Here is a 520,111-nt window from a genome sequence, read left to right on the forward strand (position 1 = left end):
TCATGACCTGAGCCGAAGTCAGGAGCTCAACAGACTGAACCACCCAGATGCCCCTGTTTCCATTATAAATAACACCTGTAAGTATAGTTCTGTCACCTGCAGACTGCCTTTCTGACTTCTTGCTTTGAAAATAAGGATATTAGCATGCTTACCTTTTTCCATTTTCCATCTCTCAGCTTTTGTCATCTGTCCTTTTACTTTTACATTGTCAAAATTGGTAACATTTATATTCTGTCTTCAGCCAAAATTGTCTTCCTTTATATGTAGACTGACCCTGAAAGTTTAAAATGAGTAAACTATATTAACTATATTATGGCTATGTAATAATTATTTACTGCAGTACTAAGTGCCTCGCAGTAATTACAATCCTTACTTTTTTAGTTGTTTGATTTTTTTTCTGGACTTTCTAATTGCTGGCATGGGGGTTCCCCTCTTTTTTTTATTTGCCTTTGTTAGAGTTGCATTTAACAAAACCTCTTCATTATAGCATTACTTCTTTGATACCACTTACTTTGTTTTTCTGGAAGATATTTCTTCTAGATATGCCCTCCTGCTCTGATTTAGGCAGGCTGCTTACATAGCTGTTGTACGGCACTCCACTGATCTGGTTTGGATCCATTGTTTTCGGGGCACCTTATATTCCTTTCTCTCTCATCAAATAACATCTTATGGAAAAGATGGGATTACAGGAGTTAAACTTTTTGGTTTCTTATATCGGAAAATGTCTTTTCAACCTTCATACTTAGTTGATAGTTTGGCAGGGTATACAACAAGTTAAAAACCATTTTTCTATTCATAATCTGAAGGCATTGCTGTATTCTATATATTCAGTGATTTCTTTTAAGAGATCTGATGCCGATTCTAGTCTGATTCTCATTTTTTTGCATAGTTGACATACAATGTTATATTAGTTTCATGTATACAACATAGTGATTCAACAATTTTATATGTTATGCTCACCAAAAGCGTAACCACCATCTATCACCATACAACACTAATACAACACCATTGGCTATATTCCCTATGCTGTACCTTTTATTCCCATGGCTTACTCATTCTATAACTGGAAGCCTGTATCTCTCACTCCCCTTCATCCATTTTGCCCATCCCCTCACGCCCTTCCTCTTGGGAAGCCACCATTTTGTTCTTTGTAGTTATAGATCTGATTCTGCTTTTTGTTTGTTGTTTGTTTTGTTTTTTAGATTCCACATGTAAGTGAAATCATATGGTATTTGCCCTTTTCTGTCTTATTTCACTTAACATAATAATATTCTCTAGGTCCATCCATATTGTTGGAAATGCCAAAATCTCATTCTTTTTTATGGCTAATATTCCATTGTGTAAATATACCACATCTTTATTCATCTATTGATGGACACTTGGGTTGCTTCCATATATTGGCTATTATAAATAACGCTACAATAAACATGGAGGTATAAATATCTGTTCAAATTATTGTTTTTGTTTTCTTTGGGTAAATACCCTGTAGTGGAATTACTGGATCATATGATAGTTCTATTTTTAATTTTTTAGGAATGCCCATACTGTTTTCCACAGTGGCTGCACCAACAATGCAAGAGGGTTACTTTCCCTCCACATCCTCACCAACACTTTTAATTTTTGTCTTTTTGATTCTAGCCATTCTGACAAATGTAAGGTGATATCTAATTTGCAGTTTTGATGATGAGTGATGTTGAGCATCTTTTCCCATGTCTGTTGGCCATTTGTATGTCTTCTTTGTCAGGTCCTCTGGCCATTTTAATCATAGTATTTGTTGTTTTGGTGTTGAGTTGCATAAGTTCTTTATATATATTGGATATTAACCCATTATCTGATATATCATTTGCAAATATCTTCTTCCATCCAGCAGGTGCCCTTTCTGTTTTATTGATAGTTTCCTTCACCATGCAAAAGCCTTTTATTTTAGTGTAGTCCCAATAGTTTATTTTCACTTTTGTTTCTCTTGCCTTAGCAGACATATCTAGAAAAAAAGGTCAATGTCAAAGAAATTACCTCCAATGTTTTTTTCTAGGAGTTTTATGGTTTCAGATATCACATTTGGGTCTTTAATCCATTTTCAGTTTATTTTTGTGGATGATGTGGCCAATTTCATTCTTTGGCATGTAGCTTCCCTTTTTCCCAGCACCATTTGTTGAACAGACTATTTTATCCCCATTGTATATCCTTGCCTCTTTGCCATATATTACTTGACCATATAAGTGTGGGTTTATTTTGGGGGCCTCTGTTCTATTGATCTTTATGTCTATTTTTGTGCCAGTACCACACTGTTTTGATTACTACAGCTTTGTAACATATTTTGAAATCTGAGATTGTGATACTTACAGCTTTGTTCTTCTTCCTCAAGATTGCTTTGGCTATTCAGAGTCTTTTGTGGTTCCATGCAAATTTTAGTATTGTTTTTTCTAATTCTGTGTAAAATGCTGTTGGTATTTTGATAGGAATTGCATTAAATCTGTACATTGTTTTGGGTAATATGGACATTTTAACAATATTAATTCTTCCAGTCCATAAGCATTGAATACCTTTTTATTTGTGTTGTCTTTGGTTTCTTTCATCAGTGTTTTTTTTTTTTTCTTTAATCAGTGGTTTATAGTTTTCAGAATACAGGTCTCTGGCATCCTTGGTTAAGTTTATTCCTTGGTATTTTATTATTGTTGGTGCAATTGTTAATAATATTGTTTTCTTAATTTCTCTTTATGCTACTTCAATTTTAGTGTATAAAAAGGCAACCTATTTCTGGATATTAAGTTTGTATCCTACAACTTAACTGAATTTGTTTATTACTACTAATAGTTTTTTGATGGAGTCTTTAGGGTTTTCTATGTATAATATCATGGCATCTGCAAATAGAGACAGTTAAACTTACTCCTTTTATTTCTTTTTCCTCCCTGATAGCTGTGGTTGGACTTCCAGTACTATGTTGAATAAAAATGATGAGTGGATATCCCTGTCTTTTTCCTGACCTTAGAGGTCAGTTTTTCAACATTGAGGATGACATTAGCTATTGGTTTTTCATATATGGTTTTTATTATGTTGGGGGTATATTCCCTCTAAACCTACTTTGTTGAGATTTTTTTATCATGAATAGATGTTGAATTTTGTCAAATACATTTTCTTCATCTTTTGAGATTATCATATGATTTTTATCCTTTGTTTTATTGACGTGGTATATCACATTGGTTGATTTGCAAATATTGAACCATCCTTGGATACCTAGAATAAATTTCACTGGATCACAAATAATCCTTTTAACATATTGTTGAATGTGGTTTGCTAATTTTTTGTTGAGGATTTTTGCATCTGTTTTTATCAAGGATGTTGGCCTGTAGTATTATTGCCCTGTAGTTCCTTGGTATTTTTGTATGGTTTTCGTATCAGGATAGTGCTGGTCTCATAGAAGGTATTTGGAAGTTTTCCTCTCTCTTCTATTTTTTGGAATAATTTGAGGATAATATGTATTAACTCTTTTTTAAATGTTTGATAGTATTCACCCATGAAACCATCCAGTCCTGGACTTTCATTTTTTGATAATTTTTTTATTATTATTACTGATTCAATTTTGTTACTAGTAATTGGTCTGTTCATAGTTCCTATTTCTTCCTGATTCAGTTTTGGAAGATTGTATGTTTCTAGGAATGTAGACATTTTTCTAGCTTGTCCAGTTTGTTGGTATTTTTCATAGTATTCTCTTATAAGCCTTTGTATTTCTGATGTGTCAGTTGCTACTTTTCTTTCATTTCTGACATTATTTATTTGGGTCCTTACTCTTTTTTTTCTTGATGAATTGGACAAAGATTTATCAGTTTTGTTTATCTTTTCAAAGAACCAGCTCTTGGTTTCATTGATAACTTTTTCTTTTTTTTGTCTCCATGTCATTTATTTCTGTTCTGATCTATATTATTGTTTTTTTCCTTCTACTCACCTTGGCCTTTGTTTGTCCTTATTTTTCTAGTTCTTTAAGTGTAAGGTTAAATTGTTTATTCAAGCTTTCTCTTGTTTCTTGAGGTAAGCCTGTATCACTGTATATTTCTCTCTCTTCACTTACTGCATCCAAAAGATTTTGGACCATTGTGTTTTCTTTCTTTCTTTCTTTCTTTCTCTCTCTTTTTTATTAAAAATTTTTTGGTAATATATATTCATTTTTCAGAGAGAGAGAGAGAGGGAGACACAGAATCCAAAACAGCTCCAGTCTCTGAGCTGTCAGCGCAGAGCCTGATGTGGGGCTCAAACATAGGAACCGTGAGATCATGGCCTGAGCTGAAGTCAGATGCTTAACCAACTGAGCCACCCAGGCACCCTGTATTGTGTTTTCATTTTCATTTGTCTCCATGGTTTTTTTTTAATTTCTTCTTTGTGGGGGGCCTGAGTGGCTAAGTCGGTTAAGCATCTGACTTTGGCTCAGGTCGTGATCTCGCAGGTTTGTGAGTTTGAGCCCTGCGTGGGACTCTGTAATGACAGCTCAGAGCCTGGACCCTGCTTTGGATTCTGTGTCTCCCGCTCTCTGCCCCTCCCCCACTCATGCTCTGTCTCTTTCAAAAATGAAAAAACGTTAAAAAAATTTTTTTTAAAAACTTTCTTCTTTGATTTCTTTATTTACTTATTGGTTGTTCAGTAACATGTTATTTAGCCTCCACATGTTTATGTTTTTTTCCAATTTTTTTCTTGTGATGGGTTTTTAGTTTCATACTGTTGTGGTCAAGAACTACACGTGATATGATTTTAGTCTTCTTAAATTTATTAAGACTTATTTTGTGGACTAACATGTGATCTATCCTGGAGAATGTTCCATGTACACTTGAAAAGAAATGTTTTCTGTTATTTTTGGATGGAATGTTTTGTATATATCTGTCAAGTACATCTGGTCTAATGTGTCATTCAAAATCACTGTTTCCTTATTGATTTTCTACCTGGATGATCTTTCTCCACTGTTGTAAGTGAGGTGTTGAAGTATTATTGTATTATTGTCAATTTCCCTCTTTCTGCCTGTTAATATTTCCTTTATGCATTTTGGTGCTTCAATGTTGGGTACCTAGATATTTATAATTGTTACATCCTGTTGTTGGATTAGTCCCTTTATCATTATGTAATGCCTTTTTTTTTGGTTTCTTGTTGCAGTCTTTGTTTTAGAGTCTATTTTTTCTGATATAAGTATTGCCTTCCCACCTTTTTTTTTTTTTTCACTTCCATTTACATGAACTATCTTTTTCCATCCCTTCACTTTCAGTCTGTATGTGTCTTTAGGTCTGAAGTGAGACCCTGGTAGGCAGCATAAAAATCAGTCTTGTTTTTTAATCCATTCCTTCATGCTATGTCTTCTGATTGGCACATTAAGACCATTTACATTTAAATTAATTATTGATAGGTGTGTACTTATTGCCACTTTGTTTTCTGGTTGTTTTTGTAGTTCTTCTCTGTTCCTTGCTTCTTCTTCTTGCTGTCTTTTAACTGATAAGTTTCTGTGGTGTTATGTTTGTCTTTCTTTCTCTTTATTTTTGCGAAACTATTATAGGTTTTGGGTTTGTGGTTACCATGAACTTTATATATAACATCTTAAGTATATAGCAGTCTATATTAAGTTGATGGTCACTTAAATTCAAACACATTCCAAAAGAACTTTAATTTTTACTCTCCATTTCCACATTTTAGGTATATGTTGCCATATTTTACATTTTTTTTCATAATTTTTTACATGTAATTATGGCCTTTTTTTTTTTTCACTTGAAGAAGTTACTTTAAGGGGCTCCTGGGTGGCTCAGTTGGTTAAGCATCTGACTTCAGCCCAGGTCATGATCTCGCAGTTTGTGAGTTCGAGCCCCACATCGGGCTCTGTGCTGACAGCTCAGAGCCTGGAGCCTGCCTCAGATTCTGTGTCTTCCTCTCTCTCTGCCCCTCCCTCACTCACATTCTGTCTCTGTCTGTCTCTCAAAAATAAATACACATTAAAAAAAATTTTAATAAAAAAATAAAGAAAAAGAAGTTACTTTCATATTTCTTATAAAGTCAGCTTAGTGGTGGTAAATTCCTTTAATTTTGTTTTGTCTGGGAAACTCTTTATCTCTCTTTCTATTCTGAATGATAATCTTGCCAGGTAGAGGATTCTTGATTGTAAGTTTTTACCTTTCAGCATTTTGAATATATCATGCCACTCCCTTTGGCCTACAGTTTCTGCTGAAAAGTCAGCTGATAGCCTTATGTGGTTTCCCTTATATGTAGCCTTTCCTTGTCTCTTGCTGCTTTTAAAATGCTCTCCTTATCTTTAAACTTCGACATTTTAATTATTATGTGTTACTGTGTAGACCTCATTGGGTTTACCTTGTTTGGAACTCTGTGCTCCCTGAACCTGAATGTCTCTTTCCTTCCTAGGTTAGGGAGGTTCTCAGCTTTTATTTCTTCAAGTAAGTTTTCTGCCCCATGTATGATCCTAGTTTTTGGTAAGTGTTCAATTTCCATTTCTTGGAAGCTTCTAGATGTCTAGGTGAGCACCTTTTTCGTTCACTGTGCTTGGTCCTTAATGGGACTTTTAAATATGAGGACTTGTGTCCTACTGCTCTTTGAAATTTTTTCCTTTATTTCTTTTATAAGTTTTCCCATTTTTCTGGTTTTGATTTTGATATTTCTATTAATCGTTTATAAGAAAATTTTTTCTCATTTTTCGATATTTTTGTTTTTTAAATTCTACTTTCTATGAAATTTCCTCTATATTTTACTTTCCAACCCAGAAGAGAAATTTATTATCATTGTTGATTTTTCAGTCATCCATAGTTTTAAGTGTCGTTAAATAGCACACTATTCTTGTCTTACCTCAAGCTATTATAAATTATTATATCCTCAGAGTAATTTGAAAACTATGGCATTCAGAATGCAAGACTCATACATTCTTTTTATAATTCAGTTTTCATTCTCTGAATTTTTTTCTACTTTTAGTCTTTTCCTTTTATCTTATCTCTCTGTTTCTTCTTCATATTTTAAGATCTTGGGTTCTTCATTTACATTTAAATATAAGGCAACAGGTAAGCAGGTTGTGAGCTCTGTATATGCAGGTAGAGCAGATCAAAAGAGGGTGTTTACTCTAGTAGTGAGGGGACAGTAAATAGGACCTCATGCTTTGAGATCCCTAAATGGCAGAGGTGCCAATTTCCATAGTAGTTCCCTTAACTTTTCCCAAATAGTTTATTCTGTTTCTTTAGAGTAAATTTATCCTTTCTTCTATTTGTTGGCACCTGACGGCCTGGCATGTTTGCACACAGTTGGTGGGGATATGTTGAAAGTTGACTGTCGTATCTATAGACTCTTGCTTTTTCTTCCTTTCCTTTGGCCCTGGCCTCTTGAGCTCTTGAGCTTCTCCAGGGTTCTGCAGGACAGACCAACTTCCTCCTTGGCTACAGCCATGTCTATGTGTATGTTCTCAGGTCTGCTTCCTCCACACTGCTTCACCAATCACTACTCTTTCATCTACTTTTAGTCTTGCATAAATATATTGAAATCTTTTGTGCCTTATTGCCCCTACTTTCCATCTTGGTGAAAGAGGATTGATAATTTTTTATTATTCCTCAGTATCATTTAATATATTATTGGAAGAAAATACATAAATGTGCATGACCAATCAACCATCTTGAACCAAAGTTTTCTGTCTTAATATCATTACTCTCTAAACCTCAATTATGATTTTACTACTGTCTATAGTACACATCAGTTAGAAATTAATATCTCTCATATTTGCCTATTCTTTTAATTCCCATTTCTGCTATCCAGTTCTGACTCACTGTATCCCACTGAGGCTGTTATAATAGCTACTTAACTAGTCACTCTAACTTGATTTTCCATAAAACATAAATCATGTCACTTTCATGCTCAAAAACCTTTAATGCTCTCTATTGACTGCAAAAGGAAACCTAAAATTTGCTAAGCATTGAAAGTTCCTAACAATCTGTTCCCTGAGTAAACCTGTCTCTATGTCATTTATCAGATTGCTTTGTCCTCCTAGAATGTTCCTACTTCCCATCTCTGTAGCTGGAAGTCTTTGTTTGTTTTTTTCTTTCCCCTTTATTCACACCATAGCTCACTTCCCTAGGTTACCTACCCAAGATGCTACTGCCTTCTGGAAGACTTCATTAATTTTTTTACTTCCTCCCCATGGCTCTTTCTCATTCCCCCAAACTCTGGGCTCTCCCAGAACACTGGCTAAGGCTCTTTCTGAGCATCTGTTACCAAAGACATGTATGTGCTTCCTGAGGTCAAAGACCTGCCTTACTAACCCCATTTTCTCTGTGACCAAACAGAGTGGTTGGCATATAATAATAATTCAGAAATTATTACTTGGGTGGACTTGAAGGAGAAATAGAAGCTAAATGCATAGGTATGCTTGTATGTTTATACACGTTTGTGCATGCGACACACCCACACAATCAGGGATATTGGATTAGACACAGCACTAAAGGGATCTTTTTCACATCACTCATCTTTCTCCTTGCAAGCCAGAAGTAGGTCATACAGTCTTCTGTCCCAATGCCTTACTGTATTCTTTGAACAACCCAGCGTTTAAACCAGCGTTTGTGGCCACTCATAGTTTTTAAGCCAGGCCCTTCCAGATGAAGAGCAGGAGAATCTGGGCTCTGGGGAAAAGTCTCTTGAGTGGGGTGCCAGGAGGGGAAGGAGACTTTCTTGTCTCACCACTTTTCTCCCTTGGCTTTACTAGGTATGATTCTGTTGTGGGGCCTGGGGGCTGGAGCCAGGAGAGGGGTTAGTTAGCAAATACTGCCCTCCGTGTTCCTGAGGGATTCCTGGCAGAGCCCATCAGAGCTGCCTTTTCTCACCACTGCACGCTTTATTGCGTCTGTCATGGCTCGCAGACATCATGTTCCTCCCTGGATTAATCCCGCCTGCCTTCATACTCAGGATGTGGGACAGAGAGGCAGGGGGTGGGGAGGGGAGGGAAATAAAGTGAGCGGAGAAAAAGAAACTTTGTAAGTACCAAGTGACAGACCTAGGAAGAAAAGCAAAATTAATTTACAAAAACAGAGGGAAATACAGTTTTGACAAATTAAAGGCAAAGGTCTGAAAAGAGAACAAAGGAATGAAAAAAAGGGGGGGTAAACTCTAAGCCCCAGAATGTGAGCGACATTCAGTATTGGAGCAGAGAGACTCAAGCTGCAAGGCTAGTGCTGTCATAAGTGGTTTATTATTTTTAGAAGGTTATAAAGCAGATCGATCATTCACAGATTCATTCTTTCCCTTAGTGCACATTTAGTGAGGGTCTATTATGTGTGGGCCCCATGCTAGCACATACTTGGGAGTTCTCATGTACTCAGTTCTGCCATAAGCTTACTCTGTAATGTAGAGAAGGAAGTTTAATACATCAGAGCCTCAGTTTTCCCTGTGCAAAGCTTATACCTAAATCAAACCTGTTAGAAAAGCACCTCAGCATCCCCTTTGTAATAGTCATTCTAGAAGGAAAAGGACGGCTGGCTTGGCACACAATGAACTCCAGTTATTACAGTGCCTGTGCATCTTAATGTCACAAAGAGCCTTCCCATCTGGACCCACTGACACTTCAATCTCTTCCGGTGCTATGGTTCTGAGACACAAAGACATGAGATCTCTGTCACTCTGAGTGAGCGCTTGAAGACAGACTGAACCTAGTTCATTTCTATTTCCTCTTTGCCCATTGAACCTGATACTTAGTAGGTACTCAGTTAATTTTGTTGATTGTTTCAAAGGATTCAGGGAAAGCATCAGAGAATCCATAAATGTGAGCTGGGCCTTGAAACCTTAATGTACAGGCTGCATTTAGCATACAGAAGGTACTCAATAAAGGAAACTCAGTAAGTTCATGCAGACGAAAAGAAGAGTAAGGCAGGGGGACTGAGAAGTAAAATGCATGTTGAATTCAAGGAACAGTTTGCTGAGTATGGCTCGATCAGTGTCTCCAAACCATTTGTGTTTATAATAATTGCTGGAGGAGCTAGTTTTGACATGCGGAGTCCTGAGGTCTCTACACCCAGAATTTCTGTTTCAGTAGCCCCGAGGTCCAGCAAGGATAGCTGCACCTTAAACAGATACCGTCAGTTTATTTTCTTAGGAGTCTGCAAGGTGCACTTTGAGAAGCACAGGCCCAGAGATTTGGGAGGGGTGGGGAGAAGGTGGGAGTGGCATGACTGTGTGGAAAGATGAGACCAGGGTTGGTTGAGAAGAGTTTGGACTCTATCCAGAAGGGGAGCCTTCCAGGGTTTCTAAGCAGGGGAGTGACAGGGCCAGGTCTGTGATGGAAATCAACTGTTCTTACTAACGCTCAGGGCATTTTCTCTTTGCTTCTGCTCCATTAGATATCATTGCTTCAAGGGCCCTGAACAAATAATGTTCCATTAAAGCCTCCAGGTTTTGTAGGACCCAGAGTTCCAGTTACCAGTGGAATGTGAAGTTCACAGGCTCCGTTCAGACTTGCAAGGAGAGGATTAATTAGGTAAAAAGGCAGTTGCACACATAAGTGGGTGCCCACACCCCAGTCTGGCCTGGTGTTTTGGTGCACTCATTCAGCCGTACAATACTCTTTTCAGTTCTAAGCGCCACCTCTTGAAACAAGTTAAAAAGCGAGTTCCAAGCGAGATGCCCAAGTGCTCTGTTTTACACAGACTAATGATCAACAGCCTTCTGTTTTTATGGTCCTGGCAGCCAGACTGGCTCACTGCTAAAGAAGCTACAGAAAAGAATTGTTACGTCTCACATCTTGCTGCATAGCTAAGTGCTGAAAAATATGTTTTAGGTTTAAAAAATGGATTGTTTTACTGAAATTATTTGTTTCTAAAAATTTGTGCCTTGTGGGTATTTTTTTTTTACATTTAAGAAATGCCATAAGTGTCATTGTGTTGGGACAGTGAAATTAAAATTAACATTTGTAAAGTGTTTTACCCTTTGAAAACTACTTTCTCATGTAATATCTCCATGATTCTCAAAATAATCATGTGAGATAGGTAATTGTCACTATCCCATTTTGCAGATCAGAAGACAAGCTGTAAATGTTAGTGATTTGTAAAAAGCCATACAGCTCGAAAACATGTGGTTCCAAGGGGCCAATCTGAGGTCTTCTGATCCCAACATCCGTGATTTTAAGGTGGCTGAGGGAACCCTGGCAATCAGTGGGAATGCAGATACATCATTTATCCCCTTCACACCTCAACACTGGGCCACAGCTCAGCTTCATAGCAGATGCCTCAACATTTTGTTCATTCCAGGTGTCCTCGACAGTGAGAGAGGTGGATAAGATCATGTGCACCATGTCTATGTTGGTGGTTGACTAGATTGGAAACAAGATTAACTAGGAGAATGAAACTATAACGTTAACTCTAATAGTTAACAAAAGATTAACAAAAGGTATTCCAGGTCACGTGAGAGGTAGACTAGCTTCCAGACCTGTGAAGTGTGATTATCTGAATGGATATCTTAATGTGTCTAAAAAATAATATGGCAGACAGAAGGGGGAATTGGTCATCCCAGAAACAAATGTTTCAGGACCCACTTGAGCTCTTGTTAGCTGAGGAGATATTATGGCCTAATGATTTGACCCATGTAGGCCTAGTGGCGTGGACATATTCACTACAGTAATAGACTCCAGTCAACGTTGGACCTTAACCCTGTTGTGTTATTTCCATGTTCATTGTCCCCCATTTGCGTTCCCTCAAAAACGAATAACACTTAAAAAAAATTTTTTTAATGCTTATTTATTTTTGAGAGAGAGAGAGAGTGCACGAGTGGGGAAGGGTCAGAGAGAGAGAGAGGGGGGAAGACACAGAATTTGAAGCAGGCTCCAGGCTCTGAGTTGTCAGCACAGAGCCCGACATGACACTTGAACTCCCAAACTACGAGTTCATGACCTGAGCCTAAGTCAGACGCTTAACCTACTGAGCCACTCAGGCACCCCAAACATTTTTTGAAAAAAAGAAAAACAAGAAACAAAAATAAAAATATTTCTGTCTCCCTGCTCCACTGAGCCATTCTGAATTCTCCTTCATTCCCAAAGTGCATGTTGTCCTCTCTCAGAGGATTTCAAACATGCCTTCCCCCCTTTTCCTCTCTTGTCCCCCTCTCCCATTTTACCTGCATGATCTTCACTTGTTTTTTTCCAATTTTATATTTTAAGTAACTTTACAGAAAAGTTGCAAAGATAGTACAATGAATTCTCATATACCCTTCCCCTAGTTTCTCCTATTGTTATCATCATTAATAACCCAGTCCAATAATCAAAACTAAGAAACTAATGTCATTACAGTTCTATTAACTAAACTATGAACTTATTTAGATTTCACCAGTTTTTCCACTGCTGCCTTTTTTCTGTTGTAGAATTCAATCCAGTATTTCATGTTGCATTCAGTTGTCATATCTCATTGGCTTATTGATCTTAATAGTTCCTTAGTCTTTTCTTGACCTTGACGCATTTGAAGAGTATTAGTTATTTTGTGGAATGCCCCTTAATTTCAATTTGTCTGATGTTTTCCAATTTAGGGCAAGAATACCACAGAAATGAGATGTCTTTCTCAATGTATCATACTGGGGGTACATAACATCAATATATCTTATTATTAGTGATGTCAGCATGAGTCATTTGGTTGAGGAGGTGTCTACTCTGTTTCTTCACAGTAAAGGCAGTTAAAAAAAACTTTGTGATTCATAAATATCTTGAGGTGATATTTTGAGACTATGCAAATACTTTTGCCCACTAAAGTTAAGCATCCTAAAATACTGTTGATGTGGTGTTCTAATAAATATTTTCTATTTTCCTAACTCCTCATTTATTATTTGGAATTATTCTGTAATAAGGAGATTCCCCTTGTACTCTATTCTGTTCATTCATTCATTCAATTATATATAGTAGTTTGGATTCAGGGATACTTGTTTTGTTCTATGGGTTATAATCCAATACAAGTGCTAGTTATTTTGTTACTGAAACTGTATCCAGCTTTAGCTGCAGGTTGGCTCCTTTGCCCTTGCCACATCCTCTCACCCTTTTTCTAGTACTTCCTTTCTTTCTGGCAACATGAGATGTTACTGGCTCATCTTGTATTTTTCCTGTCCTAGCCCTAGAATCAAACACTTTTTTTCCAAGAATCTCTAATTCCTTTTATTGGAGAATGGTATATAGAAACCAAGATTTGAGTGCTGGGTGTTTTCAGTTACTGGGATGTCATTGCTGCTAGGCCCTCTCAGCAGATAAAGCTAGGAAATTGTATATATGAATACTAGGAGCATACTAGGTGCGTGCACACATCTACGATTATTTCTGTACATGTCTCCCTATATATACACTTCATAAATCACAAGTTCATACCGATACCTCTGACTCTTACTTAACATCACAGCATTCATTCTAATCTTCCCCTTTTCCTTATTTGTAATGTCTTTCTCTGACAGTGAAACGCTTGGCTTTCATTTCTACAATGAAATTTTACATTTATCCACTGTATTGATTTGTTCAACCCTAGCATATGCACACAATAGTTTCAGAATTCCTAATCCATATCACTGTGAGAAATAAATTTCTAACTAGAATACCATTTTTGTGTACAGTGGTTTTTGTGGGTTGTAGCTTTTTTTGTTTTTTTGGGGGGTTGTTTTTGTTTTTTGTTTTTATCTTTTTTGCTTTTAGCCTTATGATATCTAATCAAACACTGTTTCCAAAGAAACTTGGCTTAGTTCTTTTCTTCCCCCCTCTACATTATCACTGGGTTATTAATTTGTGTTATATAGTTATGTTCAGTTGTTACAGTTTGTGTTATATTTTGGATCCCCCTCATCCTGGTTAATTTGTAAAAAAAAAATTGAATATAGTAGCATTCTCTTTGTGGAGTATAGTTTTATAACTTTTGACAATTGCATGTTATGCATTTTTAAGTTATTTTTCTTTGTCCATAAAACATTTCTGTCTCGCCTTGGATATTTCAACAATTTCTATTTTTCAAAATGCTGCATGACAACTTTATGAATTAGTCATTCCTGAGGAAGATAAGTATCAGTATCTCTATGTTTGATATCAAAAGACCCCAAATTGAGGGGCGAGTTAACTGCCTGTACACAGCCACTGCTTCAAATTTGGTCAAATCATTATTTTCTATCACCTGAGCCACCTGTGCCTGCACAATCAGATTGACTGTGCTGTCGATCTATATTAACTCCTAAGACATCAAACAGCTGAGGGAGGGGGAGACTAAGTGGGACCAGGGCTGGGAGAGAAAGAAATACTATACATTGGCAGCTACGTTTCTTCCTCTTTTTCTCTCTCCTTTCTTTCCTTTCTTTAGCAAACAACTGCCTGCTGCCTACCTTATTCCAGAAGTTGTGCAAGGCATTAGGACTACAGTGGTGATCAGGGGTTTCAAGGGGATCACATCAGTAGGGGAAAATTGAAAATACACTACAATGTGAATGGCATCCCCTGTGGTCGGAAACATGACCGCTTTAAATACTTTATTGCAAAACAATGCAGTAGGTGCTATAATAAGGGTAAACACCATGTGATATGTGAGCCTTTGGATAATAAGCCCCTATCATGTTGGGAATGTATGGTGGGCAAGGAAGGTCAGAGAAGCTAACGACTGAGCTCATTTTTTGCAGGACAAGTAGGAGCTTGGTGCGGCAGGCAGCAAAGATTAAACAAGGTTAACCTTGCTCCAGCAAGGTTACCATGTACACAAAGGTCCAGAGACATGAATGATCCTGGGACTTTCTGAAGAAGTTCTGTAAAGTAATGGAGGGAACAGGGTCAGGGCTGGGGAATGATGGGAGACCACATTCAGGAGATACTTGTTTGGGACTGGTGTGAAAAGTTTCACGTTCTTTGCTTAAGAGTTTGATTTCATCCAAAAGTGATGAGGTCATTGAACAATTTCAGGTGGAGGGAGAGATATGGCCTCATCAAACTTGACATTTCTAAAGATGTCTCCATCAGGAGACAGGAATGTGGAAAATGGATCAGATGGGAGGTAGGGCGATTAATAAAGAGGGTTTTGCAATATTCCACACACAAAAACATGATGAAGGTCTAGACTAGGGCAATTGCAGAGTAATGAATGCATTAGTGAATTCTGGAGAGACTTTGGATATGACACTATAGGAGTTAGTGACCACTGAATAAAAAGAGTGAAGAAAAAAGGCATCAAGGATGTTTTCCAAGTTTCTTTCTCAGACAGCTAGGTAGATCGTGGTGTTACTCACTGAGGCAGTTTGATTTAAGACTTTTTAAATTTTACATCAGATGTAAAGAAAGAAGTAAATAGATTGTGTTTTTCTGATAAATAAATGGGGCTTTGCTAATTTACTCATTTTCACTGAGGAGGGATCAGATATGAGAGTCTCGCTGCTCCAAGACATCAGTGCTAGATTTTACTGGAGAATAAAAGAGAGGACCTGGTCCCAGAGAGACTAGAAGTTTTCACTTTCAGGTAGGTTTGGGTTTGGTGTATTCAGGCAACTTCATGGGTGTATGGTCAGTGCCGCTGCACAGAGCCTTGCACTCAGAAAGGTCTCACACTTGGTTTTAAATCTCTGCTGCTATCTTGATATTTTTCTCTTTGAATTTGTGTTTTGTAAGGGAAGTTCAACTGAACGGTGGAGCATGCACTGGAGTTTTGGAGTCTCAGCTTACATGTGGTCCTGCCTCCCACTGCCTCTTTGGGATAGGGGCTCAGCTATCCACTCCCTTGACCCCTGATACCCCAGCCTTTCCCACCATATACTTGCTCCTTGGCTTCAGTCACCCTCTGCCCATGATGATGGGGGCATAAGTGTGGAGAGGGTTGATCTAGGGCCTGTACCCCATTGCATCTCAGGGAAAGGTGAGGCAGTGGCTCTCCCCCCACCATGGCTGGCAGTTTCACAGTGCTTTTGGTAGGCATCTGGGCAGGGGCCTCTAGCCCATCTTCTAGAGTATCTTAGTATGGACATTACAATCCCTTGGGGTTTAGCCATCTGCTGTGGGTATAAAAAAGGGATATTTACTTTCCCACTCCTGACTGGGACTCTGCATTTTTATTTTGTAATGGACTCTGCAAAATATGTAGCCTACCCTGGGTATGTTGGCTGATGGCAGAGAAGGGTGGATGGAATTGTTCCAACTCCTCATGGATCCTCCAGGAAGACTGGCTCCTTTCTTGTCCTGTCAGAGGAGGAATAAGACATTCTACAGTGGGGTTTCAGAGAGTGCAAAGCAGAGACTTGATCAGGGATGAATCCTGTTACTATAAGCTTTTTGGGAGACACTCAAGCCCTTTCTTTATGGGGGCAGCTGGGCATGATCCTGACTCTTACTGATTGTGGCCAGACATTCAGGGGCTAGGCTGCACAGACACAATAACCTACAAATCATTTCCAAAACATACAACTATGTCGTATGGAACACAAATGAATATGCAAGTAAAATTGGCAAAATCTGAATAAGGTTGATAACTGTATCAAACTCGATTAAGATATTTAGACATCTTTGATTAAGATACTATGCTATAATTAGGCTAGGTATTGTGTTGTATTTAGGGAGAAACTAGGTATATGGGAACTGTCAGTATTATTTCCTATAACTCATGTGAATCTATAATTATCTCAAAATAAAAAGTAAAAAAGAAATAGAGCTGAAAGTCATATGCTGTCATTTCATTAAATTTTTTTTAACGTTTATTTATTTTTGAGACAGACAGAGCATGAACGGAGGAGGGGCAGAGAGAGAGGGAGACACAGAATCGGAAGCAGGCTCCAGGCTCTGAGCTGTCAGCCCAGAGCCCGACGCGGGGCTCGAACTCGCGGACCGCGAGATCGTGACCTGAGCTGAAGTCGGACGCTTAACCGACTGAGCCACCCAGGCGCCCCATGTCATTTCAAATATACCATTAGCATCTACATGCAGAATACTGTATGATAGCCATCCAACTTTGTATCTAAGACATATCAGTCATCACTTGCTTTAGGCACAGATCTGGTTTTGGTTTTAAAACTATGATTCTACCCCAGGTTCAGTATTGGTTATGGTATCCTTTCAGCATTCCAGCCCACATGGATCCAATTAAGCTTCAACTACTATGACAGATACTTGATTTTATTAACTCTTCATTCATCCATTTGATATATTTTATACATTGGTCACCAAGTATGTGCCAGGTATCATGCTAAGCAGTGGGGGTGGAAGGATGAATCGGGAATTGCCTTTTCAGTTGGAGATATTCTGGCTGAGGGAAGTCAGATGGACCCACAGTCCCAACTACAATGTTCATGATGGATGCTGTCATAAAGGAGAGAAGAGGGTTCCATGGACAGACAACTGGAGTTGGGGAGGGAAGGTTCAGGCAAGTGTTCCTAGAGGAGGTGATGCTAGGAGGAAGTCTTAAAGAGTAAATAGGAAGTAGATGACTGCAAAAGGAAGAGTTTGAGTCAGAGGGACAGAAATGGGGCAGGTTGGGAAGCATGAGAAAGTATGATCTTTTGAGGAAGAGAAAAGACATGCTGGAACACAAGACACAGGTAGGTAGGCCATTGGGGGGCCAGGCTGGAGAGGTGGGCTAGACCAGAGCAGGGAGCTCATGTCCCTTATATGAAAGGAACTGGGAGCCACTAAAGAACTTTAAGGTAGTTAGTGATGTGATGTGATGTGATCTGATCTACATCTGTCCTGGATAAGTAAAAACAAGGTTCATGGGTTTTTTGTTTGATTTGGTGTTTTGTTCTTATTTTTTCTTTTAAAGGAATGAGGAAATCAGTGGAGTGGACTGTGTGATTAAATTTTTTTAGTCCTTCCTTATCCTAGGCGAGGTCCATAGGTAAGGCACTTGTCAAATTGGGTCCACCACGCCTCAAATGATTCCATTTCCTCATCAATGAACCAACAGAAGGCAACGATGATGAAATTGGTTCCTGAATCTGAGTGGAACAGGTAGTAGGGAGTAGGGAGCCTCAGTATCTCTGTCTTTCAACTCCTCTTCCTACACTGTGGCCTCCACCGTAAGGGCTGCTCCCCAAAACCTAAAGAAGTGGCATGGGGTGAAGCAGGCTGGGGCATAGCTGGTTTTCTGTTGCTATGGCCAAAAGTCTTAGTGAATCCCTGGTACCTCATGAAGGAGAAAGAAAATATAGTGGGAGCAAAACAAGGCAGCACACTACCTATCTCTAAGCTTGCAACAGCAGCTTTGGCATTTGATTCTGCCCTGCTCAGTCCCCGGAACATTGATTCCCCTCCGTGGAAGCATCCCATCGCTAAACACCCTTACAGGATGTGTGAGAAACTCCTTCCCTCTTAAATGGCTGACTGAACAAATTTAACGGAGGCTGTTACCCACTGAGTTTGGTATCAAAGCTCTGAGGTCCAGTTCTCTTTGAGTTTTTGCTTTCATCTGGAGTCTCTAGCCCCCTGCCCTCGGCTGCCATCAGCCCGCACAATATCAAACAGCTGGAGTCTGGGTAGCTCCAGGATCCAAGTTTCTCAGCCTAACACGTTGTGTGTGGGGGAGGGGGGGAGGGTAGGAGAACAGACAGAGTTGTAGAAGGTAGAGGTATCATGTGGGACTAAATGGGTCCTGTGCTTGCTTCAGAGAATCTGATAGCTTAGAAAAATGGAATCTCTTAGAGCTCAGTGTCAACAGATTCTATTTGTCTGAGACTTAAGGAGTGTGCAAATCAAGCATGCAGCATGGGTCACAAAAATGGCCTTGGATTATCCTGTTTTCCATTTCTCTGTCCTAGTTTCACCTCTGACTCAAACTTTTACTAATATAACTGCCGTTTATGGAGTGCCACTAAAGGTTACGTATGTATATATACAACATATGTTATATGTGTGTGTGTGTGTGTGTGTGTGTGTGTATATATATATATATATGCAATATTGGACATTGCATGACCAATCATAACAAATGCTAGCCATAAGCAACTGGTATAGTTGTGTCAGATAACCCACTAACAATCATATACCGAGAGAGATACTTCATATATATTTCTAATCTTCACAGATGAAAGAACTGGGATTCAGAGTGTCTAAGCTCACAAGCTTGTTTAAAGACCAGATCCAAACCTACATTTGTCTTGATTGCAGAATTTCGCTTTGTTAAATGTCATCCTCCCTCTAGGGTACCCTCATCCATAGGCAGCCTCAGGGGGATCTGAAGACTGATTCCTTAAAGTCAGGAGAACACTGGTGAGTAGGAATGCCTGAGTTGGCAGCACTGGACTAGAGAAGTCAGTCCCAGCCAGCTCAACTTGTATGGGGAGTAGATGGCACTGTACCAGGCTCACCTGTAATTCTGCCTGAACCATGCAATTTAGAGTTTAATTACATGCTGTCTTGCATTGTTTACTAATTGTTGCAGAGGTCAATCTTATACTTGCATTCATCATTCAGTCATCAAATATTTTGGAGCAACTGTGCGCACTTCTTCTTTGGCAGCCCTTGTGATATTCAGCATGGAGAGGAAGGTAAATGGCCCACTAACAAGCAAATGAGGGCTAATTTTCCTAGTAATAAACTAATGAGTTTTTGTATTTATTTTCAAAATGTTTGGGGACATTCCCTTAATAAATAAAGACTTTATACATTCAACAGCTAGAATTTGAAAGTAGGAAGTTGGATCCAATATTTCATTTCTGACACCTCTGATCAAGATAAAAAGTGTTAATCCAAACATTAGCTTTGAGAATAGGAATGTATACAAAAGCCAGTTTACGAATTACTATTAATACTATGAATTTTAGTATCTAGCCTTTAATCTTAACTCCTACCTCAGAGCTGCATGCTCTTAAGGTATACACTCCTTGGAGTTTTCTATCAATTACAGTTTGTGAATTACCTTAGCTTTTTGAATGAACTTGGATGCCCTTAAAAAAATCAGTCATTCAGGGGCGCCTGGGTGGCGCAGTCGGTTAAGCGTCCGACTTCAGCCAGGTCACGATCTCGCGGTCCGTGAGTTCGAGCCCCGCGTCAGGCTCTGGGCTGATGGCTCGGAGCCTGGAGCCTGTTTCAGATTCTGTGTCTCCCTCTCTCTCTGCCCCTCCCCCGTTCATGCTCTGTCTCTCTCTGTCCCAAAAATAAATAAAAAAAAAAAAAAAAAAAAAAAAAAAAACCGTTGAAAAAAAAAAAAAAAATCAGTCATTCAGAAGCCCAGAAGAGATTCTTTAATAGCTTAACAAAATTCAAGCATCTTCTAAATATGCTTTTCTTACCCCACTAAGTAGCCTATACCTCATGAAACAGTTATAGGAAATGTCATACTGGAAAAACTTCAGGGTTAGGAATTAGTACCACTAATTAGTTATTGGGGATCTTAGGCAAGTTACTTAATTGTTCATATCTGTAAAATGGGCTGTTGTGGAGATTCAAGGTCATATGTACACACAGAATCAAGCACAGAGGCTGTGAGAGGTAGTAAATGTTACCTTATTTCTCAAGGGGTTGTTGGAAAGGTTAAATAAGATCATAAATATAACTGAGCTCACACAGTAAGCAATTATTATTCAACTTTTCCCACTTGAGTGCTGTCTCCAGTGTAGTGAATATTTGGCAGCTGTTTTCTTTATCTGGTTAGTGCAGTCACCCAAACTGGATAATTCAATCAGGTCTCCACTTGGGGCCTTGTGTCTGATGATCTCATTGTTGTTGAGATCTGAGAGATGAAAATGTACATTGGAGCCACTAGAGGACAATTTTGCAATACCAACCAAAAGTGTTTAAAATGTTATTTCTGTTGATCCAAAGCGCCTCCTCGTAGGAATTCACCCTTAGGAAATAATCAGAATTATAAATAAAGATTTATGACAAGATGTTTAGTTAACTGTGATGCATTATAATAATAAAAATGGAAACAATCTAAATATATGACAATAGGATAGTGGTTGAATAAATAACAATGTCTCTCCTTGGTGGGATAGTACACAGCTGTTAAAGCTGAACTTTGGAGAAGATTTAATCATATAGACCATTAAAGTTTATTTATTTATCTATGTATTTAATTTATTTTAAAGTTTATTTTTTATTTATATTGAGAGAGAGAGAGAACATAAGTACAAACAAGGGAAGGGGAGAGAGAGAGAGAGAGAGAGAGAGAGAGAGAGAGAGAATCACAAGCAGGCTCTGCACTGTCAGTGCAGAGTCTGATGCGGGGCTCAAACTCATGAACCAGAGATCATGACCTCAACCAAAGTCAAGAGTCAGATGCTTACCTGACTGAGCCATCCTGGAACCCCTAGAATTTAAATTTAAAAAGTAGGATAACAAATTCTATATACAATAAACACAATTTTGTAAGATACGAAAGGACCAGATAAATCAACAGCAAAACTGGCTCCTGCTTAAATTACCAAATGCATTTAAAAAAAAGTATAAAATGTTGAATACAGGTATCTTTTATGTTGCCTTTTAAATATCTTCCAATTCTGATCAATTAGAATCATATACTCAGTATAGAAAAGTATGTATTTGTATTGATGAGGGAAAAAAAAGAAAAACAAGAGAGAAAAATGACCAGAAAAAATACCTCACTCTGTTAACAGGGTTATCCCTAGGTAGTGGGTTGAAGATGATTTTTCCCCTTCTTTGTGCTTTTCTGTATTTTCCAAATTTTCTTCAATGAACATAGTTTATACTCAGGAAGACAGATTTATATTAAAAGAGGGGAAATTATCACATTTGTCTACAAATTAGTCTCTATTTGTCTACATCTTAGTAATTTTTTCAGTACAATCCTCTCCAGATATGTTTCACAACCTAGGAGTTCTCTGTTTGTATGTTAACGGGTAGAGACTCTGTAGCACACTGCAGAGGAACACCCCTCTCTTGATGTCGCTCAATGGGATTCCTTCTAGTCCACTCTGAACAGTCTTAGCCATATAGTGACTTATATAGAAACAGTACTATACAGATACAGATACTGTATATAGATATAGTCCCTGCCTGCTTCTCCCCAACATAATAAATGTGATGATCACTTTCATGCTAAATGAAAGTGATGGAGGCCAGAAAGCCCGCAAGAAAGCAAGATACCAAAGGGAAATCACCATGAACGGACTGGAGAGTAGCAGAAAGCACCTTACGCGGCCCAGACTCTGTTTTGAGATGGCTGGGAGCTAGTGTTGGTGGGGAGGGTTAGCATAGGGAAACTAACAGAGAGGGGAGGAGAGAATTAGACAAGGAACTTGCTCCAGGCAAAGGGGGAGAGGTCAGAGATTCAATGTTCTTACAGGAATAATAATAATAAACATAATCATGTTAATACAAAGAACCATGAAAACAATAAACACTTTTTAGGTGACAACAATGTGCTTGGTGCTGCTACAGTATTAAACCCTCTCAGTTAAACTGTGATCCACATTCTGTCTAAACTCTGGGAAAGACAAGCAACCATGTGAACAGCCTGGGATGGAAGGAAGTACAAGGGTCTTTATCCTGGTTAAATACTGTTGGTAGGGACTGTGATCTTCTCTGTTTTCTGCTGTGCTCTGACTTGTTGACTCAGAGCTCAGCGCGAGACCCAGAGAGGAGAATGGAGAATGCTAGAAGAAAGTCTGAGGAAGAAGACAATGTAAAGGGATAAGGGACATCTTTGAGATGTTGAGCAATGAAGAGTATGTATAGAAATATAGAAGAATCGATCTGAGAACTTCATGCATGGTGTTTGCATTGGAATCCCACAATGCCAGTGGAAATGGTACTACTTGGAGTCATCTGTGAAAAACAGATAGCTGGATACCCTGCCTGGGGCTAGGAGAGAGGGAGCATTCCAGTGCAGTGGAGGCTGTTGACCTATTCCCCTTGGGGAATTAAGAGTTGTGTACCCAGGGCGGACTCCAGGCCTTGTAGTCCTGAATTGTGCTTTGGGAGGAGGACAATAAGAGTGGAAGCTAACAAGGTCATTGAGTGGGGAGAAAAACAGGTCTTGGAGAAAGCTTGGGGGAGAATGTCGGAGATTACAGGAGAAGAAAAATGAGGGAGGGAATTGGAGAAGAAAGAAGAGGAAAGAATACAGGTGCACCCTTCAAAGAGGGAGTTCATTGTATTTTTCACCTTCTTGTTTGAAGGTGGATCATCCCGTTTTTCATTTTGCCACCAGGACAGGCCCAAGAATCCAGGCACACATTGTTGAAAGTACCAGATAAGTCAACAAAAGCCTGGCTGCCTGAATTACTAAATACATGGGGGGGGGGGGGGGGGGGAGCAGTACAGCATAGTGAATAAAATGTTTATGTTGCCCTTTTAAACACCTTTTGATTCGATTGTATTAAAGTCATAAACTCAGTGTAAAGTATGTATTTTTACTGAGGCCCAGAGAGGTTTAAGGTTATGGGACTTTATCAAAGTCACACATGACTTCCTGACTCCCAGGGCAGCTCTCCTGCCAGAGGGGCAGCAGCACCCTCTAACTCCCACTCCTGGCCTGCGCCACCACCTCCGAGGCAGCTCCCTTCCCACGTTGGCACAGACTTGAGGTTCACTTTGAACAAATGCCTCAGCCTTTCTGGATCTTGGTTTCTTCAGCTGCAGCATAACGTATGGCCGCGAATGGCCCTACACCATCTCGGTTTGCATCCCTCAGCTGCTTGCCAGCAAGTCAGCCTATGTTTGACCTGCCCATTCCCTAGAAGGGTGTCTTTAAAATGTGGCCCCAGAGCAGCAGCAGCAGCAGCAGCAGCAGTAGGAACTTACTAGAACCTGGGAACTTACTAGAAATGCCAGTTCTCAGGCCCACCTCAGACCCTACGGAATCAGAAACCTGGGGGCGGGGCCCAGCAGTCTGTTTTAAGAAGCCTCCAGGAGGCTCTGATGCAGCTCAAGTTTGAGAACCGCTACTCTGAATTGTTTTCTGCCCAGCACTAAAGCGAGGGTTTAACACACTCCTGCACACACACACACAGAGGTAACCAACTTTTCTCTACCGCCACTATGCCTCCCTTCCCCACCCCGCCCCCCCCCCCCACCCCCGCCTCCCCGGAATCCTTTTCCTGCTTCATCATCCTGGGATGATGAATGGAGGTCAGGGCAGGGCGCTGTCAACGCAGGACGCTGCAATCCCTCCCTCCCAACCCCACCCGGTGGGTCGTGGGTCGGCGTAGGTGGCGTTGGGGCTTCCCCCAAAACTGGTTTCTTTATCATTTCTTGACAACCACTGCCCCACTTGGGGGGTGGGGGCGGGGCGTTTAATAACAAAGTTTGCTTTTAATGATTTATCCAATAGTTTGCAGAATGTTTGCTTTTACTGACTTATCCAATAGTTTGCAGAATGAAGACTATTGAGAGAGGGGTGTCAGAAAAAGTCTTGGAGAGAAATGCCTGGGGGAGAGAAGAGAAAGATAGCATATGAGAGCAAGGGTCTGAGGTGAAGCTAAAGAGAAAATGAGGGTTCAGGGGGGTGGGAGGAAGGCACAGGACATTGCTCTTGGAATGGGAAAGAGAGACGTTGGGGAAGAGCTCCGGGCTGGAGCTCAACAGAAAGAAAATAGGCGTTAGGGGAAAAACTGAGTTTGGGGGACTTTTTTTTTCCAGCTTCCTTTCCTTTCCAAGAGTTTTTCTCTGCTCCATTTTGCTCCTCCCCCTCCTCCCCGCCTCCTCTGCTCCCCCTCCTTCCCCGCCTCGCGCGGCAATGGGAGGCTCCTAGGCAGGAGAAGCAAAAGAAGGAATTGTTTGCGAGTTCAGTCATCCAAAAAAGCTTCTTCCATATGGAGGGACCGGGTGCGCCGGGCGCGGCGTCCCCTGCCTTGTCCTCCTGCTGCTGCCGCCGCCGCCGCCGCGACCCCCGCTTCCTGCCGCAGGGACCCTGAGCCCCGGCCCGCTGGTGTCAGCCTCCGGGCGCGCGCACGCACACTCACCCTTGCACACACACACACACACACACACACACACACTCACTCACTCACTCACTCACTCACGCCCGCCACAGCCACACGCGCCCGCACGCGCCCTCCCTCCCCGGCCGGCAACTTCTCGGGCCGGGGCTCCTTTGTTGCTCCCGCTGCGGCCGCTCTCCGGTTTTGCGAGTCCCCGGGTGTCACCGTGCGGGTTGTGTGTCCTTTCGGCGCCGTGCTGTGCGGCTCCCTCCGCGCCCGCCACGCCGGCCCCGGACGCCGCTCGCCCTCCCCAGAAGCTGCCGCACCAGAGGTGAGTCACGTCGCGGAAGTTTGTTTTCTTTTCGCAAAAAGTTGTGTTCCTGGGTTGGTGGGGGCGGGGGTGCAGGAGGCGGCCGCAGGCCCGGCGAACCCCAGGGAGCGCCGTCGGCGGGAGCGAGTCCCCGCGGGGGCTGCGGCCGAGGCGGGCGCGCGGGGCGCGGGGACGCAGGAGTTGGGGCGAGGCGGGCCGCGGGACTGCCGCAACCCGGCCCGGGCAGCCGCATCTGGCTCCCTGCGGGGCGGTGTGGCCGTCGTTCCCGGAAGCCTGTCGGGTGGAAGCGGGGCCCGGACCGCCTCCGAAACTTGCCCCGAGGAGGCTTGACACCCGGGCTCCTGCTCCGGGAGCCGGGCGGCCACGGCGAGAAGCAGAACCCGCGGTAGAAGCCGGTGGCCTGTCCGGCAGAGCGGGTCATCCTCTGGGCGTTGGCCAGGAACACTGAAACGAGGCGCCGAACGGACCCGAGCGAAACAGCCCCAGGAGAGCATCGCTGGCGGAGGGGCGCGAGGGGCGAGGCTGCGGTGGGGTGTCCCGGGCTGGGCGTGGGGAGCGTGAGCGTTCCTTCTCGCGCGCGGCGTCGGCCTGGGGTTGTGCTCCTAGGTTTTGTCGGTGTAACTGTGAGAGGTGGGGAAATGAACCTCTGGAACAGGTGGGAAGGGGCCGTAGGGAGGGCCGAGCGACCCAGGCACGAGTTTCTGAAGGGGTTTTGAAGGCCTGGCTTAGCTTCAGGGGGCCAAGTGTTAGTTAGCTCTTTCAGGGGATGGGCCAGTTTGGAGGGGCAGGGGGCAGACAGACTTGGGGGATTTGTTTGGTTTTGTTTGGGGGATGGAGGTGGCAGTGGCAGGGTTACTGGGAAGGTTGTTGAGTCCTTCCAGAGATGTGGCAGTGGAGCTAAGAATACCCAAACCACACACCAGCAATCCTAAGCAGGCACTTCATGGGCGTGGTGGGGTATTCTGTCGCTCCCCCACCCCCTCTGAGCAAGTTCAAATGGGTTCCAAGAACTTTTTGACTCAGTTACCTCTTTGACTGGACTGAGTGACTTCCAGGCCCTTGGGCCACCCCCCTTCCCCTGTGCCCGGCTCACGTTTGTCACCTAGTTCTTTGTTGTCCAGAACTTTGCAGACGCTGGACATCGAATAAATGGGATTCTCAAAATTCTTGACTATGCAAATATTTTTGATTGATTCCACAACTGGGCCCTAAACCGCTCAGCTCTGTGATGGTTTTTTCGTCCCTCTGGTTACAGCCAATAAATCAATCTCCATTTCCTCAAGGTCACCATGGATGATATTATAACACAGTCTTGTTGGACTGAGGTGGGGGCTGGGGCACCTATACATCTGGGTGCCCTGTTTTCTGAACTTTACTTAAAGTGAATCTGAGGCAAGAGCTTCGCTGTTTTGAGGTGTGTACCAGGTTTCCCAAGAACGTTTCTGAGGTCTTATAATTGGCACTTTTTAATGGTCTCATAATTGAAACCCAGGAGGTTCCCATGGTAATCTTGAAGCACCTTGGGGTCAGTGGGACAGAAGCAGGGTGGAAACAGCAGTGGAGTTATGATTTTCCTGCCAGATGAGTTTTACAGTGAGTTTATGCAAGAGGTAGAAATGAAAGAGGAGTTGCCTCACTGTGCCACTTTGCTGACACTGCCCCCCCCCCCCCCCCCTTATTACTCAGTTTGGCCCTTTCAGGAGACTGGAGGCTGTCTATTCCTATGAAATCTGAGGGTTGAGAACTCAGACAGTGTCCCTTTCATCCTCTTTCAAGAGATCTGAGAATGCAAGAGACATTTCCTCAGGAGAAATTGCCCAAGACACAGGCATTGGCTTTACTCTGGAGAGGTTGCTAGAGGCGGTGGTGATTGCTCCTTGGCCATAGGTGTGGGTGGGAGACAGAGGACCCTGCTTAGCTGTTGATTGGTTTGCCAGCTTGTGATAAGATGGTGATTTATGTTCCTTTCCATCCTCCAAATGGATTTGGAGATTTTCCTTTCTTTGAAGTGCTCTTTCAAGTGTTTGGGCTCCTACCTCTCTTTGGCAACTTATCTGTGGTTTCCATTCCCTAAGAAGGAACAGGGGACTTTACTCATTAAATAAATCAGTGGACTTCCTCAGGGACCCCCAGGGTTTAAGCAAGAAGACAAGAAGCGAGCCTGGTGGTCACAGTATTCCACGAGACCCTATGGGGTCTGGGTTCAGCAAACTTTGCTGGGTTCAGCAAAGTCCTTGATAGGGTTAATGATTAAGGGGTTTTCTGTCTGTCTTTCAAACAAGTAGGAAGAAGCTGAAGAAGAGCCAAATGCACCAGTTAATTGATGTCCAGTACTTTCTGGCCTCTGAGTAAGGAAGTATTAACTTGGCATCGAAGGATATTATACATTTGAAGTCTGCTTTCTGGGGAAATCAGAGAAAGGGGAAGGGAATGGAAATTGGGAAGGCAGAGGAAAGAAAGTGATTTGTTACATTTAAAAAATCTAATAACTTTATCATTTAGAACTTCTTGTCATCTCCATACTTCAATTCAGCAAACATTTCTAATATACCAGACCCTGGGCTGGGAGCTTTCTTGTCCCAGGAGAATAAACTTTCTTAGTCAAAGGGTATTTCTCCAAATTAAATCCTCCCCCTGCCCCCAATTTTTGTTTATTGCACAGCATCTACCAATAATTAAAAAATGGTTTTTTGAGTGACCCGCATTCCTATACAATAGCACAACTCAATTTTCATCCATGAGCATACATACTTTTCACACAGTTGTGATAAAAGTATAGACCTTTTTGTAGTCAACGGTGAAGCATCTAGAGATTTTTGTCCAAAGACTCACAGAGAACAGATATATCCAGCCCACTTCTCCATTGGTGGGAACAACCTAAATCCTAAGAGTGCTCCCACATGGAGTCTTTACGTGTAGTATTTTCATCATTTATGAGGCTGAATCAAATATCTGGGACTGAGGGAGGTGGAATGGAAGAGGGTGTTTTTAATCTACAAATCGGTGTTTACAGAAAGCCTCCCTAAATAGGGCTTTTGCCTCCTTGGAGCCCTCAGGGTTGGTAATGGGTAGAGAAGGGGAGGAGAAGGGCAGGAAGTAGGGGTTAGAGGATCCATCTCAAGTGGCACTGCCCTGGGGATTAGGAAACTTGGGTGGGAGCCCTGGCTCTTCCTGTGGACTCCGTTCACACTGACTCAAACCACTGAACCAACTAATGGATCCCTGCATCCCCGCTGCCACTGTGTTAGCCTCCCTCTCCAAGCTTGCCCATCTATCGCCTCTTTTCCATGCCTGCTACCACCATCCTTCTTCCTGCCCTTGACCATTGGTGCTAGACTCCCCGCTGGCAACCTATCACACCATCCGTCCTCCATCAGTCCCATAAACAAGTCACCACCCAGCTTAAAAACAGCCTAAGTCTACAATCCAGATTTCTTAGCCCTCTCACACATGGCTCTGTCCCACCTCATGATACTAATACCTTACTAGGAACGTTCTGCTCCAGCCCAAACCTATCTAGTAGCTGACCCTTGATTTTTGCTGGACTCATTCCTTGATTGCTGCCTTAACACCCCAAACCCCTTTCCTATAAGCCCACCTTACTTTGTATGAGACCTCCTAATAATGTATTCTTGAGAGGTGTTTATGAGTATTGATAACAATGGATTGCCGGATGCAAAGGTAATGGTTTTAGAAGATCAGACTTTTTTCAATGTGATCATTATCCTTTGATCCATTGTTCATTTCGTTTCTACAAGGGGCCAGGTAACTGGAGACTTAAGGAAGACTAGGGTCTTAGAAAAACTGTTTTTTTCTGTTTTGTTATTTATAAAAGGGATTAATAAGGAAACACTATGCTTTATAGCACCGCCCCTTATGAAAAGCCAGTACTCCAGAGCTGTTTATTTTGTTGTTCAAAAGATAAGACACTTCTCTTTTTCCCCAGTCCCAGCACGAACTTCCTGGAACCCATGACCCATGAAGTCTTGTCAACACTCACACCATCTGAGGGTAGCAGCCATGAAGTAGAAGAAGCAGGTGAGGTTTTCTGCCCACAGTCTAATACCTCTGGCCTATCGGGTTAGTCATACTTTTTCATGTTTTGTGTTGCCACTTGAGGATAGAGTACTTCTCCATCCTTTAGTATTAGGAAGGGTCTGGCTCTGAGTGGAATCTGGACCAAACAGATCAGTGCTAGTTCATTTCAGATGCGTTTTCAGTCAGAGCCTATGGGGACCTCTTTCCCCTGGAGTGGCTGTGTGAAGCTCCCTTTCCTTGAGGCAACTCTGTTTGACATGTTGGCCACAAACCATTTACTATGGAATTTGGAGGCTGAGGCTCCTGTGGAGAAGTCCTGCTTAGGTCTGGGTGAGGAGAGCCCTGTGTTTATGTCTCTGTCAGTGGTATTACAGCGAATGCCTTGTGATCTGCTGTACTGGGCAGTGTTTATCTCACAAAACCCAGAGGGATTCTGTGTCATCCCAACTTTTGAAATAAGGTTAGGAAATAATAATTCTCCTTTCCTAATGGTGAATTTGGCCTTATCTTCAAAGAAGCTCTTTGATGTTTGGGATAGGATTATTGGGCAGTAGAGGAAATCATAAGAGAAAGATCAGAGCCAATAATACACAGTCAACCTCATTTGGTTGCCAGAGAAAATGTTGAGGAAAGTCTCAACTAGTCCTCCTGGTAAGTAACAGGAAAGCACATAATATGGCCAGGGTAAGTGGGGCTGAATAAAAAAATAACTCAAAAGGAGCTGAACAGCAGAAAGTATGGCAGAGGAATGTTTGTTCTTCTCTAAAATGAGTTTGGATGGCATTGGACAAGACGAGGGTGATGATGTGTGTGTAGGCTGGAGCCTTCATCCTCTCAGCAAGCTTTTATTGGGTACTTGCTGTGTACCTGGGATCAGTACTGGAGCCCACGCTGTCCAGAATTCCATCACTGAAGGGAAAGCAACGCTGCAGTGCAACCTGTAGTGTTACAGTACTTGGACAGGGTCAGTTAAGAAAGGCTTCTTGAGGGAGGAAAGTCAGCCTCTCAGATGATGTCTTAAAGGCGGAGATGGGACTGGTCTGCCATCTGTGACCTCTGCTTGTAGGTGCTGTTCATTATTTTCTCCCTGAAGACTCACTTTTCCTCAGCAGATGATAGGCCGAAGTAGTCTTGAGACAGGAGATGGCAAGTTCAGGGTAGTTTTGTTAGTTTCAGGAAAGTTAAAAACAGGCAGTTCTTCATTGAATACAAATCTCAGAAATTCGAGCCTTAGACAAGTTTGTAAAACCAGTTACGGAATAGCTTTCGGCGGGGGAAAAGGAGAAACGTGTGATTTGTTTTTTTCTTTCTCATCTATGTCAGATTTCCGCTGAGAATTTTAGAAACACATTCCTGAACTCAGCTTTTTACCTTTGAATTTCATTTGCCCTTTATTCTACTGTCTGCACTAGGTTTGCTAACTCTGAAATCACTCCCAGAGTAGCCAGTGAGGAAGTGTTCGTTTTAGGGACAAATAAAAACCTCCTTGGTTGCAGAGAGGTAACGATCATAAGCATGGGAGCTACAGGTAAGAAGAAGAGGGCCTGTGGAGGTGGCTGACCTTGGAGGTCCCCCCCAGGCAGGGCTGGACTGGACTCTTGAACAGAACCCTCCCCCACCTTCCCTGGTCCTGCCAGGATTTTTCCAGAGTAGTCCCAGCCAAGTGCCTTTACTAGTCTGAGTTTACCTAACATTACGATCACAGCAGGTTTATTAGGTATGGGTCACAGTTAATTGGAGAGGAAAATTGGGGGGTTCTGGGTTTATTACTTTTCTATGAAAGTAGAGGCTGCTCTTAATTTTTTCCCAGATCATCCCTGCTACTTGACTCTCTCTGCTCGCCAATGCCTGTCAGCCCACAGCAGTGCTATGGTAGCTCTGCCTTTTTTATGTACCTGTGTCCACGTGAGGGGGATTTCATAATGCAGTCAGTCAGCACAGTGAGACCACATAAAGCAATGGAAATTCACAGTTGTTTACCTCTGTCATTATGAGTGGATGTCTTGTAGTGAACAAGTTACATAAAAATCCACTGTGTCATATAGCCAAGAGTTAGAGTCTAATGACCCTTCCAGTGTGCAGGCCCTCCAAGCAATCACCTGCAACCTTCCTTGAGACCACTGGCGGTCTGCCATCATGAAGGCTGCGTTAGCTTCAGGCGAAAGCCTCACGGTCAGGTGCTTTGCATTCTGTAGCCTTGTGTTGCAGAGATGGAGGTTGGGTGGTTGGGCCCAGCTTTCGCCTGTCTGGACTATGGCAGTTTGCCAGCAAGTTTCACTGGGTGGTCTTTGACAATGGGAGAGGGGAGGAGTGGGGGAGCTCAGCTCTCCTGCCCAAAGGGGAACAAGAAGGTTGGCAACCAATGCCCCGTCACCAAAACACCACCAAAGTCTTGAGCAGTGGTGAATAAAATGGAACAGGTTACTGAGGGCGGTGTTGTGAAGGAGTTCATTTTTGTCCCCCCTGATTTTATAGACGGAGCCTTGCGTTTATGCGGTGAGACCCCCTCAAGAGGGTGAGCACACACAGTGGCAGGTACCCTTTATCACAGGAGGGGAGAATTACTATTCTCACCTCGGCACTCAGGGAATCAGCTTTGGGCCTAGAGGGCAGGCTGAGATCCTTGAAGGCCAGTGCCAAGGAGGCAGCCCCACCTGCCTCTCCCGTCCTTCCTGAGACGTGGAGAATGATAGCTGCCTTTAGTGGGCCCTGTGTACCAGGCCCTGTGCTAAGTCCACAGGCATTCTCCCTGCACCACCCCCCCCCCCCCCCCCACTGTCCTGTGGAGACAGGCAGTGTGATCTTGTTCTGCAGACAAGGGGCCAAAGCTTGAAGCACTGGAGTGACTTGTTCTGCCCTCACAGCCATTAAGTGGCAAAGCCAAGGTTTCGTTGCAAGACTGCTGTCTCTAAAACTCAGGCTCTGCGGGAAAAGAAAATGCCCAGTCTCTCCCCCTAAGCAGAGCCCCCTTAGCTTGGGGCTGTTTCCTTTTCAACTAACAAAGTGGAAGGGGCAGGTGGGTGCCTTTATGAGACTTGCTTTAAGAGACACGAACTGAAACCTGGGACCACAGCTGGAAGGTTTTGACCGGGGCGGCAGCACAGGGGAAGCCACGCTTTGTCACGCAGCTCCCGTCAGACTTTGCAGACAGTTCTGAAAGCCGCCTGCACTTGGGTCTCATCTCGAACATGTTTCCTGCCTCTCCCGCATCCCCTCCCCCCGCCCCCCTCGCAGGACATCATCTGAACTGGCTGTCTGAGCCTCCGTGTCCATTGTAGATGCCGGCTGAACCCACTTGCTCCCTGGGTTTCTGCAAGTCTGATCAAGCAGGCCCTCTGTGCCCTCAGTGGGGAGAGGGGGAGAAGGTGCTTGGCCCAGCAGATACTTTTACTGGTCAGGAGAAGTGGCAGCTTGTACAGAAAAATAGCCTGGGGAAGGAGGTAGCAGCTCTGACAGACAGGAGATGGTACCTTCCAGGCAAATACTCCCAGGACAGCCAGCGGAAAGAATTCTACAGGCAGTTACCTGCAGGAGAGCACAACAGACCTCTCCCTACTGGCTGAGGGGAGTGGTGGAGATTTGGCTGTGGACTCATAGCTGCTCTTAGTTGCTTGTTTTTCTTTAACAAATGTGGATAGCCTGAAGCCAGGTGGGGCAGGGGAGGGGGGAGGAGGAACGACACAGGACACTTGGGTTTAAGAAACAATTATGCAAGACACCAGGGTGGCTCAGTCAGTTGATCATCTGACCCCTGATATCTGCTCAGGTGATGATCTCACAGTTCTTGAGATCGAGCACCACTTTGGGCTCCGTGCTGAGAGCACAGAGTCTGCTTGGGATTCTCTCTCTACCTCTCAGTCTGCCCCTCCCCTGCTCACTGCTCACTCTCTCAAAATAAATAAATAAACTTTTTTTTTTTTTAAAGAAAGAAACAATTATGTGACCAACTTGTCGGGTAACTGAGAGGAGTCCCAGAAACTGAGTGAAACTTTACTCCTCTGTCCCCACAGAGCTGCCTTTTAGAGCACTATTGGGATGCAGAGAGAGAGCACAAGAGAGCGCTTGGGATTGAGAATGTTTCTGCTCACATCAAAATCCCAAGTCCCCTGGCATCTGTGCTCTCCCAAGATGAGTTAGGAGACAAGGCATGCTGGGAACTGGCCAGAGGCCAGAGTGTGGGCCTATGGGCTGCATCTGCTTCTGGGGTTGGGTGGGTTTCTGTTTTCTGAGGGCAGGAGCCTGGACTAGAGGTGATTCATCCTATTACCAGAAAGCCTTCCCCATCTCCGGACAAGCTGTCTTTCCCCCTCTTGCAACAAGAGGCAATGAGGGGGTCTCAGGGTCTGGCGGGAGTTGGGAGAGGAAAAGATCTCATGGCCAGGGGATCCTGATTACCATTCTTCCTGAGAGAGGAACAACAGAGGAGTCTGGGGAGTGTCTGGGGCATCCCCTCTAAGAGGACAGAGGAGAATCTTATTAGAAGGTTGTTCAGGAGGGAGCGGCATTTCAGGGCCACTTCCAGGTTGGAGATGTGTGGCATCCTGGTTAAGTGTGGGCCTTGGAACCAGACGGGCCTGGGTTTGAATCCTGGCCTCGCCAATCTCTAGGTGTATGACCCTGGGCTAGTTATCTAGACCCTGAGAACCCAATCTCTTAAGGTTGTAGAAAGGAAGCAAGATATGGCATATAATGCATATTAACTGCATTGTGAGCATTCAGTAGAAGGCGGCTCTTAGGAGGAAGGGAAAGAATAGGAGAGAGGAGCAGTGGAAGTGGGGGTTATTGAGGAACCGGGCGGGTAGAAGGGTGAGTAGGTAGAGGGCTGCACTGAGGGAAGGCCCACTGCTGAAGGCTCTGCAGAGATACAGGAATGAGAAGATGGGGACAGAGGAGCCCACGATAGGGAAAGGCCCTTAGGTACCAGTCCTCAGACCCGGTCAGTAGGAACAGAATCCTCACCCAGTTGCCTCCTCTGCTTCTCTCCAATTCAGCACCTTCCATGCTACCAGTGAGGCCAAAAACCTTGGAGTCCTCTTTGACTCTGGCCTTTCTCTCACACTGCACTTTAAATTGGCAAATAATATTGGCTTTGCCTTGAAAATGTATCCAGAATCCTGCAACTTCTTACCACCCCGGTCTGGTCTTGTATCACTTCTTACTTGGGCTGTTACAGTAGCTTCCTCAGGGTTTTCCCTGCTTCCACTCCCATGCCCGACCTTGCTACACTTTAGTCTGTCCACCAGCTCAACTTCCCACAGAGCAGAGCAGCCCAGAGCAACCAGAGGAGGTCACTTCCCTGCTCAGAACTCTCCAGGGAGTCCTGTTTAATTCAGAGAAAACTAAAGCCTCAGTGCCCTCAGACCCACCCCCTGCAGCTCTGCCCTCACCTTCCCCCAGCCCACTCTGCAGCCACCCCACCCGGGCCTCCTTGCTGCTCCCCCCCCCCCCCCCCAGCTGAGCAACTTGCTTTGCCTTCTGCAATGAACCTGAACCTAGCTGCCCTTTATTAACTCATGGTTCTCTCTCCCTGCAACCTAATTTATTTTCCCTCGAAGTTACCACTTCCCGACAGGTGTTCATTTGTTCATTTGCTTACTGCCTACTTCCCCTCCAGAATGAAAGATCCATGAAGCCAGGGACTTTTTTTCCCCACTGTCTTCCAAGTGCCTGGAATGGAATTGGGTATGTAATTGGTGTTCTCCCCCCAATTCCCCACCTCCGACCACCACCACTAGTCTGCAGGGCTTTTTAGAAAGGAGTGCAATACGAGTTTTAAACAAAAGTAAATAATTACATATGGATTTATATAAGAAAAATACATCCTGGGTATATGTATAGGGGAGTGTGTGGAAGAGTGATGCAGAGAATTCTAATACTGTTTGAGTGTCTGTTTCAGAAATACCAGGGAGCTGTGTGCTAGGCCACGGCAGAAGTAGCCCAGTTCTTTTTTCTTCCTCAAGGCGATGGACTGCAGTATGGTCCATGGGTGTGACAGGTGCCAGCTGTAAGGGGAGCATAAGAATGGCTGTCTCCTCTCCCTTCCTCATCACTCACTTCACAAGAATTTGTTGAGTGTGTACTTTATGCCTAGCACTGTGCTAAGCCTGGCTAGGAGATGTGGAGAAGCCCAGCTCATTCTCTCATCCCACCAAGAGCTCTACAGTCTAGTTTTTCACCTGGGATTTCCTAAGTGTGCCCGGACAATCCATTTTACCGCTCCCTTCCATAGCACAGGGACCAGAGTTGAATTGGAGCTCTGTTGAATCGGGTTTGGAACCACAAGCCCGGGACATGAGGAGCATGTGATGAATTTGAGAATAGTTCTGTTCCCTACACACAGGAGGCATGGTGGGTGTCAGGCCCCATGCTAGGCACTCAGGCCACAGAGATGGTCTCCTCTGCTGGAGAGCCATGTACAAGGGACAGCATGATTTGGGTGTCTGCCCAGAGGGAGATAGTTCTGACTTCAAATTGCATCTCAGTCATTTCTGACTTGCTTCTAGATTTAGAAGCTTGAGGAAGAATAAAAATAGGGATAAAGATCCCAGAAGGTCTTGTGCTGACAACAAATGTGCCTGAGAAATTACACTATCAGGATCCCCAGACCCAACATCTGCAGCATCTCAGGTTACTGAAGGCTTGAGCTTCCTCCTCTAGTTTTTAATTTTTTTTAACATTTTTTAATGTTTATTTATTTTTGAGAGAGAGAGAGAATGAGAGAACAAGTCCGGGAGGGGCAGAGAGAGGAAGACACAGAATCTGAAACAGGCTCCAGGCTCTGAGCTGTCAGCACAGAACCCGACATGGGGCTCAAACCCACAGAGTGTGAGATCATGACCTGAGCCGAAGTCAGACGCTTAACTGACTGAGCCACCCAGGTGCCCCTTAACTTCTTTTTTTTTTTTTTTTTAAATTTTTTTTTTTCAACGTTTTTTATTTATTTTTGGGACAGAGAGAGACAGAGCATGAACGGGGGAGGGGCAGAGAGAGAGGGAGACACAGAATCGGAAACAGGCTCCAGGCTCCGAGCCATCAGCCCAGAGCCTGACGCGGGGCTCGAACTCACAGACCGCGAGATCGTGACCTGGCTGAAGTCGGACGCCCAACCGACTGCGCCACCCAGGCGCCCCGCCCCTTAACTTCTTAACTCTGAAAAATTAATGGCAATTTTAGGTTTACAGAAAACATTAAGTGAAAAATATAGAGTTGCCACATACGTCTCACCCCCAGAACAGTGCCCATATTATTGACATCAGATGTTGGTACAATACATTTGTTACAATTGTACAGTTGACAAGTCAACCTAGATCCATTATCAATAACTAAAACGCATGGTTTACGTCGACTGTATTATACATTGTATGGATTTTGGCAAATGCATAGTGACCAACTATTCACCATTACAGTGTCATACGGGATACAAATCTCACTGCCTAAAAATCTCCTGTGCTCCACTCATGAGGCCCTCCCTCCTTCCATTCACCAATCCCTGGTGACCATTGCTCCTTTTTACTGATTGTCTTTTCTAGATTGTCATATAGTTGGAATCACACAATGTATAGTGTTTCCAGGTCGGCTTCTTTTACTTGGCAAACTCTTCCAGTTCTAAACATGACCTTCTGTCCCCTCCCCCTCCCCCGTGTACATTCATGCGTCTGGAGTAAGAGGGGTTGGCAGAGGAGGGTTCCAAAGCCTTGTGCTGATACCCAGCTGACCAGAGCCAGTGGGTCCTATCCCTTCGTCATCTCCCAGTGAACATGCCTGGCCCTGGTGCTACCGGAGTTTAGCCCAGGCTAGTAAACTGTCAGGAGCTGCCTGTGTTTGGGTTCCACATCTGGAAGTATCAGCTGTGCAGACCTTCCTGTCCCATTCCTAAGTAGAGGCAGGAGGAGCACATGGGGCTGTTTGTCTTCCTCCTCGGTAGTTTGTTTTACTTGCTTTGGAGCCGGGTAGGAGGGTGGGGAAGTGAGCTTCCCCCAGGCAGGCAGCACTCCTTCACACCCACATCCGCTGGCCGGCCACACGTCCCCCAGCCTCTGCTGCTGTCAGCCCTGCACAGGTCCCAGCGGTGTCTGCGCTGAGCCCTGAGAGCAAGCACTGGGGCCTGTTTTGTGGTCATTTGGGAGGAAGATGGGTAGGGAGCAGAGAGACTGAGAACATTTTCCCTGCCCAGAGAGGTTTCCTTCCTGAGTCAGCCTGGCAAGCCAGGATTCCTTGGGAGCTGGAGGCAGGAACCTCAGTATTCCGTGCACTCACCAGTCACTCCAAACAGGAAGGCGCTCTGGGGGAATAAGTGGTAATGATGGATATTGTAATGGAAGCAGAAGGAGGGAGCCCCTTAAATCCCACTCAAACCAGGGCCCCAGCTAGGGGAAGGAAAGCACATGTGAATGGGGTCCTGTGGGTTATCTGGTTGAACTTGGATGAGAAGTTTCAGGGACTGAGGAAAGGCGGTTACTAGGTACAGAGAGTTACAACCCTGGGGAACAGGAAGTGAAATTTAGACCCCAGGTTTCGTTGCTTCCTGTCTGGAATAAACACCGAGCTGAGGTCAGCTAGAACTCTCTCGTGCTGAAGGACTCCAGCCAGGTGTGTCAGAGTTCACAGTGAAGGAACAAGAAGAGTCTGGCTCCCCTGGAAGGTCAGCTTTTGGACTATGGAAATTCCATGCTGATGGTCCATGCCCGTAGCCCGTCCTCCTCCGGTTTTTCCTTTTTCACCCAGTCCGCCACCTTCCATTCTGTATCCTGATCGGTGACTCACTAAAGAGCCCCAGGTTGCCATACATTGGCTCTGCCGAGTTGTCCCGGTGCAAGTCGAGGCTAATAGTGCCCGTCCCACGTTTGCCACTAAGATTGTGAGCACAATTGCAATGGAGTGTAGGATACTCTCTACAGGCAAACTGCCCTTGACTTTGTTGTTAACTATGGATTCAGGGTAGAGCATCCTGGCCTTTTGTCTTCCTGGGTCTCATTCCAGAGCCTAGGAGGCTGGGACAGTGATTACTGACCATCAACACAGGGGGACCCTTGGCCCTTGCCTCAGTTTGCCCAAAGAGGCAGACGACAGAGAGCTGCTGAGTCATGTTAGTGTGGGCCCCATATTCCTTACCAAACCCAGCCTTCACCCCTGCTTCCCTCCTAACATTCTGTCCCCACAGGAGGTACAGTGAGAGTCCTGAGGAAAAGAATCCCAGAGCAGCTTCTGTAGGTACATGCTAAGTAGAGTGTCTAGTAGCTGGGGCACTTTTCCTGAACCAAGAGATAAATATCTGATCTGCTAAAGCATTTGGGTTTTGGGGTTTTTTCCTACTGATTTGTGGGTGGAGGAAATCTCAGGAAGGTTGATTTTATAGCCTTTACTAAAATATAAATTTATAAATGCAATGCATTTAAAGTTTGTTTATTTATTTATTTATTTATTTATTTATTTATTTATTTAGAGAGTGAGAGCAGGGGAGGGGCAGAGAGAAAGGGAGAGAGAGAATCCCAAGCAGGCTCCATGCTGTCAGTGCAGAGCCCAATGTGGGGCTCTATCTCACAAACCATGAGCTCATGACCTGAGCTGAAATCAAGAGTCGAACCCTTAACCGACTGAGCCACCCAGGCAACCCTATGATGCATTTAAAAAAAAAAAAATCACCTTGCAGCGCCTGGGTGGCTCAGTCGGGTAAGTATTGACTTTGGCTCAGGTCATGATCTCACAGTTCATGAGTTCGAGCCCCGCATCGGGCTCTGTGCTGGCAGCTTAGAGCCTGGAGCCTGCTTCAAATTCTATGTCTCCCTCTCTCTCTCTGCTCCTCGCCCACTCACGCTCTGTCTCTCTCTCCTTCAAAAATAAATAAAAACATTGATAAAAAAAATTTTTTTAAAAATCACCTTTAGGATAAGGAATGGCATTCTATACAGTGGGGATCATGCCAGGACCTCCCAAGATGTGATTGCCTGTTAGTACGGGATGCTCAAGGAGGCACAGCATGGGCTTTGCTCAATTTGGGGAGCTTCAGGAAGTGTTCATGGAAGAAAGTCTCTGGTGCAGTCTGGGTCTTCTCTAGTACTTTCCAGAGCAATATGCAGAAACCCAGTTTTACCCACTGCCACTCTCCTCCCCTCTTTAGAAAAAGCCAGCCTCAATGGTAGTGGAACAGGGAGGCTCCTTATTAACTGCGCTTTCAGAGTCAGAAAGTATAGAGGAATAGCATGCCAAATTGAGCTGGAATCCTAAGCAGGCAGAACTAATTTTCCCCGCATGGGAAATGAACAAAAATTCCATGCTAACATCCTCGGTCTGCATGGGGGAAAGGCAGTGAGACCTTGTTTCTTTGTATCTCAGACAAGATGGGGTATGTTTCGCTGCCCCAGGATGGAGGGTCTGAGCTGTCTCCCTAGTGTGAAGCATGCCATCCTTTGGACCTCATGATGCCCACAGACTGCTTCTCTTTAGTCGCTTAAGGTTTCATTTCATACAGCCAGCAGTAAGCCTTGCTTGAGAGCAGTCGTATTTATGCTTCTTCAGGCACTTTCCAGGTAGGCCCAAAACACGTTCAAAACCATGAAATAGTGGCCTAAGTTTCAGTTGATCAGTCAACAGATTATTGAGCACTGAGCCTGCTGCCCACAAGACACTTCTAACCTAGATTATGAATATCTCTGAAATCCAGACAAGAGGTCATTTCACATTGAATTGCATTATCCTCATTCTCTCATTAGAAAAGTGCTTGGTCTGAGTACATGCTGGATGCTCCTGATTCTCCTCCTCCTCCTCCTCCTCCTCCTCCTCCCCTCCTCCTCTTCCTCCTCTTCCTTCCCCTCCCTCTCCTCCTCCTCCTCCCCATTATCATCATCATCGTTATTACTTTGGCTTGAGATAAATGGCCAATTTGGAATTCTTACCCAAGAGCCAATATTCTTAGAGCATTTGGCTATTTAGAAGAGTTTGTCAATTATGGTATGCTTGGGAATTTTATAGTAGAGAAAGAAATGGAGGCCCAGAGAAAAGTGATAGATTCAGAAGTTCAAGCCAGTTTTCTTGATGGTCTTTTACCTGGACCTTGAGGCATCTGCACTTGGTTAGTTCTGCAGTCAGAGAAAAGCCAGCCAGAGAAGTTGGGGATGTGTTGCTGGTGAGGGCACATTCTGGACAGAAAACCCCAGAAAGGAGACAGAGGGCATGGGGATGGGGGGATAGTCAGTGAGCTCTGGGTCTCTGCACCAGAGAGCTAGGGAGATGGGCTCTGCAGGTCTCCCGTGGCTGTGGCCAGCGGTCCCCTTTCAGGGACAGGGCTGCCTCTTTGGCCCAATACTGGGGAGACTTTCAAGGTCAAAAAGAACAACCCTCCCCACCAGAACCTGAGCACTCACTGAAACCTGCTTTTGAAAATGCTGTTTGGTTAAACCAAGAGGACATTGGGAGGTTAGTGGCTAGGTGGGGGGCGGGGGGGGCGGTTCCTGGAAGTTAGTGTGGGGTTGGGAAGGTTTGAGAAGTTCTAGTTATCCTTTGGGAAAAAAAAAAAAGTTTCATTATTATTTGTTTATTTAAAACTAAAGCACTTGGACCCCATCTACCCGTCATCTAGATCATCACCGTTTTCAGGACAAAGAGTTGCTTTAGTTTGCTTTCATGACTATCCTATGTGCCAGATGGGACAAGGATGGGTGCCACAAGATTGCTCTTTCAAGAAGATGTGTGTGATCCAGTGTCCCCACCCGCCTCACAGTGGTAGGGAAAGGAAGGAACACCAGCCTGGGGCAATCAAGTATGATTCCCAGTTGTTCCGTGGGCTCTGAGATGTTTCTGTGTGACTTCCTACCAGATGCTGAGCTCTTCGAGCCCGAACTTTATCTCTGGATTCTGAGGACCTAGGATCGAATGGGCGTTCAGTAAACATTGACTGACTTGTAAGGCAAGTCATTCCGCGAGACAGGGAGGGAGGGAGGGGGGCTTCCATCTGGGCAGGTGCAAGTCATGTGAGTGCTTAGTTCACCGTTTGGGGAGCACTTCACCCAAAGTGGGCAGATGGTAGGATTCAGAATTGGATAAGGCATGATTATCTGAACCTGGGGAATCCTGAGCGTGTGGAGGGTTAGACATCATCATTCTAGAGGGAAGGGGCTCCTGCTTTTGCCTAGGAAGAGGGAAAGAAGAATGCAGCAACAAGAAACAACACGAGAGAGCTGGACTGAGGCTTCTCTCTGCCTGGCCCCCGGATTCTGGAGCCTGCGGGCTGTGGGTGTGGTGGAGCGGGCTCTGGGAACAGAGGCTCTAGCCCCAGACCCGTTTCTCTGGGTGGCCACAAACAGCCCACAAGCCGCCTGCACCACCAGGCCTGCGTGTCAGTCCAAGTGCTGTGTTATTTACTGTGGAGTTGGCAAGGAACGGGGCTCCTTAGAGTGTGGGGAATGGAGTCCACTTCCAGCCTTTGCAGTGCTGGGCAGCTCCGCGGCTCTGTGCCCCTCTGGGCAGGGCTGGGGACGTCAGTGGATAGGAAATGGGGTGTTGGAGGAACATGAGGGCAGATGCTGCAAACACGTCCCTCTCAGATCCAACCCTGGGTGTAGCCAGCGGGGGGCCTCCGAAGGCCTACAGCAGACCCCAGGGAAACTCTCCAGGCCCTGACTTTCATCAGTGACCTGCCCCGCCCCACTCCCCGCCTGCTCTTTTTCAGTTTAAGCTCCCAGCCCTGTCCTCCCCTCCCATGCACGCATGATGTGTGTGTTAGTGTTTTAATTTTTATTCTTGGCAGAAGTTAAGACACAAGATGGATTTGGAAGGAGATGAAACCAGTCTGGGTATATGTTGGGCAGCAGCAGCTTCATTCCTGGAGTGGGTGGGCCGTGGAGGGGGAGGGGTTGGGGTGGGGAGCTGTCTCCTCCTCTGGTAGGGACCATACTGAAAATCCTGTCCTCTTTGGAGAAGGCCGGCAGCTAGAGGCTGTTAACCCTTTGGACATCAACGAGACAGTTCCAGTGGAGCCAGAACCCTCTGATCCAGTATGGTGTTAAGTCAATGTGGGAGCCCTGGATGGTCAACGCCTGTCCCACTTCCTGGTGGTCTGTGAGCCCCGGGAGACTGCTCTGCTTTGTGAAGGGAGTCCTCGCTGCTATTTCAGGTTCCGATGTGCAAACACTAGAATGCGCTTGTGCTTGAAAAATTCCTGTCTTCTGGTAACGTCCCAGGCCCCAGAAGTAGTGGTGATGGCCCCAGACTGGCAAGGGTTACTGTGGCCCAGGAACCTGTTTGAATCTCACTTTCTACCGCGGAGGCTCTCTTGGCCCCCAGAGTAGGTGCTCTTTCCAGTGGTGACCTCTCCTTGGGTTGTTATTTTTGGGTGAAGAGGGGAAAACTAAGAATCTGAAAGTCCAGAAAATATCTGAGGGAATCTAAGAGAAACTTTGAGAAAATGTTTTATTCCTTAAAAATATATTAAGATACTCAATTTTTGGAATCGAAAAAAAAATTAGCTTTAAAAATTACAAGAATTTCTTTAAAATAATTTAGTAAGGAACATTTTTATACAAAATGCTCAATTCCAACGACGGCATCTAATGTAACCAAGGCATTTCTGATAGACATTCTTTATCAAAATGGTCCCCCAAACCACGGCAGAAACACCCAGTGGTTCTCCAGCTTGGCTGCACCTTATAGTTTCCAGGAAGGAGGTTGGAAATACTGATGCCTTGCCCCCGCCTCCACGGTGGGTTTATATTTATTTGTGTGAGGTGCTTCCAAGGCCTTGGTGTGTTTCAGTGTCCCCAGATGATTCTTCTATGCAGCCAGAGTTGGCAACCTTCGATCTAATGCTTGTGTAACAACAGGAGGAAGATGAGAGAGGCCAGATTAAGAAGTGGAAGAGTTTTATTATCTCTTGCTGCATGCTGGTGCATAGAACTTGGATCCAGACCCAAAACACTGCTGCCAACTTTTGGATGAGATTCAGGCACTCAGACCTCAGGGCTGACTCTGAGTGGGGTTGGGGGCGACGCGTCTTCAGGAGGAGGCAGATGCAGCGTGCAGTGTGGGACCTGCCAAACCACTCCCTCTGAAAACATAGTAGCTAGAGCATGACTCCGACTCAGAATGACTTTGGCTTTTTCCAGCCTTTCTGAGTTCCTTCTTTGGAAAACGGTTCATTGTCTGTCTGCTTGAAGTGACCGGGAACATCAAGACCCAACAGTCAGAGGAAGGAGAAAAGCCCTGGCTTTGAAGCCTTCGCTTGAGCAAGATGCTTAATCTCTCTAAGCCTCAATCACTGCATCTGTAGAATAGGGATGGAAGTACGGCCTACTTGATAGGGTTTTTAGAGGTTAGACAAGATAATGCACGTGTACACGGTCCCACATGGAGTAACTCAACAGATGGTCGAGTACTTTTCTTTGATTTACACTGACTGATGATTTCTTCTAATTGTAAATATCTGCCTTAATCTCATATTGCAACACACCTGGTAGGTTCCATTTACTAAATCTCAATGAATTTTGATTACATTCACAAATCAGTTAAATTAGGAAATCAGTAATTTAGGAGGAAAAGAGAGTCTTGAAATGTTCATGTGCCCAACACGACAATTTCAGCAAACCAACTTCTTGGTGGATACCTTACAAACCAAAGGAGTTGATTGTTAGAGATAGACACAGGAATCTCTTTGGATACGACAATGAGACAAAGAGCAGTCTATTTATGGCCCAAGGAGTTGTTGGGTATTGAAGTCCTCGGCCTGTGGGAACATTAAATAGCAGTGATCACATCCTACTTGGATATAGCTTTTTTTTTTCAAATTTATCTTTTGAATTACAGAAGTGATAACTACATAGCTAACCACTTTGAATATTTCTGAAACATTTAATGTAAAAAGTACAAATCCCCTAATCTTCAAACATAAATGATGTTAACATTTAAGTGTCTCATGACCTCCAAATAACTATACACCACATATCATAATGCAATTTTTTAAATTACAAAAATGGAATCATACTGTTTTACAAGTTGCTTTTGGGATATCTTCCAGGAACCTCTTAGGCCAGCATTTCCCAAAGTATATTTGGTGAAATTCTCCTCACTAATGGTACTCTGAGAAAAAAGAGTAGTGTGGTCAAATAAGTCCGGGCCTGTGGTCATGTAAGTCCAGGCCTGTGGTTAAGTGAGTTCAGACTTCAGTGCATACTCTATCCCCCTCTTGGTGATTCATGATACATAACAGCATATTAAAGGCTCTGAAAAGGCCTGTAGTAAAAAAAGAAAGCTAATTAGTTTTTCGTAACATAACATTTCCCTAAATTTTTTCTTCTTTTTTTAAGTTTTTTTAATGTTTATTTATTTTTGAGAGAGAGACAGAGAGACAGACAGAGTGTGAGCCAGGGAGGGGCAGAGAGAGAGGGAGACACAGAATCCGAAGCAGGCCCCAGGCTCTGAGCTGTCAGCACAGAGCCTGACGCGGGGCTCAAACTCATGAACCATGAGATCATGACCTGAGCCGAAGTTGGATGCTTAACCGACTAAACCACCCAGGTGCCCCCCTAGATTATTTTTTCTATCACATTTTAACATCCAGTAGGTTTTTAAAAGTGCCCTTTTAGGCATTCCTCTCTAACGTCTCCTTCACCTATTTCCCTCTTCCCTCTGTGGCATAATCTTTTGGGGTAGGCAGGAAGAAAGGAGCACATCTATTCATTTAATCAGCAAATACTGATTGCACTCCTACTATGTGCCAAGCATTGAGATGCATGTTGGGGACACAATCATGAGCAAGATAGCAGGCTCTCTGCCCTCAAAGGCGTTCAGTTTCCCGCCTGCGCGGTGATGGGATTAGTCATACCAGGATGGCTTGCACCTGGGAATGGCAGGGGATCCTCTTTGCAGCTGTTGGAGCCCGGGAATAGCAGGCTAGAATTATCCCCACCCCCGCTGCTCCTGACCCTTCACCACGCTGCTCCAATTCCCCACTCTCTGCCCCTGCTATAAATAGTGATGCCTGACCCAGCTGGCAAGACTCCATGTGTTTGCTTACTCTGCATGTGCCAGCCCTGCACTGAGGCCACTGTGCTTTACAAGTTGGGGAGAACTGACGGGAGATGGGGTAGGGGGCTTCCAGCAGAAGCAGGAACTGACAGACGGACCGAGGCGTGCTTCAGGTTTCCAGATGGGTATTTATTTTACATTTTAGGTGATTTAAAAGAGCTTTGTAATTGAGAAAAAGTGGGGGTGGGCTGCGGACTAAATGTGTATATTTGGGGGTCAAGGAAATGGTGAAGAAAGTGGGTTTGTATGAGGTCAGATGGGAAAGAAAGTAAACTGTCATGGTTGTGAAGCACACTTCCCAGTTGGAACTGGAGTTGTTTGCTGTGTGGGCACACGTGTGCACACACGTGTGTGTATGCACCTCTGTTTTAGAGGTTGTGAATGCATATGCCCAGAGAGCAAGTGGGGGTGTCTGGCCCCTGAGATATTACCTATTCGTAAGACTCCTTTGTTGAGATACGAGAGATAAATCTGCAATGAGGATCAGACTAATGAAAAGTTTTCTTAAGGGGAATTCCTAAAGGGAAAGTAACCCTAAAGGGAATTATTCAAATTTAATAAGTGGTTGTCACTTATTGAGCAACTACTTTGTACCAGTCATTATTCTAGATTATTTACTAATGTGTTTTTTTCTTCATCATCCCCGTGTGTGATAGGTTTTATTGTCCTACATCAAAGTCGTTCCTTCTAAGTTCAGGGTAAGAGTTTCTGGCTCGCAGAAAAGTCTAGGAGAGACCTTGTCCTTGTCACTGTGCAGTCAGATGCCAACTATAGACCGGTAGCTCCTGATGTCCCATCTTGGCCCTGACTTCAGCTAAGGTTGGCTATTTTACTCCGAGGCTTAGCTGTTCATTTGAACACTTCGGATTTCCTGTCAGCACGCATGAGCCTGTTAGAGCGTAGTGTATGTGTTGGTATGTTGGGGTTGGGGCTGCTCTTGCCCAGCATTTTGTTGAATCAGTCTAGGAACCAGGAGCCAGATAGACCAAAAAGCAGCAGCCTGATGGTCATTCATTCTGGGTCCCAGAACCTGAGTCTGGATTTGAGTCACGTGGAGGGTGTGGATATGCACCTGGTGGCATTGGTTGCCTAATCATCAGGAGGAGAGGGTATGGAGAAGGACTGTAGCTGACAGCTAAATTGGAGTTGGTGGTGATTATGTCACCTAGCAGAGTAAATCAAAGTCTTTTCAGCCCCAAAGCTTCCTAAATGTCCAGCTTCTCCTACTGAGGAAAAGCTCCCTCCTTGACTAGGTGACTAGAGTTCTTTCCTATCTCTGCCATGACCTTTGTGTCTCAGGTGGTTATTGGTGCACTCAACAGGTATTTGCTGAATACCTGGCACTGTTTTACGCATTGACAGTGCCCTTGTGAATATCCTCACCATTCCTGATCCCTGAAGCCTTTGTTCTAGTAGCCAGGCAGACTGAAAATAGTGTGATGGTGCTTGCACAGGGGAAATGCAGGACTCTAGGGGGATAAGAGCTGGGTTCCAAACCACTGCCTGACACACAGCGGGTGCCGGGGACCTGCTTCTTGAACGGAAGAGCCATTTCCTCAGGTGCATACTTCTCTTCACATTTTCTGCCCCACCTCCTCCTTGGCAAGCCCGCCCCCACCCACCTCATGTTTGGATGCCACCACAGGAAAGATCTGTGTCATGCTTGCCTTCTCCACTTAATGAGAACCCCAGACCAGATCCTGGTGGGAGATGGGAACAGGGATATCAGACACTCAAGCATCATCTTCCCCAACTCAAGCAAGTTCTGCTTTGCAGTGAGAGCACCTTTGGGGGTTCGTCAGAGCCAGACTCCAAGGATCCAATAGTTGGACTTGGAAAAGCCCTTGGAAGTAGGTCTTTATAGCTTATCAAACATTCACTGAGCACCTACTATGTGTCCAGAAGAGAGACTTGTAAACAGGTTACGATACACTGTGGGAGGTGACGGTGACAAAGCTGAGGCTTAAGAGATCCTTGTTGACCTCTATTAGCTCTAAGCCTCTATCCTACCTTAGCTGATGTACTGTGATCTTCTAGGACTACGCTAGGAATAAACATGGATGATAGAAACGGGCTTTATTGGAGGACTGACCTTCTGTACTGAGCAGGGCCTGAGAATGTGCGCGTGCGTGCACGTGTGCACGCTCAGCTGTGTGACCCATTTCTTTTGTCAATCCCCTAATGCCTTTGTTAGTGGGTCTGGTTCCTTGCCTGTGTTGAGTAAAATCTATGGTTTATCTTTGATCTTTTCCTGAGGTCGTGATGCATGTTAATTTTGGTGTAATAGAAAGATGTTGTCAAAGCTGAACGTTGACTGGGTTCCAAGTTCTTTAAGGGTAGGAGGCTGCCTCCACTCTCTCTGGCAGTGTGTGGCACCTAGTGGGTACTCCGTGGGGGTTTGCTGAACTGACCTGAATTCTGCCCCAGGGACTGTACTTCTCATCAGGTGTGACTTGGGGTTGCCAGCCGCACTGCCTGCTCTTAGCGCGATCGCGATGGTTCTGTGGAATGCCCTCGTTTGTCTTTCTGTGCTTCTGAGGCAAATCCTGCTACTGCTCCTGATGATTCGGGGAAGATGCTATCTCTGTGGTTCTGTGTATGTGCAGACTGAGCAGTGCTTGCTCTCTGGTGTGCTTCCAGGCATTATACTTCCTATTCTGAGGGCTCCATTGCTTTCAGTGGATGCTTTCAGATGGAGTGGAGTCCTGGCCTTAGGTAGTAACGCTTGTGTTAACACACTGATCACTTAAACGGGATCATTTTTCCTTTTTCCTAAGAGAGAACATTAAGCAGTTAAGATCTACTTTAAGTGCTCAGGTCCTGGAACAGGTTTGTTTATATACCCTGTTTGTGCTTTCTATCTGGACTCTAATTAATGCATTTTACATTGACTTTTTTGTCTGCCATGAGCACCAGAAGGTTTGAGAGTGGGTGCTCCTGTTTCCTCTCCAGTCACTATGTTACCATTTTACTTCATTGTTTACTTGTGTGGATATAGCCCTGGCCGTGGGCTGTAATTAGAAACAGGTAGGTGGAAAAGAGCAGGTGGCTTTGTTGTGGCTTTGTTCGCTTGCTGATGAGGTTGGAGGTGAGCTCCTTTCTGGGGCTGGGAAGGGGGTTAGCGGGAGGGATCAGGGGAATGTTTTCCTCTCTATAAACACTTCTTTGTAACTTCTTGTCCCAAATGACCTATTGTCTGATGAGGATCTTTTCCCCTTTCTCTGTGAACATGTAGAGACACTACAGAGAAATTATGATCATTATCATCATTATCATCATCAAGAGAGTGCAGAGAGAGGGCATAAACAGGGTGAGGGAGAGGTGGTGGGGAGCAGTTATTAGCTTCAGTGATGTAAATGTGGGCTAGTGTTGGATGGAGGATAAGAGGCTGGAAACCAAGTCTTGCCAGAAACTTGAGAACACTATAGCACTGTCCACGGATTTCTTGCCCCAAGGGGCTATTGTGAAGCTCTGTAAAACACTATATAGGATATAGGTATTACTGCTTTTATTTTTCAACAGAGACTATCTCTTGAACTTGTGATGTGTGTGTGTAGTGCAGCAAAATCAGGCCATTGCTTAATTTTGGACAGCCCATAAGGAACAAGCAGAGATGGTACCACATGTGTCTGGAGTTGTTAAAATGCAACATCTTTAAGTCTTAAAGGACATTCATTGAAAAGCCCCCTCGGTGGCAGTGCTACTGTATGAAATTAGACCTCCAGTGAATGGCTTTCAGCAGAAAAGTTCCAGGACATCTTCACATTATTGTGTGATTGCTATATGCCAGGCTGCTTTCACACTCAATCTCGTTAACTCTTTTTAGCAGCTCAGAAAAGCAGGTGTTAACATTTTCATGTTCACAGAGAGTAAACTGAGACTCGGTGATTAAGCACTTTACCCAAAGCTGCCGTCTACCAAGGGAGAGAAGTGGTACAGCTCATATCTAAACCCCAGCCTAATGATTTCTTAGTACCTGATCTTGCTGAGTCCCAACATCGTCACTTAGCAGAAGAGCAATTCTATAATAAAAATTTGAGATGACTCCTAAAACCGTAATGTGCTAAAGCATTGAGAAGGGCTTTGATAACCTCTCCCTCCATCTGTAAAGTGGGGACAGTAACACTCCCTGGGTTGTGGAAATTAAAACTGATCAAGTACCTGAAGCCCCCAGCAACCGGCTTGGAGCTCAACACATTTAGCTGCCTTTCCCACATCTCTGCTCTTGTTCCTCCTCCCTTCCCCATGCTTTCTCTTCAGGCCCGAATCCATCCTTCTTTCTGACTCAACAGTGTTCTGATTTCTTCTTCTCCCATGTCTCCGTCCCTATCTCCTTCCACCCTGGCCTCAAGGTTAGGGTCATATTGATAATGGCTAGATATTACCTACTCACAATATCCTCCTAGATTAGATTCCTTGCAGTTCAGTGGCTGCAGGAAGCCAGATGTCTCAAGCTTGGTAGGGTGTTTGTTTTGGGAAGAGAGATAAGGAAAACCAAGAAGGTTCTTGAATGAGACCCCAAGCCATAGGAGTGTCTGCAGAGGCACTGACTTCTGTCAAACAACTTGGCCCTCCCCTCCAGGGATGCCTACACTGTTCTAAGTGCCATTTGGTTTTGGAAAATAAGGGCCATGGTTATAGTCCTTTTCCTGTAGAAAAACCCCTTGGTCCCACCACTGATAACCCTTCTCTATGCATTTTTCCGATAGGTCCAAGGTCAGATGACAGTCCTTCTCAATCTCAAATTTCTAATCTGAACAACCCTTCAGTTTAGCAAACATTGGCTGAGCCCCTGTGATGTGCCAAAGCTTTTCTGGATGCTAGGGATACTAAGATAAAGTTAACACATCCTTGCCTTCAGGAAGTTTGTAGTCGGTTTAGAGGGTAGATATCAGAGGCACATTACATACACATGATCAAATCCATAAATTATTATGGAAATGTTATAATGTGCAAAACACTGTGGAATAGTCATTGGAGGCATCGTATGGTGACATTTGCAATAAGTTTTGAAGGACAATTAAGAGTTTCCCTGATGCAATGAAGGGAGAAGGGGGAGGTGGTTCTGCTAGAAGAGAGAGTGTAAAAATGCAGCTTGTCCAGATTTGGGGGCTTGTGGGAGGAAGACCTGGAAAAGGTTGACTGTAGCCCACTTACAAAGAACCCGGAAGGTTGTGCGAAGGAGTTTGGACTTCATTTAATCATACTTAGATAGGAAATTGTGGAAGGTGGGTCTATTAGTTGCTTTGTTTTGAACCAACCTGAAAAGAGAAAAAAAATCACTCCTACTTCCTTCACATTTTCAAATCAGCTGCTTGTGTTTCCTATTCCTTTCTAGGCCTCCCCCAACTGCTTACATGTTTTATGACAAAATGATATGTTTTTCCCTTAACATTCTTTACACATTTTTCATGTTGCTGCTTGACCTTTGTAGTTACCATTTTAATGGCTGCATAACAATCCATCAATTATTTTGCTATACTTTATTTAAAGCACTAGAGGGAAAAGAACCAAAAAGGTTTTAGAGTTAGAACCTGTTCAAATCCTGACTGACTTACCATCTGTAAATCTTGGACAAACTATGTAACCGCTCTGAGTTTTAATTTCTTCATTTATAAAATGTGTTGATCATATATACCGGCCTTACAGGGCCATTGGGAGGATTATATCAAATTAGATGAATTATGAAGTGTGGCCTGGAGGAGACAGGCCACAATTCATAATTGTGTATTCAGTGGGTGGTAGCTACCATTTATCATCTTTACTGATTGGCTGAGCTTGATGTTCTAGAAGGAAGGTAGGTGACGATGGGGAGGCAGATTAGATGGGGGGAGGAGAGCGTCAGGGAGCCAGCTGGAGGGCTCTAGGCCTGTGGTGTCCAGGAGTAGCCGTTACTACGTGTGACTGTTGAGCACCTGAAATGTGGGTTGTCCAAATTGGGATGTGTAGTAAATATAAAATACACACTAGGTTTAGGAGACTTAGTATGAAACAATATAAAACACCTTATTAATTTTTATATTACCTATTAAAATTATACTCTTTGGGGTATATTGTGTTGAAAGATATTAAAAGTTATTTTCACCTGATGTAAAATGTGTCTACTAGAAAATTGTAAATGACATATGCGGCTTGTGTTGTGTTTCTCTGGCTGCCTTTGGTACTTTATTTTTATTTTCTGTTTTTAAGAGAGGGCACGCACGCGTGTGGGGGGAGGCACAGAGGGAGAGAGGGAGAGTCTTAAGCAGGCTCCACGCTGTGGCTCCCACGACCATGAGATCATGACCTGAGCTGAAATCAAGAGTCGGATGCTTAGCCAACTGAGCCACCCAGGTGCCCCTCTCCGGCTGCTTTGAATCCATATGACTGATCATAGGTAGGAAAGATGGGAGAAGGTGAAGTGGAGTATATGTGTGTATGCTCAAACTAGTGGGTGTTCTCTGAACAGTGAAATGAAAAGCAAGTATTTGTTATAGACCGGAGAAGCTGTCTCCGCTTTCCCCGAGTGGCCGTTCTGGCATTTACCACATCACGCACGTCAGTGGTAAGATTATTGACCAGAGTGTCCGTTGCAGGGAAGCCTGGGGACAGCATGACTGCTCTGCTGAGCTCCCAGAGTGCTTCAGGAGTGGCTTTCAGTGACGCTCCAGGCATCCCCACTAGCTCTTCTGTGGAGCACCTCTCTGTAACGCATGCAGTATGCTGGGGTCAAACAACTGGGAATGAAACCATGCAGAAAAAAGGAAGTGGGAGGGGCAGGCTTCCTCTGTAGAGAGGATAAGTGCTCTGAGTCCTGTACAACCCTGTTCTTTTGCATGTCTTCACCTTCTCTGGTGTACAGTCCCCAGGGAAGAAGGATTATCACCTTCATGGGTCCCTCATGGATATAAATGGGTTTGATGCTGAGGCTGGCATTTCAGATAACCACATGCTGTTTAGGTTTTCTAGCCAGGAATTGAAATTGTACCTTGGCTCTTAAAGTACCCACTGTACCATTTCTTGGAGGGTTGTTAGGTAATACAGCCTTAAAATCAAGCTAAAAGAAGCAAAGAAAAATTGTAAGGACTTTTATGTACTTTCCTACTGTTGGTCTCCCCTGGGTTGAGCTCAGGAAACCACAGATTTTGGATGCATCTCAGTGGGGTAAGAGCAAGGCAAGTGGAAGATACCAGGTTTGGAGGGCAAAAACTAGACCGCAACAGGCACCGGTATCTGCCTTGCTTGAGAAGTTTCATGTGACTTAGCCTGCCTGACTGTGGCATTTGGTTGATGTGGATAACAAAAAGTCCTCCTGGTAGATACTGGCGTCACTGTGGCACTGTCACTATGGCATTGCTGTACCTTTGCTAGGAGCATTATGCTTCTGCTAAAGCACTATTCCCCATCTGAACCCAGATTGTAGTCATCAGTTGGATAAATAAAGAGTTTCAAGTTCTCTGTCAGCAGTGGTGAGCCTATAGGAGCAAATATGTGTTTTTTTTTTCATTCAGCAACCATTTACTGGTCTCTTTCTACATGCTAGACACCACAGAGTTAATGTTTTAGCCATAGGGGTGTATACGAAGGTTTCGATAGCTTTTCTTTGCTTTTATTTTCTATCTTGATTTTAAATTTGTGACTATGCTAAAGCATATCTTTTCTAAGAAACTGGGAGAAATGCGTCCTTTTCCCCTCCCACGTTATGCTCTCCTTCCCTTGGAGGCGTTGAGGAAGGATCACTTCTGCTCTCCAGGACTCCCAAGTCTCACTTCCGGCAGATATACTTATAACAAGGCTTAATCTGCTAGAGAGCCCGCTCCCCCAGTGCAAAGGGCCCTGTATGCCCTAGTTTGGCTCTGGCAGACTACAGCTGCCACCTTTTCCTCAGTGCCAGCCAGCCAGAGGAGGAGGTGGGCCCCAGCACGGCAGGCTGGTGGATCCTCTGCCCCTATAGGGATTTATTTATTTTTGAAGTGGTTTCATCCCATTGCGTCGCTTGTGACTTTTCAAGGCAACTGTGGGGAGCCAGGAACTGGCCGAAGGCCTGACACCTCAGGGAGGTAGATGCCACTGGCTTTAATGACCTTAAGTTGACTGGCATTGGAGACTGGGGTGATGTTGGGAGACCTAGGCGTAGGTAGCAGAATAAATGAGAAGGTTTCTTTGCTCCAAGGCCCCAATGGGCCGTATCTACCCACGACCCACCACACGCTCTCTTACACTCTAGCCAGCGCACGCGTCCCCTTGCAGGTGCCGCACCTCTCTCCCCCCTCGACCGCCCTGGGAGCCCCACTTCTCCCCTCTCCCCACCAGCTCCACGTCCCACCCCAGCACTGTCCTTCCCAACCCCAAAGCCCAGCCTTTCTGCCAGCTGAGACCTCTCCAGGTTAGAGCTCTCTGGGGGCCCGTTCCTTTTGAAAGGAAGAAAGAAAGTAAAAGGGAGGAAAACCAGAAAGAAAGAGGAAAGCAGAAGAATGAAACTGGACCGAAGGGGCAGTGGTGCCTTGAGCTATCTCACTGCATTACAATGAATATGGACTCTATTAAGCTCCGTTCTGCCTGTTAGTGTTTCCCAGGGCAACACAGCCCCCATATGGCAAGCATGCAGCAGATTAGGGTAGGCCCCTGGGCCTCATTGAAGGCCGGGGGCTTGACTGGCAGTTGAACCCCCTCCCACCTCCCCCTACTCCTCACACTTGACACTGCCTGTGTTTATCTAAAGCAAGGAGGGGGGGGTGCCTTTGGAAGGTTTTTGTCCCTCAGAGGAGGGAGAGCAGGCTGGAGGCAGGGTGGGTAGAGGGAGGTTGACGGAGGAAGGTGGGGTGGAGGTGGTGTGGAAGGGGGATAGGCTGGGAGGGAAGACCTCATAAATATTCACGAGGAGTGGTGAATGGAGAGGGAGAAATAAAGCAGATGGAATCCCTGTTAAAGAAGGGCACAATCACCCTGTTTTGAGCCCTCCAAAAACAAAAAAAAAGAAAAGGGAATGGCTTTCTAGGAGTGTAGGAGTTGTGTTTATCCAATTAGCAGGGTTGTCAAATTGAATTTATATGGAATAGGGTGGGGGAATTGAGAAGGGAGTGGAGAAGAAAGGAAGTGGTTTTCCTTTTCTCTTAAAGTTTGTGGGTTCCTCCCCCCCCCCCCCCTTATGGCTAGATTTTTTAATTTTTCTTAAAGAGAAATTGAAGGAAGGGGTATGTGTGACAAAGAAAGGTGACTTCCCTGGTAACGTTTTCCTCAAGTGGTGCAGGTGGGAGAAAATTAGATTTTTCCAGTGGGCAAATTAAGAGACCACATCGTCCCTTTCCTCAGAAGGCAGAGGTGGCTTCTCTCTGTGGGGGGGATTCCTCTGCAGAACCAAGATGGTATGTTGGTTTCCTCCTTTCCAGACTCCTCCTTTCCAGTTCCATGGGTGGTAAAGCGGTTCGCCTGAGTGGAAATAGACTCTGAACATGTTGGTTAGCAGCTTGTTGTAAATTTTGGGTTCAGTGAATGAGGAGCCCAGGTTGTGCAAATGCCACTTTGGTTATATATTCCCTCTTCAAAAACCATCTGTCTGTGGTGTTAATTTAAAATTCTTTTCCCTAGGCTTCCGCAACATGACCTGATCTCAATTTCCTACCTTGCCTCTTTCCATTCTTCTGGAAGTCTCAAAATAGAGTGCAAGCTCCACAGGGGAAATACAAGAAATTCCATTGGAATAGGAAAGAAATTCAGCTTTCCTGATGTTTAATATTAAGCGTTGACACTGGTACCTTTAGCCTGTACATCACAGTAATGTGCACAACAGTAGCAAGAGATCTCTATGGTGTGACAGTGGGGACCACACTTGCTTATTCACTCCCCAGTTTTCCTGTTCTCTTAAGTGAACTTACAGGTTATAGAATTTAGTTTTAACTAAAATAATGCTCATGAAAGGACAAGGTGGCTTAAAGAGCTTGCTTCAAAGAAACTATGGCGGAAGAATATGCAGATAATCCAAGCACATGCTCACAGGAAGTAAAAAGCAGAGCTGACCCTCTTCAAGCCACATAAGGAAGTAAAAACAATGATAATGGAACCCTATCTGATGAGAAATTAGCAAAATATTTAACATTCGGGGCCACTGTTTGAAAGAGGTTACATCCATATCGGTAGGGACACACCTAATCCTAAATAGGCTTTTCTGTCTTAAGCTATTAGCTTTTTTTTTTTTTTCAATATATGAAATTTATTGTCAAAATGGTTTCCATACAACACCCAGTGCTCATCCCAAGAGGTGCCCTCCTCAATACCCATCACCCACCCTCCCCTCCCTCCCACCCGCCATCAACCCTCAGTTTGTTCTCAGTTTTTAAGAGTCTCTTATGCTTTGGCTCTCTCCCACTCTAACCTTTTTTTTTTTTTTCTTCCCCTCCCCCATGGGTTTCTGTTAAGTTTCTCAGGATCCACATAGGAGTGAAAACATATGGTATCTGTCTTTCTCTGCCTGACTTATTTCACTTTTAAGCTATTAGCTTTAATTATATTATAAAATAATCATGATCAATAAGTCATTGAAACACCGGTTCACTTTTACCTACTCTTTTTAAATTTTAGTTCGGCAGCCCATGCATTTAATTTATGAATAAACGTGAATGTAGTGGGGATATTTGCCCAGAATATTTTACTCATAAGAAAGCAAGATCAGAAAAGTGTGGTGACCACTGTTCAGATAAGCCTTCTGTAACAGCCAGATTGCTCCATGTACTGTCCTCCAGACAGATCTTTCCCACCAGCCTTGCCCTCAGCTCTTTACATATGCATATCCCAAGGGGCCTTCCCAACCCCTTATCCAGAAAACCTTTCCTGAAGACCCAATATTGAAAATGCTCCCTTCCCTCTGCTCTCACTTGCCACTGTAATCAGTTAAGTAAGGTTTTAGAGTAAAGAATGCTAAAGTTGTTACATGAGAGGAATCCCCAAAATTTCAGTGGTTTTTTGCAACAATGGTTTATTTTTTCTCCTGTCCTAGATTGCATTGACTTCTTTCATCTTGTAGCTATGCTTTCTGGAACCTGTGATGGTCACCAGGACTAGAGAAAAGGAGAAATGGAAGCAGAGCTCTGGTTCTGTAGCTCTTAACAGCCTTAGCCTAGAAGTGACGCTTGACATGTTCACTTAAACTTGATTGGCCAGCAGTAGTCACATGGCTCTAAGCCAGCTGCAGAGGCAGCTGGGTAATGAGGAGCTTATGGATATGTGCTGAACACTGGCTGACTTAATCCCCCAAGCTGTAAGTTACTCAGGACAGAATCCATCTTTTAGTACAGGGACTTGCATGCTGTCTTCAATGGTAGATCACAGTATTATTTTTTCATACCTGATAATAGTGAAATCATAATATACATAATTTTTTTTAATAGACAAAATTTGGACAAGAAAGAAGCTAGAATTATATTTAGAGACTGGCTAGAACATGGCTCAAACTTAAGAATATCAAATCTTTGCTGTTCCCTCCTGTTTGACATCAGAGTGGTCTGGGTAGTTATTCTAGATCTCAGTCTAGAACTGTACTGCCCCATGGGGTAACCACCAGCCCTATCTGGTTACATTAAAAATGTGGTTCCTCAGTCACATTACCCACACTTCAAGTATTTGATAGCCACAAGTGGCTAGTGACTAGCGCTTAGAGTACAAATACAGAATATTTTCACCATTGCAGAAAATCTGTGAACAACAGTAAGAGAATGTTCTAGATTAGGATGTAAATGGTAAAAGAATGAAAATAACCACAGAGAAAGTTATAGATAATGATCCAGATGACATCATTTTTCTGCATAAGAAAGTAGATTCAAAAATATTCCGAATTTAGTTCTAAAAGTAGTTCCAAGAAGTTGGTAAATATGACCTTAGAAACCATTTGTTGGGAGGCAGTACTGGAACAGTAGAGAAAGCCTGGGACTAGCAGTCCGAAGGCCTGACTTAGAGTCCTAAATCTCTCTTAAGTAGCTGAGAGACCTTCTGCAAATCACTTAGCCTCTCTGCCCCTTGCTTTTCTCATTTATAATACTCCATACCCATAGGTGTTATTCTAAGCTATTATTTCATTTTCTCTGAGGTCCCTCCTAATTAAAAATTTTTCTTTTTAATTAGGTCTGTGGGTAAAAGTACAACTTTTTAAGTAAAAATGACCTTTCTTAAACCGTTCTCCTAAGTCTATTTAAACTTACATCTTCAGCCCTCTGAGAATTAGAATCACTTGTTTCCCTGAGATTTCCCCGATGCTACTCCTCTGAGCAGGAGCACACCCTCTTTTTGAGGCAGGGGGGTGGCTGCCAGCACTCACCCCTTTCCACTCTTTGCTCTCCCCCATTGGCAGTTGGGAGCATCTCTTATGAGCAAAACTTCTCCCTGTCTTCAAAGACCTTTGGGAAAAGTGAATCTTACTCTACAGAATTGGGAATTTGCAAAAAAAAAAAAAAAAAAAAAAAAAAAAAAATAATAATAATAATAATTTCAGGTCAGAAATATTTCTTTTTTTCCGGGGCGCCTGGGTGGCTCAGTCAGTTAAGCATCTGACTTCAGCTCAGGTCTGATCTCCACGGTTTGTGAGTTCGAGCCCCGCGTCAGGCTCTGTGCTGACAGCTCAGAGCCTGGAGCCTGCTTCAGATTCTGTCTCCCTCTCTCTCTGCCCCTCCTCAGCTTGCACTCTGTCTCTCTCTCCCTCAAAATAAACATTAAACAATTAAAAAAAAAATGTTTATTTTTTCATGTAGCTAGCTCCCCTGAACGAAACTTTGTCATGTCTTGTTCTTGTCACTGAAAGAATGTTTTGTTTTTGTTTTTTAGAAATAGGTCCCTCTATGGTATCTGTTAGATCACATGCTCTTCTCTTTAGCTCATCTTGGTTATTGGCCATAGGATATCCAATGGGTGGGTTTTGTCTTTAAGACCAGGAAGGCTTCCCTTCCTTTCCGAGAGAGAGCTGCAGTGCCCTGGGGGATCAAGGATGAGCTGTGGCCTCCCGTTCCTCTGTCTCACTTGTGCTCCAGCCAGTCCTCTTGGGAGAAGGTGGAGCTGGCTGCCTCCTGCTTTTGATCGATTCTCAGTTGTTTGTAATTTTCTCACAAAATAAATACTCCGAGGCTATAATTTCTCATTGGTCTCAACCCCAGAAGTATATTCTGTTGTTGTTGTTTTTGGAAAGTTTAAAAACGTCTGCTTGGTGGAGATTGTTTCAGTGGGAACATGTATGTCAGCAGTTAAATTTCTAAGATACCTTTTCTTCTTCTTGTCCAAATAACGCTTAAAACTAGCAAGTACCTAAGCCGCAGTCAGGAATTCTTGTCAATAATTTATTTTCCCTTTCCTCAGCTTCTGATTTCTCCCCCCTTTTCTGAGAAAATGCATAGAAAATGAGAAGGATCTAGATGCAGTTTGCATTGCCAAAAAAAATAACAGGCCTTACTGTTGCCTTCAACCAACTTTGAAATTGTACCTTGTTCATTTCACAGTGGGACAGAGTTACACTGCAATTAGGTATTCCAAATAAGCCTTAGTTGCCTTTTATCTTTATCGTCACCACAAAATTCTCAGAAACTTAGGTCTCTGGAATTATCTTTCTAGACCAAGCTCACTAGGTAACTTGGTCCAGGAAGCAACTCAATTTTCCTAGCTGCTAAATATATGCATCACAGCTGTAGTGATCCCCTGCTTCCCTATTTTTGTCAGAGTTCTGCTTTTTGTGAATGAGGCTCCGTGTGACCTGCTTTGGGGTCATTAAGTGGTATCTGCTCACAACTCCGTAGTGGGGATTAATGAGTTAACTAACTCCTTTCTCCCTCTTTAGATACCTGCTTCCTCTCACTCTCTCCTGCTCCCCAAATCCATTCTTTTCTCCTGGTTGCTTATAAAAGCAGGATGGTGGCCGGCAGCAAAAGTGGGGTCTGTTTCCATTTTGAATCCTATAAATTACCAAGGGTGAAGAAGTAACAGTAATTGTTTGGCTGGTCCTCATTAAGCAGGAGGGGGTCTGGGCTGAATTTCCTCCGTAAAACCTTTGTCGACTTTACAACCCAAACACCTCTGGAGCCCCCCCTCCCTGTGCTCAGATAAGAAACAGCCCCCCTGTCCTCTTTGTCTGCTTGTCTTCTCTTTGCCCTTTATTGCTTTATATTCATATTCTTCGTCCTTGCCTCCTCCTTCCTTCTTTCCCCTCCTTCCTTTCTTGGGGCAGAGATGGAACAGGTGTGAACAATCTTCTTAAGGAGTTGAGGAAGCTGGAACACATCAAGACCAAGTTCCCTACAGTCCTCTAACTGGTAATTCATGCAGTGTTCTAGATAAATGTTACTTCATTGGGGAAAAGTAGAGAATTAAAACAAGTAGCTGGAAAATTCAGAGGACACCAAAAGCTTGCGTTTTGATACTAGTTTATGAATCTATTAATGTAAATTTCCTCTAGAAATCACTGTTAAAATCCCTCCCCATTCTACAGCACACCTTCTCCAACTCTGTCTGCTAAGCACCCACCAGGTGCAGAGCACAGATAGAAAAAATGTGAAAAGGCTCCTCTTGTGGGTTAAAAGTACAGAGCTTTGAAAAGAGCTCAGCCTGGGTTTCATTCCCAGTCTCTGGTTCTGGGACCTTGGGCAAGTTACTGAGCTTCTGGAGCTCAGCTGCCTCACCTGTAAAATGGAGGATAACAATCCTCACCTTGTAGAGTTTGTATGAAGATTGAAAGAAGACTTGTGCAAAGAGCTTAGCAAGACTCCCTCCCACATTGCTGCCGCCCCAGCCACACTCCCCCTTTGCTGCTTTTTCCCTAATTGCACTTTGCTGATAACATGACTTATTGGGTTGTCTGAGAACGAGTAAAAGTTCTCTCTACATCATGAGGAGATTATTGTAACTTGACAGGAAAAACGTGAAAAGCTTCCTCAAAAATTTTCTTTCAAACCTCCAGAAAAGGCCCCCTTGTCCTTTCCAGGGCAGTGGAGGAGTCTTGGGGGTCCTTTGTTGTCCAAGACATGAAGCAAAGGGAGGGATTAAGAATCCAGGGAAAAGGACTCTGCCTTGGAAAACATTCTGAACGTGAGTGTGGGGCTAGGGCCCAGATCTGGTTTGGAGGGGTGCTTGTTGGACAGAGCAAATGTGACCCTCTTAACTTAGCCAGGTAAAAAAAAAAAAAACAAAGGAGCCTAGAGAAGGGAAAAGTTGAGGCAAATCCCAAGCACTTCCTGGCACAGAGCAAGAGTCTTGAAGGCCAGCTTTCCATCTGCCTGTTGGGAATGATGGGGTTGGAGGGCTGAAGACGGGCTCTTACAGCAGACTATACAGGTGCCCAGAATTCCGGAGACTGGTAAGCACAATATTTCTCTCTGTTGGGCAGCTTAGCTACTTCCCTTCACTTTTCAGTGGTGACTATAGGCCTTTGATGGGGTCCCTGGTTAGGTAAACGGGTCCAAGAGAGTGGACAGTTTGAATATAGGTCACCCTCCTGGAAATCTACCATTTGTATTGGCACATGTGCATGGTTCAGGAAGATGCATCCACTGTCTAGATCACTGACATGTTACCTTTGATGTTATCTGAAGTTCGTTCTAATGCCTCCCTACCTAATAAGGATGTTGGCCTTGTTGGCCTAATGTTCTGTAAGTACGACAGTTCTGTAAGTACCACGACAATAGACGCAAATCTTGATTTAAGTCATGACAGAGGTATGTGTTACAATGTACACTTGCCTGCATATGACTTTGGTGAATCTTTTAAGGACCATAGCTTAAGGAAGGAGGCATGAGGAATTACTGCTGTGGAAGATGCAGAGTCAAAGCTCCAGGCAGGCAGTAAGAGGGCGGCTGAGAGCGGAGACGTGCCATCCAGTAGCTGGAGGTACAGTGTAGCGTAGAGCCTCAAAGTAACGTTGTTCCAGGGGTGGGGATGCATCACGGACAATGGTTAAGAGTACAAATTTTGTAGAGATGGAAAACACTAGGATTCTAGCACCCAGGGGCAAGAGAAGGCGAGGGGCCTTGGTGATGTGTGACTTCTGTCTGTGTTTGTGTTTGGGGGGTAGAGGTTACACACAAGCTGAGGAGGGTAGGCTGATCCCAGGAATCGGGAGAGTTGATAGGAAAATAGGTGAAGAGCCAGGGGTGAATCAAAACAGGAGATCTTCCTGGAATCTCTGAGACTTCAGGATTCATTAGTAACATCCCCTACAGGAGGGGTTTGGCATGCATGACGGTGTTGTCTACAGGTCTCGTACCAGCGGAATGGCATGCCGTGTGGCCGTGGACATCTGGCTTTCTGCAAGCAAATGGTAAAGATCACGTCATCCTTTCCAGCATGTGTGTGAGGCGCTCACTGCCTGGAGCCCTGAACGTGGCTGCCGAGCCCAGCCCCTCTAGTCCTGGGCTCCCCTGCCCTTGTTGCTGCTGGTATGCTGGGCAAGGCTTTAGCTGTTGTACCACAATAAAATCCCCTTCTAGCTCAAGGGGTCTACTTAAAAGAAGCTTCTTTTAGATGAGAAGTGACATGACCGTGTTCCTTGGTCTTCCAGCAGCTGGTCAGGTCAACATTCTGAATGTTGCCAGCACGTGTGATGGAGGCAGGGGGCAAGGGCACAAAGTCAGGCGCTGTGGCTATCACAGTGGCATCCCGAGCATCGTCACTCACCGCAGCCATTTCTCTCTTTCTCACGACAGAGTGGTGCAGGGGATTGTAGTAGCCATCTGAGTGACTCCAGTGGCTTATGGGACGTTGGCTTGGACCCCTTGTGACACCGTGCTGCATGGGATGATGACGACCCGGAGAGAAAAAAGGCCTGCGGTCACCCTCGCCTGCCTCCTCTTAGCCACAGCAGGCTGCTTCGCTGACTTGAGTGAGTGCTTTCCTTCCCTTTCTCAGCCTGCCCGTCTCAAAGAACATTTGCCCCTCGTGTCAAGTAGAAATACTACACATTCAGTAGCAACCGTTTAAAAAGGCCTGCCCTTTCCTGGATTTCGAAGAACACTTCATTCCCACTGGCCTCCAGGGACACACTCAGGAATACAAGATGACAAATCATCTTGGCAAGACCGTATCAGTTATATTTTAGTATCATCATCATTTCGAATATATACCAGAGGAGAATGAATACTAACAACTGCCTTTTATTGAGGACGTACATGAGGTTATGGCAGGCAGTTCACGTGCATTAGTTGTGAGCTTCACGACAACCCTGTGAAGCAAGTATTACTAGCCCCGTTTTGTAGGCAAGAAATGGAGACACAAAAAGGCAAAAGTGACCTGGCTCAGAAGCAGTGGCGCTGGGATGGGGGCCCGGGTCCGTCCAACCCTAGAGCCTAAGCTCTTGCCTCTACATCATGCTGCCACTCCAGTCTGCCTTTGAGAACGAGCACAGGTTGGAGAACGGACCAAGGACAGTAGAGTTCTTCAGAGAAAGACCAACCCCTCTGGGTTGCTCAGTTCTGAAAGGCTGCCTGGGGGCTGTGCTTCTAAAAAGGTCATGTTATTGGTTTCGTGAAGGTTGTCCGTTCACTTCTGCGTCCCCGTTCTTCCTCCAGACCAGGTCCCCCAGGTCACTGTCCAGCCCTCTTCCACCGTCCAGAAGCTGGGAGGAACTGTGATCCTGGGCTGCGTGGTGGAGCCCCCGTGGATGAATGCCACCTGGCGCCTGAACGGGAAGGAGCTGAATGGCTCGGATGATGCTCTGGGCATCCTCATCACCCGCGGGACGCTGGTCGTCACTGCCCTCAACAACCACACGGTGGGACGGTACCAGTGTGTGGCCCGCATGCCTGCAGGAGCCGTGGCCAGCGTGCCAGCCACTGTGACACTAGCCAGTGAGTACTGTTCCTTTGTCCTTCTGCCACGGTGCCCTCTTTCTAACTGTCTCCCGTTCTCGCTCTCTCCCCCAGGCCCTTCACACCCCATGTCATTTGTCTTCATATAAAAGGAGGCCTTACAGGGGCGCCTGGTTGGCTCGGTCGGTTAAGCGTCCGACTTCACTCAGGTCATGATCTCACGGTCCGTGAGTTCGAGCCCCGCGTCGGGCTCTGTGCTGACCGCTCAGAGCCTGGAGCCTGTTTCAGATTCTGTGTCTCCCTCTCTCTCTGACCCTCCCCTGTTCATGCTCTGTCTCTCTCTGTCTCAAAAATAAATAAACGTTAAAAAAAAATTTTTTTTTAAAAAAAAAGGAGGCCTTACAATTTGACATTTCAAATCAGAGAGTGGTAGCTGCCTAGCAGTCCCCGATGGTGGGGGACCACTGTGCCCTGGGGACGCTGTTTTCTCTGAGTAGGGACACTGTTGCAGAGGGTGTCTAGAAAGAGGGGAACTCAGCATGGTTGAACTGTGTGTGTGGGCCCCAGAAATGGGCCACACTATGTGGCCGTGCCTTTCTACGTGGTTATCTGTGGGTGCTTGTGCCAGCTGCCCCTTCATCCCCCACACTCCATCCTCATGGTGGTTACTGTCAGAGCACTTACACGGCCATGTGTGGGTCTGAGCAGAGCTGCCCGTCCCACACCGAGCCTCCTGTTTCAGGGGCAGACATGGTCCACATGCCTGGGATACAAATAGTAGAGCACAACAAAAAGGAAACTGTGTGACAAAGAGTAAAACGAACAGAAAAGAGGATGAGATTGGGGATGGTTTGGTCCAAGGGGGATGCCGGGAGAAGGCTTTATGCTCCTCTTAATATGTAATTACCACTTGGGAATATTATGGTACCCAGGTGCAAAGCACACATTACCTGGTTTTCTACCCATTGTATACATATGAGAGACCAGACTTATCTGACGAAATAAACTTCAGAAGGCTGCAGGGCAGCCCCAACATCCGTTCTTAATGTGGAGTCTGTAGCCAGGATATATTAAGAATGACCTCTTCTTTCCTGGAGCCTGAAGTACGGGGAATAGGGAGCCTTGTTGAGACTTTAGTGGTATTTGTATTAGAATGTTGAGATGTCCAGAGCTTGTTTGCTCATGACCTAGCAGTGTCCCCTTACTCCTGACAGCCTTGCTTTGGACTTCCATGTCACCATCATTGTCACCCTCCTGAGTATGTTAGGAGTCATGCCAAAGCAGCAAACTTGGGAAATGCTTCGCTCCTTAAAGTTTGGTTGGGGTCCCTGGGGGTATGTGAGGCCTGAGGCCTGGGAGGAAAGTGGGAGGAGATGGTGAAGCAGAAAAGCAGGGGATAAAAGACCCCGCCCTGGTTCCCAGGTCCCTGGAGGGACTTCACTCCAAGAGAGAACAGAACAGAGACACCCCGCAGGCAATATTCATGTTCTTTTGGAAAGCATCAGGCAGCCCCACCCTTTTCCCCCCGGAGAAAGGAGAGGGCAGGGAGGGTTCCTCATCTGTCTCCCCAGGGGACTGGGAGGAGCCTGACTGCATCTTAGAGCCTCCCCACACAGTGAGAGCCATTTGCTGTGGTGGCAGAAGGAACACCTATTGAATGTGAGCTCTAAGTCTCTGGGAAGCAGGGTAGCATACTCTGCATGCTCCGGGAAAGAGGCAGACCCTCACTGTGCTTGTGGGGTGCAAGGAAGGTGCTGGCTGATGTAGGTGAGGAGGGTAGTGGACAGGGAGGGGTTATCTCATCCTATAAGAAGGGCTGAGGTCAGAGCTACACTTCTTCTATCATATCCTCTTTCATGTTTTTAAATTGTAATGAAAACTGCATTACAGAAAGTACAGAATTCATAGGAGATACCATTTCCCCTCACCCCACCGTCATCACACAACCATTACCATTTTGGAGTGTGCACTTCCAGTCTTTGTCCATACCAATACTTGCTTTTTTACTGAAGTATATAATTGACATACAATATTAGTTTCAGGTGTATAGCATACGTTGTGTACATTGTGAAGTGATCACCGCAATGAGTCTCGTTACCATCTGTCACCATACAATGTCACTGTTTACTGATTGTATTCCCTGTGCTATACATTATTATCTCCATGGCCTATTTTATAACCTGGAAGCTTGTACCTCTTGATCTCCTTCACCCATTTTCTCATCCCCACCCCCGCCGACCCCAAACCTCCCCACTCTGGCAACCAGCACTCTCTTCTCTGTATCCATGAGTCTGGGTTTTGTTTTGTTTATTTTTTAGATGCTACCTGTGAGTGAAATCATGGGGTATTTGTCTCTGACTTACTCAATTAGCATAATGGCATGCCCGTACCTTCACACTATTTTAATGATACTAGTGAATATACAGTTTCTATCCTTATTCTCTCCCCCTTGACATTGTGTGATCAGCATTTTTCCGTTGGCCGTATGACCATATTTACTTGTTCTTTTGTATTGAGTATAAAATGCATCCAGTAAAGTACACAGAGTGCACTAATAAGTGAATAGCCTGATGCATTTTTCATATGTATACAACTATGTGGCCATCACTCTAGAAGGTTTGTCCATGCCCTTCGCTAGTTAACCTGCCCCCCTACCTTAAACCCCCATGGGAGCAGGTTCATAGTTACTGATGGCCCTAGAACATCCCCTGAGGGACTCTGTCATATGTACTGAGCACTTTTTCTATTGGTGTGCAATTAGGTCGCTTCCACTGGTTTCTTATTACAAGTAAGATGTGCCTTTTAGCAGTGTTCACGCCTTTAAAGGATAATCTTGCTCATCTACAATATTGCTCATCTGCAAATGGTCAGCACGTGTCTGTGGAGACTCAGGAAACTCCATAACCATTCATTCGGCCTAATTAGGAGCCAGCCTGAACCTTTTATTTGGAGGAAGGGATAGTTGGAGAGTTGAAGATTTATGGTGGATCCCTCCTTCTGCTTCAAGGTGTATCTGTGTGAGGAGAGACCATTTTTAGCCTTTATTTGTAAAACATTCCTGGCCACTTCTTTCTCTGGTGCTCGAAGGGATCTGCGGTTGGCAGTGAGGACAAAGGGGAGGGTTTGGTTGCAACCCAGAAGGCACAGTGAGAGAAGAGGAGGCTTGTGCAGAAGCCCAGAGAGTCTTGCTTGAAAGCCAAGAGCTGTTGGCTCGTCATTGAGACATGAATCAGAAGTGACATGTTTGGGGCTGACCAGAGGGCCCGAGAAGCGCTGGAGATGGAGAGAGCGGGCTTCGAGGGGCCGCATCCCGGAGAACAGGGAGTCAGTGGGTTGGAACTGCAGCCTCCCGGGCTTGGAGGAGGCAGCGGGAAGGCGGGAGCGGCGGCAGAATGGGGTGCTGTCTTTGGGTTCGTGCCATGGGGGATTTGGCCCAGACCCGGCAGTTAGATTAAGTTTCCGAAAGCACATTCCTGAGCAGAATGGGGGCTGTGTTTTGCTGGTTGGCTGATGGAGGGCGGCCGAGCGGCGAAGGGATTACCAAGGCCTGGTCTGCATTTAGAGGGAAGGCCAGGCAGTGGCGTGCCCCTGCACACGCACACACACCCGCCCACACTGGCCACTTAAGGCTTCCTTTTCCTCTGGCCTCTTTTGCATGCGTTCAGATGTCCATCCTGAGACAAAGCACTTGCTGTTCGGCCTACCTAGCAAGATGTCGCCTCCCCTGTCTTAGTGAACTCCTAGATCGCTGAGACCTCTCCGTATTGGGGGCTAGGATCTGGCTTGAGGATTCAGGGGTGGGGAAGAGGCCCCCCGGCAGACCTTTTCCTGGTACACATCTCTTTTACTTAGATGCTGGAGGCTGGGGGTACTCTTGGACTTCACCCCTGGCTGTTGACCTGAGGCTTCTGGTCTTCAGGTAAAATGGAACCCACACGGGTAAATACCATCTTCATTCCATGTGGCGGTGTCCATCCCACTCCTCTGCACAGAACTTGTTTTCCTATTGAACCTAGACTTTGCGGTAGACTTCGCTCTTGCCGCTGATGCCTCACCTCAGACCACCTTGTCTAATTCTTGAATTTTGAAATACTTTTCACTTTGATCTCCTTTCTTCCTTTCTCCTTTTTTATAAGCTTTACGCCAGGAGGTCAGCCACACTACGTGGCTCAAGTGTTCCCACTCTGCACCTGAACCAACAGCAGACCTTGCCAGGGAACACCGTATTCCTTTTTTCTGTATTCTGATTCAGCCTTAGAATTGTTCTCAACACAGCCTGGCAAGGAGTCACAATTCATCAGAGCTGGCATACAGTGTGAAAGCTCTTTTCTATCCCTTACCTCTAATAATTCAACTAAACTCCTACATAATTCTTCATTTTTAACGTTCTCCCATTTTTTTATCCTTTAATTCTGCCAATTATCCTATCACCCCTAGGTCCCCTTCATTGTGGGAAATACAACAGGTGGTCACTGGGTAGTAATCCTATAGCTGGAAACTTGAGTCCTCAAGCTAATGTGGAGTCTTAAGCTGATGCTGGTTTAATTGAGACCGGATCTGTAACCCCTCTATAAGGCCTTTAAGCACTAAGACCCAGGCATGTACCTGAATTATCCTCTCTCTGCCCTCAGATCTTAGAAGGTGAGTCTGCTGACAGGAAAGGAAGGAGCTCCCCTTAGGCAGCTGTCTCTATGACTGGCTCTGAGGAATGCTCAGAAGGTGACAGGGCCCTTTGTCACCATAATTTAACCCGTGAATAAAATGAAGAGACAAACTAATATGGCGGGTGGGAGGAGAAGAAAGTTAAAAAAAAACAAACCCTGGGTTAAGTTTTAACTCTGCCCCTAGAAGTCGGTGTGACTTTGGGCAAGTCACTAAATCACTTAGATTACCACAACTATGAAGTGAGCACAGTGATAGTTACAGCATCCGTCTCCTGAGTTTTCCTGTTTTTTGTTTTTGGTTTTTTTTTTTTTTTTTTAAGGATTGGATGATATGCTAGTAATATGTTGAAACATTTTATAAATTCTGGGCTTTCCTCATTCACCCCTTAGGTTGGTGAACTTTTGTGGAGTGCCCTCCTGCAGGAGGCTCTGGGGCCTGTGGCCAGCCATGTGCTGCCCAGCTCCATTCTGGGAACAGTCTTCAGAAGACCAAGTCCAGGGAATGGCAAAGCCTTCACTCCTACCAGACCCAAGACAAAGGGCTAGCTTGTTGGGAAGAGAGAACTAACTACCCCACCTCCTGCGAATTTCTCAGCTCTTTGTATACACATGCTCTCCAACCCAGATTCCTACCTCCTAGCTGCCTTGGAGAATAGCCATGGTGTCCCTACACTGCGTGCTGTCCCCGTAGCCCACAGAGCTACTCCATTTCTGCTTCTGCTGGCTCACCACTGCTTGTTCTTCTAACCAGGTACTCGCTGGTTTGTGCTGGCAGGCTGGGCTGACCCTGGCCCTCGGGACAGTGATTCCACAAACAGAAAGCTGTGTTTCCTTTTGTTCAGCTTCCCCCACCTCTGATTCCCATCAGACACTTCCTTAAGGTCTTCTAGGCTCGGACCCTGAACTGGAATAGGCCATAAAGGACCACTGTGGACATGTCTTTATTACAGTATTTCTAGGGGTGCCTGGGTGGCTCTTTCAGTTGTGTCCGATTCTTGATTTCAACTCCGGTTGTGATCTCATGGTTCGCAAGTTTGAGCCCCTCATTGGGCTCTGTACTGACAGTATAGAGTCTGCTTGGGATTCTCACTCTCCTTCTCCCTCTCTCTCTGCCCCTCCCCACCTCAAATATTAAAAAAAAAAAAAAAAAAAAAAAAAAAAAAAAAACATAAATAGAATACCTCTAGCTTCCTTTATCCCTGGTTTGGTCAGGCTCTCCAGAGAAGCTGAACCAGTTACACATACAGGCATATTTTGGAGATAATTCGAGTTTAGTTCCAGACTACTCACAAGAAAGTGAGTCAAATTAACTTTTTGGTCTCCTGGTGCTTATAAAAGTTATATTTATACTATATTGTAGTCCATTAAGTGTGCAATAGCATTATGACTTAAAAAAGTACATACCTTAATTTAAAAATACTTCATTGTTAAAAACACTAGCCATCAACTGAGCTTTCAGTGAGTTGTAATCACTGATCACAGATCACCATAACAAACATAATAATGATGACAGGATTTGAAATATTGTGAGAATTAATAAAATGTGACACAGAAAATGAGCAAATGCTATTGGAAAATGGCACTGATAGATTTGCTCTATGTAGGCTTGCCAAAAAACTTCAAGTTGTAAAAAACAAACAAAAACCCCAGTATCCACAAAGTGCAATAAAATGAGGCATGCCTGCCTAGATATATGGAGAAGGAAATAAAAGGAAAAATAGATTTATTTTACAGAATTGCTTCACATGATTGTGGAGGCTGTTAAGTCCAAAATTCACAGGGCAAGCCAGCAGTCTGGAGGTGAGGAAGTCCCACTGGAGAACAGCACTCATTCTCCAGCACTGAGTTTAGTGTGGGGGTGTTTTGGAGATTGGTGTCCTGAGAATTGGGGAGTGTTCAGAATTCCAGCTGAGTACCGTAAGACCTAACCCTTGCCTTTGAGGAGCTCTTAACCTAATGGAGAAGATTGACTGCAGTAACATGGTAGCCACAAAGCAAGTCAAACCCATGAGTTACCTGACAGAGATATAAACAGATTTTACTGGGAGCTCAGGCTAACCGTGATTCATCTCCATTTCAGGGAATTGAGGAAGGCTTGGGAGTTGAGCCTTCAAGAATGTGTGTGGGACAACCTTCCTCATTTTTTGAGTTCTCTCCTACCTTTCTCAGACCTACAACTGAATTTAACTCTTAGCATCGTGTACTTGGATTTAAGCCCAGTGTATTTTCTGGGATGGTGCAGACACTTCCATGGCGACTTTAATTTCCAGAGTGAGGTAATTCCGTGGGGAGTTCAGTCAAATCCTGAAAGTAGCTACTAAGTGATTGTCTCTCTCTTGCTACCCCATCTGATTCCCCCGTAACTCCTCCCATTTCTCACCGTTTCTCTTTTCCCTTTGGGAATGTATGTTTTGTGATTAAGAAAGGAAACTTCAGGGCATTTTCTCCAATGCCATTCCTCTCCGCCAGTCTGCTTCAGCCAGCTGGTGAGTCCTTGACAAAACAAGAAGGAACCATTCGCTCCAAGTTGGAAAAACATTTGTTGTTAGCTTAGGCATCTTGGGGAATCCTGTGCAAGCCCTTTGCTTTGCAGTGAAGGGGCGGTGGCAGGAAGAAGAGCTGGGGAGGGAAAGGAAACACAGGTGGCCTCCTGAGCTGGTCCAGGAGGGGGAGGGAGTCTGCCGCTGAAAGCTGGGCTGGCGGTACTGGCAGGCTGAGTGGAAGAGACTGAGGCAGCTCTATGGTGGGGAATACACCGTTGGAAAGGGAGAATGAGCCTAAGGGTGAAATTCAGCTGCTTTATACTGTAAGGTTTGTTTTGCTTTGCCAGTTGGACAAGAAAATTATTGACAGCTTCAACCCAAAAGGAGCTAAGCAGGAATATCTAAATAGGAAATAACTAAGGAATACCTTACAGTATTAAACCGAAGTCCTATTAACCTTTTCTGTTTTGTACTGGATATAGGCGGTATCCGATATTCTAAATATCAGAAGAATTTTCTGATATTCTAAAGAAATCTCTAAATGACATTGGCAACACTAATCCCATCAGGCCTGGTATAAGTACTGAGACAAACATGTGATGTGAGCTCAGCCCAGTGCATCATGGTAGTAACTGTCTACCCCAAATAGCCAGGGTTCCAATTCTCTATTTAGCAATGGTCAGAATTTACCAAAAGAAGATATCAAGTCCACGGTGCGTCTTATACCGAGGGCACGCTTAGAACTCCTACCCTTTCCCCTCCTCAGCCTGTTCTTTGCCCATACAGCCACATGCTTAAGTAAAATCTTAGGTCCACCTTCTAATCTAAGAGAGAAGGGGAGGACCTCCAGTTTGTTGAGCAGGTACTACCTATAAATTCAATGAGCCAGAACAGACTTTGAGAAGCCTTTTGTACAGGAAGGCGAGGGAAGCATTGATTAGCTCACTTGAAATCCCTGGAGCCCTCTAAGGAACATGATGCAAGATGATTTAAAAAAAAAATAAAAAATCAAGACAGCAGATGAATCCCTTGGCTCCCCCTTTTTTGAGTGTGGGAAAATTTAGGAATTTCTACTTTGGCCCTTTTTTTTAGACTTTCAACCCTTCCTGGAATCTGGTAATAACCCTGAGAACAGTACAACCCCTGCAGGTGGGTCAGTGTTCCCATCTAAGATAAAGGACTATCACTGAATAGTGAGAAAAAAAAATGTAGGCAAAGGGGAAAAAAAGCTAGCTGAGGCAAAACCAGCGTTTTGGGGGGTGAGGGAGAATCATGTTTAATGTTGAATGACTGTGTTCCTTTACTTAACAACCTATGAAGACTCCAGGAATTACGGAATAGGACTCGGGCTGTGGCATAGCCCATAAGCCCAGCCCGTCTCTCGGCCTCCCCTCTGGACCCACCAGACTCTGCCATTTCCTCATCTCATCTTGCACTTTCCCCTTATTTTGGGAATGGTGCCCCATCTACCTGCAACACCGTCCTCTCTACTCCCTTTCCCAGAGTATCGCTGTCTCCCTTGGGTTAACAAATTCCTTCTCAGTTTTTCAGATGCGAATATCTTCTCTAGGGATCTTTTCTTGACACCCTCAACTTCCCAAGTATGGAGTGGGGTCTCCTCTTCCCAGCTTCCTTACCATCCTGTCTTTACTTCTGTAGCCCTCTCATTTGCCTGGAGGGCAGAGACTTTGTCATTTATCTCTGTGACCACAGGGCCTGGCACAGAGTAGGCCTCTAGGGAATGTCTAGAAAGAGGAAGACTCCTAGATAATACATGTTTGAAGTCCAGAAGGCCAAGAAGGGCATGCAAAAGGTGAACAAAGATTTCTTCACCAAATCCTGACATATTAAAAGGCTTAAAAAAAAAAATGAAGTAAGAACTCTGGGTATAAACAGGTTGAAGACACAAGTAGATTCAGGGAGGGCTCAGAAAAATTGATGGATGTCAGAAGTCTAAAGGGCTGTTTACAAGGAATTGAGATGTTTGGAGGAACCTCTGGAAACTTTGAAGGGAGATACCAGTGAATGTGGCTCCACGTCCTATGAGACACTTCATGGGACACTCTCCGAGGTAGTGGGTGGTTGGCATCAGTAGCCACCACTGCTTGTAGGAATATGTAATTTCCAGGTGTGTGGGCAGAAAAAGTAGCACCACTGTGGGCCCCAGTGGCCTTAGGGCAGCACCCCTGCCTCTCCGACCCAGAGTTCTGTATGTGAGGACCATGCTGAAGTGCTCATCTCCATTCTTCCCCAGTGCCTTGGCCTCCCGTTTTCTCTCCCCTCCCTCTTCCTGTGCAGGCTGCCAGCCTGCCAGACGCTCTGTCAGGATCCAGTTCTGGCTCTCATGATCCAGACCACCAGGATTCACATTAATTTTCCCATTGCTAAGTTTATAGTTTATATTTCGTTGATCAGAGAAATATGTATGATGTGGGTTACTGGCAACTAAATCTTTTTTTTTCCCTTCTCTTTCTCTTAAGTGTGTTTTTTCAAACCATTTCATTCCTTCATTTGGTCCAAAAGAAACTCCCAAGTTCTGCTAACCAGCCCTACCTCAGTGCAGAACTGAAGTCAGATAAATGAGATGGTCTACAGACATCTCCGTGCATCTGGCTGCCAGACTCGGTGGAGACGTGGCTCCCATCCTTGCCTTGTCTTCAAGGATTAATCACATCTCCCATTTTCTTATTTCTTTTGTAAAGAAGATTTTTAATGACTCGAGCCAAGAAATTCCTGAAACATTAGGCCAGTTTATTGCACATCGTTTTAATGACATTGCCAACTAGGTCCTTTTTATTTTCCCTTCTCTCTGTCCCACTCCTCCCTTTATATCCTCTCTCCTCTCTTGCCCACCTCCAGTCTTGATTTTGATCCTCTGCCCTCATTCTCGTGGCTCTTTCATCTCTTCTCTGCCCTCAGCTTTCTCCCACTGCTCAAATCTGAGTGCAAACTCCACCTCAACTCAAGGGGAAAGAAAGAAACACAAGATTGAACAACTAGTGTATTTGGCATCTGCCAAGGCCTTTTTAGACACCCGTGGAGACTGTTTTTATTTAAATAAGGGAGGGCATATGCCTTGCTTTCATCAGAGAGTGTGTTTGAGAAATTTCATGTCATGTTTCCATGGCTCTCAGGAGAGAGGTTTGCAGCCAAAATTATTTGTGCAATTGGACAGGCAGGAAAAAATCCTAATGAAAGGAAATCTATTCATCCACTTGCGCAGCCTGCGGAGGGAGGACGAGTACTCCCTCTGTCAATTCCCTTTGCCCTTTCTAAGTTGCTCGGGAGCTCAAGGCCACCTGACCTAGGTTGGGATGCTCGTGGAGGTGGTAGGGACTAAGCCTGCCGACCCGACTCTTGCAAGCTATCGTACCCTGCTTTGCGTGTTGTTTTGACCTGTCTCATCTATCAAAGTACAGGTCTCAGGTTAGGAACTGCATTTTTGTCTTCATGATATCTTCTGCAGTGCAGGGCTTACTAGACAATTCTGTAGCTCCTGGCTGAATGAATAAATCAGTGATGCCTGGAGGGCATGGTGTGTGTCAAATGCCTACTATCGAGTAGGCTGATTTTGCCCAGCCTTGTGGGCTATATTTGGGTTTGGCTTCAGCCGTCTGTGTGACAGGGCTACGTGCTGGCAAAAGGCTTAGTCACTACCCAGAACGCGTGGCTTCTGAGACACTTGCCCATCCCGCAGTAAACCCCATCCTTTCCGGGCGCCGGGCTTTCTGGCCTAATGGAAGCCCAGCTCTGCTCCAGGCTTCCTCTGTTTCTGTAGTTGGTTGCCATGGTTTCCCACCTGCAGAGCGCTTGATTTCAGAGGGCTCATCTCGGGGCCATGCCAAGGCATGGGTCCTCAGGTGAGTTGGAGGATGAGAGTAGTGTTGTGATTCTCTGCCCATCAGTGAAGCAGTATGGGGCATGGGAGCGCCCCTGCACTGCCAGAGCCCACATAGGAAGGCGACGCCTAGGACCCTGCACCTTCTCAAACTCTGCCCCCAAGTCCATCCTGCAGAGAGGTGAGCCACAGGTTCTGCCAGAGAAAGCTCTTTGTTTTACTTCCTTTGAAACTTTGCCATCTTTCAAAAACCAATCGAGATGCAGAGAAGGGCCGGGTCAGCATGAGGGGTGCGATATTAGGGCAAAATCTTTCTATGCTTCGTAACATCAGCCATAGGCACAACAAGCCACCGCAGGGCCAGTTGAGGCCTGGAGGCCACAAGAGTTAGGCAGTAGAATCATCAGCCCGGAAACTTGCCACTGGCCAAGAGGCTACTAAGCTGTCCTGGCAGCATTGCCAAGAGAGCCCAATATGACACCCCCAGAATCTGGTGGGTCCTGTCCAAACCTGAGCAGTCAAGTACATGCTTATCCTATGCAGGGGGAAAGGACAGGACTGACTCTACATAAGAATGCCTGGATGGGTAGAAGATGACTTTTTTAAATAAATATTCCGCAGAGTTCACAGAGATGGGGATGTCGGTGACCCCCTGTGGCTTCCAGACAAAGGCGCTGTCTTGCCTGACTTCTTAACTGTGACTTGCAGCCTAAGAGAGATCTCAGGGAGAGGAGGCCCAGATGAGGAAATGCCTTGAAGATCCTTACGGATTACACCAGAGGCATTCTGCTGTGATGCAATGCACCCTCTAACTGGATGTGTAAACTGTATAAAAATCGGGAGGATGAGCCTACAATTAAGATTTGACAGTTTTGTGTCATGGGAATTCATGAACATAACCCAAATATTGTAATTTAATTCATAGTTCTGCTGAGCCAAAGGAAGGATCCAAGCTAGAAGGTGATAAGAAGTTCAAATGGACTTAACATAAAACCTGTCTATTTGTAGATAGATAGGTTTCTAAAAGTTCTTGTTTTCCTCCCCATTTTCCCTTGGCTCAGAAGGTAAGTGCCTGATGTACCCTGTAAATGTGAAGAGGAAACACTGAGCCTATCACATGACTTATGTCTGAACAAAGCCCTGTAATCTGTGTACCTAAGAGCCCTATGGAAGTAATGTATCAGAAGATACATCTTCCATTAAGAAACTGAGGGCTTAGAAAAGAGGGAACTAGACAGGGTTCTGTATGGAGCCTAAACTATTTTGGGCTTTCTTAGCACAAAATTCTGTGAGAAGGAAATTCTATAAATCCAGAGATGGCCCTAAAGACCAGGGCTTCTGTTGAGAGCTGAGGAACAAGAGTTGGGCTTATTGGCATTTGATTAGTGCAGACAAGTTAATAAAATAGCCGAAAGAATACACAAAGAGGATGCACAAGAGGGGTCTGGGGGAAGGTAAGAGGATTAAAGCTGCAAAAACATTCCTCTAATGGATTTCTCAAACACACCAGTCAACAGGCAAGGGCAGGTGTCCTGTCAAACCATTTCCCCATGAAACCCGATCCATCATTCTGCAGTGAGGCCTGTTAACCCCATTTGAAACTCAAGGGCCTGCCCCCCCCCCCCCAGCCCCGTCCCAGTGAGGTGCCCTGAGCAGCCCCGGGGACTGGCCAGGAAACCGGCTTTGCAGACAAAGGAGCCTGGGAACAGACTGGTTTCCTTCACTTGCAGCCAACCAGATCTCTGCATCTGCCTCATCTGGTGGCTGCTTAGGCCATTACTGATCATGATGTCTCCACACCACCCCCGCCCCTACCCCCAGTCTCCTTCCTGCCTAAAAACACTAGAGAAGGGTGCTCTGATTTTCACATCCATCATCACTTTGTTACTCTGCCTTTGATCCCTTAGTGAAACTCAACTTTACTCCAGCAGCCAAATTGGATGTGTTTGTCTAGTGAAGCAGCAGCTCTAAGGCTTAAGCTTGGGAGGAACAAGGAGGGGACAGGGCCAAGGACCTAACTACTCCTTATTTCTTTTGAAGCCAGGAAGACTGGTCTGCCAGTAGGCCCTTGTGGGGAGCTGGATGCCCAGCTGGGGTGTCCTCGGTCCTGCCCACATGAGCTGTTGTGCACATGTTGGCATCGGAACAGAGGGGCTGTCTGGCCACATGGCTGACCGGTGCCCAGCTTTGCGCCTTCCCCACCGCACGGCCTTCTGTCTCCGACTTAGCAATTGTCACAGGGTGCAGAAGGAGCCAAGAGGGACTGAGGGAGGGGGTGGGGGTGCGTATGTTTTCTAGTATTGGGTCAGTGAGGTGGGTGCACGGAGGAGGACGTGAGCTGTGCCTGGATAAACTCTCAGTTACAATGGCAAGAGCCTGGGCCATTAGCGTGGAGATGGCATTCTGGTGCCAAACTCCTTTCTTGTAAAATGATCTGTTTAAGTATATTCTTGCTTGAGGCAAATTTCCTTGGAATGAAATAAAGAAGAGGAGGAGGAGGAGGAGGAGGAGGAGGAAAAAAACTCAATCTCTTGGTGGAGTAGTTTTAGATTTACTTTTTGATGACAGAATTTTCCAGATGCCCCTGAGCTGACAGTCGCTCACAGCTCTCTTTGTGGAGATCCTCCTGACTTGGCAGGTACAGCACGCACTGTGCCGAGGAGGATTAAGGCTTTTGCATTGTTTAAGTGCATTGCTTTTGAAAAGCAGTTAGTAATATTTAGCCAGAACACACTGCGCCCAGACCATCCGCCCCTTCCCGTAGTCCGTATCTCCTTCCTCTCCGAGAAAAAAACACATCCGCTGTTTTGGCTGAGAAGCTCAGCCAGGACTGGGTTACATAATTTTGGGGGTCTAATGCAAAATGAAAATGTGGGGTCTTTTGTGCAAACGTTAAGAATTTGAAGATGGTGATGGCAGAGCATTGAGCCAAGTGCTGGCCCCTTCCAGGCTCAGAGCCACATTCAGCTATACAGATGGCAGTCCCATGAAGCAGGCCTGGGGCTCAACCTTTCAAATTGTTCATTCATTTAACGAGGATTTGTAGGGAATTTGCTGTGTCCTGCATACTGTGCAGTGGGGCTTAGGGCTGGGGCGTGGAGTGCAAAATTAATAGGCTGCCCCTTAGGAATTTCCAATTTAGCTGGAGTCAGATATCACATATACAAAATTAAATAATGATGAGAAAATTCTTTAACGGCCCCAAAGGCTCTACACCCACCCAAAAGAAGGAATCCTTGAGTGAGAGCTCCCCTTGACCCATGTGCCTCACTTGAGGCGTTTACTTACCCCAGAAAGTAAAAGGGGGCAGTAGAAATCAATCAGGCAGTCTGCCTTTGCTTTTGTCACCCGCTTGTGAACAGCATGTATTTCCTACTCCACATTCATGAGACCTATGTCACATCTTTTCTGTGACTCTGGAAGTGACCTCTTAAGAAACATTCTATTTTAAAAATAGCCATACTTTGATAAAAGTTTGGCCATAAGTAGAGAAAAGATTTATAGAAAATTTGTTGTGGTAGGACTTTGTCCTTCAGCTTGTAGTATAGGTGAGACACAACTAGGAAATTTGAGTTCATAGGCAACATAAATGGGTATCTGGTACCTGATTTGAGGGCCCCAGTTTCTGAGATAGTCCCTCATTTGGTCATTCAGCATTTACTGAGCATCTAATGAGATCAGGCCCTGCGTAGGTTTAGACTTGGCCCCTGCCCCTGAAAAGTCCTACTGTTATAATCAGAGGGACAGTGATCCTTTCATAGAAACGAAAGGGCTTTCCTGTCCTGGCACAGCTTGTCTAAGAGCTTCTGGCAAGTTCCATCAGGTGGGAAACCTTCTGACCTCACTACGTGCCTTGATCACTGTGCTCTCCTGTAGTGACAGTAGTTTGTTTTTGGTAACTAACTGCCTTTTCTGTGAGAAACCTGATTCCCACCTGCTCCCGTCACCTTCTTGGGGAAACAACAGGGAAAACAACACAGGCAGGTGGAGTCTTGCAGTGGAGTTGCGGTAAAAGCTCTGCGGGTGTCCGCTCTCAGGAGCTCACAGAATTTGGTATAGACAGCATTCAGAGAGGGTGCCTCCAGGGCTAAGTAGCTCTACGAAGGAGTGTTTGGGTAAATAGTCTCATCTTTCTTATCTTATGTCTTCTCTTCAATTCAGCTGCAGTCCTGATAAAATACATTTGGCACGTGGCTTATGGCACAAGTATCCCGTTTTGTTCAGCAACTTCGGTGATTTGGCTCACACAAAGAGAGTTTTGTTGTGTGAACCGTTAGATTGTTTGGGAAACGTCCTGCTCTTGTTCCAGATGGATCTCCATCCTCTCCCAGTTGAGATTCCAGTCTTCCCACCAAGCCAAGTCAGAAGAGAAGCCACCATGCTGCAGACACTGCAGCCTGGTGTCAGGACCCTCAGCTCTCCCACATTCCACTGCCGTCAGCTACACTGGGGAGATCCCTCTTTGCCTTAGAAAGCCCTTAGAGTGTCCACAGATCCCCCACCCCTAGCCCTGAGGAAGGACCAGCCATGACATGGAGTATAGCTCGTGGGTACCATCAGCCTTCCTGTTATAACCATGGTTGGTAACTAAGCAGAATCTTGGGCCTGTCGCTTTTATTGTGGATGACAAAGAAAAGCCAGGGAACTTGACTGAACTGGAAAAAAAAGAAATCACAATTCTCTTTCATCATTCCCTTCAGTCTCCATTCACTGAGCTGTGCCAGGGCACTTATGCCTTGATCATAACCCATCTCCAGCCAGGTTCAGTAGGGCCAATGGGCTTGGCCAACTTGCCCCCATGTCTCATTGTAACAGAAGAGGCTGGTGAGATATGAGAAGAGGTGAGATATCGCAGGCACCTCCTGATGGAATCCTGTACGTATGTCCCACCCTCCAGCTTATATATACCAAGTTAAACTCCCATGTAGTGATAAAGGCCACACATTCCATCCTCAAACTCTTAGAAAGCTGGAGGAAGGACTTAGACCACTCCCAGAAAGCCCCCAGCAGGTGAGGCTTCTGCAGCTGTTTCTTGTGACTGAAGACACCAAGGCATCAACCTACCCGGAAATGTCACTTTGTTTCTGTCCTCCATCAGTGCCCAATTGGCACCTTTTCTTCTCTCCACAGATCTCCAGGATTTCAAGTTGGATGTGCAGCATGTGATTGAAGTAGATGAGGGGAACACAGCGGTCATTGCCTGCCACCTTCCTGAGAGCCACCCGAAAGCTCAGGTCCGATACAGTGTCAAGCAAGAGTGGCTGGAGGCATCTCGGGGTGAGTGAGCAAGCAGGAGCCCAGAGGCCAAGGCCAGGAGGGAAGCTGACCACCTCCAACTACCGCCTCCCGAACCCCCATCCACATGCCAGCAGTCCCCTCCTCACACCGGTCAGCTGTCTTCTACCTTGCTATTTAGCCCTGTAGGATGCTAGACTTCCAAAATGGAGGTCTTCTGCCCTGTTGCGAGGAATCTCTTCATCCTTTGAGGCTCTGGAAGACGTTGCTGAGCTTCCACCATTTGAACAAGACTGTCGGCACAGTGTTCCTTGCCCCCCAGGCACACACCGAGAGGTCGCCTGATGAACCCAGCCATTGGTGGAGCTGCGGCATTCCCCGGGGGGCGGTGGAGCTCACCCCCCACCCATCAGGGGAATCTCTTTAGTGGGACTTGGGTTTTTCCCTCTCCCCATCTTCTTGGTGATGCGGCTGTCTCAGCTGACCTAGCTCCTGCTCAGGCCACGACATACTGGTCCGGGGGGGCCAAGCTTGGGTCCACAGAGTGCCTGTGAGGAGTAGGGATATCTCCCGAGATGAAGTCAGCTACTTCCCATAGCTGACCCTTCACTCAATGCCAGCTAGACCCTACGTGACTCAACCCACAGCTCAAAATGTATACCTTTTAAAATATCCTATAGAATTCAAACCTTTTCATCAACTTTTTCTGGTTATGAAGGGAAGATATGTTCCTATATTCTTATAAGGAATGTATATATGTTCACTACAGGAAATGTAGAAAACTATTTTTTGGAAGGGTAAAACCCCTGATCCTGCCGCTCAGAAATCACTGGAGAGTGCGAGGAATAGAGCAAAACTCTCCTTTGTCCCCAGCGGACACTTGGCAATAGCCCTCTGGAGGAAGCCTGCCTGTTCCATAGGAGGGGTCGAGGCGTTTTCTCTGTCAGGCATTTGCCTAAGCTGCTCTTACCTGGGGCAGCCCAGTGACAGGCAGGCACCAGGCTTAGTGAACCTGGATTTCAGAGACCCCAGGACCACCATGGCAGACCAGGCCACCAGAAAGCTTAGAGCTGAGGGCCAGTGCTTTGCTTGCCAGGAAGCCGACTGAACACCATCCCCAGCCAGTGGGGTGTCCAGAAGCCGTGAATCTGTCTCCTGTTGAAAGACAGGAAGCCCACCCCCACGGCACCTCTGGACCAGAAGCGGACAAAGTGTAGCAGACCCACGATGCAGAGGGAAGGGTTTCAGTGACATGCGTGGAGAAAGGTGGTGGTTGGGAGTGCGAATATTCCTCCCTGGTTGCAGAAATTCAGGAGTGAGGCGGCTTAGAGCTGTGACCATGACAGAGACCCACGGGAAGTCCTATGCATTTCCCTCCTTCCTGGTGGCTTGCAAGAATGATCATCTCATCACCTGCATGTGCAGCATGGGCCCTTCAGTCCTTACAGTAGGCTCTGAGGCGGCACATGTCGTACCGTTCTACAAATGAGGAAACGGTATCTGAGAGGTCAGTCAGTTTGCCGAGAATCACAGAGTCCACGGCAGATCCAACGCGTAAGCCCAGGTCTGGCAGACCCCAGACCTTGCTTCGTTTCCACCCTACTCCAGCTCCTTTGAAAGTATAAAGCGTTCTTCCGTAGACCTATGTGCTAACTCAGGGGAGTCCGCCAGCTAGCCAGTTTGTCAGCTAGTTGGTCAGGTTTACTCCTCAGCATTTCTGGCCCACTTGATTCGAAGTTTTGGTGGGAGAACAGCATTTTTAGTGTGGGCCTGTGGGGATTCAGGTGTACAGCTCACGGCTCCTGCCCTGCCTGCCCACCGGGAGGTGCCGGCTGCAGCTTTCTGGACCCAAACTCATCCCGTGTCCCCTTTTCTCAGATAACTACCTGATCATGCCATCAGGAAACCTCCAGATTGTGAACGCGAGCCAGGAGGATGAGGGAACGTACAAGTGTGCCGCCTACAACCCGGTGACCCAAGAAGTGAAAACCTCGGGCTCCAGTGACAGGCTCCGCGTGCGCCGTAAGGGGAAACAGGGTGTCTCACTGATGGAAGAGGCTGGTCGGGCTGAGGAGGGGGGGGGGGACTCGGGGTGGGCACAGTCTGTGCTCCAGGTCTGTGGTCTCTGCAGTGGGGGTGGGACCTGGGGGGCTTGGACCAGCGGAGCATCCAGGACTCAGACAGAGCGGGGGTCCTCTCCCCACCAGCCGGCCACTCGCGGCCTCCCGTAGGCCCTTGCCTCATTCTGGGGGGTGGCTGTGCTTGCTGGTCCCTTTCCCCTGCCCATTGAGAGCTTCCCTTCATTGTGGGACTTTCATAGCAGGGATCTGTTGGGGCGTGTCTGCTGGGGCAGGACGGCCTGGTGTTCAGCAGCTGACAGCACGTGCACGGGAGAGATGATGGTGTGCCTGTGCCCATGTGAGGCCACAGGGCCTGCATGGCACAAGGCCAGGCTGTGCCTACACTGCTGCTCACTGAAGTGTGCCCAGCACCTCACTCTGGGGATGGTCCGTGGAGGCCCACACACTCCCCCAGTCGTATGAGAACAACACTCGCCTTTGCCAAGCATCTCCTGTGTGCCAGGCCTTTTTCCAGCCTTCCCGCTTATTCACTGGAGGGACATCTCATGCAGAGTGTGGTCTTAGAGTCAGCACCAGAGGCAGATGTACTGTGAAGCTAAGGAAGCCAAGCTTCAGCACTCCCTCCCTCATGGAGTTTTTGTGTCCATAATTTTGCATTCTGTTTCTTTTTTTTTTTTTTAATGTTTTTTACTTATTTTTGAGAGAGACACAGAGACAGAGTGTGAGCAGGGGAGGGGCAGAGAGGGAGACACAGAATCTGAAGCAGTTCCAGGCTCCGAGCTGTCAGCACAGAGCCCGAAGCAGGTCTCAAACTCCCAAACTGTGAGATCATGACCTGAGCTGAGGTCAGATACTTAACTGACTGAGCCACCCAGGCGCCTACATTCTATTTCTTAAAGAAGGCCTCCCAAGCTCTCAGGTCTTATAAAAGCTGGCTCTCCCCCTGGTTAGCTCATAAAGTAAAATCACACATAGTCCACGTGGAAGAGAGTGGCACATTGGAGAGCAACCAGCCTTCTGACGAGTGCTGTGCGGTTTCTTCCCCAGCATTGAAAAGAGGTCACGCCTTCCTTAGCTGAGCAGCCGACAAAGTAGTTGATTTGCTTTGGGGACCTGTAATACTGTGCAGAAATGCATCTTTTTAAACAGTGGGTCCTGCTCAGCTCAGTGAGGTGCTCGCACTGTCAGGGACACTGGGAACCGAGACCTCTGGGTGGTGTGTGGGGGTTACCTCGGATCCTTGTCTCCTAGCTCATCCTTGGACTTGGGGTGCACTTTGCTTCTCTGTCTGCCTCATCTTTTTCTTTGCCAACATGCGTAGTTCTCCATGCATATGTTGGGTCAGTGCTGCTGCTCCGATATATTACCTCATCTCTTACAATAGCTCTCTGCAGAGGCAGGTCCTTGTCTTTGACAAGGAAACCAAGCCCAGGGGAATTCAGTCACTTTATGTAGGTCTCAAGCCCCTGAAGGGCTGTTTGATGCCAAATGCCCGGAGGACTGTTTCCTGGGCCCTGGCTGCCAAAGGCGGGGTGGAGGGGTTCCCCTGCACTGAGTCCTGGTCGCACGCATTGCTCTTCACTTCCTGGCCCTTCCAGGCTCCACCGCCGAGGCTGCTCGTATCATCTACCCTCCAGAGGCCCAGACGATCATTGTCACCAAAGGCCAGAGTCTGATCCTGGAGTGCGTGGCCAGTGGGATTCCACCCCCGCGGGTCACCTGGGCCAAGGATGGGTCCAGTGTCGCTGGCTACAATAAGACACGCTTCCTGCTGAGCAACCTCCTCATTGACGCCACCAGTGAGGAGGACTCGGGGACTTACCGCTGCATGGCTGACAATGGGGTCGGGGAGCCTGGGGCAGCAGTCATACTCTACAACGTCCAGGTATTTGGTGAGTGTCTATTGCAGACTTTCTTCTCCTTGGCCTCCTCTTTGGTCAGTGTGGCCTTTCTAGATGCTCATAACCCTAAGCCCTGGATAAGGTCATGTGCCTTGTGAGAGGTCCCATGCCCAGTGAGTAATGGAGGAGGAGAGAGATGGAGGTGCTTAGATCCCAGGGTCTAGGTGTATGTGCCTGACCGCCCTCTCCGGTCCCTTTCCGGGCATGACTCTGACAGGAGAGACACAGGACCTTTCCTTCCCTCTATCAACAGTCACAGGGAAGGAGGGAACCATTCCTGACTGCAGTCCCCCCCCCCCCCACCCCAGGGCCTGTCTAGCCCTAAATGGGAGGACTCAGGCCCTTTGTCACCCCTGCTCCGGTTTCCTGGCAGAGCCCCCTGAGGTCACCATGGAGCTGTCCCAGCTGGTCATCCCATGGGGCCAGAGCGCCAAGCTCACCTGTGAAGTGCGTGGGAACCCCCCGCCATCTGTGCTGTGGCTGAGGAATGCCGTGCCCCTGGCCTCCAGCCAGCGCCTCCGACTGTCCCGCAGGGCCCTGCGGGTGGTCAGCGTAGGGCCTGAGGATGAAGGTGTCTACCAGTGCATGGCTGAGAATGAAGTTGGGAGTGCCCATGCTGTGGTCCAGCTGAGGACCGCCAGGCCAGGTAGGTGTCCCCCAAAAGGCTGGAGGAGATTTCAGCTGAACATTCACAGAACCCTTTCCTCAAGTGAAATCTCAATTTAGAACCCCAGTATTATAAATGAGATAAAAGTGGCTTTTAGTTATGAGTGCAAGTTCACATTAACTTATTAAAAAGTCAGAGGTGTACATTTTTACTAGTAGAAGTGATCTTACTATTGTATTTTTAAAAATGCTTTAGATCTGTGAGTTGCTAGGTTTCCATGGAATCCAGTTCAACAACCAGTGCTCTAGAGTAAAGAAAAGCAAATCTGCCCCTTTCAGCTTGATCCATTTCAGCTGACATCTACCCTGACTGAGTAGTTACTTACATACTCAGTCTTGGACTAGACGGGGCAGCGGGGTGTGGGGGTAGGGTGCAGAAAGACATAACAAAAGACCCAGCTTGCTCATCAAGGAGACAAAACTCACCAAGGAAACAATTTGAGGAAAATGTGACAACAAATAATGCTGAATCCTCAGGATCAGATGCTAACCGTCTGTGGTTCAGAGGTCAGCTAGAGGAGAAACTAGCGTGGGCACATTCTGCAGATGCTTCCGAAAGGAAGGGTTGCCTGTCCTGGGCTCTCAAGTTCTCAGAGGTGACTTCACAGGTGATTTACAGGTGTCTTCACATCTCACATTCCAGGTGGCTGCAGTGGAGTAGGAAAAGGCCCAGAGTGTGCGTGGTGCTAAGACCCCGCAGTGAAGGGACATGTCCTTCCCCCAATGTAGGCATGAGAAGGAGGGTGCAGGGTTCCTCAGGAGTAAGGAGAACACCTTCACGCAAGGTGAGGCTAGTCCATGGGCTCAGGGAAACAAGCAGACAGCAGAGATGCTTGCCTGCTGCCCTGGGCCGCGGCGGGATGCCTGGGCACAAGGCCCAAGCCTGCCCTTCTCTCCCGGCAGGGCAGCAGTACAGCCCTGTCTCCTCCCACAGAGCCCGGCCATGTGTGGACTGGGCCCCTGGTCATCTCAGGCTCCCGCCCCAGGGGTTTCCTCTCTGACTTCTTTCTGCTTCCTCCCTCGAGGCAGCAACTCAGCCCATGACCAAGGGAACCAACATCCTCTTCCTCCGCTTCTCTTTCCTTCCTGGTCCTCCAGGCACAACCCTGAGGCCATGGCGGGATGCTAAGCTGGACACTGCCACACCTCCCATGCCGCCCTCAAGACCTGGAAGCCCTGAGCAGATGCTGAGGGGACGCCCAGGGCTCCCCAAACCCCTGACGTCCATGCAGCCAGCTTCCCCACAGTGCGCTGGAGAGAAGGGGCAGGTGGCTCCTGCTGAGGCGCCCATCATCCTCAGCTCACCGCGGACTTCCAAGACTGACTCATACGAGCTGGTGTGGCGGCCTCGGCACGAGGGTGGCAGCCGGGCTCCTATCCTCTACTATGTGGTGAAACACCGCAAGGTATGGTGCCTGACCTCCCCTCCATGAGGCTGGGTGTGGGTTTCTGCCTGCTGGCCACCTCCCCTTGAGTTCCTGCAATCCCTACCACTGACCTTGACCTTCCTCCACTGAACTTTCCTACCACCTCCCAGGAAACTGGTTGTGATTGAGGCATTTGGGAACCTAAGAGGCCCAGGAAAAAGTCATGTGTGCCCCTTCGGGTTCTCTGTGCACTGGCTTCCCAGGAGCTAACACCACCAGCTTCTCCTCTCTAGGGAGAGTGAACAGTCTCCCTGGTAACCATCACCTGCCCTCCCCTCTTCCCTCTGTCATTTGTTGTTGATGTTGTTTTTTGTTTTGTTTTTTAACCAAAGTAAGCTCCTGTGGGTACATCCCTGCAAGAACTCTGCACAGCAAGCCAGCTCTAAGGCCAGGGAAACAAATATTTGTGAACAAGTGTTTTCTCTGAGGGCTATAAAATACCCCCTCGGTTTTGGGGACTCAACCATGGCTCAGGTTTGACAAGCAGGCATTTGAGCTGAAAGCACATCGTGTTGTTCGGACCTCAGCTACTTCTCTTTGACAGAAGGAAGCCTGTCTGGGTAGATGTTTCAGGAGCTGTCAGCAGGGGGAACCTCAGGCCCTGGCAGGGTGTGGGGACAGCCAGTTAGGCCATCCTCTTGGACACAATGTCCTGTGAGGCAGGACAGGGCCCCCAGCCTGCCCCCTTCATTCGAGGCTGAGCGCTCACCTGATGTTACCCCCCTGGGGAGAAGGACGTGAGATTTCCTTTAAGAAAATGTCCTTGAAGAGCATTTCTGTTCATCCCAGGTGTGTGCCTTTTTTTTCCCCCTAAGGCCATTAGATGGTAGAAAATTATCGTTCTTAAATGGATTTTTAACAGTGTCATTTGATGATGTATTATAAATGCTGTATTTTATTATACCTTCATTGTTATTTTTGCCTATTAAAGTGCTATGTGCACTTAGTAGAAAGTATTGAAAATATGTGATTGTGGAACTGAAAGTATTTATCAACTCTTCTCCCCCCGCCAAAACCAACCAACCAACCCACCCAGCCCTGTGTGGTGCGAAGTGTTGGCCACACAGTAGCCATTCCCCTGCCCTGGACCCTGCCAGCAATCTCATTCTGTTCTTTCCCTTCATGACCTTGGGTGAGGACAAGTTCACAGACATACGGGGCCTCAGAAAGACACCTGAGGCGAAACTGCCTACGAGGTGGGGGCCGGGGGGTAGTTTCTCACTAACCCTTGGCCCCCTGGCCTCTTTGTAGACAGTCAGCAAAGGGGGTGAATACTTGTTTAACAAAAAGCTCATTGTTCAGACTGGGTTATGGGGCAGCCCTGGTCCTAATCCTTGTTTCCCCATGTAACCGGACACCTCCATCTCAGAGTTGTAGACAGAGATCAGGGCAGGCTAAGTGCTCCCAGTCCCCGCTAGACAAGAGCCAGCAATGAGAACAAGAATCATATTTTTCAGGCCAATAGGTGGCCATGAACCTGCCTCACCAAGAGGCAAGCTGGCAAAGGCGGTGCATGGTGATCTGGAAATGCCAGGCTGAGGCCACCGTCACCCTGTGTGTGTGTGTGTGTGTGAGACAGTGACTAACGACCATTCTAGTTCTTATTTTTGTTTCTGAGCCCAGTGGAAGTGTGAGTGAGGCCCATGCTGGGAGGGCCAAGGGAGAAAGGGGCACAGGGAGAGGGAGAGGACCGTGCCCCATCCGGCTCTGGCTTCTGTCAGGCTCCGGCCTGAGGGGCACTGGGGCTGCTAGGTGGATGCCACCAAAAAGAAATGATGTCTTGCAAGCAGTTCCATTCCTGAGGGACTGACGGGTCTTAAAGATCATCTCACAAGAAAGGACTCTGAAGTGAAAAATCAGTGTTTGGGCTGTGTGTACAACCCTTTCTCTTGCAGGAGATTGGGAATCATTCCTCTCATTTTCACTTTTTCTTGTTCGGGAAGCCGGTTCCATTTCCTGCTGCATCTGCAGACCCTGGGCTACTGTGTTTGGGTTTCCAATACTACTGAGCATTCTCAGTTTGTGAAAACTTCTCCCCTTGGAACAAATCCTGGAAGTCTGACATAAATGAGCCCAGACCATCCCTGTCCCTTGAATAGTAGGTTTTGTTCTACTCTGGAATATTCTGCTTGGGGATTAGGGCTTTTTCTACCAGCTGTTTGATTCTTCAGCAAACCACGGCTTTGGCTTCCAGCAGACTGGGAGATGTGCACAGTTGGCAGTTAAGCTTTTTGTCCTGAGAGTTGGGGTAGGTGAGAGGAAGCAGCCTCCCAGCATCGCCCTTTGGGGAGGGAGCCTGGACTCCTGTATTTTTTTTTTTTCTTTAAAGAGCTAGAAATGTGGGGCCATTAAAGATCCATACTAGATATAATTCATCCACAGTTTTTAAGTACTAAGAAAGGAGTGAAGGCAGGAGCAGAAGAAGGAGGATTGAAATGGCAGAGACCTACTGAATGGAGGGTGTGGGGAAAGTCCAGAGAAGGGGGCCAGGCATTTGCTGGGAACCTACTGTGTACCAAGTTCAGTGCTTGACACTATGTGAGTGATCTAGTTTAATCTTCAGAATAAGCTGAGAGCTTTTATTTGCCTCATTTTAGAGATGAAAAGATTAGGGATCAGAGAGGTTAGGGAACTTGCTCAGGGTTACACAGCTGGTAAGAGACATAACTGGGACTTAAACCCAAGATTTCCTGGCTCCCAGACTCTTTTTCTTTCTAGGAGGAGTTACATATGATTATGAATGTGCTCTCTGGAGTCAAGTCACAGTTTCTGTTCTCACTAGTGTTGTGGCTTTAGGCAAATTGCTCTCCAAGCCTTAGTTTTCGTGAAGCGGGAACAAAACTAACACCTGTCTCTTGGGCTGTTGTCATGAAAGCACTTTATAGGGTACATAGTAAACACTCATCAGACAAAACTCTTTCTATTGGTACTGCGGCTTTTATCATCATTATCGTCATCCCATAGTATGAAGAGACTGTGTTTATTTGGTTTAAATCAAGGAGAAAGAAAGTTAAATGTGGAGGTTTTCAGAAATACAGAGAGGAGGTCTTTGGAGAAACTCAGCAATGTCAGGCCTTTTGACCCTCCCCACTGAGTGTTCTTTGATGGGCCGGTTAGGTGAGGGACCAGGGAGCTGACCTCGCTGTCCCAGAGCTGGCAGGACCAGCTTACGCCCTGCATAAACCCAGCCCATTCTCCTTCCCTGCCTCCTGCCCTGTTGGACTCCATTCTGCTTCTTATGTGAACCATAGCCACCGGTAGCTCCAGGCTGAGATGCCAGTGCTGAAACCAGCTACCTTCTCCAGCAGGTCACAAACTCCTCTGACAACTGGACTGTCTCCAGCATTGCAGCCAACCAGCACCGCCTGACCCTCACCAGACTTGACCCTGGGAGCTTGTATGAAGTGGAGATGGCAGCTTACAACTGTGCAGGGGAAGGCCAGACAGCCATGGTCACCTTCCGAACTGGTGAGGGTCAGATGTTGCCCCCAGCTTGGGGGTTTGTGGGCCTGAGCAAATCCTGCCAGGCTCAGGTGAGAAGCCCTGCTCACCTTGCCCCACTAGTCACCTTGAACTTTATCTTCCTTTCAACTGTTGCTTCACCTTGGTTTGTGAGCCCAGGCTGAGGGTCCCAGCTCTCATGAGGAGAGCTGCCAGCTGGCCTCTCTGCCCTGCTCCCCACCCCCCCCCCCCCACCCCGCCAACACACACACTAGTGTCAGGCACAATACCATGATGGTTAGGCAGAGCTAGGAATCAGTCCACACAGCCGGTGTCCTATATTATTTGTATCACCCTGCCAGATCCCCACCCCCCTGCAAAGTCTCAGGCAGAAAGAACTGTCTGGAAAGGGACACCTAATCCACACTCTCCCTCTTGCTGGTCTCCACCTACTTCCATCCAGGACGGCGGCCCAAACCTGAAATCATGGCCAGCAAGGAGCAGCAGATACAGAGAGACGACCCTGGAGCCAGCCCCCAAAGCAGCAGCCAGCCAGACCACGGCCGCCTCTCTCGTAAGCCCCCCGGCGGCTCAGGGGGGCGGGGTGAGCAGCGGTCAGAACTGAAAGCAGGTTCACTCCCTCCCAAGGTTCTTTGTTGCAGGCGGAATGGGGTCTTGTTCTGTGGGTCTGGGAGGCCTTGTGACATTTTCCTGGAATCTCCCCAGCCAACCCCATGAGAAAACGTAGATTGGAGTTTTTCAAGTAAGATGTAGTCTGACATGGGGAGGGAGCATTGGCCCTGTGGGTCCAGAGAATACAGAGTGGAGAGCAGCTGACTTTTGGTCCTCCGCACTCTGACACTGCAAAAGCATGGCTTCTAGGGGTTCTAACTGAAGGACTTCTGGGAGAGGGTGACCCAGGTAGCCCTGGAAGATCTGATGTAGCCACCAGAGGGCAAGGGCTGGGAGGAGAAATAGGTCCCAGTCAGGAGCAGGCTGAGTCCAGTCACAGTACATCGCCTTATCATGTCCCTCCTCCTGCTTCCTTCCTCCCTCATGTCTGGTTTCCTCTAGCCCCAGAAGCCCCTGACAGGCCCACTATCTCCATGGCCTCTGAGACATCTGTGTATGTGACCTGGATTCCCCGTGGGAATGGTGGCTTCCCAATCCAGTCCTTCCGTGTAGAGTACAAGAAGCTAAAGAAAGTGGGGGACTGGATTCTGGCCACCAGCGCCATCCCTCCTTCCCGGCTCTCGGTGGAGATCACTGGTCTAGAGAAAGGTAGGGGTCCGGCCACTGTCCTACCTGGTCTCCTAGTTGTCCCCCACCACTCAGAGGAGAGTCAGAGCTTTGGAGGCTCTACTCTGTGCTGGTCCTCCACCTGCTATCTTGCTCACATTGGATGCTCTTGGTGGTGTCCCCTCCATCCTACAAGTCCTTCCTTCTCTGTCTCTCCATAGTGGTCCATAGCTATCCCCTCTGCGGCTCCTTTCCAAAAAAGATGGGAGTTCTTGTGTCCTTTGGGAGCTACCCAAAAGACCCTACCCTGGGTGTGCTGGGGTGGGTGGGTCAGAAGTGTTTCCCAGCTCCTGGGTTCAAGTGAGCGGCTCTCACCAGGCACCTCCTACAAGTTCCGTGTCAGGGCTCTGAACATGCTGGGGGAGAGCGAGCCCAGTGCCCCTTCCAGGCCATATGTGGTGTCCAGCTATAGTGGCCGCGTGTATGAGAGGCCTGTGGCAGGCCCTTACATCACCTTCACGGATGCTGTCAATGAGACCACCATCATGCTCAAGTGGATGGTAAGTGACCTTTCACAGACTGCAAAGGGGAGAGGGGGCTGAGCTTCATGATGACAAGAGCTGGCTGCTGCAGTGGGGGCAGGAAGCAATCACTTTTCTATACTGCCCTTCTTCTAAGACTGCTTCCTGTATTTTTTCACAAAGCCTTCCTGTAAGTGGTCACCTCCCAACCCCCGTGTACCTGGGAATTGCGCCAGACTGACTTATCCTTACAGTACCCAGGCAGGTTCAGAGGGGGCTCAGATCTTTGGAGAAATGTCTGTTCCTTATCTCCAGAAGCTGGGGGACCTTTAGGCTAAATAACAAGTGACCTTCATAGCATTCCCCAGAAAGCCTTGGGGAGTATCATCAGAAGTATTTGCCAGACTCCTGCAGTGAATTTTTAAATCCAGGCTGGGGTAAAATTTCTGTCCACCAGTGGGTCTGCTCACATGAGGACTTCTCTGCTCCATTGTCAACTTGTTTCTTCTCCCTTCCCTATAGTATATTCCAGCAAGTAACAACAACACCCCAATCCATGGATTTTATATCTATTATCGGCCCACAGACAGTGACAATGATAGTGACTACAAGAAGGATATGGTGGAAGGTAAGAAGCACTTTGGGGACGCGGTTTTCTCTGTTGGCAAGGGTGTCTAGTGTTGATGAAAGTTTAAAACTTGGGCATCTGGGTCCATATCATTGACTCCTGCCATGCGTGGGGTCATCAAGTTCATAAATCCACACGCTTCCTTCCCTTGGTGATGGGACCACAGGAACTTGGGTGGCACCTAAAAAATTCCAATAGTTCTCCTCCACCTCATTCATGGCACCAGCCCAGACACACACCCCTGTCCAAGCCTGACTGCGATTGCTTCCAAGTGGACTAGGTGGTACACATCACCACGTGTGACTGACTCTCTTGCTGCCTTTTCCAGGGGATAGATACTGGCATTCCATCAGCCACCTGCAGCCAGAGACCTCCTACGACATCAAGATGCAGTGCTTCAACGAAGGAGGAGAGAGTGAGTTCAGCAACGTGATGATCTGTGAAACCAAAGGTGATTCTCTTTAGGCTCTCTACTCTCCCCTGCTATTTTTAGCCCACCAGGACAAAGTCACTGCTCCATGTGACATGCTGGTCATGTCTTCCCCATGAAGACTCCTTATTGTCCAAATACCCCTAAACTTTGTCATTTTTAACTCTTTATTTGCCTGTGCCTCAAGTATGAATTAGGTTGCCATGGTGATGGCTTCAGGGAGCTTGGGAATTAACTCATACATGAACTTATGGAATAGAACCCATTCTTAAGGTTAGAACTTTCTATAAACACTATATTCCTATAAAATTTGGTACTTACATTGATTGGTTTACTTATTTTAATTACAACCCCATGAGTTAGGAAAGAAACTGAGCATCAGGAATTGATGTATCTTGACCAAGGTCCTTTAGCCAGTTAGGGGTATTGAGCACACTCTGGGTCAAGTTTATCTAACTATAAGCCCAGATTCTTTCCTGCACTAAAACATGTTAAACATCTTCACTGAAAAGCTTAATATTTCCACATTGGTCAAGTGTTTAGATACCACCATCTCCATTTTGCAAATACTGCCAAGTGTATAACCCGAGTATATTGCAAAGAACATCATCAAGGGAAGATTACAAGGGAATAGGAACAGAGAGAAGAAAAGAACCCGTTTTCCTTATGTGGACAAGATTCTCTTTCTAGCTTTATGCTCTTTCAGTCAGTTACTCAACAAATACTCAGTGCCTCCTGTGTGCACTCCTAACCTCTTTTGTTGTGCACAGTGAAGGGAGGGGGTAGACACAGGACTTCTGGCTGTGCATGTATCAGGGGACTCACACAGAGTACCCAGGGCAAAGAGAGGCTTCACAAAGGCTTCGCACTGGTCTGGAGGGATTGACTCTTCAGGTGACTGAGAAGGGAGTAACCCGGGGGCAGGGCAAGCCTGCACACAGCTCCAGGTGGTTGGAGGGTGTAGGAAGGAGGACGAGAGAGAGAGAGAGAGAGAGAGAGAGAGAGAGAGAGCTCAGGGAATGGCCAGGGATGGCAGTGGGCACTCTGGTCATTGAGAATTCTGCGGCTGTGAGGTTGAGAAAGCTCACAGGTATTTCTGCAGGCGTGGGCAGATGGGAGAGAGCTGAGAGGTAAGGTAGAAAGAAGGGACGAGATTGAGTCTCTTAAGTTTATGTATTTAGAGAAAGAGAGAAGAGACAGAGGATCCCAAGAGTTTGGTGTAGGACTCTAACTCATGAACCGTGAGATCATGAGCTGAGCTGAAATCAAGAGTCGGGTGTTTAACTGAGCTACCCAGCCACCCCGAGTTTTAGTCTCTTTTGAGGCTGTGTGTAGGACCAGGGGTTGCTAGCATGTCAGGGCTGGGAGAGAATGAAGAGAGTTCAAAGCAAACCATGAGGTGTCTGGCATAATGTACACATGGGTGATATTGCCATTTATTGAACTGGGGAAGCCAGAAGAGAAGCAGAGTCCACGAGAAAGGAACAAGGTGGAACCATTTGGTGACTTCCTGCAGCAGATTCTTCCGAGATGCTGAGAGAGAAGCAGGTCTCCCAGCAGGGGAGGGCCCTGGAGTATTTGGCAGTCGCTGGGACACAGGCTGAAGTCATAGGAACAGAACAGAATACAGGATAGAGCCTGGAAGGGATTAGAAACCCTCGCAGATCTGAGAAGACAGAAAAATGTAAGCAGCAGCCTTCGGAGAGGTAGCGGGAAGTCACCGCCTGTGCTGTGGGAGAACCCAGGGGGAAGATGGCTCTGAAAGGGAGTTCTCAAGGTCAGGCACACCCTGACAATAGCACAACGCCGCCGAGGAGGAGTCACCGTCTTGTCACTGAGTTGGTGTTTCCCAACTACCGGCTGTGCTAGAGAGTCCCTCCATCTCCTTGCTCTAGGCCCAGGCTCAGACTTGGCACTTTGCATCCCTTAATCTGCCCAGGAATAGCAAAACCATGGGTAGGATCTTCCATTCCCAGTTCTTTTGCTGGTTTCATGCATCCTGTTTTTAGATTTTCTTCCAAAAGTTCACCAGCTGTTCTTTGAGAAAAGCCCTATACCTTTTCTGCCCAGAAGACCCATTCTGAGACCAGTGTTTGGGTTGTATTTTGAAGTACAAGGTTCAGATGCCTTCTGCAGTAACAAATTTCCCATCAGAGGCCAGTTCAAAGCTGAGCTTGGATACCACACTCATCTAATACCGAGTTTTGAGGCCCTGCCTTATGAGTTTGACCCCATTTCCCACACCCATGGAATCAGGTCTGTTGATGTTTCCTATTTGTTGTGAGAGAAATGTGAAGGAATCGATGCTGAAGTGTCTTGTTCACAATTACAGCCCGGAAGTCTTCTGGCCATCCTGGTCGGCTCCCACCCCCGACTCTGGCCCCACCTCAGCTGCCACCCCCTGAAACCATAGAACGGCCAGTGGGCACCGGGGCCATGGTGGCACGCTCCAGCGACCTGCCCTACCTGATTGTCGGGGTCGTCCTGGGTTCTGTCGTCCTCATCATCGTCGCCTTCATCCCCTTCTGTTTGTGGAGGGCCTGGTCTAAGCAAAGTGAGTGACCCTTCAGCACTAAGGGGAAGGAGCCTGGGGAGGGGAGGAGGGAAGGAGGGGGCCTCCCAAGAGGCCAAGGAGGCCTCCACCCAGGGCAGGTTGGAGATGCCCTGCTTCACATGCACTAGAGCATAAGCTCCTGGGTCCCCCACAGAGCTCGGAGAGATAAGAATACATCAAGCCTGGGCCCTTTCCTCCCAGCTCATGGACCCTGGTGGATGCAAAGTATGAAGTGGAAAGTGATCTGTCCCCTCTTTTCTGGAACTCAGTACTTGTCTGGCTTCAACTCCTTTTAAATTCTGAAGCTGCTGTTCTGACCACTTGCTCAAGTTGAAAATGCACCCCACACTTTCCCTGCCCCCTCTCTCGGTCTGTAGATGCCTTGAGCTTTCCCTCTTGTCCTGTTGCTAATTTCTGCTTCAGATGACAACACATCGGGCCAGCTTGTCTCATTCAAACATTGCTTCTTCTGTTGGCTCACCGCTTCCTTCCCCAAACCTGTGCCCCTCTATCTCCTCACCTTTCTCCCCAATGAAGAAAAGAATCTAGATGTTAGGAGAAGTGGGTGACTGGAAGAATATGTTCTGAGAGAAAATATTTTCATCCCTATGTGGTCAGAAATTTTCTGAGATTTCTATGGTATTGGGGGCTGCCTTGAGCTTCCTTGGCCTAAGCATACATCTGTCCTTCTGTCCTTCCAGAACATACAACAGACCTGGGTTTTCCTCGAAGTGCCCTTCTGTCCTCCTCCTGCCAATACACTATGGTACCACTGGGAGGACTCCCAGGCCACCGAGCCAGTGGGCAGCCCTACCTCAGTGGCACCAGTGGACGGGCCTGTGCCAATGGGATCCATGTGAACAGGGGCTGCCCTGCCGCTGCCATGGGCTACCCAGGCCTGAAACCTCAGCAACACTGCCCAGGGGCGCTTCGGCAGGTAACGTAGTCCTGGGAACGCAGACAAACAGGTGCGGGCCCACACGGGGGCATTGGTGGGGGGCTGCCTCCCTCCTACTCTTTAATCCTGGGCTGCTGTGTCTGGCTTTCTTTAGTCAGGAGCAGCTCATTCTGTTGAACACGGAACAGGAAAGTTACTCGGACTGTGATGTGACCTTTTCGTTACTCTTTCTTTTGAGCAGCGGGATGACCCCAGCAGCCTGCTGAAGCAGACCATTCTTGGCACTGGATATGTCCCCCCCAGTCACCAGATTCCTAGGTAACTGGACCCTCCCATCCCTGCCTTCCCCTCAAACCCAACCTCAGTCACTGAGAGGAGACGGGGGACCCACATCTGACAACCTGCTCAGCTGGACTCTTCTCAAGGTGTTGTGTTTGCAGTTATAATGCCCTTTCTGCTCTGAGGCATAGGTTGGCCTCCAGACATCTGTCCTTCACTTGGCAGGCCAGAGTTGCACACATGGAGTTGGCTTTGTCCCCAGGCCTCTGGACACCTGACTGCATGTCCTCTCATGCACTCAGGACTTGCATGGAATAAAATGGAAATAGACTAGAATCACCCAGAGAAGTTGTGATACGACAACATCTTCGTGTTCAAAGGGCACTAGTCCCTGCCCCATCTGAGCCCTGACCAGCCTCAGGGCAGCAGCCAGGCACTGGGAATACAGGCCCACTCCACCCCCACCTCACCTCTCCATCTGGTCTCGTGCCTGCAGGGGTCCCAAGTCTAGCCCAGAGGATGGCTCTTTCTTATATACACTGCCTGATGACTCCACTCACCAGCTGCTCCAGCCCCACCAAGACTGTCACCACCTCCAGGAGCAGCCCGCCCCCACAGGCCAGTCAGGCATGAGGAGCGTACCCCAGGGTCCTGGGCTGGAAGCAACGTGGGACCCTCTTTTTCACCAAGGTTGGCGCCAGGGGCAGGGCTGGAAATTGACGAGGTTGGGAATGACCTGAGGGAGGCAGGCGTCCACAACCCAGAAGTGTCCTAGAGAGGTGGCCTGAAGTAGAGTCATCCACAGTTTTTCTGTGGGGGAGACACAGCCCCACAGATCCATGCGGATGAACCAGCTGGGTCCACGTCCATCTTGGCAAGCTGTGTCCTCAAAGGCCGAGAAGAGAACACGCTCCCATTTCAGAGAAAGAAGCCCTTTCGGTCTTGCATTTCACGACCATTCACAAATTCCAGCTACCTCTCCTCACACCAAGAGGCGTTCCCTAATCACCCCAAATACCTTGCTCTGTTGGGTCTTGTCTCTTAATTAAGGAATGAGATTATATCAGTCATTAGGAAGCCGAGTTCTCACATCATCATAACTCTGCTTCCACAGAACTTTTTCTCCATGAGCCTCCATGCATGACCCCTGTCCTACCATCTTCCCTCGTGCCAGGCTCTTGGGAATCAGCACACGCTGGTTGCAGTGAGGCTGGTTCCGTTGGCTAACGCTTCTTAGCTTCCATGGTAGGAATGGTCCGTTCGCATGCAGATCCTAGACACCGTCTCTGGGAGATAAAATTCTAAGACCGGCATCATCAAAACTGGACACCATCTGGGGTGGGATTATGCCCAGAAATCCTACCATACAGGTAGACTAGCCACTTGAATCTGGAAAGAACAGGGCTCTCTCCCACATTTCATGGCTCAGCTGACTTCATCCACCCCAGGTTACAGGCTAAGTAGTCGAGAGTCTCTGTGGTCCCACCACTGAAATGTGTAGGTGGGACATGGGCAACAAGTGGCTCACCCCATGTCTCTGAGACCTTAGAGGGAGCATAAATGTCATTGTCACAGTTGTTTCTGTCTTTCTCTTAGGGGTAGTATAACCAACTCCCATCACAGAGAGAGACTGACCCAGTACCACTGAGCACTGATTCCTGATCAGTCTGGATTTTAATGTTTCCCACTTTTCTCTCCCCTCAGGGCCCCCGTGCTGCTTGGGCCTTGTCCCAGTTGAAGAGGTGGACAGTCCTAACTCCTGCCAAGTGGGTGGTGGAGACTGGTGTTCCCAGCACCCCAAAGGAGCCTACACAGGGCAGGAGCTCGGGATACGGCTCTCCCCCAGCCCACCATTGCATGTATCTTTTGAAACACCACCTCCTACAATTTAGGCAGAAACCAATATCCCAGAAAGACTATATATTGTTTTTAAAAAGAGACAGAAAATTGGTATTTATTTTTCTATAATAGTCATATTTATATATTTATGCACTTGTAAATAAATGTATATGTGTTTTTATAATTCTGGAGAGATGTAGGGAATCCTACCCATTGAGGTATGAGAAGGGAATCAAAGAAGCCCCAATACAGGATTCAACCAGGAAAGAGTAACATAGACTGAGAAGGCAGCCCTTCCCTAGAGCCTCTGTCGCTGCCCAGGAGGCTGCAGAAGGCCCCCAGAGAAGCTTGCGGAAGGAAGAATCTTAGCACACTGTTCGTGACAACGATGAAGGAAAAGCAAGGGCCCTGCTATCACAGGCTAGAGACACTGGTGAAGACGGCTGGAGCTGGTACTACAGGAGATGTTTTCAGAAGATGCCCACGAGAATGGACTAAGATGTGTATAGTCCTACAAGCATTAACAGACCTTCCAGAATCAATCTGTGGCAGCATATCTCTGTAAAAACAAACACTGTAACTTCTAAATAAATGTTTAGTCTTCCCTGTACCGCTCAGCTTAGTCACATATGAGTCAGCATCCTCTTTAAACATTAGGATACACTTTTTGAATATTTGAAGAAAACCTCCACTCGTGACATTTTTAGCTCTGTCAAGACAGAGCCGAGATCTGGAAGAGGTAGGAGACGTTTCATTTTTTGTCTTTTAAAATACTGTGTCAGTAAGTGTTTCGTCCAAGAGGGAAATTGTGTGAAGGAGGCAAGGAGAAACAGATTCGCAGTCTCTTACTGACTGGACTCGAGGGGAGGCTTTGGTCTTATCGGAGGAATGAAACTTCTCTTTTCTCTATAGATACGTGTGGAAGACTACTTTCTCCAAAATACCATTTAGTTAAGTGCTAGGCTGCACATGCACGCGTGGTGCCTGATAAGATCCGCTTTCCTTCTTTCCTACAATAGACCAACATTGCCAGAGGAGTTAATTTTTAAACAACCAGGGAGTCAAGATTTACTTCTTTCTGTACAACCCTGGGACCAACCTTGATACGTGCAACTGGCACTAGATGGGGGCTGAAGCTTTGCAGTGAAAGCGCTAGCACTCCCATTGTTCTCGTGAGGGAAAAGTATTTTCTAGATTGAAGGTAAGTTACAGATGAAATGCGGCTTGAGACACTTAATCTGGTTAAGAGTCCCAGAGCCAGACTCCCCACGCTCTAGTAGATGCCAGAGGGAGAGACAAGATTCTAGGACAAGCGCACCCTCTGCTGGCCGGAAGAAATAGTGCGCCTGCTCTTAGCTTGCATGCTTTTTCCATCCAATAGCTAAATTGGATAAAGAGCTCTCATCGAGATGCAACATGATCTTCAGAAAAGCTGTATTTAAAAAATATTTTAAGAAACAAAGTGAAGGCATATAAGGAACATGGAAATGATAGAAGAACTAGCATGTAAGTTCAGCCACAACCTTCACTGAGGACATAGAAGTCACTTCCCAGAGTGGGACAGAGCCAGTGCTCTCCATCTTTACTCAGTCCAGGGCCTCTCAGATCTGGACTGTAACTCACCTCCTAGCTTAGTGGCTTAATTTTTTTTCTCTCCTTGATGATCCCAAATAGCTGTCAAAGTGAATTTTGGTGAACTTTATGGAAGTGATACATAAAATTGCTTTCTATGCAGCCCTGGAACCATAACAATACTGAATGACTTTAGCTCCCCAAAAAAGTCCTAGGAAAGAAAAAACACTTGCAAGGCACATTAAGTGAGATAAATATGTGTATTTACCTCAGCCAGCTGCAGGAAAAGAGGAAAGGCTGTGAGGCCTCTAAATTGTAGCCTAGAAAATGAAGTAGCTTATAAAATACACTGAAATTCAATATCTATTTCTTCAGGTTAATTATTATAGTGCCTTTTAGAAGTCTGATTCAGCCCGCAAAGGCTGTATAATTTACTAAAGGAGGAGTAAGATCTAGAGGGCAGGCGCTGGTAGGGGTGCAGAGCCCCGCCCAGGGCCGACAGGCCTCTCCAGGCATGGCCGTCCTCTGTGACAAGACAGCCAGACTGAGCAGCAGTGGGTAACTGTGATGGAGGGGCTGCGCTCTATAGCTGCTTTTTCTCCCAGTTTTGGTTTGTGATGGTACTATGGATGAGGGTTCAAAATTGCCAAGTTACATTAGCAGTTGGACTCAGTGTGGACAGATTTTGGCCTCACTCTCAGAAATAAGGCAGCCTTTTCTGAGACAGAGGCAGAGGCAGAGAACCGTTCGATCAGGGAAGCAGGAGTGAATGGAAAGTTATTCACCCACAGCTGAAGCTGAACTTCCCAAAGACTCCGATGCTATACATAACTATAGATTCAAGACTGAGTCTGGAGTCAAGTAGAAATGAAACTAAAGCTAGCTATAGGTCTTGTCCAATTCAAAATAAAAACTGAGGGTTAACTATACTGCCTACTGGATAAAAGCCTGAATATTGTGGACTTAGTGATGGTTTAGTCCAGTTTGATTTGGGAAAAACGGTAATGATCCTGGTTGGTTTTACAGAGTCGAAAAAGTCATGGAATCTTTGCCATGGCTCTCCCACAGACTCTAAAGTCATTCTTGCTGCAGTTAGAATCACAGTACTTCAGAATGGGAAAGAGACTTAGAGCTTATCCAAATCCTTCATTTGTTGGATAATAAAATGAGGCCCAGGAAATTACGTAACTTCCCCTGGCCCTCACTACCACCTAGGGCATGGCGTCTCCTCGGAGACCAAGCACTTGATCCAGGCAGTTGCTCATTGTGGTAGCTGGGTGAGGAGCGGAAGCCCGCAGCCAGACAGCCAAGCAAGTGAGGCTGGAAGGAGCCCTGCCTCCTCAGCCAAGCTTCAGATGGCTGCGGCCCCAACTCACAGCTTGACCGTAACCTCTTGAGGGACTCCATGCCCAAAACAGCCCGCTCAGCAGCTCCCAGATTCCTGACCCTCAGAAACTGGGTGAGATAAGCAGTTTTAAGCAATGTCTGGGGGAGAAATTTTCATGCATCAGTAAACAGGTAAAACCCTCACGAGTAGCACTTTTTAAATGCTTGAAAGGCGCACACAGTTTAGGGCATACAGCAGAGAAAATGATGGAGGGTGCTCTCCAGTAGATAAGCTACTACCCCACAGACAATAAGCACAGACTATTCGTGTCTCTTAAATAGGAACATGAAAGAATCTTTGAAAGGAAAGGAGTCCTATCTAATTTGGGAGACAGATCAGGCTAGTCGCAGGTTAGGAAGATTTGATGTTGCTGATCCATCTGCATGGATGCAATACTGCCTTCCTCACTGTTCCTTCTCTGTGACCAACTTCTATTCTGGGACAGCTCAATGGGATAGCTCATTAACATGGACCCACAGAACACTGGATCTAAAGTGCTATGTTCTCCCTCTTACTAATGGGAATCCAAATATCACATCATTCTTAGATGGGTACAGCCATACATTCCCATTACCACTTACCCCCAAACGGAAAAGGACACTCTCAAATTAGTTCAGAACATTATGCACAATCAAAAGTGATTGTTAGAGATGGTCTTTCAGCGTTATGTAATCATTCCTTACTTCTGGATCTACATCAGAAATAGGAAAAATGGCATAGGACATGAGAAGCTATGGGCATACCTAGAATACTGTTAGAGCTGCAAACATCTACAGAGAAAAGCCGCCTTGTTGACCATTTTGCAAAACCCGCTCTTCTCCATTCAGAGCTGAGGAGTTTGCTGACGTGAGGGGTGATTCAGGAAGCTGGGCAGTCTCCTGCTTCCTGCCAATCCAGAGGGATCTGTTCTGTCTGTCTGCATTTCCTGCATCCTGAGCTCCCAAATAACTGCTCTGTGAAGTTAACAATGTCAGAATCCTAATTTGCATTTCTTATGCTAAAATACTGTTGGCAGAATAGTTTGTGCTTTTCTTTTTTCATCCTCTCAGAGAATACTTAACATCAGAGTTTATTTTCCAAGGATTGAAAAACACAGATTTTCTCACAAATTGCTAGTTTTTCCTTGCTGATGGCTAAAAATTCAGATAACCAAATTTCCCAAAACAGGATATATCGCAGATGCTGAGATACAGCCTTCTCTGAGACTCCATATTCAATCCAGTAGTTTCCAAACAGATCTAAAATGGTTCAGTTCCATGGGAAATAAGATGTTGGCTGCGGTCATCTGTGCTAAGCTAACCAAATTGGAGAAAAATTATTCATACTATATAACTGGCTCTGGTCTTAGACTTTTAGATAAGACTTTAAAATAATAGGATTGCTGCAGGCAGCAAGGAACTTCTCTGGTAAGTTGTATGTCAGAAATCTGGGATGTATTGGAGAAAAAAAGCAAACTCAAAGGCCCATGGGCTTCATCTCCTTCTCTTGTGGAGGCTGAATGGGTGGGAGGATAAAACCACCTTTCTTACGCAAAAGAGCGATCTCTTCCTTTAAGGCCAAGATCCTTTCTGCCTGGACTTGGATCAGTTCAGTGACCTTCTTTCTTGCCACAATGTCTGCTTTCCGAGGGCCCTGGAAGGCATTGCCCTGTTGAAAGAAAACACCTCCCTGCTTTAAGCATCATTTGGAGTGTGAAAAATTCCCCATCCTAATGTTAGTAGTGCAGACCCTACCGTCCATTTAAACACCATTGCTCCTTAATTTAAGGGGCCTTCAAGTCCTCCACTGAAATTCCACCATTAGAAATGTGTTTCTTTGGCCTAATGAGTAACTGTTAAAATGCAAGTCCCATTAAGCTAGCTATCCATCATTCCTACTGAGGAGGGCTCAGCACTGCAACCATGAAAGACAAGGCACTTCCTTTTTTTATACAGCCTATATTTTGTTTTCCAAAAAGGAAATCTCTATTTCCTCATCTGACTCCTCCCCTTGTCCAGCCAACTCCTGCTCATGCTTCAGACATCACTTTTAGGGAGGCCTTTATCCTGTGGACTAGATAAAGACTTCTTGTTCTATGTTCTTTCAGAACATCCTTCATATATCATTGTGACTATGACATTGAACCTTCTGAAACTTCTATTTGAGACTCCTTTTTTTAGGATTCAAAAAGTAGCGGTTTCATATGGTTCAACCTAATTGCCTGTTTGATGCCTGTCTTGCAAGATCCTGTGCCTGTAAGAGAGAAGGCCGGCGGGCCTCGATCTCACTACCCACCACTCGTCCCAGAGTTTGTTATAGAAGTATGGGCTCAATAGACTTTGAAGGCACATTAAAGGGAGGAAGATAGCAATTCTCTAGTGTCCACTCTGTGCCCAGTGCTTTCCATGTGCTATCTCATGTACCCCTCACAACTCTGAACAAGCTGTTATTCCAGTTTACAGATATGGACACTAGACCAAGAGATTCATTAAACTGGGCCTTGTCACTATATTCCTAAGGATTTGAAGCAGGGTGAGAACTGGGTTACCGGAAGCCAAAAGCCCATGCTTTGTCCATTACCTCTACGGACTCACTTCATAGCTAAGTGGGGGTTACTGTTACCCAATACCTTCTGCCTCTTCTCCCCTGCCCACCTTCACTCTATGGGCTATAAAAGCTAAATATGCATTCCCCAGTTTCTCTTCCATCTAGGGGTGGCCACATGGATATAAGCAGAAAACACTTGCTTTCTTAGTGAAAGGGACCTGAAAGGCTGACATTTGCATTCGGACGTGAAGCTTTGAGCTGAGGCAGCCATCATGTGACTTTGAAGGAAACTTCAAAGAATCACAAAGAATCAGAGGTATTGGCCCTGGTGTTACAGATCCACTAAGCCTAAAACCCTCAGATGTCTTCTCCAAACTTCTTGTTAAGTGAGGAAAAGAGCCCTTATTTTCAGCTACTCTCCATGAGGGCTTTGGGCCACTTGTAGCTAAACTTATGCACCAGCTCATGCTGTCATCACTCCTGGTGTTACCCCACATAGTCACTTTGAAGTCACCTTAACATTCCCTCATTTTTCTCACCGTATCCACTCAAAGTATGGCTATTCTTACTTTGAAATGTCCTCTGACACTTTTTTGTTCTTGCCATCTATATATCCCAATTCATGCCTAGATTGTTGGAAGAATGATAGCAATGGAGTCAACTTTGGAGGTGGACAGTCCTTGGTTTAAAAACTAAGCACCATGCAAAAACAAAAAAGCAAACCAAGAAATTAAGCACCATGCATTAGCTCTGAGCTAGTTACTTAACTACTCTGAGCTTAGGAAAGTAATATTTTGAGAGTAGTAGTATGAGACAGCTTATGTAAAGAGAATGTACATTTACATGTACAATGTATTACTTTATTGCTGTATGTATACCTATGTGTAAAAATATGTATATAAAGATATGTATATGCTATGTAAAGAGACATATACTATTAATTTCCTTTCCCATTCAACCAATCTTCTACTCAAACTCTTCAAACTCTTTTCTGTCCAACATGTCTAGACTTATCAAAGCACATAAAGTCAACAAAATGTTTATGACTGCTTATTCTGTGAAGGTCTTGTTTAGGCATTAACCTTCTGGAACACTATCTTGTTCTTCACTCAAAAAGTCTTGCGTGGCTAAACGGCCCTTGATACTCAGATTCCAGTCATCCTCTCATACTGAATCTCCCAATTATTAGCCTCCCAAGTCCTCTTACTCATTCTTTCTTCTAGATTTGTGCTTGGACCAGTGATTCTTAAACTCTAGCCTGCATCAGAATCATCTAGAAGGCTTGTTAATGTAGTTGGCTGGGCGCCTCCCCCAATGCTGCTGATTCAGTAGATCTGCAGATGGGGCCCAAGAATCTGCAATTGTAGCAAATTCCCCAGGTGATGTTGACACTGTTCTTCAGGGGAACACACTTAGAGAGCCCTTGGCTTAAACCATTTCCAGTATGCTTAAAGAAAACAAAACAAAGAAAACCAAGAGAAACGATGGGCATTTTTGCAGATACTATTATAAGAATATGACATATATATTAAAATATGTCCTATGGGTCACCTGGGTGGCTCAGTCAGTTAAGTGTCTGACTCTTGGTTTCAGCTCAGGTCATGATCTCGTGATCGGTGAGTTCCAGCCCCACATCAGGCTCCATGCTGACAGTGCAGAGCCTGCTTGGGATTCTCTCTTTCTCTCTCTGCCCCTCCCCGCCTCAAAATGAATAAAAAACTTTAAAAAATAAAAAGCATTTAAAAAATCAAAATATGTCATGTATGTGTTAGGTTGCTAGAGGGTACCTCACCTAGGTGAACCTTGAATCAGGTGAACCTGTATTAAATAAGAGTTATCTACCATATATTATGTATTATGTCAGGCTGAATAAGAATTATGTAAGAACAAGGTGAAAGCCATACAAAGTAACAAGTGTTTTAATAAAGCAATGTGAGATCCTACAATTAAAGATACCCACTTTAAATCAAATGAAATAAATATTGGAAATGGGTATTTAACACCAAATTTAGGGATTATATTGGTGTCATTTGTACCTAAATCTCATCTCACCAGGGCCAAGGCAAACCCCATAGGTTAATACATATGTAAATTCACGGCACCCAAATGGCATACAATAAAGCCAGTCCCTCAGACTCACTTATATAGTAGGTACCAGCAACTTCATGTCCTCCGGGACCGAGGTGGGCTGGACGTGGTCTTGAGATCAAAATTTGTTTAAATGCCAGTACTTGATAGTCTTGTGAATAGTTACCTTTATAGAGTTTCCCCAACTCTGATAAAGTGTCTGAAAAGAAGTAACATACCTGCTGGTTCTGTAGTGTATTCAATCGAGAATCAAGTTTCCTCTTTTCGGTACATAAATCATTCATCTGATGAAGCTTTTTGGTGTGTTCCTTTGTCTTCATCATCAGCTCCCATCGTACTTGAGCAATCTTTTCCTGCCAGGGCAGGAAGATGCAAAATGGATTAAGTGAATAAGAGATGAATTAGAAAAATGCATGTCCAGATTTGGTCAAAACCATTCAACAAACATGCATATGGAAAAATTTAATCAGAAATCAATATTAGATGCAACCTGGGCCAACTGCTTTGTCTGTGGTTTGATTAGAGAAAAGCAGAATGTAGGTATGCTCAAGGATCAAAGTAGGTAAAAATAAGATAGATACCGCTTTATTGTTGAAGAATGAAATGAGTGTGCATACTGAATGCTGCTATTCATTATTTACAAGGAAGAACATTAATTGAAACAGCAAGCTCTCATATACTGTTCTTTTCCCAGTCTCGGCCCATGATCCTCAAGGTAGCCAGCTTGAATGGCCATAGGTCTCCTAATGGCTTTCTTTGTTCTCTTACTGCTTCAAAAAATTATTTTAGATTGCCCCTATTATCTCCAGCATTCCCCTGAAAGGAACCAGTCCCATTGACATGAACGCTCCAGTAATTTGCTTCTTCAAAGCATTGTGGTGAATCTTGGATAGCAAAGATGAGACAAGATAGCACTAGGAACCTCTTCTCCTACCCTGTCTACGGATGAGGTAAAACTGGAAACTGGAGAAGTCACAATGATCTGGGGACTTGCAAATTTTTATAAAAGCTCCTGTGTTTGAATCTGGCTATAACTGGGGCACTGCCTCATCTCATAGCTCAGGCAACAATGTAGGCATTAACATCTTCTAAGATCCTACCAGCTAAATAGTCCATACCTGGTTATAGAATTTATTACTTAGAGATGTTTTCTACTTTCCAGATACTAAAAGCATGCAAAAGCAATAGGGAATAATATAATTGGGACCCTCAGAGCAGAGCAGTTCCATCTCTAACACTGCCAGAACATATATTTATACATTAATGTAGACCTCAAAGTGGCATCTTTGTAATCATCCATGCCATTTTGTCATCGTATGTCCATGTATTTAAGACCCCAAAACCCAGTGCTGGTGTTTTCACTAGCACAAGATAGGCAAGTCCCTTAAACTAAATGAATGGTAAGGATGCAAGACAGGCTTAATATCATGGGGGAGCCAAGTGGGGCTCACAGAATCATCTCTGGCTGCACAGATGTTTCACGGGAACCACTGACAGCATTTCTTGCCTCAACCCAAGTTCGACCAAGTTGGGTCACCTGTCCTCCCATCCGTTACCTCCCACATCTTCATTTCCTTTGCATTTGATAGCTCCTTTCGAAGTTTTTTGATCTTTAGCTCTTCAAGCGTTGTGTTCACAGAAAGTGTCTGAAGGGCTTCTAGGTCTATCACACGGCCAAACTTGCTGATCATTAGCCGACGGACCGTTTCTTCCATTTCTAAAAGAAGACATCACTGTCTTAGGTTGTTCAGTAGTTTCATGGTTATTAAATGAACAATACCAGTAACAACAACATTCTATAGAACAACTTTTGCAAGAGGATGGTAAAGGATTTTATGTTACCAGTTGATTTTTCCTGTGACTCTTTACCTGCTCCTTTGCTCACCTACAATGCCCATTCCTGTGTTTTCACCTACTTGAAAATCCTGTGTAAAGCAGACTCAGCTTTCCCTGCTGGCTTACATGCTATGAGGTGTCCCTCCGCAGACTGTTAATGGGCCCCAACTAGACTAGAGATGCTTCAGATTTTTTTTTTTAATTACTGATCTCTATAGCATCTAGTGTTAGGAACAGAGCGGGCACTTAGAGGAAAAGTTCCATCCTACTCCAAGTAAAAATTAAAGTCACTGCAGTGGTTCATGAGGCCTTACAAGGTCTGTCCTGCCCCTGTGATCTCTCCCCACCTCCTGCCCTATACTTCTCTCCTCATTAACTGCAGACACACTGGCCTCCTGTTTGCTTCTCAAACATTCGAGGCTCACTCCTTCTCAGTTCCCACTGACTGAAATGCTCTTCCCAAATAACCACATGGCTCCCTCTCCCCAGCCCATTTTCTGAAAGCAAGTTGTGAGATGGGTAAAAGGCTCATTTCCAATACACTCAGTCCTGAAGTGGTAACCAAGAGCAGGTCTTCATCCTCTAACCAGGGAAAACCACACCTTACCAGGTAAGCCATGTTTCCAGGGAGCAGTTCCTGGCCCCTACTCACCTGAGCACTCTCCTTTCAATTCCTTCTTAATTTCTCTTCTTAGCAATGATTTCCATCTAACATGCAATATATTTTACTTTTGTTTACTGCCTTTTCTCAACATGAGAACACTGGAACATCTGGAGAAAATTCCATTTGTGGGGTCTGAGCTCCTCCAGAAAATAAAATCTTGTAACAAGACTTTCTCAGTCACCAGACTGTCCCCTAAGTCTGAAGGCTCGAAAGTATAATGAGATGATACAATTCTGCTACAGTGCAGAAGTTTGTATTCTGGTATCATTGTTATGACTGAATATAATGGTGTAACCACGGCTGCCATTGTGCCCTATCCAGGGAGGGGTTATTCACTTCTATGTGAGTAGGGTTCCCAGTGACTTGTGTAATGTGGTCATGATAATCATTGATACAAAAATTAAGGTTAGAACATTTGCACATGTGTGCTAGCCTATGGCTGCCTGCTTGGCCTCTCAGTAAGAACTTTGACTCCCTTCAGCTAATGCCCTTTCTCAGGACAGCCTCATGTACTAGGACACGGACTCTGGTCCTTGCCATTCTCTCTGTGGAACCAGCCTATGCCTTTCTCCTACTCAGGTCAGCTAGTGTTCACTAGAGACATAAAACTTTCTGGAATATTTACCACATGCATTCCCCATGGCTTAGAGCTGTGTCATCCTTGGAATGGAGTGAATGAACTTACCTCTTCCCATCACCATGTTCTAGACTCCCCTCTTCTTGCCCATTGGGTCTGGGGAGGAAAGAAGGCAACAACAAGCCAACTGTGGTGTTTCTCATCACTGCTAAGCCTTTGCTTGCTGGCTTACAGAAAAGGAACCCATTCCTAGTTCTACTTTCAGATTCAGATCAGTCTTTAACCAGACTCACAACTTGCTTTTCAGAAAATGGGCTGGGGGATGGGTGAGAGAAGAACTGAAAGTTGCTGAAAAACCTTATATCACACAGATTATTCCCTTTTATTTCCATTCACATTCTGAAAATTTGAATACCTCATTTCATCTTCACACATTTTCCCAAACTGAGAGTTACCCAAAGGGAAACAAGCTTCTTTCCTTGTTTTTATACTAGCTTATTCCTTGGTTTGATGAATAGCACTTTCAAATATAAACAATATTCATGAGCTACAGAAGCCAGAGGAATGTGAAGTACATGAGAAGGCCTACACCTAAGAAAACTCTGTGTCTCAAATAAGTGTTATTTAAACCTGGAGTCTTAATGTGTATTTTTTTAAATTTTATAATCCAGCCACCCATGAAGGCAGAACCATCAACACTCATTGGAAACTGGCCTCTACAAATCCAAGCAACTTGGATTGGTTGACCAGTTGACCACCATAGTCTTCCCATTTTTTCTTTTTCAAATTAAAAAATATAAATATAGTTCCAATGTGGTAAAATACACAACAGAAAAACGTATCATTTTAATCATTTTCAACTGTACAGTTCTGTGGCATTAAAGTAGTAAAGTATTGGCAATATTGTTATTTTTAAAGTTGGAAAATTCACAACTTACACTCATGTTCCATATATCAAATACGACAAAAAGTATTTTTTAAAGGATAGTACTCTTTATACTGTACATCTTATAGTAACCACCTTAACTCCAGATAGATTAAAAATGCAAATATGAAGAACACTAGTAATAGAGGAAACCGTAGACAAAATATGATCACAAAACAGGAAAGGATTTCTTAAGACCTACACATAGACACAATGCAAAAAAAAAAAAAACTTTGATAACATTAACTATATTAAGATTTTAAATGTCTATATCCCAAAAAAGATACACTAAACAAAGTAAAAAAAATCAACTCACAAACTAGAAGAAATTTGAAATGCACTTAATGGACAAAGACAGAATACAGAAAGAACTCCCCAAAATCAATAAGAAAACAAGAAATAGAAGTAAAAAATAGGCGAAGTATATAACAGACAATTTACAGAAAAGGAAACACAAATAAATGGCAATAAATGTATGCAAAGATGTTCAACCTCACCAGAATCCAGGAAACATGAATAAAAACCACAGTGAAACACAATTTAACATCCACAAGGCTGGCAAAAAAATATTAACACTTGACAGCACCAAATGTTCCTGAGAAGAGTCTAGACAATTCTCACACAGTGCTGGGGAAGAGGAGAGAGGCAGGAGTGAGATAAAATGGTACAACCACCCTAGAGGGCAACTTGGCAATATATAGGAGAGCTGAAAATGCATAATCCCCCTACAAACCAGAGACCCCGGTCCTGGGGATTCACCTTCTCACATGGGCAGGGAGAGGTGTACAAGAAAGTTTACTCTAACTCCGTAATCACAAAAAATAGATATACCCCAAATATCCATCGACAGAAGATTGAAGAAATAAATTCTTTCCAAGTCCTATAATGGAATATGGTAGCAGCAGTTAAAGTGAATAAATTATCTATAGCAATGGATACCTCTCAAAAATTGGTTTAATAAAGTGAACTGAAAAATGATATGAACAATATAGTACAGTTATAAACATGCACAAGATTCCATATATTATGTGTGGATACATAGATATGCATGTGTACTTACCTGCCAGTTGACCCTGGGGAAGGGGATAGCAGATAGTATCAGAAAGAGAAGGGGATTAAGTTGTCCCTTCCATGTTTTAATTTCTTAAGCTTGGTTGTTAGCACACAGTTACCATGTTACTCTATATTTCATCATGCAAAAAACCTTTTAAACTTAAGAGAAATAGTTTCTATGATAAAAGACTCATTCTTTTAAAACAAGAGGGGGACGCTTCAGCGATAGGAGGAGAGATGGCAGCTAGGAAGACGAGAAGGTGTTTCCTTGCTCTCAGTGGTTCTGATTCTGTGATTATTACTGTTTTCAGAGTTGGAGATGGTCACTTAATAGTTCCTTCTCTTATCAATAGATAGTGCTAGATAAACCATGGGCTTAGTTACTCACTGCTTATAGTTTTTGCCATCTCTCTCTTTTCTCGGATAAGCTGTTTACGCCTCTCCCGGAATTCTTTGTTGAGTTTTTGCTGCTTGGAATTTTCCTCATGAAGCTGTCTGATTCGCTCTTGCAGCCGTCCCAAGGAATGGTTAGAAAAGACCAAGGTTCCAGAAAGATCATTAGGTATTTCTCCAAACACTATATGCTCTATCTATCAAACAAACAAAAACAAAGACCGAATTAAATGTAAGATCACAGAAAGCACTTCCTTCTCTGTCCCTTGTTTTAGGTCATTGCCTTTGGACTTCTATCATTCCCACTACTGAGTAAAGGAAAGCAGGAAGTTGCCTTCAGATGGTAAGCCACATTACGTCCCTTTAGAGACAGCAAATCTTCCCACAGACTATGCCTAATGTCTACTGCATAACCAAGGAACAAGCATTTCAGGGTGGGGATATTAGACAAATTGCTTTATATGGCTAATCTAGTTTGGGTCAGGTTACACAAAATATATGTGAGGCTGATCTAAGGCTTCCCTTCTAAAATACAGCTTTCCCTCTTTACCTGACAAAAGACCTGATAGGCCTTTTCTCTGATATGTATCTTTGCATTTAAATGTAAGTTGTAATTCAAATAGAGTGTGGAAATGCGCAAAGAGGGAAAAAAGAAAAAGGACGTTTTTCTTTTGTCTTGCCCTTCCTCATTAACAAGCAGCTGTTAAGATAATTCTTGCACCATTAGTTCTTGTCTACTTAAAGATGGTGTGAAAAGTGACCTGTACACAAGATCCAAGATTTCAACTTCTAAGACTTTTCTTTCTTAAGTCATAGGCTGGCTATTCAGAGCACCTGGCTGGCTCGGAAGAGCATGTAACTCTTGACCTTGGGGTCGTGAGTTCAAGCCTCACATTGGGTTTGAGGTTACTAGAAAAATAAATAAACTAAAAAGATAAATTAAAAAAAAATTGAGTCATAGGCTGCTCATTTCATCAGACTGAAACAATTAATTGGACTTTTGAAGTGATAATGGGCCATAGGGAAATACCTGTGTTTGGCTATTACTCTTTCATAACAATCTGAGAATGGATAAGAAAAGTTAGGGTGTCATTATTCAGACAGAATTCTTGGCAAAGGACTGCACTTCTTCCCACTAGTGATCTGTGAATCTTTCCTGGAAAAGCCTGGGTGTGGTGGCTTTTCTGCTCAGATGGGGTGGGGCATCCACTCCAGACCCATCACCTGGTGGAGCTTGAGGGGAACCACAACGAGCAGTTCATTCAGACGCTGCTGCTTCTCTCGTTGGTAAGCTTCCAGGGCCTCCTCCGCTGCATTCAGATTAGTTGCCACAATTTTTACCTGTGGAAAGCCCCATGTGTGAAATGTGGGCAAGAACCAGCAAACACATACCTCAGGTGATAAAGGAGGACATCTTGGGAGATGAGTAGGACCTGGGCTGTGATTAAATGAATGATCCCAGTTTGCAGCCCAGAAATGTATGTTATTTTCTTTCTGCTAAGTCATGATACACACCACTTTTTCAATCATTCCTATATCCCCAAGGTTGTAAAGGTGTTGTGAATACAAGTTCAGAAGGCCTATCCTCATCTCCCTTTATTTGCTGCATGAAAAGCAGCACTTGGCATGGAATGTCTTTGTCAAAATGGTGGGAATCTCTTTTGGCCATAATGACCTCAATATATGAAAGGAAAAAAGCCCATTTAAAGCAACAAAACTACTAACTAAAGCATTCATAAAGCATGTTCTTCATTTAAAAAACTTGAAAATCCTCCAAATCATTTCCTATTTGCAAGAGGAGAAACAATCTATTAAAAATATTTGTGAATATGATTTAAGCGATGTGTCTCTAGAAAAGAGTATCTAAGAGGGAAAATGAGCAAATAAGGCGGACATCCCTCAACATAATTATACCAGTTTAGCTGCATGGTCTCCAACATGGGATGCACGCACCCCAGAGGGTCAACAAAGTGATGTAATAGGGTACAGAAAGACCAGTTTCCATTCCCATTTATTTTTATCTTATTCTTTTTCATTTCTGTGTTTGTGAATGTTATCTAATGTACAAAATATATTAGTACAGTAATTCATGAATATAATTTGTAAATAAATGTACATTTATTGTGGGGATACATGCTCCACAATTTTCTTTACATATAGAAGTATGTAGTAAACAAAAGTTTAGGAATGCCTGGGGGGCTCCATTGGTTAAGCATCTGACTTGCTTTTAGCTCAGGTCATGATCTCATGGTTTGTGGGCTTAAACCCCTAGACACCATGGAGCCTGCTTGAGATTCTCTCTCTCCCTCTGTCTCTCTGCCCCTCTCCTACTCATAGGCACACATGTGCACATGCACTCTCTCTCTCTCAAAATAAATAAACATTAAAAAAAGTTTAGAGGTCAGTGATTTAGATAAAGGAATCCAGTCTTCAAAAGAGCAACAGCTGCCACCACAAATACACTTGAAGAGGAAACACTTAAAATGTAATACTTAAAATGTTTCTTCTCTGGAGAGAAGTCCTAACTTAGGTCATTGCTATGACATGGCAGTACTGCAGCTGGAAGGACAAAAACAGCATGTTGGGAAAGGATAAACAAGTAGGCACACAACCATACTTTTTTGGATAGTGTATCATATTCCTTTTTGAGGTTATCAATAATTTTCTTTTCTTCAACTAAGGACTCCTCAATGTCCAGCCTTTTCTCTCGAAGTTGAAGGGCCAGTTCAAAAAGACCCACATCACAATCTGAAAAGACAGTCAAAATTAAAAAGAAGCTCCGTTGCTACAGAATGTGGTAAGCTTAGAAGTGTAGACTTTGGAGCTTCAGAATTAATAATGACCAGGATGCCTGGGTGGCTCTGTCGATTAAGCATCTGACTCTTGTTTTTGGCTCAGGTCATGATCTCATGGTCCATGAGATTGGGCCCCACTTTGGGATCCATGGTGTTAGTGTAGAGCCTGCTTGGAATTCTCTCTCTCTCTCTCTCTCTCTCTCTCTTTCTGTGCCCCCCCCCCCAAATAAATAAACTTAAAAATAAAGAATTAATAATGACTACACTTAGGGTTCCATTGTTCCAGGTGGAAATTATTAATAGTATAAGTAATCATGATAGCAATTATGATACAGTATTGACATTCTGAGCAGTACTATGAGCCAGGCTTTCTGTTAAGCCCTTTATGCACATTATCTCACTCAAAGCTCATAGGCCCCTGCAAGGTAGAAACTGTTGTTCCTACTTTATAGGTGAGGACCCTAAGTCTCAGAGAGGTCATGTAACTGATATGTGACACAGTGAGATTCACATTATCTCTCTATTAATTTCCACTATATCACATCACAGCCACATTTATACACCAAGCAATAGATAAAGAATGTGAAAATAAGAGTATTACAATAGAATTTAGAAACCTTAGTTCTGACCCTAGTTCCACCACTAATAGATGAGCTGTGAGACTTTTTTCAGACCGTTTAATCCTGCTGTAAAAGAAGTTGTATTTAATCTTTTGAACTCTATTTCACTCATGCATGTGATTTTAGGAAGTCTCTTGTTTACAACATTAAAACAAGATTTAAACTTTATTTGAAATGAAACTTTAAAATTTATATAAAATGGCTAGGAAGATAAATTTCAGACCAAAAAGAAACTGTTTTTCCTGCACTGGACTATTCATCTATTGAGACTGTAAGAATATTGGTCTAGCTGCTTCAGACTGCTTTTATCAGGGAAAACAGTGAATATAAACTGCTAAGTGTCTCCACAAAACTGGTACAAAGTACCCTTATACAAAGCAGATTTTAAATATGAAAATTTGAATGGGCACCTGTTGGGATGAGCACTGGGTGTTGTATGAAAATCAATTTGACAATAAATTTCACATTTAAAAAAACAAAAATAGGCTTAAAAAATAATGATCATGATATATTGCTAAGTTAAAAATAAACTAAATTAAAAATAAAAGTAAAAAAAGAAAATTTGAATGGGTTTGTCAAAATGGGAAAGCTTCATTAAAAATATACACACACAGTACAATCGATCATTTCTCTATAAAATGAAAATTGATGCATAATTTGTGAATAAACTATAAATTATCTGCAAATTATGTCATTAATTAATGGCTGCCTAAGGGAAAAGAAAATAAATCATCCAGAGAGCCAAAAAAATAAATAAATAATCATTGACTATACTTCATACAACTTAAACCAGTCTTGCCTTAAATTTTATTATGAGACAACTGAGAAACCAAAAAAGGACCCCCTTGGTATGGTCAATCCATCTCCACATTTCACAGAGAACACATGGCTTTTTCCAACTTACTTGTTGGGCAAATAGAATCATCAAAAACCTCATCATCAGATCCAGACTCATCTTCATCACTCTCTAGGCTGGATTCTTCTTCACTTGATTCATCACTATCTTCTTCTTCATCTAAATTGAGAGGAAGGCATTGTTAATAAGCAGAGAAGTTCCTGTGTTAAGCTAAATCCCAGATTTTAAAAAAAAGTATTTTTTCCAATGAGTTGGTCATTAGGAAAATAACAGAGAAATCAGGCACTTAGTCAATATGTTTGGAAGAGTTTAAAATGGTTAAAGACAATCCTATCCAAAGCAATCTACAGATTCAGTGCAATGCCTATCAAAACACCAATAGCATTTTTCACAGAATTAGAATGAATAATCCCAAAATTTGTATGGAATCACAAAAGACCTTGAATAGCCAAAACAATCTTAAAAGCACAAAACCGGAGGTATCACAATCCCAGGTTTCAAGATATGCTACTAAGTTATAATAATCAAAACAGCATGGCACTGGCAGAAAAATAGACACCTAGATCAAGAGAACAAAATACAGAGCCCAGAAATAACCCACGTTTATATGATCAATCTGTGACCAAGGAGAGAAGAACAGACTATGGGGAAAACAGTCTGTTCAACAAATGGTGCTGGGAAAACTGGACAGATATATGCAAAAGAATGAAACTAGAGCACTTTCTTTGGGGGGAGGGGACGGGGGGGGCACTTTCTTATACCATACACAAAAATGAACTTAAAATGGATTAGAGACCTAAATGTGAGACCTAAAACTATAAAACTACTAGAAGAAAATATAGGAGGTAATTTCTTTGACACTGGCAAAAAAACCCCATCTTTCTAGATATTCCTCCTAAAGCAAGAGAAACAAAAGCAAAAATAAACTATTGGAACTACACCAAAATAAAAATCTTTTGCACAGTGAAGAAAACCATCAACAAAACAAAAAGATAACACGGTGAATGGGAAAAGATATTGCAAATGATATAAACAATGAGTTAACATCCAAAATATATAAGGAACTTCTATGACACCAAAAAAAAAAAAAAAAAAAAAAAAAACCAAATAATTTGATTAAGAAACGGGTAGAGAACCTGAATAGGTATTTTTCCAAAGAAGACATACAGATGGCCAACAGACACACATGAAAAGATGCTCAACATCACTCATATTTCAGGGAAATGCAAATCAAAACCACAATGAGGTATCACCTTACACTGGTCAGAATGGCTAAAATCAAAAAGACAAGAAATACCAAGTGTTGGTGAGGATGCAGGGGAAAAGGAACCCTCTTGCACTGTTGGTGGGAATGCAAATTGGTGCAGCCACTGTGGAAAACAGTATGGAGACTCCTCAAAAAATTAAAAATAGAGCTACCATATGATCCAGTAATTCCACTATTGGGTATTTGCTCAAAGGAAATGAAAACACTAGTTCAAAAAGATACATGCACCCTTACATTTATTGCAGCATTATTTACAATAGCCAAGATATGGAAGCAACCCAAGTGTCCATCAATACACACATATATACACAATGGAATATTACTCAGCCATAAAAGAGAGGTGAGCTCTTGCTACTTGCAACAACATGGATGGAACTAGAAGGCATAATGCTAAGTGAAGTAAGTCAGAGAAAGAGAAATACCATGTGATTTCACTTATAAATGGAATTTAAAAAACAAAAACAAATGAACTAAGAAAAAAAAAGCAGAAGCAGAGCCATAAATAGAGAAAACAAACTGATGGTTGCCAGAGGGATGGGTGAATGGGAGTAGAAAGTATAGGCTTTCCAGTTATGGATGATAAGTCATGAGACGAAAGGTACAGCATTGGGAATATTGTCAGTGGTACTGTACTAGTGTTGTCTGGTGACAGATGGTAGCTACACTTGTGGCAAGCAGAGTATAACATAGAGTCACTATGTTGTACACTTGAAACTAATGTAATATTGTTTGTCAAGTATACTTCAATCAAAAATTATTTTTATTTAAAAAAAAATTTTTTTAATCTTTATTTATTTTTGAGACAGAGAGAGACACAGCATGAGCAGGGAAGGGGCAGAGAGAGAGGGAGACACAGAATGTGAAGCAGGCTCCAGGCTCTGAGCTGTCAGCACAGAGCCCGACACGGGGCTCGGACTCACGGACCGTGAGATCATGACCTGAGCCGAAGTTGGATGCTTAACCAACTGAGCCCCCCAGGTGCCCCAAAAATTATTTTTAAATAAATAAAATTCTACAAAATAAAATAACCAATTAAAAACACACAAAAAAATAAATAAATGGTTGAGGATGCAGAGACCATAAGCTCAAATGCCTGCAGAATGTTGTGCAATTAATTTCAATGCATTGAGTCAAAGAGGGTTGAGACCAAGCTGCCAAACTGCTTATGCTATGACGCACCTAACACACCCTTGGTTTTATAGGTCCACAATTACTAAATCAGAGTGCCTTGAAAAGAATATTTTCATAACTTCCCTGAAGTAATGCTATTTATAATCTTTATTTAACCTACTTAGTGTGAATATTTGTCTTGCTGCAAAAATATTAAGGTGTTTGATTTTAGAGATCCTGCACTAACCCCTGTTGGGGGTGTTAGTTGACAAAGACTCTCTTCTTTGACCAAACTTGAGTCAGGTTCCTCTGAGTCCTCTCTCTGACAAGTAGTGGACCATAGGTTTGGCTATTGACCCATTTGTCCAGTTTTAGCAAGAATCCTGCAGCATCAATTTAGTAAAATCCCCACACTCTTGATATTTGATCATATTCCTCCTTATTCCTTACTTTCACTATCTTTTTACTCTGGCCAGGCTTCAGTAAGAATCCTGTTAGGTCAGTCTTGCAAAGAATTACCCTACCTCTTAGTAATTTTCCACCCACTGACTCCCAACCTGTTCCTTGGCTATAACTCTCCACTTGTCCTTGTTATATTCAAAGCTGTGCTGATCTCTCTCCCCTATTATAAAATCCCACTGGGGGCACCTGGGTGGCTCAGTGGGTTGAGTGTTCAACTCTGGCTCAGGTCATGAGCTCATGGTTTGTGGGTTCACGCCCACATTGGTCTCACTGCTATCAGCACAGAGCCCACTTCTAATCCTCTGTCCCTTCTCTGTCTCCCCCCACTTATGCTCTCTCTCAAAAATAAATTTTAAAAATAAAATAAAATCCCCTTGTAGTAGTGACCCTGAATAAAGTCTGCTTTATTGTTCTTTAACAAGTGCAATGAATCATTTTTTCTTTAACAGTGCCATATACAAAGCTTTTATAAAATATAAAAAAATATAAATACTAAAGCTCATCTGCCCCCAAGAGTTTTAGATAAGCGATTGTAGATTCCCACTCTATGCTGTTTTCTTTTTAAACACTTTGAGGCGATTTATGAGCTATAGATCACCAATTGGCAATTTCTATTTTATGGAACATCAAGTTAGAAATAAGACATGCACCTCATACTCTCTAGAAGATTTCTTGAATTTATTATCTCCTTAAAATTATTTTAGGTGGTCTGTATCATTTTATGAAATAAATCAGCAGAGTTTAAAATTAGACTAAAATTCTTTTCATAGATTTCAATTTTGAGGAAGATGAATTAGGTCTATTTTTTTCCTATTCCTCCTGCAAAATACAGCTAAAACTTGGACATTATATGTAAAATAAACAGAAGATTCTGAAAAATGGAAAGAAGGCAGACTAAATATGAACCTCAGGACCTGAGAAACAACACTGTGGTGAATTTTTTGGGTCTTCTTTTCCTCTTATATTTCAGACTTAGAAATGAATAAATTAGTGGCCTGGAAATACTAGTAGATACAGCTATAAAAAGACCCAACAAGAGCTTGCTCTCTCTAGCCAAACAGCCAAGAAAGAGGAAGCCTAACAAGACAAATTTTTTAGATAATACTCTAAATAAACACCACAGGAAAAAAAAATTGTGGTCCCACTCCCACCCCCATAAGTGAAGGTGAAGTGGGGAAACTAGACATTCACCCTTGCAAAGCTGCAGTCAGGTACCCCACATTCCCACCACCCAGGATGGTATCAGAGAAGACCAAGCAGGGAACCGGGATATTTGTTCCTGCTGGCTGGTAACCAGCCATGCTTTCAACCCCCACCAAGATGTCTGTGGAGACCACACGGGCACCCTGTATTTCTACTTTCACCTGGCAACAATAAGACTCACTTCCTTCTCCCACACAGGCCACATTAGAAGAAACCTAATGGAGGAGGAGGAGGAGAGGAGGGGGAGGAGGAGAGGAGGGGGAGGAGGAGAGGAGGGGGAGGAGGAGAGGAGGGGGAGGAGGAAGAAGAGGAAGGAGAAGGAGGGGAAGAATAAGAAGAGGAAGGAGAAGCAGAAGCAGCAGCAGCAGAAGAAGAAGTAGAAGTAGAAGAAGAAGAAGAAGAAGAGGAGGAGGAGGAGGAGGAAGAAGAACCCTAGTGGAGAGTCAGGACTTTCACAATTGCCCACAGGTACCAAGGCCATCCCCACTATGTTGTCAGTAGAGACTACATGGAGAATCAGAACTCCAGAACAAAGAGATCCTCCTTCCCTTGAGTCACAGTGAAGGCTGAGTACCTCCACCTGGCAATAAGGAATATACACATACCCTTTCTCTGTCAGAGCAGTGTTAGAGAAAGCCAAATAAAACAGAGGAATTAAGTAAGATACAAAGTCTCCTAATATAATATGAAAGTTTCCAGGTTTCAATTGAAAGTTACTAATCATACCAAGAACCAGGAAGATCTCCATCTGAATGGGAAAAGACAATGGATAAATGTCAACATTAAGACGACAGAAATGTTAGAATTAATTGACAAAATATTTAAAATAGCCATAATGAAATTCTTCAATGACCAATAATGAACACACTTTAAGCAAATAAAAAAATACAAAGCCTGTTCAAAGAAATAAAAAGTATCAGGAAATAAATGATACAAAGAAGAATTAAATGGAAATTTTAGAACTGAAAATACAATAACAAGAACAGAAACTTAGTGAATGGGCTCAACAGCAGAATGGAGGGAGACACAGGAAAGCATCTGTAAACCTGAAGAGAGAACAATGGAAATTAGCCAGTTTGAAAAACAGAAAGAAGAGTAAAAAAACAACAACAACAACAAAAAAACAACAACAAAAAAAAAAACAAATCCCAAGCCTCAGAGCCTCAGGGACCTATGGGACTATAACGAAATGTCAAACAGTCATGCCATGAGTCCCAAAAGGAGTAAAGAAAGAGGGGGTTCTCAAAAGCACTTGAAGAAACAATGACTAGAAACTTCTCAAATTTGGCAAAACATAAGCCTACAGATAAAAGGGGTGAAGCCCCATCAGTATGAACCCAAAGAATCTACTCCAAGGCACCTCATGGCCAATCTTCTGGAAACTAAAGACAAAAAATCTTGAAGGCATTGAGGGAAAAGTGATTCTTCACCTATAAGTGATGAACAATTTGAATATCAGGGGATTTCTCATCAGAAACCATGGAGGCCAGAAGGAAGTAGCACAATATTTTTCAAATGCAGAAAGAAAAAAAAAGTAAACCTAAAATCCTATACCCAGGGAAAATGTCTTTCTGAAATAGAGAAAATCAAGACACTTTCAGATTAAGGGGGGAAAAAATTGCCACTAGTATACCTACCCCAAAAGAGCAGATAAAGGAAATTCTCTAAACAGAAGGAAAATTCTTTTTTTTTAAGGAACTTGGAACATCAAGGAAGAATAAATATGATAAGCAAAACTATAGGTAAATATAATAGGCTTCCCTCCTCCGTTTGGGGGATTTAAAGGCAGATGAGGATTCTATACATGACTTAAACTGGTAAAATGATGACACTGGTGGTCTGGGATAAATTATGTATATATAATGCAATTTATAAATCAATCACTAAAGATGTTGCACAATGAGATACACTCAAAACACTAGAGAAAATTAAAATGGAATTCTAAAAAATGTTCAAGTAGCCCATAGGAGGACAGGAAAATGTAGAAGATAGAAAACAGAGAGAATAAAAAAAAAAAATTAAACGACAGACTTAAGCCCTAACACATCAAATGTAAATGGTTTAAGTATACCAATTAAAAGACAAACAGTGGGTGAAAAACGTTAACTATATGCTATCTGCTGGAAATTCACTTCTAATAATATAGTCAAATTGAAAGTAAAAGAAAAGATATATCATGCAAATATTAACCAAAGCCAAGCAAGAGTGGCTATATTAACATGAGATAAAGTAGACTTCAGAGCAAAAAAAAATTACTCTAGACAGAGAAAGACCTTATATAATGATAAAAGTGTCCATCTACCAAGAAGACATAGCAATCCTAAATGTGTATGCATAAAAATAACAGCGCTACAAAATATGAAGCAAAAACTGACAGAAATGAAAAGAGAAATAGATAAATCCATGATTATATTTGGAGACTTCAACACCGCCTCTCTCAGCATTTGATTAGAACTCTACAGAAAATCAGACTACAGAAGTTGGTTAATAGCATCATTAACCAATAGGATCTAATTGACAGTAATAGAAGACTTAACCCAAAACAGCAGAATATACATTCTTTTCAAGTACCCACACCAAGACAGACCATATGTTAGACCATTAAACAAATTTCAACAACTATAAAAGAACTGAAATCATGCATAATGTGTTCTCTGACCACAATGGAATCAAACTAGGAATCACAAACAGAAAGATAACAGGAAAATCTCAAAACACTTGGACCCAAACAACATACTTCTATATAATCCATGGGACCTAGAGGAAAGATCAATGCAAATTTTAAAACTGCATTAACATGAATGAAAATGAAAAAAAAACTTACCAAAATTTGTGGAATACAGCTAAAGCAGTGTTGAGGGAAATTATAGCACTAAATTAGAAAAGAGAAAAAGTCTTAAATCAATAATTCACTTTGAAACCTAAAAACAGAAGTGCAGAATAAATCCAAAGCAAGCAGAAGGAAGGTAATAGTAAAGATAAGAGCAGAAATCAATAAAATTGAAAGCAGAAAAATAGAAAAAAAAATCACTTCAGCAAAGAGCTGGTTTGTTCTCAAAAAGATCAATAAAATTGAGAAACCTCTAGCAAGTCTAAAAAAATAGGGAAATAAGAAAAAAAGCTACCAATATCAAGAATGCAACAGGTGATATTACTACAGACATTACTAATGACCTTGCAGACATTAAAAAAGATAACAGAAATACAACGAACATCCCTACACACATAACTTTGGCAACTTGGATGAGACAGACCACTTTCATACATACAAAAATACAAATTACCACATTTGAAAAGTTCTAGAACTATTAAAAACATCGACTCTGTAATTTTAAAACTACCCTAAAGAAAGCTATAGGCCCAAATAGTTTCTCTGGAGAACACTGCCAAACATTTACATGATTAACACCATACACATTATCTTCTAGAAAATCAAAGAGAAGACCTCCTGATTCATATTTTGAAGCTAATATTATCCTGATACTAAAACCAGACAAAGACAGTACAAAAAGGAGAAACAAAGCAAGCTACAGACCAATGATCCACAGGAATATATAGACATAAAATTTCTTTTTGTTTTTGGGGGGTTTAGGTATTTTTGCTGTGCGTGTGTGTGTGTGTGTGTGTGTGTGTGTGTGTGTGTGTTTTAAGTAAGTTCCACACCCAACGTGGGGCTTACATCACAACTCCAAGAGCAAGAGTTGCATGCTCTATTGCCTGAGCTAGCCAGGCGCCCCTAGACACAACATTTTTAAATAAAATATTAGCAAATAGAATTCAACAATATATAAAAAGAATTATGTAACATAGGGAGAGGATATTTCAAGGGTGTAAGTCTGATTCAATAATCAATAATCAGCCAGTATAACCCACCATATTCACAGGCTAAACAAAAAAAAAAATCACATAATCATCAACCAATGCAGTAAAACATCTGAAAAAAATCAACACTCACTCATAATGAAAACTAGGAACAGAGGGGAACTTCCTCAACTTGATAGAGTATCTATGAAATACCTACAGGTAGCATACTTAATGGTGAAAGATTGAATGTTGTCTGCCTCAGATTAGGAATAAGGCAAGGATGTCAGCTCTTGGCACTCTATTTCAATATAATACTGGATGTTCTAATCAGTGCAATGAGACAATAAAAGAAAATGGGCATAAAGATCAGAAAGAAAGAAATAAAACTGAACATATTTGCAGATGAAATTATTGTCTACATAGAAAATCCCAAGGAATCTATCAAAAACTTCTAGACTAAGTGATGTCACAAGTTAGGTGATCAATATCTACAAAGCAACTGTATTTCTATATGCCAGTGTGAACATGTGACACCAAGATTAAAAATAAAACAGCATTGGGGCGCCTGGGTGGCTCAGTCGTTAAGCGTCCAGCCGGCTCATGTCATGATCTCACGGTCCGTGATTTTGAGCCCCACGTCGGGCTCTGTGCTGACTGCTCAGAGCCTGGAGCCTGTTTCAGATTCTGTGTCTCCCTCTGTCTCTGACCCTCCCCTGTTCATGTTCTGTCTCTCTCTGTCTCAAAAATAAATAAATGTTAAAAATAAATAAATAGGGGCGCCTGGGTGGCTCAGTCGGTTAAGCGGCCGACTTCGGCTCAGGTCATGATCTCGCGGTCTGTGAGTTCGAGCCCCGCGTCGGGCTCTGTGCTGACAGCTCAGAGCCTGGAGCCTGTTTCAGATTCTGTGTCTCCCTCTCGCTGACCCTCCCCTGTTCATGCTCTGTCTCTCTCTGTCTCAAAAATAAATAAAACATTAAAAAAAATTTTAAAAATAAATAAATAAATAAATAAATAAAAATAAAACAGCATTATAAAATTGTACTAATGTGTATTATTAGTATGCCACTTATTTCACTTTCTAGGATTTTGTATGAGATTTTAATAAAATATTTCTACTGCTAAAAAAATTAAATAGCACTTAAAATCACTTTTAAAAAAGGAAATACTTAGGTATAAATCTAACAGAACATGAACCTGAATTTTATGTTGAAAATGATGCAATGCTGATGAGAGAAATCAAAGCTCTAAATACACACTGTGCTCATTCACTGGATGATTCAATGTAGTAAGGATGCAGGTTCTCTCCAAACTGATATAAAGGTTTAATACAATTGCTGTCAAAATTCCACCAAGATTTTTTGTAGATATAAAAAAATATTCTAACATATGGGAAGTTACAGGAAGTAAAATAGCTAAAATAATATTGAAGAAGATGAATAAAATGGAAGGAATTAGTCTACCTGACTTCAGAACTCAATGGCCTCTGTAATTAAGACTGTAGTATTGGTGAAGAGGAGACAAATTGATCAACAGAGCCAAACACGCAGAAATAGATCCACACAAATACACCCAAGTGATTTTTGACAAAGATCAAAATCAATTCAATGGGAGAAAGCTTTTCCAACAAATGGTGCTAGAGCAATTGGACATTCACAGTAGGCAAAAAAAGACCTTGGCCTAAGTCTCACGCCTTATATAAAAATTAAGCCCAAATGGATCACAGACTTTAATGTAAAACTATAAAAATTTTAGAAATAGGAGAGAATCCTTGGGACCCAGGGCTAGGCCATGAATTCCTAGACTTTGACACCAAAACAAGATCCAAAAAAAAAAGAAAAATTGATAAATTGGACCTCAACAAAAAATAAAACTTTTGTTCTGTCAAAGACCCTGTTGAGGGAATGAAAAGAACAAGCTGCAGACTGGAAAAAAATATCTGCAAAGCATCTGACACAGGACTAGTATCCAGACCATAACAAAGAACTCCTAAACCTCAAGAATACAAAAGCAAAAATCCTATTCAAACATGGGCAAAAGACATGAAGAGATATTTTATCAAAGATGACAATCAATTGGGAAATGAGAAGATGTGCTTGTTAAATGAAACTACCCTAAAGCTGCCTTGGACCAGATACACACACACAAGTTAACTCCAGATGGTTAGAGACCTACAGGTTTATAATCTCTTCTTCAACCTCAGAGCACCTCTGTCTATGTTGTAGTGAATAAAAGGTGAGAAATATGTCCTTAGCTACTTCTCCATTTCATGCTAACGAGAAATAAGATCATATGTTAGAAAGAAATTCAAACCGGCATCTCCTTCAATCTCCTTTTTCTTCACCCGCTTAATCCTCTTCTTCAGGACTTTCATGAGAAAATTAGTAAATTTATTGTTTTCTCCAAGAGCTGCTTGGAAACCAGCATAGAGTGCCTTTTCTTGGTCCTGGAGCTTGGTGATTTCATTCTTTTTCTCTTCCATCTCTTTAAGAGTTTCATTTATTTTCCACTAAATGAACAAAAACAGAACAAGTGATAGAGTATTTCTGATAAACCAGGCTCAGAGAACAAGGTATATTACAATGTAAGGTTACAATTCACAAACATTTGGAGGGAGAAAAGACAAGAGAGGAGGATTAGAACAATGGAGGGAATTAAGCTGAGAAGATGAAGAAGGAAAAGAAGAATCAAATCCCCTCCATAACTAAAGGATACAGCCAGCCAGCACTCTCCTGTCCGTTCATACTTGCATATCCTGTTCTTCTTTGTCTAATGAATTAACACGCTCTTGAAGTATGTTCTCCTGTTTTTCAAAATTCTTGAGGAGAAGCATTTCTTGAAATAATGTGACATGGTGAAGGTCAGATAATTTCATCTGAATATCTAGTTTCAGTTTCTGGTGCCTCAGAAGACGAAGCTCTGCATCAAAGGTGACAATCAGTTCTTTGATCTGAGGTGGAAAAAGATTTGAGGGTATATGAAAAGTTAAGACCAGGTAACTATTTTTAAAACTACCTAAAAATACCAGTTTGTTTAGGTAAAAGCATTTTCTCATTATACCGTTATTATGGAGAAATAATTATATGGGCTCATGTGGCATGTATGTGTAAGTCTTACAAATCAACTTAAGTGGTAGGGATTCTGTAACTATAGTCCTTCCAGCTGTTTCTTTACCATTGATTAAGCCATTAATTGAGAATGCCCTTCTTTCTGTACTGTATGGTTTAAATCGGAGACTATGAGCTCCTTGTGCATAGTGTTTATATCTGCCTCCACTTTACCCGACAGTATCTCTACAGTGCCTCTCATACAGGAAGCACTAAATATTTCCCTCAACTTCTTATTCTGAAAATTTTCAAACATTTTAAAGGTGATTTAATTTTATAGAGTTGGGCTGAGAACAAAGTACTCCCCAAGCCCTGGTCTAAACCTTATCCCACGGCCATCCCAATGATTTTAAATGCTTGGTTTTGCTGATTTTGGCACAGTTTCCTCCTCACCCCATCCCAAAGGAGAGGAAGACATCAAGAGAGAGTCCCAAGGTCTGGTTCTCCTGAGGAAACTAGTACCATAGGTAGAAGACAAACCATTCCATGTTTTTCATCAGTCTGTGAATCATGGGGAACCTCAACAGTCAAAAACCTGTAATGAGTGAGGGCCCAGCACATGGCTGAAAAAAAATTAAGAGATTGTAGTTTGGGAACAGTGAAACTACTGCTAGAGAATTTGAGAGCTTAAAAAAAAAGGAGGAGTACCTGGGTGGCTCAGTCAGTTGGGTGTCTGACTTCGGCTCATGTCATGATCTCCCAGTTCGTGAGTTCAAGCCCTGTGTTGGGCTCTGTGCTGACAGCTCAGAGCCTGGACCCTGCTTCAGATTCTGTGTCTCCCTCTCTCTGTGCCCCTTCCCTACTTGTGCTCTCTCTCAGAAAGAATAAATGAATAAACTTAAAAAAAAAAAAGAAGAAACCTTTTAATTATCTATGGTTGTAGACTAAGTGGGCTCCTCTTTAATGTTTGTTCAACAAATTTGAATTATTTTGATATTTATTTCAAGGCAGGACTGTATTTATTTTAGTGTAACACCATTCTGGAACTGTACCACTTAAACACATAGGTGTTTAAGTTCGTGAGGTTCACACTTGTTTTGCTGTCACTTGTCTGATAGTCTATAAGCTTAATTAGGATAGAGAATATGTCTGGCTAGAGTACTGTTACATCCCTACTACCTAACTACCACTATTCCTGCGCAAAGAATGTCCAATGCATATGTTAATACCATTAATACGTTAGCTACAATGAAATCAATCAAACTCTTTATTGAATATCTACCATAGGTCTGGCATTTCCCAGACACTGTAGGCAAATCAAAAGATTATATGTGGCCTTTCTCTCAAGAGCTGTGAAATCTAATTTGCAAGACAAAAATAACACATTTGAGCACTGAGTGATGTACAGAATTGTTGAATCATTATATTGTACCCCTGAAACTAATACAATATTGTGTGTTCATTATACTTCAATAAAACAAAGAATACACATAAAACAGCAAGAAAAATAAGTGCAAAACCTGAGGTGCTACTTATAGATGCACTTGGAGCTTAGAAAAAAGATGAGTATGTAATGTGGACAGAAGGTTCTGGAGAAGATTTGGAACTGTGATGAGTTTTGAATGATGACTCACATTTGAAAGGAAAGCAATGCAAGTAGAAAGAGATAACAAAGGAAAAAGCAAATATAAAACTGAGAATGGGGTGGGGAACAGAAGCAGGGAGAGGGAGGAAGAGTAAGGCTGGATGAAGTACAGATATTGGGTGAAGAATACGTTTGGGAAACTTTCGGGGGTGCCTTCACAGGGTGGAGCTGGACAGACATTTAGGAACAAAATTCTATGCTGCTGGCAGCAGAGAGCTGTCTATCTGGGAAAGGTTCTTTTCCTTCCAGATTCAGAGCACCTCCTATACAACTGGCCCCAACCTGATCTGGTTTCCTAGAAAAAAAAAAAAAAATAGGTGCCATTCCAGCTCCAGAACAAATTTGAAGCCAGTCATCACCATGAACACTCCCACTAATGAGGCAAATCACACATTAGAGAAAGAGAAGGAGGTAAAAAGCAGAGGGAGCCCCATTTTCTCTGGAAAGTTTTTAAATTATGTTCCATCCATCATCTGAAAGCTGCTCCATCATTTGCCCTTTACCAAGACTTGAGTTAGATGCTGATTAACATGGATTTGCTCTTAATTCTTAGCTTTGCAGAAAGCAAAAGGTTTAAAAGCTCCAATGTTCTTGGGCAGAGGGCAATGGGTTCCAGAAGGCCAGAGATGGGGAGGAAGCCAAGCCTTCAGTGGGCTGGTCAGTGAGAAAGATTATTATAGAGAGTGTGTATACACACACACACACACACACACACACACACACACACACACAAATAATAGATCTAGTTCTTCCCTTCTCCCCTCTTTCAGCTTTAAAAAGGCATAGTTTCACCCCTTACCCTGTTGGTCAAATACTCTTGCATGTACACATGCTTAATCTCGTCTCTCTTCATAATCTCCAGCTCTAGATCAATTGGATCTGCTTTTTCAAATTCCATTAACTTTGTAGTATCTACAATTAGTGTTAATGCCCTTGATGATCTAGACAATGAATCTCTTGTTGTCAAATCACCATCCTTTCCAAAAGAGAGTTTGAGAAATCCTCCACCTGCGCCTGTAGACCGTCTCTGTTCCAGTTCAGAGGGCTTTTCATCCTGAATCGTCATATGCTCTTGCTTAAAATTTAGGAGAATTTCCTCATCATAGTGAAATCTCTTTTCTGGAACTTCTTCTGGGTGTATCTGAGGGATTTCAGGAATAGGGATGTGCTTGGATATGTGAAGAGTTGACTGAATGCTCTTCAGTTCTTGCACCAGGCACTGGATTTCCTCAATAACAGCCACTTTAAGATCTCGAAGAGAGAGGATGCATTTGTTCATGTGCATTTTCTTTGAATGGGCCTAATAAAAAGAACAGAAGGAAACAAAATGACAACCCAGTTTGAAATATGATTTCTGTCCCTTGACAGGTATCCCTAGCAAAAAGCCAAGATAAAAATTTTGTTATCTAATTATATACAGGATTATTCCTATTCTCTACTAAGTTACTCTTTTGTCTAACTTTTAGGCTGTTTCCAATTTAGCTTCTCCAAAAGAGGAAGACAGTATGGATGTGACCTCTGGTATCCCTCGGCTGGCCTGTAGGGCTAAGTTCTGCTGTTCTCTTCCCACCACCCAGGGGAAGTTCTTCCTGAAGGCTTGTACTCAGCCAAAACCTAGACAGTAAAAGCTCATTCTCTGGTCAGGAACACACACACATAACTGCCCTTCCCAGATGGAAACTCAAATTCCATTGGCTGAGACACATTTATGGTTGCCTACTTATTTCTTCTGTATTTTGGCCACATTATTACTGTTATTTCTTGTGCAGGCAATGTCATGACCCTGAATTGCAATATCATAGCACACCAAGAGATTCCAGGATACTTCCTTTGTTCCTGATCCACTTATCTAAGCCAAGTTGTGGCCCCTACCTCAAGCCACAGGAGCCATTGCTCCCTCATTACAAGATGTTTCCCCACTCTTTGTTTTCAAAATGTTCTTACAAGAGCCTATAGGCACATGCCACCCTAATCCTGTATACAGTTAGGTAACAAGATGGTTCAAAGGCTATTAAGAGTTACTTTGCATAAATATACAGGTTAAAAAAAATCAAAATATACTTCTCCAAATTGACAGTAATTCTGTATTATTCAGGAACTTTAACAGCTCACATCAATGGATACATGATAATCCAGCTCACATCAATGGATACATGACCCAGATAGAGTATCAATAAGGAAACAGTAGCTTTGAATGACACATTAGACCAGATGAACCTAACAGATATATAAAAAATATTCCATCTCAAAATGGAATACACATTCTTTTCAAGTACAAATGGAATATTCTCCAGGATAAATCACATGTTATGCCACAAAAAATCTCAATAAATTTAAAAAGATGGAAATCATATCATGCATCTTTTTTGACCAAAGTGGTATGAAACTAGAAATAAATTACAAGAAAATATTAGAAAGAACATAAATATATGGAGGTTAAATAACATGTACTCAATAATGAATGGATCAACTGAGAAATCAAAGAGGCAGTAAAAAAAAAAAAAAATACATGGGGACTCATGAAAATGAAAAAAACAGTCCAAAATCTTCGGAATACAGCAAAAGCATTTCTAAGAAGGAAGTTTATAGTGGTAGAGGCCTACTCAAGAAACAAGACAAAGCTCAAATAAACAACCTAATCTTACACCTAAAGGAGTTAGAAAAAGAACAAAGCCAAAAGCTAGTGAAAGGAATGAAATAATAAAGATTAGAGTAAAAGTAAATGAAATAGAGACAAACAAAACAATAAAAGATCATTAAACCAGGACCTGGTTTTTGAAAAGATAAACAAAAGTGATAAACATTTAGCTAGACTAATCAAGAAAAAAGAGAAGACTCAATAAATAAAATCAGAAATGAAGGAGGAGAAATAACAACTGACCTACAGAAATATAAAAGAGTTATAAGAGAATATTATGGAAAATTATACGCCAAGAAACTAGATAACCTAGAAGAAATTAATAAATTCCTAGAAGCATATAACTTTCTAAAACTGAAGAATAGAAAATATGAACAGACTAATTATTAGCAATGAAATTGAATGAGTCATCAAAAAACAAAAGTCCAGGCCCAGATGGATTCATAGGTCAATTCTACCGAATATTGAAAGAAGAGTTAATACATATTCTTTTCCAAATCTTCCAAAATATATGAGGAAGGAAGGCTTCTAGGTACAGCCTATAAAGCCAGCATTACCCTGACATTAAAACCAGACAAAAATCACAATAATAACAACAAAAACTACTACTACTGCCACAGGCCAATATCTCTGATGAACATAGACACAGAAATCGGTAAGATATTAGCAAACCAAATTCAACAATACATTGAAAAAATTATTCACCATAATCAAGTAGAATTTATTCTTGGGGTGCAAGGGTGGTTCAATATTTGGAAATCAATGTCATATATCACATTAATCAGAGAAAGAATTCACACTATATGATCATCCCAATAGATGCAGAAAAAGCATTTGACAAAATTCAACAACCATTCCTGATAAAAAAATCTCCCAACAAAATAGGTTTATAGATAACATACCTCAACATAATAAAGGCCTTATATAAAAAACCCACAGCTAACATCATAACTTGATGGTGAAAAACTGAAAGCTCTTCTTCTGAGATCAGCAACAAGACAAGGATGTCCACTTTCACTACTTTTATTCAACATAATACTAGAAGTCCTAGCCACAGCAATCAGACAAGAAAAAGAAAGAAAAATGCATCCATATTGGTAAGGAAGAAGTAAAATTGTCACTATTTGTAGATGACATGATACTGTACATAGAAAAAACCCTAAGGACACCATCAAAGAATTACTAGAACTGGTCAATTAATTTTGTAAAGTTGCAAAATAAAAAAATTAATATACAAAAATTTGTTGCATTTCCATATCCTAATAATGAAGTAGCAGAAAGAGAAATTAAGAAAACAATCTCATTTACAATTGCACCAACAAAAATAAAATACCTAGCAAAACTTAACCAAAGAAGTGAACACTTGTACTCTGAAAACTATAAAACATTGGTGACACAAATTGAAGAAGACACAAATAAATGGAAAGATAGTCCATGCTCATGGATTGGAAGAATTAGTATTGGTAAAAATATCCACACTACCCAAAGCAATCCACAAATCTAATACAATCCCTATCAAAATATGAAAAGCATTTTTCACAGAACTACAACAAATAATTCTAAAATTTGTATGGAATCACAAAAGACCCCAAATAGCTAAAGCAATCTTAAGAAAAAATAACAACACTGGAGGTATCACACTCCCAGATTTCATGATATACTACAAAGCTGTAGTAATCAAAACAGTATGGTACTAGCACAAAAACGGACATGTAGATCAATGGGCAGAATTGAAAACCCAGAAATAAACCCACACTTATAGAGTCAATCTATGATAAATGATACAGGAATATACAATGGGGAAAAAGGTAGTCTCTTCAACAAATGATGCTGGAAAATTGGACAGCTACATGCAAAAGAATGAAACTAGACCACTTTCTTATACCATAGATAAAAATGAACTCAAAATGGATTAGAGACCTAAATGTGAGACCTTAAACCATAAAATTTCTAAAAGAAAACATAGGCAGGGGTGTCTGGGTGGCTCAGTTGGTTAAGTGTCCAACTCTTAGTTTTGGCTCAGATCATGATCTAACAGTTCATGAGTTTGAGCCCCACATGGGGCTCAGTGCTGACAGCATGGAGCCTGCTTGGGATTCTCTCTCCCCCTCTCTCTGCCCATCCCCTGCTTGTTCTCTCTCTCTCTCAAAAATAAATAAATAAACTTAAAAAACTTAAAAAAAATAAAATACAGGCAATAATTTCTTTGACATCAGCCATAGAAACATATTTCTAGATTTATCTCCTAAGGTAAGGGAAACAAGAGCAAAAATAAACTGTTGGAACTACACCAAAATAAAAAGCTTTTGCACAGCAAAGGAAACCAGCAACAAAACTGAAAGGAAATCCAGTGAATGGCAGAAGATATTTGTAAATGATATATGCAATAAGGAGTTAACATCCAAACTATATAAGGAACTTAAACGACATGAAAAAAAAATCCAATTAAAAAAAGGGCAGAGAACCTGAATAGACATTCTTCTAAAGGAAACATACATATGGCCAACAGACACACAAAAAGATTCTCAACATCACTAATGATCAGGGAAATACAAATCAAAACTACAATAAAATATCATCTTATGCCTATCAGAATGGCTAGTAACAGAAAGACAAGAAATAACAAGTGTTGGCAAGAATGTGGAGAAATAGGAACCCTTGTATACTGTTGGTAGAAACATAAATTGGTGCAACCACTATGGAAAACAGTATGGAGGCTCCTCAAAAAATTAACAATAGAATTAGCATATGACCCAATAATACCACTTATGAATATTTATCTGAAGAAAATGAAAACACTAGTTTGAAAGACCTATGCACCCCTATGTTTATTGCAGCATCATTTACAATCTTGATATGGAAGCAACCCAAATGTCCATCCACAGATGAATGGATAAATAGGTGGTATATACATACAATGAAATATTATTCATCCATAAAAAGCATGAGATCTTGCCATTTGGGACAACATGGATGGCCGTAGAGTATATTATGCTAAGTGAAATAAGTCAGAGAAAGACAAATACCATATGATTTCACTGGTATGTGGAATTTAAGAAACATAACAAACAGAGAAACAAACAAACAAAAAAAACCCATACTCTTAAATACAGAGAACAAATTGGTGGTTGCCAGAGGTGGGGTGGGGAGATGGGTGAAATCGATAAAAGGATTAAGAGGTACAAACCTCTATTTAGAAAATAAGTAAGTCACATAAATGAAAAGTACAATATAGGGAATATAGTAAGATTGTAGTAATGTTGTTCAGTAACAAATGGTGACTACACCTATTGTGGTGAGCACTGAGTAATGTACAGATTTGATGAATCATTATATTGTTTACCTGAAACTCATATAACACTGAATGTTATACTTCAAAAACAAAAGGCACTTCTCCAGGCAGTCTTAGAAAACTTACCTGTATAATTACCACCTATGAACCAAGAACATTATAACAAAATAGAGGAGATTTTTTTTTATATTCTTAAGAACAAACCTTTCAAGCATTAAAGTAAAACTCAAAATCCAGCACTTCTGTGAATGGTGGACCACTTTGAAGCACCTGGAGGACTAAGAATTAAGCTTAAAAGAACAAATCTAAGCCAGCCTGATGACTGTAAGGCTCGCCTCTTTGAAGAACCCTTTTTACATACCAATATTTTCTTTTTAGTTTTACAAATACCACACATACCTAAATACTGGCCACAGGGAAGTGGGATATATAATATGTTATTTCCAAAAAAACTTGAAATGTTACTAATTTTTAATTTAGCCATGACAGTAATGACCATTTGTTGACTTTGACCATCACATTAACGTTGTGAGGCAGACTAGATATGTTTTTTTGTTGTTAATTGGTATTAATACTCTTTTAACAGACAATATAACTGAGGCTTAGGGAGATTTACATGACTAGCAAAGTTTATGTGCCTATTAAGTGGCAGAGATGGAAACAGAACTCTGATCTTCTGACTTGTAGAATAGCGTGCTCCACATTAATTTACACTGTTTTAATAAAATGGATTTCAGTGTAATGCAGTTCAGTTCAAGACATGATACATGTCCATCATCTCTAGCTAGACCATGAAATTTCAGGTTGGATGACTGGCAATTGTACTCAAAAAACATTTCTCTATGATGATGGATCAGACATGATAGATGAAACAAGAATTATCTTAAAGGAACAGCTAGAAAAACAATCTAGACACAAGAGAGAAAGATGGCAGTGTAGGAGGTCGCTGGGCTCACTGCATCCTGCTGATCACTTAGATTCCAACCACATTGGCCTAAATAACTCCAAAAACTGCCAGAAGAGTAGCAGAACGGACTCTCTGGAGCCAAGCATAGACAAGAGACCCACGGAAGAGGGTAGGAACGGCGGAGAGGCCATGCGTGTTATACAGGCTGGCGGTAGGGAGCTGGGGTAGTGGAGGGGCAGCCCACAGGGCAAGGCAAGCTCCTGAAATCTGGCTTGCAAAAGCAGAGGGGCTGGACTGCCTGAGTTCTGACAGCCAGTGGGACTTAACACCTGGAATGTTAAAAGTCAACAACTCTGCTCTCAGAGACAATACCAGGAGGGAGAGTTGTTGAGTCCCAGAAGGAGAGAGCTCAGCGGGGGAACAAAGGCGCTGTCAAGTACCATTTCCCTCTCCCATACCCCAGCTGAAATTCCAAAGGGAACCAGTTCCCAACGCCGAACTTGCTTGCACTGCGCAAACACCCAACACTGTGCTTCTGCGGATTCATTCCTCCAATGGGCCTGTCTCCCTCCTTGTGCTGCAGGGCCTCTCCCAGAGGGACCACTGACAGCAAAGCTAGCTAAGACTGCCCCTCCCACCACTGTGCACCTTGTGGATCCACCCCATCTAATACACCCTGTCCAGATCCCATCGAAGCAGCACCACAAGCCTGGCAGTGTGCAAGCAGCCCAGACAGGGGCCACACCACTCCACAGTGAGTCCTGCCCCTGGGAGAGGGGAAGAGAAGGTACACACCAGTCCGACTGTGGCCCCACCCACCAACACAAGTTTCTCCGGACAGCACAGGGGAGGTGTCCTGCAGTTTAGAGCTACCACAGGGACTAGCCAAAATGATGAAATGGAAGAATTCTCCTCAAAAGAAACTCCAGGAAGTAGTGACAGCTAACGAATTAATCAAAACTGATTTAAGCAATATAACGGAAGAAGAATTTAGAATAATAGTCATAAAATTAATCGCTGCACTTAAAAAAAGCATAGAGGACAGCAGAGAATCTATTGCTACAGAAACCTAGGGAATAAAAAATAGTCATGAGGTGCAATACTAAATGCTATAATGCTATAAATGCTATAAATGCTGAAAAATGCTATAAATGAGGTGCAAAATAAAATGGAGGTGGCCATAGCATGGAATGAAGAGGGAGAGGAGAGAATAGGTGAATTAGAAGATAAAATTATGGAAAAAGAGGAAGCTGAGAAAAAGAGAGATAAAAAAAATCCAGGAGTATGAAGGAAGACTTAGAGAAAGTGATCCAATCAAACGGAACAATATCTGTATCATAGGAATTCCAGAAGAAGAGAGAGAGAAAGGGCTGAAGGTGTACTTGAACAAATCATAGCTGAGAACTTTCCTGATCTGGGGAAGGAAACAGGCATTGAAATCTGAGAGGCACAGAGAACTTTCTTCAGATGTAACTTGAATCAATCTTCTGCACTAAATATCATAGTGAAACTGGCAAAATACAAGGATAAAGAGAGAACTCTGAAGGCAGCTAGGGATAAACAGGCCCTAACATACAAAGGTACACACATAAGGTTAGTAGCAGACCTATCTACTGAAACTTGGCAGGCCAGAAAACAATGGCAGGAAATCTTCAATGTGATGAACAGAAAAAAATATGCAGCCAAGAATCCTTTATCCAGCAAGTCTGTCATTCAGAATAGAAGGAGAGATAAAGGTTTTCCCAAACAAACAAAAACAGAAGGAATTCAGCACCACTAAACCAGCCCTACAAGAGATCCTAAGGGGAACTCTGTGAGTGAAATGTTCCAAGGACCACAAAGTACCAGAGACATCACTACAAGCATGAAACCTTCAGATATCACAATGACTCTAAACCCCTATCTTTCTGTAATAACACTGAATGTAAATGGACTAAATGCGCCAACCAAAAGACATAGGGTATCAGAATGGAGAAAAAAAAAACAAGACCCATCTATTTGCTGTCTACAAGAGACTCATTTTAGACCTGAGGACACCTTCAGATTGAAAGTGAAGGGATGGAGAACTATCTATCATGCTACTGGAAGTCAAAAGAAAGCTGGAGTAGCCATACTTATATCAGACAAACTAGACTTTAAATTAAAGGCTGTAACAAGAGATGAAGAAGGGCATTAGATAATAATTACATGGTCTATCCATCAGGAAGAGCTGACAATTATAAATGTCTATGTGCTGAATACGGAACCCCTAAATATATAAAACAATTAATCACAAACATAAGCAACCTTATTGATAAGAATGTGGTAATTGCAGGGGACTTTAATAATCCACTTACAACAATGGATAGATCATCTAGACAGAGGATCAATAAAGAAACAAGGGCCCTGAATGATACACTGGATCAGATGGATTTGACAGATATATTTAGAACTCCACATCCCAAAGCAAGAGAATATACTTTCTTCTCAAGTGCACATGGAACATTCTCCAAGATAGATCACATACTGGGTCACAAAACAGCCCTTCATAAGTATACAAGAATTGAGATCATACCACGCACAGTTTCAGACCACAACGCTATGAAACTTGAAATCAACCATAGGAAAAAGTCTGGAAAACCTTCAAAAGCATGGAGGCTAAAGAACACCCTACTAAAGAATGAATGGGTCAACCAGACAATTAGAGAAGAAATTAAAAAATATATGGAAACAAATGAAAATGAAAATACAACAATCCAAACGCTTTGGGATGCAGCAAAGGCAGTCCTGAGAGGAAAAGACATTGCAATCCAGGCCTATGTCAAGAAACAAGAAAAATCCCAAATACAAAATCTAACAGCACACCTAAAGGAAATAGAAGCAGAACAGCAAAGGCAGCCTAAACCCAGCAGAAGAAGAGCAATAATAAAGATCAGAGCAGAAATAAACAATATAGAATCTAAAACAACTGTAGAGCAGGCCAATGAAACCAAGAGTTGGTTTTTGAAAAAATAAACAAAATTGATTAACCTCTAGCCAGGCTTCTCAAAAAGAAAAGGGAAAGGACCCAAACAGATAAAATCATGAATGAAAATGGAATGATTACAACCAATCCCTCAGAGATACAAGCAATTATCAGGGAATACTATGAAAAATTATATGCCAACAAACTGGACAACCTGGAAGAAATGGACAAATTCCTAAGCACCCACACGCTTCCAAAACTCAATCAGGAGGAAATGGAAAGCTTGAACAGACCCATAACCAGCAAAGAAATTGAATCAGTTATCAAAAATCTCCCAACAAATAAGAGTCCAGGACCAGATGGCTTCCCTGGGGAATTCTACCAGACATTTAAAGCAGAGATAATACCTATCCTTCTCAAGCTGTTCCAAAAAAATAGAAAAGGAAGGAAAACTTCCAGACTCATTCTATGAAGCCAGTATTACTTTGATTTCCAAACCAGACAGAGACCCAGCAAAAAAAGAGAACTACAGGCCAATATCCCTGATGAATATGGATGCAAAAATTCTCAACAAGATACTATCAAATAAAATTCAACAGCATATAAAAAGAATTATTCACCATGATCAAGTGGGAGTCATTCCTGGGATGCAGGGCTGGTTCAACATTCACAAATCGATCAACGTGATACATCACATTAATAAAAGATAAGAACCATATGATCCTGGCAATCGATGCAGAAAACGCATTTGACAAAATTCAGCAACATTTCTTAATAAAAACCCTCGAGAAAGTAGGGATAGAAGGAACATACTTACACATCATAAAAGCCATTTATGAAAAGCCCACAGCTAATATCATCCTCAATGGGGAAAAACTGAGAGCCTTTTCCCTGAGATCAGGAACATGACAGGGATGTCCACTCTCACCGCTGTTGTTTAACATAGTGTTGGAAGTGCTAGCATCAGCAATCAGACAACAAAAGGAAATCAAAGGTATCAAAATTGGCAAAGATGAAGTCAAGCTTTCGCTTTTTGCAGATGACGTGATATTATACATGGAAAACCTGATAGCCTCCACCAAAAGTCTGCTAGAACTGTTATATGAATTCAGGAAAGTCGCAGGATACAAAATTAATGCACAGAAATCAGTTGCATTCTTATACACTAATAATGAAGCAACAGAAAGACAGATAAAGAAAATGATCCCATTCACAATTGCACCAAGAAGCATAAAATACCTAGGAATAAATCTAACCAAAGATGTAAAAGATCTGTATGCTGAAAACTATAGAAAGCTTATGAAGGAAATTGAAGAAGATACAAAGAAATGGAAAAACATTCTGTGCTCATGGATTGGAATAAATATTGTCAAAATGTCAATACTACCCAAAGCTATCTACACATTCAATGCAATCCCAATCAAAATTGTACCAGCATTCTTCTCAAAGCTAGAACAAGCAATCCTAAAATTTGTGTGGAACCACAAAAGACCCCGAATAGCCAAAGTAATATTGAAGAAGAAGACCAATGTGGGAAGCATCACAATCCCAGACTTTAGCCTCTACTACAAAGCTGTAATCATCAAGACAGCATGGTATTGGCACAAAAACAGACACATAGACCAAAGGAATAGAATAGACTCCAGAATTGAACCCACAAAAGTATGGCCAACTAATCTTTGACAAAGCAACAAAGAATATTCAATGGAAAAAAGACAGTCTCTTTAACAAAGGGTGCTGGGGAAAATGGACAGCAACATGCAGAAGAATGAAACTAGACCACTTTCTTACACCATTCACAAAAATAAATTCAAAATGGATGAAGGACCTGAATGTGAGATAGGAAACCATCAAAACCCTAAAAGAGTAAGTAGCAAAAACCTCTCTGACCTCAGCCGAAGCAATTTCTTACTTGACACATCCCCAAAGGCAAGGGAATTAAAAGCAAAAATGAACAATTGGGACCTCATGAAGATAAAAAGCTTCTGCACAGCAAAGGAAACAACCAACAAAACTAAAAGGCAACCGACAGAATGAGAAAAGATATTTGCAAATGACATATCGGACAAAGGGCTAGTATCCAAAACCTATAAAGAGCTCACCAAACTCCACACCCTAAAAACAAATAATCCAGTGAAGAAATGGGCAGAAGACATGAATAGAACCTTCTCTAAAGAAGACATCCAGATGGCCAACAGGCACATGAAAAGATGCTCAACATCACTCCTCATCAGGGAAATACAAATCAAAACCACACTCAGATATCACCTCACGCCAGTCAGAGTGGCCAAAATGAACAAATCAGGAGACTATAGATGCTGGCGAGGATGTGGAGAAACGGGAACCCTCTTGCACTGTTGGTGGGAATGCAAATTGGTGCAGCCACTCTGGAAAACAGTGTGGAGGTTCCTCAAAAAATTAAAAATAGACCTACCCTATGACCCAGCAATGGCACTGCTAGGAATTTACCCAAGGGATACCGGAGTACTGATGCATAGGGGCACTTGTACCCCAATGTTTATAGCAGCACTCTGGACAATAGCCAAATTATGGGAAGAGCCTAAATGTCCATCAACTGATGAATGGATAAAGAAGTTGTGATTTATATATACGATGGAATACTATGTGGCAATGAGAAAGAATGAAATATGGCCTTTTGTAGCAACGTGGATGGAACTGCAGAGTATTATGCTAAGTGAAATAAGTCATAGAGAAAGACAGATACCATATGTTTTCACTCCTATGTGGATCCTGAGAAACTTACCAGAAGACCATGGGGGAGGGGAAGGGGGGAAAAAAAAGTTACAGAGAGGGAAGGAAGCAAACCATGAGAGACTCTTAAAAACTGAGAATAAACTGAGGGTAGATGGGGGGTGGGAGGGAGGGGAAAGTGGGTGATGGGTATTGAGGAGGGCACCTGTTGGGATGAGTACTGGGTGTTATATGGAAACCAATTTGATAATAAATTTCATGTAAAAAAAAAAGAGAAACAATCTAAATGGTCACTAAGAAAATGTTCAAAATGTCTGTTTAAACAGAAAGGTATAGTTATGAGCTATGAACATTTATTTATGGATATTATTTGCCATACCAGGATCCTCCTACTTCTGGCACATATAGAATTTTTGGTGAAACTGAAAGACTTTTTTTTTCCTGAAGACACTTTACTGCCACTTGTCAGAAAATTATAAAATATTCTAATATGTTAGATCCTTGGTATGATTGGCACTTTCTCCAATGGGATGCCTTGCAGTGTCCAAACTGCATGGCCATAGTAGGTGGCCATGTACCACATTCTCCTCAAAATGGTAGCTCAGATACTTTCTGAGTCTCTAAATGTGAAAAGTCACTTGTCAGTCCAAATTATAGGAATTACCATGACAGAGAGAGGAGACTTTAGTAAAAAAGGGGGGATGAGAAATCAGGATAATTGGAAGCAGTTTGGCAGAATGTAGATAAAAATTTTAAAAAGGAATATGTTAATAGGTTATTATAGAGACACTTAAAAAATTTATAAGTCCTGGAAAAAAAAAGTCAAACAATGGCCTTTTCCCCTAAGTCTTTGGAAGTCTACAGCAGCCAAGGGCATGTTTGAATTTCAGAAATTCAAAGTCTCTAAAATATAGAGCTTTACCCCATGAAACATATTGAGTCAAGTAATTAACTTGAAGGCTGGTTCTGCCATTTTAACTAAATAATCACAGATAAATCCCTTGTCCTCTCTGGGCCTCAGTTTCCTCATTTGTAAAAAGGGGGCATTATTCTAAATAATCATGAAGATCTTCTTTCAGTTCTAAGTTTCTATGACTATATATTCCTATAGACCATCTAGTGAAACAAGTGGTTTCAGCACAGAATACCACTAAAAACTCAAGGGTGCCTCTCATTGTCATGTAAGCAATGAGTAATAAGTACCATGGAGTCTAGATGTCCCAGCTCCTCTTCCTTCTTGGCAGCATTTACTCTCATGTGCTCAGGTATCTTGTAGTCTGGGGCTGTCTTCAGATTGAAGTCTCCCATATACAACTGGGCCTCTTTGATGGCTTGAACATCTTTGGGATCTTCATAGTCATCCTGAGGTTTACTCTTGTACCTATCAGAAAAAAAGGCAACCCAGCCACAAACTTAACAATAAAATTCAGTTTGTCCACTATATGTATATAATCAAATTCAGGCATCAAGCAAAAGTATAATTCTGAGTGTGTGGTACTACTTTTGTCCATAGCGCCCAAGCATTTTTTTTAAGTTAATGACTACAGACCTTCAACAGCTTACAATGGGGTTATGTAGCAATAAACTCATAGTTGAAAATACCATAAATTGAAAATGTATTCAATATACCTAACCTACCTAACATTATAGTCTAGCCTAGCCCACCTTAAACATTAGCCTACAGTTGGGAAAAATTATCAAATACAAAGTCCATTTTACAATAAAGTGTTGAATATCTCATGTAATTTATTGACTACTGTACTGAAAGTGAAAAACAGAATGGTTGTAAATGTACTGATTGCTTATCCTCATGACCGTGTGGTTGACTTAGAGCTGTGGCTCACTGCTTCTGACCAGTATCATACTGCATACATCACTAGCCTGGGAAAATATCAAAATTCAAAGTATAGTTTCTACTGAATGCATATCACTTTCACACCATTGTAAAGCCAAAAAATCATGAGTCAAACAATCAAAACTTGCGGATGATCTGTATTCTTAAGGCACCCCAAACAAAGTAACAATGAAATAAATAAAAACCAATTACCAATTGGTGCTGAAATAATCTGAATTATTCTTAGGCTTTGGTTCACTTCTAAGTGATCTATATCAAGATGGTTATTTATTCCCTCAATAGACATTAAACCATAGAGATGGAGTGGGTGTATTTTAATCACTAAAAGTTAATGTACCTTTTAAAAAATAACCTAAGTGATTGTCATTACATTATCAAAAAGAGAATCTAATTAAAAATGATATAATGAGGGGCTCCGGAAGATGGCGGCGTAGGAGGACGCGGGGCTCACAGCGCGTCCTGCCGATCACTTAGATTCCACCTACACCTGCCTAAAGAACCCAGAAAACCGCCAGAGGATTAGCAGAAGGGAGTCTCCGGAGTCAAGCGCAGACTAGAGGCCCACGGAAGAGGGTAGGAAGGGCGGCGAGGCGGTGCGCGCTCCACGGACTGGCGGGAGGGAGCCGGGGCGGAGGGGCGGCTCGCCGGCCAAGCAGAGCCCCCGAGTCTGGCTGGCAAAAGCGGAGGGGCCGGACGCACTGTGTTCCGACAGCAAGCGCGACTTAGCGTCTGGGAGGTCATAAGTTAACAGCTCTGCTCGGAAAGCGGGAAGGCTGGAGGACAAAGGGAGGGAGAGCTGCTGAGCCCCCGGACGGCAGAGCTCAGCTTGGCGGGGAACAAAGGCGCCAGCGCCATCTCCCCCGCCCATCCCCCAGCCAAAATCCCAAAGGGAACCAGTTCCTGCCAGGGAACTTGCTCGCTCCGCGCAAACACCCAACTCTGTGCTTCTGCGGAGCCAAACCTCCGGCAGCGGATCTGACTCCCTCCCGCTGCCACAGGGCTTCTCCTGAAGTGGATCACCTAAGGAGAAGCGAGCTAAGCCTGCCCCTCCAGCCCCCGTGCACCTTGCCTACCCACCCCAGCTAATACGCCAGATCCCCAGCAACACAAGCCTGGCAGTGTGCAAGTAGCCCAGACGGGACACGCCACCCCACAGTGAATCCCGCCCCTAGGAGAGGGGAAGAGAAGGCACACACCAGTCTGACTGTGGCCCCAGCAGTGGGCTGGGGGCAGACATCGGGTCAGACTGCGGCCCCGCCCACTAACTCCAGTTATACACCACAGCACAGGGGAAGTGCACTGCAGGTCCTCACCATGCCAGGGACTCTCCAAAATGACCAAACGGAAGAATTCCCCTCAGAAGAATCTCCAGGAAATAACAACAGCTAATGAACTGATCAAAAAGGATTTAAATAATATAACAGAAAGTGAATTTAGAATAATAGTCATAAAATTAATCGCTGGGCTTGAAAACAGTATACAGGACAGCAGAGAATCTCTTGCCACAAAGATCGAGGGACTAAGGAACAGTCACGAGGAGCTGAAAAACGCTTTAAACGAAATGCAAAACAAAATGGAAACCACGATGGCTCGGCTTGAAGAGGCAGAGGAGAGAATAGGTGAACTAGAAGATAAAGTTATGGAGAAAGAGGAAGCTGAAAGAAAGAGAGATAAAAAAATCCAGGAGTATGAGGGGAAAATTAGAGAACTAAGTGATACACTAAAAAAAAATAATATACGCATAATTGGTATCCCAGAGGAGGAAGAGAGAGGGAAAGGTGCTGAAGGGGTACTTGAACAAATTATAGCTGAGAACTTCCCTGAACTGGGGAAGGAAAAAGGCATTGAAATCCAAGAGGCACAGAGAACTCCCTTCAGACGTAACTTGAATCAATCTTCTGCACGACATATCATAGTGAAACTGGCAAAATACAAGGATAAAGAGAAAATTCTGAAAGCAGCAAGGGATAAACGTGCCCTCACATACAAAGGGAGACCTATAAGACTCGTGACTGATCTCTCCTTTGAAACTTGGCAGGCCAGAAAGGCTTGGCACGATATCTACAGTGTGCTAAACAGAAAAAATATGCAGCCGAGAATCTTTTATCCAGCAAGTCTGTCATTTAGAATAGAAGGAGAGATAAAGGTCTTCCCAAACAAACAAAAACTGAAGGAATTTGTCACCACGAAACCAGCCCTACAAGAGATCCTAAGGGGGATCCTGTGAGACAAAGTACCAGAGACGTCACTACAAGCATAAAACATACAGACATCACAATGACTCTAAACCCATATCTTTCTATAATAACACTGAATGTAAATGGATTAAATGCGCCAACTAAAAGACATAGGGTATCAGAATGGATAAAAAAACAAGACCCATCTATTTGCTGTCTACAAGAGACTCATTTTAGATCTGAGGACACCTTTAGATTGAGAGTGAGGGGATGGAGAACTATTTATCATGCTCCTGGAAGTCAAAAGAAAGCTGGAGTAGCCATACTTATATCAGACAAATTAGACTTTAAATTAAAGGCTGTAACAAGAGATGAAGAAGGGCATTATATAATAATCACAGGGTCTATCCACCAGGAAGAGCTAACTATTATAAATGTCTATGTGCCAAATACCCGAGCCCCCAGATATATAAAACAATTACTCATAAACATAAGCAACCTTATTGATAAGAATGTGGTCATTGCAGGGGACTTTAACACCCCACTTACAGAAATGGATAGATCATCTAGACACACGGTCAATAAAGAAACAAGGGCCCTGAATGATACATTGGATCAGATGGACTTGACAGATATATTGAGAACTCTGCATCCCAAAGCAACAGAATATACTTTCTTCTCGAGTGCACATGGAACATTCTCCAAGATAGATCATATACTGGGTCACAAAACAGCCCTTCATAAGTTTACAAGAATTGAAATTATACCATGCATACTTTCAGACCACAATGCTATGAAGCTTGAAATCAACCACAGGAAAAAGTCTGGAAAACCTCCAAAAGCATGGAGGTTAAAGAACACCCTACTAACGAATGAGTGGGTCAACCAGGCAATTAGAGAAGAAATTAAAATATATATGGAAACAAACGAAAATGAAAATACAACAATCCAAACGCTTTGGGATGCAGCAAAGGCAGTCCTGAGAGGAAAATACATTGCAATCCAGGCCTATGTCAAGAAACAAGAAAAATCCCAAATACAAAATCTAACAGCACACCTAAAGGAAATAGAAGCAGAACAGCAAAGGCAGCCTAAACCCAGCAGAAGAAGAGAAATAATAAAGATCAGAGCAGAAATAAACAATATAGAATCTAAAAAAACTGTAGAGCAGATCAACGAAACCAAGAGTTGGTTTTTTGAAAAAATAAACAAAATTGAAAAACCTCTAGCCAGGCTTCTCAAAAAGAAAAGGGAGATGACCCAAATAGATAAAATCATGAATGAAAATGGAATGATTACAACCAATCCCTCAGAGATACAAACAATTATCAGGGAATACTATGAAAAATTATATGCCAGCAAATTGGACAACCTGGAAGAAATGGACAAATTTCTAAACACCCACACTCTTCCAAAACTCAATCAGGAGGAAATAGAAAGCTTGAACAGACCCATAACCAGCGAAGAAATTGAATCGGTTATCAAAAATCTCCCAACCAATAAGAGTCCAACACCAGATGGCTTCCCAGGGGACTTCTACCAGACATTTAAAGCAGAGATAATACCTATCCTTCTCAAGCTATTCCAAGAAATAGAAAGGGAAGGAAAACTTCCAGACTCATTCTATGAAGCCAGTATTACTTTGATTCCTAAACCAGACAGAGACCCAGTAAAAAAAGAGAACTACAGGCCAATATCCCTGATGAATATGGATGCAAAAATTCTTAATAAGATACTAGCAAATCGAATTCAACAGCATATAAAAAGAATTATTCACCATGATCAAGTGGGATTCATTCCTGGGATGCAGGGCTGGTTCAACATTCACAAATCGATCAACGTGATACATCACATTAACAAAAAAAAAGAGAAGAACCATATGATCCTGTCAATCGATGCAGAAAAGGCCTTTGACAAAATCCAGCACCCTTTCTTAATAAAAACCCTTGAGAAAGTGGGGATAGAAGGAACATACTTAAAGATCATAAAGGCCATTTATGAAAAGCCCACAGCTAACATCATCCTCAACGGGGAAAAACTGAGAGCTTTTTCCCTGAGATCAGGAACACGACAGGGATGCCCACTGTCACCGCTGTTGTTTAATATAGTGCTGGAAGTTCTAGCATCAGCAATCAGACAACAAAAGGAAATCAAAGGCATCAAAATTGGCAAAGATGAAGTCAAGCTTTCGCTTTTTGCAGATGACATGATATTATACATGGAAAATCCGATAGACTCCACCAAAAGTCTGCTAGAACTGATACATGAATTCAGCAAAGTTGCAGGATACAAAATCAATGTGCAGAAATCAGTTGCATTCTTATACACTAACAATGAAGCAACAGAAAGACAAATGAAGAAACTGATCCCATTCACAATTGCACCAAGAAGCATAAAATACCTAGGAATAAATCTAACCAAAGATGTAAAAGATCTGTATGCTGAAAACTATAGAAAGCTTATGCAGGTAATTGAAGAAGATATAAAGAAATGGAAAGACATTCCCTGCTCATGGATTGGAAGAATAAATATTGTCAAAATGTCAATACTACCCAAAGCTATCTACACATTCAATGCAATCCCAATCAAAATTGCACCAGCATTCTTCTCGAAACTAGAACAAGCAATCCTAAAATTCATATGGAACCACAAAAGGCCCCGAATAGCCAAAGTAATTTTGAAGAAGAAGACCAAAGCAGGAGGCATCACAATCCCAGACTTTAGCCTCTACTACAAAGCTGTAATCATCAAGACAGCATGGTATTGGCACAAAAACAGACCCATAGACCAATGGAATAGAATAGAAACCCCAGAACTAGACCCACAAACGTATGGCCAACTCATCTTTCACAAAGCAGGAAAGAACATCCAATGGAAAAAAGACAGTCTCTTTAACAAATGGTGCTGGGAGAACTGGACAGCAACATGCAGAAGGTTGAAACTAGACCACTTTCTCACACTATTCACAAAAATAAACTCAAAATGGATAAAGGACCTGAATGTGAGACAGGAAACCATCAAAACCTTAGAGGAGAAAGCAGGAAAAGACCTCTCTGACCTCAGCCGTAGCAATCTCTTACTCAGCACATCCCCAAAGGCAAGGGAATTAAAAGCAAAAGTGAATTACTGGGACCTTATGAAGATAAAAAGCTTCTGCACAGCAAAGGAAACAACCAACAAAACTAAAAGGCAACCAACGGAATGGGAAAAGATATTTGCAAATGACATATCGGACAAAGGGCTAGTATCCAAAATCTATAAAGAGCTCACCAAACTCCACACCCAAAAAACAAATAACCCAGTAAAGAAATGGGCAGAAAACATGAATAGACACTTCTCTAAAGAAGACATCCAGATGGCCAACAGGCACATGAAAAGATGTTCAACGTCGCTCCTTATCAGGGAAATACAAATCAAAACCACACTCAGATATCACCTCACGCCAGTCAGAGTGGCCAAAATGAACAAATCAGGAGACTATAGATGCTGGAGAGGATGTGGAGAAACGGGAACCCTCTTGCACTGTTGGTGGGAATGCAAATTGGTGCAGCCGCTCTGGAAAGCAGTGTGGAGGTTCCTCAAAAAATTAAAAATAGACCTACCCTATGACCCAGCAATAGCACTGCTAGGAATTTATCCAAGGGATACAGGAGTACTGATGCATAGGGGCACTTGTACCCCAATGTTTATAGCGGCACTCTCAACAATAGCCAAATTATGGAAAGAGCCTAAATGTCCATCAACTGATGAATGGATAAAGAAATTGTGGTTTATATACACAATGGAATACTACGTGGCAATGAGAAAAAATGAAATATGGCCTTTTGTAGCAACATGGATGGAACTGGAGAGTGTGATGCTAAGTGAAATAAGCCATACAGAGAAAGACAGATACCATATGGTTTCACTCTTATGTGGATCCTGAGAAACATAACAGAAACCCATGGGGGAGGGGAAGGAAAAAAAAAAAAAAAAAGAGGTTAGAGTGGGAGAGAGCCAAAGCATAAGAGACTGTTAAAAACTGAGAACAAACTGAGGGTTGATGGGGGGTGAGAGGGAGGGCAGGGTGGGAGGGAGGGCAGGGTGGGTGATGGGTATTGAGGAGGGCACCTTTTGGGGTGAGCACTGGGTGTTGTATGGAAACCAATTTGACAGTAAATTTCATATATTAAAAAAAAAATGATATAATGAGCATATATACTTGCCTCTCTGTCCCCCCCCACCCCCCGTTCCATGAAAATGATGGGTAGAGGTATTAAAGGGAATAAATCAGTAAGGCTGAGAATAAGATAGAAAGCCATGAATAAACCAGTGATAGTAATTTTAAAGACCAGAGAAAACTGTGGCCCAGAATATCCCTAAGGTAAGGTTATAAAAAGGATTTGATATGACCTTATTAGTAGATCATAGACTCCTAGGAGGCCCCAAGCACAGAGCGGGCAGGTATGGAGCAGGTAATAGAATATTAGACATTATTTAGCAAAATTAATTAAAGGATTGAAAAGGAATTCCTGAACCAATTTAATCTTCTTCTCACTTTTCTCATTTCCACACATAAACATGAGTAGCAACTTTTACACCTCAATTAAAACTAGAAGAATGAGGGGTGCCTGGGTGGCTCAGATGGTTAAGTGACCGAAACTTGGTTTTGGCTCAAGTCATGATCTCACGGTTTGTGAGATCAAGCCCTGCAAGGGCTCCAAGCTGACAGTGTGATAACTGCTTGGGATTCTCTCTCTCACTCTCTCTCTTTTCTTCCCTGCTTCCCAAGATAAATTAAAAAAAAAAAAAAAAACGCATTTGTTTTTAAACTGAAGAACAAATCTCTATAGAAACTGATCTCCCTGCTTGGAAACTGCTAGTGCACCTAGGATAGGGGTTGGCACACCATTGTAGGGATCTTTATTGGAAGACCCCAACCTACATAATTTTTTAAAGTGAAGTCTGCCAGTCAACATGAAAATGTACACAGAGCTTGCAGTCAGCCCTTAGGAAAACAAACATATACAATAAAAGAGAAAACACATATTATCTAAAGTATTAATTGACAATTGTTCCTTTGTGTAAAATAGCACTAAAAGGAAGGATTAAAATTTTTAAAAGGAAAGAAAGAGAGGTAGAAGGAAAGAAAAAGGAAGGAAATGAGGTAAGAAGGAAAGGAAAGGAAAGGAAAGGAAAGGAAAGGAAAGGAAAGGAAAGGAAAAAAGAAAAGAACAACCAGATACTTCTGCTTTGGCTGTGTGTGAGGGAAACATGGCCTATTTATTATTCTCATGCTATAAATTATTATTATTCTCATGCTATAAATAACTAGAAAACTGAACAAAAATTATGGAACAACTATGACATTGAAGGATAGGCAGCACAGGACTACATGCAAAAAGTGAAACAAAATAGCCAATCCTTGCTGTCTCTATTTCTGCATGGAGAAAATTAGCAAACTATGGAATAGTGTTGAGATCCCAAATATTAGTCCAGTAATCTCACTGATTAAGGATACAAAGTTCAGAGTTCAGAGAGGCCAGAGTGGTTAGAATTTTGTGGAAAAAATATTAGAGCTACAAACAAAATAATGCCTTCAGAAATTCACATAGAGTTCTCTTGAGTTTTTGGCCAAGTATTAACCTATACATGTGTAATGTAAAACATCATAAAGATAAGTAAAGAACATCTAGGGAAAGTACAATTACTGGGAAATTATGAAACAAATAATTCTCATAATTTACACATTGCTGGAAATCACTCATGAATTCATCAGCTGGAGAGACCTTGTAAGGTAGGGAACATTCAGTAGAGATCCTTTAAAAAGTCATGCCTTCAAAGTGGGAAAAATAAAAGATCTAGACAGTGACATCAATCACTCTGTCCTCATTGCCATTTATATACAACTACACCAAGGAACACAAAAATATACATTCTTTCTCAAGCACACATGGAATTTTCATGAAGACAGACTTTATGCAGGCCCATACAACTCTTAATAAATTTATAAGAATTTAAATCATGCAAACTATTTTCTGTGACCACAAAAGAATTATATTGGAAATAAAAAATATTTCTTTAAACCTCTGAATATTTGGAAATTTAACAGCATACTTAAACCACAGCCAACAAGAAATCACAAGAGATATTAGAAAATATTTTGGGAGGAATAGAGATCCTGGGAAGATGGCAGCATAGGAGGACGCTGGGCTCACGGCGCGTCCTGCTGATCACTTAGATTCCACCTACACCTGCCTAAATAACACAGAAAACCGCCAGAAGAATAGCAGAACAGAGTCTCCGGAGCCAAGCGCACAAGAGAGGCCCACGGAAGAGGGTAGGAAGGGTAGAGAGGCGGTGCACGCTCCACGGACTGGAGGGAGGGAGCCGGGCTGGAGGGGTGGCCTGCCGGCCAAGCAGAGCCCCCGAGTTTGGCTTGCAAAAGCGGAGGGGCCAGACAGAGTGTGTTCCGACAGCAAGCAGGACTTGACATCTGGAAGGTTATAAGCTAACAGCTCTGCTCGGAGAACAGGAGGGCTGGAGGACAATGGGAGGGAGAGTTGTTGAGCCCTGGACAACAGAGCTCAGCTTGGCGGGGAACAAAGGCGCTGGGAAGCGACATCTCCCTCGCCCATCCCCCAGCCAAAATCCCAAAGGGAACCAGTTCCTGCCAGGGAACTTGCTTGCACCGCGCAAACACCCAACGCTGTGCTTCTGTGGATCCATCCCTCTGGCGGGTCTGACTCCCTCCCAGTGCTGCAGGGCCCCTCCTGAAGCGGATCTCTGAAGGAAAAGTGAGCTGAGACTGCCCCTCCCACCCCTGTGCACCTTGCCGATCCACCCCAGCTAATACACCAGATCCCCAGCACCACAAGTCTGGCAGTGTTCAAGTAGCCCAGATGGGCCACACCACCCCACAGTGAATCCCGCCCCTAGGAGAGGGGAAGAGAAGGCACACACCAGTCTGACTGTGGCCCCAGCGGTGGGCTGGGGGCAGACGTTAGGTCTGACTGCGACTCCGCCCACCAGCTCCAGTTATACACCACAGCACAGGGGAAGTGCCCTGCAGGTCCGCACCACTCCAGGGACTATCCAAAATGACGAAACGGAAGAATTCCCCTCAAAAAAACCTCCAGGAAATAACAGCTAACGAACTGATCAAAAACGATTTAAACAATATAACAGAAAGTGAATTTAGAATAATAGTCATAAAATTAATCGCTGGCCTTGAAAACAGTATAAAGGACAGCAGAGAATCTCTTGCTACAGAGATCAAGGGACTAAGGAACAGCCAGGAAGAGCTAAAAAAGGCTATCAATGAGCTGCAAAATAAAATGGAGACAACCACGGCTTGGATTGAAGAGGCAGAGGAGAGAATAGGTGAACTAGAAGATAAAATTATGGAAAAAGAAGAAGCTGAGAAAAAGAGAGATAAAAAATCCAGGAGTATGAGGGGAAAATTAGAGAACTAAGTGATGCACTAAAGAGAAATAATCTATGCATACTTGGTATTCCAGAGGAGGAAGAGAGAGGGAAAGGTGCTGAAGGTGTACTTGAAGAAATAATAACTGAGAACTTCCCTGATCTGGGGAAGGAAAAAGGCATTGAAATCCAAGAGGCACAGAGAACTCCCTTCAGACGTAACTGGAATCAATCTTCTGCATGACATATCATAGTGAAACTGGCAAAATACAAGGATAAAGAGAAAATTCTGAAAGCAGCTAGAGATAAACGTGCTCTAACATATAAAGGGAGACCTATAAGACTCGTGACTGATCTCTCTACTGAAACTTGGCAGGCCAGAAAGGAATGGCAGGAGATCTTCAATGTGATGAACAGAAAAAAATATGCAACCGAGAATCCTTTATCCAGCAAGTCTGAACATAAAAAATATGCAACCGAGAATCCTTTATCCAGCAAGTCTGTCATTTAGAACAGAAGGAGTGATAAAGGTCTTCACAAACAAAAACTGAAGGAATTCATCACCACTAAACCAGCCACACAAGAGATCCTAAGGGGGATCCTGTGAGACAAAGTACCAGAGACATTGCTACGAGCATGAAACCTTCAGACATCACAATGACTCTAAACCCATATCTTTCTATAATAACGCTGAATGTAAATGGACTAAATGCGCTAACCAAAAGACATAGGGTATCAGAATGGATAAAAAAACAAGACCCATCTATTTGCTGTCTACAAGAGACTCATTTTAGACCTGAGGACACCTTCAGATTGAAAGTGAGGGGATGGAGAACTATTTATCATGCCACTGGAAGTCAAAAGAAAGCTGGAGTAGCCATACTTATATCAGATGAACTGGACTTTAAATTAAAGGCTGTAACAAGAGATGAAGAAGAGCGTTATATAATAATCACAGGGTCTATCCATCAGGAAGAGCTAATAATTATAAATGTCTATGTGCTGAATACGGGAGGCCACAAATATATAAAACAATTACTCACAAACATAAGCAACCTTATTGATAAGAATGTGGTACTTGCAGGGGACTTTAACACTCCACTTACAACAATGGATAGATCATCTAGACACACGGTCAATAAAGAAACAAGGGCCCTGAATGATACATTGGATCAGATGGACTTGACAGATATATTGAGAACTCTGCATCCCAAAGCAACAGAATATACTTTCTTCTCGAGTGCACATGGAACATTCTCCAAGATAGATCACATACTAGGTCACAAAACAGCACTTCATAAGTTTACAAGAATTGAGATCATACCATGCATACTTTCAGAGCACAATGCTATGAAGCTTGAAATTAACCACAGGGAAAAGTCTGGAAAACCTCCAAAAGCATGGAAGTTAAAGAACACCCTACTAAAGAATGAATGGGTCAACCAGGCAATTAGAGAAGAAATTAAAAAATATATGGAAACAAATGAAAATGAAAATACAACAATCCAAATGCTTTGGGATGCAGCAAAGGCAGTCCTGAGAGGAAAATACATTGCGATCCAGGCCTATGTCAAGAAACAAGAAAAATCCCAAATACAAAATCTAACAGCACACCTAAAGGAAATAGAAGCAGAACAGCAAAGGCAGCCTAAACCCAGCAGAAGAGAAATAATAAAGATAAGAGCAGAAATAAACAATATAGAATCTAAAAAAAACTGTAGAGCAGATCAACGAAACCAAGAGTTGGTTTTTTGAAAAAATAAACAAAATTGAAAAACCTCTAGCCAGGCTTCTCAAAAAGAAAAGGGAGATGACCCAAATAGATAAAATCATGAATGAAAATGGAATGATTACAACCAATTCCTCAGAGATACAAGCAATTACCAGGGAATACTATGAAAAATTATATGCCAACAAACTGGACAACCTGGAAGAAATGGACAAATTCCTAAGCACCCACACACTTCCAAAACTCAATCAGGAGGAAATAGAAAGCTTGAACAGACCCATAACCAGCAAAGAAATTGAATCAGTTATCAAAAATCTCCCAACAAATAAGATTCCAGGACCAGATGGCTTCCCTGGGGAATTCTACCAGACATTTAAAGCAGAGATAATACCTATCCTTCTCAAGCTGTTCCAAAAAAATAGAAAAGGAAGGAAAACTTCCAGACTCATTCTATGAAGCCAGTATTACTTTGATTTCCAAACCAGACAGAGACCCAGCAAAAAAAGAGAACTACAGGCCAATATCCCTGATGAATATGGATGCAAAAATTCTCAACAAGATACTATCAAATAAAATTCAACAGCATATAAAAAGAATTATTCACCATGATCAAGTGGGATTCATTCCTGGGATGCAGGGCTGGTTCAACATTCACAAATCAATCAACGTGATACATCACATTAATAAAAGAAAAGATAAGAACCATATGATCCTGTCAATCGATGCAGAAAAGGCATTTGAGAAAATTCAGCATCCTTTCTTAATAAAAACCCTCGAGAAAGTCGGGATAGAAGGAACATACTTACACATCATAAAAGCCATTTATGAAAAGCCCACAGCTAATATCATCCTCAATGGGGAAAAACTGAGAGCCTTTTCCCTGAGATCAGGAACATGACAGGGATGTCCACTCTCACCACTGTTGTTTAACATAGTGTTGGAAGTTCTAGCATCATCAATCAGACAACAAAAGGAAATCAAAGGCATCAAAATTGGCAAAGATGAAGTTAAGCTTTCACTTTTTGCAGATGACATGATATTATACATGGAAAATCCGATAGACTCCACCAGAAGTCTGCTAGAAATGATACATGAATTCAGCAAAGTTGCAGGATACAAAATCAATGTACAGAAATCAGTTGCATTCTTATACACTAATAATGAAGCAACAGAAAGACAGATAAAGAAACTGATCCCATTCACAATTGCACCAAGAAGCATAAAATACCTAGGAATAAATCTAGCCAAAGATGTAAAAGATCTGTATGATGAAAACTATAGAAAGCTTATGAAGGTAATTGAAGAACATATAAAGAAATGGAAAAACATTCCGTGCTCATGGATTGGAAGAATAAATATTGTCAAAATGTCAATACTACCCAAAGCTATCTACACATTCAATGCAATCCCAATCAAAATTGTACCAGCATTCTTGTCAAAACTAGAACAAGCAATCCTAAAATTCATATGGAACCACAAAAGGCCCCGAATAGCCAAAGTAATTTTGAAGAAGAAGACCAAAGCAGGAGGTATCACAATCCCAGACTTTAGCCTCTACTACAAAGCTGTAATCATCAAGACAGCATGGTGTTGGCACAAAAACAGACACATAGACCAATGGAATAGAATAGAAACCCCAGAACTAGACCCACAAACGTATGGCCAACTCATCTTTCACAAAGCAGGAAAGAACATCCAATGGAAAAAAGACAGTCTCTTTAACAAAGGGTGCTGGCAGAACTGGACAGCAACATGCAGAAGATTGAAACTAGACCACTTTCTCACACCATTCACAAAAATAAACTCAAAATGGATGAAGGACCTGAATGTGAGATCGGAAACCATCAAAACCCTAGAGAAGAAAGCAGGAAAAGACCTCTCTGACCTCAGCCGTAGCAGTCTCTTACTTGACACATCCCCAAAGGCAAGGGAATTAAAAGCAAAAATGAATTACTGGGACCTTATGAAGGTAAAAAGCTTCTGCACAGCAAAGGAAACAACCAACAAAACTAAAAGGCAACCAACGGAATGGGAAAAGATATTTGCAAATGACATATCGGACAAAGGGCTAGTATCCAAAATCTATAAAGAACTCACCAAACTCCACACCCTAAAAACAAATAATCCAGTGAAGAAATGGGCAGAAAACATGAATAGACACTTCTCTAAAGAAGACATCTGGATGGTCAACAGGCACATGAAAAGATGCTCAACGTCGCTCCTCATCAGGGAAATACAAATCAAAACCACACTCAGATATCACCTCACGCCAGTCAGAGTGGCCAAAATGAACAAATCAGGAGATTGTAGATGCTGGCGAGGATGTGGAGAAACGGGAACCCTCTTGCACTGTTGGTGGGAATGCAAATTGGTGCAGCCACTCTGGAAAACAGTGTGGAGGTTCCTCAAAAAATTAAAAATAGACCTAACCTATGACCCAGCAATCGCACTGCTAGGAATTTACCCAAGGGATACCGGAGTACTGATGCATAGGGGCACTTGTACCCCAATGTTTATAGCAGCACTCTGGACAATAGCCAAATTATGGGAAGAGCCTAAATGTCCATCAACTGATGAATGGATAAAGAAATTGTGGCTTATATACACAATGGAGTACTACGTGGCAATGAGAAAGAATGAAATATGGTCTTTTGTAGCAACATGGATGGAACTGGAGAGTGTTATGCTAAGTGAAATAAGCCATACAGAGAAAGAAAGATACCATATGTTTTCACTCTTAGGTGGTTCCTGAGAAACTTAACAGAAACCCATGGGGAAGGGGAAGGAAAAAAAAAAAAAGGGAGGTTAGAGTGGGAGAGAGCCAAAGCATAAGAGACTCTTAAAAACTGAGAACACACACACATACACACACACACACACACACACAAAAAGAACAAAAAAAAAAAAACAAAACTGAGAACAAACTGAGGGTTGACAGGAGGTGGAAGGAGGGGAGGGTGGGTGATGGGTATTGAGGAGGGCACCTTTTGGGATGAGCACTAGGTGTTGTATGGAAACCAATTTGATAATAGACTTCATATATATATAAAAAAAAAGAAAATATTTTGGAATGAATAATGGTAAAGATACATCAGAACTGGAGTAATGTATCTCAGTGTTTCATTTATACTTTAAATTTATACTTCCATTTATACTGTAAATGCTCATAATTATAAAAGAATTAAAGTATAAGATCAAAGCTTATAGCCTAAACTTTAAGAAGAATTAACTAAGCCCAAATTAATTAGAATAAAGGAAATGACATGGAAAGCTGACAAGCAATAGTTCTAAAAATCTATGACCAAAAGTTAGCTCCTTGAAAGGATTAATAAAATTGATAAATCTTTGGCTGGAATGACCAAGAAAAAGGCAATACAAATTCATGAAATCAAGAATAAAACAGGGGACAACAGATACTAAAGAAACTAAAATAATAAGGCAACAGTATGAATTATTTTATGCCAAAAAATTTGATAACCTAGATGAAATTCACAAATTCCTTGAAAGACACAAATTACCTAAAGTGATCCAAGAGGAAATCCAAAATCTGAATAGCACTATAACAATGAAAAATTGGAATTTGCATTTATGAAGTTCTCTCAAAGAATATTCCATGTCTAGATGCCTTCACTGATAAATTCTATCAAATATTTAAGAAATCAATCATATTAAGCCTACACAAAGTCTTCCAGAAAATAGAAGGAAAGCTTCTCATCTCATTGTATGAAACCGTATTATCCTGATAACAAACCAGAAAAGATATTACGTAACAATGAAACTAGAGACCAATATTCTTCATTTAAAAAGACACAAAAGCCCTTTAAAAATGCCAGCAAATCAAATGCATTTTGGAAAATATCAAAAGCCTATTTTCCTGTTTATTAAGATATGATCAACACGTAACATTGTATTAGTTTAGGGTGTGCAATGTCATGATTTCATACATGTATCTATTACAAAATGTTTGCCACAGTAAGTTAACATTGATCCATACAGTTACAATTTTTTTCTTGTGAAGAAAACTTTTTTTTAAATGTTTTTATTTATTTTTGAGACAGAGAGAGAGAGAGAGAGTGTGTGAGCAGAGGAGGGGCAGAGAGAGAGGGAGACACAGAATCTGAAACATCTCCAGGCTCCGAGCTGACAGCACAGAGTCCGACTAGGGGCTCAAACTCACAAACCGTGAGATCACGACCTGAGCTGAAGTCAGATGCTTAACCAACTGAGCCACCCAGGCATCCCTTGTGATGAGAACTTTTAAGACCTACCTTCTTAGCAACTTTCAAATATACAATACACTATTGGTAACTACAGTCATGATATTGTAGACTACATCTCCAGAACTTATTTATCTTATAACTGGAAGTTTGTACCATTTGACTACCTTCATCCATTTCTCCATCCCCAACTCCCCACCTCTAGCAATCACCAATCTGTCCTGTTTCAATGAGTTCAGATTTGTTAGATTGAACATATAAGGAAGATCATACAGTTTTTATTTTCCTCTGACTTATTTCACTTAGTATATGCCCTCAAAGTCCATTTGTATCATTGCAAATGGAAGCATTTCTCTCTTTTTAAGGCTAAATAATACTCCATCATATATATGTATCATAACTTCTTTATCCACTCAACCATTAAAGGAGACTTAGGTTGTTTCCGTTTCTCAACTATTGTTATTAATGCTTCAATAAACATGGTAGTGCAGATATCTCTTCAAAGTCCAATTTTCATTTTCTTTGGCTATATATCCATAAGTGAGATTGCTGGACCATGTGGTAGTCTTATTTTTAATTGTTTTAGGAAATTCCATACTGTTTTCCATAGTGGCTGCACAAATTTATGTTTTCATCAACAGTGTACAAGCTTTCCTTTTCTCCACATTTTTGCCAATGCTTATCTCTTATCTTTTTGATAATAGGTATTCAACAGGTGTGAGGTGATATCTTGTTGTGATTTTGATTTGCATTTCCCTGATGATTAGTGATGTTCAGCACCTCTCCATGTATATGATGGCCTTTTGTAGGTCTCTTTTGAAAACTGTCCACATAAGTCCTCTGCCCACATTTAAATCTGTTTGGGTTTTGGGTGGGTTTTTGTTGTTGTTGTTTTGTTTTGTTTGTTTGTTTTGTTGTTATTAAGTTGTAAGAGTTCTCTATATATTTTGGATATTAACTCCTTATCACATGTATGATTGTGAATACATTCCCTAAGTTGCCCTTTCATTTTTTTGATGGTTGCCTTCACTGTAGAGAAGCTTTTTAGTTTGGTGTAGTTGCACTTATTTATTTTCATTTTTGTTGCCTTTGCTTTTGGTGTCAAACCTAAAAAATCATTGACAAGACCAATGTTGAGGGTCTTACCATCTAGACTTTCTTCTAGGAGTTTTATGGTTTCAGGTCTTACATTCAAGTTGTTAATTCATTTTTCATTGATTTTCATGTTATGGTGAGAGACACTGGTCCAGTGTTATTCTTTTGTATGTGGCAGTTCAGTTTTCCCAACACCATTTACTGGAAAGACTGTCCTTTCCCCATTATATATTCTTGGTTCCTTGTCATAAACTGACCACATACAAATGGGTTTATTTCTGGTCTCTATTCTATTTAATTGAATGTCTGTTTTTATGCTGATGTCATACTGTTTTGATTGCTATAGCTCTGTAATATAGTTTGAAGTCAAGGAGTATATTTCTAGTTTTGTTTTTATTTCTCAAGATGGCTTTGGCTATTCAGGGTCTTTTGTGGTTCCGTGCAATATTTTAGGATTTCTTTTACTATTTCTGTGAAAATGCCTTTGGAATTTTGATAGTGATTGCTGAAGCTATAAATTCCTTTGGATAGTATGGACATTTTAACAATATTAAGATGCTTCATGCATGAAATATCTTTCCATTTATTTATGTCTTCTTCAATTTCTTTCAAAGTGTACTGATATTTCATTTCCTTTGTTAAATTTATTCCTATGTATTTATTCTTTTTGATGCTATTGTGATGGAATTGTTTTCCTAATTTCTCTGAGAGTTCATTGTTAATGTATAGAAACACTGATTTTTATATATTTATTGTATCTTGCCACTTTACTGAATTCATTTATTAGTTCTAATGGTATTTTTGTGGAGTCTTTAGGAGATATATATATATATATATATAGATAGAGATAGAGATATATAGATATAGATATATAATTTCATCTGCAAATAGAAAGATGTACTTCTTCCTTCCTAATTTTGATTTTTCCCCCTAACTGTTCTAACTATGACTTATACTACTGTGTTAAAAACAAGTAGCAAGAGTGAACATCTTTGTTCCTGATTTCAGAAGGAAAGCTTTCAGATTTTTGCCATTGAGTATGATGTTAGCTGACAGCTTGTCATATTGTGGCCTTTATTTTGCTGAGATATATTTCTGCTATATCAAATTTGGTGAGAATTTTTATCATGAGTAGATGTTGAATTTTGTTAAATGCTTTTTCTCCATCTATTGAGATGATTATATGATTTTTGATGGCTTGCACAAGCACAAAGTTCTGAGAGACAACTGAGCTCAGGCCAGGTTGATATAGTCCAAGATGTCAATAGAGGAAGACCTTGAACCCATATCTTCCACAGACACACCAAATCTACACTTACTTATAAAGCAATTCCTTCTGAAGAAGAACTGAGGACTCACTTAACAGCTTCTACACAATAAAAGATATACCACACAGAGAACAGCAAGAGACATGAAGACACAGTAACAAAGGGAACTTTGCTTTGTTGAATGTTAATTGGCAATATAGTTGTGGTTTCATATCTGGGTTTTCTATTCTGTTCTATTTTTGTGTGTGTGTGTGCCAGTACCATACTGTCTTGATCACTACAGCTTTGTAATATAACTTGAAGTCTGGAATTGTGATGCCTTCAGCTTTGCTTTTTTTTTTTTTTTTTTTTTTCCAAGAATGCTTTGGCTATTTGGGGTCTTTTGTGTTTCTATACAAATTTTAGAATTTTTCTAGCTCTGTGAAAAATGCTGGTGGTATTTTGGTAGAGATTGCATTAAAGGTGTATATTGCTTTGGGTAGTGTGATATTTTAACAATATTTATTCTTCCAATCCATAAGCATGGAATGTTTTTCCATATCTTTGTGTCATCTTCAATTCCTTTTATCAATGTTTTTAGTTTTCAGAGTACAGATATTTTGCCTCTTTGGTTAGGTTTATTCCTAGGTATCTTATGGTTTTTAGTGCAATTGTGAATGGGACTAATTCCTTGATTTCTCTTTCTGCTGCTTCATTATTGGTATATAGAAATGAAACAGATTTCTGTACATTGATTTTTGATCCTGCAACTTTGCTAAATTCATATATTAGTTCTAGAAATTTTTAGGTAGAGTCTTTAGGGTTTTCTATACAGATTATCATGTCATCTGCAAATAGTGAAAGTATGACTTCTTCCTAGCCAATTTGGATGTCTTTTATTTCTTTGTGTTGTCTGACTGCTGTGGCTAGAAATTTAACAAAACAAACAAAACAAACAAACATAGGTGAGAAAAAGAGGAAAACCAAGAAACAGACTCTTAACTATAGAGAACAAACTGATGGTTACCAGAGGGGAGGTAGGTGGAGGGATGGGTTAATTAGATGATTGGGATTAAGGAGGGCATTAATGGTGATTAATGGGTTAATTAAGGAGGACACTTGTTGTGATAAGTGCCAGGTGTTGTATGTAAATGTTGAATCACCATATTGTACACCTGAAACCAATATTACACTGTGTTAACCAGCTGGAATTTAAAGAAAAACTTGGAAGAAAATAAAAACTACTACAGGCTAATATCCCTGATGAACACAGATACAAAAATCCTCAAGTAAATATTAGCAAACTGAATTCAACAATACATTAAAAGGATATTCACCAAGACCAAGTAGGATTTATTTTGAGGAGGCAAGGATGGTTCTATATTCACAAACTAATCAATGTCATTCACCACATTAACAAAATAAAGTATAAAAATCATATGATCATCTCAATAGGTACAGAAAAAGCATCTGACAAAATTCACCATCCACTCATGATAAGAACTCTAAACAAGGTGACTGCAGAGGGAACAAACCTTTACATAATAAAGGTATATATGAAAAAGCCATGGCTAACATCATACTCAATGGTAAAAAACTGAGAACTTTTCCTCCAGGATGAGGAACAAGAGAGAGAGATATCCCCTCTCAGCCCTTTTATTCAGCATAGTACTGGAAGTCCTAACCACAGCTCTCATATAAGAAAAAAGAAAATGTATCTAAATTGGTAAGGAAGAAGCAAAACTGTCACTATTTTCAGATGATACGATACTATACATAGAAAACCCTCAAAACTCCATCAAAAGCTATTAGAAGTAATAAGTGAATTTAATAAAGCCACAGGATACAAAATTAATATGGAGGAATTTGTTGCATTTTTATACATTAATAACAAATTATCAGAAAGAGAAATTAAGAAAACACTCCATGAGGATGTAAATGAAAAGAATTATCATGCACTCTTGGTAAGAACGCAAATTGGTGCAACCACTGTGGAAAATAGTATGGATGTTCCTCAAAAAAAATAGAAATACCTTATAATTAAATAATTCCACTACTGGGTATTTACCCAAAGAAAACAAGACACTAATTTAAAAAGATATAGGCACCCCTAAATTTATTGCAGTATTATTTACAAAAAAAATTATGGCAGCAACCTAAGTGTCCATCCATAGATGATGGATTAATTAAGTGGTACCATATATATAAACACACACACACACACACACACACACCACATACAAGAGAATATTACTCAGCTATAAAAAAGAATGCGATCTTGCTATTTCCAACAACACAGATGGACCTAGAGGGTATTATGCTAAATGAAATAAGTCAGACAGAGAAAGACAGATATATGATTTCACTTCTATGTGGAATCTAAAAACCAAATGTACAAAAAACAACAAAAAAGCAAAAACAGGTCCATAAGTACAGAAAACAAACTATGGTTACCAGAGCAGACAGGGGTAGGGAACTGGGAAAATAGGTGAATGGGAGTGGTAGGTACAGGCTTGCAGTTATGGAATGTATAAGCTACAGGGATGAAAGTTACAACATGGGCAATACAGTCAATGGTGTTGTAATAGTGTATGGTGACAGATAGTAGCTACACCTATGAGCACTGCATAATGTATAGAGTTGTTGAATCGCTATGTTGTACACCGGAGTGTGTCAACCACACTTCAGGTAAAAAATAAGGATTAAACAGAATTAGCATATCAGACCCAGCAAATCCACTCCTAGGTATCTATCCAAGAGAATTGAAAACACATGTCTACTCAAAAGTTACACAAATGTTAACAGTAGCAATATTCATAATTGTGAAACGGTAGAAATAACCTAAATGTGTTTCCACTGATGAACTGATAAATATGACATGGATTATTTATTATTCATAAAAAGGAATGAAGTATTGAGGTGCCTGCGTGGTTCAGTCAGTTAAGTGTCTGACTCTTGATTATTGGCTCAGGTCATGATCCACAGTTTGAGAGTTCAAATCCTGCCTCAGGCTCTGTGCTGACAGTGTGGAGCCTGCTTGGGATTTTGTCTCCCTCTCTTTCTGCCCCTCTTCCCCGCTCTCTCAAAATAATAAACATTAAAAATATTAAAAAAGAGGAGTGAGGCATACATGTTACAACATGGATGAAATAAAAAGATGTACTAAGTGAAAAAAGCCAGTCACAAAGACCACAGAACCCATTATATATATAATTTCCAGAATAGACAAATCTATAGAGACAAAAAGTAGTTGCTTAGGGCTAAGAATGGGAGTTTGTGAAAATGGAGAGTGAATGTTAATGAGTAGGGTTTTGTGGGGTGGGGGGGCAGATAACAATATTAGAAAATAGTGATAATGGTTATGAAAGTCTGAATATACAAAAAAACCACATTGAATTGGACAGGAAATGAGCAAGTTGTATGATATGTAAATTATATCTCCATAAAGTTGCTATAAAAAATTAGGAAATACAGAAAAGAAAAAAGAAAAAAACACCTGTAAGGTCCATAATCCTATCACTCCCAAATTATACTGTTGCCCTATGTGCTTTTTCATTAATAATATAGTGTAAACATCTTTCCATGTCAATTAACCCACCTCAACATAAAACAAAAAAGAGAGAGAGAGAGAGAGATTGAGTCTAGACCAGGGTGAACATCTCCTACATGAGAAGACACTCCATAAAGACTGGGAGAGATGGCTGTTTTATCTAATGTGCAGAAACCAACACATGGAGTCAAGGACAATGAAGAAACAGAAGAATATGTTCCAAAACAAAAGAACAAGATAAAACTCTAGAAAAAGACCTTAATGAAATAAAGAAAAGTGATTTACCTGATAAAGAGTTTAATATAATGTTTATAAAGACACTCACCGAGGTCGGGAAAACAACGTATAAACAAAGTGAATATTTCAGCAAAGTGATAGAAAACATAAGAAAGCACCAAATGGAAAACATGGAGGTGAAGAATACAATAATTGAACTGAAACATTTACAAATGGTGTTCAACACCAAACTAGATCAAGCAGAAGAAAAGATTGATAAAGTCAAAAACAGAGCAGTGGAATTCATCTAATCAGAGGAGCAAAAGAAAAAAGAATTAAAAAGAGTAAAGATAAGTTAAGGGACTTATGAGACATCATCAAACAAATTAATATGCACATTATAGGGGTCCCAAAAAGAGAAAGGTGAGCAGAAGTCTTATTCAAAGAAAGAATGGCTGAGGGGTACCTGGGTGGCTCAGTCAGTTGAGCATCCAGCTTCAGCTCAGGTCATGATCTCACAGTTCATGGATTGGAGCCCTGCATCAGGCTCTACACTGGCAGTGAGGTGCCTACTTGTGATTCTCTCTCTCTCTCTCTCTCTCCCTCTCTCTGCCCCTCCCCAACTTGTGCTCTTTCTCAAAATAAATAAATACACTTTAAAAATTAAAAAGAAAGAAAGAATGGCTGAAAAATTCTTTAACCTGGGGAAAGAAATAGACCTCCAGATCCAGGATGCCCAGAAAGTTTAAAACAAATAAATCCAAAAAGACCCATGCCAAAACACAGTATAATAAATTGTCAAAAATTAAAGACAAGGAGAAAATCTTTTTAAAACAGCAAGAGAAATACAAATTTTTACATATAAAGGAAGCCCTATAAGACTATAAGCAGATTTTTAACAGAAACTTTGTAGGCCAGAAGGGAGTGGCAGGATAAATTCAAGATGCTAAAAGAAAAAGACTGTCAACCAAAAATAACCTAACAAGCAAAGTTATCCTTCAGCATTGGGGAAATAGAGTTTTTCAGACAAAGAAATGTTGAAGAAGTTCATCACCACTAGCCCAACCTTTTAAGAAATGCTAAAGGCATTTCTTCTACCTGAAGTAAAGGGACACTAACTAGTAATAGGAAAACATATATAAGTATAAATTTCATTGATAAAGGCAGATATATAGTTAAATTCAGAACTTTAATGTTTTAATGGTGGTAGGTAAATCACTTATCAATTTAGTATAAAGGTTAAAAGACAAAAAATATTAAAAAATAACAATAACTACAATGGTTTGTTAATGGATATATAGGGTAAAGATGTGAACTGTGATATTAAAAACAAAGTGTTGGGGGGTGTTAAACATACATTTTTAACATGTGTTCAAAGTTTTTATCAGGTTAAAATACACCAATATGTTTTATGTTAAGTCTCACAGTAACCACAAAGCAAAAACCTATAATAGATACAAACAGCATAAAGAGAAGGTATCCAAGCATACAACAACAGTGAGGTCATCCAGGCAAAAAAACCAATAAGGAAATATGGGACTTAAATGACATGTTAGAACAGATGGACTTAACACATATTTACAGACATTCTATTCAATAGTAGCAGAATACACATTCTTAAATGCACATGCAACATTCCCTAGGATAAATCATATTAGGCCACAAAACAAGTCTTAATTAATTTAAGAAACCTAAAATCATATCAAATATCTTATCTAAGCACAACGGTATAAATTAGAAATCAATTACAAGAAGGAAACTTTAGAATTCATAAATATCTGGAGATTAAACAATGCACTCCGAACAACCAAAGAAAACATCAAAAGAGAAATCAAAAATGCCTTGTAATAAGTGAAAATAGAAATACAACATACCTAAACTTACAGGATTCAAGAAGAGCAGTTCTAACAAGGAAGTTTATAGTGATAAATGCATACATCAAGAAACAAGAGAAATCTTAAATAACCAATTTAACCTTATACCTCAAGAAACTAGAAAAAAAAGCACAAAGTGAATGGAAAGAAAGAAATAACAAAACTCAGAGCAGAAATAAATGACATGAGATTTAAGAGACAGTGGGAGAGATCAATGAAACTAAGAGTGGGGTATTTTTTAAGATATAAAAAAATTGACTAACTTTTAGCTGGACTCATCAAAGAAAGAACTTAAATAAAATCAGAAATCAAGAAGGAGATATTACAACTGATACCACAGAAACACAAAGGATCCTAAGAGACTACTATGAATAATTATACACCACCAAATTGGACCACCTAAAGAAATGAAGAAGTTCCTAAAAATATACAACCTATCAAGACCAAATCATGAAGAAACAGAAAACCTGAGCAGATCAATTACTAGTAAAAAGATTGAATCAGTAATCAAAAACCTCCCCACAAACAAAAGCCCAGGACCATATGGCTTCAATGATGAGTTCTGTCAAATATTTAAAGAATTAATAAAAATTCTGCTCAAACTCTTCCAAAAATAAGAAAAGAGGAGGGAAGAGTTACAATTTTTTTATGAGGCCAGCATTACCCTGATACCAAAACCAGACAAGAATACTACAAAAAAAAAAAAAAAAAAAAATCCAGCAATATTTTTAAAAGGAGAATACACCATGATCAAGTGAAATTTATCCTAGGAATGCTGATTTAACATTTGATATCAGTAACAGTGACTCACAATATTAAAGAATAAAAATTGTAAAGCATATGATCATCTCAGTATGCATATAAGAATTATTTGATAAAATTCAATACTTATCCTTGATAAAAATAATAAATTAATTTTTTTTCAATAAACTAAGAACAAAAGGGAATTTCATCAATCTGATACTGTGCTTCTAAAGAGCTGATATCACATTTCATAAAGAAAGACTTAATGTTTCTCCTTAGATTAGAAAAAAGACAAGGATGTTTTTACCCCACCATTTTTATTGTATGCATTGTACAATATCATTGTACATATGCATTGTAGTGCATATCCTAGACAGCACAATGAGTCAAAAAATAAAAGACAGAGATTGGAAAGGAAGAATCTGTTTTACTCACATACAACATGACCATGAAGTTACTAGACCTAGTAAATGAGTTTAGCAAGATCACTGGATTAAGATAAATATAATAAAATCAGTGGAAAGAATTTCCACCTCTAGGAAGATGGAATAGACTTACATATTCTTATTTTTCCTGGCAAGTGCAAATAAAACCCCTAAACATTATATTTAAAAGATAAGTTTCTGAAAAGTGAAAAGAAGATAGACTACAAAGAACCTTAGGACCCAAAGAAGTATATGATGGTAAGATCTCTAGACTTTCTTTTTGCCTTATATATCTCAACTTGGAGCTAAAGAAAATAGCAACTAGAAACACCATGGGGTTTAGACAATAAAAGCCCAACAAAATCTTGCTCTTCCTAGCTACAGGATCAATAAAAGAAAAGAATAGTAAGACCGAAAACTTTTAGATAATAAATGCTCTGAACTCTAGCCACACAGCACACATACACACAAATGTGGCCTACCTCTGCCCTGCCAGCAAATGTCAAGTGGGGACTCTACACTTTTACCACCACCAGGTTTTAACAAGGCAACACAACCCCTACAGGGATGGTGTTAAAGGTGAGCCCTGGGAACAGGACTTCATCTCATTATGAATATAGAATATATCCTGCTAAAGTCAGAGAAAGCCAGCTAAAACTGAATGTATAAATAAGATTCAGAGTCTCATAACATAATACCCCAAATGTCCATAGTATAATAAAAAATCATTTGTCATACAAAGAATCAGGATTATCTTAACTTGAATAAGAAAAGACAATTACTAGTTGCCAACCCCAACATGATAGAGATGTTAGAATAATCTGGCAAGGATTTTAAAGCAGCCATCATAAAGTGCTTCAACAACTGATTAGGAAGATGCTTGAAACAGATGAAAAAATAGAGTCTCAGAAAGAAATGAAAGATACAAGGAAAAACTAAATAGAAATTTTAGAACTGAAAAGTACAGTAACCAAATAAAACTTAATGAATGGGCTCAACACCAGAATGAAGGATACAGAGGAAAGAATCAATGAATTTGAAGATACAACAATAGAAATTACCCAATCTGAACCCCCCCCAAAGACACTACAAACAAATAAACAACAAAAATTAAAAAGAAAAAAAGCACACAAAGCCTCAGGGATCTAACATTTGTGATATTGAAATCCAAGAAAGGAAAGAAAAAGAGGACAGGGCTTCAAAAGTCTATGTGAAATAATAGACGAAAACCTTCCAAATTTGGTCAGAGATACAAGCATACAGATTCAAGATGTTTTAATGAATCCCAAAAAGGATAAATTAAAAGATGTACCAAGACACATAATGGTCAAACTTCTGACAACTAAGGACAAAAAAAAAAAAAAAAAAAAAACCTTGAAAGCAAAAAGAGAAAAATAATACCTTATATGAAGGGGGGAAACAATTTGAATGACAGAAGATTGATCATAAGAAACCATGGAGGCCAGGCCGACAGAAAGAAGCACAACACTTTTTGCATGTTGAAAAGAACTGTCAACACAGAATTTTATGTCTAGTAAGAATATCCTTCCAGAATGAAGACGAAATCAAGCTATTCACAGATGAAGAAAAACTAAGAAATTGTTACTGGCATACCAACCCTAAAAGAATGACTAAAGGAAGTTTTCTAACCATAAATGAAATGATAGAAGAGGGAACTCTGGAACATGAAGAAGGAAGAGATTAAAATGTTAATGGTGAAAATATTGGCAAAAACATTTTACATCTACTATTGTCTAAGTTATGTTTAATGTTTAAAAAACTGTGACACCCTCTGATGTAGTGCTAAAATGTGTGAGAAAATATTTATACAATTATATTATAAACAAAGGAAACAAGCGGCAATGGGAGGGGTAACGAGACATAAATGCAGGTAAGGTTTCTACATTTCATTCAAGCTGATAAAATGTCAACTTGTGGACTGTGTTGTGCGTACATAATGTAATACCTAGAGTAAATGCTAAAAAGCTGTACAAGTGATATTCTCAAAAACACTATAATCACTTTGAAACTCTAAAGTATTCAAGTAAACCACAGGAAAGCATGAAAAAGAAAACAGAAAACCAAAAAACAGAGAACAGAAAACAAAATATAAAATAGCAGATATAAGCCTGAAATATCAATACTAACATGTGTAAATACATAAGTAAATACATGTGTAAATCATATAAGTGTAAGTGGCTAAATACAACAATTGAAGAACTGAGATTAACTGAGTAGGTTAAAAAAACATAACTCTACTATATACTGCCAATAAAACACCAACTTCAAACTGAATAATATAGGTAGGCTGAAGAGCATGAAAACCGTTCGAATACTGAATTCTTTCCCCCTAAGATCAGATACAAGTTTTAGATGCCAGCTTTCCCTGTTTCAACATTATACTAGAAATTCTAATGAGTCCAACAAGAAAATAAAGGGAAATAAGGCAAACAAATTAGATTAGAAATAAAATTGTTCTTATTAAGAGATGACAAGATTGTCTACACAGAAAATCCTAAGGAACCTACCAAAAAAACTCTCAGAATATGACACTTCAGCAAGGTCACAGGATACCAGATAAACATATAAAAATCCATTGTATACTAGCAATGAACATGCTTTGAATAACAAAGCACAATATCATTTACAATTGCTAAAAGAGTAAACTGTTTATGTCTAATTCTAACAAAATATGTGTAGGACTGAAAACAAAACACTGATGAAAGAAATTCAAAGATCTAAATAAATGGAGAATCATACCAGGTCTATGGATTAGAAGACTCAACATAATAAATACATCAGTTCCACCCCCCAAACTGATAACACAGGTTAACACAATTTCTATCATAATTCCAGCAAGACTTTATTTGTAAATACAGACAAGATTATTCTAAAATTTATATAAAAGGCAAAGTAACTAGAATAGTTAAAACAATTGAGAGGACCAATTTTAGGACCTATTACATAGCTACAGTAATCAAGACAGTGTGTTATTGGCAAAGGGATCAATGACACTTAATAGTCAAATTATGAACGCAGAAGTAGACCTACACAAAACGCCCAGCTGATTTTTGACAAAGGTGCAAAATTGCAAAACAAATTCAATGGAGGAGAGAGAGAGACTTTTCAACAAATGGTGCTAGGGAAATAGCACATCCACAGGCAAAACAAACAAAAACCTAAAGCTCACATCTTATACAAAAATGAACACCAAATGGATCATAGACTTAAATGTAAAATGTAAAATTATAAAACTTTTAGATAAATAGGAGAAAATCGTTGGGAACTAGGCCTAGGCAGAGTTCTTAGACTTGACACCAAAAACAAGATTCATAGAAAGAAAAATTAATAAATTGGCTTTAAAAAGATAAAAACTTTTGCTCTGCAAAAGACCACGTTAAAGGAATGAAAAGACAAGCTACACACTGGGAGAAAATATTTGAAAACCACGTAACCAACCAAGGACTGATATCTAGAATATATGAAGAACTCTCAAAACTTAACAGTAAGATAGTAAACAATCTTATTTGAATATGGGCAAAAGACATGAAGAGATATTTCATCAAAAATATATGTAGGTGGCAAAAAAAAATGTAAAAAATGTGCTTGTTAAATAAAAGTACTTCATGCCAGAGTTTTTTTAAAGTCAACTTAAGATGACTAGACATCTAAAAATGAAAGCTAAAAACTATATGTTAGACGAACATAAGGAAAAATAACTTGTTGGGATTGAAAAGAATTCCTCAATCCTTAAAAAAATCCCTGAGTGTATTCACAAAATGGAATTCCTGGACCCCAAACCCTAAGAATCATAGAAGTTCCACCAAGGTATCACCACTCTGAAAAATCCAGCTGATCTGTCTTCAATATCTCCATCTCTGTTTCTATTCAAAAATATTTTGGAACTCATATTAAAATGAAAGAGTTTAGGGGGAAAAAAAGAAAACTTACAGTTCCTCCCATTCCTTTCTTCGCTGCTGAATCTTAAGTTGGGCCCTTTCAGCTTTTAATATAAGTTTCCTCGTTTTCTCAATTTGATTTTCCACCATAATTTCACTTAAGGTTTTAGGCCGAAATTTCTTCCCTTTGTCTATAATTGATTCTTCTGGTACATTAATACTCTCACCTGTACAGAGAGTCAACATTTTTCTTTTATTTTTTTTCAATTTTTTTGAAACATCAAAATGAAATTCTCAAATATGTTTTAACCCTGCCACATTAAAACAAACAGAATACACTGAATCTGTAAATCACATTATTTGTTAAACAACTACCATGAATTCAATCCCATAATATGTATTTTAGAATACCATAATAAAGAGATATAAGTCACGATATTTGCTCTAATGTACATTACTGAAAAGTTGGCAAGACATATATCAAGTAACTTGAAAACAAGGTAAATAATGAGGGGGCACTGATAGATATACTGGGAAGTTGGGTAGGAACGCTTGTGATATGGTGGGAGAAGGAGGAATCAGCGAGTCCTATTTGACGTATGTAATTTGAGGTGACCTATAGTGATTACAGTGGTCTGTGGCCAATTAAAAAAGTAGTCAGGAACACACAATCAAACCTATGATTTAAAAATTTTTAAATTAAATGTCTACTGAGGCAATTTCTTAATTCATGTTCAAGCTATGAAGAAATATACTCTAGAGATACTTTGGGGGGAAAGTTAAACAATAATATGGGATGGTCATATAGTTATAACTCACCATTTCACTTTTCATATTTCAAATATATGGTAATATGGAAAAGGAAGAGTTTAATGTGGCTTGGGTGGTCATGGAAAGACTTTATAACAAAAGTATAATTCAATCTGGAATCTCTAAGAACTGGTAGAATTCAGAGAAGAGAGGAGTGAATTGGTCATTCCAGTCCGAGCCTGGATCTAAAAGTATCTGGCATATTTAGGGAGCATTAAGCAAGACAATAGGCTAAAAACACCAGTAGAACAGTATGAAAATGCACTAGGAAACAGAATTTGTAGGAAACAGAATAGGAATATACTGTGGAAGGATTAAATACCAGGATAATGATTTCAGAATTTATCCCAGAGGCAGAAAGGAGCCAGTAGCGTTTTCTCAATAAAGAGGATAAACAGTATTAATGTCAGTACCGTATCATGGGGACTAGTTGCAGTGCCTTTTATTTATTTTTGACTGGGCTCTACAAGTCATTCCCAGAATTCTTGTCTTCCTCTTACTCATCTGCAGTCACCCTGAAGGCAGTTACAACAGGCAGGCCACAGAGATTAAGTACATTTCACGCCTGAATTCTCAGCTCATCATTCTGTTTAAAGCATAAGCACTTAGAAGCTGGTTTGAAATGCTCTACCCCCACTCTCTGGGATGGAGCCCAAGAATCTGTAAAGAAACACTGCCTCGAAACCAGCAACTGGGGAAATCTTAGATTTAAGAAGAGTTAAAAGCGGGAAGTAAGAAATTAGCAGCATTAGGTATTCTTTACCCACTTCAGTCACATAACCAGGGTGGGTTTTCCTTAGCAGCCTGCATCAAAGACCTGGTGTGAAGCATTTGCTGGAGGAACATGGCCTCTCATCCTCAGCCAAACCACTCACATCTAGCTCTCTTGATTATTATCCAAGGGACTAAGGAAAGGGAAATAACAGAGTGAGCTCAAGTCACCAGAACCAGCAAGGGTTTGAAAGTTCTGCCCATAAAAATATTATTCAGTTTTGAAATCTTAATAAGGATTCAAAGACTTTCTGTCATTTAAGCTACCTGTATCCTTCTGGCTATCCTTTCTTCCAGCTCCCTCTTTTTCAAATCTCTCCAATTTGCTTGTTCTTCTTTCTGATTGACTTGGTCGTTTGGACTTGGAGTACTTAGAGGGCTTCACAAGCCTATAGGAGGATATCTTGTGATCACTTTGTATAGCGTGAACCACAATTGTATCACTTTCCAATGAATCACGAAATCTGAAAAAAAAATAGAACAAGTATTTGCGATCATAGCCATTTTAATCATTTAATTATACCATTTTAATCATTCTGCATGATTAAGTAATAAAATAGGACCACAATAACTATGCTTATAAATGATACTATATTGTGTGGATCCAAAGTTGGAAAATGCATTAACCAACAAGAATGTGATAGAAGTTGCATAGGACTTTGTTAAAGAGCAAGTAGAATTTTCTAATTAAAATATTAAACAACTCATTATTAGTATATAATGCCATTGTTTGGCTAATATGTAGAAAAACAAAAATTTTTCAGGTACACTGTAATTTAATGGTAAATGGATCTTAAACTGTAAGAAAATGTACTGCCTGTTATCTCATGAGATACCTATTATCATATGTATACATATATATATATCTCACATGTTACCCTATTTGCTTCTATAAAAAATATTAAACTCAAATTCATACTACTCTCCAGTTCACTTTTCTTTTATAGCCCAAAGATATTTGTTCTTTATCAATTAATGCTTAATTCTTGCTATGTTTTTGTCACTGGTTCATAATTATTTTCCCATCTTTTAATTTTAGAATTTAACTTATGTATATAGTAATTATTCCTAGTTTATCTTTCTTATTATTTTTCTAATGCAATCCTTTTAACTCTATTTCTTCTTTTAAAATGGCTTACTATTTCTGATTTTCCCTTTTCCCTCATAGCATAGTACCTTTCTCATCACTATAAAACTTTATTTTCTTGCCCACTGGAGTTTTACTCTTTAAATTTTAGTCTTTTCATGAGACACAGATAACATGAAGGGAAAGTATGCATGGTTTTGATCCCATAAAAATATAAAACTTATGCACAGTTAGAAAAATGCGAACAACGTTTAAGGCAAATGGCATTGTAGGATAAAGCATTTGCAATATGTATAAAAGAAAAATACAGAAGTAGTGAATCAAATTAAGAAGAAAATCAGAACTCAAAGGAAAATGAACAAGGAATCTTCCTCTGAAGATTAAATATAAATGAACTATAAACATACGAAAAGAAAGGTTCAGAAGACTAATCCTCTGAAGAACATCAGTGTATGAAAAGAAGTGCTTAACTTCACCAATAATCAGAAAAAATGCAAATGATTTAACCAAGAGTTATCACATTTACTCTATTAGATTGGTGAAGATGAAAACACTGGTACTACCCAGTGTTACTCAGTGGTACCACTTTATTCTCTCCCCTAATCCCATCAGATATCTAGATAATGTGTTTCCTTCCATATGTTTGTTGAAGATGCAAAGCTGAGGAAGGAGGATGCAGCCTGGAAGGGAAGGGAATGCCAGGAATTAAGGAAACAAGTATTTGAGGGCCAGAAGACTGGGGAGGAAGAGCTTCCACCTGACAAGGAAGAGGATGGGCAAATTGGGTCCTAGAGCTGTGGGTACATATTCCCTGCTTCCAACAGCCTCTGGGGAAACAAAAGTTCCCAAGGATAATGGTTGCATGTGCATTCGATTCTGGGAACAGGAGTTTCTGGCCTCACCAAAAACTGCCTGCTCCAGCAGAGCACAGAAGCCATAGAATCAAACAAATGAAAGAAGCAAGCAGCCTGGGACAATGAGCTGCGCTGGTTTGAGTCAAGATTCATACTTGCAATATATATACACTTACAAATATAGTATGCATATTTATTAAAGCCAAACATAGGATACTATGTCGAAGGTTCTTCCTGAGAGAACTTATAAGGTACTTTCATCTCTTGATAGGTAGTCATCTAGATACCATTCCAAGATTCAAATATTCATGGATTTAATATCAGGTAACAAGCCATGAATCACAGAGCAGAGTTTCAGAGAAGAAACTGCTGCACAGGAAGAGAGCTCTGGAGATCTGCAGACGTCTCTCTTCTAGCCTTCAGGTAATTACTGATCACCACATGCATGTAAGGAGTCTACCTGAGGCTGGAGAAAGAATCACCAGAAGAGAACACAGAGAAATCCCCAGACCTCACACAGGTCGAAATAGCTTGTTTTCCCAGAAGCCCAATAATACATGGGAATAGGATTTTGTCCACTCAGGATTTTGTCTTAGTAGTGAGGAAAAATCAGCTCTAAAGGCTGCTTGACCCCCACTAACACAGATTAAAAGCAAGCCTCAAAAACTCAGACTACTTCTAAGTAATTTAACTGAATCCCAAAACAAAGTTCAAGAATATTTAAAAGTATAAAAAATATCGAGCACCCACATTGTGAAATTCATAATGTCTGGCATCCAATCTAAATTTTTCAGGAAGGCAAAGAAGCAGAAAAATGTAACACAAAATAAACAAAAATTTTCAATTAATAGAAACAGACCCAGAAGACTGCCTATCTATCTATCATCTATCTATCTATCTATCTATCTATCTATCTATCTATCTACCTATCTATCTAGCAGACAAGCACATTAAATCAGTTGTTATATTTTATATGCTCAGGACAGTAGAGGGGAAAGCATGAGCATATGTTTTTTAATGTTTTTTTTTTTTTTTTTGAGAAAGAGAGACAGAGCATGAGTGGGGGAGGGGCAGAGAGAGAGAGAGGGAGACACAGAATCCAAAGCAGGCTCCAGGCTCTGAGCTGTCAGCACAGACCCCAGTGTGGGGCTTGAACTCACGAACCATGAGATCTTGACCTAAGCCAAAGCGGGATGCTTAACCAGCTGAGCCACCCAGGCACCCCAACATGAGTGTATTAAGGTAAACAAAATCCTTACCTGTGATACTAGGAAATCAGTAAGTAATGATTAATAAATTCATGGAAATAGATTATTGAGATGTATGGTTGTAACCACTAGAAGAGATATTAAAAGTGTATTCTTTTCATGATCTATCATATTTATGGATTGAAAGACTCAATATTTATTTTCAAAATCTCTTATATTGAAGTTGATCTATAGATTCAATGTAATTCAGTCAATATCTTAGCAGGGTTTTTTGATGAAAATCGACAAGTTGATTCTATTTAAAGGACCTACACAGTATTGAAGGTGAAGAACAAAGCCACAGGATTTACAATATCAAATGTCAAGAATAATTAAAATAAAAGTTCTGAGATATATTATATATATATGTATTGACCTGATTTATGACAAAACTATCAATGCAATCTAGTGAGGAAAGGATGGCCTTTTCAACAAATGATACCAGGCCAGTTGAGTATCCATATAGAAACAAATGACACATGATGTCCATCTTAAACCTCCCCCCAGAAAATCAATATAGATAATGGCAAAACAATGGTGCTTTTAGAATAAAACATAGGAGAATTAGTTCATGAATTGGGAATTGGCAAATATTCCTTAGTTACAACATAAAAGCACCAACCATAAAGGAAAATATTGATAAAATGAACTTTATCAAAGTAAAAACTTCTGCTCAAAAAAAGCCACCATTAAAAGAATGAAAAGGAACACCACAGATTAGAGCAAGATATTTTACATGCATGCACACAATGTGTCATATATATACAGTGTCACAAATACCTGTGTCATTTATCTACAAGACAAAAGACTCCTATCTAGGAGATGTGAATAACTCTTACGATCCAGTTTTAAAAACAAAAAAACTTCAAAAAATACCTAATAAAAGAAAATACACAAATAACCAAGAAGTATAAGAAAAGGAGCTAAAAATAATCACTCACCAGGGAAATGCCAATTTAAATCACACTGAGATACTATGATAGAATGGCTGAAATTTAAAGAGATGAGAATATCAGGTGATGGCAAGCATGAGTGTTATGGTTGAATTGCGTCTACCCAGAAAGATACTTTGAAATCCCCCAGTCAATCAGAATGTGACCTTATTGGAAATAGGTTCTGGACAGAGGTAATCAAGTTGAAATGAGATCATTAGAGTGGTCCTAATCCAACATGTCGCTGTGCTTATAAAAAGTGGGGACTTGGACATGCACAGAGGAAAGATTATGTGGGGAAAACAAAGAGAGATAACACCACATAAAGGCAGAAGATTTGGAATAATGCATCTATAGGAAGGAACACCAAAGTTTGCTGGCAAATCACTAGAAGCTTAAAGAGGCATGGAACAGATTCTCCTACCCAGGTCTCAGAAGAAACTAATAAATAGTATTTTTCATGGAACTAGAACAAATAACCCTAAAATTTGTATGGAATCACAAAAGACCTCCAATAGCCAAAGCAATCTTGAGAAAAAAACAACAAAGCTGGAGGTATGCCAATCCCAGATTCCACGATATGCTACAAAGCTATAGTATGGTACTGACACAAAAATAGACTCATAGATCAGTGGAACAGAATAGAAAGCCCAGAAATAAACCCATGCTCATATGGTCAATTAATCTTTAACAAAGGAGACAAGAATACACAATGGGAAAAACAGTCTGCCCAGCAAACGGTGCTGGGAAAACTGGACACTACACGTAAAAGAATGAAACTGGACCACTTTCTTACACCATACACAAAAATAAACTCAAAATGGATTAAAGATCTAAACAGAGATCTGAAACCATAAAACTCCTAAAAGAAAACATAAGCAGTAATTTCTTGGACATCACCCTCAGCAACATATTTATGGATATTTATCCTGAGGCAAGGGAAACAAAAGCAAAAATAACTGTTGAGACTACAACAAAATAAAAAGCTTTGTACAACAAAGGAAACAATCAACAAAACATAAAGGCAACCCAGGGAATGAAAGAAGACATTTGCACATGATCTATCCGATAAGGGGTTAACATTCAAAATACACAAGGAATTTATACAACTCAGCACCAAAAAACCCGAACAGTCCAATTTAAAAATGGGCAAAGGATAGGGCACCTGGCTGGTTTAATTGGTAGAGCATGTGACTCTTAAACTCAGGGTGATGAGAGTTCAAACGTCAAGTTGGGCATAGAGTTTACTTTTTTAAAAAATGGGCAGAGGACCTGAATAGATATTTTTTCAAAGACAAAGCGATGGCCAACAGACATGAAAAGATGCTCAACATCACTAATCACCAGAGAAATACAAATCAAAACCACAATGAAATATTCCTTCACACCTGTCAGAATGACTAGTATCAAAAAGAAATAACAAGTGTTGGTGAGGATGTGGAAAAAAGGGAAGCTTCACATACTATTGGTGGGAATGTAATTTGGTGGAACCATTGTGGAAAACAGTATTGAGGTGCCTCAAAAAAATAAAAATAGAACTACTTTATGACCCAGTAATTCCACTACTGGCTATTTACCCAAAGAAAACAAAAACACTAATTTGAAAAGATATATGCTATGCTACAGCAGTAGTATTTGTAATAGCCAAGATATGGAAGCAACTCAAGTGTCCATGTATAGATGAATAAAGAAGTTGTGGTATGTGTATATTACACACACACACACACACACACACACACACACACACACAATGAAATATTACTCAGCCATAAAATAGAATGAGATTTTGCCACTTCCAACAAGCTGGATGGTCCTTGAGGATATTATGCAAAGTGAAATAAGTCAGACAAGAAAGACAAATGCCATAGATTTCACTTACATATGGAATTTTTTTAACAAATGAACAAACAAAAACAGACTCAAATACAGAGAACAAACTGGAGGGGAGATGGGTGGGTGGATGGGTGAAATAGACAAAAGGGATTAAGAAGAGATTAATAGGGGTGCCTGGGCTGGCTCAGTTGGTAGGACATGAAACTCTTGATCTTGGGATTGTGAGTTTGAGCCCCTTGCTGGGTGTAAAGATTACTTAAAAAAAAAAAAAAAAAAAAAAAAAGAGGCAATTAGAAACTTCCAATTACAAATAAGTCATGGAGATGAAAAGTATAGCATAGGGAATATAGTCAATAACATTGTAATAGTGTATGGTGACTACACTTATTGTGGTGAGTACTGAGTGCTACATAGAATTGTTGAATCGATATGCTGTTCATCTGAAACTAATATAACATCAAATGCCAATTATACTTCAACATAAATAGATAAATAAAACATATCTCCCCTCCAAGAAAATGCACCCCAACTTAACCAACACTTTGATTTTGGACTTCCAGCCTTCATAACTTTTGACTGTTATTTTAAGCCAACCAGTCTGTTGTACTTTGTTATGGAAGCTCTAAGAAGCTAACACAATGGGGATCAATGGGAATTCTCATACACTGATAATCATGGTATAAAAATTTGTTGAACCATTTTTGGAAAACTATTTGGCAGTATCTAATAAAGCCAAACATGCATATAATCTTGACCCAGCAGTTCCACTCCTGATTATATAACAAATAAGTGTTTATGTCCACCAAAAAGCATGCACAAGAATGGTCATAGACATTCATCATAGCCAAGAAGTAGAAATAACTCAAATATGCATCAACAGTAGAATGGATAAATAAATCATGGTATAAGCATTAAGACTATTGCAAAACAATGAAAAAGAATAAGCTACTGCTACCTGCAACAACATAGACAATCTTAGGCATGATGCTAAGTAAAAGAAGCCAAATACAAGATTTAGTACTGCAACATTCAATTCGTATGAAGTTCACAGACCAAACTAATGTGATAAACATTCATCTCTGGAGAGTAGATATTTACTGGGAGGGGGTCAAAGGTAACTTTTTGGAGTGCTATAAATGTTCTTAATTGGAGTAATAGATATATATATATATGGATATAGATAGATATATATACATATGTATATATACACACACATACATATATATGTATATATATGCATATATATAATTTATTAAGCTGTTCAGTTAGAATTTATGCATTTTGCTGAATGTAAATTACATCTCAAAAAGGCAAAGAAAAAGCAATTTCCTCTGAACAGTCTTATTGGTACATGAGAGAGATTAGACAGGAAGTTGTTGGCTTTCATTATAAGTCTTTAGATTTTATTTTTGATTTTAAGATGTATATGCTCATGTGTTAACTAGATATAAAATAATTTGCCAAAAACAGAAAATAAATATGTATTTCATAATTTGGTTTGTAAAAAATCTAATTTTTTATTTATTAAAAAATTTTTATTGTATTATTTTTTTTAATTTTCATGCCAGTAGAGTTAACATACAGTGTTCTATTAGTTTCAGGTGTACAATATAGTGATTCAACACTTCCATACATCACCCGATGCTCATCATAAGTATACTCCTTAATCCCCATCACCTGTTTCACCCATCCCCTCACCTACCTCCCCTCTGGCAACCACCAGTTTGTTCAGTTTGTTCTCCATAGTTGAGTCTGTTTCTTGGGTTGTCTGGTTGTTGTTTTTTTTTCCTTTGCTCATTTGTTTTGTTTCTTAAATTCCGTGAGTGAAATCATATGGTATTTGTCTTTCTCTGACGGACTTATTCAGCTTAGCTTTATACTTTCTAACTCCAATCTATGTCATTTTAAATGGCAAGATTTCACTCTTTCTTATGGCTGAATACTATTCCATCTTCTTTATCTATTTATCAGTTGATGGATACTTGGACTATTTCCATAATTTGACTATTGTAAATAATGCTGTTATAAACACAGGGGTGCATTTATCCCTGTGAATTAGCATTTTTGTATCTTTTGAGTAAATATTCAGTAGTGCAATTACTGGATCATGGGATAGTTCTATTTTTAACTTTTTGAGGAACCTCTATACTGTTTTCCACAGTGGCTGCACCAGTTTGCATTGTCACTAGTGCACAAGGGTTCCTTTTCCTTCACGTCCTCACCAACATTTGTTGTTGCTTGTGTTTTTTAGTTTAGCCATTCTGACAGGTGTGAGGGGATAGCTCATTGTGGGTTTTTTCCCTTTTTACAACGAAAATTTTTAGTACACATTTTTTCCAGAAATTTGTCTAAAAGAAAATGCATAGCCATGGAAAAATTAAGGCAGTTAATCAACAAGGTTGATTATAAATACACATATGTGTACATATATGTAAACTTTAGACCCTTTATAAGAAAAAATTTCACAAGTTCAAAAAAATTGCAAAAACAAATCTCTCCTTGGTTACAAATGAAACCTTAACGCACTTTTTTGAGAAATTTTTATCATACATTCTATAATTATAATCCAATAAAATTAGAAATAAATAATAAATGTTTACCTTAAAACCTTAATTGCTTGGAAATGAAGGAATATATCTTAAATAATTCTTAGCTCAAGGAATAAAAGCTTAATTACCGACTATCCAGAAATAAGTTAAAAATTGCAAAACCTAGGGAACACTGCAAAAATCCTCAAGGGAATATACGTAGCCTTAAATGTCCCTGTAGTTAAAAGTATAAAGAAAGGAACTTAATATCCATCTCAAGGCATTTTTTCAATGTTTATTTATTATTTCTGGAGGTGGGGAGGAGAAGAAAGTGCTGGAGCATGAGTGGGGAAGGGGCAGAGAAAGAGGGAGACAGAATCTGAAGCAGGCTCCAGGCTCCAGGCTCCAAGCTGTTAGCACAGAGTCCTACACAGGGGTCAAACTCACAAGATCATGACCTGAGTTGAAGTAGGTCGCTTAACCGACCGAGCCACACAGGCGCCCCATCAAGGCATTTTTAAAAACAGCATAAAATCAAAAGAAAATAGGTGAAGGGAATGCTTAAAGCTAAAATTGGAATTAATGAAATGGAAAAAAAAGAATTAAAAATAGGATAAATAAGTCCAAAACCTGATTTTTAAAAAGTACAATAAAATAAGTAAGTCCTTTAGAAGCTTGATTAATACCTTCCTGATGATATACTCAATACGTGTTGTTTTTTTAAGATTTAAGTAATATGGGGCACCTGGGTGCCTCAGTTGGTTGGACATCCAACTTTGGCTCAGGTCATGATCTTGTGGTCCCTTCTAGCCCCACATGGAGCTCTCTGCTGTCAGTGTAGTGCCCACTTTAGATCCTCTGTCTCCCTCTCTCTCTACCCCTGCCCTGCTTGTGCATGCATGCACACATGCTCTTTCTCTGTCTCTCAAAAATAAATAAACAAAAAAGAGAAAGAGGACACCTTCCTTACCTCACCTTGACCTAGTGGGGTCACTATAAATATGTATCAAAAAATTCTTTTAAAAAAATAAAAATAAAGATTAAATAATACAAATTTGGAAGAAAAATTTGAAGACTTTATGTATAACTTAGGCTTTGGAGAGAAATTTTTAGCCAAGATGGGAAACCCAAAATATAGTAAAGGAAAGAGAGACATATTTAGCTATATATACATTAACATATATCGCTTAGAAAAATATAGCATCAACAAAGTTTATAGGAAAATTATAGATAATAAAAAATATTTGAAACACACATGATAAATAACAAGTTAATGTTTATTACACAAAGAAGTTCTAAATTGGTAACAAGAAAATATCCCAATAGAAAAATTATAAGAATATTAAAATGCAATTCACAAAGGAGCACATCTAATTGACTGGTAAACACTAAAAATGTGCTAAGCATCCCTAGTAGTAAGGAAAATGCAAATTAAAAAAAACAATTAGCTATATTATTTTACATCCATCAGATTTAAACTTTAATAGTGTTAGCCTCAAATGTTGGTAAGAATGACAGGATAAAGTTATACACATTGCTGATGGAAATGTAAAAAGTTGCAACCTTTTTGGAAAGAAATATGGCAACAGATTTTAAATTAAAAAATGCATATACCCCTTTGGTCTAGCAATTCTACTTTTCAAAGTCTACTCTGTAGAACTAAAAGAAAGCATTAGTATGTAACAATATATATATGTAGGTATATTAAAGCATATTATTTAATATTAAAAAACAGAAGTAAATGTTTTTTGATATGGGTATGTTGAATATATATTTTTTTTAATTTTTTTTTAACGTTTATTTATTTTTGAGACAGAGAGAGACAGAGCATGAACGGGGGAGGGTCAGAGAGAGGGAGACACAGAATCTGAAACAGGCTCCAGACTCTGAGCAGTCAGCACAGAGCCCAACACGGGGCCCGAACCCACAAGCTGTGAGATCATGACCTGAGCCGAAGTCGGACGCTCAACCGATTGAGCCACCCAGGCGCCCCTTGAATATATTTTTAAAGAGAAAGCCTCTTATTATGGAAAGTTTTAACATACATAAAGGTAGAGGGCATAATATAGTGAATTCCTACAAATTCATCAAATCATATTAAAAAATTATCAACTTTTATCCCCCAATTTTATGTATCTATCCCTTTGTTTTTTTTTCTTCTTGGAATATCGAAACATATTTCACCCATAAATACTTCAAATAAGAATTCTTTTTAGAAAAGTAACTACCACAATATCATTATACCTAGGAAAATTAATAGTAAATATTTAATATCCAATATCCACTTGGTGTTCAAATATTCTTTGATTCAAAAATGCTTTTTTACAATTGATTTATTTGAATAAGAATCCAAATAAGATCCGCACATTGGTGGATACTTTGTTGGTATATTTCTCAAGTTTCTTTTACTCCATCCCTCTTGTTTCTTCAGGCAATGTATTTGTTGAAGAAACTTGGTTTTTCTGTAGCATTTTCTTTTTGTTGTTGTTGTTTCAAGTTTTTATTTAAATTCTATTTAGTTAACATACAGTGTTAGTTAGTTAGTTAGTTAGTTAGTTAGTTAGTTAGTTAGTTTCAAGTCACTGTGATTTTGATTTGAATTTCCCTAATGATGAGTGATGTTGAGCATCTTTTCATGTTGGCTATCTGGATGTTTTCTTTGGAGAAATACCTGTTCATGTCTTCTGCCCATTTCTAAATCATTTTTTGGGTGTCGAGTTCAAAAATCTAATAATTAAACAAATTTCCCAGAAAGCTCAAGAAGATATCAGTAGCAGTGACAGGAATATTCCTGGAGACTTCAAGAGTTAGAAGGTACTCAGGGTATTTCTTACCTGATCACTTCAATTAAGCCACTATGAACAACTTCATTCAAATACATGTTCTCAAACATCTTAACTTGCAGGAAATATGGATCCTACCTGTTCTGTAGCTTCATGAGGCCAAGTTGATGTTTCTCTTTTTCCCATGCTAATTCTTTTTCCACTTGTTGAATCTTATGAGCTGTTTTTCTGCCAATCTCAGCACGAATTTTGGAATCTAGATCAAAATCCTGCAAATAAGTAGATTTATTCATCGAAATGGGTACTTTCATCAATGTGCGTTATCAATCCTATTTCATACACAGATAAAGAATCAGTTTTGCACTCAATTTCATGTTGCATTATAATTTGCTCCCAGACATCATTAATTCTCTCTGTTCTAGAAAAAGAAAAGAACATACTTTTCATCTTACTTCCACAAAATATGGAGAAAAGTTCTCAGAAATCATTGACAATACTGTAAATAAAGTTGTATCTTAAAAGATTTTGCCCACAGTAAAAGCAGTGAATGATAACAGAATATTTGGAGAGTATACAGAGTTTTTAAAAAAAACTTCCACCACCCCAAAGCCACTACTGGTATATAACCAGCAGGGCACAGGGTAGAAGTTCATGGCACCACTTCCCATGTGACCCCACCCAGGAAAGACAGCTAAGTCTTTGGTGTCTTCTTGAGGTCACCAAATTCTAGCTGAATGTCTGTCACGGGGGGGAGCCATTCCTCCCATAAAGATACTTATGGGAGGGGGAGGGTCATGTTTTTTACCTGTACCCCGGGAAAAATACCAGGGCCCTCATTCACACTAAATTGTAAGTAGTAGTTATTCTTTCCAAGGGTGCATCTGTTTTAAGTAATGATGTATGTAAAAATGCTTAGCCATAGAACTCACCTCAGGTGTTCTTTATTTTGAATTATGTTACCCATATTCTGTAAATGTCAACTTTTTTTTCTCATTTTATTTATTTTTGTAAGACAGAGTGAGAGAGGCAGAGCATGAGCAGGGGAGGGGCAGAGAGAGAAGGAGACACAGAATCCGAAGCAGGCTCCAGGCTCACACTGTCAGCACAGAGCCCGATGCAGGGCTCAAACCCATGAACCGTTAGATCATGACTTATGCCAAAGTTGAACACTTAACCAACGGAGCCACCTAGGTGCCCCTGTCCAGGTTTTTCTTAGTAAAATAGCATAAACATCTTTTAACCATTATGATTTGGTCTTTTAACCAATACCATGAGTTAGCCATTATGATTTCACCAGAGCATTTTTCACATGGAATGGACTAGGTGCTTCAAGAATTATAGGTCATAGGATGATAAATTCTGGCTATTTATTTGATTAGTTCTTGACAGCAATTCCACTTAGGAAGAAGTACACAGTGGAAAAAAATCACTAACACGTAGATGGAAGCTTTGTGATAAGTCAGAAAAGAAAAACATTAATACAAAATTAGCTTAAATAATTCGTTAATCGTCCCCATAGCTACAACTATACTAAGTCATTTTTCGGAAACTTTGTGGGACAACCAGGTACTATCTTTTTGATAGATTTGTTGATTTATAGAAATGGAATCACAGAGAATCAAAATATATGCGTACTTATACAAAGATTAGATATCTTGGCTAGGTACACTAAGGGTTGAAAACCAGATTCAAACCTGTATTTATATATCTTGTCACCACAAGAAAAAAGAAAAGTGAAGTACCTAAATCCAGAAGTAAACTCTGTTATATAAAGAGGTTCTTCTATATCCAAACCAAGTTGTATGTCAAATTCTATGGTATTTTAGCTGCTGCCAACACACTGGCCAGATAAAGGGAAGTTTAAAGATTTTTTAAGTGTTCCTATTTATCAGAAAAATCGTAGTCTTGATCCAAAGAAATAGTGTATGTTAAAAGTCAAATTTAATTAAGGCTTACTGTTCGCTTAAACTGCATATGCTTTGGTAATTCTTTATTCATTTCCAGAAGTTGCTGAAATTCATTCCTCAAAGCTTTGAGTTTTTCTCTTTTCCCAGCTTTTATTTCTTCCACTTCTTTCATTAACTTATCATGTTCTCTTTTTCTTCTAGCATTCTCAATACTGAAAACAGAAATTTAAAAGGATAGTAAGATCCAGAAACAGCATAAGAGGAATCAGGACTCAATAATTTGGAAATTCCATTGGCTTGGTCATCTTCTATAAAATGTTGTTTTGCAACAGCTCAAGGCTAGTATTTATCAAAAATTCTCATACCTATAGGCTTTGGGATCTTCAATATCTTCTGGAATTGGCTCTGCTTCAATTCCAAACTGTAGAAAGGGGAGAAACGGTTAACACTTTTAAATTGCATATTTCTCTTAAAATATCTAACAGGAAGTAAACTGAGCTTTTTCCCCCTCTGCCAATTTCTAATAATTATAGGCTTGCAAGGTACTTTCACAGGAAATAATCCAGGGAAAACTAGGGGGAAAATTGTAGTTGACTAAATTTATTTGTTTCTGCTTGATTTAAAGAGGTACATAGAAAAAGTCTTAAAACCTAATATGCATGCAAAATGTTAATATCACCATAATTCCCCTTCAAAATGTGAATTACTAATATCATGTGTTATTAACAAAGGATACATGCAAAATTTCCCAGGTCATTTATTTTAAAATGCTATTTTTTTTTTAGCATATCCCCTTTTATATATGCTTAATTCTCCCCCCAATACCTTATGTGTATACAGGAAGGTTTTAAAATATATTTTTTAGGGGCAACAGGGTGGCTCAGTTGGTTAAGTATCTGACTTTTAATTTTGGGTTTTTTTTAAATTTTTTTTAACTTTTATTCATTTTTGAGACAGAGAGAGACAGAGCATGAACAGGGGAGGGTCAGAGAGAGGGAGACACAGAATCTGAAACAGGCTCCAGGCTCTGAGCTGTCAGCACAGAGCCCGACGCGGGGCTTGAACTCACGGACCGCGAGATCATGACCTGAGCCAAAGTCGGCCGCTTAACCGACTGAGCCACCCAGGCGCCCCTCTGACTTTTAATTTTGACTGGGGTCATGATCTAACAGCTCATGGGATTGAGCCCCACATCAGGCTCTGCATTGCCAGCATGGAACCTGCTTGGGATTCTTTCTCTCTCTCTCTCTCTCTCTCTCTCTGCCTCTCCCATGCTCATACCCTCTGTCTCTCAAAATAAAATAAACTAAAAATATTTTTAATTAAAATTTTTGAGTATAATTGACATGTAGTTTTTTTTAAACTTTAAGCATTTCAATTTATCTTGTTTTAAAAAGACATGCAGTGAGAAAGGCACAGAATATAGTTCCCCTCTCTGAGAAAGAGGAAATCAGAAATATGAATCCCCTTTTAGAAAGGACAGTAATTTAAATTAAGGGAACTATGAAATAAATCACTTAAAATTACTTTGTTTATTCAGATACTATGCTATGCCATAAAATTTAAGGAAAAAGAATTATAATCCAGTGAACCAAACCGAATCTTAGGTTGCTAGATAATCAGTTCTTAAATAAAATTGAATTTATGCTCTATTCTTTTTCATAAGATAGGTCTCTCTTTTGCCATCCTTCATTGTAAAGAAATAAGGACTCTCTTTTGGCCAAGTTGTTTTATTACAGTACTAGTCTTTATACATATATGTAAATCTACATACTTTTGTGTAAGATAAAGTTTAGAACTTTTTTTTTAGGTTTATTTGAGAGAGAGAGAGAGAGAGAGAGAGAGAGAGAGAGAAATACATGCACTCCTAGAACACCCAGGCAATCCTAGAATTTTTTTTTTTAAGATTTTATTTTTAAGTTATCTCTGTATCCAAGGTTGGGCTTCAACTCACAACCCCAGGATCAAGAGTCACATGCTCTACTGACTGAGCCAGCCAGATGCCCCAAGGTTTAGGACTTTAGAAGAAGTCATAAGACATAACCAATGCAAGAGACAGTGATGGCTTATACATTGTAGTTACTGTTAATCACATACTTGATACAACATACTTGATTCTATACTTGATAGAATTGTATTTTTTAATTCTTCTATTGCCCAGAGAAAAGCCCCTTGGTTCTCCATTAACAGTGTGATTTCCTAGATTTGATACTGATATTCAGCCGTCTCCTGGCCTCAGCTGCTTGCAGTAAATTTGAATTAAAGAGTTACTTTCAACAGTGCCCAAATATATGCCAATTGTTCTCAATTGTTGCTACACCTTAGAATCCTGGGGGTTGGGGGAAGGGAGAAGATATTTTACAAAATACTGATACATGGGCCTCCCTTTCAGATATTCTGATTTATTTGCTCTTGGAGGGGGCTCAGGCATCTGTACTTTCAAGCATTTCCCAGCCGTTTCTAAAGTAAGAATCTCAGACACTTCAGAACTTAGACCTCTATTGATTCAGTTCTTTCTGATTTTGCCTTCTTGAAAGCAGATTCTGCCAATGACATAAGAAACACTGACTGAAGTCACAAATAAAAGGATGCCAATATACATATGTAGAATGGATTTTTTTCTACTCAATATAGATTTCTATAGAGAGAGATGGCATTAGATAGAAAGATAAAGATTTTCTTGTTCATACACTTTCCCTTCTGTAATTCTTCTTCCTAAGCTGGATGTCTTTTGACAGCAGTCTATTCTCCAAATTTTGCTTCCATGAATAAAAATGAAAATTCACCTGCTCAAATCTTCCCTACCTTTTTTGTATGTTATCTTGAAGTTGGTTACCTGTTAAAATTCCTAAGAACACATTGACATCCCATTTAATTATGGTCTTTCCAATACAATTCCTTATTCTTTAGGAGCAATTCTAATTGTTATTAGTGATTTTATCCAAAGGAACCACTTTGATAATAGAAAATTCAGGTCCTGTGGTAGGGCAAACAGATTTAATTTGGGGATCTAAACCCTCAATCTTCATTACAAAACCAATGATACATTCTGCCTAAGGACAGAATAATTTAACTGAATCTTTGGTCATGATCCACATTGTCATATTCTAATGACAAAGACTAATATTTTTACAACCCTTTCAAACACACAAATTATGGTATACATCCCATGTATGCCCCTTCAACAAGTGAATAAGTTAAAAGCAAAATCTAGATCTGCAAAATTGTACATTTTGAAAACAAAGAAATTTTGATCAAGAAAGTGATTGATATAGAAAAATTAACTCAGTCTTTTTAATTTGGAGAATTCTATACCTTTAGTGTTATAGGGAAATTCAATGACTAACATTTAATAGAAGCAACAGAAAGTCAAAATTTTAATACTGATAGGAAGGTATCAGTATAAGGTAAAAGTGTCTAAAGAGTTTTGGGTTTTTTTTTAATGTTTATTTATTTTTGAGAGAGAGAGAAAGAGTGTAAGGGGGGAGGGGCAGAGACAGAGAGAGACACACACAGAATCTGAAGCAGGCTCCGGGCTCTGAGCTGTCAGCACAGAGCCCAACACGGAGCTCGAATCCATGAACCACAAGATCGTGACCTGGGCCAAAATCAGACGCTCAACCGACTGAGCCACTGAGGTGCCCCAAGACTTTTCAGTTTTTAAAGAATGAGTAATTTAACATTACTATTTTAAAATATTTTTTATCGTTGTTATTAGTTGCATACCCTTGGAGATGGCACTTTGGCTTTAATGGCTTTCATTAGTTCAAATTCAGAAAAAATGGTGAAAACAAAGATATTACTATCTGCTCCAGTGGTCACCAAGAAACGGTCATCAAAACTAGTAGATATGCCTTTAACACATCCATAATTATTGTCATGCAGATTGAAATGCCAGTAGTCCACCATATTTGTCAACGAAGGATTATTCTGACTTAGGATATAGACTCGAATTGCTCCATTTTGCATTCCACAGAACATGAGATCTTGGTTAATGCTATGAAACATAAATTGTTCATATTAATTAGGTATATAATTTTATACCTTTTTTTAACATTTATTTATTTTTGAGAAAGAGCATGAGCAGGGGAGGGGCAGAAAGAGAAGGAGACACAGAATCTGAAGCAGGCTTCAGGTGCTGTGCTGTCAGCACAGAACCCAATGCAGGGCTCAAACTCATGGACCCGAGAACATGACCTGAGCAGAAGTTGGTCGCTCAACCAACTGAGTCACCCAGGCACCCCAGATATATAATTTTAAATTAATGACACATGACTGAATTTTAATAACAAAGATGTTATGGACTTCATTGTGCACCCCCACTGTACATATCTTTAAGCCCTAACAAACTACTGCAAAAGAACAGAGGGGAAAAAGCCAATTTGAAATTTAGAGCTATTATATTTGATCTTCAAAAGAATGACTAGCATAAATGCTTAATTCTCAATTATTAAAGGACTAAGGATTCAAGTTGTGATTTCTGCAGGATCACTGTAACACTGAACCTTCCTTATCTGACCATGCAGGAGAATCCTAAGTAACAGAAAGTAAGTCCATACAAACCTATTGTGTGATAAACAGAAATTCTGACAGAATATTTGACAGAGGGACTTGAAATAGTGTTTCATGACTAGCTTTGATTCTATTTATTCATTAAGTTTATTTAACTATAAAATGTTTGGGGCACTTGGGTGGCTCAGTCGGGTAAGCGTCCAACTTCAACTCAGGTCATGATCTCATGGTACATGAGTTCAAGCCCCACATCAGGCTCTGTGCTGATAGTTCAGAGCTTGGAACCTGCTTCAGACTCTTTGTCTCCCTCTCTCTCTCCTCTCTCTCTCTCTTTTTCTCTCTCTCTCAAAAATAAATAAACACTAAATTTTTTTAAAAAGAAAATATTTGAGTGCCCCTCCATTCGGACACATCTTTAAAAATGAACAATATTCATAATGGACAACAACAGAGACACAAATGAGGTTTTTTTTTTTAAGCTTTCTGAAATTTTGTTCACCTGAAAGTGATAGTATGGATGGGATTATCCTCTGTATCTTCAAGAAAACGAAAATCAGAAGGTTCATCCTTCTTTTCTGTGCCATTGATACTTTTCTCATATGGGGGGAACTCACAGTGATATAGAAAACCAGAATCATAGCCACCCTGGAAAAGAGATAAATAACATTGAAGGTAGTACTTGAATATAAGATACATATGACCACACAAGGATTTTTTTTATTCTTCAAATTTTAAAACCAAAAATAGATGTCTTAACACATCTATTTTTATATGACTTCTATTATTATAGATAGGTTTTATAAAGTAACTCATTGTCCATTTATATGGAACTATATGATTATGCAATAATAAAACACCTTACAATAATTTGCTTCCATTTAAAAGTCAATACAAGGAAGATATCACTTCTGACTACCTACTGAGTTCCATTTTATTTCAAGTATTATTCTGCACATACAGTATTTAATACAGTTTTGTAGGTCATGCTGTTCAGAGCTAGTTTTGAGTCTAGGGCATTGCTCTTCTCCCTGAAGCAATTACCAGCTCTGAAAGTACCATCTGAGAGGCTTTGAAATTCAGCAATCTGTTGTCTCATGGGCTTAGGGAGAGGGAAAGAATTCCCAAGGTCATCCAAGGAGAAGGAGCCACTGTAAACACACCTTCCACAGGGCTTTCCATTGCAACCCTAGAACACTACACCCTACAAGTATGAGTCATCTCAGTCACTGACTATATGAACATGATCTAGGATTTCTAGCTGCTTTCCAGAACAAAAATAAATTCCCAGGAGACAATGGCAATATACAGATTCTCAAGCTAATGCTACAGCTTTTCATATACAAGGTCAATTTCTCAATTAAAAAGAACGCCCTATGCATACTTGTTAAGACAAGACTTGATTGAAAATCAAAAGAACAAACAGATCAAAGAAAAAATCATGAGAGGTGTTTATAAAATGGATTTCAAGTAACCAAGATTAATATATTTAAGGAATTTGAAGGCACTATGAAAAAGGTAAGAAGTCACCTGGAATCTGTAAAGAAAGTGAATAATGGAAAAAATAAAATTGTAGGACTGAAAAATAAAATGACAAAAATTCAATAGATTAGTTTGAAAGCAACTAGACACAGCTAGAATTATGAATCTGGAAGAGAGATCAGATAAAGCAGTCAGACCAAAGCAGGAGAAAGAAAAGAAGGATGACAAATACCAAAAGCAAGGGCAGTGTGTGTGTAAAATATCTATGGGTCATAGTGATAAGGGTTAATGTACATAGAACTGGAATCCCAGAAGAAACAAGGACAAAGATGGGCCAGAAGCAACATTGTGGTACATAATGGCTGAAATTTTTCAAAAACTGAGTGAAACTACATTGGGATTCAAGAAACACTATGAACACAAGCAAGAGAAATATGAAGAAATTATACCTTTTAACACAAAATCTTAAAAGCAACCAAGGAAAAAGACACATCAGGTTTCGAAGAAACAACAATAAAAAGATGCAGCTGGCAGAATTGAGGACAAAAGATTAAAAGACATCAAAGTTTGCAAAGAAAATATCCAGCAAAAATATGATTTTTTTAAAAAGGCAAAATGAAGATACCCCAAAACCCCCCAAAAAGCTCCCAAAACTGAGAGAATGTGTTACCAGCAGACCTACACTAAATACACATACATTTTTAGGCAGAATCTTCTGCAACTACAAAGATATAGAAAGAAATTAACAGTAAGAAAAAGGACAAACCAAAATGATATCAACAACAACAAAAATAGTAAAATACCTTTTAGGAATACAAATTATATATATATAATATATATATATATATATATATATATATTATATATATATATAAAGAAAATATATGGCAATGGAGAGGGGGAGGATACATGGCATTAAAGTACTCTATGATCTTTTTCTCTGTAATTAGAAGAGTAAATTTATGTCAAACTATATGAAGTTAAAGGTACATAATATAATCTTTAGGATCACCTCTAAAAGAGGGAGTGGAAAGGAAGGAAAAATTTCAAGTTAGGTGGTAGAGCATGTTTATGTGCTGCTAAGAACTGAGTAAACAGAGGGAAGTGGATAATACAGGAGACTAGGTGGTTTATTGTAGAACAAAATACTGGAGGATGTGAGAGGGGTGGGATCAAAGGGCCTTTGGGGAAAGTGTCCTTGGACAATTGCAGGAGACTATTCATCAACTCTAAGAGTGGACAAAAGCAGACAAGACTCGTATGGATCCCCATAGAATGTTAGATTTGTTTGAGACAAGACAAGGAAAATTTTTTTTTCTCATATTTGTTAAATAACACTTTTTGCATGTTTCCAGGACACTAGAACTCTACTACACTGTATTACAGTTCTTTCTATGCCTCTCTCCCTCGTGATACGAAGTTCTTTCTATGCCTCTCTCCCTCCTGAAGTCAGGAACCATGTCTTATTTATCCCTTACCCTAGAACCCCACACGATTATAGTCATCAACAACTGTTTCATAAAACAAAGACAAAGTATAAAGGCACTAATAAGTGGAGTCCTAGGTGCCTCCATCACTACTTTCTATTCTTCTTGCTGCTTGTCTCCTTAGAAGTTTCTAACAAAGATGCATTTCTAGGAAAAGTTGAACAGGGGAGAAGTTAATGCTCGTTACTTCTTGTAGCAACAATCCTTGGCTAGTCAGCATCCTGGGACACTGGGATCTGGGACAAACTATGAATTAGTGATAGTCTTTCACATATGGGATGTTGTGGGTTCAATCCCAGAATACTTTAATGAAATTAATATTGCAATAAAGTGAGTCAAATGATTTTTTTTGTTCCCTGGTACATATAAAAATTATGTTTACACTATAGCATAGACTATTAAGTGTGTAATAGCATTATGTCTAACAGTGTACATACCTTAAATTTAAAAATACTTTATTGCCCAAAATTTCCAACCATAATCTGAGCTTTTGGAAAGTCTTAATCTTTTTGCTGGTGGGGTCCTGCCTTGATGTTGATGGCTGCTGACTGATCAAGGTGGTGGCTGCTGAAGGTTGGGGTAGCTGCAGAATTTCTTAAAATAAGACAGTGGTCAAGTTTGCTGCATCAACTGATTTTTCCTTTCATGAATTTCTCTGTAGCATGCAATGCTGTTAATATTTTACTCACAGTAGAACTTCTTTCAAAATTGGAGTCAATCCCCTCAAACCCTACTAATTAGTAACTAAGTTTATGCCATATTCTAAATATTTTGCTGCCATTTCAAGTCTTTATAGCATCTTCACCGGCGGGGGGGGGGGGGGGATTCCATCTCACTTTCTTTGCTCATCCATAAAAAGCAACTGCTCATTTGTTAAAGTTGTATCATGAGATGGTAGACATTCAGTCACATCTTTAGGCTCTACTCAGAGTTCTAGTTCTCTTGCTGCTTCCACCACATCTTCAGTTACTTCCTCCACTCAAGTCTTGAACCCTCAAAGTCATCCATAAGGGTTGGAATCAACTTCTTCCAAGAATTCCTGCTAATGTCGATATTTTGACCTATTCCCATGAATCTAGAATGGTAAATCCTTTCCAGAAGGTTTTCAGTTGGTTTTGCCCAGATCCATTAGAGGAATCACTCTCTATGGCAGTTATAGCCTTACAAAATATTTCTTAAATAATAAGACTTGAAAGTCTACTTTACTCTTTGATCCACAGGCTACAAAATGGATGTTGTGCTAGGAGGCATAAAAACAACATTAATCTCATCATAGGTCTCCAGGAATCATGGGTAACCAGCTATGTTGTCAATGAACAATAATATTTTAAAAGGAATCTTATTTTTTTCTGAACAGTTCTCCCAGCTTTGTTGTTCCATTTATAGTGCACAGGCAGTAGGGATTTAGCACAATTCTTAAGGGCCCTAGGATATTCAGAATGGTAAATGAGCACTGGCTTCAAATTTAAGTCACCAGCTGCGTTAGCCCCTAACAAAAGGGTCAACCTATTCTTTGAAGCCAGGAATTGACATATCCTTTATGAAAGTCCTAGATGACATCATCCAGTAGAAGGTTGTTTCGTCTACATTGAAAATCTATTGTGGTGCACCTAGGTGGCTGACTGAGCATCTGACTTTGGCTCCAGTCATCTCATGGTTCATGAATTTGAGCCCTATGTCTGGCTCTGTGTGGACAGCTCGGAGCCTGGAGCCTAGTTCAGATTCTGTGTCCCCTCTCTATCTGCCCCTCCCCCATTTGCACTCTGTCTCTCTCTCAAAAATAAACATTAAAAAAAAATTTTTTAAGAAAATCTATTGTTCATTGTAGCCACCTTCATGACTGATCTTTTTTTTTTAAATGTTTATTGATTTTTGACAGAGAGAGAGAGAGAGAGACAGAGCATGAGCGGGGGAGGGGCAGAGAGAGAGGGAGATCACAGATTCTGAGGCAGGCTCCAGGCTCTGAGCTGTCAGCACAGAGCCCGACGCGGGGCTCGAACTCACAGACCGCGAGATCATGACCAGAGCCAAAGTCAGACGCCCAACCGACAACCACCCAGGCACCCCATGACTAATCTTAGCTAGATCCTCTGGATAACTTGCTGCAGCTTCTCCATCAGCACCTGCTGCTGTACCTCACACTTCTCTATTATGGAGATGGCTTCTTTCCTTCTTTGCTTAAACTTCATGGACCAACCCCTGCTAACTTCAAACTTTTCTTCTGAAGCTTTCTCACCTCTCCCAGAATTGGAGAGAGTTAGGGCGTTGCTCTGCATTAGGCTTTGGCTGAAGAGAATGTTGTGGCTGGTTTTATCTTCCATCCAGGCCACTGAAATTTTCTCCATATCAGCAATAAGGCTATTTTGCTTTCTCGGTATTTGTGTGTTTACTGGAATAGCACTTTTAATTTCTTTCAAGAACTTCTCCTTTGGAGGGCATCTGGCTGGTTAGGAGATAGAGCATGTGACTATTGATCTCAGGGTAATGAGTTCAAACCCCATGTTGGGCATGGAGCCTACTAAAAAAAAAACCTTTTCCTTTGCATTAACATCTTGGCGTACTATTTGGCACAAGAGACCTAGCTTTTGGCCTGCCTTGGCTTTTGACGTGCGTTTCTCACTAAGCTTAATCATTTCTTGTTTCTGATTTAAAGTGAGAAACATGTGACTCTTCCTTTCAAGTGAACAATTAGAAGCTATTGTAGGGTTATTAATTGGCCTAATTTAAATATTCTTGTATCTCAGGGAAGGCCCAAGGAGAGGGAGAGAGATGGGGGAATGACTAGTTAGTGGAGCAGTGAAAACACACACAATATTTATCGTTAGGTTTGCTGTCTTATATGGGTGTGGTTCATGGCTCCCCAAAACAATTACAATAGTAACAAAGATCAATGATCACAGATCACCATAACAATAATAATGAGAAAGTTTGGAATATCGCAAGAATTACCAAAATGTGACACACAGACATGAAGTGAGCCAATGTTGTAGAAATAATGATGCTGATTAGCTTGCTCAACACAGGATGGCCACAAACCTTCAATTTGTGACAATCACAGTATGTGTGAAGTATAATAAAATCGTGTCAATTATTAGTCTTTTTGTTAATGGAGCTGAAGTTTGTGACAAATTTATAACGAAGGAAATCTTGTTTTGCAATCAATTGTTTCATGATAGTAGAAAAGATATAATTAGAGAATGTAATTATCACAACTTTGTGACAGTCCTCTGTCTTTGACTCTCTGATATCTATTTTTCTCTTCTTCCATATTAGCCAAGTTCCAATTTTGTTCAGGGTGACAATGTGACCATCTAAAAATAGTCATCTTCCCAGACTTCCACGTGGCCACACAGCATAGCTGTAGATAACAAAATGTAAACAAAACTCTGCAGGATAGTGTGGCCATTATTTTCAAAATGTCAATTAGTTTCAAATTAAAGAAACAATAGAAACAGCCAGAAGACTCTTTAGCCCTTTGCCCTTCCTTCTACCTTTAATTCTTCTTCTCTTTGACCCCCTGAAATATGAATGATCATTATAGACGATAGCAGATATTATAAGCAGACATAAAATATATTAAGATGACACAAAAACTGTAAGTCACATTCATTCATCAAAATTCACAACTTATTCAATAGTAGTTAACAAATGGTCTCACCATAAGAGAAAGTAAGAATGGCCTGGAAATTCATGATCAGAAACTATTTAATCAAAATTATGTATTACATTATTACTCACCAAAGAAACCCAGAACTTCCCTGGCTCAGAGTAAAATCCACAGAGGATGCGACAGGGGGTTGATGGAATAAAGATTTCGGGTAATGGCTCCTCTTCCTCTCTTTCCTCCTCCTCCTCCACCTGGAATTCCTTTTCTCCATCTTCTTTCATCTCTGCTGCTAGCTGCTTCCTCCTTTCTTCCTTCTCCTTCTCCTTCAACTCCTTTTGTTTCTTTCTCTTTTCTATTTCTATTAATCTCTTTTGCAAGAGACATTAAGATAAAAAACTGTAAATCATTCATTCATTTACAGTAATGGGATGAAAAAGAAAGTGGAAGGAAGAACTCACAGCTCTGATGTAACAAATAGTGTCATTTAAAAATAAATCAATTTGGGGGTATATCTTTAAACTTTTCAAATCATTTCTGTATTACCTGCTTTGATCCTAGTTTTATAGAAATTATTTTCTTTTTTCCTAATAGAGAAACTAAATACATTTTCTTTCAGAGTCCATCTCCATCAACCCATGAACTAGGTAGACCAAAATAACCATGGAGGAAAGGTGTTTCTATTTTAGTAGATACTAAAATAGTAATAGCAAAACCGTGAGTTAGGCCTTCCACATCTATCAAATGGTGATTTCAAAAGTCACCTAACACTAGCATCCCTACCTCCCATCTTTTATTCTTTTAATCCCTCAGAATTACTTCCTAATTTATATGATTTCATCACATCAATCTCCTCCTCAAAATCTCACAATGGGAGGAGTGACTGAAAAGCTTCTGCAAAACAAAAGAGGTGGAGACACAGTAATGAAGGGAACCTCCAATCCCAAATGCCATAAACTGCAGTGGGAAGGGATACTACTGAGACATCCTGAGCAGAATCATCTGCCCTGGAACACAGGGGAAAAAAGCCAAGGTTTAAAAGAACAACTAGTATGTAAAAGAACCAGCCCTAAAATCCTCCCAAACTAAAGGGAGCTGCTGGAACTCTCTCTGGGTTAGAAGGGCTGACAAGCACCCCAGTTTATGCTCCCCCTCCACCATGACAGTGTCAATGGAATGAGAGGGTCTGAGCACCCTAACCAGCCTACCACGTCAGTGAGCCTCAGACACCTGGCCCCAGCAATCCCACCAAGGAGGCTCTAGGGCTGTATATACAAGGACACCCCTTGATAGCACTCAGTATAGCTTCAGCTGTTGCCCCAAGGTGACACAGGTGCGAAGCATCCCTGAACACTCCAGGTCCATACCCACTTTGGCTTCAGCTTGCTAGGCACCATCAACACAGAGTACCCTAGGACCTCCTGGCTGATGTCTGTTTGGCCCAGCTGTCCCACCAGGGTGCCCCTGTACAGAGCATCCCAGGACACATTGGACTCCACCAGCCTTGGTTTCCATTGCCCCACAATGGCACCCCCTTTGCTGCACACTCAGGGACCCTCCAGTTTATACCTACTTCACCTTCAGTTGTCCTGCCAGGGCATCCTCAGGATGGAATGCTCCTAAATACCCTGGCTTGCACACATTTCTGCTTCAGCCGTCCTGCCAAGGTGCCTTCTGTATGGAAGGTCCAGCCCCCCACTCACCCTCCCTTAGCTTGCATCCACTTCAGTTTTAGCTGACCTGCCAGGGCATCCCTGAAAAGAATCCCCTTGGACACACTGGCTTGTGCTGGCCTGGGTTTATCACCCCATCAGGGCACCCCCTGCAATGAGCACTGCAGGACGCTCCAGCTTGTACCAACTTCAGCTTCAGCTGTCCTGCCAGGGCACCTCTGCACATAAGGGCCCAGGATCCTTCAAACTTGCACCCACTTCAGCTTTAGTTGTCCTGTCAGGGTGTCTACTATATGGAGACCCCTAGGACCTCCCACTTGCACTCACTTCAGCTATGGTCATCTCACCAGGTCAGTCACAGCATGGAATGCCCTGCAACCCCCAGCCTACACCAACCACAGCTCCTGCCAGCTAGCAGAAGTCGCCAAGCATACACAGGGGATGACCAGACACAAGACCATTTCTTCAAATTCAGAGGTAGCTGCTCTGCTAATTCATCAAAATAAACATGGAAGTCAATAACAATGGGGAAACAGGAGTATGTTCCAAAAGAAAGAAAAAGACAAAACCTCAGAATAAGTACTAAGTAAAAAGGAAATAAGCAATATGCCTAACAAAGAGTTTAAAGCAATGATCATAAAGATGCTTACCAGGCTGGAGAAAAGAGTGAAAGAACTCAGTGAAGCCTTCAACCAAGAGATGGAAAATATAAAAAAGAACCAGAGATGAAGAACACAATAACTTAAGTACAAACAAACAAATAAACAACAACAAAGAACACTAGAGGGAATCAAAAGATTAGAAGATATAGAAGAATGGATCAGTGATCTGGAAGAGAGGGTAATGGAAAGCACCCAAGCTGAACAGCAAGGGGGAAATAAAAAAAGCAGGATAAGTTAAGAGATCTTTTAGACAACATCAAGCAAACAAATATTTGCATTATGGGGGTCCCAGAAGGAAAAAGAGAGAACGGGGCAGAAAACTCAGTTGAAGGCATACTAGTAAAAACTTCACTCATCTGGAAAAAGATACAGATATCTAGGTTTAGGAAGCACGGAGCGTTCAAAATAAGATGAACCCAAGAATGTCCACACCATGACATAATAATTAAAATGTCAAAAGTTAAAGATAAAAAAAGAATTTTAAAAATAGCAAGAGAGAAGTATAAAAGAAAAGCGCATAAGGCTATTGGTTGGATTTTCAGCAGAAACTTTGCAGGCCAGAAGGGAGTAGCACTACATATTCAAAGTCTTGAAAGGAAAAAAACTACAACCAAGAATACTCTACCTGGCAAGGTTATCATTCAGAATAAAAGGAAAGAGAGTTTCCCAGACAAAAATTAAAGGAGTTTATCATCACTAAATTGGCCTTACAAAAATGCAAAAGGACTTCTTTAAGTATAAAAGAAAAGCCCATAATTAGAAGAAAATTATGAATAAAAATATGTAAAATATGGTAGCCTAAACATAAAATGTGGAGAGAGGGGTATAAAAAATAAGTTTTTTAGAATGTGTTTGAACTTAGATGACCATCAACTTAATATAAACTGCTATATACTTAGGAAGCAATATACAAACCTCATGGTAACTATAAACCTATCCTAAAACAAAACCTATAATAGATACACAAAAAAAGGCGGGGGGGGGGGGGGAATAATGACACTACAGAAAGTCAATCACAAAAAAAGAGAGTAAGAAAAGAACTAAAAAGGTAGAGGGTGACAAATCAGAAAAAAAGAAAGACTCATCTATATGCTGCCTACAAAAGATTCACTTCAGACCTAAAGAAACAGACTGAGACTGAAAGAATTGAAAAAGATATTCCACTACAAATGGAAGCAGCAAAAAAGCTGGAGCAGGAATACTCATAACAAATAAAATAGACTTTAAACTCTAAAATAAAAACTATAATAACAGACAAAGAAGAGCATTATATAATGATAAAGGGATCAATCCAACAAGTAAATATCTATGTACCCAACATTGGAGTACCTAAATAAACAAAGGAAATATTAATAGATATAAAGGGAGGAACTGACAGTAACACAATAGTAAGGGACTTTAACACTTAATTTACATCAATGAATAGGTCATTCAGGCAGAAAAATCAATGAGGAAATAGTGTCTTTTAATGACATATAAGACCAGATAGACTTAATATATGCAGAACATTCCATCCAAGAACAACAGAGTACACATTCTCTTTAAGTGCATGTGGAACATTCTCATTCTCATTAGGTCACAAAACAAGTCTCAATTTAAGAAGACTGAAATCATATCATTCATCTTTTACAATCACAACACTATGAAACTAGAACTCACAATCACAAGAAAAAACCACAAACATGTGGAGGCTAAACATACAACCAGTGAGTCAATGAAGAAATCAAAGAATAAATGAAAAAAAAAAATACATGGAGACAAATGAAAATGAAAACACAACTGTCCAAAATCTTTGGGATGCATTGAAAGCAGTTCTAAGAGGGAAATTTATAGCAGCACAGGCCTATCTCAAGAAACAAGAAAAAGTTCAAATAAACTAACTTTACGCATGAAAGAACTAGAAAAAGGATGAAGTCCTAGGTAAATAGAAGGAAGGAAGTAATAAAGCTCAGAGCAGAACAAAATGGCACATAGACCAATGAAAAAGAAGATCAATGAAATCAAGATCTGCTTCTTTCAAGAGACAAACAAAATCGATAAACCTTTAGTCAGACTCATCAGTAATAAAAGAGAAAAGACCCAAATAAATAAAATAACAAAAGGAAAATGTAACAACCAGCACCATAAAAATACAAGAATTATGAAAGAATACTGTGAAAAATTATATACCAAAAAATTGGACAACCTAAAAGAAATGGGTAAATTCCTAGAAACATACAATCTTCCAAAACTGAATAAGGAAGAAAGGGAAAATCTGAAGAGACCAATTACTAGTAATAAAATTGAATCAGTAATCAAAAATCTACCAAAAAGCAAAGCCTGTGACCAGATGGATTCATAGGTAAACTCTACCAAACATTTAGAGAAGAGTCAATACCTCTCCCCCTCAAACAGGGAAAGATTCCAAGTATATTCTGAGAGGCCAGCATTACCCTGATACCAAAACCAGATGAAGATCATTTAAAAAAGAAGAAGAAAACTACAGGGAAATATCCCTGATAAACATAGATGCAAAAATCCTCAACAAGATATTAGCAAACCACATTCAACAATATATTAAAGGGATCATTCACCACAATCAAGTAGGATTTATCCTCAAGATGCAAGAATGGGGTAGGAGGACGCTGAGTTCACCCCACCCTGCTGATCGCTTAGATTCCACCCACATCAGCCTAATTTACCCAGAAAACTGCCAGAAGACTAGCGGAACGGACTCTCCACATCCAAGCGCAGACAAGAGGCCCACAGAAGAGGGTAGGAAGGGCGGAGAGGCAGTGCATGCTACATGGACTTGCAGGAGGGAACCGGGCAGTGGAAAGGCAGCCAGCCCACCCTGCAAGGCAGAGCCCCTGAGTCTGGCTTGCAAAAGCAAAGGGGCCAGACGGAGTGTGTTCTGACAGCCAGCAGGACTTAACATCTGGAAGGTTATAAGTTAACAGCACTGCTCAGAGAGTGGGAGGGCTGGAGGACAATGGGAGGGAGAGTTGTTGAGCTCTGGAGGACAGAGCTCAGCTTGTCGGGGAACAAAGGCACTGTGAAGTGCCATCTCCCTCACCCATCCCCCAGCCAAAATCCCAAAGGGAACCAGTTCCTGTCATAAACTTGCTTGCATCACGCAAACACCCAACGCTGTGGATCCATCCCTTTGACGGGTCTGCCTCCTTCCCGGTGCCACAGAGCCCCTCCCGAAGCAGACCACCAAAGGCAAAGTGAGCTGAGCCTGCCCCTCCTGCCCCTGTGCACCTTGCAGATCCACCCCGGCTGATACGCCAGATCCCATTGAAGCAGCCAGCACCACAAGCCTGGCAGTGTGCAAGTAGCCCAGACAGGGGCCACACCACTCCACAGTGAGTCCTGCCCCTCGGAGAGGGGAAGATAAGGTACACACCAGTCTGACTGTGGGCCCAGTGGTGGGCTGGGAGCAGACATCAGGTCTGACTGTGGCCCTACCCACCAACTCAAGTTACTCCAGACAGCACAGGGGAAGAGCCCTGCAGTTCTGCACCACTCCAGGGACTATCCAAAATGACGAAATGGAAGAATTCTCCTCAAAATAAACTCCAGGAAGCAGCGAAAGCTAACGAACTGATCAAAAACGAATTAAGCAATACGGCAGAAAATGAATTTAAAATAATAGTCATAAAATTAATCTCTGGGCTTGAAAAAAGCATAGAGAACAGCAGAGAATCTATTACTACAGAGATCAAGGGACTAAGAAACAGTCAGGAGGACCTAAAAAATGCTAGAAATGACCTGCAAAATAAAATGGAGGTGACCACAGCTCAGATTGAAGAGGCAGAGGAGAGAATAGGGGAATTAGAAGATAAAATTATAGAAAAAGAGGAAGCTGAAAAAAAGATAAAAAAATCCAGGAGTGTGAGGGGAGACTTAGAGAACTAAGTGACACAATTAAACAAAATAATATATGTATAATTGGGATTCCAGAGGAGGAAGAGAGAGGGAAAGGTGCTGAAGGTGTACTTGAAGAAATCATAGCTGAGAACTTCCCTGATCTGGGGAAGGAAAAAGGCATTGAAATCCAAGAGGCACAGAGAACTCCCTTCAGATGTAACTTGAATCGATTTTCTGTATGACATATCATAGTGAAACCAGCAAAATACAAGGATAAAGAGAAAATTCTGAAAGCAGCTAGGGATAAACATGCTCTAACATATAAAGGGAGACTGATAAGACTCATGACGGATATATCTACTGAAACTTGGCAGGCCAGAAAAGAATGGCAGGAAATCTTCAATGTGATGAACAGAAAAAATATGCAGCCGAGAATCCTTTATCCAGCAAGTCTGTCATTCAGAATAGAAGGAGAGATAAAGGTCTTCCCAAACAAACAAAAACTGAAGGAATTCATCACCACTAAATCAGCCTTACAAGAGATCCTAAGGGGGATCCTGTGAGATGAAGTACCAGAGACATCGCTGCAAGCATGAAACCTTCAGACATCACAATGACTCTAAACCCATATCTTTCTGTAATAACACTGAATGTAAATGGACTAAATGTACCAACCAAAAGACATAGGGTATCAGAATAGATAAAAAAACAAGACCCATCTATTTTCAGTCTACAAGAGACTCATTTTAGACCTGAGGACACCTTCAGAATGAAAGTGAGGGGATGGAGAACTATCTATCATGCTACTGAAGTCAAAAGAAAGCTGGAGTAGCCATACTTATATCAGACAAATTAGACTTTAAATTAAAGGCTGTAACAAGAGATGAAGAAGGGCATTATATAATAATCACAGGGTCTATCCACCAGGAAGAGCTAACTATTATAAATGTCTATGTGCCGAATATGGGAGCCCCCAAATATATAAAACAATTATTCACAAACATAAGCAACCTTATTGATAAGAATGTGGTCATTGCAGGGGACTTTAACACTCCACTTACAACAATGGATAGATCATCTAGACAGAGGATCAATAAAGAAACAAGGGCCCTGAATGATACATTGGATCAGATGGACCTAACAGATATATTTAGAACTCTGCATCCCAAAGCAACAGAATATACTTTCTTCTTGAATGCACATGGAACATTCTCCAAGATAGATCACATACTGGGTCACAAAACAGCCCTTCATAAGTATACAAGAATTGAGATCATACCATGAACACTTTCAGACCACAACGCTATGAAGCTTGAAATCAACCACAAGAAAAAGTCTGGAAAACCTCCAAAATCATGGAAGTTAAAGAACACCCTACTGAAAAATGAATGGGTCTTTTGGGATGAGCACTGGGTGTTGTATGGAAACCAATTTGACAATAAATTTCATATATTAAAAAAAAAAAAAGAATGAATGGGTCAACCAGGCAATTAGAGAAGAAATTTTAAAAATATGGAAACAAATGAAAATCGAAATACAATAATCCAAACACTTTGGGATGCAGCAAAGGCAGTCCTGAGAAGAAAATACATTGCAATCCAGGCCTATCTCAAGAAACAAGAAAAATCCCAAATACAAAATCTAACAGCACACCTAAAGGAAATAGAAGCAGAACAGCAGAGATACCCCAAACCCAGCAGAAGAAGAGCAATAATAAGATCAGAGCAGAAATAAACAATATAGAATCTAAAAAAAACTGTAGAGCAGATCAACAAAACCAAGAGTTGGTTTTTTGAAAAAATAAACAAAATTGATAAGCCTCTAGCCAGGCTTCTCAAAAAGAAAAGGGAGAGGACCCAAATAGATAAAATCATGAATGAAAATGGAATGATTACAACCAATCCCTCAGAGATACAAGCAATTATCAGGGAATACCATGAAAAATTATATGCCAACAAACTGGACAACCTGGAAGAAATGGACAAATTCTTAAGCACCCACACCCTTCCCAAACTCAATCAGGAGGAAATAGAAAGCTTGAACAGACCCATAACCAGCGAAGAAATTGAATCAGTTATCAAAAATCTCCCAACAAATAAGATTCCAGGACCAGATGGCTTCCCTAGGGAATTCTAGCAGACATTTAAAGCAGAGAAAATACCTATCCTTCTCAAGCTATTCCCAAAAATAGAAAGGGAAGGAAAACTTCCAGACTCATTCTATGAAGCCAGCATTACTTTGATTCCTAAACCAGACAGAGACCCAGTAAAAAAAGAGATCTACAGGCCAATATCCCTGATGAATGTGGATGCAAAAATTCTCAATAAGATACTATCAAATTGAATTCAACAGCATATAAAAAGAATTATTCACCATGATCAAAAGTGGGATTCATTCCTGGGCTGCAAGGCTGGTTCAACATTCACAAATCAATGTGATACATCACATTAATAAAAGAAAAGATAAGAACCATATAATCCTGTCAATTGATGCAGAAAAACAATTTGACAAAATTCAGCATCCTTTCTTAATAAAAACCCTAGAGAAAGTCATGATAGAAGGAACATACTTACACATCATAAAAGCCATTTATGAAAAGCCCACAGCTAATATCATCCTCAATGGGGAAAAACTGAGAGCTTTCTCCCTGAGATCAGGAACATGACAGGGATGTCCACTCTCACCACTGTTGTTTAACATAGTGTTGGAAGTGCTAGCATCAGCAATCAGACAACAAAAGGAAATCAAAGGCATCAAAATTGGCAAAGATGAAGTCAAGCTTTCACTTTTTGCAGATGACATGATATTATACATGGAAAACTCAAACTCCACCAAAAGTCTGCTAGAACGGATACATGAATTCAGCAAAGTCGCAGGATACAAAATTAATGCACAAAAATCAGTTGCATTCTTATACACTAATAATGAAGCAACAGAAAGACAGATAAACTGATCCCATTCACAATTGCACCAAGAAGCATAAAATACCTAGGAATAAATCTAGCCAAAGGTGTAAAAGATCTGTATACTTAAAACTATAGAAAGCTTATGAAGGTAATTGAAGAACATATAAAGAAATGGAAAAACATTCCATGCTCATGGATTGGAAGAATAAGTATTGTTAAAATGTCAATACTACCCAAAGCTATCTACACATTCAATGCAATGCCAATCAAAATTGCACCAACATTCTTCTCGAAACTAGAACAAGCAATCCTAAAATTTGTATGGAACCACAAAAGGCCCCGAATAGCCAAAGTAATTTTGAAGAAGAAGACCAAAGCAGGAGGCATCACAATCCCAGACTTTAGCCTCTACTACAAAGCTGTAATCATCAAGACAGCATGGTGTTGGCACAAAAACAGACACATAGACCAATGGGATAGAATAGAAACCCCAGAACTAGACCCACAAACGTATGGCCAACTCATCTTTGACAAAGCAGGAAAGAACATCCAATGGAAAAAAGACAGTCTCTTTAACAAATGGTGCTGGGAGAACTGGACAGAAACATGCAGAAGATTAAACTAGATCACTTTCTCACAGCATTCACAAAAATAAACTCAAAATGCATAAAGGACCTGAATGTGAGATCGGAAACCATCAAAACCCTAGAGGAGAAAGCAGGTAAAAACCTCTCTGATCTCAGCCGCAGCAACTTCTTACTTGACACATCCCCAAAGACAAGGGAATTAAAAGCAAAAATGAACTATTGGGACCTCATGAAGATAAAAAGCTCCTGCACTGCAAAGGAAACAACCAACAAAGCTAAAAGGCAACCAACGGAATGGGAAAAGATATTTGCAAATGACATATCAGACAAAGGGCTAGTATCCAAAATCTATAAAGAGCTCACCAAACTCCACACCCTAAAAACAAATAATCCAGTGAAGAAATGGGCAGAAGACATGAATAGAACCTTCTCTAAAGAAGACATCCAGATGGCCAACAGGCACATGAAAAGATGCTCAACGTCGCTCCTCATCAGGGAAATACAAATCAAGCCACACTCAGATATTACCTCATGCCAGCCAGAGTGGCTAAAATGAACAGATCAGGAGACTATAGATGCTGGCGAGGATGTGGAGAAACGGGAACCCTCTTGCACTGTTGGTGGGAATGCAAATTGGTGCAGCCACTCTGGAAAACAGTGTGGAGGTTCCTCAAAAAATTAAAAATAGACCTACCCTATGACCCAGCAGTAGCACTGCTAGGAATTTACCCAAGGGATTCAGGAGTAATGATGCATAGGGGCACTTGTACTCCAATGTTTCTAGCAGCACTCTTGACAACAGCCAAATTATGGAAAGAGCCTAAATGTCCATCAACTGATGAATGGATAAAGAAATTGTGGTTTATATACACAATGGAATACTACGTGGCAATGAGAAAGAATGAAATATGGCCTTTTGTAGCAACGTAGATGGAACTGGAGAGTGTTATGCTAAGTGAAATAAGTCATACAGAGAAAGACAGATACCATATGTTTTCACTCTTATGTGGATCCTGAGAAACTTACCAGAAGACCATGGGGGAGGGAAAGGAAAAAAATGGTTAGAGAGGGAGGGAGCCAAAACATAAGAGACTCTTAAAAACTGAGGACAAACCTGCTGCTCCAGGGTTTATGGGGGGTGGGAGGGAGGGGTGGGTGGGTGATGGGTATTGAGGAGGGCACCTGTTGGGATGAGCACTGGGTGTTGTATGGAAACCAATTTGACAATAAATATCTTATAAAAAATAAACAAATTAAAAAATAAAATAAAAAAAGCAATAAAAAAAGATGCAAGAATGGTTCAATATTCAAAAATCAATCAATATGATACACATTAACAAAAGATAAAAATCATATCATCTCAATAGATGCAGAAAAAGCATTCGACAAAATTCAACATCTGTTCATGATAAGAACTCTTAACAAAGTGGGTTTAGAGAGAACATACCTCAACATAATAAAGGTCATATATGAAAAGTCCATGCTAACATCATACTTGATGGTAAAACAGAGTTTTACCTCTAAGATCAGAAACAAGATGAGGATGTTCACTCTTGCCACTTTTATTCAACATAGTACTGAAAGTCCTGGTCACCTCAGACAAGAAATTAAGGGCGTCCATACTGGTAAGGAAGAAGTTGAACTGTCAGTATTTGCAGATAGTATGATATGATACATAGAAAACCCTCAAGACTTCATCAAAAAAATATTAGAAATAATAAATAAATTCAGTCAAGTTGCAGGATACAAAATTAATACCCAGAAATTGGTTGTGTACTTAAGAACAAAATAGCAGAAAGAAAAATTAAGAAAACAATTTTATTTATAATTGCACCAAAAAGAATAAAATTACCTAGGAACAAAGCTTCACCAAGGAGATAAAATACCTGTATTCTGACTATAAAACATTGATTAAAAAAGAATCTAAAGACAATACAAACAAATGGAAAGATATTCCATGCTCATAGATTGAAAGAATTAACATTGCTAAAATTTCCAATACACCCAAAGCAATCTACAGATTCAACACAATCCCTATCAAAATGCCAATGGTAATTTGCACAGAACTAGAATAAATAATATTAAAATTTGTATAGAACCACAGAAGACATCAAATAGCAAAAAGCAATTTTGAGAAAGAAGAACAAAGTTGAAAGTATCACAATCCCAGATTTCATGATATATTACAACTGTGATAATCAAAACAGAATAGAATAGTACTGGAACAAAAATAGACTTGTAGATCAATAGAACAGAACAGAGAGCCCAGAAGTAAGCCCATGCTTATATGGTCAACTAATCTATGACAAAAGAGGCAAGAATATACAGTGGGGAAAAAGTCTCTTCAACAAATTGTGCTGGGAAAACTGGACAGCTATACTCAAAAAAAACGAAACTAGACCACTTTCTTATACCATACACAAAAATGAATTATAAATTCATTAAAAATTAAAAATTATGAAACCTAAAACCATAAACTTCTAGAAGAAAACATAGGCAGTAATATCTCTGACACCAACTGTAGCAACATTTTTCTAGATATGTCTCTTCAGTCAAGGGAGGTAAAAGAAAAAATAAACTATTGGGACTACATCAAAATAAAAAGTTTTTGCACAGCAAAAGAAACCATCAATAAAACCAAAAGGCAACCTAGTGAATGGAAGACAATATCTGAAAATTATACATCTGATAAGGGGTTAACAGCCAAAATATATAATTCATACAACCCAACACCAAGAAAACCCCTAATTAATCCAATTAAAAATTGGGCAGAGGACCCAAATAGACATTTTTCCAAGGATGACATCCAGATGGCCAACAGACACGCAAACGATGCTCAACATCACTCATCATCAGTGAGATGCAAATCAAAACCACAATGAGGGGCACCTGGGTGGCTCAGTTGGTTAAGTGCCTGACTTTGGCTCAGGTCATGATCTCACAGTTCATGGGTTTGAGCCCTGCATCAGGCTCTGTGCTGAGAGCTCAGAGCCTGGAACCTGCTTTGGATTTTGTCTCCTCTCTCTTCCCCTCCCCTGCTCATGTGCTCTCTGTCTCTGTCTCTCTCTGTCTCAAAAATAAATAGACATTTATTTTTCTTTTTTATAAACCACAATGAGATGTCACCTTACAGCTGTCAGAATGGCTAGAATCAAAAAGACAGAAAACAGTAAGTGTTGGCAAGATATGAAGAGAAAGGAACCTTCATGCACTGTTGGTGGGAATGTAAATTGGTGTGACCACTGCAGAAAATGGGACAGAGCTTCCTTAAAAAATTAAAAATTGAAATATCATATGATCTAGTTGTTCCTCCTGGGTATTTACCCAAAGAAAACAAAAACACTAATTCAAAAAAACATAAGTCCCTCCCCTATGTTTATTGCAGCATTATTTACAACAGCCATGATATGGAATCAATCCAAATGTCCATTAATAGAGGAAAGAATAAAGAGGATGGGGTGTAGACATATAATGGAATATCACTCAGCTATTTAAAAGGAAGAGATCTGGGGCGCCTGGGTGGCTCAGTCGGTTAAGCGTCTGACTTCGGCTCAGGTCATGATCTCACAGTCTGTGAGTTCGAGCCCCGCGTCGGGCTCTGTGCTGACAGCTCAGAGCCTGGAGCCTGTTTCAGATTCTGTGTCTCCCTCTCTCTCTGACCCTCCCCCGTTCATGCTTTGTCTCTCTCTGTCTCAAAAATAAATAAACATTTAAAAAAATAAATTTAAAAAATAAATAAATAAATAAAAGGAAGAGATCTTGCCATTTGGACAGCATGGATGGACCTAGAGAGTATTACACTCAGTGAAACAAATCAGACAATTACCGTATGATTTATATGTGGAATCTAAAAAACAGAACAAAAAGCAGAATCGGACCTATAAATACAGAGAACAAACTAATGGTTGCCAGATGAGAAGGGGCAGGACAATGGGCAAAATGGGTAAAGGGGAGTGGGAGGTACAGGCTTGAAGTTATGTAATGAATAAGTCACGGGGACAAAATGTACAGCACAGGGAATATAGTCAGTGGTATCATAACAACTATGGTGACAGATGGTAGCCACGCTTGTGCTGAGCAGAGCATAATGTATAGATTTGCTAAATCACTACGTTGCATACCTGAAACTGATGTCACATTTGTCAACTAGTCAAATAATTTCAAATTTCTTCAGAGAATAGGGAGGAAAAAAACTCACAATGGATCTCAATGGTCTAGAATTGCACTGAAACATCTTGGCTGGTATTTAAGGAGCCCATGTGCAGCTCACAGATTCCTGCCACATCCCTCCCACATACTGCATCCCTCTGTTGCAATTCCATTCTTCATTTTCTGAAAGCACTACAAATTCTTACAACTCTGCCTTCCCTCAGGATGTTATTCCAGCTCTTACTGCCTTCCTCTCCATTTTCATCCTCTCAAAATCCTTCGTACTTTTTATTACAACTTTTTTAAAAAATTTACATGCAAATTACTTACCATATAGTGCAACAATGATTTCAGGAGTAGATTCCTTAGTGCCCTTGCCCATTTAGCCCATCCCCCCTCCCACAACCCCTCCAGTAATCCTCAGTTTGTTCTCCATATTTATGTCTCTTCTGTTTTGTCCCCCTCCCTGTTTTTATATTATTTTTGTTTCCCTTCCCTCATTGTTCACCTGTTTTGTCTCCCTAAGTCCTCATATGAGTGAAATCATATGATTTTTGTGTCTTTCTCTGACTGGCTAATTTCACTTAGCATAATACCCTCCAGTTCTGTCCACGTCATTGCAAATGGCAAGATTTCATTCTTTTTAATTGCCAAGTAATACTCCATTGTGTGTGTGTGTATGTATATATATATATATATATACCACATCTTCTTTATCCATTCATCCATTGATGGACATTTGGGCTCTTTCCATACTTTGGCTATTGTTGATAGTGCTGCTATAAACATGGGGGTGCATGTGTCCCTTTGAAACAGCACACCTGTATCCCTTGGATAAATTCCTAGTAGTGCAATTGCTGGGTCATAGGGTAGTTCTATTTTTAGTTTTTTGAGGAACCTCCATACTGTTTTCCAGAGTGGCTGCACCAGCTTGCATTGTCATCAACAATGCTAAAGAGGTCCTCTTTCTCCACATCCTCGCCAACATTTGTTGTTGCCTGAGTTGTTAATGTTAGCCATTCTGACAGGTATAAGGTGGTATCTCATGGTGGTTTTGATTTGTATTTCCCTGGTGATGAGTGATGTTGAGCATTTTTTCATGTGTTGGTTGGCCTTCTGGATGTCTTTTTTGGAGAAGTGTCTATTTATGTCTTTTGCCCATTTCTTCACTGGATTCTTTGTTTTTTGGGTGTTGAGTTTGATAAGTTCTTTATAGATTTTGGATACTAACCCTTTATCTGACACGTCATTTGCAAATATCTTCTCCCATTCCATCTGTTGCCTTTTAGTTTTGCTGATTGTTTCCTTCACTGTGCAGAAGCTTTTTATTTTGATGAGGTCCCAGTAGTTCATTTTTGCTTTTGTTTCCCTTGCCTCTAGAGACATGTTAAGTAAGAAGTTGCTGTGGGCAAGATCAAAGAGGTTTTTGCCTGCTTTCTCCTCGAGGATTTTGATGGCTTCCTGTCTTACATTTAGGTCTTTCATCCATTTTGAGTTTATTTTTGTGTATGGTGTAAGAAAGTGGTCCAGGTTCATTCTTCTGCATGTCGCTGTCCAGTTTTCCCAGCACCACTTGCTGAAGAGACTGTCTTTATTCCATTGGATATTCTTTCCTGCCTTGTCAAAGATTAGTTGGTCATACATTTGTGGGTCCATTTCTGGGTTCTCTATTCTGTTCCATTGATCTGAGTGTCTGTTCTTGTGCCAGTACCATACTGTCTTGATGATTACAGCTTTGTAATATAGCTTGAAGTCTGGGATTGTGATGCCCCCTGCTTTGGTTTTCTTTTTCAAGATCGCTTTGGCTATTTGGCATCTTTTCTGGTTCCATACAAATTTTAGAATTATTTGTTCTAGCTCTGTGAAGAATGCTGGTGTTACTTTGACAGGGATTTCATTGAATATGTAGATTTCTTTGGGTAGTATCGACATTTTAACAATATTTGTTCTTCCTATCCAGCAGCATGGAATCTTTGTCCATTTTGTGTGTGTGTCTTCTTCAATTTCTTTCATAAGCTTTCTATAGTTTTCAGTGTATAGATGTTTCACCTCTTTGGCTAGATTTATTCCTAGGTATTTTATGTTTTTTTGTGCAACTGTAAATGGGATCGATTCCTTGATTTCTCTTTCTGTCGCTTCATTGTGGGTGTATAGGAATGCAATCGATTTCTGTGCGTTGATTTTATATCCTGCAACTTTGCTGAATTCATGAATCAGTTCTAGCAGTTTTTTGGTATAATCTTTAGGGTTTTCCATATAGAGTATCATGTCATCTGCAAAGACTGAAAGTTTGACCTCCTCCTGGCCGATTTGAGTGGCTTTTATTTCTTTGTGTTGTTTGATTGCAGAGGCTAAGACTTCCAATACTATGTTGAATAACAGTGATGAGATTGGACATCCCTGTCTTGTTCCTGACCTTAGGGGGGAAGCTTTCAGTTTTTCCCCATTGAGGATATCAGTGTTGGGTCGTTCATATATGGCTTTTATGATCTTGAGGTATGCTCCTTCTATCCCTACTTTCTTGAGGGTTTTTATCAAGACAGGATGCTGTATTTCAAAATCCTTCCTATTTTCTAAGTGACTAAATGTCACCTGCATCTAGTCATCTCTGATCTCCTCTTATCTCTCCATTAAAAGCATATTTGTTGCACTGCACACCACTAAAATTATTTTCTTTGCACTTTGATTTTGACATCTGTTCACTACTGCCTTCTAATACAGTCAGCTGTTTCCTACCAGCTTACAAGCTCTCTAAAGCCAGGGTATAGGTCTTATTCTTCTTTGTACTTCACCAGCACTTTTATAGGACATTTTGTATTCTGAGACAAAACATATTAGAAGATAATGTTTCAAGGATCTTACATACCAGGATCTTAGATTTGACACTTGAGAAATGAAAACATTTTATGTGCATGTCTTTGATTTCATAGGAAACTGCATCATGATCTTCTTCTTCCTCCTTTATAGTTGGAAGTGGAGTTTCAAGAACATAGCCATTCTCACAGAAAATCAGTAAAGTACTTTCAGGCTAAAAAAGAAAGATTAAATATATCATTTACATTTAGGCAAGTTTTCAGAAGCATAGCTCAAAAAGATTATAAATGAGGAAAAATATCATTGCTATATATACTATACACTTTTGAAAATTAATACTTAATTCCTTACTTCAGTAATAAATCATCTTACTAATCACTATGTACAGTTATTAATATCAATTATATTACTATTAATAAGCTAAATGTTAAAATTAGATTTATATTTGTTTCCCTTATAGATGCCATAACATATTTTCTGAGCCAAAAATGCAGTTGCAAAATATGTTTGCCCAAAGGGCAGAATGTTGAAATTAGGAATGCCAAGGGAAACATGCAGTGTGTGGATGGCACATACAGTCTCAGCCTCCTTTGATGGATCATCCTCCATCTGCCCAAGTTCATTAATTGTGGACATTTCCAAGGTTTTTGTCCTGTACCCTCTTCTCCTCTCACTCCATAAACATTCCCTGGGAAATCTTATAGGCAACCCAAAGCTTCATTACCATTCATGCACAATTAAATTCTGAGTGAATCTATCTCTAGGCCAGACCTCTCCCTTGAGCTCCAAAATCACATATTTAACCATGTATGGGAAATCCCCATCTTTTTTTAATGCCTATTTATTGTTGAGAAAGAGGGAGGGAGAGTGCAAGTGGGGGAAGAACGGGGTGGGGGAGGAGACAGAGGCCCATCTTGATACTCCATAGACACATTATTCAAAATTTTTATTCACTCTGTCATTCTATAATTATTATGTATAGACTATGTATCTAGCATTTTGTAGTGCACTAGGGGTAAAATTATAAGAAAAATAAATACAGTGTCTGGCATGATGTAGTTTACCTCCAACGAGAGGGCCTGTCATTCAACAAATCCTATAAATAAATGTAAATTGTAACCGCAACAAGTGTTGCAGGAGTGCCACCAGAATAAAGGAGGCTGTGTAAGGCTTCCCGAGAAGCTGGTATCTAAGCTTCAAGGTGAAGGAGGAGCAGAAGACAATTACAGAGTAAGGTGTGGGTAGGTTTGAAGGGTGTGCTATACAAAGGATATACCATCTCCAAATATCCAGTGGCACATCTGGGCTTTTAAGGAATTTATGGGCTTGGGAGTGAGAAGAGAGATCAGGACAGAGCCTTAGGGAAACAATACTTAGGAACTGGGTGAGGGAGACTGAAAAGGAATGACAAGATGTAGACGAGGGAACTAGGAGAGCATAAGGTCACAAAAGCCAAAGGGAAGTGGTATTTAAAAGAGAAAGTAAGGGTCAACAGGTTCAAATGAGGCTAAGAGGTCAAGAAAGAGAAGAATGGAAAATGTTAAATGGATGGATATCACTGGTGTCTTCACAGGAGCTGATTTGGTAGAATGATGAGAGTAGATACTAGCAAAAGTCAATAGAAATAATCAATCCTCTTAGAAAAGTCAGAAGGAGAAAGATGGTGCAGCAGCTAGAGGAGAACAGGAGGTCAAGCAATTTTTTTTCCCAATGGGAGATACTTGAATATATTTAAATGCTGATGGAAATGATCCAGTAAACAGGTGAGGCTAAATTTATATGACAGAAAAGAGAAAATAAGTAATATGAAATCTTGAAAAAAAGTGGGAGAGAGTACAATCCAAAGGACAGTACTCAGAATTGGCTCCATGTGGGAAGGAAGAGGGCACCTCTATTATAAAAAAGGGAAGAGGGCAGGCAGGTGCAGAGGTAGACAGGAATTGATGTCGGATAGTAGGAAGGACCAATTGCCTCCTAAGGACAAATTGCCAACAGTTTGCATGAGACCTAGAAGCCAAACACAAGGCAGTGTCCTAGAGCTTTGGGCATTCTCTCAGAGATGAAGAGACAAAAGCTGAAGTTCAAAGCTACTCAAACAAATTAGGACTTGAGAGGACAGGATTCCAGCGAAACGGGAAATGCGTCAAAGTGAACCTGACGTTCTGCTGGGCCTTTGCCGTAAAGCATTTACACCTCTAAACTGCGTGGGTACAGGGTTTGTTCATTTCCTCCAAATGGTCCATTAGTTTTCACTTCACTTTCATTTATTTGAATGCTATTTACTTTTATGTACAGTATTATGTTTACATCTAGGATATCGAAGAGAAGGCAGGGATGTTTAGGATGCATAATCAAAGAAGCTTAGTGAACCACTGAAGGGCAGGGTGGTTAGAGGTAAGGAAGAGATTGGAATGATTCTCAAGATTTTCTGGTTTCAGCAACAGAGAACAGTGGCCCCAGAATAATGTAGGCAAAAGAACATGTCTTAGAGAAACTAAGGAGTTTCATTTAGACACTTCAAAATTACCCCCAAAATTCAAAAGATCACCAAATTCTGTCAATTCTACCTCATACATAGCTCTCGTCCACATAGTATTTCATGCCCTGGTCACATGTCTGGAACACAGCTGCCCAATTGTCCCATCTGCCTCTCATCTGCCCAAAGTGATCACGGTAGTGACCACAGCAGGCCGAATGATTCTCTGTGCACGTTTCCTTATTGGAAACACAAATTATAAATAATGCACAGAAGTTTAATGCATTCAGGAAGGCAGGAGGTCTGACCATTGAGAGCTAGTGGAAGCTAACATCTATGGCGATTTAGACAACTAAAGTATGCAGGATATCAGCTACATATGGTCATTTACCTTTTTCCACATCTCTATTGAAATATAACGATAGATGGTTTGATACATGTATATATTGTGAAATGAGGGTAATTTTCTTTGACATTAGTAATTCCCAAATAATATTAGAAATACAAGCACTAATTGGCAGCACTGCCTGAAATAACTTTTGAATTATGTTGGGGGGGTTTCGTCTCATGCCTATTAAAAAAAAAATTTTAGCTTCTTATTTTAAAACAATTTTTGATTCACAAGAAGTTGCAAAGATAGTACAGAGAGGAACCATGTATCCTTCACCCAGTTTTCCCCATTGGTTACTTCTTAGGCAACAATATGGAAACCAGGAAATTGACATTAATATAGAATGTGTGTAGAGTTCTAGGTCATTTTATAGGTGTAGATTTGTGTAACCATTCACCACAATCAAGATGCAAAACTATCCCATCACCATAAAGATCTTCCTCAAGAGGCCCCTCTATAGTCACACCCACCACCTTCCCACCCACCATTCCTAACTTTTTTGGATTTTTTACTTTGAATCTAAGGGAAATGATTAAAGGGTGTACATAATACCACATGTTGTGTTCATGCTTTAACACAGAGCTCCCTTGGCAGCTTTTGTTTCCTTCACCTAAACCATCTGCACTTACCTTCTCTCCAAATGCCCACATCCTACCAATTTCTCAAAATTAAGATAAAATAGTACAAAATAAGTTATGTTAACTTATCCCCTTCTTGACATTTCCCTGCTCCATATTCAGAGCACATATTGTCTATACCACTGATATTTTAGTCACCAATTCCCTTGTGAAACCTTGTATTGTTCTGTGATAGTTATTTCACTTCTTAAATAGGTGCATTTTTTTCTCTTTCAAAAGAGATTGTTTTATACTGCTTATTGAATACATCAGTGCCTAGCAAAGATGAAAAAAATGAGTATGTTAACTTAAAAAAAAGTTTTTTCTATATACCACTATATTGTTATAGCCCTTTTCTTTAGAAGAGTTTAAAGTAGGTTACACATGTTACTTCAATAATCCTGACAACACCTCCATGCAGTTCATCACTATTATTTTAATTTTTTTTAATGTTTATTTATTTTTGATAGAGAGACAGAGTGTGAGCAGGGGAGGGCAGCAAGAGAGGGAAACACAGAATCCAAAGCAGGCTCCAGGCTCTTAGCTGTCAGCACAGAGCCTAACGTGGAGCTCAAACCCATGAACCATGAAATCATGACCTGAGCTGAAGTCAGAAGCTCAACCGACTGAGCCACCCAAGCATCCCAGTTCATCACTATTATTATCCTAGAACCCAGTACAGCACCTGGTTTAGACACTCAATCAATATTTAGACAACTGAATTATCCTATGCTTGAACTTAGGGAAATTAGAGGTATTAAATAAGATCAATAGTCAATACCTAATCACCAGCTGATGTTAGGAAAGTGTCAATAGGAGATTAGAAGACAAAATGGAGGTAGAAGGGGGGTAGAAGAGAAGTAAAGAGCTAAAGATGAGGGCAAGTACATTCAGACCTTCGAACTGAACTTCTGAATGTCAAAAAGACTGACAGATCCAAGCCAACACATTACAACATATGTATCTCAATAGAGTCACCATTGTTACTAAAGCAAAGCCTGATAGACCCCAATGTTCTCAGAGGGGATCATGACCAACTAATTAGAGCATGGAAGAGAGAGGAGATAGTGAGTAGGACATTGGGCTCCTCAGTGATACGCTACTAGCCAAGCTAAGAAGCATTCCTGACCCCTCACTGCAGGACCCAGGAGTGGGACTAATCATTCCACCTGCTATTCTCTATCTTCCAGATCACTTCATTATACAGTAATTTAGATTTAAGCATGAAGACAAATAATAATTACTCACATGGGAAACTGAAGACCACACTAACTGGCAAACAGGTCCAGGAGTAGTAATATAACCAATTGGCTTATAATCCTTTTCTACCTCGAAGAAGAAGACGGTTTGATCTCTACTCTAAGAAAAAGAGAAATACCCATCAAATATGTATTCTTTTTGAAATCTATCCCACAGAGTATAGAGTATCATTTAATAGTTACAGTATACCCACTGTATATTTATACCTATGATAATCATAGATCCCAGATTATGCTGGGAAAATTCACATTTCAAGTATTTGCTTCATGTCCCCCATGAGAATGTCTGACAAACCAAGTGTTGCAATATCCTTCTGAAAAAAACGATCACCATACCTGTACATAGATTAACTCACCAAAAGCTCCACAAAGCATATGCTCCCTATCAATGCATGAAAATTTACATATTCTCTTCACTTATGGCAATTTTATATACGAACGTACCTATATGATAGAATATTGATTATGCATAACACTGATCATAATTCCCAGTTGAAATTTTCCATTCATTTAAAATAAGCATTAGAACTCAATTTGCAAGAAAATTTTGAAATGTCATGCACTGACTACACTTAAAGAATATGAACACAAAGAAAGCAAACTGCATTTTTCTCAAAACTGCACATCAGCAAAAAGAAAAAAAAAGTGTACCTCAGCAAATACGTTATATCAAGTAGGAAGACTGATAAGACAAGTTGAACCATGAAAGCTCAATAAGAAACAAAAGGAAATCTACCACTTACCCCTGTAGCTAGAATTTCTCCATCACGTTCATAAGCTAAGGCAGTGACACGAGCAGTATGGGGCTTGAAAACCTGTTTCAAATTAATATCTGCATCTGAAATTTTCTTCCGTCCTGCAAAAACTGTGAGCCCTTTTGGATCATAAAGTTCAAGAATTCGAACAACTCCATCTTCGAATCCTACGATAATCTGTGCTCCAGTGTAGCTTACCTTGGATAAAAATTAAATGCAACAAATGTGAAATTAGTTGATTCAGAAAGTTGTGCTACATAACAGATAACTTTGTATTTTATTCAGCTAAGTAATTTAATATTGACTGTTCACTGCTAATTCCTTATATCACTTTCTGGTAACCTCTATTTTAGAACAGCTCCTTATCATTGCTGATCGTGAGACAGGTAAATAATGGCAATTCAAGCACTGGAGCAAACGTTGGCGGCACATCCTTCTACCACATGCCAGGCACCTATCACCAGCTACCCAAGGGTGTGCATAAACAGTTTGTCCCTGGTTTCACAGAATTTAGGATCTAGTGGGAGGACAAACATTAATCACACAGATGAGTGTTAAATTCTGAACAGCAATAAACACTAAAGGAAAGAAATGATCTCGGAGAGCATATAACAAAGAAAGCTGACCTAGACTGAGGACTTCTTTAAAGAAGAGATGGTGGAGCAGAGATCAGAAAGATGCCCAGAAATTAACTAAGTCTAGGGAGGTGGGAGAAACACTCCTGGGAGAAGACATAGCTTGTGGAAAGGTCATGTGGCAGGAAAGAACGTAACTCAGGAAAAAGTTTGACTACAGCAGACTGAGTGAGGGAACAGGGCTTCCACAAGAGGCCAGAGAGGGGGATAAGCAAGCACCAGGTCAAAAAGTAGCTTATAAGGATAGTCTTCATCCCAAGAGCAGTGGGAAGCCATTAAAAGGTTTTTAGTTGGGGGCTTGGGTATGTGTGGGTAAGGGAGGTGATGTGACCAGACTTGATATTACAGAAAAGTCATCCTAGATGCATTGTGCAAAACAGAACCGAGATGGCCTAGATAGGATGCAGGAAGACCTTTGGAGACCTTTGAAGAGATGGCTACCTTACTCCAGGAGAGTGATTATGATCACTGGGTTTGAGGTGGCATTGCAGAGAGGAAGGATATGGACATAGTTTAGAGAGAGTTATAATGGTCCTATTTGGTGACAACTGAATATGGGGGAGGAGGACAGAGGGATTACTGAGACATTTACTGAGTTAGGTAACACTAGGAGGAAGCCAAGCACGTGTGTGTGTGTGTGTGTGTGTGTGTGTGTGTGTGTGTGTGGTTTGTTGCTGCCATTATTGTTTTGGAGGGGGGCTGGTGGGAGGCCAACAGAGTATCATGAATCTAGTCTTGGAGACATTGGGATTGAGGTCCCCTGGGAAACTCAAAATGAGGATGGCACATGGTCTGCAGCTCCAAGAAGTATGGGCTGGAGAAAGAAATCTAGCAACGTCTGAATATACTAAATCTGCTATCTTGGAAGGCATTCAGGAGAAAGGCAAGAGCCCTGCTGTTCTTTAGAGCAGAGCGATCATCCCTGAGGCCAGGCAGTTATGAGAATCTTGGTAATAAGAAAACTGTACTCCATCCAATTCCTTGAATGTTGTTCATTCAATAAACATATACTGTGTGTCTAAATGTACTACAGAGGAACTGGAGGTTCAAAGAAGAATAAAGTGTGGTTGTCACCATGAAGAACAGTCTGGTGGGAAAGATACAATAAAGCAGTTTATCTTAGTACATTGTGATATGATAAGTGTCATAAAATTGGTATATAAGCAGCGCTTTAAAAAAAAAAAAAATCAGAGGAAGTAGTACCTAGCTCTACTAGAAGATAGGGACACAGAGGGCTATGTAGAGGAGATGATGTTTGACCTAAGCTGAGTCATAAAGACAGAGTTTTCTAGAGAAGCGAGAGGGCATAGAGAAAAGGCATTTCAATTCCAGCATGATATCCAATGATCATTACTTGGATATGAGACTAAAAAAGGGAAACATTCTATGGAAATCGAATGACCATCTGATAAATTATTTAATTATATAGCTGTATTTTAAATACTTCAGGTAAGAGTGTAAATGAAATGGAATAGAGTGAGCCAGGTTTGGTAAGACAAATACTCTGTGGTTTCTACTTGTTCTAAACCTCATCATTGTTCTGCTTCTATTCCCTGGCCTGAGTTGTCTTTCTGGTCTTGATTCTGTCACTAAATTCTCCTCCATTCTAGCCATGTCCACATTTATTTTGGTCCTGAAACATTTTCTCTTTGACTTCAACCCAAAACAGTAAAGATAAAACATTCCCCAAATACTCCCATGATATTTTGAAAAATAGCTGCAAATTCTTTGACATGCCTCCCACGGAGAAATCCCCTCCTTGAATCTGGGTGGGGCTTGTGACAGCTTCACTCAAGTGAGTATGGTATAAATGACATTATGTGACTTCCGAGACTGGTCATAAAAGGCCAGCAGCTTCGGCCTTTTATTGAAACACTAGATCTCGGAGTCATTAGCTGCCATGTAAGAAGTATGTGGCTGTCCTGAGGCCACCCTGCTGTGGTAAAGCCCAAGCCACAAGGAGAAGCCATTAAGCAGGCACTCCTGTTGACCGCCCAGCTTAGCTAGCCTTCAGCCCAGATGCCAGGCTTGTGATAAAGAAGACTTTACGTGATTCCAGCCCCCAGACACCATGATTTCCCAATCCAGAGAAAATGTGAGCAAAATAAAATGTTTGCTGTTTTATGCCACTACACTTTACGGTAGTTTATTGCATTGTAATGGATAAAGAACAATTCCCTACCTCTGCCTAATTTTCTTCATAGCTCTTATCATTATCACGTATGTTACTTATTTCTCTATTGTCCATTTCTGCTTCCTCCCTCCCACTAAAGCATAAGGTGTAGGAGGGCAAGTATTTTTGTCTTTCTCTTCCCTGTTACATTCCCAGAAGCTAGAACAAGCCCCAGCACACTGCAGGCACACCAGGAATATAACTAGAACGAATGAAATCAGAGTCTGATAGAGGATAGATACCCAAAGTTCTGTTGGGCAATAATTTTGTAACATGGAATGATTACTAACCTGCAGGTGGCATAAAAATAGATTTTTATTAAAACAGGACCATAACCACAAAAGCAAGGTAATGATATGATCTCTGTCACTAGATCTGAACTAGATTTGCATTATGAGTGAATAAATTAAGTTAAAATTTTTGTTTTCCTCTAAAACCCAGGGTATAAAATAGATTTCCAAGAAATAACACTGATAGGTCATATTTACCAATAGATCTTAGTAGAAGATCATCATAATAAACTCACCAGTCGGGGTACCCAGGTGAGGGCGGTACCTCCTTGTTTGAATCTCATCTGAGCCAAAGGAGTTTTGCCAGCAAAATCATAGATTCGAACAGAGCCTATAGAAAACCAGTTTTAAAAGAAATAAATTATATATATCTTTTTAAATAACTTTGGCTTCCTTTACATGTTGAGCATTATAACAAGAAATTTCACAAATAGTTCAATGAACCAATAATCTAATAGGCTTTCTTTAGTCAAAATTTTACATGTATATCTTCAACCAGGTAATTTGCAAGCATGGATAATAAAGAAAACAACTATTGATCAAGTTCACCTTGCACAGCCCACATAGATTCACCATACATGAGGAAGAAAGAACGAAGGTGAAAAATAAATAGGAAAAGCATGAATGTGGATAATGCCAAAATGAATAGCATCTTCATGAGCAACTTACTGTACCCTTAATCTCTCACAATAACCAAGGCTGCTGCACTTCAGTTTCTCTCCCCTATGTAAAAACTCACCTCTTTTGCAGCAAGAGGCTTCCTTTTGGAAAAACTGTCAAGTGCTTTTCATCAAACACATAGAAAATTTTATGTGGACAACAAAACAAAAGAGGCCAGCTATATTTTCATTTAGAGTTCTACTTACAGTCCAAGGCAGTAGTGGCCATGAGATAAGTGAGAGGAGAGACTGCCAAGGCTTCGATAGCTCCAGAATGGAAGGAGAAGAGGCAGTCTGGATCTTGGGTCTGATAATAAAAGAGACCCTATCAGATCTCAAAGGTAAGTTAACATCAAATTAAGGTCAAGTTTAAAAAATATGTACATAGGTGGGTGTCTGGGTAGTTCAGTCGGTTAAGCGTCCAACTTCGGCTCAGGTCATGATCTCATGGTTCGTGGGTCCGAGCCCTGTGTCCATCACTGTGCTGACAGCTCGGAGCCTGGAACCTGCTTCAGATTCTGTGTCTCCCTTTCTCTCTACCCCTCCCCTACTCACACTCTGTCTCTCTCTAAAATAAACATTAAAAAAATAATAGATTTATATATATAACCCTATAACACATGTGTGATTTTATCTGAATAGAAATTTTTAAAAGCATAAGTTAGATAGAGTGCTGGACTCTTGGAATTAGGAAAAGCAAGTATTGGAATTGTACTTGCAGCCTTTCCATTTCTTCACCAGTAAAATGAGGTAATAGCAAAAGCCTACCTGCTCATCAGGGTAACTGTGAGGGTTACAGAAGATCATATAAATGAAAATGCCATAAGTTTATGACAACTGTAAAGCACTTGATAACATTAGGCATTGTCAATTGCCACTTTTTTGGTGGATTTTGATAGAAGATACCTCCTTTTCTCTTTTATAAAATCAGAGAGAGAGATAATAAATTCTCAGGACCAGGACATGTTGGACAAGTTTTTGATGGGAACAATGATCAAATATGGCGAAAGATAAAGTATCTTTTAAAGAAGAATAACAGATTGTTATTATAAGAATTAGGAAAAAAGAAAAATAGGCAACTTACAATATTTGAAAAACTAAGGTCAAGCTTCCATATGGCTCCATTGGCATCCTAAAAAATTAAATACATAACAATAGTTTGTTTTATCATTTTGAACTTTTATCAAATAAAAAGAAATTTTCTTCCTGTGATCTAGTTAAAGGACAAACAGTAATACCAAAAGTTTACATATATTTTAAAGTGTGATTGAGGGCATCTGGGTGACTCAGTCAGCTGAGCATCCGACTTCACCTCAGGTCATAGTCTCAAGGTTGGGGAGTTCAGGCCTCACATTGGGCTTGCTGCTGTGAGTGCTTTTGATCCTCTGTCCCCCTCTCTCTCTGCCCCTCCCCACTCTCTATCTCTCAAAAATAAACATTTATAAAAAATAAAGTGTGATTGAAATTTAACAAAAGCAACTTCTATATATCTTAGAACACAAAATAAATGAAGCATTTTCGTATTACAAATAGTTTAATATAATAAGAATGCTAAGTGGTTTTCTGTGTAGAAGTCCCAATTGACTTGAGATAGAAAAGGCAACGATTTCTTTAATATCATTTTGTGTTAAAGCACAGTTTGCTGTAAATAGGGTTGTGATAGCTCCTAGGTATAGTGTGAGTGTTTGAATGGTTTTGTTGTGCTCCAGGAGTGGATGGAAGTGAATTAATAGAAAGACCCTAGCTACTACTGTGGTGCTTGAGTAGAATAGGGCGGAGATGGGTGTAGGTTTCTCTATAGCAGATGGAAGTCATGGGTGCAGGCCAAACTGGGCAGATTTACCAGTGGCTATAATGAATCCTACATCTCCAATGCGGTAGAGAATTGCTTGTAGGGCAGCAAATACCAAAATTAAGGATATATCAATAGTAGTTTTAATAGTAAAATGGACTTAGTAACACAGTGGCAATAAATTGTTACTACTTTAATTTTACGTGCAGGTATCTTTAAAGAGCCAAGAGGGAAGAATGCAACTTACTTGAGCCAACCAAATGTTATTTCCCATGTCGCTCATCTTTATCATAGAGAAGAGTTTGACATTCTTGCCTACTTGAAGCTCATTAATGGGCTCGATCTCTAACAATCCAGTCTCGTCTATAGTGTCAGCAGTATCTATGGTCTCAAAATCCCAGATCTTATAAAATAAGAAAATATTTCAATCAGCTGTTTCTGAATTTACATTTTCTGTAAGAAAAGGCTCTGACTTTTTTTTTCAAAAGTCATTTCTTCTTGTTGCATGCAAATTAGTGAGTAGGGGTAATGACAACACCAGCCAAAACTCAACCCCTGGGATATTGGTTCCAACTGGAAGATAATAAATTATGATCGTTTCCTTTGTATGGATGGAGCTTAGTGAGAAAACTCAGTCTGAATAAAAATTCTAATTAGCCCAGAGTAAACTTGATGTCAAGGGGTCTATCAGGTCTTTCTGCATGTAAAGTGGCCATTTGGAGTAAATGCTTTGGTTATTTGGCAAGACACTATAATGAGCCCTGTTTTGATTTTACCAGTGGGCCTCTGGAAAGGGGAAATAGACTTCATGATCCATACTCAATCCTCATTACAAGCAGAGAAAAGGTGTGTAGATGAGGTTGTCATGAGAAAGTGTTTTTAATCATTGATTTAGACTGTACTATTCAGGTAAGGATTGCTGTTCTGGGACAGACAACAGAACACTATGGAAAGCATGAGGGAGCAGTTTCACCTCACACAGCAGAGAGATTGAGAAGGACTTCCTGCACAAAGTGCCAGAGCCCACGCTGGATGGATCTGTTGACATACCCCACCCCGTTAACCCATACTCAATAACTCACCCTTAGGGAAAGTAACTTCAGGGAGGACTGGTGCTGTCCCATAGACTAGCCCCACAGGGGAGAGACCCAGATCCACAGGTCAGATGGACTCCTGGGAGTTGGGCTAGGTTTTTCCCAAAGGGTTAGAGGTAGAGATTTACTATAAAAGACTAAAGAGATTAGGGTGACATTTAAAAAGGAAGCCAGTTTAGAAATTAGTGGTGTTCATTAAAGGACCATCTGTGAAGTATTTAATTTCTTTAATCTTGAGATTTCCCTTCAGTTGGTATTTTGACATTTTGGGGTGACCTATATCTTAGATGGACAGTAAATATGCTATATGACAAAAGAAAGGACATAAAAATTTCCAGAGCAATTAGTAAAATCTAACAAAATTAAATTTAATATGGTAAACGCAAAAATTTATACTTGGGTTCAAAAAGCCAATGGTAAGAAGACAGACTGGGAGAGATATAGCTAGACGTTGTAATCTCAATATATGTCAACAGGGTGATGAGATTATTTTCTAAAATACAGTCTTACTTCTGAAAATAATACTTCCTAAGGAAAGTCCAGAGAATACTACCACTTTCTTGGAAAGGCACCATTAGGAATATGTGCCAAAAGGACCACAGGGCAAATCATAAGCCTCCAGGTTTGCCAGCAGCAGCAAGGTCCATATACATGGGTGGGTGGGAGAAGTGGTCTGATAACTACTAGGGGGACTTAGATGCTGGAGCAATGTTCCAGCTTAGCCCACACCATGGGCAAGATAGTGTCCACAGGGGAGGACAAGTGAGTTCACCAGTGTAAAGAGAAAAGAGAGGGGAATATCCACAGGCAAACCCTATCAGCTCACTTTTGAGTGTATTTCTAGTTAGTAACCTCAGTCAAAAATAAGAATGTTTGGTACTTTCATCCCTAAAACATGACCCATTCACACTGTGTGTTTTGAAAGGACACCTGTGTCCACTGTTTATAGTCTGCTAAAATAGGTTTTCATTTTCCCAAACTACTATTTCAACCAGAGAATCAAAATAACAAAAGGTCCCCTCAGAAAATGTCACTGCTAAGATGCTATAAATTAATTTTGACTAGAATTTAAATATTTACCACAAGGAAAGTATGATTTTAAATGCGCTGGCCGTAGGAGTAAATGACCACAGATGTCCTTTATAAAGTGACCTTTGTGAGAAGTAAAAATCTGATAACACCAGTAGGGCGATCTGTAAGTCTTTGATGTGGGCGCTCCTGACCAAGCGTCAAGAAAACTTACCCTAATACATCCATCTGCCCCAATAGTGATGACTTCACCCTCATCCAGCACTATCTGGTTAATGGGACCCTGATGACAAGACTTCCTTGCAGCTCGACAGAGCTCAACTTTGATGAGGCCGCCTTCCCACACCAGCATGTTGCCCCACTCTGACCCTGAGAGCACCTGGCAGGGATGCAGAAAGGGAGGAATGTGCATTAAAACAGACAAACATGGATATTTATGCCTCACATTCAGGTGAAATTTATTTTCAAAGATTTTGTACTTACATAATCAAGATAAGCAAAGTAAGTATAGAAAAATAAGAAAATGTAGAAATGAAAATTCACTACTTCAAAAACAAGCACTAATCACATTGCGATGGGTTTCCTCCTAGCATTATGCACAGTGTTACATCACCGTGATTACGCTCTAAGTTGCTGGTAATTTTTCAAATATATCTGAAATAACCTTCTTTGCCTAGCTCTTAAGGGCCTAATCCAGGAGTGGAATTACGGAGTCAAAAATTAGAGACATTTTTAACCTCTCGATAGATGAGATTCTACTTTTTAAGAGTGATAATATCAAATGTTACAAGTTTTTTAAACTGTGAACTCAGAAAAATTACTGAACTCAGAAGATTATAGCATAATAATATCTAATTTCAAACAAGAACAATCATCTGGAACCAGTTCCTATTAATCCACTTAATCCAGCACATCCAAGTATGTACCGCCAAACACTAGTTCTTAGGAATTTTAACTGGTATTACATAATAAGTCATACTAATTAAGTATCGATTCTGTGCCAAGTGATACTTGAGCACTTTACATACATTAATCTTAAAACCTCATATGAACTAGGTATATTTATTGAGGGTACCATGTACAGTTATGCAGGTTGGCCACTTTATTTTCCCAGAAAACATAGTTTTCCTCATTCACACAAGGGAATCATATGGATCAATAGGAGTCCTAACTATTATTATTCCCATTTTACAAAGAAAAAAACTGAACAGAACAGTTAAGTGGCTTGCACAAAATACCAATAGGAATCAGGATTTTCACCCAGGAACCTTGGCTCAAAAGCTCCTCTTCTGACTAACATTAACTCAGAAGACATATGCTTGGATAAACAAAATCAGACAACTTTCTTTTCTTTAGGATCCCCTGGAAACTTTAACATAGGTCACTGAAAGAAATTTCTAGATACAAAGGAATTTGACCAGGAAAGTCTTATTTTTACAGAGATTCTGTGCAGGCTAATATTCCATGAAACACCTTTGGGGAAACTCGGATCTAATTCTTGCCTGCCTGCTCCAGCGTTCTGCACCCCATTTCCTTCATGCCAAGTAATTTACTCCATCTTTTCTACATCCCCAGTCTACTAATCTTATCCATTCTACCTGGTTTACCTATTATTAAACCTCAGCTAACTTTGGATAATCTTTATCTCTACTTGCTTTCTTCTGTCCAGTGACAAAACCACCCAAAGCCACTGATACCTGGAAGACTTTCCCTTCTGAAATGTCACTCACATCTAGCTTTCTTTTTCCATTTGTCCTGAAAAATGAAATGAAAGTAATATCTTTCTTCTTAGGTCATCTCCTTGACTCCAGATTTTCCTTCCTCCAACTCATTTGGCATTTTGTGGCCATATTAATACATAACTTCATTTTCAACTCTACTCTTCCAATGTATAGTAGTTCTGGCTGGCTGTTAATCTCCTCATACACTAACTAGGACCCAACCATACTTCTCAACCTAGTTTCCCACTCTTTCCCAACATAAATGCTCCCTCCTAAGTAGAATTCCGAATATTAGCTATTTATTCCTAACTCTAAACATTTCCTTTTGTGTGTCTCTCATTTAAAATGGCTTCTTTTTTCTGCACAGTGAAGGAAACCATCAGCAAAACTAAAAGGCAACTGACAGAATGGGAGAAGATATTTGCAAATGACATATCAGATAACGGGTTAGTATCCAAAATCTATAAAGAACTTATCAAACTCAACACCCAAAAACAACACCCAAAAAACACCCAAAACACCCAACACCCAAACCCAACAAACAAAACACCCAAAACACCCAACACCCAAAAAACAAAGAATCCAGTGAAGAAATGGGCAAAAGACATGAATAGACACTTCTCCAAACAAGACATCCAGAAAGCCAACCGACACATGAAAAAATGCTCAACATTACTCATCATCAGGGAAATACAAATCAAAACCACAATGAGATACCACCTCACACCTGTCAGAATGGCTAACATTAACAATTCTGGCAACAACAGATGTTGGCCAGGATGCGGAGAAAGAGGACCTCTTTAGCATTGTTGGTGGCAATGCAAGCTGGTGCAGCCACTCTGGAAGACAGTATGGAGGTGCCTCAAAAAAACTAAAAATCGAACAACCCTACGACCCAGCAATTGCACTATTAGGCATTTATCCACAGGGTACAGGTGTGCTGTTTCGAAGGGACACATGCACCCCCATGTTTATAGCAGCACTATCAACAGTAGCCAAAGTATGGAAAGAGTCCAAATGTCCATCGATGGATGAATGGATAAAGCAGATGTGATACACACACACACATACACACACACACACACACACACTGGAGTATTACTCGGCAATCAAAAAGAATGAAATCTTGCCATTTGCAATGATGTGGATGGAACTGGAGGGTATTATGCTAAGTGAAATTAGTCAGAGAAAGACAAAAATCATGACTTCACTCATATGAGGACTTTAAGAACAAAACAGATGAACAATAAGGGAAGGGAAACAAAAATAATATAAAAACAGGGAGGAGGACAAAACAGAAGAGACTCATAAATATGGAGAATAAACTGAGGGTTATTGGAGGGGTTGTGGGAGGGGGGATGGGCTAAATGGGTAAGGGGCACTAAGGAATCTACTCCTGAAATCATTGTTGCACTATATGCTAACTGATTTGGATATAAATTTAAAAAAATAAAAAATAAAACAAGTTAAAAATAAATAAAATGGCTTCTTTTCTCCCTACATACACATGAATCCTACGGAACCTTTTAAAGATCTATCTTGTGGCATGTTTTAACCATCTTTATCCTAGCTTAATTCTTGTAGGATTCAGAATTTGAAGCTAAAATGACTTATGATCATTTTATAGGTTTGGATATGTATTTAACCAGCATCCAAGAATTGTTATTTCCTCCCACACAACATGATTTCAGATTGAGAATATCTACTAGGTAGATACTAGGTAGAGAATATCTACTAGGTATCCCATTTTGTTCCTCAAAATTATATTTGTATGTTGGCATTTACTTATAACGGAGACATTCACAAATAATACTATATAACTCATCCTAATAGGAAGCCAAATGCATCATTAATGCAGAACTGACCCTATAGGCAAGATGCTCATAAATTTTGTAAGAGGAAGAGAGAAGATAAACTAACAATGTTACAGAATAAACAGGCACAGTGAGTCTGTAGGAGCCACTATAGGGTGGTTCAATCTTCCTAAATAATAATCTGACAATAAAAACAAAAGCTGCAAGACTATATACAACTTTGAGCCAGGAAGTCCTCTTGGACCATCATGACAAAAGAGGAGGGAAAGATAAACATTATAAACACTGCAACTCCATGATGTAATAAAAAGCGACAATATGTCACTATGTTAATATGTTAAATATGTTATGCATTTGTATAATATTTAGTAGACACAAAACAAAAATATTTATATGTGGATTAGAACAATTCTGTGGAAGTATATTAATTAAAATTGATAATCTGAAGAAGCAAAATGAAATGTTCATTATATTCACAATTATAGTATTCATTAGTACTAACATTGGCAGTGCTTTTTACAATGTATAATGTGCTTTCATCTATTTTCATCACTTGGAAACATAATCTTATTATTGTAGAATAGTGGCTACACTCACCTTCCCATCTGGTAGCTCCATGTAACCTTCTATATCAGTAGTGGCTGTTTTGCCAAATCGACCCAATGAACCCTGAAGTTTGAGACCAGTGAATGTTAGAGCCATTTCCCAGAACCTGTAAACAAACCAGAAGGTGACTGAATGTACCTCAAAGAGGCTTTATTTATTTTTATTATCACCCAAGCATTTACATGTTTCATCGTCACATATTATCTCATTTATTCATTCATCTAATATGTATTAAGTATCAACTACCTGTCAGGAAAGCTCTAAGCAATATGAATTCAGCATTGAGCAAAACAGACAAAATAAACTCCCTGCCTTTGTGGATATTATATCTGAGACTCATGCTGTCCTATGCAGTCAACTGTAGCCAAGTTTGACTATTTTAGCTTAGACTTAATAAATTAACACTAAATAAAATTTAAAGCTCAGTGTTTCTGTCAGACCGGCCAATTTCAAGTATTCAATAGCTACATGTAGCTAGTGTCTACTAGGTTGGATAGCACAGAACATTCCATCCTGGCAGAAAGTTCTATTGGATACTACCATTTTATAACATGTAAAAGTTTTCCAAAAAATTCTAATTTCTTGCTGTGTAACTTAAGAGTGAGTTTCTAAATAACACTGTGCCCTCATTCCTTCATGTATACAGTGACCATATTAGTACCAACCTCATAAAATTATTGAGAAATGCTTAGAACAATGCCTAGCACATAAAAGCAGTAATAATCAACATTTATTCATTAATATTTCTTATTAATAGTCTAAGCAATGAACTGTCAGATGATGAAAACCATGTAGGAAAAAGAATCTGGTCTACCAACTAGATATAAAATAGATAATGGATGATATCAACAAGCCAATATGAAGCCAAAAGCTTAAATAACAAACATCCTTCTCCAAGGCTATGGTAGGTCCTCTGTTCACACATTTCCATATGCTTTGTTTCTTTCATAGCACTTCACACATGAAATTATTCCATTTCCATCTCTCTACAAAGACACAGTACATAGAAAATATGCACCTTACTAAATGATGGGCAAATGTAAAAGAATTGGACATTTTTAGCCTATAGCTAGCAGAAGATTACTTGAGAATTCCCCCAAGCTTCTACTTAAAATCTGTTCAATTAGGGGCGCCTGGGTGGCTCAGTCGGTTAAGTGGCCAACTTCGGCTCAGGTCATGATCTCGCGGTCTGTGAGTTCAAGCCCCGCGTCGGGCTCTGTGCTGACAGCTCAGAGCCTGGAGCCTGTTTCAGATTCTGTGTCTCCCTCTCTCTGACCCTCCCCCGTTCATGCTCTGTCTCTCTCTGTCTCAAAAATAAATAAACGTTAAAAAAAATTTTTTTTTAAATAAAATCTGTTCAATTATTCTATATTTCTAATGAATGAATAAGAATAGGGCCAGGTTTAAATTGAATTAAGAGAAACTTAGGTAAAAATGTCTTTCTCAAAAAGGATGCTGGAAATCTAGTCATGAGTAGTCCAAGGGTGGTGGTAGAAGATTGTTAGATAAATGCTTAAGACAAGGTAGAATGAAGACAGAACAGGACAAAATCATTCCATCCTAGAAAATAGAGCGGAGTATGATAAAGTGAAAACGACATGAAATTTAGACCCAGAGACTGAGATCAACAGTAGACTCTGTTGCAATTTAGTATTGAGGGCCCTGGGTTAGGAATGATTCTGTTATAATTCTTATTTTACAGATGAAGACTGAGTTCAGAGTCAAAATGACTTATCCATCATACAGTATTTCTACAAGTTTAATGGTGGGTCTGAAAAGTCAACATGCCATGTTAGTAAGACATTATACAAACCCTTTGAGGTGGTAAAGCCTATAAGGCAGTAGGCTACATTTAAAAGCCCTTCTTTAAAATAAAATAAAATAAAATAAAATAAAATAAAATAAAATAAAATAAAAGCCCTTCTTTCTATCTATAGTGTCTTTTTTTTTAAGTTTATTTATTTATGTTGAGAGAGACAGAGACAGCATAAGTGGGGGGTGGGCAGAGAGGGAGGGAGAGAAGGAGAATCCCAAGCAGCCTCCACACTGTTAGCCCAGAGTCTGATGCAGAGCTCAAACCCACGAAGTGGTGAGATCATGACCTGAGCCGAAACCAAGAGTTGGCCGCTTAACCAACTGAACCACCCAGGTGCCCCTCTGGTAAGAAAATCCCCATATCCAATTAGAAAAGCAGCACTACAGTTAAAGGTAACACATTTAAAAATTATCCTAATGTTAACATCAGCAAAGATGTCTCCAGCTGGTCACCTCTTAGAAAATATCATTAATGATAATCTACCAGCACCTGTATCAGTCACACAACCTACTTGATGTGGCCTGATCCCGATGTAGTCAGCTGCTCATCATCTTCAGGATTGAAAGTAACCTTAAAAACTTCCTGGGAAAAAGCTTTTGTCCTCAGTATGGGCTGTTCTTCTTTCCAGTTCCAGATGGTCAGCGTGTGATCAGGGCTGCTGCCAACAGAGGCTAGCAAGGTACCATCGTAGTTAAAATCCACGTAAGCATAAGCCAGCTCAGTCCCATCTGAAAGGGTGAATGGGAGGCCAATGAACAGAGGCAACACTTATCTCATTTTCTAAAGTGTATTCTTTTGAAAAGGAAAAGGAGAGAAAGAGAGAGCAAGCAAGCATCCTTGGTGATAAGCATTGACGAAAGAATGCCAAGAATCCCCAAAGAAACAATCCAAAATCATTCATCACCCTTGGCTTTAGAATGAATTATATTACGTGACTGGGGAGAGTGAAGAAATCTTAATCACATTTTGCAAGAGAAAAACACTTTTGATTGTTTTTGAGAACACATTCCAGTTTATGAAATGGGGGCAGGGGGACCCAAAATCATGTGAGATAGCAGAAAGAAATCAATCTATAATTAGAAACTTGCCACTGGAAAATTCGCCAAATAAAAATTAAGGACTTCAGGTTTCTGGTTATGCATGTAAGGAGCTTGGAAGTCACCATTCCATCCTAACAACAAATAAAAAGCTGAACACACTAAAAAATCAACAACTTTTCTTGGATTCATAAGTGAGGGAAGGACACAGGGCAAACGGCTGCTCCTGAGACTGGAGAGATACAACAGGGGAACACGAGCATTTGCAACTTACTATAGCAGGGACTCACAGCAGAAATAGCCAAAATATCTGAGCCAGGTAGTAAAACCTGAACTACCACTGATGAATTGCTGGAGGCTCAGCATGGACAAATCCGAGAGTTAAAAACTCCAGGAAGGGCCAGTCATAAGATGGCCCTCAAAATATTGTGAGCTTTATCTCCAGGAGCTTGACCAGGTCCCCACAGCAAACACCTAGAAAAAACCCTCAGGCTTTCAGCAGGGAGAGGGGAATAGGAACCATTTTTAAATACACCAGAACAGGTGCACCTGGGCGGCTCAGTCAGTTAAGCATCTGACTTTGACTCAGATCATGATCTCACAGTTTATGAGTTGGAACTCCGTGTCGAACTCTGTGCTGACAGCTCAGAGCCTGGACCCTGCTTTGGATTCTGTGTCTTCCTCTCTCACGGCTCCTCCCCCCTCCCTCCCTCTCTCTCAAATACATAAACATCTAAAAAAAATTGAAATACACCAGAACACTCTGCTCCTCTTAATGAGGCCTGTCCTCAGGAGAAACTAATTAACAAAAGCCTAACCAACCTAAATAACCTGGGGAAGGAAATACTCAACTCTAGCCATCCCGTCCCACCTGAGGGGGGAAAACTGCTAAGAAACATTTATGAAGTTCGGTCAAGAGAGGCTCCCTAAAAATTTGAGACCTAATCACAGAACCGTAGAACACTTCCCCTCCCTCCACACCTTACCACCATGTTATAAGAAGCCTATTTACAGCAATTATTTTTATCCACTACACCATGTCTGGCTACCAAGAAAAATCTACAAAGCATACAAAAAGGCAAAAAACACAGTTTGAAGAGACAGAGCAAGCATTAGAACGAGACATGGCACAGATATGGAAATATCAGATTGGGAATTTAAAACAACTATGATTAGGGTGTCTGGGTGGCTCAGTCAGTTGCATCCGACTTTACCTAAAGTTATGATCTCATGGTTCGTGAGTTTTAGCCCCACATCAGGTTCTGTACTGTCAGCACAGAAACTGTTTTGGATCCTCTGTCTCCCTCTCTGCTTCTCGCTTTTTCTCTCTATCTCTCTCTCAAAAATAAATACATATTAAATAAATAAGTAAAACAACTATGATTAATATGCTAAGGGAATAAAGCAGACAATATCCAGGAACAAATGGACAATGTAAGCAGAAAAATGGAAATCCTAAGAAAGAACAACAAGGAAAGGCTAGAGACATAAAACATTGTAACAGAAATGAAAAATGTCTTTGATGGGCTCATTAGTAAATTGGACACAGCTGAGGAAATCTCTGAGCTACAGAATATATCAATAGAATCTTTAAAACTGAAGAGCAAAACAGAAGCGATATCTAAGAACTATGGAACAACTACAAAAGATACAATGTATGTGTAATGGGAATACCAAAAGGAGAAGAAAAGAGAAAGGAAGAGAAGAAGTATGTGAAACAGTAACGACTGAGAATTTCCCCCAAATTACTATCAGACACCAAACCACAGATCCAAGAAGCTCAGAGAATACTAACTGGAATAAATGCCCAGAAAACTACAGAAAATGAAGATAAAGGAAGAACTCCTGAAAAAAGCAAGAGGGGAAAAACACCTTACCTAGAGAAGAATGAAAAACTATATCCAACTTCTCCTCAGAAACCACACAAGCAAGAAGAATGGACTGAGATATTTAAAGTGTTGAAGGGAAAAAACCCACCAACCTGGACTTCTGTACCCCATGAAATTATCCTTCAAAAGTGACAAAGATTTTCTCTGACACACACTGAGGGAATTTGTTGCCAGGAGACCTGCTTTGCAGGAAAAGTTAAAAGAAGTTCTCTGCACAGAAGGAAAATAATATAGGTCAGAAACACACATCTACATAAAGAGATGAAGAGCACTGAAGAAGGAGTAAGTGAATGTAAAATAAAAAACTTTTATTTTTACTATTCTTAATTGATGTAACAAATAACAGTTTAAGAAAAGAAAACGATAGAACAGTATCTTTCATGAACATAGATGTGAAATACCTCAACAAAATATTAGCAAATCGAATCTAATAATGTGCAGAAACAACTGTATTATTAGTTTGGGGATATCAACAAACTGATTTTAAAGTTCATACAGACAGGCAAAAGACCCAGACTAGTCAACATAATACTGAGTGAAAGGGGCAAAGTTGAACTGATACTACCTGACTTCAAAATATACCATACAACTACAGTAATCAAGATAGTATGATATTGGGGAAAGACTAAATAGACAAATGGAACAGAATAGAAAGCCCAAAAATAGACCCAGAGAAATACAGACAACTGATCTTCGACAAAGTCCTGAAGACAATATAGCAGAGCAAAGACAGTCTCTTCAACAAATGTGCTGGGCCACCTGGACATCCATAGGCAAAAAATAAACAAGCAAACAAATAAATTAATGAAAACATAGGCCTTACATCTTTCACAAAAATTAACTCAAAATGGATCACAAACCTAAATATAAAATGCAAAAAATGTAAAATTCCTAGAAGTTAATGTAAGAGACAACCTAGGTGACCTTAGGTATCATGATGCCATTTTAGATTCCACACGAGAGACATGATCCATAAAAGAAATCACTAATAACTAAACTTCACTAAAATGAAAACCTGCTCTGAGAAGGGCAATGTCAAGAAAATGATACAAGTCACAGACTGGGAGAAAAATTTGCAAAAGCATATGTGATAAAGGACTGTTATGCAAAGTATGCATATCCAAAATATGCAAAGAACTCTTAAAACTCAACAATAAGACATGAACAACTCATTTACAGAAGGGGCCAAAGGCCTTAACATGTAGCCTCACCAAAAATATGCAGATAACACAGAAACATATGAAAAGATGCTCCACATTCTACGTCATCGGGGAAACACAAACTTAAAAAAGGAGGTACCACTACACACCTATTTAGAATGGCCAACATCCAAATCGCTGAGGACACCAAATGCTGATGAGGATGTGGGGCAACTGGAACTCTCATACATTGCTGGTGGGAAAGCAAAATGGTACAGCCACTCTGGAAGACAGCTTAGCAGTTTCTTACAAGACTAAACGTACTCTTACCATAGGATCTAGTAATTATGCTCTTGGTATTTACCCAAAGTAGTTGAAAATTTATGTTCACACAGCAGCAACCTACACTCAGATGTTTATTGCAGCTTTGTTTACAACCTGCCAAAATTTGGAAACAACTAAGATGCCCCTCAATACACAAATGTACACTGGGGTACATCCAAGCAATGGAATATTTTTCAGCACCAAAAAGAAATGGGCTACCACGCCATGAAAAGCCAGGGAGGAATCTTAAATGCATATTACTAAGTGAAAGAAGTCAATCTGCGAAGCCTACGTACTGTATGATTCCAACTCTACGACATTCTGGAAAAGGCAAAACTGGGGAGACAATAAAAAGATCAGTGGTGGCCAAGGTGGGGACAGTTATGAATAGGCAGGACACAGAGGAATTTTAGGACAGTGAAAATACACTGTATGATATACTGATGCATACATTTATCTAAACCCATAGAATACAACACTAGGAGTAAACCCCAAGGGACACTATAGACTTTGGGTGATTATGATGTGCTAATGTAGGCTGATCTTCAGTAAATAATGTACCTGGTGAGTGATGTTGATAATGGGGAAAGCTATGCATGTGTGGGAGAAGAGGGATATGGGAGATCTCTGAACCTTCCCCTTAACTTTACCGTAAATCTGAAACTGCTCCAAAAAGCAGTCTTTTTAAAAAACTAACTACTAAAATTAATTATATGGAAAACAAAATTATACGAAAATGGTGGTGATTAATTTTATGTGAGGTTATTTCAATCTAGGTGGGCCTCAATCAGTTGAAAGTCCTTAAAAGTCAAAACTGAAGTTTCCCTGAGGAAGACGAAATTTTACCTGAACATGTAGCATCAACCCCTACCCAAGAACGTCCAGCCTGCCAGCCTGCCCTACAAACTTCAGACCTGCCAGCTCCCATAAGTACACGAGGCAAGTCCTTTGAACAAATCTCTCTTCTGTCTCCTCCTAGTTCGGTTTCTCTGGAAGACCCTGAATATCATTAACCTTGAACATGGAATATTTCAAAAGTTGTAGTGGGCTCACCTTGAAGGATTCTGTAGGGCCTCAAAGAAGGATATTCATAGATGATAATCTTTGGAAAAACTCCTTTTTCAGCGACAGTGAAGTAAGTTTTATCAGGATGAACCTATAAAAAGTAAAATCTCACTTAAATAATAAAAGGAAGATTTTCTTATAAATAGCCCTATTAATGCAGTATCTGTGATTTTATCATTTATTAGGATCCACTCCAACAGAAAACTAAAAAAAAAAAAATGGGCATCTGATACATACTTGGTAACAGATGTGATTTAAACTGAAGCCTTTACGAATATTCATTTTAAGTTTTGCTTTTGTTAATAAAGTCATCTCTACATCTGCAATTATTTTAACTGCCATCAGGAGAGCTAGAACAGTGGTTCTCAATCATTAGAGTGTGTCGGAACCACAGGGAGGGCTCGTGAAGGCACAGAGGGTAAGCCCTAGCACCGGAGTTCCCGACTCAGTACTTGAGGGCCAGGGGGCCCCAAAATTTGCATTTACGTCTCTAACAAGTTCCAGGTGATGCTGATGCTGCCGGCTTGGGAATCACTCTTTGAGAACAACCAAGTTAGATGAATTGTTTACCCTGCATAAATAAATCAACCTAAATTTTTGTACAGAAAAACTCATGTTTCCAGAGTAAGTTCCATCTCAGTTTAAAAAATTTCACCTTGGACAAATTTACCACAAATGGATATAAACTTACTAAAAGTGAGAAAGATACTATATTTCCAAGCCAGATGCAGAGGAAAAAAATAGTAAATATTTGTGGATAAACTATTTGCTTAGCATTTCGAATGACAGCCATATGAATTGTGAAGTGTATGTTTATTCTTGTTATTTTTGTTCATTGGTAAGCCAATGTGCAGGAAGAGTAAATGGATAGCCTAAAAATAAAACTAGGCTGTTTTGAAAACAAACTATTTAAGACACATATTGTGCTTTATAAAATTCTATTTTCAGGGGTGCCAGGTGGCTCAGTCGATTAAGCATGCAACTCTTGGTTTAGGCTCAAGTCATTATCTCATGGTTTGTGAGTCTGAGCCCTGCATCAGGCTCTGTGCTGACAGTGCGGAGCCTGTTTGGGATTCTCTCTCTCTCTCTCTCTCTCTCTCTCTCTCTCCCTCTCTCTGCCCCTCCCCTGCTTGTGTAGTCTCTCTCAAAATAAATAAATAAACAAACAAATAAATAGATTTTAAAAGAATCTTATTTTCACTTACCATTTTGCAACTCCTGATTTTATACCTAGGGGCCAGGAACTTCCCTTAGAGGATTGCACTCTAAATTCTGGTACCCAAGATAACATTCTTCTCTCCACACATGGGGCCAAAAGACCTATATAAGCTGTCTTCTTACTGACAACTGGTCTTTTATTCTTCCAGTCAAGTAAACACCCATCCCTTCAGCTTGAAACAAGGCTTGGGTTTATAGGATGGACACTCAGTGAGAGAATAACCAACATTTATTGGGTGCTTATTATATGCCAGACACTGTTTAAGTTTTATATTAATTAATCCCCTTAAATTTTACATCAACCTTGTGAGTTCAAATACCATTATCATTCCCATCTTACCAATGGGAAATAGGCACAGAGAGGCTAAGTAACTTAAAGTCATACAGCTGGCAAATGTGAGAGGTAGGATTCAAGCCAGGTGTTGGAGCCAAAAAGAAAGTGGAACTAAAAAAACAGTGGCTACTGGGGCACTTGGGTGGCTCAGGTGGTTAAAATGCTGACTCTTGATTTCAGCTCAGGTCATGATCTCACAGTTCGTGAATTCAAGCCTTACATCAGACTCTGCACTGACAGCACAGAGCCTGCTTGGGATTCTGTCTTCCTTTCTGCCCCTGCCCCACTCACTCTCTCTTTTTAAAAACAAATCTTTAAAAAAAAAAAATTAAAAACAGTAGCTACCAAGAACTTAGGGGGAAATGTGTTAAGGTATATGTTTTTCTAGATGCCTATTTATGGGAGAATATTGTATAGGATATGTGGTCACAGAAATCTGAATGAGAATTCGGGCAAATCTTTTGCTCTTCTGCATCTTGCCTATAGTAAGTGAAAAAGTTTCAGCCCTTTCAGATCAGAAGCTCTGTGGCGTTGAGTTTGGTGTTTTATTTTTAGTGGGGAACTAATAAGGAACTAATTATTAGGAACTAATGAGTCATTTACTTTATACTCAACATACAGATTCACCCTATCTTCTGACAGTTGATATGCCCCCAGAACACATTTCTCACAGATTTCCCATTGCCTTGCGAGAGTGCTTCTCATCCACAATAGATAACTGTTTCAGAAAGAATGAACTGACAAGGCCAGTTGAGGAAAATCCCCACCCCTATCCAGGCTTCAACACACTCCGAGAAAAGTCCCTGTGGACATACAACTGCCCAGAGACCAGGCGCCGATGAGGATTAGGATTAACATTCTTGACCACAATACACCTCTAACTACTGACCTCAGGCCAACTTATTGTATAACAAAATAGAAACTTCAGAACTACTATTGGCCATAAAGTGATAGAAAAACAAGTGATAGTTCCCCGTTTCTCCGTACTCTGCAGATGATGTGGACCTCAGGGCTAAGGACACCTCAGAGTGGCCCCTGACTGACTTCCCTCCATGGAACCTGCGACCCTAATGCTAGGCCTGTGTTTGCATACAGCTGGTGCCACAGGATCATGTACTTTTATGCCTCTAGTTTTTTGGTTTTTCTGCTTTTTGATATGAGTCCTGTCTCTTTGGGTGGATTTTGAACTCTTTGAATTCATAGAGGTCACGAACGCTTCTTCACTTAAATCCCTGCATGTTCTGAGTTAGTGTTGGACTCACAATGTAGTATAATAAATTCTTGCTGAGGACAGGGACTTTACTATTTACACCTGCTATATATACATAGATGATCAAGGAAGACAGAAACATGGGACTCTCCTTCACCCTTCCATCGCACCATTTCCTGTTTCCGTAGCCAGTCTAAGTTCTATTTGTGGATCTCTGATTTTCCTTACCTTCTCCATTCCCATTCATCTTCCTGCTTCACTTCTCAGAGCAAGAATCTTCCAAACCTCTCCACTCATCTCCACTTCTAGTCTAAATATCCTACCAGGTAAGCTACCCTACCATCTAGTCTACTCAAGAGCATTTCCCACTACTCCCTGCTAGCTTGGCCCAGTCTCTCTGTTGGAGCTGCATCAGCCTTTCTGCCAGAAGCCCTCCACCTCCACAGGGTACGGTGATGTCACCCCTACACCTTCTAGTTCTGAATGGGCTGCTCACATCTGACAGGCAGGGCAAGAGCAGGGCAGACTTCTATTTGGTTCATGATCCTTCTAAAAACCCTTTGAATGTCTGCTACGGAAGTGTAGCTTGTATGAGCCCCAAATCCTGCATATTTCTCCTCCTCTCCATGTCTCACGCAGCCTAATCTGAACAGGTGCCCTCTCATGACTCTAAAGACACCAAGATGTGCTTCTCAGGCTGTTATTGGTGAGAGAAGGTCTAGGGACTTTTAAGGATCACCTACTTTTAAGAATCAGAGTAAAAAGCAAAAGGTCAAGATAAAAGCACAATCATGGGGCCAATTGCTATTGAGAGGTCAGATAAGATACAGTTAGAAAGGTATTCTTCAGATTTGGCTATTCAGGGCCATTGGTCACTTTAGTAAGGCCAATTTCAGTGCGGTGATAGGGAAAAAGACAGCAGAAGCTTGGCTTTGAAGGGAAGATCAAGTCAGTGTAAAGAGAATACATGGTTAGAGAGGAGACTTTTAAGATGAGAACAAGTTGATTTAGTGTGCTTTAATGCTGAGGATGAAAACCCTAAGGAAGTAGAGAATGAAGGTACAAGAAAAAAGGTGACTGATGGAGACAGGCACCTGAAGAGGAAGGAAGAGACAGCCTCAAATCACATACAAGTCCTTCTGTCAGCTGCTCAAAATTATTGAACGTACAATCTATACTTGATCTCTTAATGTGCAACCATATACTTATATCTTATCTGGCACTTATCTCTATTTATTATTTGAATTATCATCTGTGCCATTCATTTGAGTATTTTTGCAGAATAGCAACATAGCATTAATATGTAAAAACTTGATGGCTGTGGGAAGCCACTTACCCTCTATTAGCCCCAGTGTCCTTATCTGCAACATAAGTATTGGTAAAATGATAGTATTATTAATGTGATAGTATGATACTGCACAGAGACAATGTCAATGAATGGAGTGGTTGCAATTGTTGACTTGAAAATGCCTTAGAATTGCATCTCCTGCAATTGTGGCATCCTGCCCATGGTATTGGCATCTGACAGCCTGGCTGGTCCACAGAAGAAACAAACAAAAGGATGGAATTTTTTCCGAAGTCGCTAACAGCGTACCCCAATAACACCAATTCCTCTACCACTGCTACTTCGCAGGTAGGTCTGTTCCTTGGTTTTCAAATTCAAAAGGATCAGCTGGTTCCCAGCGATGTACATCACAGTACTGCTGTCCAGAAGTTTTAGGTTGGCCCGCTTTCTACAGTCATAACCAAAGGAATGACTGAGGGAATATTGTTAAGGAAAAGAAGTGACACAAAGTAACCATTCTAGAGACAGGAAACGCAATGTAATAAATATGTTTTTAAACTCTGTGCCCTTCAATAAAGACTCAGTGTTGAAGTAGTTGCATTTTACTTTGAAACTCAAGAGTTTTTTATTTGTCACTAATGCAACCTTGCTTTCAAATTAAGTGAAAATCCTCATACTCTGATTTAGTCAATATTTTAATTTTCCCAGGGAAATCCTGAAAGCAGATTAATTTTATAAAAGTAAAAGTATCAAAAAGGCCTCTTGATGTTGAAAGACCAGCTGTTTAAAATTCTGACACGTTTTGAAATCCTGAAACACCAGTAATATTACATGTTGTAATAAATCTACATAAATATAATTGAAATTTAATTCATATGAATTATGAAAATGGACTAAATAGTATATGGTATATAAGTATATATAATAAATATGCTAACATTTCCTTTATGAGTGCATTAATATGTATAGGTGTATAGATGAGTGTGTGTGTGTGTGTGCATATTAATGCTATACAGTAAATCTGCACTAATTCAAAATAAAGGTTAAAATAATCGAAGTTTTTATAAGACATCTTTTAAATGTACATTGTTCAAATTAATTCAAGTTCAAGTTCAAATTAATATAACCTAAGATATAAATGTAATAAGTAAGTTAAATGAGGTTAATCTATCAAAACATTATAGTTTGCAAAAGAAACATATTACATAGTATATCTTAAGTAGATTGTTTCTTATTTTCTAAGAGTTACCGTTGAACACAAAAGTTAAAGGATCATTGGAGAAATCTTTATTTCTTGCCCTTGTTTAAAAAAATAAATTCTGATTTTAGAGGATTATTTTTATTTGTAAGTGAATATTTTTACAGAAAAAACTATGTAGAATTATTAGCAAGAATATATAGAATGTAAAAAAGGAGGAAATTTTAATTAATGCAATTTGAATTGTGAGGTATATACAAACTATTAACCAACTATACATAACTATACTTACCTCATTGTCTAAGAGTTAAATTGAAAAAGAGAATATTTCAGGGCTTTTTTATCTGTTCAAGAAAAGGGAATTTTATCAACTCACTAAAGACACGAACACCTAAAATTAATTTTTATATATAATTTCTGGGTGACTCCGTCAATCAAGCGTCCAACTCTCAGTTTCAGCTCAGGTCATGATCTCACAGTTTGTGGGTTTGAGCCCCATGTCAGGCTCCACACTGGCAGTGAGGAGAGCCTGCTTGAGATTCTCTCTCTCCCTCTCTCTCTCTGCTCCTCTCCTGTTCATGCTCTTTCTCTAAATAAATAAACAAACAAACAAACTTAAAACTTAAAAAAAAAAAAAAAAAGAAATGCAAATGAACATGTGATCCAAAGATCTTGATGAAGCTATTCAGACCTCATGGGTGCTGAGGCCTCCTTACAAATAAAGAATGGGATCCACATGTTCCTCATCTTCCTGGTATGGGCAGGAAGTTTCCCCTACCTTCCTTTTCCCTTTCCCCAAACTGCTGCTCTCACCTTTCTTTCCTCCTCTTCCTTCCTCTTTTCCCAGTGCCAGTGTAGCACTTGGAGGGCTAATAGTGTGTCAATAACTGAGAGTGGAAATGGCTACCATCTCTTCACTGTCTTGGGTGACAGTTGGAAATCACTTATCTGGTATTAACATCTCTAATTTCAGGGTAGAGTAGGACTCCCTTTTACCTGCTGCTGTTCTGATCAAAGGCCCTTTCAAATGCAGAATGGGTGAGACTGTAACTTCCCAAACTCTCCCCCTCCAAATTACAACCTGCTTCTTCTCATAGCTCATCTCTACTTCCTAGAATGCCTAGTGCAGTGTCTTGAGCCTATGAGGCATTCAATAAACATTTCTTGGATGCATTAATTAATGAATTAATTAATGTATAACTAGAGTCTGATCCTTCCCTTTTAACCCCAGATGACAGCGGATCCCCTAACCAGAGCTTTGAAGATGTTAAATTGTGTTCTGCTATACCTTCAACTCCTTTCTGCTTTATCCCACCCTGTCTTCTGGTTTGCATTTTCTTAACTTCCTATCTGAGACCCAGGGCCTTCACTGTCTGTTCATGAGCATCTAGGACCCTCACTTTAAAATTGTGTTTAAATACATCTTGTATAAATTATGCTATGGTTTAGGTAATATGTAATACATGACACATTTCTTGACTTACAAGACACTGAACTTTGAAACTGAAGTTGACTCAATTGAATTAATAAAGTATAAAGGATTGTGTAGGGGATACATGACAGCTAACTTCTCCTTGGAGCTTCTCACAAGAAATAGAGATCATATTTGTTCCAACCCTGGAGAGTAGAACTGTCTAATGCAAGATGTTCCAGAGAGGCAGCTTTTGATTCAAGGCCTGCAAGAGCTAATAATGTGAGCTATCCAGAATTTGTGACTTCCTTAGCTTTGAAAGTGTTCATGAAAAGTCTATAGCAGATACAGCCACTCATCCAGCGTCAGTAGAGGTAATTCATATATCGAGTCAAAAGTCAAGGTCACTCTGACTTGTTATCTGGAATCGCAGCATATCTCTCTAATACAGAGATCCCTGTATCCTGGAGCAACAAGTCTCCAGTGTTGGGGGCTGGGAGAGGGCAACACAATCAAAAGTACTTGGTAAACTTTTTCAGACTACATGTGCCCAAGTCCCTCTACACACAGAAATGATGCAGTAGGTCCAGGAAAGGTATCAGAGCATGTGTATTTCAGGAAAATCTTCCAGGTGACTGCTAAACCACCTCATTTGAAACAAATAGGCTAGAAGGAAGGCAACAGCATAACTTCTATCAACAACTTGTCCAAAGATGACATATACAAAAGAAGTCCTCAAAAGAGAAAATTCCAGGTTATAAGATTCAAGGTGAATTAGTTCTAGTTACACCTGGGATTGAAACAGAAGCTATAATAACATGTTCTATTTTTATATGAAAACCAAAACTGAGTCAGTGAGTACACCACCCTCCTCTTTAAGCACACTTTTATAAGAGGCCAGTCAGTGTTTCAGGCCATGTGGTGGTCATCTGAAGGTAGGCATACCAAACTGCTAGCCAAGAGCATTAATGGAAATATTTTCCTAACCACCTTACAAACCTAACATCATACAGTGACAGCAAACCCTAAATCCCCTTGTTAATCATCCCCACCTTTACAATTCTTCATGGACTCTTATTCTCCAGACCAATTAAAGTGTGTTATTTTGTGCCCTACTTCCTCAGGGTTGTCTTCTCTGATACTCATCTGACAAATAATGTGTAAGTACTAATGTCTGACAATTGTATCAGTGTTTTAAGAAATCAATGATTTTAACTTGGTAGGCATTGAGAAAGGGATGCCAGCCTGGTAGAGGATGTAAACCAGGATAAGAGGCCTTTTGATCTCCTTTACATCATGTCTCATGAGAGAACAGCCAGAAAAGTATCATTTCTCTTTATGGTTATTTAGCATCAACGAAAGGTTAGTTTAAATTAACGTCCCGTATTTCTGTCTCAGCTTCTCTAAGGGCCAAGCTTCTTAGAATTACCTAAGACAGGGATCGGCAAACTTTTTCTATAAAGGGCCAGATAGTACATATTCTAGGCTTTGTGGGCCAGGTGACTTCTGTTATAACTACTTAATTCTGCCCTTGTAGTGTGATGGCAGCCACAGATAAAATGAAAATGAGTGAGAATTACTGTGTTCCAATAAAACCTTATTTAGGAAAATAGACCGGAGGCCAGATTTGGTCCATGGGCTACAGTTTGCCGATCCCTGACCTAAGAAATTGAAATCCAAAAATTATACATATGTAACTGGAGTGGATACACAAGTGTGAGAAGATCCAGTGGTATGTTCGAATCCGGAGTCACAAAAGGCATCGAAATCAGCTCTGCATAATCATAGAAGAAGTTTTCTGATATTTTCTTCTTAACTTCCTCCTCTGCCCTTTCTGAGTCTGGAGCTGGGGTTTCCATATACCGAGATTCTAAAAAAATAAAATATTTTAACTAAAAAGAGCATCTGGTGAGTCCTAAAATTGTATTTCACAAAGACAGGAGGAATACACGTACCCCGCAATACTCTAGCAGTACTACAAGTGGCCTGAACATGGGATGCTACCTACCAGTGAGCATGGGAAGAGGAACCAACATGGCCCTGTGCTTGGGAGGAAGAGAAATCAACAAAAGGTGAATGCTGAACTCTGGTCATGGTTTTGCAGTCTCAAACAGCAACTCCCAATCAGTTCCAAAGGAGAGTTATAATTCACTAATCCAGGGTAGAGCACTCCTGAGATCATCCAACCCCCAGAAAACCAAGTATGAGAGTCCTGTATGTGATCCTCAGAAATATAATCTACAGCTCCAGAGATGCTACCCTATTAGAATATGTTCCAAGCTCTTACTTTTATCACTGCAAAATATCCTGAAAATTTTTATTTCTATGGATTTATAACTGTTCATTTGGGGCAATTTGTCTTTAAAACAGTGACAATTATAGATAGGAAACTAGTAACACTTACCTGCAATGCTCTCCACATAGTCATCTTGAAATGAACTTGAACTTCCTTCCAATTGTTCCATAGAATAATCATCATCGCCTAAACGTGATTCTCTCCCTTCGGTAAATGTTTCTTCTGTGGCATCTTCTAAAAGTTTGTAATCCTCTTTCATAGCAGCTATTAAAAGTAATTTGTTTTAATAATTTCTAAATCTTGAATTCAACATTTTCTTATTTCCAAAGTAGCTCATATTTTCTGATCACAACAGAAGTAAATTAAAAATAAACTGTGATAAGATCTGGAAAACCTACAAATATTTGGAAATCAAACATTTAAAAATAATGTGTGGATCAAGGAGAAACCAACAAAGAAATTTAAAAATATTTTAAACTAAGTTATAATTAAAATATAACATATCCAAATTTGTGGGATGCAGCTAAGGCTATGTTTAGAGGGAAATTTATAGTTTTTGTACATATAAGAAAAGAAGAAAAGTCAAAACTCAGACCTCAAGAATCTAGAAAAAGCAAAAAAGAAAATAGAAGTCATAGAAATAATAAAAATAAAAGCAAGAGCCAATCAAATAAAAGGCAAGCAAACAATAGAGAAAATTAGCAAAACCAAAATCATTCTATTACCAAATGGAGAAACTCTACCTCTTATTGAGTATGGGAAGAGTCAACTTTAATCTCTCTACTTAGTGAACAACCCAGAAACTGGTTCACTCTGCATGAGAATTCCAAAGGGTAAGAAGTTGCTCATATTTTAGCAAGCCTGAGAACAGGGTCAGGTCTCCAGGCCAAAAAAAAAAAAAAAAAAGCGTGTATGGGGGAGCTATCAGGAATGTGGCCAAACCAGAAGAGATACCTCTTCTCACAGGACCAAGAAAAAGGGTTTCAGGATACCAGCAAATTACTTCAGGTTATCATTTGGGATACTAAGAACCACAATATATGAACTAATTTATGAGCTGAGTGCAAGGTCAGACCACACTTGACAGGCCATCCCCTGTAAGGATCTGACATAGAAGGGGAGATCCTGAGGCAGTGCTAGACAAAGGGTCATTATTATTAAATCCATCCACCTAGGAAAATGCTGCAAAGGACTGGACACCAAAAGGTAGACAATCCTGGGTCAGAAATTAGGGAGTGGAGAAAAGTGGAAATGGAAAATCAAGAAGCAGACTAACAGTTTCGAAGACAGTGATATAACCATGTTTTTTGGAAAGATAATTATAGTGGTGGTATGGAGAGAGACTTGAACAGAAAGGCTTGAGTCCAAGCAAGAGGAGATAAACACCTCAAATAAAACATGATATGGAGAAATTATGGATTTACCAGATATGTCTCAGATACATTGAAATAGTGTAATGTCAATTTTGTGAATGAACTGATTTCCCCAGGACCTGGTCTCCTCTAGGTGAATAATCAAAATTATATTTCTGAAACTGTATTTAGGATTAGAGCTACAAAAGTCAAGACTCCCCTATGACACCTAACACCATGATGCCCTGTCAGAAAGAGCAAGCCATTTTTTAAAAATTCTTTTACACAATTCCTCACATTTTATTCTATTTTTTTAGTATAGTTGACATACAGTGTTACATTAGCTTCAGGTGTACAACAAAGTGATTCAACAATTTTATATGTTATGCTTATCACAAATATAGCTACCATCTGTCACTATACAATGCCATTACAATATCATTGACTGTATTCCTTATGCTATGCCTTTTGTGACTTATTCCTGTGACTTATTCATTCCAAAACTGAAAGCCTGTATCTCCCATTCCCCTTCACCCATTTTGCCCATTCCCCACCCACTTCCCTTCTGGCAACCATCAGTTTGTTCTCAATATTTATAGGTCTGATTCTGCTTTTTATTTATTCATTTACTTTCTGGTTTCATAATGGACCTTACTGGGAAAAGTTAGTGTTAAAAACATTCAAATTCATAAGATTTAAATAAGACATTAAATTATACCTTGTAGCTATAGTAATCATATGATCACCTGATTCTTCTTTTTGTTTATTCATTTGTTTTCTTTTTAGATTTCACATATAAATGAAACCATATGATCTTTTTTTTTCTCTAACTTATTTCATTTGGCATTATACCCCCTAGGTCCATCCATGTTGTTGTAAATGGCAAGATCTCATCTTTTTATGACTGAGTAATATTCCAGTGTGTGTGTGTGTGTGTGTGTGTGTGTGTGTGTGTGTGTATCACATCTTCTCTATCTATTCCTCTATCAATGGACACTTGGGTTGCTTCCATATCTTGGCTATTGTAAATGATTCTGCAATAAACATAGGCATGCATAGATCTTTTCAAATTAGTATTTCTGGTTTCTTTGTGTAAATACCCAGTAGTAGAATTATTGGATAATAAGTATTTCAATTCTTAATTTTTGAGAGTCTCTGTGGAGAGAATCTCCATAGTGTTTTCCACAGTAGCTGTACCAATTTATGTTTCTACCAACAGTGCACAAGGGTTCCTTTTTCTCCACATCCTTGCCAACACTTGTTTCTTATCTTTTTGCGTCTAGCCATTCTGACAGGTGTGAGGAGCTATCTCGTTGTGGTTTTGATTTGCATTTCCTTCGTGATGAGTGATATTGAGCATCTTTTCATGTATCTGTTGGCTATCTGTATACCTTCTTTGGAAAAATATTCAGGTCTTCAGGTTGTTTTGGGTTTTTTTGTGTGTTAAGTTGTATAATTCTTTATATATTTCAGAAATTAACCCTTTATTGGATATATCATTCGCAAATATCTTCTCCCATTCAGTGGGTTGCCTTTTGATTTTCTTGATGGTGTCCTTTGCTCTGCAAAAGTTTTTTTTATTTTGATATAGTCCCAATAGTTTATTTTTGCTTTTGTCTCCCTTGCCTTAGGAGACATACCTAGAAAAACGTTGCCATGGCTGATGTCAAAGAAATTACTGTCTCTATTTTCTTTTGGGAGTTTTATTGTTTGAGATCTCACATTTAGGTCTTTAATCCATTTTGAGTTCATTTTTTTGTATGGTGTAAGAAAGTGAAAGTGGTATAGTTTCCTTCTTTTGCATGTAGCTGTCCAGTTTTCCTGGCACCATTTGTTGAAAAGACTGTGTTTTCCCCATTGTCTATCCTTGCTGCCCTTATCACAGATTAATTGACCATAAAAGCATGGGTTTATATCTGGTCTCTATTCTATTCCATTAATCTATGTGTTTATTTTGGTGGCAGTAACATACTGTTTTGATTACTGTAGTATATCTTGAAATCTGGAATTGTGATACCTCCAGCTTTCTTCTTTTCAAGATTGATTTGACTATTCAAGGTCTTTTGTGGTTCCTTAGAAATTTTAGTATTTTTTGTTCTAGTTCTGTGAAAAATGCTGTTGGTATTTTGATAGCAATTACATTGAATCTATAAAATGTTTTGGATAATGTAGACATTTAAACAATATTAATTCTTTCAATCCAAGAGTCTGGCATATCTTTCCTTTTGTTGGAGTTTTCTTCAATTTCTTTCATCAATGTTTTATACTTATCAAAGTACAGGTCTTTTACCTTCTTGGTTAAGTTTATTCCTAGGTATTTTATTCTTTTTGGTGTAATTGTAAATGGGACTATTTTCTTAATTTCTCTACTATTTTATTATTAGTGTATAGAAGCACAATTGATTTCTGGGTATTAATTTTTCATCCTGCCACTTTACTGAATTCATTTTTTACTTCTAAAAGTTTTTTTGTGAAATCTTTAGGGCTTTCTATGTATAGTATCATGTTATCTGCAAATAGTGACCATTTGAGTTCTTCCTTACCAATATAGATGTCTCTTATTTCTTTTTCTTGTATAATTTCTGTGGCTAGGACTTCCAGTACTATGTTGAATAAAAGAGGCGAGAGTGGACATCCTCATCCTGTTCCTGATCTTACAGGAAAAGCTCTCAGTTTTTCACCATTGAATATGATGTTAGCCATGGATTTTTTTCATACATGGCCTCTATTATGTGGAGGTATGTTCTCTCTAAGCCCAGTTTGTTGAGAGATGTTGGATTCTGGATGTCAAATGCTTTTTTGCATCTATTAAGGTATTCATATGATTTTCATCCTTCATTTTGTTAATATGATGTATCACGTTAATTGATTTGCAAATATTGAATCGTCCTTACATCCTGAGAATAAATCCCACTTGATCCTGGTGAATGATTCTTCTAAGGTATTACTGAATGTGGTTTGCTAATATTTTGTTGAGGATTTTCACGTCTAGTTTCATCAGGGATATTGGTCTGCAGTTTTCTTCTTCTGTAATGTCTTTGTCTGGTTTTGGTATCAGGGTATTTCTGTTTTATTTGCAGTATATGATATTCTTCTATATATGTTATCCAATTTAATCCTCAAACTACTCACAATTATCATCTTAATGGGTGAGAAAATTGAGGCTCAAAGAGGTAAAATAATTTATTCCAGATCAAGTGTCTCTAAGTGGTAGACCCAGGCCTCAAACCTAAAGTCCAGCTCTTTCTACTATACTGTATTAGAAAAGTTCAGTAAAGACTCAGAGGAGAGAGCAAGACCAGGTTTGCAGAGAGATCCTTATCAACATAGAGATGATAGTAACTTCTATGTGTCAGGCTCTGGAGATTAAATGGTTAAAACACAGTCTCTGCCCTTTTAAAGAACTTAGAATTTAGCAATAGAACGAAACAAGTAAACCATTTCTGTTGTATAAACTTAAAAACTCTTTAAAAATGGTTTTACCTAAATTTAGTAAAAGCCTAAGGGTATATTATAATCTTTACTTACATCTTGATGCAGATTTAGAGGAGCTCTGAGACTGCCTTCCATCACTCTTTGATCCATCTAATTTCCCCCCATCAGTGTCCTGATCACCTGGTTCCTTCATTTCCCCTGTAAGCACAAAATTGAGAAAAAGAAAGGGACACAGCTATAAAATAAAAGTCCTTTACAGATATTTCTCACCTAACAAATTCCACAAGCACCAAATACCATGTGTGTTGATCACTATGTATGCACAGTATCTGAGATGACTTCACCAGCAGGACGGAGAGCAGCCAGCAGAGACCTGCAGAATGGCAGAATATAGTCAGCTAGTCCCTTTCTCTAGGCAAACTTACCATGCTTCCCTCTGGTTTTTCAGAAGTCCACAGTGAAATGTCACGCCAGTCCATGTTTCCTCAGAATATTCCATCATTAAAGTTAAACCTCTGCCACCTGTTTTGGTTTTTTTGTTTTTGTTTTTGTTTTTGTTTTTGTTTTTTTGGCTCATCCCTCCATTTCCTCTTCCCATCATTTAATCCCCTTGGTGTTACTAATTAATTTCAATTAAAAAATATTTGTTCAGGGCACCTGCTATGTATCAAGTCTTACAGTAGGCACTAAATTACAGTACTGAACTAGAGATGTGATTCCTAACTTTGTGGAACTTGTTGTTTAGAAAGAAAGATATTAAATGAGCAATTAAAATGCAATCAGTGCTACAAAAAGGAAAGAATAGGGTCCTGTAGGCATGCCTAGCCAGATGATTAAATCATGTCCTGGGGTTAAGGAGGAGGTGGTGAGTAAAGGTTGATCAGGCATAGATTGGAAAGAGTGTTTTAGGCAGGGGGAAGTTCAGAAAGAGGGTTGTGTCTGTGAAGGGCTGAAAGCAATCTGTTGTAGAGTGGGAGAGTGAAATGGACGGTGAGGAGGAAGTCGGTAGCAGATTGTAGAACTATCTCTAAGTTTTGCTAAGAAGTTTAGAACTTATTTCTATAGCAACTGAAAGCCACCTTAAGGTTTTAAGGAGGGGAGTGGCAAAGCAAGTTTTCCCTGTGCTCTCTCAGTTGCACTTCCTTAACGTCTTTGAAAGCAACTGCTCTATCTTCCTTCTAAGGTCTTCGCTTCTCCACACTAAACATCACATATTTCCTCAACATTCTGTTATGGCATGGCTGGCAGCTCTATTTGAATCAGATTTTGTGGTTCATTTCAGGTTTGAATCTCAGTTTTGCCATATTACTAGTTAATAATCCTTTACGTTAATTCCTCAATTGTAAATGATAACGAAGAAGAAACAACTTACAAGGCTTACAAGGCTGCTATGAAAATTAACTGAACTAGTGCATCTTTATCCCTTCCTGGTCTCTGAAAAAAGACTGGATGACCAGAGCAGATAGGATACACACCACATGGTCAGCTGAGAGTGCAGTATGAACCCCACCTCTCTTCCTTTGGACCTTGGGGGTCATTCCATCTGTTTTCGGCAGTGACATCATAATGATGCCCTGTCTTGATTTGGGGGACAATAGAGCAGGGTCTAAATGTTTTCCTTAAAAGCTATTATCAAGAAAGATAGGTCTTAAAATGACACTTATGTTATTAAATTTTGTGTTTAGTACTTTGGAGCCATTTTTCTGGGTTATTAAGATGACGTTTTACTTTTCAAAAAGTATGTCGTGTGTTCCTTTTTTTTTTTTTAAGTTGTTCTCCCTTTCTTCTTTCTTCCTTCTTCCTTTTCTTCCTTCCTTCCTCTCACCTGATTGTGAAACACAAGCCTACTGGGGTTGGGAGGTGTGTAGGAATCAAATGATAGAAACATTTTACATAGCAAGATCTTTAAAATCCAAATTCAATGATCCAGTGAATTTCCCTTCCCTTCCAGATTGGATATGCAGACTGCTTTCTACATTTATACAAGTTGATGATTTGAAAATAAATATTTAATTATAATAAAGAATTTTTAAAAATTGATATGGCAAGGTCATATTGGTTATTGCAGCTTGGTTGCAGATTATCATACACCTTGAGTAAATTTCTTTAGGTAGTAGCTACAAACATACCTAAATGCCATTTTCTCCCTCCATTTCAAGGTTCTTCATACTGTAAATCAATTCAATTCTTGAAACTACTGAGCACATTTATATGCAAATGGTATTCTAGTCACTGCGGAGGATACAAAAATGAGCAATATAGAGCCCTTGACCTTAAATACTTTACAATCTAAGAAAAAGTTGACAATTCTCTTTTATGACAGTCTTCGAATACACTTCTCTAAACCACTGCTCCAGATCCGAGGCTGACTAGAAAGAGGATGGTCTGAAAGTCCTGAATGAAGGCTGACTATAGCTAAAGATACCCTTGATAAAAAAAAAAAAAAAACAACATTTAAATTATTTCAATGAAAATAAACTATCCTCTAAGTTGCCATGTGATGCAGGCTCCAAATAAGTGGAGCAAAGCAGTCATTGGGTTTACTGACAAAAGTAAACTGATATTCTATTGTTGCTAGTCAATTAAGAACCAAAAGATAACTTTTAGTCTGCAAATTTCAATAACATTTCAGTCTATAAACAGGTACTTCTCTGGTTTCCTATTGCCACCATACAAAGTTAGCAGCTTAAAATAACACCCATTTCTTACCTCACACTTTTGGGGGTCAGAAATCTAGGCACAGTTCGCTGCTTCCCAGAGTCTCACAAGATCAAAAACAAAGTGTTGGCGGAGCTGCCTTCATTTCTGAAGGCTCTGGGGAAAATCTATTTCTAGGCTTATTTAGGTTGTTGGCAGAATTCAGTTCCATATGGTTGTAGGACTAAAGTCCCTGTTTCCTTGTTGACTATAGGCTAGGAGTTTTTCTAAGCTTCCAGAGGCCACGTGGCTCATGGCCCCCTTCAAAGCCAGCAGTGGTAGGTCATGTACTTCTCAATGACTTAAATCTCATAGTTTTGGGGGCGCTTGGGTGGCTTAATTGGTTAAACATCCAACTCTTGGTTTCGGCTCAGGTCATGACTTCACGGTTCATGAGATCAAGCCCCACATCGGGCTCCACACTGTCAGTGAGATGCCTACTTGGGATTCTCTCTCTCTCTCTCTCTCTCTCTGCTCCTCCCCCACTTGCTTACTCTCTCAAAATAAAGAAACTTTTTAAAAATTTAAGCAAATAAATAAACAAATATCATAGTTTTCTGCTTCCTACCATTAAAAGCTTCATGAGATCATTTTCTGAGTCTTCTTTTTTCTAAATACATTTATTTTTACCATACTGTAACTGAACATTACCTGGATACATATATTCTAATAAAGAGCTTATAAGACCTAATAAATTTACTTACAAGTTAATTATAAAGTGGGAAAGAAACAATTATAGTAAACAATTATGGTAACAGATACAGTAACAATCATGGTAACATCACTCTGTAAACAAAGGATTTAAACCACAATCAAAGGTAAATTGGTATCAAGACAAAAGTACACTCTTTATCCTATTCTGTTACAAACAATATACTCCTCAAGTGGTTAACATTACCAAGCAATAAATTTTAATATCAGAAACACAGTTAATATCAAGTTGTCTACAGTATGGAAGAAAATACTGGAAGCCAAGCAATTTTCCCAGTGTTCTGAACTAACAATACTGGACAAAAAATTAAACTATTTGAGATCCTTTCTTAGTTTTTGTTGTTGTTGTTTCAGAAAGGGTGGCTGAAGAATCTGTAAAAGGCAACTGAGTAGGGTCCTGATGTGGAGATTAGCAGTGTAAATGCTGAGATGGAATAAGGTGGTTTTTATTTGTTTCTTAGGTTAGGTTTGGGTTGTTTATAATAAAGGGATTGGGAAGTTGTACTGTAACCTGATGAGGCTTTGGAGCCAGAAAGGCTTGGGTCCACATCCTAGTTTGGCCAAGGGTATAGGTTAGCTTGGCCAAGGGCCAAGTCCCCAGCATCGCTTAACCCTTAGTCCTTTTATATGTAAAATGGGGACTGTAGGGTTGCCTGGCAGAGTCATTCTAAGTATTAAATGAGATCTTTTATACCTATAGTTCTCAACTCTGGCTGCACTTTAGAATCACTTCGGAAAACTTTCACAGCATGGCATTCTCAAGGTCTCACTCCCTATGTAATTCTTTTGTGTAGCCAAAGAGAAGAACCTGGGTTAAGGACCAGGGGTTCATATAAAGCACATAGTAGGTACTCAAAAATCGTAGTTGTTTTTACCATAATTACTACGAATTCCCTCTAATACAGCCAGGGCTCAATAAAGGTGACCATGAAATCTTCAGAGTTGAAAGAGGTCTTATCTAGTCCAACCTCCCACTCGTGAGAATCACACATCTACAACATCAAGCTCAGTACCATTAGAAAAGTAGGTTGGTGTATTGGCCAGGCTGAGAATTGGCTACAGTCTGACTGTGCTTACAGCCTGGCTCTCCTCTTACTCCTCCTGTGAGGTGTTCAACAGGTATTTAACTTCTCTGTGCCTTGGTATTTTCATCTGCAAAGTTTAGTACCTACTTCATAAGGTTGTTCTGAGACCTCATTGAGTTAATACAGTAGAGTTTTAAGAACTGTGGTGCCTGGGGGCACCTGGGTGGCTCAGTCGGTTGAGCATCCTGAGTGTCCGACTTCGGCTCAGGTCATGATCTCACGGTTCGTGAGTTCGAGCCCCGCGTCGGGCTCTGTGCTGGCAGCTCAGAGCCTGGAGCCTGCTTCAAATTCTATGTCTCCCTCTCTCTCTGCTCCTCCCCGGCTCATGCTCTGTCTCTCTCTCCTTCAAAACTAAATAAAAACTTTAAAAAAAAAAAAAAAAGAACAGTGGTGCCTGGCACATAGGTACTCAGTATATAAAATGATTGAAGGGATAAATGTATTCATTCCTGAATAAAGGAAAAATGAAGGAACATGATCAGTCAGCTTCAATTTAAACATTTCAGGTAAGCAGGTTAATGCTCAGTTCCAGTTCTTAGTTCATTTTATACTCACCTGAAATCTGCCTCCCTGCAATTTAGATCCATTTGCTCCTTGTTCTTCTGGGGACACATACAAGTGTTCCTGTGTACCATAACCAATAATTGTAGCAACTTTACTTGTCTCCCTAGACCCTCTCATTTCCAGCTAAAGCATCCCAATTCTTTCAATTATTCCTCACTAACCTGGTTTCAACTCTTTTCAGCATCCTGATAGCTCAGGAAGTTACTTCCCAATGCATTAAATATCCCTCCCAATTTTGTATCTTCTTTGAAGGATCCAGGCATTTTCCAAAAGAGATAAACTATTACTTTATCTGGTGGTAATGTTGTATTCCTTTAAGGCAGCCTGATATTACATTATCTTTTTGGGGTGGGGAGGTGGTAGGTTCATCATATACTGACTCATCATAATCAGCTTGTAACCAACCAGAATGACTACACCGTATTTGTGTGTTCTCAGCCATATCCCATCTCGTATAACTGAAGTAGCTAGGTTTAGGAGTCTACTTGCAGAACTATCTTAAATCTTCTTTTATTACACTCAGGGTCATTGATCCAGCCTATGACTCATTCTGTTAACCAACTCATTGAGTATACTGTCAAGTTTTGAGACAATCCTGAGGAAGTAGAAAGAAAAAAAAGAGTCATGGTTACACAGTGGTGCAAAGGCATGTGTTGTTAGAAGGAGGTTGGCTGGAAACCAGAGAGAATGGTCCCCAAGATGGCACTACTTGGATTCATCCACCACATTCTAGGGTCAGTCTTCAGTCTCACCAGCTCAAACACTCCGCAGCAGCGTGCCAGAGCTGGCCATGTTAAGACTCAGAGGTTGTCGTATAAAACAGATGCTCAGTTTTTACTTTACAATGTGAAATACCACTGTGGAAAGAATAATGATAGCCCATGTTTTCTGAATGATTACCATGTGTCAAGCACCGTCCTAAGGATTCAGCACATACTGTTTCACATGTTTCTCAAAACAACTCTATGAGTTAAGTGCAATTTACAGATGAGAAAGCAGAGCAGTTACTCTTTGAAGTCTTCCCTCTCACTCAACTCATGCAGTTGGTTTCGATGTTCTGTTGCCAAGTAAACAGTTATTAAGCCTTTTGAATTCACCCTCTCCCTTCTATTCCCACTGCCAGTACCCTACTCTGGTTATGCTGTCTCACCTCTTCCATTACCGCAGTCTCATACCTTGTCTCTCTCTCTCTTCTCTACTCCATTTCTACCTGCCTCTTGTAGTTTCAAAACACAGCTTTTAGTGTGCTACTCTTCCTGTTTGGAACCTTTAATGGCTCTTCACTGCCACAGAATAAGAACTCAGATTCCTTGGCATGGCACAACGGTCCCTCATCTTCAGGTCTGCAGCTCATCGCCTGTCACTTTCCCCTTTCCTGGTCCCTCCTTAGCTCCTTCTCCTTCTCAAAAGTCTTAGTAGCCATCTGGGACAACTCACAATTGACCAGACACACTGAATACTTACTCATATGCTACTATATCTACTTGTATGCAACAAGTATTTACTCTGTACCAACTACATGCCATGAATGTGCTACTCACTTTACCTGTAATATCCTATCTAGTTGTAACAAGAACCCCATGAAATAAGCATTATCATCTTCCTTTTCAGAGAGTAGAAAGCTGAAGCGCTGAGGGGTCCATGTGCCGAGTGTCACACGGTTAAGTGTGGTGTGGGCTGGTTTGCGTGACCCCAGAACCCAGGCACTTTCCCACCAGACTCCTTGCTTCTGGAGCCTGGGCTTAGCCCGGTCTAACTGGCACTCCTGGGTCTGCTGTCTTCCGCCCCAGCCGGATTAGGAGTTCCTTGCAGGCAGGAACCGTGTCCACTTTGTACCCACAGTGTCTAGCTCCATGCCTGCCAATACTAGCCGTTTCAATGTTTGTTGAACGGATCGTAGCAAGGACGAAGGACTACGTCTCAGCAAGCCTGGACAACGCTGGCTCAGTCTAAGAGAAACCCTAGTAGGCTCAGCTGCTCCCTGACTCCCTAACAGATTTGAGGACGAGTTCGCGGGAACTGCCTTGCTGCCAGGCTCCAAACTTACCCAATGCACCGACAGCCGCCACGCATTTCTAGTCCCGGCGTCAGCCCCGGGTCTCCGTTTACAGAGGTCACCACGGCAACGAAGCCTCGCCTCCCGGCGGGCGGAGCCGAGTGGCCACGAGGCGCATGCGCCACCGGGAGCTGGTTTTCTGGGAGATCCCGCGGCGGTGCCACTGGGACCCTCAATGTCACTCGCCCTTTGGTCCCAGCTGTTTCGTGCCACATGACCCAAGTTGGAGACAAACAGAAAAGCCCAACATTCTATGAGTTTATCATCCCATTTTTAATTTTATATACAGTTTATATTATAATTATCCTAAGAATGGTATATTGATACACGAAGTGACTTTTGAATACTTTCTTAGATAACTGCCCAGGAATAAAAAAAGAAAAGAAAAAGAAATGGTCCAAAGGAGCCCTGATTGCGCACTATCATCCGCAAAGCTACATCGCAAGGCTTCTTTATTTAGTAGTTGTTTATTTTCTGCTGTTATCTCTGTTGGCTTTTACGGTAACAGATTGTATGTTGTGGGATCCTTGGCCTCCTGACGCTGGGCACACAAAGTATAGGGCTACCTTGACAGATCTCGGTTTAGCAGTTTGCTCTTCAGCCGCTCTGTGGTACAGGCAGCGCTCAGTATTGAATTTTAAGTACCTAAAGTCACTGGTTACAAATATCATTTTAAAATGGCTACATTGCACACCGGAAACTAATAAACTGTATGTTAACTGGAATTTAATTAAAACGGCTACAATATTGCAATAAGTGACAAAGGACTTTGTATCCAGAATAGATAAAGGATTCTTATAATTGAATAAGAAAACAAACCCGACAAGTTAATTTTTCAAATGGGCAAAGGACTTTGACTACTTCATCGTATCAGCGGTATGAATGGCCAGTAAACATATGGTAACATGCTTCACAGTAGTCCTCGGGGAGATGCACACCACAATGCATATACACCACACCTACCAGAATGGGTAAATTTTCAAAAACTGCCAGCACCGAACGTGGGAGATGTGTAGATACTGTAACTCTCATGCCCTGCTGGTAGGAATGTAATAAGGCACAACGCTTTGGAAAACTGTAAGGTAGTTTCTTTAAAAGTTAAATATATACCAAGCCATTCCATGTCCAAGGTATTTACCCAAGGGAACAAAAATTTATGTCCATACAAAGCCTTGAATGTAAATGTCCATAGCAGCTATATTCACAATGGCCAAAAATTGGAAAGAAAGCCAATGGCCATTGACAGGTGAATGGATAAACATTCATACAATGGAATACTACTCAGAAGTAAAAAGGAAGAAACTGACACACACATGAATGAATCTCAATAGTGAGTGAAAGAAGCCAGACACAAAATAGTGCAATTATGATTCCACTTAGATAAAATGTAAACCAATCTATGATGACAAAAAGCACATCAGTGGTTGCCCAAGGCTGGAGCAAATGGTGGGGCGCACTGCAGAGACAGGAGGAATCTTCTAGACATGAAAGAAATGTGTCTTGTGGTTGTTTTGTCTGCCAAAAGTCAATGAATTATTCTCTTTAAATGGATGTAGTTTATTGCATATAAATTATTTCTCAATAGTTTATTTTAAAAGGCTATATTCTATTTTTGTTTATTGTTTTCCATAATGTTACACAACAATTTTCCAAAACCTTTATACCATGCATTTGTTGGTAATATTGAAATGTTTTCTTTAGTCAATTATTCTTGACTTAAAGTCTCCTGACTTAAAAAAAAAAAAAAAAAAAAAAAAAAAAAAGGATCATTATCTTTGCTCTTAATTATAAATGGCATATGCAGGGTGTCTGAAAAGCCAGAAAACAGGAAAAAATTAAACAGCTTATTAGTTACATTTTCAAATAAAATTCTCAACATGTTTTCTTTCAACTTCCAAATATCTTTTCAGGTGAAATAAACTCTAAATTTAAAGCACTGGGTCCAATTGTTAATCTGAGAAAACCACTATAAATTCACTATTTAATATCTTTAAAAATCTGGAAGCACAGAGAAAATAGTGTATTTTTTTGTATACCAAAAAACTGGCAGTCATCATTACTGAATGCTTATCGTGAGTCGGGCTCTGTTCTTAACATATTTACATATACTCACCTCACTTACTCCTCACAATCCTAGAAGACATATCATGTCTGACTCTCAAATGGGAAAAATGAGATTAATTTGCCCAGGGACACAGCCCAACTGGCAGAAATGGCACTTGGATCCAAGCTTTCTGCTTGCAATACTTGCAGACTTAGCCACTGTGCTAGATTAGCTATTTCTCGTAAGTAGGAGAAGTCCAGTAATTTTTTTCAAAAGAGCTTCAAGTCGTGGCTTTACCTCATACATTCCGACATTAGGCAACTTACTTCACCTCTAGGGCTCAATTTCCTCGTCTGGAATGGGGAGGTGGGTGGCATTCAAACACCTCTAACTCACAGTTTTATTGAAATAATGGAGCTACTTTTAGCTCAGCACCGTGCCCACCACAATTACAACTCTATAAAGATAGCTATTGCTATTATGGGGTTTCCACACCATATTCACTGTAAGATGGCAGCATGGCCTAGGCTGTGTAGAAAGACTTCCTATGTCCCATCCCAGGGCCACCATTCCCAAGCTGTGTGACCTTGAGAGGGTACTTCTCATACCTCAGTTTCTTCATCTGCAAAGTAAGGATAATGGGATCTACCTCATAAAGGTGTCATAAAATCATGAAGAGTGGCTAAAACACTATCTGGCATTTAGTAAACCATAAACTATTATTAAATTCTGCTAACTTAAAGAATTCCACTATATACTATAGGAATGATTATATCATTAACTGTGGATTTGATTATCAATCTAGTTTCTCTCCCAAGCTGTAATACGGAAAATGGACAATTTTACTAAAGTTTAGCAAATGCTTAGCAGCTTTCTGGGGCATTCTAGAGAAGTCATGTGTTGACCAAAAACATGAATCTATATATAAGCAATACAAGTACTCTGAGTTTGAACTGTAAAAGTAAATACAAATCATCAAATATAGCAGAGTACACGCTTTGTGATGCCATAGATCCAATGGTTCCCAAATTTGAGCATGCATCAGGATGACAGGAGGGGCTTATTAAAACAGAAACAGAGTTTCCGATCCATAGGTCTGGGGTAGGGCTCAGGAATTTTCATCTCTAACAAGTACCCCTGGTGATCCTACTGATGGTGCTGGTCAGGGTTCATACAGGTGCAGCTGGCTCTGAAAGCTAATAAAGAGGGCACAAGGTAGTGTTAATTAAAACCAAACATGCACCACTTTATGATTTAGGGATGACAAATCTTTATAATGTTTCCCAGGCTTGGCTATACACTGGAATCATCTGAGGAGGTTTCTCAAAATGCTGATGCTTGTGTCCTGCCCCCAGAGTATAAGTTAACTGGTCTGGAGTGAGAGTTGGGCAGTGGGAATTTTAGAAGGTTCCTCAGTGATGAATGGTGGCCAAAGTTGAGAAGCACTGCTTTAGAAAGCCTAATAAAGCTCTTTTCTCTGTATCTGTTATTATTGGAATATTTTCAATCTACTTTTGTATTTTATCAACAAAAACAAATATTAGCAGGACAGATACTTCAATGTGAGCTCCACAAACCTGTGGAGGTTTGTGAGCACTGGTTCTCAACTCTGGCTGCACATTAAATCATCTTAAGCAGTTTTTTAAAATGTCATGCCAAGGACTCACTCCCCAGGTAGTCAGTTTGGTCTTTTTTCAGTGCTCCCCAAGTTGAAAAGCATGGCTTTTGAAGCTTAAAGAGTTATAAAGGAAAAAAGTAAAGAGCCAACCAGTTGAAGAATATTAAGAAAAATGTATGCCAGAGGCACCTGGATGGCTCAGTCAGCTGAGTGTCCGACTTTGGCTTGGGTCATGATCTCATGGTTTGTGGGTTTGAGCCCTGCATTGGGCTCTGCACTGGCAGCTCAGAGCCTGGAGCCTGCTTCGGATTCTGTGTCTCCCTCTCTCTCTGCCCCTCCCTGCTGACACTCTCTCTCTCTCAAAAATAAATAAACACAAAAAAAAGAAAAGAAAGAGAAAAATGTATGTCAAAAGAAAGCCTTCACATGGAATCTTGCCATCTGCAATGACATGGATGGACTAGAGAGTATTATGCTAAGCAAAATAAGTCAGTCTGAGAAAGACAAATACCTTATGATCTCACTCATATGTGGAATTTAAGAAACAACAAACGAGCAAAGGCAAAAAAGAAAGAGAAAGAGGCAAACCAAGAAACAGACTGCTTACTATTGAGAACAAACTGATGGTTACCAGCACGGAGGTGGGTGTGGGGATGGGTTAAATAAGGGATGGGGATTAAGGAGTGCACTCGCTGTGATGAGCACAGGGCGCTGTATGGAAGTGTTCAATCACTATATTGTACACCTGAAAATAATATTATGCTGCATGTTAACTAAGTGGAATTTAAGTAAAAACTTTTAAAAATTAAAAAAAAAAAAGAATTCATTCACAAACCAAGCAGATAACTTGACATTTAATAACAGAAGGAATGGTACTAAAATGGTTTTATATTCCAGGCAGGGATAGTACTTATTAAATACCAGGTTTCAAAAAGTACAATACAGATGGAAGAATCTGCAATAATGCAAATGAGGTCAGATGACTTCATGAAAATACATTCAGTGATACTAGAAAAAATTTTTATTTTTGTCACCATAATGATGAAGCCCATATGCCACTTCCTAGAACAGTGGTTTATAACTGCAAGACAAGGGACAGCGTTGTCTGAAAAAGTTCCCCAAGTAGTTCCAATGTGTTTCCCCAACCCCACTCCCACCATTCCAAGCTGAGGATTCTCATCATACAGCAAAAGGACAGAAATAACTTAAAAAGTAATTTTAAAATAAAAACCAGTGTCTGAGAGCCAAACAGGTGCCTTGAAGAAAACTACTTTGAACGTGTAGTAGATTCAGGGCTGGGAAAGTTGACTGCAACTTTTTGTACTCATTTCTGTTTCAACATAAGCTCTATGATCACTATCTATTTGATGTGCACTATCATTATTGATGACATTTTCACATTAGAAGACTATATAAGAATTTTATAATTCATACAACCACTCTTACCTGTGTAAGTAAATATAAGCAAATGTTCCCACACCTATTTTTTAAAGCTGTACATTCCACTTGATGGGAAAGTGATGAACAACAGTGTCTTCCCTCCCAAAAAGAGATCAAAGGGAGTGTTAAATTTTTCCGAAAGCCAGACATTAACTACCACAGCCCATTTTATTGTAAGCTATATGCAAAGCAACTTAGTTCTTCAGAAAAAAAATAAATAAAAGAAATACATCATTTAAGATATACTAAGACAAAAAGAAAAAAAACTATTGAATAAAGATGATAAAGGTAAAACTGTGTTAGAAAAACCTTAGTTATGAAATTATCAGAATATAAAACTTCAATTTTCCTATAGTCAAAATTTTATTCAAAGGAGGTTGTATGTTGGTTAGTTGTTGGAAATTTATTTGCAAAGGTCCAAACTGAAATAACTGCTTTATTCTTTGTTCCATAAGTACTAAGTCACAAGATCTTTGAAGGTTTTATCTAAAGGGACATGAAAACTTGCAAGCAGGGGCAGGGATATGGGGATGGAAGTTCAAGAACATGCTACCAAGAACAAACTGTACAACTAACTTCATTTATGACACGTGGGTAGAAAGAGCAAACCAGCCTTCTTCGTTTTGCTTCTCAATCTGTTGAACAAAGATGCAAAAAGGATTTAGAAAGTAATCAGAAACATAAGCCCATTCCAGGTTTACAATTATTTAGATCAAGTACACAGAATCATGTTATCCTATTCCATCAAATGGTACTGAAAATTAAATTGCTGCTGGTAATTTTAATTCTCCAATAGAGAAATTCCCAAATAACTGATTCCCTGGTCAACATATCTCCTTATTGATTGAGGGAACCTAATTTTTAAATAAAGGATAAATCCAGTGTTTTATACAACTTGTATGTGCAACTTCTTAAAATAACAAAGGTATTTGATCTTAGTAAACTAAATCTGTTACTAAATTCCAGAAACTAAGGGCAAATTAAATAAAATAATTTATAACTTTTTTAGGATATAGGAAACAATAAAGGATAAATCTTCTAGTGCTAGGCAACTGGGATATGAGCCTATCGATTAATTTGGGCTATAAATACTCAGTGTTTACTGAAGCATTCACTATTTGGTCTAATCTAGAACAAAGCAGAACACATGAGGAATATGTACAACACTGATTCACCGTAACCTCTCTAACTAGTGGCACACTCTGATACAGCACACTGGGGTAAAGGGACAAGGAAAGTGGCCCCAGGGCTCTGTGTATCCCGAGTCCCACACAGCCACAGCAAGCACTGAGGGAACCAGTATCTCGGTATACCTACTACTTCAAGGCACGCCTGTATGTCGTGCCATGTAGGAATGCTCTGCCTGAAACCAGTAATTTCCAGTCTATGTTGAAATCCTATTGAATTTCACCTTGCTCCTTAGCTACCCCAGAACACAAAAGAAACTGTATGGCTGTTTCGTTTTTTTTTTAGCAAAGGTGAATTAGGAATTCTTCTGAGAATTTCATGTCACATTAATAATGGAAATCACCAAATCGGCCACCTTCCACCCTCACTCTCCTGACCCTTACACACATTTCACAATTACATTTTATCACATACCTTTGCTCTTGGATTAACAGGAGTGAATCGCCCACTTCCTGAGGTGGCGTTTAATGGAGAACAAGAATTACTAGTAGCCCCTGAAGACCTATTTATGAGAAATGAGAAATAAAAGAGGGTGGGAGCGTGATCTACCATTACTAACCTTGAATTATAGAAGAATGACAAATCTCAGGATTGGCAAGAGTTTGAAAAAGATTGGCTGAGTTACATCCAAATTATTTACAACACTTTTACCAACCTAAGTCTTTTTTTTTTTTAAATAATAGACTTTCTTTTTTAGAGTAGTTTTAGGTTTACAGAAAGATTAAGTGTAAAGTACAGAGTTCCAATATACCCTTCACCTCCCTTGCCCAGTTTCCCCTACACCTTGCATCATTTGCATCATTTATTACAATTGATACTGTTGATACATTATTATTAATTAAATCCATAGCTTAAATTAGGGTTCATGCTTTTGTTATACATTCTATGGGTTTGGACAAATGTATAATGAGGGCATCCATTGTGATAGTATCATGTTGTAACATTTTTAATATTAAAGGGGAAAAATGCATGTGCATGTGTGGGGGTGAGGGGGAAAAGGCCAGGGGGTGGAAGAGTAACGAGCCTTGGATCAGCAGCACAGTGTCATGGTAAGCACAGAGAGTGCTGACAGAAGAGCCAGGTCCATCCTCAGTGCCACCATTTACCAACCACGTGACCCGTCTAGAAAAACCACCCAATCAGCTAGCTCTCTGAGATTCAGTTTCATTTACTGTAAAAGAGAAAAATACTACTGTTCAGTTACTCACCCTGTCATATGTGATCTCCTAATTTCGTAACCTACCAAGAGCTCCATATATGTGCTACTATCCTATTTTTGTTCTTAGTAACAACCCACACTGCTCTACTTAAAGCTCGTCCTCACTCCTTTTCCCCCCCAGAAATTCTCTTCTCCCATTACTTTATTTTCTCTACAAGACAGAGTCTGCCTGAACCTAAGTCAGATACTATGCACTTTCTTTTTTCCCCCAAAGAGAATACACTTAATCGCTTTCTTGATTTTTTTAAGTAACTATTTTCACATTGTAACCCTACCTTCTTGAATTTATCCCACTGGTAGGAGAGATAGTACTGCATTTTGAGCTTTCTGGGGCTTCTGCTCCTGGAATGGATACTTCAATCGTCCTCTTTCCTCCTTCTAAAATATAAAAATAAATATCAGTTTCATTAACTTTCATTAAAATAAAAGCAAAAATTTAACTTGATTTCTATCTTACTATAAAATTTCACATTATAAATTTGGGGGTTCTTTCTATATTTTCATTATGACCCACAGACACACTGGAAGAATTTTTTTTCAAAATGAACTGTGAGACAAGAAACTTTAGTTACTAGTATCAATTCAGTAGCATGCCAGGTCATACAATGCCAGAATCTTCAGACAAGTGGTATCATGTCAGATCTGGAAGTGAAAAACAGAAATTAAGAGCTAGCCCTAAAAAACTTGTGATTTTTGTCAAAACAGCTTATCTCAAGTTTTCAAAAAGAAAAAAGAAAAAGGAAAATTTCTGAAGTCATTTAGTGAAACTTCAAATCTTCTAAATCTATTACATTATTTGATTTCTGAAGACAACTTAGGTAGGGGGAAGGCAGCTGAGGAGATCACATGGCCAATGGCAAGTATAGTTGTGTTCATTTTCAGTATTTCACAAGAAGGTTATCAATTAACAAATATTTACTATCTACTAATGAAAGACTTAATGTTTACCCCCAGTTTCAGAGACTCCTATGAATCACTACTTAACACCAAAGATTTCTGGGCTTTAATATTTACATATTTAATACATATTTAATTGTATAACATATTCCTCCATTACTCTAGAAAACAAAAGAGGTTTTGCATGGCATATGATTTATTTTTATCTTTATCATCATAGTGCACGAAGGTTCTCATGAAAGCACGAATTTTACTTTAAAAAAGAATATCTTGGAGATAACCACTGGAATGAAAAGAACACAGTTGCAAATTTACCAATTTGCTTTAGATAATCAGTTAACCTCTTTTGCCTCACTTTACTCAGGTAGCAAATAGCTATAATATCAGCTCTATCTACTCACAGGATGTGTTGAGGACTAAATAACAGTAATGAAAGTACTTTAAACCTTAAGGAACTATTGACACACAGATGTCTAATGTAATTACAAAATTATTCTTAAGAGTGATTTGCTTTATTCTTCTTCACTGCACTTAGCACTAACATTATCTACTTATTTGCTTCTTTGTTTCCTGCCTGCTCCCCAACTTGAATGCTAAAGTAGTCAAGCTGGACAGGGATTTGTCCTGTTTGGAGCAGTTTCCCCAGGGCCCAGAACAGGCTGGCAGGTAATAGATGTTCAGACTTATTGAGTGATTTAATGTACTCATTCTAATCAGAAGTCGTCTCTAGGCTTCGTGACTATGAAGAACAGCAGACAAAGCTGTCATGTGAAGAAGCCTAGACTAAACAAAGAAAGATCCCCAAGGAAACGGATTATCCGTCATTTTCCAGTAATTTTCAAGAGTCTGCTCTCTAGGTCTGAAGTTTCAAAACAGAAATGATTTGTAGCTGAAAGGAAAATTCTTTTTGGCAAAGAGGAGGTGGGTGGGAGGATGGGTCAAACAGGTGAAGGGGATTAAGAGTACACTAACCAGCAGGCACCTGGCTAAGCATTTGACTCTTGGTCTCAGCTCAGGTCATGATCTCAAGGTTTGTCAGTTTGAGCCACGCATTGGGTTCCGTGCTGACAGCTTGGAGCCTGCTTGGGATCCTCTCTCTCCTTCTCGCTCCACCCACCCTTCTAGTGCTCTCTCTCTCTCTCTCATCTCAAAAATTAATAAATATCTTTAAAAAAGAGTACACTAGTTGTGGTAAGCACTGAGTAAGGTATACAATTGCTGAATCATTATATTGTACACCTGAAACTGATGTAACACTGTATGATGATTACACTGGAATAAAAATGTTCTAAAAGTCTTATTGGCAGATACCTTAAAGGTAGCCTTCCTTCTTCAACCACCACAGGACATATGAATCCCTCTAAAACACCGATGCTTGAGCACCTTAGGGAAAATACCAGTTACTGATATAAAGATTGTCCTTCTTTTATCCTGAGCCAAAATTAGTTTCTCTATAGCTTTCACACGGCTCGACCCTCTTGAGGGTCTTAGTAATTCAATTTTTGCCTAAAGAACAACTTGAGAGCCACTTCATCAGTACCTTTTTGAATATAAATATTATGACAACTAATTTTTTAGTTGCTGTTCTATTATTTAGAACCCCCTCTGGTTTTTCACATTCCTAAAAGTAATAACAGAATGGAAAGTTTAATTTACAAATAAAAATGTTTTAATTAGTTTTAACAAAATAACTTGTAATTTGTTGCTGATGAAACTCTAAATCATTTTGATGCTCAGGGTTTTTGGTTTTTTTTTTTGTTGTTTTTTTTTTTTTTTAATTTATTTTAGAGAGAGGAAGGGCACAAGCAGGGCGGGGAGGAGCAGAGAGAAAGAGAGATAAAAAATCTCAAGCAGGCTCCACCCTCAGTGTGGAGCCTGACATGGGGCTCAATCCCATGACCCTGGGATCATGACCTGAGCTGAACTTGAGTCGGACACTTAATTGACTGAGATACCCAGGCACCCCAATCCTTATGTTTTACACTTAGTCACAGCAAATATCCTAAGTGAATCATACACTTTAATGAATCCCACTTACACATAGGGCAACTTAGGAACTCAGACACCAAAGATTACCTACAGGCACCATGGAATAGCTTTCTACCCAGAGACTGGCCTTCTAGTCTTATTTCTGTTACTTATTCTGTGACGTAGGTCTTTTTCTTTCTATGTAAAATTGACATGACTCAGGTCTATTTCTTTCTATGTAAAATTGAAGGCACTGAAATATATGCTCTGAGATTTCTTTCAGCTCAAAATCAAGAAAGTGAAAACTCTCATGTGTCTAGCTTTTAAATCATGAATTTGTGACCAACCAGTCCATGCTCTGAGAGGTGATGGAATAGGTGATACTGGTGGAGAAGAAAGATTCAAACCAATAAGTTTCTGTTGCTCTATTAACTGCAAGAGTTTTCCACGAGCCTCCATACTCTGCCGATTCAATTCTGCAATCCGTTCCTCCATGCTACTTGGTGTGAAAGGCTGTGTTGTTGGGTAAGTCTTAAAAAAAAAAAAAAGGCACAAATTCCATATCAAAAATAATCCAAACAATTTTGACTGTTTGTAAACATAAACTCTTCCACTAAAAGCCAGCTAGTTAGTATTCACCACCCTTGCTATATGTAAACTTGAATAGTAGGCAAAGAATAAAATCTACAAGTCATTTAATTGAAAAATTAGGGCTGGGGCACCTGGGTGGCTCAGTTGGTTAAGTGTCCGACTTCAGCTCAGGTCATGATTTCATGGTTTGTGAGTTCGAGCCCAGAGTCGGGCTCTTTGCTGACAGCTCAGAGACTGGAGCCTGCTTCAGACTATGCGCCTTCCTCTCTCTCTCTGCCCCTCCCCTGCTCATGCTCTGTCTCTCTCTCTGTTCTAAGGTAAACAAACATTAAAAAAAAAAAAAGGAAAAAAAAAGAAAAACTAGGGCTAACGGAAAGGGATATGAATCCTTCTGCTACTGGTACCACACAGACCTTCTACTCCCTCTCTCCATGGGGAGTACTGTAAGGCAAAGCTTTCCTGTATCTCTTCACATTTGCTGAGGGGCACAAAAGATCACATGAGCAAAGACAGTACTGCTAGTGACCTGGCTTCTGAATAATTGTAATGACAGATGTGCAGTTTGAATCGCAACATACAAAAGAGGATCTGCTGTACTTGAGAGATGCTTCTGTCACCCCAATCTTCATACATGTACCATGAGTTATTTGGCAAAGATTTCTAGGAATCTTATCGCTCTCCTTGACCACAGGTCAGCCTCCCCAGGCCACGTTTGGCCTCAGAGATCTAATTTGAGAAAGGTGATGACTGTAAAGGAATATGGGAGGTAGAGTGAAAAAAAACACATATACATATACATATACATGTGGAATATAACATTTAGTATGAAACTTCCTGAGAGGAATATATGTGTCATTCTTATTTCATTTAGTTAAATATGTCCCTTTGGGAAAAAAACAATTCCTAATAGAAATCACTAATTTGTAGCTTATGCCCATTAGTAAAAAAAAAAAAGAGAGAGATAAGCAAAACAATGTAAAGATCATTTTGTAATTCTGATTATGACAAAGAGGGTGGTGAAAACAAAAATATTAGACTGTGTCCACTAGCCCGATCTATATACTAATTAGACAAGAAGGCAAATTCAATTTTTAACTCTGTTGCCTTTTTAAAACCAAGACTTAGTTAACCTGTTTTGAATAACTGTCAAAACTCTGTAAACATAGAAACACCTTCAGTGACTCAAAATTAAGGCAATTTGTACTTACACACATCTACACTGATGTCCTCCTCACTCCTAATTTTTTTCTCCTCTTCTGCTAGTCCCTTCTGACCGAGTAATAACTCAGTGACTCCGTACTCACATTGCCCTTATCTCCCAGGAGCCAGCGCTGACAGAAGTGGCCCTTGTTCCCCCGCCCCTTTCTGAACTTCCTCATAGAAGCCCCAAATCTAACATTGGTAAAGCTCTTTATAGAAGCAATCCCCTCTGGAGCCCCCCTAATCCATAAAGGTGCCCAGCTCCTTCCCACTGCCAAAACACTATCCCATCCCCTATCAGAACCCTCACAGGAGCCACTTTGGCTCATGAAGGGATAAAAGGAAGTCTCCCCCATCACTAGGACCAGCATGAGAACATGTGTGTATAAACACTTACCAGTTGGAACTTAGAATTCCTTTTCTCCCCACAAACAAGAAAATGAAGATTTTAAGTTACCAGCTTAGCCTACAGTTTATTTAACTTACAAAACTCCTGGACTATAATAAGCAGACTTTTGTTATTCAAAGTAGAATCCTCAGTCTACTATCTGGGAACTAACTAGAAATGCACAGGTGCTATCTCAAAACTATTTAATCAGAAACTGCATTTTAGAAAAATCTCCAGATGACTCATACATACATTAAAGTCTCACTTTAATAATCCTTTAAAACATCATTTCTATAGGAAAATGTATTCTGCATCCTAAAAAATTAACTGCTCATGAGTTGAGGGCCAGCTACACATAATTCTCTTGTATAAGCCCCTTTAAGAGTAAAAATGCTTTTGGGGTACCTGGGTGGCTCAGTTGGTTAAGCATTCGACTTCAGCTCAGGTAATGATCTCACAGTTCATGGGATGGAGCCCCGTGTTGGACTCTGGGCTGACAGCACAGAGCCTGGAGCCTGCTTCGGATTCTGTGTCTCCCCCTCTCTCTCTCTGCCCCTCCCCTGCTCATGCTCTATCTCTCTCTCTCTCTCTCAAAAATATACAAACATTAAAAAAAAATTAAGAGCAGAAATGCTTTCAATTAAAATGTAGCTGTGTGGCAGACTTTCAATTCATACTAATTCTACATTTTATATTTACAACTTCATTCCCAGTTTAATTTTGGCTTTCTTTCATATTTTACCTTGTCCTATTTTCCTCATTCATTTTCCTTGTGTTCTATTTTATATTATCCTCTTTTACTGTATGTGTTAAATAAACTGATAAATAACTTTTCCTTACTCTGTGATGAGGACATGACTAAGTATAAACCTTCGAGTAGCAGCCTCAAAGATATCCAGGATCACTTCAGGAAAGGAGGCCCTTAAGATGTTCCAGCAATATAGTTAAACTCCTAAATGTTACTAGTCAATCCTTAACTGGTACTCACTGAAGCCACGTCACTTGCATGACTGGTCTCTTGTTTGTTTAATTCCCGAAGTCCATCCCCTTGCTCTCCTCCTGGCCCAATAATATTATTCAGATGTGCTTTGATAGCTGAGTTCTGCAGTGTCAACTCTGCAATCCGGGCCATGATGTCCTTTCTTTGTATTAACGCCTCATTTGCTCTAAGCTGTTGCCCCTCTCCCAGTACCGGGGGCTCTTCTGAGAACTCGGGGTTTCTGGCCTGCTGAGTGTGTGAATGGGAACTACAGAAGGGCTGTGAGAGGTTAACAAAAGGAGCCTGGACTTTGTTCTCCAGATCTTCCCCCATGTGAGAGACCCTCCACCTCTGAGTGAAGAGGTGACTTTCTTCATTTGGATTCTGATTGTCTGTGCCAGTAGGTAAAGTCTTCCTTTCCCAATTTTGTTCCTTCTCAATTATTTCCACAGTTGGAGGAATTTGTGGAGCAGGGCGAGTTTGAACAGTCCTCCTCAATACTGTAGATAAAATAACAGAATAAACATGCATCATTTAACCATAGATTCGCACTATAATCTTTTCATTACTCATCATGGTAGTTAGAGATGTATTTCAGTAGACAGGTTTGGCTTCTGAATGCCTGAATTATTTCAGCAGGGAATATTTCAGCAATGCCACCTCTAACAATCAAATCACAGACAATTTCATATTCCTTAAGGCTTCGTCAGTATCCTTGTAAAAAAAAACCTGCCAAGTTCACATTTTAATACATGTATTAATTCATACCAGGGAATCCTGGGGGCAGGGAGAGTATAAATACCTAATGTAAACTGAGGATGGTCAGGAAAGGCATCTCTGAAGAAGTAAAATTTTTAAATGGTTACGTATGTGGCAGAAAGCAGAGCGAAAACATTACAGGCAGAGAGAACAACATATGTGAAGGTCCCAAAATAGGAAAGAGCAAAGAAATGAGGCGAGTTTAGCATAGCACAGCAATAAGGGAGAACTGGAAAAATATGAGCCTGGAGAGGTATACAGAAACTTAAGCCATGTTAGGAATTTTATAATTTTTTTAACATTTATTTATTTTTGAGAGACAGAGAGACAGAGCATAGGCAGAGGAGGGGCAGAGAGAGACAGGTAGACACAGAATCTGAAGCAGGCTCCAGGTTCTGAGCTGTCAGCACAGAGCCCGATGCAGGGCTCAAACCTATGACCGTGAGATCATGAACTAAGCCGAAGTCAGATACTTAACCAACTGAGCCACCCAGGTGCCCCTGGAATTTTATAATTTAATCAAAGAGCAATGAAACCTGGAGAAGGTTTGGCAACGACTCAATTTATATTTCATAAATGCTGTGGTTATTTGGAAGGCCCAGGAATGGAAGTAGGGAGACCAGTAAGCCATGGTAGTCTAGAAGAAAGATGACAGTAGCTCTGATGAAGGTATGTTGATTACAAAGATGGAGAAGTGAATAAATTTGAGAAACATTTTAGCAACATAACTAAGAGTGATGAACTAGAAGTGGGGAGTAAAGGAAACACCGATCAAGATGGCACGCACAGCTGAGTGGGTAGTGATACAATTTAGAGATGGAGAAGATAAGAACAGATTTGGGGGAACGGAAGCTACCAAGAATTCCATTTTGGGGGCACCTGGGTGGCTCAGTCAGTTAAGCAACCGACTTCGGCTCAGGTCACGATCTCAGGGTTCGTTAGTTTGAGTCCCACATTGGGCTCCATGCTGTCAGTGCTTTGGATCCTCTGTCCCCCTCTCACTCTGCCCCTCCCCCACTCATGCACGCTTGGTCTCTCTGTCTCAAAAATAAATAAACATTTAAAAAAAAGAATTCCATTTTGAACAGGATAAGTTTAAGGTGCCTTATGATTTATCCCAATATCCATCCAAGCAGATGGATTCTTCATGGGTCAGGAACTCAAGAGAGTCATCTAGGCTAAGATACAAAGTTGGAAGTCACTGGCATATACATAGTATTAGAAGCCAAGATTATCTGGAGAAAAAGAATAGAGTCAGAAAAGAAACCAATACCAACAAAGAAGGAAGTCAGTGTTTAGAGCTTCACAAAGGAGGGGGGGTGGGCGCCTGGGTGGCTCAGTCGGTTAAGCGTCCAACTTCAGCTCAGGTCATGATCTCACTGTCCGTGAGTTCGAGCCCTGTGTCGGGCTCTGTGCTGACAGCTCAGAGCCTGGAGCGTGCTTCAGATTCTGTGTCTCCCTCTCTCTCTGACCCTCCCCCATTCATGCTCTGTCTCTCTCTGTCTCAAAAATAAACATTAAAAAAAATTAAAAAAAAAAAAGGAGGGGAAGCTAGCAAACAAAGCAGACTGAAATGGAGCAGCCAGAAAGGAGAGAGAAATATTATAAGAATGTGGTATGAAGGAAACAAATGTGGTATGATTATATATTAATCATATATAATGCTACTGTAAGAACTAGAACACAAAGACAGAAGAAAAATACACTGGAGTTATTAACGTGGAGGCCACCAGAGCTCTTAGCAAGAGTAGTTTAGGTGAAATGACCTAATAGGGAGTGAACTGGGGAGACAGATGCTCCTAGTTCAATACCATAGGCTCGCTTCCTTTCACTGACAACAAGGAAATGAAATTTAAAAAATTTTAAAATCCACATCAGTAAAGATAATGGTCTAGGAAGAGAGTCATTAGCAAATGAGACACTTCAACACATTTCTGAAAGACTGAAAGTAGATGAGAAGGATGTGAAAGAATGAAATTGAGCAGAAGACACGGTGCTGAACACATATATGTATTCTAAGGAAGCTACAGGTAAAAGCCAGTCTTTCTGGGGGAACCCTAAAAAGGCTGTTAGCTCAAAGACGACAGTACAGAGGGAGAAAGTGAGAAGTAGGACTGAAAACTGGAGAATAACTTGGAAGTTCGTCTACTGTATGGTTATGTCAGTCAGGCTGTGCTCACTACTTACCCCCACCCATCCTTGAAAGCAAAAACAAACAAACAAACAAACAAACAACAACAACAACAAAACAGCATTGGGGAAAGTAAATGTGGTAGCCCCAGTAGAACAGCTCGATCTTACCTGCATATTGCATACCCTAAAAGGAGGCCAGCAGTTAACAGAGCATGTCCACATATACAAAGTAACTGCTGAAGGGAAAGCCTACTGGGAAAACAGACCAAGACTCACCTACACAGAAGAGCAAATGTATGCCAACCACCTATAACATTCAGTCATGTCATTTATTCTTAACTATCATGGGCCATGAAGTAACACCAGACATATGAGGAAAACTGACAGCACAAAGAGAAAAACCAGGATAGGTAAACAGAACAAGAGACTAAGAGGAAGAGAAGGAAAATCCAGGTACAGAAGATAATGTAACAAAATTCTAAATGGTCTACTCAGAAGAGAGTTTCTAGAAGACAATGCAGTTGTAATAAGCATCAATGAAAACAGATTAGACAATAAGAAAGGGCTCTTGCTTAGAAATTAAACATACAATTTGGTGAATTAAAGAAATCTAAAAGGTTTGAACACAAAATGAAAAAAATCCTCCAGAATATAAGAAGGAAGATATAAAGCTAAATACATAAGAAAATAATCCAAAAGGTCAACATACAGTTTTCTAAAACTGCAGAAATTCATGTGTCTTTAGTCCAAAAGGTCTCACTGGTGCCTCTTTGTGCAATGAGAAAAAAAAAAAAAAAACAAAACTATTATTTAGACACACATTATGCAATGCCAGAATTACAACAAAGGAACCCTAAAGCTTCCACAGAGAAAAAGTAGGTCAAATACAAAGAAATAAAAATTAGATATTGCATCTGACATCTCAACCATAACACCAGATACTAAAAATCAGTGGAACAATGCCTTTGATTTCTCAGGGGGAAACGAATATGAACCTAGAATTCTGTATCTAGACAAATTATCAACCACGTATAATAGAAAAGTAAAAATATTCTCTAATTTTTAAGAACTTAGGGTTTACCTTCTATATACCCATTCTGATGATTTCTTTCAAAAACTTGAGGGAGAAAACCAAAGAAGAAGAAGAAATGGCATCCAGGAAATAGTAGATGCAATCCAGGAGTGTAATGTTAGCAATTCCCAAGATAAGAGGCGTGCAGTGGGCCCAGCGAGCAATCAGTCAAGACCAGACCAGGGGATGAAGAGCTTTTGCAAAGTATCTCTGAGATGAAAGTGGATTCCATGCCACAGACAGTATAAGGACCAGAAGATATTATTCACGTGTAAAGCACATTATTCTTGTGAAAACAAGAGGTAAGAGCAATTTGAAATTCCAGGCAAAACAAAAACTGAGCAAGAAAGTCACCATAAATGCAGAGCAAGCTTAAAGATTCTGAGCAACTGATGAAGTGAAATAAAGAAATTCACACACACACAAATTTCACTTTGATCTTCAGAAGAACTTTTTCCTTCCTGTGGCACAAGGATTGATAGTAACAATGGATCACAAAACAAAAAATAATTGTCATTTGTTTTCAACTTTCAGTATCCATCTGTAGACAAGACACAGAAGACGTAAGTGTGGTAATGGAACAACGTAAATGTTACCAACTGTGATCCTGTAAAAGGAAAGGTAGGCTGACTGAAGGTGGGAAGTAGAAGCAAAGGAGAGCCAGAAAGGGGAGCCAGGATCTTTGTCTTACATAGCAGAAAGCTGAGATATACTGCCTAAAGTGAACCAAGAAGAAATAAAAAGTATTTGAAAACACAAAGTTAAACAACAGAAGAATTAAAAATTAAAATGTAATCTTCCAAATTAGAGAAGTAGGTTAATGTTAATTAAAACCTCTTCTTTAATACGGGGCACCTGGGTGGCTCAGTCGGTTAAGCGTCTGACTTCAGCTCAGGTCATGATCTCACCATCCGTGAGATCGAGCCCCAAGTCAGGCTCTGTGCAGACAGCTCAGCCCTTGGAGCCTGCTTTGGATTCTGTGTCTCCCTGTCTCTCTCTGCCCCTCCCTTGCTGGCGCTCTGTCTCTCTCAAAAATAAAATAAAAAATAAAATTTTTAAACCCTCTTCTTTAATAAAGGAGAGTCTATAATTATTGTGTAAACTGACATCTAAGCAAAGAAATACAAAAATATTTTATATTAATTATGGAGACCACCACAAGATAAGCAGAAATCAAATTGGAAAAAAATGATTCCCTCTTAGCACAGGCCTAAAGATGAAAGAGGAAGAGACCCTTGTATGTGTTTTTTTTTTTAAGCACATGGAAATATAAATTAGAATTAACATCCGAAAGTAAAAAACGAATGGGAGATAAGAAAATGAAAACAGCTTAATATACTACTCTTTCAAAAAGTGTGGCTGTAAGTAGAAGTCGATTAGTAGCTAAAGGAAAATATCTCTGACAGGAAATTCTAGAGTGAGCCTGTCCATTATGATAGCCTCTGGGCATATGCAGCTATTCAAATTCAAATTCAAATTAATTAAAGTAAAATTATTAATTCAGTTCTTCAGTAATATTAGCCACATTTCCAGTGCTCAACAGTCCCCTGAGGCTAGTGGCTACCATACTGAATGGAAAAGACATAGAACATTTTCATCACTACAGGATGTTCTATCAGGCAGAGTTGTTCTAGAGCACAACTAAATGCTGATCAAGGGCCCTGTGTATCTCCTACCTTTATCCACATGTTCAGTTTAACTGAACAATTCTTTACATGCGAGCATTCTAAACAAAATGCTGAAAATATAAAACTTCAACTAACAATACACACTCAAAGGTTATCCTATCTGCACACTGTAAAAGAAATGTATAATGTTATTTTCAGTGCAAACCTGCTAACAAAGTGTTGTCTATAATAGTCCCCAAATAATTTGCTTTAGTAAACATTTAGTATTATTTGTAATCAGAGTAAAAATATTTACCGTCATTATTTCTTTAAAAGAATTTCAAGCTATTTTACTATCACCAATGGAAAATAATTTAGAATATCTCAAAAGAGATCATTAGACAAGCTTACTAATACCATGTAAACATTTGAAAGATTACTTTAAGGAATGAAAATCTAACCTGAACAGAAATCAGAATTGAAATCATATTTCCTAAATCTAACAAGACTTAACAATACTCTGTAGCCTCTGAAGAGGAAATACTGAATCACAGAATTACAGAGCTCGAGGAACATTAAAGATAAAAGAAAAATCTTTCACTTTAGAGCTAGGAAAATGAAATGCAGAAAATGCATGCCTCACGGCTAGTCATTGGGTTGGCCAAGACTTCAGCACTTCTGACTCTCAGTCTAGCACTGTCTCCCTACGCCACGCAGATCTGACAGATTCTGCAATCACATATTAAATGCCAAGACAAATTTTATAATGGTAAGGATTTGCCATTTTCTTTAACCTTAATGCCTCTTCCTGTCCTTTATTGAAAAGTACAGAAAATCTGACAAAATTTGTAAGTCCCAGTGACAACAAAAGCTATTACTGTGGGGGCGCCTGGGTGGTTAAGACAGTTAAACGCCATACTTGATTTCAGCTCAGGTCATGATCTCATGGTTCATGAGTTTGAGCCCCACGCTGGGCTCTACACTGTCACTGCACGGATCCTCTCTCTCTGCCCTTCCCCTGCTCATGCTCGCTCGCTCTCTCTCTCTCTCTCTCTCAAAAAAAAAAAAAAAAAGTTATTATTCTGTTCCCCTATTCAAGAATGTAAACACTCTTTTTAAAGAAATAAAAATGTAGGCAAATCAAGGCTGAATTAATATTTCTCTAAAAACACTGGAGAAGAGTCTAAGGTACTTTTTTGATTAAAGAACTGTTCTGAAAATGGGGGAAAAAAGGCTATAGTTCTAGAAGAATGCACAGGTGGACAAATAAATATAATTTTCCAAACAATGAAGCATTCCATGGAACTTCTAAAGACCATCCATGAGCCCCCAAGTGAAGAATCTCTGACCTAATTTTAAATTTAAATGTTTTTATTCTTTATATATGTCCTGCAAAAAGTGGCTCTAAAGCTATTTTTAATTTTCATTATAAAATTACCTCAACTGACTAATAAGCTAAACACTTTCCATGAGAAAGATGTTAACCACATCTGAATTACAAATGCCTAAAAGTCACAGCTCTTACCCTTCTTTGGTTAAGCTTTCATTACTCTCTGGAGGATAATCTCCTCCTGTTTCTTACCCTTTCCTATGTTCCTGGAACATAGGGAAAAGAAGATTTCCCTTACTCGGCATTTTAATGCTGAGGACTTTGATCCTTTGATCTGATTTAATATTTACAATGTCCAACACAACAGATACATAATGAAATTCAACATGATACTTCACCATTGATGTAACAACACACATGATATAAACAACCCTGAAAAATCCTCCTCCAGCTTAAAGATTATGTGTGGCAATCAACAGCTTTCAAAATTCAGTTCATCAGGTAAAAATGGACACAGTGTTACATTTTTAAGGCATAAAAAGGCAACAAGCACACCACTCTAGAAGAAGCCTGCTCACCTTCCTGCAAGGGAGAGAATCCGGAGCTGCTCTTCTGCCTGGGTGGTGTCAACAACACAGCTGGCTCAAATACATGTGCCGGAAAACTGGTGGCCACGTTCGCACTACCCGGCGGGGCTGGCACCTGAGACAGTTTAACAGGCAAGTCTTCCTGTGCCAATGCAGCCACTTCTTCCCCTCGGAACACCAACGGCACAGAGACGTCAGCATTTACAGCTGGGCCCTCTGAAGAAGATGAGAGGCCATTAGCACTTAAAGAAACCATGGACACACTGCAGGTGTTTATACTTACATGCATTTCCATAAAAGGTAAAATCACATGGATTCTAGAGCCTTCACTTTCTAGGCCACATCCTCCTTAGCCGTAACTCGTGAGGGGGCAGCACCGGGAAGAAGAGGCCGTTTTTGAGAAAAGCACTGGTGGCCCCTAGCCCTCTAGGCCTGCCCTAGCCATTGAGTGTATCTCACACAAGTCAAATTTTACTCAGCCACTTCTTAGAATCCCTCATGAGAAAACACTCCTACATACATAAAACACTCTCCACACAAGACACTCATCAAGATATTACTTAGAAGCAAAAAACATGAAAAGGCCTAAATGCCCTATTCAGCCTGTGGCATATGAAGGTACACAAAGTGAAGAAAGGTTTTCAAACCATCAGAATTTCTAAAACCCGGTATTTCTTTTTCTTTCCAAGACCATCTCCTCTCCTCCTGAGCCTGGTGCACAGTGATGAAAAGTGCTGGCACGAAAGCCCCACTGGTATAGGAAGCAAGTTCTGCTACTTTCTAGTTGTATGATCTTGCTAAGTTACCAGTTCTCTCTAAGCCTTGGTTTTCTCATGGAGAAAATGGGGATAACAAAGATACTTACCTCATAAGACTATTATGAGGGGTATATGAGATAATACATGTAAAACACTCAAAAAGTGCCTGGCATACAGCAATAACCCAATAAATATTAGCTGAAAATAGTAGTGGCCATTGCCATACTGACAAAGTAGTGACAGTGCTGCATATGTACCAACAACCAATAACTCCACGTAAGTTTACAGTCTTGTTTACTCTATCAGTGTTTTAATACCAACCTGGGGTAATAAGACCACACCTACCTGGACTGTCTATAATTTTCCTACTCGTAGATCCCCTTTCTGATGCCTGATTTTCTTCATTGCTTTTTATCACAGGACAGTTCTTCATGGCATGTGTGAGCGATATAAGTTGCTCATCTGTTGTGACCATGTACTGCTGAAGCCTTGCCTGGAGAAAAAAGAATTAAATAACATCATTGACATATCAGACATCAAATCATCACCTAGATATGTATAACCATATCATTATCTTAAATAGTCTAGGAACTTTGAACTTCCATTCAAACACTAAAATAGTGCCTTTGTAAGAACACGTAATCATAAATATTTTAAAAGTCTCATGATAGAAGAATGGTTAAATGTATCACAGAATATTATTAATAAATACACTGCCAGAATAATAAGGATTAACCTTTTATAGGGCTTTTGATTTATAAAACCTCTTTTATATAGATGGTATCAACTGACTCAAGCTACCCCAAGAGGCAAGTATATCAGGTGGAGGAAATTTAACAGAATATTATACGGGCATTTAAACTGAAAAAACGTGATCCTGTAAGTGTTTATAGTAACGTATATAAAATAATGTTAAGAGAAAATATATACAGAGAGAAGAGATACATACATAGATATATACATATATATCTATATATATACATATATATAGATATATATGTATATATCCAAGAGGTACAGACATTTGATAAAAATCAGAGATGGCCAGAAGTCAGAAGTATTATTGGTAGGACTAGTGAATGAAATCTACTAAACAATTTCATACCAGCCCAAATTTTTTCCCAAATTCCACACTCCTCTCCAATGACCTGCTCAGCATCTCCACCTAGAACTCACATAGGCTCCAACTTTACATGTGCGCAACCAAATTCTCCCTGAACACCCCCACCTCATCAACAGCACCTCTATCCTTCCAAATATTCAGTCCATAGCTTTGGAATCATCCTTGACTCTTCTCTCACATCCTCTCCTTGGCCCCATATCAGCAAATCCTACTGCTTGCCTTCCAAATACATTCACAATTTAGTCCCTTTTCACAGCCTCTCCCACTTCCAACCTAGACCAGGCTGCCATGTCTCACTTGGATTATTTCATTAACTCCTGTCTGTAACATTCTGCTTCCATGTTTGACCACCTAGAGTCTAGTTCTATACTGTTCCCCAAAAGGTTTGAAGCACTTTGGGCCTCCACAGGGGCACCACAGGACATCTTATTTTTTTTTTTTTTTTTTTTTTTTTTTATTTATTTTTGGGACAGAGAGAGACAGACAGAGCATGAACGGGGGACGGGCAGAGAGAGAGGGAGACACAGAATCTGAAACAGGCTCCAGGCTCCGAGCCATTAGCCCAGAGCCTGACGCGGGGCTCGAACTCACAGACCGTGAGATCGTGACCTGGCTGAAGTCGGACGCTTAACCGACTGCGCCACCCAGGCGCCCCAGGACATCTTATATTTTTAAGGAAAACACTGCTGCTCAACATCTGTCAGGCACCAGTGAACTCCTAGCTTGAGGTGGTTCACAGCTTCCATATTAGATCAAAATACATTCCTTTTCATGATGTCGTATCTTCATGAAGCTGGGCTGTCAGTAGCTGCTATGATAAAAAGCAACACTGCATAAAAATTACTGTGGAATAGGAAATAAGAATGGCAATATCCAAAATGATTCCAAGCTTTGAGAAGCTGTACAGTACCCAGCAGGTAGACATATCCCATCAGTAAATAATTGTGGTTATTTAATCATGAATACAAATAGAACTTTTTCTATCAATACTTTGATATTTTGTGGGTTTTTTTCCAAACAGCATCTAAGTTGTTGAGACATAAATACTTACTAAGTAGTTTGAGCCGAACTACTTAATAAAGGAAACTGTTGGGTATTTCTTTCAGCCTATGGGGATCTTGAGACAATAAGGGCACCATGAACCGAGAAAGGGCAGTGATCTCTGATCTAGTCTCCACACAGCCGCCCACAGTGATCCTCATAAAACCTCAATCACATCACATCTCTTCTCTCCTCAAAACCCTTCCGTGGTGTCCCTTCTCACCCAACATAAAAACCCAAATTCTTACCCAGATTGCAAGCCCTCATGACACAGCTTATCTATTGGCTCTTGCCTCCTACTACTCTTCCACACTCGACTCCAGACATTCTGGTCCTCATGCTTTTGAGCTCAACAGCCACGCTCTCACCTCAAGACCTTTGCACCTGCTGTTCTTCTGCCGAGACTGCTCTTCTCTTAGCTACCTGCACACTCGCTCCCTCACCTCCTTTAGGCCTTCCTCACAGGCATGGCCCACCCCAATTACAATTCCCATCCTAGGTACTTGCTATGCCTCTTACCTGCTTTATTCTTCTTTATACCACATACCACCATCTAACTTACAATATACTCCACTTTTTTTTTTTCCCCAGGATTTATTTAGAATATAAACTCCACAAGGGTAAAGATTTCTTCTTCGTTCACTACTGTACTTCCTACACCTAGAACAGTGCCAGGCCCAAATCAATAAAGATTTGTTGAGCCAGTTAGTACATTTAAAAACCATTCATTTTCCCAAGAGAACTGAAAACCTGTGTTCACGCAAATACTTGTACATGAATGTTGACAGCAGCATTATTCATTCATAATATACAAAAAGGTGGAAACAATTCAAAAATCCATCACTTGATGAATGGATATGCAAAATGTGGTGTATCCACATAATGGAATACTAGTGGACAAAAAAAGTCATGAGCTACTGACAACATGCTACAACATAGATAAGCCCTGAAAACATTATGCTAAATGAAAAAAAACACAGACACAAAAGATCACAAATTGCAAGATTCCATTTATATGAAATATCCACATTCGGCAAATCTATAGACACACAGAGTGGAGAGCAATATCCAAAGAATATCCAAAAGGCACAAATGAAGAACATAGCATTGAGGCAGTAAGATTTCCTAGAAGAAATACTGTGTAAATTTTTTTTATTTTCAGTTTTTTGGTTTTGTTTTTGAGAAAGAGAGAGAGCACGCATGAGCAGGGGAGGGACAGAGAGAGGAAGAGAGAGAATCCAAGCAGGCTCTGCGCTGTCAGTGCACAGCCTGATGCAGGGCTCATTCTCACGACTATGAGATCACGACCTGAGCCAACAGTCAGATGCTTCACTAACTGAGCCACCCAGACACCCCCTGTCTAAGCGTTTAAAAAAAAAAAAAAGCAATTATCCAGACAAGTGGCAAAGAGGACTTCTATAATAAATGTGAAGATACTGTAAACAATTTTAAATGGCATATGATTACAGCAAGCTTCCTCAAATGGTATCCCCTGATGTTTTGAAATTAAAAGTAGCTATCATAACATTTTTTTATTTCACATTTTGGATCAACTACTAGAATATTGGTAGTTACCATTTAAATGTAGATTCTGTCTTCCCCACTAAATAATATGTTTCTTAAAGACAGTAGATTTATTCTATATGTATTTCAAGTCCAAGTTTCTACTATAGTACCTCCAATGTAATAAATGTTCAATAAAAGCTACCATTGATGATAATAAAGAAGTGAGAGGTAATCACATCAGCATAACAAAACCAAAGGCAACTAGAAGAGAATCTTATATATTCTTTTTTTTTCTTTAATATGAAATGTATTGGCAAACTGGTTTCCATACAACACCCATTGGAGAATCTTATATATCCTTAGACGTTTTATGATACTAAACACAGAAAAGCTTGAGATTGCATCTAAGTACCTGGGTCGCGGTATTTTCTTCTCTGAGAAGAAGAATTTCAGCTGTAAGAGCATCAATGAGCTCTCGATGATCACCTAACATTTGTTCCAGTTGCTGCCTTGTCTCCACTTCTTTACGCAGTTGGAGCTCACTCTACAAAAAAAATCCACTTCCATCAATAAAACTCCCATCCAAAACTAAACTACTATCAACAGCATCAAGTACCGAAAACTGAAAGTTTCTACTCAAAGCTGTCAAAAAAATACTTACAGAGTATATATTATGTGACAGTAATGAGAATGAAATATTTTATTAAAAGGTTTATATTTCATTAAAATGAAATACTGTATCCTTTTCCCTTCTTTAAATAGAACACAATAAACACAATGGTATGCGGAATTAAATGACTACAACTTTTGCAGAATGAAGTGAGAGGGGAAGTACATATACATATTGGTTGAATACACACAGAGCATCTCTAGAAGGACACACTCACACCTGGTCGTCAGAGCTGGCGCCGAGGAAGCAGACCCATTAAATGGAAGTTAAGGACGGGAATTAGGGGTCGCCTATGTGGCTCAGTCGGTTAAGCATCCGACTTTGACTCAGGTCATGATCTCACTGCTTGTGGGTCTGAGCCCTGCGAGGGGCTCTGTGCTGACAGCTCAGAGCCTGGAGCCTGCTTCAGATTCTGTGTCTCCCTCTCTGCCCCTCCCCCTCTTGTGTGTACACTCGCTCTCTCTCAAAAATAAATAAGCATTAAAAAAAAAAAAAGGTGAGAATTAGAATTTTTATCTGTATCTCTGTTTCTCTGAATTTCATACTGTATGAATGCATCACCAATTCAAAAATTAAGTTTGTTAAAAGAAAATTAAAAATAAATGACAGGCCTAAATGGTTTAACTTCATAAAGCAAGTGATTAGCTAAAAAGTATATGCATCTAAACCTGTAATACTTTCAGAGAGCCAAAAGTACACTCCTAGAGATTCCTAACTTAAGGGTGGAAGAATGTGAAGACTTTCCTAAGTCTGACCATACAATAAATATTTCACTAAAAAGCAATTTTAGGAGGACATCTCCAGAGAAATTGGAACATCTGAATTAGAGAGACTGGGGCGCCTGGGTGGCTCAGTCAGTTGAGTATCCAACTTCGGCCAGGTCATGATCCCATGGTTCATGAGTTTGAGCCCCACGTCAGTCTCTTTGCTAACAGCTCAGAACCTGGGGCCTGCTTCAGATTCTGTGTCTCCCTCTCTCTCTGCCCCTCCTCCACTTGTGCTCTGTCTCTCTCAAAAAATGGATAAACATTTAAAAAAATTTGAATTAGAGCAATGAACCAACAATTTTAATAATAAAATGTCCTTGAACATTTTTGTTGTATTTAACAAATTTAAATGTATAAAAAAATAATAGTTTAAATAGATTTTTTGAAAGATGAAATGTTTACCCAACTCTAATTCCACAGCATTCTGAAGACTGATTATTCACAAATGAACTAAAAAACAATTCCTGCTAGTTTTATAAATTATTTTCACAACAACAAAATATTTCCCACTTCAGACACTAATGCAAAGCCTGAGTTAGTCACACAGATAACATGAAGAACTTTTCCCATCTGTGTCTATAGATTACAGGTATGCCGTTCTCTAAACTCAACTAAAGTGGGAGTAGGAAGCAGAAAAAGCATCAGAAGGAGGACACGTTGAGTAGTTCTACTGAATCTAATACTGCCAAACAATAATATTCAATATCAGCATAAGACATGATCTTATTTATAGCAGATTAACCCCTCTAATTATATTTTACTAAAGCTCATATTAAAATCAACATCACTTAGCTGACCATGTATCAGTATATTAGATGATACATAAATCAGCATGCAGAGGAAAATTAAGAGGATAAAACTTCACTGCAGATAATCTAAAGCTGAGGTATTTTATTTTTCAGTTATTATTTTTTAATTTTTTTAAGATTTATTTTTGAGAGTGAGAGAGAGAGAACACAAGTAGGGAAGGGGCAGAGAGAGAGGGAGACACAGAATCTGAAGCAGGCTCCAGGCTCTGAGCTGTCAGCACAGAGCCTGACACGGAGCTCGAACCCACGAACTGCGAGATCATGACCTGAGCCGAAGTCGACACTTAACCGACTGAGTCACCCAGGCGCCCCATGCGGAGATATTTTAAATAAAGCTATTCAGATTTGACTATATTTCATTTGGAGACTGCAATAAATTAAGGGTAGAGCAAAAACAAAAAAAAACAAAAACAAAAACAACAACTCTAAGCATGTCTACCCGCACCCTGAAGAGGAGACTCTAATAACTTCTTGCTCTTACCTCTTTAAGGTACCGAACCAGGCGACAGAGGGAGCCCACCAGAGACAGAGTGAAGCCTGTGAGACCCTGACTACTTTGCAGTCCCTTGACCTCACGTCCTGTACACCGTTCATATTCTTCCATTTCATGTTCCACTTCATTTATCATGTGTTTGAGGACATCCAGGCTGGAATTATTGCTATTTGGTAAGTCTGTGGAGGCTGTGCTAGCTGTTAGTATGCTCTTTTTCTGCTTGGAAGGAGCATGAGAATCCAGTTTTCCTTTCACTGATAATGAGAGAAGTCATTCTATTATAAGACCAAGAAAAATTATACCAGAAAGCTACTAGAGAAACCTTTGACTGTTATTCACAATTTATAAACAAAAAATTTTTAATGTTTATTTATTTATTTTGAGAGAGAGACAGTGCAAGTCAGGGAGAGGCAGAGAGAAAGAGGAGAGAGAGAGAATTCCAAACAGGCTCTATGCTGTCAGCACAGAGCCCAACGTGGGGCCTGACCTCATGAAACCGTGAGATCATGACCTGAGCCGAGATCAAGAGTTGGACACTTAACCAACTGAGCTACCCAGGCGCCCCTATAAAAGGTTTGTATAGAAGTTATAACCATTTTGCCATAAAAATCCATACAGGTTTACACTGTGTATAACAAAGACACTAAAACTATCTTTCTACAGAGTTACATGGCATAGAACATTTCTTAGCCACCATTCAACAAAGTCTTAATCAGTTGGCTCTGACTGGATGAGTTTAAGGGGAAAAACTTTACTAAGAGATTAAAGAAGTTGTATCAAGTTATGTGTTTACTAATTCATCTTGGCAAATTAAGGGATTGAACCTTTATTTAACAACTGTTTTTGCTTCCTTGAGTTCAGCACTTGTCCCACAACATAGCTTGAGTCTAGAGTCTCAGTAGATTCTTCAGATCGGAGCCTGGTGTGGATTCTCTTGACAGCATTGGTAGCATTCAGAGCAGCTAAAAGAAAAAGTATTTCCAAAAGAATCTCCAGTGAACAACAAAAAAGTTTTAAGCATTCCAATTAACAGATCTATCAGTATCTTATTCAATTAGGTAAAGACAGTCAAGACTAAATACCATTGCTTTAAAAATTGCTATGTTTAAAAAAGAACATACTAAAACAAGTCACTGTTCTGGGAGAAGTAAGACAATGGGGGAGCAAACCGTTTTGTTCCCCTGATGGAGGAGCAGATGATGGAGTTTCTGGAAGGGTTGTTACTTGTGACTGTGTTGTTATTTTCTGCTGAATATCAGTCCACAATTTTTTAATTAAGTCAGAATTATCTTCCTTTAGTTGGTGGAGGAACCTATAAATTATGAGACAACAAGCTACATTAAAATTAATAAATGCTGTCATTTAAACTGTTCAACTGCTTACATATTTGCTTGATGGAGCTTTTAATACTTCATAATCAAAGAAAAAATACATTTTCTTCAACTTATAAGACAGATGACTAAAATGCCAGTCTTCTTAGTGTTAGAAGAAATCACTCCATCTTCCTCCCAGTTTCCTACCTACATGGCTCCTAATCACAGGAGCAATTTGCCCTTTCTGGACTTCGGTGATATGGGCCCCATCCTCCTCCCTCTTTCCCAGAGAAAATACATGGCTTGGTCTTTTCTATTTTCTCTCTCCTGTGAAGGTTATCCTCAGAACATAGCCTCCGCTCATCGCTGAACTGAAGGGACTGGAGCAGACTCTGCCCTGAGTCTCTGGGAGCAGGGGAAGGAATGGAAGAGCTTGCAGTACAGGGAGTTAGAGCACTAAGCCTTTTGCTATAATCATCTTTAGTACTGATAAGGCTGATATTTTATCTCCAATCACCTGATTCCTTTGTCTTTTTCTCAGTTGGACGGAGGCTTAGAAGAGGCAGGAGACAAAAAAGTGGAAACAACCCAAATGTCCACCAACTGATGAGTGGAAAAGTAAAACGTACTACAATCACACAATGGAGTATTACATAGCCATAAAAAGGAATGAAGCGAAGATACATGCTACAACATGGATGAATCTTGAAAACATGCTTAGTAAAAGACACCAGACACAAAAGATCACATATTGAATGATTCCATATATATGAAATGTCCAGAACAGGCAAATATATAGAGATAGAAAATAGATTAATCTGATAGATCAGACAGGGCTAAAGGGCTTGGGAGGAAATGGGGTTTGACTATTAAAGAATATAGGGTTTCTTTAGGGTAATGAAAATGTTCTAAAATTGACTATAGGTTGCACAATTCTGCATATACTAAAAATCATTGATTATACTTTATGTGGGTGGATTGTATGGTATGTGAACTATAAATCAATAAAACTGTTATAAAAAAAAAAAGAGGAAAAGGGAAATCTTATTTAGTGGCTCCACAAATGTCAACCTAAGGGAGTTGCCTTCAAGCAAATTATGCACATTGCACATTAGTTGCTACGAAACATATTTAGCAAAAGGCCTATAATGCAATCCATTCAAAGGGGGCTAGTTATCAAAGCATCAGAAAGAGTTCTCTGTAAAACAGTATTAGCTCTAAGTCCAACCTTCAGGATAAATCCTAAGAAAAGTGCTGTAATGAGATTTCTGCACAAGTTAGGAAAGTCCACACCAATCTGAACTCACTGTCTCTAATGTTTATACTTTTAAAAGTCAGGTTATATGAAATAATAAGAAAAATGATACAATGCTACTTATGGTAGGTTTAAGAATGGCCTCCCCAAAGATACTTACAACTGAATCCCCAGAACCTATGAATGTTACCTTATCTGACTAAAAAGGGCCTTTGCAGATGTGATTAAGTTAAGAAGGATCCGGAGAAAAAGAGATGATCCTGGATTATCTGGATGGGCCCTACATGAAATCAAGTGTATCCTTATAAGAGGGAAACGTAGAGATTCTGACACAGAGACGGTAATGTGAAGACAGAGGCAGAGGCAGAGGCAGGAGGTATGTGGACTCAAGCCAAGGAAGGACAGCAGCCACCAGAAGCTGGAAGAGGCAAGGATTGGATTTCTCCCTAGAGTATCCAGAGGGAATGTGGCCATACCAACACCTTGATTTCAGCCTAGTGAAACTGACTTCAGATTCTGGCCTCTAGAACTGTGAGAGAATAAATTTCTGTTGTTTTAAGTCACCAAGTTTATGGTAATTTGTTAAAGTGGCCACAGAAAACTAATATAGACTTTGGTACCTGGATATGAGGTGCTAGCGTAACAAAATACTAAAAATGTGAAAGGAGCTGTGGAATTTGAAAACAGTGAGGCTGGAAGAATTTTTAGGTGAATGACAGAAAAATCCTAGATTGCCTTAAATAGGCTATTCGTAAAATATGAATGTTAAAGACCCCAGCACTGAGGGTTCAGGAGGAAGTGAGGAACATGGTAGGGAAAGCCTCGATCATCATAACAGAATACTGGTAGAAATATGACTATTAAAGACCCTACCACTGGAGGAAGGGTTCAGAAGGAAATGAGAAACATGTTATTAAACTGGAAGAAAGGCAATCCTTATTATAAAATGGCAGAAAACTTAGCTGAGTTGTGTAGAAAGCAGAACTTGTAGGCAATGAACTTGGATATTTAGCTGTGGAGATTTCTAAGCAGAGTTGAAGGTACAGCCTGCTTTCCTATTGCTACTTAGAGTGAAATGCAGGAGGAAATAAATACATTGAGGGAAGAACTACTAAGCCAAAAGGAACCAGAACTTGATGATTTGAGAAATTTTCAGCCTGTCCAGAATGCAGAAGATGCTCAAATTAGGAGACACTATTAGGAAAGCATACCCTGGACAGAAGGTCAAGTGCATGGCTGAACGATGCTTTGCTAATATGAAAAGAGTAGGCATCTGACTCATGGATCCCCTCAATGATCTCAACAGAGGCCAGCAATATAGATGCGATTATCCAGGAAAGATCTCTGGAAGGCCTCTTATCTAATGGCATACAACATACAAAAGAGACCCATAAAGTCTCTTGAGAATGTTATACCTGCAGAAATACTGCCAGCTTGGACTGAAAGGGACAGAGATAGGATAAAGTGAAGGAAGGGTGTCAAACTCCCAAAATTCTATAGTCAGCAAACAGGCTGATAAAATTACTTGGTGTAAGCATGGGCTTCAAGGAAAATGAAGAGTGACTTCAAAGCCAGAGCTGCAGGTATAAAGGCGTGCATAGGCTAAGGACAGAGCCACAGGCCCAAAGGACAGAGCCATGGATCCAAAGGGTGAAGCTTCAAGTCACAAAAGATTATTACCAGCTTTGAAACCTAATGGAATTTGCCTTGCTGAGTTTCAAAGTGGCTTAGGACTGGTGACCCCTTTCTTCCTTGGATTTTCAAATGGCAATGTCTATAATTATCCTATGTCTCTTCCATCATTGCATTTGAGAAGCAGATAACTTGTTTGGGTGCCTGGGTGGCTCAGTCAGTTAAGTGTCTGACTTTTGATTTTGGCTCCAGTCATGATCTCGTGGTTCATGAAATCGACCCCCATGCTATTAGCATGGAGCCTGCTTGGGATTCTGTGTCAAAATAAAGAAACATTTAAAGATAAATAAATAAAAGCAGATAGCTTGTTTTCTAATTCCACAGGATCATCCACAGAGAGGAATACTGGCCCAGGATGGCTCTTATTCAGAGCTCACCCATACTTCCTTTAAATGCTAAGATTTGGTTTGAGTTGATAACATTTAGAGGAGATTTTGAACTTGAGTTCATGCTGAGACACCGGGGAATACTGGAATGAGGGTAATTATAAATTTTGCATGTGGGCCACTGGGGGCACTATGGTAGAACCTGAAGATATGTCCAAGAGAGGCAAAGGAAGACTTTAACATACAAAGAGAGGAAGGTAGAAGATAGAGGCAGAGATTGGAATGATGCAGCCACAAGCCAAGGAAGACCAACAGCCATCAAAACCCGGAAGAAGCAGGAGCACCTGGGTGGCTCAGTCAGTTAAGCATTGAACTTCAGCTCAGGTCATGATCTCACGGCTTGTGAGTTCAAGCCCCACATGGGGCTCTGTGCTGTCAGCTCACAGCCTACTTCAGATCATCTGTCTGCCCCACCCCCCCAAAAGTAAATAAAACATTTTTTAAAAATAATAAAAAAAACAAAAACAAAAGCAAAAAACAAAAACAAAAAAACCCTAGAAGCGCCAACGAACAGATTCTCCTCTAGAGCTCTGGAGGGAATGTAGCCCTGCCAAAACCTTGATTGGTCCGATGAAACTGATTTCAGATTTCTTGCCTCCTGAACAGTGAGAGAATAAATTTCTGTTGTTTTACACCACACAGGAACATATATTTACAGAAATTTTCAAACCAGAAGGCACCTTAGAGTTCTAACCCTCATATTTTACAAGTGAGGAAATACAAACTTACAGATTATCCAACTGTTAAATAACCCAAGGCTTACCCTCCAGATTCCAAGTCTAATGCTTCTTCTGATACCTCATGTTTAATAGTTAACAAGTAACATTTTGAGATATTAGGTATTCAAAAAAAAACGGAAACTGTCTATTCACACAACTGATGAGATAAAACTAACCTTGCCCAAATAAAAAACAGTAATTTGATTCAAATGTAAAGAATAAAAGCAATTTGTATAAGATTAATTGTATTTGGGTTCTGAAAGAAAAAACTGCTTAAAAGATGATACATGTTTCCAGGTGTCCTTAAGAAAACGGTGACCAGCTAAATTTGAATCACTCTATGCCAAAACCCACGAGACAAGCAACAGGAAGAGCAAAAACAGCATATAACCCATACCTTCTACATTACTGGAATACAGAAAATACTACTAACTTCAAATTACTTATTAGTAGAAAAACACACACCAAGTTCCAGCAAAGATATTTCCTGAGTTCCTGTCAGAAACTCTAGCTGGATGTGAGGACAGTTCAAAACGACTGCACAAAGAAGAAAGCTGAGAGCCTAATGGTGACAAAATTACCTCCAAAAAGAAAATATGCAAATACTCTAGGTATGCAAATACTTAAAAAGAAAAGAAAAACACACACACACACAAAACCCCAAACCTAAGCATCATAATACTACTAAGAAGTGTATGGAACCCAAGGTGGTCTACCTTGGAAGGGCATCACTTCTTGATGTGAACAGGAAGGAAGAAGGGTTCTTAGGAGGTGAGTGCTGAGGGCAAAAAGAAGTGTATTATCTTAACACATTTAACTAGGGAGCACGGTTTAAGACAAAAAAGAACAACAGTACTGGAAGACAAACCAACTTCCACCTACTGATACTTAAAAAAAAAAAGCACCCATTAAAATAACTCTGCTTCACTGTAACTGAGAGAAAAACTACCCCAAACCCCCAACCCTCTCCACAAAATACACAAACTAAAACAGTCTATATCCATACAAAGACAATATAACAAAACAGAAAATTTAATTGAAATATTCCAGCTAATAAAAATTTCTCCCCTCCAAAGAAAAAGCAGAAAATAAACTGTGACAAAACACTTTAAATGGAATTAAATATACTTAAACAAGCATTTCGAGATATGTATCTTTAATCAGAAATTCCAACACTAAGACCAGATATGGACAAAATCCAAGAAGAAACAAAATAAGAAGTGACTGAACTCAGGAAAGAATAAGAAGAAAAAGAAAAACTCAGAAATAAAGATTAAATTACAATGCATCCAATGGAGAATTGCTAAATAAACATTTAATAAGGAAGACTGAAGAATTATAGGAAAACAAAAAAATATATAGAAGAATAATAAAGGTTAGAAAGTACTAGAAATAGAAGACAAGAAACATCATTTTATGTATATAAAAGGAGGCTCTGAAAAAGAAAAACAATGATATCAAACTAATATTTGAAACTACAATCCAAGGGAAGAAAGAAAGAAAGAAAGAAAGAAAGAAAGAAAGAAAAGAACTGAATCTATACACAAAAAGGACAGCTGTGTTGGAAAAACTGACCTGGAAAGGTAAGCCCAAGACACAGCTTAGCAATATTAAATTTTAAAGACAGAAGAAACAAAATTTAAATATAAAGGAAATTAAGTACCTACATAAAAATGCCAAATTATTTATAAGGGCAAGAACATTATTCGAGCATCAGACTTGTCAAAGCAACATTCAAAGCAAACTAAGAATGGAGGAACATTTTCAAGAAAATGGGGAAATTCAAAGAAACAATGCATCAATCAAAGATTTTCTATCTGGCCAAGCTGTCCCTCAAACTTTTAAGCCTTTCAAGAACTCAAGGAATACTATATTCACAAATGCTATAGCATGAGCCCTGACAGATCCAACCAAGAGTTAACTAGGGAAACATCAAAAAAAGACCAATGATGACCATTTACTATATTTAATTGTAGCTCCAAAACTAAAACCAAAATGGCAATACACAGGGAAGAATAATATGTTTTATGTTCTGTCAAAGCAAAAAATATGCAGCTAAAAGAGGAGAAGGCCTGAGAGAAAAGGGAAAGAATGAGAATACAGAATAACTTATTTGTTGTACAGGAAGCAGGTAGAAGTCAAAATACCACTTAATGCCAACACACCAGACAACAAAAGATTAAAGAAAATAGGGGACTGAAACCCTCTATAAAAGGTAGATATAAAGGCAACCAACCAGAACAAAATTACCAACTTCCTAGACATCAACAGAAATTTTTAAGAGAACAGAGAAGGGGCGCCTGGGTGGCTCAGTCGGTTAAGCGGCCGACTTCGGCTCAGGTCATGATCTCGCGGTCCGTGAGTTCGAGCCCCGCGTCGGGCTCTGTGCTGACAGCTCAGAGCCTGGAGCCTGTTTCAGATTCTGTGTCTCCCTCTCTCTGACCCTCCCCCGTTCATGCTCTGTCTCTCTCTGTCTCAAAAATAAATAAACGTTAAAAAAAAAAAAAATTAAAAAAAAAAAAAAGAGAACAGAGAAAACATCACAAAGAGAAAGAAAACCGTAATTACAGTATAACACCATAGTACTATAAAATAATCTGACAAAGTTGACATCAAACACATCAACCATATTAATAAATATTACAAGCTTACTTTACTAATTAAAGAAAAAAAGATTCTCAAACTGGCTAACAAGGCAAGACCCAACTCTATGCTGAAAATAAAAGACACACCCAGCACCCAACAATTTAGAAAGGCTAAAATAAAAGGATGAGCAAAGATGAACCAGGTAATTAGAAGCAAGAAGGCAGAGATTTCACTCCTGATATCAAAGTAGAACTGAAGCCACAGGTATTAAATATGAAAAAGGACACTCATAATGCTAAAAGCCATACTTCACAATGAGGATACAAGACTTCTGGATATCCATGTACCAAAAAACACAGCAGTCACCCATACAAGGATGAAGGTATTCAACTACAAAGAGAATTAAATATACGTAAACATCAAATGCGAAGAAAAATAGAAAACACTAACAGAGACTTTAATACACTACTCTCAATATATAACATTGTGGCAAAAATGAGACACAGAAAAAGTAAACAACATAATCAATGAAGTAAATTTTATGGATATACATATAGAACTTTACACCTTGTTAATATAGAATCTACCTTCTTCTCAAGCACACAAATGGAGCATTCACAAAAATTTAATCATATATTAGGCCACAAAGAAAACATCATTAAGCTCTACAAGTAGAAATATCATAAACCACCCTCTGAGTATAATAAAACTAGAAATAAGAAAACCAAAAACAAAGAAGCCCCTCTGTCTGGAAACATTTTTTAAAAACCTTCTACGGGGCGCCTGGGTGGCTCGGTCGGTTAAGCGTCTGACTTCGGCTCAGGTCATGATCTCAGGGTCCGTGGGTTCGAGCCCCGCGTCGGGCTCTGTGCTGACAGCTCAGAGCCTGGAGCCTGTTTCAGATTCTGTGTCTCCCTCTCTCTGTGACCCTCCCCCGTTCATGCTCTGTCTCTCTCTGTCTCAAAAATAAATAAACGTTAAAAAAAAAAAAATTTATTAAAAAAAAAAAAACTTTCTACTAAACAACTCTTAGGTAAAAGAAAAAATATAAACTGAAATTACCTAATTTCTAAAATAATAAAGCACTACGTATTAGAATATATGTTACACATTTAAAGCACAGACCAGAATAAAATTCAGAACCTTAAACGTATTTATCAATTAAAAATAAAGTATGAAAATAAATATATTAAATTACCAACTGCAAAAGAAAGCAAAGTAGAAAAAAGCAAAGTAAATGAAAGAAAACTAAAAGAAGCGAAGATAAAAGTGAAAATTGATAAGAAGACATCAGAAAAACAGTAGCTCTAATTAATAAATCAAAATCCTGGTTCTTTAAAAATTTAACAAGATAGACAAACCACTAACTAACCTAATTGTAAAACATGGGAGGGAGGACAAAAAGAAATGAAGAAGGGGAGATAAGCACAAAAGCAAAAGACATTTTTTAGAAGTACAGAAATTATTTGCACACCTCTATGGAAATACATTGACAAGCCTACAAAAAATGGATAATTTCCTAAGAAAATATAATTTACCAAAATTGACTTGAGTAGAAGTAGAAAGTTTAATCCACTCTCCATGGAAGAAGAAAAGTTATTATGACACTTCACCACAAAAAAGCACCACATTCAAATAGTTTCACAGGGAAATTCTACAAACCTTTTGAAGAACACAGGGTCCCAAACTACATAAATTGTTTTAGGACTTAAACAATTAGAAAATGTTCTGGATGCTTCTCATGAAATCAAGTATAATATTGTTACCTCAATCTGATATTACATATTTAAAAAATTATAGACAATATTATTTAAGAATATTAACGCAAGAATACTAAATAAAATATTAACAAACAACATCCAACACTACAATAATGAAAAGAATACACCATGGCCAAGTGGAATTTATTTCAGTAATGCAAGAATAGTTCAATATTAAAAAATCCATAATCTAATGCACCATATTAATAGATCTAAAGCAGGAAACTTATATGATTATCTCTATAGATCTTGAAAAAGTCAACACTCATTCCTGATTTAAAAAAAAAAAACAAAACCTCAAAATAAGAACTGATAGACCTTTCCTTAGCATTGTTAAAAAACAAAAAACAAAAACAACAAAAACTTCACTTCTTTTTTTTTTTTCAAAAACTTCACTTCTAAAACCAGCACCTTACTTAAGAGGAAACAAAAGAGTCACTTTCACAGATCAGGGACAACACATAGATGCCCACTATTTCCACTATTTTTTTTTTCACTATTTCCACTATTATTTAATACTGTCCTATAGCTACTGCAATATACAAAAGAAACCAACTAGAGATATAACACTTAGAAAATATATAAAACTATGTCTATTTGCAGATGACATGATGGAATACCTGGAAAACTCTAGAAAAACAATGCTAAAACTAACTCAACCAAGATTCAATAAGTTAGCAGAATATCAAGATAACACACTGAAATCAACAGGCTTCGTAAACACAAACAACTACTTAGAAGGTATAATGGAAGAGAAAAATCCCATTTGAGAGAATAACAACAACAACAAAACATTAACTACTTAGGGATAAACCACAAAAAATGAGCAAAATCTATATAAGAAAAATATTAAAACACTGCAAAAACAAAAATGTAGACATTAACAAATGGAAAAATATACTTTGTCCTGGATAGTAAAACCCAACATAATAAAGATGTCAGTTCTGCCTAGTTTATTTATTTTATTTTTTTATTAAATTTTTTTTAATCTTTATTTTTGAGGCAGGGGAAGGAGGGGGAAAGGGGGAGGGAGGGGCAGAGGGAGAGGGAGACGCAGAATCAGAAGCAGGCTCCAGGCTCTGAGCTGTCAGCCCAGAGCCTGACAAGGGGCTTGAACCCACAAAACACAAGATCGTGACCTGAGCCGAAGTCGGACGCTCAACTGACTGAGCTACCCAGGCGCCCCTGCCTAGTTAATTTATTAAAAGAACAAAAATACCAATAATCTTTTCTTATGAAGCTGGATAAATTGATATTAAAGTTCACATGGATAAATAAACATGTAAAAATCATTAAGAAAACTCTGAATTAAAAAACAGCTACGAGGCAAGTCTATTCAAACACCACAAACTCTAATTAAAATAGTGTGGTATTAGAGCATAACTAGAGAGACAAGGCCAATGGACTAGAATAGTAAATCCAGAAATAGACCCAATATTATAATATGTCAATAACATATGTCAATATATATATAATATTATTATATTATATCTCAATAAAGCTGAAAATCAAAAGAAGTATACTTGGAAGAAAGGGAAGCACTGTAGAGATTTATGCCACATATACATACCTGTCTACATTCGTATTTGACAGAGAGTTGATAGAGTTATCCAATTCATTCTCACTTTCTCCAGACTGGCTGTTAACAGTTCCTTCTTCTTCTTCATCATCTACTTCATTAAGAGCCTTTCTCAACGTAACAATAAAAATAAAAATACAAGTTGGTTATATATACACTCATCCTTTCTTTCTTTTTATCGTAACAATTGAGAGGTCCCTCCTTCTAAGGCTAACATCTCCACAAGTGCTCTAGAACCTAAACCCTCTCACCTCCATTCTACTCCATGACCTTCTATCTCCTGCCTCTCCAACCTCTCCCTCTGTACAGGCTTCAGCTCATCCACATTTAAATGTGAACAAGTCTCTCTCATTGTATCTTCTCCCTTTCACCACCAAACCTCTTGAAAGAGTCGCCCCCCACTTCCCATTTACCATCTGTGTCCTACAACTTTGCTTCTGCCCTACCATTCCACTCAAACTGGTCTCTACAAGGTCAACATCCTCTTCTGATTTGTTCCTAGATCAAACAGATTATTTTTTTTTAGTTTCTGCCTTCCCTTACTTCTTTGATTCATTAGACATTAATTACCACTCCTTTCTTCCCTTCAAGATCTTCTTGATACACTCTTCCTTTTAATTGGCATGATACCAGATTTCCCTGTTGTTTTTTGTTTTTTTTTTCTCTATTCCCAATCTCCTTTATTGGTTCTTCTTTCTACTATTTCTTAATATCTAATGGGACTCAAGGTCCTCCCTTTGGACCTTTTCTCCTCTCGTCTGATTCCCTTTCTGAATGATTGTAGTTCCAAAGCTGCAATCACAAGTAAAATACTGTGAATTCTCAAATTTCTACCTTTACCCAGATTTCACTGGAGCCCTAGGCAATTATATCCAACTGCCTAAAAGATATCCCTAGTAGACATCCTATATACATATAATAAACATGTCCCAAATTAGTCATCTTCCTAAGCCTCTCCTATTATTCTTCCAGAAGCCTTGTTCCTGCCATATTACCTAAGACCATGAACAGCATCACTATCTACTGATATGCTCAAGCCAGCAAACTGGGAGGTATCCTTCTTTCTCATACATCACATCCAATCAGCTCCCAAATCCTGTCAATTCTATTCCTTTTTAAAATCTCTCAAATTTATCCCTTTTCCCCCCTACCTCCTTCTCTACTGCCACTGCTTAGGTTAGGCTCCCACTACTTCTCACTAAAATTCTATCCTAGGGTACCTGGGTAGCATCCAAGTTCAGCTCAGGTTATGATCTCACGGTTCCTGAGTTCAAGCCCCACATCAGGCTCTCTGCTGCCAGTGTGGAGCCTGCTTTGGGTCTTCTGTCTCCCTCTCTCTGCCCCTCTCCTGTTCACACTCTCTCTCAAAAATAAATATATATACATACATACATACATACATACATACGTAAATAAATTCTATCCTGAGTCTTCTAATCAGATCCTCTCACCAGTCTCCTCCCTCCCAAACCCATCTTTCACTCTACAGTCGACTTCATCATGACTCTACTCTTCCTATAATCTTTTGGTGGCTCTACTCTTACTTTCTGGTTCCTTAGCCCTTCACTACCTAGTTCCTCCCTGTCTCTCTAATATCAGCTCTTGCCAATTCCCCATCCCCATAAAAGAGACCATGATATCTGAAAGCTAACATTTTTAGTAAATGCCGAAACATAATGGTTTTTGGCTAGAGATACGGCTAATGGGTGTTGGCTATTTAAAACGTGTAATTTTACTTAACTGCCTTTGTAAATAGAAAACAATACTTAACATGGTTTTTTATGATTTTGGACCTTATAATTCCCTAGGATCAACCCTCTAATTGATGATTCTCCTTTTCTTCATAGGACATATACATAACCTAGGAAATTGCATTAAACAGGTATTGAGTCCTAATCAGTTCTACGAAGTTGTTTTATTTTAGTATTAAATTCTTCAAGTGCTTTTAAAAAATGTGTCCCATCTCAAAATTCTAAACATTTTGATTCATGAGTTAATCATTAATGAATTAATCATTAATTAATTAATGGTTTCAATTAGCTTAGGATATGGTTAATTAACATTTTACTACTAAAATAAATTTTCCCATCTAACTAGACAATATAGCCCAAGTTTCCTGGGTAGCTACTTTTTAAACACACTATTAGAAGGGACTAACATTTAATGAAGAGCTAGTATCTGGAATTATGCTAGGCATTTTACATAAGTCATCTCAGCTGATCCTCACAACAACCATAGTAAGTATATTCTATTCCCATTTAACAAAAAAACCAAAAACACTCTGAGCCAATTCAGACAGCTTAAGAAATCAACTCCAGATCAAAGAGCTAGTAAGTAATAGAATACAAACATAGATCCACCTGATTCCAAAATGCAAGTGAAAAGACTCCCCACTCCTTCCATACTGGCAGATGGAACCCAGCTTGAAGGCCATCTCTGATGCCAACAAGCTATGTGATCTTGGACAAGGCACTTAATTTTTCCGAACCTCAGGTTTTTCTTCTGCTAAACGGAGATAATAATAGCTTACCTTGTAGGTAAGTACTCAATAAAAGGTAGCTATCATTATCCAGTCCTGTCTTCTTTGGTACAAACATTACTCACAGAGAGTGCAATATGCTTCAGTAAGAACAGTTCTAACAACCATAACTAGATATCTGTTGATATTTAAGCTTTTGAAATGTTTACCACAATACCTACATAAGCTTAATTTCCACATAAGTATGATGGCTATGAGAATAGCACATTACCTGAGGCTCTATGACAGATTCACTAAGAATGGCCTGGGTGACAGGGTCTTGATTTACCACGATGGGACCCTGAGAGGAATCAGGAGCCACTGTTACATTCGGAAACCCTGCAGAAGGAAAATAAGTAATGATGATTTTATTTCATTTAGTTAAATTGACTTTACAAACAATACACATTGCCCTAATAAGTTTGTTATCACATGAAAATCTTAAATAATAATAATAGCAGCTCACATTCATATAAACACTTACTATATGCCAGGCACTGTTCCAAGTACTTTTACATATATTAAGTCATTTTACCCTCACAAAATCTGATGAGATTGTTACTAGTATTATCTTACAGACCAGTAAACTGAAACTCAGAGACATGAAGCAAATGGCCCTGAGTCACACTAATAAATGGCTAAGCCAAGATTGAAACTTTACACTAAAAACTAATGATCTATTTTTAGGGATTAAACAATAGATTACATACACATTAAAGTGAATGATGCTATGTATCTGAACAGAGGCAAAGTCCCTTTTAGAGAGAGACTGAAGTAGATTTAGACTTCAAATTAAGTTTTACTCAAGTTACACAGATACAAATACTTTATATGGTAACTTAATATTAATAAACGAAATTAAGTCATATTTTAAATTATAAAATCTTGTATATTGCCCTATAAAATATCCTAGTAAATAATAACAATTTACCTTTGCTTAGCTCAGTAATTTGTAATAGTTAATATTCTTAGTGAAAAAAAACAAATTATAATGAGTCTATGCCTAACAACTCTTATATGTTATCCACTCTAGAATACTTGTGATATAAATAATGTGGTGCCCAAGGGGCACCCGGGTGGCCCAGTCAGTTAAGCAGATGACTCTTGGTTTCAGCTCAGGTCATGATCCCACGTCCTCGTGGGTTCAAGCCCTGTGTCGAGCCCTGCACTGATGACGTACAGCCTGCTTGGATTCTCTCCCTCCCTCTTTTTCTGCCCTTCTCCCACTTGCATTGTCTCTGTCTCTCTCAAAAATAAATAAACTTAAATAAATAAATAAATAAATAAATAAATAAATAAATAAAGTGGTGCCCGAGAAATGATTTAAAATTCTTCCAAATAGCCAGCTATGGGCTATGGTTAATAAGAAAAAGAAGTTTTTGTTTGAATTGAATACATTACCTGTGCGCCTACGAGGAAAATCAACAAATAGATCTTTTGCTTCAGCCATCAAATGATCAGATTTTTCCAAAACATCCTGCATCTGGTATTGATCAGAAAGAATCTAGATACGTGTTAATGATAAATATATTACTCAGAAAAATATATATACATATACTTATGAAATCACAAAGGAAAAGTCCATACAAAGGTAGCGGGCATAAAAATAACCAAAGGCCACTACCTTTCTAAAATCCTTCAGTGACAATATCCTTAAGTACCAGTAGATGGGGCTATTACAATAATTAATAGATTTCATGTGCTTGGCCACAATCCAAGTAAGAAATACATTATTTAACTGCGAACCAGCACACAAACAAATGTAAATATATAACAGAATAAAAGTTTTACTTAACCTTACTCTTTGAGAACCACTCTGAAATTTTCCTTTTAGCTCCTATTTCATTTTTTTAAATAATGGCTACAACACACTAACTCAATTTCACAATCCACTAAAAAGTTGCGATCCACAGTTTGAAAAACATTGATTAAAGACATAAATCTCTGAGCCATAAATTCAGAGGTGTTTCAACCTTTAAAGTGTATTTCATAACCTACTACTGGATCATGATCAACAACTTAGAGAATATGAGCTAAGATATGAGGTTTAGGGCATCAAACAAAGTGATGCTTCTGTATTTATAAACAAGATGGATTTTTATCATGGGGGGATGAGAACCAAAACAATACCATTACAGTAGTGCCTCTGATTAGGCACTTTCAACTTAGGAACTTTCATAATTACAAGCAAGGACATGCAGGCAAGTCAACTCTAGCCACCACCGCCAGATGGCATTCTTAAACTGAAAGGAGTCACAAAATTGGAAACGACCCACAGTTTCCAACAATGATTCAAAACAATAAAGCATCTGGCAACAAATGCTCTTACCAGAATCTCTCTAGCCCATGGAAACAGGTATATAATATAACCTTAGTTACTGTTTTAGGACACTGACAAAAATAACAAGAATAAAATTCTATTTCCCTTCTTCTCCTGCTGTAGCCAACCATGTTGGCTAGCTCACTAGATGAGAATAAAGTCCTGAATTTGTTCCTTCCACAAAGAGTAAGCTTTGGAATGCTATAAGGCAAAGAGCACATTTGGAGCGAGAAGACTGGGATCCTAGGCCCAGTCAAGGGATACTAAGCAAAATCCAACCTCTCTAAACTTAGTTTGCTAATATGGAAATGAAAATACCACCACCTTCCCCAAACCCAAAGGGGTATTATCAGGATGTAGACACAATGAAAACCTGTATCATTCTAGAGATATTTGACAATGTTGTTACAACTTAAAGTGTATTATCCCATGAACCAAATTTCAGTCCCTGGTTAGCGATCTTGCAAGTACATACAATACATGCAATTAGAGCTTAGGAAAGAAAGTAAATGGAACATTATAATCTATCGTTTAAACTAGGAAAACTACACACAGAATATTTCCTAATAGCAGTTTGATATTACTATTTTAAAAAAAAATCACTGACCTTCCATCAAAATAAAAAGATATAACTGACAGAAGCAGATTACAGAGGAATAACTTTATCATATCAAGACCTGATATTAATTATAATGAAGTCTCCAGTAAAGCTGCTGCCCTGTTGTACTCTGCCAGTCTGCCCAGCCTTCTAGGGACAGATGGTTTGAGAGACCAGAGATCAGTGTATTGGCTTTCTTTTGCTCTTTCTAGATTTACTTATCGCTTCTTTCGGTTAAAACTCATCCTCTTGATAGGTAAGCCAATCTCTGGAAGCCCATCTGTATACATTACTTTCCCAGATGGGTTCACAGAACACAAGGCCAAAGTTATGAATGGTGGTACACAGCCTGGATTTGCAAAGGACTGTCCAAGATTCCTTCAAAAACATTATAAAAAACTTCCCATCCTAGCACTTTTGTTCTCTGATAATAAAAACCAGATTGAAATAGGAAATTGCAGAGAGACTTGGGAAGTTATTATACTTTTAGAATTTATAAAATCTTCATCAAAGTCTCCCTCTCTCTGAATCTGGACCCTCATTTGCCTGATTCCCATAACATGAATGCATCCTACAGCAAATGCCAAAGAGCTTTTCTCTGAATTTTTGTTAATCCAGGAGTCCAGCCCTGGGGGCTGGACGGGTAGTGGTAGCTCTTAATACATAATGATAACTGCCTACATGAATATTCTCAACAAGCCTTCTTCATTTGATCCCTTCACATCCCTGAACAGAGACATTACAAATTGAACACTGAAATAACAGATGACTCAGCAATTCCATTTTTAAGAATTTGTCCTATAAATAAAGTTTTACATGTACTTAAAAACATTCAAGGATATTCAATGTATTATTTGTAGAACCAAGACAGGTAATAATCTGTGGGTGACAGACCTGCCACTTATCCACCAATCTCCTTTCTTTCCATTTTCCTTTCAACAGCAGAATCCCCAAGTTTTAGCCAAGTACATAGCTAGATTTCCTGACCATCATTCCAGGTGAGAATGGTCATGTGATGAATTTCTGGATAATGGGAGACAAGCCAGAATTTCTGGGCAGTATGTGAAAGGAGTAGCATGCATTCTCTTCCCCTTTTCATGTTGGCTGGAATACAGCTGAAGGAAGTTGGAACAGCCATTCTCTACTCAAGAGGTGGAAGTCCTGGAATAAAGGGCCCCAGCGTCCCAACCAACTACCATTTTCTTCTCAATTGTTTTATAAACAGAAATAGATTTCTATTTTGTTTAAACCACTGTATCTTGGAGTCATTCTTCTTCCAGAAGCCTAAGCTTTACTCCAGTACACTTCCTAAGTGTCCACAAATAAAGCAGTAAATAAATAAACTGTGGTACATCTATATACTATCTGGCCAAAAAAAAAAGAAAAGGTAGATTTCTACATACCGACATGGATAACCTCCAAAATATATGGTTAAATGGAAGTACCTGAATCCTACTAACAGCAGAGGTTCTCAATCCTGCAATGTACTAAAATTACACAAAAACTGTCTAAAAAATACCCACATCACAGGTCCACTAAATCAGAATATCCTTGTATAGCTACATCTTGGTCCAAATGTGGTGATTATTTAATGGAAGTTCTCAACCCTGATCTACTGTGCAGTGAGTGTTGAGAACCACGACACCAGAGCCTGAGGAGCGGCCCTGGAGTGGAGGCAGAGAGACTTCACACACCCTCTTTCACGGCTCTTCCTCTGATCCCTACTTCTACCATACCTATTCCTTGTAGAAGCAATTCAGAACCCAAGCAGGAGCCACAAGAGATGGGACACAAAAGCCCAGAGCCACCTCAAAGGGGCTGCCTTGTTTCCTGGTCACTGAGAATTACCCTATAACGTTGAAATATGCATGACGGTCCAAGATCACCAAAACATACTTATCTATAAAGAACCATATTCCCTCCATCCACTGTTCTTTTTATAAGTTCATGTAAACATTTATTTGGGAGCTAGAATTCTTCCTGCTGATATATAAGATCAAGACTTTTACATTTCACTAAGAAGCCTAATGGATTCCTCAAAAGACAGAGTGATTTAGAGCTGCAGTGAAAGGTCACCCAGACATCCAAGTGCCATAAGCTTCAATAATGAACAAGAAGCAACACGACAAAGTACATTTCTTTTACAATGATTACAGTGATATCATCCCAAATAAAAGATTTTTTACTGTGGTTTCCTCTTATTTGCCATATTGTTTATTCCTATACATCTGATTACTTATCCAAACACCCTACATCTGTCAAAAGATTAAGCCAAAGACAAATGGCTAACACATTTTTTCTTTGCAAAGTAATCAATCTAACATCACTTGTGTGAACTGAGAAAAGTAATTATATATATGACACTAATTATGTGCCAAGGACTGTCCTAATCCCTTTATTACTACATATCATGAAAATCTCTTAACAATACAGTCAGACAAGTCACACAAACAGTAACTTGCAGAGCAGGAATTCAAACCTCCAAACTAGACTAATCGTCACTCTGCTGCTTTTTTCAAAGTCCATGTGTAGATCACTGTATAAGGACGCAATCATCTGCCAGACCTTCTCCAATGTGAAACAAATTTAGGGGGAAAGAGAGAACCCCATTTATCACTTTCTTCTCTAATATTATGCAGCTCAGCATTACCTCCCTCATGATAGATAATCTCCTTCTCTCAAGATGAGAAATTTCTGGTTTCTGCTTCTTCCATTTTCTCTTCAAAGCTTTTTCTTGCAGTTCCCAGTGTACTAATGCTCTGTTCTTTGATTTGTGTATTTCATGACGACGTATCTGTACAAAAGGAAAAAAATATAAAAGAATGTTTCAGGAACAAAGATGTTACCTATTCAGATGGTGAGAACACCTAATCTAACTCATCTATTAAAAATATTTTTCTGGTCCAACACATATATATTTATTCATATTCACAACCAAAATTTTCACAGTCTTCTACATTTTCAAAAGTGATTAAAAAAAAGAAGTCTCTAGAACTAGTAGACCTAGCAAAAAGACAAAATGAAAAAAAATATCAATTTTTACCTCCTTTGTACAAGACTATTCAATAAACTGCTATTTTTCAAACTGCAGGTGAAGACTAATTTAATGAGTGGCAAAATCAATTCATGGGTCAAATCAACATTTTTGAAATAAAATAGAATATAGAATAGAAAATATTAAGAGTGCATCACATTTAATAAAGTTAAAAACTGTGTTTTATTAAACTTTTCAGTTATGTATGTGTGTATATGTACAATTACATACACACACACACACATACACACACACACACACACAGTGACTAACCACAATGTAAAAGATACAAAGCCCACTGAGTCACCTTTGGCAAAGGCACACCCATTTCATAATACTCACATCACTACCAAAAACTAACAATGCACTATTTTTTAGAGCCCTGCAAAGGCTGCATGTGGAAGAGGGTCGCTGGAGATGCAGAACTCCAAGAAAGTAGAATTGCTGAAGCAGAAGCAGAGATTTGAACCACAACTTAAGAGTTAGAGGAGAGTTCACAGAGCTGGCTAAGGAATAGGAGCAGATACTGGCTTCACAAGCACTCTAGTATTCAGAACTATGAAGAGAACAAGATCTATAGGGCATCTGATAAAACGTACTGCAACAACCAAATACCGTGCAAAGATTCTGAAGACCAAAAACAAATGAAAACGACATTTTTGAGACATCTGGGGAAATACGAATATGGACTGGGAATTAGGCAATACCAAAAAATTATTGTTACTTTTATTAGGTATGATAACAGCATTGTGGTTATATAAGAAAATATCTGCATTTTTTTAAATGCAAACTGAATATGTTGGCACAAAATGACACGTTCTCTGAGATTTGCTTTAAAATGCTACAGTGAAGGAAGAAAAGGGTATGAAAAATGAAGCATATATGGCAAAATTTTAATAACTATTATATCTGGGTGAACACTGTATGGGTGATCTTTATACTTTTGTCTCCATTTTCACATAAATTTGAAATTTTTCATAATAAAAAAATTTAAGTCAGTAGGGGATCATTACTATCCTCAACAAATATTTAATGAGTATCTACTAGGATTAAGATTCCCAGGTCCACAGAGACATATAAGAGGCAGCCCCTATCCCTCAAAAGCATTAACAATCTGCCCAGGGAGATTGGGAACATACAGCTGACCTTTGAATGACAAGGGTTTGAACTACGTGGATCCACTTATACATGGACTTTTTTCAATAAATACAGTACAGTACTATAAATGTAATTTCTCTTCCTTATGATTTCTTAGTAACATTTTCCTTTCTTTAACTTCCTTTATTGTAAGAATACAGTATATAATACATATTACATACAAATACATGTTAATCATCTGTTTATGTTATCAGTAAGCCTTCCTGTCAATAGTAGGCTATTAGTAGTCAGGTTTTGGGGGAGTCAAAGCTCATACACAGATTTTTGATGGTGCAGGGGGTTGGCACCCATAACTCCTACACTCTTCAAGCGCCAACTGTACATGTAAAAATAAATGATATGCATTAGGTGGCACATACTCAATGCCTCATACACAGTACGTACAACCACAGTTCAGAGGAGATACCAATTGTTGGGCAGCTTCAAAAAACTTCACACTTAGAACAGAGCTATAATAATCAAGACAACGTAGTGAGGCATAAGGATAGACATATAGATTGGTGGAATAAAACTTACTGTCCAAACCAAACCCTTATGTTTACAGACCATTGATTTTCTTTTTTTCTTTTTTTTTTTAATTTTTTTTTAATGTTTATTTTTGAGACAGAGAGAGACGGAGCATGAACGGGGGAGGGTCAGAGAGAGAGGGAGACACAGAATCCGAAGCAGGCTCCAGGCTCCGAGTTGTCAGCACAGAGCCCGACGCGGGGCTCAAACTCACGGACCGTGAGATCATGACCTGAGCCGAAGTCGGACACTTAACCGACTAAGCCACCCAGGCGCCCCTACAGACCACTGATTTTCAACAACGGTGTCAAGATAATTCAATGGAGAAAGTACAGTCTTTTTAACAAATGGTACATAGGACAACAGGGTATTCATTTAGAAAAGAATGAAGTTGGACCCCTATCTTACACTATATACAAAAATTAACTCAAAATGGATTAAAGACCTAAATATAAGAACTAAAATTATAAAACTTTTAAAAGGAAACAGAAGTAAATTTTTATGACTCTTGGGTTAGATAATGGTTTCTTAGATATGACACTAAAAGCACAGGTGACAAAAGATAGATAAACAAGTTCATCAAAAGTAAAAACTTTTAGGGGCGCCTGGGTGGCTCAGTCAATTAAGCATATGACTTCGGCTTAGGTCATGATGTCACAGTTTGTGGGTTCGAGCCCCACGTCGGGCTCTGTGCTGACAGCTCAGTGTCTGGAGCCTGCTTTGGATTCTGTGTCTCCCTCTCCCTCTGCCCCTCCCCTGCTCATGCTCTGTCTCTCTGTCTCAAAAATAAACATTAGGGGCGCCTGGGTGGCGCAGTCGGTTAAGCCTCCGACTTCAGCCAGGTCACGATCTCGCGGTCCGTGAGTTCGAGCCCCGCGTCGGGCTCTGGGCTGATGGCTCAGAGCCTGGAGCCTGTTTCCGATTCTGTGTCTCCCTCTCTCTCTGCCCCTCCCCCTTTCATGCTCTGTCTCTCTCTGTCCCAAAAATAAATAAAAAACATTGAAAAAAAAAATAAATAAATAAACATTAAAAAAGTTAAAATTTAAAAAAATTTTAATTAATTAATTAAAAACTTTTGTGCTTCAAAAATACCCATCAAGAAAATGAAAAGAAAACCAACAGAATGGGAGAAAGTATTTGCAAATCATACATCTTATAAGGAACTTGGATCCAAAATGTGTAAAGAACTCTTACAACTCAAAAATAAAAACACAAGTAATCCAATTTTTAACTGGCTAAGGAATCTCAATAGACATTTCCCCAAAGAAGAAAATAATACAAAGAGCCAATATGCACACAAAAGGATGCTTAACATCATGAGTCATTAGGGCAAATCTAAACCACAATGAGATTCCACTTTACACCCACCAGGAAAACTAAAACCAAAAATACAATAATAACAAGTGTTGGCAAGGGATATGGAAAAACTGGAACCCTCATGCATGATAAGAATGTAAATAGTGCAGGGGCACCTGAGCGGCTCAGTCGGTTAAGCGTCCGACTTCGGCTCAGGTCATGATCTCACAGTTGGTGAGTTCGAGCCCCGCGTTGGACTCTGGGCTGACAGCTCAGAGCCTGGAGCCCACTTCAGATTGTGTGTCTCCCTCTGTCTGCCCCTCCATTGCTTGCACTCTGTCTCTCGCATTGCCTCAAAATTAAATAAACATTAAAAAAAATTAAAAAAAAAAAAAAAAGAATGTAAATAGTGCAGCCACTGTGAAAAACTGTGAAAAACTGTTTGGCAGCTCTTCAGAAAGCTAACTATAGAGGCACCATATGACCCAGCAATTCTACTCCCAGGTATACCACAAGAGTACTAAGAACATATGTTCACCCAAAACTTGTAAATGAATGTTCATAGCAGCATTATTCATAATAGTCAAAAAGTGAAAATAACCCAAATATCCAACAATGGACAAATGGATAAATAAAATATGGCATATCCATATGATGTAACAGTATTCAGCAATATAAGGAATGAAGAACTGATACATTCTACAACATGGATGAGCCTTGAAAACGTTATGCTAGACACAAAAGGACACACATTATATTCCATTTATATGAAATGTCCAGAATAGGCAAATCCATAGAGACATAAAGTAGATTAGGTGTTGACAGGGATTAGAAGGAGGGGGAGTATACAGAGTGACTGTTAATGGGTACAGGGTTTCTTTTAGGGAGTGATGAACATCTTCTAAAATAGAAAATGATGATAGGTATATAACTCTATGAACATACTGAAAACCAATGGGTTGTACACTTTAAAATGGTGGATTTTATGGTATGTGAATTGTATTGTAATAAAGCTGCTTTTTTTAAAATCTACAGTAGAAACCTTTCTAAAAGTAAGCCTTGAACTAGGATAAGAAAGCAAAGTAATATTTGGACATGCACACAAAAAGGCAGACAAACTGTTCCAAGTAAAGAAAACGGCATGAATTGAGGCTCAAATGTGGAAATATACATGGCATATTCAAGGAATAAATTAGTACATTGACTAGACCAGTACGTTTGTATAGGGAAGTAAAATAAAGCTAGAGATATCTATGATGTGTACAGGACAATACTGACCACAGAGATTTGAACTGTAAACCAAACCTATCTAATAAAATTTTAATACACACTAAGTGACATTCCTAGGTAAATTCAGGAAATACTGAAGATACGCTTTTCAATTTTATATAGACATAAGATTAAATAAAACTAAACAACTTCCAGGAAGTGTCTCTGGTTTCTATTCTGAATGTCAGAAACCAAATACTAAATGAAACATTGAATAAATCTTAACTTTTGATATTAAACTTACCAGATCCTCAGGAGTTGCCCGATGAACTGTAAGATCATTCACAGTATTCTGCAAAAAAAGAGGACCTCTCTTTAAAAACAACAAAAAAAAAGATTTCTTGCAAAATTTTAGTATATATTGGATTTTTTAAAAAATAGGACTTAAATGTTTATTAACTTTCTTTGGGTTATTTTCTTACAGGAAAATTTTTCTTTAGACTAGGTTAAAAAACATTTAAAATCAATTTTAGTTTATTTTTGATAAATTCATTTTCCTTTTTTAAAAAAACCTTCTTTTTTATTTTTTAACTTTTTTTTTAAGTAATCCTTATGCTCAGTGTGGGGTTCAAATTCACAACCCTGAGATCAAGAGTTGAATGCTCTACTGACTGAGCCAGGCAAGCGCCCCTCAAAAATCTCCTTTTCTTAGTTTAAGCCTTCTGTACCTTTTTTTCTCCTATATGCCAGATGGGCCTCAGTTAAAAGATTATGTACTTAACTAAATAAGCAAGCTAACCTCCAAGAAACCTTTCTTTAAAGACTTAAGGGATTTGTCTGATCATCTCATTTTAGCAAGATAAAACTGCTATTTTAAACTGAAATAGGGGTACCTGGGTGGCTCAGTTGGTAGAGCTTCTGATTCTTGGTTTCGGCTCAGGTCATGATCCCAGGGTCATGGAATTGAGCCCTACGTAGCCCCACATCAGGATCCATGCTGAGCAAGGAGCCTGCTTAAGATTCTCTCTTTCTCTCTCTGCCCCTCTCCCCTGCTCACACACTCTCAAAGTAAATAAACAAATAAATAAAATTATTTATATTCTCAATATATAAAACAAATGTGTTTATTTAAATTAAAATAAAATGTTAGTTTTATTATTCAAACTTCTTATCACATTTTTTCACATCCTCCAGAAAGTTATATCACACCTATGACCTTATATTGTTCATTTATGTCTGGTTATAGGTATGAGTATGTACTGGATTTTAATGGCTGAAAATGGATTCAAACTCCTGGGACCAAAACGAATTTCTGTCCAGGAACCAGTATCCTCAATCTAAATATTAATATGGATTATTGTTAGTTGTCTTGGTTAAAAAATAACAGGCTATTTTTAGATGTCTTACAGAAAATAAGCAGTGTATTTACCAAGCAGTCATACATTCCATTAAAACAATAAATAAAACAGGGTAGTATGTAATTCAAAATGAGTAAGTTTAACTAAAATTGTAGTTTTCAAAATGCACTCCGGAATGAGGCACCTCTCAAGATTCCTGAAAGATAAACTGTGACCACTACAGAGAGGTTAAATCTGTATCCATGCAAACAACTTAAGCATAGAATCTGTCACACATAATAAGGGATAAAGTCTGAGTGCACTGTATAATTTCATAAAATATGAAAATAGTCACTTATGTAAAAAGGTACTAAACCTACATGGCAGGCCTACCACACTGCACAACTCCAGGAACTCCCGCTATTACTCTAGTCCATGTAAAAGTACCCCCTTGGAACTAAGCTATGCACAGCCTACACAACTTTAAGTAGCTGCCCTACCATTTGGCCCTTTTCAAAATGACTTCAGCCATTTTGTCATACAGATTTGGTAAGGCAGGAAATAAAACAAGTTAGAGTTCTACTTCTAACAGAAATAGAACTGGGTCTGGTGAAATGGCTTATATTAGAAGATGGATATATTCAAAGACCTAACTTTTTGGTCACAGTTCATACCTAACTCAAGCGTTCTCTATACTAAAACTGCCATTCCTTTCATATTAATTTAGAAAAGTACAAGACAGGGGCACCTGGGTACCTGAGTCAGTTGAGTGTCTGACTCCGGGTTTCGGCTCAGGTAGCGATGTCAAAGTTCATGGGTTCAAGCCCGGAGTCAGGCTCTGTGCTGACAGCAAGGAGCCTACTTGTGGTTCTCTCTCTCCTTCTCTCTCTCTGCCCCTCCCCCGCTCATGCTGCATGCTCGCTCTCTCTCAAAATAAAAATAAACTTTAAAAAAAGAGTTTAAAAAAAAGTACAAGATATAACTATAAGATCTTGAGAATTATTCTTAATAATCATAATAAAATTCAAGCATATAAGTTATATGCTTGGATTTAGTTCTCATGGGAGAAAATATAATTTCATTAATACTACCATTGCTTAAAACTATTTTCTTTTGAAATTGCCTTTACATATAAATTATAAGCCATTTCAAAAAAATCTCATTATTTTTATCAAAACAGTATTATTCAGTTTGATCTCTCCTCCTTCATTCACCATTTACTCCAAATGACTTAAAACTACTTTCAAGTTCAGTCTACAAAAAACAGATTTTTCCAGCACTAGAGATAATAAAAAAGCAAATGAGGAACATTCTGAATGTAATTTCAAATGGTGGGTTTCGATTATGTTTTGAGCAATAGCAGCATATCAGAACAAATATTAAATTTCCCAAAGTAACCACTCTGAAGTAGACAACTTAAGTTATCACATGTATTTTTTTTTCTTTTAATCAGTTTCATTTATTACCTTAGAGTCACACCCTTATAATATCTTATAGCAAATCAAATGACAACAAAGTAATATAAACACAGATAAGTCCCCCTGACCCACTTCAAAAAGGCTGTCAGTTTGCCCAGAAGTTTCCAAGTCCAAAAGAATCCCAGAGATCCAAAGTAGTCCCTGACTAGTTGCTCTCCACAACTAGAAAGAAAAGGAACCTAAAGTGTTATGGTCCAAACTAAAGTACCAAGCTGCACAAGATAAAGATCCCCTTGATAATACCAAACAGTATCAGAGTGGAAGCCAGGGATCACATGTCCCAAGTACTTGAGACTTGTCTTACATCTTAACAGAACCTTTCTACTGAAACTGACCAGCCTCGGGAGGTGAAAAACAAACAATTCAGGAGAGAGAGTAAGAATCACCCATTTTATCAGCCAAAAATGCCACTCATATGATTATGATGTCACTGGTTGCCATGGGCAAATCTAAAAAAAGTACCAAAAAAATTCAGACTTCAGCAACACAGGTTAGCTACAGTTGCCTTAAGCAGTGAGTTTTCAAAGTTCGGGAGGGGAGGGGCGCCTGGGTGGCTCAGTCGGTTAAGTGCCCGACTTCAGCTCAGGTCACGATCTCACAGTCCGTGAGTTCGAGCCCCGCGTCAGGCTCTGGGCTGATGGCTCAGAGCCTGGAGCCTGCTTCCGATTCTGTGTCTCCCTCTCTCTCTGCCCCTCCCCCGTTCATGCTCTGTCTCTCTCTGTCTCAAAAATAAATAAACGTTAAAAAAAAAAAAAATTAAAAAAAAACAAAGTTCGGGAGGGGAGATTTTTAAAAACACTCCCCACTCTCTTAAGATTCTCTCTTCAAAGGAGGTAGAGGTTACGAGCCTCGCATGTGTATTCTTAAAAAAATCCCCAAAGGATTCTGCTCTTAAACACTCCCAGAAATCTATTGAGCCCTATTACATTTAAAGCACTGTCTTGTGTAGACTAGGTTCATGTCATCACATCTATTCCTCCAGAGCAATCTTACAGGTTTATTATCCCGCCTAGACTTACATCCCATTCTTGCTTCACTGACGTTTTCTTCTTCTTTACTTTCAGCGCTTTCCTTCCTCCTCCTCGGGTACCATAACGGTTCACTCTGACAAGTGACATCTAGAAGTAATAATCATACCACATTTTTAAAATATAAGAAAAAGTGGTAATTAGGTATCACCAGATGGGAACAAAGACATCTAAGAAAATAAAGTGTCAGTAGAAAAATTTAAGCATTATGAAGGGAACAGCCTACCAAAAATACTTGGTTCTTTTACTTCACAATTAGAAAACTGTACTGATAACTATAATAAAACAGGTTTTAACTTGAAATCAGGTTTCAAGTTAATAACTTATGTATATTTGCTTAACAAAGAACTCCAGGAATAAAAATTATGACCTAAAACAGAGCTATGGCAGTAGTCACAAGCTTTGTCATCAGTTAAACTTCACCATTAATAGAGAAAATGTCAGTCAACATGCTAACAATCTAAAAGCAAAAGGAAAAAGGCAGAGAGTTGGAGTTCTTTATTAAGCATTCTAGCATTCAAAACCACTACCAGATATGTATGTGTTTACTTAAAATAAAGGTGGCCAAAGTTTAGAAAACAAGTGAGTTATATCATTTCTAGTATATTTCCACATAATACTAAATGGGGATGACTATTGATACTAAACTAGCATTTGGAAATTGCCAACATTTGCTTGGCACTTGAAATAGCAATGCTAAGGATACTGGACTAAACTTTACACAAAATTTGAAAAAGACTCATAGTCTCTGTATACTAGGATTTTACAATATGTATATATGACTTTTAATAAGCAACACATATACATGAACTTCATTACACAGCTAAATAATTACAGAACTTTCCAGCTGACCCCCTTATTCCAAATTATCTTAAAACAAAAGACTGTAGTATTTTCCTTATGTACATTTTAAAAAATTATTTAGTCGACTGTAATAAAAACACCTAAATGCAAGTATTTTCATAGGCTTCTCCTTAGTCCTCTTTGCATTCTGTCTTAATCCATCATATTCATTCCTCAAACATGTTATCTATTTTCAGGTTTTACAATCCAGCAAAGAGAGAAACCTGGCTTTTACAAGTTAGAGAAAAATCTTTAACTTGTGTTATAGTGATCATGCTGATAATGATGAGGACAGTGAAGATGGTGATAATGATGGCATTAGCTAACACATATTATGTGCATGCTGTCTACAAGGTAGTGTTCCAAGTAAGCTCTTCCTACACAGTACTTCCTTTAATTCTAACAATAATTCCATTAAGTACTTACTATTTGTCACTCATTTTACAGCTAAGGGACAAATAGTTAACCAACTGTGAAGGTCACACAGTAAGTGGCAGAACCATAAATACCATTTTAAAAATGTGGAATAGAATAGAACTAAAAGTCCAGAACAAACCTTTACATTTACAATCAGTATATTTTCAACAGAGGTGCCGAGAAATAATTCAATAGGGAAAGAACAGTCTTTTCAACAAATGGTGCTGGAACAACTGGAAATCCATACAAAAAAGAATGAATTAAGACCTCTACCTCACAACATATATACAACTTAACTTAAACTACCAACTTCAGTGTAAGAGCTAAAAGTACAAAACTCCCAACAGAAAACGTAAGCATAAATCTTCATGAACCTTGGGTTAAGCAATGGTTTCTTAGATATAACACTAAATATAGAACACTAAAGAAACCAAAGAAAATATAAAGTGGACTCCATCAAAATCTAAAACTTTTGTGCTTCAAAAGACACCATGAAGAAACTGAAATGAGGGGGCGCCTGGGTGGCTCAGTCAGTTCAGCATCTGACTTCAGCTCAGGTCATGATCTCACGGTTTGTGGGTTCAAGTCCACAACAGGCTTTACACTGATAGCATGGAGCCTGCTTCAGATTCTCTCTCTCCCCTTCTCTGCCTCTCTCCTGCTCATGCTCTCTCTCTCTCTCTCAAAAAAATAAACATTAAAAAAAGAAAGAAAGAAAATGAAATGACAGCCAACAGAATGGGAGAAAATATTTGCAATTCATATCTGATAAGGAACTTGGATCCAAAATATATTTTTAAAAAAAGAAAACCTTACAACTCAACAATAGAAACACAAATACTCCAATTTTATTTATTTATTTATTTATTTTTATTTATTTTTGAGACAGAGAGAGACAGAGTGCAAGTGGCGGAGGGGCAGAGAGAGAGGGAGACACAGAATCCGAAACAGGCTCCAGGCTCTGAGCTGTCAGCACAGAGCCTGACACGGGGCTCAAACCCACGAACCGTGGGATCATGACCTGAGCCGAAGTCGGACGCTTAACCGACTGAGCCACCCAGGCGCCCCATACTTGATATTTTTTAAAAGTGGAATTGTTTCACTAATTTTTTTCAACATTTAAAAAAGCTAAGCATGTGTATCATAATGTATTGAATTAGTGATTTAGCTGTAAGATTTTTTTAATTTATTTAAATTCAAGTTAGCATATAGTGTAGTACTCGTTTCAGTAGAACCCAGTGATTCATAACATACATATAACACCCAGTGCTTATTCCACAAGTGCCCTTCTTAATGCCCATCACCCAATTAACCCATCCCCCACCCACCTCCCCTCCATCAACCCTCCGTTTGTTCTCTGTATTTAAGAGTCTCTTATGGTTTGCCTTCCTGTCTGTTTTTAACTTATTTTTCCTTCCCTTCCCCTATGTTCATCTGTTATGTTTCTTAAATTCCACATAAGAGTGAAATCATATGATATTCGTCTTTCTCTGATTGACTTATTTCGCTTATTATCATACACTAGTTGCATCCACATTGTTGCAAATGAAAAGATTTCAGTCTTTTTCATCACCAAGTAATATTCCACTGCATATATACAGTATAATGGGATATACATACATTATTAATTAATTGTTGATTAATATATCTTATAAGCACTTATTTATGCTAAGCACTTCACATTTAATCCCACAACGCTATGAGGCACATACTTTCTTGAGAGACAATACAGCACAGTGGTTAAGAGTACACTCTGAAACCAGACTGTCTGGGTTCACATCCCAGCTTTGCCAGTAATTGTAAAATGGAACTAATTAAATACATAAGGTGCTTAGATCCCCTGCCTCGCACATACTAAGTTCTATTTAGGATTAATGACAATGATGTCACTGGTAGCTATTAACCATTTCTCAAATGAGAAAAATGGGGCTTAGAGAGATTACGTATATTATATTGCTCAAAGTCACAAATAATGGGCAGCTTGGAGGTGACATTCAACACCAGGTCTAAATGTAATGCACCGCCTAGAAAATGGTACCAACACTGTGTTATGTCTGATTGGTTCTATATTTTCCAAATTCTCTACAATGAACCCAGGTTACTCCTAAGATAATTCATTTCATGTTACAATATTTAAAATCCTATACTTATTCAGGGGCTGAAATTCTACAAGCCTCAATTGTGAAAAACCTACCATGAATCTGAAGTATGCAAAAACTTATGAGCAGTCAAAAGGCCCAGGTACTTGTTTCTTTCATTCGTGAGGCCCTCAACATCACAATATTTGAAATTTAGGAAAAGCAGTACTTTTTAAATCATAGCTATTTGTACACTAATGGTGACTTCTGATGATAAATATAATGTATTCAAACAGAACTTTTCTTAAGCAAAGAGACAAGGAAATTAATATAAACAATTGATCAAATGCCTGAGTATTATTTGTGGAAATATCAACAGTTATCAATTTTAGCATAAGAAAATGTTAGGTTCAAAACACCTCCATATTCACTGCCGAAAACAGTGGTGAAATGAAGGGATATGCTATGGTCTGAATGTGTCCCCCCCAAATTCATGTTAAATTCTAACCCCCAAAAGTGATGGAATTAGGAGATGGATGGAGCCTTTGGAAAGTGGGGTCTTTGGGAGGCAGAGCCCTCATGAATGGGGCTAGTGCCGTCATAAAAGAGGCTCCAGAGAGATCTCTAACCCCTTTCACCATGTGAGGACACAGCAAGGTATGCTGGCTATGAACCAGGAAGAGGAGCCTTACCAGAACACGACCATGCTAGAGCCTTGATACTGGACTTCCCAGCCTCCAGAACTATGAGAAAAAAACCTCTCATTTATAAGCTATCTAGTCTAGTATTTTGTTATGAAAGTCTGAATGAACTGAGTATACAACTGTTATCTTTTTTTTTTTTTTTTTTCACTTCAATTTAGCCTAGCAAAGCTGGTTGTGGTTACTCTAAGACAACTCACAATGAATCATGACCATTGTATAATCCCTGACCCTTGAGTTTGGGCAGGATCCATGGCTTATTTAGTATTTTTTCCCCCGTGATTTGTTTTATCCAGTAAAACAAGACAAATGTGAGATATCCTTCCTTTGATCACATTACGTTATATAAGTCTTATATATAGTCTTATAAGTCTTATATATAAGCCTTATGTTATATAAGGAGAGTAGAGCAAGAGAGTCCTCCTGCTGGCCTTGAAGAAGCCAACTGTCACTGTGACTGTCTGTAAAAAGGGCCATATGGTGGGGGCAGGGGGTGGGGGCAGGGAGGGTGCCTGGATGGCTCAGTTGGTTGAGCGTCTGACTCTTGATCTCAGCTCAGGTGTTGACCTCAAGGTCATGAGTTCAAGTCCCACCTTGGGCTCCACACAGAGCATACACTGGGCGTGGAGCCTACTTAAAAAGGGGGGAGGGGCCGTATGGCACAGAATTCAGACAACTGTGGGAAGCCCCCAGCAGAAAGTCAGTATGAAGACCACCACGCCCCCCTCCCAAGGCATACAAGGCATACAGACACAAGGAAATGAATTCTGCCAGCAACCTAAGTGAGGTGAGCCTCAAGGAAGATTTTTCCCAAGCTGGGTTCCAGATGAGAATGCAGACCACCAACACCTTAATCACAACTTTGTGAGACCCTAAGCATGGTACCCTGTCCACAGGAATTGTGAGATAATAAATGAGTATTGTTTTAAGTCACTAAGTGTGTGGTAATTTGTAACACAGCACAGGAGACTAACGTACTGGCCAACTCTAAGTTCAGCCTGTGTGTGCTAAGATCACAAAGGTAGAACTAAGCTGCTATCCCACCTATGGACTTCCTTCCACCAACAAATTTCATGAAGGAATGAAGGAGAGGCATATTTTGGCACTTTTATGTACTAACCCACAGTTACACATCAAACTTTTGTAACATGGGAACCACCTTTGCACTGAAAAGTGTTCTCCTGAACATCACCAATAAAGATGACCATATTTTTCTTAACCCAGGATCAGACTCTATGGTCTGACAGAGAGATTCTTGTGCTACTCTGAGAAATCAGATTTCATACGGGAGCTATAGTTTACATGTTGAAATGTCAGACTGTAGAGATATTCTGACGGTTTGTAGTACTAAGGAGTACAAAATCAGCACAGCCCAGAAAATCTAGGCCTGTTTGGAGAAAATCTAAAATATCAATAGCTTCCTAACAGATAAAATTATTGGTGTCGTCTTACCTTTCAAGCCCTTTCCAACTCTACAGACTCCCACTCCTGGAAGCCCTCCCCTCCCTTGACTTCCATGGCACTCTTCCTCCTGGTTTCTCTCCTATTCATCTATCCTTTTCTTTGCAGGCTCTGTTGGCGCCTCCTCAGATACCACATAACCAAGAAGCCTCACCCAGTTGTATCCCAATCCTCTTGTCTTTCCATTGGACACCCTCTCTCTTCATGCAATAATTCCTTTTGGATGACACTGGCGATAAAATAGTAAACAGGTCTAATACGGTGCCAATTCTTATGCAGCTTGTTTGCTAGATCACCAATAGGCAGTTCACCTCTTCCCTCAGTGATCTCACCCACACCCTTAAGCAAAACTACAAATGCACTGAGCAAACAAGCACAAATCAAGGCTCCACACCTTTCCTCAACACACCTCATTTCCAACTGCCTTCTGGGCACATCTTCCAAATGTCTCACATACAGTGTAGTCAAAATACAGCTTATCATCCATGCTCCTCCCTCCCCGCCAACCTCTAGTTCTTGATATACAATTGGCGTGCTCCGAACTTACAGAATTACCATCCTTCTGTTTGCTCCGGTTTAAAACCTTAGCATCATCTTCTGTTCCAATCAGATACCAGATCTATTCATTCTTTCCCTGAAATATGTCTCTCCCCTATCCCCACTTCATTTCTACCACCACCGTTTTTGTCCAAGCTCTCATTTCTCCTAATTGAACTCCCTTTCACCCATTTGCTCATTTCATTATACGTTATTTCAACAAATATTTTGAAAGCACCTGCCAAGCGCCAGTCACGAGATACAGAAAGAAAGTACAATAGGCTGCACCCTCACAGAGCTTAGGGTTTATCAGAAGACCACAATTAAATGAGTAATTACAAAAAATGGGTAACACAGAAAGTAAATTCAGTGTCATGGAAATACCTTACTCTACAAAGTAAGAAAAGACCACTGCATTCCTCTAATTGCCCCCAAAATGTTTAAGCTGAGAGCTAATGTATGAATAAAGCTAGAAGTGGGGGAAAAAAATGTTTCCGGTGGCAGAAAAGGCATTTACAAGTGGTTTGAGCAGTTTGACTAACAGATTTGAGGTGAGAGGCTAAAAAGAGGATAAAAAGAAAGGCGGAGGCCAGATCATGGCTTTGTAAGCTACAGTAATTTGAACACTTATTCTAAAGAACCCATAGGAAGTCACTGGAGGATTTTAGATAAGGTAAATTATGATGAGATTTGACTAGTGGAAAACTGATGAAAGGGAAACAAGTCCAAACGCTGTCCTTTCCAAACACTGTCCTTTCAATCAATCCTCTACCCAGATGTAAGAATACAATATAGCTCTCAGCCCTTTGCTTTCTTCCCCAAAAGATTTTACTGCTCCCTCCTGCAGGGAGGCACTCGGACCCTCTCCCTGCCTTGCGGCCCGGCTGACTTTTCTTTCCAGTCTTTTCTCCTCACATCTCCCATACATTCAGCTCTCGTCTTCACGAGTAGTTCCACCCATTCTTTACGTTCCGCGTGGAACACCCTTCACACTTTCACTCCCTTCCTTCCACGCGGCTAACTCCCACTCATTCAAGCTGCCCCTCCTGATACACTCTTTCCCTGCCATCAGTCGACTTAAATGACCCTCCCAGTCCCCAAGTACCCTGGGTAGTCAGTCTGTCTCCTACTAGACTGTAAACTCCTTAAAAGCTACAACAGGGTAGCCCCAACTCTCAGCTCTGCGCACAAGTGCCCGACAGCGGTGCACACACTCAGGGTACGCCTAAGGGGAGCGTGCCAGACAGCAACACACCCAGACACGCAACCTGACACGCACACACACTAGCAAAACACAGAGTCGCCGTGCGCTTTCCGTAGTAAAGATCCTCCACCCAGACGCCCGGAGCTCTAGGGAACAGAAGGGAGACGCCACCACCGTTCTCCCCGCCCTGTAGCCCGGTCCCTAAGACTCGGTCGGGCTGCAGGCTGAAGGCCTCCGCCACGTCATCGCAACCTGCCTTGCCGTTTCCCGACGGCTGCCTCCACCGCCACTAAAACTTCAAGCTCCAGAACTGCCGGGCCCGCCACAGGTTAACGCAGCCCGCCACTTCCGGAATGTTGCCTAGGCTACCCGAGGGCCGTACATCCGGTGGGGCCAGAGCGCAGGCGCGTCCCAAAGGCTGGCAGGGAGTGTGGTGGGTGGAGGCAGTTCCTCGTCCGTGTGCTCTGTGCAAGGTTCTGGGCAAAGCTTTCGAGGGTAGGCATGTAGCATTAGCCAGTTTCTCGTGAATTCTCTAAGAGAAAGATGTCGCTCTCCACACGAAGCTTCACATATAATATTGACTTGCATTCACCTTTTTTTTTTCCAGAAATATTACCGCCTATCAATGTGCCATAGACTAATGCTAGGTCCTGCGGGATCTAAAAATAGGCAAGATGCCTGTCTTCAGAAAGCTTACTGCATAGTAGTAAACAGCTGTCAACAGACACAAATGTAAAATTAGGACTGTGACAAGTGCTAGAAGATACTAACTAGATACGAAATTTATAGGAATATTTGTTGGAATTACTCAGGAAAGCTGAAAAGCATGGGTCAGCTACCAAGAAAGAATAAAACATTCCTGCAGAGGGAGCCACATACGCAAAGCTGTGTGGCAAATGCAATTAAAAAAAAAAACAAAAAACTGGAAGTTCAGTATATCTGGAGATCAGAGAGCAGTGGGAGCTTGTTAGAGAAGCTGACTTAATAGGTTAGCCCCAGAACAGGAAGAGCTGTGTAGGCTATGGTAAGGACTTTACAAAGCATTTTATTTGAAAATGGAGTTAATTTGCTCCAGTAAGACAACTTCGTTTAGTCCCTGGTTTTCTACTGTTAAGACACATCAGTACAGGGATCATCAGCAAATACATCTTCAGCACCTTCTAGATGCAAAGAACTACCTTGAAACAGTTTCCACTCTGATTGGGGAAATTTTATGTACATATATTGACGGGTCAATCAATATAATCACTCCCTGCATACATTCTCAACTCCCTGCCCCTCTCTGAATTACTGTAATTCTGGGCAAAACCACAGTTCTGGCCATTGCAAAACTCCTCTCTAAGTGCCTGCATCTTTGCAGCTGAAACTGGAAGGAGAAAAACACCCAACATGCTAACTTTAAATTCATGATTACTAATTTTAAGTGTGCCCTTAAAAGATGCCTGAAGACCATATTAAAGATGCCCCAGTAGGGGCGCCTGGGTGGCTCAGTCGGTTAAGCGGCCAACTTCGGCTCAGGTCATGATCTCACGGTCAGTGAGTTCAAGCCCCACGTCGGGCTCTGTGCTGACAGCTCGGAGCCTGGAGCCTGTTTCAGATTCTGTGTCTCCCTCTCTCTGACCCTCCCCCGTTCATGTTCTGTCTCTCTCTGTCTCAAAAATAAATAAACGTTAAAAAAAAATTAAAAAAAAAAAAAAAAGATGCCGCAGTGATTTCTCCCACCTTCCTACAGGACGACTTTATACCTTCTGTCATGGCCAACGTATCTTCTTCTGTCCTCAGTCTTAGCCAGTGACCTTGCTTCCTACTTGATTGATAACACTGAAGCAATCTGAAGAGAATTTCCATAAGCTCCCATTGCTAATTCAGTCCTTCTATCACATCTTTACCCACAAATCTGCCTTCCAGAAGCTCAACAAAACCTAAACAAAAGAAAGATGAAGAACATTACATCAGTGTACATAATAATTAAATTGCTCAGAACCAGTAATAATAATTTTTAAAAAAATGTTTTAAGCTGCCGGAGAGAAACATTACAGAGAAACAAAAATAAGGATAACATTTTATTTCTCATTAGAACTTTGTAAGCAAAAAGACAGCATAGAACATTTAAGTGTATTGAAAGAAAAAAGCTGTTAACCTAGAATTCTTTTCTGTCAAAAATATTTTTTTCAATGAGAATGCTCCCACACATAACTGCTTCCACACATAACTGATACAATTTATCACCAGGAGATCCTCACTATGAGAAATGTTAAAGTAAATACTTGAAGCAGAAGGAAAATAATACCAGATAGAAATCTGAGTCTACATAATGAAGAGCACTAGAAATAACTTTAGGGATAAATATATACAATTATTTTTCTTATAATTTTAATCTCTTTAAAAGTAATTAACTACTTAAATAAATATAATAAAAATGTATTATGAGGTTTATGGTATATGTAAAAGTAAAATGCACAGGAACAATTGTATAAAGGCCAGAGTAGACCAGTGGAAGTCTATTATTGTAAGGTTCTTAAATTATTCCTGACATATATAATATTACTTGCAGGTAGATGTAATAAGTTAAAGATGTGCATCATAAACCTAAAGCCATCACTAAAATAATAAAAGAGATATTTATAAAAAAAGACATTACAAAAGAGATACTAAAATTTATTTGATTAATCTAGAAGCAGAAAAAGCACAAAAAAAGGAAACAACAGGCTAGAGAAATAGGAAATAAATATCAAGATGATAGAGTCATATCAATTATTATATTAAATGTAAATGGTCTAGGGTTGCCTGGGTGGCTCAGTTGATTAAATGTCCGACTCTTGATTTCAGTTCAGGTCATGAGCACACAGTTTCCATGAGTTCAAGCCCCACTGTGCCAACATTGTGGAGCCTGCTTGGGATTCTCTCCCTCTGTCCCTCTCTCTCTGTTCCTCCCCCACTCATGCTGTCTCTGTCTCTCTCAAAATAAATAAATAAACTTTAAAAATAAATAAATATTGCAAATGGTCTAAATACCACTATTAAAAGGCAGAGATGGTCAGATTGTATTTTTTTTAATTGATGCCTATTAGAAGAAACATACACTAAATATAAAAATGGAAGTTTAATTTTTTTTTTTTAACGTGTATTTATTTTTGAGACAGAGAGAGACAGAGCATGAACGGGGGAGGGTCAGAGAGAGGGAGACACAGAATCCGAAACAGGCTCCAGGCTCTGAGCTGTCAGCACAGAGCCCGACGCGGGGCTCGAACTCACGGACCGCGAGATCATGACCTGAGCCGAAGTCGGCCGCTTAACCGACTGAGCCACCCAGGTGCCCCTAAAAATGGAAGTTTAAAGCACAAAGATGGAAAAAGATATATCATGCTAACATTAGTTAATTGAAAGTTGGAATGTCTTTATCAGTATTAGATGAACTAGTTTGCAGAGCAAAGAATATTACCAGGGATAAAAAAAGATGATTTCAGGGGTGCCTGGGTGGCTCAGTCAGTTAGGTGGCTGACTTCTGCTCAGGTCATGATCTCGCGGCCTGTGAGTTTGAACCCTGCATTGGGCTCTGTGCAGACAGCTCAGAGCCTGGAGCCTGTTTCAGATTCTGTGTCTCCCCCTCTCTCTGCCCCTCCCCCACTCTCTCTCTCTCTCTCTCTCTCTCTCTCCCAAAAATAAATAAACATTAAAAAAAAATTTTAAAGATGATTTCACAATGGCAAAAAGGACATTCAATCAAAAATATGTAAAAATCCAATATATATATCCTATATATAAAAATCCTAAACATTTATTCACTTAATAAGAGAGCTTCAAAATAAATGCAGCAAAACTGATGGAACTGCATTGTAAAATAAAATATTCATAATTATAGTAAAAAATTTCAATGCCCTGTGGTGCCTGGGTGGCTTAGTGGGTTTGGCATTTGACTTCAGCTCGGATCATGGTCTCACAGTTCTTGCGTTCAAGCCGCATATGAGGCTTTGCATGCTGACAATGTGGAGTCTCCTTCGGATTCTTTCTCCCTCTCTCTCTGCCCATCCCCCACCCATGCTCGCGCGCATGCGCTCTCTCTCTCTCTCTCTCTCTCTCAAAAATAAACATTAAAAAAAAACTTTTTTAAGAAATTTCAATGCCCTTCACTGAATAATTTATAATACAAGTAGGCAGAAAACCAGCAAAGTTATAATAGGCTTTACAACACTATCAATCATTTTGACCTGATTGATATTTATAGAACACTACTCTAACAACCAGAAGAATAACAACCAGAACAACATTCCGTTCATGTATATACAGAAATTTTAGCATGATGGACAATAATCTGGACCATAAAACAAATTTCAATAAATTCAAAAATATTCAAGTCATACCAGGAATATTCTCTGACTATAATGTAATTAAATTAGAAATCAGTAATATAATGATTCTTGTCAAATCCCTCAAAATTTGGGGAAAAATAATATACTTATTAAAAAGCCATTAGTCAACAAGAAATCAAAACAATGTATTTTGAATTAAATGAAAATGAAATACAGCATTACAAAATTCGTGAAATGTAACTCAAATAGTACTTCAAAAGAAACATATAGCACTAAACACCTATATTAGAAAAGATCTCAAATCAGTGATCTCAGCTTTTGCCTTCAGAAATTAGATAAATAAAACAAATTAAATCCAAAGTAAGAAGAAAGAAAATAATAAATATTAAAACTGAATCAATAAAATAGGCCAAAAATAATAAAACTAATGACACTGACAGTTGAATCTTTGAGAAGATTAATTAAATAGCTAAACCTCTAAACAAATTGATCAGGAAAATTACCTATAAACTACCAATATCAGAATGAGAAAGGTGAAATATTCTATAGATGCAAAGAATGTATTTTGAACAACTGTATGGTAATACATTTGATAATATAGATAAAATGAACCACTTTCCTGAAAGACATAAATTACCAAAGCTTTCTCAAAAAAAAAAAAAAAGCATAACCTGAATGAATAGCTCTGTATCTATTAAAGAAATTTAAATTCCAGTTACAAAAAAACCTTCCCACGTAGAAAACTACAGGCCCAGATGGCTTTACTGATGAATTCTACAAACATTTGGGGGGGAAATATCACCAATTCTAAACAAACTATCTCAAAAAAAATGGAAAAGGAGGGAATACTTCCCAACTCACACTCTGAGGCCACCATTACCCTGATACCTAAACCAGACCATTACAAAAAAGAAAAAAAAAAAAAAGAAACAAACAAAAGCAAAAAAAAAAAAAAAACAAAAACAAACAAGCAAAAAAAGAAAAACTACACACCAATATCTCTCATGAATATAGATGTAAAAATTCTTAGAAAATTTTTAACAAAACTCTTCTAACAAAATAATTATGCTGAGCGAAAGAAGCCAAACTAAAAAAAAGTACATACTGTGTGGATCCATTCATATAAAACTCTAGAAAATGAAAACTAATATAGTGACAGAAAACAGACCAGCTGTCACTTGGGAATAGAAAGGAAACAAGGAAGGAAGCAGGAGAGAGATATAAAGGAGGAAGGAAACTTTAGAGAGTAATGAATATATAGATAATGGTTTCATGGATATGTATGTATATAACACAGGTGATATGTGTGCTTTAAATATGTGAAGTTATACTAAGAAATATGTCAGTTATACTAAGAAAGCTGTTTATATAGCTTTCTCTGGGTGGTCCAAATGTGAGCCAAATGTGTTCCCCAAACCATAAGATATCCTGCTTCTACTTAGTCTACCTCCAGCTTCCCCATTCCACCTTCGAATCAGTGTTTTTGAAGTCTTCCCTTCCCTTTATAGTTTATTTCACTATAAACCTTTTCCACTCCCCTCCTGTCTTTGAGTCTCTGACAAATGCAAGTGATAGTGGCCGAAATCCTCCCTATATTAAGTTCTGAATAAATAGTCTGTTTGTTCTCATACCAGTTGACTTTGTTTCCACAACTGCTTATATCTTTTAATGACATTGATTCTTCTTCATATTGGCAAGATTTGTAATAATATCTGATAAGATACCTTTCAGTGAGGTTTAAGAGCATTTTTTTTATCCAATGTCTCTTCCAACATGAAATTTCTGGGTAATGGCCATAAGGAGCCTATTTTAGAAGTGTTGTGGGAAGCTGGGCTTAAGCTGTTCATGATAGGACTGGGTATAGTACAATATTTTGCCACATATCCGTGCAGCAGAGAAGAGTCTAATATCAGGCATATAATTTCTAAATGTATGGGCCTTCCTGTTAACAGTTCATAAGGACATAACCAATGTGTCCCTGAGGAAATGGATCAGATGGCCATATGGGCTAGTGGGAGTACTTTTACCCAAGGAAGCTCGAGTATTTCTGACAGTTTTGCTAATTTTAATTAAAGGACACCATGTTTCTTTGGATTTTTACAGAAGTTTGTAGGTGGTAAGGACAGCACAGTTTTTGAGAAGGGGTAATGCCTTACAAAGTTCTTTTAAAAGGATTCATATAAACCATGTCTTGGTCATTTAATATAAAAATTGGTATGTCCCAGGTTGGAAACAAAATCAAGTAGCTTTTCAGAGACTGAAAAAAATTTCAGCCAAGATTTTCAGCAAGAAAATGCTTCAACCCATCCTAAAAATAAACAAATCCTGTGGAGAGTGATTGCTGGATAAAATTCATCTGAAGGTATTCAAAGGATCCTTGAGGCTTTGGTTCCTACCATGCCTCATCTTTACAGTTTTTCCAGGATATGCTGTTCACAAGTAACACATAACCCACAAATAATCTCCACTGTCTTTTTAAAGTTTCCCACCAGTGTTGGTTTGAAATAGTAAGCAATTTGTCTTTACCCTGATGAGTAGCTTCATGGAGAAATTCAGCTAATATCCATGAAATCTTCTGGTGCCACCAAATGGCCTTCTTGAGCATGCTGAGGATTATCTTAGTGAAGGGTATGCTGCATTTTTCCATTCTTCTGTTTCCAAATCAGAGGCTAAATGTGAGTATTTGATGATAGCCTCTTTGACTCAGTCCAGAGATTTATCCTTTGGGGGTTTAGTTAGTATCATAAACTTGGTTAAGACAGCTTGTTGGCTTCTTGGCAAAATGATCTGCCAAAGCATGTCCTTTAACTTCCATATTATCTCTGTTACCATGGGCCTCAATCTTTACCATGGGCCTCAATCTTTACAATAGCTGTCTCACTAGGAAGTAGAAATGCATCTAAAAATTCCTGAGCTTGTTGTCCACTTTCGATGGGGTGGTGAGGAAAGCAGAGGTGAGGAAACCTTTTTGTTTCTAAAAGCATCATGTACTACTCCACAAGCATACCTGCTATCTGCATGCATGTTTACTATCTTGTCTTTGGCTGGTTAACAAGTTCTAAGTGTTATCAGTTCTGCCATATGGACTAACTTTACCTCAGATAGAGGACTATCCTATAAAGGACAGTTTAGGTTAGTGACAGCATTAGAGATAGCTTGATAACTTCAGTTTCAATTTTGAAGTATGACCCATGAACAAATATTAGGTCAAGATTCTCAATGTAAGTCTCTAATAAAGCCAAGCAAAGTACAGAAAAGTCCCATCACTGAAGTAACACAGTTATGGGGTTCCTCTTCTTCAGAGCAGAAGAGTGGTAGGATTTAGGGTGTTGCAGCAATAGTAATGTAAGGGGGAGAGGGTCAACAGAAATTCATAAGAGGTTAATCAACTCACTGAAAGGTGTTGTGTGTTTTCAGTCAGCAGTAAAGTCTGTACTGCATGAGGAACCATAAAGTCTAACAGGGAACCTGGAGCTAATTCCCCAGAAGCATCGACAAGTTTTGCAGTGGCAGTATTGCCATAACACAAAGGGTATCAGCCTTTGCAATGGGGTGAGGGTGAGGCTACAGCAAGTGATGGGTTTTTGATGGTTTCCATGAAGTTGAATTAAAACTCCAAGGCTTTAAGCCCCAGAACACTCATGCACAAATAAGCAAAAGGGTTTATTTTGTTATGGATGTCAAGAGAAGCAGACTGTCAAAGAGCCTTCTTCAGGTTAAAGAAAGCTTGTGTAAAACCTGGGACCCCAGAAGACAGTGGATCTTACTGAAGACTTAGCCATTTCATAAAGAGGTGCCACAGTCTCAGAAAAAAAATGCACCCCTTGTCTGAAATATCCAGTGAGACCCAGATATCATCTCAGTTGTAGTTTTGTGAAAGGTCCATGATAGTCGTGGATTGTCTTTACCCTGTCATGAGAGAATGTTTTTCCCTCCCTACCCTAAATATACTACTATGTTTTCACAAAATTGTAATTTATCTTTTTTGCGACATTATGCCTTTTTTCTGCTAAGACTGAGAGCTATAGACTTCTCTGAACAAAGTAGGAAATCATCTATATATTATATCAGAAATAAACCACAAGAGAAACTCATATCTTTGTGTTCTTGATTAAGGACCTAAGAAAATAGGAGGGGGCTTTCAAAAAACCCTTAGGGCCTAGCTATCCATGTATATCCATGTCCTCTCAGATGAAGGCAAAAAAAAATACTGACTGTTCAGTGTAGGGATACACCCCGAAAAGGCACAGCAATGATCCACTACGTTGAGGGAGGTGGCTTGGGGAGGAACTGATGACAGGATGATATTTGGGTTAGGTACCAATGGGGAAGGAAAGATAACAATTGTATTGATATCCTGAGATCTTGAATAAATCAATATATTCTTTCCATTTCTGGCAGGACAGAAATGTTACAAGGATTAGTGCACGTTATGAAAGGACTCTCAATATAAGGCCCTCAACTAAAAACGTAAAGACTTTTTGGCTTAGGTTTCTACCCTTGGTGATGTGTGGGTAACAGTTTGGTAATATCTATCTGAACTTTAATAGATTCTGTTCCAATTATTTTTCCTATGTCCATGGGAACATTAGCCCATAGAGTGTCAAGTACAATCTCAAGATCTGTATCTGGAGTATACATTAAGTATAGTGGAGAAGGAAAGGATTATATAGAACAGACACAAGTTGATGAGGAATTGACAAGTCCTCTGAAACCTCAAGAAATAGTCCCTCTGGTGTCCGTTTTTAATATTACAGTTCTATTTGTGAAGTATATCTCTCGCTAATAAATTTGTAGATATGGTATCACAGAGCAGGAAACGATGTTTTTTGATCAAGGACCCAAGAGTTATAGTTAAGGGCTGGGAGATAGGGACAAATCTGTGAGTTATCTGAAATACTTACACTCGTGTTCTATATTTTCTCCAAAGAAGAAGTTAAGCAAAGATGACAGGATTTAATACAGCAAGATTAGTGCCGGCGAAAGCCATTTTTATTTATCCTGAAATCTCCTGTAGTTTCATCCTTGTGTTTACACCATTGAATTATGATGTAATCAACTCTTATTAAAAATGTTTCAGGTATGGCTTTAAGAAGACTTTGACTTATTTTTCAAGCCCATTTCCTGACCCTAAGGCTTTTTGTGGAGAGAGGAATCCTGTAGGTCCCTCTCCAGATTGGTCCAATCAGCTTGTGTTATCCAGGATTTAGCACTGGAGGTTCTGATCAACATGCATACAAATTGATATAGGTCAAGCAACTCTGGGTTATGTGCACCCAAAGAATTACAGATTCTTCTATGAATCTTTGCTAGTCTTGTTTGGGATTAGGAAAATCTTTCTTAATTCATCTTGGGTCTGAGGTTTAAATTCTATAGTCATCTGCATACCTGGCTTATGGGAGGGATAGACCATTGGAGGCAATTAGCATTTGGAGGTTTTAGAGAATTGTTGGGAAAAGATAGGAGGTCTGGACAAGGGAAAGAGGAAGGAGGAGATGCAGAAGGAGGAATATTAGAGGGAAGGGGGCCACAGGAAGGCAACTGGAGGACCAGGAGGGGGAAGGCTTACTATGGAAATGAATCTAGATTATTGTTTAAGTTTGCCAAGTTTTTCACTAGCTTTGACCAAAGAATATTTTAGTGAAACAATTTTTGAACACAAAATTTCATTTGAAGGCCTCTGCAAACCAGTCAAAAAGTAGGCCCCATTGGATCTGAGAAAACTTCGTTCCTTTTCTTTTTTAAGACACCTGTCAAATGATTTTGTTCAAGTCTAGTGTCCCACAGAGTGGCCATTGAAGGCCCAGGTCATCCTTGGTGAAGTTATGTCACTTGAAACATAGGTGTAAGAATTAGAACTGTAGGGGGGCCTGGGTGATTCAGTCAGGTAAGCGTCCAACTCTTGGTTTCAGCTCAGGTCATGATCTCATGGCTTCATGGGTTCGAGCCTTGCATTGGGCTCTGTGCTGACAGCATGGAGTCTGCTTGGGATTTTCTCTCTCTCTCTCTCTCTCTCTCTCTCTCTCTCGCCCTCCCCCACTTGTACTATCTCTGTCTCTCTCAAAATAAGTTAATTAATTAAAAAATAATAATTAGAACTGTAGTGAGCAGACACTTATCAGGAACTTCTCCAAAAGGAAGAGAAAAATTAGACTTAGCTGAGCCTGTAAGAGCTGGCAACTGAAAACGATGCTTGTGCACTTTGAGTCTTGAGATCACGACTTGAAGGTAGCTGCCTCCAAATGTAGACCCAACGACCTACACCTGAAGGCAGGTGGAAAAACAGAATGCTCTCTGTGGATCAAAACCAAACTCTAAGAACAAAACAAATGAAACAAAGGATAGGTGATCCAAAGCAAAGTTTGTCCAAAAGAATGCTGGCCCAGTGTTCTACGTTGTGACAAACAATACTTTTAGACAACATAGCACAAAACAGAAGCAGAAGAGAGAGTAAAAAGGGATGAAAAAGAACAGCCTGACTCCACCAAAGATGCCAAACAAATGGGAACCAATAACAAAACCCATGTATCCAACTGAGACTAGGTAGCCACAGAACTCAAAAGCGAGGAAAGGGGAGCTCAGACAAAAAGCTCACTTACCATGTCAACACACACTCAACACTGCGAGGGGTAAGGCGCAGGGGCCTTGGTGTGTATCACATCTGGTTAAAGGATGGAGTCCACGGTGACAGGCAGTGCAGACAACGTCTCATCGGAACCTTCAAGGAAAACTAGGGACATAAACAAAAACCACTCAAATGAAAACAGAGGTTATTTATTCAGAGCTTGCTGTAGCAAGCCACCATCACTTGTGGTTAACCAAGACTCAAAGGCAGGCAGGGGACTGGGAAAGCTTTATAATGAAAAAAAAAGGGAAGGTTTCAGAAATACTCTGATTGGACCTCGGTAGCACAGAGAAGCTGCGAGCAGGCTAACTAGAAGTGGGCCATTTTATGGTTTGTAGAGCATATTTAGCTTCCTCCAGTTGATCCTGAGCTGGAAGCAGAGGCAAAAACTGGGGAAGCTGGCAGTCACTGACCAAGTCCTGATTGTTCTGGGCCATTTGCTACAGAGACTGTGTTTTGTCTTCCGGGACCAGTTGCTGTAGAGGTTGGGGTCAGAGGTCTATTTTCATATATGGTCTGGTCATGATCTGTTTGTGTATTTAGCCTCTCACAGTGCAAGCTTGGGATTGTTAGATATTTTACAAGCCTGGCTGATGGACCATATTTAACTTTTTAGCTGTTGAACTAGGAGTCATACAATAACAATATTTGGCCATATGACATTTTAAACTTTCTAATACAATGTCAAATACGTTCTTCTTCCCACCCCCCTTATCCTTACAGCACCCTTGTGATCCTGGGAGGTTAATTACCTAAGGTCATTCTGTGGAATGACGATTAGATCACAGTATAGAGTGATTTGTAATATATAATTCAAATTAGTATATATATATCATCTATAATGGCTTTAAAGTAAATATTTTGGGTTCTTTGCTAAGATAAAGGATCTGTTCTCATCACTTCTAATTTCATTACTTACAGTTAGGGTCATAGCTCCTCCAAATACCTACAAGGCTGTCATGTGGAAGAAGGATTAGGTTTATTCCTATGGCTCCAGAGGGCAGAATTCATGCCAGTGAGTGGAAGAGAGGCAGATTCCAATTTAGAATGTGAAATATCATTCTAATAAGTAGCCACTTGCCCCCAAAAGAAGGATAAGGAGTTCCTTACCTCTTGTGGTATTGAGCAGAACTCCATGACCCTATCCCTTAGAGGGTGCCTCAACTGGCCAGTCCAGTTAAACTGGAAGAACTTTAGAAACTTCAAGTTTATGAAATTTTGTTAAATCCTAAAAAGAGGCATAGACATTTGAAATACAGCGGTTTAATATCATTCAAATTCTGGATGAAATTATTATATTTCTCAAAACAATGAGCTGCACTTTAAACTTTATTTTTTTAAGTGAAAATTATCCTAATAAGGAGTCTCTAACTCAATCTTCCATCAGTATTGGTTTCTGATTGCACAGTTATAAAACATTATACCAAATGTTTGGAACTAATTTTTGGTATTTTAGTAAGTTATAGGAATTCAATGAAGTTTTAAATTTAAAAAAAAAAAAAAAAAACCTTCCTTTGAACAGTAAATGCTAGGATTTCAATCTGTAACTTAACTCTTTGAACATCATCTCTTCTTCGTGGCTTCTCTTTAAATGTTCCTTCAGGTTCAATGCAATTATCTTATTTTCTAGTTTACAAATAACTTGAAGCTAAAATAAAACAGTAAGTCCTCTTCTACACCTGAAGTGTGATTGTTCGACATTCCACAAAGACTTCCCTGGGATCCTCTGCCCACCTCACCCTTCATCTGCCTCTTCAAGTGTTTAAATTGAATCCCCTAAACTTTTCCAGAAGGGTATTTCCTTTTAATGATGGACTGTGGTTTCTCTCTTTTGAAAAACAATCCCGAATCCCAGGGATTCTCCCAGAATTTAAGAAATCATTGCAGAGGTAAAGTAGACAAGAACTTGGGGCGGAAAGAAATGCCCACTGCATAAGCCTTGCTGCTCTGAGTCGTCCTTGACAACTTCCGGGAACAGACTTCAGGCGGTGTTCGAAATTGTCTCCTTTACCCTGTCTATTCATTGCTTTTATGACTGTACATATTTACTACATACAGCGAGGAAGAGAGAAAGCGATGATGTGAGGCACTCCTGGAGAAGAGAAGATGATAAAGAAATAAAACAGGTGTCTGGGAAGGGTTGCTGTTAGAGAAGGAAGAACTGAGCATTAATAGCCATCATTCAGATGGGCAGGAATTCTCTGCAGGTAGCAGACAGGAAAAGCGAACTCGTGCACCCTCTTTGGGGACAGGCTCTGTTGCTTTCTATTTCTTCTCTTGCAGCCAGGGTACACATTTACTTGAGACAGACTGTTATTTCCTGTTCGGTGGCTGGTCAGGTTGACTCTTTAAGACTAGTGAACATTTCTAATGTATCTTATGCCTTTTTTTTTTTTTTTTTTGAGGTTGAGTAGGGAAGAGATCTGTTGAAATTCTAGCTGGGTAAGTGGGGGATTCTCAGAAATGAGAAAGGGGGAAGGAAAACGATGTAGAAGCCGGAGAGCACAGCAGCAGCCCGAGACCCCCCTACCCCCCGCCTCCACTACTCTCGGCCCGCGACCTCCCGCGGAGACCCCAGGCGGCTGCATCAATATTTGATCGACCCTTCGCCCGCGCGCGCGTTGCCAGCACTCGCCGGTGGGGCTTGCCTGGCATCGCCCGAGCTGCGCTGTAGCGCCGGGGCCCGCAGGGGGCTTTGAAAGGACCAGCTCTGCGCTCGCCCCCTCGCCAGGGAGGCTCTGCTTCGCGGCAGGGGCGCGGCGCCCACCATGCCGGGCTGCCCGCGGCTGGCGCTGCTCTGTGCGCTGCTGCCCTGGCTCCTGCGGGCGGCGGCATCCCCGCGCCCCGCGCAACCCCTGGCGCGCGGAGACCCCCGCGACCCCGCCAGGGGCGCCGATTTCGATCGCGTCTACAGCGGGGTGGTGAGCCTCAGCACCGAGAACATCTACTCCTTCAACTACACCAGCCAGCCTGGCCAGGTAAGACACTCGCTCTCCTCGCTCGACTCCCAGGAACTTGCCAGATCTCAGAGCCCCGTCTCTGCTTTGGGTCCCCCGGGAATTGACCTCGGGAGCCCTTGGGGACCACAGGACCCTCGCTCCCTTTTCTCTTCAAAGCAATCACTGCCCTGCCAGAGCTGCCGCATCCCCCGCAACCGGCCTCCGGGACAACTCCGGTTCATCTCGCACCTTCCCTGGCCTGGTCCCCTGGCATTTCGGGCTTTGTAGAGGCGCAGGTTCCCTGCACCTTCCGTGGCTCCTGCCCCCTGGTGGGCCTTTCTCTAGGAAACTCAAGGTTTCTAGGGTTGCGGAGGGAAAGGTCCGCACCGCTGTTTCTAATCCCCTGCGGAGAAGGAACCTCATTTCATTTGGATGATTCGGCCAGACCCTTCTATTTCATAGCGCATGGGGAGGGAGAGCTGCTCAGAATCTAAAATAGGAATGTGTGAGAATGGACGCAAGCTGCCTGCCGAGCCTCTGTGTGTTCAATAGTCATTTCCTGTGTTTTTGTACTACTGTCACACGTATGTACTTCAGAGAAAGCCACAAGACCTGGCCAGAGATGTCTGAACTGCAGCCAGCAGCTGATCTATGGAGGTTTTGATGTGAAATAAGGGTGGGTAATTGTCTGAAAGTTCTAGACCTATTTCTGTCAGGAACGGAGGTGACACAAGGGGAGGAAATGACTGTCACAGCAACTATCCCTTTGACACATATATTCTGATTATATAATGTAAAAACAAAATGCACAGTTAGGTCTTTCCTTCTAATATGGTACCCTCTAGAGCATAGAAAAAAAAAAAACACAAAAACTCCCCAGTGTACCTGCCCCAGGCTGGCACCAAATCCTAAGGTGCTGTCACCGTGGCAGCAGAGCCCTGACCCTGGCTTGTCCTCTGCTGACCTTCAGGTTGTATGTCCTGAAGTGAGCAGGGTGACTCTGCAGAGCCATTCTATTGTGAACAAGTAGGAGGGGCAGCTTTTATCGCCCCAGTTCCATACAACTCATCTCTTCCTGTCCAGTGTGCAGTATGGGCCAGCTGACATGCACATGAGTTGTGTTACTAGCCCTATAATTTGATCAGAAAAAAATTCCGTGATCTCTGGGGTATCCTGTCAGTTTCCCCCTAAATCATCAGTAAGGAAACTCAAATGGTATGTGCAAAGTTCTGACATCAGGCTTTAGTAGTTCCTTGCACTTTTGCTTAGAAATGGATTGACCGTGTTGGGGGGTCGCCTGGGGGGTCGCTCAGCTCAGTTGGTTAAGCGTCCGACTCTTGATTTCAGCTCAGGTCATGATCTCACTGTTTGTGGGACCAAGCCCCATGTCAGGCTCTGCACTGACAGCAAGGAGCCTGCTTAGGATTCTCTCTCTCTCTCTCTCTCTCTCTCTCTCTCTCCCTCCCTCTCTCCGCCCCTCCCTCAATCAATTCTCCCTCCCTCTCTCTCTCAATAAATAAATAAATAAACATTAAAATAAAAGAAATAGATTGACTTTTTTAACTGTTGCTTGGCCTTTCGCCTTTAATATTTCGTGAGTTTCTCTACCACAGCACAGGTGCACTGCTTGCTTGACTTTCCTAGAACAGTGTGAGAGATTGAGGACAGAGCAGAGTCACATTCATCTCCATATTCCAGTACCTAGCACAGTGCTTGGCACATGAGAGGTTTACTAATGTCTTTGAAAAGTGAATAAATAAGTAAAGAAAGATTTGAGGAACCTGGAATAAAACTAAATAAAATAGAATATGTACTTTTTAATTGGTTCAGAGTATGAGACCATTCCAGATAAAAACATTTTTAACAGTTGTTATGAAATTAGGCCCTTTCCATGGTGCCTCTCTACATGTTTAAATACCTTTTATTGGGGCACCTGGGTGGCTCAGTTGGTTAAGCATCTGACTTCAGCTCAGGTCATGATCTCATGGTTTGTGGGTTCAAGCCCCATGTCGGGCTCTGTGCTGACAGCTAGAGCCTGGAGTCTGCTCTGGATTCTGTCTCTCTCTCTCTCTGCTCCTCTCTTGTTCACACTCTCTCTCTCTCTCAAAAATAAACATTTAAAAAAATTTTTTTAAATACCTTTTATTTTATGAAACAATGGTACCTTTATTAAATAAATACCTTTTGTTTTATGAAAAATTAGTTTGTAAAATATCTTTGCATAATACAATAAAAAGTTGACAACCCCAGCAGTCCCTAAAAGTTCACTAGTCTGAGAAATACATTTGGGAACCATGGGACTGGTAGATAACTCAAGTGTTTATACCTGCAATCCCACCTTACGATAACATGAACACAATGCTTTTGGAGATAGCAGGATTTCATTGAAGGTTTGGAATAGCATAATGGAATTACAGAACAGCACAGGATAAGTGATAGATGAAAGCAGAAATCTAGGCAATACTGTCATAATGTTTACTGACTGTTCCCCACCAAGGAAAATTTCAAGATGGTGGCACTACTATTTAGGCCCTGCCTTATCACCATCTTATTGGCTACTTCCCTACCCCAAATGCTAGCCTCCCACTCTAAATTCTTGTTATTCATGAGAAGCAGTTTTGCCATCATTACTGAAGGGGTCTGCTAAGTGAAGATCTATGAACCCAAGAGCAAAAGCTTGGCCAGGACCTTTTTCCTTTAATCTGACAAAGTGTTGGTCAGGGATTCCTTCCCTGTAGGGGTCATTTCTCACCAATTGTTCTTCAGTGCCACAAAGAATTTGGTTTAGAAAAAGACATAATAAAGTATAATTTTGTGAGTTTTAATCTTTTTTCCTTTTCTCATCAAGCCATTGTTCTGTTTGCCTTTATTTTTTTCTTCAGTTTGGAGGAGAAAAGCTATTCTCAGTTTAGGCTTTGGGGAGGAGAGGAAGCTGCTTTGGGAGCCTTTGGCCCTAATCTTTCCTGTCAGCCACTGCATCTCCCTTACCAAACACTGTCCCAAGGAACTATTTAGCCAAGCATTTGTCATGCTAATTAGCTGAGGTCAGCATCAGGAAAGGTCTCACAGACCTTCTAGGCAGAGTAATGTAAATATGAAGCTGCCATTAAAAAAAAAAAAAAAAAAAAAAAAAAAAAAACTGAAAGAATGGAGTGACTGCTTTAAAGAAGAAAAATGAAAATAAAGATCAAGTTACAGGTTAGGCAAGGTCATGAGTCATTTCATTTCCCTGGAGGGCAAGTATCTGGAGACTCCTTTCCAGGGGAGTAGGGTTTTACTTTGGCAAACAGAGTCTTCTAGAACTACAGGGCTGGAACTAAACTAGAAGGAAATCACCTTGTTGAGAAAGTCACCAGGCATATGTTTGACTGGGACAGAAGGCACAAAAGCAGGTTTATTGAGAAATGAGAATACTCTTGTAGAGACAGGTGGTGGCAATAATCAAATGTTTAAACTTGGGCTAGATGCTGATAAGGAGCTTTTAAATAAAAATCAAACTACCATGCAGCAAGATGTCTTCTTGGAGGCTTTCAGTAACAGAATACATTGGTCACCATAGATTTTTAAAATTGAAATGTTTCCCTGGAAATACTTCTTTTGTTTATTCAATGGAGACATGGAGACATGTATCTTTTAATGACATATGCTTTTCTATGCCCAAGGAACAATCCTTGGCTTTATTCATATCAACCAGTAGTTGCAGATCTAGAACCAGTTATACTGCCTCTTGGAACCAGATTCCAAAAGCCTATCCAATTCTCATGAACGATGAAATACATATCAGGATGTTCCAGTAGTAACTTCTAACCACACGTTACTGGTTACATAAAAGAGTTAAAACCTTGGATGTGATAGCCTCAGCTCCCCCAGTCTGAGATGTACTCTTCCTGTGTTCCTTACATACTGAGGCAGAGAAGGCCCCTCTGTTGGCTTCATACTTCATACTTCCTCTTACTGACCTGCTTGTTTGTGAGGAGGAAATCATCTCATTAGCACATTATCTGGCTGAACAGAATACCATAGACTGGGTGGCTTAAAAAACAGACCTCATTTCTCACAATTCTGGAGGCTAGATAGTCCCAGATCACAGTGTCAGCAGATTTGGTGCCTGGTGACAGCTGGCGTCCTAGCTTGTAGACAGTGCCTCACAGCTGTGTCTTCTCATGGCCCAGAGATCAGGGAGAGAAACAAGCTCTCTCCTGTCATTTTTAAGGGCACTAATCTCATCATGAGGGCTCCAACTTCATGATCTAATTCCCCTCCAAATACTGTCACGTGGGGGATTAGGCTTCAACATGAATTTGGTGGCAGAGTGGGACACATTCAGTCCATAGCAGTCACCTCCCACATTTTCCTCTGTGTCTCTGAAAAAGCAGCATCAACATATTATAAGGATGTTTAGGGGCTGACATTACTTCAGTTACAGGTCTGATTTTATAAAGAACCCATCTTCTTCCTGCCTAGACCTGACAGTCATGTGCTAAATTATATAATGGATTCTGTAAGTGTGTGATGTCCAATATGGTAGCCATTATCTATATGTGGCTATTGAGCACTTGAAATGTGGCCAGTCACAAAATGAGATGTACTGTAAGTATAGATTACACACCAGATTTCAGACAGTATAAAAGGACGTGAAATGTGTAATTAATATTTTTTATTGATTATATGTTTAAATGATAATATTTTAGATATATTAAGTTAAATCAATATAGTAATAAAACTAACTTTGCTTGTTTCTTTGTACTATTTTTTTTAAGTATTTTGAGAGAGAGAGAGAGAGCACATGTGAGCAAGTGGGGGATGGGCAGAGAGAGAGGGAGAGAGAGAATCCCAAGCAGGCTCTGCACTAGTCAGGGCAGAACCCGACAATAGGGTTCAATCCCACAAACCGTGAGATGATGACCTGAGCCAAAATCAAGAGTCAGATGTTTAACCAGCTGTGCCACTTAGGCACCCCTCTTTGTACTTTCTAAAGTAGGCACTAGAAAATTTAAAAACACGTATGTGGGTCATATTATGTTTTCTTTGGACGGCACTGTTCCGAGTACTACAAGAAGCTTAGAGAAGTCATTCGTCCCACAGATAGCTTTGTTGGGGGAAATGAAGCTTGGAAAGGTCATAATGGATAAGCAGAACTTGGATAGGCAGAAAGAAAGGGGAAAGGCCTTTCAGGTATGGAAACATAGATCAGATTTCTGTTTTGACAATACTACATTGAAAGTGGTGGTATATTTTACCAGGAGGCACATAGTGTCTGGTTGTCTCTTTTTGTGATGATAGCCACCTTTGGTCATTATTGCCTAGTTTCATGAATTCATTAGGAACGAGGTGATAATATAGATATATTTTAAATATTTTATTTTTAAGAGGGAGAGAGACAGAGCACCATTGGGGGAGGGGCAGAGAGAGAGGGAGACACAGAATCTGAAGCAGGCTCCAGGCTCTGAGCTGTCAGCACAGAACCTGACGCAGGGCTTGAACTCACGAACCATGAGATCATGACCTGAGCAGCAGTCGGATGCTTAACTGACTGAACCACCCAGTGCCCCAACAAGGTGATAATATTTTAATTATCACATATTTCTTCTTTTTTTTAATGGGTGAAGTTTTTAAAAAATTATTTTAGAGAGAGAGTGTGGACAGGGGTGAGGGGAAGAGGGAGGGAGAGAGAATCTTAAGCAGGCTCCACCCTCAATTCAGAGCCCAACGTGGGACTGGATCCCACTAGCTGAGCTGAAATCAAGAGCATCAAAAGTGGGATGATGCTCAACCAACTGAGCCACCCAGGCACCCCTGTTTATGAGCTGGAATACTTCTTCATTTTTTATTCTTTCTTTCTTTCTTCTTTCTTTCTTTCTTTCTCTCTCTCTCTCTCTCTCTCTCTCAAGAGCATGTGCATGTGAGCAGGAGAGAGGCAAAGAGAGAAGGGGAGGGAGAGAGAGAGAGAGAGAGAGAGAGAATCCCAAGGAGACTCCACATTGTCAGGGCAGAGCCCAACACAGGGTTGATCTCACAAACCATGAGATCATGACCTGAGCAGAAATCAAGAGTCAGATGCTTAACTGACTGAGCTACCCAGGCGCCCCAAAGAGCTGGAATAGTTCTATAATAAGAAACCTCTCCTCATCAGCTATTTGGGCACCTTAGGCTACTGTATGTAAACAAACATGAGATAAAGTCTTCATTTTTTTACCTTTATTTAGCAATTTTCAATATAATGAGTTGGTCTCCTAGCATCCTATAATAATGATCAATGAGATTTCATTTAGCATAATCATGAGCTCATGAATTGAAACCTATTTGATTTGCCTCGACCCATTGTCATTACTAACTTTATGTTCAAATTGTTCCTTGGCCAGTGAAAGCCAATTTGAGTTGGAGCCTGAATTCTCTTGATAAAATCCAAGTGCTCTCTAACATCTTCCTTGCTTTCTGGTATGAAAAGTTATTCCAGATTCATCAGGTTCCGTTCTTTTTTTTTTATGTTTATTTTATTTATTTTGAGAGAGAGAAATAGAGCGTGAACAGGGGAGGGGCAGAGAGAGAGAGAGAGAGAGAGAGAGAGAGAGAGAGAGAATCCCAAGCAGCCTCCCCACTGTCAGCACACAGCCTGATTCAGGGCTCAAACTCACCAACTGTGAGATCGTGATCTGAGCTGAAATCAAGAGTCAGATGCTTAACCAACTTAGCCTCCCAGGCACCCCATCGTCACATTCAGTTCTTGTCGCCAACATGGAATCAGCCATTTTTCCAGAAGGTCAGGTTCCTTTGAGTAGCAAATAGAGACCACAGTATGCTAGTAGTCAGTCTGCTAGTGCCATTAGTATTGCTAATGGCTTGGTAAGTTTTTTTCTAAATCTTTTCAATAGATGGAGCTAAAGGAGAGACCGTATTGTGAGTTCATACTAGTACTTCTGATTCAAATTCAGAAACACAGGGTTTTTACTTAACCTCATCCATCTTACACATGTATGTATTTCCTTTCTCCTGTGCCAAAAACCCTGTTTCTCGATGATAACAACTTACTCATTTGCTTTAATATACACACAACAGTTTTAGATAACTACTAATATTGCCACAAACAATAAGATTGCTGGCAACAGTTAAAGATTTATTTTTACAGTTCCTTTTACCTTAGGGCATATTTCATAATTGATGTCGAGACAAATTCCTATGTTTTAAAGTAAGGTAGCAGGACAGTCATGTTACCCTTTCAGGGCAGTTATGTTATCAACTTGTTAGGTTCATTTGTGTCCTTTTATGTTTGAATTTCAGGGATGCTTCTTAATTTTGTTTGAAAACTAACAAATAAAAATCTATAAAACATGATATATTTGCAGAAGTCCAGCTTCTACCTCTGTTCCCTGCATCTCATTCCCTCTGTTCTTCTATAGGTAGCCATTTAAAATTTTATAGCCTATAAACTAAAGCAGTTTTGGGGTGCCTGGGAAGTTCAGTTGATTGAACATCTGACTCTTGATTTCAGCTCAGGTCATGATCCCAGGGTCTGCTGACAGTGCAGAGCCTGATTGGGATTCTCTCTCTCCCTCTCTCTCTGCTCCTTCCCCACTTGAGCTCTCTCATGCGCACGCTTGCTCCCTCTCTCCCTTAAAATAAATAAACTTAAAAACAAATAAAGCAGGTTTTTGTTGCTCTAATAGTTTCCTCTTTACTAATATATTTATATAATGCCATTAGCCTCTTCCAATTTCATCTCTTAGTTCTCTGTGATGAGCAATATTGAAATTAGCCGGTATCTTCTTCTCCATCTCTTTTTCCAACCCCAAAATCTAAACCCTAGTTAATACCTATAAAAAATTAATTAACTTATCTACTTTTCATCTAACTTCATTATTTCATTATTCTTCCCATTCTCATCCCATTTTTGGTTAGTGGTACTTATCTATATTGTCAAAGCATATCGTCATTACGAGCTAGACTACCTTCCTTACAAACAACATTTAGTTTTAGCTCTACAGGTACTTATATATTAAAAATACACAACTCGTCCTTATATTAATGTCCTCCAGCCTTTTTTCTCTAAAGCTTATTCTCTAGGATCTTCTAGGAACCTTTCAGGTTTATAACGCTTTGTCCACAGCCTTTGTATTTATAGGACTGTTTAGCTGAATATAAAACCCTTGGCTTACAGTTTTTTTTCCTTCAGTTTTAACCATATTATTCCTTTGGCTTCTGGCAAAACTGATGATAAAAGGGATTCTTCCCTTTGCAGCAATTTCATTTTTCTGCCTGGATTCCTGACTCTTTTTCCTTTTTCTTTGAAATACAATAGTTTTAACAGACCGGGTCTGGTAGGTCAGTCTTTCCCAAGTATGTGATGTAATCTTTCAATATATAACTTCAATGATCTTTTTTTAATTCCAGAAATTTTCCTTATAGTTTTTATTGTATGTATGTATTTAATTTTGAGAGAAAGAGCACATGCACAAGTGAGCAAGGGGCAGAGGGAGAGGGAGAGAGAGAATCTCATGAGATGCAGAGAGAGGGAGATAGAGTGAAGAGCCTGCAGTGGGGCTCGAGTTCACGCAAAGCAGGGCTGGAATTAATGACTGTGAGATCATGACCTGAGCCGAAGTTGGATGCTTAACTGGCTGAGCCACCCAGGCACCCTTCTTTACAGTTTTTAACATTCGTTTATTCCAATGCTTGGTTATCTTCTTTAGGAATTCCCTTTATACTTATGTTGGCCCTTCTTTATTGTTTCCTATAGCTATCCATTTTTCTAGAATTGTTTTTTTACATCCTGCCCAGATTAAATTTTTTCTCCTTTCCATCTTCTATTTTCCTTATTTCCTTCATACTAAATATTCATTTATAACATAATTTTAAAATTTATTTGTAATCTTTTCCTGAGTTCTGCCATTTCTTTTTTAAAACTTCATTTTCTCCAATAACCTCATTTCTGAATTTTTAAAATTCTTATTTATGGCTTTTTTCATAGATTTTAAAATGTTCATAATTTGAAATTTGGAAATGTTAGGCTATGCTTTCCATCTGTTTTATAGGTACAGCTTTCTGGCATACCTTCACCATCTGAAATGGTGTTTTCTCCTCCTTATTCCCTTTGACTTGCAATGACTTTGTGTGGGATTCAATTGCAGTCCTTGTCTATTGCTCATCTTTACTCTAGATGAGTTTTCCTTATTTTATTTTTTTAACTTATATATATATATATATATATATTTTTTATTTTAGAGAGAGAGAGAGAGAATGAGAGAGAACATGAGTGGGAAAGAGGGGCAGAGGGAGAGAAAGAGCAGGCTCCACTCTCAGTGCAGAGCCTGACTCAGGACTCCAACTCACGACCCTGGGATCATGACCTGAGCTGAAATCAAGAGTGGGACACTCAATACACTGAGCCACCAGGCACCCTGAGTTTTTCTTACTTTAGAAGGGAAAGATAGACCTGGATAGCTTTCCTAGCTTTCTTCTCTTATCGTGGTGAGGTGATCAAAACATGATTTTCTTTCTGAGAAGTTTCATAGGTCCTCTCCCCCATTTTATGGAGACTTCCTCTTTCCTTTGTTCTTGCTTCATCCTGTTCAGTTTGGGTTCCACTCCCACAGCTTTTCGTCAGGCAGAATTTTTTCTAGGAAAGGAGTTTTGATTAGTTTTGAGAATCCATGAGGCCCAGACTACTCCAGAAGGGTCTGGATTTCCTCAAGTGTTCTTACACCTACTCACAACTTGAAGCCTATAAAGCTGCCTCCAGGTTCAACTACTGTTCTCAGGTTGGCCCTCCCATCTTTTTAGGGAGCACTTTTAGATGGATTTTGGGTTCTCTGATTCTCAGAGCCAGCAGAGCCCCATGCTTCCTTCTGATTCTACCCACACAATTGCTGATACCACACAGGTGTTGAAGCTGTTGGTAATTTTTCCCACCCAGTCATGTTTTGGAGTTTGTGCAGGATACCTTATCTTGGTAAATGTTCTCCATGAAATTTTTGTTCTGTCTTCCCAGTTGCCCTATTTTCACAAGGCACACTTGAGATTTAAATTCTCTGCTGCTACTGACACCATCTTCTCAGAATCCTCTCTCCATTCTTTTCTGTAAGTTATAATTTTGAAATAACTTCAAATATACAGAAAAGTTAGAACCATATAAAGAACTCCAATATGCCCTTCACTCAAATATCCCAATTTTTTTTGCCAAATTTGCTTTATCAGTCTCCCTCCCCATAAGCAAATTTTTCCCCAAAACATTTGAAACTAAGCTACAGATATGATGCTCCTTTGTCTCTAAATACTTCAGTGTATGTTTTCTATGAACAAGAATATTTTCTTATATAGCCATGGAATAATGATGAAAATCAGAAAATTAACATTAAATTAAATTAAATTAAATTAATCCCCTCCACCTATTTCACCCATCCCCCCACCTATCTCCCCTCTGGCAACCACCAGTTTGTTTTCTATAGTTAAGAATCTGGGTTGTTTTTTTTTTACCTTGTGGACCTCAATGTTTTTGAAGAGTACAGCCAGTTATATTATATTATTTTATTTTATTTTATTTTATTTTATTTTATTTTATGTATGTATGTATTTATTAAATGTTGCTCAATATTTTTTTTTTTTAAAGAGAGAGAGAGAGCACATGAGTTGGGGGTAGGTTGGGGATGAGTGGAGGGGCACAGCCAAGTGGGGAAGAGAGAGAAAGAATCTTAAGCAGGCACCATACTAAGCACAGAGCCTGAAGCAGGTCTCCATACCATGACCCTGGGATCATGACCTGACCTGAAATCAAGAGCCAGACACTTAACCAACTGAGCCACCCTGGTGCCCCAGCCAGTTATTTTATAGATTGTCCCTCAATTTGGGTTTGTGTGATGTTTCCTCATGATTAGATTCAGGGTATACATTTTCAGTATATCATCACACAAGTGATATTGTATCCTTAGTGCATCATATCAGAGGCACATGATATTAAGCTTTCCTATTGTTATTGTGGTAACGTGGGTTACGTGGTTAGGATGGTCTCTCCCAGGTTTCTCCACTGTAAAGTTACTATTTTCCTTTTGTAATCAAAAAAGTAACTTGTGGAGCAATACCTTGAGACTATAAATATTCTATCCCTCATCAAACTTTCAAGCACCAGTTTTAACATCCATTGATTATTCTTGTCTAAATCAGATATTACCATAGTGGTTTCCAACTAGTCATTTCCTAATTCATCATTCCACATTTATCGGTTGATATTCTACTATAAGAAAGAGCTTTTCTTTCTCTCCCATTTATTTATTTATTCTTCTTAAAAAATTTTTATGGATAACAGGTGATTTTTTTCCTCTTCAAGTCAGTCGCACTCCTTGTCTATCGTGGGCATATTAAGGAATCTCTCTTTTAACTCCAACCCAGAAAGTAGGTTTCTTCTCTTTGCTCCTGTAATATCATGATTATAACAAGTCATATATATATATACACACACACATATATATGTGTGTGTGTGTGTGTATATATATATATATATATATATATATATATATATATATATATATATTTGGTTTTCAGTTTCTGGCACAGAGCTCCTAAAACCCTTGGAATTTTCTAAGTGATAAGAGTGATAAAGATATCTTATCATTGAACTGCACCTGAGTTTATGTTAATGAAGTGATTTTTGGAAAGACCCTAAAGATGGGACTGGTTGCCAGAGGGAACCAACCATATAATTGGAGGGTTGGAATTTTCAGTCCATCCCCGTTTGACCTCCTGGGTGGGGAGGGGGCTGGAGTTTGAATTGCCAATGGCCAATGATTTAATCAATCTTTACTATGTAATGAAGCCTCCATAGAAACCCTAAAGGATGGAGCTCAGAGAGTTTCTCGGTGAGCACGTGGAGATTCAGGGAGAGGTGTGCGCTCCGAAAGCATGGAAGCTCCACACCCCTTCCCACATACCTTGCTCTGTGCATCTCTTTCATCTGGCTATTCCTGAGTTATGTCCTTTGTAATAAGAAACAGGTTATCTTGGAAGTAAAATGTTTCACTGAGTTCTGTGAGCCACTCCAGTAAATTAATTGAACCCAAGAAGGGGGTTGTTGGAATCTTTGATCTATAGCTGGTTAGTCAGGTGACAACCTGGACTTTTTTCTTTTTTTTAAGTTTATTTTTTTGTTTGTTTAAGTAATCTCTACACCAAACCTGGGGCTCCAACTCACCACCCTGAGATCAGGAGTTGCATGTTCTTCTGACTAAGCTGGCCAGGCACCCCCAACCTGGACTTTGTGATTGGCATCTGAAGGTGGGAAGAAGTGGAGAGGTAGTCTCCTAGAACTGAACTCTTAACCTGGGGATCTGACACTATCTCCAAGTAGATAGTAGAGAGTGTCAGAATTGAGTTGAGTTGCAGATCACCCAGCTAATGTCTGAGAATCTTTTGGTGGTGTGGGAAAAACACATACTGTAACGGGGGGTACAGATTTGTACTTCTCCATCACTAGCAAAATAATAATATTTCAGTGGCTTTTAAGGAATCACAAGGGAAGATGACATCATCAATTATCATCTAGGGCATCTATTGCAACCCATTATCCAGATTATCTGTTGGGTTCCAAGCAAATCTGTCTCTAGACCATTTAATAAGTATAGTGATCCTCAGTTTTGAATTTGCAGTTAAAAGGATAAGCATATAATTATTTTTTACTCATGAGAAACTGAAAGCCAGAATAGTGAAACAAATTATATAAGTAATCACTGCAGCTAGAATATCTGAGTGCCTGAATTCAGTTTCAAAATTTTATCCATTTCAAGTCCTTGACTATGGAGTTCTCAGTATGTTTTTTTAAATGTAGGTTTTCATTAGGGATTTTTGAAATACAATAAACTTTACGTTGTCTCTACGTGGTGAGATTATGGTGAATTTTAATGGTCTTTCCTGTATTTTCTAAATATTTCACACAAAAAACCATGTTTTACATTCCTAAGGCAAGGACAACAAAACACTGACAGGCTGAGCAGTATTGGGGAAGAACACTGTGTGGGGCACCAGAAAATGTGTGTTTTTATCTCCTTAACAATCTGTGTGCCTCCAGCAAATCCTATTTCCTCTCTGAGCTTTATTTCCTCCCACTGAGAAGAGAAAACTACATCTTTTATCTTTATTCAAGCACTAAAGTTCAGTGCTCTCTTTTTTTTAACCATGTGTGAGACTGTAATTTTTTTTTAATGTTTATTTATTTATTTTGAGAGAGAGAGAATGAGAGAGTGTGTGCTTGTGGGAGGGACAGAGAGAGAGAGAGAGAGAGAGAGAGAGAGAGAGAGAGAATCCCAAGCAGGCTCCCTGCTGTCAGCACAGAGTCCGAATCAGGGCTTGAACTCACAAACCATGAGATCATGCCCTGAGCTGAAATCAAGAGTCAGACACTTAACTGACTGAACCACCCAGGTGCCCCCCGCCCCTTTTTTTAATTCTTGGCTTTATATTTTTTTTATTATTTTATTCAAATCCAAGTTAGTTAACATATACTGTAAGAATGGTTTCAGGAATAGAATTTAGTGATTCATCACTTACAACACCCAGTGCTCATCCCAGCAAGGGTCCTCCTCAAAGCCCATCATCCATTTAGCGCCCCCCCCCACCTCCTCCAGCAATCCTTAGTTTGTTCTCTGTATTTAACAGCCTCTTATGGTTTTCCTCCCTCTCTGTTTTTATCTTATTTTTCTTTCCTTTCCCCTATGTTCATCTGTTGTGTTTCTTAAATTCCACATGAGTGTAAAGAATGTAAAGAATGTATACAACTTTTTTTTTTTTTTTTTTTTAAGTAAGCTCTCTGCCCAATGCGGGGCTTAATCTTGCGACCCTGAGGTCAAGAGTCGTATGCTCTGCCAACTGAGCCAGGCAGGCATCCCTAATTTTTTTCTTAACTATTGACAAGTAGGAGAAATTTCTTGCCAAAAAGATCATTTCTAACTCCTTGTCTTATAAAAGCCAGTAAATGAAATCTTTAAATTATTGTTTCTAAAACACTACTCTTTTCTCCTTTGGTTGGTTTTCTTTTCTTTTCAGAGGCTTCCCGTAGGGCTCCACCACCTGGAAGTGTTTTATTTTGTCTCCCTCTTTTACCTCCACCTTTGCCACCAGTGCTGAGCTTGTATTAAAGTTCCATTTTGTTTCTCTCTCACATTCCGTTTGTTTCTTCCTGAGTGCCATGTCAGTAGGCTTGCTATAGTTTTGGGTTTCGTTTTTTGGTTGTTATTTTGTTTTGATGATATTGTTGTGTTGCCCCCTTCTGAAGGGGTATTTTAAGGTATCTGATACAATATGTAGGGATTTTCAGTGTTCGTTCCTTTCCCGCTTTGGTTTCAACATGTTACCTGAAGGGTCTCCTGTGTCATTTCTCCCCGTTGGCTTGAATGTAAAAGACCAAGGGACTTAATACTTGTGAAACCGTGAAACTTCTTTGCTTCAAGAAGATGCCAGTATTTCTTTTTTCCTTTCAGACTGATTGATAATTATCACACGTTGCCATGCAGCAGCCAGAGTTTGACAGCCAGCTCTTCCTACATTGTTTAACTCTGGGGCTAACAGAAGCTCCACATCAACACACCAAGATGGTGCATTAATGATTTAAAGGCACATCTAATGAGCTGTTCGAATTGGGGCCTCACCATCCTTTCTGCTCATTTGCTAAGGAAAATATCAAACATATCATGATGCTTCAGGCAATAGAATCACAGTCCTTTCTGTTTTGCCAAAAAAAAAAAAAAAATACATTTTTAAACGTTATTTTCTTTTCTTGGATAATGTGAAAATGGAAAATTTGAAGGTCTTTTTTTGAGGTATTTTAGTGGCTATGCAAACCAAAACCAAAACAAACCCTAAGGACCTGTATTTTGCTCAAAATAAACTAAGGTCAGCAGGGACACCTGGGTGGCTCAGTCGGTTAAGCATCTGACTTTGGCTCAAGTCATGATCTCATGATTCGTGGGTTTGAGCCCCACATCAGGCTCTGTACTGACAGCTCAGAGCCTGGAGCCTGCTTCAGATCCTGTGTCTTCCTCTCTCTTTGCCCCTCCCCCACTTGTGCTCTGTCTCTCGATCAAAAATATAAATATTAAAAAAATAATAATAAATAAAGCTAAGGTCAGCAATAAGAACCAACTGTCCGACTTAACCCTTAAGTCCTCAGTCTGAGATCCTTCTGCTTTCATATGTAATGAGTTTCTAAGAACATGTGTAAAATTATTGATACAGGAGAAACAATTGATTTACCTGTCAAAAGATAGTGCTCCATTCCTGGAGAGAGAAAAAGCAAAGCTGAGTGTCATATAGCAAATGTACATTACATATTAAATGTTATTAATAATAAAATTAATTGAAATGATTTGCTGTAGTAATTAATTACTTCAAATTCTCATTTGCCTTATCCCCTCAGTTTATTTGAAGTGACAATAATAGACAAATAAATTGATTTTGCTGTTAGAAAGAAGGATATGCAAATGTTGATTTTATACAAGATGGAACAAGGGATTTTTCAATGGGTTGGATAAGAAGAGTGAAACTGGTTTGAAGGTATCTTATATTGAAAAATGTGTCCAAAGAAAGTTGAGTGTAAGCCTTCTTTTCTGACAGGAAATCTATAGGAATCCATTTCCCTGTCATAGCTCCCAAGAACTGGGAAATTTTCCCTCTGTTCCACTGAAAAGCTTTTCAAGAACTAGTTCTCAGCCCATAATTTTAAGGAAGTTTATTTGGGACCCAGCCTTCTACAGTTGATCCCAAGGCTGGCCAGGGGTATCTATATGTAATTATGAAAGTATTGGCTTCTTTGAAGGTACAGACCACCTGTTTTGGCTAAACTCATAAGTGTTTAAATAAAATACTTTATTTCTGAAAATGGTGGCAAAATTAAAGTTTATCTAAATCATCAAGTAGCATGTAGTCCTGAGTAAAAGTACCCTCTGGCTACCTGGAGTATTTACCATTGATTGGACCATTAAACGTGTAAATAAAATGGGGTGTCTGGGTGGCCCAGTTGGTTAAGCATCTGACTCCTGATCTCAGCTCAGGTCATGATCTCACAGTTTGTGGGTTCAAGCCCCGCATCGGGCTCTGTGCTGACATTGAGGAACCTGCTTGGGGTTCTGTCTCCTTCTCTCTCTGCCCCTCCCCACTCCCACATCTGTGGGTTTTCTCTCTCTCAAAATAAATTAAGCTTTAAAAAAGTAGTGTTGGTTTTTTTTTTTTTTACCAGAGCAGGCATTTTTAAATTTGAGAAAGTACTCAAGCGCCTGGGTGGCTCAGTCAAGCGTCCGACTTCAGCTCAGGTCATGATCTCACGGTTAGTGAGTTTGAGCCCCTCTTTTGGCTCTGTGCTGACAGCTCAGAGCCTGGAGTCTGCTTTGGATTCTGTGTCTCCCTCTCACTCTCTGCCCCTCTCCTGCTTTGTGCTCTCTCTCTCTCTCAAAAATAAATAAAAACATTAAAAAAGTTTTTAATAAATAAAAAAGTATTTAAATTTAAGAAAGTACTACTTACCAATTTTTTTTTCATGAGTCGTGCCTTTGGTGTTGTATTTCAAAAGTTGTCACCAAGTCTAAGATCACCTAGATTTTCTCCTGTGTTATCTTCTGAAAATTTCATAGCTTTGAATGTTACATTTAAGTTAATGATCCATTTTAGGTTTACTTTGTAAAAGGTATAAGGTCTCTGTCTAGAATCTTTTTTTTTTTTTTTTTTGATATATGACATCTAATTGTTCCAGCACCATTTGTTGAAAAGAAAACCCTATGTTTTTAGTATTACAGTGTTGTGTGTGTGTGTACATTTATAGCCCACCTTGGACCAAAGAGTTTGAAGCAGCTCCTTACCTGGGGCTCATTATTCTTGTCATCGTTCCCAGCCTTCCATTCTGCTGCCACCACCTCTAATCTCTACCATTCTCTGTTGCTACTTTTTTCTGTGTATCTTCTGCTGCCTGCTTCTCCCATCCTTTTTGTCTTGCAAATCTTTTACGAATACTGTTGGTCCTTCAAGGTTCTTTCTTTTCTCTGGCTGTTCCTCTTGTTTGAGGTTTTGCTACTGGCAAGGACGTTCCTTCTTCTTCATTTTGTTTTGTTTCTTACTTCCTCATTCAAAGCCATGGTGGGTAATCTCAGTTACTAGAGAGCTGGTCTCCTGATTTTTAAAGTTTTGCTATAGAATTTGAGTAATACCAATAGTGAAGGGGCGCCTGGGTGGCTCCGTGGGTTAAGCATCTGACTTCAGCTCTAATCATGATCTCTCAGTTCATGAGTTCGAGCCCCACGTCAGGCTCTGGGCTGACAGCTCAGGGCCTGGAGCCTGCTTCAGATTCCGTGTCTCCCTCTCTCTTGGCCCCTCCCCTGCTCACACTCTGCCTCTTTCTCTCTAAAATAAATAAACATTTTTAAAAATTTTTTTAATAATACCAATAGTGGAGGATGAAGAACATATGCTATTTGGAAAGTCAGTATATATTTGTGTTGACTTTGTGTGCCATTATTTCCTTTGTTTACATCAACAGGATTTTCTTGTCAAGTCTTTTTGGCTATAGAAGCGTAACTAAGCTTGCATTTGAGACTTTTTTCTGTTCTTTTTTCTATCACTAAAAGAAACATATAAAGTATCACTTGAAACAATTGGGATGGAAAGGGATTATTTTATTTTATTTTATTTTTATTTTATTTTATTTATTGTTTTTTTAATGTTTATTTATTTTTGAGAGAGAGAGAGAAACAGGGCTCGAGCTGGGGAGGCCAGAGAGAGAGGGAGACATGGAATCTGAAGCAGGCTCCAGGCTCTGAGCTGTTAGCACACAGCCTGACTCAGGGCTCAAACCCATGAACCATGAGATCATGACCCGAGCCGAAGTTGGATGCTAAACTGACTGAGTCACCCAGGTGCCCCTATTTTATTTTTAATTTTTTTTAGGTTTATTTATTTTTGAGAGAGATACAGAGTGTGAGCAGGGAAGGGGCAGAGAGGGAGAGGGAGACACAGAATCCAAAGCAGGCTCTAGGCTCTAGGCTGCCCGTACAGAGCTCGACGTGGGGCTTGAACCCACGGACCAGACCACGAGATCATGACCTGAACTAGAGTCTGACACTTAACTGACTGAGCCATCCAGGCACCCCAGGGATAATTGTATTTTAAAACTTAAGAGCTAAAACTACCTTTTAAATCACCCAGTGTCTTCTCAACAGGAGAGAAAACTGAAAGCCAGTGAAATAAGTCACTTGTCCACAATCATGTAACTAGTGTGAAGCAAATCCCGGAACATAACTCCAGTTCTCGAGTATATTTCTTCAAGATATTTTTACTAGACCACTCTCCCTCCCACAAGAACACATCTGTATACTTAGCAACAACAAAACAAATAATTTAAAATACCACAGTCACGCTTTCAGTCAGGTCATTTGATCATGCTTTATGTTGGATTCCCTTACAATTTCCTTCATCTATTTGAGTCAGGCCAGCAGGACTGACACTAAGTAAAACGTAGAAGTTGGCAGATTTTCTTCAGTGTTTCAGAGCCGTAGCCACCCACCAACCATGATGTTACTTGGACTCCCTGTGGACCCAGAGGACTGAGCTTCATCTCTTTGGTGGTTGATTTTTATCAGTGCTGGTTTCCTTTGCGACAGACACAGGGCAGCTTGGAGACCCAAGCAGTTAGCCTATGTGTCACTCAAGGACAGGATTAATCCTGAGAACTGGTATTTCTGGATCTCCATTAAACAGCCATGAAGATAAGCCATAGCAAACAGGAATGACCAACTGTTTCTGTCTCTCTAGATTTAACTGCCCTGTTGTGGACAAATTGACTCATAACCATTTTAGTTATCTAAACTGGGAGAATATATTAAAAATTGACATGAGGGGCGCCTGGGTGGCTCAGTCGGTTGAGCGTCTGACTTCGGCTCGGGTCATGATCTCACAGTTTGTGAGTTCAAGCCCTGTGTCAGGCTCTGTGCTAATAGCTAAGAGCCTGGAGCCTGCTTTGGATTCAGTGTTCCCCCTTTCCCTGCCCCTTACCCACTCATCCTATCTCTCTCTCTGTCTCTCAAAGATGAATAAACGTTAAAAAAATTTTTTTCAATTGACATGAAAATGCTCATAGGTTTTTTTTGTCCTTTCCAATATTTGCAAAAAGAAATTCCATGTTTGTTCCCACTCTCTCCCCATACCATTTTCACCAAAGCAGAGCAATTACAGCTTTCTAGGACAGAGACAATGTTTATCTGCATAATAAAGGGACAAAAAGTGGGGGATAAGGAGAGGCAAATAGGATGACATTTGGGTATGCAGAGGGGGTTTGGCTTGTGGACAGTAAGTTTCCAAAATAGCTGCAGTATGAGTGAAGTAGAAAAGGAAAGAGAATATAGGATTAGGCAAAGTTCTTAGTTGCAAGCAACAGAAATCAAATGGCTAACTTAACCAGAAAAATAACTTATTAGAAGGATATTAGGTAGCTCACAAACCTGAGATGCCAGACTCAGACTATGATTGGAGACCAAAAGAGACTAAACTGTAGGAAATTGTAGCAACAGTCACGCTATAGAATGGTTTCATCAAGATGCTCCACTGGGAACCACCACCTCCTCTACCATTAGATATGGTCACCCCTGGACCCTGCTGCCATGGACACTACTGGTGTCTGTATTGCCAGTGAATTCTAAACTCTCCCTTCATCTTTGTATCATGTAATCATCATTGAACATACCAAGTGGAAGCATCCAACTATCTGAGCATAGGTGGTATTCTTGGCTCCCTTGGCATTCAGCAGCAGCCTTGCCTCCCACAAAACTCACACAATTCGATAGGGTAGAGGAAGCTCCTCTAAAACATGCAAAGGATCTGGATGCTGGGTAGGCCCCGAGTCAACTCCACCAAAATTTCTCATGCAGTCTTCTCAAGCAAGGGCATTTGTTCAAAGACAGCTATATGAATCCAGACGTGGTCAGGGACCAAGATGTGAGAGGCAGAAAAATGGGTGCTATAGCATTCTATCTATGCCCATTAAAGAGGAACATCTAATCTGAGCATCAGAGAATTTCAAGTAGCATATAGCATCCCAGTCACCATGTTCATTCCGATTACAAATAGTTTCATCTCTTAAACATGGCCTTCCCTGAGGCCTCTTCTGCTAACCTCAAGAAATTTTGTTTTCGGAAGATGTTTGCAGACGATCAGTTTTGTCTTGTTTAGAAGCAGTTTCCTATAAGTAATAATTATATCCTGACAATACTTATTTAAAATTATAAATGGCACTGGTCTAGCAATAAATACCACTACAGGGGTGCATGGGTGGCTCAGTTGGTTAAGCATCCAACTCTTGATTTTGGCCGAGGTCATGATCTCACAGTCATGAGGTCAAGCCCCACACTGGGTTCCATGCTGGGTATGGAGCTGCTTTGGATTCTCTCCCTCTCTCTCCTTCTCCCCCTCCCTTGCTCGCATGTTCTCTTTCTCGCTCTCGCTCTCGCTCTCTCTCTCTCAAACATTTTAAATAAATAAAATAAATTTAATGCCACTACAGAAAAAAACTGCTTATAAGTGTCAGATCATAACTCTGACAACCATAACAATAATTTTCTAGTGCCTTCCCATCTTCAAAGCATTACTTAATTAGGCCTCAGAATAGCTCTAGATGAAACTTGCCTGCAGTGCAATCACTCAGCATATAAATAAAGTCTAAGGAGTGGATCCTTGAATTCTGCCTCAAACCATAAAATAATTATGTTTCCCTCTTCAACCCTCTCCACTTGTACTCCAGAGTGAGGGAATTATAAGGAGATGGAGTTTAAGTGGGAGATAGAAAAAGACAGGAAAGGTAAAGAGGAGAAAAGGGATCATGCAGAAGAGATTATCAGATCCCGATACCTGGGAGTTGTCTCCCAGGAAGCAAGTCTGGAGATGCCTAAAGTCGGAGGAAGGTCAGGGGACAGAGGAACTAATTCAAAGTCTATGAGAAACCCTGGAGAGACAGAATATGGTTAGCTCTTGGAGTTAGAGGTAAATGGCAGCCCACAATGTAAGAGGCCACTGGTGAGGAATAGGTTGAAGGAAGGCTTTTTTGTTGTGCTTTTTGCCTCCCTCAGTTTGGCCTAGGTGGATTGCCACCTGCCCTGCCTTAGTGCCCTTGTGAGAGAGAAAACCAGCAACCCCAGCCCAGGGCTGGCTGGGCTCCACGAGCTAAGGTCTGCAAGGGCCTGCTTGAGTGCAGAGGATAACCACTGTGGCTGTCCACCTGCTGTCTCTAAGCATTCCCTCCTTCCCCTCAACCCCCTTCACAGTTCATAGGCTGGCCTATTACAATGGGAGCAAAACAGTGTGTGGATGGGGAGTAGAAGTAAAATTATATGGAGCGGGAACAGACTGGACCCGTGTGTGGGGGTAAAAGGGGTGTGGTCAACTCAGAGGCTGTCTACCCTAAGGGGGCTTTCCTTCCAGTCCCTCTTGATTTTGGCCTAGGTCATGATCTCACAGTCATGAGATCAAGCCCTACATTAGTTTCCATGCTGAGTATGGAGCCTGCTTTGGATTCTCTCCCTCTTTCTCCTTCTCTGAACCTCCCTCTATTCTAAACCCCCTGATGTTTAACACCTCCCTTCTGGGGTTCTCAGTACTGCCACAGGTAGCTGATACCCCAGGGAATTCAAGCTCATAGGATAAAATAACAACACATCTGCAGAAGGAAGCTACCTGAGAGATGTTAAACTGGATGGCCTTTACCAGATGTAGCTGAATTAACAAACAAGAAGAATAAGACTTTAAACTAAGCAAAGTGAATATTCTGAAAGAGATGGGGACAGAAGGGCTTTGTTAAAGTAAAGCAGGTTACAGTTATAAAGAGGAGCCAACTGGAAACCTCAGAGTTAAAAATAACACTTTTTACATAAAGAACTCAGCAATGGGTTGGATATTAGAATGAACAGTGGATTAGAGAACTGGAGGATCTACCTAAAGAGATGTAGGATATCAACAGAAAAATTAAGAAATTGGGAGGGCAGACCCAGTCATGACATCAACATAATAGAGGCCCTACAAGAAAACAAATAGGGAGAAAGAAATCTTTGTAGAAATAATGCTGAAGAATTAATAACAGCCACTTACTCAACATCGTGGGAGTGCTTTCTTAGGGCTTGTTGAAAGCTGCAAGCTTAGCTGGACTATCCCCACTCACATAAAAACAGGAAATTTTGGGGCGCCTGGGTGGCTCAATTGGTTGAGCGTCTGACTCTTGATTTCATCTCAGGTCATGATCTCATGGTTCATGAGATCAAACCCCGCTTGGGGTTTTCCACTGACAGCACATGGAGCCTGCTTGGGATTCTCTCTCTCCTTTTCTCTCTGCCCCTCCCCGACTTGTGCTCTTTCTCTCTCTCTCAAAATAAATAAATAAACATTTTTTTTTTAAAAAGGTAAATACTTGTAGTGTATGTACTGTCAGATACATTGCTAGATCCCAAATATGTCATAGATAAAATCTTCCAAGAGAGACAAAACAAATGCATGGAACAATGACCAAATATAAAACATGGAAAAAATGATACAATTGAGTATAAAATTGGGTAATACAGTCCATAAGTTTTATAGGTTACGGTCTTTGGGATATACTTGACACCCATTCTTGTGAAGAAAATATGTAGGACAGCAGTTCCCAGTGTGCTGTGTGGAATATTTGTTGTATAGAGTGGTCTTGGTGTTCCATGTAAAAGACTTTCCAACTTGGCCATGGTTTGACTGGCTAACATCTGAGCTCCATTCCTATATGTTTGGGGAAATCCCTCATTTCATAAGTCTCTGCTGGAGCAAGAGCTCCTTCTTGTACACAAGTGGAACAGCAGCACCTGCTTTCACACACACACACACACACACACACACACACACACACACCAAATTCAAGCATGGCCTGTGGCCTCGGTACTACCAATCCAGACTTTGATTTGGGGGCAAATGATGCAGGGAAGCAGCTGTTCAGCAGCAACAGAGGCAACCTTGGTTTCCAGAAATGGCCATGGCAATGGGGTGGTGGCACTTAAAACCCTCCAAAGGCTTTCTGTTGCCCTTAGAGTAAAGCCCCAACCTCTCCCACATGGCTTTAAGACTCTTCGGGACTGTAATATTCCTCACACACTGTCAGCTTCAGTCAAACTGATTTTCTCTTAATTTTTCAAACTTCCTTCTTGCCTTCTCCTTCCTTCCTTCCCTCCCTCCTTCCTCATACCTACTACACTGTTCCCTTTGTTTGGACATTTCTCTTGTTCTGGTTAATGTTACTCACTCGTTAGGATAATACTCAACCTGAAAATCTATGTCATGGACTTCTACAGGAACTTAAATATTAATGCAATTCCTTGTTTAATTGGCATTCCGTAGGCAAACCTGTGATCTCAATGAGGGCACACTATATCAACATTGCCTAGTAATGTATCTCCTGTGCCAGAGCAATGCCTGGTACAGGACAGGGAGTCAAATATTTAATGAATGAACAAAGTCCATTGCCAAGCAGCTGGAATTTAGACTGTGTATTGTTCTGTACTCCTGGCCTGCCAATTATTATACCTCTCTTTAATGTTTCCCATGTTTTTATTGGAATTGAAATGCTCAATATAAAATTTAAATCATAAGCCTAAAGAGGAAAGTTTATATATATATATTTGTGTGTAGATTATTGTTGGCATAATGAAATTGGTGAGATGAGGTATGTAAATCATGGTGCTTAGAAAAGTGCTTTGAGGGGCACCTTGGGGACTCAGTTAGTTAAGTGTCCAACTTTGGCTCAGTTCATGATCTCACAGTTCATGAGTTTGAGCCCCACATCGGGCTCTGTGCTGACATCTCACAGCCTGGAGCCCGCTTTGGATTCTGTGTCTCCCTCTCTCTCTGCCCCTAGCGCACTCATGCGCACTCTCTCTCTCTCTCTCTCTCTCAAAAAATAAATAAATAAATAAATAAATAAATAAATAAATAAATAAATAAAATAAGAAGAAAAAAGTGCTTTGAATGCAAAATGCTGAGAATCTACAACTATAGAGAATAAATAGCTCCCAAGGGTAAACTGCTCTTTTCAACAAGATGAATACACTGTTCCAGGAAAGCTAGAAGCCAAATGGTGAGAGGAAATTAATATCTTACATGAGATGAACCATATAAACTTCTCCTTTGCCAGGGACAATTGGACTTACAAGTGTGTCTGCACACATGAAAGACATCAACACCGATTGGTGTGTCTGTGAAAGTGGAAAAGCACTGCCCAACCCAAAGCCCTGGTGGGACACCTCTGCTTTCTGCTGGGCCTGGTGCTCTGCAGGTCACAGAATACCGTTGCCCATAGTCTATGGAGGTGGATAGCCCGGGCGTTACTGTTCCCATTCTACAGTTGAGGACACTGAGGCCCAGAGAATTTAAGTGATTTGTCCAAGGTCACCCAGATAGTAGATGTCAGTGCCAGAAGTAAAAGCTAGGTCTATATATTTTTCTTCATTATGGTATAAATTTACATAAGATGGTTTTCTAAGGCCAAATCAGGCAGAGAGAATTTTAAACAGTCACATCAATAACTATAGGAATTATTTTAATGCTTATCTCTTTAAAAAAAAAAAAAGGTATAATCTGTGATTAAAGTAACTTCATTCCTTCTAGTAGTTATGAAAATTTGGGGATGAAATGCTTCATTTAATAGGACTTTCTAACCTCTAATAAGAAAGGGATTCATAGGGTGCCTGGGGGACTTAGCTGAACATCAGACTCTTGATTTCAGGTCAGGTCATGATCCCAGGGTCATGGGATCAAGCCCCATGTTGGACTCCACACTGAGTGTGGAGTCTGCTTAAGATTCTCTCTCCCTCTGCCCCTATTCCCCCCTCCCACCTCCTTCTTTCTTTTTCTCTAAAATAAATTAATTTAAAAAAGAAAGAAAGGGATTCAGAACTGCAAGGCCACTTTGCTCAGGGGAAGCTGTTTTCATACAATAGTCACATAATGGACCCTCCCAGCAGGCCTGCTTCACTCAGCTCAAAGGGTCTTGGCAGGTGGGTACAAGTTGAAGATACAGTGATGGTCACGGAGAGATTCAGTCTTGGAGAATGACTTTATTGTTTAAAAATCCTATAAATCTAATGTTAGGGTTGATTTATGTTCCCTCCCCCCCCAAAATATATGTTGAAGTCCTAACCCCTGGAATCTATGAATGTGACCTTATTTGGAAGTAGGGTCTTTGCAGCTGTAATCAAGTAAAGATGAGGTCATTCAGGTGGACCCTGGAAAAAAATCACGCTGGATTTTTTTAAAAGAGAGATAAGCATTAAAATAATTTCTATAGTTATTGATGTGACTGTTTAAAATTCCTTATTCCTGAATCAGCCTTAGAAAACTATCTTCTGTAAATTTACGCCATAGTGAAGAAAAATATGTAGACCTAGATTTTATTTCTTGCACTAAGAAGAGGGAAATTTGGATACAGACATGCACAGAAAGGGCATCAGCTTGTGAAACAGACACACAGAGTGTTGAAGAAATGAATAAAGTAATGCACCAAAGATGGCCGATGGGACTAAAACAAGCTCTGGTCTCTGACTTAGAAAGCCCTCTTCCAGATTCTTCTTGCCCTGTTTGCCACACGTGCGAAACCTCCCTCCCCCCAAATATGGAGGCTGACAACTATAAATTACCCTTTCTGCTTGCATTCGGCACTCAGATCTTTGGAGAATCAGTCTCCTCTGAGCCTGCTGGCGTTAAATAAATCTCCGATCCACCAAGATCTCCGAGTGCCGCTTGGTTTTTCTGCCAGCATTCTGGCTGGTTCCGTAACATATTTGGTTCCCTGCCTGGGAAACCCAACTGCGCTGGCCCATTGTTGCCACCGGTTTGGGAGAATGGCGAGGCGGTGACGGAATGAGGGATCGCAAGGGACAAGGCGCGCCCTGCCCGAATTTTGGCAGCCTCCCTCTAGGTTGCCTCAGACTGACCCCCACTCCGCCATCCCCGCCAGACTCAAGGAGACTTGGCAGGTAAGGACCTGTATCCGATGTCAGAACTGGTAAGGCTGGGGCCCAATCTAGTCAGGCCCACTCGCAAGAGTGGAAAGGGGACTTGATCACTTCCCGGAGACCTCAGAAGTCTCACAGGTAGGAATTCTGTGGGAGGGAATGTAATAACCTCTGGTGTGTATGTGAATGTGAATGTGTGACTCGGTCTAACTTGCCTGCTGTGTTCGATTCTGTGGCTCCACGGGCGGGCACCCTTAAGATCCCCAAAAGCCCAAGAAGTCTGAGTGGGCTATCTGTGATTCCATGGTGAATGGCACACAGTCTATGGCGGCATCAGAATAGTTTCTGATTGTAAGTCACAAAGCTGAGACCGCTACCGCTAAGCGTCACCTAAGTTCCTTTGGGACACAGCCATATGGGCATCTGACTGGTCTCTTCATTAGAGGGGGCACCCCTATCCCTCTGTCTGTCTTTGCGACTCTGCCTCCCAGAAGCATTGTGGGGTCAGGACGGAGCAAGGAAGGGGTTTTTGGGAGACTGGAATTGGGATAGCCCCTGGCATGTTGGGGGCCCATGTGAGTTGAAATGGCCCACTTTTGGTGTGTGTGGGGGCCCTCTGGGGGAACCTTTGATGTCCCGATGGTCCGCTGCATCTGGGATATTGTCTCCAGAGACCCAGGTCAACCTGATCAAATTCCATGCATCAACTCCTGGCTTGAAATTTCCCGAAATGCTCTGCCTTGGGTGTGATTTGTCCATGGCGGGTGGAGCCAGGCAGGAGTTTTGGCCACTTTACCTGGAAACTCACCCAGGGAGCCAAAGAAGTGACCCACCGCTCCCCTAGTGTTTACAGGAGACAGAGGAAGATATCATCTTTCTTCCTCCTTATGACTCATCAGGGTCCCTCCCCCTTGCCCCTGAGCTTGAAACTCCTCCCCGCCTGTCTCTCCATCACCGTTGCCCATCTCTCTTCCCCTCCCACATGTGCTGGTACCAAGAGGCTCTCCTCCAGAGACCAGAGCAGGGGCTGAGAAGCCCATAAATATGCCCAGTAGCAAGGGGATTTCCCCCCATGCCCCTGGCATTATTATAAGAGACTTTGCGAGGCTTAAACCCTGTTTGCTCCAGATGCACAAAAGAGCCAGGACAAAAGGATGGGGAAGGTCTAGCCGCCAAAAGAGGGGAGGCCCAGAACCTCCTTAGCAAGTGGTCAATGAACCTACTGCAAGGGAAGGACATTAAAAAGAATAAGTGTCCCAACCAGGGAAAGTCCCAGAAATCCAGCCGATATCAGGAGGAACCCCAAGAAGGGGACCTTATTGGTCTAGCCAAGATAGAATCAGACTAAAGGGGACACTGACTCTCTCTCCCTGTTCCTCTGCCTAATAGATGTGAGGGATTCTCCCTCATTTCCCAGGTTAACGGCTATAATTGGAGCCAAATGTGGTTAGTCTACCTCGGGACAGGGACTTTAAGGAATATTCCCAAGCAGTTGCTGCTTCTGCCTTCCCCTCCCCCTCACGTTTCTGTACCAACTTGGGTGTGGTCCTATACCATCCTCAGTGTCTCAGGCACCATTGGTTCCTCCTCCCACCCTCCAGGTCAAGGAGCAAAGTGCACCCCCTTGGACCACCCATTTCAGATACCTCCACTGGTGCCCCAGGTGAAAATTGACAATGGGGAAAAATGGATTGACTTTTAGGTGGACACAGGTGAAACATATTCAGTGTTTAAACTAATTTAAGTTTGTTGGACCTATCTTTAAAGTTATCAGCAAAGGTCAAATAAGCTCATGTTATCTCTGTTGCAATTTGTTAATGATAGTTAATTTTGTCTGTCTCAAAGTTTTCATGGGTAATTGTTAACATAACTTTCAAGGTCCTTGGTTACCTGAAACTTTCCAAATAGGATGGAATGCTAAAGCTTTGATTATTGAACATAGGTTTGTGTTTTCAACTTCTTATTGCTAAGAAATCAAGGCTATTCATACCTATTGGAAAACATGCTTTGTATTTAATTGGTTCACGAATTTACCATCTAAAAAAATTCTGATGTAAACACCTCTCAGTTGGTTACTAAGTCCTCAGTTGGAGACTAAGGTTTCCTAAGAGTTAAAATCCTGCTAAGTGTACTTAAGACTGATGGAAATAAAGAAAGCAATCCTGTATGTAGGAAAGTAGGAGGTATGTAAGAGATATAAGGAATTGGAAATACAGTTTTATTGAGGGTAGAAGAAAGTACTTTTGTTCTAAATGAGACTGGTTATTTGGAGAGAAAGGGCTTTGGGACAAAGTTTGAAGGCAAAGCAAAGTTGTAGAAGGTTCATGAAGGGAAATCTTTGGAAAGGAATTTTATGTGTGCTCAGGATGGACTAAGGTTGAGATGAATGGAATTTTACAAGTACACTGGTATAAGGTTGAAATTCTGCTTTTCTCTGTGCTCAAATTACAAAGTTTTCTTGGACCGTTGATCTGCTCTTGATAAGACAATGCAAACAAAGGTTTGTCTTCCGGGAAAGCCAAAGTTTTAGGTTTCATTTCTACCAGGTCTTTGATTACTTAGTTAAAACTTCTCAATGTTAAAGGAGCTAGTTTTTGGTAACAACTATATAATGCTATACACTCACCTTTGGGATCTTTTATTGCCACCTTGGTTGAGTAAATAAAATTTTAAGATCTGTAATGATCTGTAATCCTATTTAGGATGTGCTTATGACATCCTGGGGTTTTAACAAATTTCCCAGGATTTGAATGGCAGGTGAAGTCTTTTTGACCAATTGGACCCTTTTATTTGGGATGCTAAGTTACTTGGAAAAGCACTGTCATACAATGGTAACCCTTAGGTTGTATTGCACAGGTAAAAATGCTGTAACTGTCCAAATATATGCAGTTCCTAAAGTTTTAATGTTTTGGTATAATGTCATCACTTAATATTCTGATTACTTGAAGTGTTATGCATCACGGAAATAACTGAATTTCTTTGTCAATTGCATCATAATGAACTTTCATCAGATCTTTAACAATGTCTATTTCTGAGATTTTGTTATTTATAATTGTTCTTATTCTCTCACCAAAACATGTTTCTTCTTCAAGGAGATTTATAAAAAGGACTTTGGGGACAAATACAGGTATTTGTACTAATAATCTTTAAGATTAGTACTATAATGGGTAAGAATTTCCAGAACTAAAAAGCTACATTCTAATTGAACAAGGATTAAGAACATGGTGATTAAATGAACTGAGGAAGATTATAGTTTTGTGATTCTTGTTAAAAATATTGCTGGTTCTCTAATGTTTCCTCTTACAGATTAAGGAAACTTTCTCTCAAGATATCTATGATATACAAAAATGTCATAAAGTATTCATTTGTGAACTGAAGCATTCATCTTTTCTCTCTACATAACTCCCCTGAAATTCAAAAACTGAGTATTCTTTCTTTCTGACAATTACAATTGTTTGCATGAGTTCAATAAGAATCTGTTCATCTTATAACTGGTCACCATTGGAAATACTGGTTATTTTACCAAAGTTTTGACTGGAAGGTCATATTTGAGAGTGACATTCATAGACTCAGATATGACCAGACAACTTTAAGGAACTAAGGTTGGCTTTATGAAACATGGAGCCATAAAGACCCTTGGAAATGTTGGCCTGATACCTTGCTTACAGAGCTCCCAGCAGCCCCACCAGGTGAGTAAAGAAGGTCACTTCCTGGCAGATGCAGGAACCTCAGGATATCTTGGGGACCTCATGAAGAGGAATTCGCCCAATTCTACAGGTATTGCAGGCCTGTCTGATGGCAAGTATTTGGCTTGGCTTCTAAGGCCTGGAGAGGCTACTAAAAGTTCAACCTGGAGATTCCTCATGAAAGGTTCCAGAAAAGCAAACTTCAAAAGATCCTCATGATCAATCGCTATTCTTGCTGGGCTTATATAAATAATTAGGCCAGGTTTGTTAAGACCGGACTTGTTCTACAAATGCATTGGTCTCAATTTGGCTATCTCTGGAAAGGGGGGTTTTTAGAGAGAAAAACTATGTTTCAACAATGCACCATTATGGATATTAAATTCTAGTTATGATTGTCTTTAAATGTTTGTTGTTTGCCTAAACTAGACAACTTGAGGTAAATTTCAGAAAAATTGCCACAGTGTTTCATGCATAGACAATCTTCTGTGTTTGTTATTCTGTAGGGATAATAATAAGACCCCATGGGCATATGAGTATTTAAACAACTAGAAAACAGGATGGATCTCTAAATATGCAAACCATATCTTCCCTAAACCTGATCTGACAGTTATCAGAAACCCGCCCCTTTCGAAGACTTGGAGGTGGACTTTACAGATATACAACCAAATAGAGGATTCAGTTTCAGGTTATCACCCCATGGGTCCATCACTCCAGAGTTAAGAAGGCCAATTCAGAGGAACCCACAACCTGGAGAAGTGATCCAGATCCATTGAACCCACTTAAACTGACCCTCAAAAAGACACTGGCCCCTGAGATCTCCAGCCCTGCTCCAGCCACACCCCAGAAGCTGGCTGGCCTGTGCACGGCAGAAGCTTGAGGAATCAACGTGTGGACTGAGCCCAGGGGTTCGGATGCAACTCTGCCAGCCCTTGCCCCTTACTGGTGTCATAGCCCTGATCTTGCTTTTTGCTGTTGGACTGAGAGAGACTGCACCAACAAGCTGGACGTGGAACGGATGGCAGACTCCCTGGTAACCTGACAAAGCCAAATAAACTCCCTGGCAGCAGTGTCCCTCCAAAATAGGCGAGCCCTCAATCTCCTCACTTCAGAAAAAGGAGGGACTTGTATCTTTCTGGGGGAAGAATGTTGCTAATTTGTAAACCAATCAGGAACAGTCAGGACTAAAGTTAAGGAACTCAAGGAAAGAATTCAACATAGGTAACAGGAAAATATCAGTCAGTGGAGAAGATGGGATCTCACAGACTGGGCACCCTGGCTCCCTGCCCTGGCAGGGCCCCTCCTTTCCACAATTTTACTTGTGACCATTGGCTCCTGCATACTAAATACCCTGGTACATTTTATTGAAAACACTGTTGCTCGCCAAACTGCAGCACGTATCTTAGCCTTCTGAGAGTACAACCTGTAAAACTGAAAGGTGATGCCTACTGAAAGTTTTTTAAAAGGCATCAAAGAGGGGAATGTTGGAGAAATGAATAAAGTAATGTGCCAAAGATGGCCGATGGGACTAAAACAAGCTCCTTAGAAACCCCTCTTCCGGGTTCTTCTTGCCCTGTTTGCCATGTGCATGAACCCCCCCCCCCCCCGCCCATATATGGAGGCTGACAGCTATAAATTACCCTTCCCACTTGGATTCGGCACTCAGATCTTTGGAGGAAATGGTCTCCTCTAAGCCTGCCAATGTTAAATAAATCTCCAATCCACCAAGATCTCCAAGTGCTGCTTGGTTTTTCCACCAGCGTTCCAGCCTGGTTCTGTAACAAAAGCACCATGTGACAACAGGCAGACACTATGGTGATGTAGCTGCCAGCCAAGGAGTACTAAGGATTGATGTCCACCAGCAAAAGGTACAAAGAGTCAAGAAAGGATTCTCTCCAGAGTTTCAGAGGTAATGTGGCCTGGCTGACATCTTGATTTCAGACTCCTGGCCTCCAGACTCCAGGCCACCTCCTTCCTGTTGTTTCAAGCCACCCAATTTGTGGTACTTTGTCATAGCAGACCTAGGAAATTCGTATGCCTGGTACAGAATCTAGGTTAGGCAGCTTACCATTTAGGGCAGTGCTAGCTTCATCAGGGCAATATGGCCCTGACCATATTTCTTTTCCAGGGTAAAGCAGTGGGGAAATGAGCTGTGTTATTTAGAGCAAAGACAATGCAAAGTTCTGCAGCTAGCTGAGAGAGAGAGGGAGAGAGATGGAGGGAGAGAGAGAGAGAGAAATCAGTGAAGTTAGCATAAGCAGGTCCAGCACTAAAATAAGGATAGACTATAACAAAATAAGCCAGAAGAGCAACAAGAGTGTGTTGGTAACTGAGTGTTTGCTGCATCCCTGAACAACAAAGAGACTACATAAACTGAGGGCTGTCCCTCAGAAATGGGTAAAACATCATGGCTTCCTTTTTATTATTATGAAATATTTTAGATATGTAAACAAGTATAGAAAATAACGCAACACCTGTGTGCCCACAACTCAGCTTAAGAAACAACAACAACAAAAAAAACAAGGGGCGCTTGGGTGGCTCAGTCACTTAAGCATACAACTTCATGCTCAGGTCATGATCTCACAGTTCTTGGGTTCAAGCCCCGTGTCCGGCTCTGTGCTGACAGCTCAGATCCTGGAGCCTGCTTCGGATTCTGTGTCTCCCTGTCTCTCTCTCTCTCTCTCTGCCCCTCCCTCACTCATGCTCTATCTCTGTCTCTCAGAAATAAATAAATGTAAAAAAAATTTTTTTTTAGAAACAAAAAGACAATTAGAATTCTCTATTTGCCCCCACCCTAAAGTAGCTAGATTCTAGACTGTCCTCAGATGTCCTTCATCCCCCAGAGTAATCATTTTGGGGAGACAGTTCTTCATGGGTCTCTTGATTTCTGCACATCTTACAGGGAGACACTGACTGAATTTTTTTCTATATTATTGTCTCAAGAATATTTGTATAGCAAACAGCCTCAGAAGATAGAGTGTTAGTCTCTGGAGCAAAGGTGAGGCAGGTTTGCTGCCCATTATAAAAGATATGCATTCCCTAAGCTCACGGTTCCTCTTCTGTTGTGCAGCCTACCCATATATGGGCAGCAATCTGGGCCCATTCACATCACCTTAGTGGTACTTGATGGCAAGAGGAACTGTTGCAAATGTGCTGATGTTCATGCTGCTTGCTGTGACAAGAGGAATAAAGTCCTTTGTCCCTAACCCAGAAGTCTGTCTTCCATAGTATCAATGAAACTGTGGCAATGGGGGTAAATAAAGTCTCAGCTCCTTCAAAGCTTTTGAAAACAATTACCTTTATTTCATTTTATTTTATTTTTATTAGTTTTCTTATTTTTGAGAGGCAGAGAGAGACAGAGCATGTGTCGGGGAGGGGCAGAGAGAGAGGGAGACACAGAATCTGAAGCAGGCTCCAGGCTCCAGGCTCTCAGCACAGAGCCCGACGCGGGGCTCGAACTCATGGACTGTGAGATCATGACGTGAGCCGAAGTCGGACTCCTAACCAACTGAGCCACCCAGGTGCCCCTAAAGATAATCTTGTCCTTGAGGAGTTCATGATCTAGTCAGAGAGACAAATGATATTATCACCAACAGCATAATGTGATGATGTTGTGGTAGCAATGTAAGCAGGTACTGTGGGCACACAAGGATCAAAGTGGCTATCTGTGTGGGGGAGTCAGGCAATACAGCACAGAAGCTGGTTGGCCATTCCCCCAACTGTAGTTAAGTTGGACTTGTCCACATAGGTCCTGTCATTGCCTGCCTGTGCACATGACCTTGACTCATTAGAGAAATTTATTGTATCTGGGAAGGTGCTCAAGATGATCTAGTCCCAAGATACTATTTACAGATGAGGAGCCCAAAACATAGAGGTGGTGTGACTTCCCCAGGGATACTCAGCTATGGAAGAATCATGACTGGAACCCAAGCTTCTTGCATCCCAGTCTGCACACAGTGCTTGGTCAGATCGTAGTATTATCACCATTTTGAATCCCTGACTCCATTGAGCACCACTATGGATATAGGCTTCTCCTATTGTTTCACTGTGAAATCAAGAAACTATAAACACCATGAATGAAGGAAAGAAATGAGCCATAGAATAGGAGATGTTATTGGTACATATATAACAGACAAAACATCAGGAGCATGAACATATAGAAATCACAGAAAAACAGAACAACTCAACAGAAAAATAGGTAAAGCCTATATGAAGAGCAACTGCAGAGGTGAAGAATGACCAAAGAATATGTGTAAAGATGTTTAGCCCTCTACACTCACAGAAAGGTAAAGCCTCAAAAGTATGATACCACATTTTCAAGGATGCAGAGAAACAGGAACTCTTGCATATCGCTTATGAAAATGTTATTTAGTACAACCACTTCAGAGGGCAAGTTGGCAATCTCTGCTAAAGCTGAATATGGGTTCACATTACATGCCAGCATTTCCACTAAGTTTATACCCAAGAAGAACCCTCTTACATAAGCACAAGGAATTATGAACAAGAATGAAATAAATAAACTATGATATGGACCAGTATGGGTCACTGAAGAATATCAATTGAGAGAAAGAGCAGGTTGCTGAAGAATACATACTGCGTGATCTCATTTACATAAACTTTGTAAACAAGCAAAACCTTTCTTTCTATCTATCTACCTATCTATCTACCTATCATCCATCTGTAGTAAAATATACATACACAGAAATGATAAGCACCAAATTTAAGATTATTGTTTTCAAGGTACACCTGGCTGGCTCAGTCGGTTAAACATCTGACTCCTGGTTTCAGCTCAGGTCATGATCTCATGTTTCTTGGGTTCAAGCCCTGCATCAGACTCTGTGCTGACAGTGTGGAGTCTGCTTGGGATTCTCTCTCTCCTCTTCTCAGTGCACCTCCCCGGCTCACTCTCTCAAAATAAAAAAAAATAAGCATTTAAAAAAAAAAAAAGGTAACTGCTTCAGATTCTGTGTCTCCCTCTCTCTGACCCTCCCCCTTTCATGCTTTGTCTCTCTCTGTCTCAAAAATAAACATTAAAAAAAAAAAAAGATTGCCTTTAGTATGCCCACTTCATATCCCAGTGCTCTTAACTCAGGGGATGTTTGATGAATGTTGGAGAGACCGTGGAAGGGTAGCAGGAAAGGGTGGAAAGAAGGAGGGAAGGAAGGAAAGATCAAAGAACCTAAACACTCCCAAGATATACACCTTCTGAAAATAACATAGTTACTAAAACAACACACATTAGGAAAAGCAAATTCTATTTTAGCTATTTTATAAGTAGACTCTGTTTTTCAAGATCACACAGGAAAACAGGGCCATGCTTAATAATGGAAACCAATAATCTCTGATTTATAATCTGATGTTCCAACTAATAGAGCCTACAGCCTCATTAATTTAGCAAAACCAAACCAGATTTTAAATTAAACTCATTTTCATCCTCTTTATGCAACAGAATTATATTACTTATAATTTTGAACTTTCCCCTATTGACATGTTCCAAAAGATTAAATTGGGAGTCTCAAAGCTTTAAGATCTTTCATAATTGTGATCTATATAATATCAGTAATGAGAATACTTAAATAATTTTTCTCCCTTAGCTATAACACAACCTCTTACTTGTAAAAAACATAGAAAGAGGGGCGCCTGGGTGGCTCAGTCGGTTAAGCGGCCGACTTCGGCTCAGGTCATGATCTTGCCATCCGTGAGTTCGAGCCCTGCGTCGGACTCTGTGCTGACAGCTCAGAGCCTGGAGCCTGTTTCAGATTCTGTGTCTCCCTCTCTCTGACCCTCCCCTGTTCATACTCTGTCTCTTCCTGTCTCAAAAATAAATAAAACGTTAAAAAAAATTTTAAAAAAACATAGAAAGAAAATAAAATATATATATATATATATATATACTGTATATACGTATATACTGTATATATATATATACAGTATATATGTATATACTGTATATATATATATATATATACTGTGTGTGTATATATATGTATATGTGTGTATATATATATACATATATACATATATATGTATATATATATATATATATATACATACATACAGTACCCCCCCCCCTTATCTGTGGTTTCACTTTCCACAATTTTGGTTACCCATGGTCAACCACAGTCCAGAAGCAGATAATTCTCCTTCTGACATATAGTCAGAAGGTCCACAGTAACCTAATACTATGTCATGATGCCTATGTCATTCGTGTCAAGTAATCTCATCATGTGAGAATTTTATCCTCTTACATCATCTCAAGAAGGGTGTGTACAGTAGAGTAGGGTATTTTGAGTCACAGAGAGACCATATTCATGTAACTTTTATTACAATTATTGTTATTGTTCTATTTTATTATTAGGTATTGTTATCAATCTCTTACTGTGCCTAATGTATAAACTTTATCATAAGTGTGTATGTGTGGGAAAAAGATGCTATAATAGGGTTTGGTACTATCTGCAGTTTTCGGCATTCGCTGCAGGTCTTGGAACATAGGCCCCATGGGCAAGGGGGGAGCACTGCTAGGTGCTCATGACAACAGAAAAAAAAGCAATAGGAGGGAAAATCTTGGCTCTTAAGAATGGTCTGTTACAAGGTGTCACGATCCATTATGCATGGTCAACACTGTCCTTCATTCACTTTTGCCTTTACATGGCTTATTTCACTGCTGCAAATATAATCCAATCTTCTCAGTTGTGTGTTAGCCTCTGAAAAAGCAAAGCAAAATTTCAACAGGACTCTTTATCCCTTCCTGGGGGCAATGCGTTATTTATTTGTCTCAAAAAAAACCTGCCCAGTTCGATCTCCTACTCTAATATATTTTTCTGCAATTTATTATGTCAGTATCTCTGAGTTTGTTTTTATTATAATTAGTAAGATCATTATTAAATAATACAAAAGTAAGTGGATTACAAGAGCCAGACAAGGAATAAAATTAGGGTGTGGCAATGAGCAGTGAATGGGGTAACCATGGTGGTGATACATCTGTTCTCCCTACAGACTTCCTTCCTTCCAACCCAGTTTTAGCCCCAGACGACACCAGCTTCCAGACATGCTAGTGACATTTGGTGGTCTCAGGGTTGTGCATCTCATAATAATGGGCAGTTGGCAAGTTGCTGACAAACGTGGTCATCCACTAGATGGTTTCGTTGGAACAGTACTTCCCAAAGTGTAGGCTCCAAGTCATGTGCATCAGAATCCCGCAACATGCTTAAGATGCTTACTTTTAAGTTCTATTCTTGATCTGCTGAATCAGAAATTTATAGGGGTGGGCTTGAGGGATTTGAATGCCAAAAAAGCACACTAAAATTTAAGAATCACTGTCTTAAAGTGTGAAAAAACAATGGAGGGAAATCCCTTCTGGTACTAAGTACCTAAGAAGGGAAGAGGAGGCTGCATTTCTAGGTCCAGAAAGGGGAGCAGACAGGCTAAAGATGAAGCTTGTCCAGTTCACAGCTTTCCTTAGGTTGTACCTCAGTTCTGACTGCTGTAGATTTAAGCCAGCCTAAAAGTGTGCTTTTAAATCATGTGCTGCATGCATAATGCTGGTGAGTGTTCGTATTATGCACCACAAAAGTGAGCTTGCTTCTGAGCTAATTCATTCTGTCAACACTAGGGATACCAAACATAAAGTTTGCACCTTCCTAAAAGAGTGCAGGATGTATTCAGCTGCCTCCGCCTATCGCCTATCGAAACTCCCCTATACATTCCCAGACTGGCTAATGTTGACCCATAGGTAGGGACGTCTTTATGCCCCCATTCAGCAGGAAGAAATTACAGAAGATGAGACCTTCTGCCTCCAGCAACTTTAAAGATTTAAGCGTCAAAATTGTTCAGGGGGGATAGGATGAGGGATCATAAGGTAAGATGAGGGCAAAGCACAAGCAACACCCTCCCCCAGCCCCCGGGTGGGATATGTGTGACATTCCTCAGGCACTCCTGGCTGCCCAAGAACAAAGGAAAGGGGAAAACAAATGATTAACTGATAGAGATCACTGTCATGCAGGACTGGAGTCTCCATCAGTTTACAATATGTCTTAGTAAATTACAAGAAAAAGGCAATCTTATCAACAGCCTAGTCTCCAGAGACCTATATACTCTGTTTCCTGGAGCCCCTAGTATCATCCTCCCCTCCATATGATGTGGGGAACAAAGGCAAGAATAAAATTTAAATAACATTAAATTTCCTTATAACCTGCATCCCATTGACAAATACTTGAGACAAACACAAAGTATAACATTTCTCCAGGAACTCCCTCCTGTCTTAATGTTAATGCCTTACTAAAGAGAAAACATCCTTAGTTGGAAAATAGCAAGGCGTCCAGTATCTTAGGAGTACTCTTTAGCATATGAAAGTCCTTTTGGAGACCTCCCTTTTGCCTTTACTTCCCCCAACTCTATAGTATATAACTAGTCTTCAAAACCCTAGTGCAGTGCCCACAGTTCCTGTTCCCATGCTTTAATAAAACCATCTTTTTGCACCAAAAAAAAAAAAAAAAAAAAAAAAAAAAAAAAGCTAGGCAGGTAAACAGTTAAAATACCATGTGGTTTACAAGGAGGTACTCACACCTACTAGGAGAGTTATAGGCAAGAAGATAGTAACAAGTGTTGGCAAGGATATGGAGAAATTGAAACACTTATATATTACCAGTAATGTAAATTGCTAGAATGTAAAATGATGAATCTCTTTGGAAAACATTTTGGCAGCTCCTCAAAAAGTAAAACATAGAGTTACCATGTCATGTAACAATTCTACTCCTAGATATACACTCAAAAGAATTAAAAACATATTCATACAAAAACGTGTATATAAATGTTCATAGCAGCATTGTTTGTAACAACCGAAACAGCCAAAAGGTGGCAACAACCAAAATGTCCATAAACTAAAAAATATATTTAAAAAATGTGGGATATGCATACAATGGAATATCATTTAGCAATAAAAGAAATGAAGCATTGATGCATGCTACAACATGGAAGAACATTGAGAACATCATGCTGTGTGAAATAAGCCAAATACAAAAGAGCATATAATATGCCATAAGTCCAGAATAGGTAAATTCATAGAGATAAAAATCAGTTTAATAGTTACCAGGGATTAGGGGAAAGAGGGAGTGAGGAGTCATTGCCATGAGTACAGGGCTTCTCTTTGGAGTGATGAAATATTCTGGAAGTAAATAGTGGTGATGGTTGTATAATTCTGTGAATACTGAATTGTACACCTTAGAGTGGGTTGTGTGGTGTGTGAATTATAGCTCAATTTTAAAAGTGATGGAAGAAGTGTCCAAGAAAAAAATAATAATTGACTATATGACAAAAATGTTTTGTTGTTGTCTATAGGAAAACTCACTTCCATTTTCTTCTACTCAACACTTCTGATACCAAATGGGTGGATTTTCCACACATCAGGTAACACTGTGACACCAGCTGGGTGTCCTGCAGTTCAGTTCAGGTCTAGCTGGTTTCAGCATCAGATCTCAGAGGTTAAGGGCTCAGTCCCACAAGGCTGCCCATCGCCTCATTTAAGATGTCAGTTGCATGGCATCTGGGTGGCTCATTTGGTTAAGCATCCAACTCTAGATTTTGGCTCAGGTCATGAGCTCACGGTTCATGAGATCAAGCCCTGGGTCGGGCTCTGCCCTGACAGTGTGGAGCCTGCTTGGGATTCTCTCTCTCCCTCTCTCTGCCCCTCCCCTGATTTAATGCACATTCACATGTGCGCTCTCTTTCAAAATAAATAAACTTTAAAAAAAGATGCCAATTGCACATCCAGGTGTTGGGGTAAATCAGAAAATTCCCAGAGCCACTAAAGGCCTTTTCATATAGGAGGATGCCAAGATGGAATTGACATCTGAGGGGGCAGAGTCCTGGGGATAACACTAGCTAAGGTACTGTTGATGAGGAGATAAACTACGAGAGCTATGACAGCATCATTGTAGCGGGGAGAGTCTGGATATGGACACAGTGAAGGAGGTAGAAGCAATAAAACTTGATGACCTATTGACTGAGAAAAGCTAAAGAAGTAGGAATCAAGGATGACTCTCATCTAATGGTTGTCATTAGATGAAATGGCTGCATGCTGAGGCCGTTCAAGAAGCAAAGAAATTTAGAGGAAATTAAAGATGAAGAGAATGATAGATTCCATTTCTGACAGGTTGAGATTGAGGTGCCTATGGAACATCCAGAACTTAGGAAGGAGGTCTGCATTAGAGGTAGGGTGTTGGCATTTATCGGCTGCACCATAACTTCCATGGAAACATGTAGAGTTTAGGCACAAGGAAATGTTCCCTTCATGAGCAAGTGCTTCTTATCAAAGTAATTACTCTTGGACTGTTTCAACATTAAAATAGCAAAGTGGTTTAATGAAGAATGATATAAGAGAACCAAAGAGTAGCATATGATATCCATGTGGTTCTGCTTCCCCTCAACTTTCATTTTTTTTCAAGTTGATTTATTTATTTTGAGAGAGAGAGTGTGCATGGGAAGGGAAGAGGCAAAGAGGAAGAGGGAGAGAATGCCAAGCAGACTCTGCAGTCAGCACAGAGCCCAGTTCAAGGCTCCATGTCACGAACTGTGAGATCATGACCTGAGCCAAAACTGAGAGTCTGGCATTAAACCAACTGAGCCACCCAGGTGCCCCTCAGTTTCTGTTTTCAATATGTATAGTTCTTCAGGGTTTAAATGCAAGATTTTCTTGTTTCATTTCTTCTTCCCAATAAAGAAGCTTTCAAGAGAACACTAAGGCTTTCATACAACATTGGGGTGGTGGGGGGAGTCTCATGTGAAAGATCAAGTTTTAGTTTTTCTTTCTTACCTTGTCTTTTTTCTATTTTGTTCTTTCCATTTAGCCTATGGTATTATAAAAACTGAAGGAAAACACCAAAACTATCTAGATCGAGGGCCACAGTTCAATTCAATTTTCTGTCTTTAAAACAGCATTGATAGTGTTAAATCCTTGGGTTGAAATGCGTATTCAGAAGGAACCATGGAGCTGCTGATGTAGAAAAGCATTTTGTCTCAGGGATTGATTTATGCCTTGGAGCAGGGCAAAGAGAAGAATTCTCAGCCCCTATGGTATCTGTTGCTAGGGGAGCATCAGGCCATCTGCTAGGCTTGAATAAAACGTGGCAACAACATTTTGGATTAAAGCACAGAATGATTTTCCAAAAACAAAATTAAAGTTTGTCAGCAATTGAGGAGCTTGTAGGTCTTTTTTTTTTTTTAAGGTATTTGAATCTGTAGTGTTTATATTCAATTTCTTTTTCTCTTGTGGACTTATTCCCAAAACCTTGTATTGACTGCCCAATTCGAAATATTCAGCCTGCCATTTGAAGCTTCCAGAATCTGGTTTCACCCAAGATGATGTCAGGTAGCAGCGATGATGCATATGCTGTGTGTGTGTGTGTGTGTGTGTGTGTGTGTGTGTGTGTGTGTGTGTGATTTACTTTATCCCCCTCTCTGCCCTGGCTCCCAGGTGAATGCTGTGCGGGTATATGTGAACAGTTCCTCCGAGAACCTCGACTACCCAGTCCTCGTTGTGGTTCGCCAGCAAAAAGCGGTGCTGTCCTGGCAGGTTCCTCTGCTCTTCCAAGGACTGTAAGTGGATCTTCTCCTGGACAATTTTACATTTGGTTTCTTTCAGTGATTTAGATCTTAATTGGCATTTTCCCTAGTAAAGACAAATCAGGCTTTTGGAATGCTGACATTGTATGCTAAGGGCAAATAATGATCATGGCACATAGCCTGACCATTTCGAGCATGTTTAACTTCCATCCCCTTAGAATTCAGATAAACACTCTGCCTAGATTTGTAGCACCGGAAGAACTTTTAGCATTTTGATTATATCCAGAATATTCTATAGCTCTGGGTCAGTGGATTATCCACTAAGGATAGGGTTAGGCTCATCAGTCAACATAAATGAGTAACACCTCCTCCATTCTTCAGAATGCCCACAGAGTATGCATTCTTCATTCCATAGTATTTATTAAGCACTACTAAGTTCTAGAGCTAAGAATACAGCAGTGGGAGGTGGGGGGAAGAAAAACAAAATCCCTGCCTTCAGGAAGTTTATATTTTTGCAGAGAAACTATGTAAGGTACTATATAGCACTACTAAGAAAAAAACCAGAAGACATTCAGACATATATACATAGTATGGTGTTAAATCATTTTTAGTGGCTGAGTAATTTGAGAATCAAAATAGTCACTCTCACAGCCTTGACTTGGGCTCTGGGGCGCTTTTTTTATGTTCCATTCAGTGAAAGCTTGAGTAGAAATATGAAATCAACTGGTTGTTTTACCAGGACAGTTTCCCCTTCAAAATGTGGTATATTTTCCTCCTTGAATTAGGAAGATCATTGAGTATCATGTAGGCATGACTGAATTGAACTGGCCAGCACTGAGAAGTACTCAAATCCCTGTTATCACATCACACAAGCTTATGCCAAAGACACTAGTTCTAAATCACTATCAATAGGTCCAGTCTGAAATTCAAAACATAAGGACTCAAAAACAAATTTGGAGAGAAATGAAATAAGATCGGCTTTTTCCCCTGCATGTTCATTGAGTCTCTTTCTCTTGTTTTTGCTGGTTTTTCCTTCCATTGGCTGCTACAGATACCAGAGGAGTTACAACTACCAGGAAGTGAGCCGCACCTTATGTCCCTCCGAAGCAACCAATGAAACAGGACCTCTGGAGCAACTGATATTTGTAGATGTAGCCTCCATGGCACCCCTGGGGGCCCCGTACAAACTGCTGGTTACCAAGATTCAGCACTTCCAGCTACAGTAAGCAGGACTTATTGTGGCCTTTCTCTATTCATTTGTCTGCTGCTGCTGTGCTTGGGCATGCTCAATCCACTTTCCAAGTCAGCACTCAAGAAGGAAATTATGCACTTGGTGTCTTGTCTGAGAACCTTCTGAACTCACCTACTCACAGCTGGGCAGCAGGGCCATAATCTGTGCAACAGGGAAGCAGTAGGGACTGGCGTAGAGGGGAACAGTGCTTGACATCATAGGTGTATCTGTTCTCAGGGGTCTGTGAGGACCCCGTTTGTCTGTAGTCCAAGAAAGAGGCCCTGGTGACCAGGTACTTTTGCATTATGCATCAGTTCCACTCTCCTGAAGGATTTTATTCTAAGGAATACCTTAACCTATTTTTCTTGTCCTTACTGGTAGGAATGTGTACAGGTAGAAAATAATGTTATGTGGCTTTGTCCTTTGTGCAAAAACTCATGGTAATTTCCTCCTTCTCCTTGCACTACCATCCTTTGAAACCAAAACCAGTTGGGATTCACCATCTCAAACTGTTCATCTTAGACATACATATAATAAAGTCAATTGGGGGAATTATCTCCAAGGGATCTGTTCTCTTCCAAAGGTAGCTTTTGTAAAATATTGCATAAATCTGTGTGAATACTTAAACAGAAAGACTAAGGTCATTCCTTAATAAGGCCAGAAAGTTCAGGGATTTTCTGCCTCATTCTCTTCTAAGACTAAGCCTTCTCAAGGGTTCAGACCACTTCCTCTTCTCTGTTTTAAATAAATTTTAAAAGAAAATATTGTTAAATTTATTATATTAAAATTAGAATTTTACTCATCAAAATGTTTCACTAAGAGAACAAAAAGATAAACCATAGACTAAAAGACACATAACTGTAAAGGGTTCATAGCAGGATATATAAAGAACTTCTACAAATCAATAAGAAAAAAACAGGCAAGCTCTTGCCTGCTCCCCCCCCCCCCCATTATCACCTCTTCTGTGGTTCTGGCTTCTTACAGGGAAGACTCTTGGAACTGATGAGTTTGGGTACTGCTGAAGATGGAGACTGGCACCCAGGTGTGTGCAAGCCTGTATGCCCATAGGGCCAGACTCAGCTTCACTGGAACAATATGTTTTCTAAGAAAAAAATGAGGAGATCTCAGGGGCGGAAACTATACTGGAGAAAAAAAAAAATCCTGTGACCTAGACTTCTCACTAGAACTTTGAAACAGAGAATGAAGAGTCTCAGGAATTGAATCAATGTTTACATTTACCCAATGAAAAATATATATATAATATAAACAGACTCAAATATGCCAAGAAAAAGACTAAGAATGTCAATGAGATTTAGGAAAAAAAAGGAAACTATGTGTTGCTTACAAGAGTACAATCTTAAATAAAAGAATATATAAACGTGGGGCGCCTGGGTGGCTCAGCCGGTTAAGCGTCCGACTTCAGCTCAGGCCACGATCTCACGGTCCGTGAGTTCGAGCCCCTCGGCCCAGAGCCTGGAGCCTGCTTCCGATTCTGTGTCTGCCTCTCTCTCTGCTCCTCCCTGGTTCATGCTGTCTCTCTCTGTCTCAAAAATAAATAAATGTTAAAAAAAAAAAATTAAAAAAAAAAAGAATATATAAACGTAAATAAAAGGATAGTAAAAGAAATATACTAATACTAACCAAGAGAAAGTTTGGTTAAATAAATTTGTATATATCATATATATCATATTTGTATATATCATATTTGTAGTGTATCATATTTACAAGATATTCCTTAATGCAAGAAGCATTACTGAAGATAGAGGGACAGTTCATATTTCTAAAAGAATCAATTCTAAATTTATATGCACCTGCTAACATCACTTCATAATATACAAACAAAAATTTCAGAATGAAAATAATTGGACTAATTTGCAATTGCAGAGATTTCTCTATAGATCATAGAATAAATAGACCAAAACATAATTAGATAGAACAGGCATTGGCAATCTGTGGCCTGCAGACTGGCCACTGGGTTTTGTAACTAGAGTTTTACAGGAACATAGCTGCACCCATTCATTTACATATTGTCTCTGGCTACTTTCATACTACAATGACAAAGGTGAGTAGTTGGTTTGGAGGCATTATGGCCTGGAAGCCTAATATATTTGCTATCTAGCCCTTTAAGATATAAGGAGCAAGTGAATATGAACAACAAGCTTGAACAAATTAATGTATTTAAGAAACCGTATCTCAAAATGATAGAAAGCCTAACCTTTTCAGGTGCACATGCAACATTTACCAGTTGCCAAGCTCTAATGCATGTCTTGATAGATAGATTTAAAAGAACTGAAATCCTGTATATGGAATTGAGGTAGAAATCACCTACAAGATGATATCTATAAAAGTCTCCAAATGTTTGGAAATTAAGTAGCTTACTTCTAAATAAATTATGAGTCAAAGAGTAATTACCGTAAAAATTAGAAAATATTTTGAAAAAAATGATAATGAAAATATGACATATCCAAACTTCTGGGATGCAACTAAGCACTGCTTAGAGGCAAATGTATAGCTTCAAATGTATATGTTAAGAAAGAAGAATGGCTGAAAATCAGTGTGGTAAGTGTCCATTTCAAGAAGTTAGAAAATAAAACTCAAAGAAAGTAAAAGAAAGTAATAAAATAAGAGCATAAAACAATGAAATAGAGAACAAATCAACAGTGGACAGAACCAACCAAATCACAAGTCAATTATTTGAAATGACTAGTATTATTTCTATACCTGTTTTTTAAAATATAATAAAGCAAGCCCATTGGAAAAAAAATAAGGAAGAGAGCTTAACAGACACTTTACCAAAGAAGGTATCCAAATGGTCCTAAAACCCAACCTTATCAGCTACCAAATTAAAACTATAAGGAGATTTCCCTACACGTACCAATTTCTATAATTTGCAAAGACTGACAATGCAATTTCACACCTACTTATTATAAATCCAACTCCTAAATATATAATTGTCCTATTCATCCCAGGGAATACTCTACAACAATAAAAATGAACAAACCATTGCCGTACCTAGCAACATGGATAACTCTCACAAACACAATGTTAAGCAAAAGACACCAGACAAAGGGAATACATACTGTTTCGTTCCATTTATATGAAGTTTAAAAACAGGCAAAACTATTCTGCAATATTGGAAGTCAGGATAGTGGTAACTTTGAAGAGGAAAGAGGACGTATATGGTTGTTTACGTGGTGAGGATTCATTCAGATACATATTTATGACTTGTGTTTTTTTCATATGTTTTTTTATGCTTCAATGAAAAGATTAATTTTTTTAAGTCAGAATATTTACAAATAGTATATAATACTTCTGCAGTTTATTTTTGTAATCAGAATGTTTTGTTCTATTATAAATCTCACCTTAACTTTTCTAAGGCAGTTTATAAAGAAGTCGATAGCCAGTAGAGTTGCTAATAGGAATCGGATATTTACCTTGGTCTTCTGTGCAGCTCTTGACAATGTGTGCCCATAGCAATGGATGGACAGATGGAGGAGTGAATGGTTAGAAGGATGGAGGAGTGGTCACAGCATTTTTTCCAAGTCCCTCCATTAATTTTGGTGTAGAAAAAAGTGACATGGTAATTTCAAGAGCAAAAAACTCTCACTCCCACCCTCCTCCCAAAAAAGACAGAAAAAGTTTCCCTGGTAGACAAAATCCACCCAGATCAACTAAGTCAGAGTTTCTAGGAGGGAGGTTTGAGCATTAGTATATATAATTTTAAAGTTCCCCTGGTGATTCTAATGTGTAGCCAGAGTTAAGAACCACTACCTCTAAGCAATTTCTAAATATGGTGCTTACATTTAATGATTTTAATACTTAACTATTTATGATATTAAACAATGTGGGAATTCACGGTGATACGTTTGAAGGAGGTTGTCGCACATTACTTGAACAGAGTACAGTTTGAACTTCAGAGAAGCATCGCATTTACTGATTGGTCTCTGTGTCTTCGACCTGTGACTGTCATCTGGTGGCAGTGTACTTGAATTCTAGGGCTGGTTTTCCTGTGAGGCTAATTAGACCCTTTGGAGAACTGAATTCTGTGAAACTGAAATCATAAGGTCACAGGTCTGCGCAAGTGTTAATGAATGATGTGCATGCTGCTGGAACTGCAAATCTGTTCCTTCGTGTTGTTTTCTGCTTCCACCTCTTATCATGTGATGACCTCAGCAACCAGACATTCAGAGCATTTCAAACTGTATGGTTACTAGGGTTTTTATGAGAATAAGATAAGTCTGAGAAGAGATGGTTACTGAAATATGTATGTCTCTTTCTCCTTGGCTCTGGTTTGTCCCACACCAACTTTGCTGGTGACTCAGAAATCCAGAGGATGATGATAACAAGCAGGAGCTGGGGACTGTGGTAAGATCTGAAGTCTAGGTGTTGGGAGAGATGCTGAAAAATCAACTCAAAAATTCCCAACATGGCAGTTTCTGTTGCAAGTTTTTGAGTGGCACACTAGAAGGCATATGAACCATGTTTCAGGATTTTTTTCTAGAAGCATATATTTTAACAATGAAAGGAACTTTTGAAATTGAATCCACTCACCTCATTTTTACAGATGAGCAAACTGGTGCCCAGAGAGGTTAAGTGACTAATCCAAACACACAGCTAGGAAAGGATAAAATCAGGACTAGATGCTACTTCTGACTCCCAGCTCTGAGCAATTGCCACTATAATATGCTATTTCTACTTTGTGTTTAAAGCTGTCCTCCCAATGTTTATGTTGCCCTAAATATCTTTCTCAATTCCGTGAAGCATTTATTTCAATTGAGTCTTAAAAATAAAATTCTGTCTTAAAGCATTACTCCCTGCCATCCAACTATCCCTCACTCATGTTGCGGAGTGTGAAGTCGCAGACAGGAAGGAGCAGGAGGCCGTCGGAGCAGGCAGGCACCTGATCATGGGCTGGGCGGAGCTCAGAAGGAGCGTGAAGAAATTCTGGTAGTTGTCTAAGTCGGAATGGTTGCGTGGAGGATTTGAAGGGGACGAAACCGGATGCAGAAAATTGAAGGCGGATGCAGCAGTCAAGATAATAATGAGATGAATGGAAGAATTTAGAGGTGACATTGACAAAACTTGATGGGGTATGAGGAGTAAGAGAAATGGGAGAGTCAAGGGTGGCCTGCTACCCCATAAAAGGTCACTAAGGGAAAATGAGAATGTTGAGGAAGGAAGGAAGAGAGAATAAGTTCACTCTGGGACATGTTGAACGTGACGTTCAGATGCTTGGCAGGGTGTTGGACACAAAGCAGCATGATGCTCAGAAGTAAGGTCTGGCTTACAGAGAGCAGCCTGAGTAGAAGTGCTTCAAGGAGGCAGGCCCACGGTGCCTGAAGTGGAATAAGAGGAGACAGGGTGGAGACACGGGTATCAGTACCCAATCCTTGATTTTGAGATCTTCTATGCTTAACCAGGAAGTTTGGACTTCACCTTTCAGGTTACAGGAGCCACTAAAGGATTTCAAGCAACGGAATAAGATAAACAAATTTGATTTTTAGAGATGAATTTAGTAGTCACGTGGAAGATGAACTGGAGAGAGGAGAGGGCAGAGACATATAGACAAATGAAAAGTTATTTGAGTAGAGAAGAATAAACAATGATTAGGGACTGAATGTGTTATAGCAGCAATAAAGTTGTCAGGGAGAAAAGGAGTTAAGTAATATACATAAGGATAATTCACAAATTCAAAAAATACATGTGGCAGAATAAAAAATATATAGTCCTATATGAGTACCTGCAGCCTTTGACCCTCCTCCAGTCTTCTAATCAAGGATTTGAGTCTGTGTTGAGAGAGTTTTGAGTGAGATAGTTCAGCTACCAAGCTGTGAAAGTGGTAGATTTTTTTGAGAAAATAGGTAAGTGAAGAGGCTTTTAGACCATTTGGTCATGTGTCACACTAGGTAATCACCCTTAAGTATTTGAGGGTAGACCACAGTAATGATTTCCATTACTTTTCCAATTGTTTTCTTAGCGAATGCTATATTGGGCAAAGATAGTGCTTCAGGTGGGTCAGGTGCATCCAGGTTACATTTACACTAAGAGTAAGACTTGGTGATGAATCAAATGTGGAAGTCAATAAAAAGGGAGTCCAAGATGACTCCAGCAATGATGTCAGAAGTCTGGTGAGGTTTCCTACCAAAGAGACCTAGTGGCTCAGGAACAGGGAAATTACAGCACATTCCATTTTGATTACGTGCAGTTTGAATGTTTGAGGGATAGCCATGTGCAGAAGCCCAGCAGATAATTACTCCTCCATGACTGGAGTTCACGTGATAGCCCTGGGCTGGACATGGAAACCCGAGATTCACTGACATTTGTATGGATTTTGTGGCAATTGAATATACATTTAATATATAGTAATTAAATATAATGTTTACTATTATATTAATGACAAAGTATTAAATATAATATGTAATATATAATATTTAATTGCCATTATATATTGTATAGATATATAACGTATGTGGCTAAGGAAAATGAGAAAGTCAAGAATGGGACTGTGGGGAACGTACTTATGTAAGGGGTTGTCTGAGAAACAGAACTATCAGAAGAAGCTGAGTAGGCATAGCCAAATGTGTGGGAGAAAACCCAAGGAAAGCAGGTGTCACAGAGCCCAAGGGAGGAAAGTTTCAAGGCAGAGGGAGTGGTCGTCAGAGTCAAATGTCACAGAGAGGTAAAGTTAAGGATGAAGTCACTGGCTTTAGCAGTTAGGAGGCGACTTACCCTCAGCAAAGGCAACTTCAGGGGGATGGTGGGAAAAGAATCCTGATGGCAGTGGGGAGAGGAAAAAACAAATGAGGGATGAGAGCAGAATACTATTTTAAGAAGCTAGTTTGTGAAGGAGAGGGAGGATATAAATGACATCAAAGGAGCAAAATATAGGAAAAAGGGAGGCATTTTGTTGGGGCGTTTTTGTTTACTATTTATTTTGAAAGTGGTTGAGATTTTAGTATATTTATAAACCAAGAGTGTATAAAATTTATAGGACTGTTGAATTTTGTAGAAGCAGAGTCCAAGAGGAGGGAAGAAAGGATAGGATGTAGCACATCCATTCAGAGTTTGTACTTCTACTGAGACCAGAGTGATGAGGTAGATGGTTACACATGACCAGAAGGTGGGTGGAAGGGTTGGGGTGAGCGAAGGGAGTTCATAACAGATGGCAGTAAGGAGATAACAGGGAATGATATTCTGAAGTCCATAGTCCAAATGAATAATAGGGCATAATTTCCTTCAACAAACAAAGTGGGGGTTTTGCACGCCCACTGGGCTCTGTGCCAGGGGCTGGCTATCCTAAGATGAAGAAGATGTCGTGTATCTCACAGTCCTCTCTGGTACCCACCTCAAAAACTACTTAGCTTTTGTCCCTGCCTGTCTTCCCACCTACCCTTTCTTCCAAACCCCCTTTCTTTTTTCTTCTGTTTTTTTTTCTTCTTTTGTATGTATCTCTCCTCTCTCTTCTACCTTCTCCATGGGCCCCTCTCTTCCTCTTCTTTTCCTGCCTCCCTTATTTGCACACCCACCTCTCTTGACACCATCTGGTCTCTTTCTCTTCCCCCCTCCCTCAAACTAACCAAAACGGGGGAACAAAGTCAGCTTTTAGTTTTTATTTATCAAATAAACCTTTGTTTCCTGTGTTGAATTTTTTTAAACAAATAAGTTGAAATGTTTATACCTCTTTCTCTAGAGGTATACGAGAGTCTCAGTTAGCTTTGTTCTGTTGGTTAACGACTCTTGGTTAATTCAACCTCCCCCAGCCTCTGACAGGACCCATGGGGAAGGAAGCAAAATGTTTCATCTGCAACAGACACGATGTTTATTTTACACACACTGTTGACTCTATGAGAAAGAGAGGACTTAAATGTGATAGTCTTAAAGAAAACAATGTTTTGGAAGGTTGTATGTGATTATACTGGTAAAGAAAACATAAAGGACAAGGGGAAAAAATCATATCGATGCCCATACTTTCAGAGTATAAAAAAGAAATTCCTGGCCAAAGAATACTGGTTGCATCTGGAAATCTCATGCTGTCTGTTGCTAGCCAAGAAAATCAGTGTCGTTTTCCTTCCCCTGACCTGGCAACGAACAGAATTGAAGGCCCCATGTTGCCCTGGTAATAGCAGATGACACAACACTACCCAGCCACGCACGGCACCAGGGTCCTGACTCTGGTTGTGGAATCTCAGGATCAAACACACAACTAGATTTGGCTTCGTTAGCTGACTTAGAGCCACAAGTTTTCCACTGTGCTTCAGCAGAATGAATCCTTGACACTGATAATATCTGTTGAGAGTAAATACATACACATTGCACCCATTGTTAAATTCTGAGCCCAGTCTGCCAACAGCCTAAAATCGTTGGTCGTTAAATTTAGAAACAGTGCTCAAGTTTTATGACTTCTAAACAACACCTCCAATTATAAACCTCTTGTTAAATGTCTTGACATGTCCTTTATAAAGGAATCTTTAATAAGGTTTTTAAAACTGTTTTACTTTTTTAAAAGGAAAACTAGCAGTGGGAAGAAAGACTTGTTAGAAAGCACCGAGGGATGAAGCTGGAAAGGGCCCCAGAAGAAGTTCAGGCTCAGGTTCCCCAAAATTCAGGCCAAACAAAGTAATTATTTCCATAGGCATGACATCATGGGTATATAGAGACATAAAATTGATCCCTCCCCAGTTTGATCATTCTTGAGAGTTGAAACCAAGTCCCCATGCAGTTTACTTGGTCAGTTTCACAGGACTAGAATTCCTTTCACAAAGAGTAAGGCTCTCCTTGCATCTAGTTTAGGGTGGTTTTCTTTTACATAAATATTTTTTGCTTGCTAACTTAGCTTTTTCTCTCACTTTTCCCCCTTTTCTTTCTCCCACTTAAATTTCTCAGGACAAATGTTGCCTTTCACTTCACTGCCAGCCCCTCTCAACCTCAGGTAAGTGAAGCATTTCAAGGTTATCATGATTCTACCTACTGACATTACCCAACAAACCCATGGTAATAGGCAGAGTCAGCATGTGGCATTGCCCTTGACCTTTCACAATTTGAGATATATTTGTATTTTTGGAATGTCGTTCATATTACTGGGACTTTAGACACAACATTCGATCTTATCCCCTTAACTGGTGTGAAATGAGAGGCGTGCCATTTGTTTTCAGATGTTCCTTGGCTCAACTGTTAGCAAACTGTGCATCTATTATGCACCAAGGACAGTACTAGACTGAACTAGGTGCTGCGGATATGATATGAAGAAGATGGAGATATAACTCCTGCCCTCATGAACCTTATTATCAAAATGGGGAGGGACAGGGAGTGGAAGGCCAAACACAAAACAGGTACACAAATAATTAATCAACTGAGAAATACAATAAAAATGGGACATACTTTAATTTCTAGAGTGTTATGGTATAATAGTTTCTCCTGTCATAAAGAGAGAACAGGAATGCTGACATTAGAAGAATTAGATATTTGTGTTGTGCCCTCCATTAAACCATAATCATAAGCAGAATAAATACATGAAAAAACATACATGAAAACTTTAAGCTGCTTTTCCATGGACACTTCTAGCTACCTTTTTATTTTTTCACAGCCTCTGAAAGAGTTAAGTCTATGCAATAGCAGGCTTATCACAGATTTATTTAATGTCCCGATATTTATTGTAAATCTTCTGTAGGCTGTAATACAGCTTAGGTCATAAATGGCTACTTAATTTTTGCGTTGAATGTATTGAAACTGGAATTAACACAATACATGGATACTGTTTAAATCTATTACAAACACTTATGTGTTAGTAAATATTTAACAACCAGTTCCCAGAGAGAAACCCCTGATTTGTAGCATTTGCCCATTTCTGTGGTGTAAATACCTCCATTATGGCCAATCTTAAGCTGCCAACATGATGCCCTTGAATACAGAGTTGGGATGAGATGTGCACAATCAGCCCCCCAAACCTGTGTGGGCCAACTCCCATGCATCTTTTAAGACTTCAATTTCCCATCAGTGAAGGCCTCCACAGTGCATATATACTGCCACCCAGTGACAAAAGAGGACTACAGGCCCACATGAATTGCTCTCAACATTTATTGGCCACTTAATTCATGAAATATGTGAAAACACTAGTTGCTAGGTGCAATGGGAGATATCTGAAAAGAGAGGAAAAACTTACATCCCAACCACACAAAGAATATAGTGTAATAGTGCTGTATGGAGATATACTAAATATGGTAACTAACTGAATGCTGAAATGCACTCTCAGTTTGTAGAAAATCAGTGATGAGGGACGCCTGGGTGGCTCAGTGGGTTAAGCGTCCAACTTTGGCTCTGGTCATGATCTCACGATTCACGAGTTTGAGCCCCACATTGGGCTCTGTGCTGACAACTCAGAGACTGGAGCCTGCTTCAGATTCTGTATCTCCTTCTCTGTCTGTCCCTCCCCCACTCGCTCTCTGTCTCTCTGTCTCAAAAATAAATCAACATTAAAATTTTTTTTAAAAAAGAAAATCAGTGAGGATTATATATTATAGCTTTCTCTCATTTTAAAAAAGGTATGTAAATATGAATTTCTAAGTAGTTTGTATATAAATCTCAAACTAGAGTAAAACATACTTAGAACTAAAAAACAAAATAGAAATTATTTGATGTCTATGAAAGTTTTACTTTACTATTAACTGTTCCCATTTTGACCTAGATTTTATATCCCCTTCAACTGTAGGAAAGATTTTCTATTTATATAAAACCACCCAAATGACTGCACATTCTTACAGAACCTTGATTATCAGATAGAAGCAGGTTACAGAAACTGGGTGGGTAATGAAGACCCAAGATGGTGATTTGTGGCCTAAATTCCAGCCATTGCTTTGGGTACTTGTCATTTGCTTCTTTCTGATTAAAGTAGATTCTCGAGGCAAGGGTCAAAAGTATTTATTTGGGGTTTATGGTAATTTAGAGATAAAGAAGACTGATAATATTTTGGCAAAAAGAGAAAGCTTCAGTAGATGTCTGATTTTTGCACAAAACCAACTCCTATAATAAAAAGAAATAGATATGATACTCATTATTGCTAACAGTAATCATAACAATGCTCTTAGGTTACAAAGTTTGGCTTCCCTAGGAACCAAGAACACCTCTTGGGAATTCCAGACCATTCGCCTTTGGATAGACCTCTGTCTTACATGTATTGAATCAGGGTCCAAGATGAAAGGTCAAAATGAAGTGGGTTCTTAGAAGTGTTGCCATCTGTGACAAGGTGTGAACAGACTTCCAAACAGCAATGTTAATGACATTCCTTAATCTTGAGGTTATTTTTTTCCCCATCAGAAGTCTTTGGATTATTGAAAAATATTCTATTTTTATTCTCTGATTCTCAGAATAAGGTTAGTAAAGAGGATGTTAGAATTCAAAATTAAGTTTTTACATGTTTTGCCTCTCCTTTAAACTGATAGATTTGTGGCGCCTGGGTGGCTCAGTCGGTTGAGCCTCCAACTTCGGCTCAGGTCATGATCTCAAGGTTCATAAGTTTGAGCCCCACATCAGGTTCTGTGCTGTCAACACAAAGCCTGCTTCGGATCCTTTGCCCCCCACCCCCACCCCAGCTCTACTTCCCGCCCCTCAGCTCTCTCTTTTCTTCTTCTCTCTCAAAAACAAATAAACATTAAAAAAAAAAAAAAACCTGATAGATTTATTAAAGTCTTAGGATATTGAGCTTGTTTTAGTTGGTATCCTCAAAATCTTAATCAGATATTTAATGTTAAGCTTCTCAACCAGCTACCACATTTATAATTATTGACAAAAGTCCCCTTTCTTCATTTATTAGCAATATGTTTAAAACTCAGCGTTAATAAACGGTGGATTCATAATCTAATCTAGGTAAATGGTATAACTTCTGATTTCCTGATTCTTACGATATCTGAGAAATACTTTTAAACGATATCTCAGCCTGCTCAAAATTGTGAACGTATTTCAGGGAATAGATGTAGCCCTTGATCTTTGAATGGAAATATTGTCTCTCTATATTCCAGCCAGGAAACAGATTCTTTAGCAAGAAGTCTAGGGGCCCAGTGGGCCTGGTAGTAATTCTCGCCTATAGGAAGGTGGTTAAGAATCTTGAAGAACCACTTATCTGCTTTTCAAAGTGGAATTTCCTATTTCAAAATGATCCCATGGAAGTAAATCTTGGCTCAGATTACATCTTGAATATCCCTAGTTCAAAGGGTTGGAGGGATTTTCTTAAGCAGAAACTGGAATGAAGTATACCCAAGTTTAGTTGGGAAACAAATGCTAGCAAATGAAATGACATTGTCTGAAATGGCTACCTTGTTTTGTTCACTGCTTATCCCTAATAATCTGGCACAGAACCCAGAGCCCTGCACAGAGCAGTTGCTCAATATGTATGAGATGAATGGCTGATGGAATGAATGGAGATTTACATCTGAACTTTGTGCCTTGTACTAGAAAGGAAACAATCCTATTCATGTAAATCTAGTTTTGAGTTCATAACTGTAAACATTACTTAGTATTAACAAATCATGTCTTTCTTTTTTCTTATTCTCAGTATTTTCTATACAAATTTCCTGATGATGTGGACTCAGTTATTATTAAAGTCAGGTCTGAAATGGCTTATCCATGTTCTGTTGTCTCAGTCCAGAATATCATGGTGAGTCTTAATAACTTGTCAGTTTTTCAATATGGAGCATTATGTTGTCACAGGGTAAATGAAAGAGAAGGGTGGAGACTATGTTGTCCTCTTACTATGTATCTCCTGCAAAACTGTTAAATAATAAAAACAGTATCTTGTGCACACAAGTGGATTGTCTGTTTGGAGACATTGATTTGGGGAGATAGAGAATAGTTGACTCCTCACCAAAATAAGCAATGGAAAGAAGGGAGGGAGGATTATGACAAAGAATAAGGAAGACCAAATTGTGGGCTGCACAAGAAATATCAAAACCTATCATTTATTCTGTTTTAAAAGTCTTACTCGTAACAATGGGCCCTTTTCTGCCTCAAATGTGTTAATAAAAAATGGGAAAGGTGTTATATACTTGAAGACCATCTTTTCAGTTCTTTTTGATATAAAGTGACCTTTAGAGGACTTTAGAAGGCAAGGCACTAAGCTTTAGGAGGACTGTTTCATGACTTTCCTCAGAGAAAACTTTTCATGCTTTCTGGCTTAGTAAGGAACCCCTTGCTCTGTGATCCTCTGGGTAGAATGTGTGTTGTGTGTAGTATGGCTTTAGTGATGCTTTCCTTTTTATCCTTCATGCATGTTGTAGTGCCCAGTGTATGATCTCGACCACAATGTGGAATTTAATGGTGTCTATCAGTCCATGACCAAGAAAGCTGCCATTACACTGCAGGTGAGACATCACTTTGGTGGTCACTATTGTCAAAGACAATGCACAGTTTATAGTCAGGTTACCTGCTGGATGAGCATTCAAAACACATTGTCATTCACTGTGTCCTTGGATCTCTTTCCTTTATGATTGGCTTTAAAACAAGGATTCCTTCTCCTGAAATCAAAGACCATGCCATGGTGGACAATAGTGCTCTGCCAGGGGCCCCATTCCCCTTAGGGGGTCTTGGGAACCCATGATGCAGTGGGACATATATCTGACAGATTGCTTAGAGAGGTAAGGTGAGATGCCAGTGTACTTATTGGGAGATGCCAATTTAGTGTAAAGTTTATCTGACACATTTAAGACAATTAAACATATTCTAATACTCTGTATACCTGTAACAGTATCCAGAAAAGGACTTCAACTCTGGACAGAATGGATAGGTTCAAAGGAATATGGACCTCATGTGTACAGCCATTTGCCCTTTTGTTATTTGTAATTAAATTATTTCAATGGTAATTTTATAGCAAAAATGATTTTCAAAAAGAATCTGTCCCTGCCTTTAAGGTGGTGTTTACTTAAGGTACCTACAACTTCATCTGTTCTCCAAAGTAAGGTGATACTGTCTACTAAAGGACAAAGAATGAGGGCTTCTGGGTGGCTCAGTCGATTAAGCTTCCAACTCTTGGCATTGGCTCTGGTCATGATCTCTCGGTTTGGGGGATCAAGCCTTGCATTAGTCTCCACGCCATCAATGTGGAGCCTGTGTGGGATTCCCTCTCTCTCCCTCTCTGCCCCTCCTTTGCTCATACTCTTGCTCTTTCAAAATAAATAAGTAAACATTAAAAAAAAAAAAGAACAAAAAATGAGGATTTAGCTATCAAATGTAAAAACTTCTCTTAGGCTTTGATTTCCTAGTGCCTCAGTTTTGATAATCCCACATCTCTGCTCCTGTTCACTCATGAATAAGGAGACTGGGACACAGAGAAGCACACTTAGAGAAAGTCAAAGCCAGGACTATAACGCAGGTCTCACTTTTGCATCCCTAACCTAAATTATTTAACTGTGACTGTGTGACTGTTAGGAAAGTCATGTATCATTGGATTTTCAAATAATAAAACCTGAACATAGTGAACCCAAAACACACTAAAAATAAAGTATGTTAATTTTAAAAATATAAAGTACAAGTATTATTATTAAACATAGGCTGTTGACATATTTTTTTACATGGGGCCTATTACAGTTCTAAGCACATAAGTGGGCACAAGATAGATTGAGATTAGAATAGTGTACCTGTTTAATTTTTTGGATTTAACAATTATTTTATTGTGGCTAAACTCTGGAGTAGATCATAGGTATCTGAAAGTTCTTTCTAAGAAACTAGGAGCAGGGGTGAACTTTACTTTTCTTCTCTTTCATCTCTTTCTGCTCCCACCCCCACCACCATGGACTTTCTCCCCTCTTGCTATCCTTTCTTGCTATCATAAGTTGTTATGTCTTATGCAGAAGAAGGATTTTCCAGGCGAGCAGTTCTTCGTGGTATTTGTGATAAAGCCTGAAGATTATGCCTGTGGAGGATCTTTCTTTATCCAGGGTAAGAGATAGTGAGGAATGTTTGCGACTTAGAAAAACCTAATGAAATGGAAGAGAAGGGAAGCCAAAAGCTCCCCATGGCCCCTTACTACCATCTCTAATTCTCATTGGGGATCATCAGCAGTAACTTGCAAGGCAGTCTGAGAGATCTTTGAAAAAAAAAAAACAAAACGTAGAGTAGAAAATGATAAATCTAAAAGGATTACTGATACTACAAAATGTCATTTAGTGCACTACATCTTTTCAAAGTTTTGGGCTCTATCAGACCATGTGAGGTATATTCACTCAGTTTGCCTTTTACTCAACAAATATTTGCTGTTGTGAAATAATGATTTTATGTAGCATATCAAGGTCCACTGTCTAAGACTGGTTTGGTAGCCAGCAGTAATGGAGCCATTTGTGTTAATCAGTAGTCCTCATTTCCAGAAGGACATACAAGGAAAATTCAGAGTTCTCAATTTCAGTTGCCAAAATTATACCTTGCAAGACAGTAAGAAAGCAAAGCAGGACCATTTATCCCAATGACAGGGACTGTGTGTAATACCCTTAGGCATAGTACAAATGGCTATGGCTAACTACCCAGTCACTACTGTGGGAATGCAAGAGGCTATTGATTGAAAACACAGACCCCCAGCAGCTGATGAGCTACATGTGATCAACACAGAGGGTGTTTAATGTTCAGTATAATATGGTTCTCTTGATATTCAGGTGAGATGTATTCTTCATGTATTCTTTAATCTCTTGATTACCTAACTCTAGAGTTTTGCCAGTGTCCAATGTTCTTTGGCAAACTACAAGTCATTTTATGACTATGTAACAAAAAATTTTTTTTTCACTGGCTAGAATAATGCAAAGCAAAAGACAAGACAGCTTTCTATTTTTGTAGCCATTTTCTTCAGATGTCTATGGCATATTGGGCCACATGGATATCAGAGGATGAGTCAAGCTTTCTTTACTCAAGAAGGGAGGCTACAGTCTCACTTCTTCAATACTACCAAAAATGCAGTGAGGCAAAGGCTATTGTGAAAGTTTAGCCAAAAGCCATATTAGATAGTTTGCAGCTTTGGGAGTTAGGTTTTCCTCTAGTTCTTGCTAAAAGAAAATTCAACAACCAGAGCTAATTGTGGACAGTTTTTGAACAACTGTTTAGATGAGAGGCCAAGAACCAAGTATCTGATCTATTTTGCCTTTTTCTTTTTTACCAGAAAAGGAGAACCAAACCTGGAATCTACAACGAGCAAAGAACCTTAAAGTGACCATTGTTCCTTCCATTAAAGGTCAGTATTGGCTCTAGGATTCCATGGAAAGATTTCTATGTCCGAAGGCAATCATATGCTTCAACACTAATGTCATCCTTCCAGAGAAACATCATAAGAAAACTAATATTTACCTTGGAGACAGAAGAGAGAATCAAAGCATGTTGTTAAATCTCTTCCAGAAAGAAAGGGAACTCAATTATGACATTGTATACAGGAAGTCCCTTCCTGGCTTCCATTGGGAAGTCATCACTGTGATAGGTAGCCATTTGTGGAGAATGTCTGGGTGACCTCCAGTAGCTTTGCTGCTTTGAATGGAATTATATTAGGACTTAAGAGTGGGTGTGATGGAGATGAGCCCTTGAAGCCATCCTGTCCCAAACATGCTTCTCTTTTTTCCTGAGGACACCCTGACCAAAGTTGTTTCTCTTCCCACAGAAACTATTTATGTGAAATCCATCCTTCTCAGTTTCCTCATCTTCTTCTCCTTCTACTTGGGATGCCTGCTTATTGCATTTGTTCATTATATCAGGTAGGTCAAGAGTATCAAGAAATGTTAACCCCCTTTGCCTGTCTCTGTGTGGTGAGTAGAGCATTAGGCTTTACAGCCATATTGACCAGATTCAACTCTACCTCAACCACTAACTGTGTGACCTTGGGCTAGTTACTTAACCTCTCTGTGCTTCAGTTTCCTCCTCCTCAAAAATGAGATAATAATTTACCTCATAGAATTGTATAGCTGCAGTGTTTACGTCAATGTCCTGCACAGAGTGAGTACTGTTTAGAGTATTAGTTATTTTCATAGTTAATAAAACCTCAACAGAAAGACAGCTTGGGTATTTTTTTGGATCAGGAAATACTGTAAATCCTATGGAATGTAGGAAATGAGGAGTTCTTCCTAATATGGAGATTTAGGAACAGCTTTAAAAATTCCATCAACAAGTAAATTTAATGTCTAAAATAAACCTTGAGGTGTAATAAATAGCAGGAGTGATGTGCTTTGATATTGCATTGCCAAGTGCTTTCATACTATTATAGCATCAATTTTCCAGTAAAATGTCCCTTGAAGGGAAAAAAAAAGGAAATGATTATATTGTAATTTGACTAAGACAATTTCCCTTCCCAAGAGATTGGAGCCCCTAATAAAAAGAGCTCCAGTTTTTCCTGGTGTCTCTGAGCAGGCCCAAACATTGAAAATTCTGTACTTTGTTGTGGTCTCTGTGAAGCAACTACAAAAGAATGGCAGAAGGCCTACAATAAACAAATGTTCTTTCCCCTCTTGAACATCTGAAGAAAACAAAGCCAGCCCAGAGTTTTCAGACTATTGGGCAATTTAACAGCATCATAGAAAAAAATAATTCTCTTCTGTGACTTTACAAAGCTTTTCAGTTGAGAAATTGAATTTTAAAACCCTGGGACTACCATTAACCATATCTAGAACAATTTGAGCATCAGAATACTTAAGGAGAGTAATAAATTATAAACCATTGAGAAAAGTAGAAATTCATGAATCCATATTGATGGAAGAAGGAAGGAAGGAAGGAAGGAAGGAAGGAAGGAAGGAAGGACCTAAATATCTCCAGATACAATCCAAAGTCAATAAAACAGGTATACATTGAGGAAGCGAGTCATTAGCAAATGCCCACAGCTTGCCTACATAAGAATGCCAAAAGCTGACTGGAAAAAATGGAGGGAGTGCTGGAATTGGAAAATCATCTTGCATATATCAGGTTAAGAATAATTAGTGGATACTAAAACTAAGAGGAAAATCTGATGAAAATCAAAATATGTGCATGACCATAAAGTGTATCCCCACGAGTTGCTTAGTTATTCTAAGGGAAAACATAGTAACTATACAATGGAGAACTCAGACAAGGATTGACTGGGTGATCAAAATTAATGTGAGCAACGGGGAAGGTAAGACACTGTGTGCCTCCACATGTGACAATCTGAGGACACAGCACTACTCATGCAGTATTCCAGCCAGAAATACATATTTTGAATATAATCCTGAGGAAAAATCAAACTAACCCAAAATGACAAGCATTCTATTAAAGACAAATGAAAGGCTGTGCAAATGATCCAGATTGAAGGAGACTAAAGAGATATGGGCAACTAAAGACAACACCTGGTCTCAGATTGGATGTTTTACTAGAAGAATATACTATAACAGACATTATTGGGTCAATTGACAAAATTATAATACAGACAGATTAGAGTATCTTATCAATGTTAGATTTGCTGAATTTGACAACTATACTATGGTTAGGCACGAGAATATCTTTATTCTTTGGAAGTATTTAGGGCACCTGGCTGGCTCCGTCAGTAAAGCATGTGACTCTTGATCTTGGGGTTGTGAGTCAAGACCCACATTGGGCATAGAGCTTACTTTTTAAAAACGGAAATATTTAAGAATAAAAGTTCATGACATATGCAACTTACTTTCAAATGGTCCAAAAATTATATATAACATATATGTAGTTATATACATATACACACATACAGAATGATAAAGCAAATGGGATAACATGCTAACAAATGAATCTAGATAAAGCATATGTGAGTATTCTATATTTTATTCTTACAACTTCTCTGTAAATTTGAAGTTATTTTCTAATAAGAAATTAAAAACAAAAACCCCAGTTCACAGGCAAATATATCTTGAAAGTATATACATTAACTGATTATCAGCCCACTTAATTTATTAGATCATAATCACTGACATTTACTAGGCACCGTGATTATCTGAGATTATCTCAATTGATGCCCTACAACAAGCACTAGTATTATCACCATTTGACAGTTAAGGAAATTGAGGCACAGAGAGGTGAAGCAGTTTGACCACAAATTCACAGCCAGTAAATGAGGGAGCTGGGATTTGCCTGGATTTCCAGGCAACGTGGCTCCAGAGCCTTACCTATGAAGCAGGCTGGTCAATACAGGTCTGGATTGGTAAGGGCATGCGAGAGAGGGCAGTCCTGATCAAGGGGGCCAGACCAAAAGCCTGGTACCCCAGCATGGATTCGAATGGAAAAGGATCCCAAAAGCTGTCAATTTGGACTCAGATGAACTCCCAGATCATGGAAAAAGAAGTTCATCTCTTATGCTCTCTTAGGAAGACTGTCTCTACTCCTGATGTTTTAGATTTTAGAAAATAGGATTTCACTTCTTTAGTTAGCTAGCATGCATAATCACCATACAGACAAAAAAAGTAGAGATGGATATCAATGTCCCTGACATTGTCATGCAGCTACAGCAGGAAGCACAGGTTTTGAAAGCTGTGGTATAAGGCTTTGTTGAAACCTCTGGCTGCCAGATTATTTTGCTATAGTCAATCGCACAAGCATAGATTCTTCCCAAATATAGCGAAAGTGAAAATTGAAATCTGGAGACATAAGAACCATTTGGCATTCTAAATAAAATAATAGACTGAGGAAAAATGCTAACAGAACTCTTTCTCATTGAACTAAGCAAAAATAACAAAGTTTTCTACAAAACCAAATGAAACTAGTCCTGGAGCATAATGCCATTTGCTTGATAAATTCTCTGTACTTTATTATTAATACGCATGGGATTTGTAGTACATGCTATGAAATTAGGATGAAAATATGGATAAGAGACATGGCCCTGCTCTCAGGAAGCTAAGAATCCAAAGTATTAGCTATACTGGCTTGAATCTAAACACCATCCCCCTCCCATTGCCAGCCACAATCCATTCAGCAAGTATGTAAGGAGTCACTACAATAAATGTGCAGGACCGGGGCCAAACACTGGATACATGTTCTCTTATTCACTTCTTTCAACCACCCTACCAGACATTGAGTTCAAACTGCACAACCCTGAGTACTCATCCCTCCCTTGATTCTTGCATCAGTTATCTCTGGCCACAATAATGCTGCATAAAAATCAACCATAAAAGCTCCAATGGCATACAGAAATAGTTAAGTTTACTTACAAATCTCTGGGCCAGCAGGATGACACTGCTAATCCAGACCGGGCTCAGAGGTCGCAGTTGGGTGTGGCTATAGAGTGCTATCACCTGGCGTCAGCTAGGTGCTGACTCTTCTAGACCAGCCTCAGCTGCACGTGGTCTCCCAAATTCCAGCAGGCTAGCCCTTGTTTGTTGTATCTCCAAGAGAGATAGCAGAAGACTTTAAGGCCTCCTTAAGATGTAGGTTCAGAAGTGGCATGATATCACTTCTCCTTTCTATTAGCCAAAACAAGTATGAGGACAGTCCAGACTCAAGAGGTGAACACACTAACTCCACCTTTTGATTTAAGGAGCTAAATACAAGATGAGGTGTAGCCATTTTGCAATCAATCTAGGAGAGTTCTCATTTACGATCTTCTCCTTTGCTCACTGAATACAGTTTGCCTCAGCCTAGCTTTCTAAATCATTTAACCTCTACTGAAGAATCTTATCAGCTCCTAAATCTATAGCAAATGTGGGTACAGCCTGTTAGCACAAACACATCATTTTTTTCTTTTAATGTTTTATTTATTTTTGAAAGAGCACAAGTGGGGAAGGGGCATAGAGAGAGAGGAGGATAGAGGATCTGAAGCAGGCTCTTCCATGAAAGAAGTGAGCCCGATGTGGGGCTTGAACTCATAAACTGTGAGATCATAACCTGAGCTGGAGTCGGACGTTCAACAAAATGAGCCACCCAGGTGCCCCCAACACATCATCTTTTATGAGTGCATATAATTGCTTGCCACTTAATCTCACAAGGATTGTTTTAAAAAGGGATTTCAGCAGGTGTTGGTGAGGCTGTGGAGAAAAAGGGACCCTCGTGCACTGTTGGTGGAAATGCCAGCTGGTACAGCCACTGTGGAAACAGTATAGAGATTCTTCAAAAAGTTAAAAATAGAACTACTCTACAACCCAGCAATTACACTACTAGGTATTTACCCAAAAAGTACAAACGCACTAATTGAAGAGTATTATGCTAAAAAAGAATTACAGGCCAATATCCCTGACGAACCTGGCTACACAAATTCTCAACAAGATACTAGCAAATCATATTCAACAATACATTAAAAGAATTATTCACCATAATCAAGTGGGATTCATTCCTGGGCTGCAGGACTGGTTCAATATTTGCAAATCAATCAACATAATACATCACATTAAGGGATAAAAAGAAGGGATCACAAGAAGGGATAAAAACCATATGATCCTGTCAATAGATGCAGAAAAAATGTTTGACAAAATACAGCATCCTTTCTTAATAAAAACCCTCAAGAAAGTCGGGATAGAAGGAACATACCTTAACATCAAAAAAGTCATATATGGTTTTATACAGCTTTATACAGCTAATATCATCCTACAAGCTTTCCCCTGAGATCAGGAACACAATGGGGCTGTCCACTCTCCCACTGTTGTTCAACATAGTGTTGCAAGACCTGGTCTCAGCAATCAGACAATGAAACTAAATAAAAGGCATCCAAATTGGCAAAGAAGAAGTCAAACTTTCACTCTTCGCAGATGACATGATGCTTTTCATGGAAAACCCAAAAGACTCCACCAAAAAACTGCTAGAGCTGATACGTGAATTCAGCAAAGTTGCAGGATATAAAAGCAATGTACAGAAATCGGTTGTATTTCTATACACCAATAATGAAGCAACAGGAAGAGATATCAAGGACTTGATCCCGTTTACAATTGCACCAAAAACCATAAAATACCTAGGAATAAACTAAGCCAAAGAGGTAAAAGAACTGTATGCTGAAAACTATAGAATGCTTATGAAATAAATTAAAGAAGACACAAAGAAATGGAAAAACATTCCAAGCTCATGAATTAGAAGAACAAATATTGTTAAAATGTCAATACTACCCAAAGCAATCCGCACATTCAGTGCAATCCCTATCAAAATAGCACCAGTATTCTTCACAGAGCTAGAATAAACAATCCTAAAATTTATATGGAACCACAAAATACCCTGAATAGCCAAAGTAATGTTGAAAAAGAAAACCAAAGCTGGAGGCATCACAATCCCAGACTTTAGCCTGTACTACAAAGCTGTAATCATCAAGACAGTATGGTATTGGCACAAAAACAGACACATACATCAATGTAATAGAATAAAGAACCCAGAAATGGACCCACAAATATATGACCCACTAATCTTTGACAAAGCAGGAAAGAATATCCAATGGAATAAAGACAATCTTTTAGCAAATGGTGCTGGGAGAACTGGACAGCAATAAACAGAAGAATGAAACTAGGCCACTTTCTTACACCATACACAAAAATAAATTCAAAATGGATGAAAGACCTAAATGTGAGACAGGAAACCATCAAAATCCTACAGGAGAAAACAGGCAGCAACCTCTTTGACCTCGGCCATAGCAACTTCCTACTTGACATGTCTCCAGAGGCAAGGGAAATAAAAGCAAAAATGAACTATTGGAACCTCATGAAGACAAAAAGCTTTTGCATAGCAAAGGAAAAAATCAACAAAACTAAAAGGCAACAGATGGAATGGGAGAAGATATTTGCAAATAACATATCAGATAAACGGTTAGTATCCAAAATCTATGAAGAACTTACAAACTCAACACCCAAAAAACAAATAATCCGGTGAGTAAACGGGCAGAAGATGTGAATAGACACTTTTCCAAAGAAGACATCCAGATAGCTAATAAGACACATGAAAAGATGTTCAACATCACTCATCATCAGGGAAATACAAATCAAAACCACCATGAGATACCACCTCACACCAGTCAGAAGGGCTAAAATTAATAAGTCAGAAAACAGTAGATGTTGGCGAGGATGTGGAGAAAGGGGAACCCTCTTACACTGTTGGTAGGAACGCAAATTGGTGCAGCCACTCTGGAAAATGGTGTGAAGCTTCCTCAAAAAATTAAAAATAGAACTACCTTATGACCTAGCAATTGCACTACCAGGAATTTATCCAAAGATAAATTTTTATAGCAATGTTTTATAGCATCACTAATAACAACAGTCAAATTATGGAAAGAACCCAAATGTCTATCAACTGATAAATGGATTAAGAAGATGTGGTTTATATATACAATGGAATACTACTTGGCAATGGAAAAGAATGAAATCTTGCCATTTGCAACAACATGAATGGAACTGGAGGGTATTATACTAAGCAAAATAAGTCAGAGAAAGACAGATATCATGTGATTTCATTCATATGTGGAATTTGAAAAATGTAACAGATGAACATGGGGAAGGGAAGGAAAAATAAGGTAAAAACAGAGAGGGAGACAAACCATAAGAGACCATAAATACAGAGAACAAACTAACAGTTGATGGGGATAGTGGGCTGGGTTAAATGGGTAACCAGCATTAAGGAGGGCACTTTTCGGGATGAGCACTGGGTGTCATATGTAAGAGATGAATCACTGGGTTGTACTCCTGAAGCCAAGACTACACTGTATGTTAACTAACTTGAGAATAAAACAATAAAATAAGGTTTTTTTTTAAAAAAAAAAAAGAGTATTATGCCACGTGAAATAAGTCAGAGAAAGACAAATACCATATGATTTCACTCGTGTAGAATTTAAGAAACAAAACAAATGAGCAAACAGGGAAAAAAAGAGACAGAGACAAGCCAAGAAACAGACTCTTAACTACAGAGAACAAACTGATGGTTACCAGAGGAGGGAGGGTGTGAGAGAAGGGTGAAACAGGTGATGGGGATTAAGGAGTGCACTTGTTGTGATGAGCACAGGGTGATGTATAGAAGTGTTGAATTACTGTACTGTACACGTGAAACTAAGATAGCACTGTACATTAACTAGAATTTAAATAAAAACTAAAAAAGGGGACACACATACCCCTATATTTATTGCAGCACTATCTACAATAGCCAAATTATGGAAGCAGCCCACGTGTCCATCAACTGATGAATGGATAAAGAAGACATGGTATATATACAGTGGAATGTTATTCAGCAATAAATAAAAAAAGAAATGAAATTTTGCTGCTTGCAACAACATGGATGGAGCTAGAGAGTATAATGCTAAGTGAAATAAGTCAGAGAAAGACAAATACCATATGATTTCACTGTTGTGTGGAATTTAAGAAACAAAACAAACAAGTAAAAGGGGCTGGGGAAGAAAGAGAGGCAAACCAAGAAACGGACTCTTAACTATAGACAACAAACTGATGGTTACCAGAAGGGAGGCAGGTAGAGGGATGGGTGAAATAGGTGAAGGGAATTAAGAGTACACTTACCGTGATGAGCACTGAGTAATGTATAGAAGTGTTGAATCACTATATTGTACACCTGAAACTAATATAACACTGTGTGCTAACTGTACTGGAATTAAATTTAAAGCTTAATTTTTACCAAAAGGGACTCAACCACAGCCTCATTTGCCAGCTAGAACAGTCAGGCCAAATTGTAACCCTTCTTAATAATCTGCCTTGCTGGGTCAACAAATATTTAGTTATCATTTTCTATGTGCCAGGCTCTGTCCTAGCATTCAGGGATACAGTGGTGAACAAGACAGTCCAGATCCCTGCTCTAACAGACTTTACATTGTACAGAGGGGAAACATATAAGCAAGCAAGTAATTAATAAAGCAAATAATTTCAGCTAGTGACAGGAGGGAAAAAAACACTGTAGTGTGAGAGGGAATGGTTGGATTGGGAATCTACATTAGATTTGATTTGCAAATCAAGCAAGGAAGATATCTCAGAAGGAAGACTTTAATAGGAAGAAGGAGCTAGCCATGTGAGGATCTGGGGAGAAAGTGGCCCAGGCAGAGAACAAGAGCAAAGGCCCTGGGGTGCCTGTGTGGCTCAGTCAGTTGAGCATTCGACTCGGACTTAGGTCATGATCTCACTGTTGGTAGGTCCGTGCTCTGGGTTGGGCTCTGTGCAACAGCTCCAGAGCCTGGGGCCTGCTTCAGATTCTGTGTCTCCCTCTCTCTCTGCCCCTCCCCCACTTGTGCTCTGTCTCTCAAAAATAAATTAAAAAAAAAAAAAACACTCAAAAAAAAAAAAAAAAAGAAAAAGAGCAAAGGCCCTGAGGCAGGGATGAATTTGCTGTCTCTAGGAACAAAAGAGGTATAAAGAGAAGTTCTTCCACCAGACATACCAGGATCTGGGGTGTGCAATTTCTAGAGTCTCTGTCTAGAAGTAAGAGTATGTATGAAAGCACAAACACATCTAATCCCTAACTTTCCTCCTCCCTGACCAACCTCACATCCAAAAGGGAAGCTCATTTTGCAAGAAGACGGTGATTCACATTTTAATGTTTGATAGATGTTCCCAAATGATATATCTGGCTTTTTTAGTAATAGTTTTATTGAGATCTAATTCACAGACCACAAAATTCACCCTTTTAAAGTATAAAGTTCAATGACTTTTAGCATATTCACAGTTGCACAACTGTCTAATTTTAGTATATTCACAGTTGCACAACTGTCTAAAACCACTATCTAATTTTCATCACCTCCAAAAAGAAACCCTGAGTTTATCAAGATTACAGGATACAAGATCAATATACAAAAGCCAGTTTTATTTCTATTCACTGGCCATGACTAATCCAAACATAAAATTAAGAAAACAATTCCATTTACAATAGGATCAAAAATAATAAGATACTTAAGAATAAATTTAACAAATTAAAGACTTGTACATTGAAAATGACAAAACATCCTTGAAAGAAATTAAAAAGGACCTAAGTAAATGGACATCCCATGTTCATGGTTTGGAGGGCTTAATATTAAGATGGTGTAGTAAAATAATGGCCCCTAAAAGGTGTCCACATTCTAATATCCAGAACCTGTGAATATGTTACTTTACATGGCAAAAGAGATTTTACAGATATGATAAAGTTATGGAGATTGCTTTGGATTATCCATGTGGGTATAATCTAATCACAAGGGTCTTTGTAAGAGGGAGGCAAGAGGGTCTAGGGCAGAAGGAGGATATGTGATGATGGAAGCAGGGCCAGAGCAACATACTTTGAAGATGGAGGAAAGGGCCATGAGTCCAGGAATGCAGGCAGCCTCCAGGAGCTAGACAAGGCAAGGGAAAGGGTAATCCCCAGGCAGCCCCTAGAAGGAATACAGCCCTGCTTCATACCTTGATTTTAGCCACAGAAGATGTACTTTGGAATTCTGACATCCAGAACTATAAGATAATAAATTTGTATTGTTCTAAGCCACTATGTTTGTGATAATTTGTTACAGCAACAATACAAACTAAAACACATAGCAACACTCCCCAAATGGACTTAGAGATTCAAAATAATCCCTATCAAACTCCCAGCTGACTTTCTTACAGAAACTGACAAACTGATCCTAAAATTCATAAGGAAATACAAGGTGGGGAGACCCAGAATAGGTAAAATACTCATGAAAAAAAGAGAACAAAGCGGAGGTCTTACACTTCCTGATATCAAAACTTACTACAAAGCTACATGATTGAAACTCTGGCACTGACATATAGAAAGACATATAAATCAATAGAATAGAATTGAAAGTTCAGAAATAAAGCCTTACATTTATGATCAATATATTTTTGACAAGGGTACCAAGACAATTCAACAGAGAAAGGATATTCTTTTCAACAAATGTGTTGAAACAACTGGATATCAACCTGAAAAAAATGAAATTTTACCCCTACCTCACACCATATGAAAAATTAACTCAGAACAGATTAAAGATCTAAATATAGAAGCTAAATCTATAAAACTCTGAGAAGAAAACTTGGGTTTAAATCTTTGTGACCTTGAATTAGGCAACAATTTCTTAGATATGACACCAGAAGAACATGTAACAAAAAAATTAGATAAATTAGACTTAATCAAAATTAAAATTTTTACACTTTTAAAGAACGCTATCAAGGAAGTGAATATACAACACATAAAATTGGAGAAAATGTTTGCAACTCATATATCTATCTGGTAAGAGTCTAGTATCCACATGATATAAAGAATTCTTACAAGCCAGTGATACAAAATAAATAAATAAATAAAATGGGCAAAGAGTTTGAATAAATATTTATCCAAAGATCTACAAGTGGCCAATAAACATATGAAAAGATGTTCAACATCATTAGCTATCAGGGAAATGAAAATAGAAAAAACAAGGAGATACCACTTCTTACCCACTAGGCTAGCTATAATATTTTTTTAATGGAAAACAACAAGAGTTGGTAATGATGTGTGTGGAGAAATTGAAACTCCATACATTGCTAGTAGGAACATAAAATAGTTTCTGCTATAAAGCTGCTGTGGAAAAGTTTGGGGAAAAAAAACCCACAAAACAGTTACCTCATACTTAGCACATCTGTACCTAGGTGTATACCCAAGAGAATTTAATACATATATACCCAGAAAAACTTGTACATAAATGTTCATAGCAGTGTTATTCATGATAGCCAAAAAGTGGAAATAATCAAATGTCCACCAAATGTAAACATATAAATTAAACATGGTGTATCCATACAAAGAAATACTATTTAGGGGCACCTGGGTGGCTCACTCAATTGTGTCCAACTTTGACTCAGGTCATGATGTCACGGTTTGTGAGCTCGGGCCCCACGTCGGGCTCCGTGCTGACAGCTCAGAGCCTGAAGCCTGCTTCAGATTCTGTGTCTCCCTCTCTCTCTGCCCCACCCCGTTCACACACACTCTCTCTCTCTCTCTCAAAAATAGACGTTAAAAATTTTTTCACATAAGTAAATAAATAAATAAATAAACTAATAAATAAAGTAATAAATAAAATGAAGGAATATTACTTATACATAAAAGACCAAAGTATTGATTCATCCTACTACATAGATGAACCAGAAGCCAGTCAAAAAAAGACCACATATACTATGATTCCATTTATGTGAAATTTCCAGAACAGGCAAATTTACAGAAAGTAGATTCATGGTTGTCAGAAAGTGTAGGAGTGGGGAATGGGGAGTGACTGCTAATAGGTTTTAAATTTCTTTGGGGGGGGGGGGTGATGAAAATGTTCTGGTTACAGTTTTGTGAACATATTAAAATGCATTGAAATGTGCACATTAGAGGATGAATTTTATGATGTATGAATTATCTGAAAATAAATGAATCTGAAAATAAGTAAATGAATTTATGTATGTATGTACATGCCTAGGAGCAGAATTGCTGGGTCAGATGGTAAGTCTGTTTCACTTTCGAGTTTTTCAAAGTGGCTGTACCATGTTACAATCCTGCCAGCAACATATCAGAGTTCCAATTTCTCCACATGCAAAGGCTTGTTTTAAGAGATCCTAGCAGACAAATCTGCAACAAATGTAAAATGCTGAAGTTTTCACGGTCTTAGGAGCATGTGTATGTTCTTGTTTACAGATTTCAAAGAAAATCCATTGATGGAAGCTTTGGTTCCAGTGATGGTAAGAAAAGTCCCTGGTAAGAAAAGTCAATTCGAATGATAGAGAGTGTGCGGCAACATCCCATTTAGCACTTTTGTCTCTCTGACTTTCATCATTGCCAAACCCTCCCTTGGTTCCTATCCCACGGACTAATCTAATCTACAGTCTTTCTAGAGAAAGCAGAGCTAGTGAGAACCAGTTTTCAGAGTTGGTAAGTACTGAGATATGGAGCTCCTACTAAGACCCTTTGCTTAGAGTGTCCCTTGCAATTGTCCATGGCTCATTTATCAGCCATTCATCTTCTTTAGAAGTTTAATCTTTTATAGGATGTAAATTGTTCACACCTATTTCATCCCAAAGCCAACTTGCGAACAATAAGAATTTATTGTCTCAACTCTAATACACAGTTCAATTTTCCCAAATTGAAATAGAGGCTTTTTTGTTATTGTTCAAGTGGCTAAAAACCTGAATTATTTGAGACTAACAAGTGTAATAACTTTGGGAAATCCAGAATAATTGATTATTTGACCATTGTAATGTGCCCTTTCCTCCACTCTGATAATTTGAACAAAGAAACTCAATTACCTGATCTTTTTATAAAAATTTTTTAAAAATTAAATGTCCTCATTTTTTTAAATCAAGAAATAACTGACATGTAACATTGTAAGTTTTGAGTATACAACACAATGATGCAATATTTGTATATATTGCAAAATGATTACCACGATTAAGTCTAGTTAACATCCATCACCACACAGAGCTACAAATTTTTTCTTGCGATGAGAACTTTTAAGATCTATTCTCTTGGGCAGGGGCAGGGGGTGGGTGTTGCGCCTGGGTGGCTCAGTCAGTTAAGCATCTGACTTCAGCTCAGGTCACGAACTCGAGGTTCGTGGGTTCAGGCCCTTCGTCAGGCTTTGTGCTGACAGCTCAGAGCCTGGAGCCCGTTTCAGATTCTGTGCCTCACTCTGTCTCTGCCTCTCCCTTGCTCGCACTCTGTCTCTCTCTGTCTCTCTCTATCTCTCAAGAATAAACATTAAAAAAAAAAAAAAAGATCTACTCTCTTAGGAACTTTCAAATACACAATATAATGACCAGCCTGTACCTTATATCCCCAGGACTTAGTTATTTTATAACTGGAGGTTTACACCTTTTGTAAATATCCTCATTTTTTAAAAGTCTAAGCATGAGTTACTCAGTGTTCATAAGTTATTTGGCACAGAGTGATGATTTAGAAAAGGAACGATGAAATGAGACTTGATTTTTAAGTCACATGCAGCAGATGTTCAGTTCTGTGTTTTCTGTACTTAACTGAGCCCACAGAGTCTTAGAGAAACACAAATTGATCCCCTACCCACCCACCAGGAGCATTTCTCACTCTGCTTCTCCTGCCTTCCTTTGACTTTTGTCTTCCTCAATGTCAGCATGTTTATTTTCCAGCCACCCAGGCAATTGGTTTTGACAACATTCAACTAGCAATATGAAAGACTATCAAAGGACACCTGCTCTAGGGTCTTTAAAATACTAAGTGCTACTTTCTCTTTTATTCATAAAATGTTTAAATGAATTTGTCTTCTCTCTGGATCTCATCCTTTTTCTTCTAGTGCTTTCCAAGTTTTGCTCTTATTTTAGGTCCCAGTTGAACTTAGAAAGCCTGATTAGTCCAATCCCATTGGTGCTCTGTGAAGGGATGGTCCGTTATTTTTATTGTATCAATGAAGTATTTTATTACCGTATTGATAATTGAAAGAATTTCCGTGTTCAGAAGAGTTTCTTGAACAGTGAAGTGTAGGTAGACAGAGCTGAAACTTTAGCTCAGATCATTTTCTAAGATCAAGAAAGCTCTGAAAATTAGCTCTGAAGGGACCCTTCAGATGGCAAGCAGAAGTGAATGAGTGACAAGAAAAGAAAGAAAGAAGAAAAGGAGGAAGGGAGGAAGGAAGGGAGGGAGGAAGGAAAGAAGGAAGGAAGGAAGGAAGGAAGGAAGGAGAAAGGAAGAAAGGGAGAGAGGGAGGGAGGAAGGGAGAGAGAAAGAGAGAGAAAAGAAAGGGAAGGGAAAGGAAGAAAAGAGAAAAGGAAAGGAAAGAAAAGAAAAGAAAGAAGATGGAAAGGAGGGAGAGATGGAGGGAAGGAAAGAAAATAAGAGTAAAGATGCATCAGTTAGGAATCACATAGCTGCAAATAACAACAAATTATATCTCAAACCACACTTAAACAATATAGATGCTCATCTCCCTGGAAGTTGAACAAAAGGGTGCACTTAGGACTGACTGAGTCTGGTGGCCCTGGTCCTTTCCCCTGCCATTCCCTTGGCTCTGCTTTAATTCCAGTGCCAGTGGTGAGATGAATCACTTTGACACCCTCACCTGACAATGTCCAAAGGGAAGGACTTTTTCAGAAGCACCCAGTAACTGCTCATGTTTCATTGGCATAGAGTGGATCATTTGCTTGTTAAACCAGTCACCGCAAAGGAATAGATTTACCTACAGATCAATCAAGCCTCCTTATAGAACTAGGATGAGATCATCTTCCTCTAAGACTGGTGTTTCTCAAACTCAACGTTATTGACATTACAGGCCAGATAATTATTTGTTGGGGGGGGGGGGCTGTCCTGTACATTGTAGGATGTCTAACTCCATTCTTCACCTCTACCTACTAGAAACCAGTAGTACACTCCCTCCTTGTGACAACTAAAAATGTCCCTAGACAATGTTCTCTTGGGGGCAAAATGGTTCCCCCACCCCTACCCCCAATTGGGAATCACTGACTTAAACACACAGACTGCCTGATGAGGATACCTGGACAAAATCCCAGCTAAGTTAGGAAGTAGGGACTAGGAGTGTTCATCACAAAGGACTTTGAAATAGGGAGGAAATACAGCACCTTTGTTATGTGGACAGGCTACAGGGAGAGAAGGGACATGACAAGTGAAATGAGACCTAGATGTGGGAGACAAGAGCAGAGCAGGCACACTCTACTCTAGGAAAGAACCTAAGCATATCCAGTGGAGCACTGAGAAAGCAGCCTGGAGCAAGAGACACAAGCAAGTGAAGGGCACTGAAATGAATGTGAGACATTCAGGGGAGGAAGGTTTGCAGAGAAGCAAGGATATAGAAATGTCTTTCTCAGGACCCCTGGGTGGCTCAGTGGGTGGAGCATCCAACTCTTGATTTCTGCCCAGGTTGTGATCCCAGGGTCATGGGATTGAGCCCCTGTGTCAGGCTCCACACTGAGCATGGAGCCTTCTTGAGATTCTCTCTCTCTGTCTCTCTCTCTTTCTCTCTCTCGACGCCTGGGTGGCTCAGTCGGTTAGGCACCCGACTTCGGCTCAAGTCATGATATCATAGTTCATGGGTTCGAGCCCCGCATCAGGCTCTGTGCTGACCACTTGGAGCCTGGAGCCTGCTTTGGTGCTGTGTCTCCCCTCTCTCTCTCTGCCCCTCCCCCATTCATGCTCTGTCTCTATCTCTCAAAAATGACTAAACATTAAAAAACATTACAAGAAAAAAAGTCTCTCTCTCTCTCTCTCTCTCTCTCTCTCTCTCTCTCTCTCCCGTTCTCTGTCTTCCTCTCTCCCCTGCTTGTGCATGCTATCTCTCTCAAGATAAGAATAAAAGTAAAAAGTTAAAAAATATTTCTTTCTCTCCCAAGGGCCAGGATCAGTGTGACTTTGGGGGCTACAGGAAGTTCAGTGGAGCTCAGAGCTACAGGAAATGCCCTGGGGGGCTGCTAATCAGAGAAAATGCTAGGAGCAGTGTCTGAAAGGGAAGGAGGATCCCATTAGGCTTGGCATGGTGTCCACCCAAATCAGTGTGGACCTAGACATCTGAGGAGCTGGGCCTGATGCTTTCACCTTGCCTGTGTTTCACGCAGAAAACATGGAGCCAGGTCCCTACAGGCTGTCAAATTGGTGGCAGCCCTGTTTTAGTTACATAACAAAAGGAAGGCTGCATTTGGAGTATCTGTCAGCTCCCCTGTATTTGTTTTTCTTTCATTTGCCTGCCATTCTTTAAGTTCTCTTTGAAAAATATTGACATTGGTTCCGATTGTGCTTAAAACAAAGAGATGTCTTTCATACTTCACGGGATAAAGATGGAGATAATTTCGTGGAGCCAGGTGAATTGGAAATAGTGTTTGTAAAGACTTTCTTGAGGCCATGAAGGCATTTTTTACTGTATTCCCCACTCATCACTTAGCACTGAAGGCAGGGACCTCTGGGGTATTGTGAGGGGTACTAGGAAAGGCTCTGTGCTCTAAAAACCTTTAGTGGCCCTGTCAGTGAAAAATCCCACATTTCACATCATTGTAAAGAACCTATACAGAAATTCAGCCACAACTGGAGAGAAAGGTGAATGAAGTATGTCTCACAGGCTTCTGGGACCACATGAGCTATCAGCATGGAACCTGAGGGTAAGAGAGGGTTACTGTCTCAAGTGAGAGAGCTTAACAAACGTGACAAGTTGTTAGATTTAAGAATCCAATGGCCAATCAAATTCTTCCCTCCATGGAGCCATTACCAAATCAGCCTCTTAGCAAAGAGCAGGGTGCAGAGGGAATGAAGACAAGCAGTGTGAGTTTGGAGGAGTCAAGGAGCATAGGCCACCATCAGGTTCTGTGGCAATGGGTCTCAAACTCTAGTCCTGATGCTTCTTTTTACAAATTTTCTTGGCTTTTCTTGCCACTTTTTCTTTAAGAGAAATCTCATTTTTGTGGTTTTCCTCATTCTCTCAACTTAAAACAAAACAAAAACCTCCAGACTCACTTTGTTTATCTTACCCCACTGCACGTGCCATTGTGACCCCAGAGAAGGGGAGAGGTTGAAGGCTACCACAGCAAGAAGACAAGGCAGAGAAACTCTTGCAAGAGAGAATGAGGCCACTTCTTTGAGCCCAGTGGGATGGTGGGAGGAAAAAGTGACCAGCTAAACATGACGTGTATTTCTTCCTCTCCATGCTGGCATCTGGAATGTGGCCATGGAGTACTGATAGGTTACAAGGAGTGCCAAAAACAGAGATTTTACTCAATTTGCCACTGGGGACTCAGGATCCCTGCCCTTTTGTTTTTTTCCCCTCAGAAACATTCTCTTCAATAGATATGCTTAACGTTGGTGGCAAAATTTTACTAGAGTAGAAAGGCTTCACTGTATGTGGTTTATATTTAAAGTTTATTCATCTTTCTGCAGAGAGAACTTCTAAAACTAATGTGCACTAAGGAGGTGGGCCAGCTATGACACCTGGGCCATGCTCCCCTGTACTCCATCCAGGTGGAGGGGGACAACGAACCAAGACCCTGGCCAGACCCTCCCAGCAGAGAGAGTTCCAGTAGCTCTCCCACCGTTTGCTGGAGTTTGAAGGCCGGATCTTTCATATTCGAGTTGCCCTTTTATTTATTTTAAGTGTTTTTATTTATTGATTTTGAGAGGGACAATGTGCGTGTGCATGTGAACAGGGGAGGGGCAGAGAGTGAGAGAGAGAATCCCATGCAGCCTCTGAGCTGTCAGTGCAGAGCCCATCTCGGGCCTGAATCCACAAACCATGAGATCACGACCTGAGCCGAGACCAAGAGAGTCAGATGCCTAACCAACTGAGCTGCCCAGGTGCCCCTAGTTGCCCTCTTAAACCGTGGTTTTTGTCAGCGCCCCAAGGTACACAGATCTGTTCATGGTCCCTCCCACTGTAGTTCCCATAGTGCCCTTCCTTACCATGTCTTTGTTTTTCTTGCTGTTCTATCTTTACTTGCACAGAAGCTACTCAGGCAGCCCTAGGTTCTTCGGGAGGAATTGCTTTATAAATGGGTGTAGATTTGGTGTGTCCGTGGAGGAGGTGAGCTCAGTGTCTTCCCATGTTGCCATCTTGGACTGGAACTCTCTCCTCATCTGTTGAGACTAGTTGGGATAGGTAGCCTATTGGCATAAAACTGAAATTTTCCAGCAGCTAGTTCCCATCATCTCTGACTACCTCTTCAACTTCCAACCTCCTGAGTCCAGAGACAGAAGGCAAGACAATTATAAATATGAAATCTGAAAGATCCAAACATGCTCAAAATGAAGTAAAGTTTTTCTCCTCATGTTGAGCATTTAATATTAAAAGCCAACATGCAAACATATCTTATGCAGTGTAAGTAAACAGATGGCAAAGGGCTCATGCTCAGAGAAAAAGATGCCAGAATAACTCTCTTCATTAAGATGAGCTCATTCACAACTTTATATGTTTACTTATTCCCAGCCAGAACATCTTGGTCTGTCCTATAAACTGATATTTTGTGTTTAATTCTTTCTAAATACCATAGAGTTAAATATAAATATAACTCTCCTTCTGGGAGCATACTTGAAGTTTGGGAGCCAATGTTCTGGTTTTTTGCATTCTGAGAAGGTCTTAAACATTAGAAAAATTAACAGAATACTGTTATACAAAGTTGCCAATCTCATATTTAAATTGTGCCTATAAAGTCCACAGAGTTAGGGGCGCCTGGGTGGCTCAGTCGGCTAAGCGGCCGACTTTGGCTCAGGTCATGATCTCGCGTTCCATGAGTTCCAGCCCCACATCGGGCTTTGTGCTGACAGCTTAGAGCCTGGAGCCTGCTTTGAATTCTGTGTACCCTACCTGCCCACCCCCACCCCCACCACTCTCTGCCCCTCCTCCACTCATGCTCTGTCTTGCTCTGTCTCTCAAAAGTAAATAAATGTTAAAAAAAAATTTTTTTTAAGAGCACATTTCTTAAAAAAAAAAGTCCACAAAGTTAAAACATCTTTATGTTCTGGCACTTGTCTTGCCCATGAAAATCTTGGTTCTCTTGTCCATCCTAGAATTAGTGATGTTGCAGATGCCTCAGAGTGAAAATGGCTAACAACCAGATTAGAATCACAGCGTGCTCAATCATGAGCCAGAGCTAAGTACAGAAATCAGCGACACATCCAAGTCTGAACAGACCCACACAGCTGGCTTTTGCTTTTTAATGAAGTGTCACCTAAAAAAACAGCGATTGTTTTTGTTTGCTCACTAGCTTTGATTTTAGGTTTTGTGGGTTTTTTTCTCCTTTGTTTACACCCACAAAAACATTGCCTCCCACAAACCATTTCAACCTCCTGTCATAACCAAACTCAAGCACTTTCCTATGCACACTTCTGCCTCTCGTGGTATAGGGCTTCTCAGTAGCACCAAAATGCCAAAAATTCTGAATTTTATGATTTTAGTGTCATTCTTCACTTCCTATTTACACATTTAATAATTTTAAAATTACATCTTTATAAAAGGACATAGGGTAATGGTAGAACTTATATGTAATGTAGATCTTACATCTACAGATTTAATCCCTATCAAAATACCAACAGTAGTTTTCATAGAATTGGAACAATAATCCTAAAATTTGTCTGAAAACACAAAAGACCAAACAGCCAAAGCAATCTTGAAAAAGAACAAAACTGGTGGTATCACAATCCCAGATTTCAAAATATACTATAGAGATATAGTAACCAGGGGCACCTGGGTAGCTCAGTTGGTTAAGCATCCAACTTTTGATTTCGGCTCAGGTCACGTGTCATGATCTCACAGTTCGTTAGTTCAAGCCCCATGTGGAGCTCTGCACTGACTGTGAGGAGCCTGTTTGGGATTCTCTCTCTCTCTCTGCCCTTCCCTTACTTCCACTCTCTCTCACTCTCTCTCTCTCTCTCTCTCTCAAAAATAAATAAATAAACTTAAAAAAATATATATGTGGTAATCAGAACAGTGTGGTACTGGCATAAAAATAAGACACATAGATCAATGGAACAAGATAGAAAGCCCAGAAATGAGCCCACACTTTTATGGTCAATTAATCTACAGCAAAGGAGGCAAGTATATACAATGGGAAAAATACAGTCTCTTCAGCAAATAGTGTTGGGAAAGCTGAATAGCTACATGCAAAAGAATGAAACTGGTCTGTTTTCTCACACCATACACAAAAATAAACTCAAAATAGATTAAAGACCTAAATGTGTGACCTGAAACCATAACATTTCTAGAAGAAAACACAGGCAGTAATCTCTTTGACCTCAGCCTTAGCAACATTAGCTATGTCTTCTCAGGTAAGGGAAACAAAAGCAAAAATAAACTATTGAGACTACACCAAAATAAAAAGTTTCTGCACACCAAAGGAAACCACCAACAAAACAAAAAGACAACTTATTGAATGGGAGAAGATACTTGCAAATGACATATCTACTAAGGAATTAATACCCAAAATATATAAAGAACCTATATAGCTGAACACCATAAAAACACATAATTCAATTTAAAAATGGGAAGAGGACATGAACAGACATTTCTCCAGTGAAGACTTACAGATGGCCAACAGATACATGAAAAGAGTGCTCAACACCACTCATCCTCAGGGAAATGCAAATCAAAGCCACAATGAGGTATCATCTCACACCTGTCAGAACGGCTAAAATCAAGAAGGCAAGAAATAACAAGTGTGGGTGAAGATATGGAGAAAAAAGAACCCTCATGCACTGTTGGTAGAAATACAAACTGGTGCAGCCACTGTGGAAAACAGTGTGGAAGTGCCTCAAAAAATAAAAGAATCAGGGCACCCAGGTGGCTCAATCAATTGAGTACCCAACCTCAGCTTACGTAGGTTCACGCCCATCAGGCTCTAAGTGGTCAGTGAAGAGACTGCTTTGGATCCTCTGTCTCCCTCTCTCTCTGTCCCTCCCCCACTTGTGTGTTCTCTCTCTCTCTCCCTCTCTTTTTCAAAGGTATATAAATATAAAAAAAATAAAAAATAGGGGCACCTGGGTGTCTCAGTCGGTTAAGCATCTGACTTCAGCTCAGGTCATAATCTCGTGGTTCATTAGTTCAAGCCCCACATCGGGCTCTATGCTGATAGCTCGGAGCCTGGAGCCTGCTTCAGATTCTGTATCTCCCTCTCTCTCTGCCCCTGCCCTGATCACGCTCTTTCTCTCTCTCTCTCTCCTTCTCAAAATAAATAAACATTCAAAAAAAATTTTTTAATTTAAAAATAGAATTACCATATAATCCAGCAATTCCACTACTGGGTATTTATCCAAAGAAAACAAAAACACTAATTCAACAAGATTTAGGCACATCTATGTTTCTTGCAGCATTATTTACAATAACCAAATTATGGAAGCAGCCCAAGTTTCCATTGGTTGATGAATGGATGAAGAAGATGTAGGGTGTGTGTGTGTGTGTGTGTGTGTGTAATAGAATATTACTCAGCCATAAAAAAGAATGAAATCTTGCCATTTGCAATAATATGGATGGACCTAGAGGGTATAGTGCTAAGTGAAATAAGTCAATCAGAGAAAGATAAGTACTATATGATTTCACTCATATGTGGAATTCAAGAAACAAAACAAATGAACAAAGAAAAGGACAAATTAAAAAAACAGACTTTTAAATACAGAAAACAAACTGGTGGTTGCCAGAAGGGAGGTGGGTGGGGTTACAGGTGAAATAGGTGATGGGGATTAAGAGTACATTTATGATAAGCACCGAGGAATGTACAGAATTGTTGAATCATGTTGCACACCTGAAACTAATATCACACTGTTTGTTAATTACACTTGAATTAAAAACTTTAAAAGAGGGAGTTTGAGCTTGAAAAGAGACAAATATGAAAGACACTGAGGGAAATGACCCAATAGAAAATCATTGGTAAGCAGTAGCAGACAACCTAAAAAGCAAATGTTGCCCTTAGATGATTCTTTAAAGTATCAGCTTATTATAGTGGAGATGAGAACAAGTCTCAACCTCCTTGTCTTTTTGAAAGATATTCTTGAATACTCCATGAAAGTAACATGCTTGCTGCCAGTTATTCATATACTGGAAGAAAATCCTGGTGTTGTTTTTCAATTAAGAAGATAAGTTTTGGGGCACCCAGGTGGCTCAGTCAGTGAAGCGTCCAACTCTTGGTTTCTGCTCAGGTCATGCGTGATCTCAGGGTTTGTGGGTTCGAGCCCCACATCGGGCTCCGTGCTGACAGCACAGAGACTGCTTGGGATTCTCTCTCTCTCTCTCTCTCTCTCTCTCTCTGTCCCTCCGACACTCTTGCTCTGTCTCTCAAAATAAATAAAAAATAAACATTAAAAAACAAAAATAAATAAATGAATAAATAAAAAGAAGGTAAGTTTTGACTGAAACTAATACAACAAACCACTCTCCGTGCCTCTCTTTTGTTATTTTAAAATGGTGAGAACAGTACCCACCTCATTGGGCTGTTGAAAACTTAAATGAGTAAATTCTTGAAAAGAAATTAAAAGGGTGTCTGACATGCAGTAAGTTCTCCATAAACATCAACTAGCATCAACAACCACAGTAGTGAGATGCAGTAGTTCTATAATATATAATAGCAGCGAGAGCGTTAGTTATCATAGCAGTACTAGATGTGGGGGTCATAGTAAGTAGTACTTGTTATTGTCAATAGTATCCAGCAGCAAAGCTCTGTGCTGTAACTACAACCAAATCTGTCCTAGAACGAAGAGTCAGTCAAGTTGTACACATCTCCACATGACGTTATTATTGGGCACAAAAAAATTTAATACCTCATACTTACTGGTCTGAAAATAACCTGTTTCTTTGTCTTGAAGTTGGATGAAAAGCAAAGATGGTGGTGAAACCACGTTCCATATTTACGGGTAAGCCCAAGAAAGGCCAAGGTACATCTACTTTCTTGAAGTGATGAGAAATCTATCAAGGAATCTCCAGGCCTAGGAACAGTGCCAGGGAGTCTGCACTCTGAGGGCCTGGGAACAACCCTGCCTGCCAGGAATGCTGTGTTAGTTAAAGACCTTGGCTGAGCCAGCTCTTGGCTAAGCTACCAAAAGGAGGAAGGAAATTGAGTCTCCAAGGCCATCTCTCATCACCTGACTAAATATTTTGAACTCAGGATTTAAATATTTTCCTTTCTTTTGTCTTTTAAGTTTATTTATTTTGAGAGAGAGCAAGAGTACGAGCAGAGGAGGGGCAGAAAGAGGGAAGTGAATCCCAAGCAGACATGGGGCTCGAACTCATGAACCCATGAAAGCACGACCTGAGCAGAAATCAAGAGTCTAACGCTTAACCGACTGAGCCACCCAGGCGCCCCTTAAATCTTTTTCTTCATGAAGGAAATGAATGGACACAAAAAGACTAAAAGATATGATAAAGCCTACAAATTGGCCTGAAAAACCGTGAATGATTTTACTGCCCACCAGCGGAAGGAAGTTTGAGAGGTGGATGAGGAGAGCTGGCTGTGGTAAATGATGAACCGGTGAGGCTTTTGGTTCCGTTGTGCGGGTTACATACTGCAGCATGAACGCAAACTGTAACAAATTGCATTTTCAATGAAGAAATGGACATACATTTACAGTGAGGGTATCATAGAATATCCTCAGTTATGTGTCTTCACTGAAAATCTATTTCTCTGCAATAAGAGACTGACTGGGTAACACACAGACCTTTCTGCCTGTAATGTGATACAAGCGATCTCACTTCAGAAGGAAGATACTATACTGAAATGCCCACCAGCCTGACAATATCCTAGATCCTTGACAAAGCTCAGGAGGCGTAAAGAAACATTTTCAAGCATCTCCGCAGATGAGTGTGGCTCCTGGAAATATTGTAGCATGAAGTCAGAGTCAGAGAAACTGCCTAGATACCCTGCTTAATTGTGGTTTCTCCTCTCCTTGTTCAGATCCACCTAATTCTCGGAGGTGAATAAACTCAGTGAATAGCATCTTGCCTAACAACCAAGGAGAAGGTTGGAAGCTATTTCTCTCTGATATTGGTGGTGACATGGCTCCAGATGACTGCACCAGACACAGAGGGATGAGTTCACTCCCTGTGCTACAAGGAGTACTTCAGTGGAAAAGTTTGGGGAACATTATCTTAATTTATCTCTCACTGCCAACAAAAATTTGGCAACAGATACAGAAATATCTCTCAAAATATCTCATATTCTTCCATATCCTTAGTTCAGTTTTCACCATTGATTGCTCCAAGGAGTGCTGTAATTTCCTCCCTATCTGGACTTATCCTGCCAGTGGTTAAGGTGCTGCTAAATGCTATTTTGAAAGCCTCCACATTACAGCGGTTTAATGACAGACAGATACTTCTGTGTTTCTGTTCAGTGGTCACCTTCCTCAAAGTGATTTCAGGACCTGTGCTCTTTTGTTCTTGTGATTCTGCAATACTTTCACGCAGGAACTGGAAGATTTTTTTTTCTCTGTAGAGTGCCAAATAGCAAATATGTTAGACTTCACAGGGCCGTATCATCTCTGTCACAACTGCTCAACGCTGCCACCATAGCCAAAAGCAGCCATAGACATACCCAAGTGGCTGTGACTGTGTTTCAACAGGACTTCATGTATGAGTACTGAAATTTGAATTTCATGTGATTTTTACCTGTCATGAAATCTTTTGATTTCTTTCCCCAACCATTTAAAATATTTATTTTCCTGTCCAAGATTTTACCTAAATTTAGGTTAGTTAACATATACTGTAGTTGTGGTTTCAGGAAGAGAGTTTAGTGATTCATCACTTGTATATAACACCCAGTGTTCATCCCCACAAGTGCCCTCCTTAATACCCATCACCTATTAACTCATCCCCCCACCCTCCTCCCCTCCAGCAACCCTCAGTTTGTTCTCTATAGTTAAGAGTCTCTTATGGTTTGCCTCCCTCTCTGTTTTTATCTTATTTTATTTTTCCTTCCCTTGCCTTATGTTCATCTGTTTTGTTTCTTAAATTCCACATATGAATGAAATCATATGGTATTTGTCTTTCTGTGACTGACTTATTTCACTTAGCATAATACACTCTAGTTCCATCCACATCATTGCAAATGGCAAGATTCTATTCTTTTTGATAGCTGAGTAATATTCCGTTGTGTATATATAAACCTCATCTTCTTTGCCATTCATCAGTTGATGGACATTTGGGCTCTCCATAATTTGGCTATTGTTAGTGCTGCTGTAACACATTGGGTTGTATGTGCCCTTTCAAGTCAGTATTTTTGTATCCTTTGGATAAATACTTAGTGCAATTGCAGGGTCATAGAGTAAGTAGTTCTATCTTTAACTTTCTGAGGAACCTCCACACTGTTTTCCAGAGCGGCTGCCCTAGTTTGCATTCCCACCAACAGTGTAGGAGGGTTCCCCTTTCTCTGCATCCTCACCAACCTCCATTGTTTCCTGAGTTGTTAATGTTAGCCATTCTGACAGGTGTGAAGTGGTATCTCATTGTGATTTTGATTTGTATTTCCCTGATGATGAGTGATGGTGAGCATTTTTTCATGAGTCTGTTCACCATTTGTATGTCTTCTTTGGAGAAGTGTCTGTTCATGTCTTCTGCCCATTTCTTAACTTGATTATTGATTAGGTGTTGAGTTTAATCAATTCTTTATAGATTTTGGATACTAGCCCTTTATCTGGTATGTCATTTGCAAATATCTTCTCCCATTCCATAGATTGGCTTTTAGTTTTATTGATTGTTTTCTTCACTGTGAAGAAGTTTTTTGTCTTGATGAAGTCATAATAGATAATTTTTGCTTTTGTTTCCCTTGCTTCCAGATACATGCCTAGTAAAAAGTTGCCACAGCTGAGGCCAAAGAGGTTGTTGCCTGTATTCTCCTCTAGGATTTTGATGGTTTCCTGTCTCACATTCTAAAACCATTCTTAGTTAAAGGGTTATACAAAAATAGGTAGCAGGCTAGATTTTGCCTGTAGGTCACAGTTTGGTGAGTTTTATATTGGACTGATGATTCAAGCTACTTAGAGTTGTGTTGTTTTAGCAACTGGACATGAAGTGTTTGCTTTTCTTTTTAACAGGCTCTGGAAATATGGCGGTGTCACATCCCATTGCTGCCAGCACCCCTGAAGGAAGCAATTATGGGGCAATAGGTATTGCCTACTATGAGTCCATTCATTGAAGTATTTCTTAATTCTCCAGAGAATAGGATAAAAAGGGCCTTCCAGCCACTATTAACTGTGTGAGTGGGCAAGGCAGTCATCGTCTAAGATTGTCTTCTCTTTATAAGAGAAATTGGTTGGAAGATCTGGAAGGCTCCTTCCAGCTCCAACCTTCTCTAGTTTGTTATTCTGTGCTAGCCACACTTGAGCAGAATTCCCTACCATGGTTGCCGTCAACTCCCAAAGTCCGTGTGGGGATGTTTTCATACCCGGCCTGAGTTTAGGGCATGAACAGTATGTCAGAGCCGGTGTCAGGGAGCCCGAAATCAATTGACAAGCTCTTTCATTCTCAGGTTTCAGTGGAGTAAGGGCGATCAGAAGACTAAGGCTGTGCTGCAGGTGAACATGGCTGTAGCCTGACAATCGTTCATTTTGGCTAACTTCATAATTGAACCTAGTCATTCACATGGCAACCCCTCAGTGTTCATTGCGTGGCCTGAAAGAGACAGAATTCCTGTGGGTCTGTGAATGGTTTGCTTAATATGTCAGGGAGATGGGCTGGAGTCCTTCTTCCTACTCTGGTGTACTGTAACTTTGAGAAGCATGTGGGTTTCATGCAGGCTACTTATTTCTGGCTCTGCAAGAACAGGATTTTTTTTTTTTTAACTAACTGAACAGAAGCAATAAAACAGAAGGTAGGCTCAGCTCATGTGCTCATCAAGCTGCACAAATTCCCATCTGCTCTGGGAAACATTCATGAGAACACAAGGATTCTTCTTCCTGAGAGTGTTGTTCTCATTATATAATCATAGATGCGGCATGTGGGGGGTTTCAGTGTACAAACACTTTACCCACGAGCAATGTATAGCTGCTGGATATGCGTGTGCTTACACGGGTCTGTGGTCGATGCTATACATAACTGTGCATGTGTATGTTTATATATTTATGTTCATATTGTAAAATATGAAACATGACATATAAGCATAATCTTATTTTTTGCATCCAAGTAGTTAACAGAGCAGTTGCCTTTATGTTCTTAATATGCATTCAGCCCTAGAAATAGACAATTTAAATATAAAAATAGGAGAAGTGGCAAAGTAGAAGTCCATTGAGGAGGAATTAAGAGAAAGAACATGTGTTGTGGGTAAGGAGTTCGTTTTTACCAACACAACATCTTCAAGAATGAGTCAGCACTGCTTTTTGCAGAGAGGGATGGACTGCATGGGTTCTTCCTAGCTTCGGAAGGCAGATGAGTTTTCTCTCTTTCAGAGGAGTCAAGCTCCAGTCCTGGCAGGCAGATGTCCTCCTCCGATGGTGGGCAGCCATGCCAGTCGGACACGGACAGCTCTGTGGAGGAGAGTGACTTCGACACCATGCCAGACATTGAGAGTGATAAGAACATCATCCGGACCAAGGTACCTCTGCCTGGCCGTACTCTTGGCAAGGGCAGAATGTTCAACAGTCAAATACACCTTCAGCAAAGGTCTCAGTTTCCTTTATTTTTTCCCTTCAAGGGAAACCATATTTCCCTGAGGGCTTTTTAGATAACATATAACTACAGACTAAAAGCAATACCCTGCTAATTAGCATTTCTTTCTGGAGGAAGAAGGTGAGAGAATTAAGGAGAGCAGTGCATTAAAACACTCAGGGTCTGGGGGCACCTGGCTGGCTCAGTCAGTAATTCATGTGACTCTTGATCTCTGGATTGTAAGTTCAAGCCCCACGTTGGATGTAGAGATCACTTAAATAAATAAAACTTAAAAAAAAAATACTCAGGGTCTGAAGTGGATCCACCAGATGAAAGAAAAGATTCATGAGGGGTATACCTGGGAAAACTCTCTGTTTCTGTACCTATCATCCCTCAGGAATAAAGCTCATTTCTTTTTGGCATATATTTATTTTATTGTGTTGTATCCAGTAAGGGATATGAAAGTGGACTGCACAGTTTCAATCGTATAATTCAAGAACCACACAGTGGACATCCCCAAAAATGGCAAAACCAGTTCCTGAGATGTAAGAAGCAGTTGAGACTCCCAATAGGTTTTTCTACATCAGCCAATTCTTACTATTTCAGAGAAAATACTAGGGTGTATATTAGGGTATTCTGGGAAAAACAAAATTGAAAAAAAAGTTTATTGAATAATTTTAATCCCTAGCAATGGATTGGATTGAGAATTTATAAAGCTTTCCTTTGTGTGTCTTCCACAAAAAAAAAAAAGCCAAGTACATGTTTGCATTCTTTTTTTATTTGATATTTTAGATGTTCCTTTACCTGTCAGATCTGTCCAGGAAGGACCGGAGGATTGTCAGCAAAAAATATAAAATTTATTTCTGGTGAGTAGATGGCCACTAGGACCATGGTTACCTTAAGTAAAATGAAAATTTTCTTAATAAAAGCCATGATCACTTATGGCACACCTTTCAGTTTAATGAGGCAAAGATATAGATGCTTCAAGGATTCATGCCACATTCTATAAGAAAAACAAAAATAAACTACAAAAAGCAGCCAGCCCTAAATTAAATACATAAAAGTAAAAATAAGAATGGTAGTAAAGTGGGGGGATGGGCATTAAGGAGGACACTTGTTGGGATAAGTGTTATATGTAATATGTTATATTGATGGGATGGGTGTTATATGTAAGTGATGTAAGTGATGAATCACTAAATTTCACTCCTGAAATCATTATTACACCATATGTTAACTAACTTGCATTTAAATAAAATTTTTAAATTAAAAATAATAAAAAACATGAAAAAAAAGTGTTCATAGTGATTAAAAAGAATCATAAGAATAGTAGTAGAATCCCATATGTTTAGGGAACACACTCAATCCGTTTCCAGAAAGGCAACCTAACAATAACATGTCACTATCTTCCATGGGACACGCTAAACTGAAGCCATTCCATCTTCTCACCCAGACTTGCTCTTACAAAAGCCAATGATTTCAGGGACTAGATGTCTACAGCGTCTCAGAGTAGCTGCGAACCACACTGAAAGGAAATGATACCACAGCCAGTGCTAAATAGACCCTGATGCATCCTCTCTCCAAGCCAAGAGGCTGAGCTGCCTAGCAGGGGACCCCTCTCCCCTCAGAAATCCCAGGCTGATGCTGTGATAGCTCTTTCCATTTTTTTCTCTTGAAGGACGCCCTTTTACTTGGATACAGGTATTCGAGGGAAGCAAGGGACAGTGGGGGCCCCATGGAATTTCATAGTGGGACCATCATTTTGGAAGTAAGAGTTATGTAACAGAGCCACATCCTTTCATGTGATCCATCTCCCGTTACTTGCGCTCTGGTCACTTTTAATCGAAAACATCTAACATCTAATCTAAAACAACCTAAGAAATAGGCCCTCATCAATAATTTGGTTAAAACAGAAGCAGGTATCATTTACAGTTTTACCAATGTTTGTAGGGGTGGGAGGCTGAAGAAACGGGAACTGCATAATCAGTTTCCGATTACTTTTGCAAGTTAATTAGAGAGTTATGGAGTGGAAGCGTTCTTATGTTAAAAAATTGAGCAAAAATTCCATTGTTAATTTGGAAATAACTATTTCCGGTTCTTTCTGGCTGCTTAGGAACATCATCACCATTGCTGTGTTTTATGCACTGCCTGTGATCCAGTTGGTCATCACCTACCAGACAGTGAGTACCGCCCAGAACCCCAGAATCCCAGCTTTCGTGCTGCAGGGAGAGATCTTTGCTATGACTTGCAGAGAAAAGTCTATATAACTTGATCTCAGTCCAAGAATTAACTTCCGATATCATCTTCAAATTAGACATCTCCGTTGCTTCATCTTTGATGAATCTTTAAATCTAGTTCCCAACTGTTTTATCACAGAGGGGCCTGGGACCTCGTTATTATTTTGTCTACCAATCTGAAGTCATTACCGTAAGCTCATTCAGTCATAATATCTATCAACTATATCTGTTATTTACCAGTCTGAACTTCTGATTATCAAGGGGTAATGAGCGGAGTAAATAAAGTTCCAGTCAAAACAAAGAAACCTGGTATTTAATTTAGCCTGTGCCCTCTCATTGAGGGTACTTTTCATAAAACTACAAACAGCTTCTTAAAAAAAGGTAATAAGTTTTTAAAAAGCTAATAAGATAATAAAATTGAGAAAATATAAAATAAGAACTAAAATAGAGTAAAAACAAATAAACAAAGATAATAATTAAAACACCTTGAGAATCCCCATTGCGCCTTCATAGAACCTTGGGTCCAGATCACATAATGACCTTCTCTAGCATTTATTTTATGCAAGAAAGCCTACATAGAAAGCACAAGGGGCTGATGGTGTTTCTAATGCAGTGATTCTCACACTTTGATGTGCATTAAAATCACCTGAGGAGCTTTGAAATCCTGGTGTCCAGGCTGTACCCTATACCAAATTAGGTCCAAGCCCCTGAGAGTAGAACCAAGCATCAGTACTGATTAGACCCCCAGTGATTCTAATGTACAGATTTCTAAGTTTGAAAGCCATTGGTCTAATAATTTGGCCAGTCTCCTACTCACTATGTGATGAGGACAAGGACTTTTATGAGGTTTGGGCACCACTGCTTATAATCTCCATACTCTCTTACTACTCCAGGGCCCTGTCAGAAGATACCGCTGTGCTATGGTCTAGGAAGGTTCTTAATGATAGAGATGGTGAGAAAAATGGAAAACTGAACACATGCCTCCTCCCGTCCACATGCCCTGTGGTTATCACTCCTACATAGAGAATGGGATAGCTCCATACCCTCCCAACATGCATCCAGAAAATAGAACATATCATGACGGTCCTAGTTAGCCTGTGCTGCGTAAAGGCAGTAGACAATGACCCGTCCCCTGCTGAGAAGGAACACTGGTTATATGGTAAATCACTGTGAGCATTGCCTGCCTTTTGTGGTTTCAGGGTGGGCTCAGTAGATGGAGAAAAACTGCATCTGCTCCTCTCACTCTTGATTTTGCAGGTGGTGAATGTCACAGGCAATCAGGACATCTGCTACTACAACTTCCTCTGTGCTCACCCATTGGGCGTCCTGAGGTGAGCCCTGGCCTCTGGTTGCCCATGAGACGTTTAGAGATTCCTTTCTGTGAGATGCGATTTCAGTTTTTAAAAATACTAAACACTGGGGTGCGTGGGTGGCGCAGTCTGTTAATCGTTCGACTCTTGGTTTCAGCACAGGTCATGATCTCACAGTTCAGGAGTTCGAGCCCCCTGTCAGGCTCTGCGCTGACAGCTTCAGGGTCTGCTTGGGATTCTCTGGCTCCCTCTCTCTCTCTGCCCCTCCCCCACTTGCTCTCTATCTCTCTCTCTCAAAATAAATAAATAAACATTAAAAAAAAATACTAAAAACAACTATGGATTACTACCCCAGTCAAGGGTAAGGAGGGATGAAATCAAAAAGTTGAGACCAGATATCTTCCTTTCATTCCTGTATAGGGGCCTCAGGAAACATTCCTAAGAAGAAGACAGGGACATTTTTGAAAACATCAGGTCCTAGCTGTGACGACACTCATCCACGGGCATGAGCTGCTCATATGTTAATTCACTGAACAACCTCATAAGATAGATAGGATTAGCATCACTTCCATCTTCAGATGAAGACACTAAGGCTTAGAAAGGAACTTGCAGAAGGTCCCTCAACTATTAGTGATGCCAGGACCTGAACCCAGGCCTGCTGCCTCCAAGGCCATGGTCTAGCCACCAGAACATAGTGAAGTGGAAAGAACAGACTTCTTGTTCCAGAACTGAACCAGCCTCAGTTTCCTGAAATAAAGCAACTGACCATGACCGGCTGACACGTCACTATTACAGAGCTGAATATTGACACACATAGCATGGGTCCATCTATGAGAATTCCCTCTCACGGTGTAGCTGAAACACTTGGCCAAACTGCCCATCTCTGGAGCAGCTCTGTTTCCTGGGATTCATTCCATGCCAGTGTCGTCAGGATAAAAGAGGATTGGGTGGGTGTTGGGGAAGCCACACAGGCATCCCAGGGAGGAAATGGGCACGTGATCACAGGTTAGGCATCCTAAAATAAAGGAGTAAGGTTAAAGATCATCTCTGATGATTTGCTAGTCCTGAAATCTTATGAAAAGTCTAGGTAGAAAACATGGAGTGCTGAGTGTACTCACTCATTCAAGCATTCATTCATTCTCTGAATATCTTGGATCACCTCAACTCTCTCATGGTTTCCTTCTCCTTTAGTGCCTTCAACAACATTCTCAGTAACCTGGGCCACGTGCTCCTGGGCTTCCTCTTCCTGCTGATAGTCTTGCGCCGAGACATTCTCCATCGCAGAGCCCTAGAAGCCAAGGACATCTTTGCCATGGTGAGGAGAGGGAGGGTAAATTGGATGTGGGAGCTAGGAAAGGTCATGGTTCCAAGAAGGATCTGCAAAGGGGAGGGACATCTGGCTTGATGGTGTGGTGATGGGTTATGTGTAATGAACAACAGGAGGCCAGAAGCTTGGGTTTCCAGATCCTGTGGTTCTGTCACTGATTGGTGTCTTTCCATTGACAACACTTTCTCCTTTTTCAGGATTATGGGATTCCTAAACACTTTGGTGTTTTCTATGCTATGGGCATCGCGTTGATGATGGAAGGAGTGCTCAGTGCTTGTTACCATGTCTGTCCTAATTACTCCAACTTCCAATTTGGTAATTAGAATTTACATCAACCACACAAATTTAAGTTATGGGAGTCTGGACCTGGGACCCTCCACAAAATACCAAGGTCATGCATGCAAGAATTAAATATTTTATGTGAGCTAAAGTGATTCAAGGGCACTTCCCCACAGGGTGTGGTTTCTACATGTTGTACCATTTTTTCTCTCTGACCACTTTCAGACTAGAAAACACTCAACAGTGAATGATGATCCCATGACTAGATTTGCAGGTGGGCAATGGGCTAAGTATTAGGCAGCAGGGCAGATAGAATTCAACAGACACCTGGAAAGTTTCCTCAGTATAATTTGGCCTAACTTAGTAACTAGACTGCTTTGGGTCGAAAGTAATAGAAAGCCCAATTCAACTGGATTAAATAATAAGGACAATTATCAGCTCACCTTCTGAAAGTCCAAAGGTGGAAAGGGCTTGCAGTTGATTTATCTGGTGGCTCTGGCTCCAATTCTCCATAATCCCTTGGGTTATGCCGCCTGCAGGCTGATTTTATCCTCAGGCTATCAGGAAACTCATGATGGCAAAAATAGCTACAGCGAGTCCTGGCTTCCTGTCTCTATCTACTTCATGATGTCTGGTGGTTACAGCAAGCTGGTTTCCACGAGCCTTCATTTAAGAGCAAGGAAACTTCTGAGGCACCTGGGTGGCTCAGTCAGTTGAGCGTCTGACTTCGGCTCAGGTCATGATCTCACGGTCCGTGAGTTCGAGCCCCGAGTCGGGCTCTGTGCTGACAGCTCAGAGCCTGGAGCCTGCTTCGGATTCTGTGTCTCCCTCTCTCTCTGCCCCACAGAGCCTAGAGCCTGCTTCGGATTCTGTGTCTCCCTCTCTCTCTGCCCCTTCCCTGCTCATGCTCTGTCTCTGTCTCAAAAATAAATAAAAACATTTTAAAAAATTTAAAAAAAAAAACAAAAGAGCAAGGAAACTTCTTTGCGAACCCCCCCCCGCCCCCGCCCAGATAACATTCTTCCACACCTCAATAGTTTAAATAGTCATGAGCCATTCCAGAATTATTCTCCAGGTGCTGGTTAGCTCAAGCCTGGGTTGGGACATCAATCATGGTGGCAAAGGAAGCAGATCACCTTTTAGACCAGTGAGAACCATCCGATGCACCACAGGTGGGGTTAGCTTTGCTGAAACCAGTAGGCTAAAAAGGCATGCATTTCTGAATTGAAAATGGGGCTGAGACAGTTGAGTTACTAATATGCTGTCAGGAAGGAGAAAGGTGAGAACGGGTGCCAGTAGTAGTGACCTCCACACTCAAGGAGAAGAATTTTAAAAAGTCATTTTTATCTTTGTACTCTAGCCTCTGTGAGCCCAGAACACCACAGAAATTCTCTGCCACATTTAATTTTTTTTTATTTAGAAACATTTTTAACAGAGAAAACTACAGAGAACAATATCATTCACCACTCAGAATGAACAAATGCCAACATTTAAAAATACCTTCCTTAAATCTACCTTTTAAGAAATAACATGTTGTGGGGCGCCTGGCTGGCTCAGTCGGTACAGCATGCAACACTTGATGTCAGGGTCATGAGTTCAAGCCCTGTGTTATGCATGGAGATTACTTAATTAAAAAAGAAGAAGAAGAAGAAGAAGAAGAAGAAGAAGAAGAAGAAGAAAGAAAGAAAATGTGACAAAGTTGAGTCCTTTGAACTGTTTTCCAAACTTATTCCCCTCTTCCATCCTCAGAGGCAACAGCTTGACTAATTTGATATTTTATCAGTCCAGTTTTTATAATTTTACTACATTTGTAGTAAATTGATATTTACCTATCAAACTATGTTCTGCAATGTTTTTTCGTCCAACAATATGTTTTCAAGATTTATGAATATTGAATCAAAGATATCCAGTTCTTCCATTTTTAAGGACTGTCATCTTCTGTAATAAAAATATGTATACTACATTTGTCAATTCCTCTACTGAACAACATTTAGGTGTTGCCAATATGTTGCTATTGTAGACAGTGCTTCAGTGAACACCCTTACATACTTCTCTTTGTGCACATGTGAGAGAGGTTCCCTGGGACACCTAGAAGTAGAATGTTGGAGTCACCTGGACCAGTCACCATTTTACCAAGAACTTCCAAGTTTCTCCAGAGTATTGATTCCTACTCCCACTAGCTGCCTGAGAGTTCCCATTTCCTTATATCATCACTAATATGTTACCATCAGACATTGAAATGTTTTGCTACACTCTTGAGTAATATGGGACATTGCCTTGTTGTTCCAGTTTGCATTTCCATCACTGTCATACAACTAAGCCACATTTAATTTCTAGCTACTTTCCATCCCTAGGCTGTAAAGCTATATATGAGTAATCAATTATATGAGCTATATATTGAACAATCAATGTGGTTATATTTTGGGATGCGGATAAGGACCTTCCACACCCACCTAGCATTCTTTCCATGGTCACAGTGCCCTAACTGTCACCAGTATGGACTCTTGCTGTTGCTGTTGAACACCAGCATTTAAACGCAAATACCCCTGCAAGCGGGGTAGACAATTATTTATCCTATCATCAGATACTTTTCTTCTGTGAGTGGAGTATGTGGGGTCTGGCCAGAGAATGTGCCTGTGGAGGCTGCCATGTTGGAGGTCTCCACACAAACTGAGGGCAGCAAATATTCTAGGGCCTGAAGGCAGGGGGGTTTTCAAGACTAAAGAGAAATTGTCTGTCACCTACTGGATCCTGATTGTTTTGGCTCCCCCTGTGCGCCCTCAGACACCTCCTTCATGTACATGATCGCCGGCCTCTGCATGCTGAAGCTCTACCAGACCCGCCACCCAGACATCAATGCCAGCGCCTACGCTGCCTATGCCTCCTTCGCGGTAGTCATCACGCTCACTGTCCTCGGAGTGGTGCGTCCCTCCCCGTGGCCTTCAGCCCGGCTTTCCAAACATGCCCCCTTGGGAGGTTTTTTTGTTTTTTGTTTTTTGTTTTTTGTTTTTTGTTTTGTTTTGTTTTGTTTTGTTGCTATTTGTTTGGTGGACCTCAGGGGAACAGGTTTGAATTAATTACAATCCTTGGTTCCTGCCACATGGCCATCATGAGTCAATTCATGACATTTTATTCAGTTACTTAGCTATTTATCTCTGATAATGTAATAGGCACCTGTAAAACTACCCCTGGAGAGTTCCACTGTAAAGCTGGGACCTGACTCATGTGAGAATGGAATAGAGATGTTCAAGCTGATGGGAGAGGCAGACTTAAAAGAGCAGAAGCGGCTTTCTAAATGTGCAGGGACACATGTCCATTGTCTGCAGTCATTGTCAGAGCATTAGCTCCCAGCTTTAGACCTACTGCCCCTCACTGTTGTTCGGTGCCTCACCCATTTCCTCCTTCTTCCATTTTTGCTTGGCCAGGTAGCCATTCTTTTTTGTGCAGTGTGATCCCTGTGAGCTCACAGAAGTTGGGGGGGGGGGGGGTGGGGATCAAAATGCATGCACAGCTCAGTTTTTGACTCCTTATGCATACATGAGAGAATGATTTTCTGGAGTTCTGTGGGGAAAACCCCGGATGAAGGTAACCTCCATCTTTACTCCTAGGTGTTTGGGAAAAACGACCTGTGGTTCTGGATCATCTTCTCCGCAATCCATATCCTGGCATCTCTAGCCCTTAGCACCCAGATCTACTACATGGGTCGTTTCAAGATAGGTGAGTCACCTGTTGCTCTACACTAACACACTGATTAACTTACCTCAAGAAAGCATTGTCTTCGCTCACCCTAAATGGAAGTGTTGCTGGTCATCATGAACACGTGCTCTGAATTCTGGGTATTTTATAACGTCCTCTTCTGTGTAGGATTACAATGAGCTATTGCCACTGTTCTGATTCCAACTGAGAAACTAAGGTGGTCATACTCAGACCTGAAGCAGACCCCCAGCCCCAAGACCCAGTGCTTTATAACTCACAGACTTTGAAAGTGTGTTTGAAGAATGGTTGGTCAGCACTCCACTCATTCCACCTAGAGAAATAGCTTTCAGATTGTAACATTTAAAACGAGCATTTCTCTAAGTAGCCTACATGGTTATCAAGAATGAATTTTATATTGTTTTCAAATCCTGGAACTGGAGCGTTTTGAGACTTAGGAATCATAACAGGTGGGTGACCTGCTGAACTACCCCGACAATGTGAACGTATCACATTAGAGCACTGCGTGCTCCATGGAACCAGCTTCTGCCCTGCTGCTGTCAGTCAGCATGCACGGGAACAGATAGATTGAAGTCATGTTAGAGCATTTAAATATCCCCAGGCCGTTTAAGGTCCAGGAAGCCACACTTAAATATTCTTTTGTATATTTCAAGAAAAATAATTGTGTATAAGCACAGGCTGAACCCTCGTATTTGCAGAGCCCAAAGCAAGAGTGTAAATAAAAGCCCACTAAAAAAAAATTTAAGTTGTAAAGCAGACTTAAAAATCTATTAAATACAGGGATAGAAGGAAGGAAGGGAGGGAGGAAGGCAGGGAAGCAGGCCAACAAACTGATAAATATATATGCCTTCATTACAACCTAGAAGGTCCAGGTTCAAATTTAAAATTGTCATTTCCTCAGAAGGACACTCCAGAACATAACTGTATCGGAGAGCTGGTCCCCAGCCCCCGCCCCTCTCTTCTTCCCATGCTGGCTCTGTCCTGCATCTTAAGGGGTCTCACAAGTATGTACATGGATATTCTTGCCCAGCACTCAGCTGGCCCTTCCTTGCCCCTAGAAGTGCCCGCTCCAGGGGTACCATCTGTCCTCAGGAAGGTAGACTAAGGAAGGGGGCTATCAGGTTCTGCGAGGGGACTCAGGTCCATCTGGGCAGGGAATTCTGGGGTCTGGGAATTCAGAATGTGGCCTAGAAGTATTCATTTGCCCAGCAGACCCCTTACTCACTAGGGAATGAGGGCCTTTAAAATACAGCCAGGTCTAAGAGTGATTCTACATAACCAAGTAACCTTCAGATTAGAAAGCTGAATAAAACAATTTCTCATTTTGGCAGCTTAGTTTTCCCCTGTGGCACAGTCAGTAGATTTGCCCGTGGCAATAACAGAGCCAATGTACCTCCAAATCGCCCAGTGGAAGCATCATTAAATGGTTGTGCAGAGCATTTGGCTTGATGCTCTGGTCATGCCCCATCCTCCAGATTCAAAGGTGAGTGAAGGCATACAAAGTCAACTTTGAAAAGGAAAATAATTTGGAGCATGGTTGTTCTGGTTGCTCCCTGAGTTGGAAAAATAAACTTGAATACAGATGTATGTAACAGTGTGACCGTTAATAATACATACAGGAACTTTTAATATATCTATACCACTTTTGCCCCATACAATTTTGCAATACCGTATTGGTTTACCTTCTGAAAAAGGAGAGATGTAATGGAGTATATTATGACCATGTAATAGTCTGTAGGGTCTCAACAGGAAAAAGATGTCACACACAAAGATGAAGGTTTTAGTCACAAAGGGACTGTTCATAAGACAAGGTCAAGGTAGAGGAGAATGAACGTGGTCGTCTGGCAACCTGGGGTAAGTAGCAGAGAAACTCTCATGTCCATTAGTCCAAAGGACAGGAAGGAAGTAGTTACCAAAATGTGGAAGGAGAGGACAGGAAGGAAGTAGTTACCAAAATGTGGAAGGAGAGGAAGTCACCCTGAAAGACACGGCCAGTCTAAGGCAACCTCACAGGGAGGGCAGAAGGTGGATAAGTACCCTGAGCTCACTTTTCTTCCTGTGTCCCTCCAGTCTCCTACTGGGGCTTCCCATTGTCCAAATCCATGGAGAGTGAGCAAATCCACTTACGTGGTCCTACAGTCAGGCTCATTGGCCTGGTGCAGGACAGAGATGCGGCAAATGGGTCTGCAAGGGTAAATGGAAGACAGCCAGTGCATAGCACTACTGAGTATTTTCAATTTCTCTACCCACCTCTTCCCGAGGTGGTCACAGACTTACCAGAGTCCAAAGGAAAATGTCCTGTTCTATGGTGACAATGATTGCATCTAAATTTAGTCCAAAGGCAGGAAGCTGAGTTAGTAGACAGTGGTTCAGACAACACCAGCCTCTCTGCCTATTTCATAAGCTGCCTTTGCTTTCTGCAATGACATACCTTCTCCGTGGCCCTCAGGCCGCACCTGCAAATGAACGTGGATACAGGAAAGGCAGCAGCAATGGGGCAGAGCATCTCCTAAGGAGGACAGAAAACCATAGAGCCACTTGCCCGGATCATGACTCTGCTACCAGAGCCCAAAGAAAGGATGGCAGGGATCACTTGTGAGAGAGAATGGATTGCAAAATGCAAGTGGTGCATAAAGGAGATAGGGAGAGACAGACTCTGATTCACTCTTTGAAGAAGAGGAAACGTCTGAACGTTTGAGACAGGCAGGAAGTTTCTGTGTTCTTTATGGTGAGCAAACATTACTTTTTTTAATTGGAAAATAAAACTAAAGTCATCGTTTTGAGAGAAAAATAAAATGACCAGTAGTTTATCTGTTTGGCTACCTTCTTATATCATTTTCTTTTCTCATTTATTCCCTGCTTCCCACCGATTCAGATGTGTCTGACACAGGTAATGTTCAGCCACCCTTCCCAGGGCTCTAGATTGCTTTCTTAACACAGCGACCTGTGTGACTGCCTGCCAGCCTGGCTCTCTGAACACCCCTTCCAGGTTGGGCAGGATCAGCTTATGGGGAGGGGGCCAGAGAGAGGCTCAGAGGAAAGGATACACTCCAGCCCAGCCTGCCCTGCACGTCTTCTGGACTATTGCATGGACCCATCCCATCCCCTCCCTTCCTCAGTATATCTGGTCTAGTGAAGTCTGGTGAAATTGACCCCAAGGGTAAATGTGAGGAGGAATGGCATTCACAACACAGCTGGGGTCCGCCCTGGTTGAAATGCTTGCTTTGAGCAGACCTCAGCCTTGCCTGTGATGTCTACAAGTGTAGACTGTTCACAGAAAGACAGCTCCACCTGTGACCCTCACTCTGTTCATAGAACAATTGTAACACACACACGTGCTGTGTTTCATTCTATGCTTTTGAAGGATCGCACTTAAAAATTCTTCCCGATCTTTTGCTCTCCATCGTAACTTGCATTCCTTTGATTACTGTTGCAGTACAAGTTTAGACTCTCTGAATGTGCTCCATAGACTTCAGTGTCCCTTGGCTCAATTCTTACTGACTTACAACCACATGGAGAAATACAGATTCGAATTTTTACAGGCTAAGATTTCCCATCCTCTAGAGAGAGCAGATGTTTTAAGGTACCTGGAGGGGCCCCATAACACCTCTGCTATAAAGGAAACACCTCTGCAGTAAACTGTACACAAAGGGGAACTTAGCTGATGGAGACAATAGAGGCGCTGGCCGGCCACTCAAATTATTTGTGAGCATTTGTCACATGAGTCCACCTCACTTGCCTGTTTCTGCAGTATGATGCCTGGATACAGCACACCTTACAGGGCAGCACAGGCATGTTCAGGCACAATTTTTTTTTAATTTTAACTTTTTAAACGTTTTTTCATTTTTGAGAGAAAGAGGGAGAGGGACAGAGAGGGAAACAGAGGATCCAAAGTGGGCCCTGCACTGACAGCAGCAAGCCTGACGCAGGGCTCAAACTCACAAACCGTGAGGTCATGACCTGAGCCAAATTTGGATATTTAACTGACTGAGCCACCGGGGCGCCCCACAGGCACCATTTTTTAAAGCAAACATCTGTTGCTGACCTAATAAGTACAAAGCACCATTTTTATAAGGTGAAGACGACATCATCTTGGCCCTAAAATCTTGGGCCGTATGGGAGTATTCTGTAGTATCTCTGACTAAGCCTTACTATGCAATTGTGTCATCGGCAGATTTGGGGATTTTCCGAAGGGCCGCTATGGTGTTCTACACGGACTTCGTCCAGCAGTGCAGCCGGCCTCTGTATATGGTACGTGCGTGCTCCTGTGTGCCTTGGCCTTGTCCCAGAGAGAAGGGGAACAGTATGAGGGGCAGGTTCGGGGCAGACACTCAGGTTCCCTAAATCAAGAAGGCCAGATGGCCCAGGGTGGCTGAGCTCCAAGCAGGGGGAAGAAGCATGTTCCTTACTCTTCTTCTTGGTCATAAAAAACAGACTGGGATAGATCCATTTTAATACATGAAATACTGCTAGTGTTTAAAGAAGAAATCTGTGTATACATACAAAACTACGGAACAGTGACAGTTGCTATGGGGAAGGATCAAGGCAGGGTGTCATCCAAAGAGGTATGATTATTTCACTTGTGGAAGTGCAAAGGGCACTCACTGGATAATTATACCATGACAGCAGGCATAAACCAGGCTTGTCCCAAGAAAACTGGGCATCTGTCACTCCGGTTGCTTTCATCAAGAACTGAACACTTTCAGGGGCACCTCGGTGGCTCAGTCGGCTAAGCATCTGACTTCAGCTCAGGTCATGATCTCACAGTTCACAAGTGTGAGCCCCGCATCGGGCTCTGTGCTGACAGCTCAGGGCCTGGAGCCTGCTTCAGATTCTGTGTCTCCCTCTCTCTCTGCCCCTCCCCCGCTCATGCTCTGTGTCTCTCTTTCTCAAAAATAAATAAACATTAAAAACTTTTTTTAAAAAAGAACTTAACACTTGCCACACCATACACTGGTTTGATTTGTGTACATTGTTTGATTTTTACAGTAAGCAAGGATATTTTCTTCAAAATTGTGGTTATTACTGACTGGTTGAAATGCAAGTTCTAAAAATTCTCCATCACTGTTTTCAGTATATCATACATTTCTACACTAGGCAGAAAGATTGGGACCCTGGTCCCAGCTATATCTTGGCTCTCTGGCCAGTGAGTGACCTTAGGAAGGCCACATACGTGCTGGAAGCCATTACCCCAACCTTTCCACCATGCTGTGGTCAGAATTCCTGATACTATTTGGGCCTGACACACAGGAGTTCATGAAGTACCTGCTAATAATTTATGATCAAATAGTTTACGATCATATTGACATAAAGGAATATGAGAATGTTTTCACCCTCTAGAGCTTGGGCAGGAACTCTGTTGAGGGGACTGAGGCTGAAGGGTTTTATTTACATGAGAACTTAAAAACCCAGTAGGGCTGGGGCTCCTGGGTGGCTCAGTTGGTTAAGCATCCAACTTTGGCTCAGGTCATGATCTCGTGGTTTGTGGGTTTGAGCCCCATGTTGGGCTCTGATAGCTCAGAGCATGGAGCCTGCTTCAGTTTTTTATGTCTCCCTCTCTCTGCCCCTCCCTGCTTGTGCCTGTGTTCTCTCTCTCCCTCTCTCTCTCTCTAAGAATAAATAAATATTAAAAAAAAAAAAAAAAAAAAAACAGTAGGACCTGTGAGTATTTTGAAAGTTAAGCCTGCCTTAGCTGTGAGCCATGAGGAGCAATTAATGTTTTGTTTGTTTGTTTACTCACATTATGTGATGCAGACTGTCTTTTTTTCTAGCAGACTATTTTTCTTTTATTTTTTTTTTAATGTTTATTTATTTTTGAGAGAAAGAGAGAGAGAGAGAGAGACAGTGTGTGAGCAGGGGAGGGGCAGAGAGAGAGGGAGACACAGAATCGGAAGCAGGCTCCAGGCTGTCAGCACAGAGCCCGATGCAGGGCTTGAACCCACAAACCGTGACATCATGACCTGAGCCAAAGTCGGACGCTTACCCAACTGAGCCACCCAGGCGCCCCAGAGCTAATTTTTTTAAAGGAAGATATTTCCTCCAAGCTAGATGGATCACCCACAAAGACAGAGAATCAGCACTTTTAAATAGTCCATGAGGACATGCAAATTAAAGTACAGTCAGATGCCACCTAAAAGTTTTACATTGTATGCAAAGAAGCAGGGCCAGGTTGTGAATTAATCTCTATCAGAGGAACTTCCTTTGAGATGGACCTCTCCTAGTTCACCCACCACCAACATCTTTAGTGTTAAGGCTGTGTGTTTAGAGACCCGGAGCCGGAGCGTTGCAGGACCTCCTTGGAGTCAGAGTAATGGAGAGGAAACGGGAGCCATACGGGTGAGGCCCGAGAGCTGCCTCGTGGCTCGCTAAGTAACGGCGCAGGGAAACAGTGCTGGATTACATTACAGCAACGGCAGAATTCTTTTCGCTACCGAGTAATCTGCACACACCACCAACTTCCTCAAGAAGTGGGGCCGGGGTGCCCAGCTACCCTACACACTGGTGGGGGAAACAGTAAGAGTCCTGCTTTACTCACCGTGTTTTCTTTAACAGACACAAAGTCACATCCGTTCATTAACAGACACAAAGTCACATCCGTTCACAGACCGAGGCCTCGCCATTTGTTCCCATAGGAGATTAGTGTCCGCCTGCAGGCACAGCTCTCTTAGAACCATGGAAACTCTTTTCACCAGGCAATTGTTTCCCCATAATTGATGCTGCCCCTACAAGTAGGTCAAAAGAAAAGAGATGTGTGCAGTCTCTCATCTGATGTTTTCTTTCCAGGATAGAATGGTGTTGCTCATCGTGGGGAATCTGGTTAACTGGTCCTTGTAAGTAGTCTTAGGAAGACACGTTTTTCTCTTTATTGATGTCTGTAACACGGCGGTTTAGCTTTCCTTGGCTGTCATTTATATAAAGAAATGTGAAATTAAGGAGCGTGTAGGACTGTGCTTGCCCTAGGGACTTGGAAGAAAGGTATTTTTCCTCCACAAAGAACACACTAGGAAGCCTTGTGTACCAACGGTGGTCTCTTTTAAAGTGCTGCGTTCAGCACCTTGATGCATTGAGCTCATTTGTGCCACAAGACCAACATCAAATCTGTTATCTACATGGATAGACTATGTAGATAGTTAGATGCTAGAGATTATTCTAAAAGTTACAAACATGAAGCATAGTTTTAAAGTCTTGTAGATCTTTCCATCAAGGCTACCCAGTAGACATTTCCCTTTCTTACTAAATGTGTGTGTGTTTGCGTGTGTGCATGAGCGTGTGTGTGTACAAGTCTCTTTCCTCTTTATTTCTTGCCCTATAGTTCTCAATCTTCCTACTGCACCAATATCCCTTTTCTTCTCTTCCCTCATTATTACCTGGGCTTTTTTCCCTCCGATGGCTTCAAAATAGAACAGTACAACAGACGTATATTTTTGTTATCTGTAACTATTTTATACAACCTATTCTCAACTTTAAAATGTGAGTAAGTGAGCTGTTTCATTAGTCTCCCCCAAGTCAGTAAGTTTAGTTGCTTTTATTAGTGGTTCTTAGCTGATATGCTAAAAAGGTCAGTGACCTTTGATAGAAAGATGACTCCTGCCCCCCTTTAAGACATGAAAGGATTGAAAACAGAGGCGTACCTTCGGGTAAAGCCAGAATCGGGTTTTGAGAATTCAAATCTTACTTGGGGCATATGCTTGTGGAAGAAATTTCCCATTATGTTGTCACCCAGGGATTACCTCGGGGTAAGCACCATGCCTGTGAAGGACCCCTCCTTGATGTAGAGACACATCGAGATGGGTGATTCTTGGCAGTGGTCACCTGTGGCACTCTTCTTGACCTCTCTTTTAGGGAGGACCCCACAGTCCTGATGACTCTGTAAGATAGGGTGCAGGGTGCTCGTGGGAGAAAAGGGACCAACCCCTTGATAATGAGCAACTGATAACTATGTCCCCAGTGCTCACAAACACCTGGCGTGTCCCCACCCCTCCCATGACCAAAACCAAACCCACGATCTGCTCACAAGACAAGGTAAATGGCCTCTCTTTTCTTACACAGGCGCTCTTTGGGCAGCAAGGTCTGCAGGGATGAATGGGATGTGACAACACACTGGCACTATGGGAACCTGGTGGAGGGTTGGCTTCCCCTTTGTTTCTCCATCCTCAGTTTCCCATGGACACTACAAGACATGGAGTGACTTCCTGTGAATCTTGAATGTTATTTTAAAAGAAATTTGGGGGAAAAAAGCAGTGCTAAACCCCAACCAAACTAAACTTCAATATTAATGTAAAAACCATAGGGGAGCCCGAGTGGCTCAGTCGGTTGAGCTTCCAACTCTAGATTTCAGCTCAGGTCACGATCTCATGGTCAAGGGATCAAGCCCCGAGTCCAGTTCCATGCTGGATGTGGGGCCTGCTCGGGATTCTGTCTCTCTCCCTCTCTCTCTGCCCCTCCCCCACTCATGCTCTCTCTCTCTCTCTCTCTCTCTCTCTCTCTCTGTCTCTCTCTCTCAAAAATAAACAAACATTTTTAAATAAATAAATAATAAAAACCATAGACAGTTTTTTGTTGATAATGTGTGGCAAGCCAATTTCAAGATAATTCTATTTCTAGTAATCTAGTCTAATGAATTAATCTTAAATGCAAAAAAAGGGAAAAGCATAATATGTCTGAAGGTAGTGATTTATTCATTGCGCTGTTCTTTGTAATGAAAAGCCGCAAGGCAAAAGGAAAACTATTTCAACTAGAGAGGAAAGAGGATTGTGGTACATCCACTTATGGGAACCTTACAATCATCAAAAATGCCAGGTCTGAAGGAGGTGTTGTAATTTACTTGCATTAGAGGTTTTTCTTTAACTCCCTTCCTCCCCAAAGTGGAGGTGAAAAAGCCAACAATGTTACAAACCCAGCTTGTTGCCTACATACTAATCCCTCCCTGCACCCAGCGCCCTCTTTGGACTGATCTATCGACCCCGGGACTTCGCTTCCTACATGCTGGGGATCTTCATCTGTAACCTGCTGCTCTACCTGGCCTTTTACATCATCATGAAGGTGAGAGTGGGCACCGGGAGCCGCCTGCCCTGGGTCCGAAAAGGCCGCGAGCTGCATCTGCTTTCCATCCACAGCTCCGCAGCTCGGAGAAGCTCCTCCCCATCCCGCTCTTCTGCATCGTGGCCACGGCTGTGGTGTGGGCCTCCGCCCTGTACTTTTTCTTCCAGAATCTCAGCAGCTGGGAGGTAAGAGGGCAGTTTTCTTTTCAGAGGAAATGTTCTCCCTCCCTCTTGCCTTTTTGATCTTCCTACTTCCCTCTCCGTGTGCTTGTTGCTGTTTGTCTTTGAAATGAAAGCTTTCTCTAAAAGGGATGGTGTTTAATGTCCACACATAAATGGCATGCTGTCGTCATTGTCAGAGTAGGCCTCGTCAAGGTGTGAGCCCTCCAAACACAGCAGATTGGATGCTCATTACGTGTTGTATTATGACTCTCTTGCCCATGGATGTTTAACGTGTGCCAAACCTTCATTACTGTATCTTCTCATAATCCTATCCATAAACAAATACCCAGCTGCAGGTGTTTATAAATCCATTGCATAGATGGGAAAACTGAGGCCTAGGAAATAAGTGATACATTGAGTAGCAGAAAGGAAGCCTTAGCTCTCCATCACAATCAATTTTAGAACATTTGTTATCACTCTAGAAAGAAAGCCTGCCCACTAGGAGTCGCTCTCCGTTTCTCCCTAAACCACCAGCCACAGGCAACCACTAATCTATCTTTGGTCTCTATAGATCTGCCTGTTCTGGACATTTCATACACATGGAATCATACCATATGTGGTTTTGAAGTCTAGCTTATCCATTCATCCATGTGGTAGCGTATATTGGTACTTCATGTCTTTTTAATTGCCGAATAATTTTCCATTGTATGCATGCAGCACATTTTACCTATCATCAGTTGAGGGACATTTAGATGGTTTCCACTCTTTGGCTCTTATGAGTGTGGCCGCTGTGAACATTGTGTACAAGTTTTCGTGTGGACTAATGTTTTCTTGGAAGCTAACTTTTTGGGCCGGGCATCCAACAGCATTTTTGTAGCTTTCTGGACGCTCAGCCCTCTAAACAGCTGAACTGTAGGAGTGCTCACCCACATTCTGCCTCACCTTCCTCCAGGGAACCCCAGCCGAATCCCGGGAGAAGAACCGGGAGTGTATCCTGCTCGATTTCTTTGATGACCATGACATCTGGCACTTCCTCTCTGCCACAGCCCTGTTTTTCTCATTCTTGGTGAGTTTATAATACCTGTCTGTCAATTTCTTCTCTCTTCACATCCTGTACTTTCTTCCCCTGCGTTCCTTACTTTTTTGTATTTCTAACTTCTCTTTCTAATTCCTCATTATAATTTAATATACAAATTCTTTTATATCTTTTTTCACATTATATCCTTCAGCTAGATATTTATTTTCATTTTCCTTTTACTCTCCAATATTTCAAGATACAGTTAACAAAATGATTTTCCTTAAATGGCACAACGTTTAGACTGAATCGGTTATTAGAACTCACATGCCCAGAATCGCCCCAGGAATCACTTCTGGCACTCACTCAAATTTCAGAAACATTAGATTCTTCCTTCTTGTGCTCACATTCCTCCTCCTCTTCCAGTCTCACTGAATATCCCACAAATATTTTACAAGTTTCTGGAGCGGCTGGGGATAGCAGCCAGGTCTCTTGCTTCTAACCGGTCTGTCCCAGATCTCTCCTGTAATCCTTCCATTTCTTGTGGCCCAAACACCTTTCCAGAAGCTATGCATACTCTAACAATGGATGATCACTGCTGGCTTCCTTTCATCCTAATTTAGACTTTTCCAAATTAAAAGTCCGCTGTGCCTGTGCACAGGTAGCAAGCAACAACACTGGGAGACCTGTGCTCCCAGCACTGCTCACGGTGAGCGGGCTCTGCCGCCACACGGCCTCGAGAGTGGAGCGGGGCTGCCCCCTCGTGGCCATCTGGGGAAGTTCAACAATCTGTATAAACCTCACTCCTCGTGACGTGTAGTTTTGATGAACAACACCTTCATGAGAGAGACAGAGACCACAAAAGTGGAGTGAAAGTTTCCATGTGAAGAGAGTGGTGGCAGAGGGAACTGAAAATGGAGGCAGAGTATACATTGCTTGTATAGCAATACTCTGTGCAACAAGATTTCCTTTCCTCTAGATCTTGGGCCACATGTCCCCTTTTAAGTAATGACTTAAGTAATGACTTCCCTGGCCACCCATCAGCACTTTTTTTCAACCTTTCCCTACCCCATACTTCCTATACTCCCTCCATAGTTTAATTTTTGTTACTATTTCATTACATATTATTATCTAGTACACTGGACTTTGCATACATCACTAACATGGCTGTATTGTTCCCATTTGCTTCATGTCTGAAGCTCTCTCAAATGTAAGCTCCAAGAAGGTAGGGAGTTTTGTCTCTGGCATCTAGAATAGCACATAATAGGCCCTTGGTACACATCGGAATTAATAGATGAACTAGGTGATCAGAATTGCCCATGTAGAGCACAGCACTGCAGACAGCCACAGAGGACAGGAAGGCGCTGTGCTGTCAACCCAGGTGAATCTCAGAGAGGAAGTTGGGCTTACTGTGGCTGTGACCATGAACTGCTTTCATTCCTCTGCCCCTCCCATTCCAGGTTTTGTTAACCCTGGATGATGACCTGGACGTGGTTCGGAGGGACCAGATCCCTGTCTTCTGAGCCTCCAGCACTAAGAAAGGGAGGGGGAGCAATCGATCTCGGTGCTGTTTCATGAAAATACAGGGACCGCAGCAAAGTCACCACTGCCAAATGCTCCACTCACCTCGTCAGGTCAACTTGGTGTGCGCTCACACAGGGAGGACAGGGGCAGGACGGAGATTCAAGCCTGCAAGAAGGGAGGTAGAGGGGAAGCCACGGGTCTGAACAGAGGCAATCCCTGAAGAGTCTAGAGACACCCATCCCCTTGTGTTTGCAGCCCTGAGCTAAACGTGGACACAAGCTGCATCCAAGTCAACTCTGTCTTGGGACCCCTCCCGCCCTCCTCTGAGACTCGCCGGCAAGGACAGAGTGATGCTGCCCTCTTCTGTCCAGCTGCCTCCAGGCCTGGAGAGGCCAGCAACTCAGATCTCCTGCCCAGACACTTTTTAGATGGGCCCCCTTTGCACCCCCACGGTATCTGCTGCTTGACACATCCCAGAGCACCAACTCGCTTCTCCAGGGTCCAGGGGTGATACAGCTCCTCAGAGTCTGGTGGAGGGCTGAACCCACGTCCTAGGGCTTAGTAGGACCAGCTAGTCACCTCCTTGGAAGGAACGCTGTATGCGTCCCCCAGGTTCCTGACCCCATTAGAAGGGCTCTGGATTGGGCTTTGTCACGCACTCGTCCTAACAGGTAACTGTTCCCAGGACCAAGGCTTGGGTACTCACCTACTTGTTAGTGTCTTCATGCCACTGCTGTGTGTTGACCCCACAACTCAGGCTCTACTTTCCTGGGTTAGGCCCCAGCGTTCTCTCACCAGCTCCAAAAACTCTTCTAGCAGCAGAAGGAGTGAGAGAAATGACCGACAGGGCTAAGAGACTGGTGACATCAGCCTCCAGCAAACAGACCTCACCCTAAGGAAGTGGGTGCCTAGAGCACATGCAGCAAAGCTGAAATTGCCTCCTCGAGCATCCAATTCTAACAGCTCGATTCTGTGCCCATGTCACCTGTGGGGAATAAATAATTGTTCAAACCAGGGATGCTGCACTGGGGGTCCTCTGCCACCGACCAAGCCCCTTACCTGTCACTTGAGGCAGGTTAGGGCCTCCAGATTTTCTCTCTGAAGTTCTCTAGAAGTAACTCTCAGGATGAACACATTTTACTCATCCTCTTGAGTTGCAAAGAGCAAGCTGATTGAGGATTGCTTCTTGGTTGCACCGGATTCTCATTCTCTCGCCAGTAAGGTGCTGCAAAGCCCACTTCACTGCCACGGTCTGACATCTCTGCCCCTGCCACGCCCCATTTGGACCAAGCACCCGTGGTACCTGGAGGAAGATGTAATCAGAAAAGAGACATATGAATGTGCACCCTATATATATTTGCCTGTGAAGTTGAAGTCACCTGTCACCTCTGCTTTCCTGATCGTTCATTAGGGAAATGGATCAGGCGTCCTTTTTGTTTAAAAAAGTATTACTGTCTCTAAAATATTTGTATAATGTTCAAAGTCACATTGCAGAAGTTTCAATAGCAAACTTTTCCGGATTTTAAAAACACAAAGATGTTTTAATGAAACTTTTTGTGATTTTCTTTTCTAAAATGTCCCCAAACTTATCATTGCTTTTCTACTATTCTTCCTTCCTTAAAAACTGTTGGCTTCCATAGGCTATATAAAGGCCACCTATAAAAATAGTTGTGATAGTCTAACATCTAAAACAAATTTCGAATCCATTTAATAATGGCTCATTTGACCTAATTCTTTTATTTTAATGCACTGATGGCTTCAATCAAAAAAAAAAAAAAAAAGGGTGCACTAAGGAAATGTGGACAAAGTCTGTTCAAGTGGCCCTGTGGCCCAAAGTGAATAAATTGTGAGATGCGTTACCTGGTCCAGCAGCTTGTTTGGAAATGTATCTGTGGGAATGGGGAGGGGACTCTGAACTGTGTTGTGCTGCGGTGTTCTTGACCGTTTATTCCCATCATGTCTAAATTATGCTGTAAACTCACACACTGTGGTCAGTTCCCTTCTCTGCAGCAGGACTAAAAACCCAGACCAAGCCTGCTCCTACAACTATCAATTCTAAATGTAGTTGTTGCTACTTCTCTCTACAGTACGAATGTCATGGCTGGAGGACATGAGAAAGTTGTCCGACTGCATCCGTGGTTGATAGGAATGCCGGGGTGGAGGGGGGCAGCCTCCCAGCTGAATGGTCCCTTGTCCCTGTGTAGAACAATGCCCACGCAACTTTTGTCTGTGCTCGTGGACTTCGCTCTTTAAAGAGAAGGGAAGGTTAATCTGAAAGCCAAGTTCAGCCAGAGGGTAACCGGAGAAAACAGCCACTGTGAAGAGGTTTTTGGCAGACGAGGCACAGAAGTAATAGGAGTAGGTCAGCTGGAGCAGGACCGAGATGTGGCAGCCAGGGGAGCAAAGCTGTGCGCATAAAAAAAATGACCTCTTCACACCTCTGACGAATGCTGGAGAGGCAAGTCCACCTGTTGACGTTGGATGGTTGAGGGATTAGCCTGATTTTATTTTAGCAGCAGGAGAAGCCAGTGGAAAACCAGAGTCTATCTGGGGAAGGGACTTTCCATGACTGAAGGAGATCACCAAGCCAGCTCCTGGTGCAAAGAAAGTGGCAGCTGCTTCCTTTGTAGCTCTGAGCAGCCACCAGAATGTTCTGTGAGATCACAAAATGCCTGTGTCGGTAAATCAAATAACATCCAAAATGTTTCTCATTCTGGGAGATAGTCTCTCTGTGTAAAACTTAGGGGAAAGGGAGAAACAGAGATAAACATTATTCACAGAAGGAACAGTGGAGCCTGGAAAGATTCTTGAGTCAGATTTTCATCCAAGTATGTTCACGTGCTCACTGTGTGACCTCAGGCAAGTTGCTGGAACACTCTGATCCTTGCCTAACACACCCACTTGACAGTACATTAGGGGACAAAAGTAGAGACGTGCAGAGCACCAGGAGTAGTGCCACGACAGAGAAGATTGTCACCCCGTCCCTCTTGAATCCCATGGGGGGGGGGGCAGGGCAAGAGCGGGTCTCTCCACTGGGCTGGCATCTCTCTCCTCTAGAAGCTCTCCATTGAAATCTGCTGTCCTGTTTCCTGTCCTCAGTTCCAGGAGGTCCTGAAGGGTTTGGGAGGCCTCTTCACCTTCAAAGATACTGCCCAGAGTTCTCAAACCTCCTAGTCCCAGTGTCCCCCCCACCCACCCCACCCTTTATGGCTGCATGTCACTGCCTCTGGCCCTTAATACTCTTACCCCAACCCAGATGAAAAATCACTACCAAATCTAGGGCCAAGTGGAAAATCTGGCTGTGTAGGTCACACCTCATTACCGCCATCTCTGCCCTGGGAATCTCAAAGAAAACCTGAATTTTCTCCCTTTCTCGAGTAGCTGTTACTACTGTGGTTCAGCAAAAGCCACGGCAAATGTTTCCCCGCCCCTCCCTACCCCCTCCCAAATGTTCTGTAGAGAAAGCCTGGATGTTCAGCCTGCATGAAGATGGGAAATAAATCTGGCTCCAGAAAGAAGCAGGGGAATGTCCCTCAGGTTTTGAAATGACTAATATCCCTGGTGAAACTAAGGAAAGGCATTGTGAGTAAAGATACAATCTGCCTCTGCCTGAAGCAATGGAAAACCCTTGATTCTGCCCGGTTTATGGTAGGTGTTTTTGTTGTTGTTTTTAACGCTGTTTGGTGGAGACAACATGTATTGTGTAACTAGGTTTTAACGTCTCCTCAATATTAAAGCACCATTGTCAAGGAGGTAAAGTGCCTGTCAAATCTTCGGCCTTAACACACATGAATTCAAAAAAAGTTTCACAGGAGTCAAAGATCAGCCTTCACCATCAGTTTCTAAAAGGCCATAGTAATAGTTTTGCTTGGATGGGACTCCTCTGTAAGAAGAGACCCCTGCTCTATGAACTCCAAGGCAGGACTTATTACACTTTTCCTTGACGTGTGGTCTGGCTATTGTCATTGAAACACAAAGAAGGCTAAGTGGTTACCATTGTTCACACAGAATTCCCCTTTACTCCCCAATCTTAGGGAAATGGACTCTGCCCTCTTCCTAAATATCCCTGGATTAGGAGATTTCATAACTTTTCCTGAACTTCAAATTTTAAAAAAATTCCTTGGCTCTATCCTACATCCTTTTCATTGCCTTAGAGTTTCTGTCATCTCAGGATTTACCCATTTCTCTGGAGATGAACAATAATTAACCACCATATTTTAACATAGAATGGCCTTGAAGTCATATCACATCTCAGTCAAGGGCTAAATAAAGTCTAGGTGTTTTATCTCTTGTTCAGCAGTATAGTTTTGATTTAGCAAATAAGAGATTGAAACAGTGAAAGATGTTCAAGTCAGGACAAGAGAAGACTGACACCCAATCGTAGTATGGCTTTCTTCTGGCCTCCTCATCTACCCTATGTTCTAACATTCTTCTTGAATTAGGACTCTAAGTCATTTAAACAGAAGATAATCCAAAATAATTCAGAGGATGTCTATTTTACGGGGCTATAACATTGCCATCACAGAAAAGAGCTGATTTGCACTTTATGATTTTTATTATGTCACCTATCCGAGCCTTTCACAAGGTTCAGTACCCGGTACCAGGCAGGTCCCTTCGAGGAAGAGCACAAATTCAGACCTTGTCTGAATATCAAATATCAAATACTTGAATATTTGATATTCTGAATATCAAATACTTGATATAATATCTGAATATCAAATACTTGATAAAGTAACCTACTTTTTTAGGGGATCCATTTCTCTTTTAACCTCTCCTTCCTTACCACTTCTCTGTCCACTTCTCTGTCCATTTACACAGAATCAGAAATACGGCTTCTGCTAATGGTTAATCGAGAAATATTTGGGCCAGGCTCCACAAGGAGCAGGACCCAGCAATGCGCAAAAGGCACACAATTTCTTCCGTCACAGGATCTGTGGTCCAAAAAGGAAGATGGACATGAAGGACATCATCATAATTTGTTCATTTTAAGTGGGCAAAGAGCTCCAAGAAGAGAGTGGCCTTCCGAGAATCTTATCATTAGGCGCAGAGCAGAAAAAAGTCCAAATAGGTACCAGCAATTTTTATCCCCATGTGTGAAGCCCTAAACTTGCTGCTGATACAACATAGCATCTCAAATTCTTGGAAAGGATACTTGCTGGGTCTCCAGAAGAGATGTTTTCGGAGTTGCAGGCTCTCTCCCTCTATGGTTCCCAGTCCTACCACACAAACAAATAAAATAATTAGAGGGGACTTTCTCAGGATCAGAGAGGTGGGTGCTATTCTCAGCGACGGGTAACTTGGAAAGAAGAGGCTTATTGCTAAAACTACACCAAAGATGTCTGAGAATTCCAAGTTGGCCTGCGAGTGCTAGAACAATGTAATGCAGAGGTAGGTGAAGCATGAAAGAGAAGGGAAACTGAGAATGAGGCAGGAATAAGGTATGTACACCTGGAAGACCCAGCTGAGATTCAAAGGTCAGGTTCAAGCAGTAGTGTCCTCTGAAAGCAGAAGCGGAAGGCAACAGATGGCAGCCTGAACCATCCCTAAAAGCTATATATGGGGAGATACAAGAGGCTTTACACAAGAGGGTAAATTGAGGCTTGGTTGGGATGTGGAGGGGAAGATAGCTGCTTCTTTGTGTCATGAAGAAAGAGAAAGTTGTTTACCTGGTAATGGTGTTGGTGGCTCACATGATGGAGAGAGCTTACTGGACCATCATTTTAGGGAAGACCTTGTAAGAAGGGATGGAGAAGGACTGGGCCCAAGCAGGAGGGACATGTTTTGACGTGGTACCTTTGTGGGTTTGATGTTATTTACTTGTTTTCAGGCCGACTGAAAGCAAAATGAAAGAGACCCCCGGGCTCCACCGGGTTGAGACTACAGGACTGGACAATATTTTAAAATATCACACTTGGACTAAGAGGGAAGCCCACAGCCTACTGGACTCTCACAGCCTGCCCTGTCATGCCCAGAAGAGGAGAATAATTGTGTCTTTCCCAGATAAAAGGAGAGAAGTCAGAAAAATTGAGAGGTACTTTGATGACCACCTCCAATTTTTCATAAGAAAAATGAAAGTCCCAATTTTGATCTTAGCAGAGAACAGAGATCCAAAAAGAGAGAGAGAGTTGGGGTGGGGATCATCTCAATCCATCCTTGAACAAACAAAAACTGCTCCAACTCCCTAATTCTGAGGAATTGCAACAACCCGTCCCTGCTGGAGGACAAACAGGGCACTGAGCTTTTCGATCTGCCCTTTTAGTAGGGTCTTCCAGTTGGAAACTGTTGTCCTCAGTTCCCGTCTCTGACCTGTAGAACATTAAAGTCAGCAGAATTGATCATTAAAACAGCAAACATTTGTCATCAGGCATTCTGTCAAGGGTTTTATATGCATTACCATATTTAATCTTGAACCACCCAACCCCATGAAGTAGGCACTGTTAGAACATTTGCCTCATGGAGAAACTGACACTTAAAGAAGTCACTGTTCACTAGATGAAGTGACTGCTGCAGAAAGCTGGATTGACAGTCAGAAGGAGTAGCCTAGGTAACGAGACCGGAGAAAAGAGAAGACGGATTATGTTGTAAGGAAGGGTCAACTCTTATTTACGCATGTATCTATACATGCAAAACAGAGCCTAGAATTATATGACTGTTGAACAGATTAACAAAAATTGAAAGTTTCAGCAAAATTCCGAAGATATGTGTCTGTTATATAAACATGAATAACAATGAAACTGATAAAATCATGGCTTTGGATCACTTTGGCTCTATAAAGCTGGAACAGCTGGATTCATGTGAAGACTGTTGCTTCAGTCTCTAAGCTTGTAAAAGTTAAGAACCAAAGTCCTTTTTCTAAATTCAATGATTGTCCTTGGCAAAGGGCTACACGTCCAAAGATTCATTTTAAATTAAAATATATGTAACATGAGGTGTCAGGTTTCCACTGGGAGCCTGCTGCTCCAGAAACAAAATTAACAATGGAGAGAAAGTACAGGAATATAGTCCTAGGTTTTTATTTCCTAAAAAACATTCACAGATTTGGGGTGCCTGGGTGGCTCAGTTGATTAAGTGTCTGACTTAGGCTCAGGTCGTGATCTCCTGGTTTGTGGGTTTGAGCCCTATGTTGGTCTCTATGCTGACAGCTCAGAGACTGGAGCCTGCTTCGGATTCTGTTGTCTCCCTCTCTCTCTGCCCCTCCTCCACTTACACTCTGTCTTTCTCCCCAAAATAAATAAACATTAAAAAAAAATTCGCAGATTAAAAAAATCGTCAAGGCAAAAAGTCTTCCAAAGCTACCTCTAAGATTGATCTCTGCTGGTCCAATAGATCAGGTAGAATCTACCACTAGTGTCAATGGCTGGCCCATCCTCATACTTGGTGACTGTGCCCAGCTGTCCCCTCATACAAGGGAGTGATTTCATCCTGATGAATTGAGGCAGAGGAACTAGCCTCAATTGAACTGAGGAATTACAATTCTCCGTTTGAAGTATAATGATAATAGTGGTAAATGTTTTTAAATGTGTCCAGAAATAAGACAAAAAAGAACATGACTTGGTTTGAAACACTGATATACTAACCAATTTTCTTCTCCTATACTAAGCTATCTGTTGGGCTTTTATATATATATATATATATATATATATATATATATATACACACACACATATATATACACATATATATGTGTATATATATATATATATATATATATATATATAGTGTGTGTGTGTTATAATATATATTTTATATATATACATATATTTATATTTAATGTGAATTTGCACATCCGTCACTCAGCAGCATTTAAAAAAAATAGGATTTAGTTTAATTGAATCATGAGTTCCCAGAAAACTTCCCTGAAGCAGTAAGTTCTCCACTACCACAATTTGGCTTCAGCCTCTTTCCAAACCACAGATCTGAATATGATTAAACAATGTGCAAAAACAAAACCAGACCTGCCCAGCACAAACTTAGTTAAAAGCTGGATTTTCGTATCTCCCCCCAAATCTGCAGCTTACCTGATAATGTGAAAAATTAAGTGGCACATTGATACCAGTTTAACCAACCTACCAGACTTCTGAACTGATGTAGGTAGCAAATTAACATTATCTCCTTAATATCCAACAGAAAGAAGGAGAGGTCAAAGGGGCTGTTGACATTGACCAAGAAACTGTATTCTAGTGTTCCCTGAATTTCAGTCTCCTAGGTAGGGGAGATGGAAATGAGGATTTTCATAAAAAATAATTGCCACTTTACATTCAAATGTTCCTTTGCAACTGTGTGAAAATACTTTCAAATATCAAACCTCATTTGTCCCTCATGTCGGCCCTGTGAGGCAGGATAGATAATGTTCCAACAAATAAACGAAGATTCAAAGAAGTTATACGACTTGCCCAAAGTCAAACAGCCGGGCAACAGGAGCCAGATACAAAACAGTGGCATTGTTTTTTCTTTTTCTAAAGAATGACAGTAAAATAGCTTTTAGATTTTACCAATTCTAGAAATTCATCAAGAGAAAACTAACATCAGTTCAGACTTCCGTAGATAATTTTTTCTTAACTTTTTTATTTAGGGATGTATAAACTATGTTCAGTAAGGCATGTATGTGCACACATACACACGCATACACACCAATGTAAACACCACCCACACTGAGATAGAAAACATTTCCCATATCCTTGTGCCTGTCCTGAGTTAAATCCCCACCCCAGAGATAACCACTCTTCTGGCTTTGCTCCTTATAGGTTAATTTTGCCTGTTCTCGAACTACACATACATGGAATTATGCAGTAGATACTCCTTTTTGTCTTCTTTCATTCAATATAATGTCTGTGGCTTCTCTTTTTAATCTCTTTGGCTTCTTTCATTCAATATAATGTCTGTGAGATTCACCCATGTGTATTAGTACTTTCTTTTTGTGAGTATATAGCATTTCTTTACCCATTCCCCTACTGATGGATGTTTGGGTCATTTCCAGTTTTTAGCTGCTGTAAAAAAAAAAAAAAAAAAAAAGCTTCTGTGAACATTCTTATACGTGTCCATTGTGAACTTACACAAACATTACTTCCAGGCTATATACAGAGTGCACTATGGAATTGCTGAGTCATAGGGTAAGTAAGTCTTTTTTTTTTTTAATGTTTTATTTATTTTTTTGAAAGAGAGCGAGCGTGCAAGCATTGGAGGGGCAGAGAGAAAGGGGGAGAGAGGATCCCAAGCAGACTCCACTCTGACAGCAGTGAGCCCACGTGAGGCTCAAACTCATGAGCCATGAGATCATGACCCGAGCCGAAGTCAGAGGCTTAACCCACTGAACCACCGAGGTGCCCTGGGGTTGGTAAGTCTTCAGTTGTTGTTATTTTTTTTCTTTTCTTAAGTTTGTCTGTTTATTTTTTTGGTAATCTCTACACCCAACATGGGGCCCAAATTCACTACCCTGAGATGAAGACTTGCACCCCATCAACGGAGTCAGCCAGGTGTCCCTGGTAAATCTTTTAATTTTAGAGGATAGTGCCAACAGTTTTCCAAGGTGGTTATACCAATTTATGCCTTCATCAGCACCATAGGAGAGTTCCAATTATTCTGTATCTTTGCCGACACTTGACATTTGTCAGTTCTTTCCATTTTCTCCCTTCTGTGTGAGGAGTAACAGTATCTCATTGTATTTTATTTCGCATTTCTCTCAAGGTGACTGAAGTTGAGCACCTTTTCATAAACTTCTTGGTCATTTATGTGAAGACTTTTTTCAAATTCTTTGCCAATGTTTCAAATCAGCTTATGAGTCTTTTTCTTTTTGACATATAATCTTTGCCAGTATGTGAGTTGCTGATGAAAAACTCTCAATTTTAATGAAGTCTCAAGTAACAATTTTTTATAGATATGGCCAGACAATATTTCCTATGGTTTCTTCTAGAACATTAGCTCTCAGATTTTGTGGTCTCAGGACCTATGTACAGTCCTACAGATTATTGAGGACCCCAAAGAGGTTTTATTTCTGAGTTACACCTATCAATATTTGCCGTTACAGAAATAAAAATTGAAAATTTACAAATAGGTAACAATAAGCTCATTACATGACACAAAGAACATATTTCATGAAAAATAACTATATCTTCCAAAACAACAACAAAAAATACTTGTGAGAAGAGTAGCAGTGTTCCACATCTTTGTAAATCTATTTAATGTCTGGCTTCCTAGAAGATGGCTGGATTCTCCTAATAATTTCTTCCTTCACTCTGCTGAAGTATGTGTTTTGCTTGAAGTATGTATGTGAAGGAAATCTAGCCTTACAGAAATACGTAGTTGGAAAGGGGAGTAGTCTTTCCAGACAACTGTAGATATTCTTCTTTTATACTCCACCAAAACTCAACAAATGGTAGTTTCCCAAAGATTAGTTGCAATGTGGAATTTGAAGTTATCATCAGTGAACATTTCATGTATTGCAACATTAAAATCTATTGTTCTAGCTTGCAATTTTTTTAAATGTTCATCTATTTTTGAGATGGAGAAACAGAGCACAAGCGGGGGAGGGGCAGAGAGAGAGAGGAAGACACAGAATCCGAAGCAGTCTCCAGGTTCTGAGCTGCCAGCACAAAGCCTGACGTGGGGCTCAAACTCATAAACCGCAAGGTCATAACCTGAGCCGAAGTCGGTCACTTGACCAACTGAGCCACCCAGGCACCCCAGTCTAGCCTGCAATTTGAATGGATCATTTTATCCATGCACGGTTTTGTCACAGCATCCTTTGGTCGTTTGGAAAATCTTGGCTCACTGAATTGTGGAAATCTTCCAAACATTTGCACATTTAATTATGTATACATATGTAAAATATATATACTGGGACACCTGGGTGGCTCAGTTGGTTAAGCATCTGGCTCCTGATTTCAGCTCAGATTAAAAAAAAAAAACAACATGTGTGTGTGTGTGTGTGTGTGTATACACACACACACACACATATATAAACATATATATATTATTGTTTATATATATAAAATACATATATAGTATTATGTTTATATATATATATAAAACATATATATAAAATAATTCATTGATACTACCACTGACTTCATCAGAAAGTCCTTAATGGAAACCTTTCAAACTTACAGTACTGGATATAGTGATGAGCTCATTTCATTAATTTTTGAGAATGCCAAATAATCATAGATTTCAATAATTCTTTCAGCTAAAACTAGTATTCCATGAAGAAAGCCACTATTTCATTCCATAATCCACACACTAGTAACTTTTCCTACCACAACCACCATACTTTGGTTTCTAGCAGAAGCGCATTATGTTTGTTTTCCGTGTGCTCATAGAATACTACATATTAATGCAATGTTTAAAAAGAATATTAAGGGGTGCCTCGGTGGCTCAGTCGGTTAAGCGGCCAACTTCAGCTCAGGTCATGATCTCGCGGTTTGTGAGTTCAAGCCCCGCATCGGGCTCTGTGCTGACAGCTCGGAGCCTGGAGCCTGTTTTGGATTCTGTATCTCCTTCTCTCTGACCCTCCCCCATTCATGCTCTATCTCTCTCTGTCTCAAAAATAAATAAACCTTAGGGGCGCCTGGGTGGCTTGGTCGGTTAAGCGTCCGACTTCGGCTCAGGTCATGATCTCACAGTCCGTGAGTTCGAGCCCCGCGTCGGGCTCTGTGCTGACAGCTCAGAGCCCGGAGCCTGTTTCAGATTCTGTGTCTCCCTCTCTCTGACCCTCCCCCATTCATGCTCTGTCTCTCTCTGTCTCAAAAATAAATAAACGTTAAAAAAATAAATAAATAAATAAATAAACCTTAAAAAAAAATTTTAAAGAATATTAAGAGGAAGTGTACTTATGACCCAAGTTTTAACAAAAGTATTAATCTGTACTGCTTAATCAAGAACATTCTGAAATGAAATTGGCTTTTTTTTAACTGTAAGTTTATGATGATTAAAAGTACAATGACTCAATGTAATCCCTATCAAAATATCAACAGCATTTTTCACAGAACCAGAGCAAATAATACTAAAATTTGTACAGAACCACAAAAGACCCTGAACAGCCAAAGCAATCTTGAAAAAGAACAAAGTTAAACGTATCACAATTCCAGATTTCAAGAAATACTACAAAGCTGTAATAATCAAAACAGTATAGTACTGGCACAAAAATCAACACATAGATCAATGGAACAGAATAGGGAGCCCAGAAATAAACCCAGCTTATATGGTCAACTAATCTATGACAAAGGAGGCAAGAATATACCAGGAGGAAGAGACAGTCTCTTCAATAAATGGTGCCAAGAAAACTGGACAGCTACATGCAAAAGAATGAAACAACCACTTTCCAACACCATATACAAAATAAACCCAAAATGCATTAAAGACCTACATGTGAGACCTGAAACCATAAAAATCCTAGAAGAGAAGACAGGCAGTAATTTCCCTGATACGGGCCATAGCAACATTTTCCGAAGTCAAGAAAAACAAAAGCAAAAATAAGCTATGGGGACCACATCAAAATAAAAAGCTTTTTCACAGAGAAGGAAACTATAAACAAAAAAAAAAAAGGCAACCTAGTGAATGAGAGAAATGAAAATGATATACCTGATGAGGGGTTAATATCCAAAATATATAAAGAACTTATACAACTCGACACCAAAAGAACAATCTGATTAAAAAATAGAGGACCTGAATAGACATTTTTTTTTAAAGAAGACAAACAGATGGCCAACAGACATATGAAAACATGCTCAACCTCACTAATCATCAGGCTAATACAAGGCAAAACTACAATGAGATATCCCCTTACAACTGTCAGAATGGCTACAATCAAAAAGACAAGAAACAACAAGTGTTGGTGAGGATGCACCATTGGTGGGAATGTAAATTGGTGCAGCCACTGTGGAAAACAGTATGGAGAGTCCTCAAAAATTAAAAATAGAAATACCGTATGATCCAATAGTTCCATGACTGGGTATTACTCAAAGAAAACAAAAACACTAATTCAAAAAGATATTTGCACCCTTATGTTTATTGCAGCATTATTTACAATAGCCAAGATATAGAAGCAACCCAAGTGCCCATTGACAGACGAATGGATAAGGAAGATGTGATACACACACACACACACACACACACACAAACACACACAGGAATTTTACACAGCCATAACAAAGATGAGCCTGTGACATTTGTGACAACATAGATGGACCTACAGGGTATTATGCTAAGTGAATTAAGTCAAAGACAAGTACCACAGGATTTCTCTCATGTGTGGAATCTAAAAGCGAATGAGTAAACAAACAAATGTTATGCTGTACACCTGAAGCTAATGTAGCAACATGTGTCAACTATACTCAAATTTTTTAGAAAAGGAATACAATGACAATTAGCACAGCAGTGGTGCCACTGCCTTGATTGGTGCTAAAGCACCGACAATTTTACACACCACTGATTTTGCCCCATCGGTGCAAATGCCAATACAGTTACAGGCATCTTATATCTTAGTAGTATCGTAAAAATAACTGTGACCTCACAGATGCCCTGCAAGCGTCTCAGAGAACCCCAGGATTCTGGGACTACATTTTAAGCACCACTGCTCTACAAGCTTCAGTGTTTTACCTTTTACATGTAGGCCTATGACTACAAAGGAATTTTTGTGTATAGTGTGGAGTAGGGAGGCCCAGGGTCTTTTTCCCCCCTCCATACTGATAGCCAGCTGCTACAGCCACATTTATTGAAAGTACCACCTTTTACTCACTGAAATGCAACTGGCAGTTTTGTCAATCGAATGACTATAATGTGTAATCTATTTCTGAGATTTCTGTTCCCTCCCATTAGTCCACTATCTTTCCTTGTGCCAGTATCACACTGTTTGAAGTGTTAGAGCTTTAGAGTAATTTTAAATGGTTTTATTGAGATATAATTGCCCTGTTAAATGAGTTTCAGGTGTGCGACAAAATGCTTTAATATTTGTATCCTTTAATTTCTACCAGCAACGTTTCATAGTTTTGGGTGAAGAGCTTTATTCTTCAGTAATACACTGGCTAGGAACATCAATAAGATGTCGAATAGACAGAATAATAATGATCATCCTTGTCTTGTTCCTGACTTCAGGGGGAGATCATCAGGTATAATATGAGCTGTAGTTCTGTGTTTGGTGTTTTGTTTGGGTTGTAGATATGCTTTATCAGATTGAGAATGTTCCCTTCTCATTTTGTTTAGAGTTTTTACCACAAATAGAGGCCGAATTTTATCAACTGAGTTACCATACAGTTTTTTTTCTCCTTTATTCTGAGACAATGATGCCTAAATTGATTTTAAAATGTTAACCTTGTATTCCTGAAGTAAATCCTGTTTGGTCATGATGCACAATTCTTTCCCTGCATCACTAGATGCAATTTGTGGACATCTTTAGAATTTTCACATCTATGTTCATTAAGGATATTGGCCTATAATTTTCCTTTGCTATAATGTGACAGATTTGGTACCAAAGTTGTTAACTTCCTAAAACAAGTTTGTAGGTGATCCCTTCTTTCTCTATGTCATGGTAGATCAGTGTTATTTCTTCCTTTAATATTTAAAGTAATTTTCCAGTAAAACCACTTGAAGTTTTCTTTGTGGAAATACCTTAAAAAAAAAAAACAGCTTTATTGGGGCAACTGAGTGGCTCAGGGGGTTAAGTGTCTGACTTCGGCTCAGGTCATGATCTCACAGTTTGTGAGTTTGAGCCCCGCATCGGGTTCTGTGCTGACAGCTCAGAGCCTGGAGCCTGCTCCAGATTCTGTGTCTCCCTCTCTTTCTCTCCCCTTCCCCTCCCCCACTGGCTCTCTGTCTCTGTCTCTCCCTCTCTCAAAACTGAATAAACATTTTTTAAAAAGAGCTTTATTGAGATATGGGAATAAATGATCTCTAACATCCTCATTTTACCCATTTTAATATTAGAATGTAGTTTATTCATTTATAAAACAAAATCTCCTGGTGTAAATGAGACAAACACCTATCTACTATTTGGTTCAATGGAACATACCAGTGCTTTTGATGTACCCATCCTTGATACAACCCCCCTCCCTCCTTTCCTAAGAAGTACCCATTGTACTGAACTTTGGGTTTGTCATTTCCTTAATTTACAATTTTTATCACGTCTCTTGGTATCCCTAAGCAAGAAATTGTTTCATTTATAGGCATTTAAACTTCTATCACTTTGTGCTGTTCGAGCTCCCCTGCAACTTGTTTTTTCCTCTTAAACTTCATGGTTGTAAACAGTAACCAAGTTGATGTGGGAAGCTGTACTGAAAGACCCATTTCTGGTTCCAAAGTTCTGTGCTTCAGTTTCCTCCACTATAGCGACTTTAACTGAATCTTCTCTCAATACTCTTCCAGGTCTGGGATTCTAATTTTACTTTTTACAATGAGTACAGAGGTGTATAGTTTGCTCTAACACTATAGCACTGGTCTGGTTTATTTGAGGCTGACTCTTTGATCAGGAACACAGTCCCCAGGGGAAGTGGGTCACGGTATCATTTTCAGACATTGTGGTAATACTGGAAGATTCCTTGAACAGAAAACTTTGGTATACAAGACAAGTTGTTTTAATACCAGGTTTGAGGTGGCACGCGGCAATGATCAGAAAAGACAGAATTCACAATGCAAAAATGCAAAGTTTATTTTCTTAAATAAAATACTATATTCATATCTATACAAATAATTATTACAACCATTAAAATGTTACATTTACCAATAAAAATTTCAAAACTTTAAACAAGAGCATGGTTCAGAATATTCACACCCTAATACAATGCATTTGTAAAAAGATGTCAAAATAAACAGGACCTATTCTTATTTACAACAGGGAGGACAATCCTGATCATATTATACATATCTGCTCTGGATTCCATTACAAAACAAATTAGTTCCCATTAGTATTATAAACCAGGTGATTTACAGTAATAGGACACAGTACACAGCAGACATCGCTGGCATGGGAATAGATACAAATATTACACTATTGAAAGACTACAGTTAGCTTTTTCTGGCGACTGCCCTACAGTAAGCCTCTCACCCAGTGTATCTATAAATAATTTGTGAAGGTAATTATGTCTTCCGATTTTCCACCTATTTTTACCAAAATGAATATATATATATATATATATATATATATATATATATAGCCTGCTGAAAGTGGAAGCAAATCTTTTCTTCACAGTAACACAACTGCAGCATCTTAAGCAACACTGTCTGGTCCCTTTCTTCTTGGAAGATCAACAGTTTAACTCCCTTAAAGGTTACCAATATAGTCAAGTCCAGTGCCTCAATGACCTCACAGATGAAAATGGTTTTAAGACTTGAGGGATGGGGGTAAAGAGATCCAGAGAAGTGAAGGAGTTAGATGGAGCAAGCTCTAAGTTCCTGGGACATCATATGGTGCCAAGCTGTATACACAACTGAGCCAAAAAAATAAAGAAAACCCCACAACTTATGATCATCTTCTTTAAAAGTGTTAAATTACAAATGAAGAGTTATCTTCTATGTCTCATGAGATCTCTAGTGACAGATTATGCAGATTATCATCCAAAATAACACCAATTTGAATATTATATCCACTTTCAACCCAAGTGGGCTCGTGTTTAGGAAGCATCTGAACACATGCGTGCGCCAGACCCCTGCGGTGGATAGGGTTTGTGCAAATACAGAAACAAGGATGTTGAATGACCACCACCTACAAGCTCTGAGTTTAAAAGGAGTTTTGCTTCTAGTACACTTTTTACAAGATCGGCATCAAAGATGGCTCAGAGAATGATAAGGCAACAGTGAGAAACATCAGCTGTTCTTGTCTTCTAGGTGTTTGACTACACAGCACGTACCATTCCGACTGGTCCTTTGCTATGTAACACAGGAGTGGGTAATATGTTCCAATGGCTGGTCTTAGGACCAGAGGCACAGTTTCAAGTAAAGTGCAGTACCAGGATAGAGGCATGTGGGCAGAACTAGAAGCTCTGTGTCCAAGAAGGGCCTCATGCTGGACTGCCCCAATCCAAACTTGGTGTCTCCCACAGACTCCAGTAAAAACACCGTCAAGCTCACACAGGAAGGTGTAGAATGCAGACAAAATATGGTTAAGTCAAAAAAAAAAAAAAAAAAAAAAAGGACTCTTTTCTGTTCATAGCATTTGGCCAAAAAAGGTAGTTCAAGAAGGAATGAGTTTCTGGCCTTTAACTTGCATATAGGTATCATAAAATCATCACTCACAGATTAACTTCACACTAGTTTATTTGGCTATTATTATTGCCCTCTGGATATACACAGCCATAGGCAATTAGCTCCAGGCAAAGGCAGAATTTATACAGACAACAGAAGTACGACCTCCAGGTTCCTAAAGTATCAACCCAAAGCCATCTGATTTAGGTATCACCTTTGAGCTTTCTAAACTCCTCCATGAGGAAAAGCAAAAACAAAAACCAAAGCAAGCTCATCAAAACAAGGAAGAGAACTAACTGTATGGCGCATTCAGTATCTTAAATTAATTCTGAACTAACTTTGTTTCAAGAAATTCTTGTTACCTCTTGATAGAATAGGAGATACAGTGGTTCCCAAAGCCAGGAACTGGGACTCACTCACTGATTTAGGAGCACGACTCACTGTCACACAATGATCCAGTAGATGGGTAGGCCCAATAAACATTTCAAGGCAGAGAAGTAATCATCCTAAGGAAATGAGCAGGTTCCCTGCCACCTGCTGACTCGCAGCAGATGGAAGAAAAGAGGAGCCTCGGTACCTATCTATCAAAGGGAGGACAAAGCTGAGAAGATGCTTATTAGTGAGTCTTTATCCTTTCTCAAAATTTTACAACCTTACCTCCATTAAAACACGTTTCCACATTTTTTTGGAGTATAAATTTCAGCCTTTCCATGATATGGATAATGTTAGAAGGCAAGAGCAAGGCAAATTAATTATCTTTAAAATGTTTAAATAATTTTGTATTTTAAGAAGGCTGATTTTTAAAAATGGATCTTTATTGCAGTTCACCCTGATACGTAAATGGAAATTGCTGCAAAAGAATATTCCCTCCTCATTCTTCTCTTTCCACAGTTCTAATATGTTAAATTTTATAAAGCATGATCACTGGGGGATGTGGCTCCTTACTTAGAAAAAAGATGCCATCCCTGGTCCCCCCAAAAGGTCTTATGATATAAACAAAAATAAATTTCCTGAAGTGGTATAAAATATCCCAAAAAGAGAAATGACATCAAACTTGATTTCTTTTATCCATGATTGACATATTAAAAGTTTATACAGGATGAAGTATCTGAAATTTTTCACTTCATTAGAAGTTACTGTGTTAAATGGTCAGAGTCAACTACTTTCTCTAATTGATTCTATGTGATCAGTAACACTAAAAGAGAGAAAAACAATTTAATTAATGACTCTCATTTATGATTCATAGGTTTGTATGTTTGTGTATTTTCATAAATTACAAAATTATCTGTGGAAATGGTTTTACATTCTATAGTCATATATGAGCAAGCCAAGAATAACATTAAAGTTTACTATTTGTTTTCTGCCATACCTTTGCCAAAAATTATATCCAGAGATTGCTAGATATTAAATGAAATTCCTCCCCCAAATCATTTAGCTCTAATTATCAAATACTTAATATACTGCTGATAAATCTTGTACACTCATGCTTTTAAATCAAATAAGATTACTCTTCTCTGAACACTTTCAGAACTGAGTCCATATATACAATGATCTCTTACATATATATGCACATGTCTGTAAGATAATTAGAGCTACATGTAAGCAGGAGCCAAATTATTTGCAGAGAGTCATATCTTTCTTCAGAGGGTCAAATAAGCCTTACTTAGGGGTAGGGGCTCATTTGAGATCAAAGTACATTCTTGGAATGAAAGCTCTGAAACATGTAAATGCTATCTCTGAACAGGGCTGAGCAGAAAAATAAAATCAATGCAACAGAGAAATACCTGAAAGTGCCAGGCTTTGAGGCCTTTCTATTGCAATGTTCAAATTGATCTTCTCCTTAGCCTGTTACCTTCGTTCTATCTAACAGTGCCCAGTTCTTCAGGACTCAATAGCCACCACGCTGTGCGTGCGTGCGTGCATGCATGCGCGTGTGTGTGTGTGTGTCAGAGACAGAGAGACAGAGAGACGGAGGAAGGGAGAATGAATAACCAAACATATTGAACACTACCTTTCTTGAAATTGGCAGGCTGGACCTTTCAAGTACAGAGAAAAACTTGAATGTTACAACCTAAAACTCAATTAAAAAACAAGCCATAAATCTCATGTTTCCCCTCAATTAAAAGTTTTAACTACTGTGTTTATCTGTTGTCTTATTTAAGTAACTCCTATTCTTCCCCATGAGTATTTTGAAGGAGAAAATACAGAAGCTTTTCTTGTTTACATTTTTTTTTCTTGCTCCCAGGAGGCTGCTTCAGTCAGCAGCAGGAGGAGGGAGGAAAGTTTGGTAAGAACAGTTCAAGAGGCACACGTGACCCTTCCACTGAGTCTTCACAAGAGGTATTCGCCAGAGTTAACAGCTCTGACCCAGCCTGAGAAGGCATTTTTAAGGAGGAAAAAATAAAATGCTGGCTCTTGGGTTTACTTTATTAACAGAGCAGACAGAACCATGTATATGTATCTCTCCCACTTGATCCTATATTTGGCAGAATATAACAACAACAAAAAGTAATAGGTTTGAGAATATGAGTATATATGGTTGTTTTCAGAGGTTTTTTTTAAGTTTTCAAAATTCAATATATGAGTGTGTGTGTGTGTGTGTGTGTGTGTGTGTGTGTGTACATAATTAATTAACTTCTGTGGGGCTTTTAAAAACCCTAACATCCAGTTTTCCAATACTTCAGCAGGTCTCAGGTCTCAATTTCCATTTCCAGATGGCAGGCCAATTTTTAAAGGACCAGTTTATATTTTCAAATCTATGTCTGTGTTCTGTCCCCCTTCTCCCCCTCCCCCCACACACTCACACACAGAGACATATACAGAGACAATTTTTTGAAGCACCATTTCACATCTACCATCAGGAAAAATAATGAACAAATTTGTCTTCTCATTACAATTCTACTATATGGGGTAATAATGTAACATACAATGCCATCTTTTAAATATAAATATCAATAAATGAAAACACTGACAGAGCTTAAGACTCTGCTCAGAAATATTTAAAAAGTAAGGCTCATATAACCGTGTAAATTCCAAACACACTATTTACTGAGCAGTCCCTAATGATTAACAAATATAAAAGAAAGCATTTCAAGCTCAAATAAATAGAATGAAGAAAATGTTAAAAACAAAGTTCACCGATGAAGCAACAATCTTTGCCAAAACACATGTAAAATTCTGCAATACAACTGCTTTTATCCTTAGGACCTGATGCAAAAATGCAAGCACAAAATGGACAAAGTCTATGTACTTTGCTTTTCAGATTGCTATTTTTAAGGCTAAGTAAGGAAGACCTTTGCTTTCCAGGATCTTGGCACACTGAAAGATAACATGGCTCCCTAATTTGAAGAATGAGACATTAAAATTCAGATAGCTTAGGCATTATTATCATTAAGAAAGAAGCCTCTACCTACAGCAAACCTTGGGAGTAAAGGCTGATCGAGCAACTCATTTATTTGCTAACTGCTTGATTTGAACCATGGACATTCATTCTACATTAATTCAATACCTGCCAGAGGCAAGAAACTGTTCTAGATGCTGTCATCAGCCAAGCACTTGGTGATGAGCCACTGCGTTATATCGAAGTGTCTGTATTTTTGGAGAGCAACTCAAATACCTCAAGTTATCTATTTTACAAATGATCAGCAATCAAATTTAAAATCTAGGTTCTTTCCTACTACCCCACACACGCCAAAGGGATTTTCCCCCAACTTCCAGCTGGTAAGTATTTAGGGAATATAAGATTACAAATCAAACTTGAAAATGCGACTCCGCTTGAAAAACTTAAAAAGCACACCGTGCAGTTAAAAATGAAAGATAGTTTGTTGCTGGCAACCCAGTATTCACATCATCTCTGACGTGGCTTCCCTACATTCGGAAGATAACTGGAAACTGATTACACAAACACAAAGACATACACACACACACACACCACCTCCCTCACCATGTGCATTATGTGTGCATGCACACACAAACACATTTGTAATCTCACCCGATACATTTACATTTAGTCTATCAGTATTTAAACAGCTGAACTGCAGTCATGACCTAAAATATGGCTTATGTTGTGGGCAGGTCTGTTTGAGGACTGCTTGGAAGAGTCAGAGGCAGAGGAGTTTGCTATTGTAAGCAAAGGTGACATTGCCGAGCCATCGGGAAGAGCTGTAGCTATTTCTGGAAACAAAGATGTCATATTAAAGTTAGACAAGTGAGAATTGGTCATGTGCATTGGTGGCATGTCAGGGAGCAGAGGAAAACTTGGTTGAGCAAAACCAACAGGTCTAGGAGGAGACAGAATTGATCCAAATCGGTTATTTAAGCTTCCACTGTTTACTTTCTCAGTGCTAGGATTTGAGAACATTTGATTAGAAAAATAGGGGATGGAAATATCATTAGACAGTGTAGGATGAGCAGGGGAGTAGGGGGGATAGAAGGACGGCAGAGTATTTTGGGGATCTACAGGGATAAGAGCTGGCGTTCGAGTGGCACTAGGCTGAGTAACCTGTGGAATGAAAGAAGTATTAGCATTTATTGGTGGATTCATGCCACCCTCGGGAATAAAAGGAAAACCGAAATTTTGTGATAGTGTATGCTGGTCAGGCGCTGAGTTATCATTAGGTACTTGTGGGCTATCGGGCATGAAACGAACAATACTTCCTCTCTTCTCTGTAGTGGCTTGTTGGCGTCCAAGAATCATACTGCCACTAGTGGACAGAGGAAGATGGGGAAGACTTGGGTCAAAGACATTACTATGTCTTTGGTTTCCGGAACGATTCCTTTCAGGTTGACGAATTTTGGAACCACTGCTGTCTTGCAAGGGATGCCTTGATCGCTGGGGAACTGAAGAGTTAGTTGGACGTACAGGAGGCCCTTGTTCAGCATTTCCGTGAGACACAGACGGATGGGGCAAAGCTGGCCTTGCAACCCCATGCATGTTGGTTGTGACCGGAGGGTTCATGTGGCCCTTGGTCCCATGACTATCAGTTATCCTCATGGGATTGGACTTCTGTACAGACACATTGGGACTTGTGTTTCGACCCTGAATATCTCCTGAAGAAGAAGAACTTGAGAAAGGAATATTCAGGGTGCTGTTCCTGGTGTTAATCGCACCTAGGGACATGTCACAACTCTCCCTGTTTTGACTCTCACTCTCTCTTCTAATATGGACACTTTCATGGGTTGGGGGACAATTATAGTCAATTGCAGAGGATGGACCACACTGTGTGTTCCTCTGATGTTCTGAGAGTGACCTCTGGCTTCCAAGGACCTGATCACCAAGGTGAGGGGCAAGTAAACTCTGCATGAAACTCTGGTGGCATGTGTTCTCACTGTCCCTTGGTGGGATGGCATTTCCTGTCGGAATACTCTGAACTGGTGGATAAGATAATCTCTTTTGGCGGTCGATTGGTGGTGGACCAGGGTTTTGACTAATTCGAAAAGCCTGGGACTGCATACTCCTCAATGATGATACCGGGTTACCTATTTCACTATTTCTTGAAGACTGTACTTCAAAATTACTCTGGGGCTGCTGACTGGCTCCACTTGGTTTAAACGTCTGACAGTCAGTAAGGCGGATATCCGAGGCAACAGTATGGTCCACGCGACCCTGCATATTGTGAACGGCCAAACTCTTATTTCTGGGAACATCAAGATAGCTTCTCATTTCAAGCTGATCTGAAACTCTGGAACCCTGAAGTGACATGCCCATTCTCTGCTCTGAGTTAGAAGATGTCTTTCCAATAAGTGCCTCGGCAGAATAACTTGAAACTCTATTTCTCTCTGGCCTGTGTGGAGTACAGGGCATGTCTGAAGGCCTAGTCACGATACTGGGCTGGGACACCATTTGTTGCTCTATGCCCCTTGAAGTCAAAAGCCTCTGCAATGGATTATGCCCAGATACATGTTCAGAAGAAACCCCCGAACCTTGCTGCCTGCTTCCAACATCCTGCTGCTGGTGTATCATATCTTGACTGAGATGGTTCTGGGGATGGTTGTGGTGGCTCCGGCTGGTCGAAGGGTTTTCACAACTCTTCTCTGGCTGGGAACTTCCAAAATGTTGCTGCATCTGTTGCTGCATCTGCTGATGGTGGGGATGTGGCTGACCACTCTTGGGGCGGGACTGGTCAGTTCCATGGTGCTTTGGTTGTAAGGAAAGCTGAGAGGCCTGAGTGCCCTGAACGAGATTCCTCTTTTTCTGCATCTGGACTTCCTGCTGGAGAGTTCTCTGTTGGTGGACATTATGTGGCTGAGAGTGGACAGAGCTCTCTGCATGAGGCGCGTGACGCTGCAGTTGGTACAAGTGATGCCTCTCTCTTAACTGTCCTGCTTGCTGCTGCTGCTGCTGCTGCTGCTGCTGCTGCTGCTTTAAGTAGAGGTGGTTACCGTGCAGGTGAGATACCCCTTGGGCTGGAACATGCTGTTGCAGGGCCTGGAGATGTTGACTGGCCTGGGTTTGCTGCTGCTCGGTAACTGAATTCTGAGAACTGCATTGAACTTCCGTTTGTCTCAATGCAGGGGCCCCAAAATTGTTACTCGGTGGAAATAATCGTGCGAGGCCATCTCCATGTGCTGGGTTGCTAATAGGCACAACAGAGTTTGCAGAGTTGGGAGGGAGCTGACTGACCATCATCTGAGTCTGATCAGAAATGCTGTCCGGAGTGCGGTTCATCAGCGACATAGCTTCAAGCCTCAGCGGGGCTGGCTGACAGTGCTTTTGACGTTTAGCTGAAGACAATAAAAGGTCGTCTTGGACAGCACGCTTGGCAGAGTCTTTGCGGCTTTCCTGACTTGGCTTTAAGAGTGGCTCTTGAACCTGTGGATTTGGTATGGTGCCAGTAATGGTGTTTAGCTGTTCTTGGGAATATTCGGTCATCAGAGCTGGCCCGGGAGGCTGACCACCGTAGGAACTAGATGCAACGGTCAGATTAACCGTTGCCGGAACAGGTGCTTGCTCTGCAGTTTGGGATAGACCAGCACAGCTGACCAGAGGATGGCTGATGGTGCTCTGGTGGATAAGATTATTGACACTTAAACTGGTGATGCTTGGTGGCTGAGAAGTCGAAACCTGTAAAGAGGCATTTGATGTTTTGATTCCTACAGAACAACTTGGTTTTCCGAGGGATCTATCCACAGTTGCTTCGATTGAGTCCTGAGAATTAAATTCATTTGGTGTTGCTTCTGCCTGTCCTGGGCCACTCTCTTTAGACATCTGTGTTTTGAAAGGCTGGTCTCCCTCTAAAGGTGAGGCTTCAGAAGGCTTTGAAGTAACCTCCCTCATATCAGCCTGGGTGCCAGCTCTTCCCTTCTCAAGGTTCTCCTGGTCAAAAATAGCTCTTGCAGCAAGAGCAACTATATCAGTTTGCTCTACAAAGGTACAGCTGTCACAGGTATTCGTTGTTGCATTGCTGGTGACATCCTCTCTCGTTGTTTCAGGAAGCATGGATGCAACTGAGAAACTACGACTACTGCCAGAGCTGGTGGACATGGGAGAGTCGGCCTGCCTGCTGACAAGCAAAGAGCCATTAATAACCTCCTGATCAGGGACGCAGGAGTGGTGTTGCCCCGGACCTCTGTCATCACTGTTCATCAGTAACAGCTCCTGTTTGGGATGTAAATCGACACTTGAATCCGCCATTTTAGAATTTTCAGAAGGAAAGTCAGGATGGTCCACCGGCACCGAAAGAGACAATTTCTGAGGGTCTTTTTCTTTAGCAAGACCAGACAGCAATGCAGTCAAACCCTGCCCCTTTAACAGACCTGTCGTTTGCATCGTATCTGATGAGTCTTGCTCCACCCTGCAAGGTTCAGCAATGATTTCTACCTCAGAAGCACAGTCAGTGCTTGTAGTGCTAGTGGTGGATGAGAGCCCAGAAACCTGAGAAACCAAAAGGTGGGGATCATTTGGAGATGGAATCAACACGCTGGCTGAAGTGCAGGATTTGGCAGCATCTGACAATGCCAAACTAGCTGGTGGCTTATCCTGAGATGCCTCTTGCTGCAGAATGGGGGCAGAATCTTTGGATTTTGCTGGGGCCATTACAAAATGTTCACTCGTTACAGATGCTTGGGAGGGTGAGCTAGACTCTTCTGTTGACTTAGATTTGGGGACAGATTCGGGTATCACGGATTCAGGATTCAGAACATCCAAAGAATGTGAACCAGAAACACTCACACAATTTGCCTGGGACATGGTGACAGACGGTAACACGACAGGGAGGCTTTCCAGCAGTCCATCACCACATGACGGCTCTGCTGTGGCTTCAGTGCCAGGGCAGGCTAACTTGCCCACCTCTCTGACTGGATTCGGGGGACATGCGGACTTGTGAGCTGCTAAGTGTTTCTTGGCACCTGGCTTCTTAAACCTTTTTGACTTCACATTAGGTAAACAAGCTACAGTGTTCACTGAGGGAGTAGTTACCAGACTATAAGTACTGGGTAGTGTGGCAGAATTATCGATTGTCATGGGAGATGCTACCGTTGTTGTTAATGAAACACTGTGAACTGGGATGGTTTGACTACTTGCGGCAGTTGGGGGATTGGCAGGCTGGCTAATAGACAACTGTACACAGCTCTGCCCAGCCATCTGTGATATGCTTTGATTGAGGCTGGCCAAAGCTCCAAATGTATTCAGGGCAACATTGGTGTTTGGATCTTCGCTGGTGGTGGGTTGGATAATTTGCATAGGGGTTTGATTTGTAGTTCCTGATGAGGACATCACAGGCTGCAAAGCAAAGAGCTGTCCATTTAAAGAAATGGTTTGAGGCTGTTGTTGGTTTGACATGGTAACAGAAAAAGTTTGTGTTGAACTAGATGTTGATAGAGATGAAGGTCTTGGTAATATATGGACAAGATGCTTTCCTCCAAAAGTCTGGGGGGTCGAAACATTTTGCACTGAACTATTAGACCCTAGTAGAGCATTGGCTCCACTGACAGGGAGTCGAACAGAACCAGGAGGTGGAGCTGAGAGGAGCGGCAAAGGATTCTGATTAGCTGCCTGTATGATCACTATCTGCTGACCTACTGTTTGGTTGGGAACCTCTGCTCTCATCACTGTTGGGCAAGGGGTGGTGCTGGGGGGCTGAAGAATGATAACATTTTGATTAGCTGTAGCTGCATTCACAGCCGACCCAACTGGCTGAGCCATCTGAATCACCTGCATTGCTGAATTCAATGGAAGGATACTTTTTGGAGGCTGAGATTTAACTTGTGGTTGGGCAATTAGTGGCTGCATAGGTAAAGATGGACAAGAAGGCAAGGTGACAACTACTTGCTCAACCACCTGCCCATCTGCGGGAAAGGAATTATTCACGTTGACGCCCGTAGCGACGTGTCTACTGTGGCTGGTCGTGGGAGGGCTGCTACCAGACTCATTTAATACCGGAGTCACTGCAGAAGAAGGTGTCTGGCTTAAGGGCTGAATAGTGTTTCCCGCCAGTTGCAAAGTAGTCCACGTCGTCTGTGTGTTTCCAGCGGAGGAAATTCGGGTAAGGCTATTAATGTTTTTCAAATCCGAAGCACTAACACTGGAAGAAGGCAAAGAACAAGAAAGAGTCCAACTATTGTCCAAAGGGTTTGCAGAAAGAGTGCTTACAGGAGTGGTGGTCTTCCCTCCTGCAGGGGCAGAAGGGGCCACCGCTGCAGTAACACTCGCCGAGTCTGCACCCTTGCTGATGCTCACTGGACAAGCATCACCTGCAGATCTGGGAGGCTGGGAACAGACTGTGGTGGTAACTGAGACAACAAAGGTGGTTTGAAAATCATTTCTGAAATCCTGGATGCTCAGGCAGGACTGGCTTCCGTGGTGCACTTTAGTGGCAGTCGCTGAGGAAGTGGTGGGGACGCCTGTGGCACAAGGGACTGTTTTCTTCAATAATTTGGGGCTCTCTTGCCCATTCTTATTTTCAGGAGAACTTTGATCACTTAGACACGTGTGCACGGAACGATGTTGGTGAGGTTCACGCCCAATGGGAACTGCGATCAGTGGGCCGTTGGTGGCACCAAGCACGCTTGATTCGCTTTCAGAGGTGGAAAGCTCGAGAATATTTTGAGCAGGAATGGTAGCAGGAAGACAAAGAGGAACAGGCTGGTTGGCAGCCAATGCAGAAACTGTGGTCTGATGCCATGGCTTGTTTTCAGAAGGGTAAACTCCAGAAATAGACACAGGAGTCACAAGATTGCAAGTCCTCTGTACTGGCACCACATTGGCGGTCTGCTTTTGTAAATTATGACCAACATTAAAGGTTATCCCCTGAACAGCTGTTCCCTGGCTATTTCCACAAGGCTGACTCCCGTTGGAATAAACAATGATATTTTTTTGAACCTGATCACTGGGAATAACAACAGAGACCTTTGAGTTTTTAAGATTTCCTTTCCAGTGGATTGTAGGGTCATCATATAGGCATATGTCATTTGCTTTCAGTAATTCAATATATCGGCCATTTTCTTTTTGAATTTCTTCCAATTGTTTACGTAGCTTTTTAATTTCTTCAGCTACAATATTAAAAATAAAAATGAAACAATTACCTGGTAGTGTCAGTACTTACAGTAACTTAAGAAAAAACTGTGTGCTAACTACCAAAGTCTAATTCTAGCATTTCGAAATACCTCATCTGAGAATCTTCAGTTCTTTTCTAATGCAAGTTCTTTCTCCTTTTTACATTGGTGTAACAAGCCTCTATCCTATCCTTTTAAAAATAAATATCTTTAAAAGTAAGGTCAGAAATTACTCATAATGTAGAAATCTCAAAATTCCCAATTCAAAAATTCCCAATGGGGCAGCTACCAAGGTAAAAGAAGGGAAGGCACACTGATATCATGGTCACATGCTAGGAAAATAACACTGAATATCAATATAATAGCATTTACATGCTATAACAGCTAACATTACTTGTGGTGGTAATAGTCAGTCTCTTTTATAAATGGCTTTAAACTCACTTCTATTTTACTCTTTGAAATGCCAGAGACAGTGGAACAGGTTGAAGGTAAAGTAGTAGAGCACCAAAGAAAGCATCAATAATGGAACTTCAATCTCCCTTGACAGGGCCAATGGACATATGCTACCGTCACAGCCCTACTCTTTTCTAAGGGAGAGAACTTCACCCATGGATCCTACTACTGGGGCAACCTTTGCTGTTGGTATTTATGCTCTGTGACTCCAGACATCCCATCTGTCTTGCCACAGTGGTAGATCTCTCCCCTCCCCATCCACCAAAGGCAGCCAATCTTCAAAGCCAATGCCCTGTGAAGTGGCCTGAAATAAAAAGTTCTGTTCTGACAAGGATGAGCTGAGACTAATGGATTCTTTTTCTCAGACATTTAAAATAAGAGACACAGAAGAATGATGCCAATGTGCCATGGGCATCAGAAGTTAAGGGACAATTTTTATGGACCAAATAATAATGATGATTGTCCTCACTTATTACACACTTACTACATGCCTGGCACTTTTCATTCATTGTCTCATTTCATAATAATAACAACAATGATGATGGTAATTACTATATGCCAACTTTACTCAAAGTACTTTACCTGCATTATTTCTTTTAATCTTCATAACAACCATGAGACGGGAACTACCTACTCTCATCAGTATTTTAAGATGTGAGAAACAGACTCAGAGTAATTACATAAATTTGTCTAAAGTCAACCAGACACGTGCTGTGATTATCTTCATTTTAAGATGGGGAAACTGAGATCGGAGAGGTGAAGTAAATAGCCACAGGTACTGAGTGCATAAGTGAAGATGAAACTCAACCCAGGTGGGCCTGATTCCCAAGGCTGCTGCTCAGACTACGACCCAGCCTGTCTTATGGACAGAGGATATGTGGGAAGTTTCTGGGAGGAGAAAAGAGAAGAGAGCAGATGCACAAAAAAGAGCCAAAGAAAGGATGGTGACAGAGATGACAATGTAGTGAGACTTAAGCTGCCTCAGGTGCTGCCCCAAGCCCTGGCCTACCTGTTCAGCCTTTCCTGAGCCCTACGCAACTTATATTTTTCCAAAACGTTCCCTTTTCCCTAATGTAACTCAACTGCCTCAGCCTCTGGGGTGTGAAACCAAAGAAGCTCTCCTTAGAAAAGTCTACACATCATTCCAGTCTTAATATCTCTTCTATGGGATGCCTCAGAGTGCTTACCAAACATGTATGATGAATCTAACAGCATCATAAAACAGGGCCTGGACTGTAAAAGACAGCTGACGTGGGGGAGGGGGTAAGCTGTCATCTAACTTAAGGCAAGCAAAGAGAATTCAGAATGCTGACCTTCTGGATATACAATAAACGTAGCCCAACACTGCCCCCACCTCAGCAAATTCTACCTTTGTTCCTCTCCTTTTAAGGTGACCTACTGAGTTGTCCCAGGAAATTCTTTCTCCGTTTTTGTCAGAGCCATAAATAAAGGACAATTCAAACTGCCTACCATTCTGAGCTTTTCACTTGCCTGGCATTTTTCTTTTCAGCTCTTACAAGGAAATCTCTCTAGTGCAAATGGAAAAACAGAACTTATATAGCATAAAAATGTCACTTCTAATTAAAAATCAAATTTCAGTATACCTGAAACTAATATAACATTATGTATTAACTGTACTGGAATTAAAATAAAAACTTAATTTTTAATGTAATTATCTAAAAAATAATAATAAAAATCAAATTTCATTAAATGATCAGGCAGTCTGATACACACATTACATGCAGTATAAACAATTATGAACGGAATGTTTTGACCTTTTGAGTTAAGTCACAGTTAAATCTTGGCCCAGGCAGGTCTTTGTTTTGTTTTTAAGTTACACTGAGCAGGACTCTCCCCTATATCCTCTCACGGGATTCCCCTAGCTGGAAGATCCAAGTGGAATAAAAGCGATCCAGCATTATTTGTCTCATGAGTTCAGCAAATATGAAGTGCACGGAAGAGTCCAAAATCAAACTTATGTATGCCTGCAAGATTAGAGTTGCTCACAGAAGAGGGAAAAGAGGTAAACTAAGATGAATTTATTTGCAACACTATTCTCTGGCCCACCGAATGCATGGACAATCTTAACAATGTTTCTGGTCAAAAAAAGCCTCTGTATCCTCATATAAGTTGCCCTGTGACACGAAGACCTGAACACTGAAAAAACAACAAAAATGAAGAATCTTCAAATCTTTACCTTGTTCATTGTTTCCTCCATTAAGCAGGAGTTCATCATTTTGCCTTTTCAGTTCTGTTATATATTTAAAGGCTTGGTCCAGGATCATATTCTTGCTCTGCCAAAGAGAATTAACCACTTAAAAGTTTCACTGAAGAGTAAGAACTTGCCAGAAGAAACTTAAAGCTTTGGTTTTATCACATATATGTGATATGTATCTTTTCAAAATTTAAAATGGGCGCCATATTCAAATGCTTCTGCTGTTCATTTTTCATTTACTAAGTATTTAAATTTGAACAGCCACTATGCGTCAGGCTCTGTTTCTAGGCACTGGGGATGTAATAAACAAAACGGAGAAAATTCCTGACCTTCAGGAGTATTTTCCATACATACAGTTGGGTAGGGCTAAGTGCTAGGAAGAAAAAATAAAACAGAGTAAAGAGGGGCCCAGAGAGATGGCAAAGGTCACTCTGTCCTATGAACTGAATGTTTGTGTCCCCCTATAATTCATGTTGAAACCCTGATCCCTGATATGATGGTAGTTGGAGGTGGGCCTCTGGGAGGTAATTAGGTCATGAGCGTGTATCCCTCATGAATGACATCAGTGCCCTTAGAAGAAAAGACATGAGAGAGGTGACTGCACTCCCTGTCACACAAGGACATAATCAGGAAGAGCAGACACGAGGAACCAAACCAGCTGGCACCTCTATCTTGGACTTCCCAGCCTCCAGAACCATGAGAAATAAATTTCCGTTGTTTAAATCACTCAGTCTATGGTATTTTTCTTATAGGAGCCCAAACTAAGGTACTGTACTGTAATCTATCTTGCATGGGAAGGCTGGAGAAGGCCTCTCTGTGAGGCAAAGCAAAAACCTGAAGGAAGTAAACCCTGTGGATATCTGGAGGAAGAGGGTCCAGGTAGCAGGATCCGCAAGGACAAGGCCCTTAGGCAGGGCTGTGTTGGCACGTTGGAGGGCCCTGGTGAGGTGAGCAGAACTAAAGTATATAGGGGAAGAGTGGGAGGAGAAGAGGCTGGAGAGGGCCTTCAAGGCCCTGTAAGGATTCTAGACTTTAATATTGTTTGTACCCTATGAACAATTGTTAAAAATAAAACATAAGTGACATTCTTTTTGGCTTTAGCTCCCTATACCTCTTTCCAGAGGTAACAGTCATAGTTATTTGTGTATCCTCCCAGAAATATTCTATGCTGATACATGGATCTATCTTTAAAAACAAACAAACAAACAAAAAACAGATAGAAGGATACTATAAGCAGTATGCTACATTTTTCTTTTCTATTTACAAATATATCTTGGAGATACTTCCATATAGGGTTTAGATATCTATGTTATACTTTCTAAAGGCTGTATTTATTTTATTTTCCAGTATAGTGTGATAACTATTTAACCAAGAGGGATTTTGGTTTCTTATTCTTCAGCTATTAAAAATATTGCAGTGAATGTTTAACTTCTATTCCAGTATGCTTATTATTAAATATCCCCAGTACTTTATCAGATAGTTCTTTTCAGGTAGGAATCAGGGATTTAGGGCTTTGGTTCACAAAATTGCAATTCTGGGCTTCTTAGACTGAGTCCCAACAGAGACCCAATATAATCTAGGAAACGTTTTACTCTAGAGAGAAAAAAATAGTTATTGCCTTTTTGTAAAATTTCGTTTATTTATTTAATTAAATTTTTTTTTTTTTTTTTTAAAGAGAGCACGAGCAGGGGAGAGGGGCAGAAGTAGAGGGACAGAGAGTAAGAGGGAGAGAGAATCTTAAGCAGGCTCCATGCTCAGTGCAGAGCCCAACACAAGGCTCAATCCCATGACCCTGGGATCATGACCTAAATCTAAATCAAGAGTCAGACACTCAACCAACTGAGCGCCTACACGCCCGATATTGTTCTTTCTTAAAGGAAGAATTGATACAAAGGCAGAACATAATAATGCCCATCCGCCTCCCTACTGCAGATGGGCTGAGGGAGGACACATAGCAATAGTGAAGAAAATCTTAATCTACTCGGCTTCTGGAAGCCAAATACTGACTTCCACCGCACATGCTAGGACACCAAGGAAGTGAAATGATCATAGTTTCCTTTCAGAGAAACTTGTAGGAATGACCGTCAAAAGCAGGAAAATAAGATTTTCCTGGGCAAACATCAATATTTCCTGAGAAGCTACTGTACGTTGAGATGTGGAGGAAAAAAAAAAATCTGCAGACATAGAGCCTGCCTTTAAATTTGTGATCATGTAAGAAAACAAAGTACTTTAAGTAAATAGATAGATAGATAGATAGATAGATAACATGTTTATGCAAGACAAAAGTACCATCCTGCAGAAGGAATTGATCTGGCCATCTGAAAGCCTGGGGAGATCCAGGACTGGGAAGCTCTCTAGCCACCACAAAAGGTGGGGTGAGGTATGGGATCAAAATTGAGGGGACTGGTGGAAAGACTCTTCTTACGCAGTAATAAAACTACCCTCCACCCTCAGCACACACACATATCCTATGCAGCTTCATGACTTCTCATTCCTGCCCCAACCACAAGAGACAAGTTTGTTTTCTGTGAAATTTGAACCAGAGAGTTTCAGCCTTGGAGATGCATGGCACAGAAGTGGACAAGATGAGACTCCTCAGTGAAGACAGGAGGGTAAAGTAAAATTCTCCTCCTAAAGCAGCACACCTTCCCCCACCCAGCTCCCAGAATATGGCAACCAGTTTTAAACTCCTTTCCACTCCTAGATCAGGGGCTGAAGGATTCTTCTCTGGAAGGTAAAAGTTAACAGCTACCCCCAAAATAAAAAGATACTGATATTTTTCAGTTCCACAAAAACAACAACACTAGCTTACCACCAATCACTCAATAGTTAGGGCACCAAAAATCAACCTATTCAATCAGCTTTTAAATTTTAATGCCTCATTCTCAAATATGAGAACGGTTAAGTATCACCAAGCATTTAAGGAAAGTCTCCAAAATGAAAAACAAAACCTCAAAACAAAGGGGAAAAAAGAAAATCAGAAGAAAGACAATATGGAAAACAGAAGAAAAATTATTTTAAAAAACCTATATAACATTCTCAGAGATATGATGGTATTGTATTCATGAAACAAAACATGTGACATGAAAAAGGACAAAGAGAATAAGAAAAAGACTCTTGGAAATTAAAATCATGAGACCTGAAATTAAAAACAGAAGAGTTAGAGGGGTGCCTGGGTGGCTCAACTGGTTAAGCGTCCAACTCTTGATCTCAGCTCAGGTCTTGATCTCAGGGTCATGAGGTAGAGCCCTGCCCTGGGCTCTGCACTGGGAGTGAAGCCTACTTAAAACAAAGAAAGAAAGAAAGGAAGAAAGGAAGAAAGAAAGAAAGGAAGAAAGAAAGAAAGGAAGAAAGAAAGAAAGGAAGGAAGAAAAAAGGAAGAAAGGAAGGAAGGAAGGAAGGAAGGAAGAAAGAAAGGAAGAAAGAGAGGAAGGAAGGAAGGAAGGAAGGAAGGAAGGAAGGAAGGAAGGAAGGAAGAAAGAAAAGAAAGAAAGGAAGAAAGGAAGAAAGGAAGAAAGAAAAGAAAGAAAGAAAAAGAGAAAAGAAAGAAAGAGAGAAAGAAAGAAAAGAAAAGAAGGAAAATAAAGAAAGAAAAGAAAGAAAGAAAGAAAGAAAGAAAGAAAGAAAGAAAGGAAGGAAGAAAACAGAAGAGTTGCAAAAGACCAACCAGTTGAGATTGAAGAAGGGCAGAGGGTTCCAGAAGGAAAGTTTCAAAGGAAAAAGGAGAAAATAGAAATTATGTGGTACACTTGACTATGTAGAAACTCTACTAAGGGACTGTTGAAAGTGTGGAAAGAAATAAAGATAGGTATATAGAGGGGCACATGGCTGGTTCGGTTAGTAGAGCATGTGACTCGATCTCGGGGTCATGACTTCCTACACTGGGTGTACAGCTTACATAAAAATAAAAAATAAAACATAAATTTAAAAAATCTAAAGTAAATAAATAAATAAATAAATAAATAAAAAGATAGGTATATATAAACTGATAACAATGAGGCAATTACCAACCCTCCCCCAAAAAAGTTTCATATGAAACAAAACATAATAATACTAATCTTTGGCTCACCATAAACAATATTTACAGTCTTAATAACATAAGAACTGAATACTGATTTAATCAAAAGTTGTGGTGGAATTATATTGGGAGGACTTAACAAGGGAAAGTCAATAGATAAAATCTAAAATAGAAAAAGTATGATACAATAATATACGCATATTATTTCAAAATATAAAGGTGAATGCCAAAAGAAACAGTAGAGAATGGATGCCTTTAAGTTGCTGTATTGGATGTGGGAGGCAGGCAAGCCAGAGACTAATGTTGTTTTAAGCTTTTTAGTACTATTTGTTATGTTTATATATTAACTTAACTAACAATTAACCAAAAAAGGCTAACACAAATTATGATATCTCACTATCATGAAACACTATATAATCATTAAAAAGAAAGGAGATCATATGAAAAAAAGTCTACTATGTACGACTGAGTGAAAATGACAAGGCAGGTTATGAAACGTTTTATGAATATATATATGAAACATATTTTACAAATATATATATACATATATATTCATAAAGCAATGTCCAAAGAGATGTGTAACAACATTTGTAATAGTAGTTACAACCTAGGAGTAGGATGTCAACTTATTTTTCAAACTTTTTATGACTTCCATATTGTTTCCATTTTGTTTTGTTTTCAGTAAGCACACTTTATCCTCATTATCAGAAGAAACAAAAAGCTATCTTCATGAGAGAAAACTTTAATAAGCTGAGATTTAAGTGCCAGTGGAGGCTGACAGAGCATGGAGAATAAAACAGAGATCCTTGGAAGATTCTAGGTAAGAATTTAAAGGTAATAAAAAAATATCATTGGCAGAAAATAAAAGAAATGCCTGGTAAGTACTGTAGCACAGAAATGAATGTAATCGTGGGACTGAATAATTCAAGATCTTAAAGATCTAGAAATTATATGGTCCACTTGATCATGTAGAATACTCTACTAGAAGACTGTTATCAGTATGGGAAAAATTAAAGATAGGTATATAGAAAATTAAGCAAATGAAAAACAATGAGACGATGATTAACTCCAAAAACCAAAAATGACAGGAAACAAAAATAAGCACTCTGAGCAATGAAACAATTAGGGAATTATCTGTTCACAAGTAATGAATGAAAATAGGAGTAGACTTCTTACCTGCTTCAGGGCAGGGGAACATGGGATCAGCTCTCCTATCCTGTTTATTCCAGCATTGATTTTCTTCTTTCTATGCCTCTCCACTAGATAGGGGGAAAAATCCATTTATCAGACCTTATGGTACACTGCTATAGCTCACTATTCTCCCTGGGTAAAGAAATTTTAGGTAAAGAAATCTCTAACAAAATTTTATCAAACAGTATCTACTGAAGACAAATAACTACAAGACAATTTCTAAGAATGCTGCATTATAAGTCTAGCATTATGGGCACTGATATAAGCAATACTTTTATTAGCATTTTAAAAATGTGATCTATAATAATTAAACTCAAATTAAAAACAGAAAATGCTAATATTACTTTACTGTTAGGCCATTATTATGTTTCAAGTAATTACTGGACATTTTAGTGATAACTAAATTTTAAGGACCCCTACTAACAAGCTAAGTTAGTAGAAAGCTGCCTTTTTATAGCAAATAGGCAAATGAGACCTATTTAGACAGATTACAGAACCTTCAAACACCTTTTAGGATGTCTAGAAGGCATTTTTGAAATAGAACAGCTATCAGTTATGACTTAAAATTTCTAGGAGTCTCGTTTACTCACTCTGGGCACATAGGATTTTTCCCATAAGAAACTGGGCAACTGGCAACATCTCAACCAAATTAACTGAGAAATCTTCCAGGCTTACATGCCACAACTTTAAAGATTGTATGGAAAGGGCAAGAGGGAATGAGATGATCTAAATAATTTCAATAAGACACTGTAAGTAGAAATATTATTAGTCTTGGCTTTTACTGTCAGAAGGGTTTCTAAAACCTCCCTTCCTAACAAAAGATTCCAGTGATCTTTCAGATTAACCATAAGCAGCTCTTGTTTTGCAAAATCATACTTTTTGCTTCACAATCTAGCAGTAAAGACATATTTTCAATGACATCTAATTACTCTCTCATAATAAATTACTATCAGGACATATTTATGACACCATGTGAGTTGGTTCCAATAAAAATACTTAGCTCCTATGGCTAAAAAGATTAGATTTAATTCATTTGGCCAAAGAAGGGAAAACAATAAAGTATGATATCACCTTTTTTCTAAATTCTCTAATAACAGTATTTGTTATTACCCAGGAGTGGATTTTTTCATGTATGGAGGTAGAAAAAACCAACATTGAGACCACAGTGATAAAGGGGAATTCAAAGGCAGGAAATTCTCATTCTGGAAAACAGCAATATTCCATCAGTGTTCACCCCATCTTCCCATAGACAAAAATTCCCCCAGGGTCCTTTCCTTAGGGAAAGGAAGAATATCAGTTATAGAGGAATAGACATTAACTTCTAAAATATTTTGTTTTCAATCTGACTGTAACCCCTGGAAAAGAAAGTGTTCTAAAATGTACCAAAATATAAATGTAGACACAATCACTTCTATAAATGTTTATCTGGCTTTGGCCTATAATCTGGACGTTTGAGATAAAATCAAACATTTATTTTCTACATTTCTTCCTGTGACTGAGGACTCCACAACTTCATTTAAGACTGTTCACATTTCAGGGACTTTTAAGCTCCACAGCCTGCTGTTCATCTCTCCTCTGCTCCTCTGGGCAGCCAGCTCCCTCTGGAACTTCTGCAGACACATTCTCTCTATCCCATTTGGGAGAAGTAGAGCTCAATTTCCTCAGTGGGTGAAATCACTTAAAACACTAGTTCCAAAGGCGTATTAGTCCTCGAGTTATCTAAATAGACAATGAATCAGAAGATGATAAACTAGCCATCTTCATGAGACTCGAGGGGTGTTTTGCCAATTAAACCATAAAGGAACAAACAAAGTAAAGGAACGTTTTCCTAAAACATAGGGAATAATGATTCTATGCTTGTAACATAAAACCTTACAATCGACTACAGTATAATTTCTTTGTGAATGCAAAAATGCTAACAAATACAATTGAAATTGTTTCTACCTGCATTGTGTGTCTCCCGGTTTTTCTTTCTGAAACAAAAAGTGCAGATAAAAGGAACATGAAAATAACAGGAAAACATTTTCTCCACTTTATATGTTGAGAACCACAGAAATTTTATGAATTTGTATTTGTTGCATCAGTAAGAAACCATCTTATTATGGTATGAAAACCTAACTGCAGGTACATCAGTATAAATTTAGAATCTACAATTTCCAAATTCTACAATTCTCTATTCATCCATACCCAAAAGTCAATGGTTGGGAAGTGAATCAATCATTGAAAATGTTAACTATTTGAAAAATGTAATTAAAGAGCTAGTCAACTCTCAAAGTGATGTACCAAGTAGGTGACTTCTGATGTTTGCTCTGGCACCTGGCAAGGGGTGCGGTGAGTGTGTCAGGGGTACAAGCAACAGTAGAAAGGAACTTTTTAATCCCCGGGGGTGGGGAACCATGGCAGCCACCAGCACCAACACACAGACAATTGGCATTTGAGCCATCTTTTGCATCTGTGTGCCTTAGCTTATCCAAACTCTTAGTTTTTCTTAAAAGCTAATCTACTCAAACCATTGATTTCCCTTTTATGTACAATTACTCAATACATTAGCAATCCCTAACAGTTATTTGGTAAGGAAAGAGAATGGGGATTTTAATATTAATGAAAGCACTGACCATGCAATTTTAAGCAGAAACACTGCCTAAAATGCTAGAAATTCAGAAGGGGGCTTATACAAAGAACCAGAAGTAATGTTGTACTGACGTGCATATTGTAATGTCACAAAATCGTAATGTCACAAAATGTCTATTCAAATTGACTTCGGCCTAAATGAACTTAACAATCTACAAAGACTGTGATACTGTGAGCAAGTAAAAGTTTCAGGAGAAACTAAACACTTAGGATAGATTTGGTATTATACAATTTTAATTGCTCATTGTCATTTCTGTTACACTGTCCATAAAATAAGGAGGACAGGTAAATTTTAACTATGTACTCCTTTCTGTAAACCTGTATTTATCTATTCACACATATTTCTGAAGAATAATGGTCTTCCAGGCATTTAATGAAAGTTCCCTGAGGACTGCCTATTTCACAAAGTGGGGACTAATTCTGCTGTTCATCTCCCCAAACTATATTATTTCTGGACCAGGACTACATACCTGTGCTGCTTTTTTGTAGGAGTCTCATTCTCTGTCATTTCTGGCATGGTTACAGTGATAGGAACCTACACAGCATGGAAGAACACGCCAGAAAGTTCAAGTTATTCTAGTATGTTAGAGAAATTAATAGCACTTTGGTTTGAATACCAAAATGCTAAAAAAACAAAAGTGACACCACAAAAAAGCACTGGATTAGCTGCTGTGGATAGAAAAAGGTATAAGAAAACAGGACAAAAAATATTATAACTAGCAGGTGGAGAGCATGGTGAATGTCAAATGTGAGGTATCGCCAGAAAGTTCTTGAGAAGACTGGAGTAGAGAAAGATCATTATCAGGTTAGAAATCTAGAAAGGCTTAAAAAGGGGGTGTGGATTTGAGCAAGACCTGGAAAAACAGGTAAAACATACTTGAGTTGGGAGAGTATGTTCTTTGTTCATAATATTTGAAGTGTTCTACAAAATTTAAATGAGAACACTGGTTCTCCTCTCTGAATGCAGAAAAAACAAGTAACAAGCACACAAACATGTACACACAAACAGCCATACAAGGAATATTCCTTGTACGGAAGCAAGCTCATTCATTCATTCACTCACTTGCTATCCTTCTCTCAAACTGCTAGAAGTCTTACATCATCACTTGACACTCATTAATACCTGGGTAGGAGTAGGAAAATTCTACTTATATTTAAAATATCAGGAGGGGCGCCTGGGTGGCTCTGTCGGTTAAGCGTCTGACTTTGTCTCAGGTCATGATCTCACGGTCCGTGAGTTCAAGCCCCGCATCGGGCTCTGTGCTGACAGCTCAGAGCCTGGAGCCTGCTCTTGCTCTGTCTCTGTCTCTCTCAAAAATAAATAAAGATTTAAAAAAATAAAATAAAACAAAATAAAATAAAATTAAATTAAATTAAATTAAAATAAAATATCAGGATACTGGGGCACCTGGGTGGCTCAGTTGCTTGGGCATCTGACTTCAGCTCAACTCATGATCTCATGATCTCATGATTCATGAGTTTGAGCCTCGCATCAGGATCTGCACTGACAGTGCGGAGCCTACATGTGGTTCTCTCTCTCTCCCTCTCTCTCTGCTCCTCCCCAGTTTATATGCACACACTGTCTCTCTCAAAATAAATAAATAATATATATATTTATTTATATATATTTATATATATAAATATATTTATATATATTTTTGATGAATATATTTCCCTATAGTATATATATATACTATATATAAATATATAAATTATATATATATATATTTATATATAGTATATATATATACTATAGGGAAATATATTCATATGCCAAAAAAGCCTGAAAGCAAATACATGAAGATAATAGTCATAGTTATGTAAGGCCAGCAACATTATAGGTGGTTTCTTTCTCTTCTCTGATCTTTAAAAATTTCATAATGAAAACTTTAATGCTTTTAAATCTCAGGGACTGACGGCCTGGCCTTTCAAAAGTGGTCTGTCCAACTGGGATAGCTGTTGTGGTACACTGGAGTAGGTGCAAGTGCAGTTACCATTTTCTGTGTATGGAATCGGAAATCAGAAAGCGTGAGTTTAGGGGTGCCTGGGTGGCTCAGTAGGTTAAGCGTCCGACTTCGGCTCAGGTCATGATCTCATGGTTAGTGAGTTCAAGCCCCATGTCAGGGTCTGTGCTGATGGCTCAGAGCCTGTAATCTGCTTCAGATTCTGTGTCTCCATCTCTCTCTGACCCTTCCCTACTCACACGCGCTCTCTCTCAAAAATAAATAAACATTAAAAAAAAAGAAAGAAAGCATGAGTTTAAAATCTGGTTCTGCCAAACTGGTACAGCCACTCTGGAAAACAGTATGGAGGTTCCTCAAAAAATTAAAAGTAGAGCTAACCTACGACCCAGCAATGGCACTACTAGGTATTTATCCAAGGGATACAGGTATGCTGTTCTGAAGGGATACATGCACCCCAATGTTTATAGCAGTATTATCAACAATAGCCAAAGTATGGAAAGAGCCCAAATGTCTATCGATGGATGAATGGGTAAAGAAGATGTGGTATATATATACAATGGAGTATTACTCGGCAATCAAAAAGAATGAAATCTTGCCATTTGCAACTATGTAGATGGAACTAGAAGGTATTCTGCTAAGTGAAATTAGTCAGTCAGAGAAAGACAAATGTCATATGACTTCACTCATATGAGGACTTTAAGATACAAAACAGATGAACATAAGGGAAGGGAAATAAAAATAATATAAAAACATGGACGGGGACAAAACATAAGAGACTCTTAAATATAGAGAACAAAGAGGGTTGTTCATGGGCTTGTGGGATGGGGGATGGGTTAAATGGGTAAGGGGCATTAAGGAATCTACTCCTGAAATCATTGTTGCACTATATGCTAACTTGGATGTAAATTAAAAAAAATAAATTTAAAAAAATAAACACTTAAAAATTAAAAAAAACAGATACAGAAATAAATAAAATGAAATAAAATAAAATAAATAAAATAAAATAAAATAAAATAAAGTAAAATAAAATAAAATAAAATAAAATAAAATAAAATAAAATAAAATAAAATCTGGTTCTGCCATTTCCTAGCTGTGAGGTCCTGGGCAAGATATATAACCTCTTGGAACCTCAGATGTTTCATCTACAAAATGGATCAAAATCATAGCATCTGGACCAATGGGTTGTTTTGAGAAGGGAATGACAAATGCAGGGGAGCAGAGCAGCACGGTGCCTAGCAGCAAAAAGAATTCAACAAATGTTAGCTATGAATAATAATGAAGCCATTTCAGACTGGGCTCTAGCCCTGTAAAGGTGGCGGAAGGGTCCTGGGGAATGAGTAGAAGTGAATGCAGACAAGGTAATGACAGGAAGTACTGACTGAAGCAGCCTGAGGAGAAATGTGCACTCAAGTCCCACTTCCAGCAGCTTACTCTCCCCTACATGTGTGATGGTATACATCAGCCTAAAAGCAACAAACTCACATCAGGTTACTACATAATGACAATGCGGGACATGTGAGTAAATAAGTCCTTGTCACCTTTATCACCCAAGGGCTTGCAGAAGTTCTTCACTTTTGATTCCTGGCTTCCAACACCTCCCGTTTCTGATCCAAATCTATCATCTTCTGCCAGAAGATGGTCTATAAGTTATGTTTTCTTCTTACTACACAAGAGAAAAATCAATGAATGTTTACAGTGGCTAGGTTTCCATTAGCATGTAAAACAACTGGCAACTTAGGGCATGCAGGCAGATTTTTGGTGGCAAACAGAATGATCCGAAAGCTAATGAACGTAGTTGCTTTAAAAAGTCACTCTCCAGGGGCGCCTGGGTGGCTCAGTCGGTTAAGCGGCCGACTTCAGCTCAGGTCATGATCTCGCGGTCTGTGAGGGCTGTGAGTTCGAGCCCCGCGTCGTGCTCTGTGCTGACAGCTCAGAGCCTGGAGCCTGTTTCAGATTCTGTGTCTCCCTCTCTCTGACCCTCCCCCGTTCATGCTCTGTCTCTCTCTGTCTCAAAAATAAATAAATGTTTAAAAAAAAAAAAAAAAAAAAGTCACTCTCCAATAGGCGGCTCATGCTCCACTCCCACAAAAATGGTAGCAAGTACTGTAGTCACTGGACAGATCCCAGGAGATTCTCTCCTTTCTCTTAGGCATGCTCACTGTCCCTCAAGTTCTTATTGTCCTCCACCTATGTCTTACACTAAGGTCTGTCCTCAATTCTAAAATTATCTTCCTTCAATCTCCCACTTCCCTCTTCTCACTTGTGAGAGTGACAAAACTTACTCGAGGATCTTCCACGAAGGCAGCGGCACTAGGATGACAGCCTTCAGAACTGTGCATTGAATATACTCCAGAAAATGCAGATTTGGGGGCACCTGGCTCAGTGGATTAAGTGTCTGATTTTGGCTCAGGTCATGATCATGCGGTTTATGAATTTGAGCCCCGTATCGGGATTGCTGCTGTCAGCGAAGGGCCTGCTTCAGATCCTCTGTCCCCTCTCCCTGCCCCTCCCTGGCTTACGCTCTCTCAAAAAAAATAAATACAAACATTACAAAAAATGTAGATTTGGGGGCTTCATCCTACACAAATGAGAAGTACTGGGTAGGGCCCAGGAATCTGTATTTTCAACAAAATAATAGTTAAAAAACAGGAATTGTCAGCCCACTGTCAGCCTGACCCTGAATCAGTCTCTAAGGGAGGAATCCCAATCTTTAAGGGAGGAGTCTGAAATTTAGAATGCCCCCAGGGGATTGTTATCAGGAAAATTTAGAAACACAGGCAGGTATCTTTAGTTGGTGGAATTTCTGGCATCTGACCAACACCCTACTGGAGGAGAGATTATTTGGGATAGGGCATGACAGGTGAACACATAATTTCACCTATAAACCCGTAAGGTCAGATGTCCCTTGTGCCGGTGAGTCAGCATTTGGTCATTAACATTACAGTTTCAGTTTTGAAACTGTAAAACTTGTGAGCACTTTTGAAAGTTTGCAGATTCATGTTACAAGTAAGATACATGACGTTAAAGTTCTAAACTTCTGAACATCTAGAATCTTAAAGTAAATGATACTAGAGGTCTATCACATAATAAACATACTCATCGCATGGGGGTGAGACGCAAGAGTTTAACTGAAAGAGGTACATCACCCAGTTTACCAAACATCACTGTAAATATCCATCTCAAACCACATTTTAACAAATTCAATTACATCTATCAGTGTACAATTGTTTCCATATGCTATTCCTCCTGATATTAAGCTTGCATTCCTCACATTAAAAAAGAACACTTATTAAAACAAAGAATACTTATTGAAATAATGAACTATATAATAATGTCATAAACGCTTGTCCACTGACTCATTAACCTACTAATAAGGAAATGTTACTTTTAATACAATATTTAATTTTTAAAGAAAAAATTCAAAATGTTACATTAATAATCTATGAATCACTATATTTTACGGTAAGAAAGAATTATTTCTGAAATTAGTCAAATCCAATGGTTCTCAAAGTGTACTTTTGAGATCACTTGTATCAAAATCACAACTTTTAAAACTGCTTTTTCCTCTTGCAGTAAAGCTTATGTATAGTAAAATGCACAAATCTTAAGTGTAAAATTCAGTAAGTTCTGACTAATGCACATACCTGTGTGACCCAATCCCTATCAAGGTACAGAACATTATTATTACCAGAGAAAGTTCTCTCACGACCCTTCCTAGTCAATACCTTCCCCTTCTCCCACAGAGGCAACCAGTGTTCTCATTTTTTTCTCTACTGAACTTTACAATGCATTAACTGAGAATTCTGTTTTGTCAACCTTTCACTCAGCTATTTCTGAAATTCATCCAGTAGTTTGTTCCTTTTTATTGCTGAGTATGAATGTATAACTGTGTGTCAGTTTATAACATAGCTTGTTTATTTTCCGTTGATGAACACCTGTTCCTGTGTTTTGGTGACCACGAAGAAAAGCTGCTCTCCATGAATATTCTTGTGCAACATTTTTCATGGGTATAGTCTTTCTTTCTGTTGAGTAAATACCCAGGAGTAGAAATGCTTATTATATTCTCTGCAGTTCCACTCCCAAGTATCTACCCAAGAGAAATAAAAAAAAAGTATATCCACAAAAAGACTTATGTAAGAACATTTGTCACACTTTCCCCAGAGTGACAGTACCATTTTGCATTCCCATCCAAAATGTAAGAGTTCTGGTTGTTCAATATCCTACTAACATTGGGCTTTGTCTGCTTATCAATTTCAACTATTCTGGTGGTTAAATAGTGGAATCTCATTATAGTTTAATTTTCATTTCCTGGATGATTGATAACATTCAATAAATTTTTATGTGCATATGAAGACCATCTGTAGGGGGCCCCTAGGTGGCTCAGTCAGTTAAGCATCCGACTTTGGCTCAGGGCATGATCTCACAGTTCGTGAGTTCCAGCTCTGCATCTGGCTCTGTGCTGACAGCTCAGAGCCTGGAGCCTGCTTGAGTTCTGCATTTCCCTCTCTTTGTGCCCCTCCCCCACCTCTACTCACTCTCTCTCTCTCTCTCTCTCTCTCTCTCTCTCAAAAATAAATAAACATTGAAGAAAATTTAAGACCATTTGTAGATCTTGTTTTGCCTGCTCATATCTTTTTGCCAGTTTTTTTTTTTTTAATGTTTATTTATTTTTGAGAGAGAGAGAAAGGGAGAGACAGCGTGAGCAGGGGAGGGGCAGAGAGAGAGGGAGACACACAATCAGAAGCAGGCTCCAGGCTCTGAGCTGTCAGCAGAGCCTGATGCAGGGCTTACACCCACAAACTGTGATATCAGGACCTGTGCCGAAGCCGGACGCTTAACCGACTAAGCTACCCAGGCGCCCTATCTTTTTGCCAGTTTTTTAATTGGATTGTTTACTGTAGGGGACAAGCTTAGGAATCCTCCAGGCTTACACCAAATGGATTAACAAGGGATAAAGAAATACAAAGTCATAAAATGCTTACACCGGAGTTTAGGTAAACCAGATTGGCACTCCAGGAATAGGGGGGTGCAAAGATACCCCGAAAATAGGGAGGCACAAAGGTGCCAGGATTAGGGAGGTGTGAAGGCACCCCAAAATACAGAGGGGTTGCAGAACCCCCCAAAATAGAGAGAGGCAAAGGCCTGAAATAGAAATGGCACAAAGGTGCCCAATACATAGGTATATGAAAATAAACAAGATTAGATGTTCAAGGTGGAAACACTCCCAATTTAGTACTATAGCAGAAAAGCTGCTTTCACGGGAGAATAGGGCCAGGTTAGGTAAATTGATTGGTGAATTGGACTATGGACCTCTGTGCTGCAGGCAAAGCAGCCCAGAGCAGAGATGGTGAACAAAAGAAAAGGTGCCTTATTAGCCCTGTGGTTATTCCCCCTATCTGTCTCATCCCCTAGGCTAGCTAAGATAAATAGGCACGGTGCTTCCGGTCTGCTGTTAACAACCATCTATCCATCTGCCCGGAGCCGGGAGTTTAATATTGACCCAAACCCCAAACACTGTATATCTTCAAAACCCCCCTTTTCCTTCACGTCCCCAAGTTAATGTTCCTAGTTTGTCTCTTTGTACATGCCCATCACATTTGCAAGCCTTCTGACCTGAATAAATACGAGGCAAGGACCCTTATTCAGGGCTCTTGTCTTTTCCCGGACATTAGCCGTCTCTCGCTTTAATCCTGTGTCCCCTCTTTTGCTGGCCAAAAGAGAACTTTAGACTTAAGAGTTTACAACAGTTTGTCCTTTTATGATTAACTTACAGAAAATCTTCATATATTCTGAGTTACTTATATCTTCTGCATACTTGTCATTTGTCTGAAACATATTTTGCAAATATTGTCTCCCACTATGTGGCCTACCTATGCCTTTTCTTAATTGTGCCTTTTGGTAAGCAATAGTTCTTGATGAAGTATGATTATTTCTTTTTGTGGCCTGTCCAAGAAACCTTTACTCATTCCCAAGATATTCTACTATGATTGCTTCTACAAAGTTTATGATATTGGCATATTTAGATCAATGATCTGTATGGCAGGAGGTAGGGGTTAAAGTTCATTTTTTTCCCATATGGATATTTAGTTGTTCCAACATCATTTGTTGAAAACATTTCCTTTCTTCAGTGGTACCTTTGTTAAAAATCAAATGTCCATATTAGTGCAGTTCCATTTCCAGGCTCTCTGTTCTGTTGCTCTCTCTTCTGAGCTATCCTTATGCTATGACCACATATACTAAGCATACGTTTAAAATATTGATTCCTACGCCCTACACCAGACCTACTGAATCAGAATCTTAGGAAAGACAAGTCCAGAAATACAAGCTTCCTAGTTGATTTTTCTGTAGCCTAAAGTCTGAGAAGTGCATTATTTTAACACTGTTCTCCCTCTAAAACTAATAAAAATCAGTGAGCTCACAACCAATGAGGCCACCTGGAAAGAACAGTGAACTTGGAATTGGGAAAATGAGCTCTAATTCTAGATTTGCTACTGAAAAGCTAGGCATCATTTTACTTATCACAGCTTAGGGCCCAAGTTTCTTCACATGTAAAACAAGAGGATAGGACTAGACTCAATCATTCAGGTATAGACCAAGTGCCCCCACTGCCTAGGAATTATAGATACAAAGATGGAAAAGGCAAGTCTTCTCTCAAGAAGAACACAGTCTAGATCAGGGCTATCCAAAAGAACTTTGTGCAATGCAGATATTCTATACCTGCATTGTCCATATGGTCGCCATTAGTCACATGTGTATATTAAATGCTTGAAATGTGGCTAGTGAGACCACCAAACTTTTAATTTTATGTAATTTTAAGTAATTTAAATAGTTACATGAGGCTAGTGATTACCATATTGGGCAGCACAGATAATTTAAAAAATAATTGAAAAGAAGATGAATTTTAAAAAATTGGTTAATGAATGTCAACTTCCTACTTGTGTTATTGTCCTACAGCTACATATCTCTACTCTGGGAAACTGGGTCAGCAGTACATGGATTCATTGTAGTATTTTTGTAACTTCTTTTGAGTCTATAATTCTTTTAAAATAGAAAGGTTTTAAAAGTGAATTTAAAAACTGGTAAATGCTACCTCAAAGATTTGTTAATAAAATGCTATGAAAGAACACAGCATCAGGCATGTTTCTTGTGGGACTCAAAGAAAGCTAGGTTTTAAAGAATACATAGTATTTTTGTCAGTCAAGATGGAGAGAAGAAAGGATATGAGTTAGCAGAAGAGCAAGTGCAAAGGCAGTGAAACATTAAAAATGTCTTGTGAGTCTGAGGATTGCAGCAGGAATATAAAAATTATGGGAGAGAGGGAAGGAAACAGGAGGTGCGGACAGGAAGAGAACTTGGACTAGACTGTGAACGAATTTTCTGTGCCTAGTAAGGATGCTCAGATTTCACTTCTGAAACAAAGTTCCCCTGGTCTACTTTAAACAATAAAAAGTACAATGAAGTACGGATTTTTTTTCTTTTTTATTGACATATTACATATACAATAAGCCACTAATTTAAGTTCACTGCTCAATAAATTTATATATTTGAATACACTCATGTAGCCACCACTAAGATCAAGATACAGAACACTACCTCAAAAGGCTCTCTCAAGGTCCCTGCCACTTAATCAATCCCTTGAAATTTCTTTCAAAAATATTCATTCAAAGAATATATATTTCCAAAGAAGACATAAAAATGACCAACAAGTACATTAAAAGATGGTCATCATCATTAATAATCAGGGGAATGCAAATCAAAACCATAATGAGATTTCACCTCACACCTATTAGAAGAGTTATTATCAAAAAATGGGGGCCCTCTATGGCTCAGTTGGTTAAGTGTCCAACTCTTGGTTTCAGGTAGGTCATGATCTCATGGTTCATGGATTCAAGCCCCATATTGGGCTCTGTACTGACAGCATGGAGCCTACTTGGGATACTCTCTCCTCCCTCTCTCTCTCAAAATAAATAAACTTTTTTTTTTTTTAAGTCAAAAGACTATCAACAATAGCGAAAGTATGGAAAGAGCCCAAATGTCCATTGATGGATGAATGGATAAAGAAGATGTGGTATATATATACAATGGAGTATTACTCAGCAATCAAAAAGAATGAAATCTTGCCATTTGCAACTACGTGGATGGAACTGGAGGCTATTATGCTAAGCAAAATTAGTCAAAGACAAAACTCATAGGACTTCACTCATATGAGGACTTTAAGAGACAAAACAAATGAACATAAGGGAAGAGAAACAAAAATACTATAAAAACAGGGAGGGGGACAAAACATAAGAGACTCTTAAATATGGAGAACAAACAGAGGGTTACTGGAGGGGTTCTGGGAGGGGGGACGGGCTAAATGGGTAAGAGGCATTAAGGAATCTACTCCTGAAATCATTGTTGCACTATATGCTAACTAATTTGGATGTAAATTTATTTTTTATTTTATTTTTTTTATTTTTAAATTTTTTTTAATGTTTATTTATTCTTGAGAGAGAGAGAGAGAGAGTATGAGCAGGGGAGAGGCAGAGTGAGAGAGGGACACAGAATGTGAAGCAGGCTCCAGGCTCTGAGCTGTCAGCACAGAACTCAATGTGGGGCTTGAACTCACGAGCCATGAGATCATGACCCAAGCCAAAGCCAGACACTTAACCAACTGAGCCACCCAGGCGCCCCTGGATGTAAGTTTAAAAAAAATAAAATTTAAAAAAAAAAGTCAAAAGATAACAAGTGTTGGTGAAGATATGGAGAAAAGGAAACCCTCATACACAACAGATGGGAATGTAAATTGGTGCAGCCATTATGGAAAACAGTATGGAGGTTTCTCAAAATTAAAAACAGAAATACCGTATGATCCAACAACCCCACTTCTAGCTATGTATCCAAAAGAAATGGAAACACTATAATCCCATGTTCATTACTGCATTATTCACAACAGCCAAGGCATGGAAACAACCTAAGTGTCCACTGATGGGTGAATGGGTAAAGAAAATGTCACACACACACACACACACACACACACACACACACACACATATATAATGAAATATATAAATATATATTTACATATATACACATGTATATATTTTATAGACAAATATATGTACATAATGGAATATTCACCTCTAAAAAGAAGGAAATCCTGATATCTGTGACAACATGAATCAACCTGGAGGACATTATGTTAAGTGAAATAAGCCAGATGCAGAAAGACAAATATTGCATAATCACACTAATATGTGGAAACTAAAAAAGTTGGACTCATGGTAATAGTGGGCATAATGGTAGTTACCAGTGGCTAAGAGATAGGGGAAATGGAAGAGGTTGATCAAAGGGTACAGACATTCAGTTATAAGATGAATAGGTTCTGGAGACCTAATGTACAGTATGATGACTACAGTTAATAATAATTTATTGTATATTTGCAATTTGCTAAGAGAGAATATCTTAAAATCTTTTGTTCTTACCACGAAAAGTAACTATGTGAGTGGATTGATATGTTAATTAGGTCAGCTGTGGTAATCATTTCACAATGTATACACATACCAAAATATCATGTTGTATACCTTAAGTACATACAGTATCTATTTGTCAATCAAACCTCAATAAAGCTGGAAAAAATATGTTTATCAAAAGTGTGCTATTTCCTCATACATTGCTGGTGGGAATGTATAATGTATAATGGTATAGTCACTTGGGAAAACAGGTTGGCAATTCCTCAAATAGTTACAACACAGAGTCACTCTATGATCCAGCAACGCCACCTAGGTATACACCCCAAAAAACTGAAAACACACGTTCACACAAAAACTTGTGCACGTATGTCTGTTGCAGAAATATTCGTAACAGCCAGTGAGTTGAAACAAGCCAAAGGTCCATGTGAATGATGAATGGATAAGTAAAATGTGCTATGTCCACACAAGGCAATGTTATTCAGCAATAAAAAGATATGGAGTAATGATACATGCTACAGCATGGTAATCCTTGAAAACATGGAAATGAAAGAAGCCTGACACAAAAGGTCACATATTCCATTTATACAAAATGTCCAGAACAGGCAAATCCACAGAGACAGAAAGCAGTTTAGTGCTTTTAGGAGTGGAGAGAGGGAATCAAGAGTGACAGCTAATGGGTATGGGTTTCTTTGGGGGATGATGTTCTTGTATGGAGATGACTATGCAACTTTGTAAATATGCTAAAAATCACTGAATTCTAAACTTTAAAAGGGTGAGTTTTGTGACATGTGAATTATATCTTAATAATAAATACAAACAAAAAATGAAGACAAAAGCAAAAAATTTTGCTATGAATAGAAAATGCTTGACATCTCCAGATTAATCAATGCTCTGTTGGTAAACACTTTAAAAAAATTTTTTTTAATGTTTATTTATTTTGAGAGAGAGAAAGAGAGATCATGCAGGGGAGCGGCAGAGAGAGAGAGAGAGAGAGAGAGAGAGAGAGAATCCCAAGCAGGCTATGCGCTGTCAGCACAGAGCCCAATGTGGGGCTTGAACACACATTAGATCATGATCTGAGCTGAAATCAAGAGTTGGACACTTAACTGACTGAGCCACCCAGGTGCCCCATGGTGGTAGACACTTTTTAAAAATCATTTTAAGACACATAATTATATAATTATCTGTACACATTATATAATTATTTTATACACAGAGTCTAATCTGATATTCACTAATTTATAAAGTGGTATTAAAATAATTTAGTCATTTGTCCACAGCCACACAGCTAATAAATAGTGAGGCAGGATTCCAACTTACTACTATCTGACTCCAGATCCCAAGTCCTTAACTATTTTCATAGTGATTCCCCACCTCTGCCACCCCCTGAAAAAAAAAAAAAAAAAAAGCAAAGCAAACACACTGTCGTACATTTTAGCAAAACCATGTCTTCAACTATTATATTCCTTCCATTTCAATATATATCTTATTGTCCTGGACATACGTTAAGTGGTAATATCTAGCCCAAAAAACTTATTTTCTCATATGGCTCCTGCTCATAAGAAAACAAAAACATCAATCAGAAGCCATATGCAAATAAAAAGCAATTGGATTTATAGGTTTTTCATAAAACAAAATATTCAAATAATCTGCTTTAGACAGGTGCTAAATGTTTAAAGTGGAAGCCTACTGTCAGCACTGTGTAAAAAAATTTTTTTTTACATTTATTTATTTTTGAGAGACAGAGCACAAGTGGGGCAAGGGCAGAGAAAGAATGAGACACAGAATCCGAAGCAGGCTCCAGGCTCTGAGCTGTCAGCACAGAGCCCAACGCAGGGCTCAAACCCACAAACCGCGAGATCATGACTTGAGGTGAAGTTGGACGCCTAACCGACTGAGCCATCCAGGCGCCCCTGTCAGTACTGTTTAGAAAGACTGAAAAGAATAAAGACAGCTCACAATATTAAAAATTACTACCAAGTTACATTAATCAAGACAGTGTGGTACTCGCATAAAGAAAGACACATAGACCAATGGAATTGAATTAAGAGCCAATAAATAAACCCTTAAATTTGTGGCCAACTGGTTTTTGACAAGGATGCCAAAACCATTCAATGGGAGAAAGAACAGTCTTTTCAACAAATGACGCCAGGGTAATGGGCTACTCACATGCAAATGAATGAAGTTAGACCCCTATCTCATAACACATACAAAAATTAACTCAGAGAGAATCATATCACAGTTCAACATTATAGCGAACACTTTAAAACTCTTAGATACAAAATGAAAAGCACCAGCAACAAAAGAAAAATATAGATATATTAGATTTCAAAATTTTAAATGTTTATGGTCAGAGGACACCATCAAGAAAGTGAAAAGATAACCCACAGAATAAGAGAAAATATTTACAAATATCTAATAAGGGAAATGCATATACAATATGTAAAGAACTCTTACAACTCAATAATTAAAAGACAACCTAATTTAAAAATGGGGGAGGGGTGCCTGTGTGGCTCAGTTGGTTAAGTGTCTGACTCTTGGTTTGGGCTAAGGTCATGATTTCACAATTCTTGAGATGGAGCCCTGCCTTGGGCACCCAGCTGACAGCACAGAGCCTGCTTGGGATTCTCTCGCTGCCCCTACCCTGCTTGCGCTTTCTCTCTCTCTCACTCTCAAAATAAACTTGTTTTAAAAATGGGCAAAGCATCTGAATAGACATTTCTCTAAGGAAGATATACAAATGCCCAATAAACACATGAAAAGATGTTCAACATCATTAGCCATTAGGAAAATATAAATAAAAACCATGTGAGATATGACCTCATACCTGCTGGGAAGGCTAAAATAAAAGAGATAATAACATGTGTTGGTGAGGATGTGGAGAAATTAGAAGCCTCATATATGGCTGGTGGAACTAAAAAAAAATGGTACAGCCACTTTGGAACAATCTGGCAGTTCCTCAAAATGTTACACATAGAGTTAACACATGACCAAGCATTTCTACTCCTAGAGATATAATCCAGAGAACTCAAAACAAGTGTTCACGCACAAAAACTTGCACATGAATGTTCATAGCAGGAGTATTCATAATAGCCAAAAAAGGAAAACAACCCAAATGTATATCAACTAAGAAGGGATAAATTGTGGTATATTCACACAACAGAATATAATTCAGCAATAAAAAGGAATGAAGTACTGATACATGCTACAGCATGGATGAACTTTGAAAGCATTATGCAATGTGAAAGAAACCAGTCACAGAAGACTGCATATTGTATGATCCCATCTACTTTAAGTTCTGGAACATGAAAATTTATAGAGACTGAAAGTAAACTGGTGGTTGCCAGGCCTGAGGAAAACGAGGGGGGTTAGGTGGGAGGTCTGTGTTCTTTTGGGGATGATGAACGTTCTAAAATTATACTGTGGTGATAGTTGCACAAGTCTACAAATATACCAAAACCCACTAAATTTCACTTTAAATATGTAAACTTTACAGTATGTGAATTGTATCTCAATCATCCTTGAAAAAAAAAAAAGAAATTTTTTGATGTCTCTTTGGGTAATCTGAAATTCTCTACCCATTCATCTTTTTCATCAGTTTATACATCTGTTTTCTTTCAACATAAAATTCTATTTAGCTACCAATCATCCCCAATTTTCCTAATACAGAGAAAATGTGAAGCTACCGAAAATAAGTACTAGCACTTATTTTTTTAAAAAACTAGGTCTAGAGGCGCCTGGGTGGCTCAGTCGGTTAAGCATCCAACTCTTCGTTTCAGCTCAGGTCATGATTTCACGGCTGGTGAGATCAAGCATGGGCTCCATGCTGACATTGGAGAGACTGCTTGGGATTCTCTCTCTCTGTGCCCTTCCCCTCTTTCTTAAAATAAACTTAAACTGAAATGAAATGAAATGAAATGAAATGAAATGAAATGAAATGAAATAAAATAAAATAAAATAAAATAAAATAAAATAAAATAAAATAAAATAAAAATAAAAGAAAACTAGGTCTCACTGTTCAGGGGCAAATTGTGTTTTCTTTCCACCAAGAAGCAAATTAATGGTAAAGATTAATTTAAATTGTGTCTTGGGGCACTCGTCGGTTAAGTGCCCAACTCTTGGTTTCAGCTCAGGTCATGCCCTCACAGTTGGTGAGTTTGAGCCACACACTGGACTCTGCACTGACAGTACAAAGCCCGCTTGAGTTTCTTGCTCTCTCCCTCTCTCTCTGCCTCTCCCCTGCTCATGCGTGTTCTCTATCAAAATAAATAAACTTAAAAAAATTTTAATAAATATAATAACATAAAATGAATTGTGTCTTTAGATATCATGAAGAGAAAAACCTAATTCTTATCATCAAATTTCGAATTAGAATTAAAATGTCTTAGTTGAAAACATTTTATGGCACATTGTTTAAACATATTTGCCCATGGTTTGAGGAAAATCTTTTCAACCTCTACACTTAATTCTGGTTTTTTGCTGCTTAACGCATTCCTAAGTATTTTACAATGATTCAAAATGTTTATGGAAGATGAACACAGATAGGCAGTTTTTCAAATGTGTTCTATGTCTTTATTTGAGACCTCTAGTAAATCCTTAGTTCTCGCCAATCAAAATGCTTTAACCCACTGAACTAGAGTATGAACCATGAAAATAATGACACAACTAAGCTTATATCCCTGGTCTGGATTGCAGCCATTTATACCATTAGTATAATTAAAATAAATATCATTTTATATGCTTATTTAACACTTTATAACAGGTTTTCCTTATAGTAAAAGTAATACATACCTAGAAAAGCCAAACATAAAGATAAAAATGAAACTACTCTCAATCACATCACCCAACCAGAATACACAAGAATCATCATTGACATTCTTGTGGATTTTGTAATTCTTTTTTGTATGCACTTTACAAATGTTAAACCATAAGTAACTTTGTATTCTGCATTTTACTTAAGGTGAGCATTTCTCTATCATTAAATATACAAAATTGTGATTATAGTTTTATATTTAACATCATGGATGTGTACGTTCTAATTTCTATCTTATTTAATGCTGTAGGCATCTTTGCTCTCTGTATTTTGCTATATGAACCATTATGTGCATTTATCATCTTTACTATATTTTAGGTTAATAATCCTCTACCTAGAACATCCTATTACTTGTCTACCTGGTTCAACTCATGAAATCTGGCACATCTGTATTCTAGAGTTCAGGGATAGCACAGGGGTACTCTTCATAGCCCAAAGAATCCTTCCTCATAGTGTTTGGTTTTAGCAGCAGCTTTCCATCTTGGCAGGCACTTGAGGACGTATTTATGAGTGTGCTGTGCTGTCTTCTGCTTTCTATAACTGCTATCAGAAGTCCTAATTTCCTTTGCCATTACAGAAATCCTACATCCTTTAACAACATTGCTGGCTCCTTCCTGTGAATCGCATCATCATCCTGCTTGGAGCTATCAGTCAGGGTGGTTCCTAAATGCCAACCTGGAGATACTATGTCATATATACAAAAAGGAAATTAAGGAAGTCCTGCCACTGGAGCTTTCACTGTGAAGTTGGGTCAAACCGTATCTCAAGAAAAAGAAATAAGCCAAAGATTTTAAATTTTTACTTACGAACTACACAAGTAACCAATTTGCATAAAAATTATTTTTAAGGAATACAGAAATATATAAAGTTAAATGGAAAAGTTCCTCAGCTCTACTATCATATTTTCCAGGAATACCCACTGTGGACAGTTTAGAATTTGTTAGACTCTTACCCTTCCTTTGCTCTTCCCATACAAGCTATAAATACTCCTGGTTAAGAATATATAACTAAATTCCATTATTAAGTTTTTAAAAATTCAATTGCAAAAATAACTTCTGTAAAAATTTTAAACAGCAGAGATGTGTATGAAGTACCAATGCCCCTCTGCTTTTAACAGTCTGGTGGTATCAATTCCAGACATTTTCTCTACATAAGTCCAAGCAATTACCTACGTACATACTACATACATACTAGTACATACTATTACGCTGAAGGAGTAGGACACATAAAATGTAAATAGTACAAAATACCTTCCACTCTCAGTTCAAACCTCTTCCATGGGTGATCCTGCTCCTTGGATAAATTTAGGGTGGATCCCATGACTCTACTGATCACGACTATATGATACAAATCCTCTAGTTATTTTTAGTCACAAACAATCCATTGAGAATATCTCAGTACAGTTCCTCTGATGCAGGTAATGCCTCTCCCCACACTGTCTCTTACATTCTCTCCCCCACCCCCAACTTCTGCCTCTGTCTTTAGGGCCCAGTCTCTTTCTGCTGAGGTAGTCCTGCCCGCGATGGAAAGCCTAAGGGAGAGTGCCCAGACCAGCTCCTCCTAACATACTGTGGACCCACATCTGGTCCACAGAAATATGTACCTCTCTGATGTAATAACTCCTAGAAATTTACTCTACAAGTCATATTCATGTATGTGCAACAGGACATTTATTCAAGGATATTCATTATAAAATTGTTTCAAGTAGCAAAGGACAAGGAAACACCCTAAAGGCTCATCAAAAGAACAATTAAAAAAAAAAAAAAAAGAATGATTAAATATGTTACAGTATTATGTTGAATCATCTGAAATTGCCCATATTTGACTTTTTCTGCCTCTAGAAACTATAATTTCAGATGGTTCAATCTAAAATAGATTGAGGGGCAACTGGGTGGCTCAGTTGGTCAGGTGTCCGACTCTTGGTTTTGGCTCAGGTCATGATCTCACAGCCCGTGGGTTCAAGTCTCACTTTGGGCTCCACGCTCTAACAGCACAGGATTCTCTCTTTCCTTCTCTCTCTGCCCCTCCCCTGCTCATGCTCGCTTGTGCACACGTGCTCTCTCTCAACATAAATAAACTTGAAAAATAAAAGATTGAATCATAATACCTAAACATTCAATCCAAATATATGTATATGTATGTACACATATGTATAATATAAATGTATGTATGTATGTACAATATATATGTCTGTGTATATATATTATATATATAAAATATATAATATATATGATTATAAAATGGGCTGTATTGTGTCTCCTCCAAATTCATATGGTGACGTCCTAACCCCCAGTACTCTGGAATGTGACTGTATTTAGAGATAAAGCCTTTAAAAAGGTAATTAAGTTAAAATGGGTCATTAGAGGGGTACCCGGGCTCTGAGCTGTCAACACAGAGCCAAACACAGGCCTCGAACTCACAAATCGTGAGATTATGACCTGAGCTGAAGTTGGACACTTAACCTGAGCCACCCAAGTGCCCTAAAATAAAATCTTTTTAAATGGGTCATTAGGGTGGGCCCTAATCTGACTGGTGTCTTTTTTTTTTTTTTTTTTAACGTTTATTTATGACACACACACACACACACACACACACACACAACAGAGTGTAAGTGGGGGAGGGACAGAGAGAGGGAGACACAGAACACAGAATCCAAAGCAGGCTCAGGCTCTGAGCTGTCAACACAGAGCCTGACACAGGGCTTGAATCCACAAGCCGTGAGATCATGACCTGAGCTGAAGTCAGACAGTTAATCTACTGAGCCACCCAGGTGCCCCTGGTATCCTTTTTTAAAAACATTTATTTATTTATTTTGAGAAAGAAGCATGAGCAGGGGAGGGGCAGAGAGAGAGGGAGAGAGAACCCCAAGCAGGCTCCTCACAGTCAGCATGGAGTCTGATACCGGGCTCAAACTCACGAACTGTGAGATCATGACCTGATCAGAAATCAAGAGTCAGATGTTTAACCGACTGATCCACCCAGGCACCCCTGCCTGGTGTCCTTATAAGAAAATGAGATTAAAACACAGACCACACAGACATGAGAACTACCACATGAGGATACCACAAGAAGGCAACTATCGACAAGCCAAGATGAGAGGCCTCAGAAGAAATCAAACTTGCTGACACCTTGGGCACTTGGGTGGCTCAGTCGGTTAAGTGTCTGACTTCAGCTCAGGTCATGATCTCATGGTTGGTGAGTCTGAGCCCCGCATTGGGCTCTGTGCTGACAGCTTAGAGCCTGGAGCCTGCTTCAGATTCTATGTCTCCCTCTCTGCCCCTCCCCGCTCATGCTCTGTCTCTGTTTCAAAAATAAAATAAAAACATTTTTAAAAAAATGAAAAAAAAGGGGCACCTGGGTGGCTCAGTTGGTTGAGCTTCCGACTTCGGCTCAGGTCATGATCTCATGGTCTGTGAATTCGAGCCCCGCGTCGGGCTCTGTGCTGACAGCTCAGAGCCTGGACCCTGCTCTAGATTCTGTGTCTCCCTCTCTCTCTGACCCTCTGCCATTCATGCTCTGTCTCTCTCTGTCTCAAAAATAAATAAACATTAAAAAAAAAAAAATTTTTTTAAAAACCTGCTGACACCTTGATCTTGGACTTCTAGACTCCAGAACTGTAAGAAAATAAACATTTCTTATTTAAACCACCAAGTCTGTGGTATTTTATGGCAGCACTAGCAAACTATACATATGTACACACACATGCACACATATGTATATATGTACATGTAAATATGCATATGTATAAATGTACATATGTGTATACTTATATAAGTATATATATTTTTTTAACTTAAAAAATTACAAACATATATAATACCTATCCTTTGGGATGGGGAGGAGAACATAAATGTGTATGTTGACAAATGCACAGAATTTCTCTGGAAGGATCGCCTTTGAAGAGGGGAATGGGGAAAAGGGTACAAGAAATACTTACTGTATATCCTCATACAGAATTTTAATCTTTTGCTACCTGAATGCATTTTTTCTTCTACAATATGAATTGCTTTTCAGTCTTCCTAATAAATGTATTTAAGACTATAATATTTCCTCAAGGACAGCCCATAGATTTTAATATGTGGTATTTTCAATAGTCATTGATTCCTAAATAATATGTAGTTTCAGTTAAATTTTAAATTATGTCTTAAATTACTATACTGAGGGGTGCCTGGGTGGCTCAGTCAGTTAAGCATCAGACTCCTGATTTCAGTTCAGGTCATGACCCCAGGGTCGTGGGATCAAAGCCCCACATTGGGTTCGGGGCTGAACATGGAGGCTGCTTAAGATTCTCTTTTTCTCTCTGCCCCTCTCTCCCACTCATGTGCTCTAAAATTAAATTTAAAAAAATAAAAAATAAATACTATACTGAAAACCAAGAAAGTAAATATTATCTGTAACTACATCCCTTTTTCGGGGGGAGAAAAATTAGAGTACCCACTATCACATATTCAGTTTTATTCTCCCCTAGTTGGGAATCAATTTGACACCAATTTTCTTTATCTTTCTACAGAGTTATTACATACACATATATAATATAATATATATAATATATATACATATTATATACATATTATAATATACATACATGTATACATATATATGTATACATACATATACATATATACATATAAATACATATAATATACACATTATAACATAATATGTATATAATATTATATATAATATATATAATGTATATTTATATTATCATATGCACATAAATTTTTTATAAAAATGAAATCATGCTGTCACCCTGAAACATGCTTTCTTTTTACCTAGAAATTCATTATGAACATCTTTCCAGGTAAGTACATATTAATTTACCTTATTCTTTTAATACCTACATAGTGTTATGCAGCATGGAGCCATAATTTATTTAGCTGTTCCCCATTGATCAATACTCATTTTTTCTCTTTCCCTTTTACTATTTTTGCTATTAAAAACAATCCTGAAAAAAAAGGCTGCAATCAACATCTCTTAAGCTTTTCTCATCCCAAAAGGCAAAAGATATCTTATTGCTTAACTTGCATCTCCTTGATAACTCATGAGGCTGAATACCCTTTCATATGTTATGAATCATTTATATTTCTTTTTCTGTGATTAGCTTTTCATTATCTTGACTTTTTCTTCCTTGTAATTTCAACTTTTATTTCCTCTGACTTGAGTGGAAACAAAAAACTTTCCAAGTAGTTATATTTCTTTTTTGGTTCCCATTTTGTTAATTTCTGTGTGTGTGTGTGTGTGTGTGTGTGTGTGTGTGTGTGTGTGCGTGTGCGTGCGTGCACGCACACGTGCTGGTTCCCTGCATTATGACTGGCAATAAATAGTATCTGATTTTTAGGGGAGCCTGGCTGGCTCAGTCGGTGAAGCATGCAACTCTTGATCTTCTTTGGGTTGTGAGTTTGAGCCCCACGTTGGATGTAGAGATTACTTAAATAAATAAAATTTGGGGCGGGGCGGGGGGGAGGGGGGGTAGGGAGGCGGCGCCTGGCTGGTTCAGTCGGCTAGAAGTCTGACTTCAGCTCAGATCATGATCTCAGACCCAGCGTCAGGCTCTGTGCTGACAGTTCAGAGCCTGGAGCCTGCTTCAGATTCTGTCTGTCTCTCCCTGTCCCTCCTCAGCTCATGCACTCTCTCTCAAAAATAAATAAACATTTAAAAAAATGTTAAAAATAAAAATTTTTTGAAGTGTCAAATTTTTAGAATTTGAGATTTTTTATAGCCCTCTTACATGATATATTTTTATTAAGTGTTACATGAGTATTTGTCTTTTAAGTAATCTCTACACCCAACATGGGGTTCAAACTCACAACCCAGCAATCAAGAGCTGCACACTCTAACAAATGAGTCAGCCAGGTGTCACACCCCTCCTTTCAAAAAGTTTTTATTACCTTTTTTAATGTTTATTTATTTTTGAGAGAGAGAGTGCAAGTGGGCGAGGGACAGAGAGAAGGGAACAGAGGATCCGAAGCAGGCTCCACGCTGATGGCAGCAAGTCCAATGTGGAGTTCAAACTCATGAACCGTGATCATGTAACCTGAGCCAAAGTTGGATGCTCAACAGACGAAGCCACCCAGTCACCCCTCCCTACTTTTTTTAAATGAGTATTTAAGAAGAATATATTATTACCTACTTAGGTATAACATTATATAAGTATTTTTAAAAGAAAATGTTTGCTCTTTGAAATATATTCAACAATTGCCTGGGGCATGTACATGTGTATTTTATTTTTAAACTGTCTACATTATTTTGTTTTATATTTGTCTGACATAACACAAATCTGGAGATTTGGTTCTACACAATCTAAGAGCCTTAAAAAAAAAAAAAAGAAAGAAAAGAAAAACAAGAGAGGATTTGTTCCAGTCACATTTATTGTAAATATTGTCCCATGTGGTCATATTCTCTTCTCTCTCCTCCCACCTATGCTTTTTTACTTTTCCTTGCCTGATTTTTTTGTTTCTTATTTTCCTCAACACCTTTTTTCCTCTTTCATCCGTTCAATTTATGAATTTCCCTAGCAATTCTAAGAAACACACTACAGTGGACATTTGATATTTTCTCCTCTCCACTTCATGGAACTCCCTGATTTTTCACTTAGGTATGTACCCCTAAACCAGGCTTTGTGCTTCGGTGGCGGACCTTGGCGAGTCTCGGCAAATGACTTTTTTGGAGGCACAGTGACTGGTCTCAGATTGGTACAAATATAGCAAACTTCAGGACTTTTCCTTGACGGTATGGGTAGCTATCCTCTTTCCTTTTCCACTTTAAAGAGAATGCATAGAATTCCAAATATGGACATTACAGACATCATGCAAAAAAAGAAGCCAGTGTGAGGATGAAAGTGACACACAAAGAAATGCAAAGCTGAGAGAAAAGGAATTGCTTATTGATAACCTATCTTCATATTACAACTTATATATTTTCTTCTTCTTAAAAACAGTATCTAGGGCCGCCTGGGTGGCGCAGTCGGTTAAGCGTCCGACTTCAGCCAGGTCATGATCTCGCGGTCCGTGAGTTCGAGCCCCGCGTCGGGCTCTGGGCTGACGGCTCGGAGCCTGGAGCCTGTTTCCGATTCTGTGTCTCCCTCTCTCTCTGCCCCTCCCCCGTTCATGCTCTGTCTCTCTCTCTGTCCCAACAATAAATTAAAAAAAAAAAAACAAAACAAAAAAAAACAGTATCTATGGTCTCCTCCCCTCTCATTACAAAAGGTTTTTTTTAATGTTTAATTTTTTAATAAGAGAGAGAGAGAGCACACATGCAAGAGGGGGAGGGGAGAGAGAGAGAGGGGGACAGAGGATCTGAAGTGGGTTCTGTGCTGACAGCAGAGAGCCTGATGCAGGGCTCGAACTCACGGACTGTGAGATCATGATCTGAGCCACAGTCAGATGCTCAACTGACTGAGCCACCTCGGCGCCCCATTACAGAAGTTTTAAAATACTCTATTTCTTACCCACCAACTGCCCACTGCCCATCTCCCATGCCACACTTACTGAAATTGTGTAGAATTTTGGCTCCAGTGGTTAGTTCTCCTCCTTGATTTATCCTGCATGTCCAACAGCTCATAATTTTCTTGTCTTTTTGTACCATATTTTTAAAATATTTTTATTTTTAAAATATATTTTCTTTATTTTGGGGAGAGTGCAAGCAGGGGAGGGGCAGAGAGAGAGGGACAGAAGATCCAAAGTGGACTCTGTGCTGACAGGCTGACAGCAGCGAGCCCCATGTGGGGCTCAAACTCATGAACCATGAGATCATGACCTGAGCCAAAGTTGACACTCAAGAGATTGAGCCCCCAGGTGCCCCATACCATATTTTAGAAGAATTCCTTGGTTTGATTATCTGGTTCATTAGTCATATATTACAACCATGTTGCTATTCAGCCTGCTGTTGAAGTTTGTATTTCAGAAAACATGTTTCTAATTTCCAAAAACTTTTTTGTTCTTTTTCATAGCACCCATTGCTATTTTATGGAAATCACATGCTCTCAAATTTTTTAGAATTTTTTTAAACAAAAATGTTATCTTTTGTCCATTACATTCAATTTGTTTTCTCAAAAATCAATTCCTCTTTTTGTTCGGCTTGATGTCACTCTTTCATCCTATTGGTTTTCCTTAAATATTTAGTGAGAATTCGTTAAGTGAATTGGCAGATAAAGTTGGTTTCCCCAGCATAGTAGTTTTCAATTCTGGATGCACTGTAGAAATTATCCTTTTAAAGAAAGCTCCCTCGGTGATTTTAATGTGTTTTTACCACTAAGAACCAATGCTTTAATATATGTGAAAAATCACTCTTCTCCCTGCCATGAATGTGCATGCTAATCATAAAAGTTCTGGCTATCACAAGTACCATACATGGATGGAGGAGGTGAACAGCTAGGTGGGTGGCTTCTGAAGGAAGGAGCTCTACATTCACAGTGACAACTGGAAGTTCTCTAAAATATAGCCCTGATTCTCTCTCTGGTCCTAAAGCCCAGGATGGAGATGCCCTCAATTTATATAAATATGTTCTACTACTTTAGCCTGTGAGGAAAAACTGTAATTAGGTATTGTAATTGGTCCCGTCACAGCTGTTCTGAAGTCTGCTAATTAATTACCTTTGACCACTGCAATGGTCTGAATGTGTCCCCCCAAAATTCTTTTTTTTTTTAATTTTTTTTTAACGTTTATTTATTTTTGAGACAGAGAGAGACAGAGCATGAACGGGGAAGGGTCAGAGAGAGGGAGACACAGAATCTGAAACAGGCTCCAGGCTCTGAGCTGTCAGCACATAGCCTGACGCGGGGCTCGAACTCACGGGCCGCGAGATCATGACCTGAGCTGAAGTCGGCCGCTCAACCGACTGAGCCACCCAGGCGCCCCAGCCCCCAAAATTCTTATGTTGAAATCCTAAATCCTAAGATGACGGTATTAGGAGGTAGGACCTCTGGGAAATGATTAGGTCATGAGGGCAAAGCCTTGATGAATGGGATTAGTGCCCTTATAAAAGCTGTCCCAGAGAGCTTGCTTACCCCTTCCCCCACGTGAGGGGTTACAGCATGAAGTAGGTAGAACACAACCTGGAAGAATCCAACTATACTGGCACCATGATTTGGACTTCAGCCTCCAAAACTGTGAGAAATAAATTTCTGTTGTTTATAAGCCACCCAGTCTATATTTTGTTATAGCAGCTTGAATGGACTAAGACAACCAACCTCAAGCCCCTCCTACTTTGCAAAGTCTCTAAGCTTTGGGATTTTCCAGAATTGCAGTGGGAAAACTCACTTTCCTACTGTTTCCCCTTTAAGTCTGTAATGGGTTGCAATTTCTCCAAACTGTATAGTTTTGCCATCAACCTGATTCCATATGCTTTGCATTTTTCATAAATTCCTCAGTGTTTTTGATCTTTAGATGACACCCTTACCAGCTTTTCAATGTTAATAAAGATGTATATTTACTTTCCTATTTTTAATTCTGTTACTTAACTAGATTTTTTTCACTATACAAATAAAACATCCTTATATTAAATTACTTAGATCATACTGAAGTCATAAAAGATGTAGTCTTTCACACCAACTTTCCTCCTTAAATTTCCTGTTAACATGACTCCAGTAATTACTCCTATGTTACTATTTTTCCCTTTCCATACTCTAGTCTTTGGAAGTGGGTACTAAGTCTAACTCATACTCAGGGAGAGGGGAATTAATCTCCATCTCTTAGAGAAGGGAGTATCTAAATAAATTTTTTTTTAATTATTCTGCAAAGAAGATTTGTCTCTTCTCCAATTTATTTATTCAATAATTCATTTATATCAGTATTGCCTCAAACAAATATTTTACCCTTTGGGTTAAAATATAATGCTATAGTTATTTTATTGTTGAAATTATTCGAGCTTTGGCCACTGGGCACTCTTTTGGGCTTGTTCCTGTGTCCTTTTCACAAGCCCTCACCTCCCTCCCACCTCCATATGATGCTATATGATGCTTTGGGCTCCTCTTGTGATATACATTCTATTCATTCTCTTTCTCTGGAGAACCATAACATAGTAGGTAATAAGTATGTTGGTGGGGCACCTGGGTGGCTCAGTCAGTTAAACGTCTGACTTCAGCTCAGGTCATGATCTCATAGCTCATAGGTTCCAACCCCGCATCAGGCTCTGCACTGACAATGCAGAGTCTGCTTGGGATTCTCTCTCTCTCCCTTCTGTCTCTGCCCCTCTCCCACTCGCACTTTCTCTAAATAAATAAATATATATATATATTTTTTTAAAGTATGTTGGTGAAGGAATGAATGACTGGTGCAGGGTGCAGGAATTTTTTTAGACCCCAAAAGTAATTCTGAAGCACAGCCAATATAATCACTAACACCCCATGTATCTGTCACCTCAAATTAATGAATGAATGGTATAGGAGAATGGCAATAGTCTTTGATATCAGACCTAGAATCAAAAAGCTGACATTTACTAGCTACTTGGTTTTAAAATAAGTATTCCCTGGGGTGCCTGGCTGGCTCAGTCAGTGAGTGTGTGACTCTTGATCTCAGAGTTGTAGGTTCGAGCCCCACACTGGGTGTAGAGATTACTTAAAAAAATAATAATAAGGGGCACCTGGGTGGCTCAGTCAGTTAAGTGTTAGATTCTTGACCTCAGCTCAGGTCTTGATCTCAGGGTCATGAGTTCAAACCCCATGTTGGGCTCTGCATTGAGGTAAAGCCTACTTAAAATAAAAATTTTTAAGTCAAAATAATAAAATCTGGGGTGTCTGGGTGGCTCAGTTGGTTAAGCATCTGGCTAGCGTTCAGGTCATGATCTCTGGGTTCATGGGTTCGAGCCCCATGTCAGGCTCTCCACTGACAGTGCAGAGCCTGCTTCAGATCCTTTCTCTCCCTCTCTCTCCCTGCCCCTCCCTTGTTTATGCTCTCTCAAAAATAAACATTGTAAAAATAAAATAAAATAATCTTTTTTTTTTTTTTTTTTTTTTTTTTTTTAAGTCTGAGGGGTGCCTGCATGGTTCAGTCAGTTAAGCGTCCAACTCTTGGTTTCTGCTCAGGTCATGATCTCATGGTTTGTGAGATGGAGCCCTGCATCCAGCTCTGTGCTGGTTGGTATGGAGCCTGCTTGGGATTCTCTCTCTCCCCTTCTCTCTCTCTGCCCTTCCCCCATTCATGCTTTCCTTCTCTCTCTCAAAAGAAATAAACTTTAAAAAAAGTTCCTCCATTAAAAAATAAAATAGGTCATGATCTCACTGTCCATGGGATTGAGCCCCACGTCAGGCTCTGTGCTGACAGCATGGAGCCTGCTTGGGATTCTCTCTCTCCCCCTCTCTGCCTCTCTCCCACTTGCACATGCTTACGCACATGTGTACACACACACATGCTCTCTCTCTCTCAAAAATAAATAAATTTTCAAAACTTTAAAAACAGTAAAATAAAATAAGTATTCCTTGAAGTCTTGGCATCTTCACATTTAAAATTAAGAGACTATCACCAACCTCTGGGAGAACTGTTATGATTTTATATGATAATACCTTTAATGGATCACGCAATGTATCTGGTACATGGCAAGAGCTCAGTACATGATAGTTGCCTTTTTTCCATTTCCCCCCTAATTCACTAGGAAGACAGAGGTCATCCAGTAAGACTCCCTTCACTGCATCCTACATATATCATAACAGACTCTGCCCATGCATCCTTTCAGCCCTCCAGAACATCCCAATGATAACTCTTCCATCTATGGAGAAGGACTCTATATTTGATTCCTTTCTCTCTAGCACTTTATTTCCTCCTTAACCATTTTCTCTTTTGCTTCCAAAATCGGAACTTATTAAACAAAAATTTACTGCCTTTTCTATCATTCCATTTCTTTCCTACTATTCCTCTGAAGCTTCTCACTTTCCTGCATTGGTCAATCCCTCCTAAACCCATGGCAGCAGTCTTCTGATTGTCCCTGCCCACCAAAACTGCTTTCTTAGAGGTCTGGACTACTCTTCCCCACACCAGAGATCTTTTCTCTGCCTTCCCTCTTCTCTCTGCAGGATTGGAGGCTGCTGTTGTCTCCCTTTTCTCCCAATTTGTCTTCCTCTTCCCCAATTATGCATTTTCCTTCTCTAACATGAATCCTTGTCTCTCACTTTGACTTCCAAGGCTCAATGCTATTTGCTCTTCTATTTGCTTTCTCTCTACAAAGTTTCAAACTGTTTCCGTGTAAAAGGCATTATGTTTTGTTTTATTTGTTTATTTATTTCTTATAATAAAGCCAACTTTCAACACAGATCTTGTCCCAAACTTTTGGTTAGACAAGTTCTCTTCAGAATATTTCATTTCAAAACCAATTAACAGGTTTTTACAACATGTTGAATTGCCTTGCCTCTTAAGAGACCTACTTCCAATTTCTCCATTTTTATCACTGACATCAAAACTTTACCCAGGCTCTAAACCCAAAATTAATCTTCAGAATTTCTCCCCAAATCCTATCAATTCTTTTCACAATGTTCATCTCCTCCTGTTTATTCCTACAATCTCAGATTAGGCCCTGTTTTACATGTCTGGCTCTTTTCTTTTCTTTTCTTTTCAAGTAGGCTTCATGACCAACACGGGGCTTGAACTCACAACCTGAGATCAAGACCTGAGCTATGATTAAGAGTTGGACACTCAAGCAACTGAGCCACCCAGTTGCCCCACATGTATGTGTCTTAATAGTCTTTTCAGTTCCCAGTCTTTCCCCTCTTCTTCAAAGGTTTCATATGCCAGTGCCTCAGGAATCTTTCCAATTTACGGTACTCCTGCTTCAGAATCTACAGTACTATTTCCCAGTATCAAATCCAAACTCTTGGGTCCTAGCTTTCATGGCTCTACCTAACACCATCTTTTCACTGGCCAGTCTCACTTATCCACTTTCCACTTAATACAATACACATAGGAGAAGGGGTATCAAGCTAATCATGTCATCTACCCTTCTCTCCAATACAGACAGGTTCTTCCCTATGCTCTTTATCAGCTAGTTCATATTTTGCTAAATCTATGCTGTTTGCCTATTGAAGTGACCTTTCCACTTTGCTCTGCTTATTCAAATACTATTAACCTTTTAAAGCAATTCTGTCCTCCTCTCTAAAATCTTCCCTAATATTTCTAGCTAACACTAAACTCTCTACGTTTGTTCTGGATTCTATCATTCTCACTTCTTAGTAATCTTATTAGGTAATATCTCTTCTCGCTCGTATATTATTAATCTCTCCTCCTCTGTTAGTGCTTTTCCACTTAAATATATCCTTATTCAATTTTTCTTTTCATTTAAGAGGCAAAAAAAATTTTTTTTTTTTTTTCTGATCTTGTAACTCCTTCCCTGTGGTCTCATTCTTTCTTCCTCCCAACCATCAGGCTTCTTCAACAGTAGTTTATACTCACCGTCCCTTCTTCCTCACTTCTCATCCACTCTTCACCATTATCTGGGTTTTATTCATAACTGCTTGCAAAAGATCTCCACACTATCAAATCCAATGAACACTGTAGGAAATATCTGTTGTTTTTTAGCTTTCTGGCAACAATAGCTTACTTTTCCTTTGGAGAGCTTCTCTGCCTGATTTCTGAGGTCTGATAGGACCATCAAACATGGGCTTATCTCTGAGGTGTGGGCACAGGGCTGACCTATAAGACCACACAAGGAAGAAAGGCCGCTGGGGCTCAGTTAGCCCTATGGGCCCAGGGGATCCTGGAAGATGCTGTACCCAGGCCTTTCTATGGCTCGATTATTCTGCCTTCCTTCACTTCTGTGAGCTTAGCCAATATCTACCCATAAATCTATCCATAAAGTTTCTGCTTAAGTTAGCCAAAGGCAATTTCTATTGCTCATTACCGAAGAGAAATCAGAGTAGAGGTAGAAGTGGTATGTCTCATGGTTACACCACAAATTTCTCTTTGTCCCCTTCCCTGTGGCTTCTGCTGTTTAAGAAATTACAGTAGCTAAGGCAAAGATGCTTTCACCAGGGGACACAATAATGGCTTCATTAACTGTGAGGCAAGGCTATCTGGGGCTCCACACACAGCCAGGCAATAGTTAAAAGGGAGGTACAGGAGCATAGATGGAAACCAGAGAATCCTGGGGCACCTCTCTGTATTAACACTAAGAGTGAAGTTACCACTAGATTACTGCTACCCTACACAGACAAGACCTGCAAGGGTCTTTTATTCCTACCAGTAATAAAAGTTTGCAAACCACGTATCTGACTCCAAAGTCCACGTTCTTTAACATACCAGTTTCTACTGATACCAATCTACTTGCAGCTCCTTACTCAAGAAGCGATCCCTCTCATTTCCATGCTTTTGTACCTGTTAGTTCGTCTGGAATGTTCATATCAATCTTCCAACTGAAAATTCCTAACTTCTCCTCTTTGAAACTTTCTCTGATGCCTACAGGTTAGTCCCAAACATCCTGACATAATACTTCACAATATCTTAACATGAAATACACTTTATATGCTTCCCGGTTTTCCTCACTAGCCTGTAAGGCTTCTAAATGGTAGAAACCACATCTTTCATATTTGTATCCTCAACAATTAGTACTCAGTATATGGGAGTAATAAATTCTACTGAAAGAATATCTGGTCTTTCTTAATTTTCCATAGTATTAATCATTGCATCTTAGATTTGGGGTATTTATGTTTAAATCTGCATCTAATGTACCATGTTCAGTCCCTTAATTATTTGAAACAGTGTTCCTCAATCCTTCCAATAAGTCTAAAAACTTAAGAGCTGAGTCCCCACTTTTTACTATTTCTGTATTCTCTTTAGCACCTATGAGTATTAGGCACATGGTAAGCACTCAATAAATACTTGATGAACTGAATTTAAAACACAGTATTAGCACATTAATAGGAGCAACTTATCATGCTCTACTGATCTAATTAAAAGATCTGGCCTTCTGAAGTAGTGCAATTGTACTCATATGGAAAATTTAATGAGAAAAAGAAAAATTATCCAACTGGACAGTTAAAAGCTTTTCTCTTAGTGAGAGTTCTGCAAATATTTTCTGGATAACAAGAGTGAACCTCTACAGCTCAGAGTAAAAGACTCAAGGTATACATCCCCATGCATATTGGAAGGAAGATTACATGTTTAAGGGATCTGCCACAACCATAATTACTTAAATTCCACTAACCCTTACCAAATCCATAACAGAAGTCATAAAAATATTTAATAGCAAATCAACCCATGTCAAATCAACCTATGCTAAAGATGTATAAGGCTATCTCTGCATAATATATAACATGGCAGTCACTTACTCAGCAAACATTTATTTAGTCCCTACTAATGACAAGTGCTATGTTGGGTCCTAAAATTACAAAGATGGGGGTACCTGGCTGGCTCAGTTGGTAGAGCAGGTGACTCTTGATCTTGGAGTTGTAAATTCAAGCCCAATGTTGGGTATAGAGATTACTTAAAAATAAAATCTTTAGGGGTGTCTGGGTAGCTCAGTTGGTTGAGTTCAGACTCTTGGTTTCAGCTCAGGTCATGATCTCACAAACCATGAGATTGAGCAGCATGCAGCCTGCTTGGGATTCTCTTTCTCTCTCTCTCTCTCTCTGCCCCTCCCCTGCTCGCACCTGTGTGCACTCTCTCTCTCTCAAAATAAATAAAACTTAAAATAAAATCTTTAAAAAATAAAAAAATTAAAAATTACAAGGACAAAGAGAACACACTTCCCATGTTTGGGGGGTTCTAACTTTGCCATGCTGCAATGATATTAAGAATACAACATGAGACATGCCTCATTGAGTTGCTCACCATGGAGGCTCTAGAGAGCAGTCTGATAGAAAAGGTAGATAAACACATACTATGGCAACATAACCAGCATTATCCCAGAAATAAGTACAAGATGTTATGGGGCCACAGAGGAGAAAATAACCAACCTACTGAAGACAACAGGAAAAGATATGGAAGACACTGACATCCATACGTGAATTCAATGCAAGTTAAGGTGAGAGAAAGCTACCACAACACAAACATCTGGGACAGAATCAAACCTGAAACTAGGGTTGCAAGCAGTGTCAGAAGGATTCCAAAGCAAACCAATCCAAGTCTTAGCAAATCACTGTAGAAGAGCCAAAAAGTAAAGTACTCCTTGCTGTTAAGCTTGAGAGTAATAAAACACATATACAATTAAACCACCATATGGTATAAACATAAAGGGAGTCTTGGGGCGCCTGGGTGGCTCAGTCGGTTAAGCGTCCGACTTCAGCTCAGGTCATGATCTCGTGGTCCGTGAGTTCGAGCCCCGCGTCGGGCTCTGAGCTGATGGCTCTCAGCTCAGAGCCCGGAGCCTGCTTCTGATTCTGTGTCTCCCTCTCTCTCTGCCCCTCCCCCGTTCATGCTCTCTCTCTGTCTCAAAAATAAATAAACGTTAAAAAAAAAAAATTAAACACAAAGGGAGTGTTTTTAACAATATGTGGCATAAAAGTTCAAAGGGAACAAATAGCTAAGAGTTAGAGCTGTTAGGAAAACCCTTATAAAAGTAGAGTTAGAACTATTGTCGGTGGGGAGGAGCACAAGGAGGACTGCCCACGTGCTAAGAATGACCAATGTCATTAACAAAAGCAAGAGATCTGAACTACAGAGTTGCGGGACCATGAGGAGGTCCAAAGGTTTGGAAGCACTGGGTAAAAACTGGACACATGAGTGAAGGCCTGATTCAGCAGAGCCAGGAACACAAACCTAGCAGCTTGGACATTGTTCTAGACTCAGTAGTTGTCAACCATGACTGCTAAATAGAAACACCTGGAGAAATTTAAAAACTATGTTTTTAGCTAGGGCTCACCCCATATCAAAAGTACCTGGGTGGCTTAGTCAGTTAAGTGTCCAACTTTGGCTTAGGTCATGATTTCTCAGTCTGAGTTCGAGCCCCACATCAGGCTCTGTATTGACAGCGTGAAGCCTGGAGCCTGCTTCAGATTCTGCTCTAGGTTCCCCTTCCCCCGCTCACACTCTATGTGTGTGTCTCTCTCTCAAAAATAAACATTAAAAAATAAAAAAAAGGAGCGCCTGGGGGGGTTCAGTCGGTTAAGCATCGGACTTTGGCTTGGGTCATGATCTTGTGGTTTGTAAGTTCGAACCCCGTGTTGAGCTCTGTGCTAGCAGCTCCGAGCCGGGAGCCTGCTTCAGATTCTGTGTCTCCTTCTCTGTCTGCCCCTCCCCCACTGGTGCTCTGTCTCTCTCTATCAAAAATAAATAAATGCAAAAAAAAAAATTTTTTTTTTATAAAAAATAAATAAATAAATAAATAAGTATGAGAATCTTTGGAGGGAGTGGCATGGACATGATAATGTAAAAGCATACAAGGTGATTCTACTCTACAGTCCAGATTCAGAACGACTGGACTTGAGGCTAGAAAAGTAAAAGATGACAGGTATGGTTAAGACCTAAGCTTGAATTCAGTCTCTGTTTATAAGTAACAATTCTGAGCTGATTACCTGTTGAAGTTTATCTTCTAACCTTGAACATTGTTTCCTTAGTGTTTCTTTTCCCTTGTTGACAATGTAACCCATCAATTTCTCTTACATGACTGGTTCACATTTCCATGATGTCCTACAGACAACTAACTGAGAAAATAAATATTTCAATCCTATGCTGCCCTTATATCCCTGCAATGAAGTGCTTTCATATTAAGGAATGTTCTAGGCTGCAATCATGTTTGGATTTTACAAAACTCCTCTTTTAAATATAGATAGAATATAATACCTACATATACAAGAGCCATGTTACTTAGACTAGATCAAAATGTGAGATTAAGCATTCATTCTTATAGTACCTGGAGACATTATACTATTTCTGGTTACAGACATGCAATGATTACAAAGTACTTTGCTTCAGAATCCTTTACAAATAAAGGGAAACAACAAATGTATCCCATACAGTAACTCTGTGCTACATTGAACAAGTGTCCTATGTGAGAGGTAAAAATCAACAAGATGATTAGAGAGTAGGGCAGCCTGTTGATCCTTCAAAAAGCAGGCTGGTTTGTTTGCTCACTTGTTTTTAAAGAAAAAGCAAAGGTACCGATAAGCTTCAGGTTCCATGTTACTCACCAAAGTGTTTATTCAAGAAATCTGTACTTTGTCTATAGGTAAGCAACCTTCTTCTTGATGCAAACTTAAGTTAGCCACAACTGTCTTATTTTTGGTAGTGTTAGGTCAGTATACCTACTTAATGTTATGAGAACGTAAATTGGAAGCTCTTAGCTGGGATTACACACACACACAGGTTTGTGTAGTCTCTTATTTCCAGACAAAGTTAATAAACTCGTACGGCCATATCCCAACGTAACCGTGGGGCGGGGAGAGGACAGTGAGTATTGGAAAATCCAATGATCAAAATGTGAAACATGAAAAAGAGTCCAGAAATATTTCTTCAGAAATATGGAGCCAGATTTCAAGAGTTGGCCATATGCTTGTGTGCCGATCCTATTAAGAAAGGAAAAGAAAGGCTTCTGAAATGAAAACGCAAGCCTAACTCTCTGACTGTAGGGGTGAGACTTAACAAGCAAGTCTCATGAGTCGGACCAGTGGGTCCGAAGAAATTCAGAGAGCAAGGAATAAAGTGGGGATGAAGGAGACAGGAAAAGGTGAAGGAGGCAGGCAAAGGCCATCCGGTGTGAACCTTGATGCCCGGCTCTTTATGCACCTAGGGCAGCGTGGAGCCTCTCTCGCCCCGCGCGCATCTGGGAGCCGGGCCGCAGCGCTAGTCCCCCACCAGCCCGGCACCAGGGGGCGCGGGGCGCCGGAGACCGGGGAGAAGAGGGGTAGGTGCACCGCCCACGCTCGCACCCCACCGGGCTCCGCACTCAGGGGTCCCCAGAAAGGAGACACACTCCGAGCAGCCCTAGTCTCCGGGACCGGGAGGGGGTGGGTGGAGCAGAGCCCGGAGCCGCCCCCCGGAGCCGCCCCCGCAGCCCCGGCCCCCGCCCCCCGCCCCGGCTGTCAGCGGCCCCCTCCCGCAGTCACTCACCCACTGGCTGCGCGGTCTCGGCCGCGGCGGCAGCGGCGGCGGCGACCCCCGCCTGGGTCATGATCCCAGGCGGGTACGGCAGGGGTGTCCGACCGCCCGGGCGAATCTCTCCGTCCGCGGCCGCCGCCTGCTCCTCTGGGGCTGGGGGAGCGCGGGCCCAGGCCCTCCTCTCCCCCCGCCCCCGCCGCCTCTTCTTGCGGCCACCGCCGCCGCAGCGAGCCCGAGCCCTCAAGGCCGGAGACCCGGCGGCAGCGCGGCCTCAACTTTCCCAGCCCCCCTCCCCCCGCCCCTCCCCGCCCCTCCCGCGGCCGCCGCTCCGCAAGCGAACAGCCTACCCTAGGTGCTCCGCGCTCCCGCCCCTGCCACTCAGCCCACCAACCCGGCCCCGGGGAGGTTGCCGCGGTGGCCAATCAGAACCTGGGACGCCGCTGCGCTAGGCTAGAGGGCGGGAGGAGTTGGAGGGAAAACCGAAGACTGAACGGGCCTCGGGCGGCCCAATGAGGAGGGCCGGGGGGCGGAGGTGTGCAAGTTGGGTTGAAGGAACAGGAAATATTCTTAAAGGTAGAGTGATGGGCAGCAAGGAAAGCCAGTAGGTGAATGGGAGAGAGGTGGGCCTGGTTCCTTAAAGGGGACGACTTGAGAACCTAGAAAACGAGGTATTTTTAAGAAACTTCTTTATATCTTGTTCTCTGTGCTGCTTGTCACGTCTTTCAATAGTTTGGAAGTGAAAAAACTAAAAAGGAAGAGGGTGTGGAAGTCTTCCAAGAACGATTAGAGAGCTCCTCTTAGCCTAGAGGGTAGGAAGGGAAATGATCCCTCCGTCACGAGAAGTGGGGAAGAGAATCCAGACGTCTCACACTGCCCTTTCCCTGGAAGATCATTGCCAACCTGACGCTGCTCGAATTTGTAGGTTGCGGTCATCTGTTATACTGCGTTTACAACAGAGCATGGATTCCTCTGAACTGGAGATGACCGTGTTCAGAAATGTTCTGGCGGCCTCCCAGCTGGGGGAAAACAGTATGGGGCATTGGGGGATGGATTTTGGAACCTCAAGCTTGAGTTCCTAGAGACCTAGATTTGAGGGGTGTAGAGCCGCGGGTCATGAATGGAGACCTGCGGGTCCCCTAACTGCAAAATGGGCTTGGAGCCCTGGAACCGTGGTCATAACTCCCTTTTCCTCCTTTCGCTTCATATTTCACAACTCTTCCTCTCCGGAAACAGGTGTCCTCCACCTAGTGGTGGTGAAAAATTCCCAAGCGCTTCCACAACCAGGTTTGGAAATGTCCCAGATTATAGACGCCCGTGGGCCAGACCAGGTAACTTCCAGGAGATGCACACAGGGCAAGGCATAGTGGGAATTACTGAAGCCTGTGCACAGAAGACGCTGCCCTTGTATTGAGAAAAAGTGTGAAGTTAAACAGTAACTCCATGGTAATGTTTAAAAGGTGTGATGAAACAGAAAGCCTTTCACGTTGCCTATAAACTGTGGCACTACAAACAGACTGGGTATTTTCTTCAACTCGTCCACCTAGGCGTATGAAGTTCTGATTAGCCTCTGGATGGACTTAGCACACTGAAATCAAAGCTGCAGATGAGGAAGACTCTACAATACAGAACCTAATGGCAATGCTAATGGCACCTCCATGAAATTGTATAGTATTAATAAGTCCAGATGTAGGAAATCATTTCCATTATGATCAGAGTATAAAGTATTCTTGTTAAGAAACTATTCTGGGGGCGCCTGGGTGGCGCAGTCGGTTAAGCGTCCGACTTCAGCCAGGTCACGATCTCGCGGTCCGTGAGTTCGAGCCCCGCGTCAGGCTCTGGGCTGATGGCTCGGAGCCTGGAGCCTGTTTCCGATTCTGTGTCTCCCTCTCTCTCTGCCCCTCCCCCGTTCATGCTCTGTCTCTCTGTGTCCCAAAAATAAATAAAAAACGTTGAAAAAAAAATTAAAAAAAAAAAAAAAAAAAAGAAACTATTCTGGCTAGGGGCGCCTGGATGGCTCAGTTGGTGGAGCATCTGACTCTTGGTCTCCGGGTGGTAAGTTCCAGCACTACATTAGGCATGGAGTCTACTTAAGAAAAAAAAAGAAACTATTCTGGTTAATAAATATCATATCTAGGGTGTGTATTATTTTCTAAACAACTACAATTTATCAAGTATAAAATAACACAGTTTGGATAGTTCAGAAAACAGAATTTAAGAGTTTCTTTGGACCACTGTTTAAAATAACACATTAATACCTTTCTAACATAATTGAGAAGTATCAAATAAGAGAAATTTCTGTTTGACCAAAGATTTGAATGTTAGCTTTTTAATTTCATCCTCATTCCTGACTGAAGCTGAAATTCTAATCATAGATCTTTCTATCGGCTTTGTGCATTCAACACTGGTTTACTACACTGGATATGAGAGGAATACATCAAATAATAGCACCAGTCCAATTTTCAGTCTAGCTGGCATGTGTTTGCAGTTCATAAACTAGTGATGAAATATGGTGGCCAAGTGAAACTGGTCTTCCTGCCTCCAGGCCTAGTCCATTTTTCACACAGCCTGGGTGAATCTTGGTTTTCACTCACATACTTAAGACCGTTCGGTGGCTCTGAAAGACTATTTGCATGACATACAAGCCCCTCGCTGGCATCTTCAATTTCATTTTCTAACATCTCTTTTTCTCTATTGGTGGGGATGTAGGAGTAGGAATGGAGGGCGCTGACAGCCAGGCCTGAGTTCATGGTCTGCCCCGGGGTGGAGGGGAGGCTCCACCTATCCCCTTCAAGTCCCGAGGTAGGGGCTGTGCGATGTGCCTCTTTCCTGGGAATGAGTACAGGGCCCGGTGGGGTGTAAACGTGGGCAGTGTGCTTGTCCTCTTGTCCCAGACCTCTGGGCGCCCCACGCCCCCTCGTGCCAGGTGCATGGGGTCTCCCACGGTGCCGTGATCCCTGATCTATGCGCTGGGCAAGAGAAGCTTCAAGCTGGTGTTTTCTTTTTAGAAGGTTTCAGCAATAAATGGCAGAGATGCAAGCGAATCTCTTGAAATCTACTTCGGTATTTCTCGTGGAAACTACCCAATTATTTTCCAGAGTGGTTGCAAGATTTCATATTTTCAACAGCTATATATGCAGATTCCAGAGATTCCACATCATCTCCAACCCTTGATATTGTCAGTCTTTTTAATTCTAGGCATTATAGTGGGTGAGATGTGGTTTCTCTTGATTTTAATTTGCATTTCTCTAATTACTAGTGATGTTGAGAATATTTTTGCATGTTTATTGGCCAGTTGCATCTATGGTAAAGTGTGCAGATCTTTAGCCCACTTTTAAATCAGTATGTTCTGGATAAAAGTCCCTTCTCAGATATGTGTTGTGTAAATATCTTCACCAGTCTGTGACTTTACAAATTAAAAACAAAATAGCTTGAGGCATGTGGATGGCTTAGTCAGTCAAGCACCTGACTCTTGATTTCAATTGATGATCTTATAGGTTGGTGAGTTCCAGCCCCTGGAATTTATTTTTATGTTAAAAATAAATAAATACATATATAAAATGTACAACATAAGTCTGATGTATGTAAACACCTTTGCAAACATCTCCACAATCAAAAACAATGCCCTCAAATTTCCTCATGCTCCTTAATCCCTTCCTCTCGCCCTCATCTGTTCTCAGGCAACCATTAAACTGCTTTTTGTTGCTATAATTCACTTTGATTTTCTAGAATTTTATGTGAATGGAAGCATTCAGTGTATACTCTTTTTTGTCTGTCTTCTTTCATTCAGCATACCTCTTCTTGTTTTTTGGTTTTTTTTTTTTTTTTTTGAGATTCATCCACTTTGTTGTGTGCATCAATAATTTATTAGGTTTTGGGGCGCCTGGGTGGCGCAGTCGGTTAAGCGTCCGACTTCAGCCAGGTCACGATCTCGCGGTCCGTGAGTTCGAGCCCCGCGTCAGGCTCTGGGCTGATGGCTCGGAGCCTGGAGCCTGTTTCCGATTCTGTGTCTCCCTCTCTCTCTGCCCCTCCCCTGTTCATGCTCTCTCTCTCTGTCCCAAAAATAAATAAAAAACGTTGAAAAAAAAATTAAAAAAAAAATAATAATAATAATTTATTAGGTTTTGTTGCTAAGCAGTATTCCATTGTATGGATATGTTGTATATACTCAAGTTGGAAAGCAGTTGGACTGTTTGCAGTTTTTGACTATTAACAAATAAAGAGGCTAGAACATTTGTGCGCAAATCTTTTTAGGGACATTTGCTTTCATTTTCCTTGGCTAATACTTGGGTAAATATCCAGTGGAATGGCTGAGTCAGATGGTAAGTTACCTTTAAAAAAAAAAAAAACCTGCCAAACTTAGTCATAAAAAAATGAAATCTTGGTATTTGCAACAACATGGACTTAGAGGGAATTATGCTATGTAAAATAAGTCAGACAGAGAAAGACAAATGCCATATGATTTCATTTAAATGTGGAATCTAAAAAACAAATCAAGTGACACAACAGCAATAACAACAAAATCCAGTAACAGACTCAAAAATACAGAGAACAAACTGGTGGTTGCCACAGGGGTGGTAGGTGGGCAAAGGGGAGAAATAGGTGAAGGGGGATTAAAAGGTACAAACTTACAGTTATAAATAAGTCAAAGGGCTGTAAAGTACAGCATGGAGAATATAGTCAATAATATAGTAATAACTTTTTTTATGGTGACAGGTGGTATTACACTTATTGTGGTGGGCATTTCTTAATATATATAAACGTCAAATCACTATGTTGTTCACCTGAAACTACTATAATATTGTATGTTACCTATACTGCAATTAAAAGTAATTTTAAAATGCATACACACATAAATACTGCCAAACAGTTTTTCAAAGTTGTACCATTTTGTGTTCCCACCAGTAGAATATGCAGGTTTGAAATCTGAATCATACCATATCCTTGTCAACACTTAGTATGGTGATTCTTTTCAAATTTTAGTCATTCTGATAGGTGTGTAGTGGTATGTCATTGTGACTGTAATTTGCATTTCCCTAGCAACTAATATACT

At 40.3% G+C, this 520,111-nt stretch overlaps 5 protein-coding genes and 1 long non-coding RNA gene across 25 annotated transcripts; 2 read left to right on the forward strand and 4 right to left on the reverse strand.

Moving 5' to 3' along the window:
- The first annotated feature begins 24,601 nt into the window (after positions 1-24,601).
- BOC (BOC cell adhesion associated, oncogene regulated) lies at positions 24,602-97,659 on the forward strand. Of its 9 annotated transcripts, none has more exons than XM_060639998.3 (20): positions 24,602-25,126; positions 29,073-29,164; positions 61,825-62,000; positions 62,686-62,964; positions 79,041-79,187; positions 81,024-81,167; positions 82,825-83,118; positions 83,501-83,773; positions 84,892-85,199; positions 88,529-88,688; positions 89,125-89,235; positions 89,736-89,942; positions 90,279-90,460; positions 90,944-91,049; positions 91,378-91,500; positions 93,812-94,033; positions 94,735-94,970; positions 95,173-95,249; positions 95,707-95,900; positions 96,915-97,659. In XM_060639998.3, the coding sequence occupies exons 3-20, from the start codon at positions 61,916-61,918 to the stop codon at positions 97,100-97,102; spliced, it is 3,336 nt and encodes a 1,111-aa protein (XP_060495981.3). In that variant the 5' UTR covers positions 24,602-25,126; positions 29,073-29,164; positions 61,825-61,915; the 3' UTR covers positions 97,103-97,659. The 9 variants fall into 9 exon arrangements, with proteins under 9 accessions (XP_060495981.3, XP_060495982.3, XP_060495975.3 ...); XM_060639992.3 differs by having other exon boundaries at positions 24,603-25,126; positions 88,526-88,688; XM_060639994.3 differs by lacking the exon at positions 24,602-25,126 and adding an exon at positions 25,216-25,756 and having other exon boundaries at positions 88,526-88,688.
- Positions 97,660-98,505: 846 nt separating this feature from the next.
- On the reverse strand, positions 98,506-257,818 carry CFAP44 (cilia and flagella associated protein 44). Of its 2 annotated transcripts, none has more exons than XM_078453008.2 (35): positions 257,703-257,818; positions 250,692-250,796; positions 245,920-246,075; positions 245,226-245,385; positions 241,216-241,378; positions 236,848-236,950; positions 231,917-232,133; positions 229,581-229,695; positions 225,663-225,827; positions 223,573-223,728; positions 222,618-222,665; positions 221,741-221,840; positions 221,111-221,205; positions 217,765-217,974; positions 217,011-217,121; positions 212,331-212,492; positions 195,770-196,006; positions 189,565-189,710; positions 188,280-188,550; positions 184,919-184,974; positions 184,603-184,765; positions 182,785-182,915; positions 171,650-171,846; positions 169,854-170,028; positions 140,573-140,750; positions 127,676-128,176; positions 124,931-125,134; positions 124,498-124,693; positions 114,390-114,500; positions 112,688-112,818; positions 111,295-111,411; positions 110,066-110,267; positions 106,179-106,339; positions 104,841-104,975; positions 98,506-101,655 (listed from the first exon to the last, which is right to left on the reverse strand). In XM_078453008.2, the coding sequence occupies exons 2-35, from the start codon at positions 250,789-250,791 to the stop codon at positions 101,464-101,466; spliced, it is 5,565 nt and encodes a 1,854-aa protein (XP_078309134.2). In that variant the 5' UTR covers positions 250,792-250,796; positions 257,703-257,818; the 3' UTR covers positions 98,506-101,463. The 2 variants fall into 2 exon arrangements, with proteins under 2 accessions (XP_078309134.2, XP_078309135.2); XM_078453009.2 differs by lacking the exon at positions 257,703-257,818 and adding an exon at positions 250,896-251,170.
- A 5,334-nt stretch (positions 257,819-263,152) lies between these two features.
- Positions 263,153-322,792, reverse strand: SPICE1 (spindle and centriole associated protein 1). 8 transcript variants are annotated; one of them, XM_078453012.2, is made up of 19 exons: positions 321,169-321,266; positions 315,071-315,164; positions 313,663-313,761; positions 310,133-310,180; positions 305,275-305,418; positions 301,108-301,210; positions 299,939-300,045; positions 297,180-297,295; positions 287,020-287,210; positions 286,723-286,860; positions 285,887-286,152; positions 283,572-283,703; positions 279,835-279,982; positions 278,723-278,947; positions 271,253-271,743; positions 268,433-268,616; positions 265,496-265,598; positions 264,416-264,503; positions 263,153-263,448 (listed from the first exon to the last, which is right to left on the reverse strand). In XM_078453012.2, the coding sequence occupies exons 3-19, from the start codon at positions 313,759-313,761 to the stop codon at positions 263,395-263,397; spliced, it is 2,637 nt and encodes an 878-aa protein (XP_078309138.2). In that variant the 5' UTR covers positions 315,071-315,164; positions 321,169-321,266; the 3' UTR covers positions 263,153-263,394. The 8 variants fall into 8 exon arrangements, 7 of the variants coding, with proteins under 7 accessions (XP_078309138.2, XP_078309139.2, XP_060495970.3 ...); XM_078453013.2 differs by lacking the exon at positions 321,169-321,266 and adding an exon at positions 319,163-319,920; XM_060639987.3 differs by lacking the exons at positions 315,071-315,164; positions 321,169-321,266 and adding an exon at positions 322,658-322,792.
- An 11,041-nt stretch (positions 322,793-333,833) lies between these two features.
- SIDT1 (SID1 transmembrane family member 1) lies at positions 333,834-444,791 on the forward strand. Of its 3 annotated transcripts, XM_060639980.3 has the most exons (26): positions 333,834-334,825; positions 375,913-376,034; positions 377,053-377,223; positions 386,116-386,161; positions 389,777-389,878; positions 390,498-390,581; positions 392,067-392,154; positions 393,359-393,430; positions 393,848-393,941; positions 405,724-405,767; positions 419,554-419,625; positions 420,904-421,049; positions 421,895-421,968; positions 423,213-423,279; positions 424,594-424,667; positions 425,838-425,961; positions 426,171-426,288; positions 429,037-429,173; positions 429,861-429,969; positions 432,842-432,856; positions 434,141-434,217; positions 436,750-436,796; positions 438,903-439,008; positions 439,083-439,193; positions 440,122-440,235; positions 441,645-444,789. In XM_060639980.3, exons 1-26 carry the CDS (start codon positions 334,616-334,618, stop codon positions 441,705-441,707), a joined length of 2,487 nt encoding a protein of 828 aa, XP_060495963.3. In that variant the 5' UTR covers positions 333,834-334,615; the 3' UTR covers positions 441,708-444,789. The 3 variants fall into 3 exon arrangements, with proteins under 3 accessions (XP_060495963.3, XP_060495965.3, XP_060495966.3); XM_060639982.3 differs by lacking the exon at positions 432,842-432,856 and having other exon boundaries at positions 333,835-334,825; positions 441,645-444,788; XM_060639983.3 differs by lacking the exons at positions 333,834-334,825; positions 375,913-376,034; positions 377,053-377,223; ... (6 more) ...; positions 405,724-405,767; positions 419,554-419,625 and adding an exon at positions 419,696-420,033 and having other exon boundaries at positions 441,645-444,791.
- On the reverse strand, positions 436,542-438,654 carry LOC144617415 (uncharacterized). The gene is made up of 3 exons (XR_013557910.2): positions 438,012-438,654; positions 437,697-437,833; positions 436,542-436,688 (listed from the first exon to the last, which is right to left on the reverse strand). It is a non-coding gene; the product is annotated as an uncharacterized LOC144617415 (long non-coding RNA).
- Positions 444,792-457,320: 12,529 nt separating the features above from the next.
- USF3 (upstream transcription factor family member 3) lies at positions 457,321-515,353 on the reverse strand. 2 transcript variants are annotated; one of them, XM_060639977.3, is made up of 7 exons: positions 515,074-515,353; positions 483,379-483,503; positions 480,347-480,411; positions 479,190-479,218; positions 477,231-477,313; positions 472,019-472,115; positions 457,321-469,365 (listed from the first exon to the last, which is right to left on the reverse strand). In XM_060639977.3, exons 3-7 carry the CDS (start codon positions 480,391-480,393, stop codon positions 462,899-462,901), a joined length of 6,723 nt encoding a protein of 2,240 aa, XP_060495960.2. In that variant the 5' UTR covers positions 480,394-480,411; positions 483,379-483,503; positions 515,074-515,353; the 3' UTR covers positions 457,321-462,898. The 2 variants fall into 2 exon arrangements, with proteins under 2 accessions (XP_060495960.2, XP_078309140.1); XM_078453014.2 differs by lacking the exons at positions 472,019-472,115; positions 483,379-483,503; positions 515,074-515,353.
- Between the last annotated feature and the right edge of the window lie 4,758 nt (positions 515,354-520,111).

Source organism: Panthera onca, chromosome C2 (assembly GCF_046562875.1).
Source record: "Panthera onca isolate mPanOnc1 chromosome C2, mPanOnc1 haplotype 2, whole genome shotgun sequence".
Classification (NCBI taxonomy): Eukaryota; Metazoa; Chordata; class Mammalia; order Carnivora; family Felidae; genus Panthera; species Panthera onca.

What these genes read in the sequence shown, in the direction of transcription:
- BOC (XM_060639992.3), top strand. Translation starts at nt 61,916, where the DNA reads ATGATGACGACCCGGAGAGAAAAAAGGCCTGCGGTCACCCTCGCCTGC. An exon ending in AGCCACTGTGACACTAGCCA is followed by an intron (nt 62,965 to 79,040) that starts GTGAGTACTGTT and finishes TTCTCTCCACAG; the next exon opens with ATCTCCAGGATTTCAAGTTG. An exon ending in GCTGAGGACCGCCAGGCCAG is followed by an intron (nt 83,774 to 84,891) that starts GTAGGTGTCCCC and finishes CTGGTCCTCCAG; the next exon opens with GCACAACCCTGAGGCCATGG.
- CFAP44 (XM_078453008.2), bottom strand. Translation starts at nt 250,791, where the DNA reads ATGAAGGAACCAGGTGATCAGGACACTGATGGGGGGAAATTAGATGGA. An exon ending in GCCCTACAGAATCCTTCAAG is followed by an intron (nt 232,134 to 236,847) that starts GTGAGCCCACTA and finishes TCACCCTTTCAG; the next exon opens with ATGGGACTGAGCTGGCTTAT. An exon ending in TCGGGATCAGGCCACATCAA is followed by an intron (nt 229,696 to 231,916) that starts GTAGGTTGTGTG and finishes GTTTGTTTACAG; the next exon opens with GTTCTGGGAAATGGCTCTAA.
- SPICE1 (XM_060639987.3), bottom strand. Translation starts at nt 313,761, where the DNA reads ATGTCACTTGTCAGAGTGAACCGTTATGGTACCCGAGGAGGAGGAAGG. An exon ending in AATCTGTCATAGAGCCTCAG is followed by an intron (nt 297,296 to 299,938) that starts GTAATGTGCTAT and finishes ACGTTGAGAAAG; the next exon opens with GCTCTTAATGAAGTAGATGA. An exon ending in CAGAACAGTGACTTGTTTTA is followed by an intron (nt 286,861 to 287,019) that starts GTATGTTCTTTT and finishes TTTTTCTTTTAG; the next exon opens with CTGCTCTGAATGCTACCAAT.
- SIDT1 (XM_060639980.3), top strand. Translation starts at nt 334,616, where the DNA reads ATGCCGGGCTGCCCGCGGCTGGCGCTGCTCTGTGCGCTGCTGCCCTGG. An exon ending in AAGCTTTGGTTCCAGTGATG is followed by an intron (nt 405,768 to 419,553) that starts GTAAGAAAAGTC and finishes TCTTTTTAACAG; the next exon opens with GCTCTGGAAATATGGCGGTG. An exon ending in CCTTTTACATCATCATGAAG is followed by an intron (nt 439,009 to 439,082) that starts GTGAGAGTGGGC and finishes TTCCATCCACAG; the next exon opens with CTCCGCAGCTCGGAGAAGCT.
- USF3 (XM_060639977.3), bottom strand. Translation starts at nt 480,393, where the DNA reads ATGCCAGAAATGACAGAGAATGAGACTCCTACAAAAAAGCAGCACAG. An exon ending in CCGGGAGACACACAATGCAG is followed by an intron (nt 477,314 to 479,189) that starts GTAGAAACAATT and finishes CCCCCTATCTAG; the next exon opens with TGGAGAGGCATAGAAAGAAG. An exon ending in TGGAGGAAACAATGAACAAG is followed by an intron (nt 469,366 to 472,018) that starts GTAAAGATTTGA and finishes TTAATATTGTAG; the next exon opens with CTGAAGAAATTAAAAAGCTA.